We start from the raw sequence: 447025 nt of genomic DNA, 5'->3' as shown, positions 1-447025 counted from the left end.
GAAGAAGTACGGTGAACCTCGAGGTGGACCGTATCCCGTGTACGTACGAGCTAAGCTTGCGGGTGTGTGCGCGGAACATGCCTACATGCCCACGGCGGTAATAAGAGAAAATAAGTAAAACCCTAAGGTACGAACCGGAGGGGGCATAGGGCGGGTTGGCGATGGTACGCGGCGCAGGGAGGAAAGAAAAAAGGCTAAAGAGAGAGAGAGACGGAGAGAGAAAGAAGCTAGAGGGTGGAGGACGGGGAAGAGGGGAAAGAGAAGGGGCGGAGAGAGGTGAACCTGTTCCCGAGGGAGTTCCTTGACCCTCAGGGGGGGCACACTCTCTCGTGAGCTTTCGAGAGACGCGAGAAGCCAACGGAGTAGCCACCATAATGCCCGCCGGCTAACTCGCAGAGCCCTCGAGTGAACAAGTCCTTCGAGACGTGGAAAAGAGGGAGAATGAGAGACGGAGAATGAAAAGAAGGTACAAGCGAGAGCGAGAAGAGCTACGTGTCTAGTAGTAAGAAGAGAGCGAAGGATAGCGGAACAGGACGAAATGAGACGACGCGAAATAAAGAACAGATGAGAATAGAGTGCCGCGAACAAGAGAGAAAAAGAGACCGCGCAGCATCCCACTACTGACGTTCGCCCGTTCGTCCATCTGCCCATGTGGACCACGGTACACCATACTGCCGCGCTACTACCGGACTCGTCGGATTCAAGAGACTGCCGCCAGAAGAACAGAAAGAGAGAATAGATATAAGCCCCGCTGTGTTGCTCGCCGTATGTTACAGGTTCTTTCGGTCCAAGAGAGGCCCACCGCAATTCTAATGACTTTCGCTAATCAAAACTGGCGCGAGCAAAAATTTTATTTCGAGGATTACTTGTACTCAATTTTTTCTTCTCGTGCATTTCTAATTTTGCACTCTTTGAAATTAATATATTACTTCGTTTATAAATTTAATTATTTTAATTTTAAATTAAACACGATCTTATTTTAATTAAATATATCCGATAACGCGAATGCACAAAATTGAAAAGCTGTCTGCAAATTTATTATCGCGATAATATTGACGAGCGTCATCGTTTGCATACACAGATAACTTAATTTTCAGGAAATACCGTAATGCCGTACGTTAATTCGCGCTCGTAATTTTCCACATTACCACAGACGTCGGCGTCTTGTAAGTGACATACATCGTTTGCTATGTAATTCCTGAAAGGAGATCGACGAAGAGGTTTCTTATTGCGGCAATAATTTATAGCTATTTAACTCGACTCGACTTCTCGGTTCGCATGGTACTTCGAACACGCGAATACACGAGGAACGGTATATTATACCGTATGTATATAGGGCAGAAATTCAACGGCGGTCATTTCTCGTCATTTAATTATTCGCTATTATGATTATTTGCAACACGAAAAACTAAATGCCACTTTAAGATTTTACTAAAATTTCACAAGGTACGGATACGTGGCTGGACAGATTCGCAGGCGTGTCGTGAACTCCGGGATAGCTTGGTTTCTCCGGTTCCGTTATCCCGCGAATACCCGGGCCCGTCAGGTGTCCTTTTGACATCTCGCTAATTGTTGCTGAAAGCAAGTATGCCCGTTACATACTTGTTCCATGAGCCTTGAATGACACGTAGTTTCTTTTCATTGTATGCGAAATTGTGCGAATACTCGCCGAGCGAATCAGCGAACCAATGATATGCAAATTTTACGACGAGCGCGCGTAATTAGCGGCGCTTCGACGAGCGCGTAAATAAAATAAGACTTTCTCTGCTCACGATTCGTTCGAAGCATATTAAATAATTCCGTGACGCTCGCAAAGATCGAACACTTGGATTTCACGAATAAAAGTAAGAGTATTCAACGAGCGATGCAATTAAACATGTACCCCGATACAGTGATTTTGTATAATTATTCGAAAATCAATATTGTAAATTATTTCTTTTCACAATAAACGTTAAAAAATTAAATCAAATAAAAAAGTTAAGATAATTCCCTTCTTTCGAGTAATTTTATTTGGTAATTTGATTCGTCGAATGAAATATATCTCGTACAAATAAATATCTACCTGACGCCTGACGTATGTATTTTATGACGTACGATGCGGCGCCTCTAATTCGTTCTTTCAGAAGATGTATTAGCGAACACGAAGGAAAAATGTAAGGATGCGCCGTACCGTTAATTCAGTGACGCTGTCAATAACGATTGGACGAGCGCCCGATACGAAGACGAAGATATATAATCGTATAGAGGGATAAAAGAGATTTATCGTTCTTACTAAACGCGCTGTTTCGCTAGCAGATCGACCGCGCGCCAGTATAAAGTGAGAAAAATCAACGCGTATCTAATTTACAGACGGACGTGAGTTGTCGGTCAGTCCGGGGAATAAAAAAAAAATATGACACCCCATATGCGAGGAATCAACTTTTTCCCATTACGAGTTGTGTACACTCTGTCAATTAGCCGCGATTCTATTCACGATTGCGTTCCGATATAGATTATGTAAGGCCGTTTGCAGCGATTATTTTTGTTATCGTCCCTTTTTCCACGCGCCTCGGTCGTAACGAGGTTATATGTTATTAGCGGGATAATTAATATTCGACTACAATCCGGTTTTTGGGCTGGCCGAGACCAGAAAAAATTATAATTACGGTTCCGTGAGAGTTTTTGGCGTCGGAACAGGATCGCGAAAGTGAGTCTCGCCGGTTCTCGGCGGGTGCATCACAAATCGCTGCTTTTTATTGCAGTCTTAAGAGGAGGCGGGCACTGATATTTGGGCGTGTAATAATCGAATGACGCCGATGAGACGAACGGAGCGCGCAGAGGGTGATCGTTCAATTTTCTGCACCGGCAAGTCGCGGCACGCACACGATGAAGCCGCGTGCCGCGGGGACTCCGCGTTGCGCATGTGTGTGCGTTTTAGGCCTCCGGTCGGTTTAACGTTGGGCCAGTGAAGCCCGCACGATAAGCTCCGGCCGAGTTAATTAATGTGAAAAAAAAGCTCGAGATAAGAATAAAGGGTCTCGTGTGCGCGCGTCCGCAGGGCGCACCACGACGCCACCGGACCGCCAACAGGCCTCTCCCCACGAATCCCATTCTCGATATGCATATTGTGCTCGTTAAATTATACAATCGCACGGGGATCGAAGTAAAAATTCGAGTAAAGTCGAATGCGGCTAATAATTATTCGAAATAATGTTTTATTTACACGCGAGCTACGAGATTAGAAAAGAATGTCATTTATCGATACGCCAGACGCGCAATCTAAAAGCTCCAGCATGCGAGTTTTATACGTTCGGGGAAATAAATACTTCCAATAAGACAGCTTCGATCCGGTTTAATCATTTGTGAGATTCCACGACGGACTTTTTGTTTGATATTGCGGAAAATCAAGTGTCTCGGGCGATACTTTCCTACAAACTGGCTATCAACGTACGCCGAGCGATTTATGAAAGAAGTGAAAGCACGATGTAAATCAGCGACGGCATGGCGCTCAATTAAGCAACAATTTATTGCACAATTACTAAGCAACATTTTACTGGCGGGGAAGATCGCCGCTAACCAACTGATTACTACCTTTTTCCGCCGTATTACTACCACCAAATTGTTGCAAAGCGAGCTTCTCGATTTTCTACTGTAGAGTCGAGTCTTCATCAAGCGAATACGTAGCTTCTATATATACTTCCTGCGGTGGAATCGCGAACTCTTTCTTCCCGTGACACAGCGCTGACCCCTTTAAGAATGTTGCTCACTGGGCTCTCGGCTCGGCCTCACCCGTCATGGCTATTACTTATTGCCGATCTCAAGGAGATTCGCCTTCTCGTGTATTGTTTATGAACGACGAGATTGCAACACGACGAGCGGACGATCGCGAAATGCCCTGTTATTTGCAACGTCGTAGTTCGGGACGCTCTGCACGGCGCATGACGAAGTAAATTCGCTCGATTGGAAAGCCCCTCGATTTTTACAGTAACACGGATAACAAGTAACTTTTCTTTCATGGCTACCAGCCGTTATCGTCGGCAGTCGAATGCCGGCTATCTATCCTGGCGGGTACAAGACTAATAATATATGATTTTTCTTCTTTTTTAAATAAAAATAAAAAAAAAATGTAGAGTGAAATTTTCCGCTTCGTAAGCATAACATCTAGAAAAAAAAAAAAGTTTATCTCGCCATCAATCGATCGCAGATAAAACTGTCGACGGTGACATTATTCTATTCTGACTTATCGTTAGTTAAAATCCCATTAGTTTCGAAAGATGCCGATTTTCTGGAGGACCCTTTCGTCGTGTCGGACGTGTAAATGCCACCGTGGTGATATATTGGAAGCGAGCAAGTTGGCTTTTTAACGAGACGGACCACTCTACCCTCTCAAATAAGAGACCGTACTCGGCTGTGTTAAGGTAGGATCAACAGGTGTCTTTCCTACCTGTCTAACGAAAACTTATCGAAATCCGTTTAGTGGCTATAAGGACTAACCATTGAGAGGCACAAACGAGGGATAGAGACACGGCAATTGGGAAACGGCGATAGATCAGAAAACATAGGGAGAATGGAGAGCTCAAACGAAAGTGAAAGGACCCGAGAAAAAGGAGGAAGGCGAGAGGAAAAAAAAAAAAAAAAAAAGGAAGGGAGCGATTGGTTGAAGTAAGAGAAGGTGGCGGAGGCTCCCACAGTTATTAGGAACCGAACCGAGGGGTTTCCGAGTTTAAGGGCTATCTCGCGCTACGTCGACGATGGAAGGAGTCACCTGTCAATTACGAACAGAGTTCTTGGACTCCCTCGTGCCCGGGCCCGATCGTTATCCGCCGAGGAAATTGAGCGTTCAAACTGCTCGATGGACTCTCGGGCCTTCTCCTATGCGGTGAAAACTCCGAGGGCACCGCCGAGTTAGACGGCGCGCGCTCGCTTATTAACGATCTCGTGCATTTCGTGCAGTCTCGGCGTTAACGAAGCGTAATCCTGGCGCGTTGCGAAAAAAAGAGAAGTGGATTCCGCAAATTTTGCTTTTCGAAACCAATCGGAAGGCCGGCGGGAATATATTCGTGACCGAAAATTACGCGATATTCAAGCGGGTCCGGTTTACGTAAGAAAATATACGCGTTTCTCGGGCGCAGCTGGCCGCGCATCACTTGCAGGTGCCTTAATTAATGTAGATCAAAGTGTGTTATTCGCCGAGTAGAAACAAGCAGGATTCATCGCGCCGGACAATTTCTCGTAATACCAATTTGTTTCGGGATCGCACGCTTCTCGGCGCTTACATGTTCTCATTTTTATTTGTCCCCGGGCGGTTAAATGAAAAACGTTTCATAAATCGCACACGCGGGTTTTGCAATTACAAAATAGAATGTAACCGTTATCTGTGCGAGTGACAATCTTAAAGTTATCGTACTAATAACGAGTTCAAGAACATGACTTGTCTATAAAAAAAAAAAATACGTATATGAAAAAGGCATTAATTTTATAGATTATATTTATACGTTACTTAATTTCCGGTTTTTATCCGATAAACTGCCTTTTTTTTAACCTGTCCAGCATGTACCACCGGAATAAATCGATAAGGAATGAAAGAGAAAAGAGCCGCGCGACGAGGAAACAAGAAGAAAGAAGAATTGAGAAAAAAAAACGGGGGGAAGAAAAAAAATACAAAGAAAGAAACTGCTTTATCGCGTTATTGAATGGCTCCTTATTAATCTTCGAAATCGGTTCTTACGTGAAAAAAAAAAAAATATGACTTTGATTACGATTAATATCGCGTTAACATTTTACAAAAAACAATAATTAATTTTAAATAATTAACTTTTATAACAGTAAGCACCAAGCTGATAAGGCATGGATGCGTGGTTCGAATTCCGACCGGCTGCTTGCGAAAGAGAGTCATACACGCAACGTCTCCGAAACATACGAACAGTATATAGTAGGAGGAACGGGATGATGGCTGTCGGAAATCCATAGGTAAGAAGTTAAGGAAAAATAAAGAAGGAGAGTAAAAGTGGCCGTTCGAAACCGGCGTTAAACAGTAGGTCCCATGTTTAATCATGAACTCGGCAACCCCAAGGGGAGTCCGAAAAATAATTCTATGCAGTATAAATGGTAATGCCGCTATTAATTAGCAAGCTAAAATCCGGCGAATAGGCTTATAGTGTCGTTTAAGCAAGATGGCAGTTTTCAGATAACTTTTTGCGGGACCATATGCCCGTGGAGCGATTCGGTGAATTAGGATCTAAAAGGTCGCATATAGTGCGTCGGCGTTAATCCGTTTGATTCGTTCAGGTATAAATCGGGCCGATTCCTTAAATGAGGGAACGGGGAGTCACCGTATTGTCGGCTCAGCTTTACGAGACGTGACGTCATTCGGCGTATTTCTTTTCGGTCTCTTAATAGCGTCGAATAATTCACTCGAAAAAGGCGACGAGTGGACTGAAAGAAAAACGAACGTGTCGACGAGGCGGCGAGGGCGCGCGTGACAAGTTATAAAAGAAAAATTATATTCGAATAGCGGCGATAAAATCCGCAAGAGCTAACGGACCGGAAACGTCGCCGGGACATGCAAAGAAGGAGATTCGTCGGGTTACCCATTAATCTTCTGAGTGTTTCGCCGTGAGGAATGGAGCGAGGAGAGGGTGGACAAAAAGGCGATCGTTTCAGTTCGAGTAAGCGAGGTAGCGTGCCCTGAGGGCTCGCCGCGCGCCGCAGTCAATGTAAACGGGGTCGATTGCACCGTGCGCTGTGGTGCCGGCGCTGGGCTGCCAGCACCCAGGGCACCGACATCGGTAGCGACAACGGGCAGCGGCAGCTAGGAAACCCGGCAGCGGTCCGAGAGAGCTGGTTTATGAATGCAGTCCTCGCTTGCATTTACGCCGGTAGCTGGAGGCGCTTATAAATAAAGAGCCCGGGATGCGGAGAGAGAAAGAGACGGGTAGATGTAAAAAGGATCGAAGCGAGATAGAAAAGGATGAAAAGTCCAAGGCAGAGGGAGATACAGAGGAGGATAGATAGAAAGGGAAAAGAGAAGGAAGGCAAAGGAGACGTGAAGAGAGAGAGAATGATGAAATAAGCGCAATGATGAAAGTAACATGTATGTGCGTAGTGAACGCGCGGATTCAATTATTCTGCGATTACAACGCGACTGGCGACTGGACAGCTGGCTGGCCGCTGCTTGGATTCGATCGCAACCGCGGTGCTCCTTCGCGCTACGTGTTTCTACGTTGAAATTGTTATACTGGGTGATCGATTCAGGTGTGACAAAGTCAGCGCGTCGTCGAAAAGTGTTAACGACCTTTTCGCGAGTCGCCTTGGTACTCGAAGCTTGCAAGATAAAAAAAAAAAAAGCTTTCCGACCGTAACTCGATTGTTACAGCAAAATTTATTATTATAATTACATCTCCACAAATGTGCGCAACAACTGCCTCCTTTGTGAGAGACGATCACCTTGTATAAGTGGTGACTGGCCAATATTCTCTTCGCGCATTTCCACGCTCGCTCCCGCAGTCACTTGTGCTCAGTGCTATCGCGATCACGTCGAAACTATCGCGATCTGTTATTGCATACTGCCTACACTCTCCGTGCGTCATACGCCGATAAGCCACCGGCAAATCTGATAACTTGCGTTAGTACTGTTCTCTCACGCGCTTGAAATTGACACGCTGGAGATGCTTCGTGTCATCGCTACCACTCGTCCGAAGCAACTATTGATATTTATCGCTCAAGTATTTATAGATGCTTGTGCATCGTACGCACGCCACTTGTTGGAATAATAATAAATTTATTAATTTGTCACTCAATTATCTTTTATTCGTTTAAATAAATCGAGGGTAAAACTCGCCTCCAGATTCGATTAATTTTCATCCTTCCTTTCGATAAGCATATAGATACCGGTACAGATGCAGTAGACGAGGCTGCTCTCGTCTTTATCTCGTCCTTAATTAATCCCCGAACGGATCCTCGAACTATCGAACAAAACGAGAACCAACGTCGGACCACCTCGACGGAGCGAAGCCGTTCGTCGTGACCCTCGGCTCGCCGCATCGAGGATAGGAGCGCGTATAATTACGCGGAAAGAATCGAACGGGTCTCTCTTCTCCTCGTCCTTTCGCCAAGTCCGAGGGATCAAAGAAGGGACGATACTCGCGAACGCGTTGCTTTCGACCGGTCGGACGACGCGTCACGGTTTTGACGGGGAAACGAGTTCGGCACTAGCGCACTGCCTCGCCGCACGACGGAGAAGGCGTTCTCGGGCGAATTTGCGTGAAACGACTCTCCAAACGTATCAGTTTGGTGCATGGGCCAAGGATAAAGGTAGCAACGGCGAGAGCGTGCGCGCGGCAGGCCTCCTTGGAGAAGATGAACAAATCCGCGAGAGGAGGAGAGGCGCAAGAAAGAGGAAGATAAAAAAATGTGAGGAAGTAGAAAAAGAAAGACGGGGAGGAAGAAAAGAGAGGCGAGAATCGGGAGGAGGCAAAGGCAGACAGGTACTCTGGACGATCCAGGTAGCTCGGCAGCCAGCGGGGGCCAGGTACTCTCTCTCTTCTCGGGCAGGCAGCCTTGAGCCAGTGAGACTGGTTTCTGTTTTTGCTTCCATCCTTCGAAGCTCCTCGGTAGTTCATCCTTCTTCGACTCCTTTTTTTTTTTTTTTCTTCTACGTTCTTCTCCCCTCCTTTACCCCTCGTTTCTCATCTTTTCGATCGCGTTAACGCGTCTCTTTCCTCTCGGGGGTATCATCCGTCGATCTTTGTAGTCTTGTCGCGTAATCAATCGTAATTATTTCCAAGTAATTTGGAATAAAAGAGTTATCATTATAATGCGATTCGGTTGCATTTAGTTTGGATTATTGAATTTTATTTATTACCCCTAGAAAAAACCTAGCGAAAGATGTATTCCGATGATTGTTAATCAAATTTATTGGGCGTAAATAAATTATGGGTTTCCGAGATAAAACATTAAGTGCACTTCTCGAGAGCGATTATTTTGTTAGCTCTCGCCTTATACTTCCCAGGAAATTATTATTATTTATGGAGGAAGCAAATAACGGTACGCGTACGACAATCTTTGCACAAGCGTAGGTCATACACCAGACTTATACGCTTATACTGCAGTCCAAGAAACTGAAATATTTATTGAATAACAACTTTCTTTATCAGAACGGATGAGCACGGGCTTTATTTATTTTTAGACGTTGTAAAAATTGTTTGAGTGCTTTAACGCTTCAAACATCTTAAGTTACGAGAGTTATCAGAGCGCTTAATCGTTTGTCTGACATGACTTTTTATAGTAATTAATAAGCGGCCGTCAACATAGAGGCGTTTCACAGGCTCCCGCTAAAACCGTGTCCTCGATTGCATCATTTACAGCCACACCGTTACGTTTTATGATGGTCTTTGATAGCGAGATTTGTCGTTCTCACAATAAGTCATCCACGCGAGAGCTACAGTTAGGGCCCATTAGAATTAAAATAAAGAATATTCCTCGAGTTTTACATATTGCGAAAAAAAAAAAAAAACGCGAAATCTTGAGTACACCGCCTGTGCATTGTTTTCATAAAAAAAAAAAAAAAAAAAAGATAAAAACGGTGAAGCGGTCAATTTGCGAAAAAAAGCTATTTAACATCCTAACAATAGCAAAAGTTAAAATCACGTAAGGATGATAGAATCTCACGTTATCCTTGAGCACGGGAAGGCTATTCCCTGGCCTTGGATGTCTGTGCGTTAGAGACATATCAGAGTGTGGAAACACATAGCTCGTTATTTTCCCGGCTGAGAAATACGAGCCGCGGGTTGTGTAATGAAACATGGTTACTCGCTTGAAATCTGTTAAGCCGCGCGTGTATTTGCTTCTGACTTTATTGACTCTGCCGGCCGGCGACGGGAATAATCGTCCGCGCGCGCGAAGCGTATCGACAGTTCCATTAGAAGCGGACGCGCAATGTAAATTTACGCGACCAACCAACTGGAGCTCGAAAAAACATATGTAAAATTAGCGAGACGCTCCGCGATGTCATCCGTTTACGCTGATGGTAATTTAAATTTCTATGAATTGATAAAATGTATTCCCGCAGTCTCGAGCGGCGATAAAATAATTTACCGTGATAATAAAGTTATTAATTTTTTATAGGTGAACATACGAGGCAAGAATATTTTCTACTTAATATATTTTTTTTTTTACCGTGGTTCTTTTAAAATTGTACTCACGTCGATGTCGGAAAAAGTTATTGCTCGGTTTACAATTGGACAGTGCGTGCTAACGGCGAGCGGATTTTTTTTTTTTTTCAGGGAGAAGAAAAGACGACGGAAACGGAATACTGATGACTTTGAGTCATCCGCCTGACGATGCGGACGTCATCGATTTTCCCGCGCGAGCGAATCCTGGGAGATTATCCTTGGGCCGTAAGAAACAGGATCCCGGGCACGCGGATGTGCAGCATTCTCCGCGTCTTATCTCGCGCGTATCGATTAAGATCTGTGGATTCCTGACACCGAGCAATCTACACACCGGCGCAACGATATGCGCGGCGCTTTTCCTTGGTTCTTTTTCCCCTCGCGCGGATCATTAAGCCGGATATCGTCCTCAATAGTAAAGTCACCCGTCGGACGATCTACTAATCTATCGGGCCGCTACCCTCGGCCACTCCACACAGTCGCGAGTAAATAATAATGTCGCATTACGCGTCATACGTAAATTGGCGTACGCGCGCGAGGACGCGGTCGGTTGTATCGAAATAGCGCGCATCTGGAATGTCGTTAACACTTTTATCGCGTCTAATTAGATGGCTCACTTTTTGTCTTCCACGCCTCGCATACCAGAGCACGGCGGCAGCGAGGCGAACGTAAGTGGCCGGGAAATTAAGTCGGAACGATAAAAGCGAGCGCGGGTAAGAAGGGAGGAAAAACTGAACGACATTATTAACATAAAATCATAATTCCTGCGACACTTCGTTAGTACAATTAATGAATTATTCTCGAACGAGGCGCCGAGCTACCGGGACGATATTGCATCGAGAACGTCAACCATCAGCCGCAACGTGGTAATTTTGCGTAAGCTACTCCTGCAGTTTCGTTATCGCGGAACGATAAAGTACACCCGGGGAGGGGAAAAATTGAAATACCATTTTCATCAAACTCATCGCGCTGCTGCAAGCCGGTTCTCAGGACGGTGAAGAAAATCGAGCAGAGCGGTGCCGATGTACCGTACTTTAAAGAAACGGCGAGTAAGTACGGTTGAATGGGCCGTGAGGCCCCGAAGGGTTTCTAGACGCTGCTTTTAGCCGCCTCTGATCCGTGACGAAATATTAATTGACACAAAAAGTAGTAGCTCTCGGCAGACCGTCTCGGCACCTTACGAAACGACTCATTGCCATACACGCGGGCTTTTCTACAGGTTCACGCTTATTGCCGCTCGGCTATTAATTCATATTAATACCAGTTGTGTGCGCAAGGAAAGAGAGCATTGTCATTATGACCGAGTCGTTATTAACGGCCAGCCGGTATAATTGATACACCGGTTTCCGATGGATTTCGTGTAATTATATGAAAAAAAGAAAAAAGGAGAAACGGCACAAATTGATCGCTTTATACAACATAATTGTATCGGACCACGTTCACGTCGATTTCGGATGTAAAGATATTTTTGTTCCCTTTTTTTTTCCTCAACCCACGGAATTATTTAATTATAGTCAAACATAAAAAAAGAATATTATAAATGGCCCGATTTTATCGTGTTTTATTTATTTTTATTTTTGTTTAATTTTTTTTAAATATTTTTTTTTTTTAAGATAAATTAAATACGTAAAAAACTGCTAATCGACAAATCTAATACTTCGATCGGTACATTCGCTAAAGTCGCCGCTGCCAAAGAATTTTTACAACCTTTCTTTCCCTATTACGCTTACCCTTTTACGGCGGAATATTACATAGGTACCGCCGATTTACGAGGAGTTCTTGGCGGCCGTAAAAATGGTTCGTGAATTCGTGAAAGCACAAAGAAGATGCTATATAATTTTATAGCTGCCGGCGCCCTCGTTTTCCGTGCTATCGTCGCACTCATATCACCTGTATGTTATGGACTTTCTATAGACCTGAATGTAATATCGACCGGTATAAGCGGATCAAGGGACGAGAATTTGCATCTCCGAACGAAGGCGAAGTGACGCGAATTAAATAAAGCAATATTCAATTCTACCGAGCAGAATGCGCTTAATTTTTTCCCACATACTTGATATTTCACAAAGTATTAAGAAATTTTTTTGAAAACAATAAATCACAGCGCCGCCAATTGTCTTCAAAACGATCGAATATTTATCGTTTAACATAATTCTCATCCGTGATGAGAATCGATGCGAGTATTTTTATTTTTTTTATATTTCTTAATCCGCGCAGTCTTCATCCGTTATTCAAACAGATCAGGGCCTTTTAACCTCCCACGAACGGTGAAATATGATAGATGAAAGAATGGCAAGTCGAAACTCCTCGCAAACGCGCCGAGAGAGAGAAGATCCGTTCCTACGTGACCCGCTATATCGTCGAATTAGCGTTAAATAAACTATACGCAATAATTCATTGCCTTCATACGGGCCCCCAGCTTTCAGGCCGAAGTTCTGAATATGGAATTACCCGCGACAACCTAATCTTAACATACGATAACTCGCCGCGATACATCGAACGCAACGGTAAATCATGCCAGACAATTTGTTCGACGCGGTTCCGTGATTCCACGCAATATAATGTTTCCGCAATGTGTTCGCGCGCACGTCAATTCGCGTTCGCATTTCAAGTAACGATAGATGATTACTTGTGACACGTAAATACAAATAAGCCGAATAACAAGATGCGATTCGCGCCGCTGAGCAACATTACGCGAATGTGGACGGGGGTTCGATTGAACAGCGTAATCTCGATTGTCGATCAAGGGCCTCTCGGTCCGATGAGATTTTCTGAGGTAAGAAAATGATCGTTCCGCTCGAGGTCGTTCCATACGAGGTCAAACGGATGCTCGCTTTATTTCCCGACGGATAGCGTAGCGCAACATTCATTTTAGAACTTTTATTGAACACATGTATCTCATTAAACAAGATCTGCCATCTCTCTCGATTCTCCTGCCGGATTTTCCATTCAGTGGACCGCTCTCGCGAGGTTCTTATAGAGGTACACACGCAAAACGCCGCCACGTGACAAGCATCCGGATCGCCGATGACCGATGAAGATTCTCGTTCGTGCGGAATGGAATCGACAAGTAATCGCCGCGATACCGCACAGTACATTGGCCCACGCAAATCTGATTTTTATTCCTCTTTCGAGAGATTTGTAAAGAGCGCGCGCGTAAATATTGCGACTAATAAGCGACAATTTCTTTTAAGTGTAAGATTATTTTTTATATCAATTAAATAAATCGTGTAAGTTGATTATTTATGCGCGAAAGGTGTACTTAAAAATTTATAATATTGTTGAATCAAGTTAATATTTAATTTAAAATTACGGAATTCAAAGGATATATTTTATGCCGAGGCAACTTATTGTATTTTCGTATGCGTGGATTAGTCGTATATGTGCTGCCAAAAAGTAAAGGATTAAAGTCTCTCTTAAAGCTGGCGACTTCGTTCATACAATTTTATTTCACACGTCATTCCGCATTATATGGACGAATAAACGAGCCAGCCTTTCATACGGTAAGATGATGTCGGTTTTCACCGTTCGGAATGTTCTTAAGACTGCGTCAGAATCTAGGTAGACGTTCGGTAGAAACTAATGATCGATGATAGAGACTTGTGTTGGGTGTTATCTACGATCAATGTCAAGATTATAATCGCGTGCCAGTTTCTCGGCGCGCGATTTTCATTAAGCGCCCAGCCGCAACGAATAATGTAAATTGTGAGAGCTTACGTAATCAGCGCGCATAATATTATACCTAGAGTAATCAAGAGACACGGTATAAAATTATCTTCCCCTCCCCATTTTACGTGTGAGGAGAACACGTGTGATCACGTCTCTTTTCCGCAAAGTAAGTTATATCCTCACGCGTACATCTCTGCGAAATAATCTTTTTGTTTCAGAAGTGTTGCGTGGACTCGCGCAGTTTTAATTAATTATCTCGGCTTTTTGTTTGCAGGTAACTAGCACGAGGGTCAAGTTTAAATGGACTGAGAGGAAGCTAGCTAGACTCTGACGGGAGGTCCGATATTCTGAAAGAAGGAGACCTCGGAAAAGCATCATGCATCAACGAAGCAACTCCACGGGTAAGAATTACTCTTTCGAAACACAAAACTAGTAGCTTGTTGTAATGAAAGATTAAATTTTTAATTATTTGTAGCATCTCTAAAATTAAATTATATATTTCTTTTTGTTACAGATCAACGCAGCTACATTCACCGCCGTTAAAAGTGCCGTCACCGTCGATATTAATAATTATACAAACCGCAGCCGATTCGTCGGTCTTTCCGGGAGTGCAGGAATTATTATCGGGCGTATTTTTTAACGATTAAGTAAATCTCGCTCATACGCGCGGGATGATTTTAACAAAGCGAATTTGCGCGAGAGCAACGCGTGCTGCTTTTTTTATATCGCCGCTACGTAACACACGTCGAACGGATCTTCTAAATCTCTTCTCCGCGTACCGTGACGATCCGCCTGGCCTGATTCCGTATATTCATAGCTCGCTCGTGATCATGACCCGCGCGATCGGAAGAACTCAATCATCGCGATAGAATGTGTGCGAACGCGCGCGCCCGAGTGTGAGAGGCTGATTCGCCTTAGCGATGGATACGTCTATTCGAGAGGTGCTTAAGTTCGCCCGGCCACGATTAACCTACGTCCTACTTCTATCTGTTTGACCAAGTAAAATCGACAGTACGTGCTGAAGTGTCTCGAATAATTCAGCCATTGATCGAAAATAAATTGATAATTCAGATACGGTTTTAGCTTTCAAGCTTAATCTGAATTATCAATGTTCTACTATAGCTTATATTACTTAAAAATATTTTTTTTTTTTTCGTAATAAACATTGCTCTTGTTAATAATGTAGGAGATTGTCTTAGGATGGTCAAATAATTGTTTGTTCGAGTTCTATGCGCACCACTTTATTTTTCACGAGAGAGAGCCCCGATCCGCACGGGGCCGGTCTTTTTATCTCTTATCCCGACGCTCCTACTTTTTATCTTATCGCCAATAGAGTCGAGTAATTATCCTGTTTGAATTTTCAACGTGTTTTGGCCGTGTCGTCGACCCCGCGAACGGCCGTGAGCCTTTATTATTTTTCGGCGTCTGACAATAATATTAACACGCGCGGTCGAGGCGATAATCTATTTATAACGCTGCGAGCGGATCTCGCTTTGTCAGATATTAAAATATAGAATAATGCCTATAATAATAAATAACATTGCTCGATGCGTGCCAAAGTGTTTAGTAATTTTCACGATAGTAATAGATCCGGGCGCGATCGCGAGTGTCTGGTATACGGAAGGATAAATCGACACGTCCCATCTGAGAGGACGAGAAGGCCCGGGAAGGGCATCTTGCATCGGCGGAGCAACTTTTAGGTAAAATATAAATTTTTTTTAACGAAAATTTTTATAAAAACGAAGCTTTACCTTTACATTAATTTAAATATATGTCTGACTCGATATTTTACTTTATGTTCTAGTCACCGGCATAATTCTACAACTTCACTAAAGCTCATGCAGATTGAAAAGTCGCATGATAAATCGACACGTCCCATCTGAGAGGACGAGAAGACCCAGGAAGGGTATCTTGCATCGGCGGAGCAACTTTTAGGTAAAATATAAATTTTTTTTACAAAAATTTTTATAAAAACAAAATTTTATCTTTATATTAATTTAAATATACAGGGTGTCTCAGCCCATGTGTAAAATCCTATACAGATAGGTAGGTCTTAGGGAGATAAATAAAAAAGTTCTTTAAAGTTTTGAAAAATTTTCAATACTTATTGAAAAAAAAATTAATTTGTCTAGCGCAAGAGGACAAGGAAGCTATAGGTGAGTGAGCGCGATAGGCGACGGCGCCAATCGCCTGTCGCGCTCACTTGCCCGCAGCTTCCTTGTCACTCTTGCGCTAGACAAATTAATTTTTTTCTCAATAACAATTGAGAATTTTACAAAATGTTAAATAACTTTTTTATTTATCTCCCTAAGACCTACCTACCTGTATAGGATTTTACACATGGGCTGAGACACCCTGTATGTCTGAATCGATGTTTTACTTTATGTTCCAGTCACCGATATAACTCTACAACTTCACTAAAGCTCATGCAGATTGAAAAGTCGCATGATTTTTTTTCGCGCTCGAGGAATTCTGCAATGCCGGTGTTTTGCAAAAGTCGAACGGCAGCTAACTTGTGCGTTCTCAATTACCACTACTTTTAAATTATCAATCCAAAATAGCAAATAACATGATAATAATATATAATATAATCTTTTTTACAATCCTACTAGAAGAAACCATGCGCGCGCTACGCGCGCGCTATTTTTTAGGAAACCCTAATTACAAGGTGGACAAGGTGGGAAGCGCGACACAAAGGTGGATCCGGCGCAAGCAAGGGCATGCACGAATCCGCGTCTAATCACGAGTTTAACGCTTTTTATCACGGCACTTCGAGCTTCTTTCGCGCCGGTATCGTTTTCCCACAGTCACTGCGATACTATGCCTTCGTTTTCTTCTTTTTCTTTTTCTTTTCTTTCGGCGCTTTAACTTTTTTCTTTTTTTCTTTAGGAGGAATATCCTGCAGTGCGTTCTCAGAAATTTTCTCATCGAGCAGCTCAGGCGATACAAGTCGTTTCACGCAGATCTCTCGTTCTTTATTTTGCCCGCCCGAAACGAAGAATTTAGGATGCAGTTCGTACTGTGTTTTAAAAATGCGTCCAAGGCATGCGACGACGAGCTCCATATGCAACGTGCCGAACGGATTTTCGCCGGGATCGAGAAGATTGATGCCTTTTTTCATCGTGAACGGTTTTGGTTGATTTTCGGGGTCATTACCGATCATAGTGATCTGGTCGCACAGACAGTCTGGTACATTCAATTTTGTCTCCGCCGTAGGATAAGTATCGTCCGCACGAAACACGCCGATTATCATGCTCGACGAACGCAGTCCTTGGACCAGATCTCGCGGCCGCTTGACGAATAGGCAGCATTTACCGACCATAAAGCGTACATCTTGATCGCGCCTCGACGCGTCCGAATCGTCTCGAGTGAACTCGAACACGGGGAGATCTAAGAGCTTGATCTTGATCACGATAGGGTACCCGCCGACTTCTTTGATTTTGTCGGGCGTCAACGTCAATTTATCGATCAGTATCTCGGCTAGATAGATCTGCTCGTCGTAGGCACCGGAGCAGGACATGACGTGACTCGAAGAATTTCTCGCGAGGAATAAAGTCGTATCTGTGATTAAGATAGATCATACTCTGGATAATTCTATTGAGGAAGCTAAAATAATTTTGTAACAAAAGTTCTAAAGATTCGGATAATGTCGTGTAAAACGAAGAATTTTGTTACCGAAAGTTTTGAGGTTCGAAAGTGTGGTCGTAGATCGTTGACAGATTGAAAATAACAATAGAACAGCGAACATATGTTGTTAGTTAAGAACGATCAGGAAAAAATATTCTAGGCAACTGCTTGTTTATGAAGCAGTACCAACTATTAAACCTCAGTTCGAGTATCTCCCCCAGTTATTACATGTCACAAAAACAAAGTGGAAATTTATAAATTAGCCCTTGGTAATTACCCTCTTTGCTAATTAGCAATTAATTTGAATAACACGAATTTATTTACAAGAATTAATTGATTTGTCGCCAAAAGAGCGTTTTATTTGCTAGTCATTTAACTAAATGTTATGTACGAAATAAATTAAAATTTTACGAAACCAGCTTTCTGAAACTAAAGCTAAGAGAGAGTTCTAGTTTTCGATTTCTATTTCTAGAGCAGATTGCATGCTCTGATAATAGGCAGATCGGATATTCGTTGTCAGCGTAATTATCAGAAAAGACGAAGTCAGCCTTAGTAAAAATTTTGAAATCAAATTCGCAATCACGGTGCGCGGACGACGTAATGCGCGTTACATAACGGACAAGGCAAAACGGCATATCGGGATTCCGTGGATACCACGTCCGCGCGGCATACCCCGTACGCCGAATATTCCCGCATTAGTGTGCTCTTCCATTATCATCAATGTATTTATTCACTTAAGAATATTTCACGAGCTGTTGGCTATCTGATACGCGCACGCCGCCTGTGTCTCGAGATTCTCCGGCAATAATAGACAAAGATAAAAGTACGATTCTTTCGTGGGAAACATCCGGGCGTTTCTATTAATAATCCGTTTTAAGTCAACGATCGCCGGTGTCTCACAGACGTCACTTCCCGTTCTTGGTTCCGCGAGAAGGAAATTTGCGCTCTTCGAAATCGGACCGGTGCCGCGATTCTTAAGAATACCTTTAGATATACGTGAGCGGCGCGTGGATCGGCCGAGTGACGATCGACATCGAGTAATAATCAAAGAATCCCATTAAATCGCGGGGATTTCTTGCGACGACTAGCTTCTCTCGTAATAGTATAATAATCAGCTACACGTCCATCCTAATTTTTTCACGTAATTATCACCGACAAATCCGACAAGATTGGTGATTAAAGCTCGCAATTATGCCAGCGCGACGCGTGTGGCTAGTGATACTCGAGCTTGAAAATACCGGGTTGAAAATTGTAGCCGATGGCCAAGCGAAATTACTGGATCATTAATAGCGCGATCCGCTCGAGCAAAGAGGAGAAGTCGCAAAGGAAACCGTATAGGCTCCGCGATTGCTCCTCGGCGATCGCGGGGACGATAACGCGCCTATGATCCCGATAAACGGCAGTGCGATAATTAACACGTGAGAACCAGCCTCTCTCTCCTGTGGTACCGACGCTTGTATACGTGTGCTGCGGTCGTTCGCGTTGTTATACGCGCGTAAAAGCGAGTCCGTCCGTGCACCATCGTGGTATCCTCGTCAGATACACGCGAATGGTCGACCCTTACGAACTCGTTCGCTCGTAGCGCTGGAAAGAAGCAACACGTCCTGTGCGACGCAGGAAGAATAATAACGGTACGACGTTGCTATGGATAAGGATATAGAGATTCTACGGCGAGGCGTTAGAAGGACCTCGTTATAGTCGCTGTGCACCGTGCCTTCCGCCATGAATCGTGTATATACGCTCCGCACGACACGAAGGACACGAGAAGCGCGTGGACGTAGGCGTCGAACGTCTCAATTTTCCGTTTTCTCGCCGAGAAGAGCTGGCACCATCGGCGCAACGCGAGAGGACCAAGGACTCAGGCTTTCAACGATCTCCGATTGATCTTTTAATTTTCTACGCTACAGTTATTATTGGAATTTTATTTTTAGATACGTATATGCTGCGTGCGAGCGATGCAAAAGCATCTTTGAAAGCCATAATTGAGCCTGTGTATAAATAAAGACTAACAAGAGTCGCGCAACCATCTTCCATACAGTTTAACGTGTTATTGCCTCGGCACCTCAATCAAATCGCCGATTCCACGCCTCTACCTCCGCATTCAGCATCGTGTTTCACGGAAAGACTGACAAAAACTGTATAAAAATCGCCCCCTCGTTTCACCCCGAACATTCTCCGGTAAGAGCAGGGTACCGCGTCAGATATGAATCGCAGGCGGACACAAAAGAGGAAGGATACGGTCAACGACGACGGGGAAAGGCGAGGAGGCCGCCGGTCACTCTTTTTAATTGACAGACACCACATAATTTCAGGGTGGCCCGGTAGGTCCCTCGGACCCGCAACGGGAGAGAAAAGGGAAGGGAAGGCCCGTGGCGCTACGACCATTGCAGCGCCAGAATTCCGTGGAATTCCGAGACGTGCCCACGGTTTGAGTTGGTCGATGTAATCATGTGATATAATTGAATAGATTACGCGGAATCTTCTCCGACCTCACGATAGCATCACGGTTGTGCGCTCGTATGTATTATACGAGCCGCGGTCCGACAACGTCGTGTAATCGAACGCAATGCGATTAGAAAAGAGTCTAATCTATCTACTTGTACAATTCTTCTCGCCAGCAGCGATCTCCCGCGATCCCGTCACGGATCGCCGGCGGAAGCATTCGGAAGAAACAGTTTATTCGATAAAGTTTCGCGTTCATACACATAAAAAAAATTAATTTTTGAAACAATCATAAATTGATGGGTTTATTGCGGGCGTTCGATCAGTGGCGAATCGGCGGATTTGCCGGGAATTTTTTTACCGCCACGCCGCGTGTCAATTAATTAAACGCGCACGTAACGGGATAATCGTCTGACATTATTGCTCGCGTTAAAAGTTGATCTGTAACGTGTATTTCGATACGACGAACAGGTTTCAATCGTATTACGCACGTCTATTAGACTAATGTGTTTTTATCCGCACTTCCGTAACTAATTATAACAATTATTCCATCTGCGTTTGTCACGCGCGAATACTTAAATTGATTTTGCGTTAATTTATTCTCATAATTATCTAATAACATGCTATTTATTTTTACGTGGAATATGTCTGATATCCTCGTTTCCTTTACACGCGTTTAAACACAAATCTAATATCTTGTTTCGAAACCTTTAACTCTTTCGCTGTTATCACAAGAATAGTAATTTGAGTAGAAATTGTTGAAGCTACAGACACCATCAGGATTAGATCGATTATCTGGCGAGTCTTACAGGTCCAGTTAATACTAAACGTGATGCAACTAGCGCATCTGCACCGCGCACAGTTTGAAATCTTATGCGATCGCGTGATTCTTCCTTTCATGAGTTACGAGTCTCTCTCTCGAATGCCTTCCAGCTCTCCTCGCCTCTTTATCAGCCTTAACATTACCATTTTTCATACATTATACTTTCCCGCATTTACAAATATGAATTTTATAATATTCCATTCGGCAATAAAAAAGAATTTTATCCGATCGTTATTCTCTCAAGAACTTTAAAGAATTTCCGTTCTTCTGATCGTATTTAATCCTCGTATTCAATCGCGAGGGAAAATTGTTTTCTCTTACAATTACGAAGCATATTATATAATAATTTACATGGAAAATGAGAGAATATATGTAAATGTAAGAAAAATACGATTTTTTTTTTTACAAAAATTACCTATGCATTTAAGAGACTCATTGTCTCCGGTGGTTAAGAAAAAGTAAAAATAGTCCAGAAATGTCATAAAAATATACTTAAATCAATTTCATCATTTTGTAAAAGTTGCAACAAACGGTACGCTAGAACGTTTCGCGTTCCGACAATTACGGGGCATATCGAGCGGTAAAGTTACGCCTACGATCGTTCGCGTTACAAAATCATTGGTCAGAAAGATTAACAAAGAGTTCGCGAACCGCTTCATCTGTTCTCGATCTAATAGCACGCTGCCGCGCGCCGATGTCGTCGTGCACTTCTCCCCTAGTAGAACGTCGCGACCCTCAATCGCGGGCTCATCGATCGCCACGGTCGAAGAAAGCGTCAGCTGCGCACGTGGAAAATCTCGAGAATCGCGCAAGAAATTGCGCGGAAGTAATCGCTTTACAAAAGAAGCGGAGCCGGGGCCGGGTTAAAGCGAAGCGTTTAGCCGGCGGTCACGCGAATCCCCTATAAAAATCAGCCTCAGGCGAAGAAGAGACGAGCAGCCTCGGCGAAAAGAAGCGTTATCCTAGTCTTTGGACGTTATCTTAACCTTCTCGGTGCGAAAAATCTTGTTTAAATTAATTCTTAAAAAATAAATACTAAGTTTTTTTTTTTCGTAAGAAATTCTAATTAATCCGCGAGCGTACGTGAATAACACGCACGACAGAAATATGCATTGCCGGCCGTTTAGAAGGATGACGTAGCGGGATTTATATCGCCGGCAACGTGTTTTATTTGGAAGTTTCAATAATGAGACTATCTGAAATTCAAATAGGGGGGGCTGGCTCCGTAAGATCGGCCTCGTTGCTCATTTTCGTGTTCACTGAACTCGAGCAACGTCGATCATGATTAACTGTGCGCGCCTTAACGCTTAGTCGCCCCATCAGCGGAACGATGTTTTTCCTTTTAATTTATTATCGCATTTTGCCTCACTCGGTTTACCGGCGTAATCGCTCCACCTCGGCCACTGTCGCGAGTACTTACACAATGTGTAATCGGGAATAATCACCTTCGTAATCTATAGTCCGGGGAGAAAGAAAGGGAGGAAGACAGAGTTCTATCGCTGGACCGCACGGAGGCAAGAGGTTACCGGCGAAGCCCCAGAGAGCCTCCAGAATAAGTATGCTCGGCTAATAAAACGCGTACGCGCGCGTCGTTACACACAGCGCGCTCGCTTTCCAAACAAACGCGCGACCCTCGTCGCCGCGCGCGGTCGGGAACTCGAACATACGACGGGATTTATCGCCGTACAGACGACGACGACGACGACGACGACACAACGACGATGACGTCGAGATGTCATCTTGCGATCCGACGCTAATCGAAGAAAAAAAAAAAAAAAAGAGAACGAGAGAAAGACCCATCCTCCATTTTCTGACATACAAAAAGCACCGTGCGGATGTTAATAGACGTACATGATGCGGGGATAGTTATTGCTATTGCCGAATGGGTCGGGTTAACGCGGGAATAAATCGCGGCGCTATTTTTACAACGATGGGATCGCGTATACGCGGGGGTCGTCCGCACGATTGCTTGATCGTAAAGCGCAAGACGCTCGTTTGAAATTTATTGAAACGAGCCTACCATCCGCGCGTTCTGTCGCGAGAGCGGAATGACGCACGACGGTGCAGATTATCTCGCGGATCGCGAGATTTTTCGTCTCGTAAACGGCGCGAGGACCGGTTATTATCGAGGTGCTGAAATTTAATTTGTGAAAGGAAAGCAATTTAAGGGTGTTCTGTTTGCGCCCTTCGCCGCGGTTTCTCTAGAAAAAAAAAAAAAAAAAAAAAAACGGAAGAAAGAAAAATAGAAAAAGAACGAGGCCTCGTAGAGTCCTTTTGTCGTGCGATGGCTCCTCTCTTCGGGAGATACCCGCGAACGAGTTATGAAATATACAAACAGAAAGAATGGCGCTCTTCAAACAACTCACGGCGAACGCGGACGCGTGTAGGTAGGCACACGGGTGCGTTTCTTTCGAACGCGCTGGCCCTTCAGGGTTCGTCAGGCACCCACCGAACCCATCGTCGTCTGAAGGAGGCACTTTCGACGGTCCCGCGAGTGGTACCCGGCTCGCGAAGGCACGCCTGTCTGCGCACTTCACCGTCACTCGAGAGGACTGTTTGGGCATCCTCGAAATCGCTCGTACATTATGCCGTAATTACGTTTAGACGACGACGGCGGTCTGGTCGTAGGTGGTGCGCTACTAATTGGGCACCGATAAGACCGCTCTCCAGACTTTCAAGAAGGACAGACTTTTTCTCTAATGCGCTGCACGATATCGTGCCATAATTATTTCAAGACGCGGCGTCAGCGTTAACGTTGCCTGCTACTTCCGTTGATTTTTCGAATAGCCAAGTTATCACGCGAAAAATGTTGAACGGCGGATTCGGAGTATCGTCAGAAGATTTAGATTTTCGCATGTGAAATCGCCGGCGGTTCACGGTCGAGCGGACCGATTCGTAATTGCAAAAGATGCAGGCGAGGTAACATTCAACGTGGGTGAACGGTCGTAAGAATTTCGCCGCGAGAGTTCACCGAGAACGGAGCGGGAGAGACGGAGGAATTGACGATGAAGAGTTGCCAAGCGACTGGAACCAAACTGGAATTATACTCTCGCGAGCCCGAAAAATGGACGTGTATTTGGAAAAAATATAGAGGGATGATCGTTTCATATACGTACAGCTTAGGTTTTTAACTAATTGCAAAAAAAAAAACGCAAGCAAAAAAAGAAAGAACATTTTAAATTATCCCGATAGTTTTGAAACACGCTGCAAGTTGAAAGGGCAACGAAGATATTGGCGAGAATGGAAAACGCTAGTAACGCCGCGGGACCCGTTTTTCGAGACGCGGATGTACACCTGTTGAACCTCCAATCAGTGTGCGCGAAAAAAATTTACAACCGTAAGAATTAACAAAGAATACCGGATTAAGTCGCGATTACTGACGCGGAATTAATTACGAGAGACGCGAGAATGGACTTCCTTCCTCGAAGAGGTAACGATATACGAAACGATAATCGCTCGGTTGGAATAAAACGGCCGTTATTGAGATTTTATCGAACGTCATCCGCACACTTATTAAGTTAGTAGAACGAAACGGATATATCTATCTGCACCCAGACAGAAGCCTTGCGCAAAAGCGTGTAAACCACGAAACAATCCTGATTCACACCTATTCCCGCCGTTTTTCGGATCCCTGCGAATCTCCAGACAGGTAGAAGACAGTTTCAGGCCGAGCTCAGATCACGGCCGATCTTTTTAGCTCGGCCTTCGATCGGGTTTCAACGTTCCTCATCCGGAAGCCAACGAAAGCTCATCGATAACGACTTGGCTGTTTTGTTGAAACGATGACAAGCTCCCATGAATCTTCCCACGGCTAATACACCCACTCGTTAATCGCGTCTGATTGAGATCAGAAAAGTGAGGCGTAGCGCGTACACGCACGTTCTCGAAAACATCACCTCTCGGCGAGTCTCCTTGAACCAGCGAAAAAAAATGTCACGCAGTTAAAATTTTACATTTAAAATTAGATTTGCGAAAGATACAGAAAAAATTTCAATGTGTATTTGTTGCGGTACACTGCAACTACGTGACATTCCCGACACATATTCAATCAGATTCGGATGCTGTATGCGATTCGGATCTCTCTTGCTTACCAGCGTGGCGATAAAGCGGGAGGGAGAGTAATCGAGGGGGCTCGCGAAACTTCCCACGCAAGTTAGATTTGTTAATTATTTCGGTAATTATTTGTGGTCGAGCTAAAGGCAGAGTCTGGCGGGCTTGCCGGTTGGGCCGGCGGAGCGGGTAGCAAATAATATTAAGTATAGGTCTCCCTATCTTTCGCGAGGAGGCTGGAGAGAGAGATATATAGACCGCAAGGGGTACGGCCTAAGCTTTTGCAACACCGGGTCAGAATGCGTGCAACACAAGCCCGTAAAATGCGACGCGCACACAACGAAGCGAAGCATAGAAACGAAACGTTACGGTACGGAACCCGGCTGGCGCGCACACGCACGCCCGAACGATTTGTCCGTGCGGATTCTACGGTATAAAATTAAATGGTTTCGGTGGGTCTATTTCACTCGGGCAGGTAGCGGCCACCGGTAATTACTACCTACGACTCGCGCTGATCCGAGAGCAGTGAAAAGAATGCGGTGCCCACGAGCGGACGAGCGAGTGAACGCGAGCGACCGAGCGTTTGCAAACTTGCGCTCCGCAAACTTTGCACAGTCCGCTCACGTGCCGGCGAGAAATTGTCGGACGACAAGCAAGCCGGAGATGCTTTAAGTCAGCCGACACGGAAGAGTCGTCTCTCCGATGGAGTCGCGGATGAGCGCTTATGGAATTTCGGAGACTGAAAACGCTCGGGAGAATCGTTCACGAACGCGAGCGGAATGTACAACGAAAAGATGATACGGGAATTTTTTTTTAATCCGTTTCTACATGCGGGGAAAGGGAAAGCACGAGACGAATCTTCGGAGCCCATATCTTCCCAAGGCGTCATCAGCTCGCATTCGCGGGCTTAGTCACGCTACGCAACGAGCTCTCTCGCGGTTCTCTCGCGGCGCTTTCTTCTCACACACTTGCCACGATCGCCGTCGTAGCGGCCGCAACACCCGAGCTATTACGTGTCGTTATTGGAGCTTAATAGGCGCACCGGACCCTTCGGTGGATATGCCGATTATCGGGTTACCCCGATGCCAATCTATGCCTGCGAGGCCCATAAGTACACGTTGTTATGCGTGCGCCTACCGTATGGGCGCGAGCACACCGCCCTTTCAATGCAAACGTGCGTAGGGACGGGGGCTTACACGAAAAATAACGAAAACTTACCTATTTCGATACGAGAGATGATTATCTCCGAGCGCAGTTCAAAATCTCCAATTTGAAAACCTGCCCGTTTTAATAATGATTTTTCGCAAGTTAATAATTTTCGGCAGCGTAAAAAAAAGGGGAGGGAGGGAAAAAAAAAAATAAAAAAACAATATTTACACGTGATTCTTTCCGTCGGAATGCGTCGTATATATTACTTTGAAAAAAACTGACAAATATTTGTAAACGAAATTGTACGAACCGCAGCTGGTTCGTCGGTCGTTTCAAGAGTGCCGCTTATTATCAGGCGTTTTTTTTAACGATTATCTTTTTACGGGAGTGCCAAAAATTCACGTGCCAAAGCGCTTAGTAATTTTCGCGACAGTAATTGATCCGGGCTCGTTCGCGAGTGTCTAATGCGCGGAAGGATGATTCGACACGTCCCGTCTGAGACGAGGAGAAGACTCAGGAAGGGCATCTTGCATCAGCGGAGCAACTTTTAAGTATAAATTTTTTTTTTAAGAAAATTTTTATAAAAATAAAGCTCTACCTTAACATTAATTTAAATATATGTCCAAGTCGATGTTTTACTTTATGTTCCAGTCACCGGCATAATTTTACAACTCCACTAAAGCTCATGCAGATTAGAAAGTCGCATGATTTTTTTTTTCATAGTTTGTAATTAGAATTTCTTAAAAAATAGCGCGCGTGTAGCGCGCGCATGGTTTTTTTCTAGTAAGAAATAAAAAAAGGATTGAAAAAACGTAGCGAAAAGACACTACCGCGTCTCTTGATACGTGCCGAGTACAATGACGCGGTTGATTATATCCAGCGTACAGCCAATTAAATTCAGTTGTATGCCACGCTTTTTCGTGGCCAACGATGAAACCGCGGTAAAAGAGAATTCCGAGGATTGTTCCCCCCGTGTCTAACACCGTGGAACCGCGACACAGCGAAATGAAAGATACTAGATATCCGTAGCCACGCATCGTTGCTCTGCTATAAAACGAGAAATAGAAGGGAAAAAAAAAAAACTCGGATCCAACGCGAGTTAGGAAACGGCAGTTAATCGAATAAATGATACGCTCGTGGTGTGGGCCGTTAACGTAGTTATAATATGACATTGCGAAAAAATAATTTACTCTGTGATTACTTGAGAATAAAATTCACCTGTAAAAAAAAATCTAAATGGGACCAACGATATTTTTATTGTAACCTTAACCTTGCAAATTATTAATTAAAAATTGTATTATTATAACGCTGGCTTTGTAAGTTAAAAGCGACCCAGCGTAAGACCTTAAAAAATTAAATCGTTGACGTGTATTTTAAATTCAATTTTAATTTCCGAATTGAGTTTAATATAATTGCGAGATTTAATAATTGCTATTTCCCACGTAAGGTTTCTAAAAATTTTGGAAGGTTTAAATTGCGACTGTATGCACTAACCGCGTTTCTTGCCCGACGACCGGCGGGGACGACGATCTATTAAGATTTCGCGCACCTCTTTCCGCTTTCGTCCTGAGAACCAAGGATCTTCTCGCGCATCTCTCACCTCGATCCATCCTCTTTTCTCTCATTCGTTTTTATCCTCGTTACTATTCCGCCGCGCAGTCCGATCGGCGTGGCCAATTAATGTCAGGACGAGGACGAGCAGGAATGCTTCTCGAAAGTGAAAACTCTGAGTTAACTAGGCGGATGCGCTGAGCGATTAGCGATATGCGTCGAGAATTTCTTGCTGCCGAACTTGAGTGTCCACGTGAATCACATTGGGCTTCCTGCGTTGCCTGTTGAACGCCGCCGGCGGCGAGAATTCGATCTCTATATCCGACGCCGTGGAGCTCGACGCGACGGAGGAGTCGTCTTTATTACGCGTGATTTTGAACTGCAGCGGCTTTGTCGGTTCCTCCACTCGCGACGCGTCCGCGGCTTCCTGTCTGATCGGGTGCATCGTCACGTAAGTCGTGCCGTCTTTACGAAGAACATGCAGAGTCGGCGGCGGCTTTACGTCCTCTTCGGCCTCCCGTTTCGCCTGCACGTAGCTCAAGCTCTTGAACACCTTGCCGCGTCGCGGGCTGGTGCGCGAGGGTATCGATCTTGCCCGAAAATCTTCCATCTTGGAGGCGCCCTTCGCTTTCTTCAGCAGCTGATTCAGGTAGCGGCCGATCGCACCTGGTTTCCAGCCTATTCGTGGCTTTAGCTTGCCCTCCGTCGAGCTCGTGTTCCACAGCCAGCCCATATTGGCTGGCACCCTGAGCCGCGGGTCGATGCAATTCTTATGACCGTAATTAGTCCCGGGATATACATCTCCGATAGAGTAAACGTACCGCATTATTCGTCTGCTGACTTTGATAGGGCCTCTGTAGCGATCGCCGCCCGTATCCGCTTTAACCTTCGGATACCGTTCCCTTGCGATAATTTTTTTCACAGTTTTCGGGGCAATTGTACCTAACGATGTCGGATGCATCGAGTCCTCCTGTGCTTTCTCGGCGATGTCAACCGGCACCGGTCTGTTATCTTTAAGCTTCCTTCGGCGAGATTTACATTTCGGTTCGCCGCACGGACCAATTTCGATGTCCGGGGGCGCGGGGATTATAACGTCCAGCTCCTCGTGCTTATCAATTTTTTCTTCTTTCTTGTTCTCCTTCTTTTTCGATTTGACGGAAATCGGGGCTGGTTGTGTTCCCAATAACGTTGGTTTCGTTTCCCGTGCAACACCGGGGCGTCCTGGAATCGCTGTAGTTACGGAAGTAGATTCTATGTAAGGCGTAGAGATGGTGATTTTATTAATTTGTTTGTTGCACGGCGCAGGACACTGAATCGAAGTTGGCGGTACGGAGACACGATATTTTTGCTCGCCTTCTTGAGCGGCATAATCCCTTTCTACGATGCGACCGAAGTAAGGACTCTCCGATGGATCCATTAAACCGAGACCCACCAGACCAGGCTCCTTGCCGAGAGAATCCACGAATTCTTGAGCTTCTTTAAAGGCACGAATCATACAATCTGCACCAACGCACGATTTCTTCGTGCACTTAGATGCATTTGTTCTACAAGGTGTCGAAATTTTTTCGGAACAGATGCATTTTGTCGCTTTAATTTCGTCTACTGCTCTTGGTCGACACAGCGAATTGTTCTCATATATGACGTCGGTCGTTGGCTTAGGAATTACGTAAGTTGACGTATTATCATTTCCACTTATCATTTGATTTATTATATCATCTTGCCACGTACAAAATTTTTTATTCTGCAACATTTCTTCGTTTAGGTAATTGTCATCTGTGTCTACGCCACCTCTCATCCTCGCAGAATCATTGTGAATCTTATTTTGTTTCGTATCTGATTTTAAGTGAAAATCGTCGGGGGCAAATGTAGCTAGCGCTGAGAATTTTTTTGAGAGAGCATCGGGATTTCTTAAAGCCATGCAACAGGAACGAAGACATCCGGAACGGCATATCATTGGATGTGTTGATCGGTTCGTCGGCAGACACGAACAAGTCGGCTCGTCGTGATAGGTTTCGTAAATTAAGCCGCGATACTTGCAGTCGTTCAATTTTTCGGCGCTCGTTAATCTGTCGAATTCCGGGTCGTCTATCGATACGCGAGGCGGTGACTTCGGTCTCGTCAATTCACATTTTATTTTTCCATGATCTTGCTCGTGTATTCTTGAATGCGTGGAATCCAAAATTTTACATAATAATGTAGAGTCATTGTCGCATTCTGTCTCGTCGTTTATATCTTCGTTAGAGACTTTTGTACAAGAAAGCTTCCAGCCGAGAGGAAATCCTCCAAGTATGAACGATTTCTCACGAAGAGCGAGATGATTTATAATTGAACTTCCAAAACACGAGAATCTCAAACACATTGATATAGATCCGCATAAATTTCCATCTTTATCAGTTAGGGTGTAAATCTTAGTTGATATGTGTGATTTTGATAATCCATCTATTTTGTTTTTTGCAGTTGTTATGCGGTCGCAGAATTCTGGTAAGAATGCCGTTGCTTCGCAAAGGGTATTATCTCGTAAATTGTACTGTTCTTCATTACAATGCGAGTATACTTTAATACTTAATGGAGTTGATTTTATAGACTGTATTAAACCGCTCGGTGTTCGGACGAGTAGACACGTTTTGCCCTCAAAATTGATACGTTTATCAGAAAATCCACTTTTTGAATCTCCAGTTACCTTGTTAATTTTGCACGATTTCGGCGAGATGTTGACAGGTTCGAGATCGACAAATTTTATACGTATCATTAAACTATCATGTTTATTAATAACTTTTTCGGAATATAAATTTAGATCGTCAATAAGAATTTCAAGCATATATAATTGTTCTTTTTTTAATAACATCTTTTTTCTCAAAGCCATTATAACTGTAAAAATTAATATATAAACGTGTTGTTAACCACACGACAAATTTAGAAAAGGAATTTAAACTGACGTTAACGATGCGCTCGTACAAATCACGCCATTAATTTTGCAAACTTTTTAAACTTGAAATTTAAACCCATGCGTATCAAATCGGTTAGTTGACACTAGTAGTTATCAGATAGTTGTCATAACAACAAATCGAAAATAATTATTCGACGAACGTAATTAATCGCACTTCAGGGCTCTTAGAAGGTATCAATAACGATTATCGCGCATAGTCGGGGTATGAAATCGCTACTCGACTCATTTCTCCTCACACCTTTTTTTTCTCTTCTCTTTTTCTCCTTCGTTTTTTCGTCTATCTCGGTTCAATGTCAACAGTAGACGGTAGCGATTTATCTACAAATCCCGGAAGGGCCCCTCCCCCCCAATTGTAGGACCGCAGATTTTTTACTTTAGACTGACGAGATCAGATAGCCGGTAACGGAGCCGGTCGCACGTTTTGCAAGCACACGAAGAACACGTGGGCGTTTGCGGAATTATTATTTCTAATGAGGAATACAGCAAGCATGAATTTGCGAGGGTGTCCCTCGCACAGGTTTTCGTAACGGTTCTAGCGGCATATTTCGCACCGTCGACTTTAAGTATATACCACCTTAGAAGCCAGGTAATAACCGCCAGTGAAATTAGAAACACCGAAGAGTCGCGCGAATAGTAGATGTACACTGAAAGACCGATCTGGCGTTTGCCGCGACGACAACGGCTAGCATACGTGACCGTAGGTTGATAGGTTTTTTTCCAGCTTTTTTTTTATATAAATAATAGCGTGTGCGCGTGCACACGCGGAAGAGGCGGCTCAATGTGCCAGTATTAAAAATCCAACCCCTCCCATTAAAAAAACAATTTGTATGCGACATTGCTTTTTGGTTTACACCGTGTAAAGTGACAGAAACAGTTGGAGATTTGCGATGACGAGAAAAGAAAAGAAAAAAAAAAAAAACAACCGGAGAACAGGTTGACAAACGAAATAATCTTGGTTTGGAAAGGATTAAAGAAACGAGGTGCGAAAGAGACGAAAATAACGCGGAACGCGATGATGGCCGGGGTATGAGTACGATTATCGATAAGATATTTTGCCAATAAACAATTTGCACAATAATGAAACGTGATTGCCAAAATATGATTGATGTTACCGAGACGTTGCTCTCCAAAATAAAAGTACGTTGATTAGTTCATAGCGGATTAATATTACAGCGGATTCAACGATGAATAATGGTAAAATATAAATTTTCGATTCGCGTTTGCTTTTTTATTTAATTCACATTTCTGCGTACGAAAGAAGAATAAAATTCCATTTTATTTTATCGGCGTCGTTATTTCAAGGTGAAATAAAATGCATATTTCTTTACGTTGTGTAACTATAGCCTTTGTGACTAAGAAATACTTTCAAAACCGGCCTCTCACGATTCGTTACCGCAATGCTTCGCGAATCCTATGATCCTTCGATATCTCGTCGATTTAATCGATGCCTCATTAACGATCCGCCAATGTAACCGTGCGATATTACGAGACAGTGGTTCTCCAGCCGACATTTCTTTACACGAGAAACCTAATTAGTCTGTGAAAGCGGTGCTGCCGTCAATAGAAAAGATTTGACAACTCCAAGATAGTCGATTAGATTTGACGAGACTTTCCTGTAAGAAATTATGGATCGCTAATTACGAGAAGAATTTTAGAGAGACTTTACATTGACGATAAACGTTAAGATGCGTATCTTCGTCTCGTATCGGAGTCTAGGATAGAAAACGTTTAATGTACGAAGACTTTCAAATCGTGCATCCATGCCGCGGTGAGGTTCAACGTACTCGGCGTAATTACCACAAACGAACCTGAAGACAGACGACATGTAACTCTCCTGACAGGAGGGCCGCGCAGTCACGTAGCCGGTGAACAGGGTGGGAACGGGTCCATCGAGGTTCGCGCGATGCGACGAAAAAGCTGAGATCCGTGAAAAGAAAGACGTGGCGGCGCGATGTAGCGGCAATCGAGAGGGGGGGGGGGAGGAGGGAAGAAAAAGTCTGGAAATAGAAGTCAGCTGAGCGAGACTAGTGCGCCTACTCGATCGACGGGTAATTACGAGACCTGCGTGAAGAGCGGACGATATCGAAAGAGCTCGTGCCGACAGGCGTGACCCTCCTTTACTCTCGGTGCCTCTTTCTGCTACGGTGATTCTCGTTGTTCCACTCTACCTCCGGATCCGTCCATTCTCTTTTCTTCGTCTCTCCGTCGTCACGGATACTGCTAATAACTGTAGCACTTACTTCACGTCAAATTCCAAAACACGGATTCCGAGCTCGAGACCGACTATCGCCAACAGTCGAAAACCCATAGATAAAAATTAAGAAAAAAGAAAGAAAAAAGTAAAAATTTCCTTTTAAATCAGCGGACAAATAGAAAAGGTGAAGCATCAACAGAGATAGCTCCCGAGGTTTTTTGAAAAATCGCTCTTACTAGCTTCTTCTTATGGAAAATAATTCCGCTCCACCTGAGGACAAGACTTTTCCGAAGAAGAAGACCCGACGGAGTCGCAAGAGGAAGGCGCCAATCACTCCGGCGATTATCAATAGTAGTTCGCCGGACAGCACTACAGATCCACCTGCCTGACCAACACCACCGAAGCTCATCTCACCTCTAAAGGAGACCTTTGGGAAGCCAGCAAGCGTTGTTTTAAATGTTCGCTCTTTGTGCTAACTTATCGCGCCTTCTGTAGATTTACGTATCACATCTAATAAGTATCGTATATCGCGTGGGCAAACCTCCTACGTGTCGCTATTCGACAGAAAACACGACTTCGGTGAATACGTACACGCTTTACGTAATAACACACCACGTTTAGGTGACGCTCATTGTTATCTACGTATGGATACATTGTACACTCACCGTCAGGAATGGTTCGTGGTGCTGGGACGGCGGCTGGGGTACGTGATCTTGACGTGGTGTGCGTCGAATCTCACACGAAGCGCGCGCGTAGATGTGTTGCGGAGCACCGGTCACAAAGGACTGAGGGAGAACGCGGCCTCCTACACCTCCCCGCACTCGGCGGCCGAAAGAGAGAAAAGTCACGTACGCCAGCCGCCGTCGCCGCGGTAAACGCCATACCTGGCCTTCAGTGTACATCTATTAGACGAGGAAGAACGAGCACAAAACACGAAAGCACCCACTCGTTCGCATTCACGAATGCATCTGGCGCTCACAGGGGGAGAGGGGGATTAATAATAATTTAAAAGATAAATTTACCCGAGTGGAAATAACAGCAATGAGCCAAAAATTTAACATTCAAAACGTACTAAATATTAATTATCTTTTTATCAAACCGACGTCGAGCAGTTTCGTTCATTAAAGAGGCGGTAAGAAAAGCCGCGCACACGCCCTCCCCGGTAATAGTTAACGTAATAAAACATGTTGCTGCTACCGCAAGTTCCTGCCAAACGGGGCCCGGCTACTTATCAATTACAATAATGGGACTATTAAATAATAATGGCAGACATGTTAGGTGCAAGGGCAGGCTTTTATGACCACGATTTTTATAATAGAGTAGGTGTTAGACTGCCGACTTAGATTTATAGACGATGTAGTACAAACACCGTATCGGTGCTTTAAGAGCCAGTCTTCAATCTCGTAACATGTAAGTTAAACTTTGCATAATGAATTGAGTCTCCTAAGGGTCCTTTTACGAGATGATTGCCGAGCGGCGCGCGGCACACGACGTCTTGTCACAGCTCCGAGATACGCACGTGTTCGGAGCGGTCGCGGATATCGGTGGAATCTCGCACGCGATACTAATCTCGCGCGTCTACATTAGCGGTAATTCAGCTTGCATTTTGCTCGCGTTATTATTTGCATGCGCGCCGGGGATCAATATCTGGCTCGGGACGAAGAATGAGAAGACGGCGGGGCGCGATAAAATTTATCGAGAGTCCCTGGTATCTGGCTGATTTAATTACCGGTTCCCACCGGCGGAAAGCGTAATTCGCTAATTAATTTCTCGTCACCCCGGCATATATCTTAACGGTTAATGATATCCGAGCGTGTGTAAGCACGCACGACGATTGCGACACGCGAACCCGTAGGTGCACTTTCGCGCTGGCAGAGCTAACGCGGCTCCCGTTTGCTGCGGGGAAATGTTCCGCGCTCGATACGATCGCCGGACGAAGTCACCAGATATTACGAGGCCATCGGGCAGTACCTTCTCTCATCCACGAAGAGTTACACGGGGAATAGCTTTACCTTCAATCGGATTACCGCGCAATATATATGCTTTAACAGGTCTGTGATTTTTTTAATCGACGGGATAACGCACCGAGGGTACACGTCGTGAGACTGACAAGATATGTTCGCACCAGGTGCGTTTCACCATTTATTCTGCAATCTAGCACGCCCGATGATTGATAGAATACACTTGCGAAACTGTCAAGGTTACAAGGCACTTGGTCGCAATTATCTCTTTCAGAGTCCATTCCCGATGCATAGTGATCAATTGCAAGTTTCAACTGCACGAAATTCAAAGGAACACGTTATGAAATACGCGTTCTCGTGCATTTTTCAAGAAAAAAATAAAAAATAAAAAAATAATATTAGTGCACGAGAATGTGCTTCGCGGATATTTTTGAAGAAAAATTATTATATAAAATATCGAATTATTTCGAGTATTTGCGTAAAATGTACGTCAACCGATACAATTTCGTAATGACAAAGCGACGCGACTGATTTACGAAACAAAGCGTTATATTTTCCCAATACGTTACATTGTCGGCGCGAAATGAATAATTATTCCGCGGAGCCGTTGAATTGCCACGGCGTCAAGTTTCACAGACTTACGACAGATCAGAGAACAATACTTAGCAATTCGTGATTTTCCAAAAAAGAGAAAGCGAAATCGTGTTACATTAACGGCGTGAACGTTGCGTGTAAACGACACGAGTTCACAGCCGCTAGCAAATTGCTTAATAAACGGCATTTAAACAGCATTTGTTCCGTCCTGTTTCTAAAGTGTCAGAATCTCGACTAATTAACCCAGAAAGGCGCCAATGTTTCAGCAAAACTCGAAGAGCGAAAAAAAAAAAAAAAAAAACAACGAACGAGTTACGCGTTCAATCGTTTATTCTTATTTTAACTTTGTGATATTTTAATATAAGAATTATACGCGACACACGTCCGTCTTTATTGTTCATTACGATAATGAGGAGGTAAGCTCAAGAGCCTCACGGACGACGATCAATTAGCAGGCGCGACACGGCGAATAGGTAACCCGAAACTGAGGAATGAATAAAAGTTGGAGAACGCATTGCGTAGCGATCGCGGTCGTGCCAACCGGTCTCTCCCGTGGCCTGTGCTCCCCGGACACATAATCGGCACCAAATTCGAGAGAATGCGAGACACGTGTATTAATTTCACGGGACGGCTCGTAAAACTCGTGCCTTTACGATTCTAGCGCAGATACGGCACGATGGGGTCGACGCCGAATCGAGCAGGTAGATGCAGGTTTGAGCGGCGCGGCACCAGGTGGGATAGATGGTATGAAAACCACGTCGCGCGGAGAACCGGTGCGGTGTTATTTATTTAAAACATACTTATGCGCGTTAAGCGCTTTGTCGTACAAAATAATTGCGTTGCCGGCACGGCAACGGAAACCAGCCAGCCGAACTGCGGCGGGAACTTAACTCGACTCGATTCCCGAGCCGGCGGCCGCCAGTGACGCAAAAATAATTATTATCGACGATTGTAAAACGGGTCGAGGACATGGCCGCGGGACAGACGGATTCTCTCTTTCTCTAACGCGAATCGCGTCGAGATTCCTTTTCAATGGAATCCTTCGACTTCGCCGATGCATCTCGCAAGCTGAATTTTATTATGAAGACACCGTGAAACGTGAGAGCCGAGACGAGATCGCCGTTATGTTTCAGCCGACAAGTTCGCATCATGCTAATGTAATCTCCGCATCGTAAGTGGAGAAAAGTATTTCAAGTATATGAGAGAAGTGATATAAGTCCACGCTGCGGACTCGCGAAATCGCTGCGTAATCGTCCTGCCGCCGCGTGCGGGAACCATCTGGCGAATAGCATTAGGATACGCGATGCAACCTCGATAATTGCAGCCTCGCTCGGTTCGCGGTTTCAGTCGTGTACGTTTCCAGGGCCTTCATCATCCGGACGTCCGTGCAAAACGGGGAAATAGGATTATTCGAAAACACGGGTCCCGCTATCGGTACCGTTTTTCGACAGACCCCGGCATTATCGGACGCTAAAGCGGGCGCGTGTTGGTAACCGTTCTAATTCGTCGGCAATCGCGGGAAGAGGGTGTGTTGTTTACATGAAATTACGGTGCCGGACGCCGCATCTGGTGTGCTGCCCGCGGCATTATTTCGGCGAACAACTTCTGGCCGGGGCCGTCCGTCGCTTCAAGGGCGGCCACGTCTCGTCAAGGGGCCACCAAGCTGATTGAGAGGTAACGACCTATCGGGTCAAAGCGCGCGCGTTCGGACAGGGATCGGAATGAAGCATCGTTTGTTCTTAACAGGAAAAAGTCGCCAAGGAAACGCGCGTGTCGACCGTAGATCGAGCGAACAGAGAAAGAGGAGAGAAGGAAGAGATTCTTGCCCGAGATTCGATCAGTGCCCGGCCGTGCACAATGCCCCGAGCCCCGTCTCGCTGCCGATCTCGTCTCATAGCTCGTAGGGACCGAGCGACACCGACGCGAAAGAGACCCGCGCGCATACATATATACAGCGTGTTCCACCCCACACCGACAAACTCTCAGAGCCACACAGGTCTCGCGGACACAAATCAACAAGTTCTTTGCCGTTTTGCAAAATTCACGATAGTAATTAAAAAAAAAATTAATTTGTCCAGCGCAAAAGCGACAAGGAAGCTACGCGTAAGCGAGCGCGACAGACGACGGCGCCATTCGTCTGTCGCGCCCACACGCCCGCAGCCCCCCCCGTCGCTCCCAAGCTACACATTTTAATCATCTTCACAATTACGGTTGAGAAATGTATAAAATAAAATAGAACTTATCGACTTGTATCCCCGAGACCCACCCAACTCGGAGAGCCCGCCAAGATGGGATGGGACACCCTGTATATAGAAATCGATCGTAGGACCGAGGTAGAATGGACCTCGTATCGGCTGCCGGCGTAGCCGAGAGTAGTTGAATCGTGTGTTAGAAGCGAGGAGTTCCGTGTACCCGTCCGGCGTCGAGGCGAAGGGCGGTGGAACGGGATGTTAGGACAGCGGGGAAGTGATGGAAGATCACAGCGAGAGAATGATGAGAAAAAAAAAAAAAATGCGACGAAGATGCGGTGAAAAGAAGGCGACGAGAAGAATGGAAGGGGGAAAAAGGGGATAGGAGGAAAAGAGACGGCAAGTCGAGAGAGCCACGACAGGGAAGCGAAGTGAATGTTGGAAGCGTGAGGTAGATGGAAAACGTGGCAAAGAAGAGCCGGAACGACGAGACGAAGAGAGAGTGCGGGAGCTGAAGGAGATGCCCAGATCGAGACTGTTAAGAGAGTGGATGCTGGCAAGCCTCGATGGACCACCTACCGTTCCTGATCTGATCTCTCCGTAACGCTCGTTCGTCCGTCCGTCCGTTCGCCCGTCCATCCATCCGTCCGTCTGTCTGTCTTTCGCATCGTTCGAGATTTCCAGCTTAGGTCCCGCGCGCGCGACCCGCTGTTCCCATCAATAATGCTTATAATATCTAATTAATCACAAATTATCTAGATCTCGTCAGGAAATAAAGCGAGGTTGATGCAAACTCTCGATACATCAAATTATCTTTAAATTGCGCGGATATATCTCGGACAATAGCTAAAAATTTTTTTAATACGCCTTCTAATATTATACGTTATTTAAATGCCTCACGACTCTTCCATGAGAATCTGCGATTATTTTATTATAAAAAAAAAAAATTGAAACTAGCGGCGTGAAGTTTGTGAAACCCTGCCGATACCCATGCCGGAGATCGAGAATAAAAACGTGTGGGGAGCCCGGCGCGCCGAACGAAAGCTTAACCGTATTTAAATCACTCATGGCTTCCTGACAATGCCGAGATGATTGCGACAGATGCGTGCACGTGCGTGTCTCTTTAAAAGGGCGTTTTCGCACCCTTCGGTGGCGACGCAAGCCACTCATTTCGACCCTTTCCCCTTTGGCAGGGGCTTTCCATTCACCGTTGAAAAGCGCACAGGTGCGTACCCCGAGATTCCCATTGAGACACAGGATCCTTCCCGCCCTTACCGTTCCCTCCTCGTTCCTCCAACGTTTCACGACCAGATGCGTCAGCGATACAGCGTTCCGTATCTCGCGTAAATATTAAACGTAGCTATTTTTACGCCAAACATAATGTTTAAGCGTGGGCTTTCTACTACATACGTCATTCGTCATACGAGAGTCAATATGCTAATTAATAGTTATATGCTAATTGATATCTGCCGTAGCAGGAAACAACGCAATTTTTTTTGCTCAAAAATAAAAGCGCAAGTATATTAAAAAAAAAACATTGTGCGAGCCAAAACGGATATTTAAGAGCGTCGCGAATAACAGAAGAACGACAAAGTTTTTTCGGTATGAAGGACCCACGGTAAATTAACGTCCACTCGTTCGATCGTTATAATTAACAATTTGCAAAATCAATGAAATCGATAAACTACTTCATACATTACCGAGAGTAATGTGTGCGCCGATTTTTTACGACTACAACGACGATGTCGAAAACGATTGTCGTTCAACTTTGAAATCCCGAAAGAATATTGCAAATGGCATTCGCTATTTCATTTAAAATTACAGTAATTAATAACGCTATACATCACGACCGACACAGTTATGTCGTTCATAAATGATGTTGTAGACTCTTGGTCTTTCATTTGGCCTTTAATCTCATCGAACTAGTTCATAAATGTATAACGCAAGGCACAGTTGGGAGCCGGAAAAAGATTACGCAAATAATGCACGTTGTTGTTAAAGTATCTCGAGCGATCCATGCAACGCAAAGCCAGGAGATACGATAAAATGTTAGAAAGAAGTATACTTAAAGAGATGTATATTAACTTTAATTGGTCTCTCGTTAATAATTGATGCGATCATAAGAATAAGTAGTTTTAAAATTTTTTATAAAAATAATTAAATACGAAGATTGCGTTTATCGCAATTAAGACGAAATTATTAAGACGAATTAATACGAAAAAATTTTTGAACCGTACGGCCACGAAGGGCTCATTCGGTAGATTTCAACGGGTGCAGCATCCGAAGGGCCTCTAAAACACCGAGGGCCGAAGTATGCGCTAATTGGTACGGGCGCACGCTCACAGACGCACACGGTTCGGGGCGAGATAGGTGAACGACAGAGCGAACGGGATGGACCACGGAGCACGAAATATATATTTTAACCGAACGGACGCTCGTCTGGATCGCGGTGGAGGCCCATCGGACCTTGGACCGAAGTGAAATTCCAGGCCCAGGCGACACGGCGGCTCGTTAAAATGCTTCTGGGGGTTTTGGGCGCGGGGACGTTTCTCGGATAATTGGTGATTAGCGATTAAAACGAACGAATGTGGATTCATAATGTCTGTCTTAAAAGAGCCCCTCGACGCGTCATTCGAATGACCGGAATAGTCGAAATAATGATAATTGATGACCGATAACGCTCGTTAATGCGCCTATACGTAGCGATCCTAACACGCCGCGGTACGTTATCGTATGTGAACGCTTGTAATCGATTCTGATGAAGCTCGTCAACGTGAAAACGGAAATCAAGATCCGATTCTGTGCCGTGCGAAGGGAAGATGAGATTCGCCGCGACGTGCAAAACTCACCTGACGGTGCATACCGTGTACCCACCGCGTAGAGGGAACTTTTAACAAACGTGCATTACGTACGTGGCGGCGCACAAATGTATGTGTAGGATACGTGTATGTATTCCCCGCGGCCGATACATTTTGCAATCAGACTTTATTACATCGCTCGATTTACACCACGAATCGAAAGTCACGATCCCCACCGAGTTCGATCGGGCTCCGATACGTGCAAGGTGTATCTGCCCGCCTTGCCTTGCCTACCTGGATGACTCGATATCTTCGTGCGGGGAGGGGACGTAAAGCGAGGGGTCAAAAGAAGATGGTGGCGTGGGCCCAATGTAGTCGGTTTGTACCGTACGAATCGCGGCGATCTCATACTCGCGCCTGTATATGAATACGAACGGATGCAAGGGAAAGGTGGGGGCAAAAGTAAGAAGGACTTACGGCTAATAATCATTAGTCGGAGAGATGCGGGAGCAGATATCAGTCGAGGCAATCATTGCGGCATTCGATCAAACGAACTCAGGTTCTGAACCTCGCCACGAACGCAGCCTAACTTTTTAACTCAAAACCAAATTTTATTTTTATTAATATAAGAATTATTTTATTAATATAAGAATCGATTTTGCCAACCGATTATACAAGAATTCAATTCAATTAAATTCAATAATTTAAAACCATTTTTATTTAATTAAAAAAAAACATATTTTTAACCCAAAATCAAATTTAATTTAATTTAAGAATAAAGTTGAACTATTGAATTGAAAGAAAAAAAATGGGACCATTTATATAAGTATTGGAAAAAAGAAATTGGGACCATTAATATAAGAATTCAATTCAACCCCCGCAATTTCTAATTCACCGCATGGAGATTCTACCGAGCTAGGAAGGAGAAACGCGTTACGCGTTGCTTCCCATCAATTTCAGTGAAGTAACATGAACGGAAGCCTGAGCGCGAAGGTAGGGTCACAGAAGAGCAACCGGTATAAATCTCGACAAGGCATCTGTAATTCCGTCGATACGGTCGGACCGATAAAACTGCCCGGGCGATACGGGCAGATTGAATCCCTGCTAATTACGGTTAATTACGGCCACCTCTTGACCGGCCACCGAGAATATCCGGAAAATTGCCTGCGTTCTCTTCATGATAGCGGCGCGACAAGTTTATTCTTTTTCCTTCCTCCCCCTCCCGTTTCCGGTTCTGAAATTACCGTCATTTGTGAGCGTTTCACGTCGCACACGTGCGGGTGATAAACTTACTCGGTTTGCGCGCGCGGAGAAGAATCTCTCTTTCTCAGTTCGCGAGATCGAAAATTAATGACGAATCGGTCGGCACGACCTATCGATCCCGATCCATCGGCTGGACGGTGCTGCCTCACGCGTTTTGAGGAGCGCGGACCACTTCGTATAAAACAAAATAACGCGACGCAATCATCGTAGAGGCCGTCGTCGGGACCGTTGAAACGCGAGGCGATAAATTAAAACTAGAAGAAACGTGGGGCTATTAGCGTGCCATTAGTGGCTCCTTCCATGCGTGACTCCTTCGCAGGACTCCGATTTCAAAACGACCCCTTTATATAATTGGTTCTTTTTCTTTTTATAAATTCGAACGTATGTGGGAAAAAATTATTTATATAATTGGTTCTTTTTCTTTTTATAAATTCGAACGTATGTGGGAAAAAATTATTTAAATTCCTAAATAATTCATAAACTGCATTTTATTAATTTGTAATTCGGAACAAATGTTTGAAAAAAAAGTAATGTTAAAACATTGTTAATATAAAATTTTGTACTCGACTGTGGGAACGAACGTTCATGTTCATTGATCCGTAAGCATATTATTAAGCGGAGGAAAAGAAACTAAACTAACCAGGATTTTCTTAGTAGCGGCGAGCGAACAGGAAAGAGCCCAGCACCGAATCCCGCGGTTCCGCCGCAGGGAAATGTGGTGTTTGGGAGGGTCCGTACATCGAAGATCTCGGAGATCTTCGTAAATTCGTAAAAGGGTGGACTGATCGTCTACGAACACATTTGCGTGCAACAGGGAAACGTCTGTACTAGAGGTGGAAAGCACCTATACACCGTTCTCGCAAGTAGATAGGCGGTAGGACAAGAGAGACTACCTCCGCGCAGAGAAGGTACCGCTATCGCCCTCTGACCTCTCGAAGCGAGCGAACGAAGCCTCCTTCCACCGACACTGGTAATTTTGTCTTCGATCCCGGCTTCCTAGTGCTACCCAGATCTAGATCATCGAAAATCCGACTATTTTATTTAATTTAAGAATAAAATCTGACCAATGAATTGACAGAAAGAAATTGAGACCTTTTATTTAATAATTAAAATCTCGTAAACGAATCGGAAAAGATGGTTAACAGACGCAGCAAGATCTTTGATGCGTCGGCATGCAAGGCGCATCTTGACGAGAATGAGAGAGAGAAAGAAAGACGGAAAGGCCGAGTTAGCGACGCCGTTGCAACTCGCTTGTTCAAGGATCCGCAAGACGATGAGGCAGTTTGCCTCGAAGAAAACGATCGAGCACCCACTTTGAGAAGCTCTAAAACACTTTAGAGGAGAATGAAAGCGGTCGTAAGGGGTATCGTAGAGCTGCGCAACAACCGCAAGGTGCAAGCCTCGCGCGCAAATACCTGCTGGGCGAGCAGGAATGCCTTCTTATCCATTACGCCGTTATTTAGACTACATCACGGCTATACAAACCGGTACTTGAACTTTTCGCTTGGACAATAATGTTCATAAATAATGACGAAAAAGAATGTTTAACTACGCTCTTCTGTGGAAATGCCATCGGGAAAATCGCACCACCAATGGTTATTTTTTCATTCAAACGAACCCCCGGACACATCGCTTCAAACATGCCGAAAAACTGGGGCATCGGACACTCCGAGAGTGGATGGATGACTGGAGAAACATTCTACGAATACATTGCGAATATTTTTTATCCATGGTTAATAAAAAATAATATTAAGTTCCCTGTAGTGTTGTTTTTAGACGGACACACTTCACATTTAACGATGGCGTTAAGCAATTTTTGTAGTGAGAAAGAAATAGAGCTTATTGCTCTATATCCAAATGCAACGCACATACTACAACCTTTAGATGTTGCATTTTTTCATCCTTTAAAAACATCATGGGCGAAAGTAGTTCGACAATGGAGGATGGAAAATAACGGCGAGCGTATTAAACGAGAAAAATTCGCACAGCTCATGCAAAGAGCTATAAATGTGCTAGAAGTAGATATTATTCTAAAAAACGGATTTGAAAAGACAGGGCTCCATCCCTTTTCGTCGAACGGAATCAATTATGAAAAATATTTTAAAAAATCAGTAGAATACTTAACAACAGATCCTTAAATGTTCCATCGCCATGTAATTATATGAATTAATTAAATGTTTATTACTGTTAAAATTATAAAAAAGGGCAAGTTTATTCTTTTCGATTATGACATTTCGAAGTGTCAGAAACTACGGCGCGTTGATTTTCGCTGTATAAACGTAACGAGAATAACGTGGAATAAACGAGGATCTCGACGAGAGTAGCAGGAAGAGCGAGGAAAAGAAGAAGACGCGGTAGTGGCCGGCGGTAAAGAGAAGGACGGAGAAAAGCGAAGTGTAGGCAAAGGGAGCCGAGTTAAGCTAAAGCACAAAGACGAAGGAGGCGGCTCGGGGGAGGAGGAAGCGGCAGGAAGGAAGGTAAAAATGTTTAAAGAAAAAGAAAGAAAAGAGACGAGTGTGGAAGAGAGGAAGGAGGAAGACACGAGAGGGAGCCCGAGGAAGGCAAAGAGGGAGTGGTGGACCACGGTGAGGTCGCGACCCGTAGCCCGTAGGCCTCAGTGAAAGGCCCAACGGCGATCCGCATCCGCGGGGCTTCGAGCACACCTAAGCGAGAGCAAGAAGGAAGAAAACGGCGGTGGCCGTGCAAGGAAGCGAAATCGCTGTCCGAGAGCCGGCGGGCGAAAAGAAGACGGAGCGAGAAGGAGCGAGCGTGCAAAACCGAGACGACGTAAAAGACCTTATAATTCTTTGTTCTTTACTTACAGTTCCAGAAGAGTAGCGAGCAGATGCTCTTCAGCGTCTCCGTCGTCGGTGTTTTTACACAGCTGATCCACAGTACTTCGATGTGGTGTCGAAGCTAGAATGCCCGGATCCGGAAAAGATATATGAAGAGATTTGCAAAAACCATCGTCAAAGTTTTAGTGGCTCACGCGGATATAGCGAAGAATGAATTCCCAAGCCATCTGAAAGAGGAACGAATGGTATGTACTTCAGAGCAAACAAAAATTTATGAAAATCTCAATGAAATTATTAATTACTTACATTTTTTAAATTGTTTTATTTTTCAGGCATGCAGTTTAATGAACAACATTCAACAACTTCAGGTGCAATTAGAAAAGATGTTCGAGTCGATGGGCTGCGACAAACTCGAGGAGGACGCAGTGAACATCTGAAATTCGAAGAGCAGTTATATTACGATTCCGACTGTCCCCGATAAGGCACTCTGTAACTTTATTGTACAATTTAAATGAAATAAAATAAGTGAGTGATTATTCATAAAAACAACGTAAAAGACCTTACAATTCTTTGTTCTTTACTTACAGTTTCAGAAGAGTAGCGAGCAGATGCTCTTCAGCGTCTCCGTCGTCGGTGTTTTTACACAGCTGATCCACAGTACTTCGATGTGGTGTCGAAGCTAGAATGCCCGGATCCGGCAAAGATATATGAAGAGATTTGCAAAAACCATCGTCAAAGTTTTAGTGGCTCACGCGGATATAGTGAAGAATGAATTCCCAAGCCATCTGAAAGAGGAACGAATGGTATGTACTTCAGAGCAAACAAAAATTTATGAAAATCTCAATGAAATTATTAATTACTTACATTTTTTAAATTGTTTTATTTTTCAGGCATGCAGTTTAATGAACAACATTCAACAACTTCAGGTGCAATTAGAAAAGATGTTCGAGTCGATGGGCTGCGACAAACTCGAGGAGAACGCAGTGAACATCTGAAATTCGAAGAGCAGTTATATTACGATTCCGACTGTCCCCGATAAGGCACTCTGTAACTTTATTGTACAATTTAAATGAAATAAAATAAATGAGTGATTATTCATAAAAACAACGTAAAAGACCTTACAATTCTTTGTTCTTTACTTACAGTTCCAGAAGAGTAGCGAGCATATGCTCTTCAGCGTCTCCGTCGTCGGTGTTTTTACACAGCTGATCCACAGTACTTCGATGTGGTGTCGAAGCTAGAATGCCCGGATCCGGCAAAGATATATGAAGAGATTTGCAAAAACCATCGTCAAAGTTTTAGTGGCTCACGCGGATATAGCGAAGAATGAATTCCCAAGCCATCTGAAAGAGGAACGAATGGTATGTACTTCAGAGCAAACAAAAATTTATGAAAATCTCAATGAAATTATTAATTACTTACATTTTTTAAATTGTTTTATTTTTCAGGCATGCAGTTTAATGAACAACATTCAACAACTTCAGGTGCAATTAGAAAAGATGTTCGAGTCGATGGGCGGCGACAAACTCGAGGAGGACGCAGTGAACATCTGAAATTCGAAGAGCAGTTATATTACGATTTCGACTGTCCCCGATAAGGCACGAATGTTACCGAGCTTCCAAAGCCTAGCTAAAGACGTTCGCGCGATTCCGTGACTCATCGAGCGCTTCCGTAATCTGAACTTTTCAAATCGGACGACTACTGATGCGTACACGATCGCGCAAGTTATGATCAACTCTCTTAAGATGAATTTCAGATCAGCGTAAAGTATATATACGTACGTGTACTGCGACGTACGCATCGGGATAGGGTAAAAACCTTTTGAAAACACACGATCACGATCACGATGTCTCATTGCCTCGCGATGGCAAAGTGTCGTAGCAAAGTCGTTTCCGAAAATAATCCATACCGCGACTGTCTCGAGATCATGCTGCTCATACGTGGTACGCACTTACCTTCGCGTGAGTGTTGTTCCGACCTCGTGGCGCCCGAAATTCGAAGAGCAGTTGCCTCGCCGGCGAAAGATCTCGCATCTCACCATCGGCCACATCTCGTGTCGTTGATGCCAAGCAATCTTGCCTCTCCAATGGCACGAACCAGCCATGAATGCACACGAACGTTGCTGATCTGCTTGCGTCGTAGTATGTCGTAGCCGTTGTTCGCACAAATCCATCCCTGCTCGATCGGTTCCGTAATGTACGCACACTGGATGGCAAGTACAGACGGCGTTTGTTTCGGCGACGGCGATTATCGTACGTGATCCATGGTGTGCGTCGTCTCACACAAAGCCCCTAGAGTACATGTGTCGTACTGCCGTACTGCGCCGGTCACGGAACTGGAAGGGGATGCGCATCACTATTACCTCAGCCACTGCGCAAGCACATGTAACTACACTTGCTGTTCCGGTATGACGACGCACACCACGTTAAAGTCACGTATACAAGCCGCCATGTGATTCGTACGTGGTCATCGAAAGTCGTAGAAACTGACTATCTACTTTTTGTGATATGTATTGTCTCACAATCCTCGCGTGAGATATGCAAGATATATGATATAAGGAGACAAGAAAAAAGGAATTTCTCCGTACTTTAGTTCAGGGTACTCGGCAAGTTCTGACAAGAGATGAACTCGACTCAGGATGAGAAAAAACGGCACGTACGTGAGCAAATGCTCGATTTACACAATGTCAGCATAGGAAAAGTCCCGCAGGATTCGCCGTGGTTAAAGAGTGTTCGCCTGGCTTTCACGCAAGGTCGTATGTCGAAAAGTTGGGACGTAATAACGATCCACGACAGTGTGTCCATAGTCATCTTTAACACGAGTCGAAAAAAGCTCGTGTTCGTCAAACAATTCCGGCCAGCAGTTTACTACGCATCTCTACCGAAAACAGAAAAGGTCATCGATGTCGAGCGTTATCCCGCGACACTTGGATTGTCCTTGGAACTTTGCGCTGGTATCGTAGACAAAGACAAGTCTCTTGTCGAGATTGCAAAGGATGAATTGAAGGAAGAGTGCGGCTATGAAGCACCTACCTCGACATTTAGCGAAATTACTACGTACTTGTGAGTTTAAAATTCTCACTGTTGTATCAATAGTATCAAAATAATTTGTATCAATTGTAATTGTATCAATAAAAATTATAATATATTTATTAGGTTAGGAAGCATTGAAAGATTATCGATACAGTGTAATTTGATTTATGTAAAATTATTATTAAAACAGTATATATTCTTTTATTTTTTAGATCCAGTGCTTCTGCTAGTGCAAAACAAACTCTTTTCTATGTAGAAGTAACAGATGATATGCAAATACACCCTGGTAAGTATAATTAAAAATATTTTCTTTTTAAAGTAGTTTCAAGAAATAATACCTGTTATAATATCAAACTGTATCTTGAATATACAAGAAATTTTTCCATATTTTGTTAAAGGTGGTGGCGATGAAGCCGAAGGTGAACTCATAGAAGTGGTAGAGCTAAGTGTTCCTGAACTAAAAGATTACATAAGATCCAAAAAAGTACAGAGTCCATCCAGTTTCCTTTATGGTGTGTCTTGGTTTTTACTTAATAAACCTGAATACTGTTAAATAGAATATAAAAAAAATAACTGTTATTTAAAATAAATTTTAGATAGTTAATTTTTAAAGCAATTAATAGGAGGTAAAAACCATGTTATCGTTCAACTGCAATTTATTTACAAATAGAGCATTTATAATAATGACAAGATAATTACACAATCATAAAATTAGGAGACATTTAATTTGTATTTAGTTCATCTTTAGTAAATTGAGAACTAACCCATGCAAGACCCCATTTTAAATTTGTTAGTAGAAACTTTAGGGCCTTGGTCCATTGTTCCTCTGAGTTAAATTGTATTCTGGAAAAAAGATAAAAAAATTAATTTAAGGAATTAAATTTTTTACACACAGATAATATCTATAATTATAACTTGATAGAATACTTTATAGAATAGGAGTTGCCTGTCGCAGAGTCCTCAATTTTGCCTCGATCCATTCTATATGGCAAACAAAATTCACTGTCTCCTTTTTCAACTTGCTCTTTAAATTGTTGCAAACAATCTAAAAATGCAACCATAGCTGCGTCAAATTTTGTGTCCCACAAAAATTTAAATCCTCCACTTCCGTATAATGGAAGCTCTTTGTTTTGATCTAAAGCCTCGATATAACTGTGGTTGCCAAATGGCACTAAACGGAAACGTTTAAATGTTAAATTCATTTTGCGTGCGAGAGCTACTAGCAAAAGAGTTGTTTGTCCCCATGCAGCGTTTATTTCGCTCCAGTCTACTGGCGCACTCGGCAATCGTCCCAGTCGAAAAGAATTTATTGTTCCAAAGTGGCCCGAATGCCAGATATGAAATGTAGCGTTAAAAACGTTCGTCTTTTTTAACCTTTCGAGTTGTGAGGATGCATATGCTAATTGGTTATCTAGACTAAAAAAAAAATCAAGTTTTATGTAAATTGAACGATTATTGTTTTACTTGAGAACAAATATTTAGATATATTTTGAGATATTTTATTTACCTGCGGCATTCGTCGTCTGCTAACATAAGATCTCTTCTATGTTTTGAATATTCCTTCCAGTACCTATCTTCTTCACTTTGTAACCTCTCTCTTTCTCTTTCTTGTTCTGCTATGGCATTTTTAGTAGCAAATTCTTCTTTTCTTAATGCTTCCAGTTCTCTTATCATTCTTTCTTCTTCAGCTTTTACATCCTGCAATTCTTTTGTAAGATTTTCCATCTCTACATCTTCGTGTCCTTGATACTGTTGCTCAATTTCTAACTTTTTTAAATATTCGTTATAATCCGACCATTCGCCTTCTGTCATTCGTAATTGCTGATCCATCAGCAATAAAAGACTATCTGTACATTCATCACAAAGTGGATGATCTGCTGAACTGCTACTGCTGAGTATATCGAATAGCGTTGCTCGTACCTAAAAAAAAAATATAAATCAGATTGTGCATATGTGTGACATTAAAAATGTGTCTCAATCCTCGAGCTAGTCCTTTCTCTACATACCTTTAAATGGTGGCTTAAACTTTCTGTTTCACCAGAATCTCCAACTAACATAAATCCATTTGTACCATTTCCTGACTCAGTCAATCTAAATGGTGGAACTAAATGTTCTATACTGTCACTCTGTGGTTCTAATTCTCCAACAACTTGCTGTTGTATAGGAACTGCAATAAAATAATAATTATGTAACACACTGTCTTAGATAATTGTTGCAAGTGAAGCAATTATATTTGATATTTGTTATTAGATATTTGAATACACAAACGTATTGTATATAGAATAGACCTCGAAACATTACCTTTAATATAATTTAATTTTCTAAATAATTAAGAACCAGCATTGCTTCTCGTGTATCGAATGATATTGGATATAAATTTTATATGTGTAGTACATAAAGAGAAGCAGTGTTGGCTCTAAGTATATATGTGAGTCATTATACATAACACATAGCACTAGCTTATTAATAACGTTTGTTGCCCTAATTAGAATTGTTAAAAAATTAACATATGTGTATTATTTACAGAGATTTTTGTTAAAAGCACAGTTAGTGTATGCATGCGAGCGACCAGTGCGTACAAAGCAGTATTATCAACGCGAAGGTACCGAGTGGGGCAGCCAGGTCATAATAAATGGTCGATGTCGCCTACACAAAATAGAAATTACCTACGTGAGAGTTCAGCCAGCGTGTGCTCCCCGAGATGGTCGAAGCTTGAGTCCAGTCTCAACGGCTGCAGGCATCGCTGACACGCGAAACTAACGTTCGCTTTTAGGTCTACCATATCGTAGCTGCTCGTCCAACTTTTCCGTGCGCGTTATTATTTACGAATGCGCGTCTGCCCGCAACGCTTGGGGTAGCTGACGCTGCCTTGCCGAGCGACCATCAGCTGACGCGCCATTGTTTCAGCATAGACGCCGCTCTGTACCACAGTTGATCGTTCTTCATGTTAATTAAAAACAAATGTTAAATTTATGAATGAACGTAGAATAAATATGTATCGACATGCAATCGCCAGTAATGCAAATCGTATATGCAATGTCAGGATGCTCGACAAACGTTGGATGTCGATGGCAGTGGTTTAAGAGAATTTTAATGATGCCTTCTCCAATGGAATTTATTGTACGCAAAATAAGCTAAGGTAAAAAAATTATTAATTTAAAAAAATGTAGTTACGTATTTTTCTAGAAATGCATGTTCTTTCGTATTGTGTCGCTGGTAATGTCGGTAATATCATGTTCTGGACCGAGCTATCGTAAATTGAATAACGTTTCTGATCTAGTTAAAAAATTAATTTACTAATTAAACATTAATTAAAATTAATAATTCGATAACGCAGCAATATCAATAGAAAGAGTAATTACAGAAAAAAATTTGTGATTATCGAAAAGCGCAGGTTAATGTATTAGAGGCGTCATCTGTGAGCGCCGATTAATACTACGACGTTTCGTTTCATCGTCTTCAACTGTTCGAATTTTCGTCAGTAGTCGCGTCGAAGATGTAATCGTGCAACGAAATAATTGCTCCGCGGTTTTCGGCGGTCGCGTCTGCGTCCGAGAGCAATTTTTTCGTACGCGTCGCAGTCGTGAGTAGTTTTCGCAGCTTGTCGGTTGTTCGCAACGCTCGAAAAGTGATAGTCGTCTAGCGGGAGTAGGCTCCGTGAGCACCGCGTCCGAACAGAAGAAGACGAAGGAGGGTAACGGTTTACGCCATTTTGTTCATCGTTGTCTATAAAAATTTAACGAGAATAATTGTTGCCGCGAAATTGTTATACGGTACGATATCTTTCTTTGCTCGAGTACTATCATAGTACAAATTAATTAATTGTCTATATTTAATTTCAGATTGAAGCAGTACGGACGTACATCAGTGTACGAAGTGGACTGGATTGTAATATTTTTTTGGACAACGCTGTTATAAATAATTCAACAACGGACGAGGCTATCAAACATTGAAAGTAATGCTCTGCATCGCACAGACGGCGTTCTCGCAGCGGGATCGTCCGGTGGACAGCATCAATTCTAATGCAGTAGATGTACTATTATCATCGAATCATATTGCCAAGGTATAAATCATTAATTTAAATAAAAGAGTAGCCACCGCAACATGTGTAGGCTACAGATTTGTCGCATATTTGGAAATGTATAAAATAAACCATATATTTTTTTTTTTAGGAGACATCTCGAATTTTTCGTTGGTACGACGATGGAGAAGTATGTTTCTACCTTTCGCTTACCCACCGTCGGAAATCGTAAACGGCGAGCTGCGAGTTTCGTTCGTAAAAAAATTCTGAAAGCCGACATCCCATTCTGAGAGGAGGAGGAGATCTAGGACAGACATCAGGCTTCATCGGAGCAACCTAGTGCATACCTAATGCATAAAAGCATACCTAATGGTATGTTTCTACTTACATGAATATAATTCTCTTTTATTTTTTTATGCATCTTGTTAATAAAAATCTATAATTTTTTATGTTATTTATGTTACAGGATCACTGTTACTTCTTCTTCCTTCTCACACCACAGCCCTGGTCAATGACAGACACGACATGGCCAAATCACTGTTGCTGAATAACTCCGCCGCTGCACATCGACTCTGTGAGTAAGAAATTATATATTTGAGTACACGTTGATTTTCGAGTCGCACAGAGAGCACTCTATGACCGTCAATCAAATGCTGCATTCTGGTGGTGGTGAATTAAACTGCAGCACTAAAAAATCTCTACATTTTACTATGTTAAAAATAATTCTTTTATAAAAATAATGTACATACATTTTTTTTTTTTTTTTTTTAACAATGTTTAAAATATTTTTATACGAATAAAAAATTCTACATTGATAATTTATTTCACAATTTAAAGAACTATGATGTTATACTTATAGATTTTAATTTTTAGTAGACAAAATTTATTTAAAAATGAGTTATTTTCCTTATTAGTTTTTTGAAGACAAAATAAATGTTTTATAGTTATAGAGATTTTTTAATGCAATTATTTGAATGATTTAACAGTAATACGTTGTATCTTCGTCGCTTAAAATACGCCCCGTTATAAATACACGCTAGGAAATTTTTTTCTGTTTAACTTCAGACTTTTCGTATGACGCGCGAAAGAATTATTTCCCGACGACAAAGAACACGATAGGAATCTCATATTTATTTGACGGCCGGTAGCCATCACGGATTGTCCTGTACAGGTTTATGTTAATACTGACTAGCGTTTTAAGCGATATTTCGTCACGTGCGCATAAATATTGAGTGGCTGCCACGGATCAACAGGTGGCAGCTCGTTTCTGTTTCTTCGCCCGTGTTCTCGGTCGCTCGCGATATTACTTGAGTTTCACGCGTATTCATCATCCGGCGCCCATTAGTCGGGCCGCGCAATAACAATCGGCGTTTTCCAAATGTAACCGCGCGAAGCTTACTTCTCTAATAACAGCTACGACCCCCATCGCTTTCGTGTCTACCGCCGATGAATTATTATGCGAAGCTTTTTACCGGTGCGCTTTCTACCGCTTCGTGCGTTGGAGAAGCGCGACGAATTGCCGACTCACAAGCAAACGTCGCTCACTCGGGATCTACCTCGTCGACCCCTCGACTTCTTTCTCTTACGAATGCTGGCTGAGATTAAATACAAAACTAAAAAGATATTTAATAAACCGGAATCTCACTCGAAACTCCGTAGCGATTTCACCAGGGATTAATTTCGAAGATAAGACGAATTTCGCTGAAGTAGAAAAATAATCCGGACTTTCCCCGTTTCGTATAAATTTTCGTACGTAGTTCGATCTGAGCTTTTAACTGAAAAAAAAAAAAAGGTATAGCGCTAAAGAATTTTTATTCAACATATATTTTTTATATTATTTAAATAATACAAAACGACTGATCGAGAGTTAGTAGGAAGTAAAAATTCCGCTGGTTTTTCTATACAATTGTGCCAATTAATCATTGCGTAAGGCTTATTCCATTAACCGTTTCTGCTGACTGTCGTGCTCGGTAAAGAAACTAATGCAAATTGCATTAGGAAGTTTAATTACTTATCGGGAGCGGGTTTCGCACATCGGTGCGGACGAGCGAAGATAAATCTGCGAGGGTACCCTTGCATTAGCGTGCATATTTGTCATGCATCATGCACTCGAGTATTCTTGCAACGCCTCGCGGGCTGCAACTTAGTTACAAACGTGATTGCATTGGAAAGTAACGAATAACGTGAGACGAACAAACTGCATCCTGCGCGGTTAATAATATACTGCGTTTCCGCTTAGCAATGCATTGCAAATATATGCCCGCGTTATTCATGCAATTTGCCATTTCCGAGAATTGTGTCAACAAATTAATACACGTGATATTTTACGACGGAATCGAAACGTTTGAGACGTTCTCTGACTTGAGAGTTAAACCATAATACGCAATATATTTTAATATTTTTTTCTTTATTTAAAAATTATTTAACATTACATATTTGGGGAGGGTCTTATTTTTTTTTTTTTTTTATTATACATATATTGTTAGGGCGATAGTGAGGAATACGTGACATTTGGTGGGATTGCTCATAAATAAATTTAGACTCTTATTTATCACCGCTGCCACTTTTTGCTGTCCTCTCGCGTCGAATTCTTTAGAAAATTAAGCGCGTCCTCTCCTTCGATTGTCAATCCTCGTCTCTATATGCAAATTACCTTATCGTGCCCATTTGTGCAAGTTAAAATATTCGTGACAATGCACATAACGTATGCATACCTGCGTAAAAGACGCGCGAGAGTGTAACGTCGATCGGGTATCAAACGGTGAAGTCGGTCAGATCTATCGGCTGGTCCGATCGGAGGTCTCTTCGCGGCGCGCGAAATCGCGGACGGAAATCGGCGGCTGCAGCAGAGAGCGGGAGTGCGTGCGTTACACGTGCAACCTCGGTGAGGGTACAGCCGGTCGGTGAGGAGGTCGGCGGAGGGAAAGCTGAAGAAGGGTGGGCGGCAACCGCCTCGGAACGGAGGAGTGCCGTAGGGACCGACGCGAACGAAATCCGTTGAGTTTGAGCCGAGCTGAGTGAAGCGCGGGCGTCATGACGACATCGGTCGGCGTCGTGGCTGGCCTCCGCCAATCCGTCCCTCAGCGGCCATGTTGGCCGTGTACCTGGGGCGGAGCACTGAGTACCTGCTTCGTTCTCTCCGTCCTTGTCGCATGTTTCACGCTCGAGCTCCTCTCGCCTTCTCCTCCACCTCCCCTTGTTCCTCCTGGCGTCCTCCTCTTCCTCCGCCGTCTCGCGACTTCGTCTTCTTCCTCGTCGTCATCTTCCTCTTCGTCGTCTTTGCCTGCCTCCTTCGCCGCGTTATCGCGCGATCCTCTCGCCCCGCTACTGGGTAACGTGGGTGCGCCGGATCGCAGGTTGCATCCGAACTGCACCTGCGACCGTGACGCAATGCCGCTCGCGAGCCGCGTGGCAGTTAGGTTCATCGTCGATACCGCCGGAGAAATAAATTGAAGTCGCGCATTTCTCTTTTTATCCGCGTTGTTTAAACCTAAGAGATAAAAAAAAAAAAAGAACTGTTAAAAAAGTGATCTCATCTCGGACGGCACAATCGTAATTGTATCTTCGCGAGGCTGGATAATTTTCTGCGCGAATTGCGTTTCCCCGTACAATCGCAAGATGCGTGCGAGCGCACCTCTTCTCTTTTCCCGTTTTATCTCTCGCTCCCTCATTGTAGCCATACGTCGGCTGATTTACGGCACGCTCGCCTCGCCGATGAAGGGGCTCCGCCGTGCGCGCATAGGAAAACACCGCGCGCGGCAACGACATTGCGCGTGCACTTGGCGTTCGTTTCGTTTTACGATTACGCGAATCGCGTGTAATTGCCGGGGTCCGGCTTGGCCGGCGGCCTTCAGCTTCGCCTCTTCGCGGCGCGTCAACTGTCCCATAGATCTTCGACCGCGGCGAAAGAGAGCCGGAGTAATTGCACGGACGAATCGGCGGCCGTCGCTGCGCCGTGCGCAATTATAATACCGGCGTGGAGTTATGCGCGGAGCCGCGGCCGACGACTCGGCCGACGTCGATTGCACTTCTGGCAGTCCGTCCGGAAGCCTGTTATTTCGCCTCTTACGAATCAATTAACGCGATACCGACCGGTATCAATTGCGCGGCCGCCTTCGAAAACCGCTCGCCGAAGTGATCGGTTACACGACAACCGCGAGAAACCGCTCGGCAATTAATTCCCCGCGACTTTGTACGAGGTTATTAAGTAAAATTAATTTTTTTTTTCTTTTCTTTTTTTTTTTTTTTTTTTTTTCTTCCAACCGCGCCTTATCGTACAGCTTTTTCTCACGCGATCGACACAAATTGCGGCCACTGGTGACGCCGAAATTACACATTGCGTGCCCTCGTTGTCGGCTCTTACGCGAGCAAATTTTCCGAAGACATATCATACTGCGCGGCAGCTCGAGTTTATTACGCGATGATATGTAAAATTAATTGTTTACGGGAGAGGATGATTTATCGCCTTCTGCCTCGGTAACTGTAGCAGATAAGAGATAAATGTCGAAATTAGGCGAAAAAGATAAAGTAATATCCCCTCGCTGATAATGATAATTGATTCATGCAGTCAAGGAAAAATATCAAATAAAATAGCGCTCGCGTTTATCATCTTCGTGGTACGCGAAATGAGAAGAGGAGCGCGGTGGTGACTTGCGGAGTCAGCTGAAAAAATTTAATACCTTTATATTAGAAAGTGTCCACAAGAGTTTTGCGTTTATATTATTTGGAAAATTATTTAACTTTACTCGCGGAAAGAGGTAACATTTGAAATAAGGGTTTTTACGTTCCTTCGTCTTCCACCTGCTGATACAATTCAGGTACAAGTTTCCCGGTTCTGTTACCACCGAACAATGGTTGATTTGTGTTTTCGTAGGAGAAACAGCAGCGAGATATCACGCCTGCGTGCGATTATTACGCGAGCTAGATCCTCGATCGCGATACCGCGCGAGTATTGTTAATAAAACCCGCGCGGCTGCGAATTTTTTTTTTTTTCCGGCAGCGACTTTACTTTGTCAGAGCAGCGGATGACGATCGTATCTCGGCGTACGGCCGGTGCACCCTCGGCTCGAAACGCAGCTCGAACGCGCGCAATAATTTTCTCGAATAGAAGCCCGTTTAATACAGGAGCCCTCCGGGTACAGCAGTTTCTTGTTCCCCGTACTATCTTTACTGCGCGCGGAACTCTGTTCGTTACGCCGCTCAATAGGATCTTGTTACCAGTTCTTGTTATGTAAAAATTATCGAATAGACTCTGAGGAAAATGGCTTGCATCGCGCCGCGGTTGTATCGTAGCGAGAACGAGTTTGAAGCCAAGATTTAAGATTTCAACGCGTTTATACGTGAAACCCTGCATTTTAATTTAATTTAATTTAATTTGATTTTAATATAGAGTAGATATATTTATAATTATTTTGTTTGCGCAATAGTTACATTTGCGAAAGCGTGAAAATTATTGAAAAAAAAAAAAAGAAATTAAACTCTATTGTATAATGTTATTCAATATGTTTATTGCTGATCGTTCGACTTATGACTCGATATTCCAATCGCTTTTCTTACGTTGCTCGCGTTATGGTTCCGCACGATCTCTAAATCGATTTGCCTCTTTCGAGACGACTGGTGAATCGGTAGTTAATTCGTTGCGCGAGAAACATCGAGGGCCATGAGGAATAATTAGTATGCCACATATATCATCTGGGATCGCGTTATTAGTCGGGCGGCCGGGTATGAGCGCGCCGACTAGGTTTATTTTAGCAAAGGGTTTACATCAGATGATCGAATCCGTTGGCACGCTTGGCCGAGCTCGATCCGACCAAACATCGGCGATTCGGTGTTTACACCGCGAGTATTTATGGGCCGCGGTCCGCCCACGAGAGTTCGTTTTCGGAATTCGGAGCATCCCCGCGGCGAGTAGATCGACTCGAGAACCCCTCCGGTTGACCCCCTGCGATACATTCAGTCACGAAATACTCGGGATTTCGGTGGAGACTCGAGGAATGTTTCGTGGAACACGATCGGGATTAATTTTGACGAGGCAGAAATAATTTACATTTTTTTTTTATTTCATTTTCTTCGCGAGCTATTCGAACCTTTCGCACAAAATGCCCCAACGGATTTTAAGCGTTTACGTGAAATTCGATTGTGCCGTTAGAGATCCGAGTTTTCTATCATCCGCGGATAAGCGGGACGAGGATTCCCAGGCACGCTAAATGCGGCCACCAATTTCCACACGTCGGTACATGGAAATAAATATCGTGAAAGAGAAATTTTCATGAATCATGAGATTTTGAACACGTTGCTGTGCCATAAGTCACATACCGTAAAAGCACCGAGTTTGACAGGATAGTCGGGGGAGGGAAAAGTCGTTTTCGATCGAAATACCAATTTGCCTGATGGGGAAAAGAGATGAGTTATGTAGGAGCTAATAGTCCGAAGATGGATGCGTTATGGTCTCTATTTCAAACTATCTGACAGACGCGTGTGCAATATGCATATGTATAGTCCACCTGCTAAAATATATATATACATATATATATTAACTATAAAGTAATGTTTCGGACAGGGGATGGAAGCGGATGAATGTAATGGTCACGCTCGCGGCGCGAAAAAGTTTGGCTCCCGGAAAAAAAAAAAAGAGAGAGAAAAAAAGAAATGTTTATTTTCACATCGCGGCCTAGACGGTCGGACAAAATTTCTAACGGTAGAGAAAACAAATCACTCCGAATTCGATCTGTATATTTTGTCGGGTTGCGCAAACACGCCGATACGTCCGTCGAACGCATTGAAAGCCAGTCGCTGAATTATAGGGCCCTCGCGAGTGTAAACGCATTCCAGTGATATGTCGCTTTCAAGTCGCAGTGCTTAGATTATCACCCATTAATATGTGTTAGAAGGGAATGGGGTGCTGTGCCGCAACAACCGTCAGGGCTTATTAATTCTTTTAGTTACAAAATACGATATCGAACACACGCACGTTTAATGCCCGTAGATATTAAATTTAATATTAAAAAAAAAAGTACTTAGTTCTGGAGAATAAAAAATTAATCATCCTCTCTCGTAAAAATAGGAATTACTCGAAAAAGAGTCCACGCTATTTTGCAATGTTTTTCGTCTATCGCTAATAGCGGTTTGCGTTTCTTTGCCACGTGTTTCCTGTGTGCTGCGCGGAGATAGAGATCAATAACGCATTGCGCGTCTTATACATCTTGATAGCGTCAAGATATCGCGACTGTCGTTTTACACCGTTCGCCCGCTCGTCCTAGACACCGCGGCTTATTCGTGAGATCAGCGGATGCTTGCGCGAGTACATGTGCGAGCGCGGTGCGTTTATCGTGTTACAACGTGCGTCGGGTGGCCTGCGCGCGGCGGGGGTCTCGCTTTCCGGACGTTTATTTATGGGCGAAAAAATATTTTATCATAATAATACGGAGATACGGTGCGCAGATCTCTCCCCCTTCCTTTCCTGCGGGGATACCGGTGAAAATGAGGGCTGCGAGGGTCGTGTACTTGCAATAAAGAAGGGTTTGTTCTTTCATTCTCGCCGTCGAGACGATAGCTTAGCACGATTACAGGAAAATTATTAGGATATCGATTGAGGGGGTCTTTCTCTCGAATTCACATCTTCCTGCCTTTTCGTAAAAAATGTCACGCCACTGGTGCGAGCGCCCGGTGTGTCGGTCGCAACATAAAACCGAGCGCGCCGCGATTCACGCTAACGAGGCATAAAACCGCCGTGAACGGCGCCGCGTTCTTCTTCCGCGTGGTTATCACGCGACGCGTGGAAAATTAAGAAATTCGAGATGATAAGAAGGGGAGGTTGCGGTTTTAATGATCACGAGAGATATTCATTGCCCCGGTAGCGGGAGTACCTCGTGGTGTAACTTGATATTAAAAAGTAGGCGTGAATTTCGGTGGAATTCGCGCGCTCGATAAAATCTTAACGCGCGCGCGAGTGTGTTGCGGATTGTTTCAAGATTACGATACTATCGCTTTCGATCGACTTTCCTCTCGGTCGTTTCGAGACCGAGAGCGCCGGGCGATCGGGATAAGGTGCAATTTCGCGTGCACGTAACCGCAACCGCGCATAAATGTACAGCGCACACCACTTAGCGCATTAGTCGAAGTAGGTAAGGGCGCAAAATATTCTCGGTTAAGGTCGGTAAGTGCTTCGCGGTATCGTCTCCGGTTACGCGGGAGAGGCTCTCTTCGCCAAAGTTACGACACCCTTACGCACGCAGTTACAGCTGCGACTCCTAATTGCGATAGCGTCCCCGCATGCTTGCGCACGCCGGCGGAATTTGCATAAATGGAAAATATTCGCGAGACGAACGCCTACGAATCGAACGTATTCGCGAATCCTGCATATGTATGACGTACGTTAAAAAGCACGCCACTAGTTGTTGCTAACCGTCGAGCGAGAGTTCCTTTTCTCATCTTCGACGCACATCGCCGCGTTCGCCAGTAGATCCTTCAATCATAACTAAAACGTTTAATTAATTCCCGACGGGAGTCAGAGAGTTTTTTTTTTTCTTCTTTTTTTTTTAATTAATTCCGACGCAAAGAAGAAGGCAGTTTATTTATATACTCCTTGAACAGTAACTTTAAAATCTACACGTTTAATATTAAGTGCTGTATAAATTTCATATTTAACGTTCGCGTATTAAAATTGTGTAAGGATTTTCTTTTTTTAACCACGTCTTAATAAGGTATATATACTTGCCTTTTTGATGTTTTTTTTTTTTTTGTCTTTATAATATGTAATATATAGGGCACCAATAAAATGGATTATTTAGAACGTAAAAGAAATCGCCGGATGTTTATGATGGCGCAAACGGCGACACGTGGTAAGGGCGTAATATAATTCACTTTGATATAGGTTTAAGCACATGCGAGGGAAAAGAGCGCGAGGACGCGGTCATCGTCAGGTGCATCTCGTTCGTATGAGCGCGTGCTGACAAAAAAACCTGATACCGCGTAGACTTTTTATTGCGATCGGCAGCCGGCGGTATTTTACGCCTCTCGTCTTTATCGCCGCTAATTCCGCCGGGCACTTTTCGCGTGACGTAATTTAAGGCGGCCGGAACAAACGCGATAAATGTAAATGGTTGCGGAAGAGCGCGCCCGCCGGGACGTGGTTCGTTTACATCCTAACGAAGTCTTGTGAAATTATTTTCGAGAAATAAATTAAGACGTACGGCCCGTACCGTTTGAGATGATACGACTATCGCGGTGGAGCGTGACAGTCATTAATCATTATTCCGATCGTGGCGTCTACTTCGCCCCGACGACGCCATTGGGTTTGTCTACTGTTAGCTCTTCTACGCCAATGGTAGGGTCAGAGAGGCTCAGCAGGGTTTCCGGACATTTTTTCTCGATGACAAGGCACGCGAGAGAGGAGACAGATTTTCTATGTTTCTACCAATTACCAAAAATCCATGGGACGTGTGGGAATTAAGAATACGTAAGGGTCATTCGTCCTACTGATGTGAAAGATGGGAATTTATTATGGTCGTTAACGCGTGAAACTAATTGGTGAACATGCTAGTCAATTTAGCCTAGGTAATAAAAATAATTGCTTATTGTAATTAACAAAAAAAAAAAAAAAAAAAAAAAAAATGTACTGAATTTTTATTCGACTAATTAAGTGACGTATAATGTTTACTAAAGCAAACTCGATAAATCCGATGAAGATGTAATCTCTAATTTTTCCGAGATTCACGTCGTGTTTTTTTTTTTCTTTTACTGATTCATATTTCTCTATTTCCGCGATATATGAGTTTTGTACCTACTGCTCGTCGAGTTAGCGAGCGACCGGGGGTCTTTACTTGAAATTGAGTACAACTTAGGGATAATAACCAACTCGGTGCCGAAAAAGATCTCGTATAAAGAGCCACGGAATCGGTTCCGCATTCTGCGGCGGAGAATAATAATGGCTCTTCTCGAAGAATTAGTGAAAATCGTGGATACCACGGGGACGGGTATAGGGCAGGTAATTCTGACAGCAGGTGAAATGCATCGACGTCCGCCTACATTCGACGGCTGTGGGTTACCCTCAGGCACTTAAACAAAAATCCCGGCGACTTCCCTTTGCCCTCGGTCGGTCTCTCTTTCTCCCGCGCCGGTCACGATCTCGCGTCGATTTGAAAAGCGTGGCGAAGGGTGGCCCACCGCATTTTGCCTGGTATTATTTCGCCCCGCGGGTGATCTCTTTAGTTCTGCCTTCGCTTCTGACCTTTCCATCTTTCTATTCTCCTTGCACTCCTATGCCTTTTTTGTTTCTCTTTGACCTCCGCGCGGACCGTAGCATTGTATTCTTTTACGAAGTCGTGTGCTAAAACCCGCGGAATGCTCGTGACTATGATTTCTATTCGTTATTTTTTTTTACTATCTTTGCCATCACGGTCGCAACGTTTTCAATGCCGAAATGTGCGACGTATTTTTTAATAGCGCCCTGTATCTTAGCCGGAAAAGTGTAGTATACTTTAATTCCTTTACATGCGATAATTAGGTAAAAATGTTATCTCTCGCAAGAGCGATAGGATAACGCACGCGCGAGGTACCCGTATTCGTCTTTCGTGAGTTTCAAATAAAATTGCAACTGGATGAGCGCGTTCGCTGGCTCTTCGAGAAAAGCTCTCCTCTCCCGTCCAACGGCACAATTTACGTCACAATAGTCGTTGCCGCCGCGAGGTCAATTCGCGAAAGTATGCAAGCGAGGGGGCAAATTGCGCGTTTACAAAAGGGCGCGCAGCGCTGGGGACGGTTAAAGCGTTTAGTGCGGTTAACGGTGCGCCATAATCCAATTTATAATCTGAATTGCAACCTACCTAATCCCATTATAAAGTCGCATTTTCATGCCACATGCGTGCGGTGTGTCCCATACGAGGCACGCCAGGCTCGGTCAGCACGGTAGAAACATTTCGCCACGGTAAGCCCTACTAAGCTCGGTCCAACTCGTGTTTATAGGCCTACCAAATCGTTTCGATACTTTCTCGGGCGTCTCCACGTTGTCAACGCGTACGTTTCGATTACGCGCCCCGGTCGACGAACTTCCCTCATTATTCGGCATTAGCCGCCGATTTTACTCAACGTGATAAACCGTACGTAACACACCGTTTTCGAGGGCCTCTCGCGATCAGGAATCAAAAGTACGAATATTTACAGCTCGTAGGATTTTTCGGACAAAATTTCGTATAATACCGCGGTTTCACGACGATATATTAAAATTCTTAATTTCGACTCACGCCTCGTGTTTACACGCGACAGTCACGCTGTCCCGCCGAGCACTCGAGTGTGAGTATCATTATCCATTTTTTCACGGCACCATAATCAATTTCTAGTATGTACAGCCGCGTAAGGTTAATTTGAATAGAATGCAAATGCGCTCGAGAGGCGGCGGCGCGACATGTTTAACGTTTGAAGCTTTTATTCGCTCTCGTGAAGAGTCAATACCGTTACATTCGACACGCGGAGAAGGAAAATTCGTCTCCGGCTTGCTCTTGCACATCGCTATATCGGGAACCCCCCTCGTTTAAAAGGGTCGGCAGGATAGCGCTCTCGCCATTACTCATTCTCCGTTCTGTTTAAAAATATCGTGCGCGTGAAATATGGACCGAATTGAAAGTCTTCCGCGGCAAAGGATGCGGAAGATGGGACGAAGGGATCTAGGACGTGTTTAAAAAAAAATATATATATATGTATATGTATAGATATATAAAAGGAGAAGAGTAAGCAAGCCCCTCGTACACAAGTCGCGTTCGGGAGAGAGCCTACGACCTGTAGGTATGTGTCCCGGAGATATTTGGAGACAATTAATCAAACGTTGGCTTAGAAGAGTGCTGCTCGTGAGAAATATGACGCGGAACCGTTTCTATCTGTCGCGCTGCGCCGACCGGAAGTTTGAACTTCAACTATCCTCGTGCCAGTTAATGAAGCGTTTAAGCGCATGGCGTGTTGAATAATTTATCGCGTGCTTTGCAAAATAAAAAGTACCAATCGAATCAGGATAAGTTCTCCTTGACGCTAACCAGTTCCGTTAAATAGTAATTAACAGCAAAATGTTTCACGTTAAACAGGTTGATTTTTGGAATCGAACAATCTTGGAAATGGTTCTCGTAAAGTAAAAATAAAAAAAAGAAATAGAAAAAAAAAAAAAAATCCGGAGATTAATCGGTCAGCCGTGTTACTATTCTCAAATAATTCACTGTTTTTCTTGCACCATCCCGTGCATCGCGTTCACCGGAAGCGAGTTTTTATCTAGGATACAGAGCAAACAACGAAATCAGTGATCACACCGCGCCGCGTTTCCCTGTTCAAACAGAGCGGGATTGCCGTTGCCAGCACCACCCCACCGTCATGAATAATCGGGATTCTCTTCGTGGTCCCTTCTGCTCTCTTTTTTTGCCGTCCCCCGCTCGACGCCGGTCGGCGAGGCGACCGACTTTAATCCCGCATGAATATGTAGAGGATTCGGATCGACCTGGACCCGGCCTTTTCGGCAGTATATATCCCCGGCTCTCTTGGACGGCGATGATCATCGCCGGACAGTCTCCATACCGACGATTTGTAATTATCATAAATTCACCGAAAGTACGCGTCGCACCGGCGTGCCCGTTTAATGACGTAAGAAATTATTATAGACTGGACGCTCCGCCGTCCGATAGGAATGTTTCTCTCTCGATTCGATCTGTAATGCGCGTATCATTCACGTCGGCACGGCTGTGTCGATTAATTGGATATCTAGGTGATACTTAAAATTCGTGGAGATAGCGTTCGAGGTTTTATAGGCTTCGGTGCAGTTAATAGAGTGCTTCCTCCCGCGGTATCTTGCCGGACGCCGTAACGTCGAATGAGTTATCGGGAATTCTCGCGATAAACGTGCGGATTAATTCAGCCGCGTTATTTTCCGCGCTTCGAAGCGAAAATTGAATGAGGCGAGGACAACGGTAGGAAACGCTCGGATTGTAAAGTGTTAGAAGGTTGTATATCACCGGTACAAAGCTGTTTGGACAGATTTCTTTAGTAACAGGTGCGCCCACATTTCGGCTAGGTAATAATTAGTTTAAACGGCGGGGATATAAATGCTTCTCCTCACTTTTCTCCGAGATAATAAAATGTCTTTGGATGGATCATAAATAATCCCGAAACTATATGTGGTTTCAGTGGCACTCTTTTGTCAACTCCTCGGGAGGAGTCAATGACGCTTCGAAAGCTAATGATGCTTAATAATCTGACGTAACGCGTGAACAATAAAAACCGAATATAATTCTTTTTTCACTCAAATATATATATTATTTTATAAACGCAAGTCGATGGTGAAGTTTTATTTTGCAAATTTTTTTACTTTAACTTGTGATTCAAGGCAATGCTACAAAAATCTTTATTACTATCGAACGCTATTAAATTCATGTTGAACGCGTCTGCTGGCTTAGTAATATAATATTAAATTTTTCTTGTTCTTTTTTTCTTTTTTTTTTTTAACTGTTCCTACGTACGCGCGAATTCAGGCCATCAAATGTATTGACTGTCTTGATTGCGCGAGGACTCTTGTTTGACACGCATACACGAAGTGGTACGTAGGATCAATACTGTTGGAATATCTGTCAATTAATCTTAAAAAAGTCGATTGAAAATTCGCTGCTGTATCATCGCTTTGGATCTTTTCAATTTCCGACTTGAGCCGAGCCCGCCTTATTAGATTCATTGATTTATTCGATCGACTGGCATAGAGAAATGAAAAAGCGGAATGACGCGGGAAGAGCGAGGGAAACAGAAATATTCGTTTCAACTGTCATTCTGCTGTTTTAATTACACGCTTCGTGTATGCTCGCTAAGTAAGATTGGAACTTCTTTTCCCGGAATATTTCATGTGATTTACGGCTGCGGGTCCTCGAGTATCGTTAGACTGGCATTGTAATTTGAAGAAAATCGTTAAAAATAATTGTATTGCATCCCGTGAGAAAGAAATATGATGATTCTGTTGACGGAAGCGTTTTCGACTTCTTTAGTAGCTTGCTTTTCGGTTTTCGAAGTTATGCGATTTCGGAGATCGTGCCAGACTAAAGGTACCGTTTCTGCCGGTACAAAAAAAAAAAAAAAACTTAGTCCAATAAGGAAGATAAATAAAATAAAAAGAAAGTGAAAGAAAAGAGAATGCACAGCATGCAGCCGAAGTCAAGTTTTATTACACCAGCTAATGCCCAGGGATACCTAAAAGGGGATACCTTAGGTTTTTACCGTACCGCCAGTTTTACAATGTTTGTACGCGCGATTTGTCACAAAGCTGTTGCGGAGCTATAAATTATCCTATCCCGCGGAGTGACCTAATGTATAAGATGTATTTCAAGGATGGTCTCGTAGTCATTTAGCCGTGAATAGGCTTTCCCTAACTTGTTCAATAATTGTCGACACAACATTTCGACGTCTTCTTTCGGCGCTTGACTAGGTTAACGACGGTATCTAGTAATTTATTCACGCTTTCTAATTATAGCATACAATTTGAATAACACGCGTGAAAACAAAAATAATGTATTCCAGATTATTTTCGTACGTTAATTCGCGTATTATAATGAATTTACTAGTTTTGAAACAACAAAAGATAGAGAGACATTTTTATTGCTTCTTTTTTTTTTTTGTTCTTTTTTTGTAATATTTAAAAATAAAAATTTTAAAAGAAAATGAACAAAAGAGAGTCGAGACGTGGAAAGGGAAGAAAAAAAAGAGCAAGAAAAAAAAAGGAAGGAATGGAAACAAAATTTAGAAAGGAGGAGGTTGAATAGGAGAGCTCAAGGAGAGGAGAAAGAGCGAGAGGGAAGGGTGCACGAGAAAAGATAGCCGTATAGGTATGGAAACACGGTATGCCATCGGTATGGGATCGCACGCATGCGTCTCGTCCAGCCCAGCGGGTGGCGAGTGTGTGCTCTTTTTTTTTTTCTCTCCCCCTTCGTCTCTCTCTCCCTTTGTCCTACCGTCCTAGCTGCTTTCTCTCTCCGATATCTCTCTCTATCTTTTTCGTCTGCGGCTCTTCAGCTTTCGATTCGGTGCCAGTCAGTAAACTTCTCGTTTTGTCTACGATCTCCCCATTTACCACCCCATTCCTTCCCCTCGCCGCGTTTCGATCCCGAATTTCGGCGTCTCTTTTAAATAATTGTCCACTGCGTGGTGGCCTGAAGGGGTACGCGTCCGGCGAGAGGAGAACCCAATAGAATCGAAAGATGCCGCGGTAGATCTCTTCTCCACGAATATACCGCACGTTTATTTATAACATTGAAACGTGGTCATAACTGTTTTTGAAGAATTAAATATATGGTTAGTCGAAAGAAAATTGATATAAATAAAAAGGAAATTTTTTTTTTTTATGAAGATTTCAGTTTAATTACGGCGTTTAGGTATATACTTGTATATTTTAATTGAACATTAAATTTAAAATTTAATTACCTGAATAATTAGTATTAAAAAATGTAAAAGATGTAAAAGGATCTTTTAATTTTCTTTAAGAGAATATCAAGTTACGATAACTGCCCATCATTAATAATGATAGTAATGAGAGGATATCCCGTACACGTCGTTATCGCGCAGTTTCTCCGATACAACGATATCATTAGTAGTTTACGTTGAAATTGGCATATCGATTTTCAAGCTGCGTTTTCCTGGAGCGTATGTCCCGCTAATTAGGCTCGATCGCGTACAAGATCATCTCACGACTCGGAATCATTATCCCGATTTTATCGCGCCTGAGACGCGCCGCGAGTCAAGCTGATTGCTTTCGTTGATTGAGTAGATAAATTATATTTTTAACGACGCACGAATTTTCTATAGAGATCACCGATCACGCCGTAGAAAATACAAATTGTCTTAAGTAGAGCGATATGGAAAGCCAATTAAAAGTTGACGATATACTCGAAGAATTGACGAACATATAAATTGGATAGTTCGATATTGTTAATATTTCGATGTCTCAGATCTCTGTTAATATTTTCATTCACATATTCTGCGTATATTAAAAAAAAAAAAAAAAGAAAAATTACCAGGCTTAGTAACATAAGTCCGATTTCCGAAAAAGCTCATTTGATTATAAAAGCGCGTGTATATGAAGCATCAAAGGTATTCGTGTTTATTATCGTTTCGATACCGATCCTCCACCGGCTATTCAAAGCTGCTTGGGCCGGTGAATCGAGCCGAAGCGGATCATGAATCGACGACGCGATACAGCGTGCCGCATTAAGCGTCGAGGAACGCGTCGGGAACGAATCGGGGAGGGAATAGTGGAAGAATGGCGAGGCCAGGGTCCCGCGCGCGGTTGACAAAAGGGCGAAACGCGACTAGGTGGAAGCGCCGGCCGGAGAGATGAGGACAAACATAATTCAGAATTATCCCGCGAGGCGGTCCCGTCTCTCACATATTTCACTCTCGAAAGGGGTTTTTATCCTCCCGGGGTGGAGGAGGAGGAGGAGGTCGAGGCGTTCGGTGCATAGCGCACGCCGCGTGTTCCTTTTCCACACGCTCTTCTCCTCAAATATGTCCGGCGACCTTATACGCTTGTTTATTGGCGGATAGGGCGATAGCGCTTCGCGAGGGGATAGGGGACATCTTTGTGAGTAGATGTATCATAGATTCGTTGGTGCTAGTCCCGTAAATTTAGGCAGGTGCCACCCGCACCTGTCGCTCCGCCGCAAACGAATCCTTCATATTCTCACCGCGATAGGTGTAAAAACAAGATTTCCAATAGAGCTTTCGTGGTAAGTTAATGTCACGGAATTATGCTAGGAAACTTATCTTCGGCGTCGTTTTTTTTTTTTTTTTTTCTGTTTATTTTATTTTATTTATTTATCGACATCTCAGTTAATAAATTATATATCGCTATCATCGTTTTTGTAATTTCAATTCGGTAATTTATCGAAGCAAACTGATTAATTTTATCTTACGCTGTCAGTTTGATTGCATGTAAAATAAAAATATAGAAGGTGAATGCGAATAAATTTTACGTCGGCGTCGGATTTCAAAATGTCATGAATAATTCGTGCGTGCTAATGTAACCCACAGCGATATACTTCTGTATTTGGCAATATGCATACGCGTATCGTTGCATATATTTAATTGTCCAGGAATCTCTTAATATTTCTTGCCACTCCCATATCGTACGTTTTAAGAATAAATAAATTCCATTTTCGCGTTCGATACGGTACGGTGGGCGTAACTTGCAACCAAAATGCGGCAGGCCACACCAATGTTTGTGCTCCGCGCTCACGTATACTCGGAGAGTGCATTACGCAACTATTTTCACAGCGGGCTGATGATATTTTTTCAATTGTATGATAAGGCCTCGATGTTACCCGCCACGCCTACGCAATTTTCTTCGTAACAGCTTCGGTCTTGGAAACAACTTACATAAACCGCCAGCCACGCATATTTAATTCGTGCATTATACTTCAAACCTCAAACTCGTTGCATTTTTAAAGCAAACTTCGCAAATTCTTACTAATTAAATAATAACTTTGCAAGCGCGGCGTTTATCAATTCTATATTTAATTTGTACTTCAGGTCTATTACACTTTTTTTTTTTTATTTATTGACTAAATTCGTAAAATTTATTTTAAAACTTTTTTTTTTTATTCTTTTACGAGATTGGAGTTTGACGAATTATCTTCGTGTTTTCCCTCGGTTTAGCAATCGTAAATCATAATGTATTTTGTGCAACACGTTTCTGTCGTTCGGTTTAATAATTTTTTAACGTGCCGCGAATTGACGGCGACACAGAGTCGATATCGCCGCGCAACGTCGGTAATGAGACGAAGTACAACTGAAATACTTTGTGAACACTTTCCGCATTGCTGCACCAAGGCCGGTATGCGTTTAAACACGACGGCCGGCGTGAGCCGTGCGACAGCTTTACCGCTCGCTGTAAAACAAACCCTAATCTCCCGACGCTGCTACCGTTGGCACTATCTTGCTCCGTTTGTTTGCGCTCGTCGGAGGAGAACGCCTCCGACGACGTCTGTACAGTGAGAACCATTAATGATCCCTGTTGCTTGCCGACTTCACTTCGCGTAAAGCGAATTGCATGGAGAGAAAACACGAATGCGATGCAATTTACAATAATGTTCTCAATTAATGACTCTCTCCGCGTCAATATTATCTTATTATCGTATACGTAATTGAACCGCAGTACTGGTTATAATATTTGTTTCTCGCAAAAAAATAAAAAAATAGCTTAAAAATTGTTCTCGTAAACTTCAAATATTAATATTTTATTTTTATTCTTTATTTGACGGAGTTAATTTTTTTTTTTAGCATATGCATTTTGTTACGCTCTTCTTTTAATATTTTATGAAGTTACAACTCGATACTTGTTGCTTCGTACGAACCGTTTTTCTCTTTTTCATTTTTTTAATTAAAATTTTGTTACTTGTCCTCGTATCGTGTAATTTTCCCAAACGCTGCAAGTGTACGTTTAATATAATCACGCGTAACTTGGCGGCACAGTCGTGAACGGGAATTCGTACGCACGAGGCGAAACTGGTTTGCGAAACGCTTGCCACTCAGAGACACGTATATTAATTAGAAGATAATTTAGAAACGCGACGAAAGATGCGTGCTGCGGGTTTTTTGCGGCGCACTTTTTACGGTAATTTTCGATAAGAAATCTATAAGGTTGAAGTTATAGGAATAGTAATGGTCTGTGACATGTTACTTTATGACACCTCGGGATTCCATGCGACCGGGAATGTTGATAAGCTTACAAAAGTACGATGCTGTTAAAAGATTTTTCGTAACTAATTTTATACTCAATTTACAGATATTTTTTTATTTAATTTAAGTCATTTTGAGAAATTATTGTTTTGATTCTTCGTTTATTTTTAAAGCTATTTTCTTATTGGCGCTTTTGATTTATTAAATTAAAAAAAATAATAATAAGAAGAAAAGAAAAATGAACGATACATGGAGATGATTCGCCAACTTATATAAATAGATATATGAGAGTTCTTAGGTATATACTAATATATGCTATGAAGCTTCTGGCGAGGAGATTCTATCTTTTTATTCGGGTTCTATGTTGCACGGACTACCGAGATACTTATGCAGATAAGGGACAGATCTACTAATCCCATCGCAAATCTAGAAACTAAAGGATAGGAATTCGTAGATAGACATAATTAACAGATACAAAACAGCAGATTTTTGCGAGATTTTATATAACATATTACATAAAAAAAAAATAAAATAAATTAAATCTTGAAATTAGATAATTAATCAGTTCATATCAAACACATTTTTTAATCATAAATATTAACAATCGCGTATTGTTGTTAAATTTGCGGGAGTATTTAGCATACGTTAAACAATGTATCGTGCATTATTTCCTAGCCATATCTCAATTACGTAATTTCTGCTTTGAGATCGGACGAGGCAGATTCCGTTTGTGCATTCTCTCCGCATTAGGCGTCAGTCCGTGCACCCGTCGGCCGAGTCGTTAAGTGATTCGGCTAATTGCGTCGTACCCGTGACTCGGTCCCTTGCCTTTAATCACCCTAATCGCCGTCCGCTAATTATTCGCGGCGCGATTAAAGAGGCTAACGTGGGGTCGACCGGAATACCGGTTCGCTACCGCGGTTTCCCACCGAGGTAACACGCCAGGACATTTTCTTTATTTCCATCGTATTCCCATGTACGTTAACGTACACACGCGCGCACGCGTGCGAATGCGAGAGAAAGACCGGGTAGGTAGAGAATCGGTCAAAGCCATTCGCGGTTTTCCGATCCCGATTCGGCCGGAGTATATGTGCGGGATTAAGAGTTTTAAAACCAACGTTATTTATTTGGTCATTTATCCCTTTATTGATTCGCGACGCTATCCCCAGCTGTTTATAAAATTTTAATTGAAACAACGTGACGCAGTAAAAACAATTTAATTAATTAATTTTTTTTGTCCCATCTGCGGTATTTTGCACAATTTTACATTTCAGTTTATATTCGTAAGGTTGATCTATTTGTCGCGATTTCGCTCAGTTAACGAATGGCGAACAAGGAAAATATGATTTTTTTTTTTTTAATTTATTTCTTTATAGTCGATATCGAGGGTTAGCACGGCTATAATAATTCGATTAATGTCGCCGCGACGTTCGCAAATAATAGCGGAGTAATTTCTTTGATACCCGAAGTCAGGCACGTAGAAAAGAGTAGCTCGAAACAATAACGAGCGTTCTTGTTTCATGCGCGTACGTGGCGCGACGCCATAAATTGCGGCGCGAGGCATACCTTATTTTTAATCGGGATTTAATTTGGCGCACCGGCCCTTTGTGCGCTTCCGCCGACGCCACGAGGCGAAGGCGGCCTGCGCTCGTTACGTGTTTTGAGCAACTCCAATCGATCTGGTTGCTCGAAATTGCAGTAAATATAGGACGTCTTTAGCGAAACGCGCGTCTCGACTAAGCGACGATATTAACGGGACGAAGACATCGAGTTTAGAAAATAACGTTATTTTACTCTATTTGTGAAAGGAATAAACTCTTTAAAACATATTTATTTTTAGATCTCTAAGTATGAGGGATTAGTCATAAAATTAATTTCTTCAGAAAAAAGTTAATAAATAATCTTAGAAAAAAAAAAAAAAAAAAGAAAAAATTGAGAAATTAATTATTAATATAAAGTAGCAATTAATATCGAGTAATCGGAGAAATGCGTGTTCATTATGCTACGGCAAACCGTGCGACTTTAACTTTCTTTTCGCATTTTTCATTCCTTTTTATTTTTGTGTACATTATGCCGCGTCATGCCGCGTGACATTAACTTTTCTTTCGCATTTTTCACTTTGTTTTATTTTCTCAACCGGTTCCGTATAAATTATAATATATTTGACACATGGCTCTGGCACCGCCTATCGTTGACAATTCTTTATCGATATGCTTAAACACAAACTGACGAGCCTCTATCACGGACATCTATAATTTATTATTCTACGGCTACGTTAAGATCGTACGAAATTCAACGGGTTTCCTTCTGATTGCAAGGTTGGGCGGACGATGACAAACAATGAGTTACGTTGCTCATTCGTCATTCTAGACCCGCGCAAACGAAATAGGGTGTTCGTTAAGGCTTCTCCCGAGCGCGCAACGAGGTTACGTGTGCAATTAAATAGCGCGCTCCGTCGATCGTCGCTTTGCGACAAAAGATCGAGGATTCCTGAAACGTTCGATTAATATTTGGCGATTAAATCATCGGCGGCCGAAGACCGTCGGGACGTATCCGCAAAACGGGAATCTTGACGGGCGGGTGTCAGCGGAACGATAGCTTTCGTCGTAGGCGCGAACGCGGGGAAGCGATTAACATTTCTCATTAGCATATTGACGGGATTTCTAAAAGTTATGAATATTTTATGGCACTGGCGCGTAAACGTTTTCGTGCGCTCCGCGGTAGAAAAACACCGTCCGACGTTGGCGAAACCGGTGCTTAGCCGCGTGAAAACGTCATTATCGTCGTCGGTCTATTAATCGCCGCGCGTCAATATCAGGGGTGGAGACATTCCTGCCGGCCGATTGCCTTATTGCACGCTTTTATCAGCGAATATCTCGCGCGAAAGAGAAAAAGTGCTTATTCAACGCGCCCTCCACTTTCCCCATTGCCTCGCGCAACGTATTTCGTGGATATGCCGACGACCAATCGCGATTTATTTCCGGGTGGGAATATCACCGGCCGCCGGCGGGTATTACACGCGTCTTGATACGTGCACGCAGCGAACGATAAGGTCGAACTTCCTCCGGCAAAAAGGACGCGTTTCGTACGCGGCAGTGATAAGGGAAAGGCGATACCGGCGGAGTGTTACCGCTTGAAAACCGTACCGCGAGATGGCAACAATATACACTTTACGATGTAAGCTGCATCCTTTCCGGAGACGCTTGGCCCGCGAGTCGTTTAGCATCGGCAAATCCTATGGTCGGAATATGCCCGTTTAACGATGCGAAATATCGGGAATTAAAAATTATTTTTTTATTTAATTTTGTTTTATTTTAATTAAAAGAAAATTGATTTAATTAAATTTGGGATAAAGAAGTGCCTTTCTCAGGAAGTTAAAAATTTGTAATCGGTTAAGGGCGACTAGCCTGTTCATTTTATAAGTTAATATGGAAATGAATGCTTGCCATCATTGTTCTGATTATCTCGCGTGGGTGTATATTTTTGTAGTCTCGAAATTTCATTATCACGGCCATAAAGTGATTATTATTTAGAATAGCTCGGCTTGCGGCGGTGGCGAATGAAGTCGTTGGAAACGGCGATATTTATGCGCGTACCGCGGTGCCACCAGAAGCGGAAAACTATAATAATTGACGGCGGTATTTCCCGGTGGGCGAAATACGTCTCGCAAGAAACCGATGGCGATTTATCGGACCAAAAAGATCGGTCGGCGCGTTCCCCGGCGATGTTTTCGTCGTGTTATTAAAACTGCACGTGAATTATGCGCGCGGCATTAACGAGCGCCTGGAGCAACGCAATCGGATCGAAATCCGGCCGGCACGGTGTAGAACAATCGGAATGATCGAGCACTGGAGTCGTTTCGATATGAAATACGTCGGGCAACTCGACCACTGTATACTTTAAAACACAGTCCTTAAATTCGGCCTTAACTGGAATCAAACATTTTTCTATCCGGCAATAAAAAAATATCGGAAGATGTGAAAGACTTTTTTTACAAAGAATTGACATAAGTCAGCCGATTTTTTTCTTGACAAAACCGTCGGGATACTTCGTAAAAAAATAATCCGATATTATGCAACAGAAGTTTTAAGAGTCAGCTACTGGCGAGTATTTCTGATTTTTTTTTTTTCTTTCCTTTTTTGGAATATATACACAAAAACCTTTTTGTGTAATAAAAGAAAGGATGTAATTGACGAATGAAGAACCGTAACGTGCTGCCATCGGGGAACGATTTTGCATCAGAAACGCGGAACAGGCGGTGAAAAAAAAATTTTTCGACCTTTGACTTTTTGCAGTGTAATAAACCAGTGGCTTCTTATGCAACTTGATGCTCGAGCTACCTGATATAACATTAATATGACGTAATAAACGTCAAGCGCAGTAGCCGACTAATAAATCTAGGTATAAATTTGTGCTGACAATTGCTGACTCATCTTTTTTTTTCTCTCTTTCTTTTTCTTTTTTTTGCTGAAATTCATCAGGAACATCAGCCCGTCGATTAAAGATAACTCAATTAACGATCAAGCTCTTATATAAAAATACATTTGTGCCTAAAGAAAAGAAAAACGATATGTTTTAGAGGGTTAAAAGTTTCCAATTGTGTTAACGCGCGTCACGTTTGAATATGAGTTGTACATTTCGTTGGAGGCGCGATAAAAGTTAACGCGTGTCCAAATGGTAATAATCGAGTCGGCCCAGTTAGCGTTTTAACACAAAGACTTCCTCCCCCGTGGTCGGGAAATGGTCCTAGATGTATAAGGCTCGATTAGAATCGCATTTGTAACAATTTACGCCAGAAAGTATCAAAGGGAATAAATCGCGTCCTACGACACCTGTCAAAGTTCTTCCAGGCGATCGTTAAAAAGCCGGCTGCGTGAATTGCCACGCGATACGATCGTCGATCGTCCGCGGTCGACAAGCAGAAGAATCCATTTCCGTCGCGCTGTCGATCTCGCGCGTTCGCGAAAAACGTGACGGCCGAGCTCGAGCGAAATATGAGAGAGAGAGAGAGTGAGAGAGCCGGCAGGCTCGAGTCCGCGTCGAGTCGAACAGTGCGGTTAATCGAAACTACGCTTCTCCGAAAATAATTCCCGACGTGATAGCGGCAGCGGCGGTGACGATCACGGCACGGATCGCGTTCCTCATCCAGGAATTCCTGCTCAGGTAGTCACAGACAAGGGGGATAGGTCACAGAGAGCGGAGGATCGCCGAGTTGTTGCAGGCTGCATGTACAACTCGGAGCTCTTCTTTCTCTCGAAGGGCGGAGCACTGTCCATCTACCTGGCTGCGACCGGGGGCACAAACGCAAGGCATTCTAATAATAACCTATGGGAACCGCGTTCAAAAGCGTGTCGGGGGTGCGGGGGAAGAGAGAAATAGATAGGGATAGGCAGGTAGGGAGAGAGAGAGAGAGAGAGACACCGCGGTCGAAGCGGGTGATTGCGGCGTGAGGGAGACGAGAGAAGAATTAGAGAGGCTTAGCCTCACGGAGCCTATTATGAGCGCAGCGGGTGTGGGTGGACACACCGATTGCAGCGCAAGGGCGAATCTTCTAAGGGATCGAGGGGACAGGAAAAAACGAGGAGGGAAAGGGGGACGTAGAAGGGCTTGGACAGATTTAGGCATTTTTCTCCTGATTTTTCTAGCGCGCTCCGCTGAAAGCCACCTGTCGATATTTAATGCGATAATGTCCCGTCGCGTGTGACCGAAACGTTCCTCCGCCGACTTCGATGGACGACTCCGACTTGACTGACTGATGTCCGACGTGTCGTCGTCCGATGGTGTGGTCGATCATCTCCTCCTTCCTCTTGGAGAACCCTCGAGAGAATCCCGTGGGCGCGAGGTTTTTTTTCTTTTTTTTTTTTTTTTATTATCGCTGACAGTAAATCCATTAACACGGGGGAGACCGAACGGCGACGAATATCGCGGCGTGGAAATTTAAATTATTCTGATAATCGCGCCTGTTTTTTCGCTCTGTAGAATTTATTTCCACTGCGAACTATTAAAAGGTTCTAAATTTTTTGAATTAGAGTAATTTTCTTAGAATCTACTATTTAATTAAAAAAAAAAAAACAGGTTATTACGCAAAGTTGTTACAGTTAAATTTTAATTTCTCTCAGCTGACGCGACCTTATCTACGAGAAACTGTCCTCCGCGGTGATGGAGTTGATCGAATTCGAGGTTGACGGGGAACATTCGGGGAGGATCGGTGCGTTGCGAGGGCGGCGGTGATAGTTCGTCTTCGCCGAGAGGCCGCCGCCAAGTCGTTTTTACCCGTTCAAGTGGGCCACGACCGCGCGACGGAAAGGGCCGCACGGGACGTGTGAGGTTTTAAAGAATGGTTTCCCGTGGCGCATCACTCTTCCGCGCCGGTTAAGGCTTCTCCTCGTCGTTTTATCGGCTGTGTTTACACCGGGCTCGGATGAATCTTTTTCGGGGCGAGAGCTTCGCCGGCGTGTCGGTGTCCGTCGGAGAAGAACGATCGTCTTACCGCGGCCAGATAACTCACCTGTCCAATCCCGTCAAAACAAAGAATCGCGTCACAGATGCGTCACGGGGACCGGGCAAAAAACGCGCTTTTCGAAAGGGATCACGTCACGCACGTGGGGTGTTGGCAAATCATCCGTCGCGCCGTTGAACGCGCCGGACCTTTTGAAGCCGGCGTATCTTAATCGGCGACATTTTGACCTACCAGAGACATATTTCTTGAAGGAAGCTCGCTTTAATACAATCATGCGTTTAAATTCTGTTATCTGATGTAAGGAAAAAAAAAAAGAAACAGCTCACAAAAAAGAATCTCATTTATTAATATGTTTTGGTATAATTATGAAAACGTAGCGAGTGGCTAAGCGCTTTATTACATAGCGTTCTGCGGTCGCGGAATGCCGTTACCAAATTACAGTTTTGCGTTCCGACGTCGGCGATAATCGAGGCACGAGGAAGCCGTAATTTGCATATTCGCCGTTAAAATGTACGCGACGGCCGGACAGATTAATCAGCACCGCGGTTGCGGGGAGAAGTTTTTCGACGTACGGCGGACAATGTATTCGTCACTCGCGTATCTGATGTCGAAAGGCGCTACACGCTGTCATCGATAGACGAGACCACTTCGGAGCCGTTCGGGCTGGTCGCTGCAACCGCGGTACTTGGATCGCTATAACTCACCCTCGCATAATTACGGGGTATTCTCTCTTTCCATCTCTCTTGCTTCCTCTTCCTTCCCCTTTCTTTTTCTCTCGGCTATTTTTTCCGCCTTTCTCTTTTTCTCTCTCTCTCTTTCTCTCGCCCGGTTCCTTTTCTTTGCCTTTACCTTTATAAATCTCGGCTAGGCGGCCATTTACCCGCGGCATGCAGGTACAAGGCGCGTGTCACCTGTTTCGAGTCGTCTCGTAAACAACGGAAATAATATCTTAAGTTCGGACGCGGATTTGGATCGCTTCACTCGGAACGCACGATGACGACTGATAGACGCGCTCGATATACATGTATATTTTTTTACATTCCGGGCAAAGATCAATGATCCCGGATGTGCTGCCGATAGTGATATATATTTAGGATATATTTAGTAAACACTACTCTTGGAAACCTCTCTACACGTTATCTTCGTAAAATATTATTTCACTACCTTTATTCCGTTCAGCCGTTTATCGTGACACTTAAGATCTCTCGTTAGCGTAATCAGCGCCGGAAAAGTTATTAATAACAATAATACTAAACAATGTTCCGATTGCGATTTCTTATCGAGCGGCCTATTTTTTCGCGAGCGGAAAGAGAGAGAAGGAGATACACGTCTCGAATCGCGAGTAATTAACTTGGCCGCACTCGTTCGCGACTCGATTTCGTGGCGTCAGGTCGGATAATCAATAATGCCATAACGAGACGGCGAGCGTAAGATTGAAACGTTTCGCCATCACGACTGCGCGCCTACTCGAAAAAGAAAGAGAGAGAGAAAGAGATACATGGCGAGGAGCGGAGAGAGAGGCCGGACGCTCTCGACAAACGACTCTGTCAGATCGATGGATCAGTAAATGCCGCGTCGGATTGTTTAGCGGAGGACCGGCTTGCTTTCGATAACTGCCACGCACTCCAGTCAGGATGAGTCCGCGTCTTTCGAACTTCTCAGAGGGGAGGAACGGGGGAAGAGAGGGCCGCTAAGTGACGGACGAATGCAGGTCAAACGTTTTCTCGAATAGACGCAGCTCGTACTTTTTCCAAGGGCTCGGTTTCTCCGAAACGATCGCGACGACACCGTCTACCTCTGAGGTCAGGCGTCCCGCCGGGGTAAACTTCGGAATTTATTTCATTGTCGATAAAAATTAAACTGCGCGTTTAATTAGCACCAGTAATTAATATGGCATACGGCGCGGGGTAACGTTAATATTTGAGTTGGCGTATTTAAGTAAAATAAATTGTCGAATCAATTATTCGAAAGGCTAAATTAACCGCGTCCCGCGTTAATACGGGATACGAGGATACGGCAGGCGGTGGCGCGTCGTCTCACGGCATGCAGGAATTTCCTATGGCACGCGCTCGCGGATCGCGTTTTACGCGTCGTCCTGAGAACGCGAAAAGCGCGCGAGATTGCGTATTTTATTCACCGTTATCTCGCGTGTAGCGCGCGGAAGTTTTACGCATTAGCGAGTGACGACGGGGAATATGCAGCCGAGTCGAGGATTCCCGGCGTGCATACGTTTACATCGGCAGGCTAACGACGTTCGATTTTTCGCCGTTGAGTGTTTCCTATTTTCTCCGGGAATTTCGCTCGGCAAGTGCAAAATTTTCACGGTAATGTACATCGATTAGAAACCATTTTTTCCAAATTATTTTTTCCTTTAAATTTACGTATACAGTTTTTCTCGTCACTCGATATTTATAACGTTTAATTTTTGGTAATTATAAACGTAGGAATATTAATAATATTTGATGACTAATGGTACTTCTTAGACGCAAATGCGCTTAGCAGTTTCCTAAATTTCGGGAGTCGGAATATTTATTTCTTTGAGGAAATGAACTCTTACATCTGGCGCGACCGATATGGGAAAATGAAACAACCTTCATGAAAGGACGAAGTCAGAAGCTTCGCCGTCTCTCTCTATCTCTCTTCTTTTCTCTCTTTCTCCGTTTCCCACGATATCCTTTTCCTCCTCGCACGCCCTCTTACCTAATCGCTTTGACAGCAGCTTGAGAAACATAATGAGACGCAGCTCGCATACTGAGTAGTTCTTAGTATCAGGATTTGAATCTCGCAGTACGTGCAAATAACTTGCGCTCGTAGAACCTTTATTCGTTATTTTGTACCGTAAATCAACATACCCGTGTGCGTTCTCGCGCATTAACGAATTCCCCGGTTAGATTTTGTCTCCTTGAAAATATAATCGCGTAATTGCAAGAAAGACCGCGGATGAAATTCTGAATTTTCGCCGAAATGCGATAACATGTTGCTTTCGTGTCACGCAGTTTTTTTATTTATTTCTTTTTATTGAGACAATTAAAAAATTTATTTGTCGCCAAGATTAAAAAGTTATTCCCGGCCGTGGGATTTCGAGTGATTCATCTCGAATATCTCGGGAGAACATGACGTTCTTACATCGTATTAATTCTGGGTTTTCGATATGAACATCTTCGGCACGAATGCGACCGATGCAGCAGTAGGCTTTTCGGTGACCGCCCGGACCGCCTTGATGCAGGAGGATGAAGCGGAGAAGGAGAGATCTTCTCTGATACCCCGGCGACCCCAACCCTCCTGCATCCCGCGTGCAGCCGGCCTGCCAGTCATCTGTGAGGGTTTAGTCACATTGGAATTTCTCGGAGAATATTCTGTAGCTTCTCTCTCTCTCTCTCTCTTTCTCGCTCTCCTTCTCTTGCTTCGCGGTCTCTTTCCCTCGGTCTTTTACCCGATCGGAATACATATTTTTCGTATTCCTTTTGCCGTGACATGCAAAAAAAGCGAGATGGAGATGCTTTTCGTATGAAGCATTTCTCGTTAAAAGCGAATACGGACGGAAATTTGTCTTTAAATAGCTAAAAAGAAATATACGCTAAAGAATTTTAATTATTTAAATTTCATTAAAATAGCGCGATAACAACAACGTCCTGAATTTAATTATTTTAAACAAAGAGAATTCATTTTTAATAGACTCCATATTAATTTCAGTTTTCGACATTACATTTTTTTTTTTATCTCCCTCTTTTCTTACATTAGGTTAATCGACTAATATTTTTGCAATGACTTTCCGTTGTATATCACTGTAATATCTCTGATCGCACACTTTGAGAATAATAAGAGCAAAATTGTACTCTTTAGTATATTTCTGTTATCTTCGATCGAGTGGTTGAGCATTTGATTGCGCTGCAACAATAAAAATCGATATGTCATTACGATGCTGCAAGACGTGTTCATTCAAGTATAATGACGGAATAAATCAGTCCCGTCATTAGTGGCTTAAGTTATCACTGGCTGGCATCAAACTTCGCTATTTTTCTTTAAAAATTATCTATTACAAGATTAGTTCAAAAGATATGGACACGTTACTGTGTATAATTGGCGTTTTTTTTTTTTTTTTATTTCTTTTTTCTTTTTTCGAGAATTTATTTCAACGATTGCCTCCAAAGCGGTGTTATTATGACATTTACCGCTTTATGGCACTTACTCGCTTATCACGCTTACTTTCTTACTCGCGCGCGGGCAAGGCGGCGCAATGAGAATTTCAGTTTCATAAAGCGAGGGTAGCGGTGCTTAATGACGAGATCAGATTTCCACCTTCATTTCGGATGGTAATTTATGCCGCGCGCAGAACTCGCACGTCGCTAAGACGCCCACGTAACTTCGTTGGCTGTCTATCACTATTATCGCTAACACGAGACCGAGCGTACGGTTCTCTCGTCCGGATTCGCTCGATCTCCCTCGTAAAAAGCGTCGCTCTCGAGCGCCGGCGATCACTCGATATCGCTGGATTTCCAGCTTCTTCCGATGGCATCACTTCGCAGCCGAGCGAAGCATAAGGTCGCGAGTAGGTACCTGACTATCCACTTTCGTCGACTGCATAATCTCTCTCAATATTTACAATAATTGTCCACGATACGCCGATACAGTTATTGTACTTTCGAGCGCGGAAAGAAAACGTTTCCTCGATCGCATCGCGCGATGCGATCTCGCGAAGGGGAGAAGGACTTTCTCGTACGATTCAGGGAGATAGGTGCGCGCGCGTACCTCGCAAGGGCGGACTACCGGTTTAATGGGGCGCGGATGTGCGTTCATAGGGGTGTCGCATTCACCGGGATGATCGATCACGGGTTATCCACCCTTAGTTTGTTATAACGCGTCACGCAGCGCGTAGGTACCCAGCCGCCTTTCTCGCGGCGCCTTGCGACCACCGGCTTTCCTTTCCTCCTTCGAGCACGCTCGACGATAAATTGCGTAGTTCGATATTAATATAGCAATCGCACTTGAATAATTGAATGTGGCAGCGAGTACTAATCACCGATCGCTACCTGACTTGTCCCGATCTTGCTGTAGGCCGAGAATTGCCGCGCGACAGATACGCATTCGCATTCGTTGTCGCACGTCTTGACGGAATTTATCAAATTGATATGCTGGTGATTCATTTAAATGATACATACGATTCATATATAATTCTTAACTAATCCTCGATACGCCTGGGATCGTTAAATCAGTCTACCACCGAAATTTTTAATGCTTCTTTTTTTTTTTTTTTTTTTTTTAATTTTCACGCATAGTAAACCATAGATAGCTCCGGTAAGCCACGGTATAAATTTCTACTCTTCTCGGAAAATTATGAGCCGGGTATTCGTACAATTTGCATGATCTGCGTGAGAGATCGATGAAAGAAGCCCACAGCCGTCGACGGATAAGGCGGGATACTCTCGTTCGTTACCGCGCTGTTTTAAGCGGATCGTCGGTTTACTAACAAATCTCTTTTTCTCACGACCGGTTATTCGGAATCGCGCGACGCTCGAAAAAACCACGCGGCCGCCGGAATTCACTGCGCCTCCCCGAGAACTATAAACAAACGAGCGGCGAGTGTCGCCCGGTTCCATGAAAACAAGTGGCCGAGAGGGGGTTCAGTAATTCGAGAGCCTTAATCGGATCGGTGTTGTGTTTCGCAGGGCCCGACAATAATGTTGCTATGCGCGTCCGAGGCGCGGTGTCAAATACTTTTTTCCCCCGACGCGGAACATTCCGTGCTTCATCGCCGGCAATGGTTGGCCTATCCGCGTAACTAATCTTCGCGCTCGTCGGAATCGGCGGGCATGTGCGTTTTCGCGAGCGACGGAGACAACGTGTAATTATCCTCCAAGCTGCACCCCGCGTAGCTGCTTCGTAGTCTATTGTTCATAAGAACGCTCGCTATAAATTACACAGCGTGCACAATTAGCTGTCAAGAATATTTAATTCCACGGTTGACGGCAAGCTAAACGGATCACGCGCGCGAAATCTTGAGACTGGGAATCTCGCTTAAATCCTGGTACGATTAAATGATTATTTTAATTTCGCGTCGAGATATATTTGTTTTTTTTATTCAACGTCGATACGATGCTCCTTTATCTCGGTGAAGATTTTATTTTCTGCTCTTCAAAGCGAAATTTATGCCTTTATTTCGACCAACGAGCCAAGTTAAATTCGCGGAAGATCTGCCGCACGAGGCAGTGGACCTTCCACGAAAGGCGAACAATCGGGGTACATGCACGAGCATGTTTCCTAGCTCCGTCCAGCTTAACTGTATAGACTTTGACATTGTTACGCCCCTTCCCGACACAATGAGAGAGACAGCGGGGATGTTTCGCAGAATTACGCACGAATAGTAAGCAGGTTAGGTTGCACACGATCGTATTGTATCATCTTTCCCAGCGTATTAATTCACGTTGGCCGAAACTCCTTCTAGTTTAATACAACTCTATTTTCGCGAACGTGTTCTCGAGCTCCGTTGACTTATTCTAATATAATTATCAAAATGCATCGCTCGTCTAAAATAATTCTTATTAAATTCTCAACGAGAAACTTACGAGATAAAAATTTATTAAGCACAAATCAAAGAGTTTATAATTCGTGATTTTAATTATTGTTGACCGTGCACCGCCCCCGCGCATGTATTGCGCTTAATATTTTTTATATACACATTTTATTTCGTGCCGTCTCGTAAATCCCGAGTTCTAGTTGTCAAGCACGTGGACGTAGAATACGGAAGAGCAGTGAGGGTGGCAGCTTTCTCGACTCCGGCGACGTTTATCGAATTTTTCGCGGGGCCACTTAGATAATTCGTAGCTGGCAGGAGGCTTACGTAAGAATCGATCATTCTCTGGCGTCACGAGAAATTTAATGGCTCGTGGCTGGTTGGTTGTGCGCGCGCGATCAAAAGAGAGAGAGAGAGAGAGAGAGAATTTTTTTTCCTTTGTTACATTTCGTGAATGCACAATAAAGTTAGATGCACCTCGTGATCTATGTCGAAATAACGGGTTTGAAATGCCCCTCGTACCCTGCAGCTAAGACTTGCCGACAATGTCCTGGAAATGCGAATTAAACGAATAATGGTAGGAACAAAAAGGGGTGCGGGAGAAAGAAATTAGTGACCTTGTCGGTTCGTCTTTTGTTTGAGATCACAATAAGAAATTCGTCGTGCGTAAATGCAATGCCGATGGTACAGAATCGCCTTGTTAGCACAATGTTCTACATTATAAAGGAAAAAAAAATTTGTAAAAGAACCTAAACGCGTCTTGTTTCATTTAGTTTCTCAGTGGTTATCAAACAATATTTCAATAAACATATAATATTTCCGTAGAATTTTATCTAGAATTTTTAATCTAATGTGTAAAGTTCGCCACGTTGACAGATAAAAAAAAAAAAGAAAAAAAAATTATATTCTTCAAACGTTCGATAAACAAGTCCAATCAGAGAAACCGTCTCGTCTTCGCGTCCCTCCGCGCGAGACGAGGAAGGCGCGTTCGATTCGATATAAATTCGGGAATCGAGGATTCATTATCTACCTCGTCGATGGCGTCCAACTCGGCGCCGCCACGTCGATCGATGGCTGCCGAATGCGGATGTGTCAATTTGCGATATTATGCGGAACGCGGCGTGTAAACGCGCGCCGAGGACGACGACGGTAGACGCGCGAGGACGAACGCGGGAGCGGCGACGGGGGAAAGGCGCGGGATGAGAGAGTCATAAAATCGAGCGAAGTGAACGCCAGGAGGGAGACACTGAGTGATGTCGGTGACAGGTCGCCCGCCCTCCTCCACGTCCTCCTGCAACCGCCTCCTGTCGCTATTACTCACCGAACGCCGAATACCATTCAAAGTTCGAAACCGCACGTTCGCGACCCAATTCCTACGCGGAGTCAGCTGTTCGGTTCATTCAAAGCCCGATCGCGAGCGCCGCCGGGCGCCCGCCGCGAAATATTGACTAAATTATAAAAAAATAGAAGACGGGCCACGCGCCTAGTCGCCGCCGATAATTCCGCTCACGGTTTAGAGGGTGCGACCTAGCATTGGACGTGCGCAATTAAAAAGCAGTAGTTTTATCGAGGCATTTTTTTATTATCTCTTTTTTGCGAACGTTAATATTATCGTACAGGTATTTAGAGTGCATTTCGATGGGTATCGTCATCGTGCACGCTTTATACAAGATTTATTTTTTTTTTAATAGATAATCAGAGATACTCATAGATAATCATAAAAATAGGATTTATTTATGTGACGTATGAGCTAATATGAGCACGTTAACGTTCAAAATATAGAACGACAATTAAAAAAAAATTTTTTTTCAACACTTGTAATATTTAAAGCGTAACGAAAAAACATTACGCGTAAAATATTCGTCATCTCCCTGCCAACGTATATCTTTTTGCGGTTAGGATCGCTCCGCCACTGCCACGGAACACCGTCCGACGGGAAACTGAAAAGATTTATCCCAGATAAGATTATAAAGATCACGGGCCATTAGCGGTATTAATCGGTGCTTGATCTCGGCAAATAAAATATTGTGCGTTTTTCGAGGGACTCTGTTGTAATTCGGGGAACAACCACGGGCCGCCGGTTCGCCGGGTTCGGTTCTAACGGCGACCCCCGGGATCAATAGGAATTTGTTCAGGTGTCTGCGTTTGTATTTCGTCGAGGCTCGGCCCGCGGTGGATTCTCTCTCTGCCAGGACTACGCGTGCTGACTGTCAGTATTATCCTGCGTTCGCGCGCGCACGCGTGACTGTTCGGCTCGATCTGGCAAGCGTCGGCACGACAGAAGCGATTCTAAAAGCGCGATGTCAAATTTCACGCCGCTCGTCCCGCGTCGATCACCGACGGCACCTCCGCGCGCGTGAAGTGCCACAGTCAGTCGTACTAATACTCACGTCAGCTTCTCTCGAAGTCAATGAAACTGCGAAATTACTCACGTTACACGTACGCTTTCCGTCTTTGCTTTTGCCCGCGTACCTTTTACATGGTAAAAACAGCCACGAGGAAGGAAGGATAGGCTTGACCCCGGGGTATCGATCAGACTCGCTGAAATTAGGTGTTCCCGTAACACACGGTACACGTCGTATCTTTCGGGGAACGTCTTTGAAATCGCGTTCTCTAGCGGGAAGCTAAGTGCGGCGTCGCGCGTTTTTCCGCGTTGGGATCCTCGGTGCGAGGAGAGACGAATGCGAGGTAGACACCTCGACCGGGCCGGTTGTAGGATCGATGCGATGGCTCACGAGGTCGTGCTCGGCGAGCGACGGGTTACTTTTCTGGTCCCGTGCGGGTCGTATAAGCCGCGGCGAGAGAGTTGGTCATCGGCGTCGTCGGCGTCGGCAGCGTCGGCGTCGTCGTCGCCCGTCGGCGGTCTCATTGGTAGTGGTGTAGCGATGGCGGAGGGTCCTGTGTTTCGCGATCTCGCCGTCGTAGCGCTTCGAACGCGCGCGCTCTCGCCTGGGTGCTGATAGGCGGGCAAAGCGAAGCTCAGCGGACGCATTGGCCGCTCACGATGGGCGTGCCGACGAGTCTCCCACTCTGGCGCGTAGCGCGGCGCTGATTGACAGTTGGCGAACGACTGCGGACGGCGCAGGATCTAAAACCGCGCTAGGCGCTGCTCTCCACGCTCGCTTCGCGCTCCGCTCTTCTCTGCCCGTGCGAGAGATCTACACCCGGTCGCTTTTTCGTGGGGGAAACCTGAAACACGCATATCCCCGTGGCTGGCGTACGACCGCGCGCCCAGCCGCTACGTGTAACACACTACGAACCTACCACCTTCTGCCCGCCGGAGTTACGAGTGCCACACGCAGTAGTAGTCACGGTCAGGGAGGAGGGTCGCCCGCCGTCTCCGCGGACAGCTCACGCTCGCGCGGTCTCCTCTCTCGCGTATCGTCCGCACGCATCGCTCGCGGTCGTGTTACCGCATATACCGGCCGCGAGCAAAGAAATCGCGTCGCGTCGCGCCGCGCCGCGCGTCCACCTCGTACATTCGCCCATTCGCGTTCGCGTCAACGCGCGCCGTTCCCGCGAGAGCAGTTACGTCGGCCGCGCGCGTCAGATCGTACACTTAAACCGAGCGTGCACCGAGATTCGTCCTCCGAAACTGAGCACGGAGTTTAAGCCCGGCGTTAAAATCCGTGCGTGACCGCGGTAAAGGCGGCAACCTCGGAGAGTAACGCATCGCGAGATAACGTTCGTGGTCGTGGCAACGCCGCCGTCACGCAGTGTGCGTCACACGCGCGTCTTCGCGGCTCCGATCGCCCGCCGTAAGCGCGGAACCCCCGCGGTAGGTGCGAGCGTCGCACGTACGCTGACTGTGCCGCGACGGTGGAATAGTGGTTCGCGTTGTGGCGCCCGTCGCCGTCCTCGTCGCCGGGCGTCAGTAGTGCGTCGCGCATCGGTGTGCCGTCTGATACCTCGACCCGGTGCCGTCAAGACTGGAGAATGTAACGTGTTCCGTCAGTGACATCATCGGTGATGATCGAGTTGTGCGCGAAACAGTGAACAACGGGACGTTGCGTCGCGCTACCGCCGCCGTCGCCTCGTCGGATGTGAACCGGGACCGGGAAAAGTGGACAGAGTGCTCCCACGCAGCTTCGGACACACTCTGAAAACGTCGTCTCGATGCGGCACGTTCAGTTCGGAGACTTCGCCATCGCCTCACGCGCGGACGCGCACTAGGTGCCCATCGTTTTCCCTCTCATCTTCAGGGTGGTCGTTTTTACCGGCGACGGAGATCGCCCCCCACGTGCTCGCGCGCGCGACATGCGGGATTGACGGGAGAAGCCATCGCCGTGCTCAAGCTGGGGCGCGCACCCGGACGACCGAGCTGCTAGTCGCTGCAGCGACGATGAGGAAGCACGTGCACCCGGCCGTAGCCGTCGTCGAAGCCGCCGTACGTTTCCCGCCGGAAGAGACCCCCGTCGCCGCCGTGCTGTGCTGACGCCGGTCAGTTCGCGACAGTTTCATCTCACCCGTCGGCCGTCGTGTCGTCTACGAGCGACGCCGTCCTTGCACGCGTATGTGCCAGTCCTTCGGGAGCAAAGAGGACAAGACGACAAAAGCGAACAGCGAGGAAAAGATTCGCAGAGGGAAGCGACGAGAGACAAGGACGAGGCTCGGTCGAGTGGAAGCCGAAGCAAGTCCCGACGGCTACTTGAGAGAAGAAGAGGCGAGAGGTCCAGTTCGCAGCGTGCCGTCGGCCGCCGACGGAGCCCGGAATTCGGTGCCGCGATCCCTCGGTCCCTTTCCCGTCGGACGACCTCATCTTTTCCCGTGAAAGCCCAGCGTCACGCGGCGCGTCCAAGCATTGAGCTTAGCGCGCGCTATAACAGTGCCGAGAAAGTGTAGTGAAGTGTCGAGGCTTGCTTGCTTACATTGTGGGAAAATACAGCCGCTACGGTGGCTCAGCACGCAGAGTTCCCCGGCGCGGCCAGGGCGTTCATGGCGCAGCCAAGGGTATGTTTCACGTATTTGCCGTTACGCGTATCTTCGGAATATCGAGTGAGCGATTAGGACCGCGAGAATAGAATCCCGACGACGGCCTCGTTTCGGCTCGAAAAAGAATCTCGTTGTTAGCGACCAAGACCCGTAACCCTCCGCCCGTTTTTCTCCGATATTTGTCCACTGTTCTGAAAAGTTTCGAACCTTGCGTTTTTCAATGGAAAAATTTTGGGAGGGAAACAATTCTCGTTCCGCAAAAGTGATCGACCTACGTTATTTATGGATTCGCAGATGTTTCACAGAAAAAGTGAATGTCTAGGACGAAAACAAAATCGTCGAGAGAAACATAGACTATGTTTCTCTCGACGATTTTGTTTCGTCCTAGACATTCGCTTTTTCTGTGAAACATCTGCGTAACGTACCGCGTCTATGTTTCTCTCGACGATTTTGTTTTCGTCCTAGACATTCGCTTGTTTTTTCTCTCTCTTTCTCTCTTGCTGCGTCCCGAGAAAAGGCGGCAGGCTTCATCTCATTGTTAGACTCGCGCGAGTCCAGCGAATTTGAATTGAATATCGACGCCGCGCCGAGAGGGAATTTACATGTCCGCCTCGTCGCTTTGTAACGTCGCTCGCAACGCGCCGCGACGGCCGAAGAAAAAAAGAGACGCAGCCGCACAAAGGGCTTTCGGGCCTCGCCGAGAGCCTTCTTACCCGCGCGCCAAATTCACGGGCGATTCGCGCGCGTTAGTGACTCCGGTTTTCCAACGTACGAGAGAAACGATCGAGAAACGAAAAGAGACGGAGAACTCGGATGAATCCGCCGTGAATCTTGCGGGCCTGTTTCGTGTTTACGTGTCGATTGCACGCATTGTAATCGGACAACTTTGACCGCGGCGTAATTGCGGCCGATAATCATAGCATAACACCGGGGAGTAAATTTCCTCTGGCCTCGAATGCGAGGCGCAACGACGCCTCACGCTCGACTCTTCTCCGTCGTGCAGCCGCGCTCAAGGTTTAACAGGACCCAAACGAGAACCATCCGTTCAAAGTTTACGCCGGAGTCTTTCCCGAACCTTAAACTTGCTCGCTCTTCGCAGGCCAAGAGTATTTTAATTCGAAAATCTCGTACCTACTCCCTTCGCGTCTGATCGCGATACGCGTGCAGTTTCGAACGTGCCTTTCATTCGTTTAGGCGGCGGTGACAAATATGCTTATGACGTTACGGACGCTTAATTAAAACGTGCGGCGAGTTGACATTCCGTTGTTCTCGATGATGAAAAGCATCGCCGCTCCGAAACGCATTTCCATTCACGTGTCTCGTAAAACATTTCTAACGTGTCAGAAGTTAGACGCATTATTTCTTCGTCGTTCCGTCCCAGCGCGATAAATAACTGCAATATTATTTGCAATATGTAGTTCTCTGGAATAATTTAATTAAGTATCGTCGAAGTCTCCTTTTTTGCAACTTGTACCGTCGGCAGTGACAAACTTTAGAAATCAACGAATCTCGAGATGCCGCGACACCCCGTTTAACAATAATAACGCATAGTGTTCATCTTCGTATTTTTTTTTCGCATCTCTTTTCGGAGAATTAATCGAGCCTCGCGTTATTTGCGGTTTCTTGTTCACGCGACGGTAAATTGCAACGAATTGGGGGACAATAGCCTTGTTATAGTCTTTTACGTTCGTTTGCGTGAAATCTGTCAAAAAATACTCGTACGCGCGGTTTAATTCAACGCCACGATTCGTGTACTTAATGTGCGACGAAATGTGAACGCAAGCTTCGCATTTCCGGATATTTAGATCTGTGTAATTTTTTTTATGGTCGATTAATGTTAAATATTTTGTTTACATATTATATTCGTATTAATTCGTGCACAATACTTCTCACCGCGAGATACTGTTTCCGCCCGTCGGATACATGTAACGTGTATCCGCTCAAGTTTTCGGCTCGATACTTTTAGTTATTCTTATCTTTTTAAATACTGTAAACGATTGGATGAATTCGATTAATCAACGTTAAAAATAATACTCGTAGGAAATTTTAATTTTCGTTTTTATATATCGTGGCACATTAGTAGACGAATTTTTTTTTACTTTTCGCGTCGTATCACGAACAGCGTATCGCGATTTCACATTTTAAATTTCTGTAAGTCTCAAGCCAGCTTCCACGAAGAGCAACATTAATATTCATGCCTCTCTTTTTTTTATATTTTTTTTTTATAAATGTTTTTATGAATTTCGAAACAACATATTGTAGATTAATATTTGAATTATGCGATCTATTAAAAAATAATGTGTTTTGGGGTTGTGCCTGATTTGTTGATGCGAATCGCTTCGGCATATTCCGACATTTTTCTTATTTTATGCAAATACGAAATACTCGGCGCGAACTCGTTTCGAGGCCTGGCGCTTAGTTTCAACCTGCGGCGAAGGACTCGCGGATTAAATTCGATCGCATTGACACTTCTCGATCATTCAATGCGCGGCGCTAAACGGGCCGCGTTGATTCCGATAACCAAATCTGAAAGCGGTGGCTCTCCCGCGCCGATAATCGCTCGCATGTTTACACGTTTCACGCGTGTTGCATTACGATGCGGCTCGCTCTCTCGACTGGAGCCTCTTTGTTGTCCAGCTCTCGGTGAGAAATATATCTTATCGGGTGTTTTCGTTTCCATTTCCGTCAGTCTCGTTAATGCAAACAAGAATCGAAATTGGTATAATTTAGATTTCCTCAATTTTTGCCTGGCGTAATACTTTTTTTTTTTCCCCCTTATAAAATACGTGAAATAAATACGTCCCGCGTTGATTTTCACGTTTTTGTTGCCAGGTATATAAATGCCCGGCAACGCATTCCCAAGGTGTTAATTGCGTTTCGCTCTGAAAAACAGTTCCGAGTAAGCCGGATATAATGAGTATTGACAATTTCGGGCAAATAATATGTTTGCGTCCGCTACCGGCGTCTCAATCGCGGCCCGATCGTGCGGAGCGATCCAGCGCGCGCTTTTTACCGCTCAATTCCGCTTCGTCCCCGCCGCCCGGATCCCGTTTGCGCTTTGCAAAATTGCCGAAACGTGCGTGCGTGTCTGCTTGAATGGATCGCAAACCTCTTTTGCGTGCAGCGCGGAGAATTCCTCGCGAGGCAGATCGCGAGGAGAAAGCCACGTTTTACGGCAAAGCTCGATCCTCGACAGGTGAATTTTTTTTCGGCGACTCAACGCTACCGTCGGAGACTGCGAACTATCGGCAAAAGTATAATAAGCGCCTCTCGCTAAATCCGCCGCGATCGCCGACGGGACAGCGGCGAGTATCGAAACGGTTTTATCTCCCTGCAAACGGTGACGGGTATCAAAAATTCACATGGCTTAGACGATAAGTGTCCAATTAATTCGGATTATTGGCAATTTTTTTCCGACTCTTAGTTTCATTTATTTTGTAATCCACTGCAAAAGTTGTTTTGAAGGTTTACATTTATTTTAATGAGACACGCGAGAAGTGTAGACTTGAAATTTTGCCGCTGAGAACCTACGTCGGTGTCGCATCTTGTTTTTATTTCTATTAATTTTTGCACGCTCGCCGGTTTCTCAAACTTCGTTACAGTTAACGAGCGGCCGGGAGTCGAGCGGTGTCTAGGAATCGAACGAGCGGGAAAGGCGCCGCGATCGTTTCGCATGAGCGGCGCGTACGTTTTCGCGATGAGGAAACTCGCGTAGCGCGCTCGCGAATTAAAAATTCCGCGAACGACGGGACGGCCTCTCGTCGGCGACGAGGACCCGATTTTTCGTCGCCCGTCGGCGCTGTACCGCCGCCGAATGAGCCGTGATTATGTATTTATGGGCATCCATCAATCACTTTCGCTCTCCCGATTGCGGATATCGGCCTTTAGCCTACGGATTAAAGTCGTATCGATTTCTCGCCGTTCCCCATTGGCCGTGCGCGCCGCGTCGCCGTCGAGTTTTTTTTTTCCTCTTTTTTTTTTTTTTGTCTGGACAGTCGTTAGGCATATTCATGCGCGAGATAAATGGGCCTAACTAGGCTCGGTGCCCGCGATTTAGAGCCGGGTGCTCCGCGTTCGGTACGAGCCTAATTCTGTTTTCCGAAAATATGCCCCTAGTCGGTGCGACCGTTTTTAACGCGGCCATAAACTTCCTCTGTCAAACGCCTCTCGAATGGGCGCAACGTTACCGGTGAACGACTTAGAAATCGTATCCTCCTCGCACTTGCGGTACGTTAATACTTTTTGAAATACAATATTCTCACGTTTCACAGAAATTAAGAAAACTCGTTTAAATTTATTACCCTGCAAAAAGTTATAAAGCTCGTTAGCTGAGTATATGTCTTATTACGTACATTCTTTTTTTTTTTTTCTTTTTCAAGTAAAATAAGAAGCTCATATATTTTATTAAAATAGACAATATAATTGTTAATATGGAGAAAACGTTTTGTCTTGCCGCACTCGTTGCTCAAAGTGTAATCATGTAAAGGTTAACTAGAAGCACTACCGCGATTTATATCGTTGGCTTTTCTATTCCAGCGTAATGAGAAAAGAGAAAAGGCAGAAAGAAACGATACGAAAGATAGCGAGGCGCGAGCTTACGAGAATTCTATCTGATTTTATACAAAGTGCTTGAGATAATTGAATTTCTAAGGAAACTAATTACCGCCATGTGCGGTAATTATACTTCATGTATCGCGTAATCGTATGCAGTAGTGAAAAGGAAATGTTAAATGTTAAATGGACGTTAAATGTTAAACGAAATCAACTAAAAAATAGAAGTAGCTTAATAATAGAGTATATATAAAACAGAAAAAATAAACGTGTAATAAAATTTTTTTTTAAGCGTGCATACTGATAAAAAAAAAAATTAATTTTCACGAATATTGCGTACTTTTGTTTGTCATTTTTATTTAGAATCCTGACAATACGTTTTTCTCTCTTCTTCTCTCTCTCTCTCTTTCTCTCGCGTTGTTAACGTCAAATGGCATTCTTAAATAGTTCGGTACTGGCAATCGGTGCACATCGGTCAAACTTTTATTATAAACTGTAAATCGTCATTTGGCGCGTTAAATAATAATCAATCTGCCTCGATTATATTTGACGCCAGGCGGTCCTCCCCCTTGGTGAACGAGTTTTATTTTCATGCCGACACTAAATGTCAAATGAAAATTTCCACGCAAAAGTTTGTTTCGAAATAAAACATTATGGCTGACGTGAAGAGCTCGCGAGCATGCTTACCGATTTCAAGGTATGTGCTTCGCCGTCAAACGTCACCGAGTTTCGTCTCGCCTTTTCCTCTGAAAAATCTCCCGGCGATACCCGAGGCCTCCATTTTCTGTCAACGGGTCGGGGAGTACATAAATTTTGCGGAGATAGCGCTCTTAATAAAAAAAAAAGGAAAGAAAAAAAAACCGGCGTCGTGCAAAAAATTATTCGACAAAATTGTACCTCGAGGATAACGATTCTAGCCACACCGAGAGCGAGTTTTATTTTTCCCCCTCGAAATTTTTTCACGTGACGAAATTCTTCAACCCAGCTTCGTTTTCGCGAGAGATTAATAGTTGATTGGGATATCCTTGGTATTCTTTTTCGTGCGGCGTGGGTTAAGAGTGATAAAATTGATTTCGACTTGGACTGCATAATGCGAAGACCAAAGCAGAGTGTTAGAGAAAGAGCAAGAGAGAGAGAGAGAAAAAAAAAAAAAAAAGGCAACGAAAAAAGCCGAGAAAGACGCAAAGGGCTCACGCTGTCGGTGTTTATCTCGTCGACTCGCAAAACTCGCCGACGGCGGCACCTTCATCACTCGGCAATTTTCTGAATTCTGATCCGCCGGCTCTCGCGATGTATTCTGCCGATTTATATTTTCACCCGGAGATAATCGCGCGCAGAACTCACACAAGTATTGCGGACCGGGCGAATCCTTTCCTCGCCCCTCCCGTACTTCTCTCTTTCCCCGCGTTTTTTTTTTTTTTTTCGCAATTTATATCGAGATGCTTAAGCGCTCGCCTTGACCTATCTACTTATAAATGACGGTCGTTTGTCAGGCTTTGCTAAATTTCCCTCGGTTCTCTGGCCTGCCACGGGACTTACCGCCGCGCGGTACCGAAGCGGCCTCGCGCTGTTTACGCAAAAACGTCATTTCCATACGTCGGAATTCTCGCGTCCCGCATTAATCCCCATGACGGGACAAATTCGCGCATGTAGCCCCGGTATGCGCCGTTCGATTTTTTTTTTGCATGGGAACGTCACGCGCGATATAATTCCGCACTTAAACGGTCGCGTGATTTTTCTTGCGCGCGACATTCCTTGGGTACTTTGCGTCGACGACTGGGTAACACTGATAGCACTCGAAGGATGTAACGAGAGAAGAAACGAAATCATTTGCCGCGGAAAGACGGGAGCGAGAGAAAGAGGAGAGGACTTGACAGTTTACTGAAAATCTGTTTGTCGCTTCCTCGGGCCGTTTCCGGAAATATTCTTTCCACGTCACGCCGGTCCCCATCACTCGTGCGTCTCGGTGACAGCTAGACATCGTCGCGACGTCGCTCTGTAACTACGCCGTTTCGGTCGCAAATTAACGCCGTCTGCGAATAGCGATTGTATTGTATATGTGCCGCGCGCGAGCTCGTTTTCTCGAACCGGCTTTGTCGCGGATCCGCCTGGTTGACGTTGACGAAGACGACGCCGTCGGACACGGCGACGAGCTTCGTCGTCGGCAGACGACGCTCGTCGCGAGTCTTCCGCGATCGCGTACTCGAGACAACCTCACCTCGTTTCCTACTACCCTTTAAGATATTCCGCGCGCCCGTCGAGTGATATCTTCATACCGCCATGACGGTGAATTATTGTCCGTGGCCTTTTTCAGTCCTCCAGCTCGGAGAAACTCGCATTTTAGATGCGACATGTTCGCGCGCCGTTAGACAAGAATCGCTTTCGTGTCGTTTTTCGCGGATAAGCGCAGCTCGGATGTTTCGGCGAACGAACGGGAAGAGGGGACCCGCAAAGTAAATTGTTTATGAAAAATAATTTATCTCGCGTATGAAAAAAAATCTTGTTTCTACAAAATGCACTTATTTCGAGATAATAATTTAAGTATTTTATGTATCGTATCTCAGATTGCGCGTAAAATATTAGCGCTTGGTTTGTTTATCAAAATACTTGTCGAAATGTTTTCAATTTAATATATCGGAAATCAGGCCTTTTGGCTGTATATTAAATTGATTTCATTCAAAATGTGAGGGACGTATCGGGCGTTCGGAGCTTACAGCAAATACGGTACGTCAATGAAGATATCGGCCATATTAATTCAGTACTTTGTTCGGTTCTTCGTGGCGCCTTATCACTGTACTTTCGCGATACGGAAACGAGGACGAGCTGCGCACAGCTGGGGAAGGACGAATTTTAACCAACGCGCCATACTCGCGTTCTGCTCCGCGGCGGATCGCTTGAGTGACTTTAACGTGCGTGTCGGATTAATTCGAGCGCAATAGCGGGCGATTCGATTCGCGCCGTGGAACTTTCGTGATTCCGTCGCAATCTCGGTATCCATAAAATTAATCAAATTTTGAGAGAAAGAGAAAATGAAAAAAAGAAATTAAATTGTAATATATTTTTTTTTTCTCTGTTTAAACAGATTTTGTGTACGTTTACAGCGGTCTTTTTTTTATTGCTGCTCTTAGAGCTCTTAGTGAATTACGCCGAAGGTGAATTAAATTAAACAGAACGCAGATTCGTTTCCGATATTTTTGCAGTATCACTTCGTAACGGACGCAATTGCGTTCTTCCGGATTGCGTCGAGCGTACCGTTCCCACTTGCGGTGGTTGGTAATCGCGAGTTCCCGTCGCTTCTTGTTTTCGCGACGAAAATTACGTGGCATTCCGAGACCAACGCTAGAATTAAGCAATTAGCGATAATAATCGGCTTGCTTTCGTTCCCGTGTGGATTGGCGTGACAAGCCGCGGGCTTGGAGGACTCGGGGAAAATCATTGCTTCCGTTCTCAATCGGCCAGCCGATCGCGTTCGATTGGAGTCTAGTTTTCAATTCAAGTCCTCTCTCGTTCTCTCTTCCTCTCGTTTTCCCTCCTCTCCTTTCTCTCTCTTTTTTTGTGTGCTCTATCGATTCGCCACACGTTCAAATTTGTCCGACAATTAGTGCACTTTAGTTTGTCATCCGTCAAGTTTGCGTGAGAATTTTATTGCTAGAAATCACAAGGCCACGCTTCTTTTTTTTTTTTTTTTTCTTTTTTTTTTTTTTGCGGTTTTCTAGAAGGTTGGCGCGGCCAGACGCAATTGAAATATGCGGTTATTTATTACCGGCATGGTGGTACGTAATTAATTGCTTCTCCCGCGGCGATTAAATCTCATCTTTTCTCTGACAGTGATAGTTCGCTAAGATAAAAAAAATTAACAATCGGGTTTTTGCGGGAAAGTTCCGATGGACGTTGGTATCATTTGAAAATGGAATAGGTAGCGGATAGAAATTATTTTATTTTTGACAGTAGGATAACATTTTACTGTTGTCACGTAAGATTACGTCTGGTCGCATTTAATAAATTTAAATAGCGTGCTAATGAAAGACAGAAATTAAAAGAAATCAAAATTAAAGCGGGCCGTTATCTATTTTATTAACTGGAATTATTGAAGTCATTAGGTTTCAAACAGGTTTTGACAGCTTAATTATTTTATATTGAATATTTTATCGTGTTCGTTTAATGACAGAGCTACAATTGCACAACGACGTATACATAAGATTTTTTTTTTTTTTTTCTTCTTTTAATTAAAACGCGTAATCGCACTGATCGCAACAATGGTGCATCGTTATCTACAGCCATATGATTTACTATTCTCGGAAGTGCCGGTCGATGCGTTGTATGAACTTGAAGTCGTCGAGTTACGATTATTGCAAGTTTAAAAAAAATCTTAAAAAAAGACGTGACATTCTCTCGTGTCACCTTTCAAACCATCCTCCATCCACGTGCGCGCGCTCTCCGAGTCTTTGCGTCAATCGTTATAAACGCGCGATTCTAAATTTACGAGCCAGCGCCGGAATAGACAGCGCCTATATTTAAATGGGAAAGAAACTCGAGGATCGCGATATTAGGAAGTACCGGCGGCTAATTGTGAGGAACAATTTTAAAGCTCGTGGATCTGTCCGGGGCGTTTCACTTTTAGCTCGGGATTAAATCGAAGATATACGCGAGATCACCGAATGCAATATACGTATACGGGCCGTTGATAGATGTATGAATATTTTATTAGCTTTACATACGTTTGTTTCAACTTTGGCAAATCTTTTTGATTACAGTACGACGATGGCGGGCTGCACGGGGGTTACCTCGAGGGCGGTGGTGGCGGCGGAGGAGCAGGACTATACGATCCACACGGTAGTGCCCGCGGTGTTCCCGGCCTCCATCACAGCCCACACCTGGGAGGCATGGGTCCAGCACACCCCCAATACCCGCCGCCACCTCCTCAGCCGCCACAGCATGTTCTCGCGGCGGCAGCTGCGGCCGCGGCCTCCGCAGTGCCCGATGTCCACAAACGCGACAAGGACGCCATATACGGGTGAGTGAGATTTTTTATATTTTCCTCGTGTATTTTTTCTCCCTCCCTTCTCTTTATTTTTTTTTTTTTTTTTTCCCATCGGACATTCGTCGTGTGCAACGCCGGCGACGAGCGAGTATTATTACAACGGTAATGACGCGACGCGCATTTTGAAACGCGGCTTATCGAGATATTATGCACATTTTTAACTGTCGTTACGGCGATCCTCTAATTTATACGACGTAACTTTAAATAGGTTTGAATACAACCGCGAGTCGATACCTACTTATAATTGCGGTGATCGCCAACGATAATGCACAATCAGTGTCGCAATCCGTTTCCATCGTTGCTTGGTAAATTCGCATAAAAATATCTGCCGAATGAACGTTCCATTTTCCAAAACGGGATGTTTTGGCGGGAAACAGGTGCGAGAGCGACCGCGAGACGAGAGTTTGAAATGCACATAAATTCGTCGTGGTCATTTGATTTTCTGAGTCGGTCTTACTCGACCTGCCTCAACAACTGCCCGTAACGGTCAAGTCGTTGCTAGATCGTGATTTCTTCCCGCGCTTTCGAAAGGAAGGCGGCAGCCTCCTTCTTTCTCATTTCTGCTGGTGCTATATCGAGAACAAATATCGATTTTGCAAACACAAGCGTGAAATATTTTAATTTTTCAACTATTATTAAAGAAAAAGTTTTATATATAAATTATTAATCAATAAAATATATGTGAATAATCGAATAATTTTAAAATAAAAATTATGAAAGACTTGGATTGAATTAAACATTATATTATAACGGCATATAAAGTACGAGTTAAAAAAAAAATATTTAAAAAAATAAAAAATAATAATTTTGGATGTTTATCATTTTCGAGAATTAATGGCACCAATTTATATTGCACCGAGGAAAGTATGACAGCGCTGTTGAATATTTCATGATATAAAATAATATGTATACATATAATCTACCGCGCGTGGCTGGATATATTGTTAATAAGAAAACGTCAGAGGAGTGTCCGAATATCACGCAGACAATTTCGCCGCTAAATTATCGAAGGATCGGCGGGGAAACGTATCGATGCTTCACCGCCGTGATTAGGATTTTCAATCTCGAAATAATATTGACGTTACATTTCGAAGTAGCGTGTTCAGTTTTCCGTATCACGCGCGATATCGTTTTTGCGATACATTGCAAAGTCGAACAGAATATCATTACCATACGGTTAGCTCAAGAGATAACCACGTTTCAACGAGTTGTCCCCGGCTTAACGATACTCCGTTTTTTCGCGGTGACAATACGTTATATTGTTTTTACGCAAATTTCTCGCTTCGGCCCGGTGCTGGCAATATATATGTAAATTTAATAAGAAGCTACCGCGAGATCATACGCATAAAGTACACGTAAAAGTATCGGCGATACGCAAAATAAACTCACATCGTGATAGCGTTTCTCTTTCGTCTGTTACGTTTCTTTATATTTTTCCATTTTTATTTTATTTTATTTTTTCTTTTTTTTTCTTTTTTTTTTTTCTTTGCTTTGTCGCAAACATTCCTGCATTTGTTTCTCCTTGCATTATTATTGCCGTGACCGTATAGCAGAGCAGCTCGTGCCACGCGCGTCGTTCGTATAGGCTGAAACACGTCAATTGGCCGTTTTACGGAGCGGCTCGGCGGCCGGGTTCCGCGTGATTTATAGCCGCGAGATGCCCCGATTTCTGATGTACGTCCTAGAACGGGAGCCTCATTATTCCGTGCACCCTGTAATTTGTCCATTCGTCGTGTGCCCCGGTCCGACCCGAGCAGGAGATTCCACAACTTTCTCGGAACGCTGCCGCCGCAGCCTCGTCTCGATGGAACAAGCGCTTTCGGCGCGGTTACACGCGTGTACGCACGCTCTCCTGTCGACGAGAGAATCCTGTTTCTATATAGCGGTACCTTAAATTTCGCTTGTTTTAAAGATCAGTTTTAAAAGGCGCCGAGGATTTGGCTTTCAAATTCGTAAACTCTCTTTATAAAACAAATCGGAGAAAAATAGAAAGAGAAAGAAAGAGTAATTTCTAATACGAAAATTGAACCTGTAAAAATATATCTTTTCTTTTTTTTTTTTCCCTTTATTTGGATTAGTTCCGGGAATATCTACAACTTCGCAGCGCGACTGCCATGTTTATTTTTTTTTTCCAACGTGTGCTAAAAAAACTCGGACGTCGAGAATACTCGCGGTCTACGCGAAGTAATCTAGATTTATACAATACGCTTTTGGTGCGATCGGATTGAGTCGTTTGGTCGCAGAATTCGTTGCCATTTTTGTCCTACGCTACATCCGAGTCGATTAATTCGTCTATTAAAGCGCGCGGGGCTTTCCACATGCGAGGAGATTGATGCTGGCTCATGCTCGAACGTAATGAGACGCGGCAAAAAGAAAAAAAAAAGGAAAAGTCAGGGATATCTTAATGCATTTTATTGCACAAAATGATTTTTTTTTTTCAACAAGTTGCGTAAGCGTAAATGACTAAAGATGAATTTTATTAGCATACGCTTTGTAATAAAATAAAGAGACGGAGAAGACCGGAGAAATATTTTTTTTATAAATCGCTGACGTGTACACACAAATAAAACTTCTAATAATATATCGTGTATTTTTTGTTGATTTTTTTTTTTCTTTTTTCAGTAATTATTTGCGCGATAAGATACTTATTTTTCGACATTATCTTAATTTAATAGCTGGGGGAAACAATTAAGTTGAAACTGATATAGATATAATCAATGTAGCGTAGCGTCATAAAACATTTGAAATAATGCCCTGCTTCTGATAAGTTTCCCATCGCGACAGTCGAGAATCTTCTGGTGAAGTTTTACGTAAGAACCGGATGTGACGCAGATATGAAACTAACCGATCGCTGGAATCTCAGGCGGCTTATGCAAGGGGTCGTTTACGGATTAGACGTCTCGCGAGTCTTACGCAAATCCGAGCGACAATTTATCGCCCGACAGACGGAAGAGAGACACTGTCGTTCAATTATCGATCTCTCTTCGTGAAATAATACGAAACATCATGGCTGTCGTTTCCACGATCGGCGATTTAGAGCCATGCACCGTCGGGTTTCTCCGTGAAAGAATACGAATAATTATCTTCATCTTTGCGCCACGAGTAGCTCGCGAAAGACACGTGGAGACTCATGTGGTCTTTTTTTTTCTTTTTTTTAAACTCTCCATTAATTTACAGAATAATATGAAAATTTTAGAAGGCATCTTGTCCCGTTTATTATTTATAACTCTGAGAGTAATATATCAAATGGAAAGAATAGGAGATTTTGAAACGTTTATTTATTTTATACGTTGTATTCTATTATTTTATATCTGAAAATTTTATTGCAATAACTCGTGATTTTCGTGAAAAATTTTCTCGCTTGAATGGGAAAAAAAAAAAAAAATTATCTGGCACAGTTAATAACCATCGTCGATTGACGCAAGCAACACGCCCTATCATGAACGAATTTAATTAACCATTCGTTCCAAGTGCTTCATAAGCGATTGCATTTATAAGTGGTGGCTGAAATGGAAATCGGAATAATCGTATTATTTTTATCCCCGGGTCCCTTTCGGTTCTTTTTTTTTCTCTCTTTCTCTCTCTCTCTCTCTCATTTTCACCTTGCAGTTTTGATGACTCGCGTTTTATATTTGATTATTACTCGCATCGGTACCGCGATTTCGACCGTCTCGCGTTCGCGGCGAAATCAAGGGACATTCTCGAAATGATTACGACGCCGAGAAAATTAAGCCGTGCGCGTGAAAACGTGTCGCTGTCGTTTAGCAAATCGTAAACCGCGGCACGGCGTGAAATTGACGATGCTCGTGCGCAACAATAAGAGTTGGTAGAAAGAGAACGCGGGGGAGGAGAGAAAGAGAGAGAGCGGAGTAAAGGGGGAGAGAAAAAAGAGAGAAGAGGCGTCGATTTGAGGGGCGGAAACCGCAAAACCGCAAACATCCCCCGTCCGGCGTACAACGGGCCAATCATATCATTATCTTTTGCGGTCCCGTCATTCTGACACCTCGTTTCTGGCCGTCGTTTGTCATCGACGTTGCACTTTGTTGTTGCGCCGCGCGCGACCGCGTTTTCGAGAAACGCGCACTTAAAGCACCGCCGCGTTCAGCGTGCTCGGTGGTTTTCCTAACCGCGTGTCGAAAGGGGAAACTGCGGGCATATCCGATCGGCCTCGCGAGGCCTGAGAAAATCAGAACGAAATCGGTGATGAATCGCGAATCTCGCTTATTCCAACTTCGCCAAAGAAACAATGAAAATATAAAAAACAAAATAAAAAAAAAAAAAAAAAACAAAGAAACAGGCGATCGCTTCGTTCCGTGTGATTTTTTTACGTTTCCTAATCTACTCGGAAACGATCTCATGAACCGCGTTAGCCGCCTTCGGATCTCATTAGAGGCGTAAAAGGAAGACGGAGCTTTCAATGCGGCTGTGGCAGCGCGCGAAAAATCTAAATTAACAATTACCGCGCGACGTTGCGTTAAATCGATTATCCGACGGTGGACGGTACGCGGTGCCGGGGGATAGAGTCCAAGGAGGAGCCGCGGCGAGTAGAAGCGATAGAGATATGGACGAGGAGAAAGCGGGAAAAAAAAAAAAGGACTACTAGGTAAGACCACACGGTGGTGGTGGCGGCGGGCGAAAGGGGTGAAGTCGACGGAGCTTTTTTATTTTTATTTTTATTTTTTTTTCACCCGGTCGGCACCTCGGCTCGAGTTCATTGTGGCGGCTCGGCACGGCGAGGCTGTCGCGCAGGAGAGTACGTTGCTCGCGGCGGCCACGTCAATTTGTCGAAATTCGTTCCGAATCGTTTTATGTCCGCCACGCCGCGAGACGCGACCCGCTACCATGCGCACACAACGCCTCCACTTTGGCGGCTACCACGTTCGCGCCGCTCCTTCTCTCTCTTTTTCTCTCCCTCGGGCCTCTCGGGGGCCGAGACCCCTCTAGGGTTTCATCGCCGTCTTTGAAATTGTATAACCCCGCGGGACGGGACGAGCCGCGAGCTAAAAATCCGTGTCAATGGTCACTTTTAACCGACGTCGTCGTACAGCGCGTCGTATAGCAACATAGTCTACTTGTGTAGGTAGAAAACGTTTAAAGATTTATTTATTTGCCTAGTTCATTTTTTTTCTTTTTTTTTTTTTTTTTTTTCTTTTGAGATTTTGCGTTTTAAGAATAATTTTTTTTAAATTATCGTTGAGACTTGGAGAGATAAAGAAAATCGTAAGGGACCTCATCTCCAGTTGTAATATTTCAGCCTCGTGTAATTTGTTGAATGGGGCTGTCAGTTTCTGGTGCCGTATTCGGTAACATTCTCTTGAAATGAGCGTGCATACAAATTAAATGCGCTGTTTTGCAGAAATTTACGTCGCGGATTGTATTTAGATTACGTGTACGCTCTTATCACTTCTTGTCCACCTGTGTCTAATCTGCATACGACTGATCGTTTAACAAATTCCAAGTAAAATGAAAATGATACGAACGCAAATTAGAAGTTTGATGTAAGCTTCGTTTAACTTCACAGTGACGTCGGATTACATTTGCATGACCGGCACTTCTTTTTTTTTTTTTGCGTTACTCGATGATTAAATTTTATAGAAATTTCGGTTTAAAGATTAAACGGAATAACTTTTCCGTTGCGTTTTGCCGTAAAATAGTTGTGGGTTTTACCAACGAGCAAATAATTCCAAAGCGCCGCGTAATTGTGTCAGCTTTAAACCTCGATATTAAGTCCCCGCTTGCAACAATGTTGCACAGGCACCAGTCTAATCTTATCTTATCCAACTAATGTCGCATTGGTAAGCGTACTTTACGTGTAACACGCGCTTATACGCACAAAGGAATATTACGTCGTATCGAGCGGTACGATAACCTCTTCCATTTTTTCTCTCCTTACACTCTCTCTCTCTCTCTCTCTTTCCTTCGTTCTCATTATTCCGAGAATTTTTTTGCGCGATATTTTCTGCCCGTCACATTTCTTAATTGTGCAGTTATTTATTAATGAATTATTGACATAGTCATTAAACTGTTTGCTTTTCCTTTCGTTGAAGAAAAAAATCGTGTATTAATTGAATTTTACTCGTGTTACTTTGTGTTAGAAGCTAAAGTCCAACACATACTCGAATCTATCCCGATCGATGCGAACGTAAGTCGAGGTTAACCCAACGAAAAGAACAATTTGCGACTGTCTTCATTATTTATCACGCATCGCCCATCGAATTCGCAGTTTTCCACGAAGGCACATGCTATTTCGCTTCGGTTGTAACTTGGTAAGGACCCGTGCTCCTCGTCTTTTTTTTTTTTTTTTATCGATTACTTTTCGTTGTTATTCAATTCGTGTTTCAGAGGTATACAGCCCCACGCGTGTTGCGAAATAAGTGATTACGAATAAAATATGAATTAAGCTAAGGGAGAAAACGATAAGCGTTCAAACAATCTCTTATCGATATTACTATTGATAGTGTCCCGCAGAAAATCAAATAATAATGATCACACAACGGGCGTTTTGAATCGAGCGCGATTGCAGAGATAACGATCGATACGAATCGCACCACTGAGAAAGTATAACCGCTGATAATAAATATGCATAGTCTGCAATTAGGGTAAGAGCAGAAAATTCAGAATTGCGGTAATTACTGGTTCGCTCTCGTTTCTTCCGCGTAACAAACTGCAAGGAGCGAAAATCTAATGGTCGTATGAAGGCGTCGGAGTTATTTTTTTTCTTTTTTTTTTTTCCACGCCGGCACCAGCGGAGCAATCCCCTGCTTTTCGGTTAAGCGCTTCACGCCGGATTTCGCTTCTTCTGCCACCACGGTTGTCCGAGTTAATTGCGTCCTCGTAGCGCTAACAGGCGGCCCACCCCGTCGGTCACGCGCGGATAAGAGAAAAACGCTACGCGGATAAAAGAAAAACGCGCGGCTCGGGTCTACCGCCGCGCGGACGGGACTCCGCGTCGATTCAGATCGTTTTCTTTTTTTTTTCTTTCTTTCTTTTTTTTTCGCACGGGCCACGCCTCGGCGATTCGAGAAACGCTATTTACGGACATCCGGCGCACTTCGTGAGGAGGCTCCTTCACCACGCAGGAATCCCGCGCAGGAATCAAGTCTTTAATGAGCACGCTATTCCGCCATTTCAATTCCCTAATCGTCGCGAAGTAACGTATTATTATCGCACACTTTCTTACGACGGGCGCGCGAGCTCGCGCGCGCGTGCGGTGTCTGCTAATTATATCGATCTCGATTAATTACACTCGTGAACGCCAAGTTTGTTTCGCTCCGGGATTTTCGCGCCTCCTTTCGCAAGCGGCGGCCGCTCGTTACGTAATATCGCGCGGGCATCGGATAATAATTTATCGCCTCTTCGCAGAAACGAATCGGGCCAGAAGCCGTCGGCCAGAAGCCCGAAGGATCGCTGTGTTAATTAGCATGCCTGCCGAGGCCGGCGCTGCGCTTTGCGAAACGGCGAGCGCCGGTACGCTCCGTTAGCATAAGCGTATCTGCCACGTTCGCGCTGCCCGCCCGCTTCGCGTTTATTCCCGTTATCTTTAAGCTGACGGCATCTCTCTCGCTTCTTCTTTCAGACACCCCCTGTTCCCGCTCCTCGCACTCATATTCGAAAAGTGCGAGTTGGCAACGTGTACGCCGCGCGAGCCCGGTGTAGCTGGTGGTGACGTCTGTTCGTCAGAAAGCTTCAACGAGGATATCGCCGTTTTCTCAAAACAAGTAAGTTTACAGAATATTATACATGTTGCAAAGAGTGACTTTATATGTATGGAGATGTGATTCACGTCGCATTGCGAGCTTGATTCGACGTACATTCGCCAGTCGTTCTAGCATATAATTGAATTTACGACTTTATCAACGCGCAGAATAGCTTATCTCGAGGGTCAAATTTGCGTTTATCGATCATAAACGACCGCGTATTGCCGAGTTTTTTTTTTTTCTTTTTTTTCTCTTCTTCTTTTCCTTTTAACTACGGATTGACTGGCTCGAGTGGCTTAGAAATGAAAGGATCTCCGCGAACGGATTTAACAGCCCGCGCAGTTGCGAGCGGCCGCTTTCAGCCGTTTCTCGGCACGTTCCCGAAAGGTCGAGATCCTTGGACAAAATCCTCGCGAAAATCTTACGACTTTGTTCGGCGAACTGTCGCACGGTTCTTCCGTGAGAGAATGTCTCGGAGGGATTTTCGGGACCTTCGCATGAGTCACGACGAGGCGCGCGCGTTTCGTCTCCGTCCGAAAATTGCGGATCCACGCACGAGACTCGCTTAGCGTGTCTTAAGCCTCGAGAAGAGAAGCCCTCGTCTATCGTGGGACTTATTTTTAGGATTACCGTTGAGAGACCCGAGGCCCCGGGTCTCGTTTGAGCTACAAGGCAGAAGACTCGCCCGCTCGTTCGCGCGCGCGAGCGCGTTTTTTTCTCTTCCCCTGCTTCCTATTTTTTTTTCCTTTCCCTATAGCGGCTCACCTGAGGCAGGTCCCCCAAGGACACGCGTAGGTAACTCGAGAGCCTACGGGGCCGCATGCCGTGAAACGATTTGGAACCTTTTAAAACGTACCATTTCGCTGTCTGCGTGCCGGATCGCGCACGTAGGTCCGCTCCGAAGGTCTCGGAAAGCTTTACACCGGCCGAGCGCGCCGCGTTTCCGCGTGTTTTCCATAGATTATTCGCCCGCCGCGGACATTTGCATCAGTGACGTGATATATCATAGCTGGAACGACTGACGTAGGAAAGTAGAGCGCATATTCTATATCCGAAGGTGTTACCCTTTCTTTCTGCTATCGATCTACCTCTAAACGCTCCGCTTGAGGTCTATTGGCCTAATTAGTCGAATTAACCATTAGTATATTAAGCGCGCGAGTGCACCGATATAATCTCCCGAATTATATTTCGAGTGTATTATTATAATAAATTGTTTGGACGCGAGAAACGCGACTTGGTCGGAGCCTTCGGATGGACCGCGATGGAGAATTTATTTATTTCTGCTCGGAATTTTCGTACGCAACTTTCTGCAAATGTAGCATACGCGACAACGTATTAAGCCGAGGCGACGGTACGGGCAATAAAAATGTTATCACGCTCGTTTGCCTATGGTGAAACGATGCAAACGAATTCAGCACATTTAGATTTAAGGGTATCGGACCCGTTTGCGCTGCATCGTTAGATAGCTCGTAGCCTTCGGTTATTTTCATACGCCGTTGCTCGGCCGAGTTGATACGGATTTCGTACCGTGCATCATTAATTAAATTCCTAATCGAGATAATAGATAATGCGCTTTAACGGCGTCGTCGCGCGCGGCAGATACGCGATCGCGAGAACTTTCGCGGCTGACTTAGGCTCACGCGATCGCGCGTCATTATCGCCGAAGAAAAAGAAACTCGGCGGGACTTACGTCTAAATATAGGGTGTCGGTAATACGGTAGCAGCGGCTTGAGCAACGCTATGTCGAGATAACGATAAGAGTTAAGCCCCGGCGCGAGGTGGGATAAGGTGGCGGGACACCGTGAGTATACATTATTTTGCCGCGCTGATGCCGAAAAGCGTCAGGCCAGATAAGAATGCTCCACATATCCGGCGTATCGAGATTTCAGAGATAATCAAATCGCGCGCTCGCGCGCGGCTGCATTTTCTTTTTCGGCATAATTTTTTTTTTTTTTTTCTTTTTTTCTCTTTCTCTGGAACGAAATGAAATTCGCGGGAATCGCGAGTCTCGCATTTCCGCGTTATTTATCTGCGAGCGAGCGCCGACGTTATTACGTTGTACACCGCCGAAGGTGCCCCGTTGTGGCGTTGCGAAACTGACATGATATTTGCATCTTAATAAGGCGCACCATAAGGTGCATTTCAAAACGTGCGCCAACGGAAAATAATGCTTATGACTACGGGACGTTTATTCCGCGACGATGCCGAGCGCGTATCGCCTCGATATGATGCCCGCTTCTTACTCGAATACTTTTCTCCTTCCCTCCCGGCGTCGAAGTTCCGTGATTAAACCCGTGGAATATCGTGGCAGAAATTGACAGTCATGCCAGTCTTTACCTCCGTACCTGGCTTTGTATTAGCGATAAATTAATAACGGCACAATCGGTGGGAAAGGAATAAACCGCGAAATAATAATGCTGAAAAATTGCTGGATTTTATTATGCATTTCGAGTCTAGATATAGCATCGCGTCAAGTAGAACATCTGCTCGAGATATTTATAATAAATTTATATTGATTAGAGATGGGCAACTGATACACTCGATTATTATCTCAGATAGTCATTCTTTTAATATGAGTAATACATAAATTATTTACATCTTCGCGAGGTTCGAAAAACTGACGGGTTATTTTCAACTTATCGGTTCACTGCGCTTCGTCGACAGTTTTTATAACGTTTTAAAATTTATTACGCGATTATTTAGAAAACTATTAACTGACAACTTGACGTCGGACTGTCCCATTCCTCTTTCCAGCGCGTTCCAATCTTCTGCAAGAGTATTCTTAAGATACCTGTATTGTTTTCTTTCCTTTTTTCTTTTTTTTTTTCTTTTTTTTTTTTTCTACGCGAGAACGCATCTCGAATGTATCGTACATCTCGGCAAATCAACACTCGGCGAAGCATCGATATTCAAGCGAGCGTTGCCTTTGAAGGCCGTCACTAGGCGCGTAGGTCTCTCACGCACACGCGACGATGCACGTCGGCAGATAAGCAGGTGACAATCCTCTTGCGGCGGTTTCCGAGGCGTGCCGTGTGAGCCGTGCCCTCGTACCCCTCGGTGTCCCCCTTCGCTCTATATATCGGTACCGCCGCGGCGATAGGGCCATACGACAAAAGGGCTGCATGCTGCGCGCGGGATTATTTCGCGTTTCGTGCGTGCGTATCGTGCGTGCATGCGTGCACGCACGCATGCGTCATGGCTGCCGTGGGGCACGGCGCATGCGTTTCCTTCAGTTGGGGCCCGACCACGGCGGTCGTCGAGTCGTGAGAAGCACCGGAGCGTGGAGAGTCGAGCCGGGCAACTGCAGTAGGGGGGCCGGTGAGGCGTCGAGAGGGGCGCATACGATGCAACATGGGAGTGGAGAACTGCTCATTTTCTGCCATTGTAAATTGATCTATTCAATGGGTCCACTATTATCCCCCCCTTACCGCGGTCCACGCATCATGTGCCCTATGGGGCCGCGATGTTCCAGTCTTCCGTGCCCCCTTCTGCCCTTCTGTGTTCGCTTTCTCTTTCCGTCTTTCTTCCGCCGCTGCCCTCGCCGGGAACGCTTCTCGTGATCTTTCTCTATCTCGATTCGCGCGCGCACTCGTTGCCTTCGACATCGTTGCCTGGCTGCAACGTGCCATCGGTTGTACCCCCGCTGCGCCACGTTACGCTGTGCCTTTGTTGCGCCTTTTTTCGCCCGCCAAAAGAGGCATCTCGCTTTTCTTTTTTTTCTTTCTTTTTTTTTTTTTTTTTTTTCTTTTCGCGATCATCGCCGGCGACCGCGTCGAAATTTTACTCATGTCTCGTAGCCTCGCGGTCGCGTCTTCACGTGAGCGTCGCGATGTTCGATAAAAGCTGTGCATAGAAGCTCTTGATTTACAATTATCCATTTATAAAGACTTTAAAGAAAGTTTTTTTTACAAAAAAAAATATCTTTAATTATTTTTATTTATTTTACATTCGTTATTAAATACGAATTGTACGTAACTATTATTAGCCACGAGCGAGATGTTCCTCCTTTATGTAATAGCATTTCGAACAATAAGCTAAAGCACCGAATACGAAGACGTGGGCGTGCGTACACTCATCACGATCTCTCGATTTCATGTCGTGCTCATAAACACGTGGAAGGAAAGAGGCGAGCGAGAGAACCGAGGAGAAAGATCCCGTAACGATTTATTGGTACAATTAGGATGCACCTCTCCCTGGCATTAAGCCCTCATAAAATGCTATCCCTGCACGATGGCAATCACTAGATGAATGTATCCTATTCAAAGCTGTCAGTTCTTTCTCTTTCGATATTTATTGACTTTCTTCCGTCCGCGATTTCATGGCACGAAGATCTCAGGTACGAAAATAAAAATCTAGAGTCACAAATTTGTGTTTCTGATTAAAAGTCTTTACTATTAAAAATTATTGACAGTACGATGAGTTAAAAAAAAAAAAAAGGAAAAGAAAATTAACGGGCCAGAAATGCTGCGTGACTCCGAGATGTTGCAGTTTCAAGATTCGAGGTCAATTAACTAAACGAAACCCACGTAAAGCTCGTCGGCGCGGATAGGTATTTGAACCGGTTTCCCGTTCCTGACGTTATCGCAATGTCATCGGCGAATTAGACTATACTTATAGCGATCGTTAAATTTTAATTGGAAACTTAATCGAATGTTAAAATATAACAAAAATGCTGTTTAATGAAAAAAAAATGTTTAAATTAGGTATTTTAGATTTCATTAAGGAGTTTGTAGTCTGGAAAAATTAACGCGATGGTTAAGGCACTGACGTTGATGCGAATAATACACGTGTACCTATTTCCCAAAACATTAAGTAAGGCATTACGATCAACTGTAAGTTTAGCCTTCCGGAACTGTGTGTTTCGAGCTGCGTTTCTGACACGTTTCAGATTTTCCCGTTTTAATTGTTTCAACACACCAGGCCGTGTATACACGTTTAATTCCGTTGTTACGAGCCGCACGACTATCGCCGGCGGTCTTGCCGTGCTACAATTTCGCAATTATCGCGTTCTAGCGTAAATATCTCCCCGTTTTTGACGTGTGCTACTACGCGATAGCGATCACGCGGTATCACGCGCTCCGCCGGTTCTCCTCCGCGCGACTCGGCGGCCGCTCGTGTCACATCGTTCGCAAAAACACGTGCCGCGCAGTCATTCGCATCACTTGGAATCATTTGTTCGGCCCTCGCCAATTTAAATATCGATTTCCGGTCAGTGCTACGGATTTACGAAACGTGCTCCCGAATTACGCCGCACAGAGTATCTCGAAAGAGAGCGTTGATTTTTATATGGGTTGAACAGAAAGACCGGCAGTTTCAAAGTCAACGAGATTTTCCGTCACGCATATTTTAGATTTCGAGGAAGGTATTCGAGATTGTCAAATTTGCTGTCCGAGTGCTGGAAGTTTTCACGTCTGCAAACCTTGAGGGAAACGATCGCTCTTTTTTCGGCGCGTATTGTTTTTTGCGAACGTTCGAAGGCCTAGGCTCGTGTCATTGTGCGAAACATCCCTTCTCTCTCTATGGGGTTGCCGCCGCTCGCAAATAACAAAAAAATCGTCGCACTTAGCAGTGCATTTATCTGTAACGCGTAGACAACCTACACAATGGGACGTATAAAGAACTTCTGGAGTTACGTGCGAAATACTTCGAACTGCATCAATTTGTCTAGTCGATTTGGAAGCGTTGAATGTTTTCCCACGTGTGTTCAGAAAAAATAATTTTTATCTTTTTGCTCTTTTGCCTTTTGTTAAACAGCCCATGGCGAATTTCGTTCAGTATTTGAGAAAGAGAAAGTTTTTTTGATTTTAGAAAACGCACAAGATCAGTATACTCGGCACTCTGTTCTTACTTTTTTTGAACAAAAAATTATTTAAAAAATATTTTGTTTTTTTTTTTTTTTTGGACTTGCATCAAACGTTCTTCCAAGTTTTTTTATTGCGTGATATTACGCAGAGTGTGCAATACGCCGGGAAATAAACGAGAAGAAATTAGAAAGCTTTTTTTCGCCCATGTCACGTATCTCAGTCCGCTTAGAATTCTTCAACTGCTCGGGAGGGGAAGGGTTTCCGAAGGGTTTCGAGGGGGCGGCAATAGCGGAGGCAAGAGAACAGCAACGGCAGCAGCAAGCAGCAGCAGCCTCCAAAGGCAGCTGCTTCGTATATCTCTCGGCAGGATCGGCGCACACCACGTACGCTCTACGTGTGCGTACGTATTTTCCTCCATGTGGCATTCGTACGTGCACACGAGGTCGCCCCGAACAGACACCCCGCGTGCACGGAACGAGAGCATTCTCTAAATATTATCGCACAATATTTTTACCGCCTCCGCCGCGCGCGCTGAGTTACGCGCCCGGGCAGCCAGCGGAACGCTGACGTTTCTATACGCATCTATCGATGTTTGTTTTCACGAACATCCTCGCACGGACGGTCGATTTTCTTCGCCATCATCGTGCGATGATACCGCACTTTTTCCCTACGCGAGACCGCATTACACGCCGCATTATCGCTGTTTCAATATCGCAACGAATTATTTTCTGGTATCATCGTGCAAGCGTACTTCCTCGCGAGGTATATGGGCAAAACATATTGCGGCCGTAGTAAAATTAAACGTTCGACTACTTTTCCCGACTTCCGCCACTTTCCCTTAGTCATCTTTCCGTCGTGCGAGCTCTCTCGCTAATTTTTCTTTACGTGACCGGCTATCGCGCCGAGCGCGCAAACAACCACGTCGTTTCGGAAAACTGTACAAAGAATCGGAGCCGGGGAGGAAGGGAGGAGGCGCGCGGACAAACACAGAATGGGCTGTTTACAATTTGTAATCTTGTCTACCTGCATGGCGCTACCCCGCCGCCCGGAGGCCGTCGAAAAAGCGCGATGACAGGGGCCGTGTAAGAAACTAGCTCTCCTTACCTCCTCTACGAGCCGCAGTTGACAGTATTTTTGTCGCATGAGACACCTTCATTATCTATACACTGGTACGGGAGAGCGCTCGAGGACTTCCATTCAGAATTCCGGCTCATGAATACGCGCTCCTGCCTGGGAATTCGTGCGTGCGGACAATATTTCATTATCCGAGCTTTTTCTCTCATAGAGGCAAGCGACGTTCCTGACTAAATCTCACATTTCTCGACTCTTTGGATAGTCGACGTTGCAAGAGAGAAGTCATTCAATTCTGTCCGAGCAGCCTGGTCGTGTCTCTTCGGGACTGCTAACGCATTCAACTGCATATAATAAATAACGTTATTATTATAACTTGAAAAAGAAAAAAAAAAAAAGTCCTCCCCTAATATCTCGTAAAGTAAAAGTAGAACACGACCGCACGCACGAACAAAAATCGTTCCTTTCCTTGTTAATTTATTTTATATATTAAATTAGCATTTGTGCGGCGACGTGATTAAGAAAATTATCTCGTAATTAAAAAGGTGAGATAACGATAAAATATTGAAAGATCTGGATCGTTTAATGTGCAAATTTCCCTCTGCTGCACGGGTTCCGCGAGGCACGGCTCCGCCAGCGAGATTAGTCGTACGGTTCTTTTCTTTTTTTTCCTTTCTCTTTTTTTTTTTTCTTTTTTCCTCCGTTTGCTTTCGTCATGAAATCCGAACGCCAAACACGAAGGTGGTTTTGCTTCCATTCTGATCGCCGCCGCGCTACCAGCGGCGCCATGAAAATACCTGAGAATCTCACCGTTTCTCCGCTTCCTCTATCGCCGTCTGCCTCCTCGATTTGCCGCCGGGATTCCATCGCGTTCCCCGACGCGTTTCCGTTTCTGTACGAACGAATTGAACAGTGGGGGTCCAATTAAGAGGGAGCACGCGAAGGAAATCGCTTAAAAGAAAAGAGGTCGGAAGATGAAGAGAGAGAGAGGTGTGGCGCGCGGGCTCTGGCTGTGCACGTGTGTGCATCTCTATACATATATGCATGTACACCGAGATGATACGATCGTCCGTGTAGCTTTAATACCGCAATTACGCAGGATCCAATTATTAACGCTCTTACACGTGTGTATGTGTATGTTACAGATCAGACAAGAGAAACCATACTACATTGCGGATCCGGAGGTGGACTCGCTGGTGAGTATTTCTTTATTTATTCGTTTGCACGTGCAAAGCGTAATATCCATCTTCCGATATCGTTCATCTGCGGCCCGTACAATGTCGTTTGATGCTCGTCGCGGCCTAATCGGCCAGTTTCCCGTTCCGGAGATAGTTACAAAGCGAAGCTCCACGCGAGCTCTTCAGCGCGAGAAGAATCGCGGCACGTTTCGTTTCGCCGGGACACATCGACGATTAATTACGGGAGCAATTAAAGAGGAGAATACTTCGGGCGAGCGTACCGCGAGACCCTGGGCGCGTTATCCGATTTACCGGCGTGTAAATAGCGAGAGATCTCGCGGTCGCGTTTCGTCTTTCCCGACGTCTCCGGTGCACGTCTAATCGCTCAATTTCATCGAGCGATCGCCCATCGAGATACCCAAATACGGTCGGCCGACTTCACCGACGAAATAACGAGCCAGGAAGTAAGGTTACGACGCGCGAGTCAGCGCCAGGATTCCACACTATTTTTTTTTTCTTTCTTTCTCCCAGCAAGCGGAATAATTAACGGAGCGTTATCGTTGCGCGCTTCCATCCGTCGTTATTCCGGTCGGAACACGGATTCGGAGTTTCACGAGGGCGGATACATTTATTACGCGATATCTGGACGGCGAAACAGAACAATTCCGCCACACGCTGCATTCTTCTGTATTTTTCTAAATGTAATTGAAACTGTCTCGCGGCGTGGCGAGAGGTGGGATTATTTTTAGGCCGAATTCACGCCGCGGTGCTTAAAGATTCAGATAATATTGTGGAGCCGTTGCTTTCTTTGGGTGAGAGAGAGCGGGTGGTCACTTCATTCGAAACTTCGGCGGGACGCGGAGGAAGAAATATTTTAGGCGACCCTTCACGCTCTCCGATCGAGATAACGAAGTGAAATGGGGGTTTTTTAAAGTAACACCGAGTGCGTGTATCTTCTCATCGGGCAGAAACGCGTACGCGAGTACAAGTTTTGTATTATATAGAGATAGCTCGGGCCGCTATCACACATTTTTTTTTTGCGATTTACGATTTTTCGCGAGGAACGTGAAATATCTGTTAGGTAATTTTAATACATTTAATTTAGAACAAAAAGAGAAACTTTTTATTATACTTTTTATCGTCATTATTTTCACGAAAATATTTTGAGCTTTTTTTTTCGGTGGAAAATTTTTATTTAAACATATATGAGCACTATATTTCTAAAAATCAACTGCTGAACTAATATCAAATTGTTGCTGCGCTTGTTTCGACTATTTTTTTATTTTTTTAGACATAGAAGAAAAAAGGTGGAATAGTGACGAGAAATGCATTTCGTTGACCGTGTTCTCGCGCTGTTGCCCACAATTTTTCGAAACGTCACGTCCGTTACCTGGCTTGTCACGACCATATCGAGTCACAAATATTCGGGCCAGGCGGCACCTTGCGCCTGCGGCTGCCATTGTCACAACTGTCGATTAACCTTATTTTAAATATTAGCATAGACGTAGGAACTTAAAAATCGTTTCGCACGCTTATTCGTAAAATCAGGAATCAAAGAAACTCAGTAGCAACGGTATGCAAATACAGGAACGGTTGCGTAAAAATCTAATTAATCCCATTAATATATAATAATTGTTACAAGTCTCGAAACCCTTTTATCTTTTTCGGGCACTCATTGCCACAGACTTTTTAGTCTACATAAGTATAAATCACGTAAAAATAAGTTTCGTCGCGTGATTTATGTCTGGACGTTTGCGCCACGAGGTCGGAAGTGCCATCGGCGTTTGCGGTCGTTGTCTTTCGTGCCGATTGTGCGCGCATTGCTCGCGGCTATCTCCGGCATGCATTTGCAAAAAGCCGCCCCTGGCAGGTGTTACGGGTAGTAAATCGAGGGAGTTAAATGGACTCGACGGATAAAAATTTTCGAATCGTCTCTGCCACCGTTGGCGCGGCGAACCTGTCGCGACGGAGGAACGTCTCCTCGGGGCCGGGGCGTTCGCCCGGGCGGTGGCAGTCATCGCGGTTGTTTACCAGCAGCCGTAGGAAGACCCGGCGGAAGGTGGCGTGGCTTCATTACGTCCGTGGCAAATCGCAATCTACGAGCAATGAGCTTCTATCGTAAAGAAGAGGCACGTAACGTTCGCGCTTTTTGCGCGCCGTCCACTTCACCCTCTTTCTCTCTTCCGCCGCTGACTCGTCCTCTCGACCCTTCGTTCTCTTCCTCCTTCTCGACTCCACTCGGTACCTCCGGGCCTCTTTTTCTCCTCCGCGCCGTCTTTCTTCTACGCTCTCTATCTCCCAGACAAAGATCTCCCTGCCCGCCCGCCCCCTCGCGCCAATCGAGCGGAGCTTTTTGCCGATAATTTCGCAGAACGGAAAAGTCACCGAATGAGATTGCTCTCCGAGCCGGCGAGAGGCCCCGGCTGTTTTCTTCGCCGCGTCGTTCGTGGTCAGTAGTCGCAGTGAAGAGATAGTTCTGCCAGCTCTCTTCTTTCGCGCTTCCATTACGCACGGCTGAGTGAGCGTGAAAGTGCTCCAAGTGCGGCAAATTCGGCGTAATCGCGATCGTGATACTTTACTATGCAAAATCCCGGCGGATAGGGAAAGTTCGAAGCGGAATGCAATCTTACTTCGATTGTCAGTAATATTAAACGAGCGCTCGTAAAAACGACCATAAACAATGATTAGATAAACGTCATAAAAGTATAACCGCGACTTATTTTTTCCATTTTTCGCCAGCTTTGATTTCTACAGAAATATGTATAGAAAAAGGAAAGAAAGAAAACAAGAAAAAAAAAAGACAACGAATGTTCGTAAAAAAATGATTTTAAGATTGAATTTCGAGGGTCTCTTTCGTGCGGTCCCAGATGCTCGAAGGGACGCGAGGGCTCTCAAACGATGCTGCGCGTTCTTGTAAATCGCGGGGAATTTCCTGACGGTGCTAAACGGGGAGACCACGCGAGGAGACACCACGTGGGCGTGCTGAGCTCCGCTTCTCAGTGTGCGTCGTAAACGAGTCGAGAGAAAGAAAAACGGTCGCGTTTCGCGCAACGGAAAACGATGAAGCGAGCGGCGCGAGGCGATGGACCGCTAAACTGCGCGGGGCGAGAGAAAGAGAGCAAGAGAGAAAGTCAAGTACGGGGCGAGGAAGAACGCGGAGAGCAAGGAGTCGGGGAAGGGTCAACCCTTCTCGTACACGCGCTTAAATAATATTCCCATTAGCATAAGCGAGAAATGAGCCAATGAGATGCTAATTGCCCGTCTTGCGTTTGGAGAATAATTATTATCGCGGGGTCATTCTACTCTCCAGCCGGACGTTGGGCCCCTCGGCCCTTCGTGATTTACTCCTGGCGCGGCAAAAAGCGGCATTAGCCCGATTATTAATTTTTCAGATATGTAATTTCCGCGCGCGCGCACTCGGTTTGATCATTTTCTTGCGCAACATCGTAACCCGGACGATGTGAAGATTTCGTTTCGCAATCCCCGGGAAGTCGCGACAGTCAAATCTCCTCTGGGCAACAGATACGACGCGATTCTCCGATATCGAGGCGAAATGCTTTCTTATCGCGAGATTAATTTCGAGCCGCGCGAATATATTGCCGCTACGAACGTCAAAATGTATTTTTTCTCTTTTGTCTTTTTTTTTTGTGCTGTTGTTGTTTCTTTTTTTTTTTCTTTCTTTTTTTTTCTTTTTTAATTGCCCGCAATCTAAATCATTCATTGAAGTGCCGTTGTTCGGCGCGCACGATAAATTACACGACGTTTTTACATATTGCGTCAAATTTATTTTACATTTATTTGCATTCAAATTTTTTATTTTCTCGTCGTGTAGAAATTTTTCGAACACCGTTGCGCGCGTACGTTACATGAATTGCATCGCATATATCAAAGTCCAAAATGTTTTCTGATAAAAAATTCACGAGGCCCCCGTTAATCAATAAACTTCTGATCGGATCAGAGGCGTATCGATGATACACAAACGGCTCTTTACAAAACCTACGGTTGTTGTTTAATGGAATCACACGATTTTATACAGGATTACGGTCGCGTTGTTCCGTTGCGTGACGGATTAAATGAAATTACACGGGATGTACTTTGACTTGCGATATAAATCGTAATAACCGAGAGCCAAGTATACTCGATGCAAATGTCATGGAATGAGACGAGTGATACCTTTAGCGTTCTCCTCGCTGCACGCGCGTTGTCTTTAACACGCGATTAGCACGCGTGTTTTCAAGGCCCGGCCGTTGCGGACGAAATTATCACTGATTATTATAATTCCGTTGCAATCTCCGTCGGCTCGGCACCATCGACGCCGCTGCCGATGCCAGCTGATCCGCTGATCGGTGCGACTTTCGCGCAATTTCTGTAACAATTTCTATAAGGGAGAGCGTTTGACCCGTATCCCGTTGATTGAATCACCGACGGGGCTGTTCATTATTTAATACCCGGATCCCGCGTGCGTTTCGAACCTTTCAGCGTTCGCCCTAACGACTCTCGGCGCAGCGTTGAAAGAAGCGATTGTAATCGCGTGGTTAACGTTTTACGACCGCGCGCGTTTATACGTGGGACCTGGCGACCGCGGGCGTACTCGCGCTGCGTTTCGAACGCCGCGCGAGCAATTCACGAATATCGCGCATTCCTCAAGTGTCCTCTTCGTTTTCTCTCCCCCCTTTTTTTTTCTTTTTTTTTCTCCCCGCTTTCTCTCTATCATTCGTACGGCAGTATTTTCCTGCGACGCCTCCTCCGCTCTCCCCCCGCCGCCCCGCGCACAAACATGGCGCTGATAAACACACCGTTGGAACGTATTCGGTTTTTTACTTCGTCCCGGCAGAAATATGTTGCTCTTATCTTCGCCTCGTGTAGCCCGAGAAGTCGAGAAACAGGCGTGCCTCCCGACTGATGGACAAAAAGAGATATTTATCTGGTCTCCGCGTTGAGGTTCAGAAACGTACTCGCCGGACTCTTTCCGCCCACATCCAGAACCGTCTTACGCTGGTGGCAATATTATATTTTTGACCGCCGTGACGCTCTTCTTTTTATTTTCTTTTTTTTTTCTTTTTTTTTCCTTTTTTTTTTTCCCTTTTTTGCCGCGGTTCGTGAATTAGGAATAAAGGGCCCGAGGACGGCGGGTAGGGTGGCCGAGAGCGGGGGTTACTCGAGTGCCCCGCAGAGACTCCTCGAAAGGGAAACCACGGCTCGGACAGGGTCGAGGGCGGAAAGAGAGAACTGTGGCGAATGTGTAAAGTATAATGTAACAGAAGGACTGCCGAAATGCGTGGCCACTCCGGTGGTCCTTTACGCACAGCGAGCCTTTCGACAAAACGCGACCTTGCGATTGTCTGTAATACAATTTTCAAACCAGAGCGAATCGGTCTGCCAATCGTACGATTTTTATAAAATTATTCGAGTACTCTATTAACAATTAAATAGTAATTAAGTTTAAAAAAAAAAAAAAATGCTGGATGTACGCTAAAAAGCACGAATGACGACGGCGTCTAGCGTATGTGACTTTAGCGTCGTGTTTCACACGTACCGCATGTATATACCGCGCCGGCCGGTTTGCCGATGACTGATTTCTCCCCGTTCTCTCACCCCCTGCCTCTGCCGCCTAGGATTATTACGTAAACTAGCCGCTGTCGCCGCAGAAAACGTCATATCCGCCCTTCGATGTACGTACTGTTGTTCTGAGAATATTCCTTTATATGTTTCTTTGATTTAACTCGATATCTGATACGCGTATTGACGACAGGTATTTTCCGTCTTACGGTTGAGAGGATTAATAATTCGGAGATACGAAATAAAGCGCGTAATCGCTCGATCGGTGGTAGTCGAGCGTCGATTATCGGTCACTCGAGCACATTAAATATTTGAGCAAGCCGCGGCGCACACGTCATCATCGAATCGCGAGACGAGATCGCATTCTTAATAAATTCGCGCCAAGTTGAAGCGCAGCTACGAATTAATTAGGTACCCGCGGACGAGTGGCGTCCGGAATCTCGAGCCAAGGCTCCGCTACGAAGGCCCCGAAAAATCGTAAGTGCGAGCACGCACGTGACTCGCTCGGCGTTATCGGCGCGGATCGCCGCGTATCAATATTCGAACTGATTAAACTTGGTATCTGTGCATCGATAAAAGCGGGCAAACATTACGCGGATCGAGCACGTGCCCGAGTGTATGCCGAAACGCCACACTTTTTTTTTTTAAGCGTCTTCGGCCGTTACCGTGTGCTCGCTCTCGCGGGAGAAGTTGGCGAGCTCGTTAAGACTGCTGCCGGCTGTAAAGGCCGGAAATGTTTTATTTATACGGCGTATCCCGTGGTAGAAATTGATTTTATAATTCCCATGGCGGGCGGTAATTAGCGGCGGCGTCGACGGTGCGTAACGCCAGGCAAAAACGACACATTGTGCCCGACGAATATCGTCGAATGAGTTTCTCAAGTACGAGCGAAACACCGCGGGATGGATGCGTATACGTGTGTTTCGTTCGGTGATTATTCGCCGCGGAGACGAGAGAGATACGCGGGACTAACGAAGGACGGGCGATTCCGCGCGGGCCGATTCCCCAGCGATTAAGGACAATAAAATAATTTCCAAATGAGCGAGGCATTTCGGTTGTCCGCGCGAACGTCCCACGATGCGCCGGGGTGGTTCTCGTGGAGCATGTTTTACTCACGAGTTTATGTCGTCTCCGCGCGGGAACGGATAAAGAAGAAAAAAAAGAAAAAAAAAAAGAAAAGGAGCCGGGAAGAGAGCCTCCTTCTCCCGAGGCTCGTTGTGCCGCTCGTTAAGACGTTAACGTTGCCGAAAATATTCGCAAAAATGCAGGTGCAGTTAAAATTGAACGCTTCTTCGTACGTACGGGACTTTCGCGTGTGCGCGCGTTTCTTGCGGCAAATCAACGACACGTGAGTTCGCAACATTGATCATTTTTTAATATTGCAATGATAGGAAAGGAAAAAATTATTTATAAAAAGTAGAATCTTAGATCTGTTTAAATTTTTTGTATTGCCAATTATTTTATTAATTTGATAACACAAATGAACAATCAGATTGCTGCTTCGCTCAGCATTCTGGATATTATATTTGCCGCGAGATGTTTTCGGCTTCGTTCGATTTTCTCGTCGCATGACCGCCGAGAAGCAGCCGGAGTCAGCGGCCGAGGAATCACGCGACGCACCTTTTCTTCGTTTTTCTTCGTTTCCTTCGTTTATCCGGGCGCCCGTAGTGATTCCTCGGCTCGTTTCGTGGTTTCTTCTTTGCCACACGCGCCCTTATATACACATACACCGCGGGCCTTCTTTCTATACGGGACTTTAGGCTGGGTTATATTACGGCGCGGCTAGGTCTCCCTCTTCCTTCCTCTCTCTTTCGCTCTTTGGTGCCCCGTGACTTTGCGCCGTCGCCGGGACTATAAATCTCCGGCTATTAAGACGGTAGTCCGCCGTTTTGATGGCCCGTGCCAGGACGCACTATCATCTTAATATCGCGTTACGTGCACGTGCGGGATGCCCGAAGTTCTTGCGCTCTACATAAACGTCCTGCGGAGTTGTCCTGATTGGTAATTAGTATTACTGCTATTAATATATTACATTGAACGCGAGCACGGTTCTTTGTTCGACCTGTATGGGGCAGTTGTAAACTGCACGCGTAAATGACGTTTGTCACATTTAATTATTTTATCTTACCTACGAGATCAATGAATATTTTATAATACCCGTATGAGCAGTTATGATCAAGTTTTGCTGAAATAGAATTAAATATTGATATCAAATCGGCAAGTTTTATGGAAGATCTCACGTTTCTGATAAGGAAAAAAAGAAAAAAAAAAATCATGTTAGAGTATATTCAGCGTCTATTCGGCGGTATTTTGTAAGAATATTAATTTCTGTAGTAGAACGTACGCTTTTTCTATTTTTACCTCACCCTATTTCGTAGGGTTCGGCAATTTGCGAGCTCGTAAATTTCTGCAAATCGTACCGCATTTGCTCTGGACTGCGGGAGTCGGCGGAAAATAATCGTTGGCAGTATCGATAATTGAGAAAACAACGCGTGGCCAACAATCGGGATACAAGTAGGCGTGGGTGTGTTTACCGTCGATAAGTATCGCATGATTTAACAATGTTTAAATATTGTCGCTTCGAGTGTCTTCCTTTCGAACGCCACTAGGTCGTAGATAAACCGTCCCTTGCTTGCATAGCGTACCCGACTACTGTGTGTCGCCGCTTCGCTTTCCCGTTCGTGTACACACCGAACAGCCAAGAGATATCTCCTCTCCTTGGCCATTTCTTTCCTCTCGAAATATGGATATTTATAATATTTGAGTCACGGTTTATTATATCGCATCGGCGCTATCGTTTTACGAATGAGGAAAAAGATCCGCGCGATAGGAGCAGTTCGGATAAATGGCGAACAAGTCGCTTGGATTACGGGCGTCGGGCATGATTGTATTACATCGGCGAGTTGAGAATTAATTGTCGCGGGTCGACGAGCGACGTCGACGGTGATAATGCTTGTCGGTGCATTTTTTTTTTTTTCCTTTTTTTTTTTACAAGCCTTAACGCTAAAGCCGAAGTGATAATGAAGCGATCAGGGCGTAATCTCTAAGAGCGCGGTTATAATCGGTGCGAAATTCTCGCTCGACGAGTCGGAAAGGTGAGAGAGCGAGGAGAGAGACAACGGGAGAGTAAGAGAGCCGGAGGATACCGGGCCGAGTAATCTAGGGGAGAGGACGCTTACCTCGTAAATCATTGGACATCGATAAGAGTCGTCGCGGTGTCCGTGCGATGTCCCTCGTTAATAATTGATACAATTAACGGTCATTCATTAAAGCCGCTCGCGTTTACAAGCTCGGAACGTGTGGCGACTCTTATATCCGTGACGCAATTTAGGTCTTACCGATCCGTTTTCTGCGCGATTTCACGGAGAACTTGGCGCTCCGGTCGATCTCCCGTCTATCTTCGTGCCATTCGAGAACCACTAATTTACGGCCGTTCGTCGTATGAATTTCATTTCACTTCGCCGCGTCTCCGGGAAGGCGGATCGAAATTGATTCGGGCGATTATTTCAATCGTAATTGTGCCTCTCGTGTCATTCCGTAATGCGTCCGTTTGTACAGTTGGAGAGACTCGCGCGTACCACCTCGGGACATGATAATCCCGCGGGAGTAGAGGCGATTTTATTAACAGTTCCGCGCCTGCGAGGTTGTTAGAGCTACTTGGTATTGCACGTTTTTACAGTCGTAGAAATTACGGCACGCGCTACGTTCCTTTTTCCTCAAACGTGCCCGGGAGTTACCTCTATTCGGGCACAGAGCCGCTTCCAAGATTTATTGCAGTTCTTATCTTCCTGCGTTTGATCGCTTCCTCCGATCAAACTTTCTTCTATGGGTCTGGGTTCCGTATATCGTGTTTCCTCGCGGGCAACGTGGCCGCCGGAGAGTGACTCTCGTGCGTAACTCGTAGGCGGGCTCGTTAATTAATTAGGTTTTTCGAATTGATAACGACCCCGAGAGACTCGCCGTCAGCGTGGACGCGTTTATACATATGCATCGCGATTTTATGAATTCTTTTCCGCGCGAGTGAACGTCCGGCCACAGTCGACCATTCACTTTCGCCTGTCTTCTTCCTCGCCCTCTTTTCCCTCTCGCCGTCTGATAATCTCGGGGAGTCTCACTTTCGCCCGCCGGACGCCATCTCGTTCCTTTTTCCGCCGTCGCGCGCGTATGCAGACTAATTAATATGAGCTGTATACGAGCCCATCTGCCCGGCACAAGGTCCACCTATGCGGGTACCGACCTGACTGCGCGATATAACGATCTCATCAAGGTCGTATCACGACTTCACCGTACTTTGCTGGAAGTGTTGAAAACGACCGGTATATTACGCGGCGAAGATTTATGCCCCGCGGCCGAGATCGAATTTAATTTCCTCAAAAATCGTTTGCAATCAATTATAAGATGCTAATCGCGAGGCTTTAACGAACCGCGTCACGGAACGGATTGATCTGCCATACGGATTTTTCTTTTCCTTCTTTTTTTTTTTTATTTTTTATTTTTTGTATTTACTTTTTATTTTTTTTTAACCTTGATATCCACTTTAATCTCGAAATTTACATTTATATTAATAATGACAGTTATGTGCGTACGTTCCAATTATAAAACAACGTTGGCAGCGCGTTATTTAATATATAGGCGTACGTATAATGGAATCGATTGGCACAAAAGTGGGGCAGTGGTGCATGCCTGCATTTACGTCACTGACAGCATCCAGTTAATTTTGTCAATCTAAAGAATGGCGTATATTAATTGGGAACTCTGGCGACAAGTGCGCGTACGTGCATTCCCCCGGTATTCACAAGAACTGAACGAAGACACGCGCTCCTTGATAATTTCATTATTGACATCCCATCACCCATCACGGTGTTACAATAATTTTTTTCAATCGATACTTTCGACAATAGCCTTCACAAAAATCAGATTTTTCACTCGAGCCCGTGAAGTCCCTCGAGGCGTAAAATTTTACATCAAATTCGGCGCCGATGGAACTTTTCATTTCGCGCGAGTTGGTTTTTGTCACGCCGTGAGTCCTTACCAGATGTTCGCAGCATCCGCGAGGTGCGAACCCTCAACGCCGCCGCTCTCATTTACGCTTTCGTATACGTGCGCGTCGCGCATTTCGCGCATACATCACGCGTTCGTCGTCGGTGCAGCATGCATCACGCGTCACGGTGCAATGACGCTCGAGTGGAAGCGAACGGAGGGAAAGAAGGAAACGGCGGGCACGTCGACGAACTAGCGAAAGGGAGAACGCGAGGCTTCGAAAGTGGGGGCACCCTTCGTCGTCGGGCGTTGCTTCCGACTGCGTCGTCCCTGTCGGCTTATAAATAACACCATCTCCCAGTTTCTTCGTGTGTTTCTCAGTTTTTCTTCTCTGCCTTCGCTTCCTCCTCCTCCGGCTCGGGTGCCCCGGCTTCCTCCGTCGGGGGCAGATACTTGGCCGCTCGCAGGCCTAATTAATAACACGTGATGAGCGATCGTGGCAAAACCTCCCGAGCCGAAAGATCGCAAGCGAGGCGAAAGAGCCGGCGATGAGAATATAAGAGAGAATGAGTGACGGGAGTGACGTGGCCGGGACTAGACACCCGCGGAGGAGCCTCGGCTCGCGATAGTTGGAGTTACAGACGAACGTACTGTTGCGGAAGATTTACACGCCGAAAAGACAGCGGATACATTGTCTCGGCGAAATTATAAATTTTCTTGCGTGACCGCTGTAAAGAAGCTTAAGGGTATAAATAACTCACGTCGATCAAGTATGACCCACTTAAAATTTTATATTAATTCCCCAAGTGGGGTTTTTTTATTTTTCTCTTTTTTTTTCAACTCGTTATTACATTTTTAAGTTTATAACCGAAAGGGGGGGAGGCTTTCGTGGCTCCGTTTTCGCGCGATTAATTAACGAGTATACGAGGGAGCTCGCGCTATATCGCGGTAACTACGTCGTTATTGGTCAGGGGAGCAACAAAACTGTCGGATATAGAGAACACATTGTGCGCAACGCCTGGAGCAAAGAGGAGAGACGAGAAATACATCGTGGCGAATCGTCTCCTCGCACCATCTCGCGAAAGGAGCACCCGGGTGTTCTGTGTTGCGCGTTCGTTACTGGACCGATACCATCTTCGTTTTTTTTTTTTTTTTTAAATTTTTTTTCTTTCCCTTTCGTCCCTCTCTCTCTCTCGGTCTCGGCATCGTCGCGTTCTTGTTTCTCTTCTTATCTACTCTCGCCCTTTCTTCCGTCCTTCTCGCTGTCCGTCCGTCGACGAGGAGGAGGCCTGGAAGTGTCGAAGACCTGATACATATTCCTTTGATGCCGGCGGTCCGTCGTCCAGTATACAATGTAGACGATTGTTCCTTATTCCGCGGGTAATTTCGATCCTCCGCTATCGCCGATAATTTTGATACCGAGCGAAAGCTGACGGCTTCCGAACAGGGAATCACTCGCAATATTTTCGAGAACGTGATAGCGCTCGCTACTTTGTTTCGATGCACAGATCTTGTTCCCGCTATCGCTGCCTTTTTCTCCCCGAGTATTGGCCGAGTATTGATAACGCGAACGGTACATAAAAATAAATTTTTTACCAAATACATGTGCGAGGGCTCTCCCTAATCTCTCGCTTTATTACACTCGAGGCGCTTTTTTTCCCTCTATTTACCCCGTGCGAGCACTGAAATGCACTTCGCCGAGGTGGCGATATCTCGTTCGCTTGTCGCTCGTGGTAGTTACTAAACCTGGACGTTATACCTGCCTCGCTTAGAGCGCATCCTTCCACGGCGAAAGGATGACGAGGAGGCAAGGGAGCGGTGGGTAGGCCTCGGATGAGCCCACTATCTCAGGGAGCACTCATCGCGACCGCTTCGTTATCGGCCGCGCGGAATCATAATGGACCATAATTGCATAAATATAATGTTAATTAACAATTAAGATTGCCGCTTTGCCTAATTGAATCGCCGCTTCTGCTGTCTCCGAGAGAGAAAGAGAGAGAGAAAGGCCGACATCGCCGCGGTCTTCCTCTTCGCACAAAGATTGCGTCGAGGGATCTCGGGTGGCCTTAAACGTTAATGGCGTATCGGAAAATTATACCGACGGTCCTTCGATACCGCGGATACATCTCAAAAAGGAAGAAAAAAAAGGGGGGGAAGAAACAATTATTACTTTTCGATGTCGCATCGTCGCCAGGCACGCTCGCTTATCGAGCTTTATATTCCGGTATTTCTCAAAGCGTTGCGAGAGACGTGCACCGCGCGATTGAAAACATCGCGGCGAATTTCTCTGTGAAGTAAAAAAAAAAAAAAAAAAAAAAAAAATAACGTTTCCCATAATCCTTCTTTTTTTTCTCTCCCTTGAAAAGTCGAGGAAATACAATTCGTCGCGGTGAGCGATTAACGAACGCTCCGCGTCGGTCCCTTATATCTCTTTCTGTCTTCCCCCGTGGTCGTTTACTCGCGATATCGAGTATCGTCGTGGGCTCAGATACGCAATTAGCGAAACGCAGATGCAATAATAATGAGTTCCCGTTAATAATCATCGTGCCACTGCAACTATCGGCCACTTCGTCGCGACCGCGATATTTACCGGAAGAGATAAATAAATGAAAGCATGGGCGTGCAAATAAAAAAGTAAAAAAATTAAATTAAAAAAAATAAGAAATAAAAAAAAAATACAGTTCCAAAGAACTGTTGAGGCTGTCGATCTGTTGCCGAGCTGCCGTTGACGATGCAGCAGCGTGTGGTTAAATCATGTCTGCTTCATGTTCCTTCTGCCCCTGTCTTCCTTCCCCGGTCCCTGCAGCCTTTTCTTCGTCATCTCTTCTCCCCGGCCTTTCCGAAGCCAGCCTCTTACCATCCAATGCCTTTTTTCTGCCTTCGCGTCCGGCGAATGTATTTTATTCAATTCTTTTTTTTCTCTTGTTTCAGATGGTTCAGGCGATTCAAGTCCTCCGGTTTCACCTCCTCGAGCTCGAAAAGGTAAGTATCCTTCACGTCTGCATTATGAGGCTCATAACGTTATTACCGATCCAACTGATGTGCGCGCAATCGCGTTACTGCCGTGCCCTATTCCTTCGTTGTCTTATATCAGATTTTAATTTTTCTCTCCGTCAACGAGTAGGTTTTCGTACGAAATTATCATACAGCATTAATATATCTTTGTAGCGCGTTAAAAATATTGTTTAATAAATGTCGTTTTACTCGTTTTTACGAGTCGTATACACGCGATGATTTTGATAATACTATTCGAATTATATAAATTCGCGTTACGCCTTCCTTCGTTTAAGAAACCTCGCGTGAAAATCACGTGTCGCTGTGACGCAAAAAAAAAAAAAAAAAAGGCAGGGCAGTTTCCCTCTGAAAACTATGGCGTACGGCTAAGTGGAAACTCTCGCGATTGGTTTTATTGTAAAAGATTACCACACCTGCCCCCTCTGCCGATAGCTTGCCTTTAACACCTGAAAAACGACTGTTATGACTGCGGGGGCAATTTTCCGTAATTGCGGTGAAAGCTCGACGTCTACAGCGCATTCGTCGGCACCGCGACGCGAACTCGACTCTACACGTAAGTGGAGTCATTTTGCTGTCCAACGGCCGGACGACGACGGACGCTTTACCTCGCTCGCAGTTGTTTGCTTTGGAGCGGCAGTTTCGTTTCTTGTTTCTTTCTTTTCCCCCTTTTTTTTTCTTTTCTTTTTTTTTTTTCTTGTTTGTCGTAACACCTCCCCTTATTTCCGAATGACGAAATGACAATGTGCGCCGATAGTTTACCACAGCCGGCCAGCGCGCGACGTGGAATTATACGGTAAAGGTGAACGGTGAAAGTGAGACATCTGTCGAGGGAAATTCCGGGACTTTTCACCGAAAGAGCTCGTTTTCGTCGCGGCGTCTCTCGCTCCTTGACCGATTGCCCGTGTTTCACGAGATTCTCGGGAACGCGTTTCCGACTTCCTCGAGTCGCCTGACGGATTAAACGAAGAGAGATCGGCTAATAGAGCTCTCTCGCTTTCGGTGCAACGTGCATGGACTTTTCGATAGGTCTCCCTTTCGGGCCGGCTACGCCCGCGGGATACACGGGGTAGGAGGCTGGCCTGGTTCACCCAGACCTTTTTTTGCGACGATATTTTATCATACAAAATAGCGGACATCCATCGCATTTCCATCGAAATGGCAGCTGACGTGGCGGCAGCCATTGGCCGGCCGCCGCGCGCTCCTCGAGACCTCTTCGCGATGCGCCTCGCTGCCGGTCGGCCCCTCTCGCTCGTCCGGTTCGATCGCGCGCAATTTTGTAGCAATTTTTCTCGTTTAAGGCGATCACATTATTATAATGCCGCACCACCCGCGGCGGGCTAAAGTATCCCCGACGCGCCGAAATTGGCGTGGCATTAATCTCAGCACAGAGGCTTCCATATTTATTCCACCTCCGCGCCAAGTATCAATAAACCGGCGCGGTGGATAGGAATTACATTTCGTAACAATTTTACGTAAATATTGAAAACGGTACAGAGACCCGGCTCGGATGTAAAGAGGCATTAAGCCGGCGGGATAAATCATCGAAACGCGTCTCCGCGTTTCGCGTCGCCTTATCTGCATCGAGGCAAATGAATTTACTAATTGGAGCTCGCCCGAAATTACAGCTACGTTCCAGTTTATCGCGATAACACTTATTACTCGTTAGCTGTGCCTCTAAATTTGCCCTCGTTAATGGAGGCACACGATTAAAGAAATTAGCAGACGCGCGCTGCGCGAGATAACGCGGGGCTGCGGGTGTACACTTCGTGCGGCTGGAAACGATACCGCGGCGGTGCCGCGAAAAAAAATGCTCGATACTCGGTTAGCAGGGCGCGTAAAACGGACTCCCTCACGTGCGCCGAGCCCCCTACCTCCCCCTCCCCCCCGAAGTCCGGAGACGAAACGCGCCTTGGCACGCCATCGATGGTAACGGAGATTGAAACGTTTCTAGTCCCCGGGGCCTCTTCTAGACAAGACGAGACGAGACGCGAACGAGCGGAATGCAGCGGGCGCGATGAAGAAGATTCCATAAATATCTGTGCTCGAAGTGGAGGAGAGAAAGAGGAAGACGGCGGGCGATGAGCGAAAGAAAGAGAGAGACCGGCGTAGAGAAAGGGAACCAATGGAGGCAAGCTCATGGTAGCCCGCGGTGTTCTGCCTCGTGCATTTAACATTTTCGAACCAATCGCGTATTAGCATAATTACGTTTTGCCGGGCCCGGTGCGCGGAAGGAAGGTCCGGTCAGGCCCTTTTCCTTTCTCGCTCTCTCTCTCTTGCTCTTCCTCTCTTTCTCTTACCTCCGCGGCATTTTCTGATGGCGCGGCCGTCTCTCCTTTCCTCCCTTTCTAACGTCCTACTCGCGCTCTCGGTCTCTTCTTCCATCGCAGAACTCCGGACAACCGCCTCCCGTACACCGGTTAGAGAGCGGTAAATTTCTTATGGGATATTATGGCGTACACAGTGCATACCAACGGGATTCGTACTGGTACAGCACGCGGGCGACCTCCTCCTTGCCCGTAGAAACGCGCCGCGTACGGAACTGGTTCTAAACCTATGCCGGCGCACGTCGCCTCTCTCCCGCTGGAATATATCCTTGCGTTCCAGCGTGCATGTGCCTTAAAAATTTTCGGACGTTTCGTACGGGATCTTGACCGACGCGGCACGGCCACGGGAGTTAAATTCTAACAGGCTCGTAACGAGATCTTTATACGCAAGTAGACGACGCTTCACAAATTTATTCGAACGATAACGGGCCGTTATCTTCTGACGCGATACATAAAAATTTGTTTAGATTTTTATTAGACGAGCCCGTGAATTAATCCGACGAGGAAAGTCGGAGCTTTTTCTCGTCGCCGCCGATAATCGCGACGAGAAGGGAAGGAAGTGAGGTCTCTCCGGTCGTTCGTCGCGCACACCCGGTATACAGATATCCTGTGCGTGCCGTAAGGGTGGTCAGGTTGCGAATCGGGCCGCGAGAGAGGAAGACCGAGCCAGACACCCCGAAACCTTCATTACCTTCGGCTTCAAAGGAGCCCATTGTGCCGTAAATGGGGTTCCCCGTGTTCCTTCTTTTCTACTCTCTCGCTCGTATGTACCTTAGATCCGTTCCATTCTTCGGCGTTTGCCTTTCCGAGGGCCCGTGAGGAGACGAGGTAGGAAGGAAGAGGCGGATATAAGATAGGGCGACGTTTACCCGTTCCTTTCCTTCGTTTACGTAAATTTTCGGGCAATTTCGAAGCCGAATGAAAGACGGTACCGAAAGTCGCCAAGTTCGTATAATGTCACAGCGCGCCGAGTATTCTCTTTTCTTTCGCGACGAGGCGCCCGAGGAAAAGGGAGAATCGTTTAATAGTTTTCTTTGAATGGAGAACTGGTTTTCGAGTAGGTGTGCTCTCTCCTCGGCTTTGAAACGGCGTGTAAACAGATGTACTATCGTAAGTCATAAGCTCGCTTTGATTAATGAAATTTTTTTATACGTCTTTCGTGTCTCGCGCGCGTCACTTTATTGTTAAGAAAAAAAATTTATTTTTTATTTTTAATAAAAGTTAAATTAAAATAAATTATATTTAATAAAATTCCACCGTCGTTAATCTCTCGAGCGACGCAGCCGCGTGCAGACGCGATGATGACGATTGTTTTATTCATACGAATTTATAAGCTCAAGAGGCAACCGGAAAACGAAATCGCTCATCGATTTCAAGCGGCTGTCGTTTCCGTTTTCGTTCGGGAATATCGATGGAAATAGCATTATCGGGACTGTTTAAATCTTTGATCGCAGCGTCCTTACTAAAAGTTTAATTGGATCGATACTAACCCTCGATTCGAAATTGAATCGTAATTTAACTTGCGCTGAAACTTTAAGTAGCATATTCAGATCCCGGGGACTATTTTCGTACGGCGTCCAATTACGGGCGCGGGGCAGATTCGCAGCCTGAAATTTGTTTCGCTCGCCTTCGTTCGCCAGATAACGGGCCACTTTGTCGTATCGCGCACCACGAGATATTCTTGAACGACATTCTCTCCCCGAAAAGATCGGACCTAACCACGTCGTCCTTTTGCTGTTTCGATGACCGCCAAAAGCGATCTCGGAAAAAGGAGATGTGACCGAGCGTCGTCCCGTCGTCGGGAACAACCTCCCTGTATCTTGTATCAGTTCCCCTCCGAGATCGTCTACGGTATAGAATGACGCGATTCAATGGTAGGATAGATTGCAAAAGTTCGCGTGCTTCAAGACGATCGTATCGTATTCTATGTCATAGTTGAAGTATCGAGCCATCGATCCGGTCATTCTTCCGATATTTTCGAGACGTAATTAATATAAATTTTATACCTTTAAATCAATATTAAATTGACAATTTAATATTTCTTCATAAATATTTTAATTTTATTTTATTATCTGTTAAAAGACTTCACTTATTTACTTTTAGCATTATTTTTCAAAGTTTTGCGGCGAAGTAGAAAAGCTTTCAAAAATTTTAAAGAATGTTATTGAGGTGATATCAAAGCGGAGGATTGATTCGATGCGTTAGACAGTGTAAGGAGAACGCAGCTTTTTTTTTTTATTTTTTTTTATTTTTTCTTTTTTCTCCCCACTGAGCATTGTCGCTCGGTTCGACTCGACTCCCGACGGATCAAATTCTAACCAGTCCGGCATTATAGCCGCTGTCCTTCGAAGTCCTTCGTCTCCTCCTACCCGCCCTTAGATCCCTACGTTAAAGAGAGAGTTTAGTCATCCCAGGGAAGGGCATTGTGTTACTGCGTCGCGGTGGTACATCGGGTACAAATAACGCCGGGGAAAAAAGTTCCTCCGCCGCGATAGAAGAAGCGCGCGATCGGATCGGTTGTCGCATTATCGGCGCGACCGACGAGAGGTCCCCCTCAGTTTTGAAGGGAGGTAAACGAGCGTGACGAATGTTCGCCGATCGACACGAAGTGCATCGTCGTCCCGCGGTGACTTCGCATAATACACATAACGATCTTATTGATCGCCGCCTAATAATATCGTTATTGAGAGAGTCGCCTTTCGCGAGCCGAGCAAAAATGACTCGATAATCTCACAATCTTATCTAATATGTAAAACGTTCGATTAAGACTGGTTTCGCTGTGTCGGCTTATCGCGAGCATCGAAGTCGGTTTCTAGCTGCATCTATCTCCCCATAGACGACGTTACGTTCATTTACCTTTCTCGCTTCGAGCGATCAAGAACGGAGTCGCTCACCGGCCGAGTTTCTCGGGCCGGTCGAAGGAAACCCGATCGCGAGTCTTTTCGCATGCGCTTAACGGATGATAAACATGTGCATTGTCCTACGCTCGTGTTCCTGGTGCACGCCACTATTGGACGGTGCCGCCTACGGCAAAGATGGCCGTCTTCTCTATTATATATAAATGCTTAATAAGAGTATTATAAGCGAGCTCTAGGTTGATAGAGGTGGGCAAGGTAATGCGTGCGAGGTAGCCCCGGGAACGAGAAACTCTGGAAAGAGAGGGTGTACGCTTTGCGAGGGCCGTACGCGGCTTCGTAATATCTCGACTCGCCGACAATTTACATATAACAAGATAACGAATTTTATTTGCTTTTGCTTATATAATACGTTTATTCTAAACGGAATCAAGGAGGCGAATCAGGCAGGGAGGATAGGGCCGAGGGACGGGGAGTAGAGCGAGGGCTGGAGAATGAGTCGAAAGGGGGACGGAGGAGGACCGGCTATCCTATAGGCCTGTCAGGCTTCATTTGCATACATAACATTCTGGTCGACTGGACACCGGTCAGATCTCCTCCTCCGTCTCTCTTTCTCTCGCGCTCTTTTTACATTCGTTGCATCGGCTAGCTCGACCGCTTTCTTCACGGCCCGGAGATGCGCGCACCATCCTTCTCCTCCATCTTCGTGTATCGATACACCGCGTTTGAGTCTGCTGCTGATCGCGTCTCTTTTTTTTTTTTTTAATATATATATATATTTTTTTTTTTTGAAATTTTTTTTTCTCTCGTTGCCTACGCCTTACAATACAATAAAATTCCGCATCAGTTGGATCGATTCGACGGAATATGTCTATTAATCATTTCCGGCGGTTCGGTTAATCAGCCGCCTTCCGTTGAAAATTATCTTTCGAAAAACGGTATCTCGGTTCTCCAACGGGGTACCGATCTAATTGGCCTTTCTCGTAACTAACGAACGTTCTTTCTTTTTATTTTTTCAGGTACACGAGCTATGCGACAACTTTTGCCACCGGTACATCAGCTGCCTGAAGGGAAAAATGCCGATCGACCTCGTGATCGACGATCGAGAGAGCTCGAAGCCGCCCGAGCTTGGTAACGGTCTAGACGGCAGCGGACCTAGAAGCACCGCCGACAGCACCAGCCACACGGACGGGGCCAGTACGCCGGACGTCGTGAGTACCTCACCATCGTCAACGTCTTACTATCCGCACGACGCGCTCACCCCTCACCACCACCATCACCATCACCACCATCACCATCACCAGAGCCAGAATAATAACAATAATAATAGTAATCACGCCGGAATCGGCAGTACCGCCACTACCACCCCCCTGCAACTGAGCAACCAAAACCAAAGCCAAAACCACCACCCTGCGCCGCAGTCGAACACCACCACTACTACTGCTATTACCCCAAGTAGCGCCGCCACAACTCCCAACTCCCTAAAGCGTTCGCACCAACAGATGATGATGGCAGCATCGATGGCCACCTCGCCGCACGCAGCCGCATCCGCGCCCCCAGCTCACGCGCACGCCGCCCTCGCCGCCTACCACAGCATTAGCTCGGCCGTTTATCCGTGCTCGTAATAGACTACGCGACTTCCGTGCCGATTTCGCGAGGTATCTTCTTCTTATTCTACTTCTCCTCTTATCTTGTTCCTACCGCGATATCATTCTTCCCATTGTTTATCCCCATGATTCTACCTCTTCTTTTCGCCATCGTGTCTCGCTACTATCGCCCTCTTCTCACATAGAACACCTACCGTCGAATCTTTAATCGGAAGACGCGTTTAGGATGATGCTTAGGACAGCGCCGTTCCTTCAGGGTCGGTCGCGTGAGCGATCGATTCCGTCCGTCCTTTAAGGAATGATCAATCACTCTTTGATAAAGCCGGGAGCGATTTGTGCGCTAATAATTGAATCGCTGGCAACGGTAAGGTCGAAGGTCCTCGTCGATTCGCTTTCGCGGTAAGATCGCACACGCGTGGGAGTCGAAACACGCGGATCTGCGCTATACTGGGCCCGTGCTCTATAGAGAGAGGCCACCTAGCACCTGATCAATGTCGAGACGCGAGTACGCGTGGGTAGTTGCTTCTAGAGCTCTGTTAACGTCTTCGTTCGTTCCAATTTTTTAGAGAGAGGAGAACGGTTGATTTTCTAGTTTTCTATTTTTTTTTTTTTTTTTTTTTTTGAGATAGGTTACGTTAAATCGCAAACCCTAAGCAGTCAATAATTTTTTAATTTTTAATTTTTTTTTTTATTGTTAGACCGGCGCTACTTGTTAGAATTTTATAAATATATTTAATTACTGCAAGTGTTTCGAATTGGTCTACGATCGGAGAAAAAAATTTCTTCGACATTTAACTTGTTTTTAGTCTGTTCGTTCTAGTTTTTTTTTTTTTTTTTTTTTTTGTGAGTTGATTGCTTATTAATTAGTCGTTCAAGATTGTAGATTTATTTATTCGTATTTTTATCCTTATTGAAATGTTACTTGTGGTAAGGTTTCTTGATAAGATTTGCTAATGCGGGAATTTAAAAGTGAAAAGAGAGCTTTAGTTAAGTTAGATTCATCAGGTGCAGTCTGTTTTATTATTATAATATATTTTCTTTTTTTTTTTTTTTACGACACTTATGTGCTTACGATCGAGCACGCGCTTCATTAATTTACGCGGGTTCTCGTTTAACCGTTTCATAAATTCTACGTGGATTCGATTACGTAAGGCTTCGCTTCGTGGCGCGGTAGAAGAATGTTTCTAAATCCGTTTCATGCCAAGGAGGCAGCGGTCGTCCGTTGACATCGGTTCTCACTCGAAGCGATCCGCTTTCAAAACATATTCAGAGATATTCTCGCCTAAAAACCACCTTGGAAACCAGTCGTAATGGGCTATTATCGGTGCGAGAGCGCCGAACGAGCCTGCGGTTCGCAGCCTTATGCAACCAATTCCGCGTTTTGCTCTTCGTGCGGCCGAGACACAGTCGGCTCCGTCTATCTGCTAAACGGGCATTTATCGGGAACAACGAGATACGCGGTTCTATCGCGCGCGCGAAAACTTCGTGAGCGAAGCGTTTGTGTCCTTATGCGCTTCTCTCTTTTTTTTTTTTTTTTTCTTTCTCACACCCTCCTCTCCTGTCTCTCCTCGAAGGTCTCTCGCGACACGGCATGGCACGATGGACGGGATAGACGTGCGAGATATTTGTATAGAAGAACAGGCGTAGGAGGATGAGGTGGAGAAGAAAAGCGCGTTCGCGGTCTCGCGCGAGTAACGTCGTCGACACAAAGTGGGTCGCCGAGTAACTAGAGTTAGGGTGGATAGAGAAATGCGGGAAAATCGAGATGGAGCCGCGGTCTCGCCGCTTTGCAGACGCGTTTTTAGTGCGAGTAAGGCAAATGCGCGAGAGGAAGAAAGGGGGGGCGGGAGGTACAAGAACAATACGCGCGAGTGTTGCTTCGACGTCGCGTTTCAACGATACCGCGTCAGATGTGTGGTGACGGGGGGAGAGGAGAGCCGATTAACCGAGACGCGTAAAAGAAGAACGAAACGAGGCGCGAGTAATTCGGACGTCAGCGTCCCGTTCTTTAATTTTTTTTTTTTTCCCCTGATAAATTTGACCACGATGCGGGGATGCTTCGTAAACGAAAGCACGCGCGCAACAGTAGCTAATGGCCCCGATGCAGCGCGCGTTGGATGATGATCGATACTATCGCGCGCGGTAGGCGTGTTTACGACCATTATATCGTCTACGCGGCGTCTACTTTCTTTAGGTAGCCTTTCTCGTGGGCGTACACGCGTGCATTTTTCTTGAACGCCGTGGCCTCCGTCTTTCTCGATTGAAGTCGCAGTAGCGAGGACGTCGTTAGCTTGGAAAAAAAAAAAAACCGACGATAGCTTAGATTCGCTGATATTAATCGTGATTTGGATATACGTAATAGGATTAAGGCTCATATGCGTCGCAGAAAGAAATAAGATGAATCTTTGTGTCTATTTTTAAACTGAACGGTCGGAGTAACTTTAAAGGGATCGTGTGCAAGGGAGCGAGAATGATTCGTTAGCGTGTGTGGGTCGTGCTTAACGGAAATAGATAGGCTGTAACGTTTAATTTATTGCGAATTTTGATTCTCGAGGTTACCTCGACGTAATTGACGGCTTAACGTGAATTTGAGGTAACGAGACAGAGACTATGACGATTTGTGCGAATTGTATACGAGAGGTACTGCAAGAATCTCTTTGAGCGTACTTGCGCCGCAGGTGTGCGAACGGGATCGAGCTGAGAATAATGTAAAACAGGGCATATAAATGAAACGGAGGTATGCGACGGGATCCGAAAAACAATGAGGCAATTAAGATCGTGCGCAATCAAGTCGGTTGGCTATTGTCACTAGGTCTCGGTACTCGTAACTAGGGAGTTGTGTGAGGTACAAGTCCTGATCGGCAGGGCGCGCGAGGTCCACCCCCATTCCCCGTACTTAACCCTTGTATCTTGTATCTGAAATGCAAGAAGAAATACGAATAATATCGGGACTCCCGAAAAGTGAGGAGTTGAGTTCTCCTGCTGGTGCCCCGCTGTCGAGAAACTGTTTCTTTGGAAAAAAAAAAAAAAAAAAAACAATTTTTCCTATCTCTGATACTAATACTTATCAACATACGTGTGGGAGACAAGCAGGGTGCATACACATGCAGATTTATACACGTGCATGCGTGGCGCGATGTGTGTCATTTTCACCAAACAGACATCGCGTGTACGACATCGCAGCGAATCGTACGCGAGATAGCACATGCATTTGCACATATGTCGCGAGGCATATGCACGAATACATGTCTTAAAATTTCACTTAAAAACGTATCTAAAAAGTATTTTTTTTTTTTTTTCCTTTTCTCTTTTTTTTCTCCCTTTTTTTTTCTCTTTGCTTTTTCTTTTTCTTTTTTTTTCTTTTTTTTTACTTTACACGACAGGTAAAAACCATATGCGAGGCACCAGACTCGAGGAACAAACTCAAGTTCGAATACCAGTTAAACGAGATGGCGATCTTTTCATTAAGATCGCTGTCAAATGCAAGGGTGTACGGAAATGGGAAGATGGGCTTCGGCACCGGTCGATTGGAACCCTAGTTACGAGTGCCGAGCCTAGGGCTGAGAGGATTGTGCCTCTTGGCTTTCCTTAAATATTGCTCAGAAAGAAAAGAACATAAGTGAAACACGAAAAAATAGGAAACAAGAAAGAACGACGAAAGTTACACGATTTAAATATCGAATTTTTTTTTTCCTGCTTTTATGTCACGAGAAATATAAAGAAATAATTTTATGAGAATCAATTATTTGTGCGCGGCAACGTTTGATATGAATAACGTTGAGCATTAAGTCTATGACAGTAATTATACGGTTTTTTTTTTTTTATACAAGAAAATAATTAAAAAAAAAATTTTTTTTGATGATAAGTGTTTATGATTTGTGGTTGATGTTTATTGGAAAAATCACTTTTACGTTTTTTGAATGCCGCGCTTAAATGATCGATTTGTGGCGAATAATTTTATTTCGCGTGCAGGATTTTTGAGCGCTGAACGAAACAGAAAGTTTACTCCAGCTATGGAGCTGTGTGTGAAGGAGATAAAATTCGTGCTGAAAGATTAAAAAGTTGTAAAATGCAGAAAATAACGTGAATACTTAGTGCCATAGGGTTGCAGTGCGCGCGTGTTCGCACCGAGACTGTGTACTTAATTAAATGCTAATTAAGAATGATCAGTTTAGTGCGTAACTCGAACATGGAATACTCGATATTTTTAATGCTCAAGCATAGGCAACTGTTACCACGTAATCAAAACGAGAAATACGTTTCCTTAATTGTTCTGTTCGCATTACGCTTCTTTTTTTCTATCGGTGATTACGTACGATCGCGAGTGATGTGATGTTTTATCGCGTTTGAAATTTTATAATAATTTTTTTTTTTTTTTTTTTTATATCACATGCGTTTTGTTTCTATGCATAGTTTTTCGCGATTTCGCGCGGATATTTGTTCGACGGTGAACACTCGTCGGGATAGCCGGGCTCGTGTTTCACACACGACCGTCCGACCGATTATTTTCATCGCGGTGAGAGATTACGAGCCACGACGAGCGAGAAGAAGGGAGCGCAGATTAGTTTTATCAGGATTACGTAACTCGTGCGCGGTTGCCCCCTTTTTCGATCTCTCACGGAGCGAGGCCGCGGATGTATACGTTTGTTAATGACGCCGCCGTGATATGGTTACGTTTTTTTTGTTTCGTATTGTTTCTGTAATTGTTACAATGTTCACGGGACGCGTGGCACGGGTACACACATGGAGACGGCCGCGGTGACATAAAATGCAAACGATAGGGACGCGGAATATATTAAAGCTCTCAATTTACGCGATACGTTTAAACCGTCGTTGCATAGTAACGGTGAACGAGAAAAAGCCGAACACCGCCTGTGTTTAACGTAGCACATGCATTTAACGCGCGGAAGAGATCACTTCCAAAAGACATTGTGCATGTATGTGTGTTTTACAACTTACAACTTGTTAGACTAAGAGAACATAAAGAAAAAAAAAAAAAAAAAAAAAAAGGTCGGAACTCACCCGAACATTGTATACGATTAGAATTATACATAGTGATAATATATATTATATATATATATATTATATATATTACTGATAATATGATACTTGTTTAAACTATTGTCTCAATCAACGTATTTTCATTATAAATAAATGTTAGCCTTGTTGAGTTAAAACAAAAAAGGTCGGGTGGTTTCTTTATTTGGGCGTTCTTTTAGCTCTAGATTTTCTTAGTCGAACCAAAAAGCTCCTTGATCCCTTCGCACACCCTCGCGCCTTGTTGCAGATTAATTACGCGTTGTATCGTGCGACGATTCTTCTGCCTAAGTGAAAAGAGTGAGTCTCTGTGTAAAATAGACGAGTGTTATTTAAAACAGAGGGTGATTTAAAACAGAGTGTTATTAAAAAGGTGGCGATTCGTTCTAATAGATTTTCAGGAAAATTCAATTAGTGAGATTTAACAGGCGACGTTGCATTTAGCACCGACTTGGGGTGAACCTTTTCTCTCGTCAAGCGATTTGATTGGAAATTAGTGGTACCGTGGTATCTAAATCATAGGTAATTTTTAGTGCCTTCCGAGTAACAATTTTCAGGGAACGATGCTCGGTGGCGGCTCGATGCCAGTTTAAAATTGAAATAATAGGTTTCTATACCTACTCGACACGTGAGGACGCATCGTTCGTTATCGTACTTACCCGCGCGGCATATTTGGGCTCTAATCGCGCAATTCCCGAAGGTGTTGCCGAAACGTCGGCGAGGGAAACGAAAAGAGAGCCGGCCGCGGTCCCATAAATCTCGGTTAACCCTCGGCTAATAAATATTTAACCCTTTAAATTTGCAACAACCCTCGCAGCGTGTAGCCATTTGCATAAGGCTTCTATTTCATTTACACATCGCATAATTGAATATTTAAATTCAATTGCCGACCGTTACGCGCTCGCAGTTCCGAGCCGCAAAACTGCAGTAAAACTTGTAACGGGGCCACTTTCCCTCCCTGAGAGGCCACCCCCGTGCCGCGTCGGCACATCTCTTCGTCTCCTTCGAGCCTCCGCTGGCTGCGCGATCAACCCTCGGAAAGTGCCTCAAGAATATTCGCCGGCTGCCACCCTTGGGAACACGTTGACGGCACATTCTCCGCGAAACGGTATCGTTCGCGTGCGGTCGGCGGGATTGTCACTTAAATTTCTCCGTTAACCCACTACCGTAGTTGCGGGCTGCCTTTGCACCGCTCGTTCCGCGCTACAAGTTATCATCGTTCGCATAAGCATTATGGAATATATTTATCCGGCTCGTCTTTTCTCGAGGGCGGCCGTTATTGGCGGTTGCGTCAACGGCATTCCTATTTTTAGCGCTTTTTCGTCTAATGGAGCTAAGCTGCGCCGAACCGTTATTGAAAGCTGATACCCTCGAGCCGGCGCGGCGATAGAGGCAGAGGCGCTGCGCGTTGCAAATAGTCAGACACCGCGAGCGATTACAATAAATAGTACGAACGTATCGCGTTGCACGGCGGTAATTGAGAGAGGAGGCAGTTTCTGCGGGGAAATATCGCGGCATCGGCCTGTATCGCCCTTCTGAGCGGACGAAAACGCCGCGGGCTTGAAATAAAGTTGTTTCGTGAGCGCGAAATTGCTGCAGGATCGACGCCCAACGTCGGGACGCCGTATCGTCACGTTCCAATGGCCAAATTAAAACCGCCGGGTTCTCTCTCTCGTTCTCTCGCGTGTCCCCTATTCTTTCTCTTATTTTTTTCTTTTTTTTTTTTTTTCTTTCCTTCTCTCGCGTCGGTAAATATTTTTAGAAGCGATTCCGTCGGGTGACGAGCGTATACGCGCCACGTGTCCGGAGCTCCTCCGTCGCGCCTGTGCTTGTGGTGAATGTCCTCCGCTTCCTCCTGTTCCACCTCCTCCGTCTCTTCGTCCTCCTCGCGATGTCCCTCTCACGGTGACGATCTCTTCTACATGCTCAAGACGGCATCTGGCGTCGAGGCACGTATGGCCGTTAGCACTTTCACGAAAGGGATTACCATTGTCACGTTATTCATGCTAACGATGATCGGTCGAGATCGGCCGCGACGATAATCGCCATGTCACTAAAATCGAGGAGGCGGTCATTGTGAGCGACATACTGACAGCATAATAAATTATCTTCTCCTCTTCGTTCCTCTTGCACCTTCCGGGCCCACGACTTCTATACTCTTTCGTCCCGGAACGGACGCGTATGTGCACGACGTAATGCGATATATGTGTAGCTTCCCGGCACGAAGACGGTGCCGATGATCTCGATGACAGCTCGCGATTCCCTCGACGTCGCACTCTCGGGGATTTCGGCACGATATTTAAATCGGTGGTATTTCGCAGAAAAAAAACTCAATAACGTGAAACAATAAAAACTTTTTTTTTTTTTTATAACAACTTAAAAATTTTAGATTAATTTATTATAGGGTTTTTTTTAATCTTTCGTATTTTAAATCTGTCAAATTTTGCTAGATGTCTTTAATGTTTCCGCAGTTCAATCGGGGTCATTCTAAGAAAATCGATGCAATTAATTAAACGATACGACGTCGTTGGCAGGAAGGCTCTCGGTAACCGCATTACATAAATTTGTTCGGAGCCGAAACGGCATTGCGTGCTACAAGGGCGAGGGCGACGATTTCGCATTCGCATCGATCGAGCCTAATTAGCCCGACGCTATTACTATAAAGCGTGCGTTCGTCCGGCGACGTCGCCGTTCGTCATTCTGTCTCACGGTATCCGCGAGCATTCAATCCTCTTGTTCCGGAACGTTATTCTCGCGACCTCCGAGCGTGAACGTCGCGAAGGGGGGAAAAAAAAGTCGCGAAATCTCCGCGGCGCGTTCATAAAATCGTCTTGCAAATGGTCTTCCTCGTAATGTACACGAATGTATGTCCTACGTGCACGCGTTGCATACCGACAAAGCGATTCCCACACCCACGACCTGCGACAAAGAGATGACACGTTTCTCAAGGTACGCGCGCGATGCGTAAGCGGTGCGGTACACACGCACGCACGCACTCCTCGGCGCATCGCTCACGAGTAATGTGATAAGTGTAACGACTGGCCCGACCAATTGCAGCACGGCGTATTCCTCTCCTTAGAACCGCCCATTTGTGTGCGCGCAAATGCCGCCACCGTCTTTGTCGTCGTCGTCGCCGTCGTCGTCGTCGTCGTCCTCGTCGCCTTTGCTCGGATCTTATACGACGTGCAACGCGTATGTAAAACCGCGTGTGCGTGTGCGCGCGCTCGTGTACACGTAACGTGGCAGGCGGGGGAGGATAAGTCGACATGGTGACACGTCAGTGTGCGCTCGTTGTTGTTAGGTGTACTCGTTATAATCTTGTCTCTCGCGGAAAATTACTGGATATGGCTCGCGCGATAGCTGCGTTTTTGAGTACATTTTAAACGCGCCTACGTGCAGAGAAATCTGGGAAATAGCAGGTAATACAATTGGGCATTTTCATTCCAAGTAACTAATCGGCGGTTTTTATTTGCTGAGTGCGTTTAGTAATAAAATAATAAGGTAATACAATTAAACAAAATTTTTTCTCTTTAATCTGGATAATTTTTTTTAATTCGCGTTGAAAAACTTGAGAGTGCATTCGCGTCGGGTATTAATTATTCATCTACGTCGATTATCTTTTCGAAGAATTTGTAAGCATCGCACGGATATGCCTGTAATTGCCTCGCGTAGTCCGGCTACGTCAGTTGCGGATGTATATTTTCATAATACAATATCGTTGCGGCTCCGAGGGGCGGACTTGTCTTTTCTCTGGGGTGAACGGGCGTCAAGAGGGTGAGACTGCTTCTGGTGCGAGGTACAGGAGCGGGGGCGGACACGGAGGGGAAAGAGACCGGGGAGAGAGAAAGTGCGTGGAGGGTGTTTTGCTGGTAATTGGTGCCAATTTAATCCTGCCCTTCGCCCGATGTAGCCCGTATTAACGCTAAGGGAGGAACGTTGCCGAGCAAAAGGGAGGGTGGCCGGGCTCACCCGCGCCCTTCCCATAGGCCGGGGCCCCCCCGGTTCCCTTCTTCGTCATCTACGAAAACATGCGCGTGCACACCCACGCCGCGATTTCTAAGCGGCACGTGTGTTTCTGTGTGAAAGCCCAGGGGGGAACGCCGAGTGGACGCGCACAAACCCACCGTCCGTAAGTTTCGTATACGCGCCGGAGAGAGAGGGAGGAAATCCACTAGGAAAATATAATTAACGGTAATCGCTCGCGTATATGGCTCGGATTAACTCCGATGGGAAGAGGACGGGTGCAAGGGGGACGAAGCCCCACGTCAAATTCTTCGGGGTTATCAGATCGAATGAGTTTTCCCGCGGGATTACGGGACTGCGCGCGGGCGGCTTCGCGATTCACGCGGAATGGACAATGCGTGCGGCCGGTGGCCGTCCGGAAAATCGAGCTCCGGAAAAGCAGGGCCGCGGAAGGAGGGAGATGCGAGAAAGAGGAAAGAGAGATTCGGCATTAATAATGCATCGCGCGAGGACGCCTCGCGGCACAACATATCATTACCGCGTATTTGGCATTCAAATTCCGGGAAGCAAAAATGCTCTTTAATTCTATTCCGAGAGCGCATTTAATATTCATATCGGCGAAGGCGTAATATACTTGCAAATTTATTGCGCGCGCGTCCGCGATTACAGGGTGACGATGCTAATTCGCAGAGACCGCGGGTCGAATTAATGCTACCGGGGGCAGTTTTTCCGCGCGCGATCTGCGGCCGATTCGCTCCGCATCGATCATTGTCTCTGTTTCGACCGCGATCGTCAATGCAGCCGCGTATTCAGGTGCCCGGCGGGATCGGCAGTTCGGAAGAAGGCAGTCTATTGTTTGCGTGGAGAATACGATCGGTTTGTGTATCTCGAAGCTTGACGGATCGTCGGGTAAAAGTTTTCTGTGCGATCGAACGGGCAGAGCTTCCGAGGATCTAAATAGGAAGGAAAATAAGGCGAGTAACGCGTACAAACGGGTCACGATGGCGTCGGCGAAACAGGGAGAAGAAGCAGACGGAGGAACGCCAAGTATGCTCTAGGAAAGTGAGAAAGATGGCCGAGGAAAGACGAAATGAAAGAGCGAGGTGGTGCGGGCGGACGACGGGGGTAACCGCGGAGGAGATGCCAGAAGATCTTGTATGCAAATTTCCTTGGTGCATCTCCGTGGGATCGGTGGAGGATTAACGGGCCGGCTCGCATGAAAGGCACGGAGGAGGAAGGCGTGGAGAATCCTTTCTCCTTCTCGAGATTCTATCCTCCGTTCGCGCCGAAGGACGTCTCTCTCTCTCGTCCAGCTAATTCCAAGTTCCTCGATCTTTCCTTTCCTCATCCTCCTCTCTCCCTCATCTTTCGATCCTTCCCGAGCGGCTCCGGCCCAGCCAAATAAGAGAACCGATCGCGTTTATTCGCGAGGGAGCGAACGTCTTCGGGGCCCCATAGGAAAAGAGGGAAAAAAAAAATCAGGCATCTCGCCGCCTGCCACTCTTGTCCTTCTCTCCTCCCTGCCTTTTTTTCGTTTCATCGTTTTCAACAACGAAATACTCGGGGACTCGGAACGGACGCATTCCGCGGGGCGCGTCGTTGTCTTTACTGTCGCATCAATGGGAATGAAAACTATCTCGTTTCTCGTGTCCGTCCGCATGCAAATTCGTTCTCGAGCTTTTAGGGCCCGGCGAGACGGTCAAAGCGCATCTTTCGTCACCCCGATTAATGATTAGCTCGCGGTGTGAGAACGGCCACGGGACATGGAAGGTAGAGGTGCGAAGAAAACTATTTGCCGGAGATTTTTGCCGCGCGCGGCTCAACGATAGATATACGATCCCTGCGAAAGAAGAGCGATTCTACGTGAGTCGCGTACGAAGATGAATCTCTCGCGTGCTCGCCGGCCACCGTGATCGCGCAAACATTATCGTTATTGCCGAGAGGTCGGTTTGTGCCATTGGTTCCGTTGCCTTTTGCGATCGCAATCGCTTCCGCTTTTTGTCACAATAAACCGCAACATCCAAAGGGAATTTCTTGTCCTCGCTCGAGATTTTTATAAAGCCCAATAAACAGATCCGCGAAAATAATCTCGTACATCTCGTATGCAAAATACAATTCCGTAATTATTTTTCAGAGCCTATCGCAGACTTTTTTGTTTTTAATTATAGAGATAAAAATATGTTTATCGTACAAGATATCTTGTACCAGTAACTGTTAACAAATTATTTTCTTTTTTCGTGCCTTATTTTTCTTTTTCTTCTTTTTTTTTTTTTATCAGAGTCGTTGGTAAATTTACACGCGTTTATTACCTCCACATGTATCGCGGGAGCATAGTGTGGGTGCGGGCGCGAAATTACCGCGGTAAATACGCGTCGTTGGGTCTGACGATGGCGATGGCGAGGGGGTATATCCTTGACTGAAGGTAATCGAGCTCGCGCGTATAAATCCTATTAGAGGATTAGAGGGACGGCTGCGGGAGCGCGTGTGCGCGAACATATACGCGTGCTTGCGTATCCCCATGCAAATATACGGCAGACCCCCAAGTACCCTTTCGTGGGTGCCGCGTCGTAAAGAGGAAAGGGTGAGCGCGACGGCGGCGGGCGGGACGGAGAGGGATATATCGGATCCACCATCGTGAGGAGTTTCGTGACCGCGTACGCGCGCGCGAGGAACGCCTCGCCCGGCGACGGCGCGACGCACAGCCGGATGCACTTCGGCAAATCGAGCGCGGAGAATGGCCCTCCGATTTCCAACCTCTTTTCGACTTCCCGCGCGAGCCCGACACTCGATTTGCGAGCCATAAAGCGAGCGGCGATAGTCGACGGGGCCGTGTTCGCGCCGCCCGCGAACTTCGCCCGCGAGCGAGGTGTCTGTCCGCGATCGTTTTCGTTTCTATTAGGCTCGTAATAGTTTCAGCGAGACATAAACCCGGCGGCGCGCGCATATATAGCCGCGGGTCTGAATCCGAAATTGTCCGAGTGCGCGTTTATCGGCTTCTCTCGCGGTTGAAACGATATTTTTACACGTCGTAATAACGTGTTATTCTTCGCGGCGGCTTTCAGAATGCATGTGTGTATCAGTTTTTTTTTTTAATCTCGTGTTTTTTTATACGATAAAATCTGTTTTATATTCTCAAAAAAAAAAAAGAAAAAAAAATTGTGTAACGTTTTTAACTTTTATTCGGAGGTCATTCTCTTTGAAACTGCACGCGATTATTTGTAGACTTGGAGTTAATTTAATATCACGTAAATTACCATTATATACGTCCAAAAAAGAAAAAAAATGCTTCATTATTCAGAGTTGATTAATGTTGCACGCCAACAAAATAAATTGATACCGATTCTCGTGGCTCATTGATCGCTAAGATTCTCAGCGATCCGATTATATCTATATACGCGGGATCGTCCGTTTCGAGAGTTCGCGATGTTAAATACTGACTCTTGGCCTCTGCGTAGCGCTGTCTTGTAACTCGTCAGCGTCTTTGACCGTCTTTTCGCGCGCGGCGCGGAGCTTAGAGCGACGGGTGTCAGCGACCGAGATTTTCAAGTGCATCGTTGCTCTATTTGCATCGCGCTAGATCAGAATCCCTCCCCCCTCCCCCCGACTATGTGTGTCAGAAGGTGTGTAGGTAGTGCCAGCGTTTGCACAAATATTTTAATACTATTTAATATTCCGCAAAAATATAACCGACGGCGCGGCCTTGCTGGAAATTACGTCCTTCTCAATTCAAAGGAAGAAACCCAGGAAGTCATTGCTTAAACAGTATAAACGTTGAATGCAAGGATCGTTCTTTTCCCTCTTAATATCCATGAAAAAGCGAATAATTTCTAACGCGCTGTGTACCGTCTCGACATTAATGATCGCCGCCGGCAAATTTACCTACGTATGGATAATCGATCGTCGGCGACTTCGATAGACTCGGCGAGGCGAGACTACATGTGGCGTTGCCGGACGTCAATGCCCTACGTGTGCCAGAAAAAAAAAAGAAAGAAAAAATAGTAGGAGCAACCGAGAGAGAAAAGGATAGAAAGAGAGCGTAGCGTCGTGGCGCTATGCACGGTGCGATGATAATCAACGTTAGTCCGTCCGTCCATGAGGCGTATTGAAAGACGCGCCGCTGAGAGGATCAGTCATTCGGCGCGGTGTGAACCGCAGCCGCATCGCGGCCCGATCTTTTTCTTTCTTGTCGACTTTGTGTGTGGGCGAGCGCGCGGTTGCCTGCCCCGAAACGACGCACAGCGTATCCTTTCTCTTCTTTCCTTCAGTGACAACGAAGCCTTTCTCCTCCTCCCCGTGCCCCTCGTTCTCTCGCCGCGCTTTTTCCCTTTCCTCGCGCGCGCCTTCTTCTCTTCCCCCGGGTGAACGTAAAACTCCCGCATCCTCTTCTTCGCTTCCGCCGAATTTTACGATCGCGCTATATTTATGCGTACCATCTAAATAGCGGCGGTATTCGCATAACCGGCAATATGTACAACGTCTACGCGTCACGGTCTATAAATTATCGGTTTATATATTTAACGTGTAGGTAACTAGTTTTTCAGTATCGCGCCTGCACAGCCGCCGTTGAATTTTCGCATCCCGCTCGCGTTTGTCGACCACCTCGTAAGCCGGGCGGACACGTCGCCTCGCCGTCCACGCTCTGACGAAGCCGGCGTTTATGTCCCTGTCGAACGGTACCGGGACGTGCGCTCGATATACCGCGCGAAGACGCATTTGTCATTCACGAATAGGCGCGAGATCTCACCTGGGTGGTCATTTCTCGCGAGACGCCGCGCCGGGGAAGATCGAGAGGGACGTACGGGCGTTGAAGCCTTTCGCTTATCTACAGCAACAATGGGCGTTCCATCTCCGACACGGGCGACGATTTTCCTCCTTCGATAGCTCACTCCTCTCGCGTGACACATCCGCGCTCGTGTGGCGATTGTGAAGTTTCGGCCGAGGTGATTCTTATCGAGTCCGAGAGCTCCACGAAATTACACCGAGGTATCCACCAGGAGAGCGTGAATAAATAACGCAGAAGTTGTAAATTTATGTTTCGACTGGATTTGATTATTACAAAAATATGTGCGTTGTTCGAGACACGCGTTTTCAATATTAGCTTTCAAATTATTTATGTATACGATGTTGGATAATCGTAAAAATCGAGACACAACTGGCCTTACGAGAATAGAAATTTTCCCGCGCCATGGATTTTTTTTTTTTTTTTGTTCGCGGCAAGTTTTTCGTGGTAGCGCGGTACCAGGTGAGACTGAAATGTTGGCAGGTGTGTCAGCTATCGAGCGGCGGAGTCTCTTTCGGCTGGTTCTCCGTGAGCGAGACGTGGCCGTTTGCCGTAAGTGAGCGTTCGCGTGACATCGGACTTAGGATAAACTTAGTAGCCATTTAAGAAACCGCTCGGCGATCTCCGTGGGGTTTAGCACGCACGTGCACGCACGCGGAACTTTGCACGGGTGAGACGGGATATTCACGACGGATAGAACGGGCGTCTTTCATTCTGCGCTTTCACGGTTGATCTCCGCGCGGTAGAATATTCAGCGGAGATCCTCGGCTGCGAGCCGGTCCCGGGTTTGAAGAAGAGGCCGCGCACACTTCGCTCTCGCCAGGCGTAAATTTTTGAGCACATTCAAAAATGATTTCGTACTCGAATACTCGAGCCGAGGGAATAGCGTAAGAGCCACGGCGTGGCGTAATTATTTGTACGCAGAAGAATTATCGTATTTGACGGCATGATAAAGCAGCTCTCGGCTTGCCTTAAGATATGGCCGGTCCAAACTCATTCCGAAGGGGATTTCAGATTTTCTGAATAAGTGGTGACGCGCATAGCGTCCGCGCGCGGCGATTATTTATATCTTCCGGGACTAGAGTGCCACTTCACCCACGTGCTCTCAGGTGCGATCGAAACGTCGTCGGAGAATGCTCGTTTGTTCCCACGCGCATCGCACACAATGTGATCCGAGCCGCGATCTAATCCCGAACCTGACTCTTATTTCCTTACCTCTTTTTTTCTTTTTTCGTTTCTCTGTATTTCTTTTTTTTTCTTCTTTTTTTTAAATTTATTTTTTTTATTTTTTTTATTTCTCGCTTTCGCGTCTCGGCGCTCATCGCTCTTGCCCTTAAGAGTAGTCGAGAATAGATGCAACGACGCCCTGGCAGGAGGGTTGTTGTGATATCGACGCCTCGTTTGGCTCAGTCGCGTTACCGTGATGAACGGCACTCGTAGATTTGCGAGTCGCTTCTGCCCGTGTCGCTGTAGGTGTTGGTATCTCGCTTATTAACCGGGATTTTGATGAAAGACCTTTCCACCGCGCTTTTACGGCCGGCAGATAATTCAAGCTGAGAAAGCTCTTCCATCTTTCGTTCTGTATCACCTTTATCGCGCCTGTTCTTCGTAAATGATGCGAGTTAACGCGGAATACCCATTGATTAATCGACGCCGGGCGATACGGATTTGTCGCGTATAATTCAGCGGCGCGCGCCCGCGGAATCGCGCGCGAAATTAATTCCGCACTTAACACATGTCCCATTTTCAGATGCCATTCGTCTCATTTAGCGTCCGTTTCTCCGTTCGCGCGCGATCCAAAAGGACGGCACCGCGCGATTAGCTCCAACGCTTGTGCAACAAAATGCGGTCGTATTCTTGGATTCGTATCCCTGTGATTTGGCGCCGACCGCGGCTACCTTGATTTTCGGCTTATGATCTCATTGATCGCTCGCGAGTTTGAAAGAGCTGAAAAAAAATCCGAAAAAAAAAAAAAAAACGAGGACTTGGTTAATTTAACGACTCTTATTAATTGAATTTATATATAATAAGTTGTGCGCAGACGGTCGAATCGCGTCTCGAAGTAACTGGCCTCCTCGATTCCACGGCCCGCGTCGCAGAGACAACAAGTCGTTGGTCGTTTGATCTCGCGGCGCAAAGGCGAGATCGCGCTTTTGATTCCGGCTCATTAATCGCGCGCGTACCTCCGCTCGTTCCTTCGCCCGGAGATCGTCAACCGCGACGCAACCGCGAAAGCTCGGAGAAATGGACGGCGAACGAGCGGATCGGCCGGATCATCGAGAGGAGCGTTCGGCACGATGTCTATATGGAAGTGTGACATCTTGACGGTTATTCCTGGCCGCTTCTCTCGGCGTCTGCCTTTTATTAAACGACGCGCGGTGTGCCCCGTTCACCCTCGCGCCTAGACACACCTCGGATGGTAGAGGCGTCCGAGGGGACAAGGGGAGGGTTACGACGACGCAACGGCACAACGACGACGACGACGACGACGTCGACGACGACGACGACAACGACGAAGACGACGAAGAGGACGACGACGACGTCGAGGGGTGGTGGGACGCTCTTTCGCGGCTCGTCAGAAATAGTGGCACTTCCCTGTCTCCGCGCCAGCTACCGCCGATATCTATTCCGGCGCGCTGCAAAACAACTCGCCGGCCCTGTCGGACCAGCCAACCGGTAGTTACTATGTGACGGACGCGCGAACACGTCGTTGAAAAATATTGCCGGACATGGATTCCGTCGGACGTACGATGATCAGTTGATTATGTGCCCGGCAGACCGGCGGCAGAGTAGTTTCAGGATAGGTTCCAAATAAAATAAGATCAGAGGAAGCTGCACAGAAATATCAGACGGACCGGTATTTATAGAAGCGCGCATCCTATTTTGGACATAAAATTTTTTTTCTCCCCTCATCTCTTTAAATGTTAATCAATTAACGTGGAAATAGCTCGATTAACTTTAACAGCAACGGCGATAAATCACGTAGCCGCGAGCTATTTTATATTTTTATTTTATTTTTTTTTTAAGCGAATTATTCTACGTTTCGATTCTACATCTGGTCTTGGTATTTATAACCGACGAAAATATCGAATCGGGAGTGACACGTAGGCACGCTCACTCTCGTCTTGATGCACCCTTCGATCTTACATGCGGGCGCAGCTGTGTTCAGAAGTTGAAAATGAAAAAAAGGATTAAAGCGAGAGAAGAATTTCCTGTGAATAGAATTGGTGCGCGGTGCGTAGCCCGTTCTAATTTTATTTCCTGATAAATATTCTAAATTTACATGGCTCCTTACCACTTTTACCGCGCTGGGTAGTCACTAAAATTTTTACGCGCGCGGGAACTGTACCGTCGATCAACTTTTCGCGGTACGCCGAGAGCGGAGATAAAAAAAAAATACGTAAAAAAAGTATGCGCGCTTCGTTTATGCTGGTGGAGCTTCATGCTCGATACAATAGTACATGCTATTACAATAGCGTTATTGATAATAATCTAGTAATCGCATGACTGTGCGCTGCAACGTGATGTTTTGCTTTAGATGCCGGTAGATAACTATTCCGATACTCGCGAGGGGCTTCTCTTCTCGTGAGATCTAAGCCTGTCGCGCCGAGCTCGTACGGAACATCGATTACACGGCGAGAGCATGGGTTCTGGTTTGCCGGCTCGATGGTTTACAGCGAGTCGAACCTTCGAAGACGTCGGATACTCCGTTACGTGGCTTACCGAGGTCGAGGTCGCTCCCCGGTAAGCTCCCCGGCCGAGGTAGCGCAAGCAGCGCGTGTAAAGAGAAACCCTCACCGGGGGGAAACAATGTAGGTAACACGGCGAAGGTTAGGGGGGCCGTAAATCAAGGGAACGAGCATCGACGCCCGTAAAGTCATCGGGCACGATCATTTCTATCGGTCGATGGTGGTAGGAAAGGCGATTAAGCCGAGCGAATACAACCGCAAAGAAGATCGCTGACCCGACTGGAGCCTCTTAACGCGATCGTCGAATCTCCCTCGTCGACGGTTCATTAACTCAAAATTTGTATTACAATTTTTCGATACCTCTCCGCGATATTGTTTTTTGTAAAGCCGTAGCGAACGCGTGACATTTAACAGCTTCGACACCCAAAGAGATTTAATTTTAACGCCGCGAAGGGCCGAAAGTGTTAGCAGGTTCGTCGCAGCGCGGCAGTAAGTATGTTAATGACTCGTAGGCGACGGGCTAAGATCTAGACATCTCCGTTGCTTTTAAGCTTGCCGTATTTCTACCGCGAGCTTCTTCGGCGCTTTAGCGTCGGCTGCCAGCAAATAGTTTAGCATCAATCCCGCGACGTCTTATTATAACGTTATTAAAATAACCGGCTCTCGGCTCGTGAAAATCTCTTCTCGCGTTCGTCGACACTCGCACAACTAACTCGGGATTAAAAATCACTGTTTACCAGCAGTTCCGTTTGCGAAAAAAAAGAAACAAATTATAGGGACATAGAATTTATTTATTTTTAAATTATTATGTTACATTCGACATAACTTTATAAGAATAGTTGTTGCGCCTCTTCCTTTCTACTGTGCGCTTTCAAGCTTTCAGAATTTTTTAAACGAGGTAACGTGTTTCCTTAAAAAAAATTTAATAAACGGGGGGAGTCTTTAGATTCTCTGCGTAGATACAAAAGACCATCGATGAGCCGTGATATTGAAGACATTGTGGCTGTAAGATCGCGGCACGGAATTCTGTTGTCATTATAAGGAATAAATATGCTGCGACGCGAGGCACCCCGCTGCTACTCCTCCCCAGAAATCCCTCTTTTTCATTCCTGGCGCACCCTCGTTGTCGGTGGGGGTTTTTTTTTTCCCGTTGAAAAATATTGCAAATTTCCTGGCCCTTTGCGAGACCCTCCAGAAAGCTCGATCAGCTGTGAAAAGATATCTCCTCTTTCACTCGTAATGCAAAACGTATATTTGTGACTTTATCGATACGTCACGTATCGTCGCCTCATATCTTGTTTACCGGCAACAATTATGTCTGCGAATGATGAGTGACACTTTTATCTCCCGTCCTATCTCAGATACGACCTCATCGTACTTATTTTTTTTTTTCTTTTCTTTTTTTTTTTTCATCGAAGTACAGAAACATAATTCTTATTGCTCATTTATTTAATTAAAATTAGAACAGCCTCGCGTCGCGATTACCGCCGCTTTCGCTTTCGCGACACGTGTCGTCTACGAAGTGTACATTTTTAGACAGGGCTCTAATTAATTTTATTTAATCGTTTAAAAGAGAATCTGCGCGCCCGTGAATAAACAACGCGGTAACGTAATGAATGAAGTTACGGACAAACTACGAGCTGACGACTTTTAGTCTTCGCTAAATCCCAGTCTGTATTATATGACTTGTTCTTCCTTTGAAACTTTCCTAGGGCCTTGTATCGGGACGAAAGCGCCGTTTCACGAAAGCCCGCCCGGCTCCACGACCCGTCCCCTCAGCCTCGCAAATCGTTTATCCTGCTTGTACAGTGCCTTCTACACGGTGGATATTGTATTACAGAGTTGAATATTTAATGAGGCCGGCGACACTTGGCACGAGGGGTAAAAAGTTCGTGGTCCCTCCGCTCCCCCGAGATATATCCCGCCAGCCCTCTAATTCTTTTCGCCTCGATTTTCGCGATAGGCGAGGGACGAATTTTTTACGAGAATACACCGCGATAGGCGATACGATATTCCTCCTGTCTTCCGTAGCATGTCACCAGCTTCGGGTTAGAAGTTAAGCACGTTCCACAGACGCCTGGCGAGTCACGAAATTCCATGAATTATTGAGCGGCCCCTTAAATAATCGTCTCGTCGAATATTACACTTGTTACGTCTTATCATTTTATCCTCGCTAAGCTCGGCCGAGTTCTAAGAGAAACGATATAATAAGCATATTAAAATATACGTTTTTATTTATTGCTCGAATTCAGTGCATTATTAACATTCTTCCGGGAGATATATTCGCGAGGGAAAATACACCGGCGCTCGTATTTGCTGCAAAAAGACGTGCGCCGTTATATATATAATTTTCTGCAGCGGGATAATGAAATTTTGTAAATAATCTCCGCACATTTCTCTTGTCTTTCTCGCCCTCGTGTACTTTGAAGAAGTCTACGGTGTCACCTGGTACGAGGAATGGTGGCAGCATCAGTTCCCTTACCCCCGGGCTCGCCTAGTTTCATCTCCTTTCCCCGCCGCCCCTACGTGCAACGCCATAAATCAGCTCGACAAATTTAATTATCCTGCTGTCTGCGATAAAGCCGGGCGTGCATCCTCCTTGTTGTCTAACTTCACCTATCTCGCAAGCCCTTTAAGCTTTCCGCTTCTTCCTTCGGCCAGAATTGGCGTCGTGGCATTAGAATCCATGAACCATGTAAAGGATATCCCTGTTTACATTTCTGGAATATATAATTTTGCTTGATAAATCTTCGGTCGCGTGTTGCAGCGGAACGAATATCAAGTTTACAACGTGCTATCTCGATATCAACGACTTCGACGAGAGGTCTACTAAAGCGGAAAGATAGCCTTCGTATAAATTTTTAACAGAGTACTCGGCAGCTTAGTTACTTTTTTCTTTTTCTTTTTTTTTTTTTTTTTGTCTCTTTTTTTTTCGAGCCAACTTGTGATACATTCTGTTATATCCGCCGCGACATATAACCGGCCGTTCCTTGTAGTTGGCACGATAGTGCGATAAGATAGTACGTCGCGATGAAGGAAAGCGAGATCGTCTGAGATCGCTCCCCGAGTGGTCGCATATTACGGCCGAGATTATAATGGTTCGTTGTCGCTCCAATTAATCGAAATTCACGCTTATCCCTGCGCGGTCGCGGTGGCGGGGACGGTAGGCGATGGGAACGTTACCGTACCTGCCTTTCGTTCGAGAGCTTAGCGAGATCACTATTAACTGCTTTGGGATAAACCACGGGCCGGTCGGTTCTTATCTGCGGTCGCCGCGAGATAAATTTCGAAGCGAAAGCGCAGGACCCGCGGACCCCCGGATTAGGTTCGTGCGAATACTGCATTCCGTTATCGCCGTCGGTGCAGAACACGGGACGGGTTAGGGGCGGTATGGGGTGGCAGGAGATCGCGCGTGTGCGCCCACACGTACGAGCGTACGCGGCGGGTCCAGTACGTGCCCGTTTGCCCCCCGCGCGATTAGAGGCATGCCCCGCGCTTTACGTACGTACACGTCGCCGAATCGCACGTGTCTTATCTACGATGTTCCTAGACACGTCGCGACGGCGGCGGCCTCGCGAACCTCGATTTACACGGCCGCCGCGATAATCGGGGCCGATACCTCGACGAATTTATGTGTACTTCTCCGACAACAATAAGATTAGCGCGATAATGATATCAATACCTCGTATAATTTTCGTTATATCAGTTGAAACATTAAGTATGTGTACACTTCGTATTTGAGCTCCGTGAGTTTTATTTATTTCTTTTTTTTTTTTTTTTTTTTTTTTTTTTTTACGATACGACGCTTTATTTAACTGTTTTTAAGGAAAAAACAGAATTTTTCTTATCGATCGCTTATCGCAGAGTAGAGTGATATTTATTTAGGGTTCGGTAATCTCGTTTGATACGAACTTCTCTAAGAAGCTGTGAGAAGATTTTTGTACCAGAGGACTGGTGCCTCGCTGCGACTAACCGATTCGTAACGTCGTTTATTGCCGCGGGAAGGAAGTGAAGGAAATCGAAATCTCCGCCGGTTTCTCCATCGGCTGCCAACCGTCCGCTCTCTTTCTCGTTGAAATCATAACCGCCTCCGCTCTGGGATTGGCATAAGGCAACTTGACCGCGCCGCTGCCTCATTGTCGTGTGCTTTGGTCGTATTATAATACAATTTTCGGCGGTTCAAGCCGAACCCTGCGTATTCCGAGGTCGTAAAAAAGAATGACTATGGAGGAAAAGGGGGAGGGAGAGAGAGAGAGGGTTCGAGAGGGAATGCCCGTGCGACTACGCGCGGATACGTGTGTACGCGAGACGACCGAATTAGTGTGCGTCGGTATAAAGTAAACCGGTGGCAGCCAGCACAATGCGCCGTATCAAACAAAGCTGCTGCGCTCGGAACTTGTATGGCGGTGTGGGTGGGTGCGCGAGGTGTAGTATTACTCATTCAAATGATCCTCTCCCTCTTTTTCGTCCCTCCGCGTCGGTCCGATGCGACCGGCCTCTGGCGCTCGCTTCTCTTCTCTCCTCTCCTTCCCCCTTACGCCCTTCAACTTCTCTCTTCCTCACCTCCCTCCCCCCCGTTCTCCCCCTATTCTCTTCCACGGCGCTTTTAATCCGCCCTGGCATTCACATCTTCTATACTCCAGTTAAATAAAGAGTCGTACTCTAGAGTCCTGTTGCATGTGCCGGCGTGTATACGCGGCTCCGGCTCACAGATACCACGTAGAAACGCGCCAACCGACCCCTTTCGCCTAGATTTCATTTTGGTACCGGCGGCTCGAGAGCTTCCTCCGCGCGCCGCCCATTGTGCCGACAACTTTTTCCCCATTATTCGAGTCACATATCGAGCCAGGGTTGATTTCGAGGTTTTTTTTTTTTTTTTTTTTTCTTTTTATTCGTCGACTGCGCGCGTCCGCGAAAGGGGGCGGAAGGAAGCAAGATTCCGCGCCGGCAGTGCGGGTGGCAGCCGCATTTACGCGATTTTAGTTCAGCGCACGTAAGAGAATGGATTTTTCGAGAGGGTCGAAGAGCGTCGTTTATATTTTATTTTAATGAGGCTTCCGCGGGATATAGAAAATGTATACGCCGCGAACGAAGCCGGATACTCGCGTGGCACGTTTCTTCGTGTTACATTGGAAATTGGCAATCCGTACGGGGCGAAGTGGCTTAACGTCACATTTTAAGTTCTTGCAGTTAAAATGCGATACCTGTAGAAGAGCCAAGAACTGCATTTGGAGAGTTCTGCTTGAGCCATTGTTGAGATGAACAAAAGTTTAGACGTTTTCCCTACTCACGTACGCGGTACTTACGTTGGATAGTCGGAATTATCCATTCTCCTTGATTCATATCCTTCGACTTCTGTCTGCCCCGATAAAACCGGATCGAATTTGTTGCCGAGCGTCGACGTTGATTCTATTTGCTTATGTCCGGTGGTAGTCACAACACTCGGCCGCGCGGCGATCTATCGTCCTTCGACCTTTTGTTGCTTCCTTCGACGGCAAATGAAGGCCACCGCGAAAAAGCGGATAGCTGATTTTCCGTGGTACTAATACCATTGTAAAAATTTGCGGGCATTCGAGTTTCCGGCTTGCACAAAAATGTCCCGTTATGCGACGCCGGGAAACATCAACAGTTGCTAAGGGTTGTCCAGTGTTGCTGCACGAAAAACGCTCAGAAATCCTGAACATCGGCCCTTTGTCGAGCGGAAAAATTCTCGGAAGGATTCGGAGAATAGACCGTAACGCACCCCCGCTGAGGCTCTCATTGTTCGCGTCGCAGCGGGCATCCTGTTTGCGATCAGAGCCGTCCAACTAAACAGCTCCAGGTAAAGCTTCGGGGGATCTTTTTCCGATCGCTAAAAAGGATTTGCGTATCGTGCGTCCCGTCGAAAAATCGACTTACCGAAAGGCTCCGGTTTTAACGAAAATTTTCCCCGCTGACGACAATTGCGTTAAAAAAAAAAAAAAAAGATTTATTTCTTCTTAAGTAAATACACGTAGAATTGGAAACGAGAAGCGGAGAGACGCCCGCGGTAATAACGACCGTTTTTCACGCGGTGATTTCCTGCATCGCGATCGTCTTGTATCCCATAATTACACCGTGTCGCATTATTTTATCGGAGTGACCGGCGACGTCGGCTGACACGGACACGCCCCGTAATCGCGCCGATGAAGAGGAGCGTGTGAAAGCGAACGCTTTGCTCTCTCTCGGGTTCGTTACTACTAGCGCATATACGGGCAAAGAACAATCGTTGCTGTCGACCACACGCGAAATTGGCAGTAGCATTCAATCCGAAACGCGTGCGCGTGTGCGCGTGCGGATTATCAATCCGCGTACGTACGCATACGCTCGCGCCCGTGTACATGCGGGGTGGTCCATTGTCAGGCGGAAATTACGGAAACGCAAATTGGCCGGTGTGACTGTGACGGGCGCAGACGTGTGCCACGTGCTGCTGCGGTTCTGTAATCAGTAATACCAGTATTTAGGGAGAGGGGGGAGGGAGGGAGGGGTTGAAAGGGGACGCGAGCGAGATCGGGGCGAATTTCTAAGCCGTAAGCTCGCTATTGAGAGATCAAGCCCGGAAGGCTGTTTCTGTTCGCCATACGTGTGTATCGCATATTCTGGCAATTATGCCCTAACCGCGTACATATTTCTGATTGTGTCCTTTGATTTCGCTATGATTTAACGACGCAGTGAGATTGAGCGTCTGTCAACCGGGTTTTTATTTAATACACGTACCACCGTGGTCTTAGAAGAACATCGCGATCATAATTTTTTTTCCCTTGGCGTCGTTTCGTTCTTTAGATTTTGAAAAGATTATTGAAGCAAGCAATCGTGCGAAGACAAAAATCGTTAGATTAAACGACAGCGATTTAGCAGTCTATTTTTTTTTTCTTTTTTTTTTCTCTCGTTGATGTAGTTTTCTTTCGCGAAAAGGAAGATAGCGGGATGTAAGAGGAAGGCGGGGGTGATGTTCCCATCACTCGCATGCCTCTGTCCATCCCCGGGGTACACGGTGGTGTTTACAAAAGTCACCACCAGATGACAGGGGCGGCTCGTGGAACAACATCACAAGCTTTTCTCACACGGGGTGGCTCCATTGTCGTGCACCCTCGATTCCCCATCAGCTTTTTTCCTCGGACCCGACGGGGGCCAACGGTATCCGGAATTCTGGCGAGATCCCACCCCTCGCGACCTGTACGCCGCCCGACAAACTGCACCCTTGTATTTGCAGAGCCACCCGTAATGCGTTTTGCCGATCGCATTAACCAACGCAACTATGAATCCCAGAATAGCGCATAATTGTTATCGTACCATTACGACCGCCGCGTCTTTAGCTTACATTAGATAGAGTTCCTTTCGGTAAAAGTAAAACTTTTATTCGATGCTCGTCGCGGCGTAACATAAAGAATAATAATAATAATTACAATCTCCGGTTATCTATCGCAGAAAATAGAAATAGCATTTTTAATTTTTATTTTCTTTTTTCTTTTTTTTTTTACCGTGAATGCATCATTATTTACAATGACACTTCAGATCTCTGTGAATGAGTATTTCGCCGGCGGTAACGTAACATTGTAATCTTCCTGGTGACTGATAAGCAACGAAAGTTGCAGATAAAGCCGAGTCGAACAGGTCGGGATCATTAGTCTATCTAATCGCCGCTTAATCCAGAGCAACGACATCGACCAGCCGATAATCGCGAACTGTCAAGGTTACCGAGTCCGAAGAAGGCCGCGCACGGCAATCGAAAATACGTCCATTTGGCATTCACGCGGCGAGCAGTGTCAAGGAATTTAATCGTCGGCTCATCGATATTGATTAGCACATCGTGAAAACGCGATAACGTCGTCGTAATGGCCGATTGATCAGCTTCGGCCGCGACAACACACTCGGACAGAGTGCGCCGATAACGCGTAAGATAACAGTCCCGTCGATGTAATCAATGCCGAATCACTCGAGATGCTAATCGCGAGCGGTATTATTTTTCCTTAAGAAGTGAACTTTGACTGGAGTACAATTTCACCGGCACTTTTCGTCACAGCTCCGATTTGTGCAGCACGAACGGAACTTATTTACGGAGGAAGCATTAAGAATATATTTCCAAATTGTCGCTGCATTTATATAAATTTGAACGGAGTTCTGTAAAGGTCAGGGATCGAGCGTGGCTTGTCGACAGAAAATTCGTCGCGGTGAAAACCATCGAGCGTGTCAAAGCGTTTTCGTATTATCGCTTTCATTGTTTCTCGACGCCGGAGTCGGAGAAGAAACGCGCCGCGGCCTCGATATGTGACGTGTAATCTTTCTACCTCTTGATTTTTAATTAAAGAATATAATATTATACGCGCGTTAAATTTGATTTATTGCGCCTGCATTTGTGCGTGCCCTCGGGAGCGGGAGCGGATCGAGGCGGAAAGCACGCCCTTTGAGGTGTCGCTCCGCTTTCTACATCAGTGGTTGTCAACCGTGTATGTCGTTCAATCTTCGGTTATAATTGTTTTTTTTTTTTTAATGTCGCACTGTATTTGATCCACGTTAAAAAAAAAAAGAAAAAAAAACGCGACACGAAACAACGAGTTATTGGAAACACAAAAATATCGCTCGTGACGCGATACAGTCGGAATTAATTTTGTAAGCTTTATAACAAGGAAATCGGTTTTTTGTATTTTTTTTTTTTTTTTTATCAAGAGTTGTTTTAGGAAAACAGAATTTTTTTTTACCTTAGATTATTACTCGTGATATAAAGTCCATCATTTCGTCGCGATTAGCGTTTCTAGTATGGTAAGGTGGCATCGCACGCACGCGAACGGCGCGTTATCGATCGCGATAAAATTCTGACTTCGTCCCGCAGTCCCGAAAAGTCCGAGTCACCCGAAGCCGTGCGCTGCCAATGGCTGTGGCGAGGTGAGTTAGCGGGTTGTAACTGTATCAAGTTGGCCGTGACACGACCATGCATAAATCACTCTTGCGGCTCGGGAAGGACCGCCGGCATAACGCACGGAGCACGCACACGTGCGCACACGGTGCACGCATCGAGCTGCATACCGGCTCGGGTGGTGCCGCGAAAGGATCGGTGCCAGTCTTCGACACTCGATACACCGTCAGCCTCGGCTTCCTAAAGCCGATCGCTTTGCGGCACGTCTCGGCGTAATATGACTGAATTACAGCAAACGCGACGTAATTAATCGAGAAATATCGGGTGAAGGTAATTCGGAACGGGCGAGCGAGAACGGCTGAGAGCGAACGGGCCACAATTACGTACGTTCCACGGTTGATTAAAATCGAGATCGTGCCCGTCTACGAAAAAGCTGACGTTGCGCCGCGTGTAAAATTGTAAATCTGTACTTTTGCCGTCAGCAGTACGAGGAACTTATCGCGCCCGCGTCTTACGGAGATTATTGTCTGCATTTAAAGAGAATCGGACTACTTTGTATTCAGAGAAAAATTCGAATCTGTTGCCGGCCGTGAGGGGACGCGAAGGGGGTTGGCGAGGGCGAGAAAGTGTCGGTAGACCGTAGGGGCCACGAGTCTAACTCGAGTGAAGTGGCCGTCGGTGGAGCGGAGCGCGGAACAGCTGATTCAATCATGATAATTCCTCGAATGAAATTTACCACCAACCATCACGCACATATCCAGTAACGTACTGCGAAGCCAAGCTCTTCCGAGGGTGCTCGTCTTGTCAGCCGCGGGGGATGGCCCGGATCCTCCCCCGTTCCCGTGCACAGAGGGGGGGGGGACGGGGTGTCAATCTAATAATACCAATTGACTCCGGGCGGCCGGTGAATGCTCGATTTGTGGCCGTCCCTCGTCTTATTCGCGGTTTCCGCCTTTATCCTTTTAGGTGTAATGTGGGAAAAGCGGTTCCGCGATCGCTCGAAATCCCTCCGATTGAAAACGGCCGATACGCGAACGTGTTTTCTAATCGGATTTTAAATTTTGCAGAACTTAGTTCGGTCAGTTTCGCAAATCAATATTCCGAGTTCAACAACGTGTATCAATCTTTTACCTCAACTACGAGTTTGTTTAATTTAAAGCGTTTTCTATTTCTATTCAAGCTGAAAATTTCTCTAGTCTTTTTATTTATATATTAAATAAATATATTCTCGGCTTCACCGTGTTCGTCGGTGATTTTCTAATAAAATTAGAAGCCGTAATTTTCTTTTTTCTTCAGCGCCGCGCGCAATAATGTCGCGGAACTTATACGAGGGGTTCGTTATGTGACACTCCGGCCTATTCAACGATAAGGCATACTTTCATCGCCACTGTCACCTCTCGATGAGCGATCACCCATCATCGCGGGGACCCTTCTGCCCATTACCGTCCTTTCGCGTATAGGCGACAACGCAACTCGATATTACCTGCGGAAACGAAGTAGGAATGGCTTTAACGCGTAGAAGTCTCCTTGGGAAGAACCGCGTTTTCCGAATTACACTTAGCATCAAGTAAATTGGCATTTTATAGCTCGTGTTTTTTTTTTTTGTTTTCTTTTTCTTTCTTCTGATAGATTATATCTTATTAGATAATAATAAATCGATTCGAATAAACTAAAATTTTTTTATTAGAAATTATATCGAATGAGTTAAACATACATGGATGATTTATCGTCGTGAAAAAAAAAAATTTTATTGTTAGCAACGGTTCTGCAATTTTTATTGGGTTAATAATATAAAACTGAAACAGTACCCTAGCTGTGAAGAACGAAAGTATTCTTTCGTATCGTATTTCTGTTCCCTGAATAATTAATTAATCTGAGGAAGTCGTTACCGCTCGTTATTTCTGAATAACTGATGTAGAGCTTTAATTTTGTGCACATATCTTTAAATAGCTATAGCTGGCACTTCTTGCGCCGTTACATCCGAGCGAGCAATGTCATTTTGGGAAGATGTGTGCGCTCTGATAGAATTAAAAGTCTTTACTTCGAATCAACGAAACAATTAAGAGGATTATAAATCTTTTATTTTAAAAACACGTTTGCATTTTAAAGACGGTACAATCTTTCTTGCTAACGTGGCGGTAATACGATAATTGATTTACTACAATTTACTTTTGTTAATGCATAATTTATTCGAAACGTTAAAAGTGTCTCGTACGAGCTGCTAATTTAATAATTTCACGGAAATTGATCGGCTCTTGCGCTTTAAGTATTTTTTAAATGGAATCGCATTGTTATATGTTCGTAGAGAATAATTTAGGTTATCGATCAAACCGTGAGGATTTAAACACTAATTTTCAAAGGATAGCCGATCATCAAGTCGAACCGCTGGCCCACCCCATCCCCCCCGTCATGTTTGCTCTCTTTTCTCGCCTTCTTTAGTTCGAGGCTCCCCCTCGCTCCATTCGTGGCACCCTCCGAGCCATCTCGGCGTGTTGCGCGCATTGTCGATAGTCAAATGCATAACAGGGTGCGGTGTAAAACCGGCACGCATGGATGGACCAGGGTAGCGCCAGATGGGTGACTGATGCGATCGTCAACCCCGCGCTCGCATAAAACGACGGGTCCGCGTGACAGAGCGCGACCTCGGCCGTCGTCTGCACGTCGCGTCGCGCGCGTGTCTCGGGGTCATCGGCGATATTATGTTTCATAGAAATTCATTGGGGATTTCGCGGGGAGTAAGCGTATGCGCGGGAGACGGGAACGGGAGGTGATGTGCGACGACGCGTGCAGGAGAGTTTTAATTTTCGTCTCGCGAGAGAAAGACGGCGGCGGTCGGGTGATTATTAACTCCGCGTTCTTTCCCCTCTCGTCGTTTCATTCGCGCCGATCGGAGTGCCGCCGCGTGTAATTGAAGAAGAAGTCTCGCCTGGACGGTCCCGCCGTCGCCCAAGACAGCTCGTGTCGCAGCTGTCGCCGATACGCTTTCGCACGAAAAGTCGGTTGCCACCGACAAACATTTTTTTCACGATGTCTTCATTGTTGCACTCGTACGTTCGGCCCGCTCGAGGGTCGTTCCGCTTTGGTTTACACGGGCCCGTAGGAAGGAATGAGGGGCCCCTCCCTGCCACCGTCGTCCCGCCGACGTCGACGGTAACACCTCGAGCGTACACACGGCTCGCGTTGAGGGCCCGGGCTTTCCCTCCGCGCTCTCGCGAAGGGTGCAGGTCGGTTTGATTCAGCGGATCCCGGCGTAGTTACCCGCCGCCCTGCGCCCTCGGCGCGCAGGATACGAATAATAATGTAACAATGGCTGCCGTGAGCGCACTACAAAAACACTCGCCATTGTGCTCAGCCGAGCGTACGGGGCTGTGCGCCGCGTAATGTGATTACCCGAGCGAGCTGCATCGGTGCTCGAGGCGATTGACAGTCATCCTCGTTAATGGTGTTTTTAAAAACAATATCCACGTGCCGCGCCGCGGGGAGTCAAGAGAGATATCGAAGAAATTTACACACTACACCTTTCGCAGTAACGCACCGTCATAATGTCATTTCGTTCTTACTTACTCCGACCAATTATCTTCGGCTTCATCAACGTATGCGCCGGCTGACGGAATTTTAAGGTAACGATATCCGTAACCGTTTTGAAACGTAACGTTTATCGCCGATACTCCGCGCGTTATGTCCTCGTTACTTTGTACGTCTATGCCGATACGCGCCGTGAATTATCGCGTGATATCCAACGTCGTGCCAGAAAATCGAGCCTAACGAAGATTAAGAACGACATCACTTTCCCTTTTTTTTTCTTTCTACACGTACGATTGAGAGAAACGACGATCGCATCTCGGCGTATCACTCGGAGATGTTAATCTTAATCAAGCCGCAGATACGAAACTGTATTACAGTTAATTATCCGATCAGATATAATGGTCGAAGGGGTCTCCGAGGCACGACATGTCTTCCCCGATGTCTTCATAATGTAGACCGATTCCTTGCAGGTGCCTTTTTCGGCACGAGAGACATTCCCCCCGCGGAGAGAGAGACCGCTCGGCCGGGCCGGGAATCATTTTAATGTACTCGAATCACGTACGCGCCGCCGCAAATGCCGCTCGTCGATTCGGAAAATTTCATCGACAAGTCGCGGAGCCAATAAATTCTTGCCCCCGGTCTTCGCTTACCGTGTACATTAATTATTTCTATATCGCGCGACCGTCGAGAAAATATTCTTCAACGTTTTTGCATCGCTCGTTCCACTCGAACTTGCGCTACCTCGAGAAATAAAAAAAGTTGCGGCCACGCCGAGGCGTCGGATTAATTGCATTTTTAATTCAATGCTCGGCGCTCGAATATACTTAGCTCCGTGCGATTCGTACGCGATTCAGTTATTAACGCGTAAAACTTTTTTCTTTTTTTTTTTTTTCCACGCATATTGTTCCCGAGCTGCGCGCCATAATGGAGAATAATGTCGCTCCGCTCGAAGACACACGCCGCGCTGACTTCCACGATGTTACGCTCACGGCGGTTTCAACAATCGCATACCGACGACAATTTCCCAAGCCTCGCGTACCGTAACTTCCTCCCGCCGTATATATGTCGTGCTTTTTCCTTTTTATTCCTATTTCGCATGCTCCGCGTATCATCTTCGCGAAATGATGAAAGACGTCGGCGATACCGCTCGGAACCGAGCACCGGTCGCTTCGCGGCTGCCCCCGCCAATCTCGGAAACGGGTCTAGATCCTGCCTCGTAATTCCAGCTCGTTCGCGTAATACGGCAACGTGTAATCTCGGCCTTAACGTTACAATGCGTCGCTTGAAGACGGGTTATTTGGTAAGGGGAGCAATGCGTAAACGTGGCACGGTGATGTACCGCGCGCTGCATCCCAATCAGCGCGAAGAAAACTGCAGGACGTTACCTGGGACTCGCGTTTCGCGTACGCATTACCGCTCTCGGATTAATACACGTCCGTTAAATAGCCCCGTACATCAGCGCGATTATTAAAAGATGACGAGCGGAGAAAACTTATTAATAGAGGCGAGCAGTTTTCTTTCGACTTTCTTAATTTCTCCGACTCCGATTTCCCGGGGCTGTCCAATCGTCGTGATATTTATGCAGCAAGTAGAATCGCGTGATTTAAGACGAAATAACGTGTTAATTTTTTTTCTTATTACGCAGTATCGATGCTTTAATTAATACACTTGTTTTCTTTTTTTTTTCTTTTTTTTTTTCTCCTCCCGAGTGATCGATTGGAAAAAGAATGTTTTAAGTTACGGTCACCTTACGTAGATATACGAGCTGCTCCGCTGGCACGTTCGAAGCGATCGTGTGACTTCGTGGCTGGGAGGGTGTATCGTGGACGATATATTTTTCTTTGCGTACCGTATTACCGTGTAAACCCAATAAAGAGCCGCGAACGAGCGGGCCACACACGACGGGGCCCTAGTATCTTTCCCGATCACAAAGCACACCGCGAAAACGAGGCTCGTTCACTCCGGCGTCGTTTAATTCCGATCCGAATAATAAAAGGGATCCTAACGATCGCGCTCGTGGAAGAACCGTTTCCACGAGCCCTGGGCCGGCTTCGCAAACAAACCCGCGGCTGCTGGAATTTCCACTTTTATACCCCGCGGTAGGGCAGTTCACTTCGCGGAAGCAGATCCGCTTCGCGTAGGCCAACAAACAAATCGGTCAGTGTCGCCGCGCGTATCCTACCACATGACTTTCTCGGTACGTATTGTCGTAAAGAAGCCAATTAATTTTTCTCGCCAGTTCGGGGTATCGAGAATTCCGTTCTTCATTTCCTTTTTGCGATCTGGGCTTTTTATTGCGCGAAGTAGGATAAACGAAGGGGCGAAAGAAAAATTAATGAGGGACGTGACGCGATTAGAAAAGGATTACGCGGGATAAATATATAATTATTACGGCAGAAATTCGTGCGGAGATAAGCGAGCTGGCGTTTAGCGTCGACGGCGGAGAGATCAAGCGTGAGGTATAAACACACTCGGTGAGATTAACAAAACGCGTAACAAGCGAGAGATTTCACGCATGTGCGCCCCCGTGTCCGGGATTAAATGTCCTTCCACCGTTCCTGGCCGGCAGATATAGGCTAACCTACCCACGGAACCGCGCACCACAATAACGCGAAGCGCCTGTGGCGGGTGGTCGCCGCGGTCTTGATTTTTGACAATGGCCGACAAAGCGAAGGGGGACAGGGCGCGTAGCAGGGGGCAAACCGAGCGGTCGCCTGTAAAATGCACAATATCGTCAAATTTCATTATCGATATAATAATGCGGGCTTAATTCGGCGCGCGATACGAAGGTTGGTTGAACCCCTCCCCGGCCTCTCGCATCGCTCAATGCCGGTCGCCCTATGACGTCCCTAGGGACACACGTGGATCGCATATATGGAACAGCTTGATGTACGAAGGTCGAAAGGCGTGCGACGCCCCGGTACCACTTTTTGGCAATTATTAACCCCGCACGCGGCGAGAAATTTTCGTGATCGCAAGTTTCGGATTAATTATTTATACCACGTCAGTTTGCTACGCGGATGAGAACGTCTCTACCCTTTGATTTCGATTTCAACGGAATTCCCGAATGACGAGCGACTCTGTGGAAAATTGCACAGTAGCCGAGACCAATTTGTCCGGTCGTAGAACCGTCGCCTGTCGTTTCGTCGAACTGCCTCAACGCGATCTAGTTTCGCTCGCGCTAGAAACGGCGAAGATATGGTCGCCTTCAAAGACGATTTATCTGTCGGTCGGTAGGTTAATTTCGCTCGTTGATTTCTCGGAAGCACATCGGCTGCGAACGATTGTCAGATCGGAAAGCATCGCCCGTTCCACGGTTTGCCTTTACGCAGCCTCGAGTGCAACGAAAATCCGTCGAATGATGCAAGCTGTAGCAAAGGGCAATCTCGCTACGTCGTCGTTTCAGTGACTGTCATTCGTTCAATGCTTTACTTTATTAAATCTACATCTTTTACAAGAAATAAAGAAGTTCAAATATCATATCGCGGATTTATCTAAAATTTTGAAAGCACAAACTCTTTGAATCTTCTCAAATACGAAAAATAAATTATTAACGATCGATTAAATTTAATTTAATTAATATATTAATATTAATACTTGACAATTTTTTTTTTTAATATTTTTACCGGAGTCTATCGAAAGAAAGTGAAAAACAGAGAGATAGGCTTAACTGAATTTATCGAGTTGAGAATCCCTGAGAAGCTAATCTTCCTTGGTCCTGTAAGAGGGAGAGCAAAGAGTCTCTAGTCAGCTGCTTTCTTTGCAAAATCAGCCCCACGAAATGGTGGCTGAGCTCGCCGTCGAGGGATCTCTTCCGCCGTTTTAAATCGATTCGCTCAAGTTTCTTCTCCGAGGCAGGTATGCCGAGTTTCTGCAACATTCGTTAAACGGATCCCCGCATTTTTTTTTCGAGCACGTGAAATAGGTACCGCGCGGATCGATACGGTGGATGCGTAGAGATCGAGGCCGAGGGGAGTAACCCGGTATACAAACACGCCGTCCTGCGCTATCGGCAAGATGTTTAATGTTTCGGACTGTTTGAGCATAATATTTACACGAGACGAGCCCGCAGGATCTTAGATGGTTGCTTCCGGTTTACGCTCGAGCGCGCGACCGTTCTTATCGAACATGTTCGCAAATAGTATCGCTCTTATGCACACAAACGTCAGCTCTCCATCTTTACGCGCATCGCCTTAGCTGTTGCCCGGTAAATCAGATGCACGTGTCGTCGATCGACGATTAATCGCGCCTGCGAACGAGGCGGGAAGATCCCCGTATCCCATTCACGGTCCGGATGTTAATTTCGCGTGACGCTTCAGCAAATTATCGCGAGATTTCTTGGAAGCAGCCCGCGCTCGATGAAACGGACAGACGGAGCACTGATCGTAAGGCGCGGCTCGCGTCATTCGAAAAACATCGGTTGAACGCCGACGGCGGCGATTTTCCGATGAGAATAAAAAAAAAAAAAGAAAGAAAAAAAAAAGAAGAAAAGAACCGCGCGCGAGGTTTCGCCGCGTGAGTTACGATTTTCCGCTTTGTGCATCATCGCGGTAAATAAAATATAAAAAAAAAATCTTTTTTTTATAATAAAACAAAGAAGTAAGGAAAAAAAATGGCGCCGGCGATAAAACAAACGCGAGATACCGGTCAGCCTTCTCTCGGCGGTGTGTGCATCGTCGGCTCGTAGGCGCGCGAGCTGCTACCGACGACTAGCCTTCACCTACCGAGGCGGCCCGCACGCGAGGTAATGGTCGCGTGGTGCAATTACCCGGCGTGACTTGCATTCTGCACCCCATCGGTCGCGCTGACCCGATAGTCGGGTCCTCTCTCGCGTCCTCCTCCGTTCGCCACGTCCTTGTCGTCGTTACCACGGCGCTCCGCCGAGCGTGAATTTTCGCGTTCAGCCCCCGGGACTGGCACCGCCAACTTTTTTTTTCGGCCGGCGCCGGCACCGCGAACTCCGTGCCGTAAATACCGGCCGACGTTTATCCGGATATCGCGGCACGCTACGAATTCGCGCGCCACGAATCGACACGTGTCACGAATACACCGTGACTACGCACGTTGTATTTTTTTTTTTCTTTTTTTTTTATTTATCAGTCAGTAGTACGTGTCGCTGCCGGTTACGTGGTATCTTTCGATTTTAATTTCTTAAAAGGCGCAGCCTTCGATAAAAGCGTCGACTTATTTTTCAACGGCGGAATAATTAAAATAATAGAATAAAATAATAGGACGTTAGAATTAATTTCAATAACCCTTTCGTCCGATCGCGGCGCCGCAAAAAATCGAATCTCCATAAAAACTCCGAAATCAGTTCCGATCGATTTCACGCGGAAATGTTGCTTTCATTGGCGACGGAGGTGATAGGAAGAAAAGAAAAAAAAAAAAAAGGTACGCTCAAGAGCGACACTCGGGACTTACGTCACGGAGAAACGAGACGTCGTAAAGTTTATCGTTGTAGCGCTAAGGGGAAAACGGGACGACGGCGCGCATCCTCGCCTTTACTCGTAGATTGTCAAAATAGCTGATCTTTATGTCGTTTTTATAGCCGCTCACTCGCGGTCGTTACGAGCGTGAAATCTAAGCTCTTCCGGGGACAACGAAGGCGGTCTCCTCCCGGGGACTTTTTCAAAAAGTCGCGCACACGTTGCTCTCCGTTGGAAAACGTCGGCGTCTCCTTCCGTGGCAGGGGCACGGTGGCCTCGAAACACATGGCGCGCAAACGATCGCGTTAGAGAAAGACTTTTACCCCACGGGGGGCCCACGTGGTTTTTTCATCGGTGTGTGCGCACCCCGTCCCATGGAACCCGAAGTCGAGGCTCTCCGATTACATTTTTCCCCGAGCGCAGAAGGGAAAATACGCCGCGCGGCCCTTATGGCGTGGAGACGTCTTAGATTTTTCGACAAAAGGCTCCGGTTGCAGGCGGCTCTTCGTGTATTTTCGGGAAGCCGTTCACTTTATAATTACTAACGATTCTCGAGGGTCAACGGCGCGTTGAAGTTTGCTGCGCGAGATTTTCTCTGCTTTTTCCTCTTTAAGACTGTTTTTTTCTTTCTTGCGTCTTTGCCTAAGGAGCAAAAGTGTTGCATTAGCATCTATCAAAACGTCGTTTAAAAGCTCGCCGTCTCTCATCGCGAGAGAACGCGTGGCTAATCTACAATTATTACGGGCGGCCGCCGCCTTTACCTGCCGGCAAGAAGTCCTAAGGGCGCGCCGGAAACGTTCTAATCTTTAACAAACGACGCGCGGCATCTCTTTCCCGCGCGTAGGCACCCCACCGTACCACTTTTTGTCATTCCGCGGATGAACGACCTGTTATTATCGCGTGACGGTTCTACCGAGAGTGTAAACCTGTTCGACACCCGAACGCCATCGCAAAAACTGGCACGGATTAACGAGAGATCAACAGATTTTGATAATTAATGTTATTTAAAACGCTATCTTATTTGCATTTTCTTGGAAATAATGTCCGTGATAATTTACTAACGCATAACGCGGTGAAAAATGTTGGTTAAAAGTAACACTTATTTACAACGCTGCGAGAAACGTTGCTTAGCGTTTACGTAAAAGAGGAAGAAAAAAGAAAAAAAAAAAAAGGCCAATAGCTGTTCGGATCGACTTGTTCACGAGTTTCGTCGTCGCTCGACAAAAACCTTAAACACATGCGACGCGTGAGACCCCAGAACGACACTTCCGGTGAGCAGGTGTTTGCGACTTTCACTAAACTCTTTTTAAACGCTACCTCAGCCGTAAGGAACCTCGTCGTATTCTAAACTTTTCGACTCGCGTCCTTCCTTGTATCCTTTTTTTTTTTCTTTTTTTAAATTTCATCGAGGCTACGTTTTCGTGCTCGGTCGCTACGTCGTGCCGATTTCGCGCCAAACTTCTCTCTTCGGCTCTTCTTTTTCTTTTTCTTTTTTTTTACATTTTTTTTTTCGCGCTCGTTGCGCATAAGAACGACAAGAGGTGACAAATGGCGAACGCCGCTCTCTACACTGTAGCCGGTAATAAAGCCGCGGCTCAATTACCCCGATGAATCTTTAATTAGAGGGACGACGAAGTTTTATGTTTATAACCGCGTTAGGGGATAATGCGTGCTCGATAATAAAGATCTCGATAGCACGGAGAGTAACGGAAAGAGAGAAAGAGCTCGACGAAAAGGGGTTAGGGGGGGAACGAGGGGAATACTACCTGCGGCGTCGCCCTGTCGAGCGGGTGGAACGAGCGCCAGTGACCTCGTAAAATTCGAAAATGGGCTAACGAACTCGCGATACGATTAGCCTATTCCGCACGCGGCCGATGAGCGGCCGGATAAAGCGCGGAGATCGACGAGCGAAAGCGAGAGGGCGAGGCACGACGTTATCTCCGCGCCTTTGGTGCGTTATAAATAACGCGTAACGCGGCTTACGTCTCTGCATTCCCGACCACGCATCGGCCTGTGCCCATCGTTACACGCGCATATTTTCACGACATTTTTCATTCCCTTTTTTTTTTTCCTCCTCTCTTCTCTCCCTTCGTCCCTTTACAATTGCAAGAATGTCTCTCATTATCGCGGCGCGCGATCGTTCGCTTCGAGAGAGGTGGATGGACGCATAATTCCACTACGCTAATCGAGAATTAATTAAGGTTTATGTGGCGCTGTAAACGTTTATAACTCCTCGGGGGGACGAGACAGGTGTTTTATTTCCTGAGATGCACGCGTGCCACCGAGCGGACAAGAGCTATTTATCGCCGCTCGATTTATAAGATCGTTTCGCGTCTGAACTGGAACAGTAACGTCGGCGCTGCAATTAATACAACGTTTTATATTCACGATAAAATATACTTTATTTTGCGAAAATTTGCGATGTCAAAGTTCAAGTTGCCTTTTAATCTTCTGCTCTAATTTATTCATATATATTTTTAACGCGTTCCGCGATACCTAATCTTTAATATTTTAAAAGAAATAACTTTGCGCCAATTTTTATTCGACGAAGCAAATTGCGTCGGATGGCCGGACGGGATGTCTGGACCGGAAACAAGCAAGTCGTGAGGCGCCTTGTTCTCTTTAAGTATTTAGGAAAATCTGATTCTCGCGCAACAGGTTGATCGATATCGCTCGCCGCTATCCGAATTACAAATAGGCCTTATTTTGTGCTTTAATGAAACAACGGGTAATCGAAGTCATTGACGAATTTTTATTAGCTCGGTCGCCGCTCGAGATCCGTCGTATCGTGGTCATCGGCGCGCTATCGTAAATTCATATCAAATTTTGAAAAAACGGAAGTCCCATGACGAGAAACAACTCGCGCACTTTAATCGCTGTTTATCGGATATCGATACGGTTTATCGGTTACACGATAGCCGAGAGCGCGCGATAGAAAATCGGTTATTTACTTTATTCCTCTGGATCCCCGAGTACGCCCCAGCTCTTTTATACTTACCCGTAAAGCGAAGGAAATAAATGCGCTCGCTGCGCGGATCGTCGAATGAAAATTATTCACTCGAGCGCGACTTCTGCTTTCGAGTTTCTCTTTAACGGACGATTATGTCGTAAAATCTGCCTCGCGCGCTTTGCGCCTGATTAACGCGGGGCAACAGCGAATTCCCTTCCGACGTGCATTTCCAAGCCCCAAATCGTCATTTACTCGCGCGATTACGTTAAGCAAACCGGTTCTCTCCGTCGCCAACGAGTGTCCCCGCGGATCAGAAAAACCACGCGCTCCGGCGAGTCTCTATATATTAATGATAACGCGAGAATTCACGCGGGAATATCACGTTGGGCGCAATTTATCGTGAGTAACTCGATGGTTTGACTCATTTGCACACGGCTTCGGGATCGTCGGTGAACTCCCGATCTCGCCAATAACACTGATAATTTCGCCTTTAGTTTTTCTCTTCGGGCACTTGATTTCTCGCTTGCTTTCTCTCTCTTTCTTTCTCTTTCTCTCTCGTCTGGAAAGGCGGATGAGCATGTTTATTGGAGCGACGAGTACCCATTACTTGGTCGGTATTTGCATAGCGGGAACGAACAGGGCACAAGAAGTGGAGGAAGGAAGGGGGGGCCAGAGTCGGAGCGCCGCTCTGTCGACTATGTGTTTTCGGATTATAAGCTGTTGCAACCGTATTTACGATGAGGATCCAACCGGCTGTGATAAGGGATTGCATAAGTTTAGCGCGGTAGCGAGGCCTCGGCTTAATCCGTTCCATATAAACGGTCCACGTGGCTCAACGTCGTCGGCGTAAAATTGTTTGAGGCCTTAACGATATCTCAGCCTCCTTTCGTCTTGGTACGCGGCTCGACTCGTACAGTATGCTCCACGTAAACGTAACCTGAACCTGATAAATGCACTTTTAAAGTACACGTGATTTAGAATATTCTCTGTAAAAAAAAAAAAAAATAAGGAAAAAACATATTCTTGATAGCAATAATTCGACACTCGAGAATACAGCGAGCGCAAACGAATCTGCATATGCAACAGAGAGACGAGGAAGCGACGAGAAACGAGTTGGCGTTGTGTCGCGTCGCATTGCCTCGCGCGAACGTAAGTGGCGTTCCTGGTTAAATGGGAATGGTCGATGGTTCGTTAGGCAGAGCAGTTTTTCAGGGTTCGCCCGGAGAACTTTTTCGAGGCAGCTGCAGGGCGAGAAAGAGATCGGCGGGAAGGGGCGCGCCTCCTGCTCGCCAGTCTTCCGACTCGCCTCTGCTTTCCGAGTGCTCTTCTATACTTACATCTATCTCCGTTTTTCTCTTTTCTTGCTTCGCTCTTTCTCGCCGTACTTTCGCCTTCCTGCCGCGGCCACTCGACATATGGACGCACACGAAGAACGCCTCCTCCGCCGCACGCGAAAAAGGCCTCGGGAATCGTCTTCGAGATTCGCTTCCCTCGTTAAACGAATGAGAGATTTTGCATACCGCACACCGAGCCAGCCCTCTCTCCGTCCCTTGCTGTTATCATCCTTCGGTCCCTCTTTCGACCGTGTGCCTTTCTCGTTCGCTTTTGCTATTCCATCTTTCGGGGGACGCGTATCATTTGTTCTCCTAACGAGCTAGTGGCGCAATTACCGAGAGAAATAAAGATTACTTAAAAAGAAAAAAAAAAAAACTAAAGGCGTCAGCAAGTTTTACGAGAGCTGTTGATAGGAGAGTGGAACAGATTTTAAATGCGGCAAATTTTAACACAGTCAGGTCGTCTTAATAGAAGCGGTTCTATCGGCTCGTTCTCTATTCCGCGGGAACGCGCTCGCACGCACGAGCATGCGTGCGATACGTCGCGCATACCGCCGCCCGCACACGTCACATTAGGCTTATTTTCCACACGCGGTTTTACACGCGCAGCAATTACAATAATAACAAGCCTCCTCCGCCTTGTTCCGCGGTCGCGCGACCGACCGGTGCCCATTTACCCTGCGTGGACTCCGCTCGTTTTGTGAAATTGATTTAACATATTCATTAGCCTATGCAAATTGACGACGCGTTGCGCGGCGTCGCGACTTAGCGGCCTCCAACGTCTCCCCGTCGCGCCTCCCCGCTTACCTTTTTCTCTTATCGATTTTAAATCCTTAGACTTTACACTCCGAGCTCGAAGCGGAATTATTTATTCCGTACGGTTAATAATTTTTGCACGTTTGATGCTCCTTTGCTTCTCGCTACGCGTGCGAGTACTGGATAATAAATTTCTGCCGCATGTAAATAATGTATTTGCACTAAGGAGCTTCTGATCCACTGCATTTAACTTTTTTTTTTTTTTCTTTTTTCTTCGTCCTCTCTCTTCTTTATTTTCCTCGGAACTCAGCCGGGAGTCGTTTCTGGAATACGAAGTTCCTCAAGCGAGTTGTCCGCGGACAAAGAATCGCAATCAATTTCGTTACGTGGGTGTTGCAATATCTTTCCAGGCGTCGGGGCTTTATCAAACTTACGAGCGTATGAAACTCGCGGGATATTTCGTGCGTCGCGCGCGTCCCGTTAGCGGCATCCACGGGTCGCGCGTCCGAAGGAAAAAGAAAGAAAAAGAAAAGAAAAAGAAGTGATCTTAATGGAGGGAGACAACCGATAGCGATGACGCGCGAACGGCGTTCTGGAAGAGCCCTCGTGCGTTCATTTCGGTCCAGATTGATGCGACGAGGCTGTTGCGGCCTCAATCCGCTGATAAGCGCACCCGTCTGTTTACGGCCGTTTATTAAATCGCGGCGGAGTAGGACTGCAAACGATCTTTCGTTCGGATAATATCGCGGTGGCGAGGTATTATTGGACGCGGCTTATATGCAGAGTCATGATAAAATAATCAGCGCTGCGCCGTCGTGCGCGCGCGCGCTTCATAATTTTATAATTTTAGCGCGTTTGGCGGGACCCGCGGCCGAAGAACCGCTTTGGAGCCGTGATCAACGTCCATATGGCCGTGGACAACCGGACGTGTACGCGTCGAAATCATTACGTCGGCCGAGCATGTCATTAAATCGTCATTACTCCGTCGGCGTTGCGCGTTTACATGGCGAGCTGCGCGCGTGTTACCTTTTTGGTAACGACCGTCGCGAGTCTTTACCGGAGGGAACGAGCTTTGTAAAACGTCGCGTTTGAACGCTGAGCTGTTGTGCTCTTTGACAGAGATGCAAGCGGGAAAAAAAAAAAAAAAAAAATGAAAAACAGGAAAGAATAGTAAATGAAGACCGATGCGCCATAATGACTGCACACGCGCGCCTCAATGTGATGTCATTTAATCGGAGTAACGCGGATCGATATAATACACCGACGTGACGTCGTTCGAATAAAGCGACGAACAACACACCGACAATTTGGCGCGATTCTGATTGATTTTGTTCTTTAAAGGCGGCTATTCGCTTCAGTTCTTTTTTGTTGTCTAAAAATCTGTTCCATTTTTTTTTTTTCTCCCGCAATATGTTCGCCGTTCGGTAGGCGAGTGATCGAATCGAACAAACTCTTTTTTAACATAAAATAAAAATCTCTTCGTATATAATAATTCCAACTACATTTACAAAATATGCGCTCGATGAAAGGGGGGAAGAAAAAAAAAAGAAACAATTATTCAATGTCTCTTTTTGTAACGGCGCCTTTTTACACAAGCTAACCCATTCCGTTATCAAAGTAACACATTTGCATCATCGACCTTTGAGTGGCTGGAATATTCCGTTGCAATGACCCGAGCCGTGTTCGCGGAGTATTCTGCTTGCCGATGCAAACGGGTTAACAAAAACCATCGGAGGGCGGATCGGGGGAGGGAGGGGAGGGAAAACTGCCGTGTCATAGCATCGCGTCTATTCCGTCATAACACCCGCGGGTATGTTATGCCGCGAAAAAAGAGCTAACAAATCCTCCAAGGTATGCATACGCAAACACGTTGTCCACCCTTTGTAGTCATCGTGTGCACCGGGCGAAAAAAAAAAAAAAAAAAAAAAAAAAAGACACGCGAGGCAAACCACAAACGATACTTCCAAGCGTCGTGTACGCGGGCGGCTCTCGCATACATTGAACACGCACGCATTACGTAATTTCACCGTCACGCTCTGACGCTATCCTAAATTGACGGACGTGTACACACGTCGATACCGTGTGTACTGATCCGACCTCTTTCACGATCGGACAGTTTGAAAAATCTCACGTTACACGCGTATCTTCCGCGAGAGTTCCCGCCGTCGGGAGAGAGTTTCACGTTCGCCGCGAGCGGCCCTTTCAAGTCTTATCAGTTTGTAAAATATGATATTCGAAACGCGGGTTTATTAAACGCGAGACAATCTCCTTCGTTAACACGCAATTATCCCCGTACGCGCGAGATAGCGGGGGCGAATAACGTCGGCCGCCTGGATTTTACGGGTAAGCCGACAGGCGTTCCTCCGAAATTATAGAGCGCCGGCGAAGTAAAGATCCACGCGGGGAGAGAACACGGCCCATTGTATCATTAAGTACTGATTTGCCCGTAAGAGCTTCTTGTAATTCTCTTCGTTTGCGGCCGGCAGCGTCTTTAATCTGAGCCATAAACACTGGGCAGCCTTTAGCACGGGATTAGGAAGGAGAGGGCGAGAGTGGTGGCTGAGGGTAATGAAGCGAGACGGAATACAATAGCGGCTTTTATTTTAAACAGAAGCAGTACGCCGTACAATGTTTCGATTATAAAATCAGCCAACTTATCAAACTTCACCTGTTAACGTTAATATATATATAATATCGAAATGTAATGTTAAAATACGTCGAAAGGAGAAAACGCCGGTGTTTTAATAAATGTTTAATCGGCGATTTTAGTATTTAAGTGGTCTGTATAAACGTTTTAAGGATCAATCAGCTTTAAATTTATCGAGTTATCCGCGGCTAAATAATGATAGATTTGGCACAATGCACACGTTACATGTATCAACGATTTCAATAACAATGCATAATATCTGCTTTTGTCATCGCTTTTCACGCCATTCTCGCGCTTTCGTAACATGCAAAGTTATTTGCGGTGCAAAGTAATTATCTTCTGGCAATCTGCACGTTTATGACAATTTTCATTACTTTGATGAGAGTGATTTATTGCAACGTTGAAGGATGAACCGCCCACGCGGTTCTTCCTTTTCATCGCCGTTACACCGATCGGGACTGCCGTGCATACGTGTGCATGTAATCTGACTTCTTCTTTTATTTTTTCTTTTTTTTAATGAGACGCATTTCCTTCAGGTAGTCGGCGAACTGCGCGCGGAGTGCGCCGAAAAAATATTTTCGGGCCTCGGTAATAAGAGAGAACGTTAAAACGCTCGCTACAGTACCGGACCGCTCAGGGACGAAGAATTACGAAACGCGATGCAGCTAAGTGAGGACGACTTGTGGATTTTATGCGAATCGTGTACCTCGCGCAATCATCATCACGTGCATCTCTCGGTATTAAAGCGACATTAACGGAATGGCGATAACGAGTAACGTGAGATTTCCGACGGTACATTTTTAACGACATAATAACGCACGGCGTAACGTTAGCGCTCCTTTAATTTTACATAAAAATTTGTTTTTCTTGAAATTAAGACAGCCGATATTTTTTTTCGAACGCGAGGTAGAAAATGGAGGGGGGGGGGGGCGTATTTAAACGCATATACGCAACGCGTAAGGTACATTTGAACTCGTCAATTAAATCGTCGTCCCTTTCGAGCTCGTATGAAATCGCATCGACGTTTTATGCGGCTAATGTAACTGGAGGCAGCGTGCGGGGTAAACCCGAAAGCAGATGTTCCACCTCGTGCCATGCGTCTCTTCCTGGACGGGTGTATTTAATCAGGACTATATCCAGGAGGCCGGCAAACGTGTTTTCTACTGGCGAGAGATTCGGGGCGCGCGGCGGCGAGCTCCAGGTGTCAGTCAGGAGCCTGCGACGGGCGTAGAGAATGCGTGCGTAAGTTCGGGAGTCGCTCCAGCCTTCAGACGGCGTTCAATAACCGGAAGTACATCACTCGACGCATCCGCCTAACCATTTCTACGCGTCCCCCAATTCCGCGTCAACTCGCCTCGTTGTCGGCCGCTCTCTTCGTCGGTCCCGCGGCCCGTCCGCCTCTCGTCGTCCTCTTCTCTCGCGCTCCTTTCGCCGTCACCGGGTTAAGCATATTTATATTGTTACTGGTACACATACCGAGACGATGCGTTCAGTCGTGTGCGCTGTACTCGCACTTGGCCGCGGCGCGCGATCGCGCGCGAGCACGAGAGGAGGACAATTTGCACGATCGGCATATCCCGGAATTGGCTTTCCGTCCTTCGTCGCCACGCGCGGCTGATTCACATCAGAGATACATCGCCGCGTTGCGCGCGGTACGTTTACGACCTTTTATCGCAATTAAACGCCACGTTATTTGCTAAGCAAAGAACATTATCCAATAAAAAAATCTTGCGCACGCAACGCGAATTAGCGGCGTATCGCAATAATTGTGGTACGACGGAAATTATATTTCACTTACATTATATTATGAATTATTTTTGCTCCTGTCCGCCTCGGCTGTCGCCGCTTGTCACGAGAGATATTAATGGTTTGCATTCGCCTGACAATGCATACGTGAAAAATTATTTATCGAGCCGAACCTCCTCCGTGGATTCTTTAAGAGCCGCTAACTTATCTCTATGCGTATCACGACTACGGTCACGTTCGAATATATTTATTTATCGAAAGTTCTATTTAATCCCAATGTGCGAAAACTCGGCTCCGTCCCGGCGGAAAGTAATCTCTTCGCGCCACGTAGATTTACGTCTCTGTAAACACGAAATGGGTTCCCAGCTGCAGCCACTGTCCATGCTGGATACGCGTTTAATTGGAGTCACGTTGAGCCATAAACATAATCGTAATATGATAATTATACGGTGTCGGTTGGCCCTGACCATTCTCTCTCTCTCTCTCTCTCTCTCGTAAAGAGCGAGGGGACATTAACGGGCCTGGGCGCGGTAAAAGCGGACTCGCCGCGCGCTGTCGCGGCCTAGAAAAGGAGCGGCAAGAAACGTGAAAGACTTCCTTCCGCTAGACTCGAACGCGAGGATCACGCGACTCAAGGGATAGACCCGTCCTCGACGAAGCTCGCCCTTCGCACCCTACTACATCTACCTACCGGCAATTAAAATTGCCGGCCAGGTCGATACTCGGCGTCGTTGTTTTTACAGCCATTGTTTACACACCATTCGTAATTCCGCGCGCGGCACGGACACTCGAAGGAGAAATGTGAGATACCGGCGCGAACGCCGTATGTCCAATTTGCCCGCGTTTGCCAAGCAAAACTGTTCTCTCCCTGGAAAATTTAATGACTAATGACTGCAAGCAGTCGTTAGGAAAATTCATTCGTCCTATTTACGAGGCTGCTCTTGGCAGATCTTGCGCAGATATTTATAGAAGACGTCGAGTATCGTTTTAATGCGTGAGTAATTACTCGCGGTACTACATCACGCGCGAATTCTTTTTTTTTTTTTCCTTTCTTTTTTTTTTTTATATACTTTTTATTTCTTCCCGAGATGGACGCGGATAAGTGAGGCCGTGATCGGCGGAATGCGAAGCGCAAATATCTGATTATCGCGAATCTTTTCCGTTGTCGAGGATTCCTCCCGCGAGTGCCGCGGATTTCTTTATTCGCACGAGAGCGCTCTTTGCGTTGTAAAGAGCGTACGAACGTGTAAGTGTAAATAAATATGTAGGGATAGGCGGCCAGCGGTCAACGCGGTGTAATAATAGCGTGGCGTGAGAGAGTGTTGCGTGCCTCGAATGACAGACGTAAGGACAGGAGGTGAGCGAGCAAACCCCCATTCTCCCCTTCTGACACTCCCCTTTTAAAAACCATTTCCTCCTAACGACCGTAGCTGTTTTCTGCTCGTGGCGATCGTCCTACTCGTCCGATCTGACAGAATTATTACGGAAGTCTGCGGATTACGCGGGCGCTCGTTCCTTTCTCCTTTGTGATTCGACGTGCGATCTTCCTTCGTCGACGTTAAAAATTTTATACCTTTTAATCAATCTCACGATTGCTTCATCGTAGTCTTAAAAATTTATTCGAGATCAATATGCAAAGTTAAAGATAAAAGAAATGAAGCTCGCTACGTATTTATCGTGATTTTGCGTAAATAATTTATTTCCGCGTTGATATTTGATGACACGGGACAATTTAGCGTCTCGGTAATTAATTACCGCAACAGCCTCTTTTGTCCGTAGTTCCGCGAGCAAATATCTCTTAAAGACCAATTTGCGCGAATCGAGGGTGAAATATCATTCGCATGTCGATCTATTCACTGACGGCGAACGTTGTGTGGTCAGCATCGAACGCGGACAGTTCTGGACCAACTCCTCTTCCTGTATTCCTGCCGGCAATAGAAACGGCATCTCTCGAACTCTCGAGCGCTTGATTGCGCGCGTTATTATTAGCGAGCTTCTCCAACGGCGTCTCATTATATGACGCGCGTTACTCCGCGGACGTAACTAACCGTACGGACGAATAATGATCGATTGCCGATGCGTATCTTGGGGGCGTGCTCGTGCCTCGCCGGTATTGTTTATGTTTTAAGTTAACACGTATCAATTAATGATATCGCAACAATTAATTATTGATGACAGCTACGAGACAGCTATAAATCTTTCGCTCTTCATATTTTATTTTATTTTATCTTTACTTTTTTTTTTTCTTTTTCATCTACGTGCCGCGCTCTAAGCATTTCAACTTTATTTCTTTAACAATTTTTGCAACGCAGACAATTATGAAAGATTGTCACGTAAAATTTTTTTTTTCTTTTTCTTTTAAACAATTTTTCGAAGATGTATTTTTGTGATACGATAAACTAGTCTTGTCTCTGACGTCTAGGCTTGCCTGTCAGGAAATATCGCCTGAATTCACCGCAAGCAGAGGGTCTCTCGCGGGTCTTTCTATTTTTCAGCACATGTGGGACGCACGTACACACGTGGATGCCGGGGACCGTGTGGTTTGCATCTTCGGATGGACCACACTTCGGTAACTTAGCTTTCGTAAGAATTTGCATCGCGCTCCGCACCGGAGACTCGCGCCTGCGACGACCTTGTTAAATATGGATGCAAGTTTATGGATATGGAACCGTATACCGAGAAAGGGGACGCGCTGCTCCCTCGGCGCTACGCGATCGAGCTCGTGACACGGGCGTGGCAATCGCCGAGTATCCGCACAAAGTGTGGTAACACACGGACCGAACGACTGACAGCCGACTATACCCCATGCACGCGTGTCACAAGGCTTCCAATTCGTCTTATCGCGCCTTCGAATCGCGTATCCACCCTCGTCGAAGGGACGACGAGAGGGCCTTCGCATTGTCGCCGGTCTCGCACCGCAATCGTACAAAAAAAAAAATAAGAGTATCGCCCTGGATTACGTTCTCTATGTCGTATCGAGATCCCAGTCCCCGATCAGAAATTGGAATTCCAGAAATGGTCAGTAGTTCGTTGTTAAACCTTATTTTTTAGATCGTTAGATTAATTTTTTTGTTTTTTTTTTTTTTTTTTTGTTTTACGTGTTTGGTTGTCGATCGTTCGATGGCTAGGAGGTATTCACGGGCGATCAGGCAAGCGTGTTGCCATATTCGTGATCCTGCTTAACGTTACTGTCGGCTTGAAACTTCACGGCGAAACGTTTAGGTGGATATCAGGTCGAGTATCGTCGCTGTCAATACGTCCTTTCCTCGTTTGTGCGTGCCGTGTGCGTTCTATAGTGTGTGTCACGCGATGCTTGTGCGAACGCGTTAACATATGTGGGCAGAGCAGCCACTATCAAACCTTCGCTCGTCCGGTTCATTTCTCTCTCTCTCTCTCTCTCTTTCTCTATTATGGACAGTGGTTCTCACAGATTATTTATAATTACAAAAATCGCATTAATATGAATAATTTAGGATTCCTTTTTATTGCTTCCTGAGATCTTTGTTGCGTCGTCTTAATATTTCACATTTTTCCTTTAGTTTTTCTCGAATATTTTTAATTAAATGCGGTTCCATTCAACGTGGAATATAATCTAATGTGGTCAAGGTAGTTTTCAAAGTCAATTTACTAAAATAATAAGTTCTACCATGAAGATTCTTCGCGGTAACGAACGAGGAACGTTAACGACCGGTCTCTTGTTTCTTTGCACGATGCTCGCGAACCCTCGATTATTTTTCGCGCTAATGAACGTTTATATACACATAGCCGGGGCTGGGTGTCACTGTCCGCGCTTAATGCGATTGCAGTTCACGATAAGATGTTGCCTCTTGGCAATCGTTAGCGTCACTTTCGCCCCGCTCGCTTATCCTGCACGCACGCGCTACCTTTAATACGCGTGTGCGTACAAATTTGCTCCAGATCTTATTGAAATTCGTCCTCGCGAATATTTCATTCTCGACCCGCAAGGTGAACCACTTACAAATCAACCTCATCTTTCTCATTAATTACATCTTGGCAAAATCCATTGAATAAACATTATTTATAAAAAATAAAAAATATATATATATATATCTTAAATTAGTCGAGCTCGCCGGTTTAAAATAAAGTCGATGAGAAAAGTAGAAGCGCGTCGCCGACATATACGAGGAAGATCGGGAAACGAAGAGGCATAAAAAACGGCGGGAGATGAGGCGGAAGAAGAGGAGAAGGAGAGCTGGCAAAGCCGTCTTATCCCGAGGGAGCGGAGGCAACATGGGAAACCAATTAGCCGAGGAACGCCACCGTGCCGTTAGATACGAGGCGAGCTCGATAGTGCGGTGAACTGGCCGTTGCTGCCGGTTTCGACAGTGTTGTTGCCGATACGTTGCCCCGCCGTTATCGCCAAGCGCCCGCAAACCCACGTCGCGTTGTGGACCTTCCTCCGGCAACCTTCCAACCTCACGGATAGATTGACGACGCATGGGAATTAAAATCCCCGCCGCGTATGATCGGCTCGAGATGCCGCGCGCCAACGCCTCGAGAATCGTCCTACCCCTTTTTTCTTTTCCCCGTTTTTATCAACTCGCTATCGCAATCGCCGCCGCATGTGCGCCGCCGTTTACAATACACGCGAGAAACGACACGGTGCAATCTCGCGATTAGCGACGCTCGGTAACGAGATCTTTAAATCAGATTTTAATGCGCCCGACGCTTCGATTATTCAATAAGAATGACGCTAGTCAAATGAATATTAATGTGACGTTGACGCGAGTAAGAAATTCATACATACGAGGAGCGTTTAATGAAGCCGAATAACTTTGCGTGGTTTTATTTTAGAAATGTATATTTTAACTTAGTTATATCCACTCGCCGGCTTTAAATATAAATTTTACATGTATAAAATATAGTGCACGGGACATTCCGACGAGGGATCGGAGGGAGAGGGAATCGGGAGGCGCGTTATTCATGGGCTAATTAATTCCCGAAGATGTAACGGATGATCTCTCTCCGTACAAACTCCTCTCGACTATGGTTTCACGTTATACCGCGTAGTAAATCTCGAAGATTCGGAGAAGGTTGTTCGTCAGCGCGGATCACCTACGGCGCGCTGCCGGTTTTTCGTGGTCGCGGCGGTTTTTTGAGGTAGACGATCATTTGGGAGTCTAATTTATACGGCGGTTAAATTAAAACGACTGCGGTGGCGGCGATGGCGGTACGAGAGGTGGACGCATCTGCGAATCTCCATCGGGCCCCAAGGAGAACGGGAGCGAGAGCGAGCGAGACGGGGAAAGCACGAAAGAACGAAAGGCAGGGCACTGTATATACAGAGCCGGGAAGTCGAGAGGCTCTTACGTGAAGAGTGGAGGTACAGGGAATACTCCGAGAAAGAGAAGAGACTATATCGTGATTAGGGAGGAATGTTGATTAGATCCATCAGCTGGTCGAGTGCGGGCCCTCTTTCCTTCTCGCTGGACCCTTCGCCTCTTAAACCGATCTTTTCTTCTCCCCCCTCGCATCTTTCTGACCTAAAAACTCGATTCTTTTCCTGTAGAGACGTGTGGTCGCTATACATATACCCGAAATGAATTTATCACTGGCTGTTTTTTTTTTTTTTTTTTTCTTTTTATTCTTACGCTTGTTACAAATTATTCCAAAGAGATTACTTTTAATTGCATATAGATTAAAAATTTATTTTAATTATATTTATGGCACAGCTAAATTAAGTATTATACGTTAATACACCGTCGAGGGACGCGGTGGTACCTCGCGCCCAGTTATTTCATTTACTCCTTGACAAGTTGTTAGTATATCTAGTTTATTAGCTCCGGCAAAAGTCTTTTCCTATGTGCGAAATTCGCTGGTGCACACATGCATTTCCATCATCGGTGTAGTTTTAATGCTTTAGAAGGACTGAAAAAGAAAAAAAAGAGCTCGCTATACATATCTTGTTAAATTTAACGACGTCGAAAATCTAGTCGCTCGCGCTTTGATTTGAGAATCGAAACCCGTTTTCGTGGCGAACGTGTTTCCGATAACGCGTCGCCGTCGCAGCAGCCAAAAACGATGGATGCAGTAGGAGTCGTAAAAGCAACAGCACGAATCTGGATTTCGTTTTATTGACAACGCGCCAAATACCCGGATTCCACATTTATGACTGTGCCCCGGCCGTCTTCTCCTCCACTTTGTACAAGGAAAGGCAGATAAAGCGTTTTCTGCGAGAACGGCGGCTAGCGTACGTGATTCTTCCTCTCTCCATCCCCTCCCTCGGCCGCCGAGTACGAGCGTGGTAGTAGTGGGAGGCGTTCTCCCTCAGTCCACCGCGACCGTCACTCTGCGACACATCTACGCGCGCGTCTCGTATGTGATTTCACATACACGACGTTAAAGCAACGTGCACTAGCCGCCGTCGTCGAAGCTGATGCCATATCTGCCTCCCGGTGTACCTAACGCGTCGCTCACTCGTGCCGTTCATCCCGTGAAAGGAGACGGACACTGGCCGCGTCTCCAAAACAGGCTGCTGTCCGTCTCGTTCTCACACCACCTTCGCGCGGCCCTTCCTCGTTCGCCGGCTATAAATTTGTTTCGTTTATACGACCGTTTTAAAATCATTCCCCGGTCAGGTGTACACCTTGTTAAGGCCTAAACTCGTGGCCATTTAATCGCTCGAAGCTTGTGACTATATGCGGTTAGTGCGGCCTGTAAAGTCCCACCTACGGGTAAACTTTTGTATTTCCGTACGCCGTAAATTCGCCGCGAGAAATATTCGTCGCGAGAAATATTCGCCGCGAGAAATATTCGCCGGTATGCGAATCGATGAAAGATAATAATCTTGATCGGGTACACGCGACTGTTTTGCTCGTTTTTTGTGCGTTCTCAACGTTATCGAGTGATAAACATTGGAGCTCGCCGTGGTATTGCACCGATTGGAATGCTTAGGTAAGTCGCCGATGTTTTTGTTGACTTTTTAAGGGCGGCCACTAAGTGAATATTCATCGACGGATAGCTCAGTCGCCTTGAAAATCCATTTCAGATATGTCTCGATTAGTTCGCGGCCGGACGGTTACGATGCTGGCATGATATTCCATTACGTAGGAAATGTAAATATAATTGTAGCGTGCTGACATAACGGTAAGATAATCCACCGAGCGGAGGCGCTGCCACTGCAATAAATCGTAATTTATGATCCCTATATACGCCCGCCGGTATCGTTGAGAAATTCAAGACTGCACAGACAGAGACTTAGAACTTTCTTCTCCTTCTCTCTCTTTCTCTCGCGTCTTTCTTTTCAATTTATCTCTTTTTATTTCTTCTTATCTCGTCTCTCTCTTTATCTTTTTCGTTCCCGTCTGTATTCGCTCGCATCTGTAGAATGACGAAGAAGGCATAGACTCGATCTGGATCCGATACTTACAATATGCCGCGTTACCTCCATAATCTATCGCCGTCTCTGTTCGTCCTTCCCACTCTGCCTCTTTCCCCGGCTTGAATCAGCTAGTTTCTCCATCTTTATCACGCCCGTCCACCTCGTTTACGTCTTGTTCTCTTAGCTTCCTCTCGAGCTCTTGAGCACCAATAAATTAATTGCAGAGATTTACGTATCTCGCCCGTAAACCAGTCAGCGAGACTAATGCTCGGCTCTCTAATTACATAATTATATAGCATTATGTTATGACGGTCAATTAATACGTACGTACAATGATTCAAAAGCGCGGCTTGCGATTTGCGGTGTAATAAGTTACGTTTCCCCGCGTTCGCGTGGCGATTCCGCGCGAAGTAACGTGGTTTAAATCGCCGAATACGCGCGTGATGCATGCGCCGCTTCGATAAGCGATCGTAATTTATCGTCGATGAGGATGACAGTAAACGCGCGTCGGTCGGTGCTTTACGACGAGTATCACAAATGATTCCCCGATTCCAATCGCTCGCGGCTCGCACGAAAACGTTCCGTACGGGATATTACGCGTTCCGCGAGACGTTTACGTATCGTAACGACGACCTTCGACAATGCGGGAAATGCGCTCGGGCCGCGAGCACGATATTACCTAAATGCCGTTGCTCGGTCCGCGCGATCTCGCTTTACCTCCTCCGCGTAAATTTCGCAGATCGCTCTTTCGAGGGGTTCCTCGATGACTATTACTTCCTCCCAAGGACGCATTCCCGCAAGCTTCGCAGAGACATTTTTCCTCAACGGGAAGGAAACGTACGGTATAAACGAGCGGGGGTGGAATATGAGATGCGGGCAACTGATTTATTTAAGGGGCAGGCCAGACATCCGGTTTGTCGAATTACGCTTTAAGAGTGCCCGTAGTAGACTGGCAGATACAAACGGAGACGGACGGCGGGACGTACGTGCGAGCGAGAGCCAACGATGTGGAACGAGAGCGCGTAGCTCGTCGACCCGTTAACCGTTTATCATTGCATCGACACGAGTCACGCGGTGGACCCTACCGGCCACTTAAAAAACGGCGATTCAGCCTTTAGTAGGAAGTGACGTCAGCTTTGGAGGTATACGCGAGCCCACGTCTCTCTAAACGCGACGTAAACAGCTTCACGACGGCTTTCGTCGTACGATAGAAAAACTGTTCGCGATCGTGATTTCGTGAGACATTTGTCGCGGGCTCGCCAGTAATTAATTACGACGTAGGGACCTTTTGTAATTCTTTATTTCTTTTTTTTTTAATTTGACAATTTTTTGCAACGTTTGAGAAATCATTTAGGAATTTTAATTGTCGTCGCACATTTTTGGATCAATTAGGCGCGTAATCGTTTTCGAAATGGTCTTGTTGACGCCGCTCGGTCAATTATTGTAAGCACGGTCTAAAGATTATCCGCTTTGACAACCGTGATCCCTCGTTTCGCGGTGGATGCCAGTAGGAAACGGTCCGGCGACGACCGATGCATTATTAATGTCCCCCTTTATTCGTTACCACTCTCGTATTTACTTGCTCGTGCAATCTATCGGCATTCCTAAGCAAATAGCCACTCAAGAATCGTGAGTAATTAGTCAAATCAAATAGCGACTTCTCATTTCATGCCCATTGTGTTGCCTGAGATTTCCCGACAAGGAAATCTTCGCTTAATCACTTCCCATCGCGCGGAAACGTTTCGCGTCTCTTATCTTAGACTGCGGTTTTTTAAACTCTCAAGTTATTTTTGGAGCTTTTTTTCTTTTTTTTTTTTTGTTCTTTTTAACCTAAAATACGCATATCTGGACAGTAAAAATCTATCATATTTCAGTTGAGGTTAAAAATTTATTTTTATTTTATATATTGTGACTGCAGCAGTCATTTTTTTAAATTTGTTTTCGCAAACATTTCAAAATGTATAATATTGTGTACAGTTGTAAATCCGTGGCCTATTTATCGTGCGTTACATTTCGCATAAATTCTGTCGGAGCGCTCGGTCCATGCCGGCTCCTGTAAACCAATAAATTCATGTGACGCGTCTCTGCTCTAGCGGATCCTCTAGAGTTGACCGTGTAACGATTTCAGACGAGATACCAGAGCAGGCAGTCGAGGGAGAGGGCGAGTCGGTATATTATCGCGAAGATGACGCTTATGACAGCGTGTGGGAGTAGCTGTCACTCATTGTTGCCTGGCCAGACTTGATATACCCAGACATTTCGCTTCGTGATATCGAGATATTCGCCCGCTTCAAATTTTTGCCCTTCAACCTCGAGGGACAAGATCAATAAACTCGCAGGCACACATTTTTTTTTCTTTTTTTTTTTAGACGCGCACGAAGATTTAACGTTTATAAAAAAATACGAGAAGTTGCTTTCGAGATAAATCGCCATTAGAATATACGCATACTTTAAAGTACGTTCTCGAATCTCTCGGCTGAAAAAGTAAAGTCAGTGACCCTGAAAAGCCCGTTCCTCGTGCGCGATCGTTATGAAGAATCATTCAATGGATCTCGTCGCCCGCTCATCTCGTGGCTGTAATAACACTTCGAAATGCATTAGCGACAAGCGACGAATTGCCTCAGATTGATCTACGATTTGTTATTCATATACCGCCGAGTAATTCGTATACCGAGAAGGAAAGTTTGTTGAACTCGTTGATATTTTCCTTTCTGCGATTCGATGAAAATCTCATTCGGCCGTATCTCTTAAAATAATTCCCAGGCATATTCCCCATTCATTTCGCTCGCTCAGTCATTTCTATTCAGAGCTGTCCATATTTACGTGCTTATACACGGCTGCTTTGTGCTCAGTCGCCGTCGAACTGATTTATAAAACAAACTTACGTTTCGCGCGCGAAAGTAATTCCGCGCGCGTGTCTCCCGGCGCGGAGATCCGCAGACGTCTCGTTTCTTTCCTCCTACGGCGAGGGATTCTCTACGAGCGTCATTATCACACGGCTACACCTACGGAATAAACGATTGAATATTTACGGCGGACGTTCGTCGCGCGCGCGATCTCTCCCAAGTAAATCCGTTGATTCGTAAGTCGTGCGCGTTCTGTCGGGCTCCCCCGAATCATTTAAGTATGCCGGCAGCATTTTCGTGGAGAAATACGTGTGCTCCGTCTTTAATCGAGATCGAAATCGGTTTAACTCGCGCGCGACCATCGGTGGTTCGCGCAGGGTGTCTTGTCAAAATTAAAAAGAAAAAAATTCTTTGAAAAATTTGCTCAAACATCTGCCTTTTTCCCTCGTACTTGATTTGGTATATTAAAAAAAATAGAATTATTAAAAATATTAATTGTCAATGTCGAAGAGGTTTAATCCCAGATATGCACGGATTAAATGTTTGAAACACACGTTATCTTGATCAACATTACATATTTCATGAAAGCATGAAAGTTATCGTTAGATAAATTTTTATTTTCTCTCAATTAAAAAAAAAAAAAAATAAAGTCGAGCGCTTAATCAGTCGACTCACATTGTTTTTACACGCTGTTTATAGACGTTTATGTTGTGTCTGCGATTGGAAAAAAAGACTTTTAGAGGTGCCTTGTATGCACGCGCGTGTTCAGGGTAGATAACGAAAAAATTCTCGACGCATGTTAACGTGACACGCGCTTCCACAAGCCAGATACTATTATTTAAATGAAACAATATTAAAAGCAAAATAATATATATGAAAACCGATGTTAATTTACAATGGTGGGGATGGTGAGCGTTTTTTAAAATTACTTAAAATCTTCCTGAACGATATTTAAACCGATATTATTATGTGCGTGATTGACGTATTATCGAAGAAAATATAAGAATATCAATTAAATAATTTGCAATCTCTTTTGCATTACAGAGGCCTCCTTCCTCGTCGCTTTCGTATCCCGGCGCGGGTGCTAACGATGACGCCCGCAGCCCCGGAAGTGGTGGTACACCCGGACCCCTCAGCCAACAAGCGCCAGCCAGTTTGGACTCATCGGATCCAGGTAAGTTTTTTTAAAAAGACAAATATATATATATATTGCCGGAATAATTATCTTATTCGCGTTGCATGCATTATAATTTTCAAGCGATGGTAGCCGCTCGTTTCTGAATAATTTAAACGTTAGGCGCGAATTTCGCGTCAGATCGAACGTACACGTGAGGCGTAGGTGACGAGCTATAAAAGAATTTTCGGATCGATTTGTCGTGGCGGATCGATAAGGACTTAAAGTAGGTCTCTTTCGCGCGCGGGGCGAGAAACATACGTCCAAGCATAACTCGCGCGGGTGACGACGGCTAGGCAGGCTAATGACAATATCACGCGACGAGCAACGAGTTGATGACAATCAAGACGCGCGGCTAGTTGAGACCCCACGGACCCCTTCTACACGCCCTTCAAATTTTACGAACACGGATGCGAGTGTCTACACCATCAAACTCGCGGCGAAGCCACCGTCGAGCCTAATGAGCGGTTCGTCGCATTGGCGTATCCAACGAAAATATTACCGCATAACGGCGAATTATCGTTCCACTCCTTTAAACGAGCAATACTTTTTTAAAGCCGTACGGGCGTTATTTAAAATTATCTCCAACGCTGTATTTAGGCGAATACTTCGTTGCAGGCAGGTATCTCATTCTTTCTTTTGCTTCATGATGTGACAAAAAGCTCTCTGTATCTTCCACGATTTATCTCGCTTGTTTGCACGCGGCAATGAGTGCCCGCTCGCGATTCCGAAGGAAAAATTTAGGCGATGACGGACGGACCGCGCCAGTGGTTAACGCGACCGGGTTCAGTCAGTCACAGTGAGGGTATACAAGTTCACGACATCATCCCATAAAGATTCATTAAAGTCCGCCGTTCTCTATATTTGTTCTGTCGTGCCAACATTATGGTGCCGCGTGGCGTGCCAGTTCGGCCGGGCGTTGCACGCACATACATACAATGCACACGGGCGAGAAACAAAACGGTTGATCAATAACAATCATGTAAGCGCGGACTATACGTCAAACCCGGGGGAATTGGGCGAGAAGAAGAGACCGATGACCGCTGATAATCTGGGGAAAGAGCGAACGAGAGGGGAAGCGATAATGAACGGGCGAGCGTCTGAAATGGTGAGCCCGCGTAACGCGCTCGAATTAAGAAGCGGCTTCGTCTTCGTCGCCGCCGTGATGCTCGGCGATGCAAATGGAGCGCGTGCAACGGCCATTTCGTGACGAGATACGGATCTGCCGCGCGAGATTTGTCGCGGAAAAATGTTGACGAGGGCCTCGCGCGAGTTTCCTTCAGCACGCGTGCCGGCCGTCCTTTTAATTCCGCCAACCACTTAGTCGTACAAGTTCGCGGGCTTTTACTGTGTAAGGTGAACGGCCTAATCGTTTCCCTATATCGTATCGACAATTAGCACATTAACATAAGCGATTTGAATTAACGTACGCGCCTTTTAGAAAGTATAATACGCTGCGAAGTTTAAAAGTTGCGCAACCGTGCACGCGATCATTAAATTGCTATCGTACCCGCGTCGTTATTTTGGGTGGGATGCCAAATGTAGAACAATCTTCTTGCTACTTTTGAATTGCCAAATAACATTGGCCAATTCGCATTGCCGAGGGAACGATGTTGCCTAATGGAAATTTCGCGTGCCGATGGTATTTACGAATATTTCGGAACATTTAATTACAAATTTTAGGAGCACACGAGGGAACGAATTTGGTAAGAGAAACGAATAGCGTTGCGCCACTCGCAATTATCTCCCTACCGGCTGGGAAGTTCTCCGCGCGTAAAAATTTTTCCTCGCTCTCCGGTAGGCGCCGTACTCGACAATGTTAAGTCATCTTCGGATTTAATATCCGCGAATTGAGCGTGCGTGTACCGCGCGCACGGGTTACAGCTGGTTCGTGACTAGATATCAATCTCCGCGCCCGAGATCTCTGTCGTGAGAGAACGTGGGGCCCAAGAGTTTCGCACGTGGCCGCTATAGAAAGCGCAGTCGTTGACGCACGCGAGATCGCGCGCGAGAAAGACGCGAGAAAGGAGAGAAAGAGTAGAGAAAAAAAAAAAGAAGAAGAAGAAAAAAAAATTGATAGCTCTCCTGCACAGCGACGGGAACATGATAATCCGCAATCGGCGCTTTCACCGCGCCGGCGATAGCGCGCGTTTGGAAAACGTCCGTGAGGTACGAGCCTCCCCGCCTCGTCGTTCCGTTTTCTTACGTAAGCGCCGATCCGAGAGGCGGTTCACTCCGATCCGACAGGCCTACGTGAAAATGTAAATTGTCCTTTTATAAAACGGGAGCGCGCGCGGAAATGATGTACGGTGCATACACGCGCGCCGTTTAATAACATGCAGCCGATTAAAGGTGCTGAAAGAATTTAATTGACATGCATTAGATTCGTAGAAATATCATCGAGCTTAGGCAAATCGTTCCTGTCGACATAAATTACAGCGTGATAAGATTAGTGACATTTATAATTATCGACTAGTTAAATTAGAAAATTAGATTGAATTATTAGACCGCGCCGGCGCGATACTCTCGTTATCGATATAATGCTCGCGATGCGATCAATGATTTTTAATTCTCTCTTAATCGGCTATCGATCTCGTTCGGGGCGAAAGTTCGCGCGCTAAAGTTCGGAAGAGGCTCGCGATTTATAACCGTTTATTATGTCCCAGTCGCTATCTTTTTCCGATTGCGACACCGCACGTACGTGTACGTCATTAACGCGAAAGCACGTCCGCCGACTTCGAGGAGCGAGGAAACGATACGAGCGTCGAATACATTAAATCGCGACGAATAATTGCCGACATCTCCGCGTCGCGTTGCGCAAATGCGCTCTGTAACGTCGTTAAATGATGTAATGAATCGATTCGTCTCCGATAAACGGGCAATTTATCGTCTTTCTTCCACCGGTCTCCAAACTGCCGAATGTAAGCTGCGAAAAGTATCGTTCCTACTCGCCGTGACCTGCGTTTCAACACTTATTAATAAGTTCACCAGCGATTAGTTGAAATAAAAACAAATAACGATGCTGCAATATCGTGGAGTTCGTTAACTTTTCGCGAGATAATTAACTGCATTGTTAAATATGGTGGCAAAGGACTGTAATCTTTAAGTGTTACGCAGGAATGCCGATGGTATCTGTTCAACATCTCGCGGTAACGTGGGCAATTGTTTAGGTTGCTCAATTCTTTTTACGAGCTTCACCCTTCCGCAAACAGCGAATATTGACGCATGTAGACTTTCTTACTTGCACACACGTTACTTGCGTTGGCTACTTAATGTCGAGATACCATCGACACATCCGGGGTTGTCATCGTGCGATGCGGTATTTGCTCGATTCGTTTTCTTTATTCCTTCCATCGGTCTATTCGCGATTCCTCCGTTTCTCCCTTCGGGTCCTCATTAACGTGCCGGCTTGTTTGCCGCGCGATATCATCGTGGACGTTCTTTTTTCGATCGTCTCCCGCCTCGCCGCGATGACTGACAACGACATCGCCGGCGGCCCTAATTTGTATTCCATCAGTCGTCAAACGACGACCTACGGCTCGCAAAACTTTTCCCGAGCTCGCCCGGTGGATTATTGAACTGTACGGAAAATTGCCCGCGCTGATAAAAGCCCCGCCGCGATAAAAGAAAACCGTAGACTCTCGATTCAAAAACCGCCACGCCGGTGTGTATCGCTTAGACGAGATGCAAGCCGCTGGGTACATTGCGCATTTATTCTAGATCAATAGTCGTACGTACAATAAAAAGCAGAATGCGAGCGATACATTTGACATTCGGGTCTCTCTTTTTTTTTTTTAATTATTTTTATTTTTTATTTTTTATTTTTTTTTTTTTAATGTTCGCTTACGGCGCGACATTTATGTCGTCTCATCCATCGTCCGGCGACACTTTCATGAAAGCTTCGATGGAGACGTCACGTGTGTCACAGTCCGGAATGTTTTCCAGAACGGGCTGGAAACGCGTCGCCGCCGCCGCTGATACGTGGGAAGAGCGCAGCTCGGTGGGAGGGGGGAGGGAGCATTAACATATCGTGTCGCAATCACTCGCGGATATAAACACGTTCCTCCTCGCGACGGTTATAAAAGATTCTATCTCGCTGCCCGGCTGACCGATCGCAAAACACGGCCTCGAGAAACTATGCTAGCCTATGAACGAGGGAAATACACCGGCGCGTACGGGGACGGTCACGCGGCTCTCGTAAAGTTTATCTCGCTCGCGATACCCGGCAATGTTTTTTTCTTTTTCGCCAGCGTGCAAACGTTAATTTTCATTTCGCCTTGCCGACTGGCGGAGAGCCTATGCTCTTTTTCAAAAGGTGCGACAGCGTTTCGTATCACGCATCGATCCTCGTTCGCAAGGGTGTTTTTTTTCTCTCTCTCTCTCTTTCTCCTTTTTTCTTTTCTTTTTTTTTTTTTCGCTTTCTGCGTAAATCATATCGCACTCGGCGATCATAAATGTATAATACGTAGCGCGATCGTTAAACATACTTTGTGCGGATGACGACAGTCGTTTTAAATCATCTGTGTTATCTAATCTGCACTTTTGCGAATATGTTTTTTAAATCGTTTAGAGCGACACGTTGATAAAGCGTATTGAATATTAATGCAACATGAAATTGGAGTTCGTTACTCCGATTCGCTTTGTAAATCCAGTGAAAATGCATCGCAACTGTGGGACCCGGTTCGTTATGTTCTCGACGAGACCATTTTTTAAATTATGGGGTATCCCAGTGTCAAGGTGTTTTCCGAGAGCCTTTCGTTAGGTTAATAGAACACTGCCGATTAGCATCTCACCTCGAACACGATTTACCATCTCGGAAACGATCTCGTGGCCGGTATCGATCATTCTATCTCTGAAATACGCGCTATCGTTCTTGCGACAAGCAAACGAAGAATCCTCCACTCTCTCTCTCTTTCTTTTTTTTTTTCGTATTTGGACACTTTCGAGCAGATTGGGTTTTTCGATTCGGAACAGGTCCTGTCAACCCGACGACTGTCCCTTTGTAACAATCTTCGACGTTCGGCTTTCCGTGCCTTTCGAGAGATCCTTAATCGACGGTTCGTCGACTCGATCTTCACCGTCTTTGGCTTTTTCTCGCCACGCCGATTGTTCTCTCCTTGTCTGGTCATTCGCGGCAAGGGAGGACAACGTGCGCGGGAAAAGGAGAAGGCATTAGATATCCCTCGTTTTCTGACAAGTATCGGGCGTGCGCGTCGGCTGGCGAAGAAAGAGGCGACGCGGCGGGGGTGAAGGGCGAGCGGTGTTAAAGCGTGTACGGGGACCAAAGATCACGAGGAATTCCTGGAAATCGGCTTATGCGGAGGAGAGGACGCAGGAGAAAGGGGTATCGAAGGAGGGAGATAGAAGTAATGAGGTTGATTCTCTGTTTTCTGTGTTTTCAGCGAGCGGCGGCGAGAGTATCGGTCGGTTATCGGGCCGTGGTCTTTTTTTCCTTCTCATTTTGTTTCGTTCTACGTAGAACTCATTCTCCTCCCCCGCATTAGTCCCTCTGGCACGTCTCTCTCTTTCTCTTTCTCTCTCCGTCTCACTCTCGCTCTTCCTCGCGGCATAATGAGGCCTTCATGTTGTGAAACTTTTGCGTCTTGTACGGTTTTTTTTTTTCTTTTTCTTTTTTTTTCCTCATCCTGGAGACGTTTCAGTCCTGCGTGAAACGTCATCGAGCGGAGACAAGAATCTTTTCATTGTCCGGCGGGAAACTTTTGTTCGCCTTTGATTGCAAATAGAAAATAAATTCTCCTTTTTAATGGAGCAAATCTTTCCAGTGCACGTCGCGCACGTTGGATTAGATATAAACCGCCGCAATTTATTCTCCAAATTTCAGTGGAAATAATTTAACGAAAATACCGATTATTACACTCTTATATTTCGCGATGCGGCGAGTCGTACGCCGAATGATTTAATGGCCCGTTACGAATTGGGAGCATCCGAGACCCAACTGCAGAAATTGGCGTAATACGCCTTATTATTATCGAAACCGCAACGGCGAGAGGTTCTCAACTTGCGCGCGCGAAATGATCGATAGCGCGCAGATGGCACCAGGAAGCGATTAAATTATGAAATGTGTACATTTGCAACGACATTGCTCGCGCTTGCAACGACACGTCGTGTACAAAGTTTATGAGACGCAGCCGGGGAGGGAAGGGGGAGGGACGCGGAAGGGTAGAGAGCGGGACCAAACACCGCGATACCGAAGTTAATTGGCATGTTAATGAATAATAAACTCGTGTCACTCGCGCGCGCGCGCCCGGTATCGATGGCTCTCGGGACGGTTTGTAACTATGGACGTGACATCGCGCCTGGCATGCTCTCATTAATATCATTGTTTACTATGCCTCTAATCTCCGTAATTTTTGCCACCGTGCAACCGCGTCTCTACCGAATGGTGACTTGTCAGAGTTCATTGATTTGAGCGACCGCTCTCGCCGAGCGTTATCTTCCTCCCCGGCCGATTCTTGGTAGTGGTACTCTCCGGTCCGGCTGACCGGCGGAGGAAGAGAAAGGAAAAGAAAAATATTTCTCTTCTTATCTGTCTCATCCGATAGGCGAAACCTACGTCAGCTCGCGCCGCAACTGCAACGCCGTGAATTGGAACCGAGGCGTTCTCGCCATCTGGCCGATTAATTCTTCGAGTAACGGATAACGATAAGGCTTTGCAGGTCGCACCGGACGAACACTTGATCGTAACGCAATAAATAGAAAGAACTTTCGTTATTCGCGCGATATCGACAGCCTTCTCCGCCGGCGTTGCCGTAAAACATTTAAACTCATTAAGCGCAGACAGTTGAATTACGATGAATTTTTTAGACTGCATTATTAAAGCTCGACTTTTTTTTTTCGCATTATCCCCCTGTGTATTGGCGATACGTGTAAAATAATCGTAGCGGTAATCAACAAAAACAAATAAGCGCGAGCAATATTATTTATTGGCTGTTTGCCAAGAGCAAATTTCAGAATATTTACCTCTCTACCTCGTTTCATCGGCATCCTAATAAACGTCGGTACATTTTGGATGATTTAAAAATAGTCATAAATTCAATCCTCTCGGATGCTCTCTCTTTCTCTCTCTCTCTTTCTCTCATCTCGCGCGAATGCTACACGCGGCCCGCAGAAAAATCAATTAAGCGGCTTATGTGAAATATCGGCGCAATTACGCACGATTGCCAAATCTAGTCGGGCTATCGATGGCCGCATTATCAAACGCTCCCGCTCGGCCATGTCGATTTCAACTGCAATTCTCTCTCGCGCACTGTCAGCTTTTCATCGAGCGTGCGCATTTTTATTACACGATTCGGAGGCGTATTATCGGGCTCGATGGAGCGTGCACGGATCCAGGGAATCGCACGCGAGATCCTTTTCCAACCGAGGCGAACCAGGAGCGATTGCAAAACCAGTGATCGATAATGCGCTTCACATTCGACAGATACACGTTTCGGCGTTTCACAAGCGCGGGGAAAAATTTGCATGAAAATGTTATTATTGCGAATTTGATAAGGGTTTTAACGACAGAATGCTTTCGGTCTCTTGTAAAAATGAATAATAGCAATATAAATTCGCGAAATTACGTAAACTGGAAACAGCCGAACGTATAGCGTTAAACCGTACATTTATTATCGTCGAAATATCCTTTCGCGCAAATTGACACGATTGGCTGATCAATGAAATTTACTTTCTACGATGCTCGCGATCGATAATGCAACGATAAGCGATTTCGCGAGGATCTCCCGATTTTATCGCGAGAGTTCGCGTTTACTCTGCGGGGACGTTCCGATTCTTTTGTAAAGCCATTCGTCAACGTTATCGGGCCGTCGGAAATCTTATAACTCTAACACGACATTAATTACGCTTTGTAGCGTACGAGATATGTATACGTACACTTTCGGTCGGAGCATGCGGCTTATCGTTTCTCACGATGCAGTCATACGCCGCGGTTCGCCGGTACCAGTTTATCGGAAACACCTTCCCTTTTTTTTTTTTTTCTTTTTTTTTCCCTCGTCGTACCCCTAGAACCCCCGGAGTGTTGACGAGAGTCGATCGTAAATTTTCTCTTGGTAGAGACGGTGCATGTTTCTGTTTTTTTTTTTTTTCCCAGTTAATATCTCATCACTCTATTTCATCTTCTTGCTTCGCGTCGTGTAATCCTCGGATGTACATCGAAAGTTAACGACAGTCGCAATTGCAATTAGTGGAAAAAAAAAAGAAATAAAGAAATAATGAAAAAGAAAAGTAACGATATACCTCTGTCTTATCTAATACGATTGCGCGCGTGTTCTCTCCTTTTGAACCGGGCACTTTTATTTAAATGTTATTTTCTGAGATAGGGAAGGAAGAGGATGGATGGATGATTTACGTAACAGTTTCACCGCGGCGATAACGATGAATCGATAAATCAGTCCTCGTGCACGACTTTTGTTAAGCTAACGAGTGATTTAATCAAGCGTTGCATTTTTTCGGCTTTTGTTTATTTATGCGCTTGTCGAGACGCGCTTTTCCTTATTGCGCGCCTCGGAAGTAGCAGCGATTGGAGAACGTTATATGGGGAAGTAACGGGTAAAAGGGGATCAGAATGCGCGTCAAAAATACGACTTGTCGAAAGTGTTATAATGAATAATGTGAGTTGCGCGCCCGTCACTCTCGGGAGAGTCAGCCTTCGCGCCGTTACCGATATTGTATCGGCGATGGAGGAGGCAGTGATTGCTGCAGAAAGAGAGGGGTTACAGCCAGTTCATTGCATGCAGTAAATTTTCTTTGGCTGGTAGCAACGCATGCCCATCACGCGAGACTATATACAGTAAATAAACGATATACGGCATTTTTGTTTGCATCGAGTAAGAAGCAAGGAAGAAACCGCCGGCAGCTCGACCCCGTTTGCACGTGCATATTTTTTCTTTTTTTTTTTCTTTTTTTTTTCGTCTAGCTCGAGAGGTCAATCGGATGATCTTTGCGGAATTTAAGATATAATATTCGTTATCAACTCGGCATAAATCTAACAGCATTATCGAGGGAATAAAAGTTAATTGATTTAGGTAGCGGGGAGACAATTCTAATCGCGTTCGCGTATGATTTATATTCTCGCGGTTGAGCACCTCTATCTGACAGCTGTTCGGAGCACGTAAGATAACCCAAAGCAGCCGGGCTGTCCCTAGTAGTCGGCTCGCGTGCGTATTGACGTAGTTTGTATTTTTTAAGTCTCTCGTCATGCCCAAATGGCTCGGCCACGCCGGCCACGGCGGAGCTCCTTTGATTGTCTTCCGAGAAGCACCGAGATTCTTTCCTTCCTGTCAGCCGGTTAGTAGATCAGCCACGAATTACCACGAAAGTCTACCACGAAAGCCAATCAGCATCGATGCACTCCTGAAAAGACACTTTGGTCCGGATTCCCCGAACATTCTTTATTGTGCGCGCGGTACGAAAGAAAGCTGTTCGGCTAAATTAATGCCTATGCGACTGTCCCGAATCATTATTTGGTGTTGCGGAATTTCCGCAAATTTCATAGGAGCATTCATTCCCCCCTCGGAGAAAAAAAAAAAATTAAAAAAGAAAAAGAGAAGAGAGAGGAAGCACTTGTAATATCCGTCAAGCAAGCGGTGCGAGTTTAGCGGCGATAATCATTGGTTTTAATAAAAAGAAAACGCCGAAAAGCACGCGACCGTATGAGCGCGTTCACAATTTACATCCTCGATAAATGTCGCATGTCAAGAAATAATAAATAGCCGTCTAACATAGTTACTTGGATCACTACCGGTGGTCCTAAATGCGTTGTGGCCCATAAAAACTTAACGAGCGCCGAAATCTGAAAGCCGAAGATCAACGTTATCCAATCGCGAGCGGACGACCTTTGCCCTTCGGTCGCTTATAGATCGCTCGATAGCACGCTCTCCTTTGCTAATTGCAGACACGCGCGTATCGCGATATGGAGATTTATGTGAGGGGAATCGAGACGACGGCGCGAGGGCAACTTTGTCGCGATTTCGGTCGATTTCGAGCCGCGCTCGGCTTGTTGTCTCGCCTTTCCTATCCGCGGCAACGCTCGTAAATCGTTTTCGTCCCCCGAAGGGGAATTTCACGTGACGCCTCGTCGAAACGTATTCTTCTGGACTTTATGCCCGCGGTGGCAGTAAAATCTTATCCTTACGAGACACTCTTCCGCGCCGAGGACTAACGGGCACGACTCCCGCCGTTTGGTGCTCAAGGACCGGGCCGAGGAAGAATATGTTCCTCTTGGACGATAACATCACGTGGTACCGTATGGCGCGTATAACGTGTCGTTCTCGTGTCACTTAAAGCCGTAATACGTTTTGGCGCGGAGAGGCACAGTCAGTTGGCGACGACGCGGTGTCCCGGCGAGGAATTCGGCCAGGGTCGCCGCTTCGTCCCGATTACTGCCGCTTAAGGACGCCGGGATCTCTGGGCGAATCGATCGCGGTCGTAATAATCGGACGGGAATAAATCCGTCGCTACGCGCGATATGCGGTACGCGCCAAGAATAAATTATTTATTGCAACAACTGAACAAACGAAATTAAAAATATTCGCGCGCTTTAATTTTAATTTCGCAAAACGCGGAGGTCATTAAGTATTTAGCGATTCGCTTCCCGTCATATTCCAACGGCGAATTTCGCGATCGTGATAAGATGGAGCGTGAAAGAAATGGCACTTCTCGGCCACAAATATCATTTCGTTCCGGCGGAGTTTGAGAATCTCGTAAGTTCTTTCAGGGATTCACCTCTCGCCGCTCGAATTTTCCGCGGCGGGGCCACCCCTTTTGCCGTAGCATCCCTTTTTCTCTTTCTCCCTCGCGCCCGACTTCCGACGAGCGCTTTCCTATCTTGTACTTCCATCTTCTCTCTGCATTCCTTGGGGTATTACACGCCCCAGCGTGCACCACGTATCTTCCCTCTCGCCTGCGCGAGGCGTCGACTCGCTGCCGCTTCCACGGCAGTCCTTCCACGGCTTTCTACGTCGCGAGGATGGGCGAGTGAACTCGTTCAAATCCCGATGCGGCGCCGGGAACAGCGCAAACCCATTACGGATTCATCGTGCGCCATTAGCTAATTCTTCCCTTGCTCCTAACATCTTCCTTTCCGCGCACCCTTTTACCGCCCATTGCGCTCGCGCGCTCGCGAGCGAGCGATCGTCTTCGGCTCTCTCGTTTTCCTCCTCCGCCTCTCATCCTATTTCGTGCTTTCCCATCGGACCCTTCAGACCAGCTTTCAAACTCTTGTAGACCCTTTCTAGCTTACTCGGCTTCGCATTTTGCGCAAATGTTCTTACCGCGTGCTAAATGAAGACGCGCCCCAATTTTCAGATATCGAAAGAAATTTTTTTTTTTTTTTTTTGCGAAGGAAAATATATCTGAATCGCAGATCAGGCCGAGTTTAGGTTTTTGATTGCGAGCGAGATCGACTTGCCGGATACGGAAATGAGGATAATTTGCGTTTCGGGGAGGTCCCGATTCTATCGAGAACGGCTGATTTTCCGAGGAGCATGTCGTGCCTGAAATGTATGTGACGAGAGAGAGACGGAGAGAGAAAGATACTAAAGGGGTGAAAGAGGGAGGACGGGGGACATCGGCGAGGGTAACAGGCGGTGAAAGCAAGAGGAAGACACAAGTGGAGGAGAGGAGAGGACAATCCCGTGCGCGCACGATGGAACGAAAATGCAGTCACCCGGAATAAACGAGGAGACCCGAAGTTGTTGGTCGAAGTTCAGTCGGAGGGGTTGGGAATGAGTTTGCGTCGTGGCGGTGATGAAACTTTGCCGTGACGAGAAAGAGGGGTTGTCACGCCGTTCGCCTCTAAAGCCACCCTATCCTCCCGCGTGGAGCGTGGTAACGCACCCCCTTCTCCCCTCCTTTCACCCGCCGTTTCAGCCATTGTTCCTTTACGCGCGGTATTCTGGCTTTAAATGCGCGGCTTTGGTATTCTTCTCGTGTCCTCCGTTCATAGGCGACGAAAGAAGCGTTTCCCGACCACTTGTGCGATTACCTTTGTTCCGACATCGAATCGCGAGAGCTAACATTTCGTTTGCGGGCGCAATCTTTTTCTCCGGTACAACTCGCTGCGGGATATATTATTTCATAGCAGACATGCTAAATATAAAGTGCAGCGAAGACAACCCGAAGGCTCCCAAAACTGCGGCTTCAGATATAGACGCAGAACCGTGTATCCGAATAAGAGGGCAGATTTTAATTGAAGTCACGAACCGGCGTTTTACCGCGACCGAGACTCTCCCGCCGGAGTGAAGAAGCGCCGCGACGCGCGACGCTCGTACGGGTCTGCGCCGCTGGACCACACATCGCGAAGGATAAAAGACACATCATCCTGCGGCCCGTCGCGGATATAAAGGCGAGCGTGACATATTTTTGCGATGCTTGAACGATGCGAGAAGCGCGTATGCGCGGGAACACGCGCTCTACGAGCCTCTAAATATAGAGCGTGACTCACGGCGCGACGCGTAGGAGGAAAGAGGAGGCTGCGGCGGTACGAAGGGGAGGAGGGAGGAGACGCGCAAAAATACAGCGGCGAGAGAGTGTCGTCTCCGCGCGGAAACTTGCGCGCGTAACCTCGTCGCTTCCACATGCTCGCGTCCACTTTCACGCGCGTTCGTATAAACATTCGACTTAACCGCGCGGCCTCTTATCCGCGACATTCGCGCAATCGACGGGCTCTCGTCTTAGATCGTATCTCCCGCGCGGCACATCGCACTCGACGCTGCAGCATATGTTAATGCCGTCGATACAAGGGGGAGGAAAAAAATAAAAAAACCTCACCGGGTTATTGTTGTAGAAATAATGGCGTCCCCGTTTTTCTCGAAGGAAAACGTTCGCTCGATCGATTTTAATTTTCTGATCGCGAGGGAGGAGAATAAAAAAAAATTAGGTCTCCGTTAAGTCGTTGAAACTTCTGCGCGAAAAGACGGAATAAAATGAAAATAGAGAACGAGGCGGTTGGTCCGCGAACAACGACGGGAAGATGATTTTTTTTCTTTTCTTTTTTTTTCTCGATCGCTTCTGCCGCTGCCGAACAGATTTCATTCTTGGTTTACAAGCGTGTGGTCTACAAAGAGGTTGCCACGTTGTTAAAATAACCGCAGAGCCCCGAGACCCGCGGCACACGAAAGCTTATGCTTGTTCGCGGCGCGAGTGTACTGTCGGTGTGCGATTTCGTTGGGCGCTGCACGAGCGAGAAGACGCAGCGTGCATGCAATGCACGCGCACGCAGCTGCGTACGCACGAGCGTAAGAAGCGCGCGTGTGTGCGAGCGTCGGCACGGAGGAAAGCTGGCACGCGGGCATGGCCCTCGAATGGGAGATGCATCTTTACTTTGTGACATCGCCGGAATGGCGGTCAACCTTCCTCCCAGCCGGCTCTCGCCGACGAGGGGCATTTCCTAGAGTCGTAAAATCGCGAGCGCCGAGGCACGCGTAAATCGTAACCAATTTACAAATTACGACTTCAATCGATTCTTCCGTAAACGAGCCGTCAATCTGATTTTTCAATTTATTCTGCAATAACCTCTGCATAAATATCTCTCTCTATTTTTTATTATATATTTTTCACGGTATCGTTTATATAATTTTCGAACAAACGGTGAAAGTAAGGAAATTAATATTATCTAAAATAAGAAGATTATTTAAAATGAGAAAAATTACAACGTTATATGACAATTAAACGCTATTATACGCTATTTATTTTTGCGGGCACGTACTAGCGCGTACGACGTTTTTGCGGAAGTGTTACTTTTGCATTTTTCGTCAAGTGGTTACTTGGCCGTAGCGAGAACCACTGTGACCACCGCCGTCACCGCGGCGGCGGTGGAGCGATAACGTAAGAAACTTTTCGAAAACCACAAAGTACGGCCGTAAAGGAGGGCCGCGTGCGCGCACGTCACGCGTTTTACGGAGTCGAGGAGCAGACGAGTGAAAAAGACTTCCCCCCTGGATTCTCACGAGACGTTAGGGCGAGCGGGACGGCGATACGGGGAGCCTTCGCAGCGCTTCCTCCCGAACCTCGGCAACGCGGTTGCAGGCAGCAAGACTGACACTTTTTGTCGGCAGTCTCTCGTCGATTTTGCCGTCCCCGGCGTGACTTTTATTGCTTGTACGGCGTAAACGCGGCCCCGCCGGGAGCGCGAGAAGGAACGTGGCTCTATCTCGTTAAAGTCCTTACGGTTAAATTCGAACTTAACTTAACGAGTCGATACACCATCTGGACCCGCCGTGTTTTGAAACCGTTATGGAAAGGCGCTCTTGCGCTTTCGCGTTAATTTTAGACTGGCCGCGCCGTTGACGCCGTAGAATAAACGAGACGATAACAAATTTGGGGTGATGTGTAAAAAAAAAAAAATAAAAAGAGAGAGAGAAAAAAAGAATGAATTCGAACGAATTTAGCAATTTGATGGTTTCCAAGAGCGCGGTAGCTGTTAATTTATTTTGACGCTGAGGACGGCGCGGGTTCGGTATCGAGCGTGACGTGAATGAAGAAAGCGCCTAATCGATTATTTGTTACAACATAGAGCTACCGCGAACGACGAGGTAGGCGAGGCCGCGCGAAGAGGAGTGCCCCTAGATTCGGTAATGAAACTCACCGACGTGTGTGATTGAAATCGCGGGACATCGGCGAAATAACCGTCGGGATCGAGGAAAAAAAAAAAAAAAAATGACAGGCGCAGTAACGAAGGGGGTGTTGAGCGTTACGCCGCAGACGCACCATTATGCCCGATTACGTCAGGCAGCGAAATCGCCTGGTCGATGCTTTTCATTTTTCCGTCAGCCCCGCCATTGCCCCGTAATAAAAGGTAATTACGCGCGATAGCCGTGCATTTAGCGGGCCGTTATTATTTCTTCATCGCGCCGGCAAAATCGACTGTCGATTATTTCGAATAAATTTCATTTTTTCTGGCGAACGGAAAGTCAGTATCCGCTGCGCGCTTCGAGAGGAGAATGGGAAACGTCGAGTGCGAGAAAGGAAATCCGCGACACCTGTGCGCGCACAATAAATTTGTTACTTTTCACCAGAAGTTTTAACGTCGGGCCGAGACCTAAATAAAAGTTGGGGACCCCGCCGTCCGAATGACTCTTGACGGATCCCTGCAACGATCCGTCACATGCAGATACCATTCTACGCTCAGCCCTACGTTGTCCCTTGCGCGCAGTATGTGTGTGATCTCGATACAATGTCAGGGGAGAAGAGCCAGCCACCCAGTGGTTCTGGTTCTGCCGCTGCCACGCATCGCCGCTCGCTTTAGAACGAGGAAACCTGCTCCTTTCTTTCTGTCTTTCTCTTCCCCTTTGCCGTTTCTTTTTTACATTCCCTCCTCCGCGTTCTCTTTTTTTTTTTTTTTTTTTTTTTCTTTCGCGAACGGTGGTGAATGGTTCCAGTCGAGCGGATTTCGAGGGAGACGCGCCGCTACGATAGAACTCGAAGGGGGATGGTGGCGGTTCTGCCGACCGTCTCCAACACGTTGCATTGTGTCACTTCTTCATTCATTCCTGATTTTGCGGCCGACTTGCGTAGCGAATTTACCAAAACCGTGACCCCCCCGCGCGCACATCGCGCGTTTTCCGTCTTTTCGCTCGCTTAGATCTCGCATTTCTCCGTCGCTCTTACACATTCTTCGTTCTCCTCGTTGCGCAATTCTGTCATCGTTTTGAGGAAACATTTGCCCGTGTGTGAAAATCTCGCGTGATGATTACGCGACCGATGTCACGCGAGGTTGTTCTTCGCCGCCCTTTAATGACACGTCTGTTAACGTCATCAGCGATGTAACTATGGGAGAGATGTGCAAGATTGTCGTTGAATTTTGCCCGCATTCTGTCTTTCGCATCAATGTCACATGCGCGTTGATGACCCTGTCACTTTAAACCCGATAACAATTTTCTACATTCGATCGACGGAACGCTTCATTAAAGAATTACGAGACGATACGTATAATTATACGTTTACGGAATTAAAAAAAGAAAAACGCGGAAATATAAATATACGTTTAATTAATTCAATTAAATAATTTGTTTTGAGATTTTCTTTGACAATTATATTAATTTTATGCCTCGATCAAGTTTGACTAGCTTTGAAATAATTTTATTTATTTTTTTTTTTTTTAAATCGGAGGAAGTTTTCTCACAAATATTCGATATACGTGTTGAACGCTCGATGTTTGTTGTACTGTGCAATTGAGCGCGAGCGATCTCTTCTGATTCAGTCTGCCCTGAGAAAACAAACTGTGAATCTGGTCCGGGTTCACTGTCAAGTGGGAGGGGAGGGAAAAAGAGACCCCCTTGATCCTGAAGGGGACAACGCGGGGTCACAGCAGTTTGTGATTGGGTCTATTGAGGGTTTTCAAGTGCGTCGACGATCCTGCTTCTCTTCCGATCGTGGGAGAGTACCGGAAAGTCTTGGATACTCAGGTACTTCTCGATGTCGTCGCATTGAATGGAGCGGGATAGATATCAGTAAAACAGTTTGGACGAGTCGGAAATTATAATAAACGACATTTTATTTCTTCGTAGACGATTAAAAGTAATAGCGTTTAAATAATTGTAACGTTTTTTTTTTGTCATTTTATTTAATTCTCAATATTTTTATTTTTCTTTTTCGCCACTCGTACAATATTTAATAAATTTAATTTTTTATTAGCAGAATATAATTGATGTCGTTGAAACACGTAAAAATATATTTTATTTATTTTAAAAGATTATTCGATTCCACCGAGTTTGTAGAATTATACATTTGACTTTAAGTCTGCGATTTGTACTGATACGAACATTTATCTCGAACATGATACCGCATTATATTTCGCGACTATCTTTCAAGAATCAGTGTAAACGCACGCTCGCCGCTCCGAATAAATTTAGTTCATATTTACTGTTAGATGTGTTCTCACGCAGGATTGGGTTGCCTTTCGTGTGAAGCGATTTTTTTTTTAATTGTGCTATTTCATTACTTACGTCCAAATCGACTGAGAAAATCTGGCGTAATTAGAATCAGGTGTTAAGGTCGACTTGAATGATATCGGAGTCATGGTAACAGTATAATTAAACAAGGAACCGAATGTAAAGGAAACGCTTTCGATTCTCCGAAAATTCTGCAATTACGAAATAATTTTTTTCGGATTTAATACAGATTGCATTTAAGACGTTTTACACTTTTGAGAGAAACGCAACCTTCTCGACATCGCTTCCCCAGCCTCGTGCTCTAACGATAAGAATGAAACGCTAGGCGTACAATGAAGGTGTCGTTGCAGGAAATTATACAGCAGTTATAAGAGTCTCTCTCTCTCTCTCTTCTCTCTCTTCTCGTTCTCTCTAACCGCGAGCAATTGTCTCTTAGGCTGGCATTGTCTTTTCTCGAAGTCGTCCCTTGCCCCCTCGTCTTCTCTCTATCTGTCTCTACCATTCTTTCTCTCTTCCTTTCTCTCGACGTATCTCTCTCGATTTCTCTCTCTCTCTTTCCTCGGGACCTAACGAACCGCTTGTCTGACACCGTGGCGCACAATGAGAGATCTAATCGCGGGTGAAGTACTTAATATCTTAAGGTCGGACGAGACCGACGCTAGGGTTGCCGGGTGTACGGAGACGTCGCCGGGCGTTTGCTATGCCGCAAAGAGACTCCGTGGATACGATGGTGGAAGTGGAATGGCGCGTACGATGGGTGGGCGCGAGTTTGAGAGTCGGAGAGGGTTGAGCGGCTGGCTGGCTCCTTGGTTACTGGGTTGAATCCCCGTGTCACGATATCTGATGAAGAGGACGCCTCCGGGTGACAGCCACTCGCCCACAGGACTTTGGGATAGACGTGAAGTTGCAGGTGTTAGGTACTTCTCTCCGAGATACAGCCGACATACCTCGTGACCTTGATTTGCAAGTCTACGTTATCTGGAGAACGTGAAAACTACTGATCCGAGACCGACACTTTAATAAGTTAACCGTGAAATTTGTCACGGTATGAAAAAACGATGATCTTTCGAATTAAATTCCACAAATATAGAAAACTTTTTAATTAAAATTATAAAAGAAAAAAAAAAACATTAATAAGAGGAGTCGTGTTAATTTATAGATTTTAATTTTTACTATTTTATTTCGTTCAACGGGAATTTAGCCGGTTCGATGCAACAGCATTGCGTTTTCTCGAAAGCAGATGCATCATTCACGGAAGAAGTGAGAGAGGTGGCGGTAGATCGGCTCCTCGAAAGGAGTATTCGCGCGTGGACAGAGGGAATTGGATGAGGAAAGGGGGGGAACGGGACGAAAGAGCGGTTTCGTCGAGTTTGTCCGCAGCGTACACCTGCCGCTTCGCAAATGAACCCTTTGTCTTTACTCGCCGAGTCATTAGGCGTGCAGCCGAGGGCAGCCACGGTTTTAACTAGTTGGCTAACCGAAAGTAATAAAAAGCAAAATAGCGAGAGTAAAACAAACCGTATACGATGTACGGCATCGGTAACGACGGTCCCGCGGCGCTCTGTACTGGTATAATCGAAATTACCCCCTCGGGCCTAGGTGAATAGTTGCTCCTGGAACGTTCTCTTAATTTGACTATACAGCTGACATTTCTCTATTAAATGCCGCATGAGTTTGCCGTCAACCGCCATCAAGTTTTTTTTTTTTTTTTAGAGAAATTTTCCGCGTTTGCTTACATTAAATGTAAAGATTGTTACATATTTTTATCGAATAACTTAATTAAGATAAATTAATTTAAACAAATATGATTAAATACGTAAAATAAAAATTATTATTTTAAAGAGATCGGAAGAATTAGTAAAATAGATTGAAATAAGTGAAGCTTGATCTTTAACATGATGTAATCTTGAGAGCTTATTTTATCTACTGTCTTTTTTTTTTTTTTTCTTTTGCGTGTTGTGCATTGTTCGGCGTTCAGCGCTGCCGCCACTGTTAGCGGATCCAAAAGCCTCTTTCGACTCTCTGAGCGGAAAATTCGAGCGGCTTTTCCCACCCTCATCATTCGTTATCGCCCCTAGCCCGGCGGAGGAGGCATTTCCTAAGAAGCGAGGTCGTTTCAGCGAAATAACCGTTTGTACTCCGGCTCGTGTGCCTAATACCATAACCATAACGATACGCCACGGCGAGAGCTACGATGCGAGAAACGGACGAGGGGACGGGGAAGAAGACGGGGCTCGTGATAGAGTGGATTTCAGAGAAAACCGCGTCTGTGGGGTGGCATTCGGTCTCGCTTATGCAAAGTTTTTCGTCAGTTTTCGGTTGTCCTCCTTCTCCTTGCTCCTACGGACATGTATCTCCGATCCCTCGGCTCGCCCCACGTCTCGCGTCACGGTGCGACGTACGATTTGCAATTCAACGCCGTTCGCGCGCGTATGAAAAGCGTATGAAAAGCGCACGAAGAGTCTTGCGGCCTGTCTATACGATACGTAACGCGGGAACGTTCCGCCGACGGAGTTGGCACGAGAGACGGAGACGCCGTATAATGAATAATAATCACATAGTCGCATCCTGAACGCGGCGAAGAGCGTCAGCTCCGCCGCCCCCTTACGCGAGACGGCCGTCGCGACGCGCCCCCATTGTGCGTTGGATCCATCGGTGCCCCCTTGGCAATTTCTTCTCCTTCTTTTTGATCTCCCGACTCGCTTTTATTACCTTCTTTTTTAATATGCTCTCGGCCGCGGAGACACCTACCGCGACGGTATGAAATTGAAGCTTAAATATTCTATGGAGTGTCGCGAGGCTGTACGGGGCCCGCTTTTCTGATACAGTTATATGAAACGTCGTTATGAGGACGAACGGCGGACTTTATATTGCCGGGAAGATCTTCCCTCACAGCCCGGCGGCAATCTTCGACTCGTCATCTCCGGAAATGGCGAGTCGCTTCTGCCGACGCTGCGATCCGAGATGCCACGCGATTAGAATTAATGTCGCGCGAGATTTCAATCGATGCTCCGAAAATTAAAGAGATCGCATTCGCCGGAAATGGATAAGCACCGATAAAATCCTTTTTCTTTCATCGACTTTATTTACACGGGGACTCGGCGTCAAGTAATTCTTTTATTTTCGACGTAGCGAAGGCGGCGTAGGACCTCCTTCCTTCCTCGTGCCGCTATTTGTTTTTATCAGTGGTTCCCGTGGGACGTTAACAGCCACCTGCCGAGCGCGTTGCGGCCGCGTTTTTCTTTCCCGCGCGCGCTCTCCTCTCTCTGCTTTTCTCCCGTCTACGTCCAGGATCTGGAAGACACCGCGCGGCTTACCCTAGTCCTCGGGGGAATGACGCCAGAACGTCGAGAGACGCGTCCTGAAGATCTTCCATCGCGAAACGGAGGTAGTAGGATGCGTGTGACGGCACGCGTGTCACGCGCGGTACCCGTCTTGCGCCCATCATGATTATATTATTTTTTCCTCATTTCTCTTCGCTGCTCGGATTTATTATTTACGCCCGTACTCCGCCTTCAATATACCTAAAATGGTTTAACGCGCTCTGTGCCGCATTATGTCCGAAATGTTACTTCGTTTCGTAATTATAAATAAATGAGTCGGTTAGTCTTCCCTCGATCCATTTGTATTAATGTAGATTAATTTTTATTTCAGTTTAGTTTACTTTTTTATTTACATCTAGTTTCGTGCATTAGAAAAAAAAAATTATAATAAATTAGAATTAAAAAAATGCAGGTATAGAAAAATTATTGAAGTATTTAAAAATAATATTTTGCATCTCATTGTAGTAGTTTTTTCTTTTCTTTTTTTTTTTTTTTTACGTTAAGCTCGACGCGTAGTCTGATTATCTTTTTCTATGCTTCACGAAAGAGGCCTCGAAAAGACCGAAGGAGGAAACCAGTTCAAGCATTTTTACGACGTGTCATAATTACAGGATTCCGCGCGGCGGGCTGTACCTCCGTGGTTTAACTACTGCTATTTTTGCGTAACAACGTTTGAGTCATCTTACAATTTTGCATTGCATTAATTACTATTTCGTATACTTAATTTTATCTTAATCGTGCAAAATTCTGATTTTAAAATCTAAATCTTACGACAAATAAAGTTAGAATAAAATATTTGCAAATAAACACACAAATAAAATGTATTTTGTGAAAAATTTCGCGATGAAATATCAACGTAAAACGTAGGAATTTACATCTTGAGAGGCTGCCGACGAATTACAGCGCGAACGATAGTCGGCGAGCGCTGGCGGCAGTTGCCGGGAAATTAAAATCCTTGGTAAAGTCTTCTAGAAGCGATAGAGAGATCTTGTGCTGCGCGGAAAAAAAAAAAAAAAAAAAAGGAGAAGAGTAACGGTTGAACGAGTAGGTGGTAAGGGGGCCAGGAGGACTGTGTAGTCGGGGTCCATTAGGAAACCCCTAGGGCAAGGGAGAAGATCGAGCTGGAAGGAAAAAGAAAAGGCCGGGGAGGTGAGCAGAGAGAACGAAAAGAGCGAGAGGAAGGTCGGCGGGGAAAAGGGGGAGGATGAAAGAGAGAGGAGCGCCGGTACCCTCTATCTCGAGAAGTGTCACCGATGATGAATAGTTGGCATGAACAAAAAGAATGCTAACCGCGTCTCTGCCGCTCGGCGACCTAAAGCTCCCTCTCCTCCGTCGCAACCCCGTCCTCCTCTCAAGGCCCCGGAGCCCCCGAACAGCAGAACCCGAGCAGCCAGTTCTTCCGGCTCCCAGTCGATTTTCCACGAACGAAAGAGAGAATCGAAAGACAGGGGGACCGAGCGACGACGATACCATCTTAATTAAAAGTTGCCAATTCATTTCGCCCGTCGTTTCCACCCCGTGAACTCAGCCCGCTATAGAGACAACGGGGGTACGAGCCAGGGGGTACCCAAAGCTAAATGTAAGGGAGGGGGAAAGAGGGCGCCTTTCCTTTTGTCTTACCGTCGTGTCACTCTGCGAGAGCCGCGAACTTGAAGCAACGGGGGTGAGAAAAAAGTTGGGAGAGCCCGAGATAATAATAAGTTCGTCCGAAAAGGAAATTAAGTAAAACGGCCCCGTAGGACAGCTAGGGACAACTCATGGTGTAAGGTTTCTCTCTTTCTTTTTCCTAAAAACCTCTGCCTCTCTTTATTTACGTAAATGTGTTACTCTTTCGCGCTTTGCTCAGTTGGCGCTTCGAGAAAATCGTGCAACGTTAAAAATCGTAGCGTGTATGCAAATATTTTCGAACGAGACGTTTAAAAAGTAACGCATATCGTGCCTTCAACAATTACATTTAATACGGAACATAATTCGGAGATATGACGACTTTAACTCGACCGCGAATTATTAACGATCACTTCAAGTGCGCAATGAATAGAGATGATGACTTGAGCAAATAGCGTTGCCCAATGGCCCGAAAATGCATTTCGTTAACGCATCGCAGCGGCGGGAATTTACGCGAAGCAAGGGCGTCCTCCTAACAAAACGTACCCCCTTAACGCGCTCTGAGCTGCCATCGAATGCTAATTGCTCCATTCATGAAGTTGAAGACGTAAAGCGGCTATCGGCGAAACCGCAAAGGGCGGCGGCGATTCGCCACGGTTTATGCCGCGAACGAACAATACTACCGCACAGTGGCGCGTAAATAATTAAGAAATAGCCCTCGGGACCTTTCTCGGCCTTTCTCTTTCTCTTTTCGTCTGCTATTTCGCCTTCTATTCTCTATTTTTTTTTTCTCTCTCTCTCTTTTTCTCTTTCCCCTTCGCCGCTCGACCGCGCGGTGGCGACGAGTTTTACCTGCTCTAATTACAAATTTTTCGCCGATGCCGGGCGCGCGGCCGCAGGTAATTTAGTCCCCAATTTATATAAAATATCTCGCGGCTAATGAAGCAATTTGAGGCTGTCTACGGTGATAACGTATGGAGTCTGCAGGTTGCTCCGATGTAATGGAGAAGAGACGAAGTAGATGAGAGAAACGCGGGAGGAAAGGAGAAAGCGAGACGCTGCGAACAGTGAAGAGATGCGGAGAAAGAGAGAGAGAGAGAGAGTTTACTTACAGAGGTACTCCATTACCGCGGGTGGCATTAACTTTCCCGTTGTGCCGTATTTCCTTCGCTAGAAGGAAATCTGAAGTCTATTCGCAGTCACCTGATCTCTATCGCTAGAAAAGTCGCGCCTGAGCTTCCTTCGAGCGTATCCGCAAAATACATTCCAAATGCGCGGCCATTAAGAGGATGGAATAAGCATGATAAACAAACGTTGAAATTCAAAATGGGCACGAAAAAAGAAAAAAAAAATAAAATAAAATTGGTATACTACGTAGGCATCCCATTAATGTCGTAATAACTTTTCAATTGGGCCCGTTTCGTAGGGATACGATCGCGATTCGATTTGCACGACTAATTTAATGAAACGGCACGATCGTTATTTAGCGACGCAAGAATGTTTCATGGACTATCAGATCCGCAAGTCCGATAAAAATCGTGACGGTGAAAATGATAATGAGCTTGTTCTTGCCGCGCATGAATTTCACGTTAAAAAAAGAAAAGGAGAGGCGGGATTACCGTTACATCTACCTCTGAGATACACGCAGGAGTCGTACGTGAGAGAAAGAGAGAGAGAGAGACGAGCTTATAATTCCGAAATGGCGTTGTCGATGCTGTTTAATTTCTCACATTACGCACATTCGCGTCCATAAAATTAACATGCAAGATCCTTTTTTATTCTCGACGGACTCGCTTGATTTTTATCGCCGTCAATTGTCTCAATATATTTTACTTAATCGTAGACGTAGACTGGCCATTTTTCAGGCCTTAAAAATCACAGCGCTGTTTATGTCAGCTCGACGCGCCAACGAGGAGAAAATATATATTGACGTAATGAAGCGATGTGTGATACGAGACACGATCAAATTGCTATTCAATGGGATGCGTAAGCTCGACGCGACTTACAAGATGAGTCATCAAAGTGAGATTAACGTCTCGCGCGGACAAGGCATCGCTTATATTTGTACATCTCGGTTAAATGAAGTAGTTATACAGAGTATCTCAAACAACAGGTCGCTCCCGAAAATTGTAGAAAATCAAACTCGAAAACGAAAAGTTATATATAATTTTATAATAAAAAAAAAAAAAAAAAAAAAGAAAGAAACTTTTCGTTTCCGATTCTAAGTTTCTATTCGCAGTTTGCGTGAGCGACATGTTTAAGTGCATCGCCGTTGATGTATTTTGTTATAAGATTTTGTCGGGTTTACGCGTGCTACAAAGTTAGAAAGTACGGGGCGTTTACGAAACTCGGGTCGGCGTGTAATTTGTAATTTATAATCTATTCTACACGCCCGCGTAAAAGCCAATCACGAAGTCGGCCAGATAATCGAATAATGCGTTCTTCGTCAGCGGTTATCGGTGGGATTCTATCGTGCCAATTAAATATTCCCGTATTTACATTTGGACTGGCGAATTATGAATTCCGTCCCGTTCGGAATGCATAATCGCGCGGTACTTTTATTAGCGTCGCGCGATAGATAATTCTGTCATTTTGCCATCGTGAATATTTAAATGCGGAGGCTCTATACGCATTCACATCGCGTCGTTAAATTGCAATTACGTCGCGAATACGCGAAACGGCACCGGCGATAGCAGCGTCGTTCTAGGCATTCCCTCGAAGAGAGGTCTAGCCGGCCGCGAAGGCGGAAGTTCGCGTAGAGGCGACGAGAGTGACCGTTAGGCGCGAGGAACGCAAAAAATTCCCAGGGGTGTCATGGTGTCGCGGAAACATCTTACTTTATCGCGGAACCTCGCGCATTAATACAGACGGTTTGCGTGAAAAGATACGTGCCGAGAGTGTATGTTTTCGAGACACGGCGTATCCCCGCGCTTTGACCGCGCGCCGTAACTTCTGCAGTCGCGTCGCAGGATTTGCCGAGAGAATTGCCGATCCCATAAACCTCGAGGATCTTCCGACTGTTGTACTCCTCGGGGGTCGGCCAGATATCGCGACGTTATAGGGACATAGTACGTGGATAAGTGCGGGCACGTCAGCGCGGCTAAAGCGTCCGCTCGTAAAGCCGATCCCTGTATAATTTTCAATCGCTCTACGGATTTGACGACCTCGTCATGGTTTCGCTGTCGTTCCGTTCGTCTTCTCTCACTCTCTCTCTCTCTCTCTCTTTCTATCTCCCTATTCGCGGGTGCTGTAGGCGAGCGTGGCACGATCGAGACGGGCTGCTACCTTCCTCATTCACCTTTCCTTTCTCGGTACGCCGTTCCCTCTCGCTGTTGAACTAGAGACGAGAGAGGTCTCGAGATAAGGGCGGAATGACGAGGTCGCAACGACCGGTAAAAAGGTGATCTCTCTCGGATAATGCCGAAGAAGCTCGGGACCGCGGGCGAAAAAGAGAGCCTGCTCCCTCGGGCGTCGGGGAAACACCGGCGAATGTCTGCGGAGGCCGTAAAAAGACAATACCGTTCTCACACCACGAAAAGAGTCTTGCCACCAAGTACCACTACCGATGGCGTATCACGGTTCCTATAGACGTTCGCACGCGATGCTCGAATGTAGACGCGTGTCTATGGGACATCCTCCCTTTCTTTTTCTCTTCTTTATTTCGTCACATCTATGGGAATCATTTCTCCGACGGGACGCCTCACGTGTCTTCGACCTAGCGTTCTTTATTTATGCGTCAACCCGAGAGGAAAAGTATAAACGCGATACCACCATTGCGCTTCCCTTTGCTTAGCGGGTAGATTTAATTTTATAGCGGAGCCTTTTATTAGCCGCTCTTTTACGCACGGATAACCTTTTTCTTTAATAGATCGCGCCGTGTCACTTGCGTAGAATGTAAGAAGCAAAAAAGTCAATGAGCGTGCAATTTATAATTTTATTCTTTTTTTTTTTTGTTTCAGGTAAGTGGAGACTTCTCAATCGCTCTGCGAGTATTGCGACGGCTTTCCGGAACAGTGAGTAATTATTAATTATTACACGTAAAACAATATTGTTGATTTAAAAAGAAAAGTGGCGAAGCGAAAATAATTTTCGATACGTTCGTTGATTTTTACATTAAAACTCGCTCGTTCGCTACTTACGACTTAATGATCATCGGAAATGAAAAGAGAGTCGGTTAGCAGAGAGGGTGAAGGTTTCCCTTCGAAATTTCTTGGCAGCGGTAACACCCAGTCTCATAAGGGGTTCGTCGTGTTTAACTTCTCCGCGTATCCATCGATTTCATTAGTCGATAACTAGCGCGCGACTTGGATGCATACGAAATCACGGCGCGTTATCGAGGGGATGGATTTGTGAGGGTGCTGCCGAATACAAGAGGCGATATATTAACGGCGCGTAATGACTTTGGTCGGTTGCGATTTCGAGGGTGGCACGTCGCTATCCAGATAAAAAGAACATTAGTCACCCGGTATCGTTGTAATTACGTCGCGTCTGCTGGAACTGTCTCTTCCAGTTCGATAATTATAGCGTTGCATAAATAATTACGAGTCTTATATCATATACGTGCGAAACGCATCTAAGCGTCTATTAAAAAAAAAAAAAAAAAAAAACAAATTTTGGATAATTAAAAATACAAAAATAATTTTTAAAAGTATAGTTTTATTTTAAAAAGTTACAGCTGCCGCTTTTCTTTTCCGCAGAAAAAAAAAATTAAATTAAATTAATGGCGCGCGCTTTGTCTAATATATTGAAAGGTAAATTAAAGCTCGATAATTGTACGATTAAATGAGCGTCGATAAGTTCAGATTGTTATCGTTCGTATCACAGGCATTAGTTTATTGTCAGTTAAATCAGATGTGTCTCATAAAGCCACTTAATCCTTGCTTCTGACAACGTCAGCGCCTTTGTCGCCATTATCCCATAACGATTCCATGGAGATTTATCGAGCACCATCCGGCACGAGCCGTGGGTGTGCGTATTTAAATATTACCGACGCCGCGGTTGGCCAGGTGTCTCTGTCAAGACGCATTTCGTCGCGTAATTGATTCTACCCACACGAAGCGCTTCCCGACGAAGGCAGATATCGCACAAGAAGAAGTAGCGACTTACGCGAATCCGGCAGGCAGCGTGTTCGTTACTAGCGAGCAAATCGTTTATCTGTTCCCACGTTTTTCCTTCCTTCCGAACGGATCTTTACACGCTTCCTGAATCGCGTAGGACGTTCACGCAACGCCGACGCAACGCCGTTTCTGTATACGCTTTGTTCTTTCAATAGGGTTGCTTCTTCTTTTCTTGATTACTCGCAATGTTCGTAAAATCTTAATTTTTTTTTTTTTTTTTTTAATTTTTTACTCAAATTTTATATTCATCGTATTTAATTAATTAATTTTTTTTTAATATTATTAATCCGACCTTTGTTGAACGTCGATACAATTTTGATTTCGTTTATTCCGTCGGATCATATATTAAGATATAATAGAGAAACAAGGTATAGACGTAACTAAGTGAGATTGCTCTCGTCTCGTTATGACGAGCTGGTACGGCAGGTCTTCGAGAACGGAACAAGTTGACGTCTTATTCACCTTCGCAAAGTTTAATTAGACCGATCGCGCACGCATCCGAAGGCAGAACTTTGCATAGTGTTCGCGATATGTGAACTGCCGAAGCCTTTCTCTTTCTTCGAACTCTGAATATACAAGACGATAAATCATCGTGAATTTATGCGTCTGAGCGGAGAACCAAACTAGAGATACATATATCTTAAGTTTCTACTCGTAACGAACTAACGCCGATCGCGAGTCGTTCGTGTTAATTTAATTGGACACACGTTTGATGTAATTAGCTGTCAATTTATAATTCTCTCTCATAAACAAGCGGATAATGATATTTCATATTGTCGTGTGCATACAAAGTTGACTTGTAATTATCATTCCATTTTTTTTTTTTTTTTTTCTTTTCTTTTCGCCGTCGCTTTGCAGCGAAAAAATAAATAATCCCACGCCGCGCAAATGTTATTTTAGCGGTAGATCTTGAAGAACAGAGGTATTGCAACATCACGGTATTAGCTTCCGTCATTCGTTCGATAGACCGTGGCAAGATAAAGAGAAGAGATAGGGCACTAAGAACAGTACGATACGTTACGAGCAATGCACATACATCAAGCTTGCCGGCTAATCTGATTCCCCTAACAATGTGCACGTGACGGAATCTTCTTACATCCCTCTCGTTCTCTACCATCCGTCGGACTCTCTCTTCTGTCTCTCTCTCTCTTTTTTTTTCTTTTTTTTTTCTTCGCTCTTTCACACGCGTCTCGACCCACCACCATGACCGATGTCGGTGGTGAATTGTCGGATATATAGATTTTGGATTTGGGCCCCCGGCCCCGCAAAGGCAATCTGAGCTCAAACCCACGTAATCTCGCGCTAATAACCGCGATTTATCCTTCCCCCGGCGTCCACGACTTTCCCCTCGAATCCGAATGATCGAGGCGCCGATTAGAGAATTCGTTTAGCTCGCTCCTTTCGGAAAAGTGTTGGAAAAGACGGGCGATATTATTTGCGACGTCGATCCCGCGAAAATTGCTTTCTTCCGGGCCAATTTTGCGCGTTAAATTGAAGACGCGTCTGGATTAAAATACACACGGCGGGGCCCCCTTCTAAAAATTGTCGAGCGCGACAACTCACGATATTATCTGGATTCATTCACCGCGACGAAGTCATTCTCACGGGAACTCTCACGTTATATCGATAGCGCGGTCGCTTCGCTTCCCGAAAACATCTTCTCTTTTCTCTCTCTCTCTCTCTCTCGCGTTTTCTTTTTTTTTTTTTTTTGCGTTCGGGAGGGCTTACTCCCGGCGCAAACACAGATTAGATTATGGTACCATAATCTTGCGGTCGCGCGAGAACAGGAAACTGTTGCGCCTACATCCTCCCCATGAGAGTGAGAAAAAGGAAGCAGCGAAACACGAACGGGGAAAGAACACGTAGGATCAACGAGGTATCTTTATTGTCTCCGCTCGGTGCTTGGGCGTGAAAGAGAGTCTTTCATTAACAGGATCTGCGCGCCCAGCCAAGGTGAATCAACCTGCAGTCTGTATGCATCCCTCTTTCTTTCTCTCTCGCGTATTCCCCGCCCTGCTTCCTACGTCGCCATAGGAGCAGCCAGTGCGTGTTGGAGATAACGCCTCGGGATATGGCCAGGGTACAAATATTTGAGCGAGTAACTGGCTTCGTGTTTGCCCTGTTAGCTGCGCTCTTCGTCGTCGTCGTCATCGTCATCTTCCGCGCCTTTTGTGTGTATACAGCGTTGGACGTGCGTACATATGGGATGATAGTGCCGCCATGAAGCGCACGCGTGTGGGAGCCGGCCGGCGTGTGTAATATGTGGATAATGTTGATGGCTGGACGTGGATTCGTCTGCTTGTAGTGTCTAGCCATACGCCATTAAAAAGGTAAACGAAAGCTTCTTTACGGATCGTGCTGCAACATCGGGGCAGCATAACGAGAACGATCATTTTGTACCTGTCATTGACAGATAACATTAGGCATTCTCAGACGTAATATTTGCTCGGGGTCTTTATAATGGGATAATAGAGCCGATTATTCGAGAAGCACCATTATTTATGACACTCTTCAGCTTTCATCCTCCGTTCTCGGGTTATTCTATTAAATTGATCGATTGTCTTTTGAAAAAACTGCTTAAATTTTTTTATGATTTCCGACGAATCGGTACGTAAACGACGGCGAGGGAGATAACGATAACGAGGCGCGACTTTACTTCGAGTTTCTCCTGCGAAATTAGCGCGTACAAATTTAACGAAACGGAGAAAGAAAAAGGGGGGGAGGGGGATGTAAAAAATTCTATCGACGGTATCGTTAAATACAAAAAGGCATGGGTGAGCATGAGTTTGGTCAGCAAACATCGATCGATGGTTTCAAGCTCGGTTTACGCTTGTCACTTCACGATCGTTCACGTCCAGCGGGAATACTCGTAATAATTCCCGGTTAATACCGATGGCGAAAGACGGCGGGGGCCGTGAACGCCGGTCGTCGCGACGTGTCGAACGTGAGGCTTCCACCGACCTCGAAACGGAATATCGTCGGAAGATACACGTGGTATCGGCGAGGGAGAGACAGGTGTGGCAGAAATGACGGGAGATACTCGTCCGGTAGTGAAAAGTTTCGAGCCAATAACGTGAGTAGGTCCCGTCTTCTGGAGGACCGAACAAATATGTTCAAACACGCTCGAGCGGCAGACGGGGGCGACACTCGTGCGAGCAACAAACCTTCTCCAGTAGTATCCTAATCCAACAGCTTCTGTCGGGCTTCGATGCCAAGTGCACTTCATACCGTGTCTCGTGCCTTCGCTTTCGCTTAGAAGAGAATTGGAAAGAACGGCGATTTCGTACATTCGTAAACAGTCCTTGGATTTTTCGCGTGGGCGACGTTGTAAGTGGCGTTTTTTTTTTTTTACGAGGAAAGACCTTTTACGATCGCCGGTGACTTCACATCTCGCCCGTGTTCGATGATGATGCGAATCGATCGATATTTAAAACTATCTCCCGAGTATTTTATTTTATCACGCCGTATGCGCGTCTCCTCTTGACGCACCGCGATAATAATTAAGGATCCTCGGCGGGCCACAACGCTGCGTACACGGGAGACGTACCCGGGCGAGGATAATTTTTATTAGCGATAAGAACCGGTTGCCAGCGTCGCAATCGTGTTAATGCAATACTGCGTCGCTTTACGCGGCACGCGGATGTGCGAAAATGCGTCTACTTCGAATTCGGTCGTGGCAATTATAACGTTGATGTTGCTGAATTAATTATTTTCGCTTCTGACGTTTGTAAAATTTTAAAAACACAAAAATGCAATTTATATATTTTTTAAATATAGTATATTAAAAAGAAAAAAAGAAAAAGAAAAAAAGAATAACTTTGTTCGCGTGACTTTTAATTGTTCGTAGCGCCTTGAATGTAATGAAAATTTCGTACATTTACTCGCGCGTAACGTACTCATCACTGACAGCCGCGTGAAAATTTATCCGAAATCGAAACGCTCGAGGATCCTTCACTGGTTACGCCAGTGTTGGTCGCACATATCGTCCTCTTACCGTTATGTTCACCTGGACAAGCAGCGTGAGAGAAGAAGAGGGAGGTAGGGGGCGGAAAGAGAGAATCATCGTGCCGCTGCTACTGCTAGTACTCGTTATCGCTCGCAGGTTCATGCCAGCGGACAGTTAAGAACGAAGTTCGCTGGACACTCGGCGCTATAAATTCGTACGAAATGAAGACAGAAGGAAAGAGTGTGTACGTGTATGCGAAATGATACGACGTGGCTAAACGGAGAGGTGTGCCGGAACCGACCTACCTTTTAACGTTTTCTCGCATCCACCCTCACGCGAAAACACGCACGTTGACCATTACGGGGGGGCGGAAACACCTCGGAATCATCAAAAGCAACAATCGCCTTACAATATTGCGCTCTGTCACGGATGTAGTTTCTGAATTAACTTCATTTCGATATCATCAAGTGGCACATTTATTATTTCTCACGTCAATTTTATTATCGAGCCTGTACACAGAAGTCTCTAATTAATATGTTAAATTTTTTTAATTAACAAAAACGTTTGAAGTAAAACAGCGCCGTATGCTTACGAAAATCGAAAGTGTAAGAGATACAGAAAAAAAAAAAAAAAAAAAAAAAGGAAGGAAGGAAGGAAGGTAGGTGCAAAAGATAGCGCAGCGTGAGAGGCAAAGTCTCGAAGGTGTAACCACAGCCACGCCCCAATTAGGTTCTCCAGACGGTTTACGGCTGTAGCTGGGCTGGTATTTATGATGAGAATGTCCGCACCTGTGGTGACACTCGCCACCGAGCCACCAGCAACCCCTCCTGGAGCAGAGCGCGAGAGTGTTTTATGGCGCGCAGATAGCCTCACGCACACCTTCCCGGGCATTAGCTACAGTCAGGTGATATATGACGCGTATATTGCTCTTGGTGAACGGCGAACCGCCGCGAGCCACTCTATCCCTACGCGATCCTATATCCACGTCGTCCCTTATTTCCAGATGCCCGGGTCCTCCGCCTTGGAAACTTTTCAGGATAGCGAGCGGAAGCGCGTTGGTCGTTTTGGATTCTGGTCGGGAAGCCGTCCGACTATCTTCTTTCTTCTTCTCCGCCCTCCCCCGCGCATTTTCAAAGCGTTCTCTTTTTCTACTTTTATAACGTAATTTTCCAATGATCTTCGAGATTAAATTTTCAGAGCGCGTAATGAAATTTTAAACGAGAAATTAAAGATGAAAAATCTCCGTGGGTGACGCTGAGGGCCGTATTCGATGCGTTAATCCGTTTAATTCGGTATATTAATCACTTCGGAAAAACGGTTATATATTCGACGTCTCTGTGGCGTGAATCAGGGATTATAACCTCGACTTAAGCGCGAGCGGTGAAGTGACTTCGCGCATTAAGTATCTGTCTGTCACTGTCAAAGCTGCATCCTACACCGCCGCCCTTACACGGCTCTCCGAGGGATGCCACTCGCGGTAGGAACCAAGAACGTCTCGGATCGGAATTGGCGGCGGCTGCCGCGCGGCGCGACATCGGTAGCCCCTTCGTCACGTAAAGACGTACAAAACGCGGCTGTACCGCTCACTTAGTCCCAGTCGGAGGCGTTCTCGCGCGATAAACATCGACGTACCTCCTGCTGCTGCATCGAGCGACGTTTAAATGCACGAGAAGACGAGTTCTTGTCGTCGTCCTACGCTCCTTCCGCATGAGAGCGCATCTAATGATCGGAGTAATAGTCGCACCGTGTTCATGTTTTTTACAACAGTCGCGACACGACAAGCATTTAAGCTTGATTATAATAATCAATCTCTGTTATTTTTATATAACTTTTGCATGTATGTATTGTATTTATGTAAGACCGAACGACATAATGACGCAAATAACTTTTTGTTTTTTTTTTTTTTTTTTTAACGTTTCGAGAGACGTTTCGCAAACTTCATGTAAAATATATGCTGCTCCGGTTCATAAATAGAAATTTAAATTTTTATTGGAATCACGAGAGAAAGAGAGAGAATCTGATGTTTTTAATACATCGTAAACTTTAAGGAAAAGCAGGAAAGCCGCGAAAGAGGTTCTCGAACTCCCGCATTCGCGCGGTACGGAATCGATATCCGAAGGAAATTAGCCGGCGCGCGCTCCGCGTTAGTAGGCGATGAATCACGCGTGCGTCTGTCACGGAGGGTGCCGCGGTGGCTACAAGTTACAATTCGATTTCTCGAAATCTACGTAGGTGGGGCCGAACGTGGAAGTCTCCGCGGCCGAACGCAGAGAGAAAGAGAGAGAGAGAGAGAGAGAAGGAAGAAAGCGCGGTAAAGAAGAGCCCGGAGTCTCGGCCCGATCTGGCTCTCCTCCGCTTCCGCGGGGCATCAGCTCGCTATACGAGCTTTAATCGCATTCGAATGCAATGTTGCGGAAAATTTCATTTGAGCGAGGCACGAGGGAGCGAACGCGCGGGATGGGACGGAGAGATCGGGGGCGGTAGGGGCATGCTCCGGAGAGTGGATCCCGCTGTGACTTTGTCTCGACTTTGCGGACCCCCAGCCGGGTCCTCCACTCCGCCGTTCCGCCACGAGGCATTTGCATATCCGCCGCTCGTCCGCAAATGCAATCGTGACATCGAGCGCGTTACGATGATCGAATCTTTTTACGACGCTGCGAATCGTCGCATTATGATAGCGCGATGTACCGGAGCTCGACTGCAATTGATAAGCCCTCGAGAGCCGCCTCTTCCTCGAGAGCGGACTTAAACCTTGTTTCAAATACGCGCGCCGAAATTAATTTTTATCGCCGGTTAATTAATTATTTTCTCCTAATCTATCGTAATTATACGGATCGCGCGGGAACGGCACTTTATCGTTGTTACGGCTCGTTACGTTCGCGTACAGGAAGACCCATCCTTCACACTTTTAAACACGAATCTACGGAGCTCCGAATCTGGACATGACGACAATCCGAGAACGAATCGCGAACGGCGAGAGGAGAAGCGAGAGTGGGCTGGGTCGGCATTTACATTTACAACGAGACTGATTGAATCTTGATTGAAAATCCACTTAATTAAGGACGCGCGCCATTATGTTTATTGCCCGGTGAAGCGAGCGAGTCGTGCGTGGTCGCAGGGGAGAGTGACCGAATGTTTAGCAAATGCAGGGACACGGGAAATCGTCTGTGCCGTACTAAGGATCAATGCGTCGAGTAATTCGATTCGGTGATGTATATTTCCGGTGTATCGGGTTACATTGATTTAGTCGAGCTATCGATTAATGCGCGTGATTTTTCTTGCTGTTATTTGCGACGGCAAATTTGATCGGTTTCTCCGGCAGCCTTTCCACCGCAATTTGCAAAATCGCCCCTCGCGTTTTATTCGTACCGAATCTCCTGATGAGCTCGGCAAAAAAATCGCTCGTTAATTGGGATCAAGACGTAACTCCTTAAGCACGAGAACGTACGGGGACACAGGTATAGTAGTTATACCAGTATCCCACAGGTATCTTAGGCACCCGTACACGTGAGCGACATATGTATGCACAAATACAGCGCGCTCACGTACGTACACACGCGCAGCGAGTCCACGCCGCGAAATAACAAACGGCGTGCGAGCCTAATTAATTACTTGTCTGCTAATTACTGTAATTATATGTTGCCACACCCGTCCGAGCCCTTTCGATTGTTCTCACTACTTCAACGAGCTCTCAATCTACGCGAAAAGAATTCCATGACGGGACAGATTTTATATTATTTTTTTATTTTTTATTTTTTTTATGCCGCTCGCGATAATTATATCGAAGTCATAGTTTGATCGTCGCTCCGTATCTCAATGTTCTTTTCCTTTTCGCTTTCGCTTTCAATTTTTATTCGTGCATTGATAAGAGAGAATCTTAGATTCGCCGCAGCTCTTCGCAGACAGCGTTAATTATTGCGGCACGCCGACGCGATGGCGCACAACTCCGAATAGACGAGACCGAAGCAATGAATTCGGATAGAGCGCGGCCGTCGATGGTTCGTTTTCACGGGGTCTGCTAAATTATTTCATCGCGCATCGCGGATAGTAAGAAGCACGACAACAGGACGGATGGCCGGGACGAAAGACCGAGGGATTATCCGAACAACAGGTGGCGTTTGCAAAAACATATTGTTTCCAGAATTACGAGAAGCGATTACGAGTTTTTCCGTATCGCGCTTCAACGGAGAGTCGATCCTCCGAGGATCGTAGGACAAAAGCACCGGCGAAGCGGCACGACGATTTTCTCCGTTAGTCTTCCAGTAATTCCCAGCGAATTGATAAAAACTCAACTGTATAATCTGTTCGCGCATCTACTTTAATCGTACATACATTTTTTTTTTTCTCTTACCGATTGAATGAAGTCGCTCGGGCTGTTCACGGGAGGAATTTTAATTTAAAAAATAAGAAAAAGAAAGGAAAAAAAAAAAAAAGAAAAAAGAAACACCGACAACGTGAAAAGCGCGATTCGAAAGTGTAATTTATCTCCCGTAAAAGTAGTTTTATCGCGACGCGGCGCGTACCTACGCTAGAATTGCCGTATGCAAATGCGTTACGCTCCTTCTTAACGCGGAGGGAAACGTGTTTTCTTCGGTTTCGTAGATATCCGTCACGACGCGACACGCGAACAAATGTGTAATGCACATCGCGTGGCCGTTCGCCACGCGTTATGGATGTGTACGAGTCCTCGAGGACCAGTCCTGGAGACGGCGCGGCACGCGGAGTGGTACGGCTAGCGGTATTAAACTTCTCGGTGGCGTGTATGATTGGGCTGGCAGATGTCACTCGTTATGTAAATGTCCGAGTGTTTACGAGGAGACACCTCCGGTAACTAGCACTTCACTCGTGGCTGTAATGATGCGCTAGAAATATCTCCCTGCTTCTTCGTTTTCTATTTCGCGTTCCTCGCTACAACGACGGGGGCGAGAGTGGTATTCCTCGTCAAGGCGATCGCATCGGCATCCTCGAGCTCTCGCGCGAGAAATGCCGGGGCACTCCGCTATATCTTAATTGGCACAGTTTTGTCGCTTATTAGCACGGGATAAGTGATTTAGGAGTGTACATAATTGTTTGATATCGATTTTCCCCGCTAAATTAGCAGATGATGGCCGCGGCTTTCAATTACGCCCGACAATGTCGTACACGAGGAGATATTATAATAGCCCCGCGCTTGCTTCTCCCTGGAATGCTTTGATTTATAAACCCGCTTTTAAATGTACTGCGATTCTTTTGTTTTCCTTTTTTTTTTTTTTTTTTTATCGGTACCTCTGTAGGCATCGCGACGAGAGAACCGGTATAAGACCAGTGCCATGCGTATTCATTAAACGCTTTTTACACGATTCGCGAATCCATTTTCCAGATATTTCTGATGTTATCGAAGTAATTTCGAAACTCTCTTAGTATATTAGAAGTTAATTCATAAATTTGATAATTACGTCGTGCGTGATTGTAAATTATTTGCAGGGACGGGGATACGGCCGCGTAGAGCCGTGGTTTTCGAAAGTACCACCTCAAATTCGTGGCAGCGTCGGTGTAAATTAGAGGCCGGGATCGATAATTCACAGGGATCTACGTAATTCGGGAGGACCGGATAAATCACGAATAACATATACGATATAACTAATGCCGTACGGGGATAGATAAAATAGAGGAGCGAATATTTAAATCGACATTACACGAATCTTATATGTTTCTCTGATCTTTTCGTGCGCCACCGAGCGCGCTTTAACGGCTAATTTACCGTGGAGGCATTAATAAATCTTTCCACGAAATCTCGTTTATCAAGACGAATCTGGCGGTCGGTCACGCCGCTTGTCTTGCTCATAATTAATTAGTATCGGCGCCTAGTCTGTTCTCCAACATTAGCTGATATAAATGAACGGACGGTGTGTAGGAGGACGCGTTCGCGTCTCCTCTCGTCAACTTTGTTAAGTCACCGGGGTATAATCAGCCGATCAACTATTCCTCTCTTCATTATAATTACGCGGAATTTTTCCCGGTGAATTAAGGCCCCTCTCTCATTCTCGCTTTCACTCTCGCTCAGGATCGCACTCTCAAGGATCATACATTAATTGCCGCCTGCATTCACTGGTAAAACCGGGCGATCTCCAAGCGCCTTGCCTTGTATTCTTCAGCGCGACGCGGCAAGGTCGTACGTGAACGGCTCGGCTCCTCGTAGTCGTGAGATCGTATCTACGACGTATGACGTAGGTATACGATGATCGTTGTACCGAGGAGGTATCTTGATCGTCGACACACAAGGCTGCACTGTATGCCAAAAAAACATTTTTTTTTTTTTCTTTTTTTTTTCTTTCTTTTTTTTTTTTTTAAATCAGATTGGGATAATTTTCTATCGAAATCTTTAATCTTTACGACACGCTCATATCGTAAAACGGACGCGATACGATACAACGTAAACTTTAAATCGACCGACGGTGTTTGCACGACCAGGTGCGCGTGTAAAAAATTTCGAGGAGCATTACTGTTTTAAAAACAAACGCGTTAAATGAGAAGCGAATGTAAGTTTGTCTACATTGAAATAAGCAAATACTTTGCTTGACGTTTACATGCAGATGGAATAATAGTTTCGGAAATAAATTCCACGAGAACACGACGCGAGGAAGTACTGCGGACGGCGGACGAAGATGAACCGCGATGCGCTGGAGAGTGCTGAGAGGGTACTAACGATATTCTCCCGTGTAACCTCCGGCAATAGCAGTATAAGACTCGGAGGGCTCTGCGTTTCTAATTGCATTAGATAGTGGGTAGCCTTATTAATAACCCTGGGCAGAGTATTTCTCGCGACGCACCGCGAGGCAACGGCGAAGGGATTATCCTGTTCCGACGTGCCGTTCCGCTACGATATCCGGGGACGCGCAGAAAACAAGTCCTGGCATCGCGAAGAGAGGCGGCCGAGGGGCCGCGTGAGAGCCGAGAGATAGTGGACACGGCATTTCACTTAATGATAACCCGTCCTCCTTCAGTCCACCGCGCCACGAAGGTGGAGAAAAAGGATCGCGAGAGCGCGCCGCGCCAGGACGAACCCTTCTTTCTTATTCTTATGCATCTGCCTCTCCGTGCCGCGTTATCATCGATTTGATCTCGCCGGCGCCTGAGTCGTGAAGGAACGTATGATTCTATGTCTATAAAATCTTGTTATACTCGTAATCCTCTCCCATCGAGGAGTACACAATTCGATATCCGGAGCATCTCGGGATTTAAATAAATCAGAATTTGGAAGTCTTGTAAATTGTTGAAAATTCACGAACGTAAAAATAGAAGAGCTTTCGCTTTCCCACGGATTCAATCAGATAAATATCTAGTCCGGCATGAAGACCAAGGTGTGCCGGCGAGTTCTTCTTCTTTTTTTTTTTCTTTTGTTTTTTTTTCTTTTGTTTTTTTTTTCGTCTCTCTCATTTTCTTGCTTTCTCGCGTCGCTGCTGTTGCAGATCCTTTCCGGCAAGAGAGCAGACATAACTTGATATTGGAGGGGATTTGCATACGTGTGTGAAACGCTACGGTATCTCGTTACGCGCCGTCGTCATTGCGCGCTCGTCGTCGTGGTACTTTCAGACGCCACGACGACGACGAAGATGACGCGCTGGCGCAGCGAGCCTCGGGAATTGTCGATGCAACATTGACAAACTAGGTATGCGGATACCTACTGCAAATACGTCGAGTGACGGTTGGCGATCAAAAGCGATATAATGGTATAGGCCACCATCAAGCGAATAGCTACGGTGTAGGCGGGTAGCTGTACGCGCCGGACGAAGATAAGAAAGAATTCGTGTAGGGAGAGAGACAAAGAGAAAAAGAGCAAGATCGCACCTTACTTTCCATTCGATTCTTCTGAGCCATTACTTTGTCTCGAATGTGATTCAAGGATATGTTACCGTAAGCGATCGATATCGTCTTCTCGTGAGATTATTAAATTCGGTTTAAATAACGGCGACACGTGCGTCTGTAAATTTCTTTCTTTCTCAAGTTCTTTTTTTTTTTTTTTTTTTATTAAATTTTTTTTCATCTTCTACAAATAATTGAACTTACATCTGCAGTTTTAAGATCTCTTTAACGAGCCTAGTTCGTTAACGTATCGACGTATAACAAACCAGCCGGGTATTATTGCGAGCGCGAGGAAAGACGAGACAGAACGGTGGAATTTCTCTCGGAATCGTTAGAGTATAGGAATAGAAGAGTTAGTGTAAGTATCGCCGTCCGCATAGCTAAGTGGACACAGTGGCGGAGAACGGAATGGCCGGGATCGACATGATGTCTTCCACATCCCGGCTATCTTGCACGCGGCACTTACTGGACACGGTAGATAATAACACGGAGAAGAAACTAGTCGTTGCTCCCCCAAGACCTCCCTCTCGGCTAGCTTGGCTTTCCTCGCTCTTCAGGCTCCTCCTCCGACCTCCGCTGTACGTATCCTCGGCGCTTCCTGCGTAGAGCGAATTCCGCGCGCTAAGTACGATTAACGCAACGAGGCGCGTGGGGAATGCAGGCAAAATCGTGACACGCGATGCAACCGCGTTAGGCGAACCATTTGACGCGTTCGCCGAGGGATCCTACAACGGCGCGCCGGATCCGCATTAATTGCGCGGAAATTCGGAGTATGCGGCTAGACCCTCCCCCTCCCCCCTCCCCCCCGATCTGTCGAGTCCACTCGCGTATAATTGATTTCTTACTTATCTCGAGATGCATGGTGTGATCTTCCCACAAAAGACTTTTTGTCCCCGCTCTTTCCACTCGCGCCGGAAAACGATTCTCGCTCGCGGGATATTTTAAGAAAGACCGGGAACGGACACGACGCGCGGCGAGATTCTTCGGGTCTAGCTGGCTTTCGCAGAAAAGACCGCTCACCGCCGCGGAGAAGAAACGCCGCGCTCTCCGCGGCAGGATCTTTATTGATTACTGAGAATTATCGAGCGCCTTCGGTCGTCCTCGATTCTCCTCCGATCTCGTGACTAATACATATTTCCGACGAGAGAATAGGATTTCTGGATAAAAATTCTGACTCCGGGGGTACAATCTTTTTTAAAAATTTTTTTATTTATGTCATTTTCAATTCCGACGGTACAATTTCTGTTTATCTAAATTGTAATCCCGCAAGGGTTACTTGCATCTCGTATGCACGTTATTGGAACCGCTGGACGGGAGACCACGGGATTCGGACGAGAGCATGTTGCATATTTTACATTCTGCTGACGTTCGCGCCGGACACAGTTCGTTCTCTCGTACACTCGGAGTGTCGGCAAAAAGTATGGCGGTGCCGAGGCGAACGGCAGGACCGGGAGGGGGGGTGGAGAAGCTCTGAGTCGGGTCACAAGTTTTATACTTTTTTTGCACGGAGGCGGCTATAGCTGCGGCTGCGGCGTTGCTTGGTTCGTCCGGTATGCGGACCGGAGCGAACCGAGAGCGGGACATCTTCTGACCCGCGAGTGCCTCGTGCCCTTCTCTCGTCCTTAATTTGCGATTCCACGCATCTTCGACCAGTGCTCAAACGTTCCTCGCTCTTGTTTGGGTTTTGCCGCCCGCTCTCTCGATGCGTGCGATTGTAACACCGTGTTCGTCTCTGAAAAAAAATTTTTAATAATGTCCCACGATGATAAAAAAAATTCAGGATTCATCACGTCGACAATGGCGGCTTTTCATTTTATATTTGTGACAAGCGCGTAGATCTATTTTAAGATGACACCGACTTCGACTGGTGTCATCGGCTAACATAATTTTCAAACAGAGGTCGGGGTAATTTGAATAAGTTGAAAGTTGAAATGACATCCGCGTCGTTTCCGCCAATGCGAAATTAGCACTTGATAACAATTGTAATTCGAAAATTGCGCTTTCTCCGTTGCCTTTACCTCTCTCGTCCGCGTTCTCGGGAGCTACATTCCCGTCGAGGTTTGTAAAATGGTACCAGCGACTATGTTATCTTCCTCATTAAACGGATTTTGTCGAAAAGTTACAACCGACGGCTGGAGACGAGAATTCACGCTCGCCGAATATTCATCGCGCTCGACTCGTTCCGTGGGATGTCGAATATTTTATTTAATATAAAACAAAACGTATTCTCGCATGCTATGCGTGCCGATGAAGCGACGAGGACATCGGCGCGGCTACATCTTCGCGGCCATTGTGCTTCTCATGCTAGCGGGGCTCCCAACGTAGGTATCTTCGGATTGTCGTAGGTTCTCAACTTGAATTTTTCACCTCGTGAATAATTTTTATTTTTAAACAAGCAAACTTTTTCCCCGCGGAATATTAATATAATTAATTTTAATTAAAGCGAATTTTCTCTTTGTAGTAAAAATTATATTTTTACGTAACGAAAAAAGAAAGAGTGTTACCGCATTATTAATATTATTATTTTTTTAGAATACTCGGAACATTGCCAATTACAAAAATTTCAACGATCCGACACGCGTGTACAACTTTTCCTCGCGCTCGGCTTAAAGTCCCGCGCAATTTGTCCGACAAACTCTCGATTACTTCTCCGTGCGGTTACGTAAGCGAAAGACAGCTTTTTGCATATGCCGGACGCAAAAAATAAATAAAGGAGGAGCGTGTAGCGAGTAACGCAACCGTGCACTTGCGTATCCGCGTACAGCGGAATTACGTGCACGCAGGTCTCGTGCGTGTATCGCACCTGCCGCGCGCCAAATGAGTGCGACGTTTGCGACGTCAAAGACCAGTTTTCTTTTCGAGAACCTGACGCCGGACATCCTCGCCGGAACAAACTGTCTCGGTCTCGATCTACCGCGTATGTTACGATACATCTCGATTCCGAACAAACGTGCCGCGTTATCGTCTTACGTCCGTTTACAAGGTATAGGGAATCGATAATATATCGTCGGTACATGAATAATTAACAACGAAAGTACGACTGCGAGCGTGATAAAACAATCGGTCCTATCGTGTGAATTTTTAATTGGCATTTCTCCAAAGATACACGATCTTTTGGAGAACCCCTGCCAAGTCGACATCTCGAGGTGTGCGTGACGCACGTATATGAGGCGTACACTGGCGCGACCAGTTCCGAGGACACTGTCGCCGGCAGCAAAAACACTATTGAGTTAATCAACTAATTTATAATTAAAATTCCACGATGGGAGTCGTACAGGCCAGCCAAATTCTCCGTTAGTCACCGATGTGATCCGCAAGAAGCGAGGCCGGTCGTCTACTCCGTGGCTGTTTCGCGGTAATACCCGTCAAATTCATAGAACACCAATTAACCGCGCGTCGACACCCTTAAATTTCTGCTCTCCTCCGACTCTCAGTCTGTCGAGTTTGCGTTCGAAGAAAAAAAAAAGGTCGACCTAGTTTCGCGGCTCGTTCGGTTCCTCATCTTTGCTCGGAAACGTCGCGTGCTTTTTGCCCGCCAAAAACGCCGGGGCGGCGGCAGGAGAGAGACAAAACCATTTTTAACAGGCGCATTGTCGAATTCACACGTCAGTGGTCGCAATTAATGATAATTACGGTCGTCGTTGGCAGAGAAAATGAGACGATTGCGAGTACTAAACCCACTCGTACCCACGTCTGGCACTTACAATTTGGACAGATCTTAATTTCTCTCTACTTATCTTTTCAGCACTTGAAATATAAAATCCATACGCGATGAATTATTGAACGATAGAGAAAAAAAGGTTCGAGCACGACTTTTTTTTTTGCATTTGCGGCTTATTACGGGTAATAATGAGTGATAGATATCTATTAATTACTCCTTTCTTGTGGTAGCATGATGATGCATCGTTTGTTATTTAAAAAAAATTTTTTTTTTTACTTTTTTATGGAAAACCGACTGGGTATCTCGTTTGTTAATAACAGTAGGGCAGTGAGACGACGACGTCACGGACGCTACTTATCGAGTCCTTGTCACTTGACACGCTCTGCCGAACACGATGCTTAGATCGCGTTAATTATCTATGTGTGTTTGTCATGTCCGCACCTTTCTGCTCATGTAGAGTGGACTTTTATTCTCGCGGCTTTTAAGTCGTCAATCCGCCGCATAAACGTCTATTTTTAGATCTCTTGACGTTCGCGATAATTACTAAATCACGTATACTCACGTTATTCACCGCGATTCCCGTGAGAAACTTAAACTTTTCCTCGCGGTTTAACGCACTCTACTGGCACACCACCGGCTTAATAATTTAATTACATTAAAGCTGTACGGTTTAAATTATAATCGAGCCTCGTCATCTCGCTTCTATTCTTTAGACGTCATAACGGGCGTGAATGTTGAAAATCCGCGGAAATCGCATGAAAATTCGGCGAGTCTGCGTAGTGGTGAATTTTAATACTTCCGAGAACCGCAGCCAGCTATCCTTTTATTATTTAACGAGAACCGTGCGCCCTAATTAATTATTAACTGATATATTAACTTGTCTAATTAATTATTCATTTACTTTTGAGACGTTTTATGTTAAAATAGTTACGATGACAAGAGAAGTACATGCAGTTTTAAACACCTTTCGCGATCGAGAATTTAGGAATATAAAAAAAAAAAGATTCAAGTAAAATAAAATTCGAATAAGCGACTCGGCCCTGTCCTGGATACAACGGTTATTCGATCGGTTTTTAAAGTGGATGTAAAAAAATGAAGTTTAATGAAGCTTAAAAAGAAACGGGGAACGCGCGAAGTTCACACTTGTCTTTTTTTGCGGGAATCCTTTTGTGCGACGTGATCTCGGTTTCAGGGAGCTCTTCATATGCGATTCACTGGACGACCGCGTCTCGATCGATATCGCGCATTTTTGCTCGCTCGAAAGGAAGACATGTCTCGTTGAGCGACAAATTGAGCTTGCGCGTCAGGATTCAAGACGCGATCCTCCCGGGTATTATGCATCCGGCGGTTTTTCGCGTGCACCGTGCGTCGGCGTTTTCTTTTACGCGGCATACCGCAGCGAGAAATTAAAAGCTGCTCCCGATAGAGATACCACCGAGCGAAGTTCGTTTGGCGGATTTACTGTGGCGATTATCCCAATTAACCGCGCACGCCCTTTCAGTTCTCGGGCTGAACTACGAGCTCGTGTGTGCCACCTGCGGACCAGTTTCTGCGGCGCGGTTTTTGAGCCGCGCTACATTCAAGTAAGACGTTAAGTGCATCCCGTACGTTTCCGGAGAACGTTATGGCCGTCTCGCAAATTCCCATTAGCGGACCCCGTCCTTCCCCTCGTCGGCTCTGACTCGTCGCTCCGGTATTAAGCATCGGGCAAGTTTTTCTCCCCGGGTCGGCCGCCGCCGCCCCGGCGAATTCGGCAGATTCCAAATTGGACTCTTCATCGTCGGCCGCTATCGTCAGTATTATTTTCGCCGCTATCGTCTCCGTCGAAGAAAGATTTCTCCGCGCAAGAGAGATTCGCGTTAATCTTGCGACTTATCTCGGAGATGGAATCTTCCGTTTCAAATTTATGCAAAATATTCCGCTCGAAGAATTATCTTATTTTTTGTTCCTTCGCGAGCTGAGTATTTTATCGTCTCCCGATAAATACAGTACATCTGAGCGAAACCTTAAACGTGTTTTTACGAGGTAAGTTTCACGGATGTGCATTAAGATTCATTTCTGGCTAGCTTTTATCGGCATAATCCTTTTTCGATGGTGTTAAATGTTGGCCGGCTTTTTCTCCCGATCGCCCGCCACGCCGTCGAATTCAACGGATTCCGAGCTCCGTCTTCTGCCCATTGTCACCGTTCGTTCATATTAGCGCAGCGTCAGTATGGGAGAGGCCGAGGAGATTAATTAGGGACGATGTTTTAGCGGCAAAAATGAGGAAGGGGAGCGAGGCAAGAAGCGGTAGCATCAACGGCCGTCTTAAGTCGCGCTAACTAATCTGGCAACGCCACGAGATCGGACGGACCTCATCGCCCCTTCTCCATAAGAACGTGCTACAAATTAAGCCCGGATCGGTAGAAACCATCTCGAAAATTTAGCCCCGCCGGTTGTTGTACCCTGCGCTACATTGTCTACGTGCTAGCGAAACGGAGAGGGCACGAATAAGTCCCAGTTATTTTCGAGAAGAGATTTCCTTCTCGAATTAAGAACGTTATTTTATATTAATTTTTTAGACAAATATTTTAAAGTAAAGTTACGCGCAGATTTTCCCCGAGATCTTATATTTCTTGTTTGCGTCAATATTAACTCGATCTAAGTTTATCTACGCGATTTTCTTACTTAATCGCGATTTATGCTGAAGAAAATTGGAACGAGTCTAATACGATACGCGAACAGTGGTCTCGTAAATAAAATAGAATGATTTATTAATGTTTTGGCGAGATGCGAGGATGTATTTTACACCGGAATGCCGTTTGAAATTTGTTTAACGCGCCTGGTAACGAAGGAGAATAAGAAAGCGCAAGGTCGTTGTCCTTCTTGGACATGTTTGGATTTCGCAAAGAATGATATCGATAAATCGGCTCTGCGTCACTTGGCCGAATCACTTCTTCAGCAACAGCTGCAATTATTATCGAATTTATAGTGCCACGGCCGTTTATCACATTATTTATTACATTCGCCGCGTCTCTCGTTGGTAACGTTTTACAAATAAGTACGCGCCGAATTTTAACATTGTATATAATGTTTTAATTTTATCGCGCCTCTCGATTTCGATTTTAATCGTCAATTTATTCCTTCGTGTTATTTTTATGCTGCCAGTTGCCACCGCTACCATCTAATTTCACGACGGACGAACTATTGGCACCGTGAGAGAGCCGCGAGAATAACTACCGCGCGATTCTGCCTGTTCCATTTGTAGCGGCTTGCTATAATTTAAAGTTGAACCGAGTTATTTTTCTCGGCAGACAGAAAACGTAAACAGCGCGCGTACTTTCTGCACAACCAAATTAGCGTGGAGAAACTAATTACTCTTGCACTTTCGCGGACTTGTCATTATTTAAATATAAATAAAATAATATTTCCGCGGAAGACAATGGTGACACAGGCTTATCGAAATAAATAATTACTTTTTCTATTTTTCAAATTAATCCTGCATTTCTCTCGGGGATTTCGTAAGAGTGTTAAAGCATACGTATGAGGCAGAATGCGCGGCTCGCGGAATTAAGGCATAGATCGTCGAATATATTACGCCATTTGGTGCAAGATTCCGGCGCGCCTGCTATTCATTTAGCGATAACTGCGGCTAAAGCAATTTTTCTTTCCTCGGTCGATCGGCCGCGAGAGAAACGACGGCCTTCCTATCGGCAGGAAGTGTTCGGCGTTGCTTTTATCGATCGATTCGCCATGTCGATCGGCAGCCAAGGCGCTAATGGGTTAGTCAGCCCGGACACGAACTCGCCGCTTCGAGCGTGCAACCGGCCGTGGAAAGAGAGGATGGAGCGTACGAAAAATGCCGGTGCTCTACCTATACCTATCTGCGTGCCGTTGCATATTGCATGTGCATACACGTGCCGCGCGGGATAAGTGTCGGCTATCTCGGCGGAGACACATAGTCGCGTCTAAGGATAATAAATAGAGATAGACCAAGGTAGATAAGCGGCATAGACACCGGGAGTTTTTGTGGCGTGTATCTATATGTTGCCCACGCCGGAGATTATCTCGAGGAATTACGAGTGCGGCTGGGCTTCTAGTTTAAATAAAGCTAGCTCTATATCGACGCCTTCTTGATTTTCACGTTTAGAACTCGTTCGGCCGATTCTGCGCCGCGCCGCGTTATCCGCGCCCCCTCGTCCTTCTCCCTCTTTCTCCATCGTTTATCCGCGCGTTGTCTCGTACAAGATTGTCCGTCCCGTCATTCACCGGTCAGTCGACCAACGGCGACTGTTTGAAATGTTGCGCCGTCCAAACGATATATCAAATTATAGCGAGCGATTAGTAAGAGCGGATATTAGGCAGCGGCACGAAGCACGCTCGTTTGTTTCGCAAGACTTCATTCAGACGCCCGATTGTTTCGAGCGCTGACTCCGGTCTTTGGTTTATGATTTATCGTGACGGTTGCCGCGTGCTTACGTGACTCGCACGCTCACAATAAGGCAATTAGACTCCCCCGATTCTTTATTTAATAGAAACGATACGAATTGTATGCGCCGGCCAAAGTGGTCGGGGTTGTTTCTCGCTCGCGTCGCAATACCCGGCCGGCCGATCTGGAAGGAGCCTGAATTTTTCAGCGCTCGCCGGACAAAGTGCATCCGCGGTAATTTCGACTTTCATCTCTCTTCGTATGAAATCACGACCGAGAAGAATGCCATTCACGCTCTTAATCCCCTTTTGCACGGAAAGCGACTTTTTTCTCTCTCTGAAACGCTCTTTAGCGCCGTGGGGCAATTAACGCGGAATTAGCCGTGTGCTCGCCGCAGTCTTCTTGTTGCGCGCTGTACATAAAGTCATTCGGCGCGGCTCTTACCGAAGACTCGGAACCGCGGAGCTATGCATATACCGTCGACTTGAGCGAAAACGATGACGAGGCGCAAGTATTGATGCAATATCCGTGTGTAATTACATCTCGCGTGTAAAAGGTCCGGCGTGGTGTAGAAAAAAAAAAATTTTTATACTTCCAGCTGATTCAATTTTATGTTTAATTCTATTTCGTTTTAGGTCCTTTGATTAAAAAAAATTTTGAAAATAATTCCGCCGACTCGCGTGGGCTCGTACAAAATGAATAACGGATATTAAATTTAAATATCAGCTTCAATAATACCGCGTAGATAATATTCTTTACGGCGTTTAATTTTAATTAATGCTAGATATTATACCCGTTTTAACTGACCTGTGCTAAAATAAGTGTTTCTATTTTTGTTTCAGATGCAATGGGTAAGTGGATCTGTTTCTAGCCAAGTCGGCGTTATCGGTAAGCACGATTGTAGCGATTCCATTTTCTTCGGGCAATGTATAAACTGCTCACTCGTACCGGCTGCATGTGGATTAATTAGCGTAATTATAGCGGTTTATTAAATAAGCGATTACGCGAAAGAAAAAAAGGAAAAAAAATAACCCTTACATTTTCGTAAACGTTTTTATAATTCGAAAAAAAGAACTCATTGATTATCATAATCGCTCATAACGTTTACGTGCGTGACGTGAGATTATCAACGCTGACACGGAACATAATTGTATCCACATAAACATGTGTGATACAGTCACGGGCGGGTAATTAAAAATAGTTGATACGAAACTCCGGGATATTAAAATTAAGCGTAGCGCGTGAAGTATATGAATGCCGAAAAGGTATATGTTTTCCAAATTTGTATGATTTAATTTCTGCCGTTTTATATTTCGCCGTCTTCGGTACTTGCCGGAATAAATTAAGCGCGATTAAACTTGAACACATTCCGAGCATAACATTTGCAGATTGTCGGGAGGGAAAAAAAAAAAAGAAAAAAGTTTTTAGCTAGGTACGCGAGAGAGGAAGAAGCGCGATTGCTCGATTCGATAATAATCCTCTTAATGGATCTTGTCGGCTGTCGGCGACACGGTCTGAACGACGAGGATCGGTGAGACGATCTTGTGTTACCGATCTGTTACGAGCGCAATGGCCACTCTCTTACATTTCTTCTTAATTCCCCCTTGTGCGTGCGGCGCGCGCCGCAATAACGAGGCGCTTCGGCTTAATTAGATTAATTAGATTGCAAGCGAGGCGGATCGCACGGATGGCGCTCGACGAGATCGAGCTTTCTGAAGATCTGTCGTTAACCGCATTAACATCGTTGAAAGATCTTTTTCCTTTGCGCAATATTTTTCTGAACAAAGTCGCGAATATTGTAGCGCGTGGAATATACAATTAATTTGAAGTTTATTAAATTCTTTTAAAGTGCCGAATTATTGGTCTTTATTTTTTCGAGAATAGAAATTTACGTACATCGATCTTTTATATTGCTTCTGCTGCGGCAAATAACGGCACGACAACTAATAATATCGAATAATACGAAATGGAGATAAACGACGGACGGATAATAACAATCTTGAACTAATTGCTCTCATCTTTCTACAGATAATCTTTACAACAACTCATGCAACTATCATTAATCCTTTCGCTAAGCACAAAAACTCATATAATCAATCTCTATGGAATGGTAGATATCATTACAGCCATCTCATTAGTACTTTAATGCCGTCCAATAAAATCAAATTATGTCAATGGCACGTAATGTAGTATTACCGATTAATTGTTGAGCTCTCATAAAATTCACCTTGGCGAAATATAAACATCGTTATCAATTTAATTTTAAGTACGCAATTATGACGATTATTAAAAAATTATAAACGCATTTGGAATACTTGCCGCGTGTACGATCGGTATTATTTAGTTGTCTTATTTACACGACATTTCGTCATTTATCATTCGAAATATATTATTGTTACGAAAGCATGGAAGCCTCGTAACAGAAAGCGTTTCTCTTACCGAACAGTGATTCGCTCGCTAACCAGCCGACGGTTATTGAAGAAATGAAACGAAGAATGCGCGGTTAGACTCGTCCAGTTCAGCTGGACCTTTTCTCGCGGTCGGGCAAAAAACTTTCCGATGGCCCGACTTTTTAGTCGTTAATTAGTTGCATTTTTTTACGATCGCGCACACGTGCAGGGCGAGCCGGAGGAATGGACGCGCGATCACGGGGGGAAAAATATAAACGAGGCGAAGGAGAGAGGCCGTGGAAGATAGAACGCGTGAGAGCAAGTTGAAATTAACTTGCACAGAAAATCGCTGCGCGTACACAATGTTCGGCATTATACTTTCCTCGACTTAGCTTGTTCTTTTTTCTTTTTTTTTTTAATTATTCTCTAAAATTTACAAAACGATTCTTTCGACGGCGATGCGAGGTGTACACGAAATACTCGCCACATCGGGCATCATCGCGACGTTTAAGGTGTAATTACCAATCGTGACTTGAAGTATTCATTAACGTTCACGGCGAGGGGCCTCTTAAGGATACACGGTGGCTAGGTAGATCGTTGAAGCATGCATTAATCGAACGGTACCCGAACGATCGTTCATAGATACGAACAGAGTAACGTCGATCCACGATGGTTTCCTCCGCGCTACGAGATTCGCGTATAATTTAATGCCCCATAATAATGTCGATGATTAAGAGAAAAATATTAACGTGAAAATGGAGGATGATTTAACTCGCGATCGCGCGGACGTTATCGCGCCTTCGTACGCGGCTAACAGTATCAGAGCTAATTGCTTCGAAATTCTGACAGGGATAAGAACGCTCCTCATTAAGCATATGTATGCCCCGCGTTATGCGATGTTAGATAAGCGAACATAAGGAAATTGAAGGAGGAGTGTACTAATTTAATACATGCGTTCGCGTTCGACGATTCGCATGAAATTAATTTTGTGCCGACGCGTCGTGTCCGAGGGAAATTAATTTCGTACTGCGCATCCTTATAAAAATACGATTATGAACGGCGTGTATTACAAGCGGCTTAAATTGAGCGCGGCGGTAAATCAAGCACGGATGGGCGGTTAATTAAAAAATTCGGTAGTAGCCGTGAAAGGTTGGAATTAAATTTTGGGGGCAAGACGCGATTAACGGACGCGTGTTTGTACTTATTGGATACTAAGGCCGATTGAATCTGACGTAACGGTGGCAATTTTGGAGAAGGTCCGGCGATAAGATAAAACGATTTGCGCGTAGATGTTTCGGTGCCCTTAGTTTCCTTGTACTTTACGCGACGGTATTTTTATTAGCATTTTAAGGGATGCATTAACTCTTTTCTCTTTCTTTTTCTTTTTTTTTTTTCTCTCTCTCGGTTATCTCGGCTTCTGCTTCTCCGTTTTCCGTCACGAACGTACGATATGCATTAACGAAATAGATATGGTTTCGTGGGAGATTGTCGATTTAAAAAATGTGTCGGTCGCAGCTTGAATTAATTTGGTATAACTAGATTCGTAACGACCGGCGCGCGTTGTCAGAACGCCCGCATCCTCGTGTCCATTTCCTGCGATAACGCGTATACTTATGCGTATTAAACGGACGCGTCGGAGACACCGTTGCCTTCGCAAGACCGACGGGATGGATAAGATAAGAGACCCTTACGTTTTCGATTATTGACCGTTCTCGGCCGTTTCGAGGACTCTTTGGCACCTCATTTTCGCGATGCAGAAGTCCCCTCGCTTGCTATCGCGCGATTCCGAACGGAGTCATAATGGCAGCGTTTGTCAGATCGTTCGACAATTAGAATGCAAATCTGTGTTGCTCGCATATGCATATGCACGAGGCGATTTTGCGGCCCGTGAGCGGCTCTATCCGTCGGATCTCGAGGACCCGTCAGGATCCATTCGTCCCTAATACTTTTCGGCGCGACCCGTCGATCGGGCCCCCAGCTTTAGCACGGTCTCGGCCCCGAAATTCAACGCCTTTTACAGCCCGTTATTCCGCGAATTGACGAGAATAAGAACCCGAGGGACGCGACGCGATAACGCCAGGAATCCATTCGGACGGCCGACGATGTGTTCGAACGGATACCATCTCAATGGCCCTCATGGCGCTGATTAAAATTAAATGCCACTTTAGGAAGTTTTACAAGTTCACTATACGCTCTTATTTCTCTTCCTCTTTATTCTCTCTTTCTTTTCTTTTTTTTTTTTTATCTTCTTCGTTCTCGAAGATAGACGATGCGAAATGCGTCACGGAATCGAATAATCGTCGGTGGGTTTAGATACACGTGATGAATATTTGAATGGATTTTGCGCGCATAACGATAAAAAGTCTTATGTTGTTATAGCCGAGCCGTTTCGGCTCGATTTCGACTTTCCTCAATGGCGATGGCAGGGCTCAAGTGCAAAACCGTAAATGCCCGCGCGCAGCATTCGGAGATAGAATTCCTTACGACCCAGAAATACGACATTTACGCAGTATTACAGTCGGTTTTACACCATCCCGAAACGACTACGAGCCGGTTAACGTCGATCGCGGCTGTGCGCTAGGATTTCCTTTACATACATATTGCGCTCGATCCCCCTCAGAATTTACCTTTAACGGGCAGCTTCGTCCCGGTCTTTTTCAATCGAGGTGTCGTCCCGAACGTCTCGAATTCCTAAACTTTTCCTCCCTTATCTAACTGCGCGAATAGATTTTTACCTCCCGTGGTTTTTTTTTTTTTTTTTTGTGTGCAACGAAACGGTATTTTCCATCTTCGTGTTGCATCGGTTTCACATTTTCACGGCGTGTCTCCTCGAAGTCAGACGATTCCGTAATGTCGCACGGTCTGCGGTCGCCCGACAAATAGATTACGTGCTCGCGAAGGGTATTCCTCGTAGGGCGCTCGAACCGCCCTTCTTCGCCCTTTTGCACATGCCACTCACGTACTCATCCGCGTTCCCGGGTACGTCGTATCCGCTGGAGTTGTCGCCCGGCGCGTTCTTCACCGTTCCGTTCTCTCTTCGGGGCGCTTCTCCAAAAATTGCAGCGCGTTAGCACGAAATCCACTAACCATTCCATTATTGAATCTGTGTCCGCATTATATGAATATAGGGGCGTCGCGGCGTCACCGGCATTAAAATTCACGTCACGCCGGAACCGTCGAAACGACGAGACGCGAGCTCCTCGTCGATACGCCGGAACGGATTACGCATAATGACTTTATCCGCGTCGCGCAATTAAGCCACCGTCAACGATGCATCCTTGATTAAGAAATTATTTTTTAATTTATTCAAACGCGTATATTCCCGGCGCTATTAATATTTTCGTCGTATAATTCTTCAATTATTTTTCGTGCTATTTGCGCACGGGTGACAGCACTTAGGATCTTACCGGACGACTCCGACGTAATTTCTCGACATGTTAATTAGTTACGATATAAATTGCGCGATCTCCATGCTGCGGTTCGATTTCTTGTCGCGTACGACACTCGGGAGCTAAGAGCCACCAACGAGATCAGGCGGTGAAGTAGCGGCCAATCGGCAACTGGCACGACACGCGATATCGAAAAACCAGAACGCTTTCGACGGAGGAGGTGACTAAATCGACCGTAAAGTGCTATCACTCGCCGGCGGGGAGACGCGCGAGCAAGAAATCTGAAAACGGTGGAACGTGGTGGCCGAGGGGGGAGGGAGATCGGATTCATACGCGTTCCAGGCTGATCGCGCAGAAAAAGTTCGCGCCTGTGATCTCACCGCAAAAGAGCAACTCGGGAGTTGTTTATCTACTTATTATGTCAGTCCGTTGCTAATTGGGCATATTTGAAGATCGGTGCTTCGGCGGCCGCGCGGCATTTTCGCACGTATCTTATACGAGGGAGAAAATTGACCCTCTTCTTCATCCAGCGCGCCGTTTCTCGCGTCATCTTCACCGATTCGCTTTTATCCGCGGTTTCGCGATCGCACGGATACAATATCCAGCCGTGGCGCAGCCTCCGTCCGGCCCAACGCAAGAACAGACGCATAACTTTCGGTAATCGCGACCGGCCATCCGTCTTTAAGGAACTATCGTGCCATCGGGCTCCTCGCTGCGTGCTCGCGATTTTACTTTCTTTTTTTTTCTTTCTCTCTTTCTCTTACGACTCGCAATTCTTCGGCGCGTCCAGGTCCAGTTGGTCCAGGACGCGCCTTCTTTCGTCGTTACGGTGGCTGACAGCATCGGGCGCCGAGAGATACATCGCTTCATTCTACGGGGCCGGTCACTTAATCTACTTCCCGAGGACTGGGCATTGCGCGCGATGACTTGTGTGAATTCGAACAAGCGCTTGCGTAATTCGTGATGGAAGATTATTCAACTTCTCATCTCGTCCCTTGGTAGCCGGCGAAAGATTTACTTTTTAAATTTTCGTAACAAAATGCGAGAAGTAGATACACAAAAAAAAAAGAAAAAGATAAACGTTCGTTGTCGTTCTTGTCGCGCGTGAAAAAAAAAAAACTGCAAATCTTTTTCTGTCCGCTTCAAAGTAATTTATTTCGCGAGGATCTATGTGGTGAATAATCCTGATTTTTGACCCTTCCCGGTACACGTAATACCGCGGACGGTTCTCGCGCCAAGTGGAGGTCGTAAAGCAATTTCGCGATCGCCTTATCTTGATATCTTACAATTAAGCAGGCCTCGTAATTTACGCGCGTTCGCGTGGAGGAGGAAAGCGCGATCAAGACATCAGATTATCGGACGGTAAAGAGAAGAGAAAGAAACGCGATCAAAGCGAAATGGAACAGGGCGAGGGGGAGGGAATGAGGAATAAGCATATTCAGCCGGAATAGCAGTTTGCGGGCGGGGGTGGGGAGGGACGTCTTATCCGACATCCTGGATAGGATGTGTGCAGCCAGTCGCAAGGTAGTGCGGTTTATTAATGTGATTTATAGGGAGGCGAATGCCCTCCGCGAGCCGCGGCCCTTCGCAGTCCACCGTCCTCCTTTCCGCCCACCTTTCCGGTGTATTCGTCGTGTATCGAATCGATCGAGCTTTGTTTTATTACTCGCCGGAAGAAGAAAGGAGCGCACCGTCGTGTGTTTATGCATTCGTGCGTGCGTGCGCGCGTATACCTCGCACAGGTGTGTAACGCGGCACTCTTGCGCGTTCCTCTTGTTTCTGCCGACTTGTCCCGCACGGTCCGCCAAGTCGGCCGGTCGTTCGGTTTGAAGTGTGCTCTCGAATTCCAATACATAGGCTAAAACGACGCGCGAGCCGCTTTGATAGTTCATAAAGTGAAACGGATTTTGATTCGGCGCCTTTTGTAACACAACTCACCGTCTTATTGGATTATACGGCGTCGCGAACGGCTGCGCTTCTCCGACTGCGCTTTTGTGACCGCGAATAAAAGAAGGATTTATGCCGGAGGGAAAAAAAACTCGCGGTACGAATCGACGTTTTTTTTTCTTTTTTTTTTATTGCGCTCGTAATTATCGGACGATATTTTTATAAAGTATCCGAGAAGAAGCAAGAATTAAATATTAATAGTATAAAAAAAATTGCAATATTTTTATTTAATCGAACTTTCACGTACGTCTCGACAGCGTTTCCTTTTTATCGTCTCGTATTTTTGCAGTTCCGTATTTTTGTTGTCTCCGCGAATCTATTACGGGGAAATTTTCTTTATGCGCGGCACGAATACGTATCGCTGGGTCAGAGGAGAGCACGGACCACGTATAACGCTTCCTACGCGAAGTCCCAGGACGGAGCTAGATCCGCAACGAAAGTGGCGAGTGGTCAGTACCGAATACCAAACGAGCGTTCGTCCCGCTCGGACTACGACGAAGCGGTGCGTCATACATAAGGTATGACCGGACCGTAGAGAAACGAAAGAGGGCGAGATAAGGGATGGAAATGTGGAGCGAGGGAAGGTGCGAAGAGGTCCGAGTCGGAGGTCCGGTCAGCGGAAAGAGGATATTGAAACGATATAACGTTGCATCGTCGAGCTCGCGGTCCATCCTGCCCCTCGGGAACTGGGAACGGGCGATTTTCTCGGGTCCTGATCAAAGGAGCCTGCGTGCGCGGGCATATATTTCCGTGTCGCGTAATATTTCATGAGCCGTTTCTCTTTGTCGACGATCGGTCGCGCGTAGAATAGGGAATTGCTATCTGGACGCGCTACGTGGCTACTTCGGCACGACACCTTGATAGCGGGCAGAAGGAGAGGCCGTGGAACGAGCGAAGGGGGATAATTGCAGCGGGCACGATCTCGTCTTGAGGTCTCACGCGAGGCTGACGAAAGAAGAACGGAAAAAGAAATTTTGATTTTACGCCGGCGGCGAGAGAATAAGAAAGAGAGAGAGACTTCGAGCGATCGCGATAAGTAATTGTCAACGATAAAAATCGCGATTTGTTAAAAAAATTATCGCTTGATCCCTACGTTGTTTATCCATACATTTTCTGAGCTCATATTCTTCTGCATTTCGTTTACTTACTCTCGGTATTTTTCTGTTTACGTCTTGAAATTATTTATTACGGTTCTTATAGGTTGTTACGCTTGCACACAATTCGTTTAAAAAGATTGCATTCTGTAGCTCGATAACGGCCACGGCGCGAAAGAAATTTCACATCATCAATCTTACTCGCCGACGCGACTGCGTTCTCAAGGCCACCGGTTTGGCGAACTCGAATTCCTTCGTGTATCGAAATTTCATTCAAATTCTCAGCACTCGCGCACGATGCAAACGGCGCACCGCGCTTTGACCATCTGGCAAGGCGCGTGTTCGCTTAGCGATGTATTGTGAAGATCCGAGAGCTCAACGGCGGAGAGCTGGGAGCTGCGAGCCTCCCGACGAAGAAATTCATAAGGCAGAATGAGTCGCCGAACACGTTTTAGAATTCACGCGATGGCACGCTCTCTAGATATACTTTGCTGATTGTAATTTGCTGATTTTTTTTTAAATTTTTTTACTTTATTATTTTTGCGGTACTTTTTTCATCGGGCATGAAATTCTTTATCGGTAAGCATTCCTACAAAGATATCCCAAATGACACAGCGTCGAGTTCGCTGATCGTATCGGGGTCTCTCAGTTCTCCGGTTGATAAATCGGTTCGTTGACGTAATGTTCGATGCAAATCGTCGAGTGCCAAGTGAACACGCACCGGAGATGTACTCCCACGGAGGTCCCGGGGCGTCGATCGATTTTTTTTTTTTTTTCTCCGTTCCCATATGATTCGTTTAGCGACATAAAGGGACCAAGATGACACGGCGTGTCTCTCGGGAAATAGGCTACGACGAGAGAAGTCCGTACGCGTATTCCCGCGCACATATGTATGCAGTCGCGAAGGAGCGGCGCGCCGATCATTTATCCTGCGCTCGTCAGACCGCATTGCGCAATATGAAACGTACGGGAGGCAAAAGAGAACACTGTGGGATAAAGCTTCTTTCTCGCCCGCATCGTTCGTAAATAGATCCCGCGGAGACTCGCGGTGATTATCGCAGATAAATCGTCTCTCGCGTGTAGAAGAGGCTCGCTCATCGCGAACAGGAAATGGGTTCGTGGGTAGCGAAAGGACGGTAATTGATTCTCATCGTCGCTACCGCGGTAAGGAAGGTAAAGGGTAATCGATCGTAACTGCGAAGTGATTGAGGTTTAGTCGGTGCCCGCGTTATTAGTTAATCAGTTATTCGTGCGCATCGCGGAACGCGGTGAAGGATACTCGAGCGTGACTAAAGTAATCGGAGCGTCGGAATGCGCTGGATACGTACCGAACCGACGCAACGACTTCTTGACAGTAATAAAATTGTTTTCGACCTATCCGCCCGGCCGATTGACGCCCTCCTATAACGCTCGTCGCGCGCGTGCGCATAAATTAAGGATCGCCTTAATTTATGCCGTTTCTCGGGAAGTGTTTACACCACAGGGAGAAAGAACAGTCGATCCTCCGAGACGTGGGCAGGATGGATAATCTCCGAGGATCTATCTCGCTCGGTCACGCCCAGGGTAGGACTTGGCGGCTGCTGCGCGTCATCACGCCGTTCGTAAATTCACGGCGGACAAACTGGCAAGAATAGTTCGCATAATTCCTCAAGGCCTACCAGTTTTGACGGCGGCGGTCGACCTATCTTGGCACAATCTGCCTTTCTCGCTCGCCGCTACTTCGCTCGCTGTCTGTCTTTCCGTCGAAAGTTTGTCCGTCTCCCTTCGCCTCTATCTCTTTCTGTTGCTTTCCCGAACGTCGTCTGCGGCCTGCCCTAGCGAACGCGCGACGGTTTTAGATGCTAAATCTCTGCGACCGAACGGAGAGACACAGGCACGAGGAATGCTAGACGAAGATAATGCGCGAAAATATAACCGATAGCATCGAAGTCGTTTTTTTTTTTTTTTTTTTTGCTTCCGCTACTGGTAAAGGACTAAATTATTATCGATTGCTTGAAGAGAAAAAATATATAATCATAACGCGAGAGTCGTGAAACTGCAGTAAATTAAAATTTCAGTATAATCACCGTTAAGTACCGACATAGTTTTATAAGTTAGCTCTCGCGGGTAGACAAAAATACATTCTGAAAGCGTAGAAGAAAGGTAGTGATCACCGATATTTTTTGTTATCATATCGTACACGATATCTACAGCCGGTGTTATTGCAACACTCGTTAAATACCCGTATCGTGTATACTCTGTGTGAAAATTGGCGGATATATCGATAGGCAAAAAACCGTTAGGAAAGATTGCAAAAAAAAAAAAAAAAAAAAAAAAAAAAAACACACCTTCGTTAATAACGATCACAGGCAATACCCGCATTCTGCAGGCGCGCACGGATATCGGCGAGTGCATTGCGGTGCCATGCGAGTCGCGCGAGATATGCATTTTACACGCATGCATGAATCACGGCCTCGCCGAGTGTCGAAGATCGAAGGTCAGTCGCGATCCCGCTCCTGCGAGAGAGAAAGAGCTGGACTCGTCTATGACGATGGGGGCAGCTGGGAGGCTAAGGCTGCTGCCTCGCGAGAGTGCATAATAAATGAACAATTAAAGATCGCGACTGCGCCGCGTCGTTGTACGCAACTTATCGCGCCCGGAGATGCATAAACTGGTTTCTCGCGAGTCGATTTATCTCCGCGAGCACTAAAGTCTTCCCCTCGATTTGCTTCCGGTTGCACAACGATTCTTACTAAATCTTCGCCTCCCCGGTCATCAATAATCATTCCGTTGCTCTTGTTTCCGTTTCCCTCCTTTAGAATGTTGCACAATCGGTGATTCGACGAGACTCTCGATCGCCGATTGTGTAATTTGTTCGAGCGTCAAAATAAAAGGGATAGAATATCGATGAAAATATTCCCGCAGCGCCGGTATTACTCGCAACGTGGTTTTACGTCCGAGGAACGCTCGAGGAAAAACACGAAGCCGAATAAGAGAGAGAGAGAGAGAGAGAGAGAGAGAGAGAGAGAGAGAGAAGAGAAAGAGAGAAAAAAGGGTATCGAGCTTGTAATGCGCTTATAATTAATTTCCGCGTAATTAGAGGACGTTGGCGCGGACGCGGATGGCACGGCGGTTATCTCTGCCGGACGATCGTTACACGGCAAGCTTGCGGACGGAGGCTGCACAATGAGCTGCAGCTCCCGTTATTATAATACATCGGAGAAAATTAATATACCCCGACGCGCAATCGGTATCTCATCGCTCGAAATAGGCAGCGACTTCCTAAGTGCAAACGGAAATTATTAACCGTGCGTTCGCGCAAAGAATTTATCGCGTTCTATTGCCCACCGACGTTTGCGCGAATTACAACGGTTCATGCCGCGGTGATTTCGACCTGGTTCGATCGCGCGCTTTTACGTAATTTGTTAAAACGCGACCGAACGTTTGCGGAGCCACGTAACTTTAACGATCGCCGCCAACGCGCGTCGATAGTAGCAGATAGTCTATTTCGGTATGTAATTTTGTTGACTGACTGACGAGAATGAGCGGTGTAAATGCTGGACGTATATGGATGGCTCACGATTTGACCTCGCTCGGTTGAACTCTCGTCGTGCGACGCGTTGTAAATCATCGAGACTCGCTGTAGTAGCGATACGTGTCTGAGCAGTTTGATGGCCGCGGCTCATTGACGCGGTTCCTCGAGAGAGAGATGCCCCTCCATTCACAGGATTCGCGCTGTTATCGCATATATCCGCACGCATTTAGACTCCACCTACCGCTGTTTCATCTATCGCGATCGCACATATTTCCCTTGCCTCGTTGCATCGCGGAGCAGTTCATGCGCTTCGTTTAAAAGTAAAAAAAAAAAAAGAAATAAAAAATTGATGGTTTTCTTATTTTTATATTGAATCATTGGCATTGAATAAATTATTAATGACATTAACTGCAAGAAGTTATTAAGAAAATATGTATTAAATTTAAATTTGTAACTTCACTTTTGGTTCAAACGCCCTGAAATTTCTTCTATTTCGATTGAGAGGGACGAATAGCGATCGGGTACGACGAGCAGAGAAGACATATAAAGTGAATAATCGATATGCCTTTTATATAACATGTCTTACTAATTTTGGAGTAACAAGCGCACGGCGATATATAGTTCGCACAATTATTCCAATCGTATACTTATCGTTCGACCGATTAAATTTATATATACTAACTTGCCTACTTCGATTTGTTTTTTTTTTGTTTTATTTTCTACCGAGAATAACTTTAGCCGAGTGTAAAATACGACATTAATGTGATTTTCATTGCTGATTTAGGCGATATCGATTTTAACTATTAATTTGCGCCATCTAATTGAACTGGTTACGTTTGTTGAAACCGCATATTTAATATCGAGTGAATTATAGATGTTCCATACATTATATTTAGAAGCTGCTTATCGTCGCCGATCGAGATCTCGCTATTTTATTTGATCCGCTTTAATCTCTCGTCGTGCAGAAACTTCGATGTACCTACAGAGGTACGCTTCACTTCGTGAACAATTTACAACTATCAAGTAGGCCTTCGATTTGTCGTCGGAACCATTATCTACCGACGAACCGCCTACTAGAGTAGCAACTTCTACTCGTTCTCCTTCTTTCTCGCCTCTCGTTCGCTGCTTCTGCCGGCAACTCTGAGATCGTGGATAACAGTTATTAGAGGCTTTTTATAATGCGCGTGCATCTTCCATCCCTTTCGTTTTACCGGCCCTTTCGCTACTTCTCGCTCCCGCTATCTCGCTCGTCCTACCGTTTTGCGCCAACCATCGGCCAGCGAGCGAGCAACAACCATCGCGGAGGCAGAAGAAGGACGGACGAATATTGGCGGGATGCACGGGAAAGAGTGCGCGAGAGAGTCGCTTTCCTAGAGTTCGACATGCATCCACGTAAATGTATGCGTAGGACACTCCCCGATGCTTGATTATATATAATTATCGGCATTTTAATAACTAATCATTTTCCCCGCTCCTTCTCCCACCGCATTTCTGCGGAGAAAGGAGCAGCTTCCGACGATGAACTTCGCTACCGTATCTCCGGGTTCTTTCGCTTCCTCCTCGAGGTTGATTTTCGTTAAGTACACGGCCGACCGCCTTTGTATTTCATTTTTTTTCTTTCCTCCGTTAAAATCTTAATTACACACATGTCGAATAAATATCTTAACGGGTTGTACAATGATTCGACTTGAGACGTTGTTATATTTTTTGAACTGTATGTTGAAAACGCGCATAATAAGCCGGTAAGAAGCGTCGCGGAATTATAACTCGTTATTGAAATTTTTTAGCATACTGGGAGAGCGTGAAATGCAAGTTTTGTCGAATAAAATGACGTAAATGATAATTACAAATATTGAATCAACAGCAATTCGCTCGATGGAATTTACCGTGCTTCGTAAGGAACGTGAAAAAGTCCACTGGGTTTACACCGGGCGAGAGGGCGAGCGTTGAAATCCCGTAAATATTCCCGAGTGTAATTAAAAGCTATCGATTTGTCGTAAGCCGCGTAATTGCACGAGTTACTACGCGCTTCGAATAATCGCCCCGGACCCCACCGGTCGCGCCCGGTCCGAAAACTTCGTTGGGGCCGCGTCGTCGGAGAGATAACGGAATATTTACATATTATCGTCGAGCGCCGACCCCACGCGATCCACCTACGTCTCCCACGGTGAACTAGAGTCAGCCTCATGGGGCAAAGACTCGCCGGAATCGCGCTCCGTCATAGATTTTCGGATATCGTTGCGCAGGGACGAGAACCGACGTCGAGATTTGTGCGATGCCGTGCCGCGATATAGTTAAAGTTAGCGTAAAAGATTAATTTAATTATTGCACCTTAATGAAAATTCTTGTCCGCGGTAACAAAAGGGGGATTCTTAAAATTTTTCTTTTTTAAGCATATCGAGCATGAAACAGCCGGGATATCGGTTCTTTCGTTCCGGAAGGACGATCGAATCTCTTTCCTCACATATACACTTGCTGAAATTCTCAACTTCTGAGAACGGGAAGCGGGAGAGCCTTTAAGGGGAGACGATCGACGGTTTAATGCTCCGCTCGAGCGGTGAAGTGGCCAAGCTTTATGAAGCACACACGGTAATGGTCGTCTATTCGTGGAAGGGGAGGCCGGGAAACGATCTCGGCGTCGCGTCCGCGTGTGTCCGTGGGCCCGTTCACGGGGTGGTAAGTGAACGCTTCGGGGTTGTAACGCGACGGTGAAGCCAACTCGAGTGGAGTTAAGGGGGCAGCCTCGGGATAGCTCTTTCCTGCGGGAATAGGAAGCCCAATATTCTGCACTTCCGTCCCTCTTCCTTATATCCGAAGGCGCATAAATCATTCTTCCGCTCAGTTGGCATAAGCGTGTTTTCAAGGTTGACCCGGCATTACGTAATAGCAGTCGCATCGTTAACAATATACTCGTAATTTCTTTCTTGAATAGCCGCGCATTCATAAACAGGTTGCCACCTGTTTGGATATTGTCTCGCATTTTTTTATTTTTTATTGCCTTTTTTTTTTTACATTCGTTTAAAGCATCGCGAAATAAAATGTTTATCGCTTCGATGAAGCATTTACGGTATATTTTTATTTGAACGATAAAACCAGCTTACAATTATTAATACATCGCTACAACTTACGAAATGTTTTATTTAAAATCCGTGGTCTGCTTCGCGAGTGACCATTTATTGAATTTTGATTCGGTTCCTATTAATAGAATTATCAAATAGTTTGTCTACACCGTTTGTTCGAAATATAATTAATTTTCATTTATAAGAGCGATGCTTTTTATCGCCGGTGTCAAATCGGTTAAGCTGCGAATGTTAGAGTTATTATTTTTTTTTTTTTTAATTAAGATTTTCATAAAATTGCATATTTGGCATTTATCGATTAATTTAAATTAAGCGTAGGGAATTAAATCGCGTCGTCGTCGCGTATGCGATAGATATTTTGTGAATCTCTAAAAGAAGGGATAGCGTAGAGTGTCGTCGGTTACGGTCGGAGGATGTAAGTGGTAGGTAAATGTAAGCAGTAAGCCATTTTCCAGACGATGAGGCGCGAAGCCCTGCACGTCCTCTTAGCACGAGTAATCCCTGCTTTGCCAACCGAACCGGCCGATGTCCCGGGGGATGAAGCCACCCGCAGGTGCGACTTCGGGGCTTCCTCCCCAAGACCCATATTTAATATCGCTCAACTCCGTTATAGTCCTCGCATCGACAGGAGTAACTTGCTTGGAAACTCGTTTTCTCCACGCCGCGCCGGAATATATTACGACGTTGCAAAGTCACTTTTTGCGCCACGAGATTCCGCGTCGTTCCGCGTCGTAATAAAAGCGCGCGATGCTTAACAGTTAACTTTAATCTACCGCACGTGCCTAGCACTATTGATCGGTATCGCAATAAATCCGTATCTGAAGTGGAAGAGAGAGAGAGAGAGAGAGGAAAAAAAAAGGGGAACGTGACACGTTTGACACCTGGATTAATTAAATGCGATTGTCGAAGTTATCGCTGTGATTATTCACTTGACCCCGCCGTGTAACGATAGTCAGGGTAATGTCACGCATGCATTTTACGAGACCGCCGTTTAATCATTCGCGTTGCTCTTTTTTTTTACGCTCGATTCTTGTTCGGAGTCTCTAATGCCGAAAACTTTCATGGATAGGTGTCAAGGCTCGCGATTAAATTGCGTATGAAAATGTATAAAGTATATATAGACGTAGACGGAAAATGCGTTAATAATTTTATCAACAAAACCTGTATTCGTTCTTCTTCTCGGCTCGTACATACGGATAATCGCTGTTAAACAGTAACCGGCGCGTTAAATTCTACGGGGTGGAAAAATGATTTCCGTGGCACGCAGCGGCGCATTATTTCTGCTTTCCTTCCACATCGTCGATTCACTTTCGGCGACGTAAATTTTCAAGCCCGGCCGCTTCCCAAATTCTCTGCTAAGTCGAGCTAATTTAAGTTTCGTTAGGGACTTCCCGGGACGGCCGGGATATAAATTTGATTTCGCTTTGATGCGGCGACACGTCCGCAATGGTATAACACTCAGCGAGTGTTGGGACGCGCGTGTTACGTTTCCGCTCGTTTTATTCTGTCGCTGTACGCCCGACAAATTTCTTTCGCGACCGTCGCGCGTCTAAATGACTGCCGACTGTTTTTAGGAACGATCCGGTTGCTCGACGAGTCAACTGTCGGTCTAATTTAACTAGACATTATTCGGTCATCATACGAGCGTTGTCACGTAATTAGACGACCGCGTGGCTACGCCTACGGTACCATTACGGCGCCGAACGAGCGCGATGGACGAAAGAGAGGAGAGACGATTTCATTGCCTGAACGAAAATTCGAACGAGCGCTTCTCTGAAATGCACTCGGACGTCATCGGTTTTCTTGGCTACGACTAGCTCGGCATCCCTTTTTCGGCGCGCATACGCCGCAGACGCCCGAGATGCCACCTGCTCGCAGGAGGAACACCTGAATAGTCAATGATTCGTCGCGGTAATCCCGCTTTGAATGCCCAAGCCTTTTTAAGAGGCGATAGGCGCACGCTTAACGACGCGCATACGGGCCCCGGCACCTTTTTCGTTACTTCTCATTCAGCATTATGCGTGAATTCACCTGTCGTCGGTATGTCCCGAGGTGAACCGCTCGTGGTCACCTTTGATCCGCCTTCCGTTTGGATCTCGTCCAAGCGTGGCACCGTCAATGAAGGGGTCGCTATTTAAAAACCGCGCCGGCTGTTTATCGATAGACTTATCACCGCGTCAGGATTCCATTGAATTCAATATTAATTCCGCGCGCGATTCCGAAAGAAATATCGTAGGCGAGCTTATTTGAACTGTAACGATAAATATTTATGATTTGATAATTAGTTGCGAACGAGTTTTATCTGAACATTTATTAGCAGTGTAACACGTTAACAGAAACATACATATTGATACGTTGAATTATAGATCTCGATTTAATTATCTTTCCTATATTTTTATGTGTTATTTCTTTTTTCTTTTCTTTTCTTTTTTTTTCTTATTTTCTTATCACGAGCTTTAATTGAAAATTAAAAAATTGTACAAATTGCACACGTGCGGGTATACGCGAAGGATCGCAGCATTTTCGCGCGAAACATGTTACATCGACATATACTAGCGCTTTGGGGTTAACGAATATACTATCGTTCAAGACACATTGCCGCGCTACGAATGGATGAATTTTACGGGCGTCAGGCTTTTCCCTTTACACCCTATTGCGTCGCCGCGGGTATCGTGTCCCTCCGTGGATACTATTTGCCCTCCCCGCGGACGATGCAGCCGTCACTGCAGTCACATCCATAGTTTATATCGCGCGAACACGCGGATCCCCGCGTAATGGCCGTCCGTAAAATATTTATCACGGAAATTAGTCGCGCAATGATGTATGCCGCCGACCGCTCGCGCGGCTGCACTCGCACAAGCGTTGCGTACGTTCGTACGCACGTACGCCACATACAAAGTAGGCACGAGCAAATAACGAGGGTGCGCCTGCGGACGCTGCAAAATTGGCGTGAACGCACGTGCGTACGCGAACGCGGCGAATATGCGTGCGTGGGTGCGTATGTACCCGTTTTCGGCTTGACAATACACGCCCGTCATGTCGTATCGACGACATATCGATTTGCCGTTTCGACGACCGATCTTTCCACTCTCGCGCGTCTGTCGATGTCGTTATAACGGATGGCTCGGCGAGACGGACGAATTGCGTATTTCGCTCTTTGACAATTGGTTTAAAAAATATATATATATATTTTTTTTTTTTTTGCGTTTTGGATAAGTGCGATGTCTTGGTCAATGCTGACGTGACGATGATGGAAACCAGCGATAGATACATTTTTTTTTTGCAAAACCATGGTACGCGATAAAAATAAAAATTTATATGTCACTGATCATCGCGTCGTGTTTCTTTAAATTTTTTTTAATTTTTAATACACGATTAGAATGAATAGAATTGTCGAAATAGTTTTATTTCTAGAGGCGAGAAAAAAAAAGGTGTCCGGTGACGTAATAGACCAAGAAGACCAGGTGTTCTCGAAATCACCGGTCAAAAGGACACGTTGGGCGTTTGTCGTATAAATGAGAAATGCGAGACTGCCGTTATAGGACCGTGACGAGAATATAAAAAGAGCTCGGACGACTAATGAAATCGTGACTCTCACACGATTGGGACATTATACATAGAGTTTCTGAATAATTATTTCCTGATATGCGCATTCTATCGAGCGGTGTAAAAAAAAAAAAAAATGAGAGTAATAGGAGAGAAGAAAAACGAACGATAAAAATAACACGATTAACGAACGCGATAATCTTTTGCAAATTAATAATAATAAATTTTCTTTTTGCAAGTGGCAAACGTTACGAGTATTCCGTTACACATTACCTCGGCGCGGTTACCTCGATTGTTTGTCTAATTACCGATATCGCGCAGGCTATATAATGATACCGTATGCATATGCCATAGTAAAACTTGTTTGAGGACGTGACTTGACAATCGTTATTCCACCATGCTGTATAAATGAAGTTGTCACGCGACCGCCGTAACGCCGGGACGCTCGGACGCAAAACAAATTGTGACGTAAAACAAGGTATTAATTAGCGATTCCCCGTTGTTTACCAGACCGCGATGACGCGCTTGACATTGGAAGATGTTTTACTCGTGGTAGCAACCTTGTGCTATTACATGCCATTTAGTCGGCGGTCCGCGGCACTGCGTTCCATTACTTTTACGACTGGGTCAAAGCCAAACCGTACCGGTCGAGATTCGTGAACCAATTCGTCTCTTACGTCCATGAGCGGGAACGGTTCTCAACTTTGGTCCAGCGACCGCGGCGAAAGCGGATCTCGTAAATTCGCGAACAAATTTCATAAAAGCGAATACGTAATAAATATTTATTTTGACCGGCAGCGCGGATTGTATTAGCGCGAACGAAACTCAAATTTGGGAAAATTTCTCTCGCGCCGGGCGAGCCGATAGCGCAAGTGAAATTAAATCGCTGGCCCGTACGTTAATTAATCCGCATCGGCGCGTGGCGCGTCGATTCGCGGGCGCGATAGCTAATACGCGGCCCGATTCCATTCGATACGCAGTAGTTTCTAATTAACGAGACACCGCCCGAACGATCCAATAAAAGTGGCCGAATAAATCGATGATACGCTATCACTACGCTCACCGCGCTAAATCATTATTTTCCTCCCTTGCGTGATTATGCCGGTGTACACAAAATTGCGGCGCGAGGCAAATATTTTTTAATTATCGGCGCATCGGCGTTAATCTCGTAATGACGAAACCTCGGTGAATATTTCACGCTTTCATTCACTATCGCAATGCCGGCGCGCGACGTTAATTCGACAACCAAACGCGATTAAAGTTCCGATCAGATCGGGAATTATTCCAAATCTGGAATTTATCGTCTCGCATCTGCCGTGTCGTGTCATCTTTCGCGGATGGCGGGATTTCACGAAATGCGAGGCGAAGCGGAAAGAATAACGGGAGCATCGCAGGCCAGACAGGACGGACGAATACAATTTGAATAACTGAGAGAGGCAAAGTCGCGACTCGCGGTTACAAAATCCACAAGGGACATCAAGTTCTCGTAAAGCCTTGACGTTTACCACGCTCGCGAATGCGGCATTAGCATCGAGAAGTGCCAGAAGTTTAGCTCGCCGTGTCATTTCGATGTCTCTTTAACTTGATCTTCTCTCTCTCTCTCTCTCTCCCGCTCTTTCTACCTTTGTTTCTCTTTCCACCGTTCTATCCCTTCGTCTTCGTTTCTCTTTCATTCTCTTTGGGTTATCCTAAGCCGAGAGATCCCTCTGGCTCTCGATGGATTTTAAAATTGCATGCGAGAAAGTACCCAGCTGCACGTAACTATCTTGCACGTCCAATGATGCACGCAATTGCATAAATTAATAAGTACTCCCCGACACAAGATGCTGCCGCTGTTATGCCGCGAGGCATTCCGAATTTCGAACGTGATGTTTATACGACTAGATTTTAGTTTCTCCTCGATGTACTTCTTCGCGTTATAAATTACGTTCTAAATAAAAAAAAAAATAAAAAAAATAAAAAAAACTATATGCTTGGAATTCAGAAGAATTTGTATACTTGTGTAACTCGATTTTAATAAAAAAGAAAAGTTTAATTTGATATGAAAAATATATAGAGAAGGATAATAGGAATAGACAAAAGGTATTTATTAATTATATCGCACTCGATTTATTCAAGATGTAATTTATTTCAGTCTAATGATTCATTACAATTGTTTTTAAAACACGCTGTTGGTTCTACAGCGACGATAATCTTTGTTAATCTCTCATAAAAGGTTCTCTCGGCGTAATTCGCATTTTCATGTCGCGGCCCGAGTATCCGTGCACGATCTCGTACGCAATTTAGGTAATTCTGGAGCATTTCGCGAATGAAGGACGCGCGTAAGAGCGGTGAAGTTTGCGCATCTCGAAGACCTCATAGGTGGGTTATGGGTTGGAAGTTGAACGAGCTATAGCGGAGAAAGCGGCGGGTTATGGAAGAGCGAGGCGAAGCGGCCGGGGGTGGGTTCGGTCGTTGGGGTGCAATGACGTAGGGCGTCGGAGGCGTTGGTGGCGCTAGGTTCCCAGCGGCGTATCGATTCCTCGATGCCAGGCAAGGAAACTAACCCCCACGCCCCTTTCCTCTAACTTCGTCCACCCCCGTGCCGGGTGAGCCGGCTCTCTCTTTCTCTCTTTCTACCTATCCAGTCGGCCCAACCACCTACCATCTGCGACCCCTCTCGTACCGCCTCGTCTTCCGCCCATCTCCGACCCTCTGAGCTGCCCCCTCCCCCGCCGCCGTCCCTCGCCTATCCACCATTCCCACCCTCATCACGAGCAACTTTCCGGATATGAATTAACAGAGTTACGGAGCCTCTGCGGTGGCCGAGCTTCGAGTTATGCGGCTTACCCCACTGCAAAATGTCTCTGATGCCTTGTGCCACTGTATACAAGCGTGAACAAAGTACAAGCGAGTTGTCGATGGAGGAGATATCGCGTTAGTTTAGAATCGCCGAGTAGGCACGAGTCGTTCACCGGCTTCATTTTGATTTATGTCGGCCGGCGAGAAATTGGTTTTTGTAGTCGGGCCACGCGCGAGGCTAATAAGGTAATTAAATCGACCGATGCGAGAGTATCGTAACTCGTCACAAATGTTGATTATCATCAAAGAGTGATCTATCATAATATCCGAATGCTATAATCTATATGACAGATTCAATGAATTTGTGACGTCAGAGAGAGAAAAAAAAGTTGATTATTAATAAGTGAACATTTTTAGGTGCTCACAGTATTTGTAGTTTTCGGTTAGGGTAGGGTAGATTATTTTCCATCCTTCCTTCCTTCCTTCCTTTCTTCCGTGGCAGTTTCTGGATTATCTTGGCGTGTTGTAACACTTTACATCACTTGACACTGTATTACACTGCTCTGCTTTTCTTTTTTTTTTTTATTACTCGAGAGACGAACGACCGAGAGAATGACGGTAAATTATCGCGGCAATTTTTTACTATTAAAATTAAGAAGCGCGACGAACGATTAATCGTTGTAAAAATTTGCACTTTCGATATTCGTGGCGTTGCTTATTTCCACCGGGTCTTCCATTCGAGTCGTCTTCGATCTCGGCACAAGAAACTGGCTACGATGTAGAGTCATCTTTTAACGCGAAGACCGTCTTTGCCTGGACATATCAATTAAATATAAAAATTAAATTAAACCTCAAAATCAGGTACAGTTATGTGTATTTTTTTTTTAGAAAAAAATATAATTTTTTTTCTTAACTTTTAAAGTTATTATTATTTTATTACATCTTTTTTTTTAATCTTAGCATTTTTAATAAAAGAAAATATTTCGCATGCTTTTACTGTTCTTTATTACGACGCGATTTGACTTGGTATCAACTCCACGGATAAGCACTTTCGCTGGCTGATGACAGATCAACAAAATTAGAGTGCCCTTCGGGCTTCCCGTCGCGATGCCATTTAACCCGCATACAGTCATAGAAGCATCCGGCTGATAATGCCATTCCGCGGCACTAGGTTAGTGCAAGCACGCGGATGCAATGTCGAGGGGGGCTGAATCGGGGATCGAGGGGGGCGGCAGGGTGCCAGCGTATGCGGGAGGAAAGGGTAGTCGACCGACGAGGGGCGGTTGTAAGGGGGTGGTCGCGCAGAGAGGAGAGAAGGGTTCGGGGTATTAAATCATAGAGCCGGAGTGCGCCTGCCGCCAGTTTACTGCCGGATAAAACGCAGCGACTGTTATGTTATGGACCACCTGTATGCCTCGACCCTGAACTACGCTCTCCGTTCGGCTCTCTTTCTCTGTCTCTCTTGTTCTCTCGAAGCTGAGATCTATATAGGTCCGAAAACAGCCCTCGTGCCCGTCCGTACGCGGACGCGAAATTGCCCGGCAGTTCGTCGTCCGTCTCGCGAATTCCCCAAATTTGTCTGCTCTTGACGGGCAATGGTAATGGCCAAAAGGTTCCAAATTTTTATTGTATGCTCGCTATGTTTCTGTCGTGTATTGCTCCTTGTTTAAAAGCGCTTGATCGATCGTCTTACTCAACAAACTGTCCGTTTGTCTTCTTACGTAAGTCGGTAAATGATTAAGATCTTTTCCGATACCGATGTTTTTACTTTCGTAATAACGAATCGTTCGAAGTTTATTGCAATTAATTACACCGTGTAATGACGCAATTATATCGTTAGAAGAAAAAAAATTTATACGGACTAAAATAATAGTTTTATTGCAAGATAATTGCATTTTTTTTCGTGGTAAGAATAATTTAATAAATTATGAATGAGATAGTACACTGTAACGATTATTTTTCTAATGCGCGTAAATTTTTATAAAATTTGATGTTTAATCTTTATTAATTAAAATTAAATACGCGATCGCTGGAGAAGGACAGACCGAGAGAGAAGGTAGCGGAGGAACGTAGCTCACGCGCGGTACATACACCCGCGCTCACTCCCTTCACCCTCCCCGTCACCTGTGCGTCTTTCTTTTTCTCTCTCACCTATACACAATTTAACGCGTTGTAAGAAATTTTATATGCCGAATATTAATTGCGAACTGTTAGATAGAATTAAAAAAAAAAAAAAGAATTAATTGTTTAATGATATCGCGTACGTAACATTTAACGTAGACAAGATAAGTGCTTGACATTGCAAAAAGCCGTTTGAAATCTCTTACGTCGTTCCATGGCGGTGAGCAGCGTGGCCTCACGCGATTCATAGCGACTCGCCGACGAACAGCGTGAACATGAACTGTGCGACGAGTAATTAACGCATCGCTTGATCCGACAGGTCTGACGTGTGCGTTTAGGAATGGAATTCGCGGCGGAAGCGGCCGCTTGGCACCTAGACCGGTGTTCGCCGGGAAAAACGGCGGTTTCCAACGAAGGGAGAAGACCGGGAAAGTGGGTTTTACGGTCGTTCGAGCATCTCGCCCGTGAAAGAAAAGCGTCGTGCGTTACTCACGCGCGTTCCCTCGCTCATAATGCCGCTCCGGTCTCTTCGACCTTGGTGCCGGGGAGTTTTTTTCCGTTCCTCCGACGAAGAGAGATTGGTATCCACGATTATATTATAAATATACATGTAACTCGACGAGTTCCCCGACAGTGTTCTCCGTAAACCTCGGATTGTCCGTGCCCGTCGGTGTGCCCGTGCGACTCGCGCACACGTGCGCGCGTATTGCGTTCGTGTTGGGTCGCAGCCGGTACCATATCTGTCTCTACGTGCCACAGCGATATAGTCTAGGAGGCGGCTGAGTGCGCGGAGCAAGCGAGGCGCAACCTTTCTCTTATCGCTTTGTCTCTCGCCCGTTCCTCCACTCTTCCTCGCCGTGCGTTGCTCGCGCGCGGGGCCCACCGCGCGCGCACGGGGCATTAAATACAATAAAGACATTCAATGGGAATTAATCGGGTATCTACCTATCTACCGTTCACTCTCGGCGTATTGTTGCGTCGTGCCGCCAGCACAACGCGCTTCGGTGCCCGGAGCCGATGCCGTGACGCCGTGCCGAAGCGTGCGCGCCCGTCTCGTTTCTTCTCTCATTCTCCGTTCCTCTCCTCCGTTCTCCCGCTTCGCCTTTTTTCTTTCGCCGCCACCGTCGGCCGAATAGAGATATTCCGCGGCGGAATAATATCGCGGATCACGTTTTTAGCGGCCGTAACGCCCCGCCGCGTCCTCGATATCGCTACGCTGTGCTCGCATCGCGTCGCCGAACAGCACCGGCGTTTTCTCTACCCCGGCACCATGGCGTGTGCTTAACGAACCCATACCCGTACGCGTCTTGGAGATTACGTGGCCTTTTTCTCGGCAGCTGGAACGTCGTCGCACGGTTCGATACGCTACGACGACGAGGAGCACCTCTCTCGGTCCGTGAATTTATTTCGCGGCGTTCGCGCCCTGCGTCTTGTAATTAAACAGATACGCATCGAGAATATCTCGGGGGAATCCAATTCTTCAGAGCACTTAAGACAATTTGTGTAATAACGTATACTGAAATAGAACAAAGTATATCTTGGCGAATGAAAGTTTAAAACGCGGTGGGCGTCCGCAGATGGGATTTTGACGTTAATCTGGAAATCATTATCTTTCATTGCTTCGCGTGGAAAGTCGCGAACAACTTGGGACATCTACGTCACCGGGCACCGACGATAACGCTTAAAGTCGTAAAGTCGACCGCGATGTCAAGGTAAAGCGACAATAAAGTATCTAGATATCTAGGCTAGCGCGCGATTTATTCAGAATAACCGGAGCGGCGCGTACTACGATGTAATACGGTTAAAGAGACGTAACTTTGTCACGACTGTCACTCACTGCGACGCCGTGACGTTTCGTATCTACCGACACCGCAAACTTTTGCGTCCACGCCGCACTCATTGTCGGACGCGCCGTCGAATTTACATTATTGACGCGACTCCGTTATAGAACTTTTCCCGGCAGTGGTAAATAATCCAGGTAATCGGCGCCGCATTGTGCACTTGGTGGTATAAAGAACGGTAGATGCGCCAATAAAACGGCGATGCCGGGAAAACGCGACTAATGGCGACACGCAATAAAAAATTAAAATTGGAACTCGGTCCTCGTGTGCGGGGGAAAAAAAAAAAAAAAAGAGGCGAGAGCTAAATTAAAACCGTCAATGAGCGTTATTCACTGACGACTGGCAGACTTTTCTTTCCGCAATCAGATTTCTGAAATATTTCCGTTCATTCAAAACTTTCAGCTCCACGTGGATTCTTACGACAGACGATATTTATACGTATCTTCTAAAATAATTGCGAAGTCGACAAAGACTTTTTTTTAAATAATTTTTGTTAAAGAAGTTGGTTTTTTTTTTCTTTTCTTTAAATAAGTAAAATATTACGATCAGAAAACTGCGTTCGAATATTTTAACATATCGTTAAATATTTGATAAAAATACTCGCGGAATATATTTTTGCATCGCAATATTGTCAATTTTGTTGGGATGGAAAACCATCGTGAAACGTACATGAAAAATAATATCGTAACATTTTGAGAAATATTGTAAACGGTGGGTAGTTATATTTAAAAATCAATACGAACTTTTGCAGAGCGCGTTTCTGCGCGGCGATAAATCCCGTTGCATCATACATTTTCTTTCATTCGGGTTTTCCGTTTTTCCCGTTCGCCACTCCGGGGCGATATCTTAATCCTTCGTGGAATTTTTGTTCTCGTCATAAACAGATCGGGCGAGCACCCAACCTGCCTCAATCAAAACATTAGCGGTGAAACGACGTCGTAAATAACGTCTTAAGTGTACCGTCATACCATTGACCCTATGCCAAGAGCATGCTGACCTACCAGAAGCTTTTATGTTTCGTCTAACGAGTTATCATATGGTCGAGAATGGAAATAAGGTAGACTCAACCATTCAGCAATATCAGTTGTCGCGTCCCGTTTAAAATACTAGAATAATATCTAAATATATACATGCATATGCGTAACGGTACAAAAGATTGTTTTATCGTTGAAAGTTGTGGTATATCGTCGCGCCGTTAAAGAAATGACATTTTTGTATAATTTCGGAAGGGGAATAAAAGAGAAAGGTACTTCTTTCTTTCATCGAGATGGCCGTTTTCGAGGAAAAAGCATATATCCAGGCTCGCGTTTGCCGATGTCGAAAGTGAAAGAAGGAGAAGTAGCTCGCGATCCGGCATCTATAGAAGACGTAAAAACTGCGGGATCGTTTCTTTCTCCCATTTAGGAGGAGTGAAGCGAAGAGGCCGAGAGAGGAGAGATGGGGAAAGGGCGTCGGCGATAAAGGTAACGTAGGGCGTCGCGACGTCCGTCAAGCCGCGCCGGTTGGTCGGCCGGCGGTGTTCTCCGTCTCTCCCTTCCCCGGTATTCTGTGGCCTTCGGCGAAAAGGATCTTCCACGTCCTTTGCCTCCCTACGTTTCCTCCTCTCGTTTCTCTCTGGAAACGAGCGAAACGCTTCTCTCGGGATCAAGGAAGAGCGCAGACTCCAAACGGCACCGGCGACCCCCGTGAATGGCGACCCTCACAAACCAATCGTATTCCCGTTTCCATCCCTCTTCGCCGCCGGAGGACTACTCCGACGGGAGTTACCCTCCGCGCCAACCCTGTCGACGTCGTTACTGTTACCCTGGCTGCTTGTTGCCCCTCTTTGCACGTCCCCGCGTTCGTCTCCACCCTCTCGTGCTCTCGACCGTGATTCTCTCCGGCAGGACGCCCCGGCGTCGAGGACGATTCACCGTTCCCAATGTAACGACGTTATTTTCACGTTTTAATCGTGATCCGGATTATGTGGTCTGCCGAAGATTCCCGCGCCCGATCGTCCATTTGGCGGTTTAAATCCGTCGCTACATCGTAACGGGAAAATCCGTGGGGGTACAATTCGCATCTCATGGCAATTTCCTTCATCTTTTTCGCATCGATTTTCTCCACTCTCGCCCACGTTTAACACATAGTTCCTCTGCGCTTCAATGAGTTTAATAAATATTAATCTCGAACGATACTTTTTTATTTCTGATTTTTTTTTTACAAGAAATTTTCTCATTCTTCGGCTATTTTATTATTTAGGGAGGCACGTAAACGGTCGTGTGTTTCCGTTAATTTTTTTTATTTTTAATTTATATTTCGCGGAAACAGAGAGTCGGGAGTCAGTCGTCGTCGCTCAGAGGATGCATCGCACCGATATATTATGCGGATTTGGATCGACGCGCCGGGGACGACCGTCTACTACGATTCGCAATTATTGTCGATGGCATTATCGACGCGCACCTGTCGCGCTACGTCGCTGATAATCGTCGTGTGACTTAACGTAGTGTATCGCTCGTATGACAGGTTTGTGCACGCGTTTCGCGAGACATGCTTCTGACTTATCTGCGCATCGGCAGGGGGGAGGGGGGTGGAACAGTTACATGTTACCGTACGCCTCATTGTTGCCACGCTTTAAACTCGCATTACTCAAATTATCTTGGCAATAGGGATCGTAAATTACGGAATTTCATCGCCGTCGTTGATTCCGCCGATCCGCGGAAAATTTATGAACCGTTAGCGTAAGAAGATCTCGCGGAAAAAAAAAACTATTTTAATCCTTGATATTGCATATTATTTAAATAAATATTCAATCCCGGATTTTCTTTTTTATATTAAAATTAATTAGCAATTAATAAACTTGAGAGTATCGTCGATAAGCGATGATGCTAGAATTCGATAACGTTATAAATAGATGCACTCCGAATTAAAAGCAGCTGACGGCACCGATTGCCACCAATTTCTTTACCTTATTATTTTTTTATTTCTTTTTATTGCCTTCTTCTTCCACGCATTCCCGTTTTCTTATCCCGTTTATTTGTTCTCTTTAAGCGCGTTACGTGAATTTAAAAACAATTTGGTAAATTATATCTCGCCAGAGGGAAGCGATGCAGATAGAAGGTGTGAGAAAAAGCAATCCTTGTATCTTTATTGCGGGACATAATGATATCAGCCGCGATATTTTATCCTGTTCGAGGGAATTAATGCAAAAAAGCGGGCGCGGTAAAAGGGTGAACTCTCGGCAGCGGAAATGCAAGACTCGTAGGAAGTGCTAATACTCGTCAAATTCGCGCCGCGGACGGGGGAACGATTCCACGATTCCGGCATAGATAAACGCGATCGACAAGAATCCGCGGCTGTTTCCGCGCGTTACCCGTCACATGTAATAAACAACGTTATACTTTCTTTATCTCGGCGGTGCACGGGAAAAGGGGGCTCATTACCGCTCATTAAAAATCATTGTGCTCATCGAGGGAATTGCGGGACGCGGTATGCGGGATAAATTTTGCCACCTGCGTGGATGCACCGCGGTTTTACGTTCCGTATTTAAGGGGATAACGAACGCGTCTCGCACTTAGATGCGGGAGATGATCGCGGAGCGAGTGGCCAACGTAATATATTCCAGCCTTTATCGTAGCTCGTGATAAAATTAATGTAAAGTAATTCCGCTCGTATAGTTGTGCTCTATCCCGGTCGCCGCATAAATTCGATCCCGTCGTGTAACACTGGGCGAATTCATAGAGGCGCATTTTCATTACGTTCGATAATATTGCTTCGTTTCAGCAAAAACGATCGGTGCGTTTTCTCCGGCATAATTTAACCGCGCGAGATTGTTTGATAGATACTTATAATTTCTAATTAACTAGCATATCGGCGTAAGACGATCGTCGTAATGTCGTGCGATCGTGCCGTAAATTGTAAATTAGCGTTACTTTAAACGAACGTATAATTTTCGATCGCTTTCACGTATCACGATTTTCCGCTCACCTATTCATGCGTGAGTAAGTAACAATTATGTATATCGAACAATATACGATATGCGTAGCAAAGGTTGATGTTTAAAAACGATGACAGTATAGCTTTCACGTCTCGCCATTGAACTCCTAAACTCGAGACGCATTAATTAAGTTAAAAGCTTAATACCGCGCCGAAAAAAAAAAAAATCTATTCGACGAATCACGGTAGCTGTGCTAATTATTATGTTCGCGCGCTACTAACCCTGCGTTTACCTACTTTGAAATAATCCCGTGTGTGATAACGATGACTTTATCGATCCGCTAAGCCGCGAATAATCTTTTATCGGCGAGCGAAGGAAGTTCGCAATAATGAGAATTTTCCAGAGTCCCGATTTGATAAATCGCTTCTTAATCGATGTCACCGGCTGAATCTCGTTAGATCGGGACGTCGCGGGTTTTCATTTCGATTTCGATCGCCGTCGCTCAGGCGGTATCGACTTCCGCGTTGCCATGGCGGGTGGCACGTCCGATTTTGTCGAACTCCCCCCGGAGCCAGAAAAATCCTGGCTCCCGACGCAGCGCGCGCGGCACTTCGATTCCAACAAAACGTCCGGCGCTCTTTTTGTCCGGCTCCTCCACGCCTCTGCCTTCCCTTTCTCTTCCCGCTTCGCTCGACCGACCGACCGACGGGCCCGGCTCTTTTCCTCTCTTTTCCACCTTCCCCCTCGGTCACCGTCGTGGATCAATACGCCGTAGCAAAGCGGGCAGCCCCGTAAATGTGATTGTTGCTCGATTTCTTGCGTCTTAATTGCCTCGCGCTTAACGACGTAATTACTCGGCGGAAAGAAAGAAAAAAAAAAATATAGAGGAGAGGAAAGAGGGGAACGTTCGCGCGCGCGGTAACGCTTGGGCGCCGGGATCTTTACCTTTTTCTCTCCCGGGTCGTATTCTTCTCTCCCGCTTACTCGTGACGCCGATCAGCCGCTTTATCTCCCTCGCTCTCCGGTGTCCTTTCCCGCTCGTCGTCGATCCCGTGAAAAGTGCATCGCCGCGATTATCGTGCCGTGCCCGAGAAGGAAGAAGACGGTGGGACGAACAGAGACGAGCGAGCGCGATCTCCGACGGCGTACGGAGTTGCCGACAGCGCACGAGTGCTTTCCGCGTCGCTCGCTAGCTGGCGACACCAGTAAGGCGTCTTCGAAGTGGTGCTGCGGGTTGTCGGTGAGTTCGCGCGGGATCTCCGACGGGAAATTCTTGGTGATTTCGCCACGACGGACGGCCGCCGGCACGACGAATTTTCCTCCTCGTGACCGCCGCTTCCGTAAGTATCAACACGTTCGATCGATTTCGCCGGCTCGAGTCCTTTCCGCGAGCCCACAGGTCCCACCGGCAAAACCTTGGTTAGCGACAAAAGGAGACGCCATCATGGCGACCGGCCTTTTCTCTCTCTCGCGCACTCGTCGCGTCACCCGGTACCGTCGCGCGGCCGCGAAATCAGGCGGAACGATTAATACAACGCGATCGCGTTTCATGCATTTTTATGGATGACGTATAATTCGCATCCCCTGGGCGGCTCCTTCTCGCTCTTCCCGGCGCTTTCCACGCTGCCACTCGGGTACGGCGCGGCACGTCGTTGCACTCGATCGGTTGCCGTCGCTTTGAAATATAAACAGTGCATTTGCATGTTTTCCGGATTTAATTAGCTCCGATGCGATTATTAATTGCCCGCGGCCGCGGGAGTGGCCGCGCGTCGATACGCGCCGGGCCGCTCGTATTTACAATTTTCGTCCGTAAATAACGAACCGTGGCGATGCCGCGGGTTGGATTTTAACGAGGGAATTAATAATCCTCCCCCTCCCCTCTCCCCGTCTGCACGGCGGGGGTGGATCGGGATAGGGACGCAAAGCGGGCGCGAGCGCGAAATTCGCGTCCGAGTGGCTCCGCGGGCGAGCTGCGCGATCGTTTCGGCTCACCATTTCACGACGCGAACACTTTTCAGAAAAGCACCCGAGCTCCTTGCATAATCGGCCGAGCGGATTTCAGCCGCGCGGATTCCAACTCGCTGAATTTTAACCGGTAGATTTATGCGCTTTCTCGGTTCTCGCGGTATAGCGCATATCGAATCGCATATACATATATACTTTCCGCGAGCAAACGGTTTTGGCATTTTTTTTTCTTTTTTCTTTTCTTTTTTTTTTCCCCTATATTTTTTACAACTGGCAACTGGTTGAAAATAAAATTCGCCCGGAAAATATTATCCTGCCATTAAGACCGAATTCGAATGTTCTCTAATTAACTGCTAGGAAGTATTTTTCTTCACTTTTATTCCGCACCGATTTACGTTACGAGCTGGCCCGATAAGCGTTAATTTTTCTTAAGTTTACCCAGGCTTTAATTATCTTCGAGATATCAACGGCGATATCACCGAACGTTTTACGGAATAATGTAGCGTGTAATCGGCGCATTAACATTTCTTGTAATTGCAGCCTGTAATTATCGATTATCGTCGCGCAAAAAGGGTGCTCGGTAGGAGGGGGAGAGAGTGCCGCACGCATGGAAGGGCCTCCGCGCGTGATTATGCGTTTCGGTGCGTCGCGCCACGGACAGATTGGCGCGCGAGTACGTCTTTCGTCTCGTCGGGAAGCGCGCGGCCCCGGCATCGGGTAGTTTTGTTTTACGGCCGTAATTCAAGTCGTCGTGCAGGGTCAGCCTACCGGGGGCTGCCGAGATAGTTTATCATCGTTTAATCCTCGCGACCTGCCGCAACATTTTAAATCTCTCTCCTATCTCGGGTCCCCGCGTGTCGTGGCCGGCCTGCGACACATGCCCGCGGCACGCACACGCGCTTACGTGACTCACGACCTCACGAGGTGCACGCGGCGCCAGAGCAGGAGAAACAGCACGTAACGATCCGTCGTGTGCTATCACTCTGTCATCGCTTCGATATCACGATTTTGTTACGTATATTTTTTCCCCCTTCAGCTTTTGTCTCGTTGGCGCGAGGAACGCTGCGACACAAGTTCATCCCGCGTTCAGAGAAGTTACGAACACTCGCGGCTAAGTCAAAGAAATTGAACCGAGACGTGATCCACACCGTACGGAACGACGTCGGACACGAAACTTCTATTAGCGGCGCAAAGGTAACCCGCGATATTAATAAATTTTCCTCCTCGTCGATACCGGTGGAAAAATTTTAGCGGCGCCGCGATTTTCGGCTTTCTCCGTTTCTACGTGCCCGTTTATCTTGGGAAACGGAGGAGGGGCGGGGCGGGGGGGAAACGGGGACGTCGAGCGTTGTCGATTCGCCCGTGAATTTACGCTAAGTGCAAGGCTGTTGCAGCCGGCGGGCCGGTAATTCGGGGAACGTGGTCCCGGGGCCTCGGGAGCGGGTCGGAGGTCGGCGGGCAGAGTGCCAGAAAGAGAGGAGGTTCCGCGGCTGGGAACAGAGCACGCGGTTTATCCGGACTCTGCGCTCGAGAGCGCTTCCGAGACGATGTCTAGGTATCTGCGTGTCCCCACGACTCGTCATCGTGCACCTACTTCTCGCCTCGCCCTGGGGACCCTACGAACCGCAGTATCCCGCACAGTATACACCGACATTAGACCAACTGCGACGTTCGCGATGGACTCAGACTGTATCGAATTAGAGAGTACGAGATGTGCACCTCGCCCGTCTTCGTCGCGGCCGGGACTCTCGTCCCGTTTCGATTAAGTAACTTTTGAGAAATTTGCGGAAATTAAAGTGCGCGAGGAACATTACATATCGCGAACCTATCTCATTCGCCGCTCTACGCATGTTTTCGGTGTTTATTTTACCGAGGAGAGTTGACCGAGGACTTAAAAACATAGCTGGACTTCAGTGAGCTAATATAAAAAACGTAAATAAACCTCGGCATCGAGCTAGGAGCTTCCGAGAATTTAGCCGAGGCTCAGAGATTCCGAGAATTTAGCCGAGGCTCAGGGATTCCGAGAACTCAGTGCGAAAAGAACAGCGTGCAATTGACGATCGAACCTATTGCCCTCTCGCTCTTTTTACTCGGTTGTCTCGTTCTATCTAAGGGCCGAAATCTCTAACGGCCAGTCTTGTTGCGGTGCTTCGGGCGTGTGGACGTGTCGTCAATAGCTCCGCAATTACGCGTATCTACGACCGCGGGTAGGACGTTTCCGCACACGAGTAAGCGTCGACATCGTCGAGTCGAGTACGGACAATCATTTTTTGTACTCGTGTGCTATTCCAGTCATCGTTTAGTTGTTTATCTCGTGCGTCGAAAAAGTGTTTCGGAACGGCGAGGTTACGTAGCAGGCCGAGGGCGCGGAGCGTCCGACGTGAATTACGCCGCGGGTTCGGCGTTGCCAACCGCTGCACTCGCCGCGCCGACCCTTCGCCTTCTCGGCTTACACCTTCCGCGTACGCGCGGATTCGGCATTGTAACGCTAATTAAACTGGCGCGTGTCACAAGTCACGAGTGGTGACGTCACTCGCCATGATTTCTAACCATCCACCGTTGTACGGTCGAGAGCCCGGCTCCCGCTTGTCCAACTGTCCGCTCGTCCTCCCCGCGTGCACGTCTCCATTTGCAGGCTCTAACTCCGTGCACGACGCTGTTAATCTAATTATATCCTCGTGCACATCAAGTGCCAACTGCATCTGTAACTTTGGGGAAGATAAATCGCGGTGAGTAAAAAAAAATAATCTCTGATCGCGCGGAGAGCCTCTCGAGACGATCGCGTCGGGATTCATTGGTTATACGATCGTAAATGCGTGATATTTTATTATATGAAACGTTGGAGAGAAGGAATTTAGATTAATTACAAAGTTTTTTTTTTGTAATATGTTTAATGATATTTGTAAAAATAATATTTTTTGTTACTGATAACAAATAATGATATACATTCTAATTAATATTAATGATTTTGGTAACAAAATCTCGCATTCGATAATGTATATCTATTTTTGAGATTGTAAGGTTCGGTGTGAGGCAAAGCATTATTGTATCGATTTTACCCTCCCGAAGATTAAGTGTTTGATTTACGATATTAATGCAAGCACCGCGCCGTGAGATCAATAGCGATTTTTATCGAATTATTAACCCGCGAGCGAGTGCAATGCTATTAGTCGACGCTTCGAAATGGTAATCCGGCAAATATCGACTCGGTTAATTAAAACATTCCGGCGCGTTAAAAATATTGTAAATGCTGATAAATAATCGTTTGATATTATATAGAAATCTAATAATGAATCTATACAAAAATATGAAAATTTAATCGTATATCGGACTGTCGAGAAATCTGATAAAATAATTATTTTTAATTCTTAATTTTCAAATTTGCATATCGCGCGGGAAATGAGAGAAAACTCCAACATATATTTTTAATTATCTTTTTATGTTTTCAATCCGTGAAAAAAACAATTTCGGATATTAGTACGCTATCATTCATTCGGACCTCGCACTTTTGTATTTATATCTAAACATTTTACTTGCGATAAGGACCTGAACGCGAGCAAAGTACGGCGCGATCGCCATGCGCGCTAAGTGCCAGCGTAAATTTGACTCCGCCGCGGAAAGAGTGTTAATTGTGAACTTGCGTTTTATGGAGGAAGTAGGCTCGTCGGAGAAGGCGCGACGGGCAGCATGGCGCACATTACTGAAGCCTGGTGTTCTCAGCTGTCGTCGTTGAGTTACGTTAACACCTTTGTTCGATCTTATCGCCGGTTGACCAGCGGGACCCTTCGACCGTTTCCATTACGCTGTTTCTTGCCATTGCACGTTTAATGATAATCGCGCATCCGTATGCTGCAAAACAACGGCGCCGTTCGCGTACGCGACGAGGAAATCCACTCGCACACACTTAGTCGTCCGGCTATTAAAGCGAGCACCGTATCGCTTTACTATCTTTATTTCAGCTAATAAGAATCATTTCTTTTTTTTTCTTTTTTTCTTTTTTTTCCCCTCTGATTTAGATAATGCGCGGCCGACGCAACCATACGGTCTTTCGATCTGATCGTATTATTTTTAGGGCACTCTTTTGCGCTTCCACGATAATTTCACTGATGAATTTGCTCGCGGATGTTATTAACTGTAAAACTGGAATAATTATGTTTAAGTTGCGATAACGCCGAGTCCGGCTGTTACTGCCTTTCAATGTCTGCGTATAATTTTACGATCGTAATATAATACCTTAGTTGTCATACGTTGTCGCGTGTGCGCAACGACTTTCTCTTTTCGCTGGAAAACGTTCGGGAATTTTTCGCGCGATAAAAGAAGAAAAAAAAAAAAAATAAGCATGGCGAGCGCGTTTAAAATTAATTACTATATCGCTTGCGCTTAGTGAAGTCGTCCGACACCGTCCCATAACCGGCTGTTACAAACAGCATCCTGTTTATCAATAATTTGAATTTGAAAGACGCACCGAGAGACGGCGAGTTTGTAAGCCGCAACAAATTACGTCTATCGGGCGTCATTAATCACTCGGCATCTCCGACATCTGCGAACGCAGACCTCCGCCCGTCGCCCGCTACTTACCGAAGAAAGACGGTGTTTCTGCTCACAAATGGAAAATAGGTATGACGTCGCGACCGCCTAACAACCTTGAAACGTTATCCACTTATTCCGCGCAATTAGATTTTAATCGAAAAAAAAAAAAAAAAAAAAGAGCAATTTTATGCGCTTTAATTTCGATCGCTTTGCTCACGCCTCAGAAATTTTTGCTATAAAAATTTTAAAACACGCCGTGCTCGAAGAATGATCACTGGAGCGATTTGGTGCGTGAAAATCTTGAGTAATCTCTTTGCATCTTCGTAGAAAACAAGCTATAAACCTTGTCGCTTAAACGAGTCGGTTTACCACCGGCATTATTACCGTAAATCGCGTAAACATCCGATTCGCTTCGTGCCGCGGGGGCGAGGGTAAGTTTTAATTAAGATAAGTGAGTTCGAGGTGTCGACGGCGGGGATTATTCGAAAATAATTTCGACGGACGTATATAACGACACGCCCGGTTTATCCAGCATGCTGATCTACGGATTACCTTCGGCCGAAGAGAGAGGATTCTATCCCGAATAAATTACGCGCCGGTAACGTCGGTGGGTGGTGCGCGGCTACGTAAGGTTAGGAGTTGGCAAAGCGGGAGAGAAAGGGAGAGTAAGACGAAACAACGAGCGAAAGAGACGCCGCGAGCGGATAGAAGAAGGGAGAGGCACGGACGAGCCAAAAGGAGAGCAGGTGCAAACTTGGCCTGTCAGGAAGTCGCTTACAGCTCGAGGACAAAAGCCTCCCGAGGGACTCGTGCGCGTTTGGAAGCGGCACTAGGGACGCACAGGTCGGTCTAGATGGTAGAAGACGACGAGAAAGATGGTCGTGGGAGCTCGAGGGAAGCGAGAGGGACGAGCCTAACTGTGAAATAACAGGGTGGCCTCTTCAACCCTCGCCTTGAAGATGTGAGCCTCATACGTCACTTCCTTACGGCGAAAGAGGGCGGCGTCTAAGGGTGGAAGCGAGTTATATTGATTTATTTATACCGAGGAAGCATCTCCGACGTGATGGGGTTATTGGGTACCTATATTCTATCTATAACATCCGCTACGGTCTTCACGAGTAGCAAAGCCGGATACCGACATTGAAGATCTTCTCCAAATCTCTCCACCTCAGCCTCGAAGACGCGGATCGATGATGATTGCGCGGAATCATCCCGCGGCAGCGAGAATCTTTTAAAACGGCGTACGAATTTCGCGAAACGGCTTCCGGCATGCATCGCTCGAATTTACAATGACTGTCGAAAAATCCGGATGAAAGATGTACGCGGCTCGAGCAATTTGCTATTGTCGAAACAAATTAGTCATGGGAGGATCATTGTCGGCGCAAGGAAGAAATAAACTGCGTCGGTTGCGTGTCCGACTGTTACATTCCAATTTATAACCGTCAGCTGTTGTTGGGCGCAAAAATAAAGTCATAGCGGGGGCTCGCGTCGCGCGTCGGCTATACGAATTCGGTTTCCAGCGAAGATGACGTGGTCGTCGTATTAGTCCATCCACCTCCCACCGATCGCACTCACTTCTCCAGGGCTTTGCCCGATACATGACTCGGCCCTGTGGCATGACTGTCGCGAACACGCGAACCCGTTAGACCAAAGTTAACCCGCAATTTAGCTACGGTGATCATTCAAAGGAGACGTCTCACTCGATGCCACTTAACGAATCTTTCTTTTGAAGAAACGTTTTGCGCTGTCAGATGCGACAATTATTCTGTAGACGACTAAAGTCGTCTTTGACGGCATTCAAGCTAGAAGCGGCTTAGCTTTACACTGCCTCGAACTCGTCACTCCCGTTTTATTAAGACAAATTTTTTTTATTTTATTTTTTTTTTTGTTTTTTCACAAAATTTATTTTATATATTTATCTGAAAATAGAACGGTATTTCGCGGCTAATACGCTCACGAATGCCACCGAGATTTGACATACGACGGTCGACGTAGCCACATACCGAGATTCAGAGAATTCGGGTCAAAATACGGTAGAAACTCCAGAACTTTTTAGAATTCCCACGGTAAATCACAGTTACAGAGTTGATGGGGCGATGTGTATGATTACACCCTGTCTCCTAGCGGCTATAAATCTCCATCTATCCGCCCCACCTTCATCCTAGGATTCTACAGGTATCCAAAGGACCTGTGCCTCCGAGGACTTCGAAATGGCTGTGACGTATAGTCTGGCGGTGCGTAATGGGTCGGCAACGCGAGCAAATGACTTCGAATAATCCTGATATATTGTTTATTCACTTATCCGCGGCGTGGAAAGACGGGATCTCCGGCAGCGTGATATCCCACGTCGAATCGTCAATGCACTCTGAATATTTACCGTGTAGTATATTTATTACATTTTTATTATTGCACGTTTTACCATATTTTTTTTTTTTTTAACATCCACGATGTTGATGAAGAAATGATTGTCTCGATGAATTTGCTCGCGGGCCGGGCGCCGGGACACTAATCTCTCGTTATTAACATGAATTCGATGTCCCTAGTGCCGGAATAACCATTATTTTCGAATCACCGACGCAGCCCTGTCATTTCGATTAACCAGAAACTGACGGGCCGTGCCGTGACCGTAAAATCAAGAGTTAAACGCACACTCACACGATACACTATAATCAATATCGTTGAATAGGTTTTTAAATCCATTAGTTTGAAACGCGCGCCGATCGAGGAAAATTAAAAAATTATATTCGGAACTCAATCGCCCCGTGGCATCGCTAATGAGCCCACGGATCGCTGTTAGGCCTCGCATATTATTCGGAATTAATATCTCGGTATCTATATGATAAAGCGACAGTAGATCGCATGCAAAAACGTTACGGAGAACTTAATATCGGTGGACTGCGCGCTCGTACAGAACGGGCTGAAGCGAAGCAATTTTCTGCTTTCCAAGAATATAATTTTCGCAGGGGGATGTGCCCGCTATATTTCCGAGATAAGACTATAGCTCCGCGGGATCTCCTCTCACCCAGCAAGACCCTACTCTCTCGTGTGAAATTACTTCGCTCCGCGGCTTACTCTTATCCCCCGGCGCCACCCTTTCTTACCGTGTATCCTCATTCAGCCGGGATCTCCCTGGAAATAAAGTAGATACCTTTCCTATTTTCGCATCTGGAAAATTGCAATACTGCAGCCGCGAGTGGTGCTCTCCGCTTGATAAATCAGTTGGAAGATAGAAAATTCTCTGAATTTTTTGTGTGCCCACATATAAAAAAAAAAAAGAGTAATTAAACTGTTATTTTATTAATTTATTATTATTTTTTTTTTTATTGATTTAATTTACCGTTTAATTTTTCGTTTGATCGCTTTACGTGACGGCATTGATTAATATTACGTCGAGTAGTATTATCGTCGAGCGAATACCGTGCAATTTAACATAAAAATGTTCTTTCCCGCACTTTTAAGTAATTATTATAATCGGCATAATTGTAGGATTATTCTTATTCCGGCGAAGTAAATCGCAGGGATAACGTAGCATGCTACCTACTGGAAAAAGAATGAAAGTGCTATAACAGTATACATATAGAGCACCGCACGATAGAATCTCTTTGGTCGAAGTCGTGACGCCGACGATCACGAATCTTTCTCCTCCACATCAACCCTTTCTGCATACTTTTTTTTTTCTATAGCGCTCGCATAATAACGTTTTCGTGCGGGAATCGATACGAGAACATCTATTTTTACACGAAAACAGGCTATTTCGCGTTATCAGCATAATTTTTTTTACAATATTTCGATTGCTACATCGTAATCGACGTTTTATCCGAAAACAAATCAAGCAATTTAACTGCTGACTCGCCAAATTTTTTTTTTTTTAATGGATTAAAGGCGTGTTGACGGTTATTTTGTTCGCGAATAGAGATTCTGTCTATAATATTAATTCTTTTTTCTACAACCGCAAAATGTATACGTATATGTATAATCTTAATTTATAAGTATAGATATAATAATTTTAACGAAAAAACAAATTTTTGTTTCAGGCAAATGGTGTCCTCGTAGGGAATGGAGTTCGCCTCCTGACGCGCAACGCGCGGCGACCGACGCGCGTCGAGGTGTCCTTTACTCTTCGGTCTTCCTTGGCAGTCCCGGTAAGTCGAGTTCTTCGCACATATCTGAATTTCTTACGCTTCTTGCACCTAAAACCGCTCACACGTTTCTCGATTAACGACGAAAGCCGATACGACGAAGACTCGTCGTATAAGTGCCAATTATTTTATTCTGCACATAACGCTAGTTTGCGAAATAATCTTTGTAAGAAAAAAAGTTTCTTTTTTGACGGGCTGCATTTGTGTAAATATTACATGGACGTCTCGTTAGTCAATCGGAGCACATCGCCAAATAATTTTAGACCTGCCGTGAAAGCTTCTATTAGAATACGCTGATATCATTCGATATAATTTTCTAGTAATAACAGTTACCCAATTATTATTTAACAAGTACTAATATTTCTTCAACACACTTAGAAACCTTTGTGCGGGATTTTCTTTCCGTGAGATTTTTTATATCAATTGTATGCATTACTTTCGTATTCTATAGTTCGTCTTACGCTCCTCCACAATATATCTGTAATTATCACTTACGCTTCTTTCTCTCCCCGATCAAGAAAGTCTTGATCGTAAACTGCTCCCCGAGTAAATAAATAATACAAGTGGGGTAATTAAAAAAATTAATTGCCTCTTATGGAGATTGCACAACTCGGCGATTTAAAAAAAAAAAACCAATTTATGTTTTTAACTACTAATAATTTTCATTATATTTCTTAAGTGTGCTGTAAAGTATAAAGTTGTACGTAATGACATCTGCCGTCCATAAATCCACTTTTATTCGCTCGAATTAATCTTTAATTATTTTGAATCGCATCGCGCGTAAAAGCGAGGGAAAAGACGTCGTTGTTTTATGCGTGCACTACGTGTGCGTTCAGAGGGAGGAGCGAATCGTTAGCCGCATAAACAAGTTTTAATCGGCCTCGGGCATTCGGTGCGCTGAATAAATATTAATATCGATGACGCCGATTGGCCAATCAGAAATACGATTTACGAAACAGGTCGCTGATAACTCCGATGGCTTCGCGCGCGAACGATTCGGCTTGGCGATAATTAGCGGCTCGAATTATAGAGAAGCCGGGACTCTGTTAATCTTTTCTAAATTAAGCGCGACCGTGAAAAGACGGGTGCAACTTGCGTAACCACTTTACAAAACCACACGGCTGGGTATCGCGTGTACATAAAATCCAGGCTGAACAGCTGTTGATTGGAAAGAATGATCGACGAGCGACTCGGAAGAATTCTTTTTTTACGACAAAACTTTTTTCATATTGGCAGGCTCGTTGTTTTACTCCGTTATTACGCGTGCGCGGTCCTATTGCCACCGATATCGTGCCGACCTTCTTCGAGCGGCGTCGAGACTCCTCGCGACGCGCCAGAGATAAGCATCGAGCCGAGAGCACGTTACGTGGTTGCGAGTGACTCGCGTTTGATAAGTGATCGAATCGTTCCGGAGATGCATCGGGCCTCGATATTGCGAAGGGCCAAGTATCACGCATGCGTACGCTGTTCGCGGGCCGTCTCCTCCGTCTGTTCTTCTCTCTTCCGACCTCCCTCTCTTCTGGAGCAGAGGTACCCTCCGCGAAGAAAGGACGACGCGAGCGCGAGAGAGCGAGTCGGCCCTTGTCGTCGAAGAGAAGATTGGCGTTCGAGAGCGAGGAGGACGGAATTTCGCGTGTGCGAGAGTGCCGGTCGACATGCGAGCAAAGCGGTAGAGAAAGCGAGAGGAACGGAAAGAGAGGAGAGGAGAGGAGAGCCGAGGGAAAGGGTGCCGCGATCTCCATGGCAACGAGGCGAGGCGGGAATGCGACGGTAACCATGGCAGCCGCGGGTTCCTCTCTCGGGCCGACCTGTCTGTCCCTCTTTCTGGCCTCTCGTCCTCCTCGTTCTCCTCATCTGGACCTCTTCCTTCCGCCCACGGAGCGGGTAAGCGGTCGCACGGACGCCGCTCCTCTCTGGAGCCGATCCGTAAAGAAAAGAGGGGCGGACTTGGGCTCGCGCCACTCTGGAGAGAAAGGGTTTTTCTTTTTCTTCTTTTCCTTCTTCGTTTCGCGCAGCCTCACGTGGAGCCTTTTTTCCGTGTTTAAGAGCATCGAGTCAATTCCGATGCGCGTTGAAAGTACTCGTACAGCGACCGGCGGCTCCGCTACGTGAAATTTCGTTTAATTTGTCATATTCAAATTGCATCCAAATAAAATTCGCGATTTACGTCCATAAGATTGATATGAAATATCGTTCTATTTTCGTGAACGTGAGCTCGCTAGAATAACTCTTTGCTATTTTGTTCAGCGAATGTAAAAAAAAGATTAAAAAAAAGCAGACGAGTTGCCTTTTCATTCTTTCCAATGCGATTTTTTTTTTTTTTTTTTTTGCGTTTTCAATTATAAATTATCTTAACGTTTCCGTAAGCAAACAGCACGTCAAACCTGCATACATTTAAGTACGTAGTTGAAAGCTATCGACATTCTTCGATGCGGAAACGCGGTTCGCCACTCGGCTCGGGCGCGGAATATCGTAGACGCTTGATTATGTACGACTGTCGAGGAATCCTGAGATTCCAGGCGTCGTTTAACTCTCGATACGTTGCGCGACGACGCGGCGAGAGTCGAGTTTCTGCGTCGACGACGACATTAACGTGCCTCTGTGTTTTCCCTGACTGCATATTTCCGTCTCGCTCGTCTATTACGAACGCGATGATGGAGGCATATTTCGTTGTCGCCTGTGTTATTTGAAGTTTTATAGGAATGGTTTTAAAACGGTATATTTTAATCGGTTTGGCATTTTTTTTTATTTATTTATTTATTCTTTTTTTTATTGCGATTATTAAAGAACGTTCCAATTTTTCTCGTTTCTACTTTAATAGTTCATGTTTTTTTCTATTAAAATAAAAAAAAAAAAGAGGCGATCGATACGACGTTCGGGCGTTTTAACGTCGCTAAAAATTGAAGGCTCATTTTAAAGGACGCTGCTTTCGATAACTATTCCAAGTCACTTTGAATAAAGTATTGTTGGCATCGTAATTTCAGAGCGCGGCGTTTGTGCCGGAATTTCGGCCGCGACTTCGAACGGGAAGGGGACGAAACGAATTAGGATGCGGTAACAAAACAAATTCGTCGAAATTTCGTCAGAGACCGGGTACACGACCGCCCGCGCGCGGTGGATCTCGTTACGTTTACTGGTAGAAGGAGGTTAGCCGAGACTGGGAACGGGGTGGATGCTGGAGAAACGGAGGTGAAAGAGGAGGAGAACGGGTGGAATTCTCTCGGTTTGGTTTTTCATGGGTCGCACATCACCTCCCGCTTCTCTTCTCCCCGTCTCCATCGCGCGGAACCACCGTACTGTGCACACCCGCTACCACCCCTTTCGCCACCCCCTGCCCCCTCCCCCTCCCGCGTATCGCCCTGCAATAGCACACGGCATGGCTCCCTTTTCTGTGAGTGTGTAACGTAATGTAAGGGTTGCGCCCGCGTCGGCGTTTGGGGTGAGAGAGTTTAAAACCCCTCGGGGCTTGAGGTCCGGGCCGGTTAGATTTATCGGATGTTTTGGTTGGCGGCCATTGTTAGCCACCCTCTCTCTACGCTCTTCCTCTCTTTCACCACTCTACGCACAGTGGCGTAACTCGTGCTACGTCGTTGCTAGGAAATCATTTTTCAATCTCCCGCAGTGCATTTCGAATGTCTATGGGTGATGAAAGAATTGACGTAGCCGAATATATCACCGCGTTGTACATTTTGTCACGTTTTCTACTTTCTGGCCGGCATAATATCGCTTACGTTTCTTACGCCGACGTGTCAATGTAATTAACAAAATTTATTAGAAATTAAAAAAAATTCGTCAAACATCGTTAATTACACAGTTTAAAATATAAGTCCATTTAGGAAATGAAAGAAAACTCGTTCTACAATTTGCGATACTTTGTTACTTTATTAAATTTAAAATACTAGAATACAAATTATATAATGCGAGATGATTATTGTAAAAATCACAGAGAAGGATAATACGGGTAAATAATTTCAGTGCGCGAGCTAATTGGGGACTTGATCGGATAATGTCAGGAAAGTTTGATCACGACTGTAGGCCTCGCGGAAGAGAATTTCGTTACTAGTTGAGAGCAAGTTACACAATAGCTGGACCGGCGATAGGTGATGGCGGCGGAGAATAGCCGAGGTAGAGAGTTTCTCTCGCGCGGAGCCGCCACAGGGCCACCTCGTGTTCTTCGATTAGCAAGAGACCGACCCGACCATGACCTCTCCCTCTCTCTGTCGCTTTTCGTCTCTCTCTCTCTTTTTTTCATCGTCCATCGCGCACCGTGCCATAGGTGGAGAAGATTCTCCTTCGGTCTCGCCTCCGCGCTCGCTCCGTTTCTCTCGTGCTTCATCTCGCGGCACTGATTGGACGATCCATCACTGTTGCGTCTCTCTCCTTTTCTCACTTGGCTCTTTCATCCTTCTCCGTCTCTCCTTGTTCTCTCCGATGTCTATTGCCAAGGAGTCGGACATAGGGAAACGTACGTGCGCGTATGCACATTCGTACACTCGTATACGCGTACACGCGTGTACACACATATTTTATCCGCGTATATGTTGTATATATAAAACATTTATGCATGTAAGCGTTGCGTAGAAACGTGCGTGTATGTGTACTTCGTACACGTGATCGCGCGGATGCATATGTGCGCGTATACGCGTGTATATTATGTGCACGCGTAGCGTACGTTGTCACGCTACGTTGTACTCGCGCATACAGCGACTCTCGAGCGTATGCACACGCGCGTATTGGACTTTCGTACACCGGCGACCATCGCCCAGAGGGTCGGCCATTCTCGTAAGAGGGTGGAAGGGTAATTGGTTCCCATGGAGGCAGAAAACGCCTCGCTCGAAAATGTCTCGCCGAAACTGCACGACGTAGCTGGAATGCACTAACGGCAATAGTTGATAGAAATAAAAAGGCGGAAACACATTTTTCGAGAGACGCGAAGTTGTTTTTAACTGTGCCGGTCGATGATTGCGAACGGAAATAATTAACGATAACGGTAACGTCTTTGTTATAGGCTTTCGTACATTTTTGAGATAAAAACTATTCGTTGTGATCGCTGGCCTTTTTTCTTTTTTTTTTTCTTTTTTTTTTCTTTTTTTTTTTTCTTTTACTGGCTATTTCAACTACACGTGGGAAAAGAAATGAAGTAGCTTGAATACGAAAGAAACGTACGCGCACGATAAACGCGATATTGTATATATATATAAGCTATAAAGGGAATATATAAGCTTGCCACCATCCACAGTTCGTATTCATTAGTTCCTTATTCAAAGCCACGGAAATAGTTCCAGAGTTGCGAGAGGCACAAAGCACAAAGCTCTGTCGCGGAACAAAGAGAGGTAAAGGGAACGCGGAATAGGAGATAGTGAAAGAGCGAAAGCGAGAGAATTGCAGATTTCATGAAGCCCAAGATAGGCACAATGGTTTAGCTGGCGAGTACATCATCTCTACCTACCTCCCGCGCCGTCCCTCTCTCTGTCCCGTATTTCTTTCTCTATCGCGCTTCGTACGTGTCTCTCGGTCTCTCTGCAATATTCATATGTGTTGAATATATTAATGCGCCGAGAGATATGTAAAGCGTGCGCTGGAAAGTGCGCTGTCTCCGTTAGCTGCCGCTTGCTGGCTGCTGTCTGCCTGGCTGGCTGGCTGGCTGGCTGGTGCAATATTAGTGAAATGTGTCTCGGAGTGCGCCCATGTGCGGCACCGATATTAAACAGCAGCCGTCATTGCATCTGCCCTCCCGTAACCCGTCTGTTCCATACGCGTTTTCAGTTTCCATCGGGAATCTCGTTGGTCCTCCGATTCCAGATCCCCTCTGCACTTTTCTTTTTTTTTTTCCCCTCTCTCTCTCTCTCTCTCTTTCTCTCTTAGTTTCTACTTCCGTTTTTCTGGTTTTCTTTTCGCGCACATTCTCCCGATATGCCGCTGCTGCTGCCATTGTAATTCATCGAGTGTGCAAAGCTATTGTTATATATTTTTTTTAGGATATAAAAATTCGACAACTCGTTCAAAAGACTCGCCAAGGCAGGTGATCGTAATCACCAGCGCCTTTAAAATATATTCATATTTATTTTCTTTGTTAAATTTTGTACTTAATTAAAACGCGCAAGTTTTTTTTATTTTTTTTATATTTGTGACTATGTGAAAATGATAATGCATCTGAAATAATATTTTTTAGAAATAATTTATCAGACGCGAGAAAGAAAAATAATACATTATAGTACAATTAATTATCTATAGATGCTATTTAAAGTTTTTTTTTTTTAGATTTTTCTTTAGAATAATATTCTTAATGTACCTTTCTGATACCAGTCAAGTCATGGTAGCCTCGTATTACACATCGATAAGCGAGTTCTCTCTTTTAACCTTCATATGCAGATACCACGCCGAGGCTATTACTATGCAAAGTAATTACGACTTCACACCCGGCTTCTTGCGTAACAACATGCTCCAATGAGTATTCCATTTACTTGATGATTCAATTTAAGCCTCCGTAGAATTTGTTTTTTTGCGCGGTCGTATTTTAGCGTGTTATTCTTAAGAATTTATCGTATAACGGACGCAATAAAGTTGAACGGGTCTAGAAATCGTATAATTAAAATAAAAAGTTCACCAAGAGATCGTATCTTGTTCTTCACAAAAAAGAAAAAAGAAAAAAGAAAAAAAAAGAAAGAAAGCGACACGACGTAGTCATCGATATTTCCGAAGAAGTCGCGTATTGTAACTCTGTTTCGACAATGCATTGGTCCGCTTCCACACAATTTTTTTTTGTTACGCTGAGAGATATGAATACTGTTGGAAGAGAGTGCTAGCGCGCGGCCCGAGTTGAAGCCGCGCAAGAGAAAAGGGACGCGTGGAAGGGGTGGGCTTCGCGATGTAACAATACGGATGCAGTACGGTATAATCGGTAGTACCGGCACACGCCGACCTTCTCTCTCTCGTCCCTTCGCGTTGATCCTCTCGGCTGTGTATCCTCCACCTCCGGCATGCCCCTGCACGATTCTCTCAACCTACGGCCCGGCCCCGGCAGCAGCAGCAGCAGCAACAGCGGCAGCAGCAGCACCCAACCCAGACCCTGGAGCTGTCAAACGCAGGCCGAATCTTCTTCTGCTCGTGACAGCCTGGAAATGAAGAGAGTGCCCCGCGTGGCGTATCCTACCCGCTTTCGTACGTTAACGCACGTTCTAGGTACGTACGTACGATTCGTGCACACACGTGCGAGCGGGCGGGCGCGCGCTTACATTATCCCTTTAATATGTGGTCGGGCACCGACGTGAATACCGTTCGCGGAATGAAGCGAGAAAATGGATCCACGGTCCTTTTTCTCTGGACCCTTTCTTTTCGCCCCCGCTTCGATTCTGGCGATCGCTTCCGGGCATATTTGCTTCTTTGTACATCGACCGCGTCGGCGTTCTTCGTTTTGTCTGTTACGTAAATTGGGCGATTAATCGTGACACACTTTTTTTTTTTTTTTTTTCTTTTTGTATTTGACGTATGCTTACTTAAAATGTAATTTGCTATACAGATCAGATTTGAAGTTAATACTGTTTGCTAAAAATTATCCCGGTCGTGTATTATTGGACGCGTGAATTTCGACTTGTAGCGTTGTTATTGCTTTCTTTCATTTTTTTTTTTTCTTTTTCTTTTTTGATCGAGCGGGAGGTTTTATCGCGTTGGTAGTTACTTTAAGGAACGGGCTAAAGAGTCTGAAAGGGTCCCTACCCCGCCGATTACGAAGCACTTTTCGAGCGCGATCATTAGCGCAATTATTATTGTGTCGGAGCACAATGAGCGCACCGCCATCGCCGACAACAATAGATGCTGAAGGTGAAGAGGCGAAGGGATGAAGCGCGCACCGGCGATGAAGCGAAGTGGCTGGCCGTAGAAAAGAGGAGAGCCGGTAGATCGCCGTGATGGAACGAAATGAAAATAGAACAAAGGCCGCGAGCGAGCACGTAAAAAAATGCTAATGAACAGACGCGGCCATTGTCGTTAATTGCATTTTGTTTTCTACCGCGTAACTCGCGCCAACGTCGTTTGATGCGCAGTCCTTTCACGGCAGCGCGGAGCATCGCGATTTCTCTTTAAAAAAATTTATCTTTAGATAATAGATCTCACGAGTGTACCGACAACGTGGTTTTTTTACATGTTATTACGAGGTAACTTCGTTGAAAAATATTGATCCCGAACGCTACGATCTTTTGTTGTGCATTGACGCTTTAACATTATATACTTGTTGCAATAGGGCGAGCCTGTCGTATGTTAAAACGCGTTGAGATAGTTCGATTTAATTCTTTTATTTATTCTTATATTTTCTTATAAATATAAAATTAAATATAAAATATTCTTATATTTTATCTATATTATTCGAAAACAGGTGTATGTTAGAAATTTTCTAAAATTCTTGCCGAAACATTTTTCTTAATAGCGGCCGTGCCGATTTTAATTACGGGTTCCTTCCTTTTATCGAAATTTCCTCGTAATTGAGATGTCGTGCTCTCTCGGTCTTCGTACATCCCTTCTCCATCGCCTTCTCACCATTGAGAATGAGGCGCGCACAAATTATTATGCCGGACCAGGCGGCGGGACCTCTCGCCGTTATCTCCTCGCCTGCTTGTTCCTCACTCCGCTCTATTAGTTGCCTGTGTCCCGAGAATCTATATGGCGCGGTCGTCTCCTCCCCCGCCAGCCGTTGGCCGCCTTTGACATTCGCGCGAAACGATTCGCCTGGGATCTAACGGAATTCGGTGAAATACTGCGACTCGGTTTCGACACCTCGACATCATTAATTAGCGGATGTCGCACGACTTTTATTCGAGCCGCTTCGCGTTTAATTACAACGGCGAGAGAACAGAAGAGACTCGCAGAGGTTGTTCTGTGTGTTACTCCCGGCTACCTGCCGGACGTGACACACTGGCTCTCACGACCAACGCGTGCCTCCGACTGGTATCGTCTGGTATCGACGGTGTCAAACACATACAACGCTGCACGTGGACCAACTAACGTCGTAAACGCCGATCGTGTATACGATTCGATAATGAGGCCGTAGCTCCTTCGATCGCAAACGGCTGGCGCGCGAGAATGTGTCAGGAGGCTGCAATTAATTTTTCTCTGTTAAAATTAGATGTGCCGTATCGTTAATCGTTGAACGCTCTAACGAAACGTTTAAAAAATTTTATTCGATATACTGTATTAACTGCAAATCGTGCATTCAGCTAACAAGATAACGGAAAACGGTGGTTGATTTATCATAAATACAGATTAATTTTCGGCGTTACTCTTGAATTAAGCGTCCCTTTGTTTGTTTGTTCTGGTTTAATTCTTTCGCGAGGTGCAACCATCGAGGGTCCGCGGTATAGGTCAATAGGAAACTAATTGTCGGTGCTTGAAGGGTACAGCTAGAAGCAGAGGGGAGTGGCGTAGCGACGTTCGCAGTTGCTCGGAGGGTCGATTCGAGGGTGGTCGAAAAGTCTAAGCACTCGATGAAAGTAGCGGGCGGTGCGGTGGACGGTGAGACTAGACGGTTGCGATGGTGGTGATGCCGCCGCGGCGATAGTCGGTGGTGATGCTGGCGGTGTAGTGATAGTCAGGGGAGAACGAGGACACTCGAGTGAAGAGGGCCGACAACAGATTGCCACGGCGAGAGAAACAATGCAGTCCCTCCCCTTGCTGCCCCTCTAATCTTCCCTTCTCGGATGCAATCCGCACGCAACGCGTGCTTCTACGAGGCACTCGATGACTCGGCATCGAGTGTTTCAATGGCGTATTGACTCGGTTACCAAAGTGACACGATCACGCGTCCGCGCGCCGCGCTCCGTATCTCCTTGCACGAGGTGATAACGATGCGACGTAATTGAAAGGGAGATATTAATTTTTTTTTTTTCCTCTCAACGCAGCTTTTCATTTTAGATTAAAATTCTGCACGTAACATTTTTCAAGTTTAATTTTAATTTTAATTTTATTTTAATCGGTACTCGAGTCTTTGGAGTCTTTTCGTAATTTCGGGGAGATCGGAGATTAATGTAGAAGCGTTAGTTTCCGACTTTGAGAAAGGTCGATGATACGACGGCGAATGGGTGCGTTGACGTGACTCGATGGATGCATTTTTAACGTAACCAAAATAGCGGCGGGATCGCAGTTTAGAATAGCTTTCGAAGAGAGCGAGGGAGACGAGATAAAGGGATTTAAAGAGAAAAATAACAATGTAGAAAAAAAAAAAAAGAAAGAAAAAGAGAAAGAGAGTGAAGAAAATCGGAACAGACAAAAGAGCGACAGCTGTAACAAAATAACCGCGACGATTTTAATTTTATTTTCGGCTATATGCTTTCTCAACGTTCTATTTGAAAAATCTCAGTCTCAAATATTTCATATTGTAACAATGTAGGTAATGTGGTAATTTCCCATTGTGTAAAAAATGTTAAAATTAATATCGGCTATGGTTAATCGAATGTCTCGAGTAAAATAAAAATGCAGCGTGCTTGAAGTTGTTTTATAACGCGATGCAGTGGGAACGCAAGTAAATATGAGCTGGCATACGTAAGATCGCGGGAATACGTTTGCAGAGCTAGAAGTCCCGAGGTCAGACCGTACCTAAAGCGACACGACGATGGCAATATCGACAGTCGTAAAGCTAACCCCTTATGGCGGTGTGCAGCACGCCTCGCATAGCACGTCGCTATCTCACGTGAGGCCAAAACGAGAGTGAACCGGTGGACGGAATAGGGAAAAGTTGCGCCGCCTGATATGCAGATAGAAGAAGTAGGTGTTTGAGTATGTAACGTCGCACGAAAGACCGTCGCGTGGGCGAGACGTCCCGTTACTTTACGATTATTTTATCGTCGACCGTCGTTGCCGTCGCAGCGAAGTCACCGAAGGAAAAGAAAAAAAGAAAAAAAAAGAAGATAGAAGCGATCGAGCTAAAATGAAGGGATAAGAACGTGTAGCTAGTTTTCAGTACTGAGATACGTGGCGTCGCTCGCACTTTAACGAAGCAAAAGTTCATAAAATGCGGAAAATTGTGACGCGTCCTAGCGCGATACGCAAGTCGTTAACGATAACATACGTGCATCTTTTTTTTTTTGTCGAGGAATTTCGCGAGTCTCATTTCTGTTGAACGTAATGTATGAAAAACTGAATATTTGATTTATCGCAAGCAAAATTGAAGTGTGTGGAAACAGAGGGAAAGCAAGGGCAATTTGCATGTTGTGTATTAGAGTAGTGAATGTAGTATCGGTTACGAGGACGATTAACGTAAGTCGAGATGGGAACCGCGGCGCGTGGACAGACGATCGTACGACCTCGTAAATCAATGCATGCTCAGATTGCGCTCGTATTAGTGTCGGTTTTACGGCGCACTTAGAAAGATAGATTAAGTGCGCGACCTTAGCGCCGATCAATGGAACCAGATTGCCGATGGTCGCGGTTAACGATTAATGTTCCCGCCCCATTAAAATTGGAATGAGATATTTAAAGCGTGACTCGCGCCGCGATCAACCCGATCCAGGACGTTGATCCTTCGCGTGTCAACATCACGTGTCGGTGCTGTTGCCGCTGCTGCTCGGAGATTATGTAAAAGATATTTTAAGGCTCGCGACCCCTGTCTCTCTCCTCATGATTAATGAAGAAGACGAATTTATAGAGGTACCGCTAGCAAGGTCACCATGGTGTCTTAACGTCGCTTCGAGTGCATTATTCGTTCTGTGAACAATACTTGAGAGCCTCTCCGTTATTTGCATATCTTTAACATCTTGTAACTTTTTATTATTTTTTTTTTTTTTTTATTTTTTGTAATACTCGGGATACACGCGTGTTTAACGTGCCGCGATAAAAAAAGAAATAATTTTAATAACACTCGGATACTTTCATCAATTTTTATATCGAGTAAAAAGTGTTATAAATTTATCTATCGTCAATTTGCATCGCACACACGCCCGCGTAAGCGTTCACGAACTTGAAAACAACGACTACAACACGGAACCACGACTGCAACGTCGCGTATGTAAATGCGCAGAGGCACCTGCAGTGATAAATTGATTATTCCCGACCCTCCCTCTCGAGTCTCTTCCTTTTCCTACCGGCGGTTCTCTCGAGGCCTCTTGAGCAACGTGACTGCTCGATCGGCTTGCCTCTAGGTCGCATTATAATAAATACATAATGTCGATACTTTATATTTTACGCAGGCAGAATTTAAAGAATACCGTAAACGGCACCCTCGAGCACTGAGCCTGCAATTTCGCAAATTTCTTAAGCGCCTAAGATATACGAAGGATGGAAAGCGAGGCCAACTGTAGCCCGTGCATTACGAAAATTGATCGAATTTTTATTTTAAACATAAAATAATAAAATATTAATGAATATAATATAAAATATAAATTGCTAAAAATATTAATACGAATGTGAGTATTGGATAGTTAAATACCATCAATGTATTTTATTTTTTTATTTCAAATTCGTGTCGCATACATTTTTAATTACGGCGAGGAAAAATGTACTCATCAGGCGAAAGATTTGGGTAAAAGTTAGCTTGGCTATATATAAAATGGAATTTAGTTTGATGGAATGTCGTTTCCATTCCAAGCAGTGGGCCTCCCTCGCTCCTTTCTCGATGTTTACTTCGCACGCCATCCTCCGCTGGGAACATGTGTGCGAGCCCGTGTTAAGACGACCCTCGCGTTTTCTGCCTACCATCATACCAATCTCGAATGCTTAGGAATGAGCAAGTCTGTAGCCACCTAAAGCAACCGATCGGACGGATCGCCATATTCGGATCTATATGGCTCTCCCTGCGAGATTCGACAGCGTATTTTATGTTACGTATTGAAAATCGAAACAGAAAATTATTTTAATTTGATTAAATTAAACGTAATTTAAATATATATTTAAATGTGAATTATATCAATTTTTCTAAGACGATTACAGAAACTAAAAATAATTTATTTAATTAATCGGCATCGCGGAAAAGCAACGACAATAGCGCAGCAATAAAATCTCTACATCTTTTTAAATAGAGATATGCACATTGTAAAGTAAATATAGCGTTTAGTGGCGGCGGCGGCGGCTAGCGTATGTGACTTTTCCCGCTCGATTCCCTCCCCCCAGCCGCCGAGTACGGAGGTAGTAGTAGTAGAGCGCGTTCCCCCGCAATTTTCGATGGCCGGCGCTTCCACGGTACACCTACGCGCGCGTTTCGTGTGAGACTTAACGCACACCACGGCAAATTCACGTACGCTAGCCGCCGTCGTCGCAGCTAATGCCATATTCGTCTTTCGAGGTACGTATTTAGAAATATCGTCCGATAAAATTTATTCGCGACGCGATTAAATTCACATGACTAATCGCGTTTAATTAATTTGATTGCCTTCGATGATATACCGCCACGTTTCTTGAGGGAAAAAAAAAATATCTCGCTTCTTTAGTCCGGCTCGGTACGTAGGGATGTAAGTCAACGGAGCACTTAAGCCACGGTGCTGCGATACTCGGCACTAAATAACGCGGCGCGTCCAAAGAGAAGAGGCAAGGCAAGGCAAGGCACGGCCGCCGGCCTCGTTCTCGCCCTTTTGCCTGCCTTCGCGCCGCCGCCGTTTCTCCATTCCGTAGATGCGTGTCATGGATAAAAAGCTCCTTCCAAGTTGTGGCCAACCGTTCACGCGGCCTTATCGGCAATCGGGTTACGTCGACGCGGTCGATAGCCGACATGCTCGTATAAAATATCGCGGACCGACTTTTATATCTGCGCCCAAGTTTGACACACCGGGGAGAAGAGATACCCCGTATCTGATTTTTCTTCGTGGACGTTCGCGGAAAATTGAATCTCTGTTTGCCACGATAATTCATTGTTCGTATCGGAAGACCGGGATCTCCCGTTTCCTTCTGACTGCGAGCCAAGCGCGAGCGAGCCTCAAAAGTTCGCTGTCGTCCTTCGTCGATACGCGGGCCCTGGCGAAGGGTTGCTACGAATCGGTTACGGTAGCTCAGTGATTGTAGAGTGCTGAATCTGTCGCCACGTGTTTTATAGCGCGGCCAAATTGGCGAGAGAGCCGCAGCCCGAAAGGGGAAGTTGTAATAAAACGGATGTGCTAAACGTGTCACTCACTGTCACTGGTAGATGCCGGTGCCGGGTACCCTCGGGGGGCGGCGACGGAGCGGGAGGGCAGACAATTCGAATCTAGTAATATCGAGCATCGAAGAGAGGGGGTGGGCGGAGAAGGACAGGGCAGCGTTGTTTCTCTTGGTAAAACGGAAATTGAACCACGGCGGTCACGGCAGCCGTGAATTCGCACTCACTAGTTGCGACTGCGCCACAAATGGAAGTTCAGACAAATAAGAACAAAGAGCAGTTACTGCCGGCATTAATGAAACGAAAGAATACAAACGCGATGAAATTCATGAGCGAATAAGTCGCTCGTACTTTCTTATTTTAGAATCCTTATCGTGTCGCGCGTATTCGCTAATGTAAGGTCTCGTTAAACTCACGATATTCTACGATGATATAGCCGGCTATTTTGATTATTCTTAGCACGCACCGTGCGATCGTGATAACGAACAAGTGTAAAGTATAAAATGAGACTTACATACAGGCTGAAGAGGCTCGTTTTTTTTTCTTTTCTTTCTTTCTTTTCTTTATTTTAATTTTTTTTTCTATAAAATCCGAATCTGCCCGAAAAATCTTTCACGTAAATCGTCGGCCGAACGATTCTTTCGCGTCATTCTAACATCGCCGTCCGGGAACGGGTATCAGGCAAAAGTCGGGGCGCGCTATCGATCAAACGAACCAGTCGCCTGATCCCTCCGTCCGTGCCCCAAACGAATTCCAGTTGATCCAGCTAAGCGCTGTCCTAATATCGTCCGGTCGATTCTACGAGCGGATCTCTCCCGCGCTCGTTTTCAGGGATCGTAATGGCGAAGTGCCGAAACGTTGCCTTCGGTAAAACGGACGGGCGAGGAGTAAGAGAGAGAAAGAAAGAGCGGACCGGTCGGTCGAGCGACGCTGACGGGCCGGCATGAATAATGTCGACTCATTATTCTTTCGGGGGGATTTATCAGGTCGGAGTACCGATAACGCGCTCTTTTCGTTCGGTCGTTCCGCCGGTGAAGATGCATCCGGAGATAGCTATGCATTTATGCGCGTTGGCGGAGGATGAAGATTGGAGGGAGGGTTTACATTTCTTCTCTCTCCTTCTCCGTCCTCCCTTACCCGCCGCGCGTTAAGTCGTTCTCTGTTCTCCTCCACTTCTTCCCATTCTCGAATCCTTTACATCGTCTGGCACTATCCTCGTGCTCTTTCTATTGCCGATTTCCACCCTTCCTTCCTACCTCGCATCGAATTCACCTCGATCCTTCGGCACCCTGTGTATATTATAGTTAGGAGAATCTCAGTTCGGTTTCTGCGGGGCGCTAACAAGACGAGCCTGCGGGCCAGTCGCGTGAGTTATAGGCCTTCATGCGCACTTCCACACGCGTATTCCCTTTAAAACGCGCGCGCGATCGTGTGTACGTGCACGTACGTGCACGCCGACGGACGAACATAGCACGATATCACGGCCCCATCTCGTTGGAATAGAATATAGAGTGCATAGCGAAGCTGTCGCCAGTTTTCTGGCTCATTACTGGCCACCGGTGCTCATTTCTCTCGGCCAACCAGAAATTGGTTCGAGTCTCTTTGCTTACCGCGTGCGCAAATATGTCTGCTGAAGCTCGAATCAGCCGATTACGGTGCTGACAGCTTGCGGAAAATCGTGTATATCAAATCGTTTAAAGAACGTCTCGATGGATTTGAAATGACGATTTAAATGATCGAGCGTTAGAAAACTTGCGTTGGAAAAATTAAAAATACGAGAATCAAGGTGGAAGTTCGTCGACCGGATAGCTTCAGATCAGTTTATAATTATCACTTGAGTAGCGGGGAAAAAGGCGTAGAGATATGGAAATAAACGAGCGTTAACGCATCGCGACGCATGACGAGAGGTTTAAATGGCGTCGGGACGCCGCACATGGTGACAAAAAGTAAAAACCCGGGGCGCCGCAAGCTGAGCTCGTTGGCGCGAGAAGATCTCCGCCGCGGCTTACTAATCCCCAGGACGAAAGCCGATATGTTCTCGTTCGGGACACGTGCTCGTCACATGTCCCGAAAGCTATCCGCGCCTGTCAACGTAGACGGAGGCGACGACGGCGGCGACGAAAACGCAGACGACGAGGACACGCGTCGGGCGTCGGGAATGCCGTTGGTGCATCCACCGACGGCACGTTTCCATTAGCGCTTTTATTTGCGTGTGTTATAGCTAGTCGAACGACCAATTTTACTGCGGCCTCTTCTCCGCGAGAGATAACACCGAGCGGCCGTTCAAGGGAACCGCGCGGAAGTTTACGTAAACGCGAGTACCGCAAAGATTCCGGAGTCGCGTGCGCGAATTACCTGTTAATTGCGCTGCCCGTCGTTCGCATCAACAGGAAGCCCGGGGTTATTGTGACGATTCGGAAATTGCAAAACGGCATCTTGCCCATTCGCTAGCACGATCGCTTGCGAATGTAATTTTATAATTTAATATTTAATCGGTAATTGATTTATGAATTGAAAACGTGATAAGCAATTAAAGAATCTTATCTGATTCTTGCACGTGGCGAATATTTCGGTCATCGCGCACGACGCTGCGCGTTAATAATTTTCGCCGGTAGACCAAATTAAGACGGAGTCTCACGTCCTGCCGGTAATTATCACAGTAACAGCACCGTTGCTAGTAACAGCACATCACCGAAGCCGCAGCACGGTCCCGTGGCATTAATTAGTACAATCTTCGTACGTGCTCCGTTGGCAACGTTGCCCCGGAGATATCGCGGCTTTATCTATTTGTCTGCTTCTCGCAGTATCCACGGAGCGTGTTTTCTTCTCTATTACGATACAATCGTAGATACAAATGTTAAACTATAAAAAAAAAAAGCGACTGACTTTTATTAAAATTATTATTACTCGTCGAGGCTACGTTCGGCTGACGAGGCAAGCGTTGAGGTATTACGAAAAGATATAGCGTCTAGATGTAATGACATCCAGCACCTGTCACTATCAACGCGCCGTGCCAAAAATTTCGCTCTGTCCCGCGTGTCCCTCGCGCATTCCGTAATCCTCGTGACAGTTTATCTTTCGCTGTCCATTCGCTCGTAAATCCCACGGGCGTCTACTTACGCTTTCCCGCCGGTCCCTGAAAAAGGCGTCCGTGAATTAATGCGGATGCTCGGTACCGCGGATACAAATCGGCGATTTATCACGCAGATTGTTATCGAGCGCCGGCGGATCCTCGCGAAACCGGTAGTCGGGGTACGTCCGATGAATTCCAATGCGTACTCTCCTGCCACGGACCTAGTGCCCCTCGTGAGCCGCAATCTCTTCGCTTACGTGCCCGCGACTCTCGGGCGCGCGTAATTGATACGGCCATATACGCGCAAAGGAGCTGCTATGATTTCCTTCGCTACGGCCGTCGCACGCCCCGATCGATCTGTATTCGTAGGTCGTACGGCATAAAATACACTCGGCATATCCATGAATCAGATAACTGTCACAGTCGCTGCATCGATGTCTCAATCAGCGGCGTTCGTTCTTTCGCTCTCGCGCGGGCAGCGCGATACCGTTTCTCTGTACTCTCTCGTTCGCCACGGTCTGCACCTCTCTCTTTTCCGCCGGACACTTTATTTATCGTCATAATCCCACAATACGCGCTAGGTTCTCGCCCACTGAGCTTTGGGGACTCTGTTAACGCTTCGTATTTTTCTCTGGATCTCGTACAGATCGCAAAGAGAACGAGTTTGCGGTTAGGAGCGACCGTGCGAAGGAAAACTCCGTTCGCGACCGACGTGCTTCTTTTGTTTTGTTTTGTTTTGCTTTTTTTTTTTCTCTCGCCGTCGATGCTCTTTTTAACGAGGGTATACTTAGCTCCGTCAGATAAATTGGGGAAACCCTTTGGCGGCGGTTTTTTGTCAAACGATACTTATATCGAACATTTTCGTCGCCCGCGAATTTTTGCCCGCCTCTATATAAACAGCCGAAGGAATTAAAATCTGAGATCGCCGCTTTCGTTTCACGGGGGCGACATTCTTGAAACTCCAAAGTCTATCATAACAATAATATCCAAAGTGAATGGAACGAAAGGCGATGCTTTTAGACGGAGAGCCAAACGGAGGAGAGACCGACATTCCATCCGTTAATCCGCATAGCTCCAACATCTCCGGTCGTTTCTTCGTCCCTTCGTCTCATATTCCCAGTTCGTAGCGATAGGTAGATATTTCGGTCTCTTCCCTCTTCGTTCCGCAATACGCCGACGTGTCGTGCGTCATTGGGATTTCAGAAATTCAAGAGATTCTAAATTTTTATAATAAAAAAAAAAAAATTACGTTTTAGCGGTAATTTTAATAAACACGGAAATTTATCTTAACTTTTTAAAGTTAAGAAGACCAAGTTTGCCGAGAGAGGAAGAGAGAAAAATATAAATCTTAATTTTTTTTTTAATGGCCCGAGGACGTAATTAAAGTAGATAGAGAAAAATGTGCCAGCGTTATCTTAAATTGCTCGTCAATGTGCACGCGGTTGAAAATGTGCGCACAAGCGGCGCATTAAATTATGTGCGTCGCGCGGCTCATTTGTAAGACAAACTTCCCCGAAGTGTGCTTCACGCCGACCGGCATCGCGGGATGCAGCCATCTCCTTGCCGACGCGGCCATCGTTTCTGAGCGAGTTCCCCATCGCGCCTCATCTCTCCCACAATCGCCGATTAATCTCCCGGTTAAGCAGATTCCCGGATTAAGCGGCGCCCTCGTACGCGTCACGCAGATGCGCGGATACGTGCGCTCCGTGAAATCGTCCGCGACGATCCTCTCGCGTGCGCGACATGACGCGGCAGGGAACACCGGCGAGCCACATTTCATCGTCAAAAATAGTCCGAGAATCTGTGGAAGAGAGGGACTCGCGCCGCCGGTTGTGTACCGCGCGAGTCTACCGCGGAACTCACGGATCAGCTCGCGCCAGAAGAGCCGGGTGCGTGTTTTGGTGCAACGACCTTTCTCGCGATTTTCAGAGGCGTAAAATGAGCCGACGAGCACCTCGCTGCCGAAAGAACGATCGAACGTGGCCGTCTCCGTCTACTACCGAGCGAACTGATACCGCGCCTCCTTCGGCGAGCGATCGATGATCCTCCGCGATGTTATCTCGTGGCCTGCGAAATTTCGCCCCGACGTCGTAAAGCCTGAAGCTACGATTATGGCGCGTCGTCTTCGTGACCGCGAAACGCGATACTCGAAGAGGCGTATACGATGTCCCATCTTTTTCTTTCCCCCCTTCTTTTTCTTTTTTTTTTTTCCGCACTTTGCCCGGCGATCTTTTTTACGCACGTGGCATAGTCGCGACAACAAATAAATGTCTTAGTATCCGGTGCGCGTTCTCTACCTACACGCTTATATGCCGGAGGGTCGCGCACTTTCGGGCTCGCATCTAAAGTCGTACGCCGCGCGAAGAGGAGTTCGAAGCGGATTCGCGTAGCTGGAAGAAGCGGTGAATGAGGAAGGGTATTAAAAGGAAAGGCGAGAACGAAAAGACAAGAAAGCGAGAGGAAAGGACAGGGGGCAGGGGCAAGGGGGATGTGAGGGAGGCGAGAGGGAGCGAAGGAGAGAGAAAGATCCTCGTTTCGACGGGATGGGAATAAGGAGCAGTTTATTTTCGGCGACCATATGTGCCGGTTATTTCGACAGTTTGCGCGGCCATCCAAATAGAGGCTGCGGGCTCGTCTTCGAGGAAGATGTTCCCGGCTTGACGTTCTATCTCAATATGATCACCGGCATTGATTTCCCCAGAGATTTCAAACAGTCCGGAATTTAGTTATATACATGTGTACATATATACACATATGTATATAATTTTATAATTTTTATATTTGTGAATTAGCGTCATAAATTAATATATAAATTATAGGTGCAAACAATTCGATAAATAGCGGCGACTATGAGCTCGTGTATATCGCATCTCTTCTTACCGAATTAATATCCCTGCTTGAAAGATAATTGAATTGATTGCCGTTGTCATCGCGATGTATTTCTAATGAAAAATCTTCTAAATTTAAGAATGGGGCGGGCGATAAAGATTGACTCTCTCGAAATAGATTATCGCCGGCGTGTGAGGTTTCACCCATTCTCCATTCGCTAAGTATAGCTACGACAGGTCGGGAGAAAGAAACCGGGCACGCCGTTCTGGGGATTCGTGGATCGGTCGAAAGCGCTATTGGAGAGCGTAGCAGGCGAGCGAAAGAGAAGGCAAGCACGAGCAATGGGATGGCATAAACATATAATTGGCCGCACTTAAATCTCTATAACATGGTAGTAAAAATGCGCGGTACGCCGCGTAAATCAACACGCAGACGATATAGCTTCTACCCCCGTTACCGCCATCGTCATTGACGTCTGCCATGAGCGTCCTCGTAAATATATCGCGCAGGGTGCACGTGTGAATGAACGCGCATATGAATGCATTCACTGAAAGGTTTTTGTACCACGATGTATAATTAGATTGAAAAGCTTGTCGATCGTCACGATAACGTAACCGCTTTCAACTAAAAAGAATTTTATTTTTATTTTAATTATAATGTAAATTGTACAAAAATTTATTTCTCAATTTTATTAAAAAAATGAGAGATTACTATGGTTCTATTTGCGAGTTCACGAATAAGCTTACTGAAACGGACGTCCTCGGCGGAGGTTGTCGATCATGATCTCGATCTCGTGACGCGCGTTCGATCGCAACGACGAGAAACGACATTACATTATCGATGACAGCTTGTGGGCGGACGATCGCGCGTGAAATACCAGTACAACTGGATTACATATGTACGCTAATATATCGGAGAGTATCTAAAGTCAAATAAGATTTTAACGAGCTGTCATGGATAACCATATTATACATTGTGAATGATTACCGCGATTAAAACGCAATATATTTCTAATGCGGTTTTACAAACATTTCTCACGCGCTAGCCATAAATTTTTGCTCTCCCGAATGTTTTCCATGGAATTTACTTTAATTACATAATTTTTTATCTGTTACTTAATTCCATAAAAATGCGACTCGTTATTTCAAAAATAAATTAATCGCGCTAGAAATTATTGTGCCATTAAAAAGGACGCAGTCAGAACCGCCGAGTGTGATGAACAATACTCTGACGAAGGAGACCATTTCTTTTGCCGGGACACCGATAGGTCGTCGCCGTACGGTGCCGTACGGCACAGCACGGTACGACTGGTACGCTACATTAACCCGATTCAGCGAGTAAATTAACTGCAATCAGAGGGACGTTCCCGTTAGCCATTCCGTTATTTCGCTAGCCACCCGCCGGTTCTATGAACTCGCAGGCCGCCCTATTCGACTTTGCGGACACGCCATTAACGGGCTTCTGAGTTGAAGAGAGGGTGAACGTCTAACGTCGTTTTTGCCGTATGCGCAACGACCGCCGCCAATGGAACTAACGTTCCAGATAAAAAAAAAAACAAATTTGATTAATGGGAAAAGAAAAGCCATCGGACTTTGATTTTTGTAAAGCTGTAATTAATAAGAATTCGTAACATTATAGCTTAATCAATAATTTACTCAAATTTTCGTTTCAGCAATACCGAAATATTTCGTACGTGCTTTTTGATAATTGCGAATCGCGACCGCGAATAATTATCATGCGGCGTTAAAATTTTGTCGATAAGTAACAATTTTCCCGGGAAATTGCGCTCCGTGGAATTTGTCGGCTCATCGAAACGAATCGCGTCACGGCACGATAAATATCCATCACGCCGAATCGTAGAGCCGAGGTGCCTTTTCTCGTTTTCTCTCCCTCGGAGCGTTTCAAGAAAGCGGCACACGCGAGAATACGTCGTACGTGGCACCAATTTCCATCGATCTCCCGTCGTTCCGGTCCGTCCGCTCTTACGACGGACAAATCTTTCGTTTTGCCTGCCCGTCGTCGTCCTCCCCTTGTCCGATGACGGTCCGCTCGTCGAATTCAAAGTTAATCTCAGGCACGAGGCCGTTCTTTGGCGAGCGAGAGGGGTGGGTTGGCAGCGGCCCCCGGGCGACCTGTCATCGTGAACCCCCTGGGAGCGCCGGGCTCACCCTGATCTCTCTGTTACGATAGGACCTTGGAAATCGGGGCCTTGGGCATTACGATAAGGCTCGGTCATTTATAATCCGCTGGCGTAAGTAGCCTTCTCTGCTCTCCTTTCTAGCTGATTGCGAAAAGAAGGAATGAAAGGAGCCTCGGACTTCCGGCATCCGGGCTCGTTGAGAGATTGATTCGCCGGAACATCACGACAACGAAATTGCGTTTTATTTCATAATTATCCGTCAGATATAATATATGTCGTAGTAGATCACGATCGCGTTAATTAAATTATTTAAAAAAAAATTGTACCTTTTAAAAATTGCAAATAAAAATACGTGACCCGTTCTTCATTCGCGATAACGAATTAGCTCGTTGATAATATGAAAATATGACGTTACAGCTTCCGAAAAGCCTAACCGAAAGCGTCTTAATATCTCTCATTACTGTCCCGCTTTTTGAGTCCCCGGTGACTGTGCAATTAAAAAGCTAAGATTGATAAATGACGGAGAATTAATGCGAGCGGGTGGAGGAGGAGGAGCGAAATGGGACGAGGAGGAGGCAGGGGTACGTGGTTCAGCCGAGAACGAAGCGTGTGTACGGGGTTCTCCGGGTCGAAGGGGGCCGGGTGATTGCGGGTGGCTTAATGGTGTTTGTATGCATGGGAACCAGCCCTAGGGTCGAGGTAGTTATCGCCCACCAGGGTATGGACCGAAAATCGGAGCGCAGTTTAAACGCGTCGGGGATTCTGCTTCGACGCGCGAGATATCTCGCGATGAAATCGCGAGCTGAAATTAATTTCCCTTTGTCCGTCACATTTTAAACAATTAGGCGAATGGAGCTAATGTACATTTTATTTTCCGCGCGAAAGCTTTGTCATGTAAGACACTTAGGCATTTAAAAGTGCTCGAGAATATTTGTCCCGCGTTTATAAGTAGATTTATGAAATAAAAAGAATCGGGTACGATTATAAATTTGCATTGATTACCGAGACGGCACGTGATGACCTTGGCTCTTCTCTTAATGTTGCAGGTGACGCGAGTAACGCGAGTATCGGTAGCGGCGAGGGTACGGGCGAGGAAGATGACGATTCTTCTGGAAAGAAAAACCAAAAGAAACGGGGTATCTTTCCAAAAGTTGCGACGAACATCCTCAGGGCGTGGCTCTTTCAACATCTTACGGTAAGTGTCTTCTTCATATAGCGCGTTGACGACGTTCTCTGTTTCCGAAAGATATTAAATGTTGCGATGGGGCGGGATGTCAGTCACTTTTATTTGCGAATGTATATTTTTTTCATACATATATTATTCAAAAAAGTAATATGAGGAAAAACATCGTCGTTGAGAGGTTTATTTATATATAATTAATTTTTTTAATTTAATTTTCGAGATTTTATATTATTACTGAAATCTGCGGGCAATCGACAAATAAAAAATAAATAAATAAGTAAAACGCGTACGCCGTCGAACGAAGCGAGAAAAACGGTAAAAAAAAAAAAAAAAAATAAATAGGAGAAAGAGAAACGGCGGGAGACTAATCTCGTAATGCCGAGATAAGGAACGATCCGTAGCGCGATGGTAGTGGTGGCTTTCGATTCTACTGGGGCCCGCCGAGTATCTAATGATTCACGGGTAATCTGAGCCGCAAAAAGCGCAACGCGATTAAGGGGGAGAACACCAACCGAACCTCGGCGTCGGCTGCAACCGCCGCAGTTGCGTAACGTTGCACGGCTATTCCAGGCGCAATACATTGTTCCTCGCTGTACAAGTTCCTCTCTCTCTCTCTCTCTCTTGCTCTCTCATATTCCGGACACCCCATAGATTTCGGGTGTGATCAGGTTACCTTGCGAGAGCGGTAATCATATTGCAGCTCGGTTAATGCCATTACCGCACTGGGGGAGGTTGGCAGCTACCCTCGAAATCACCCTGCAGCCACCTACCGTTCTCCCCCGTCCTCACTACCCCCGTTTTCCCTGCTCTGTATCGCGGCTTCAGCAACCCCCTAACAACGTGTATTGGATATGACGTCGGGGATAGTGGGTTCATGGTTTAATGCATATACGCTGTTTGCAGGATGACGATACCGCACTCGCTCGTAGAAAGACGAGCCCGCGGTCGGCGCTCCTCTTGCTTCTTGGTTAATCGCGTCGTCGAGAGCTCTCGCGAATGTTAACGACCTCACACGCGGTGCCCAAGTTAAAAGGATTTTAATGTAAAGCGACGATGCATCGGGACTCGATGCGCCATCCCTCGACGACCGAGTTTCGATGTCTGTCGATTCGTTCAAAGTTTGCTTCGGTGTACGTTGGATTCGCAGAGAATTTTACTCGATATACGGCGCTAATTCTTGATGCGCTTTACGTTCCAAATACTCATACGTGTCTATCAACTGTCCAAAAATTTCTTTTTCATAAAATCTAAATTATTCACGAAAAGGTGTAATTTCATTTATTAATGTCATAAAAGTTTTAATGATACGAAATTAAATCTCGTGGAGCAAAATGTAACGAAATACGAATTTGTATTTTTTTTCGCGCGATTATTGCAAAATGAAAAATACGTTTGTTATAAATGTTAAGAAAAAGAAAAGAAATAAAAGAAAAACTGCGTGTCTAAGATACATGAAATTCGTCCGCGAGCGATTATACGGTGCCATCCGCCAGAAATTACGGAGGTTTTTCGCGACAGTCGTCTCGGGAAGCGCCGCATTCGTCTCGGCGTTATTACGAGCGATTAAGCGACTATATTGCGTCCCGGAATTCATTCGGGGGGAGGGGGAGGATGCACTGGATACATATTACACCTTAAAAGAGTAACTGGCACGAACACGAACTCGTGTATTTACTCGAGTGCCAAGCTCTTTAAGCGCTTCTTCCGACGTTTTATCCTTTTTTTTTTTTTTTTATTTTTTTATTCGATGAATTATGATCTCCAGATTCCCCCCGAAGTATTCTAATTTATTGTTTTAATTTCCTGCGCTTTTCTTCGCGTCGATACCGCCGCTCATTTTTAACAATTTTCGAGAGGTTAATGATCCGCGATTTCGAACGCGAATTTAATATGCACGCGATATCAAAACGTGGTACACGAACAACTCGATAACCGGAAAATTATGACACCCTACGAAAGTTCCTCGATGTTTGCGAGTCGAGGCAAGTCGGTGGTATCCGCCATAAATTCATTGTGTCCGATGCGAATATGCCGATCGTCGCTCATTCCGTTTTCCATCGCATAGAAGCGTCGTCGTCGGGAATTCCAGGTCGTGTTCAGCCATCGGCTGCCATCGTTTAGCTTAGCTGGTTTAACATTCGGAATCGCGACATCTCGCGCCAAGGAATTTGTTGGGGCGCGCCAATGGTCTATCCCGTTTCGTAGCAGCTAGTCTGCATTGACACGGTAGACGGGAAGCAGCCGAGTGCACCGCGGTACGCTTGAATAGACATAGTTTATGTATACACATAGTTTAGATAGATGGAAAGGGAAATAAGTAGCGCTCAATGGAAAAGCGAATACCGAATAGCGTGTCGAGCATTGCGTTAAAACGCGATAGGTGAATATAACGGAAACGCCGCGGCGGGGAAAAGATACGGGTCGGATATAAAAATCGCAGAGGAGGATCGGACGTTATTAGAAGAAAACGTAGGAAATCACAATAACGATTTGCAATATGATTTCAATATTACAGGATTGTACTGAAAAATGCGAACGTTATAAGCAAAGAGGAATAGAATCGTAATGTAGATATGATCTCTCGTCTATTCAATGCATACTTCGATATGAATTGGAGATGCGAGTGGAACGAATAAGGACAAGTGACCATATTTAAATGCAGCGTTTAATATTTTATAAGGTGCGGTACTTTTAATAAAAAAAAAAAGAGAATAAAAAAAATCACATACTTGACTGAGCACAATAGTTTTCAATTCGCTTTACATATTTATAATATTAAAGGAATTATTAATAAATTATAATGTTCTTAAGCGCGAGAAATTCGGCGGGAGGGTCTTACACTCGCGTTCTCATATGCATAAAGAAGGAAGACTAATATTTGTTACCATTCTACAATGAATAAGGTATAAGAAAGAAGAAAATCGTGCGGTTCAAACAATCGATGTATCGCGCAAAACGGATTTCGTGTGCACGATGCCGGAGTGCAACTGGAGATTAATGGAATTTCCTAAAAGCAAGTTTATGTATTCGTTGGTGCAGATCCCCACACAGAGCCCGCATGTTTTGCTGCGTTACGCTGACTCGGCGATATTTTCGAAAATCGCGACGCTTGCCAATGCCCGATAAAAGTTTCGTACGGCACGAACGTCCGGCGCGGCTGCTGTCTCTTTTTTTTTTTTTTTTTTTTTAGCGGATTGTTTATCGTCGCGTATGAATAATGTAATAGAAGTTAAGTGCATCGAGTCTCCAGAGAGGAAGTCGATGGTGATCCCACTCTCGTTATAAGTACCGTTTCATGCGCTCGCAAGGAGACACGGATCTTTCCCCCGTCCTTCTCTCACTTCATGGTGCCCATTCGGATCTCCTATCTCTTCCTCGCCCTCTCGCTCTCTCCGGTTGTCATTTTGAAAGCCATCCGCCGACCTCCCCCTCGCTGTCAGTCCGACCGTACATACGTCCGTCCGTACAACCGGCGCACCAACCAACTCTGCGACCCTCCCTAAGTTTAATTAGACGGAAGAGGAGCATACATCATGGTCGACTCCGTGTCCCGACCTTCCTCGGGCGGCGGAGTTGGGCTTTCCAGAATTGTGGCTACCGACCTAGTACTTCTCCCCTCATCGCTCTTTCTCGTATATCCTTTCGATGTTACGTGATATATCGTTGAATTTATAATGCACATTTTATTGCTTTAAAAATAATTTAATTGGTTAATTATCACTTCAAACAATTAAATTTTTATTAACCACTTAAATCTAAATTTTAATTACATATATGAATACGGTGAAGGGAACGTGTCACATTCGTTTTTAATTTTATTATTTTTTAAATTTATTAAGAAGTAGATTTCGCTGTCATTTGGATTAATTATCATGCATTGAAAATGTTATGAATTAATTAAATTATGCCGTTTGTTAAATAATCACGATTACGTGATAAATCATCTTAAACTTTTCAATTTTTGATTTCTATACTGAATTAAACGTAATAAATATTATTAATTGCAATATGTAAGCGTTGGCGAATGTAAAGATAAAACGGAGAGATAGAAGAGAAAAATAAGATCGAAAATAGAATCTACATATATAATCCATTTTAATTTACTCGAGAGACATATCCGTCTAGTTTGCAGTTTCCTGCTTCTTTCACTTGGTCGTTCCTTTGTTTTTCAATTTTCTATCTCCATTTTATTCCACTGTTTCCCTATCTTTGTTGTCATTTCCACTATCTTTTCGCTTGTCGACCATAACTTTATTCGCACACCGTAGTGCTGTTCTTGTATCAATGAAAACCTTCTATGAAATTACATTTGCCAACTCACTACTTTATGACACTTTGTTTCATTGAATGTTGTTCACAATTGTTTTTCTTAAGTACAAATTTATTGAGTGCGTGTATTACGTTGAAATTGTGTGAGGCAACGGCATAATTTATAAAATACATTTCCGAATTCATCGATATTAAAACATATACGTGAAATATACATATATTATGTATATTACATTGTTTGAGATTAAAAAAAAAAAAAAAATTATTATTAACGTTTTGTACATGAGAATTAGCAACGTGTGAACAAATTACGAAGTTACATCTGGCGTACGAGAGCAGATACATATTGTCTCGGTAGTTTCCACATTGTCGTAATGGGAAAACGGAGTGCAGTCGAGGCAATCAATAAGCTATCTAAGATAGGTAAGGCCAGGGTGCTGCAAACCACAAACCAGCAATGCCATTACCTGCATGCGGTAGAGTCCTACAGACCGAAACGTTAACATCTTTCCATCGGGATCGATAATGAAACGCGCTTCATTTGCTGCTCGCGCGCCGGCACAGCAATATATCTTGATACGATCTTTAATTCATCCATATCGCCATCAGGGTATGATGTAACGCGGGACGTGCGTCTAATACTTTATGACGCGATAAAGCTAGCAGGTAGCTCATACGGATCTTATTTCTATGCGTTTGGCTGATCAAAGAAATTAGCCGACATTGTGCGAGAATATAAATTATTTTTGTCAGACGAGACATTCGTCGCCGGTCGTTAAGTATTGTAGAAGTCGCGTATTTTATTTTAGAACGGCGTGTAAAAAAAGTATTACGATGCCATGCGAGAAACGGGAACGGCGAATTTTCTCAGACGTAAGTTCGCAGCTGAGCGCCACTGCCGGCAGTAGTCTCCGACGTGCCAGTTTTCGCGAAACGACGGCCGCAAAAGACGCGGAACTGCCTTCACCCCGGATATCTTAAACAATTTGCATAGACAATCATAGCGGCAGTTTTTTCGGCCGTAAAGGGGCTCTCTCTCCGGCACTCAACTTGACTACCACACGACCCGTCGCGCGGCTGGCAGTGCGCGCCGCCCTCTCCGGTACTATCGGAGCGTTTTATGCCGCCATAACCGTAGCGCGGCATGGCCCACTTAGATCTGCTATCTCGGTCCCGCTGCGTGCCGGCTGACATCTATTGTCCCCTTGGCACCCCTGGACCGGCTATTATCCACCTGCTTCCGGTACCACTCGCCCGTCCTTGACGTGCCGTGGGTCAAGGTCCACAAGCTTGACCTGTCTTCTGCCGCGTTTTGCATCCGTTCCGCCTCGCTTTGCGATACTTACCGCGAAAAAGACGGACGCGCGTCGCGCGGTCGGACAATTCTTTCGCGACGCGGAAATCGGCTCTCGGAGGCGACACGATACGCCCGTTGTCACCCTATCGGCTCCGTAAGACATGGAGGAGACGTTTGCATACATCGACCGGCAGTTTTCCGCTCGAACAAATCCTTGAGCCTTCGTTTCTTCTTCGGGAAGTCAATGCTCGCCCAGGCCCCCTTGTATCGTCCGTTCTTCCGCTCACTGCTGCCTTTTCTCCTCCCCCTCCCGAGACGTCTTTTATTCCGTCTGTGTTCCCTGATCTTACGACGTGCCTACAAAAGGATTCTCACGCTCGGCGATGTCGCTCTTACAATGTATAACTATTTGCGTATCCGCGGATTCTTCGTCATTTACATTTACATTAAGATTCATTATTACGTGAATTTATAGACGTCGCGGTAAACATAAAAATAAGAATCAAATAAAATTAAGCATAGTCAAAGTATTTATAAATAAATGAAAAATAACCGGAGATAATTTTTATACTTATTATAGAATGTAAAAAATTAAATTCACGTAAGAAATGTTAAAAAAAAAAATATGTTCGATGCGACGGATACAGTTGTGGCGTATTTACAGAGTTAGTTAAACTGGTATCGGTATTATCGGGCCCTTAGTCTTTCTCCGTTTTGCCTCTCTTTCAGTCAAGAGGACGATTACGGAGGTGGCGGAAAGGTCAAACCAGACGACGTAATTTCCTCTCTCGGGACTCGCCAGACAGCTAGCTCGAAGCGACATTTCTGCGTCCTCTCGCTCGTCCTTCAGCCCTCATCCTCCCGTCCTCCTCTACATCTCTCCGATGAACTTACAACCTCCAACCTCCGCCGTTCGGCACGGCGCGCCGTGGGGCACGGCAACCCCTTTTGCCGTCGCAAGTTTTGCTTTGCTTACTGGCGCCGCCTCGCCTCGCATTTGAATATAATACTTGGCTCTCGTCGGGCTCGCGCATCGCTAACCGTGACGAGCTGTAATTATGTTGATACGCGGCCATTGTTACGTACGTCCTGCACTTCGAGCTGAATGCCGAAACTCCTTCTTTTCCTCTTCAAACTTTTTTACCGCTCTTCATCGATATGCGCTCGCCCACTCGTGAGATTATGGATAGATGCACGCTACGAATGCGTCTCCGTTCAATTTCGCGACGCGTCCGCTCGAATCTCTCGAGCAGCTTGATAAATGTTGCGCGACAAAGTTTTAATGTATATAAGGAAAGCTTAATTTATAAATAGCTATAAAATATTTAGTTATATATCTGTTTAAAAGTTTTTTTTTATTTAAATGTATTTTAATTTTATTTAAAGGTATTAGTCGAGAGAAAACCGATCTTTTTCCATTTTGCGAATACTTTTTACAGAGAGAGTCAGAGAGAGAGAATGAAAAATAGAAAGATAGAGAGAAAAGAGAGAGAGAGAGAGAAAAAAAAGAGTGACCGAAAAAGAGAAAGAATTTTGAGTGCCAGGAAGATAATTGCAAAAAGTACAAGCGGTAACCTTCGTTGGAATCGCCACGAGCGGAGCGTCGCTTCTCGCGCGACGATCCTACGTCGAGTTGTGCCCCCATCTCTGCGTAAGGGGGGTAGTGTGCGGAACTGGGATTAGACTGTCGCCCCGCGACAGCGTAAGCCCCTATTTTTGCGAAATTTATCGCCGTTAATCCTTCACCCCTCCCGCGCGCCATTCCGTCCCTCTCCTCCATCGGCCGTTGTTCTCTCGTCGTGCTCTCCGCTTTTTTCCTCTCTTCCTCTCTTGTCGATATGAAAAATAATAAAACAGCCCGTCTTTATACACCCGGGACCGAGCTCGCCTCTGTCTCTCTCTCCGTTCTCCAAGCCAGAAGCATACCTACTCGTCGGCGAATAATCCCGCCTGGATTTAAAACATTCGTATCTTGAATATGCATTCATAGGTTTAAACCGAGGGCCGGTACGCGTAGATCTCGTCGCCGAGCGGACAGAGAAAGGGGAGAGAAAGTCGCGCGCACGTATCCGCGCCTACACGTGCACGCACACACGCGCGTACGTCTATCCGCACACATGCGGCATCAGGCACGGCACTGAGCCTGGTATTAACTCGGCCACTCATTAGCCTTTCTGGTTCTACTTGTCGCTCGACGTAATCTCATGTCCATCCCAACCGACCGTGTAGGCTTAACTTTGATGCAGGGACATCGCTAATTCCCGGTTGCTTTCGTTTTGGACTCTAGAACTGCTGTACTGATTTCGCAGCGCTATCAGTCATCCGGGCCGTTTCTCTTTTTCCGAATCGTACGATTGATTCTTATAATTAAAGAAAAATTACTTTATTGTATTTGTTACGTGAGACACAATATGCATTTTTTTAATTTTTTTTTTATTTTTTAATACTAGGATAAATTCTTGACGAGAGCGATTTTTTTCTTTCTCCCTTCCCCCCCCCTTATAATAATCTTAATTAATTTAATAATTAAAATAATAAAAAAAACGTATGTATACGCATGTACGCGCGATGCATTCACGTAGCAACGATTTTCTCGCGCCGACAAGCGTTGATTATCGATAGGAAAATCTTGACGAAAACGCGTACCTTTCGTTCGTACAAGTGTCCATTATTGTAAGCTATCGTGGTACACGATCGATGTCGCGATACCCCATCATCATCACTCAACCACGTCCGGTAAGACCTTCTTTGGATAATCGCTTAACCGTCCGCAATTATCGCAACTTCGAAAGCACTGGGGTCGGCGGACGTCCCAAGAGGCACCATAGCGGATTTATGGCATGGTTCCACGTTGTTCTCCGTGCATCAGGATACGGCGGAAACCAAGGACAAAACGTTGCCCTCGCTCTCTCTCTTTCTCTCGCTTCGGATCCGCGTGCTTGCCCGTCAACGTTAATGATCGTTCCGCGAACGCCAATCCCATTAAGGTGCGTTACCCGCGCGCGATTCCCGGTAGACCTCTAAATTCCTTCTAGAAGTCTAGGTAAGGATACAAAGATGAGAAACGGAGTGCGAGGTATATGGGGAAGATTGGGCTTGGAATCTTCGCGATCCGTCTATCGGGGCGACTGTGGGTGTGGGTTTATTCGTCGGTATGCCGGGACGCTCGCGTGTGTTGCGCGAGAGTGGAGGATATCGGTGGCACCCCATTAAGGAGAGTGCCGGACATCTAGCCGTAGAATGCAGCTTTAAAGACCTCTATCGTGGTTATGGGCCGGGGCGGCGATCCGGACGTATGCGTGCGTAGGTTGCGTATCGAATCGTACCTGTGCTTACAACGTGTAGCGGGCCGAAGTGGCATCAATACTTGATGCGCCTCCGTACGTTCCGGCTGTGTTTATCTTCCCTTCTCTTTCCTAGCCCGGGCTTTTATCTTTCTCCGCTGCCTACACGCCGCACGGGGTCGGCCCGGGAAATGATTGTAACGGCCGGCGCTTTATATTATTCACATTACATTAAGCACTTTCTCGGTGGTCGCGGGGAACGGGCCGCTAAGATCCGCAGACGCGATGACGCTGCTCACGGAGGGGGGAGAAGGAAACCGCGTTTGTTCTATTCTCGTTGCCGGGGAGGTTGCGGTACGTACATTGGGGTGACACTTCAATACAATCGATCTATTATGGCATCGGACACTGGCTCGCTTCGAAGGACAAGGCGAGATTTCGATCTCTATGAACGGGGCTACCTTTCGACGACAGGAAATAGCGTTCTCGTCAAGAAATAATATCGCTGTTATTTTTGGAAGAAGCGCGCTTTTCGCAGTCGTGTCACGTTAAAAATAGAAAGCCATTTTCTTTCTTCAAACGACGTACATTTTTCCATCGCTGTAGCAAAATATTTTTTACTGTTTTGTAGAAAAGAAAAAAAAATCAATTACCAGGGCAGATAGAATAATTTATTGAAATGTATTAACTAGTGCTTTTGTAAGCATATATAATTATATATTTTTTTTTTTATCCGTGTTCTCATTTCGCGCATGTAACGATCGTTAATCTCGTTAGGCGCATTTGTAAAATTAATTACCCTGGCGCTGACAAAATATCAAATAAAACCCCGAGCGCGTTTTCAATTGATATAATAAAGGATGCGAAACAATAGAACTTGGAATAAATTACATCCGATAGACTAGCGCTAGCGAATTACACCGGAAGAGTAAATGACTACGCACCGTGAATTTCTGTGACGTATAATTAACCAAACATTAATTAATAATTATTATATACAATCATGCATAATCCAACGCGCCGTTTACGTTTCGATATTCAGGCATAATTTACGAATTGGCTGATTTTGTAAATGAAACGTTACGCGTTACGTGCTTTTTTTTTTTTTTTTTTTTTTTATTTCCCTCGAAATAACGTGAGGCTTCGAAGTGGAGGCGAAACGCGAGTGTATGCTCGATGCTACTCAATTCTATTTCCAAGTAGAAAGTTGCTCGTCTTTGTATTTGCGTTCCTCTCCCGACTTGGAACGCAAGGACGGGACTTCGGACAGCCGAAGCGAGTCACGTCAGATTTTTGCGGCATCTTCGTCGGCGGACGACACGACGGTGTCTTCGCCGCTCTTGTACCGGCACCGCCACGATTGGACGGTTAACGAACCGGCGAGGCGAACGAACCACTGCGGCGATTCGCCACGCGCTTCTCTTCTCGCTTCGCGCGCATCCTCCTTTTATCGGATTGGGCGTCCAGAAGACGAAGAGAACGAAAGAGAAAAGCGAGAGTCGCTTCGCCGGCTGAACGGGGCTTAGAGTGGATCCGGATTTCACGGTCTTCAGACGGTATCGTTCCCCGTTTTCTTCTTCTTCGCCTTCTTCTTTGCTCCTTTCTTCATTCTTACACGGCGACTTCTGAGAGGCGACTCGTTTCGCGGTCGATGCCGCGTAAATGCCCTCCGCGGCATATCCCGCGCGAAAGAAGCCAAAACGAGAGAGGATCGCACTAAAGAGTCGGTCCGGAGAATCTCCGATTGTCCGGGGGTATCAGGAATAACGTTTAGCGCATTAAATCCGATCTTTATTTCGTTTATGTGAATCACTGATATTAAAATTACACACGTGCATACGTATGCTTAAATAAACTCAATTAAAAAACTAGATTTTTTTTTTTCATTAATTTAATAATGTTATAAATTATTAAATTTAATACTTTCAAAATTTTATCTTTATTTCACGCTTTGAATAAAAATTCACGTAAGTGTAATATCTACGATAATTTCGTCTAAACGATTAATTTGGCTTGAGTGAAATACGTCAGTTAGCGTCTCGTTTAATTTCGATTAATGAAAATGTCCTCCAAACATTCTGAAGTTAGGAGTTCGGGGAGTCGGTTTGTATGAAGGTCGAGACAATGTATCCTCTCCGCGGCATCTCGAAATGGGAACCAGGCGGTCTGCAAGACGCCTCAATTGCGGGAATCGAACCGACTGGGTCTCACACGCGCGCGATCCCGCCATCCTTTAATTCAGGCTGACAGGTGAATTCCTCCCGCGCGCTTCTCTCCCTCCGCAACGACGCTATCCCTCGGGGTAAGATAGATCCGTTCTCAGGATTTCCTACGGGATACGCTGGATCTTATATCACGGACGGCCATCTCTATATAAGCAATTCCGCTCTTCGTCCTGCCTCATTCGAATCGTTCTATAGCGCGACTATTCGATCTTCCGGGAATCCAGATATGCTGACTCCGGGATAGCTAACGCTTCTTGGTTGTTACATTAAAGCTCTTAACTGTATGTCTATCAACTAACAAAAAATTTCGGAAAGAAAAAAAAAGAAAGAAAGAAGACACGACGAGAACGTTGCGTTCACCACTCGGTAATAACGGAATACAAATTTCGATAATTATTTTGAGATTCCGATATCGACGATAACGACAGTAATTGATGGCGTCGTTCAGCTTAACCACCAAATTTTTTTTTTTTTTTTTTTTACAATCGACGTTGGAGCTGCACTGAATTCACGCTCGTTTTTTATGCGGTTGAGAGGAGAGAGATCGAAATCTGCGCGGACACACAGTTTCAGCTCTCGGACATGATCGGGATTCGCGGCAATCGTTTCTGTCTTCAGGCAAGATCGAAGTGGACCGATCTTCGGAAGGGATCGAACGCGTTACTGGCGCTCGGCGTACTCGCATGCACGGCGCTCTCGCGTCCGGAATACCGACGTCAAATTACATTAATCGTAATATCGTGAGATATAGGCCTGTGCCACATGGAGATTGCATCGGCAAAAAATTCCACAACGCGGTGCATGTTAATTGGACAAAAATCTGGCTGGTCCACGTCCCCGTTCTTGTCCGTTGTTCGGCCCCAGTCGTCGCGGATCGCGCGGATCGCCGAGCGTAGAGAGAACATGACGAGATAGGGATCAGCTTTCGCTTCTTGTGAGCGTCACTGTAGGTAAGGTACGCGTATACAAGCCAGGTTAACCACTGAAGAAACAAGGTATAACGATTTTACTAAGTATCTATCTTTTTCCATTTCCTCCGTCTCCTTTAGTTTCTTTTTTTTTTTTTTTCCTCCGTCTATTTGTTCCCTCCTTCGTCTTTTTCTGTACTTCTTTCACCTTTCCCGCTGTACGCACAATTATGGAAGCGTATTACACGAGTACATGACGCTTTTATACGCGCGTGTGTTTCTGCCAACGTGTACGTGCGGATACCTCGGTACCGTTGTGAAGTTCAGCGCCGATGCGTCTGACAAGAGAGAGAAAGAGAGGAAAAAGGGAGAGAAGCCGGCTAGTGAAGAACCATTAGTCATGATTAGGCCGTTGACATTGACGCCGTGGCTGGACGGCGAGCTTGTGGCTCCGGGCAGATGGAGTTCTTTGATACACGCGAGCCAGGTCGCGCACGGCATGATCTTCGCTTCTCCTTATCTACGAGTTATCTCTAGAGACCAGTCGTAACCGCGTATGATTTAGCGACGTTACTCACGCCTCGCGCGAAGAACCGAAGCGCATAAACCTCGCGGATCTTAAGCGAACACGGTTCATCGGCATCGGAAAAAATATTTCTGATTCTGGCTTTCTCAGTAGTTAAAAATACCTCGAGATAAATCCAGCTTTGCGTCAGAACTTTTTTTTTTTATTTTTCTTTCCATTTTGAAATTCTCACGCCACTGCTTCTTTGACACCTTTGAATTTAATGTGCGAATTTTTATTGCATTTTACTTTATTTTATTTTGTCGATTTGCAATATTGAAATATATTGTAAGAAAAGCTAAACAACTTTATCATGCAAGTTATAGTTTCTCGTTTATTTTATATTAAATTATGTGAACTATATTGGATAACGCCTCAACTACTTTTGACACGTTTTATCGATCGTACATGTCGGCGATACGCTTCTTTGAAACTTATTAAAACTTTCTTTTTTTTTTCCATCAAGATTTACAAAATGTTATGTCATTATATGAAATTTTACGTTGACTAAAATTCTGCACTTAACGATTTTGCGTTTATTTAATAATAACGCGAGCTCAAAGTAGCGCAGCTAGTAGGAAAACACGTCAAAGCAACGTGTGTTTGGCGGCGACTTCCCCGGCATTAACTTTAATCGCGAGCGTCCGCGACGATGACAGAGTTTTTGCGGACGCGTATTGCTATAGCTGAGTCGCGCGAGGGCTCGGCGAATCGCATTCCGCTGTCTTCACGAGTAAGAATGAGTGGATCGCGAGAACCGAGGAGTACGAGACCGTAGAAAACATCCGTGGACCGTGCCGGCTCATCAACGCCTCCAACTCCGACAGTGGAACCCATTGGCGCCCTAGAACAATGCCATCTGCATTCCGATCCTTCGCGCGCGAAAGCCAACCGACTGTCAGATTTTTTTCTTGTTCGCTGACACTGTTGAAAATGACAGGCCTTCGTTCCAAGAAGCATTCGTAGCAGGTTTAATCATCGCGGCTCGACTCAACGCACGGAAATAGCATATACATATATTTACAATGCATAAAATCGAACGCAAGAACAGAATAAATTATTTCGAAACTTTTTTAGTAATAAAATTATAACGATTTAACGATTTCGCGAATAAAATATAAACTCGATGATTTACGCGGTAAGAGAGGATTCGAAATGAGGGAGCAATTATTCTCGACGTATTGCATTCTTCAGCTCCGTTTTCCGGAGGCAGCGCTTGGCAAATACTGCACTCACGTGCGAGAGATATAACCCGGTCGTGGACCGATGAAAAAGTGAGGAAACGCGCTGCCGCTCCTCGCGCGCCAGAAGCGTTTAAAGCGGACTTGCGTGATTTATCAGCGCGGCCCTAGCGACGCAACCGGTGAATTTCGCAGAGCGGGAGTAAATGAAGCGTCTAACGACAATCTCGCGGTCGAGGAAGACTGCGAAAAGCGCGAACAGAATGGAGAACGGAGAACGCTTGCGAAGCGTTCGTGTTTCTCATATTGTAACGCTCTTTCCTCGCGTTTCCTATATCCGTCGTATCCATTATATTCCCAGGTCGCTTTCTTCGCTTCTCACGTGAATTAGGACGCGGTACAATTGAAAGTTGCATAAGAACAGACGAGAAAGAAAGAAAGAGAGAGAAAGAGAGAGAAAAGAAACGGCGTAAGGGAGCGAAAAAGCGCGCAGATATGCTCCTTCATCATTATTTTTCTTTAAACAGCGAGACAAAAAGTGCCGAGAAGGCATTCTGTGCGTTTTCCATTTCCTCTATCTTTTTTTTTCTTTTTTTTTTGTAACGTCGACGCGATGCAAGGTGGGTGGGAAAAAAAATACAAAGAAGGCGCGAAGGATAACAGCGATGAAACATAGTGCAGAGAAATTGAGCCGGAGAAAGCAAGAGACGAGATGCGGAGTCGAGTGAGGGTTGAGTCTTTGGGGGAGAAGAGGTGAAACAAGGGAGAGAACCTCGACAGGGTGGCGGGCGAAAGAGGATAGACGCGGAGGGAAGAGGGGAGGGAGGGAGAGCGAGAGGGCGCCCGTGGAGATTTATGACAGGCGTTAAGCAGTAATGAAATTGCTCGTTGCTCGTTCCTCCAGAGGGGGTGCGAGGGGGCGGTGGGAACCGAGTGGGACTCGATGGGGGTTCGAGGCTGCTGGAGGTACTGGTGGCGAAGCTCGCGGCGGGGCGCGCAGGGTGGTTCGGTGTAGTATACACCAACAGTCACGTGGCGCAATTACCTCTCGCCAGCTGTGTATCCGCGGCATCCTCTGAAGGACTTTTAATCGCGCACCTCCACCATCCTTCTGAATTCTTCCGTCTCGTCATTTATCGCCCGTGCGAGAAATACGAGACAGATTTTCGTACGCGGGATATCCCAAATATACTCGTCGACGCGTATTTTACATGGACGAATTAATGGTCAAGTAATACATTTGCAATATCGCGGTGATGATTAATGAACAATTTTTTTTTAATTAATTACTTTATGCTTTGTAAATGGAACCTGGCGATTTTCTAGTTAAGATTTTCCACTCGAGCCACACTCCGGATATCAGAAAATGTTACGAGAGCGAAAACGTTACAAAAAAGAAAAAAAAAAATTCGCCAAGGCAAACGAAATACATATCCGTATCCGACCACAACCTTCCATTTCCGGTCTCTGCCAGACACTGGCCCACTATATTTCCGAGACATTTATCCTGGTTTATCCCGGAGAAGAAGGTTGAATCGAGGGCGTCAAGAAAAAGGGAGAAGAAAAGCGGATAAAGACGCGAAAGAAGAGGCTTGCTTTATCGCAGAGTTGATAGATCTTGTTCGTACATATAATAGAATTTTTTTAAATAATTAGCTTCGTAAGTACGCTGAAAAATTTTGTTTTAATACAGGCCAAAGAAAAAAACAAAAAAAAAAGGAAAATTAATCATATAAATTCTTTAGATTTATTATTTTTACGTATTAAATTTCGTGAAGTGTGCAGCGCGATGTTTAGCGAATAAAACCAAGACGCTTTTTCGTTTCTTCTCTTCGTTTCGGGTGAACCAATTTAAATGTTACATTTCTTTAGACGTATCAGCCGCCGTTAGACCGTAGTATATCATTCGCGCGTATTCGTGCGGTGACAGCTAGGATAGGATAGGTAGGAAATGGAGGAACCAGAGAGAATAGATACACGTGCGGATAGAATAGAGAGAATCACATGAGCAGCCGAAGCACAGTACTCGTCCACCGAGACCAAGAGCTGTTCGTGGCAAACGGCCAATCAAATTCCATTTGGCGAACTCGCCAGATGACGTCCGATAAATACACCGTCGTTCATGACGATGATTCTCCTTTCTGGTGAGATTATCCTCGTTAACGTAATTGTTCGGCAATCGTCCTTACGATGAGGGATCTTTGTATCGCCACGGATTATAGACCGAATATGTAAATGGCGGATGCGCATTACTACGTATCATCGTGTGATGCATCTAAATCAATCGCGAACATCTTAACGACAGATACATATAAATAAGTACAAAATAAATTTCTTTTTCTTTTTTTTTTTTTTTTTCGAGCAAAAATATAATATATCAAAAGTTATTTCATTTGTTAAAGCAATTGCGTTGATATTTTAAATAATTTAACGCGGAATAAATCATACGTTTAGCTAGCGCGATTTTATAATATTCGATAAGTCCGGCGTGTCTGGCGGATAAATCAAAACGGTTGTAGCTCCGCGGGATCTCACTAGGCATCCGGAAAATTTGAGAGCGACGGTACTCGTTCCCGAATCGGTGCGCTGAGAGCTTTTGGTCTCGGAAATAAATTTTCGAACCGGCGTGGATAGCAGCTCTGTCCTCTCCGCTCCTCTTTCCTTCTTTCTCTTTCTCGTCGCCGCGACAAGAGAAGTGGATGTTTTCGAGGGCGTCGCGCGGTGCATTGTTTGCCGTGAGAACCCGGCGCGGAGATGCGCAGAGAGATATTGCGAAGAGATAGAGAGAAAGAGGAAGACAGATGGAGAGAGGACGAGGAAGAGACGAGAGCGCGAGAGACGGACGAGAGAGAAGAAGAGAGTGAGAGAGGCCGAGAACAGAGAAGGGAGAGAGCTCTCGCATCGATCTAGTCGTCGGTTCGGCCGGGGGCGGAGCAGGGACACAGGTGCTTCTCCTCGTCTACAGGCTTAGTGTCTGAACCACCAGTTCCAGAACCACCTCTGCGAATCAGCCTTGATAGTACCGACCGGCTGCTCTATATAGCCACGAACTCTCGTTCGAATTAGATGAGAATGTGTTGTCCCGCTAGTGCACCCGTTACGGTGCGCCATAAATGAAAATTCTTTTCTCGTCAATATATATTTTTCTAAAGCGTTTGATCTCTTAATGTTTCTTTAATGTTTCTTTAATATTTTATTTTCTTTTTTTTTATCCTCATTAATTGTGCAACGTTGAAAATTTATTTTAATAAAATCGGTTTTAGTATGATATAAAAATCTTCCTTTTTTTTTTCTTTTTTTTTTCTTAATAATTTTTTTAAGCGAGGTCCGCGACAATTACGAGATCTGTAAAAGATTTATAGAGATGACGGGATGGAAGAGGAGCGTTTCGGATGAAAGGAGCGAATGCCAAAATCGGAACGGGTAAAACTTTCATTCCGAGGACTAGCTCTGTGAATAAATTAGAATTCGTGTGAATCCATGGTGATGTATAATGTAACATACTAGAGTAGGAGAAAAATAGCGCGAAGAGAAGAAAAAGCGAAATCGCTTAAATGACCGGTTCGAGCTCGAGATTAATTATTTCGATAAAAAAAAAAAAAAAGAAAAAAAAGCGTTATGGGTAGACATAATTCTGGGAACAGGAGATATTTCTTTCGTAATTTTCGATGCTGCTTTTGCGGATCGGATCCTCGGAAATCTGCCTCGTCAGCGTAGCGCCTCGTAGGACTGCGATCTCATCTCCGATTTCTAAGGACGACTCGCTTTATGAGTTAAAAAGTGCAAGTTTTATAGAATTCGAAAGGAGGAAATCGTAGATCTGAAATCTTACATGCTGTAATGCGTATCTCTCGTTTACTTTTCTTCTCGTCAGGTACGACCGATCTCCTAACACGAGAAGAAGGCTCGGATTTATGGTCGGCTGATCTGGTTTAGGATATCGTCGACGTGTTCGCGTGTCAACGGATAATATCTCCCGTGCGTGTCCTGGCGATTTATAAGGAATCCCCCGAGTTCGGTATCGTATGTGGCACTGTTCGCGCGCGTGGGTGTTTTCGCGTGAAATTATTCGTAGTTTCCGGGATCGGACGTAACGACAGGTGACGATTTCCGCATAACATCGTGTTGTAAAGATTAAAAAAAAATAAAAAAAATAAAAAAATTAATTTGAATCAAATATATATTTAACGTAAGCGATGTATCCGCGGAATTAGTTCTCTTTATGAGTCCGGCTAATTTTTCTGTTCGCTTTTCTGCCCAACGCCGATCGTGCACGCCTCCTCACAAATATATCTTCTTTTCTCGAGTCTGATTCTCCAGCCTTTCACATATATATACATACATATATGTATATACATACTCGACGATATTATCCCTCGGAGGGGCACAAAAGTGGCGCGTTTTTACGATCAGATGGAAGCACAGAGCACAGGGCTCTGAGAAATGATGGAGTCGCCTCGGTCGCCTTCTCTTTCGTATGGAGAAAATAAGGAGTCGAAATAAAAGGAACGTAGAAGGAAGAGAGGGAAGGGAAGAAGAAGAAAACGAAGAGGAGGAGAAGGTGGCGATGGAGGCGGTGGTGGTGCCGGTGGTGGTACTCAGGACTAGGGGAACGAAGTGAAGAGAAGAGAACGCGGCTCGGAGATCATCTGCCGCTATAACAGGCTGCCAGCTGGCAAAAAAGTCAAATGCGAGGTTCCCTTCGCTATGCGATGCTATGTTGATGGCGTGTCGCTGCTTATTTTCAACCCGCTGCCTGCATACCTGGTTAGATCCGAGAGGGATCTCTGAAATGTTCTTGGCTCCGATCCGAAATCATATACAACCGCTTTCGCCTCCGTCTAACCCCGTCTTTTCTTCTTTTCTCTTCCCGCCCGTCTCTTTGGCCGCAGCTCCGTTTCATGTTCACGATCGGTTATCACTAACGCCGACGACATCGCCAATCACATTTCCGTGCCTTCGACTCTTTCGTCCGAATTTAAATACGTACGCGCGGAACGAACTAACAGTAAACTAAGCTCGAAAAGAATACAAATCGACCGCATTCTTGGCTTTACGATTGCATCTGACATATTCATGCATTTTGAGCGAGGTAATGAGTACCCGGCATCATCTTCCTTTCATTTTATCGAGCATCGTTCCGGGCACTACATCATTGTTGAATGCCAGCTCGAGAGTGAAATCGTACTTCCGCTGGGGAGTTTGGAGGTTTCCGGACAGTAAACACGATACCCCGGGTGCACCGTATTATTTCGTCCCGCGAATAGACATAAAGTCTATTTGTAATGTACGAGTTTCGGGACAGGCTCGTGTCGGGCACGTATCGTGACGCGTTTCGTGCGCCGGCGGCCACCGGAAGGCCGCGCAGGGTAGTGCCGCACCGACAGGTACGAGAGTTACTCTTAGAATGCAAAAACGCTTTCCCCGTTTCACGCTGAAATTCTAACTCCTTCGGCTTGTTACACAATCTTATCGCGGTTTCGCTCGCGGCTTTCCTATCGTCTCACGTGCTTTCTCTCTCTTTCGTTGGAGGGTGGAGGTCTTAAAGTCCACAGGGGGAAACGAGACGAATGTGAATGAAGAAAGAAAGGACAGAGAACGCACGGCAGCCAGTCAGGCAACCCCTGGCTTGATCCACGTTTGTACCCTAGGCCCGTAGCGGGTGTCGGAAAGGGGGACCGAGGTCGGCACCCCGGGGTTGTCAGGAGGTGGAGTGTGCGGGGTACCCCTTGGCTAGGTAGTAGAAGGGGTGTCGTGATAACGTCACGCTCTGACAGAGTGCCGCTGCTATCGCGCCGCCACACGCTGGCAGAGAAACAAAATGGAACCTCCGACCGACCGACCGACCCTTCTCCCTTCTCTCCCTCACCCTTTCCCCTCTTGCGCACCCTCCGGGCCCCCGGAGAGAAAGAGACGGCTCTTTCTCTCCTTCTCTCCGTTCACGTCGCGTTTTCTGGTCGGGTCTTTCGCAATTTCGACCTCGATGAAATATTCTCAAGAAACTGTCGACACGTCGCCGAGCAGCGCGAGAAACGCGGCCGTTCGCATTATAAGAGTCATCGACGTTCGAAAAGCTGCGGAGGGAAAGAGAGAGAGAGAGAGAAAAAGAAAAGGGCCGGAGAAAGAAACGACGAGACGAGGAAGAATTACGCGGGGAGAGTCGAGTACCCACCTCTCCCAATCGTCTTGAGGCACTCGAGATTCGATTCGGGAGATTAATGATCGGAGGATCGGGACGATCCTCTTGCCCAGCGCCTTCGGGCTACGAGACGGAGCTCCGTTTCCCGTCCTTCCGATTCGAAGAACGAAGGACACGGAAAGTAGATCTCGTCTTGGCGAACGGACCGCAAAAGAGATTGGGTATACCGTTGATGTATGAACGCGATTCAGCTTCGATCTCGGTGCCAAGAGAATATTAGCTTATCTTTAGAACAAAATCGATCGTAATGTCATCAATGACAGCGTATTAAGATCGATGAATATATCATCGTTATTATTTGCGTATACTACGAATATATTTAATTTTATTTATTTTTTGAGAAAGTCAAACGTTATCTTTTTTTTTTATTTATTAAATTTTTTTAGTTATATTAAAATATCCCATGAAAACAGGCAGCGATAATTAAAATAATTTAAAAAAATTAAAGGAACGATCAAACGTGAAATCTCATAATAATATTTTACTAAGATATCGGAATTTCAAAACCGCATCCGGTAAACAGCAGCGCACCGAGATTTCAGAGCAAAAAGTTACGCTCTCGTAATGCTAGCGGGTCGTTGATTCGCGGTCGTTTATACGCGGCGTGACAACCGCGCGTAATATCGAGTAAATCGGGGAAATTGAAACTCGGCGGTTCCGCGATATCGTTGCGCCGCATAGGTAGGTACCTATGTATTACGACGCGTTTGTCGCGCGACTACAAAAGGTGCGCGCGAGTGCGCGGGGCTGGCGAGTGCCGTGTGCGAGCTAGAGGTGACAGAGTGCGGGAGAGAGAGAGCGAGAGAGAGAGAAAATGGAGAGAAAGAGGAGCGAGGGGGATCGATATGACGAGCGTTGCATACGCGGGCTCCGGCAGCGGAGCACACGTCCTGCTCAAATGCACACAAGGTCACACGGGTGTCCGCACACGGAAATCCGGATCGGATCCGGTACACCGATGCGCGAATACGCCAGCTTCGGATTTTTGGTCGCCTGTGTGGCGCAAACGCGATTCCGTCGCCCTGTGCACTTGCGTCCCGACCGTGGGAGGTGCGTATCGAGCGTATCAAAAGCCCATAATAAATAGGAGTGTCCGATATTAATTCCGTTAATTGTAAAGCTCGCCACCGCGGGCTAAAAACCTTTAGGCCGTCCTCTGTCGAAGGTACGCGTTACGAACTCATGTATATTGTGCGCTCACATATTTTCCGACGCTCCGATACGAGCTCGTGCTCAACGTGCAACGTGTATATCGCGCGCGCGCGAGCGCGTGCACAGTTCGCCAAACGTGCGCGGAGCGAACGTCGGCTAATGGTACGGAAGGGGTGGTGAAAATAAAGAGGGTGGCCGGGCGGAGGCTGTAATTAAAACAGGAATGTTAATTACTCTTTGCATTACCGAAAAGCCTGTTATTGCCAGTGGACGTGCCGGCCGGCCGGCAGACCGGGCTGACTAAAATGCTGCGAGTGTGGAGAATATTTCGGGCGAGGTTTTTCGTTGTTCCGCTACGCTCATTAGCCAGATTTCCCCGAAGTAGTTAATACGCAGATAAGTATTTCGACGTGGAAAGGCCGATTGATTCCACCCGCGTTGACCGTGGTATAATAAAGGCAGCCAGAATAAATTCCGAAGGAAGATTTTGCTGCTTACGCAACTGAGAGATAATGACGTAAATTGATTCGAGTACTAATACGCGGGAGGCTTCGCGTGGCATTTGCGTAACTCACCGATCCGATCGGGGAAACAGGAAATATCTTATTTGCGATAATAACCGGGCCCGTCGCGCACCGGCATCGTTAGTTGCGTTCGAGCGAAACAATCGCTCGGCGATCTCTATCCCGCCGTCGAGGACTCGAAAGGAATTCCGAGGTAGAAACAATCTCCTCGGTCCGGCACGGACCGCGAGCGACGGTTCCTGGAACCGGTAGTAAACCCGCGGCGCTCAAAATCCGACCGGGTCTCGCCGATATAATTTATGCCGAAGACATCACGCGCCCGGGCTGAAATCATCCCGGGAGCGGATTCTCTTCGCCGTGGCTCCGCTGGAACACTTAGTTGTCGTTAAAAGGTTTCGCAGTTAAATACAAAGAAGCAGATGAGACAAGGCGGTCCCGTGGGTCAGGCACCGGCTGGGGTCGAGGGGTCGTAAATACGGGTCCGAGTTTCGAGAGACCGAGATGATTTATAGAAACTTAAATCCCCGGGGCCGTCGCGCCTTTCTTTTATTTTTTTTTTTTTTTTTTTTTCTTTTCCTCCCCGTTTCCCTCTCGAGGGTCGACTGTCTCATCGGGCAATTCTCTATCCGTTCTATACACACGTGCGCGCCAAAACTACCGGCGCGTCTATCTATCTCTTCTTCATCAGCGCGGCGATACGCGAGGAACTTGGTGGACGAGGAGAGATAGTCTCGACCTCTCGGACGGCAACCGCACGTTCCTTCAGCAGGGGCCACGCTGCGCCCCACGGAATATTTAATTACAGCCTTTACAGGCGAGCGAGAAGAAAATAACGCGCCGGACCAACGCCGAATGGCTCCGCTCGGGAACGCACTGCTCTGTGTTTACCTCGTACTTCTAATTGCTTCGGTTGGGGCGAGTCTGCCATTACGGTGGAACGGAGATCGCGTATCTCTCTATGTCGATGTGCCACACGCGGGTGTATGTGTGTGCTTGCGCATTCAATATACGTAGTAGCCGTGGTCGAAACGAAACTCTCGAGCGATAATTATTGAGCCCTCCCGCTGTTGCTGCTGGCGAGTGCGATTCCTCCGCCGGCGAAGTTCCGGCGAAATCGCCTTTTTTCTTCTGGTTTCTCGAAAGAGTTCTCGAGAAAGCGCAGCCGTTCAATAATAGTTCGTCGATAAGTCTCGCGGTAATTGCCAGGCTGAAAAACTTTTTGCGTTCTTACGGCGATAGAGCGAGAGAGCGAGACGCGGGTCTATCTGCGTGCTAAATGTGGGCGCAAATTATTTCGTCACGGTACTATTAATAATTTGACGAAGTTGCGAACGCGACGCTGTAATTGCTATCCTCCCGCGTGTAGCCAGAGGACAGCATTTAATCGAAATACAGTAATAACATGTTAAAGTGCACGAAGCGTATTTGACAGTCGGAACTAGCCCTCGTATCGGCGTACCGTGATCTGTCGAGTTTCCGATTACACGGTAAATTTACGAGTACAATCAATTTTTGTATTTCTTGTCGCGCGTGCAATATAAACTTTTCTTTTTTTTTTCTTTTCTTTTTTTTAATTAACGCGGTATTTCGGCGAGCAATTCTTCTCACCGAAAGGCGGGAGCGAGAAGTGAACGATCGGACGCACGAGTGGCCCTTTCAGCGCGTACAATAACATTTCCATGGCGAGTATTAATACGAACCTCCCTTTAAACGTGCATCTTCGTAAGTCGTGGTAACGTTGTTGCTGCAGGATGGTGTTGGTGAGGAAAAGGGGTACGGCCATGCTGGTGAGGTGGCCAATGGCGCGCGGAGCACCTGCCTCCCGTCTCTCGCATGTTTCACCGGACGTGTGTGCCGGTGAACCGTGTGGGCGTACGTTTCTGCACGTGTGTGCGTACACGTATCGTACCGTAAGGGCGAACTCACGTGCATGCGCGCGTACACCGCGTTCACGTACATTACGCACACACGGCGCGCGTCCGCGTGCACGCGAATGTTTTGCGCGCACTTCTTTATGGGGAGATTGCATTGCAGCGTTACCGTGGTTAGCACTTGCTCCTTCAGCCCGGACATTTTCCGTACTTTCTTGCGTAAAAAAAAAAAGAAATATTAGGAATAGAAGAAACGAAGAAAAAGGAAGGAAGGATTTACTTCCATTTTCTTTTATTCGCGCGGATAAAAATGACGTGGCAGTTAAAAAAAAAAAAAAAAAAAAAAGAGAGAAAAAAACGAGCGGGGCTGTAATTAAAAGTATTATAAAGATACGGGCGCGTGAGTATTTTGATGTTTCCGGGCGCAACTAATAGCGCAATTATATCGAACGTGATCAGACTAATTATAGGTACATAGCCTGCGTCCCAGCCACCTCACCGATGACTGACGTCGATGTTTCAACTATCGCCGATTTATCTAGCGTTATTAATTTCCGTCGCGTCGACTAATGCGGGTATTCGTTCGCACCTGATAGTTAGGCCGCTGCTCCTATACTTAGCGGGATGCGTGAATTGCATTAAAATTGCACGTGAGACACGAAAGCTCTCTCTCTCTCTCTCTCTCCTTCTCGCTGCCGCGGCCGCGCCACGCGGGGAACATCCTCTCGTTATTCGCTATTCGTCCCACCAATGATTTAAGGTTAAAAAGTAATTGACCATAATCTGAGAGATCAGAAGGCGCGTAATCGTCGCGATACCCGGGGATGCCAAAAGGAGATCGGGCTTCTCGCGCATCGCAGCGGGGATGAAGCCGCGAACGCGGCTGTAATTACGCGCGCGATCATGCGAGCTCGCCGATAATCGGAACGATGCATTCTCCTCTTCATGGGCTTCGCTGTGCCGTTGCGATAATTACGCGCGCGCCTCCGTGACAAGCCCGCAGCGCGGAGTACCGTCGTTATCTTTGTGCGTGCTGAGGTTTCTTCTCGGCGAGAAGAAAAAAAAAAAAGAAAAGCGTTTTGCCTCGCGCCGACGACCGAAGTCGTTCCCGGTTCTCGCGTCGTGACGAGGTCTCCTACCGGCGATGACAATCTGTCGAAGATCGCCTTCGCGAACGACCAATTCGGTTCGAACCAATTACGAAGACCGCGCGAAATTTATGCGCGAGATAACTTTATTTAGTTTTAAATTTTGTATGATAATTAAATTTTTTTTACGGTCTTTAAAATGCAGGCTTTCTCCCTCTGCTTTTGATTACGCAATAAAACTCGCAAAATTTTATAATAAAACTGTTCATGATGAAATTACTGTTGTTCTAACAGCATTTGCTGGCTAATACGAATTATGAGAAACTTATTTTGAGAACATATTTTTAGAATAATTTTATGTGTCAGCGCGTTAATTTCTTTACCGCGCCGGCGTTAAATTGCCGGTGATTAATTGTTGCCCGGCTTATATGATAGAAATAATTCTCGCCCCGGCTCATTGTTTTTCATTCGCCGTGGCGTTTATCGCGCAATCGCGTGCACGCGAGTATCTCCGCGCGTCGTATCTCCACATGTGGGCGCCGTCTGATTTTCTGCGAAACTTTTCGCGTATCTACGTCACGCGGGGAAGTAACTTTGGCGAAGGCCGTGACGTTGTACGCCGGGTCCCGGGTAAATCGTTCTCGAAAAGTAGGAGACGAACGTTAGAGAACAGAAGAGAGAAATGAAGAGGAAGAGAGAAACGAAACGATAGTAAAAAGCAAAGAAAAAAAAAATCCGACCCGAGAGGCCGACGAGGGCTGCGGTACCAGTTAAAATCTTCATTGCGATCGGCCATTCTTCTCTCGGAGGTCTCTCTCTCCCTTGGTCTTGACTCGGATTCGTCCAGGTTCCATCTGGTACGCTCTCGCGCGCATCTCCCTCTCCTCACTATATAATTCTTTCCGCGTCCGCTTCTCTTCCCGTCCGTTCTCGACTCGCCGGCGGACGGTACGACCTAAGGGCTGCGGTGCGTGCATGCGAAGGTCGGCACCTTCCAGCCTCGTGCCGGTGCATTTAAGGACGAGGCATTATCCGCGAGCGAGGCCGCGCCTCGCATCGCCTTCGTCTCACGGATTTCCCACGGAGATGATTGCACGTTGGCGAAAACCGCGCGCGCGGCCACCCTTCATTCTTCCGCTTTCGGCGGCCTACACTCCATAGTTTCGACGATCCTTTCCTATCGCCTAGCGCACCGCCCGCGGGGCTTCGCCCAGAAGAGACTTAAAAACTAGTTACTTATAATAATACCTTGTTGAATTAATATAAAAAAAAAAGAAATTTGTACGATATATTAATATCCTTAGCCATCGTTAATATCGATCAATTTTTAAATATAAAAAAAATAATAATATATTATATATATTTTTTTTTTAATATTAAGTAGAGAAATAATTTCGACAAAATTATATCGAGTCAGGCTTTCTCAAAAGAGCGACGATTGAATTCATAAATTTGCCCGTAGTCGACATGAAGGCAAACCTGCGTGCAAATGACGCGACGATCCAATGTTCCGCGGCGTAAAGAAGGACAGAGCAATTAATTGCGTATCGTATCGGAAGCGAGAGCCTCGGGCGCGAAATTGGCGCGATAACTCCTCGCAAAATCGTCACGCTGGGAAATCTCTCTACGTGTCGGGCGAGCGAGCCGACGCGCGCGGGTCACAGAACCCGGCTCTCCGCCGAGGTTCGGTTCTCCTGCCGCGTCCACCATAATAATTCCCCCGTGATTTTTATTTGGTCCCGTTTCATTGCCGGGATGGCCTATGGGCAGCCGGTACGGTCTGTTATTAGCGTCTGGTGCTCGGCGTTATTGCCGCACGGCTATACGCGCAGCTCTTGTTCTCCCTTTCTCTCTTCTCTTCCGCCGTTATTTGCTCCTTCTTGCTCGTCTTTCTCGTTCCCCATCAACGGGAATGGTGGTGCACGGGGCCACGAGAAGAAGAGGGATTGGCTGGAAGAGAATCCTTCCGCCGGGTTCGACGCCATACTAGGGCCTGTACGCGGATACCGTTCGCCAAAAATGTATTTAGTTGTCGCTTACTAATATTCGAGGATCCCGTTTTTTATTTCCCCGGATTTCTTCACTCGATACCGAGATAAACAAATTTTTCGGGCGGAAATTCCGATCGCTCGAAGCGATATTACGCGGTTTTTACTACTATCAAAAGTTATCATAAAATACCATAGATCGTGCAAGCAGGCAAGATTTAAATAGATGTTATCGGTGCAAGATCTAATGACAATCGCTTTATACGATCGCACCGTGAATAATTGGACTGGCAGAATCCGCCGATAAAATTTGATACGCGTGTCGATGGGAATCAAACGAGTTGCATCGTGCCAGCCTCTCTCTTTCTCTCTCTCTCTCTTTCTATCGCTTCATCGCGCTACTCTGAATTCCGCGGCGGAACCGGGCATCGAAAAGAAGCTGCGCGGAGTCGCGTCGAGAGCGAGAGGATCGCGCAAACGTTTGGTGGCTACCGCGCGGGCCGCTACGAAAGACATCAGACTTGTTTTACGGCGCAGTTAAATACGATTTAGGTTTTAATTAAACCTAACTCGGAGCGAGCGCGATGGAGGCGGGCCGCACGATTCGAAACTCGCGACGGCAGCGACGGCGATAAAATATGTACGCGGACGTATATATACCGGCCTTCACTTTTCTTTCCCGTCACCCTCTTCTGCTCATTTTTACCTTTCTTCTTTCTGTCCGATTGAAAAAAATGTGCCGGCCGCGCCGGTAAACAGGCAGAATGCTCGTAAAGACGGTTTATTGCCGGCGAGAGTCGACGGGCCGCCCTGCGTGCGTTCCTATCGCTATCGTGTTCTCCTTAATGCGATCGTGTGCTACGCCGCTCGCCGCCGTGGCAAACGCGTGATTGATGCCGAGGTATTGAACGATCATCGGCCATAATTTTCAAACGGTCGGCGAACGGTATTGCGCCCGAGCCCGCCGGCACCGGTACGTAAGAGCGAGCCCGCCGATCGATCGAAACCGCGGAGCGCATTATCGAGATTTTTGCAAATTTTATTATGTCGTTTACGTTCAACTCTTTGCTCGTACTTCGTACTTACGTATTCGTCACGTTGCAGCGAGTCGTTGAAAAAATAAAAATATTGCAGCCAGATAAAAGTTTCAGACAGTTTCGGGGTTTTCAGTCGAAGCTGGCGGCTTCGGTCGAGGAGGAGGGGCGAATTCGAACGGTCAGTGGGAAGCGCGAGGTGACCGCAGGCATAGAGAGCCGGGGTTTGGCGTAATGCGCGCGTATGACGTGTGCGGATAATTGCAGTAGTTGCAGCCACGACTGTGCAGTCGTGGCAGCAGCGAGCGAGCGAGCGAGCGGTTGGGGTTGTGGTGGCAAAGGGTGTCACCGGTCGGACCCTCCCGCCGCTACCTACCCGTCCTTCCCTTTTGCACCACTAATCAAATTCAAATGCATATACCTAGCAGCCAGTGCACACACTCGTGCCGTTGATGAAATTATGGTCGACTGCACTCTGCACCGGAGCGGCGTGGCGCTACCGCGCGTCAACGACTTCGCCGAGTTATAGTCGCGCGATCGTCGATCGGAAAAGATCGCCAACGTCGATGCGCGCCGTGCCATATTCGGATAATGCGAGCGTACATTAACGGCGATAATGGAATTTCTAAGTAACGCGACATGAAACGTGTCCATCTGAGTTTCGATCTAAATCGCACCGCGATGTCTAACGTATTTCTCGGAGCGGGGGGGAAAAAAAAAAAATATTGCGATAATTTGTTGCGCATAGAGGCGACCGCGCGAGGAGCACGATTTATCCAAGCGAGAGATAAGAAAGTAATTAAAAGATAGATGCTATCCAGTCTTATTGAAACTGATCCCTGCACTCTGTGTAACGATTCAGCGGAGTTCAAGTAGTATATTGCGAATATCTATTTCCGAAGCGTGAAAGGGGCCGAAACGAAAGGGCACCGAGACGAGGCATCGATTACGTGCTCATTGAAGGATCTTTGAGGGAGGCAAGGCGGAGATAGATATATCTGCAGAAGAAGGGGAAGCGTCTACGATATCCCGTCCGTCCTGCATAGCCGTGTACGGTGCAGTGATGCACATAATGGGCGGGATGTGCACTTGCCGCGGGAGCCAATTATTCGATACGGCGGTCGGTAGATTCGCTGTATACGCCGCCGCTATCTCCCGCACGCATCGCGCATAAGCCCTCTGGCCATGTCCTTCCTTTCTGCCCCGATTTTATTTTTTTTTTTTTTTTTCCGCGCGTTTCTGATTTTCTTTGTCTCTATCGAGATCATTACCCGTGTAAGTTCAAACCAGGAAGTATTCGCAAAATAATAAAAATTTTGAAAAGGCACGAAAATATTTTACAATAAAAATTTTATCATAATTATACGTGCGTTGTCATATTAGTATAATAAAAAAAGAAAGAAAGAAAATAGTAAAATCAGAACGGGCAGTATATTTTTGAAGGGTGCGAACCGAGCCCGTTAAATCGTAAGAAGTTCGGATTGAGGCCAGGATCAATGGAGGTGAAGTGCCATTACAATACCAAATGGCAGATCCCCTTGCCATCGACACATCCGGTGGACGCGCGCCGCGATGGTGTTTCGTCGCGAGGGCAATGGCAGAATCCTTCAATTGTATTGAAATCCTGGCGAACAAATGTGCGGCTAAATTCGTCGATAAATCTACGAGTCAACCAGCCCGCCGCATCTTACTGACAGCCTTTCTCCCTCGTGTGCATCTACTACGCGAGATTCCCGATGTATAAGTGTCGGTATACGGTTGCACGGGCCGCGTGTGTGCGCGCATCGAAATAAGAAACGCATTAAGATGCAGCCTTGTATCTCACGAAGCTTCCCCCTCGCCCACCCTCGCAGGGTGGTTTCTCACGCGACCAAGGTGGCAGCGATAAGCGCCATTTTGGCTGAACGCGATACCAATTCTTATTCCGACACCTGGTGCTCCAAAAAGATTGCACGCTCCGAAAGACCGTTGTATTTTAACGTAGTTTTATCGGACAATTCTCATTTGCTTTTTACGCCGCGCGGAATGAGATGCAGAAAATTTCGTGCTTTTCGTAAAGTTGTTATATTTTAATATCAGATAAGACGATGCGAAATAATGACGGTAATGCGGTAAAGATAAACGAGGACGCGTGGCTCGCAATGTCTCAAATAATAGGACGGGGAATAACGTTTTATGAGTCACGTTCGACTACTTAACGTAACGGTCTCAACCTGTCCCAGGCGATCTACTTTCATCGTTTTACAAGCGCTTCGTGTTATCGTGGAAAAAGTAACGGAGGACCGGCCTACGGCCGACGCCGCCCTTTGCAGGACGGCCACGGGATCCCGCGGGATCCCGCGGCCGATCGTTTCCTAAGAGCTGCTTATGCAACTTTGATGAAGCTCTCCCGATTCCCGGCGCGGCTGCCTCCTCTGCCTCCACGTGTGTTTACACGCGTACGCGCGCCACGATAGTGCACTTGCGCGCGCCTATCCGCCCGAGTACTCGTTCTGCATTTTCAATCATTGTAAAACTGCGACAGACACATCGGATCGTAAACCGATCGGGAAAACGATATAGAATTCGTTTGCGTATTATATGTACGCCCGCGTGGATACACACATGCATAATGCATGTTGCGCGAAGGAGCACCCGGAGGTATGCGCGCGAGATCGTAATGGGGCCGATGTGTTATCTGGAAATGGTTTCAGAAGGGCGACACATCCCTCGGTGTATATAAAATCGCCGAAGCCACTGGGATCCGTGGCAGGAAATGCGAAAGATCTCGCGGTACGCCCGATGTATGCGAAATCCTGAAATATAATCTCTCCGTTGTATGTCTTTTTTTTTTTTTTCCCCTTTTCCGTGGCCCCTTTTCTCAATCCCCGTGGCCAACAATCGGTCCTTACGGGCACGTAAAACTCCTTGAGACGGTCGTACGATCCCCGCGAAATTGGTTTTATACGAGATGATGGTGGATCGGCTATGTTCTCGCAAAATGCTTTACGCGTCACTTGCGAATAATCATCGGTATAAAAACGAGAGAAGGATATTAAATAAAAGGTACTAAATAAAGTAGAATCTTTTTTTAATTATGTGAATAAATCGATATCCTGTATTTGTGAATTTAGTGATTTTGTTATATATTTAATTATTATAATTTTATTATTTTTATTTTTAATTCGCGATTTAAATAACTTTACTGCAAAATATAATCTATTTTCAAAATTCCTTTTTTTGCAGGAAATCGCGTGATAATTAAATGTTATTTACAATCTTGATTAAAGATTGTTCTCGTTATAGCGTGTAGCATTGTTCTTCACTACCTTTCTTGTACAACTAAGGTTTCGTTCCGCGAGTAATCCCCTTTTTTAAGAATGCTCATGACACTCGCGGTTAATGCATTGGCACATTCTCATCTCACGTGTGGTCGCGGCAGGCCTAATAGGTTCGATTACTTTCGCTCGTTTCTTTTGCTGTCTCACTTATTACCTATATGATAAAGTTCCCCCGTGAGACCGTTCGCAACCAGTTTTTCTCTTCGCCACGGATCGTATTTTTGCATGTAATCGCGGCACTCTCGCCATTTGTATCTCCTTGCAATCGAACGTGTAATTAAAAGTGTGCCCCCCATCCTCCCCTACCTATTTGCGCCCGAGCCCACACGCGCTTGTGCTTTTTGTTCGAGCGAACGTTTTTTTTTTTTTTTTTTCTCTCGCTCCTCCAGATTGACGCGTGTCTGCCGCGCGTTTTCGTACACGTTCACGCTGACACTCGGTAAAACCGCATTTATACAGTTCACTGACAAACTTTTCGTCGACGCGACGTGAGACGGAGAAAGAGGGTTGAGGAGGGAGGGAGGGAGATGCGGCGGAGGGCAGCTGTCTCAGACATGTTCGAGGAGAAACAATCGATGGCTTTTAAACAGGAAGCATACGCGTTTTCTATGGGGTCGACGTTATCGGTACGAAAACGTGCTTGCGCCACCGTAAAAGGACGACGTGTCTCGTGTCCTCCGTTTCCTTCGTTTCTCGCTTCCTGCCTGTGAATAAGCCGGGGTTACACCCTCCGGCTGCCGCGAGACACCCTCCGTCGAAGCACAAAGCTCCGCCGGCTCGCCGTCTCGCGATGCCGGAAAGCTCGGCGCTACTCTTTCGCCATGCCTCTCTTTCTCCCTTCATCTCTCTTGGTTACTATTCTCGCGCCGCTCTCATTTGCACGTGACGATCGGCTCCTCCGCATCGTACGTTTTGATTTACGTCGGGCCAGCGCCACTACTTGTACGCTGTTTCCTCGAGTACGCGCTACGTCTTCGATTTTGTGCACAAAAAATTTTAGCGAAAATCGCTGAATCTCGATCTAACGAAGCAGGCAAAAAGCTTGATTGATTTGACAAAGACGAAGCTTCGCGAATGCGATATTTTTTAAAGAGCTTCCACGATGCATGCGATAATTGTATATTTCGGGTTAATATAAAATCTAGGGAATGATATCGGCTGACGTTGCGGAGTCAGGAAATAGCTTCACCGCTGCATATCATTTATCATTAATATTCGAATACTTGGCGATTACATTTTGCATACTCTATCGCATGACTCACCGCATAACTCATAATAACGCGTCAAAAGTTCTTTTTATCGCGCGATATTCGCGTGAGATGTTTCGGAATTAATCATTCAACCTCGCGCGATAGATCGTGCGTCGCAACCGGCGGGCAGCGTGAAACGAGCCCGGGACCCTCGTATCGGAATTGCGAAACTATTTGCCCCATATCGGCGAGCGTGCGCCCGCGCGCGGGCAAGCGTAATTTATCTCGTCTTACATCTCGCCCTCTCTCTCTCTCTCTCTCTCTTTCGTCGTGCAGCCGATGTTACGAAAGGCCACGCTATTCCTCGGGGTATACACGGGATTATACCGGACGTACTTGCTTCGCCGAGAGAAAACGCGCGCGTTCTGTCCTCGCAGAAATTAGCATACCGGTTTATTAATTACGGCATGAGCCTCCTTCTCCCGTTGCCCGCTTCTTCTTTCCCTTTGTACGCGAGCCGCGGAGTCAGGCGCGCGTATACGTATGAGATTCGTTCTCGATTCCCAGCGCGACTCGCTGCCGAGGAAGAGAGAGCCCGGCTCCTTTTTCTCCTCTTTTCTTGCGAGCATAAATCTCTCTTCGCCCTTCGCGCGACGGCTTTTTTCAGCGCGCCGGCTATGCACGCGCGCGTGCACGCAGCTGGGTTGTTATCGAGCAAGAGTTTCGTCGCGCGTCATTATGTTCAACGAGGGGGAAGTAACAGGAAACGTATCCTTGTCGCGAATTCGTCGCGGACGAGGGAAACGTAAAGAAGCGGGATCGAGATCCGCGCGATTCGTTAAATCAGTTTTTGCATCGATGATCGAAATTATTCTGGTAATTTATCTCAGCTCGTAAATACGCCGCAGCTTTTTTTGTTACTTAAGACAATATCGTTCTCAATTTATCGCGTATCGTTGGCCTCTCTTCGAGATGCCCATCGATATTTCGAAGCCGGGCAATTTTCGAATAATTTGTTTCTCTTTCTGTTTCCAGGTAAGTACGGAGCGTCCAATTCCCAGCTGAATAGCTTACGGGGGAGGCCGGGATCAAATTTCGCGTCGGGAACGTAAGTATATGTACCGCGGCGCGCGAGATCGTCGTCGTTCGGTCCGGAGAATACGGCGGATCGCCGATGCGAAAAGTAATCGGGACGCCCTCGCAAATCCCAGCTCGATCTCTCGCGCAAGGGTTGCTGCGCCGAGTCGTTTTCTTCCTTCAGCCCGGAGCTCACCCGCTCCTCCGCCGCCGCCCCCTCCCCCCCCCGTCTCGCCGTGAATCTCCCTATATCCGAATGCAATCTAGAACGCATTTCGCGGGCGTCCTGCAGGACGTATACATCTCCCGGCGTATTATGGAATAGAATGGAAGGAAAACGGGATGTAGAAACCGGGTGGAAAGAGTAGGCCTCGGAGGCCCATAACCCCATCAGGGCTAGTCCCAGGGGCAGCATAACCCGCAACCATCCACCTTCCACCCCTCTTTGCTCGGCCACCGACTCGTAACCTCTCGATGGCGGTCCTGCGGTCTCGACCGACAGCCCAGGAGTCTTCCTCCGGTTCTACTTCTTCTTTAGCTTTTCGTCCTACGAAACTCCACCGACACCCCTCCCCCCCCTCGCTCGCGGGGATTGAAAAGAGGCTGTAGTTACCCGCTAGAGACCAACAGATACAACCGAGTTGGAACGAATTCTCGTCTTCTCCGTTTGAATTCTTCCCGAAAGCGCTGTTATTTTTTTTTTTTTTTTTCTTAATTCGCCACTCGTTCCGCGTAAAAAAAATTAATCCTTCGCGACTACTTATTTTGCGAGTAATGTGACGCAGGCATCGTCCTCCACGCGAATAATGCGCGTACATCATTGTTTCCGGAACTACGTCGCCGTTTGAATTCTTAAGGGGCTTTTACTGCGCGCAAATAAAGGTCTCGCCATTGGAAAGCAGCGGGATAACGCTATCGATATCACTAGGGTCCGGGCATCTCTTCAAGTATTCACAAGACACGAAAGAAGTGAAACAAAAGACGGCCCACCGCCACGGGATAAAGATACGGAGACTGCCGTTAACTCACTAACCCTCCTTCTTTTCGTTCATTTTTCTTTTTTTTTTTTTTTCTTTCTCTCGTTTTCTCTTTCCTTACGACCTTCACGGCTCCTCGGTAAAACGAAAGGTATATAGATGGCCACCTCGGGGCCGCCAAACCTCGATAATGGAGGCCGCTAATAAATTCACCCGTTAATATAAAATAATCGTTAAATGCACTTAGGACATACTTACGGCACCGCTGGCTACAGAGAGTGCTATCTTTTTTTATTGAAACCACTTCGCTGCGATATCTTTGTTCTCCGGCAAACCCCAGATGCGCCTCGTGTGCCAATTTCGCGGCGAGAAGAAAATCATTTTCATTAAATTATTATTCGAAACGTGCGTAACTCGCGAAGAATCTAATCTCGAAAAAAAAGTTTTCTTTCCAAAATTTTTATTTCGGGGAAATAAAATTTATTATCGAGCGACTGTATTCGATTTTGTTTTTTAAATTAGAGTCTGATTAATTTTCTGAATTAGGGAAATATTCAATCGTTCAATAGAATGGCGATTTTTTTGATTTCTCGGTTAATGAATAAATGCTTGACGCTACAGAAGAGAATACGCTTCGATGTTTCCTGTACGTATTGACTGACGTTATCTTCAATGCGATACATACTGTTCCAACGTTATCCTGACGCTATGTTCCGGCTTCCGTATAATCCTACGAAATGCTACGGCAACCGGAAAATATGAATATCGTTTACGACAGAGACAGGTGTCGTACGTGGGAAATGCGAGTTTAACGCACCGTAGAAAGTAAAATTTGTTTACAATGTGATTTAGGAAAATAAAATCCCTTATATTAATTGTCGACGTTAACTTGCTTTGAATTTCTTGCGAACAATTTCACGCGAAATTTAGACGTCAATGTTTTTCGCCAAGTACGGGTAGAAACTCTTTACGAAATATCGCTGCCGTGTCAAAGTTAATCCTTCCTGTGTCTCGAATCGACGGTGCTGCAAGTGCCAAGAGCATAATTCAGGAATTCGTAACTTTGTCCCTTTCATGTGTTTCCCGCATCGTCGAGAAACTCTGCAGGGTAATTTCCGGATGACAATGATATATACAGGATGACGTTACCGAGGAAAGTTTACGCGCGAAACAAAGTCCGCGAGAAAAACACGCGCCGTGTAATTATTACGTGGCGTAAACAAAACGAATGGCGGCGAGCGCGTAATGGAGAAGCATTTTCCGCCTAAGCGCAGTTTTATTAAGTCGCTAGGGCACGAACGAGACAGGGAAAATAAGATTATAAGTTGCTCGACGTATTATGATCGACGACAAAAATGTCCCCATATTACTTCGCGTTTTGCATATTTACGCTATTGCGGATCGCGAAGAAAGAGGACGAAATTTGCGCCCACGTTTCCGCAATTACGCGTATCAAGACGTTTTCGCGCGCGGCTGTATTGTGCCGAGGTAATCAAATGGAACAAACGACGCGTTGATAATACCGTGAGGGTTCACGGGGCCGCGGAGAGACGTAAAGAGAGGTCGGGCGCGAGCGGCGGAGGCGAGAGGAGGACGGAGAAACCGAGAGAGACAAAGGGACGCCGAGACAACGAGAGAAAGAGGGAAGCGGAGACGAAGAGGATCTCGATTCGCGCCTCATTGCCGTCTAAGCGAGAGCCATATCTCTTTGTGGAAACACGAGCCCATGCATCTCCCGCCTTCACCCTGTTCATCTTCCGCGATCTCCTGGAAGGGCCCCTCTAACGAACTCGACGTCCACTTAGGGGCCCTGAAAGGATGCCCGTAACGAGCCGTGTACCCCACCCCCGCGAAATTCGAACTCGGCCACTCGAGCCCCGCGGGCCACTCGCCGACGACTTCGGCGACGACGTATGTGTACCCCGCGCTCCTACGCACGTCGACGCTCATGCGCGCGCGGTACATTGTCATATACATTATGCACCAGGGTGACCCAATATTTTAATAAAACTCGCGGCCAACATCCGTAACTAACTGGCCATCCCGTGGCGCGAGAGAGAAATTCACCGGGGGAGAGAGAGAGAGAGCCGCTAGTCGTGGCTGGCCGTGGAGGGCTGCAAAACGCGCGAAGAAGAGAGGAACACTCTCCGCGGGCACCGCCGCATCGTGATGTACGGGCAATCAGCCGCATTAATGCATCGCGTGTGTTGCACGCTCCTATAAACCATATTTATAACACTTGGTACACGTAATATATCCTCGAGTGTGTTATGCATCGCGCTGAGATAGACGTGGTGAAAAAGAGGCGCGGGACTGGGCGAGGGACGGGGGAAACTCTGAAAACTGACTGATCACACCGTGCGTCGATTATGCAAAACGTTCTTAGATTGCTACAAGGTCCCCCCGTCGATCTGGGCTCGTTTACAAGCGCGTCATGTCTCGCGGTTACTCCACTCGGATATTACACGTTTATCGCCGCGTCGCGTCTATAGTCGGTTAAAAAAAAAAAGAAAAAAAAAATCTGTTACATTGTTACCGCATGCACACACGGGCGCAATTTGTAGCGCGTATTTACGAGCCGCTTATTCGCTTTATGAATCGCAAGTGCGTAAAAAACAAAAAAATCGCAGCTTTGAATTTATCGCGTACAACATGCCTGTACGAAGCGCACTTGTAACGATTAAAAATCAGCGTTATTTATTGCGGAGCGTTATTTATCACGTTACTTTGTTGTTACGGATTTCTTTTAACTTTATCCACACGCGCGATAAATAAAATACGCGAGAGATATAATATCTTTAACAAAATACGAGATTAATCATGGAACAAGGAGAGTAATAAAAAAATCATTCCAGCTGAACCAGCGCATTTGATTGCAACAGTCAATAATTAATGACAGGGACAAATGACAAATTTTTCGGGTAATATACAGTTCTAAGGAATCGTGAAAGAACGGCGAAGAAAAAAAAAAAGAAAAAAAACGGCAAAATTGATGCCCGTCGCGCCGCGTAACGCGATGATGATGTCGTGCGAGGCTGCGCTATCGTTATGAGCAGTGCTAATCAGAGCGAATCGTATAATATCGGACTCTCGTGCTCGTGGCTCATAGCGCCGCGGCAAAGGGCGTAGATAGGGATGGTGATGACGATGAGTGAAGGCAATGCATCCGCGACATATATAGCCTAGCCATTATTATTCATATATTCCGTATCACGTTTGTTCATACAAACCTATAGCGCGTGCCCGTGGGCCATACAGCTTGACATGCATCCCCGTAAATAGTCGCAGGTAACCATTTCCGTTTCTAGCCGTGTCGACGTATTTGTGTACGCAACCCCCGCGTGCTCCGTCACATCGTAAAGCGCATTCTTTGGCAAATATATTTAGTTTGATGAATGTAATATACGATACGTCGCGCGCATAAAGTATTTGAAAATACGGAATCGTAGGAGGCATCGCCGAATCGCGTAATTAATACAGCCTCTCTTTGCGGTTCGAATTGTCATAAAATTTTTACTTTACTTGTGTAAAAAAGAAATTTTCCGGGCGCGCACAAAATTATTTATATTATTTTACGAGATACGTGCGATTATTATGCCTCGTCTTATACATAATTGCAAATTGCAAAATGTATTTTATTATAGTCGTCGAGGAGTATATTTATTTCTTCCCTTTTCGGTTGCCACGAGAAATTGTGGTGCCCTATAGGTGAAGTATATCCACTCAATGCAGTTTCGTTGCACGAGATCGAGTGTGTAGCATTCACGAGAAGGCCGTACCCAACAGTAATTGCTGTAGAAACTGACCGGAGCGCAGACCGCTCGCACGACCTCTCGTTTCTCTGCCCTCCCTAATCCACCTCCGTCCGGCGTTCGCCTCTCCTTTTCTCTGTACTTCGTTGCCTTTAATTCGCATTTAATTCCCGACAACAAAATTGCCAATTGCTAATCAATCGATCGCGAAGGATTTCGCGATGATAGGCATTAATCACCCTCATTTTTTTTTTTCTCTCTTTTGTCAACTATCCGTTACGTGAAATTATATCGTGTAACCTAACTATACGCTGTCACAAAGACACCGTTGCTCGTAGAAACGTATAGGTGTTGACTCGTTTCGGCGCTATGGTATAAAGGAAAATAAACGCGAATGCCATTAACGAACACCTGCTTCCTACATAATTCTTTATCCAGGTGCTCTTCTATAAATTGAGGTTGATGCGGCAACTGTGTATCTTAGATCACGGAGGTTCACGCTGCTCATGTCTCCGCGGGCTTTCAGCACGCGGCTGAATTACTGCGCTTAGCAGCACAGAATGACCTACATACGCTTCGCGGCGCAGACATGTACTATTTTCTGTACTTCCCCTCGATCTATCAAATAAATATATTACGAGAGAGACCTTACAGTCAGTCTCATATACATGTATAACGTATATTATATGCATATCTTTTGTGCCGTGAGGGATATTCAAGAAAATGTCAAATAATCCTATTTTTGTCTCTTTAAACAAGTGCGCGATAAATTATTAAATTATTTAAAAGAAATACTCGAGATTTCACGCAAAATATTGCTTTAGCGATACTTCTCGCGTTGTGAAATTATTTATTTCATATTTTGCTGTCATAGTTTTACTTCTCTCGCAGAGAGTAGCTCGGAGCCGTTTACTCCAGGCGTTATTCTCGTTTGTTTCATAGACCACCAGCCAAGAGATGCTAATCTATTGTCGGACACGTTGCCCCGGACGTTCCAAGTCGCGACACCTTCACGGTTTCCGTGTCCCTGGCGAAATTCTCACGCGCGCGAGCGTCTCTTAAGTCTTAAGTTACGCGTCTTGGCTCTGACCTTCGTCAAGCGGCGGCGGCGTGCCGGTTTACCCTGTCGCGATACCGCGGCGCGGCGAAATAGTTATATCGCGTACGTACACGCACGTGAAATGTGCGCGCGCGGTGCCATGTAAATTTCTGCGTGGGGCTCTTTGTTAGCCGAAGGATACGCGTTGCGTTGTATACCATCCTTCCGGCCGCGCGGGCAGATAAATAATGGTAACGCGACTCTGTCCACCGCGGTTCTGTCCGTCTTGTTTGCATAACCAGCCATATTGGTGAACCGCTTCATTCTTTGCATTTGATATATTCCGACCGTCATTATGCGTTTTGAAAAATCGAGATTGGCCTCTGCTTCGCGCGGGGTGCGTTCTTACTTCCGCGAAAATAAGAGGCGAACGGAACCAGCCGTGGTTTTTTTTTTTTTTTTTTTTGTTCATTTATTTTATAAATGCCATGCCTTGCAAATCGGTGAAATTTCGAGGACCATCAGGTGCCGTACAATAAAAGTAACATGATTCAAATAACGCCGCATTTGCTAATGGCTCCGAAACGGCCACTTTTCATTATACGCTCATTATCTCTGTTACCTATTAATTTTCCATTCGCGACATATGCTGGCATCATTTGTTCGAACGTACGCCGCAACTCGATCGGTTCGGGAACTTTGGAATTTTTAATTTAGCTCATTCGTTACATCGTTTTCCCGGCGGCTTTAATTAACCTACTTTATACCGCTCGTATCGAAATTACGTGCGTGCATTATGCACCTGATGGTCCTTGAAAGCGTCTATAATCGGTAGTTTATTGCCGCGGTGCGGTAAACCACCAACGAGATTTCGAAATGGATATATTACGCTCGATGTCGATAACCCGTTTGTCAATAATGGTAATCGTCGTAATAAAAATTAAACATCTGCGTGCGCTTAAACCCGCGGCGCCTCTCGTCTTATTCGCAAGCCGCGGAATGACGTTAACTCGCGAGGCACTGATGTGTTCGATCGTGAAAATGCAGCGTTACCCTCGACAGCGGTGTAAAATTGCCAACGATTACGCGGAACTTATTATACGCGTGGCCGTGACTCGAAACTAGCTGCATTTTCCATTATCACTCTTTTATTCGGCGCAGCCGCGTCTTGCTCGTTCCATTTGCTTTTTGCTCGGTCGACTACGTCCATCTCGATTCTATTTTGCGGCACAACGGGAGCTGCGCTCATACTCGCTGCCTTTTTTTTCCCCTGTCTCTCTCTCTTTCACTCAAATCCTTTGTAAGAGCGGCGCCGCGAATTCTTGCACTCACGATCGCTTCTTCTCGCGTTTACCGTTTTGTCCGCAGCGTGCGGCGGTATGCCGGCAGTAGTCGATACACATAACTTCACCACGCGGCGCAATCGCGAGCGAAGTTGCAGCGCGAGATAATAATTAACTCATCGTGCCCGATTGTCTCTGCGTTCTGTATTAACGGGGAGTAAAAGCGCGCGTATGCCCGCGATGCGTACGCGGAGAGGGGCTACAAAAGCGCGATCCTGCTTCGGCACCTCGTTCACCGGTTGCAAAAACGCGTAGGAACAATCTCATGCTCGACGCGGCGACCTCTGAGAGAGCGGATGAGTACATAAACAACACTCTCGAGTGGCACGGCGGGACGCGCTAATGACCGGGATATTAAATAACGATAATGACGCCGTCAACGGGGACTCCTTTTTGCCCCCTGAATCGCCCACGATGACTACGACGACGGTGCCCTTCGCGCGGAGGGCACGGCCCCTCCCCCCGAGGAACCCGGTACTCGATGGCGCCGGACGGGCGAAACGCGCCGCGTTGTTTTCGCGGCGAAATTTCACGAGCTTAATTGACCGCGGCAAACGGACTCGCGAAATAATCGACTTCCTTTTGCGACGCGCGCTCACGCTTCTTCCTCCCCTGTCGCGTTCTTTGTTTCTTGCCGGATGGGACGGCGACGATGTTCCTCCACGTCGGCCCGCGATCGATCGCGTGCGAAAGCAACGCGAAAACCTACACCACGAAGTTCATAATTTATTCCACCAAGCGAAACGAGAGGAGAACGACCTGCGAGTTCCTCTCGCCTTACTTTGTTCTTGCGAAATAAAACGAAATGGGATTTCGCGCGATGTAAAAAAAAAAAAAAAATTAAATAAAAATAAAACGCAACGGCGTTATTAACGAGATTTTAATCGGCCTGTCTCGTTTTGGGGATCGATAATACGCGCGAAACGTAATTTAATAAAATATATTGAACCCCGGAATAACTTTTAATTTTACAACTTAGGATTTTTATTGTGTCGCGTCCGAGATATAATTGCCGTTGATTAACTTTATATTAAAATGTATTTGGATGTTAACCGCGAGTCGTGTGGATATATTTCCAATATATTTGTGCGCGATATCACGATATATTTGACGTGACGTATAAATCGCGATATATATTTCAATACTTACTGGCCAGCGACCCCGGCGCAATAACCATTTGAAATATGCTCTTCGCGCTGGAAAATCTGCTTGATTGAGTAAAGTTAATTTATTCTGCAAAAAAAAAAAAAAAAAAAAAAAAAATATTTGGCGCGTTAACGATAAAAGGGCGTGGACGTGACTCGGTTGTTCGCCGGGAATAGGTTTCATCGGACTGATCGACCGGGCGTGGGAATGCCGATAAACGCATTATTACGGCGATGAAAATCACCGGCGCAACGGGCTGTTTGTATCAGGACGGCGCGCCGCCGGTGCAACACGGCCGTGGGGCCGGTTCGTAAAATCCAATGAGCTGTCATTTTTATGCCGCGCGCGATGCGCACCGCCGGAAACGTTTGACGTTGCACGCAGTAAAATCGGCCGGAGCCATCAAACGTACAGATAAACGCGCGCGCTCCGATGCGGAATTTTGTAATTTCGAGCGGCTATCGCCGGCAAGTCGATTACTTTTATTATTATCGGTGTGTCTACTTCAGGTTTTAATTTGCTTAAAAAATTGGGTAGGAGTTATCAGCCGATATCATTGCAACGTGATTAATGTTGCGTTAGCCCCGGACGCGCTCGTTTATCGCGAAAGTTCTTCCGTTCGCGAGAAACAACGGTAACGATATTAAAAACTATTTTTGTTAAATCACTTTTCCCATCGTGTATTCTTTTCGGGCATGATATGCCATCGAGATTTCAATCTCGCCCGCAGCCTGCTGCGGTCGAGATATATTCAGGTTTTGATGACTTCGCGCGGATGATAGTCTATGAAAATCTCGAGGCGGCGCCCGAAGCACTGACAATCACCTGTCCAAGCAGACTCGCGTTGTATCTACCACCGGCCACGCTACACAGTGTACGATGCACAGGTGCAACGCTACAGGTTACGCGTTCAGCCTGATGGATCAATTCGGGACCGAGCGCAAAGCGCGTGCGGTTCTACTCGTCGCGAATAGATCTGACCAAAATTCTCTATCCTGGAAATTATCTGTAACGCGATGCAAATTTTCCGAACTTATTCCGAATTAATTTTGAAAAAATGCTCGAAAAATTGGCTGCACGATGCGCAGCTAAAAAAATATCGCTTGATTATATAATAAGGTATAAAAATTAATCTTTAAAAAATATACCCTTTGATTACGAAATTCTTTTTATTATGGTTATAAATCGTCACGTTTGAGATGATTATAATCGTGTTCATTGAGTGCCACGCGAATTGTCGATGAGTTAACAAAAAAAAAAAAAAGTATTTGCCGCCTCTCTTTCGAGCGGCGAAAAAGTTTATTATCGATATTATGCCATAATGGGTACACGCGTTCGCGTTGTTGCTGGCTATCGCGCGTTTAGTGCTTTCATTCTGTTACGACGTGGAAAAGCATTGGGCGTGTTTTTCCTATTTTTCGTCTCTCTCTCTTTAAAAAAAAAATTCGCGCTGCGCAAATATCGCGTCAGTCGCCAACGTATCGCGGAAAAAAGTTCTACACATTCGGAAATGGACGCCTGGCGAAATGCACAGCGACGAAATACGTCGGACTTACCTGTGATGGCAAAATACCTCCGAATGTCCAACGGGCGTTATGTCTACGTGTGTATAAAAAACGGAAAAAAAAAAAAAAAAAAAAAAAAAGGTTTTAAAAATACATAGATTTTATTTATAGCCCAGGGGATACTCGTTTGTTGATATTTATTGCCGTACACCGGTAAGCTTTAAAAATGCATTTTGATATGTGCGCGAAACAGAGAAAGAGAGAGGGGAATTTGTTCCTATTTGTTTGAAAGCGTTATGCACCTGTCAATGGGTCGGCTGCCATACGTATGTTCGCCCGGAACGAGCGGTCAACACTTTTCTCCGCGTGCATCACGATCTGTTCCATCCGATCGCGTCAATCACTCAAACTCTTCGACGCGCGGGTTATCGATGCACCACCGCCACCATCACCGCCGCCACCAGCACCACCATCTCACCACCGCCGTCGACACCCCCTCCCCCCGTCACCCCCGTCGCGCTGCAATCGGCCATTCGTCCGTGCAGCAGCCTCCGTCAATTCGTCCGCACCTCTCTGACTGACGTCCTCATTATGAATATTGTATTTTATGATTGCGAATGTCGACCGCGCCGATGCTTTATGCTCGACGGGAAAAGTGATTTAGCTCGCGGGATATAAAGAAAATACTGTTAAATCAATGCGCGCGCCCCACGCAGCTGTTAATATTATTTTCGCCCCTGTGATTCCCGATATCGACAAATACTTCTGACGTATCGCCATAAAATCAACCGATATCGATTGCGCGCCCGAAGGATTATTCCGCGGATAATTCACAGCCGCGCGTGAATATTTATGCGCGCTATCATTTCATCGTATAATTTGATGCGCGGAATTATCCTCGTATCGAATGCCATCTTTCACGACATCGTGTCATACAAGAAGAGTTATGGGACTATCGTTTTAATCGCGCTCACAATGGATCGTGTTACGCTGCAATATTTTTATGGGGACTTATGGGCGCTACCTTCCGCTGGTTTCTTGATACCGATCGCCGAAGACATGCGATTTACATAATTCCGTTTGTTGGAGCATGCTCATTGTTAAAGCACACGCGTCTCTATCATGAATATTTCACCAGAAATGCAAGATAGCAAGGGATTATTTTGAACGATGGCTTTAAAGCACATTACAATATTTATTGCAATAATTAGAATTTATTCATTAAAATAAAATAAAATAAAATTTCGTATATTCACTCAAGGTCTTATTTTCGCAAAAATGTTAATAGAACAGATACTTAAAAAAAGAATAATTTAACAAAGTTTTATTTTTTTTTTTATCACCGAGAGGGAATGGGAGAACTCGAGTAGAAATTGAGCTTAATTATTACTCAATAATTAGCTAGTCGATCCATAGTTTATTTCGTGAGCAATGAGCCAGAAATGTAACGCTTAAAACGTCTAAGTTAGAGAAAATTATCGTAGCACGAATAACGTGCGAAAGAAGAACGTTTTTCGCCGCCTATAACTAGCTTACCGTGCATACTGACCTAGCTAACGCGCGCTCGACTGCCGGTCCTCCGGGCCAGCCGGGTCCCGCGCCCGCCACTCGCTCCATGTGGCCGTGCAGCGCGATGGCCGCCGGCCGACGTAATACTCGCACGTGCTCACGGCGTGCGGCGAGCAGCGAGCGGCGGACCCGGTAACCAGCGGCCGGCAGCCGGCAGACTCGCATCGAGCGCGCATCAACTAAATCAGTACGCGCGCTAAGCTAGTACACGGCGAAAAGCGTTTAGATATCTAGTTTTTCTTGCTCGTTATTAATCAGTAATAATTGTCTCGCTACATAGCTCGCGCTAGACAGTGACTAGACGGATATCAGACAATTATTTTTTAATGACAAGTCTCACTTTTTTAATTCTATATGACTGAACGTATTTTTTCGTTTGACTCGCTTTGTTCTACGAGAATAAATATCAGCTTGTTACGTTTCTTCAGAAATATTAAGACAGTACGCAATGCGCGACTCGCGGAACGGCACGCAGCTAAGTATTTAAATTAATGCGACACTCGGGCGATACGACCGATAACGGACCAGTTTACTTTGGCTATTCCGCCTTATCGAATGTGGCTGCTTCTCGATTCGGATGTTGCGTGCTTATTCATGAAACGAGCGGCGATAACAGCCCGTACCTTGCCTTTCTTTATCACAGAACAACGTTCCCCTCGCTTTCAATAATTCCGATCCCGGTGTCTCTACCAGTTGCATTTTACATTGTGCAGACGTCTCCTCATATACATTTCGTCACCCCATGTTACAATTAATATATATTTATAACAAATATATTTTAAACAATTTTAAGTAAAATATCGAAATCGACGAATACTGAATGTATTTAAATAATTCGTTACGAGCGTGATATTAAGGTTACTTTCCGGGGAACGATGCGAAAAAGATGCCGGGAAGAAGGAGCATCGTCGTGGATTTTCTTGTAACCCGTATAGCCCATTTCAGGCTCGCATATATGACGCTGTTCGAAAGTAGGGAACTAAACGAAGCTTTCTCCCGTCACTACCCACACGTACATACAAGCAACTGCGAGGTGAGAGGCGGAGGAAGGAGGACAATGCGGGATGGGAACGCGTGTACGAGGTTACAAGACGAAATAAATACAATATTATGCAAACGGGCGAGGCTGATCGTGCGTGGCAAAGCCTCGGGAATCTCGGGAATCCCGAATAAATTGACACTAAACGCGGAAGGGTCGCCTCTTCCACCCTTCCGCCTACGAGTCCCAAGCGTGAGTAGTAGAGCACCCACGCTCCTAAATGGGTAAAAACGACGAGATGCGACGAGGAGAAATATATATATATATATATCGATGCCCTTGCAACATGCCGTACCCCAATATCACCTAACAGCTATTTCGCTTATACGCCTCTGCGTCGGCTAGGGATAAAGAAAGAAGACGATCTGGAAACGTGTTCTCCGGACGGAGTTATCCCGTTTAAATGACGAAAAGACGATACCACCACGATTCACGCGTTACTTTCAGCAATTTTGCTCATTGTCTCCGCGGCGGCAAATAAAATCTAAAATTTGATTTCGCCGATAAGATCGAATAGACTTAGATAAATGTGAAACAACGGAACGCAACAGTTATCGCCGACATTTATCGATAATTTTATTTTCTAACAATTACGTCTATAAACATTTATCTATATCGATAATATATTTTCAGTCTAATTCTCGTTTAGTTTTTTTTCTTTCGAATCTACAAATCGATAACAAAATGGTCCTCCATACGTGCGAGGACCGTATTCTTGTTACCGATATCGGTAACGATGATCATTTGCGTTTCGATCGAATCGACGAATATGTAAGCGCACTCCCACGCTTTTCTGCGGCAATCTAAATTTCATCTTTTCTATTGCAATCGCCTACGATCTCATCCTCGTCGGACGAACAAAACGCATTCTGCTATATCAAATTTGAATGATTAGAAGAAACCATGCGCGCGCTACGCGCGTGTTATTTTTTAAGAGATCCTACAATTACAAACTATGAAAAAAAAAAATCATGCGACTTACCGAACTGCATGAGCTTCAGCGGAGTTGCCGGTGACTGTAACATAAAATGGAAAATATTAATGTAGACATGCCAGTATATTAATTAATAAGATTAATAAAAAAAAGTAAAGGTTTTTTTTTTAATATTTTATTTACAAAATTCAATGCTTACCTAAAAGTTGCTCCGCCGATGTAGGATACCCGTCCCGGGCCTGCTCCTCCTCTCAGTTTGTGTGCCGAGTCATCCTTCCGCGCACTGGACACTCGCGTGAGCCGCGACCGTGATTCTACAATCGCGAGAACAAATTACTTAAACACTGTCTTCCGCGCGATTCTATACGACACTCCCGTTTTAATAAAATCGCATAATAAATTCACTCGCCCGATTACTTTTCGATTTTCGCGAGAAAACGACCGACGAACCGGCTGCGGTTCGTTTAATCACTAATGCCGGCGGTAACGGCACTACTCGGCGGTAATTTCTGTAACAAAAAAAAGATACAAAATATAATTAGTGATATACTGTAAATCAAGTCAGTCTTAAAAAAAAAAATTCTTTACGCGTTTCTAAATCATTTATCAATTAAATAATTAAAATAAAGTTTCTTATCATCGAAAGAGCAATGTATTATTAATTTTATGTAAAGCGTCACGGTAATTTTTTAAAATAAGAAAAAAAAGAAACATGTGATTATTACATTCTCAACAATTGATATCTATACCGTCGTAATATATTTTTTTTATTTTTATATTAACGAGTATAAGAATATAATTTTCTCCGGATGACGATAAATAGTATATTTGAGAACAGTAGCAGATAAAAATTTATTTGAAACGTGGATTATTATGGAAAATAAATATCTATGAATATATCAATAATTAAACTTTAAAGATCTTTTTTTACATATATTATCTTATATGACTTTTCATCGTTCGTTGCCACGTAGCTCGAAATTGTGCCTTCTTCGGGGCTTCGCGACGTCATCATCGTTCTCGTTGTCCCTCATCGGGAGATGACCGGCACGAGTGAATCGGTGCCGCGTAGGAGAAGATTACACGCTTTAAATGGATAATTAAATAGCAACGGAACTGACTGAAAGACTGACTGGGGATGATTGCTGGGTAGCGGCGCGAGCGTGAGCGTAGAATTGCCGCCTGAGGGGCCCCTAGAAAGAGGAGGAGGTTCCACCATTACGCTCGTTCCTCCCTCCCCGTATCGAAACTCGGCGGAAACGTTATAATTATCCCGATTCCCACAAGTCACGAGGCGTGCTTGGTACCGATTGACGTGCGGCACGTTGGGTGGAGGAGAGGGTGGGATTCGAGCGAGCTGGATTCTTGTCAATAATTCCGCCCGCCTCTCATTAACGGCGAGAATTCGATACGGTCTTCAAACATTGACTGCGAAGAGACGGGGGTGGTAATAATAGCGACGTTGAGAATAGCAGCGTTTGCATTTCGAGCCGGCGAGAGAAAGAAAAAGAGCGAGAGATGCACATGATCTTGCTAATTTTATGAAGCGGCGCGAATATCTGCGATTAATTCAATATTTTTAATTCCGCGCCTTTTATTCTCACCCTAGATTTATATCGTGCAATTTTATCCTCTTTCGAAATTGGCATATTAAAATTTAAAATTAAAAAAACGCGAAAGATTTATGCGATATATATAAAAGTTACGTTAAAAGGTTGTTTTGCCGAGATACTCACCGAAAGTAAATTAATCAGATCGTCGAAGTTAAAAGCCTGCTATCTCACACGTGAGATTAGGCTAGGGTTACAACCGACCGTTTCATTAGTACGGTTCAATCAGTTGAGTTCGTGGGGTCGCGAGTAGCATACGACGCTTGCAGCAGGCGAGAGCGAGGCCTAATCAATGAAATTGGGAGACAAAGTTGGGTCACCGGCCGGGGTCAATGGTCGTCGGACCTGCGGACGATTGAACCTTCCTGTGAAGGAAGGATCCGCCTCCTCCAGCGGCGCGTTACCTCGAAGGACACAATGACGGGGGTGTGTCCGCGTACTGCGACAAGGAGGTGATCAACGAGTCTGCATCCCCTCGGCTCTAACGCTCGGCGCCCTTGACGCGTGTTCCTTGTGATCCGCTGGATCACGTAGTTTGATCGCGCGTCGAACTCGAACGCACGTTCACATGCGTATGTGCCCACGGCGTGTTGGCTGTGTGCACGTACCCTACGGTAGACAGGGTCGCGTGATAATGACAGGTTCGGGCGTCGCACGGTGATTGAGGTGGCCGTGTCACAGAGACTCGGCTCGACCACGCCCCGCAGGTCGCCGTACCAATTCGCTCGTCAGCATCGATTTCCAGAGAACGACCAGCGGAATCGTCCGTGGATATCCGAGAACTCCGCGTACGTGAGTTACCTTCGGGGCTGTCCTTGAGCCTTGTATCGGTCATCACCATCAAAAATGCCACGCATCACTCGATGCTATTGGTTTTTTACTTGCTGTCAGTATTTTTGGCACTTCGGACCGCTTCAGCGTTTCAAGTGCGATATTTATTATACGCGATCAGTTTGTTTGTTTTATCGATTTGATCTCCCCGAAAAAATATACATCTTTACAAAGCGGTAATTTTTAATTAAATTTTTATCGTCGCGCGACACGTTCGTTATCTCGTATGTATATTTATACTTGACGTTCGAGGATCTTTTACGTTAATGTAATTAATGTATACAATTTTTTTTTATATCGTCCTTTGCCGGAAATATTTCCATTTAGATACGCATAGCAATATTTTAGCGAGAGCGATGCGGAAGTAAGGCATTCCGATCATTAGTAAGCGAATCTGAGGGACGTAAGCGGCCGCATATTGAAAGCTCCGCCGCAATGACGAAGCAAGTCGGGGAACGATGTCTATCTGGCAGATGGAACTCCACGTTTGTCGAGTTCTCATTGCCGTGTGGTTAACGTTCTACTACGAGTCGACATCAGAGCACCATACCATCTTTGGGTACGGCTTATCTGGTATCGCTCGAGCATGGCGCGCATAGCTGCAGGCGCGTTCACGCGCATACCTTACGCATACCATTGTGTTTCGTTCGTAATTACGCAAAGGGGCACAAAACGTCTTTAAAAAATAGTCTGTCACGTAAAAAATTTCGGATAAAAATTAATCTCTTAACGTGTCATACAATATTATAAATACTTTCCGCCGAAATACGCGTTAAAATGTTTTTTTTTTTTTTTTTTTATCGGCCAATTATAGACTGTTTTCGTTACTCTTGTCAATCGAGCGCAATGTCAGGCTCGTCTTCGTCTTAAAGAGAATTTCATTGAGGTTTTTCCGACGTGCAGCAAGCCATTACCGCATCGCGAGGCCGTCGTGACCCCTCGAAGCAATAATGGCACATTAGAAGATTTTAACGCCGAAATTGAATAACCTCTGAGGCGATAACGAAGTTATGTCCGCTCATGGAAATACCTTATGTATATATACATATATAGTGTGCTCTCCACCAACTGATGGAGGGAGACAAACGGAATGAAGGTATTACGGATGACTGACGCGCTGACATCGTCTATTTTATATCCGCCCCTCGCTCATCCGCCATTTCCTCCTCCTCATTTTCACATCGGCAAAGAGCCCGCTTTCCATCCCATCAATTCGACCGGTCGGGGCAATTCCAGCGCGAAATTCACTCGTGACAATTGGCTGGTTCCCATCTTTCCGTTGTAATTACACGTGAAGCCGTCGCGGGAACGAAGACGTTTCACTTCGACCTTGGGAATCGGCACTTCTGGCTGAGCGCGGTTCTCATCTAGGCAGTTTTAAATCGTAATTCTGACAAAGACGAATTCGCATCGCGGCCATCGTCATTTATTTCATCGCGTTTACCCTCCGTTTGTCAGTTCGCCGGTCACGAAAGATTCCACTCAACTCTCTCTTTCTTTTTCTTTTCTCTCTCCCTCCCTCTCTATTTCTCTCTTTTTCGCCTCAACGCGGCCGATCCGCACGAACCGATGATCAGGTGATGTGAAATCGACGTAGCCACCCGTAGTGACCTCTTCGGGCTTCGCGACCTCATCCTCTCGACATGAATTCTCTGGACGCGAGGCGGAAGAGGGGACCCCGAGGCGCGTGATGACGAGGCGCGATCTCTGGTGGCTCCCACGCCCCCAACGCCCCGCTCGTTAGTCGGAGTCAGCAGCGGTCGTCATCGACGTGTCATTCGGCACCGAGAGCCCTGGTTACCGCGGGATGGGGTAACATCCCGGAACGACGAAGGACACGAAGAGACACGAGACCAGGAAGAGCTCCAATGTGCATCCATCCACCCGTCCCGGCATCGACGATCTGACGCAGCACACGCGCGGTTCCCGTCATCGAACCGATGCGCCAGCAAATTGTCACGCTCACGGGAACGCTGCGAGCGAAATTATGGATCAATGTGCGGAGCGTACTGATTCCGAAACAAAAACCAAAAAAAAAAAAAAAAAAAAAAAAAATAACGGCGTCTGCCTTTAGCATCTCGTTCGCGAAATGGAAATAATTTTGCTAATTATTTTTACGCAATTTCTTAGAGACGGATTGGTACGGCAAATATTTTTTTTGCGCGCTTCGTAAACGAATAAAATCAATTTTTCCTTATATTGGTAAGATTTAGATATCTTATTCAATTTAGCGTCGTAATTGAATAATTCCGAGGACGGCCCTAAAAGTATCGGAGAGGTTATCAATTCGAGAAACGGCTCCGCATCTAATACAGACATTTAATCCATCGTCTATTTGTACTGATTTGAATTCGGGCTACGAACGATCTCATTGTCTCGAGAATTGTCTTAGGGAGCAGTTTGCTCCTCAGGAAGACTACGGTTATTTCAGCTATACCGGTGCTGCTATCAGGGTAGCGAGCCGTGGATGAGGTTTGCGCACCGCGGAAAGGGGTCGTCTAGAGGCAATCGGGCTAAACTACGGACTCATTTACACACTTAGCCCCGCTTCCGCCTGGCTCGTTCCTGCCCCAACCCTCGGGAAAACCCAAATGGTTTTCATATTGTCTTTTTACCGCTCATTTTCATTTTATCGCTTGTTTGGCCACTGAGTCGTGCTCTCGCAACGCGACGCGTTTCATTCCCGCCGCTTCTGCCTCTCTTTCTCTTCTCGTTCTCGTCTCGAATCTCTTACTTGTATTCGATAAGAAGACAGAATCAAACAGATCATTTCGTTCAATAGCGGCATTATTAACATCGCTTTAACTTTACGTTAAAATATATTTCGTTAATATATTATTTAATTAAATATTTGAAAGAGCTAAGCAATAATATATAATATAATAAATTTTTACGGGAATATTGCACGAGGTAATGAAAAGGAAGGCGGACGAAAAATATATTGTACACTGTAGTATTCCGCGGATAATATCTTTTTGAAATCAAACGTGCTCGTCGCCACGGCCATAACGCAGCCTGGAACGGGAAACCGTCGTGGAAAAGCATCGACGCTGGAGGGTTGGGGGGGTTGCCCAGAACGGACCGCCACGAGCACTTAAGACTATTGTTTTCAATGTAATTGGATAGCTCCTGCTTTCCATCTCCCTTCCTCGGCCGTTGCTTCCTCCTTCGCTTGCAGCAGCTATCTCGAATCGCGCGGAGGGTGGAAAGCAGCCAGCCAGGCAGTCCCCACATAGCTTCGACAATTATCTTGATTGTTTTATGCATACACCAACGAACCCACCGGCAACTTATCTCTGGGAGAAGCCGGGCCATAAAGAGAAACTGTAGTATCATCATCAAATATCGCATACTTTTGCGATTCGAAAGCGTTTAATATCGCTGATCGATGCGCACAAAACGAATGGCCATTACGATACTTGGTTCATAAAATTAACGTCGCTCAATCGTTATTCGCGGTGCTATTTATTAAAAATAATCCGAGCGTCGTCTACGCTACTCGCGACGCACGCTGAAATAAATTTCGCGCGGGGCGTATCAATTTTTCTCGCCGTATCTACGATACCGCTGACGGAAAATAAGGGGAAATTAACTGATACACGTGATCGATTCGAATCTTGATAATTTAATGAAGTTCGCACCTTGCCAATCGGTCTGTCGGTCTGTCCGATATTCACTTGAGGCATATCATACGCGGATGTCGATCACGTCGACGAATCTGTAATTTAGCCCGCATCGATTCGCGTTGGATCGTCCTCTCGTGAGAGGTGAGAGGGGGGGGGCCCCTCCTTCCGTCCCCCCGCGATCGTCTCAATCCTCCGCACGACGCGGCTTTATACGCGGCGTTAGATATCCACGGAGATCCGATGGAAACTCTACGCCCAGACAATACGCTCAGCCGATTTAATTAGGATAAGAATCGCTCGGATCGGATATACACCGGCGCACAATGGGGTGTACCGGGGACGCCGGGTAGGGAACGGAGCCACGCTTCTGATGTATGTATACCGTGGCTCGCCTCCAAGAAACATGATACAGCGTCGGTCGCGAAGGGGCACGGGGGATGGATTTGTGGGCTGCGGCAATGTCCAAAAATACCGCAAGCTTCGGCAAAAAGTAACGATCGTGAGTGAAAAGGGGAACCGGAGGGGGGTAGGGGGAGAACGTAATACCGCGGGCGCCACGTGCTAATTATGTAAAAATATGATGCGGTTCGGCGGCCCGCGACGCAGCCGCCGGCTTTTATGCGCGTACCCGAATCTTTTCGTCCCAGGCGATAATTTTGCGCGGGCCGGGCATTGATCGTTGCGTAATGTTGATTTTATATCGATAGCACCGCGCAGAACCGATAACAAATCTCGGGCTCGTACGTTCGATTGTGCTTCTTAATTACATGCTAATATCTGGGAAGATAAGCGCGGAGTGACAAAGTAGAAAGGCAGTCGAATTAATCTTTGATAGAAGTTGAGAAGTCATTTTCCTTCCGCATCGAGAGAATTAACTAACATGACCCTCGCGTGTCGCGTTTAGATAGTCTTCTGAGGGAACGTCTCCATTGGGAACGCAACTGTCGGCGGACTACTTACTTGTAACGATTACGTGCGTCTAATTTCATAATTACGGTTAATGCGAGATTAAAATTGAGATGTAGCTGCGCCCGCGAAATTAATACGTATCGCCAGGTGTAATGTAATTGAGCGGTGACTGTTTTCTGTACGTCGCGTGCATAATTTTTTTAATGCTCTTCGGTGTACGGGTGTCGTTCAATTTCAACCGCAAAGATTTTATCCTATTCGAGTAAAGTTTCACGTAGATCAATTAATTAAATTAATGGCCCCGTCTTTAATTATAAATAACTCTTTTTAAATTAATATGCGCTACTAATTATTTAATCTACATCCACGAGCTTATTATTAGCTTCCGTTTTATTATAAGAGAAATTTAATTCACGTCGCGTTACGTATTCTTCAGGAATAGAAAAAGAAACGCTTTGACTGTTCGAAGGTTAATATCGTGCGAGAACAAAGATACCGAGATTTGACGCAGCCGTGCAGGTGCGCAATGTCGCATGTGCGTGTCGTACATCTTTTAGAAGCTTGGCACGGGGTTGACCGCGTAACAGCATCGGAAAGATTCGGTTCTTGCCGCGACTGCGATATTAATGCGCGCAGTAACTTTTCCCGAAAGAACGGCCAGGACGTTGCGTGAATTTATAGGTTTGCATGGCGCAAGATCGATGGAACTTCCGGTGTACGTTTATAATTTATCTATCCAAAATATTCCATGACGGATGTGAGATGGTCGAAAATTTAATGACGTACAGAAATGGCCCGCGTCTACATGAAATATTACATTTTTATCTAATAAATATATTAATTAAATTAAATTTGATAACGATACCTTAATATTTCTTTCTTTTTATATTAGAGTAATTTCTTTTACAGCGACGAAGCAAATTAAGTCATGCTCAAACGACTCTTTCGTTTTGTCGGTCTCTTCCACGTCGATATCTTTCATTTCTTCGATGTGCACTCGTGTGGTTTCTCCCTTGCGAAAGACAGGCGACGCGAGCGACGGCGTGTCGCGGCTTGGCGCATCGTTTTGGAGTAGCACGAGTGCATCTGCGTCGATGTGACCGCGCGATAAAAAGCGGTCGTCCGAGTGCGCGATATATAAAAGGAACTTTTTGCCGCGCCGCTGTCTCTTTCACCGCCCCCTCCTCTTCCTCTTTCTGCGCCCGGCTCTCTCTCTCTTTCTCTCTTTTTTTTTCTTTTTTTTATTGTTGCTCGCCGGCGATAAATAATATTTCGCAGGTGCATCTAGACGATACGGCGCCTGTAATGCGTGGATCGTCGCGTAGATAAAAGTCAGTGCGCGCGATGCATTGTCTCTACGTACTTACTTCAGCGTGCGATAAATCACTCGATAAATTATTTGGAAGCTCACCATCTGTCTGTTCGTCGGCAAGACGATATAAAGATAGCGAAGTGAGACCGCGAAGAAGAAAAAAAATTTTTTTTTTATGTTAATGATTACATTTACATATGCGAGATGACGTGTTTAATGTTAATTTTAATGGATTTTATTCTTTTTGTTGCAGCATCCGTATCCCTCGGAAGACCAGAAAAAACAGCTGGCGCAGGACACGGGGTTGACGATTCTTCAAGTTAACAACTGGTGAGTGCGTTATCTCTTATACAATATTCTCTCTCGTTTTAAACAGCTAAAAATTGCCAGACGCTAAAATATTGGTTACCGTTTTAATAATTTCGTGAGGAAATCGATGAAAAGTTTTTATCCTTTTAAAAGTTTAATACACGACGCTCTTAAATTATCGATCGTCATTTCTAATTTTAATATATATGGTCGAAGGAAAAGAATCTTTAATAAATTTAAAACGCGCTGGAGAAACGACAATAAATTCTTGAAAAAGGCAAGGGATATTTCATCTTAAACATTTGCCATAAAAAAAAACACGCGATAATCGAGAGTTTTATAGGGTGTATTCAGACTTTTGCGTGCTCGCAAGTGTAAACAAATTTATCTCTCGACCGTGATCGGATCTTCCCAAGCGACGACGATCGAAAGCTCGGTGTATGCGTGCCAAGCGAGAAACTTTTTCTAGACCGGCGGGCATGAGAGCGGCGAACGGGCGTCGAATCATACGGCACGTCGCACGTGTCATATGCGAATTCCAGACACCCTGAAATTACGCCCGTACATCAAACGGAACGAGGCGTGCACGACCAGGGCTCGGCACCAGCGATTGCACGTTGACGTTGCAACGAGCTGATTATTTCAGCGCGCCAATCACGCGAGTACAAACGGCGCGGTAGGCGTATGCGTGTCAACGAGTCAAACGGGCGGGCTGATTTCTGTAATTTGTGTTTTTCCACGACCTCAAGGAAGCGCCGAATGCAATTGTTATTTCCTGACTTTGATTTATTCGCTCGGACACGCGCGCCGTCGATAAACGATCTTTGGTTTCGTCGGACGTCCCACGGCCCCGCGTTATATTTCGTTAAAGTTTACTTGCTAAAATTACCAGAGGTAGAAAATTTCATATTCCACCGTGCGCTCGCAAGAACGGTCCCGTAAGATATTGGCTTCGTCGTTTTTTTTAGAGAAAGAGATAAGAGAAAAGTAAATAATAAAAGTATATATAAAATATAGAATGTATGTATAAAGGAAGACGTTAATTGTCGTTTGCTCTTAAGTTGGAGTGAGTTGTAAAATCACCGTTATTAAGAATAGGGCTAACAGCTAAATTCCGTGTTACACTTAAGAAGTGGAAGGATCGTTTCCATCCACGATAAAGCGAAATTTACTCCGGATCGTTACATTTTGCCTCGATCACACCGTCAATGACCGGAAATATCAGTTACGTAATTTTACGGTATAATGCACCGCGGGTAATTTTCATATTTTTCTCCAATTTATTTCTTCGCGGTTGATTTTTATAATCCCCGCCGCTTATACTGTAAAAGAGATTTTTCTTTGGACGAATTTTAATTTATGTTCTAGTAATATGAAAGTATCTTAACAATACTGAGTGGCAAAGTACCGCAAGGATGTAACACGTAGCGTTTAAAAATATCTCGCTCGTGCACTCCAGCTAAAAGAGAGCTTGTAAAACGTTTATGCATCTCGTTCACTTTACGCATCTTTAATCTTGGCGCAGAATACCATGCTGGATACTAAATTAGTTACTCTTACGTAGCACCTTTACGATTTTCGTATCTAGATCGTCAGTTGCGACCGTACCTTCCGCAATCTCTTTCTCTCGATCGTTGGGGTAATTTCCTGTCTTTTGCAAAATTTTTTTCCCCGAGATATCTTAACTGAGTTTTTTTTTTTTTCTTTGTATTTTTCATCGTACCGATAGACGCAGTATTTGAATCGCTTTCGCAATTGCTTGATAGCGGCCAGGTAATGATCACGATTCTATCTTTGATCCCGTTATCTTTCGAGTATTCTCGCTGGCTATCTTGATTTTTGCGCGGGTAATAACTTGTGAAAATGTTTAACGTTCCTACGTCCCAGTAGGCAGACCCCCGTTCACATTTGAAGACATTTCGTGAAGACATCACTGCTGTCGTCGCAGGTGCGACCGATAAGTTGCGGCACGATTGTACTGGCGATTACAGTAATGGCTGGGGACATATATTTACGGTCCGCAAATCGTTTACCATTAACGTAGGCAATTCGCAGATACCGTAGTGAATACAGGCGACACGTTGATTACGAAACGTTTGTACAGACAGCTAAAAATAATGTGTCGAAAAAAAAAAAAAAAAAAAAAAACAAAAGAACAAGTACGCGAGAGAGATCGCCGCGAGATAAATTATTGCGTGGCAAAATATCGTTCAATTTTTCACGATTTGTTATTTAAAGAGAGATAAATAAAAACTAACGAAGCAATCAAACGTTACTTTTTGAAGTTCATAAATGATTCCGTGGAGCATGTGAATTGTTAACTCGCCACACATGGAAGAAGCAAAACGTTGCGCTCTTGCGCAGCTGTATTTTATGTTCTGAGAACTTCTCCACGTTTTCTCTTTCGCGATGACAATCGCTTTTCAATAAAGTTTCCCCCGGATATTTTCGGAACTCGTAAATTATTAGACAGCCAACCGCATTACCTACGAGGACAGGTTTTAGAGAACACGATCGTCGTCGCGACCGTTAATTCCCTGCGATCCGGTATTAGCCGGAAAGGGTTAAGACGACGTGGAGAGCCGTCCCGTGAAAGCTTAGTCCTTTCTGTCCCGCGACGAGAGAGAGAGAAAGAGAGAGAGAGATAGAAATCCCCCCCGGTTTCTTCGAGTTGATCCACCTTCACCCTATTTCCTTCACCCTTTCCCCCGACGGGGAATGGGGTCGGGTCTTGCACCCCCAATCTCGCCATCTTGATAGATGTTTCCGCGTGGCACCTGCGCCAGCATCCGAATTACCGCGGGCCCCTGTTTACCGTGATATTTAAACGACGTAGTCGCGTCACAGCCCGGCCGTTCCGCTCCCGAGTTCTCTTCCCCGTCTCTTCTCTTCTCCCGCGGATGAAATCGTGTCGCGCCGCAGTAATCTCTTTGGCTAACTTTAGCGGCGGCGAAGATCGAAATAATCCCAGGTTGCCGTCGTTCCACGGGGATGAATCGGGCGAACGTGGCGAACACTCGACGGGGACTAGCTGACCGGAGGGGGGGGAGGGGGGAGGTGTACGCGGGACGCAGGGAAAGGTGAGATCGCTCGCGTTCGGGTATAAAATGCGAAACGAATTGCATCGGTACACGACGGAGTATGCGAAGGCGTTCTCTTCACTTTTCTTTCTGTCGTTTCTCTCTTTTTTCTTTTTTTTTTTTTCTTTTTCTTCTTCTTTTTCCCCTCATTCCGCTGCGCCGCGACGCCGCGGAGACGTGGTTGGTTTGGCTTCGTGGCGCGTATAAATAAAATCGTCGCGACATTCGCAAACGTCTCGCGCTGGCTTATAGCGAGCGGGAACGTGGAGGACGGAGGATTACGGTAATTGAGCACAAATCAAGTTTAAGGAGGACCCACCGGTAGCGATCCACGAAGTTGACGCCGCGATGCCTCGCGTAGCCAACCGCCGCGGTCGCGCCGTTTATATTTATTTCCATCGCGTTTCTGGTCGCCCACGCGAAAGCCGCGGTAATTACGGAGCCGCTGCCGCTTCGTTCGTCGCGCGAAACGGTGCTAATTGCGTCGTCGACGATCGAAAAAGCGGGGTGGGCCTGGAGCATTTGGCAAAGGCTCGCTGTTTACATTCAGTATTTTTCAACGTGTCAGCGTTCTTCGGATACTTCTGCCAAAATTTATGCCGGAAAATACATTTTCCTATAAACTTTGCCGCTACGTGAATGAAAGCGGATTTAATTTATCCCGGAGTTAATTAGCAGCGTTGTACACGATATCCGAATTTCAGAATCATTATTCATTTTGCTCCGTGCGAGAAAGAAAAATTGGCCGCGCATCTTTCGCGAAGGGCCATCTCGAGATTAAAAAGATTAAAAAAAAAAAAAAATCAGAATAGAAAGGGAGACAGGGAAATCACCCTCGCGTTTTTGCACGCGAAGACGCGAAAGAGCGCGCCGTGATATACGATTCGCGCTGGTGTACAGGTGTATAAGGGTTGCGCGACGTAGGCGGACTCCGGGGTTTACGAAGCTTGCACTCGCGCCCGAAGTGCATAAGAGTGAGCCCACGGCAATTTCTTCGCGGCGCGATAAGTTTCGTGATATATTTCGCCGGAGGAAACTCATGTTTCCGTAATGCAATTAGAGCGTGGCCATTGCCCCCGCGTCTCGCAACGTCGGCCGGACAAGGAGGGGGGAGGGAAGGGAGACCGAGGTGCATCTACGACCACGATGACTATGAGAATGGTGGCGACGGCGGCTCGGAGATGGCGGTCTAATTAGAATACGCTGGACAAATGAAATAATTCGTAAATAAAATACCCGAGAAACGTCTGCGTGGATCGAGGAGGAGAGGCCAACCATTCCCCCGGGCGCTCTCTTCCGTTCTCTCTCGCTTTCTCGTTCACGCTCCCTTCGTCCACAATTTTCCGTCACATATATCAGCCTGGACAGTAGTTAGAACCGTTGCCAGCTTGTTACTGTGTACTGCCCTCCGCGGCTTGTACACAAACGCGCGCATGCTTCTATCTAACCCGTCTGAAAATCGCACGTACAGAATCAGCATAGGGAAGGAACCACTCGCGCGCGCCTGTTACGTGTTAAAATGTGCGAGCGATTACGTACTCAGAGGCGCAGGGAGATAAATGATCGAAAATGACGCGGAAGAGCCTCTTTAAATTACAAGATTAACGGATAGACTTTGCAGAAAAAAAAGAAAAAAATTATAATGCCGCATTGTATCTTGATTCTGAACCGTATGCAAACTAATAATAATTCATCTAAGAATCGATCGTCTTGTTCGAAAACTGAATGGCTTTGTCTTCTTATTTGAGAACCGCCATCCGCGAAGCCATCGGTCTTCGCGACGCACGCTAATGTTCACGTGCATCATTTCAGCGGCGCGCGAGCCGCACAAATGTGCGCTAATATTCTCGCTAATTTAACCGCTCTCGCCCTACCTTGCGGTGTATCTTGCTAATAAAGCAGAGGTTATTTATCGGCTCTCGCCCACCCTTCGCGCATCCTCCACCGTCCGGCCGGCACCTAGACCGTTTATTTTGCAGCCGCTCGCTCGCGGAATCTCGACGACATTTTTCTTTCGCGCGTATGCCGCAAACGGTAGCCCGCGATTCATCCGCGTTTAATCCGCGGTCGAAATAATTTTATCCCGCGAGCCGTTTGTCTCGCCGGTGCCTTCCTCCGCCGGCGCCTCCGCGGCCGCGCAGAGTTTTTCCCTCGCGCAGTACGTATATCGCGCGGGATACGTCGTAATTTAGGTTACTTAAGTCGCAAACTAAATAATTTTATCACTAGGTCCATTTATTCACTCGATGTATCGCGGGCATTATATCAACGCGATGCGCAACGAGATATGTCTCCCTGCACCAAAACAGTCGCCTTTATTTCCTCGCGACGAAGGTGTTGACATCCGTTGAAAATCGTATTTCTTCTCGCGCGGATTAATTATGGTCGCCGAATCTGTCCCCGATTTCTGAATCTGTCCATGTTGTGATAAGCGGCTTCCTGCGCACGAGATAATTCTAGTCTTAAACATTCTGGTTCCATTTTTGTTTCTCGTCGACGCGGTTCTTCGTTACGTACGGGTGTCCCGGCGCGATTTACTCTATTTAAAACCAGAGGTCGAAATAATTTTATCACTTACAGCTGCACCGGCGCCGCGACGCGCAGTATCTTGAGAGGGTTTCGATGTTAACGGAGACGAAGAGCGATTTCGTTTAAGTCTCCAAGACGACGCTTAATCACCGAGCAAAATTTACCGCTTCGTGGTTACGGAAAAAGACGCTCGCGCACATGAACAATAAAACGTGCGTTTCGGCAACGCCGAGAATGTGTCTAAATGTCATTTCGATCTATAATTTTCCCAAGATTTACGCCGCAATTAACGCGATCCTATTATCGGCACATTAAATAATACGTATTATAGTAATTGTTATCCGCATGTCAAGGAAGAACCGATACTAATTGTCCTTTCTCGACAGCGAAGAGAAAAGATTTCTTTTTTTTACCACGAAATATAGCCACTCGGCGATACTCTCCCGATCTTTTTTTTTTCTTTTTTTTTTTCTCTTCACCATCGGATCGTTAACATCATAACTGCACGTCGCGGGGGTAATTTAGATCGTTGTAAAACCACGAGTAATCTACGACATCCCCTTCGTATGTCGTATGCATGTGTATATGCGTTCGGCTGTAACCGACTTGCTAACGAGACATTTCGTTTTACAAAATCGTCCGAGACCCGGGAGCCACGCGAATGGGGCCGTAAATCCCCGCGACCGGATGTTAATATCCCTCCGGCCCTCTCTTCCCGCGTGCTCCCTTACCCCCTCTGCCCTCTCCCCCCTCTCTCCCCCGGCACGGTCCACCTACGGCCCGTGTTCTGCAAATATTGTTGCACGGCGTGGATGTCACAGTTTTAAAGGCAATGGCCGTTAAACGTCACTCCCGTTGCTCCGGACCGGACCTAATCTCGTGGCGCGTATTCCACGAAAACGCCATGACTCGTTTTGTAAACGGCCTTTGCCAGCGCGCAACTGAACGATGGGCGATAAATCATTGGCACGCGTAAAGGTGGTAACGCGTTTCGTCATGGCGGTAAATAATCCGTGTGGATCGAGAATGCCGCGTGGCACGCGAGACAACGGTATCGCGCATATAAGATGGTATAAAATTGATTTATCATTAATGTTAACGAGCCTACAATGTGCCTCGTCGTCAATATAAATTCCGCCGCGATAGAATCTGAATCATTCATCAGCGTTTTCATAGAAACTTCCTTTTTTTTTTCTTCTTCTTCTTTCGAATTTAATTGCGCTTGGAAGATTATAGGAAAACAGTTTCCGCAATCGGTTTTTCCTATTCTTGATCTTACATAATCATTGAGAGTATCCGGGAATGAGAATAAGCTATATCGTTTGCATTTCAAGTAAGCAACTTCGCATTTGGAATCAGCTATATTCAGTTTCACTGCGAATCGTTCGATTACCTGTAAGATAGAGAATAGGAGCGGACGTCCCCGCAAATGAGATTGTCGAGGAAGAAAGCACGCTATTATGGGAAACGGGGATGGACTCGCGCCGTCTTACGTATTCAGGAACGGCGATAATTTAACAGTAAATCTCGTATCTCGCGGCTCGAATTTCCACGATGATCCCCGCTCGCTGTGAACGGAATAATCGAACGACAATAGAAAATTTGCATTTATTTCAGTTAATTAATTAAATAAAGAAAGATAATATATGTATTTTATTTTTTTTTTTTCTTCTTTTTCTTATAAATATAGTTCAGATTCGGTATTTTATCGATGTATTACTCAGCTAATTGGAGAATTATTATCGTTCGATCTGGCGAGCTATTGAAATACGTGTTTTTTAAAGAATTTTAAGAATGTTTCTGCGTTCCAACGTGACGACGGTGCTCGATGTGAATCAAGATCCGTGCCCGAGACTCGTTTGCGCGCGTCCGGCGCAGGTGACATCAAGAATTGTAAGTCACATGGGTATGCGGTGTCAGCGATGTTGCTCGTATCGCGTCGTTCCATCACTTCGCGGTGCTTTTTTATGGAGCACGCCTTATACGGGCGTCTCAGGATTTTCAACTTGATTGAGTGTAAGCTTCCTTTCCCCATCCTTGCCCGAAAAGAGAAGCTTATTTTCCGGAATTTCAGATACTGCCTACTGGGAGGGAGGAATGTATTTTCGACGCGCGATAAAAAATTAAAAATTACATTCTAACTTTATCCCGCTTCAGTTATTGCGTTTTATATGATTCTTTAAAGCGGCGCTTTGTAGCGCGATTTTAAAGGCCACGTAACTTAACTGTGGAGTTGCAATAATTCAATCTGTTAGAATAACAAAATTCGGCGTTCTCATTTCATGCTCGCTGGCTGACTTCGGCAAATGATCTCATTTAGTCATCCTCGTGCCGCGTATCCGCCCCCTCGACGTCTCTCATCAGCCTCGCCGAAGGCTCGGAAAGTCCCCTCAATGCGGTGGTAGTACCACCGTCGTCTCCTGTAGCTAGCAGGAAACTCTCTGGGGGCCTTGGGGTGGGCAGGAGTCGGATATCTAATTAGCGGGGGCTGATCGGTAATTACTACGATTAATCAATCCGTTTTCCATTTGTGCGCGCCGCGCGCGCTGCCGGTCTGAGAAGGAGAACAAATTGAAAGCAAGAACGGGATAGGCATATCGTAATAGTCGACGAGGAAGGGAGAAATCGGTCCTGGTTAGAAACCTCTGGCGGAAAAGGGTACCAGAATCGCGAGAGAGAAAAGGGATGCGGTTGCGGCGGAGCAAACTTGTTCGACGATTCCGTAACCGTGGTAGTTTTGAGATTGAGTTTGTCAGCCTTCTGGCCAATTAAATTTTAACAATAAAACTACGGCTCGTAAATCACGCCCAAATATTGCGCTAACATTTCTTAACATTTTCGATTTTTTTTTTCTTTTTTATTTGTAATTTATCTGTTACCAAAATATTCTACGATTTTTTGTAATTTATTTTTTTTGTAATTTATCTGTTGCCAAAATATTCTACGATTTTTGTTAATTTTATTTTAATTTTAATTAATTTTATTAAAGAAGATGAATCAAAGATGTAAAAAAATATTAATACGATATGTCTACGAGAGCAGTCGTGTTAGCATTGACGGATCAGTTTAACATACGAGAATAGTATAGCATTATGATGTTACGGCACTCGATGTAGAATCCTATTAAGAACAGTACGCTAATGTTGCACAGGGGTGTTGAGGCATATGGAACAAAATCGCTTGATGCCATTAGCCTCGACTTTGTAAATAGTTTTCGCTCGAAGAATAACAACGCCGGCACGACGCGGAACTGAGGGGTCGTAACCCTAAACCCTCGTGCGCTCGCCATTCTCCGCGAGCGTCGACATAGCGCAAAGAATGCCCTCGTATGGAAGGAGTCGATTGTGATCGATCATCGGGGATTGCTCTCTTTAGACCCTTTCACGAAAGGGTTAGAGCACGCCGCATTGAAGGGAAACGGCCGCCCCGTTATTTGTTTTGCGCGAGAAGATTATCGCGTTATTACGCCTAGCGAGTCAAGGGTCCCGAAGATCACCCTAGCCTTGAAGACACGCAAACACTTGGCTTCTCGAATTACATTCCAGGATTGAGAGACGACATGCCATTCCGTGTTGTTTAATCTCCCGATTTACGAAAATCGCGGCGATTTTCTTAGCAATTTCGAGCGGAGTCGAATTATAATTTGATAATTATCAAGGATAATCGGCCGAATTTTCGCGAATTATAAAAGCGTTAAATTATTGTAATCGTGAGCGACGAGTCTATCGTTATTTTATTGCTTTGATAAAAGATATCTGGAGGTGAGCTCGAAACTTGAACGCGGGCACGTGGAGACGATGGATCGGAGAGATGGAAGTGACTGTAGTTATGTTAGAGATGGTGGAGCTGAAGGAGATAGACCGACCGCCTCGAAGGCTCACAGAAGAGCCGTTGAACAGGGACAATGCTTTCATCATTGCCGCTCTTTCTTTCATTCCCTATGCCAAAAGTGGACCGCTCTGTCTCTCTTTCTCTTTTCTTTTTACGCTTTTTTTTTCTGCCCGCAAAGGATCCATTGTCGTCGAGTTGTAGGTGGGTACCGTCAGCCGTTAGGTATCAATGTCTCTACGCGGCAAGGGTTGGGGGAGGGGGGGGGGAGAGAACGGATGGGTTTTGTAAAAGTCCCTTCTTTTTTTCCGCTTCCTCTCGCTCTGTACGCTTCTTCCTCAGTGCGTTGTCTGCATTCTCTCTATGCCCTTAAAGGACAAAAATTTTTTTTTTTTTTTTCCGACTCGACCGCAATAAGTATAAATTTTTAAATAAAATTACTCGACCGTGCGGTGTTTGCAAATGATTAAATATCTCTTTAAAAAAATTACTTCGAGATAATTTCAAGTTTTTTAAATTAACGTATGTAATTATTAAAATTAATTTGTACGCGTTAAATTAAATTTTACCCTTTTTTAATATTATTTATGGTCATGGATATATTCTCTTTGTGATGTTGCGGTGGGAATTTCCATTGCTCGAGCAAATCCTCTATTTTCATCTCATGTCCCCGAGGATGAAGACATCTTTCGGAGTATTACCTCGCGATTGTAGGATGATTGTCGTCTGGGAGCCCCGCGGGAGGCCGCCAGATGTTTCGCGGCGACCCAATCAGACGACCCCCGAAGCAGTGCGCGACAATCAACCATCAAACAATCTGTCACCCTCCGGAACCGTCCGGTTGCTTGGATGATCATGAGCCAAAACACACACAACCCTTCGGTTCTTCAGTCTTTTCACGGAGCGAATGCAAGTGAGCATATGTTTTCACGGCCGGTTTGATTATTTTGCGCGTTATGACGCGTGCGGTAAAAGTAGGTGGTCAGATTACTGTCGGTTTTCTCTATCTCGGGACGTTTTAATTTATATTTGATATAATGTACTCTTACGCATCTACACGTTTATAATAAAAATTGACGTTAACGGCAATAATATCGTTTCCGCGAATTCGTCACTGTTACGCAGATAGGCCGACGGTTGTTTCCGAGTTTGTAAGATCTCGTTTCTCAGATCGTTAAGAAGTTGGAGAACGGTACGCGCGTTATTAGAGGATCAAAAGAGAATGGAAGCTTAGTGTCTCTTGGCGTTTTAGCCGCTATAAAGGACAATACAGTCAGGATCTTCTGGTTAAGGACGCACCTCGTGGTATCTCGCACGGAAGGAAGCAAAAGACGTTGGAGGGTTACAGCGTGCTCGCGATCCTTGCTACGCCATTCGGAAGCTCGTTTGATGGTTTGTGCAGCCGTTATTGTCTCTAGGCACCACCTCGTATCATTACCGGAGCTTATATGGCATCATTGACCACACGTCCGATAACGACGGAGCCGAGAGATTGTTAAAATCCACCGCGCCGTTCTTCGCCGTCGTCTATTTTTCTTCGTTATTTATTCTTGTGTATCCTCCTTGCCGCATTTCGAGTTTACTTTCATCCTGTCTCAGCTCGTTCCTTCGTTCTTTTCTTTTCTCGGGTTAGAAACGAGGAAGACGCTGGCTAACGTCGAGAAAACGGCGGAGGCGGAACGTAGTAACTAAGTTTTTATTGGGCAGTATATTACGCGGACCGGCGATGGCTTCCGTCTCGCCAGCGTCTAAGTTAAGCGGATAACCGTATATTTCCGAAGGAGGATCACGCGCCCAGCACCTGCGTTCCAATACTTAAAGGTGTCCCCCTCCTTCCCCCTCCCCCCCCTCATCTCTTTCTCACACCGTTCTTGATAACTTCGTTCTGCCGACTAACCGCACTTCTGTAGCGTCTCTTATTAAAAGTTACTTTATTTTGTCACTTTCTTTTTATTGCGTTAACTTAATCTGCATATTTAAATTAATATATATTTTTGTTTTATTCTCCTAACATTTTTTTAATCGGAGAACGGTCCTTATGCAGAAAAAAAAAAATTACCTTATTTGCATTTATTGTTATGAGGGGAGTATCGTTCATAATAGCATCATCTCTTATTTCCTTTAATTTACATATTCCATCATTTACTTATTGCAATCGGTCTTTTTTTTTTTTTTCCTCCTTTTTTTTTCAGAAACTTTATCTTTAATTAATCACACTCCTTCTTCCAAAATCCTTCACCCTTAACCGGATTGTACTATATTAAATTTATAATAGTTTTCACTTCCCGCGCGATGTTAAAGCTTGTATCCCTCTTACCGGGAAGCAATTTACGCTAATTACAAACGCTGCCTAATTATATATCCGACCTATCCTTCCTTCAGCCCCAAATCTCTCGGCGCTCCTCCCCTCGCGCCTTTCACTCTAACGTTCGTTGTATTCGCAAGGAAAAGCCCTCTTCGTTACAGTAAAGCCATAGAAACGATTTTACAATGTATAAAATTACACGTATGCCGACATGTAAATCTAATTGATCTTTACACAGTTGACATCAATGAAATGCATCAACTCATTAATTTAATTTGCCTCCGGTAACTGTCGCGCAATTTTCGCTAATATACGTATGTGCTTATTAAATACAATTGCTGTTAATTGTTGTATTACTTAAATGTCTGTTAAATTACTTAAAAGCTGTTATGCAGAATTTTGTATTTACTCGGTTGATTTTTAACCGCGAGGACAATATAGTTGTAAGCACTTCGAATCTACGAAGATAACCAACGGATCTCCGGTCCCGCGGGATTTTGCATTCTCCCGAATCTGAAAATATTCGCATGCAAAGTCTTTTTGGCGTCGAGGGAAGTTTCGAGGGAAGCGGAGGGCGGTAACCGGGGGCCAGCCCGTTTATAATAAAGCGCAATATCCGAGGATTTCCTTAAGTTGCATATTCAATGATTTCCTCGGAGACTTTGGTCGTTCGTCGTGGCGGTACGAGGGGAGAAACGGAGAGAGGTAGGGCAGGAGAGGCTGTATACCGAGGGAGGCAACGTAAAATTGGAATCGTTAAAATGAGCCGAACACATATACCCCGGTGTTTAAAATAATGTCCGTTTTTTTTTTGTTTTCTTCTTTATATTAATGCAGAATTAATTAAAAACTAAAAATAATTTTCGATTTCTAATTAAAAATTGATTCCGACGTGAAATAAAAATTTAAGTCGAAAAATGTCTTTGGAAAGCTTCGTATTAACGTAACAGAAATTTTTATTTCTATTGTTTAAGAAATGTAACTTTTAATAGAGAAAAGCGGGGCCGTTTCCGAACGTATCTATTGTGGATTTCTAGTCAGAGTTTCATACCGATAAACGCCCGTCCATAATTCGCGAGTTGAATGACAATCCGGAGCAACTTATTCGACCTTTAGGTACACAGATTGCCACGCACTGTTTGACGCAGCGTGTATTACCGTGGGTGGCACCGGAACTTCAATTCAGCGTGGCAGCGGCTGACTACATGATAAATATTGTTTAGCCTTGTCCGACGTGAGCCGGTAAGTGAAGCCGGGGTTCGTCGTGGCTGATGGTGTTGGACCGGGTGAGTGATGTCCAGGCGCGCGCCTCCCGTCAACGGGATAGGTCGGCGCGAAGGAGAATGATGATGACATAATGACGTCGCAGTGGGCGAGCAATAGCTGACATCCGCCACCGAATATTCTAAATCACTTGCCCGCGCTTGTTCTCGTTATCGTTATCGTCGTCGCTCGGTACTGTCGCCGTTATCGTCGTCGACTACCGTCTTCATCTTTCGTTTTTCTCGTCTTCGTCATCGGCCGTCATCATCGATGTCACCTACCTCGTCGCCGTTACCGTCAACCGCGCGCGTTGTTCTCCTTGTCACCAGTGTTGTTCGCGCGCTTGTCACCGTCATTCGCGTTTACGAGCTCCCAGCACCCGTTCCCTGTCCATCTCTTTGTTACCGAAATTCAGCCTCCGAAGCATCGGTGAATGGATAGTTACAGGATGTTCATTATAGAGCCGCGGAATGTAATGACGGAAGCGTAACGATGATTACATCGCGCTGCACTGTGTACTCGCGGTCTATCAAGTGATAATTTCGCCGTGGCAGCCCGCGAGCTTCTATGAATCGCGTTTCAAACAATAAATTAATCAGGCTCTTTATCACGATCTCACGTGAGATCGCGCGATATGATTTTCTCGATTAAATTAACGGACATTGTTATTTAACGCGATGTTGAAAGAAAATGTTATTACTTCGATGTGATTTGGCAATCTCACGCGGCTCACAATATACTCGTTTCGGTAGTGTACTCATCTTTAAACATGTAGAAACCTTCGGCACCGCGTAGCCTGTTAGCGACGATGACGCGGTGCTATCGACTAGAGCCGTTTAAAGGCGCCAATACGGTTCACGGTGGCGAAGAATAAGGGCACTCCCTAGCGCCCTTCTTACAACGCTTTATTTCTTCTACTACTACGGCGACCGGAGGTACAGTTACCGGTGCAAAACGTGGGAGGCCGTATCGTGGAAACCCTCCCTTATTCGAGGAAGCTTGGGCGAGGGAGAAAGAATGCTGGGGTCTATGAAAAATGATGACGCGGCGCTTGTAAAAGAAATGAAATCGGGCCCGCCGAGAAAAAAGAAAGTGGAGTTTGCCGGTGGGGTTGAAAATCGAAGGGTAGCGACGAAAGCAGGATGGATTCAGGGGCTGCCGGCGAGAGAAAAGGGAGCTAATTCCAAGTGTCAGGAATAATAGTGTGCATTATCGAAGTGACGAGGATTATCGAAAGATTGTCGCGTGTCGTTTTCAACTTCGTTCGCTGATCGACTTTTCTTATGTATTTTTAATAATCAATTAAGTTTTAATGAGAAAAGTTCTTTTTTAAAATAACATTATTTTTTTTAATATCCGAAATGTCGAATTTACGTAAAATCTTTTTTTTTTTAATTTTTTTTCTGTGCGTAAAATAATTTTCCCATCCGAAGTTTGTATAATGGAAAAAAAAAAAAAGAATTTTGACTCACCGAACGATGCGTAGCAGCGGAGTTAGCGATGATCTGTAACAAATAAATATAAAATTTAAATTGTAGACGTGCTCAAAATATTTATTGGGTTTAAAAAAAATTTTTTTACGTGTCTGTAAGTAATGTATTAATTAAAAAAAAAATAAAAAGTATTTCTTATCATGGATAAGCCAAAGCTTTGATTTTATATGAAGGAAAAAAAATTACGCTTACCCTAGGGTTGCTCCGCCAATGCAAAACGCCTCTGCATGGTCCTCTTCTTTTCTTAGAATGTGATGTCGGTCCTCTTCTAACACTCCAACTTCCAGCACTCGCGAAACAAACTCGACGAACCGCCAGCAGTTTGTTTTTCACTGATAACGCCGGCGAGGATCCGTAATCGCGTAATCTTCTCCAGATTTAAATCTATACCGACAAAGTAATAACAATGAAATATATTTTTAAGAGACGTACTAAAATGCTGTAGAGATCGAACACGTGTCGCGTTAAAATACTCTACCCATACAGAAAAATAATCAGAGATGTTAATTCGCGGGAATTGATATTTTTAATTATTTAATGGAATCACCTTTTAGCGAGAAGAAAAAGAGCTCTTCTTGCCGCGTGGTACGTGTGTCTACGACGTTCGTCTCGATTGAGAAATGCCCTTTAAAGCCACGCTCGCCCCTCACCCGACCGCCAAACCGGAGGAGGCCAACGCGATGTACCATAATTCCACGCTGACTGCTCTGTCAAATATTCTCAATATCATTTCAATGCTTCACAAGTTTTAACTATCGATATTATGAAAGTCCAAAATAATTCTCACTATTGCGGTTGCTCCGTCGATGCATAATGTCTCTCCCGAGGTCTCCTCTTTCTCTCAAGTATATTATATCGATATATTTGTACGTACGCTCTCTCTCTCTGCGTGACGAGCGTTCGGCGTGTGAATCTTTTTGCGCGCGGCGATTCACCTGAACGTAGCGCGTGTGACGTCAGCACGTGCGACGTCAGCACGTGCGCCATCATGGATTGCATCGTAGTTTGCTCGAACGCTGCAGGCCCCGCGCGGCGCTACCTGCGGTGTTGGCTGCCGGCCAAATTAAGAAAGAGAGGAACAACGCGTAGAGCAGGACGCAGCACGTTCGTTGACCTACTTCAAGCTTGCCTCAATCCTTATGTTTACTATTGCGCGGCCGGTCCGTCCGTGTGTCTCTGTGTGCAGCACGCGCGACACTGTTTACGTTCCGTAACTCGTTGCGTTCGCCCGTAAAAAACTTGACTTGAATATATCGCGCTTTTCACAGATAAAATTCCACTTTAAACTCCGACCGAATTAATTGACAATTAATTATTTATTCTATCAATTTATTCTATCAATTAAACTTTTATTCTATCGATGATTTTACCGTTGGCCATGTCAAGACTCGTCTATTTTTTAAGAGAAAAAAAAAAAACTGATGTGATAAAATTAATCTAGAAACGATCGCCAGCACATTTTTTTTTTTGCCCGACCGTGTAATTAATTAATCAAAAAGAAAGACATTTATAACATTGTATATTGTATATGTAGAGCTTTCTGGGTCATTTATTTTCCCTAAAACGATCGGCAAACCCTTACGAACGTAGTAATCGGCCTACGTGGACTCATAAACACCACAAGCTACAGCCATAATCCAAACCTTTACAGTTGACCAGAAACTACCCCGAAGACATTGAAGTAGTCCTTTAATAGATCAGGTGGCTGGTACACCGATTCTCACGAGAGTAATTTAAAAGCTCCTTCACGATGTCATCAAATAGAAATAACAAATTCTACAGTTTCTTATTTCTCTTTTTCTTTCTCCCTTCATTTATATAGTTCGTTACTTTAGATTTGTCTTTTTCTTAAAAGAAGTCACGACACAGTAGAATATCTTAAAGATTTTCTAAGCAGCTTTTTATTGCCATTTGATGCACATGGCTACGCTTCATGTTACATGAATGTTTTACACACATAAAAAAATTCTGTTTTACACGCATAAAAAATTCTTTCGATTCGAGTTTTGGATTTTAATCGGAATTTATTCCCTTTTGTCCTCTTTTGCATCGGGACCACTTTTTCAGTGTATCCGTGCCTTCGCTCGCGGCAATACTTAACATAACAATGAGAACGAGAAAGCATGTGGAAGCGTGAGGAAAAGTAGACGGGATAGTGAGCGCGTGCGGCGATGCGCGTTTTGACAAATCGCTCCGTTCCTCGTCTTCGTTGCCGAGACCCTTTTTTTGATCTCCTGGCGGGGCTGCACATCTAATTCTCCGGAATGTTTTCGGTCCGACGTCTCGCTGGGTCTCAGCTTGCCTCCATCCATCGGATAGTTTTCTCCTCTTCTCGCATTTTAGTCTATGCGTCATGCTTTTTCAAATCTCTTTATATCGAATTTATCAACGCTTCACGGAATATGGATATTTCTGTGACATCCTCTCTCTTTTGTACAGCTTACTTCTGTGGAAGAAAAAAAAAAAATCAGTACTTCACTCACGTGCTTATGCATACTTACATTTGTATTTACATCAGGCAATAATGTTTAAATAAATTTATTATTCAAAAAGAAATTCTTTGTAGCAAGTAGAATATTTTAAAATATCATATTTCATTCGCGTAATATGACAATTTAATTGCGAGATATTTTATTTAAAAATTTTGTGTTGAACATTTCAAGTTTTAATTAATAAAAAGCACATCGAAACGGCTAAACGAACATGACCTAAAAAGAGCCTATCGTCTCCCCATTTTCATTTCCCGCGGCAATAGTTCATTAAAAAGGTGTTTTAGGGGCAATTCCATGAGCTATTAGATAGCCTCTATCACTCCTCCGGGTGCCATTTTCCTTCTCCCTACTATCATCCTGGCCGCGAGCATCCCTGCTTGCAGGAGTCAACACGGACATTATTCTGGTTACGAAATCGGCCGATTTTCAGACCCGAGAAAGTCATTTTTGAAGATCATTACCTGCCTAAGATTATTTTTTAATTACACGTTTTAATCAGTTAGTATTTGAAAGAGATTAGGTTTTAAAAACATTTAAATAGAATTAAAAAGAAATATATCTTTAGAGAAAGAAAAAGAGAACAGTATTAAATGAATAACATATTTACATGATGAAATAAAAATTTAAAGATTAATTGTAAGAAAATAATATTAAAAGAAAAAAGGATAAAGATATATTTAATCTGGTGATAAATCGAATTTTTCAATGGTCAAATAACCTGTGTTGTCAGAAAATTTAATACAGTTTAAGGTTTTAAAACAGAATATAAGGCAAACTTTTTAAACAAGAAACGAAAGAATCGTTGTTGAGAAGTGGCAGAAGGAGCGCGGCGTGTCCGAGTTGATAAAACCTTCTCGAAAGACGAAGGCGAGGGTTCAACGGAACAGCACCATTTATCACGCGGTGGAACCAGGTGTAGAGAAAAGAGAGGTCGATATGAACGAAGGAAGCGAGTGAAGTAATAAACTCACGAAAGAGCGGTCTGCAAGAATCGGAGGAGAATAAAGTTCTTTTTACCAACTTTTGCAGTTGCTCAAATACCTCTGTGCGCGTATAAAAAAGTATTAATAAATATAACGATGAGAATTAATATCTATAAACGTTCTTAGCTGAATTAAACTGAGCAGAGTCGGATTAAATACAGAGTACGGGGACGATTATTTTCTTACTCTTTTTTTTTTTCTTTTCTGTTGCAAACCAATGAATCACGTTTTAAACGCTGTTTCGAGACGTTTTCTCTGCTTTTCCTCGCGCAGTGTTTGGGTTCTACTTAAGGAATATCCTAAAACGTGGTGCGAAGCGGGTGTATGATAGTATAACGAGGCGATTACGCGAGCCATGGTATCCCCCAGGGCCCTCCTTTGAGGAGGGTCCGCAGGATTCTGCCCGAGCCGCACGAGGAAGTCGCCTCGGGGTAATAACGCGTCATCTCCGGAAGAGGCGTTCGCGTAATTATACGGTAGCTAGCGGCCACCTCTCTTCCTTGGCTTCTCGTTTGCTCGCCTCCGCTAAACCGTAAACTCGTTGGTCCTGTAGGCTACCGGTCTTTCGTATAATATGCCCTATTTCTCATAACATAATAATGGTGCGAGAATCCGAGGCGGGCTGCCATAATTCTTTCAATTTCTAACTTTCCACGGATTCTCACACAGCCCCGCTGCGATACACGTTGTTTGCGAATTAATTTGCGCGAAACCAGTTACTCTCACCCCACAGTATATTTAATATCTTACGATAATTTTCTGAAATTATAAATGTAAACTTTTTCAATTTTGAATATTATTTTTCTTTCGATATTTTAGAAATTAATAAAATTGTTACTTTGATGGTTGATTACTGTAAAAATATCGAAACGACGATGGCCAGCAGACGGAGTAAGTGCGAGAAAGCGCGAGAGAAAATTTATCCTTAATCAGCCGTTGAATTATGACTGGGTGGATAATTATGCTTGCCATTTATTTCGCTTTAACGAAGTAGTAGCGCGTAATGTCGGTAGAGCGTTTGACACCTCGTTCTAGGGGGACGAACGGACACAGACGACCGAGCGCGCCTACAAAGTGATCGCCGGAAAAGCGCGTGCGGTTCGTTAAATCGACTTGGTTGAGGCGACTTCGCGCATTAGCCGCGAGACACCCCGAGAGCAACGTATTGTTGCAGACTATTTCGAGAGCGTGTGATCTCAGCGCAACAGCTGTGCTATCTATCACCAACAATGATTCAGTGATCGTACAACACAGCGCCGGTCCCGGTGCTCCGTTTATAGAGTATAAACCGAGGGAAGGCGGCTGAGAAAGAGAACGGACGAGAAAAAGAGAAGGAAACGGAGAGAGAGAAAACAGCAGCCTCTGGCTCGTGCCAGACTCGTGATCTTCAAAGTATAGGCAAACCTTTTTATCCTTCGCGAACAACCTGCCGTCGTTACAAACGCCGCCGTCGTCGCGACGCTACGTTCTCGGCGTCGTTTAAAGGACCGTATCCGGATCCAATTTCATAGTCGGCGATATCCCACACCATTCTCTTTTCTCCTCCTCCGCCTCCCCCTATCCTCCTCGAGCGCGTATCCAATGGATCTCCCATTTTTCTCCCACGTAATATTCTCTGTTCCTTTTCATAGCTCGTCACGATTCTCTTTTGGCCCTTTGAATTACGCTCTATTATGCGCGCATGCCTTCTGTTGAGACAAGTAACGTCGCCCAATCTCGTAGAAATGCGATTTTCTTCGCGGGAGTTATAGCCCCGCGGACGGTGCGGTTTTATCATTAACGATGCGAAATCGCAAATCGACGCGAGGCATTTCCGTGTGTGCGCAAAACGGAAATTAATGCAATGCCGAACAAGTGCCGGTAATGGTGGAATGTTTTTGAGCCATGCACGGTTATATGTGTGCGTAGATTGAAGCGAGATATTTCGTTGAGAGATTGAACGCAGCATTGCCTACGGGGCAGTTTAATTTATACTGCGCGACCATTTTGTAAACTGCGGCGAGTAATTGCAAATTCTGCGGAACGTCACGCGTGCTATTTTGCGCGCTTTTGATTATACATTTATCATACCTTCTGAACGTTATATCGTGAGCATATTTGTAGTTTTCTTTTTCGCGAAGGCATTTAAATAATCAGTAATCTTCGCGATTGATAATGCACTTATTTTAACTTGAGTAATATACTGTTTTAATAATTTAAAAAAATAATATGTTATAATTTCTTGTAACACACGTCTTGATCCATTTTAATGATATTTGGTTTTATTTTTTATTTTATTTTATTTAATTAAGAAACTTTTAAAAGATTAAAATTTTTTCTATTTAAAATTGATTTAAAATTTCTTCTAGTAAGAAAAAAAATTTATGTTTGTTTTATGGTTCATTTTTTGACATCGTTTTTTATTAAAGCGAAATAATATAAAGAAAAATTCCAAAAGCTACGTTAATTGTTTCATCAACTATAAAAAAAAACGTAAGAAGTAAAATATTGGCTCGTTGGAAAATCGCGATAGCTTGTTCGCATATATATAATCTAATCTAACGTCAGCGTTATTTACCTTTTTCCGTGAAATCAGTGTAACTAACAGTAAGAGGAGGTTGGGGGAGACTTTTTTTTTGCGACGGCTATTCTCTTTTTCCCTTCAGCCCTACCCCGATCTGGACTGCGCGATCGAGTCCAGATTCGAGTCGCGAGCTCGCTACGAATTCCAAATCTCTTTTTCGCAAGGGTTGAAATACCGCCGGTTCAAGGCGTTTCCTCTTATCGAGTGGAACGGGACCTCGTGCGCCAGGAAAGAAAATGTAAATCAGGCCTTGGGGTTAGGGAAGGACGGGTAAAGCCCCTTCGCGCCCCCGGGAGGAACCAAGAGCTACAGTGGAATGAGGGGATGAAGTCGATCGACGCCCGGGGGCTTGTGTGTGCGTCTGCCTTTTATATGTGCCCTCGACCGTGTGCGAGCGTCGGTCCGTCGATGCAAATGCAACTCTCGTCGGGGGTTGGTTGTTTCGTCGCCCGGTGATATATCGCCTCTCTTGCGCACAAAACTCTCTCCCTTTTCCTCTCTCTGTCTCTCTCTTGCTCCCTTCTTCATCCCCGCCTGTGCTCCAGAGCGAGCAAACTCGACGTATTTTCGAGCCCTGGGGGCTAACGCTGCCGGGTCTCTGCGCTCTAGAGTTGTCTATTTTTTTTTTTTTTTTTTTTTTTTGCTCTTTTCGTCTTTTTACGTCCCTCTGCTGGGAGCAGGCTTTAGGCGGAGCCGGACCAACGTCGTTTCTGTATTAGTTTTTACGAGGATAATACACAACGTTTAAAGGGATAAAGGATTAAACGGGCCAACCAACTGACCACTAACCCTTCCATGTGATATTATACAAGCGACATGTAACACGTAGATTACCGGTGGGTGGGAGATGAGAGGTTCCGTCGGCATTAAACAGACTGAGAAGTAGAAATTTCTGATACGTTTTGTCTTAAAAAAAAAAAATAAAATAAAGCGCGCAATCAATTGCAATAATTCTATGAAAATTAATATTTATAATATTACGAATATTTTATACCTATATGCCGTACGAACTTATACCTTTACGTACGAATGAATTAATCGAGATTGGTTTAATGGACCTTGTACTTTTGTAAACGCGGTGCTTTCCAAATATCGTACTAACACATGTTGCGAGCTTGAAAACCGCCATGTCGTTTCCGCGTTTCAGCATCACGGGAGGATGCAATATGTAATGCAGCATTCGACGAGGGAACGATTCCCTCGGAAGAAATAAGCGCGACATAAGGTACCGGAAGGGCGATCGTACTCTGGCAAAAGCCGCGGTCGCTTAGCGTGGCCGCTTTGGGAGAAAGCATCATAAATAACGCCCGAAGTTCGGATCTACTCTCGCTCCCGTCGCCCGTCGCCTCCCTTCCCCTCCCCCCCGTCCTCGATTTTCTCCGTTTTTCTCTCTTTCTCTCGTCTCGCCTGTGTTTCAGTCCACGGATATCACCGTGGCTTCTCATCCCGCGGTGTTTCGGGCGGGCGCGCTTCGATCTCTCCCCGGCAGGGCTTCGCGAAATATGAGTAAAAACTACGAATAAGAGGGTTGCCGCTGTGTTACATCCATAAATAACGGGACACGTGACAACCGAGCCGAGTGGCTGTCGTCGAGGTACTCGTGTATTACTGTATTTTCTGGGTTTGCGCGGGCTGGTGTTTTCACACGCATCGCCGGAATAAAAGGCGACTCTTCGCGCCGAGCCTTGTCGCGGTTTTCCTCGCAGTGGATACCGCCGAAAAAAAAACATCGTTCTTGTATTTTCGCGCGAATATTACTTGCAGTTACGCGGATATATTGTTATTGCAAACCGGTCGTACGTTATGCAAATATTAATGAACGTTAAGAGTCTCGTGCGTAATTTATCTGTAATATATTTCCCTATTGTCACCGCTGACAGATATCGAAAGGGAAATCTTATTAATTGACGAATTTATCGCTGTGGACTGAGTCTGAGTTATCTAATCTTTTTGCAGTAAGGCGATGTTAATTGCAAGCGAAGGCGCCGCCAGCGGGCAGTGAGAAGTAACAGCAGTGGATATCACAAATTTGCATCAACATATTTTTATTAATATTCGCGATAATCTCAAGATTTGCAACGGCTGCGGGCTTTAACGCTAATGCATACGTTTTAATATGTATAGACGGTAGATTTCTTGACGCCATAGAATCTCACTTGCAAAACGGTGCCTGCACGTGCCACGCATTTCGGCATCACGGGAGCGAAGCACGAATCGCGCGAAAGCCGCGAGTTTCGGATATGCGCAACATGCACGCCAGACTCTCGCGCTATGCAGCGAAATAATATATGCAGACGCTAATACATAGACCGGTACCCTCTTACCTTCGCCTTCGTGCCCGCTAGGCAGGGGTTAGCTGCTAGCTAGCTCGCAGGGTGCAACGCTCGCTGGCATGCATCCTGTCTCTGCGCCTGAGTGCATGCTGCAATATTTACCCTCGCCGCACGGCAGCGCGGCTTCTTACTTCCAAACTAAAACATAACCAGTATTGCGAGCGGTGAAATACTGGCGAGAGACTCTTTCGATCGTCCGACATCATTTTTTAAAATGTTAGCGTAATATGCAACGCAAATTTTAAACTCGGGGGGGAGGGGGGAGTAATACCTACTTTTCAATAAAATCATCGGCAGTATTAATAAATATATCAAGTATTCTAAATAGAAATGCAAACTATATCGAAACTCGGCGTTGAGCTCGGCGCCTCCGAGAACTCCGAGCGAGAAGAACAGCGTTTAATTGACGACCGGACCTATCGTTGTCTCACTTTATTACGCGATTGTTTCTTGGGATCTTTGGAAAAACTGTGCTCGCGTGGCGCGCGCATGGTTTCTTCTGATATTAAAAAAAGAAAAGAAAGATAAAATTAATAAGAGTTTAAGTTTGTAGTCGGTGCAAATATATGATACAAATTTTGCATCGTTAATTTTTCTTTGCACGAAATAATTGCAGCGGAGGTTTCAGTTTCAATTATCGAATTTGAATATAGAAGGAAAGACTGTTCCACCCTTCCATTTTCGCGGCTTTCTTTGTCGACCTTTTGTTAGGCGTGAATTAGATCGCGTAATCCCGTTTGTATACGAAATGACACCGCCGTCTCGCGTAGCTGACGTTTAAGCGGCAAGTCTGCACGAGCATTGTCAGTCTGTAATTGACTCTGATTGGAAGATTGGATTTGGATCGTCGTAACTCCCGCGTAGTGAATAAGCGCAGCAGCGCGAATCGTTTCGGCGACGAATTCGCTTCCACGGTACCAGGCACTTCGTTAAGCTCAATTATCCGAGGAGGGGGTTATCGATATGAGTACCATTGAGAATCAGGAGGCGGAGATAGCAACTCCGCTATCGAAATCGAACTTCCGTGCTTTCGAAGCCCCTTCGAAACTTCGCTGTCGAACTCCGAAACTCGGAACTTCCTCCCCGAACCCAACGGCAAACTTTAACTTTTAATTAGTTCCGCGTTAATTAAAAATTGGTTTATCTCCAATCTTCTGTCTATTAAAAAAAAAAGAAAAAAAAAAAAAGGAAAGAGATGTGGAGATTTAATTGTTGCCGCTTTCCCGTGACGCCAATTGATTTTCCCGCTTGGCTCATTTCTCGCGTTTTACGTAATTAATCGGCGCATGAACGTGCGATGACGAGGAAGGTCGATGATTTTGAGAAACTTTTTAAGACTTACCGCAATTGTGTTTCGTAAGATCGTAAAACGCTATCATTAGGCGCGGTGTGGTCGCCGGCGTAGCTGCTTGCGGTTAGCCTTCCTTTTCTCGTGTGCACTTGGTTCCTTCGAGCCACCACGAAGGGCGCGTGTACATCGCAAAGTTTTTTTTTTGCACGCGTGCGGTTTATTCTAGCAACGAGGATACATTTATGCTCCTCTCCCAAGCGCACTCGCTTTGCGGTTTCGCCGCGAAATGTCGTCCGTTTTAACGAATCTTCTACGCTCGCGTGTACGCCACGCAGAACGGGTATCTGTGATTATTGCAACATGCTGCAGCAAACGAAACGTCGCGAATTAAGCAGTAGACTAGCAAAACATTTGCGGCTTAATGCCCGGCTATTATTTAAATCTGAGATATTACATCTTAATATATATTTTTTTTTTTTTTTTTTTTTAAAAGAATCGGATCATGAGACGACTGAGCGATAATTTTTTTCAACTAATATCTTGTTTAGATTTAGACAATGTTAGCTCGATGAGCTGCCATCTTTTTCTTTGTGATCAGCTTAATGCGTGAGCTTAGCCGTGCTTTTGTGTGCGATCTGCCGGCTTAAGCAGAGAATTTTGTCGTGTCATGGTCTGATGACGCTGGTACATCGCGTCACAGGGTTGAAGAGCCGCGCTGCATCCATCCATTGTGAAACTGATGTGTGACCCAGTGACCACGAGCGAAAATATCATGTAACGTAATCGGCAATTATATTACGGAAATTCTTTACGGAAATTTAAAAAAAAATTAGTTTCAAAGCTTCTATTTATTAAAACGTATGAAACAAATTAAAATGTATGCTTTGTCTTAGATTTTTTTTATGTCGTGAATTTTCTAACAACCGATAAAGATAAAATTGTCTCTTTATAATTTTCTTTTTTCTCTTTTGAAGGATCTTGCAATCATTTCTAACGATCTTACGTTTAATGAAGTGTGCGAGAGTGAACCGCAACTCGTTCGACTGATTCTAGTGTCAGGCTTTTTAAATTTAATTTTTATTTTTTTTATTTTTTTTTTTTGTTATTTTTATTATTTTTTCGATAGGCGCCTCTTTCGGCTTTTTACGTGCGACTCGGCGCATTTCCATCCGACGTTGAACGCCGGCGAGAGATCGTTGGGAGCAAAAAGGAAGCACCTACTCGCCAGTCGTCCCGTGGTGAATCAAGTTGTGTGTGTCGGTCGTGCGGCGGGGGGTCGGTGCCCGACAGTATCGCTCCTAAAGCATCGCTTCCATAACACCGGCATACCACGGCCCCGATATCTTAAAGAGAGACCTGTTCGGGATCCGCGGGAAAGGAGATATAAGATATTTGCGGGGCAAGTGCGCGACAGGGAGAAGTCCAGGCGGGATTGGAAAGGGGGTCATCAATAACCATTAGGCTCGCGTGCAATTATATCCACATTTGTTAGGTGTAAAAGGAGAAATAGTCGTCGCCGAAAAAGATTGCGACTCGCAACGAATCGCGCCGTTTGAGCAGGCCGCAATCTGAGCCGGTCGTACGGTCGATCGTCGAGAATTATCGACCGCGACGATTTAATACAAGTCGGATATCGGACCGCTGGACCGCGCTGTAGTTATCAGCCACATTTATCTCGTCGGCGGATATGCGCGCCGAGCATATCGCGAAATGAAAATTGATGGAATCCGGATAATCGCGAGCGGAAGTAAAAGTCGTCGCTTGTCATACCCGATAGCTCGCTGACGCTTGACAGAAGGATGCTTCCTTAACTAGAACTAGTCTTCCTCGTTAAATTATTATCACTCCGGCTATCGATTTTTCGCGGACGTCACGCTTAGCGACATTTATATAAACTGACCGAATGACGGCGAGGGGAAGATAGCGAGGAATATCTTAACCGTGTTCATCAGTTACCGCATTCACGTCTCCTCTATCTAACGAGCAATAAACGCTCGCACCGCTCCTTTCGCAGAGCTGTTCGCCGAGTTATGCGTCGCCCGATAACGAACGTTCGTCCCACGAATATCAAAGATCTTCTTCTGACTCTCTCGCCCTCTCTTCCTTTCGCATTTGATCTCGAATCTACCTGCGGTTCGGTCCTTTCAAGCTTTCTCTCTCTCTTTCTCTCGCCGTCTGGTTGCAGCCACTCGGACGGGCTCTGTCTCGGCATCGAGTGGATTTTTTGGTACGCGGACGATCCTGGGAATGGTGGTGCATCGTTAATAAAGAATACGCCGTGGGCACGCATGCCATTGGCGCTCGCGAACTACAACCAGTGCGGCATCTCGTTATTCGATATTAATAACGAGCGGACCTCGACGGTGCGGGGACGAGCGTACAGTTTCTCTCTCTCTCTCTCTCTCTTCTTCTTCTCAGTAGATTCGAATCGTTATAATGATCCCGCTCGCTACCGGTTAAAACATTTCTCGTCCTCGGTGCGCAATCGGGCAAAGAGGATACTTCGGTATCTCGTCGCTAACGCTGCCGCTGATGCCGTTTCTGCCGCCGTTGTTGGCGCGGTCATTTGGTACTTCTAATCACGTGCCACTCCACCCGAGTTATAAATGACTTCGCGCTTTCATCTCGTGCTCCGTCTTACCTCGTCTCGCGCCATTTGCCCCTGCTTTTTTTTACCATTGTTATTATTTCACGGCCGATCCCTCTCTCTCGTTTGTGAAATTGTATAGCCGATGACAAGGAAGATGAATATCCGCCGCGGGGATGAACGAAATTCGCTTCTCGTTCTGAGGTTTTTTTTTTTTTTTTTTTTTGGTATTTTTTTTTATCCGATTTTTTCTTTTCCGAAAAATAACGTGAAAAGAGTAAGTCATAACAAAGTAGCGCTGTGATCTGCCAGATTATATGGTACGTCAATTATCTTTTACGTGCGATTCTTATCAGGCCGATTTAATTATCAAACCCGTTCTCGATCTATAGGGTACTGATGCGTCGCCTAATTTAATGCGTGTCGATGCCTGTCCCGTTTGCGTACGCGCGCGGAATATTGCGTGACGGGATGACAGCGGGGCGCATTCTTGCCCGTCCATAAAGAGGCACGCTCTCATGGTGACGGTACGCAACGATCGCCGAGCGGATTGCGCTCTACGAGCGACGTCGTGGATCAGGATCGAGCGAGCGTTGATCCACACACGCGTAGAGATCCTGATACGCGCGCGAGAGGTGCACGGGTCACATTCCACGAGGCATTATTTCCTCGCTCACATCGAAGACCAACAAAAGGCAGCTTCTCTCAAAAGGCACCCTCCGTCCTCCGCCCGGCGTCTCTCGCCTTCTCTTTCCCTCCTCCTCCCCTTCCCGCCCCTCCCCCTCCTCCCGTCGTATCACCATCTTTTCTCTGCCTTCCACGCTTCTTCGTTCCCGGACGGCGGCCCTCATTAATAGTATTCACCGGAGAAGATTCCCGCTTGATCGCGCCGGAGCGCGGCGTTATATGCCCGCTTCTCGGATGCGAGACGATGTCCGCTCCGCTCCGCCTCTTGCCCGCCGCAGCACTTTCACTCGCTGGATTCTCCAGGTAGCATATTTAAAGTTTCTAACGAACTTCGGATGATACATGGGTTTGCGGGATTAGTTCGCTGGCCGGAGACGCAATCTTCGGAATCTTTACGAATTCGATATATCATTTGGTCGTCTATGAGAACGGAGAGGAAATTTTCAAGTTTTATTTACGGAAACGTTTAATCTTTCTTCTTTCAAATAATTAATTGTGATTATTAGTTTTTTTTTTTTTTTTTATATCTTATCTCATCTTGCAATTACATCGACGGTATCTATATTAAGCGCCGTAACTCACGCGCAATCGATTGTCGTTTAACGGCTAGCCGGAATTTCGTTGGGCGGTTCACCCAATCGCCATGATCTCGCGAGCCTTTCCTCGCGCGTTTAGCCCTTCGATCGTTACTCGCGGATGCTCCCGGGAAAGGCGCATCGCCGCGTGTGCAGAACAGACATTCAGGGTACACCCACATCGCGTGGCGGGTAGCAGCGGGGGTCCGCGTGATTTGTGGCTGCACCGCCAAGTCACACAGCGGTTGATATATTTTACGGTCGACCGTCTTCCACCTTTCCCTCCCTCATCTTTCCTCCACCGACGCGCTCTACCTCTCTTCCTCCCGGCCGCGTCGCGTCGCGTCGCGTCTCTTTGACCTGCGAAAGGCCCAGCAGCCGACATTGTGCCGCGTACACGAGCGGTCAGCCGTCTTTACACGTAGCTACATCGTATTTACATGAAAAAGGAGTTGCCTTCTTTCCGCTCCGCTGCAGCCTCTCCACCTCCTGGGCGACCTCTCGCGCTCCCGCCCCCGTAAAGCTTGACGAGGCGTCTCGCCCCGAGCCCCGCACTTCGCTAAGGATGCCCTCAGTGTAAACACGGTTCATCATTATCGCCGGAGGAGCCTATATTTCAAAAACTGCAGCATCGGCCGCTTTACGGCACCGCTCGTTCCGGATCTCTTTGAGCGTCGGGCAACGCTTCTTCCTTTATTTGCCGCTTCCCCAAGCGCTATATTAAAGCGATCAACGCCGGACAATTTTACGCGAATACGTGGAGAAAACGGTCGCAGGCGCTGGGAAAATTTTTAGAGAGACGATTAGACTTGAACGAAAAAAAAAAAATCGGGAAAACGCGTGTCGCGAATAAAAAAATCGCGCTGTACGACGCGGACGGGACGAACCGCTGGGTATCACCCTTGATTGTCGTTATCGCGTATCCGCCCGTACCCGCCACCCTCCGTCGTTCCTACTTTCCCACTGAGACGCGTACGAAAGAATTTAGACGCGCTCCGAGTATTATCGGTGAGATAGCCGGAGGCAGAGGGAAGGAGAGACGGTGTTGGAAAGACAGGTTGGTCGCCGCGGGGGTCTGCCGCGAAGAACGCATGCGAGCGAGGGGAAGGCGGAGAAGAGGAGTGGAAGAAGAAGAGGAATAAGACGATCCCGCGAGAGCGCGGCGTACACCTATACGGCCGCACCAAGACCAGCCGACGCGACGCACGCACGTGCACGTGCGCGTGCACATACGTGCGGGCGAGTACGTATGCACTTGCGTTTTTGCCCGGGCTGCTTTTTAATGCTTTTATGCCCACCGCGGAGGAGCTATCGGGGATCTCGCGTCGTAAGTCTGGAACTTTATGTTTGCGTCGGCTAACCTTCCTCCTTTACCACCCCGCCTTAACTTACGATTCGCCGGCATGCCCGTAGTTGCTCTCTCGCCTGGTCGCCTTGCTTGAGACGTCTTACGTTGTCGTTCTCGTTGTCCTTCTCTTCGTCGTCGTCGCCGTCGTCGCGTCCTCCTCCCCGTCTTCGCCGTTCTCGTCGCCGTTCTTGCTGTTGTTGTTGTTGTCGTCGTCGGTGGCGGCTCCGGCGACGCTCGTGGTGTACCATACACGTACGGTATCTTATTCGCCACTCTTCGGCAGCGAAATTTTCTGCGGTGCATAAATTGTTCACTCTCTCGCAGACCCGCGCCGCCAGCCGACGCGAAACTGCTTTTACCTCTCTCGCCGGAGATGCGCCTTGAAATCATCACGATTGACGAGCGTCTGGCGAGTTAGTTTCGAAACATCCCTCGGATTAAAATTATCTCGAGGCTTGCGCGTTAAGCTTGTAAAACACGAGCTATTGTTCTTTTCGTAAATTTTCCAGCGGCACGATAGCTAATTTGACGTTGATGGGAGGAGGATTTTAATTTTATTAGAGACGAGAACTTGACCGCGATAATTCAACTGCGCGCTGCGAACTTAATACAAAAGGGTAGGCAGTTAAAATCTAGTTTGTATTTGCACTTGGTTAGCGATGCTACCCATAGATATCGATATCTCAAGTCGAGAGAAGCGGAGTAAAGCAAATACGGATAGCGAAGGTAAGAGAGAGAGAGAGACAGTGAGAGAGGAAGGTAGAGAGAAGCGGTGGAGGCAGGCTTACAGACACCCTCAGCCATTCTCGAAGCCACTAATGTATGTAATTGATCTATTGTGCGATGCATTAGCCCTACGGGCACCAGATAGGTTATAGCAGCGCCGAGGGTGGAGGTGCGGACGACGGAGGACGAGGAGTGGAAGGAACTTGATGGAAAAGGGAATGCCGCGAGAGGAGGGAGAAATCCGTGAATGGGAAACGGATTTCAGCAGCTTCTCTTATTAGTTCTTTGCGTCATTAGATTAGGCTAATGCACTCTAGTCTCTCCATCACCTCTGTCTACTCCTACCACTCCATCGCTGTTACCTATCAGATTCTCTTCCCTCCTTACTGATGCGTGCCGCTGAACGGCATTGTCAACGACTCCTTTCCTCCAATTTTCAAGAGCCGCATTTCGCGTAACGGCGCGGCCGAATAAATCTCGTCATACCGTTTCGAATTTAAATTCGCTGCGCTCACCGGCGCGATGCTTACTCGGAAAAAAAAAAAATAAAAAGAATGCAAAATTATTTTATCGAATTAGCGATAAAGTATGCACGCGATATTATACCTGTCCAAGTTTCGCTTCGTTTACGCCTTTAATTCGCGCGATGCATTAGAGCGATGCGATTTGAGGTTTCACGATTTTCGACCTCGCCAACGAGAGTCACTCCGGCGTGTGCGTTTATGCAACGCACCACGTGCGTCCGCTTGGAAAGAAGGAAATTGGGCTCTTATTAATTCTACGCGAACGATGCGGTCACCGTTGCGATACCGCGCGCGCAATTAGGCTTGTCGACACGTCATTTCGCATGACTCGCGGCAACCCTCGGCAAGCCTCTCGTTCTCCGCGACGTAATAATTTATGCGGTTTACCACAGTCGGGCTATTGACATATTTTGACTTTATCACCTGTCCTTAGAAATATGCCCGTGCCTTCCTCTTACGCTTCCACTTCTGCCTCGTAACGGCGACGTTCGTTCGTTACTTTGCGGTGATGTTGTTTCGTGCGGGGTGTCCTTATTCGCAATTATCCAAGTAGATTTCGTGCACGTGGGGTCCTCGCGGCTTTCGCCCCGATGAACGGTAAAAAGGTGGAAACGGAGAAAGGTAGGGAAGAAAAGAAACGTGTGGGCGAAAGTAACAGATGGGTGTAATTGGAAGAGGATGCCGGGAATTACGCGATTGCCACAAGACGGACGAGCGATCCCCGAGATATCGCAACCGACTTCACGGCTGAACGTTTCTCGTTGCCCGCCGCAACTCTTCCCTTCCGTTGGACCCTTTCCATTTCCCTTCTTCGATGTATGCTTGTCGTTAGCCGAAAGATTTCGACCGCACGAACGCCGCGCATCGCCCGTCGTGTGACTAATCGCCTCCACGCAACCGACCGGATTGTCTAATTATTCAGTCGATTTCGATCTCAAATCTCCGCGGAGAATCGACTTTTCGCGCGATACGGTACGTCTGCATCGTGAAACGTAAATTGCGCCCCGGCCCGGCTAAACGCGACGAAATCGCCCGCGGAATAAAATCCGGTTTCCCAGTTACCGTAATTAGACCGTAGATTACATCGGCGGGCGGTTTGGATTATTCCGTAGGAGCGCCACGGGCGCGTTTGGAAATTTCGCGGCGCTGGAAAATGCGGAAAATTTCGCAAAAGAATTTAGAAATAGCAACGTTATTCGTGCCGACGTTCGCGGAGAAACTCGGGGCGCGCCCGGTCGAGAAAACTATTATCTCGAGTTGATTATGATTGCATGACTATGAAATTGCTCGCTACGAACGGCGGACGACTAGAAGGGCGCGCGCGACGGCGGGGGCGGGATAGCGGTGGCGGGCTTGCATGACTCCGAGTTTCTCAACAACAATCGTAACTAGCTTTCGGTAGTGGCGGAGCTTCTGGGGTGGAACCAGGCGGCGTCTTCCCACGTCAACGTGACGGACAGGCAGCAGCCCCGGGCGAAACTGACAGACAGCGCGACCGGTAGCTCGTATTTTATTCAGTGGCCCTGGCGACCGAACAATTACGAGCGTTCCGCGGGTTCCGTACCGAGCTATGCACGCACCGGCGATACCGGGCCAGACGAGCCAACAGGATGCGGAGCCGACCACGCCGGACGACTGCAGGATACTTCGATTGTGTGCGACGGATAATTATCGTCCAACGATTTACCGGTCTCTTCGGCGAGCGAGAGAAGCACGAGTCCAACGGTGCGCGTCCACCGCCGGCGTTTCCGCGATCTTATTGAACGTATACGTAAGCACCGTGTCTAATTTGATAGATAATCTTCTCGGCTTCCACGTCGGAACTCCTGCGGCGGACGTCGCTTCCGTGGCCAGTCAGTCGGCACGAAAGATCCTCGAAAATTTCTACCTTCGTGCAGCTCGGAGTATTAAAGTTTTAACGGGATAGATTTTGCCTTCTCTTGCCGCGGGGAAACGTCGAAAGAGAAATTAAAAGGAGGCGACGTTCTTTTTAACCCGACTCGCTCGAATCGTCTACGAACAGGCGCGGGATATAACGAGCGCGCGAGTCTCACCGCCGTCGTCGGAAGCATTTCGCTTTCTAGTTTCGCGCACGGCAAAAACGTCATTCATACTTGCGCGCGGGCGCGCGGGCGCCGCTCTTTTGTTCTCCAAATTAGGATACAGAAGTGGATTCAGAGCTTGCCCGCGTGCTTTCCGGCCGCCGCGCGGATCCGAGGGCCCAACGTCAGCCGACTCTGTCTTTTTCCGCGAGACACGTCACGGCGGGACAATGGATCCTTTCCGTTTCTCGGCGACGTTGGCGAAACCGCCGTCGTGAATGGAAATCCGTTCGGCGACGTTAACGCGAAATTCTCCATTCAACCGCAGCCCTCCCCGTACCTTAATAATAAAGAGCTGAGTGCAGTTATTGCAATTACAGCCACTTCGTCGCGACGAGCGAGCGCGTGGACGTCGCGCCGTGTGTTTGTACGCGCGAAGCCATCGCTCCTTCCTCTTTTTTCGAGCCTCTTCAAGGCTTTGTCGCATCGCATTCTTCTATTTCATTGTCGAGAAAACCAATTTCCTGGTACCTAAATTACGCACGCTTCCGCGCTCGGTACCGGCGAGAGAGATGAGGAGAGAGGGAGAGAGAAAGAGACCGAGGATGAGAGAGGAGCGGAAAAACCCTGCCGTAATATCACAAGTTTCTACCTTGGGTCTAGCACGAGCCTCAACCTGAAAACGCCTCAGGCAGAGCGAGAAAGAAAGGAAACGGGGGAGGAAAAAGAGGAAAACGGGAAGGTAGAGAAAGAGAGAGAAGGTGGAGAGAGTTTGAGGGCGGGCGGGCAAAAACGTTAATTTGAAAACGTCACAGTTTAATTTAAAATTACGTAAGTAGGGGGCTGTTCTCTCCTTCTCTCGTTTCCCTCCGCCTCGTCCATCTCTCTCGTTCTCTGCGCCCTTTCGTTCCTCGCATTCCCTCTTTCCTCGTCTCTGGACTGGCTCATGGCGGACACGTCGTTTCTCCACCGCCTCTGTACGGCAGCTACGGCATTCTTGCGATCGTGGTAATAATAGACGCGAAGTTTCGCCCGCGATTTCACCTTCTCTCGTACCTTTCGTCCGCCGCTGCCTGCAATTATTCAGAGAACGAGCGGAATTCTCTTTTTCGCGGGCGCGAAATCAGCGAAAACTCGAAGAAGAGGGAGAGCGAGAGAATTTTGCTGAATTCGAACTTGGTTTGTATTAGCCCGGCGGGAGATTACGGAAAATTCCTTCCCTCGATCTTGGGCTGAGCGAGTGACGTTTGTTAAATCATCGGGTTACTAATGAAAGAGTTTGCGGCGAATTTTCAAATATCTTACAGCCGTTGAGCACTTTTATAAATTGTCGTATGGACTCTAAACAGAAAAAAAATATCTAGCTGACTTTTTGCAAATTTGCCAGAGCGCGATTTCGAAAGTATCTTTCTTCCCTTCTGGTTTCTCCTATTTGGCTCGTCTCAGTCATCCGTATCCCGCGACTCCGTTCAAGGAGGCACTCGTAAAAGTTCTCGGGGTTCTATCGAGAGTGCTTCGCGTGTAGAGTTTTCGTCGCTGGAACTGACAGAGAGATACGAATCGAGAGGTGTATCGGTACCCTTGACCTTTTCGCGGCGCCTGCATTGTATTCTGGTCATTAAAAAATGCTACTTTTTTTTTACATATTACAATTTATCTTTTTTTTTTCTTCCTTTTTTTCTACGAGAAAATATCAAGCGAATTATTTTATAATTTTTAATTTCTAATATACTGTTTTTAATTTTTATTTATTTAATTTTAACCTGCAATTTTTCTTTTTGTTTCAGGTGAGTACTTTGGCTCTTGCTAACGTTAACGAATGAGCGCTGGCGTGCGTAAGTAAGACTTTCAGCTTGTCAACTCGTTTTCTAGCTACTATTTCGCTCGAGTACCGACGTTGCATTTTCCTAGTCAGTCGATTCGTATGCTTATCCGGGTTAAGTCAACCGGAAGTGAATTTCTGGTCAGTCAGGAATTATCCTCACCGGCGAACGGTTCCTGTCGGCTCGGAGCTCGCGGCCGATCACGAGCAAGCTGACCGGAAGTTCTTCCGGAGCGCAAATAACGCGATCGATCGTCGCGCTTTCTTCGTTTCTGCCACGCTCTTTCTTTGATAGACGCGCTGATGTCATGGTTTACTTGTCGCCGCTCTAATAGGGTTGGGTACAGGGGAAACCCTTGGAGGTATGGGGTTGCGCGTACGACACGTCGTTATGTTGTTTCCACGGGGGTGAGAATAAACACACTCGTGCCGAATAATACAAAGGTGGCGCGGGAGGGAGGACGGGGCACGGTTTTCCGTCGGAAGTGACGTCCCTCTTTCACCGTCACGGTGGGGAGACTACGGCGCCGATTATGCCTTGTTCTTTCTTCACAAAGTATAGGAACACGATACGCAGTCGAGTCACCCTCCGCGATATCATCCCTTCCGCATTGGAAGCGCGACGGTCGTTTTTTTAGCATTCATCGCACCGAGTTACACAACTCGGGCCTGCAATTTGCCGTGTAAAATTCGGATTATCCGGAATCGTTTGTACGCGTAAGTCGTTGAGACGCGGAATCTATTTCTATATTTTGACGATTAGTCGCGTCAAGTGCGGTCCTCCTGGATTTTGTACGTTGAAACGCGAGCCGCTCGAACGTATCGTAACATTTATCTTAAACGGGTGGCCGACAGTTATTCAAAGTATCTGGTTGAAAATCACGGATCTCGCCGGGCGCGCCGGAAAACGCGATCGGTAGATAGCATCGGTCGGCCGCAGTAAACCGCTGCGCGATTCTCGCGCGTGGAAACGCAATATTTCGCGTTGGTTACCGTCGTTCGTCGGGCGTGCTCGCATCGCGGAATCCTACAATGATCGTTTAATCGGGCGTGCGGCAAACAATTGCCGGGCCGACCGGCAACAACTCCGCGTCGCTTCGGCGTTCGCTCGTCTTCCGCAGGGACAAATAGCGCGAGACGGTCCGGCGAGCATTTGATTGCCCGTGCTGTTGCGTGCGTGCACATGATGCGTATCCGCAATACGCACTCTGCTCGCGCGCGTATCGTCAGGAAATGCGAAATCGGGAAATCGCGCGTCCTACGCGCCGTTACGCTCGTCGACCACTCGGCGCGTTGGAACTTACGGCTGGCGCGGAAGATCGATCTTTCGCGTGGCGAAACGGAGAACGAAATGGAGATACATGACCTGCGGGGGGAGAGGGAGGATATCTGATCGATTAAATTTAAACCGATAAGAATATCGCGACTCGCTTAACGATGACGCTTGTACAACGTTGATTTACGCTACGCGCGTGTTTCTATTCCGAGTAATTGTGTGGAAAATGTGGTTAGTCGATAGTTCGGTAATAGACACCGTGACACTAGCAACTATTATCCGTCGTGACACTTTACCGTTTTACTTTATTGGCTAAGATATTCCCAGAATGGCACGTGAAATTATTCTCGCGAGTGCAACTCTCGAAACATCCGTCGTTATTAAATATTAATACTCTTAGTCGTTTCGATTATGTCACCGCGAACAATTCCTTTGACTTTTGCGATCGGGAAAATTGCGGTCCCATTGAACGGTAAAGCACGCTTTAACCGCGCTCGGATGCCTCGAGAAACCGCGAGCAGGACAACGACGATGATTCAGAGATATTTATGGGGTGCGGAGAGGTTGCCGTGCGAAAAGAGAGGAGAGCGCGGCGCGTACGGTCGAGTAGAATTACACGATGTCGACGATGATATAACGCGCATATCTTTCGCGAATGTTTCTTTCCTGTCCCGGGAAATCTCTCATCGCGATCGGAAGACGAGGATCGAGGATCCAACGGCGACCCCGCGCTCCGGTTCGCGGCTGAAAACGCCTCGCCGGAATCGGAAAAATTCCCGTCAGGCTCGCGCTCTTTTCTTTTCGGCGCCGCCTATCCGCTTGCTCGAATAAATCTCTTCGGGTTACGGTTCAACGTCCGCAGGTATCCGCCAACGCTAGCCCCACCGTGGAATGCTTTCGTACGCAGAGCTGCCACGTACTGCAGGCGAACTCCAATAACTTCAAACTAAATTCCTGTCGACCTTTACCACGTTCTTCGGGACGGATTTCCACCGTGGTAGATCCGATCTAGAGATCGATCCCCTTCTCGCAACGCTCGTTGCACCGCGCCGAGAAGCAGATTAATTTCACGCGATAACAATCGGTGTAACGTCTTCGATTAACAAAAGGCTAACGCCTGGTCGCGTTCAAGTTCAACTCGCGACGCGTATCTAGCATTGAATTTATCCTCACGGGTGGAAGAACGAGATAAATTTATCGTGCAGCTTGCATTGTATTTTATACAACCTTTCGGAGGACGTGGACTCGAGTATACCACGATTGCATAATTATTGCGCCGTCATCGAAGCGCGCGCGAAGATACGGCTAAACGCGCGCCTGTCGCGCATAATCAGTCGCGGGTGAGAATCCGCGAGCGGTTCGTGATAACGAATAATTTTGCATTCGTTACGTGCACCGAGACGTAAATGTGGGAAAGAAGTTACCACCGATCCTCGGCGGAGTCACGGGGATCACGTCATTCGTTCTGGCACGAAACCCGACGATTAGGCGACGGATCGTAATCAGAGGGACGTATACCGTCGTCGTCATCAGGGACCGAGACCACTGACTTCCTTTATCGACATTTTGATACAAAATGGCTGCGCCCTACGGGGCGCCTCCGCGTAATCTCTCTCGATTCAAATTAACACACGCAGAGCTCGCCGGGGGGCCCAAGTCCGTGCTGCGGGGAGCTTGCGCCGCGGTATAGAGGAGATAATATCGCCGTACATCCAGATTCTCTTTGTTTTCCTTTTGGAGAACGATCGGCCCGCCCTTTTCTTCTTTTCGTTAACGATCGCGCTGTAAAGAGGCGAGTGACAGGCGCCACGCCGGCTTTGACAAATCGCTGCCGCTATCCACGTCGTTCGCGATACATGTATAATACGAGACCATAGAAACTCAATCTATCCTCTTTTCCCCTTCGCGCAACCGCAAGGAAAGAGATTAATTTAACGCCATTACGAGAAAAGCCTATGGAGTAAAATAATTTTTAATTCCCTTGTTTTATCGCAACTCTTCTAACTATTGTTTCGACCTTCTCAGATTACGGCGGCAGATAACGGACAAGAAATAACGTGTTTAATTCTGAGATAATTTATCGAGCGTGAATAAATATTCTTTTATTTTATCGACTCGTGTTTGCGAAACGTATTTGGCTCGTTACACCTGTAATCTCTTAGTTTACTCGATACATATATACGAGTGATAGATCGCTGCCGGGAAGAAGCGTTTGGGACAAAGCACCTCGTCAGAGTGACTCGGCGGTCGGTCTCAGTAAGCAAGTTTTTTCTCTCCGCGTTTGATCTGATTCACTTGATAAAGGAGTTCGGATGAATCGATTGCGACCGGCCGAACACTCGGTAACTTGCTATCGATCAATTTTGAATGCCGGCCGCTACCGGAGGCACTCGTTTCTTGTCACGCACAATTCGGTTATCCTATTCGGTTAATCGATTATCCTGTGTCTTCAGAAGACATGACAAAGATGTCTACGTTCCGACCACGAAATACATTCGCAGGGCTTAACGTCTTCGTAGATTTCGAACGGTCAAATAATTTTTTATTTTGTTTTATTTTATTTTTTTTTTTTGGTTAATGATTGCCTAAGAAAGAAACGCGCGAGATCTGACGCAGAAGCCGTTTTACATTTAGCACATCTGATAACGGTCGCCTGATATCTGTTTAATTATCTAAATTGTATTGTCTCTTATCCACGGCGCGATAACTCGTCGCCGTTGTGCAGGTCTGTTGTTTCCGAAAGCACGGAGCGTGTACTTCTCATATATCTCCGCGAAAAAAAAAAAGATGAAGGGAATGAGGACGGTTTCCTTACGAATAACCAGATGACAACGTTAACGTTCCTTTCTTTTGCGAGTTTGGATGTTTCAATTTTACTTTTATTTTTTCTTTTTTATTGTTAAGATTTTTTAAATTTGATTTTTTAAATATTTTTTCTTTATTAAATAATCTGCGATAGTTTGTTGAATTAAATTTTATCTGAAATAAGTATATACTTTGCCAGATGTTTATTAACGTTTACTCCGAGCTGTGCTCTTAATAGATTGCTTTGTTTTGCCGATAAAATCTATTTTGAAAATAGAATTTCGTTGGTTCAACATAGCGCCGATAAAAGATTTTCCTTTTCCGTTTTACCGGTGTAGCTACTTCACGGTGGAATGAGCGGATTTGCAATAAGAATGTCGGCGTATAAAACTGTCAATAAGCGCGCTGACCCCAAACGTAATTTCACAGCGTCTCTCGCTTGCAGCGGTTACAGCGGGAAGTCGAAAAAGAGAAGTGCGAGGGAAAGGGAAATAGAAGCGGGTTTTAGAGAAATAAAAGAAGGTAAAACAGACGAATCGCGCGAGAAAGAGAAAGAGGAAAAGTGCACGAGGAATGGTAAAACGAATCGGGAAATAGAGAGAACGAGAGGAATCGAAGAACGAGAGAAAATAAGAGCACGAGCTGGCCGCCGCCAGTGAGCCGAGAGAGAGAAGATGGGGGGCGGGGGAGGGGGAGGGAGGGAGGAGGTGGAAAAACGACGGAGGAAAAGGGAGGAAATAGAAGAGGGAAGAGAGAAGGCGAAGAATACGAGAGTAAGAGAGCTACGTGATACGCGAGAGCGCCTCTGCCGGGGTTATATGGAAATGTTGGTCAAATATATCATTCCGGCTTGACAGTGCAATTCTCTTATCTGCCTCGCGCCGCCTGCCGCTCTACCCCAAACCATCCGCGCGCTTCAGGGGTGAATGGGGGTGGTGGTGAGCGCGAGAGCTGCTGGCGAACGGGGAAACGGCGGATCGGGGGCTGAAGCGCCCGATAGAGGATCTGCAAACACGCCGCCACCCCCTTTCTCCTGCCTCATCTCTCCACAACCTGCTCTTCCCATCGAACCTTCCCCAACCCCGTGCCATCCTCCATGTCCTCGTCCATCCTCGTCCTTCTCCTTTCTCGACCTCCGCCAACATCCAGACTGGTCTTCCATGCCCGACGGCGGATCTACCGAGATGACGAACTGCTTTGCAAAACAGAGCGAAATGTAAAACTTCGAAAATACGTGGATTAAAGTTTCAGTTTGCCGTGACTACACGCACGCCTCCGAAGTTGCATTTGCATTTTTTTTTTTTTTTTTTTTTTTTTTTGAGAGAGAGGAGATTTTAATCTTCTGTGGAATTTTATATATTAAGTAAAGTTCTTTTTTCCTTCCCAAGACGAAATTTAATTTCGAGCCGGCAGTCGATTAAATCCTTTAGGCGCGAAATGCATACGTCAACATTAATATGTGGATTAAAAAGCTCGGCGTCGTTTCCAGCCGCCTCGTCGAGTCGCGCAGATCGCGAAGATCAACAATATTTTTTAACCGAATGACGGATTGAATAATATAACTATATTATATAATATAGACGGGAAAATAAACGAAAGTTACCGCATTATTAGTCACTTCGAATCAGCGTCGTTACTCTTGCGTTTGTCGCGTGTCGTTGCCATGATCGATTCCTCGCGTGCACGCACGTGATCACCTTGGTCCCCCTTGCAATCCCGCAACGGGACGAGATATGTGTATCGGGAAGCTGCGTATCGAGTCCATCCATACTATCGAATGAGAGCGTGTAATTTACGCGTACGCGACTTACACACGTGTTCGATGCACGCACAAGGGTGATCGCACGCGGCCTAGCGGGAGAAGGAGCACGCGGACGTCTCGTTCTTGATATATTGCAGCCACTTTATCTCTTTCTGAGTAAACACGGCAAATCCTCAATTCGGCCGTCGTCGATTTTGTAATAATATTTTTCTTCCAATATATTTAAGAGTTTTTTATTTCCGCCTTTTTATATCTTACGCAATTTTAATATCGAGTCAATTTTACGTCCAACGAGTTATGTTTAAGTTGAATTTAATGTAAGAAATAATTACAGTGCAGTAATTTCTCATAACATGGCGGGCGTGGTAAATGGTAAAAATTAGCTTCACCGGCGCGTAAGCGCGCCTCACGAAGACGTCACTTTCGATTTCCTAAGTAATTACCTTCGAGAAATACTCTATGACAGTCCTGTTACCTCGGACTTGATAGATAGCGCAAATAAACATCTCACGGTTAAATCAGAAGCCATCACGCGTACCTGAAGTGGTTACCGGCAGCCTCAACCAGGAATGGGAATATTGTATATTATTGCGTGTCCAGGACTTAAAGAGATTGAGAAGGAATATGAGATATCTTTCGTCCTTCATTATCCACTGCAATTACGGTTCTTGTTTGATAGTTGAGCGAAAATTATTCGAAACTTTATTATTCGAATATTTTAATGCGATCGTTAAAATATCTAATTACATTATAATAGTAAATTATATATTTATTCAAAATATTAAAATGAAAAAAAAGCAAAGTTAAATAATTTTGCTATACGTCAGAAAATACGTAAAATTAAGTGCTATGTTTTGAAATTAAAAAATAACAATAGAATTGATAATACTAAAAGAACGCATATCTGAAGACGCTTTTTAAAGTAGAAAAAGAAAGTGATCACTTTTCCTTATCAGTTGTCTCAGATCTCCCCGCTTGTACTCGGTCTACTGTTTCTTTCTTACTTATTCATTCTTTTTCTGTATCTCTCATTTCTTTTCTCTCTTTTCCCTCGTATATATATATATATATATATATATATATATATATATATATATAATTGCTTCTTTTAACTAAGACTCTCGGATTTAACTTTGGACGCTTTTGTCTCTCTTTATCCGACCTAAAAACGTGACAGCAAATCGTGCGACAGGGCAGAGGTAGCAGTCCGGATAGCCAGATTTTTAAATTGGTTCTTATAACTTTAAATACAGCGGACCAGCTGTGACTCCGAGACTTCTGAATGGAATCAAATCAAAACCGTTTTAAAAGTTTTCCTGGTCGCATTACTTTATTCTTCGAAGTCGATGTTGCTCTTTTTACCTTTGCGATGTATTTGCGATGCCGATCTGAATTTTTTTTTTTTTTTGTACCCTTACTTTTCTTCTCTTATTTTTGCAAGATATTTTTTAACATCAGTCAACAAATGTCGACTATTATTTGATTTTATTACACTTAAAATATTTTTTAAGATAGAAATTTTTTATTTTAAATATATTTTTGAATATTTCTATTTTTAAAAATCTTTCTCTTTGAAGTCGCGATGTCGCATGCTCGCAAATTAAATCCTCGGAATAAATCTCGTAATTCACTTATTTTGAAAATGCTCCACTGCCCGATACGTTTCCTCCTATCTCTCACGAGGATGAATTTTCTTTTTACCAATTTCCTCCCGCCAATCGGAGTCGATCGAGATGGAGATGCAATTAGAGGGATGCACTCTCGGTGCATAGTAATTCGGTCGAAGGACTCGAAGGCAGACGTGCGAAGAAGATGAGAAGAAAGAAGCGTAATGTTAAGACGAAAAACGGAGAACGATGTAAAAAATACAAAAAAAAAAGAAAGAAGAAAAGAGCGAAAGAGAGAACGAAGCGCGACAAAAGCGAATGAAGCGCTAGCCCACGCTGGAGGAAGGTATATCGGGCCATTATTTTCTGCAGTATTTTAACGTAAAATCCTTTGGATTCCTGGAGCCATCGTATCGATTCCTGTAGGAGAAACCAAGCGGTCGTTCGCTCGGGGAGAGGGTGTTCCGGAACAAGAAGAAGAGGAGGACACGGGGTGAGGAAGGGGGGAGGAGAGGGGGCGCGGTAGCTCCGCACGGAGCTTTTCCTGCGATGCAATCTTTGAAAGGAGAGCCGCGTCATTACGCCATGGCGGTGGTTCACGGACCATTGCCCCACCACCCCTTCGATTCCTCTTTCCCTCATTGCTTTTCTTTTCCTTCTTCCAACTTCCTTATCGCCGTCTCGCTCTCTCTTCCGTCCTGCCCGACTGCCTCTTGCTTTTCTTATTTCATAGGGGAGAAAGCCTCGCCACCGTATATACCTACCCCAACGGCATACGGCACTCTCCGATTCGGAGCCGATCCAATGACACATGACTCAACGTGCGACAACCCCATGCATCACCCGCGGGTGCCGTGCTATCGCCCACTACTCGTTCCCATAACCCTGCCGGTGAACTGAACCTAAGTTCCATCTCGCTAGGCTTCGCCATTCAGAACGAAGTGACTGAAACGACAGGTTGAAACTGCCGAAAAGCGCGTTTTCGACTGCTTATTTTTTATTTTATTTTTTTTTTTTAATTTTTTTTAGGAAATAAATCTTACGCCTGGAATATATTCATGTAAAAATAACGAGATAAAATCGCGCGAGGCACGTACTCCGCTTGCAACCTTTATTTCTATTTTTAATTCATTGTTGAAAATTAATATTCAGTGTGAAACGATTTTCCTAACGTAGAAGAAACGAAATGAAATAACGCGCGTGCTCTAAAATGTATAGTAATGACTTAAAAAATAATTTTGTTTTATTTCGAAAAGTCGAAAGCGCGAGCTGAAAAATATTCGTTGACTAAATTCGTTCCGTCTAAGCTGGTAGATGATGTCACTCTTTATTTCGATAATGAAGCCATAAAAGGGGGTCTCTATTTATTTCGCCCGCACACCTACTTTCTCGCTTGCCCGCGGTCAACCACGCCGCACTTCTTCCTCTCTCGTTACTCTACGCGCCTCAGTATACACTCCTCCGGTTTCTGGGTGGTGCATCTCTGAGGATATCCGCGCTAACAAGGTCCACTTGGGTGGCGCGGCTACGGCTTACCTGGTCGTTTACTTTGGGTAATATTACCGCGAGACGTTTTGCGAGCCGACGGAGAAGTTTAGTCGCGGCGACGGTGGGTGGAACGCGGCACTGCCAACGCACGTTCGACAAAGAAAAGAAAAAAAAAAGAGAGAGAGAGAAAAAAAGAGAAAAAGAGACGAGCGAAGCTTCCACGTTCTTGTACAAAGTTGCTGTAGTACGACCGTTCGAACTCGTCTTCGAGGAAGACGCTTCACCTCCCTCCCTCCCGCTACGGCCTCGGCATACCGCGACAAAGATATTGCCGGTATTAGCAAGTATGCGATGATGGTTTAAGCTCAGCGCTCGCGCGTGTTTGCTAGCGCTATCGTCGTTTTCTTTCTCGTTTTCTTACCGCGCGGAGATGCAGCCGGGCCCGCGCGAGTATCCGGCCCGGAGTAACGAGCGCATGCAAATCGCTGCCACGACCCTATCAGTTATTTTTAATACCGGTTTGATGGCCGGCACCACGATGACCACGTCGAATTTATTCCGGCTCCTTGATCGGCCGGACCTCCTTGGAGCAGCGCCGCAAAAATTTGTGAAATATTATTATGGATGTTAGCTCATCGTCGCCATCACGGCCGAGTCATTACGCGTTTATGCAAACGTAATCATTCTCGCTCGTGCGGTCGGTTGAGAATGCATTTCGATACCGTAAGTTCGTTCGCCGTCGCGAAGCAGCTCAAAACGCTGGTATACATTCCGTCAAATGCACGATGCTAGGCATTAGCGATAATGTTACGCGTCCGCTTGTAGCTCATGATTAGATAATCGTTAAGATTGTCATCGATAAATTGAACACGCCTTACGAAGCGTCGTCTCGGAGGCGATGTAGATTTATTATCTAATGGAAGACATCGCCCGTGACGTTCACGCTGTTAGCCGCACGTTAACTAATTGGAAGAAAATTAGCGGTCGCTTCGATACGTCGTAAAACGTTATGACAAATTTGCCCGTTAAGCTGCCGGAACGGTGCAGCGCGTTCCGCGAGTACAATGTTGCGGCCGTAAAAGTCTCGAAGCCTACGAATAATGGTCATAAGATCGTAACGAGAGCCTTGCATGCGATTAGAAACGAGACGTCTCCGACGTGCACCAAACGTACGAACGTTTCGCTCGCGCGCCCGAGGATTTACGGGGCGCTGTTCATTATCGATTCCCGAAAGCAACGTCGACGGCAAGTTTCGTGGTTACCCTACTGACGTCTACCCGAATCAAGGTCAGAGTCGTAAAGGAAAACGACAGCGAGCGACAAGGGTAAACCGGTGGCCGATCGATGCGATCGTCTGCAAAGACGGCAATCCCGTGGAATTCTCGCAGGCCATAAACGCAGTAGTGAGCCCCGGGTGCAAGCTCCGGGGTTTATTATCGGCCCGGGCTCCCAATTAAGCGGCAGCAGCTGTGAAAATTAATGGAGCACAGCTTTTAAGATGTAATTGGGCACATTCATAACTCAGGATGAAAGGAGAGGGTAGGCCGGGCCGGCTCCGCGTGCCGAAGCAAGAGGACCGATCTTCTCGCGCTTTCCGGGCACGCCTTTTATAATTGATACACCTATATACATTCTGAATAAAATCCATAAATAAAATCCAATTGTAAGCGCGAGCATACTTTGTTAGGTAACGAACGGCGATTAATTCGCCCCGGCAACTTTCGCCGATCGTGCCTCACCGAGGGATCCTCTCATAAATAAAAGACAACGCATCGCATCGCGTTGGAAGATCGATAATCTCAGCGGGAAATATTTTGTTATCAACGTTATATTCATTATGTGCGGAAGAACTTTCGATTGCCCCGGCAGATCGCCGAGAGATGAAATACGGATCGGAATGCGGTGCGGAGCGAGGAGAGAGGCGAACGATAGACGGAAAGAGGAAGGATCTCGTTGCTTCCGCGAGGTGGTGATAACAACCGCGTAATAATGGCGAATGACGCGGCATTGTGCGCTCAGAGAGACAACATTCGGGGATGGTAAAGGACCGGGATCGGACGCCCCTTTAGACGGTCGTAAACATTTCGTAAATTTGCTCCACAGGTGTGCCATCGGGGCAACTAAGCCATTCTCGACCGGCCGAACTCGCGCGATATAAACTGCACGCGCGTTAACTATTCGCACTCGCGGCGTTCGATAAATCTTCTTACGCGAATTAACGAAAACGAAAAAGAGAAGGCGAGAGTCGTACGAAATATTAAAAATATAAAAAAGTTAATTACGATCGAGCGATATTAATTTCAAAATTAATTTGTAAAGATAAATTAATTTTTTCCTGAATGCGAAACGGAAGAATTTTTAGCATTTGCAATTTAGCATATTTACATGAAACACTCGCGATCTTGATCGATATCTTTCTAAACGTATATTTCAGTCCCCGATCGCGGATCTTTCACATCGCTCAGACTCCTTCTCGGAGAAATTCGAATAACGACTTCCCGTTATCTCATCCAGCAGCGTAATTGCCGGGGCAATCGTTAACCGGGATTATCTTCCGATCCTGGAACGCGGTTCTCTTCCGCTTCGTGGACGTGTGTTTCGTGCTCCCATGCTGAATTCGGTTATAGGCGGCAAGGAGAAGGAGTTACGTGATGGTAGACGCAGTTGTGGAGGAGCAGGCGGCGGAGAGCAGGCAGCGTTCCGGAAACTGCGCGCGGATGTTTGCTACGTACAACGTCGTACAACCAATGGCGGCGGCAACGGTAACCCATGCCCGCGAAGTGATGGAAGAGGCTCCGTGCCTAGGATACCGGTTTCCGGTTTGGTTCCTCGCCGATAATCTCGATCTCGAGCCCGCCCGCACCTGCGCCCTGCCCCTTTTTTACGCTATCGCGCGGAAACCGAGTTTGCCACGAAAGAAATATGTAAAATCCGTATGAATGGCGGGTGCGGCACGTGTGGCTGTTCCGGCGCCCTCGGTTTTTCAAAATAAAATCGCCGGCGAGAACGGCGGTCCGATAGTTATGGGATAATTCCATCGAAATTTGATCTGAGAAAGGTTTCAGGAATATCGCGGATCGCTGCTGTAAATTTCGGTTGTAAGTGCACGAAAGTGCACGCGGTTTGAATATGAATTTTATCAAATCGACTGCTGCATCGATCGGCAAAATGTTTTTTTTTTTTTTTTTCAAGTATCATATTTTTAACAAAACTGAATTATCGTAAGCGTCATAAATTCTCGCGATACGTTCCACAAGCGTGGCGTTGCGTACTGCTCGCGACGTTAGGTATTTACGGAATATTCATTTATTTAACTTTTTCGTTAATTTTTTTTTCTTTGTATTTCCGCAATAATCCTCTTTCGTGCTCCGCACGGACCACAGAAATATAATGCCAAAGTCGATGTACGATATAACGGTTGCGCGCGAAGAGCCATTCGCCTCGTGTGTTCCCTCATGGGCTCTATTAGGAAAGTGTGATGGAGTTTTGCGAGCGCGATTACACCCAAATGAGAATTACCCCTTCGCTATGCGCTTAACATGGCGGCGCGGAATGGAGGGATGAGTGAGTTCGACCCTTTCACAGTCACCCTGCCGTTATGTGCCCGTCTATGTGTCCGTCCGATGCGTGTTACATGTGAGTAATTCTGCGTCCTCGACGATGCACGGTAAAGAGGGACGATGGACAGAAAATTGCTTTATGCTCTGCTCCTAATGTACCGGAATGGCGCAGTTGCGTCGTGATGGCGGGACCAAATACGTGTCGCGGTTCTTTGTCTCTGAATATGTATGCTTTTAAACCATTTCGTTAGGATAATGACCTCCGCGCGGAGTTGATTACACGAATAAAAATTCATCGGTACCGAAATATTAATAATTTATATTCGTAATTTGCCGGGCTTGCGGAGAAAGAAATTTAGCGCATAATATTTTCTCGGTAGCTTGAAATTATTATATTATTATCTTTCCCTTGCTCTTTATCCTCCATCGCGGAAACGGAGATATCTGCCGGACAATCGTCTTCCCCGAATCTGCAAAGCTTTGGTCCGCATATTGGTCGAGACGCGTTCTGCCATATTTCATGTCGTACACAAGCGACCACGTCGACGACTAAACCCGCGGGCATATAGAGAATATGGGATGCGACGTACATATGTGTGCATGTGAGAAAGAGAAAGGGAGAGAGAGACAGCAATGGAGAAATCTTGGAGCCACGGGGGTTGGAAGCTGCGTAGGGGTAGTGGAGGATACGGCTGGCCCTTGCGCGTTATTTAGCGACAATGTGTCGCGCATAGAAACGGCCTTAAAACAGCCAATAAACGCCGTTACGTGGCCGTCCACGGTTTCCCGTTCCCTCGGCCTCGGGGACCAATTTCGTCAGATTTTTGGGAAATTGTTGTTACGTCCGAGAACGACGTTTGGCGTTGCGCTTGGAATCGACAAACGATCTTCGCGAATTCTTAACGGATGCTTCTTTGTCTCGGTATAATCGTAGCGAGGTTTAAAAAACGGCATCCCGTTTGCAGCGAACGAATTATGTCTTTAAATCACCTCGTGTAATATTTTATTATCAATAAAATTATATATATATATATATCCGTCATTTTTTATTTTAACAAGAAAAGTGCATTATCTGTAATATTAAAAGCCACACGCAGGAATAGCCTTGTCTCCGCTGTGTGTGATATTCAATCGTAGGAGAACTAGAGCGAGAAGGAGAGACAATTCATACAGACTTCCCCCCCCAAAAACGAACGATCTCCGCTCCCGTGCCCAAAGGACTGGTTTGCCTATTAACTCTCTACGTGCCGCGACACCTAAATGTTCCCCTTTACGCCAAGATAATGAAAATTACAAATAGCCTTGTGCCGAACGTGCGTACTCGCGCCCTGCGTACGAAATTCGTGCCCTCACGCACGCCCGTTCTGGACTCTAGGTAATTACCGTGCGTAATGTCAATGGAGATATATCGCCGGCAGAAAGCAAATAGTCGCGTGAAATAAAATTTCAACGATAGGAAATTATCTTCTGGTGGATAAGTAATTTTTTATAGATTAATGAAGCAAGTGCGAAATTATCCCGGCGAGATAAGTGCTAAAATACGATCGCTAATCATTTATATTTTCTCATCTCTAATTGCGAGAATGTCTATTCGTCCCTTGTTGTCCGTCACCTTCAGCTGCGCCGACCTAAGCTGCCACGGTGCAGCAGCGGTAAGAGGGTTGAAGGGCAACGCACGGACGGCGGAGGGTAGTGGCGGGCAACAACACGCGCGTCGGCGAAATTAGTTTTCCAGATAATCATCTCACGGTATTGTGTGCCGCGTCGTAGCTTGCGTGGAAGCAAAGGAGGCGGCGGCGGCGACGTCGCTGCAGCTGCTTCGAGTACGTGGTCGGGGCACGCGGCTTAAAATATAAATGCGGATTAATCTGAAGTTACGAGCGTACGCTCGATAAGGAACGTAATTTTCACGAACCAGCGGGAACCCATTCTCTCCGAATCACTAATTCCCCACGTGCGCGAGAGCGTAATTGGGACATTCCGATCGATTCGCGAGAACGCGCGATTTTTCTTTTTTTTTTTTGCGCGCGCGAAAATATGTGACGCGCGATTCACTCTTTCACTTTCCGTTTAATTATTATAATCGATTATTTCTTGCGCGTGAGATTTTATTTCGGTTTATCTCTCTCGCTCGTACGAGAGACGCTTGGAAAGAATGGCAAAGATCGCGATAGTCGGTAGCGCTTTCCACGACGACGGTCCCTTTCTACTAACGCCCGCGTCTCGCGATGCTCCCGGTGATTAATGTTGCCGAACAAATTGTCTAGAAAAACATGTCGTAGCCGAGGCGCCCTCCGCCCGTTCGGTGCACCCTTTATCTCCCGGGTCGCGCCACCCTTATTTCCCTCGAGCGGAGAAGCGTACCCTACCGCCGTCGCGCTGCTGCCGCCGCTGCCCTCCCTTTCCTGCCGCGCCACCCTGTATATACAGCCGTCGTGTATACATGCCTGCATACATACATTACGCAGATGATATCCGAGTAATCCGATTTACTTCGACTTCGCTATCAACGTTTGCGCTCCCGCCCATTCCGGGTAATTATACGCCACCCTGGATGCTGCGTTGCACTGCTAGTCCTACATCACGTACGACATGAATTCGCCTGCCAGTTAATGCGAGATTATATTATTCGAGGGCCGGGTAAAATTTTTGTACATCGAAAGGCTCCGTTAATTCGCCGGTATGACGTGCAGAATTTTAATTAGTCGGGCACAGCCACCAAAATCGTGGTCCCAAAAACGTATAATTTGCAATATTTAATTATCTTTATTCCGAACGCGACGGGTTCAGTCGGCTTGGCAAATATGTTGCCAGCAAGCAACAGCTGGCCAGAAGGTTGTCATTAATTATAGGAAAGTTCGATTTCGCATACTTGACGTAGTTATTTTATAAAGCATAAAAAAAAGAAAAAAAAAAAGAAAAAAAAAACGCGAGTTAATTGTACATCTTTATTAAACATGAACGACGTTAGGTGATGCAAAGAATTGCATCACACGGTTCTAAATTTCCTCTCGTTAAAGACACGTATGACATCGGTACATCGCTCGCAAAAACCTCGGACAAGCGACGCCATGTCTACTCGCCGGCCATGCTCATCTCCACTAAATCTTCCTCGTATCTTGGATCTCCTCGCTTCCCACCTGCGAATTACAAATTACCAGAGGACTCGCAGGACACCACCGATCTCTACAATCTTCTTACTTTCTACCTTCCACCTTTTCCTCCTTCTCTTCTTTTTCTTTATCTTAAGCACCCTCGTACAAGCGTGACAGACGTGCCGTGACAAAAGTGAGTAGATATTCGCTATCAAATTGATAAGGAATTGATCTCCACCGTTGGTTTTTCCTTATCACGTATTAAATCATATCGAATTTTTGTTCCGTTTTATTAGTTTTACCACGTGCGTGATTTATTTTTATTTTATTAGAAGAAACTATGCGCGCGCTATTTTTTAAAGGACCGCAATTATGAATTACGAAGAAAAAAAAAAAATGATGCGACTTACCAATCAGCATGAGATTCAGCGGAGTTGTAGATTTCGGCCGGTGACTGTAACATAAAATTAAACATAATGTAGACATGTAAATTAATTCATAAAATTAATAAAAAAAAAAGGTAAAAGTTTTTATTTAATATTTTATAAAAAGAATTGATTCTTACCTAAAAGTTGCTCCGCTGATGTATGATGCCCTTCCCGAGCCTGCTCCTCCTCTCAGATGGGACGTGTCGAGTCATCCTTCCGCGCACAAGTCACTCGCGAACGCCCCGACCGTGATTTTACTATCGCGAAAATTATTCACTACTTTCGCGCGTTTCTGTCCAGCACTCGCGTTCAGAATAAAGCCACGCCAAAAAAGTAACGTCCGAATACTATACGGAACTCCCGGAACGACCGACGAACCGGCTGCGGTTCGTATAATTAATAATATCGGCGGTGACGACACTTTTATTGACAGCAGTGAATGCAGCTGCGTCGATCTGTAACAAAAAAATATATATATAATTTAATAAATGGCAGCAATAAAATCGATTACCTATCAGCTAATTTAAGCGTCGCATCAATTTATATAGATAGGATTTAAAAATTAGATAAAACATTAATTTTTAATAATTAATTTTTATGAAACAGCGCTATTGTTTTATTCACGTTACTTGCAAATAAAAAAATAATAGTTGTGACAACTACGTGATTATCGCGTTATTTTTCGCGCTTACAAGACTACATATCGATGCATTCGATGTCGTGTAATGCACGCGTTAAGCGATGGCGAGGCTGAATGAGGCACCATTGGACGAGATCGCAAAAAGGAAGAAAACGGAGAAAAAAGATAAAAAAAAAAAAAAGACGTAGGTATCTGGTAGCGATTTCGTGGTATTATTTACATCTGCTCGGGCGAGATGCGGTGGCTCGTGTGCAGTGGGCGACACTTATATCCGGACGATGCGAACGGGGACAGGTATCCTCTCGTACATACGTAACCTACCTGTATATATTTCACTTTTTCGTGGGTAAATGTGCGCGAGCCGCACGCGGGCGCGAGCGGGATACCGTAGGCCGTCGCATAAAACCCGGATTTTATTACAAGGGGATTCAAATTCCGCGCACACGGCCGAGCCCCTACAGTGCGCTTCGCGGAGGCGTGCGGCGCGGGATTGCGGGATGGCGGAAAGGAGAGAAAGACCATATACGAATATAAAAATAAAAAAAAAAACAAAATCCTGTCCGGGCCGCGCGAATCCCCCCGCGGCGCAAACCCATAAACCACGCTCGCGTATTCTATTTCGCGCGGATAAAAATTTTCGATTCCACCTCTAATGTCGTAGCCGGTCACGGGCGAGGCGTGTATTTTATTTCCCCGCTATATCGCTGACCTTTAAATCTCGCCGGAGTCGAAAATCGCGCATTCGCGGCAACCCTCGGCGCGATCGCGATCCGCCGAGGGCTCGACGGCCCGTGAAGCACACGCGCTTGCAAGGTGAACGTCGTAATGGGAAAGACAGGGACTCGAACGTAGGTCGTGAGAGGGAGGAAGTCGTAACCCGGAATGAGAAACGCGGCTGCTTTTTCGAGGAGGATGTACACGCTCTCGTACGTCTGTGGTGTCGCTGATGGCTGGAGAGAGATGTAGGGAAAGATTTCACGATTGTGAGATGGTAAACGGGGCGCTTTAGGGCCATCCTGAGGACGAGCGGTCAATCTAAACGACCCCTTATCTTCCACCCGGCGCTCTGCGTTTTCGTGAAATCTAAATAAAACGCGCCGGGAGAGGCCCGGGATAAACCGCGCCCAGAGATCACCGAGATCGGTCAGAAAGCGCTCTGGTATGAATAACGAGACGACCTTACTATTACCCGTCTAAACAACAGCCGTATTTGCGTCAGGAATGACGTGGTAACTGCGGTAGTTCTTTACCCGGCTTTAAGCAAGTTTCTGGCTTCTTTTCGAACGATTTGACTATTTAATATTTTATTTTTACGCTTCAAACGCATTGTTACAAAAAGTAAATGTTCTTTTTTCCCAAGATAAAATTAAATTTTATTTTTTATCGATGTAAAAAAATCTATCAATGAAAATTTTTCAACAGCAAGCTGGAGGCATTGTGTTAGAGTTGGTTAATTGAAAAGATTTAATATCTACATCGGAATAGCGAAAACGAGACATTGGCAATGGCCATTTCTGTTATCCACGGATATCGTAGCGCGGAGATGAGGAGACGGAAAGGGCGGGTGGCAGTTTATAACGGCGTCAGCAGTTGGTGCATATAGTGGCTTCGTAGCCGGAGTTTAAGAGACTGTACAAGCTGACGCCTTCGTCGGCTCTAACATTGCGCGGGCTGGATGAGGGGGAGAATCGGGCTGTGGGGGAGTAGTCGGGACTCGTGGTGTACGGAGGAAAGTAGACGCCGAGGGTGTTAGGTGTGACGCGCAAGCGGGTAGTATCAACCCTCGGCGCGATGACGATGCCGACGAGATGAGTCTGACCCCGGCGACGAGGTGGCCGGTGACAATTGACTCGAGTACTCCGCTACCCCACAACCGGCGAGGGTTGCGACAGCTGCGAACCCAATAACGTGCCCTTCACGAAGCGAGCAGTTCCGTATTCGCGCCCAGGGTCTAAAATGGCTGCAACATGGTCCGATATCCGCTCCATTACGTTAACGTAGCGCCCCTCAAGTCGTCGGCCCGTTAGAATTAATTGACGATGTCCGATTGGCACTGCACCGATTTATCAGAGACCCGTCAAGTTGCACAGTAAAATAAAAAAAAAAAAAAAAAAAAAAAAAATAGTTTTGTTTTTAAACGGATTTGACGGCCTCGCCGACAATTTCAAATTTGTCAAAACAGCTCGAGAGTCTAATAGCTACGCTTACGCCGGAAAAAACAATCGCTCTAAAGCAGGATTTGGCGTGTAAAAATCGAAGAGACTCCACGCGCGCGTCGGTCCGCGCGAGGCGGCGTGACAGGCGGATACGCGGAGATATCGAGCGCTATGGATGTTACCCCCTCGATCTTTTTATTGGCGAGATCACCGATGCGGCCATCAACATCAACGCGAAACAGCGCGCCGGCGCTATCGCGTACCGCGCGACACGATTTAGTGGCGATCCCGGCAAAACAATTATATAAATTTCAGGGGGGGGGAGAGCCGCGGGGGAGAAAACGAGAGAGGAGTCTGGGAACGGCAGCGCTCGGGGATAAATCGGGGGACAGGGAAATGGAGAGAGGAAGAGAGAAAGTGGACGGTAGCGCGGGATAGGAATTTTCCGAAAAAGCGTTGCAGCAGAGTCATAGATTAAACGCAGCCGAGGTGCACACGTCCAGCCGAGCACGTCGATGCGATGCAGGCAGCCATGCGGCCGCTGCTGCGGCGGCGGGAGCTATCAGTGACACGTCGCGTGTTAAATCGCTTTGTTGACACACATAACCCGTCTACGCGTATCCGATACGCGCGATCGCTGGTCCCGCGTCCTCGGCGTTTATATCGCTACGCCCCCGCGGCCACCGGGAATTCGGCAGCAGTTTACTCACGCAGCGATGCGAGCCTCTCGCAATCACATGGACTTTTATCTCTTTCTCTTTCTCGGTATTTTTATCTTTTAACTCTTGCCCGCTCTTTTAAAGAACTTACAATTCGATGAAAAATCAAACTCTTTCTTACATATATTTTTTAATAATTTTTATAATGGAGTTTCAACTAATAAATGTAACTCGCCTTTTTTTTAAGCACGGTGTAAAGCAAACGAAAAAATTATCACGTACACTTGTTCGATTGTACGACGATCGTAAATGCGAATTTTCAGTCCGGATGGCTGATAACCGCCCTCGGATTTCAGAATTGTTGGAGCGCGCCCCGCGATTTTGCCAGCGACGCCTGCAGGAAACCCGATTACACGGTAGAAGGATATTGACGGTCCATAATGCTCATTGAATTTGTCGAACGAGAGTTATGTATTGCGTAGGGTTCGATTCGTTTGTTCGCGGACGCCGCGCTTTTGAGGAGAACGCGCGAGCGAGACGAAGCGGTATTACAATAAAATCGTGATCGCGATCGGCGGCGCGGGAGTGAACAAAAACGGCGAACGAAAAAAAAAAAAAAAAAAAAAAAAAAGAGGTGCTCGCCGGGAGCGGCGCGTGAATTGACCGGTGCATTATATTCGGATAAAATGATTTTATCGATCGTAAATGCACCGACATGCCGGCCGACGCTAGTCTTATGAACGCTCAGATTTATATCCGTTCATTCGATCGTGCCAGCTCAAGCGGCGGACATTCCGTTGATGCGATAAAATTATTTGGAAAAAAGCAGGCGTACGAAGGACCAGAGAAAGGGAACACACTTGCCCCACGTTCATTTATTTTATAACTTTATTGCTGAGAGCGAGAGAATTTTTTGAAAAATTCCGCTATTCAAATATCTAAACTAAGTTAAACCAACTCGTCCGTTGTACGACTTGTCGAATAATCGTTTTATTATTTGTGCGCCGACTGTAGATTTTAACCGCGAGATACGATGCGGCGCACGTTCCCCCTGAAGTTTTATCTAGACGCTCGGCTTCTAATAAGCATTCGTTTTCTGGAATGCGGCGCTTATGACGGCTGTTTTCTCTGATGCAACGGCAACTTGCATTAGCGAGACTAGTTCGCGGTAATTTTACACAGACAAAAATCAATTGCCGATTGGATTGCGAGGTCAGATCCTCATTAACTGCGTTCCCGGTGCAGGAAGGGATAATTGCATAAATAATCCAACTACAGGTCGCATGCGGCAGTCCGATTCAATAAAAATAATTGCACCGTTATTACTCCACTCCGTATTGATTGAAATCCTCGTTACGTGAGGCAACGTATCCCACGAGCATAATAATAACAATAAATTACGATAATGCCAATAATAATGTGGCACCATTCTTTTTAAACATCTTATCTATTTCGATAATTTTTTTTTTTTGTTTCCTCTCTCTCCCCTTCGACGATGATAATTACTTCAACTCGCGCGCGCTCGTTTGAGTTTTAATTAAAACGGTCTTTTTGCCGCGCGCCTATCTACTCCCTTCGTCGCTCGATCGGTTTCCTAACGCGTAATTATTACGAGACTGCCTTTTCGATTTCCCGTAATGCGACGCGAACGCTGAGGCCTCGCATTAGCGCGCGGCTCTCGCCAGTAGTACGCCACGGGAGCGAAATTGATTACCAATAGTACTGCGAGCACGGCGGCTCTCGCGCTCCCGTGTTCGGGCAGTAATGATGTTTTGATGCGAGGACCTGGTGCAGTGCGTATCGACTGCAGTTAACTAATGGAAGCTCCCCGATAATTGCGAATGCCGTCGGAGAGTAAATGCTGCTAGCGCGACAGTAATCATCGTTACTCCACTCGCGCGGCCGCACAGCTATGAAGGAAGCTCTTCTCCTCTCTTTTTGCCTCTCGCCGTGCCACTTCGAAAAGTCTTTCCAGTTAATAAATGCGCGTGTCATTATTGGGACAAAAATTATCTGATGGAAACTGCCCGAGGTCGTTATCTATTAAAACGTTTATTAACGAAACGGGTTTAATGATTAGAAGGTAATTTTTTTACTTCACGTTTAAGAAGGAGTTTATATAATATTTTATATATGGAAAAAAAATATTTATTAAGAGCGCAAATTATCCGCAATTTCTTTTACTGTCGTCTTATAACCGTTTTAAAATGCCACGTGGATTCGAGTCGATATTATAGAGCGCATATAAGCGAGCCCAGGTATTACGTATTCGGTCGAAGTGCACTAAATTTATTCGCGATACGAGAAATCATGCGGGAAACATCCGTTTTCCAATTCAACATTATATTGTTCCCTTTTTCTCACAGAAACATATTATATATTATTGTTCGTAAAAAGTAACAGATTGATACCGAGGTAAATTCCGAATGTCAGCGATTTGTCAATAATTCTCATGCGCCGCTCTTCGAAATTCCGTTTGTAATTCATCGGCGATTTCGAGGCGCTCATTCAATTCGTTCTCGATTCAGTTGTTAATGGTTTCTCATTTCAGTTGATAAAAGCGAAACTCAAACGGGTTTTTTTTTTTTTTTTAATTAAAAATTGAAAAGAACGAAAAGAATAGATCTTACTTTCGTGTCGAGGAGAAATAAATATCTCTAGCTTCCGCTTTAAATAACTGATTTCAACGATACCTCTTTACGCAAAATTAAAATCCGGCGATAAAGCGATTCGGCTTATTCTTCATCCTTCTGTATATTCAAACGTATATTTAAGCTTTCCCAGCCACAAGTCCGTTTCATGACGCACAGTGGGAGAGAGAGCTTCCCCTCAAATTCATAATCAAAACTGCATTAAAATCCTGAAAGCTCTGACGAGGGTGCGACGAAAAATGTTTTGTCATTTAGAGTGACTCGGCAATCACCTCGATAACAATATGTTCACCTCGTTTTCGATCTCTCTCATCGTCATAAGGGATTTTCTGATTTACAATCGATAAAGAGACAATTGTTTCATCGACGTATATTCATCGTGATTCTAATGATCATATTGATAAATAGATCGATGTAAAATTCTATGAACATAAATTAATAATTACTGTCAATGTCTAAATCTTTCCTATTTCTTCGATAAAAAATTTATTAATGAGCAATATTTTACTATAATTATTTCTTTAAATTTGTTAATTTTACTACGCAATTTTATCTACGAAGAAAATAAAATGTTATATCGATTTTAAAATTTTATCGTATCTCTTTTACGTTGGTTAAGTTTTCCGAATTTTCGCTAGGGCGACCGAACTCTTGAAAGAGAGAGTTTGGGCAGTCGCTCATCGTTTTCGTCCCTCTTTACACGTCCCTTCTTCTCTATCTTTCTCTTTCTCGTTTCAGTTAGAGGATTGTGCGCCATTGTTCAGGCGATATTTCAGCAGCGACCGTGGTTGCTAGAGCGGAAGGGCGGGGGTGGTTAGCGGTAGTCAGCTGGCTGTGACACGCTGCCTACCTCGCCAAAGAGGAACCAGAGACGCTTAGGAGTATCAGGGGACCTACAGAGGGACTCTTGGTTTCATACTCGCGCAGCGATACACTCTTTCGTCTGACAATAGTCGATGTGATATCGAAGCGATTACACATTGTCATTTACTAATTACTGCCGCGTTGCATTCATGTCTATTAATATTATTATATTCAGAATTTTCTTACATTTAAAAAAAAAAAAAAAAAAAAAAAAAATTTACGTGGTTAATAAATTGTATATATTATAAATTTATGTCTTGTTCGATTGGTGGCGATGTTATAAAAATTCATAGCGATCTCTACGCTTCCGTGACCGCGTACGCTAATCGTTTCTGAAGTCCTTTACTACTCACCCAGTCGGACGAAGCTGTTTTGACTTATCGCGACTTGTCGAACGACTTACAGGCGCTGTTTGCGTCTTAACTGCGACAATGGCCACGTGCATTCAGCGGTGTGAGCGAAACGAGCGATGAGAGTTTAATAATTATTATTCATAAGATTCTCCTGTGGGAGTCGGCCAGGCGTGAGACTAAGCAAGAAAGATGTGCTGCAAAACAAGAGGGGGTGCCGTCGCTTCTTCGAGGCTTGCTTATGTCCCTCTCATCCCCTTCGGTAGGGAACTGGAGTATTCCACGACGGGAAGGGGGTGTGCTCGAGTCAGTCGAGCAGAAACCCAATCACTTCCGGCGTCTGCGCCCATTAGGGCGCCGCGACGCTGACGTCGGCTGACGTACGCCCTTCCTCTTCGCGTCTCGCTCACTCTACCGCCGTTCCTCCCCGGTTGTTCCTATCTCACACTGTATTGAACCTACCACCCTCTTGGACTTCGACCAACATCAGAACAGACCGCAGATCTATTGTTCGGAAAGCGCTCACATGGAAGCTTCTTCAACGCGGCTAATGACGTATCGAGGATTTTCTTCCTCTTTACCGGATTTCTCCGCTTTTGCTCGCTCATCTCCCGAACTGCCGTTCGCTTTTTCTTGATTGTTACAAAGATAGCGGATCGCTTAAAGACAATCTTTCTTTTATATCGTGTATATCGCAGCATGCAAAAAATAAAAACTAAAGCTGTTATGACGTTTAAAAGAATTAAACGATTATTAAATTTGATGTATCAAGAAAGTTTTAATTAATATAAATATTAATTAAACCAGTTGTCTTATTAACGTCATTCGTTTGTGTGTTTCAGGTTCATAAACGCGAGACGTAGAATCGTTCAACCGATGATCGACCAGAGTAATCGAGCCGGTAAGAGTATTCCAATAACTCAGCAAACACAGTCTTACCTCGAGTTTTACTTAAACTCTCACGACACTAACTACATGTATACTACTTTGTAACCTGTGCCGAATTATCTTAAGAACGTATTTGTTCTTTATATCACTTTTCTCATTATCGTGAAATAACATAATTTATTTTTAATAATACAACTTTACAGATATTATTTCACTCTCGCATTTAAAATAAAGTTTAGTGTTGTTTAATTTTTTTTAATACAACCGAGTCGTAATTTTGACAATTTATTACATATAATATAAATTTAATTAGACAGATACGAATAATGAGAATTTTAGACTTTAATAATTAATAACAATTATATTGGTTGAATTTATATTAATGAAAATAATTTTGTAGATGTTTTTTAAATTAGCTCGGTCTTTGCCTAGCACTCTTTATGCTATTTTTTTAAATAAATAATTGCCCAGTGAATGATACCTGTAGCGTCGTATATGTATATTTGTATATTCTCTCGGAAATCAAATCACTTTGAAATTCGATTGTCGATTATTCCACATTTACGATGAGAATTTGAATTTCAATTCTCTTTTGCGTGTCTGATTAATATCATGTCCGACAATCATTTCGTTTCATGATTTAGAAAGTATTATTGCGAAGTTTAACTTTACGCGAATGGATAACAGATTTATACAATTGCGCAACTGTCAGCTTTTTAATAAAACTTTTAATGTAGAGATAATAATTAAATATTTTTTTTTTGGGTTAAATAATTAATATGCAAGTCTAACATTTTATCTGTGAGTTATAAAGATAACATATTTTGGAAAAACATATTCTTTAAAATATTTTAACGTATTAGGTATTCATAAAATATGGATACTTTATTATATACGGCGATAATTTTACTGGCCTCATTGAAGATAGATCGATACGGGAAAATTGAAAGTTTGATATCGAGAAAAGATATTCCTTCGTCGAATAATCTGTAAAGACGACGCGTTTACGAGGAGAGAATCACTTCGTTTGCAGTAAAAGGCGACAACAACGGGCCTTCGTGTTTAGGGTAAAACCATTTTCTTTCGCTCTTTCTCTTTTTCTCTTTCTTCGTCGGCCTTTCTCCGTCGCGTTTTCTCCCGGTTAGGGTTCAAGGGATCGGTAGTGATTCGGATGATGGTGAGAGGGTTCTTCCATGGAGCACCGGGTGGGCAGAGGTGGATAACGTTCCGGATAACGTTCGGATAACACTCGGATAACGGTGGGATAATTGGTAGCGGTGATCAGACCGAGTTTTACGATCAGGGAACATGCTCCCGTTGCCACAGTGGAAACTCTTCTCGCTCTATCGGCTTGCGGCCTCTCACGATTCCGTCTTTTTCCTACGTTTTTATCCGTGGCCGCGTCTCTTTGTCCCGCGACGCGGAAAGGACTGCCCGAGGAAAAGTTCAGCGAGGGTGAATCGGCTAAACGGTCGAAACATAGAGAGAAAGAGAGAAAAGTCCGATTCGCCTCGTATTTTTACGACTGGCCCCCTCATAAACACTCACTGAGTTACGGGTTGTTTGCTCTGTCGAAACTGGGCTTTAGGGGCGTTTTATCCGCCATCCACTATCCAAACGTATCCGCGGTACGCGCTCCCTGGGATAGCAAGGAATCGCTCTTTTCTTTTTCGTACTTCTCGCTCCGTCTCTTTCCCCCGCGCTGATGCACACGCTTCTCGCGCGGACTTCTGCAAATGATGGCCCGCAGCCTGCTTCCGTATTTTTGTACGCTGGATAGAAAACGTATCTCGCACCGAAGTGTGCTGAACGTACGAATGTATTTGCGAATCTTTTTCGTAAGTACCATAAGCATCTTTTTGCTCTCCAGATATCATTTAAATTCACGGAAGCGTGCTTGTCAGCGTTATCAAAATTTTACGACGATACCGAACGCTCGTTGAGATTTTTTGCCGATTAAAAACTTTTCTCTCGATTAAAGTTCAGAATCGTTATTTCATTAAACTTATTACGTATGATAAATAATAAATCGACATTTATCCAGCAACGTTTCCTTGCTGCCGAGTCAGTGACATTGATAATTGTACCGCGTACATGTCACTGAGCAAATTCGTGCGATAGCTAAAGGGATATCCGCGAGGGAAATGACGGAGTGAGGGGCTCGCGAGTATCGAGGGACGAGGAGAGCGAGAGCTCGGCGACCTGAACGTCGTCGTTCGCATCGGGCAAAGTGGAAACCCGTGTACGCCAGATTATCATCCCGAGTCAATCCTGATCACAGTTCCATCGCGCCGCAAACAGGCAATCCACGACCTTTTCAGCCCTACCGTTCAGCCGCCGCCGCCGCCGCTGGTGTCGTCCGTCGACTCCGTTTTCTCGCCCGCTCCGACGGCTAGCAAACTAGTTTCGCTAAAAAGAGCGTGCTCTTTTTCCGCGCGATTGAAATCGATGGAGCCACGCGAGGGCGTCCCGTTCGATTACCGCGGCGAGAGAATGACGCGCGGGATACTTTCGCGAATGTGAAAATGGACACGACCGGAGCGAGAAGGGCGAGAAACGCCGCCAAGGTCCGCACCAAGTTCGCGGCTTCGACCATTTTTCCAATTCCTCGGAGACTTCGACCCCGCGTCTCTCCCCGCCTGTTTCTATCCTACTCTCCATCGGCGATCAGCAGTCCATTAAAGCTTAATAGCCGAAGCATTAGGCCCCAGGGCAGATTTTGTTCCTACGGAAGTGAGATAAATGTATCTTTCAAATACTTCTAGTCCCCCGTGATCTGTCGGTAGCGATGTTGAAATTGTTATTCTCTCCTTTGAAAGATTACGTTTTGCACCATCGATCAAAAACGCTTTCGAATAATTTAATTCGGCTCGTCCAGAAGATGTAAATTCCCTCTATCTTTTTAACGTATAATGGTGAATATTAAAAGCGATGAACAAATCTCGATGCGCAATGTTTTCTCGAGAAAAACGCGTTAAAAAAAAAATTATTGTACGCCTCTGACGAAATAATAAAAATTTTTTTTGTTACTTAGAAAAATTCCGGTTTTCTTCTTTCGTTCATTAATTACGCAGAAATCTCGCGAGCATACCGCTGTCTGTCCACACGTACTTTCGGATCGTGCCGTAACTTTTCTTACGCTAGCCTCGCGAGAGATCGTATTAGGACGGAGTCACGTTAATTCAGAATGCGCCTTGAAACGACGGCGACGACCGTGCACGACTTGTCGGGACTTGCAGGCATGCATATCCTTCTCGGCCCGCTCCACCGTATCGAGCTAATGATGCGCGTCGGTCGGATCATCAATCATACTTTCATTACGTGGATCCCAGCTGCTCCACATTGACTTCGCGGCCCGCGGGGCATTGTTATTATTCCGAGATGAGAGATGCATTCCGCGCACGAGCGCGCGCAGCAACATTTCGCGCGTTACACAATGCGTGCACGCGGGAATTTCCCGCTTATCGCCGATGATAACGACGGCAGCAGCAGAAGCCATCGCGTTCGGCGAGTTTATGATTCATCCCGTTCACCTTAACGAGCAGCGCGGATCCGTATTCGCGGCCGAATGCAACGCGCGTTTTCCTTTCTCGAACGCGTGGGATGCGCGACTGCGAACGTTCTATAAATACGCCAAAGTGCAGCCGTCGTCTGCGTTGCTCATTCTCATATCGATATTTTAATCGTTGAGACATTAAATTACGAGTAATAAAACTCCGTGATAACCGACCCCGCGTAAAGGCTATTCTTAATAATTCCGAGTACGACATTATGCGCACAGTAGCGTGCAGCTTTTTTTTTTCACGTAGGTGTGTGAGACTGAGAACCGGTTTAGACTCGCAGCTAATGCCTTTATGCATCGTTAGTCTTCTGCATTAGAAATAGAATAAATTTGATGGCGTTAACGCGTTATCAAGGAGTATAATTGCGCGCGGCCTTTTGGCTTCGCTAAAGTCCCGCTATATACGGCGATTGCGCCCGTATGGATTACGGTTATCCTTTATCCGGCAGTAAAGGAGCCGGCCTCGCCGAAATTAGTGTAAAATTAGTCGTGCGCGCACGTACGCGGACGGTAAACCTTCGTATGCGGCGTTTTAACGCCATCGTTCTTAATACCGCTCATAAAACCGCGTGATCCCTTTTAAATCCTCCCCCATTCAATCATACACGGCCGCCACGTAGGCACTCGAACTATAAACTATAAACCTGTGTCGCATCGTTTTACGACGTACAAGCCGCCGTCGCCGCGCATCCCTCCTGCGAGATTCTATTAGGTTTATATGCACGGAGGAGAATCGTGTCACGTGGGCGCGCTTAGGATAGGAAAGACGAGTTCAGATATACAATCTTGAAAGCGCGGAGAAGATACCGCGCGAGTGCGTTATTACTGGCAACTCGCAATGAAAATAACGATAATTTGATTGACGAGATCCCACGTATAATTTGCCTTACGTAGACATTTATTATTCGCCGCGCGAAATCACCTGAGATATGATATGACAGCGTATCTTTGTTTCCGGTTCACTAATGACGCGTAGTTAATTATATATTCCTTTCTGCGGATAAATTGTACGATAAAATTTATCGTAATTTTCAATCGAGAGCATATATAAGTGTTAAAAAAAAAAATTACTTGCGAATAAAAGATTGCTACTTATTAAAAAAAATATAGATGTTTAATTACGCGAGAGAGAAGGGCTTAATCGCAATACGAAGGAGCGCTGCTCATCCAAATTGATTCCGCATTCTTTCGATAATAACTTTAATTCGCGGAACATTTACCGAAATGAACTGTAACTCGGTTTCTTTCTGGCGGTGCTCCGATGTGCCCTGCCATGTACAGCGCTGTCTAACGTCAAGTCGGTATATAGTTACAGCGCCGGTAACACCGGTGGAATCGCCGTCCCCTCACGTGCTGCCAGAACGACGTAGTAAAAACGTAACAGCGGCACCGAAGTACCGTAAAGCTGCGACCGTACGGTGCATTTCGTGACGATACTGCGATAAAAGGTGTCTGCCACCTCCATGGCAACGATACGACCGGGGTATATTTGTCGAGTTTCTTTCTGTCCCGGGGATGACCATTGAGTCATTGCTAAATTAAATATACCTCCTTTTTACTAATTTAATTACACGATAGCCAGTTTTTATCAAGCGTTGACATACCTATTGTCGTTTAATTGCTGTGCGCGCACCGACTTAAATTCGAGCGAATTAATTAACGCGTTTAGAGAGTAGCCGTTTGATCCACGCGCATATGTCGAAGCTTGACTCAATATTTGACACGGCAATGCGTAATTAAACGCCGATACGACTAATGAAGCGGTTTCCCTTTGTAGTCGACGTAAAGTATCCAATTACGGTGCGAACGGTTAATCGCTCAACGGGGCCGTTACACGTCTCCAGTCGCCACCGACGAAAGACTGGTGGCCGCAACGATGACCGATCTATTCACCGATTTCTGTCGCGGCTTGTTTCTGCGCGGTAATTACTCTTTCCGAGTATACGAGGCGCGCCGTTCTCGTCCCCCTCCTTCTCTTTCTTCTCTCGGCAATAAACGACTTCCCACGAATTGCCTCCGCTATAATCTCAATAAACATCGCTCATCCGGGCGCGCTCGACTCCTCCGGCCGTTTGGCGGCTTTAAGAGCCGGCGTTTGCGTACGCGGTGCATTAGGTGTATGAGAGAATCTTCGAGGAAAGCGGTCGCGACGTGTCCATCGGCGATATCTTAATTGTCGGTTTTGCTTATTATTCGCCGCACTCTGTCGTCTCAGTCGGAGGTCGAGACGAGACGCCAGAGTTCATAGTCGTAGATCAACGCGAGTAGTCGCGTCGTTCGTTTTTTTATTTTTTTTTTTTTTTCGTTGTTCCTCGACCGTTCTCGCGCCACCTTGCCTTTCTTACTGCGATTGGTACTTCTCGCCGGCTGTTTTCACAGAAGCTTGATTGTCATTTACGACAATCGCTTCGTCTTTTTGCTCGGTCGTAAATCGACCGATCATACTTACGATCGCAGTACCGCTAGTTATTCCCCCGAGCTCAATTATCAGATAGGTTTCTTTTTGCGGTCTTTTAGATACGAGTACATAAATGAGTAATCAGTGTAGTCAGAATATATAAAATATTATAATTAGTTACGTCAATGGGCACGCCGAAATTTATCGCGGGATAGCTCGAGTCGCGTTAAATATTGTGTCCAGCGTACAGCGCAAGAACGAATTCTGCGGATCTAGTCGACACAGACCATTCGTCACGTACTCGCCGAGAGCCTCGGTTTCGATAACGTCGCCCGGTCCCTTCGCGCGCTCTCCGTCTCTCTCCGCTTCCCGTTTTCGCCCATTTCGATAGATGTAACTGTGTTGGTTTGCGGAGCGCGCTATCTGGCTGCCAAAGATCCCTTGGAGCAGAACCTCCGGAGCGAGCTAGGCCAGACCGAACCAACATATAGCGCATCCACTCCATCTCACTTGGCCGCTACCCTCCTCCCCCCCCCTCCTCCCACACTTTCTTCGCGTTGAGGCTGCTCCGACCCCCTCGGTCCGGTCTTTTTCAACCCCTGATTCCCCTTAACGCTCCCTCCTTCGCCGTGATCCTTCCTCCTCTGCTCAACCACCGGATCGGCCGGCGTCGTCCCTTCCGCGTGGGCCATCAATCAAGGTTGTCAATTTGTAATGGCGATTCTCTGTGTCCATCTCGGGGTGGGTCCAGACAGTCCACCCTCCGCCTTTCTCCGTCTATCCTCGCACAACGGCAATCTCTCTGTTTCCGTCGTTCTCTCGCCTCGTCCTTTTCGCCTCGACACTCCGTATAACGGCTAACCCCCGCTCGAAGAAGCGAGGGGGGGAAAGGGGGAGGGTGGTGGATTTTACGAAGCTGGACACCAGCCCGCTGTAAACGCTCCTACTGGCACTGATGGGATATCGGCCGACGAAGAAAAAGAGAATGCTCCGCCGTCGAGTTTAACGTCCCCCGTGGACCCTGGCGCGCTAAATAAAATGGATGTTCTGGGGTCGGGAATCGAGAGAAATTGTACGGCGGATTCCCTAAAATGTCACCGAAGGCGTCGACGTGGACTGCCCGATGGCGCGCCGACGCTGATGCGTCGAAATCGAAGCGCGATCTCGACAGATCCTATTTGATTCCATCGAAATGGGCGATCGGTTTTATCGCGGCGCTTGTTTGCAAAAAAATTTTCTCACGGGTATTTTCCGCTTTTCCAAACTTTTTCGAAGATCTTATATATCCGTTTTTTAATGCAGACGTATTTAATATCCTCCTACCGTTCAATCGATTATCGCACATGCGTGTGTGAAATTTATAATTTCATATTTTCGCTATTATAAACCGCACGGTCGAATCCGATTTATCATTCCGATTAATCCGTTTAAACGTAAACTATCATATTTTCGCGAGGTATAATCGAAGAAAAGTCTGAGTTAAAAGAAAGAGCGGAACGAATGAGATCGATAGAACGGTCCAAGTGGAGACGATTTCTTCCCTCGTTGTGTCCCTGCCGACCGTCGCCAAGCTCTTTTTTCTCTGCGTTTCGCGTCACGTAGACGTGATATAGAGTTACTTAGAGAGCCGATCCCCCGCGCATTACTGCCCTACGTTTGAAAGGTGCCGGAACGGGTCCTCATACGACATAGATCATACGTTAATTGAAATGGGGTTCATGCGCGCCAGTCGAATACAAACGACCGACTTATAGAAATGTTATTATTTGCTACCGTACAGCACCGTGGGGAGAGCATAACCAGAACTGTCGGCTTAACGGAGGAAATTGCGTTCCGTTCGTATCAACGTTTCGTTGAGCTCGATGCATAAAAGAGCTTCGATGGAAGCGCTATCAAATTCTTTTTGTTGTAAATGAAGAAACATTATCGGTAATAAGAACGATAAAAAAATAATATCATTTATATGAAAATGTAAAATAGTGTATCAGAACGTTTTTAAATTGTATTACTATGCATATGCAGTTTTAAATATTGTGCAATAATTTTATTTCTTTTAAATACTCAATTTTTTTTTTAATTTTAATTTTTTTTTTTTTTTTACTTAAAACGATTCGACTCTAATCCGACGTTATCGAATATTAGTATATTGTAATTAAAAGATCAATTACAAAATAGCAACAGACGCCCTCGGTATAACCCATTGCGCTCTCGTAATTACGAACCGCCAGGAACTGCCGGCAGTATCGTGCACCGTTAATACTCGGCCGAAACGTAACAATAACTCGTAGTCACCACCCCTATAACTGCCGAACTTTGATCCATTCTATGTAAACGAGCATAGGGTCCATTTCGTTACGCATAGGTATATATAAATTGGCGCGAGGGCGGGAATCGCTCGGACACGGAAATGAAGTCTTGGACGGTCACGATCGGTATGAAAAGATAAGGTCCGAGTTCTCGAGGGCGCTGGACAACGCCCTTTCTCCCTCGCTCTTTCACCGCTCCTCTCTCTCTTTCTCTCTCTCCGTCTCATATACGCTTTCCACTCTACCAACGAGATTTTTCATGGCGTGGATCGCGTCCGGTGTATCAAGTCATACCCAGAAGGCTGGATGTTCCACGTAGCACGAAGGGTGGCCCTATCTTATCGGCGTAGCCATAATGGCCTGTTCTATCTCATCTCCAGTCTCGTTGACCGTTTGCCCCTAGACCACTTTCGCCATCAAGGCTTTACCACGGTAATGGCGACCAGGAAGAAACCTGGCTGGCTTACTCGCCGCTTCGTGCGCGAAAGAGGAAAAAGATTCTGTCTTGAAAACATCGATGATATTCGTGGTTCGTAATTTTGCCGAGCATCGATTACAAATTTAAATAAAAAAATGATACGTCAGGTTTATTTGAAATTAAGTCGCTCGTCAATCGTATTTTCTTTCGCGAGATAAATAAAAACTGATTAAAACTTGTTAAAAAAAAAAAAAAAAAATAATTAATTTCGAATAAAAAAATTTTTTAAGCGTGCATTAAATTAAATAATAAATTTACCTAAAGATTTCGCTTTCCATTAACTCGACGTGCGTTATAAACACGCGTGAAACGCGTGAGAACGTGCGGTGTGGTAATCAATCGCGCGATGCAACAAAAGCCAGATTGCGAGGCGCAATGCATTAACGATGCTGATGGACTATTCAATCGAACGCCGCCACATTGGCTGCGGTCGTAACAAGCTTGATAAAGGACGTTATATAAAATGTGCATTCGTAATCGCGCGCTGGAGCATTTGAACTCGCAGGGGGTGCTGTTCTCCGCGCTTGAGAAGCAAATAGGAAGTTCAGCGCGGGCGGAATATATTGACGAAGCTGACTGGCTATTTAGCTATTAAGCTATTAAGCGTCATTATCGCCCATCGGGCGGAGGTGCCGCGGAATAAAGTTGTCTGCGAAGTGCATTTCATCTTTACTTCGAGCGATCGAGCCGACCGGAGTTCTATTAAGGAATGGCACGTTAAGTAATTACATCGTGCGGTATCGGTCGCGAGAATCGATTCTACCTGTGACCTGGAAATAACCGGCGGGAATCGTTATTCACGGCGAATTATATTGCACATTCCGAAGAAACGAAACGGAGCTTTCCCTCCCGCGACATTTAAACGAGCCAGCCAGCCACCACCGTCCGAGCTTATTTATGCCTGTCGTAAGAAGATACACTTTCAACGTTTGTGGCGGCCATAACCTCCGTTTATTGACACTGTTAAGAATAGTTCTCATAATCCACGGATCAGACTTTGGGCTACAATAGCGAACCGAAGGCGCGATGCGTCGCCTCGTTAAAACGGCGCAGGGACAGGTGTGAATTTAATAGTTTTATATTAAATTTTAATGATAACCTCGTGTTATTATCTGCCGCTCGCTTTTACTATCGCAATTACAGTTACGGGGAATGATTTATCGGTCCGAAAGTTTTACAATGTTTAATAATTCGCACGCGAGTTCATTCTCGCGGTAACAAATCGTAAAAATTAATGCACGTTTTTTGATATCGTAATTTATAGTCAATTAATTAAAATATCTAAACACTACGTATGCCGTATGAAATGCAATATACGTATTCCTTCGTAAAGAGAATGGTGCGTTTTTTGCTCCTCGCAATCTTATAAATATTAAACGGTTTATGGACAGCGCGAGAAACATTTTCCCCCTCGGTATCGTCGGTCATTAATTATTTATCGTGTCAACCAAGGAGCCAGTCAGCCGCGAGCACTCATTAGGTTTTATCGGGAAGATCAGATGAATTTAGCGAATCGGCGATACGGCGCATCGCTGACAGAAATTTATGTCAATTCGCGGTGGTGTGGGCGCACCGCAGAAGAAGGGCCCGAAGCTGAAGAACTGGGTTAAAATATGCTAACGCCACCGCGAACCCGAAGAGTAGAGCAAATTAATTTCGGCTTGTCACAAGGACGATCATCCATAAATGCAATAGCTTCTTTGCTTTGGTATACGTTCCGCGTTCCCTTCTTTTCTCTTTTCCCGATGCGGCGGACAGCATCTAGCGCGAGAAAAAGAGCTCGCAATAATCGTGATTTATGTATTCATTACCGACCACTCCGGTGCAACTCGTTTGCACTGTTTTCAGCCACCGGCGCGCAATATTCGCCCCGGTTTGTTTTCAATTTTCGTGCCATCCCGTACGGGACGCATTATTGCACGACGCTTCGATCGTGCGTCATTCTCGAAATGGCTGCTGCGACAATTATCACGAATTATTTTTTGTTCTCCGTTTGATTTAAACTCTTTCAGAATATTTTGAAATCATTATTTGAGCCTCGTGAATTTTTGCGTAACCTTGACGCTCGCGTTATAATTCGCGGAAGAAAAATGTGAGATCGCGGAATAGATTTAACGTACGAGGGAATTTTGCTGTTTAACTTATCACGCGGTCGACATTAGCGCGAGATTTTGGTCGTACGCGGGATCCCGTTGATTTTCGTTGCCAACATTCTCCGAATGTTCCGCGGATGAGATATGCTCGGGCTTCATAGCGGCAGCTGGGCCGATCGATGTCCGCGCACGGTTAGTGGATATTCGAGTAGAACGAGTAGAGAACGTTGGAAAGAACCGAAACGGCCGGGCGCGCGGGGTGGACGTTAGGAAAGGGAAGTTGCTTGCTGGAGACAGCGGAAGAAAAATAGCGGAAGTCATCGACCTCCGAAGGGCTATATATCAGAGAGGGTCGCGGGAGGACGGTGGAGGAACCCCGGCGAGCGTTGCGCGCGAGTATTCTCGTGTACGTACACGTAATCCACATCTGTGTGCGGATAAGTGGGAAGGGTAAAAGGGGGCGAGTTTTCGTGCGATCCGCGAAGTGTACTAGCCGGAGGAATGAGAACGAAGACGTTGAAGAGCCAGAAGGACGAGGGGGATAAGAGTTGGAGAGGCAGTCGAGGAGATAGTACGGAATCTAGGATAGTAGTCCTACCGTTTTATCATCTAGCCGAGGCGAGAACAACGACAACGTCGGCGGTGGTGATTTCGTTCCTTTCCACTCTCGTTCGCTCCTTTACAGGCCGGGTTTATCTTAAATGAGACTCCCGCCGGGCTTAACTCGGCTTGCCGAGGTTACTCCGGGTGCCTTTTACTCGCGCCAGGATATATCTCTGATTGATTAAATTCCTGCAATTACGTCGCGTCGTATATCACACCGCCGGCTCACCGCCCGGGAGGAGAACGCGTTCAACAAAACCGGGATTCGGACAGCCGCGTCAAGATTGCTGTCCGTCGGTGGATTTGCGTCAGCGGCGTGTTTTAGATTTCATTGCGGTAGACGTTCCACTGACAAGCGGCAGCCCAACATTGACTGAATTGACAAGGTTAATTTCACCCCAAAACAGTGACCGTAATAATAATATATGTTGGCGTTCTGAATATTGAGCACGTGAAAATGGACACGAGTTTGTCACTCGATATTAATATATACAAGAAGATTAATCATTTTATAATCCATAATCGAACAACTTAGTTGCAATTTCACATTTGCTTTTCGTTAAATGTTTTGTCTCTTTTTATGTATAATTTATAAATATCGCGTGTGCAATCGGGATCGATATAAAATTTAGATTTTCACAGAAATCCGTGTTTAAGCGATATATCACGTTTTGTACTTTATAATTGTGTGCGTTATTACTATTATTGCACCGCGTCACTATTATTATATTTGACATCGGTGTACGGATATAGCGTCAGAAATATACAATGTAAATTACGGCACGCGCTTCGACAATGCGACAGAAATCCGAATAAGCGATGCGCAACAATGCCAAACGATTTCCGCAATTGTTGCCATTATCGTTTTAATCATAGCATTTACGATCACGCCTTAACAATGGTAACGCCGCCGAATCGGCATAGATGCATTGTTACTACGTCACAATACAACGACGCTACGACACCGATATTATTTTCCGACTCGACGACATTATCTACAATCACCGTCGAAATGAACAATGCGTGGAAGCGAGCCGAAACGTTCGCGAAGGGAAAAAGAGAGCTCGTAAAGAGAGCTTATACTGAAAAAGACACGCGCGAAGCGTGGATATCATATAAGAGACAGAGAAATAGAGAATGAGAGAGATATAAATGGTAGCTCGAGAAGAGGGGGGGGGAGGGGGCAGGGGCGAGAATAGGAGACCAGGCAGCAGCAGGGCGGATGAGTTATTAGATCCGGCGCATCCGGTATTGCGTCGCGGATGACCAATAGTTTCATCGAGGGATTGTTGAAGGTTCCGGAGCACATTTCCGACTTCCGCTTGGCGAATCGTCCTTCCGCCTGCCCTATCGCTTCTTCTTCGTCGTCTTCTTCCGATCGTCATCGTTGCGGTCCCGTCGTCGGTAACTGCCGGAATGTGCAGTTGCGAAATATGGGGAGCTCTAAGCCGCCCTCGCGGAAAAATATTACGCAAAGAAAAATAAAAAAAAAAAAAAAATAAAAAAATGAATTCTTATAATGTTATTGTCTACGATTTTTTTTTTTTTCTCGTTCCGTTTTCTTGCCGACTTCTCGCTCGCGATTTAAATAACGCACGCGGCTTAAATAATAATATTTAATATCCGATAGAAATTCTAATCGATTTAATTGAATTAATAAGCGTCGCGAAATAAATATTCGCGAGGCGTTACGAGTTGTCAGACGGAGTCTTGTGAAAGTGAAACCCAACAATTTGTCCGACCCGGTTTAACCGGCTAATCCTTCGCCCCGGTACGCCGCAGCTTCCAAGTACTTCTTCGTGGACCTTTTCGTCGAGCACTTAGCGCTCGTTGCTTGGTCGCTAATTAAGTTGTCAATTCCGAGCGGGTCGTCGGGATGAGATGGAACTTGGGTGCTTCCTTTAAATCTTGAGTGGAAGTTCGTTACTGCACTCGGCCACGGTGAACTCCGGAAACTGATGGTTGTTACTTAGACTGCTCATATCTATCATGGTTTCTCTCTCTGTCTCTCTCCCGTAAGCATCCTTACCTTTCCTTCTCTAACCATTTCTATCTCTCTCTCTCGCTATTTCTCTCCCTTCCCACCTCCGTTCGCGGTTTTAGCACCCTCCTTCGCGAAAGCTCCTGGAAACTCTGTCGGTAACGTTAGGTCGGGTTATATCGAACCCAGGAAACCTCCAGCGAGGAGGAGAACTCGACTTGAACTCCGATGGAACTCCGGACGGAAACTCGGCGTGAACACTCGGCGTGTCGCCGCCAACTAAGTTGGGAAACACCACCCACTAACCTCCGTAAGGATTCCTCGCTCATCTAGGAAGCATCGGTGGCAGCTAGAGTCCGACCACCTTACACGCCTCCATACCTTCAGCTCTGATCCTCCGCCTACCGCTATGAGCGTGGGCCAGGCATGCAGCCAGGCCGCAACCATAAGTTACTACTAATGTTGTTCCCGTGTTCCGCAGCCGAATTTGTTGAAGAGTATCTTTAGAACAGTTAACTAATTTTGCAAAATTTACGCGCGATTTATTTCGCTTATTTTTCCAGCGACGAATGTAAACGTAATTTTTAATGTAAATTTTATTATTTTTTAATTCGCGTATTAGATGAGATTCAAATTATGAATATAATAATCTGACATCACATTTAAATAATGTGAGAAAGTTTTAGAAACTCTTTAGAGTTTAATATAAATTTCAGCTCAACGACGCTGGAAGACCGTGAAAACATATCTTCTCGCGAAATAGTTGATCCTTAAGCTTCCAACTTATTTTATTCTCTTATTTTGAAGAAAGCAGTCCCGTTTCGCGGCCGAACTTTGACATTCCACTACTACGGCCGAGTCGGTCGCGAAAGTTTAATTAGATCCACCTTGAGGCAATTCTAAGCTCTTTTGCCATCGATCGCCGCGGCAGTAAGTTAATGAGTCGATAATAAATTTTATTTAGTTGCAAAGATAGTGCAGCCTTTAATGGATTCGAAGAAATATTCAAACTACCGCTTCGTTCGATTACTACAGAATTCGATTAAATTTGTGCTTCGCTGGATAAAAACAAAATTTCTGTTATCTTGCGTTATCTCCCCGATTTCTTTTTTCCCTTTCTATAATATATTTCTATGTAATCCTGTAACTGTAATGAAATTTTACAGTTAAAAGCCTTACGAGAGCGAAACTGAGCATACTCGAACGCGCTTTCATCTTACGCCCGACCATTACCGAAGCTGGGAGGATTCATTCTCACTGCGAACGGCACATTTTTCTAGCGATTTAGCCCAGTAGCGATTAACATGTACACACACTCGCACACGCGACCGCTTGATTTTCTACCATCCCGCAGCGAATTCGCCTAAGTAAATTACCAGTCACGGAACGGAGCTGGAAGTATACCGGCTTCCTGGGCAACGGATTTCGTGTGACGACAGGCGGGGACGGATGCCAGGGGGGGAGGCTAGAGGATAGCTTTGTGGATTTACACGATACCGAAATACAGGCGGCGAACCGACCTCGACCGGGGAACTTTATTGCATTACGCCATGCGGCGTTTTTCCTATCGTCGTGCGGTCTCGTTGCACTGCGGGCTCTAACCTCATCGAATTGACCCTCTACTCCGAGCTTAGCCCGGGACGGAAATAATGTTCCTCGTCCTGCGGTATCCGGCCGCCGTCGGAGAATCAACGAATTCCCCGGATGACTCTGAAGAGCCGCGCGAGGATTCCCGACGCCGTAAGAACGGCCATTAAGACGGCGATAATAGCCGGCGATAATTCGCCTTTGTTAATTAAAGCGTAACGAGGCGATAGCTCAAAGGTTTCATATAGTGGATCCGACTACGCGATCTTCATCTTTGATCCTCCGCAATGCGACTCATGATTTATTCACAGGGAATTCCCGGGACGCTTTTATAGATTCCGATTTTATCTCGGGATAAATCCAACGTAGATTTCTTTCACCACGGAAGCTCGACCAGTTAATCGTTAAACTTTTATCCGCATTAATTTCTGACATTTTTTTAATATCGCGCGTTTAAATTTTACACTCGTATAACAACAGTTGTAGAATGTACAAGCACGCGAGCTGTATTAATTAAGATAAAAAGACTAAGAAAGAAAATTAAATTGGAATGAGAATAACAAATTAAAATTTTTAATTCATTAAATTCATTAAAACGAAATTAGATTTACATATCTAGTTTCATTTTTAATAATAAAGTCTTAGATAATGAATATTAATGCGCGTTATTTAAGGTTACTCGCGCTACCGCGTGCAAAATTTTCTTATCGATTAATCGATCCGATTTATTCGAGCCTAATCGCATTTTGTCCCAAGACACTTTGCTGTGCATCGCCGCGAGTCTTAACGACCTGTAATCTGCGGGCATAGGAACGGCTTTGCGAGAAGAATCCTCGCGGGCACACCACGGTCACCTCTTCGTTCCCCCTTCGATTCGATCGGGTCTCTCTCTTCGTAGCCTCTCTCGTCGCGTCGTTGCAAAGAGAAGAGCGATTCCTTAATTTCCTATATTGTGGCTCGTCTCAGCTATCCCGGGACGCCCCGCTGCGTTATAGCGCGGTTTAATCACACTACAAGCGCGCATCCCTCGTTAGCGGAATATCATGGTGGTTATAATATGAGACTACATTCCACGTGGCGTATACATCGCGGGACGCGACATGCCACGCAAGACATTTCCACCGCTCCGGAGCGCCGTCCAGATCTCGCCTTGCCGTTGCGAAATTTAATAATAACCCTTTGACTTTTCCTTCCCGAAGAATAGAAAAATCGGCGCGGTCAGCTGTTCAGCGCGACTTTGAATTATCGTGAAAATTTTTTATGTCGTTTCGACCGTCTCGCGCTATCGTCGTTGTTAGATCTACATTGTGATCGCACTCGCCGAAAAAAGTAAGAAACGAGGGGCAGATATATCGAAGAACGTTGCCGCGCGGTTGAAAAACATTTCTAACGAAACCGAAGAAAGAGACAGAGCTCGAACGAAGGGGGAGGGGGAGGGGACACTCGCAATAATTGTGATTTACGATTTGGTCGCTGGCAAAGTAAAGCGCGGAGAGTTCGTTTGAAACGGTGGCGACGTATTTCGCGAGGCAGAAAAACTCGTTGGCGGGACGAGAAGTTGAAGAAAAAGAAAGGCGGGCGTATAAGCGAGATTGTGGACTTCCTGCTTTTTGACAAATCGCTGATGGAAAATCCAACGAGCCGTGGGAAATCGCGATATACTAGACCGTCCCTCGCGACATAGCCGACTGGCCTCTTGTGTCCGTATAGGAATGATTTCAGCGGATGCAAGCTTTAATTGGTATTCTTATCTGTGATTTTTTTTAGATCCGACGGCTTGATTAGCAAAGCTCACGATTTCGTTTTGCGTAATATCGCACGGGAATCAATTTTTATCGGCATTAAATCTATTCACGCTAATGTCTATCGATAAATTTTGTAACGATTAGATAATAAATCTAAGTTTTTTTTTTTCTTGTGCCTTTTACCATATTATACATATATCGTCTGAAAATTATGCGCGGTCAGCGCGTAACGCGACCGACAAGTCTATAGTGACAAACTGTATAATATCGAGGGCTGCAGATTTTAGAAATTTTAGCATATGAAAAGCTTAGTGAAATATTTCACAATGGCAGGCGAGTCCGGAGTGTTTCGGATCTCAGCGGCATTCGTTTATCCGTCTCGTTCTCTCTATCTTCATCCCGCATGTGTCGTCAGCTTCGGTTAAGCGTTTACTGGCGTGGAGGGTAGGACGCAATCAGTGCCCTTGATTTATCGTGGCAATATACATTAAGATACCGACATTAAAACTAGGGGAGTCTCCCATGGATTCCGAGGCTCCATTGCCGCTTAGGACAGAAGAGAGCTGTCGTCGAATTGCATCGAACGCTCGGACGAGATTGAATTCTCAGCTGCACTTGATAAGTTCGGCATTTTCTTCCGAAATTAAGCGATCAGTTATTTGCACGCAAACCAATCAAGCTTTTCTCGTCATTTGTTAGTAATCACGAAAACCGCAGCAATTTGATCATATCGATATTTGCTAACGACCAGACGCATTATTGATTGTTCGGAAACTTTTAATTAATATAATTCGAAACGGTAACTAAAAGGCACATACATGTAGTAGCAACTAACACGTACACGCACACCTCACACCTCGATATCGTCAAAGTCACAAATAAATACATCGTTAAATTACAAATTAATTGTAAAATTTTTTTAATATTTCTAAATTATTTAAATTAACATTTTCTTAAAAAAAAAAAAAAAAAAATTTACCCAAAGAGCTAATTAATTTCTTTTTGCCATATTAAACGAGCATTCTCGTGCAAGTTACTGAAATTGATTAGAAACGTAATCGTGACTTTGCCGAATCGTGTCACACAGCTCGCCGTGTTCTCTAATACATGTTCTTCTCGATCCCACTCATCCTATCATTTTGAGATGAGGAGACTGAGTATCGAGTGGGCATCAGGGTCTCGAGTTTCTCGAGAACTTTGGAAAGGGTCACGGCGAGCTTGTCCAGTACCCGCCTGCCAATTACGGAACAGAGATCTAACCGTAGTAATGTGTAGTGTTTCCACCATTGTCCGCAGGACCAAGCGGGGCGTACAGTCCGGATGCGACGATGGGCTACATGATGGACGGACAAGCCAGCATGATGCACCGGCCACCCGGCGATCCTACCTTTCACAATCAGTACCATTACCCAGAATACTACGGACATCACTTATAAAGGTTTGTAGGTGAAACAGATATTTCGATTATTATTTTGATTACCTTCACTTTCGATATACAACGTAGGTGCCTCATAAAAATTTATATATTATTTTATCTCGTTACAAAATTGATTAGAGCCATCAAATTAATTTCATCGGCGTCTTTCGTTACTCGCGAATTACATTTACATTTCGCGAACTTAATCTCGTTGAAGTAAGATATTTTTAATCGTAACCATTGAAATGATATCTTAGCGTTAGATTGAGGATCGTCAACCTCGGATGTTTCAGGAGTACTTGCGAAATAACGTGGACGGTGAAACGACGGTTCTAGCGACGCGAAAAGCGTGAAGGACCTATCGTACTCCAGTTGGCATAGATCAGAATCGGAGGGCAACGATGATCCGTGACCTCCAAGACGATCACTACGGTAGTACTGGTGATTTCTTACTACGCCGCACGCCGAAATCCGTGTGGCGCACTTGGGTGCTTGGAAACGCGAGAAAAGAACAGGGCGGATGCAGTCGTCTCAAAGAGAACGGACAGTGCAGATAAAACGCCGGGAGAGGCCGATCCGGGGAAGATCATAGAATCGTCGAAAGAAGAAGGGCGGACACGACGCTCGGATCGCAGTGACTGCAATAGCGACTCGAGGAAGAAAGGACACGAAAGGAATAAAACCGCGGCTTTGGTCTCTTAGAGTGGCGCGGTCGCGAAGAAATTCATGTGATTGTTCTTTGTACAAATATTGCGGTGTAATATTGTAGTGATTGAAGAATTTAAATGTTAAATTTTAATACGGTCGCGATTGAGATATATTAATGAAATATAAGTGATATATAGGCAATTTAGCGGGCATGTACATTAAAAAAAGAAGAGGCAAATACACCCGGTGCTCGCACGGAATATAGAATATGTTCAAGTGCACAGACGACGCGAAGAGAGGTATAGGAAAGAGAGTACGAGAGACTTACGACGGTAAAACAAAGTGGCGGTATACATACATATATGTATACGTATATATATATTATAAATAAATATAAATAGCAAGACAGGATGAAAAGAGAAAGAAAATTATTAGATGGCACGGAAGATGTTTAAAGGTATACAAAAGAGCAAACGGACGTAAATGCAGAGGAGAATTAGCTCGAATGATATCGACGCGTGTGCCGGACTTGAGCGTGTCGACCATTCAATTGCATATATATAGGAAACATTAAAATTTGTACAGTTATTAATTATAAATAAATTTACTAATTAAAGGAAAAATATTATATATATATGTATGTAAATACATAAATATATGCGGCTATATATATTTGTGTATGCGTATATACATATATACATAACGGAGAGTAAAAAAAAAAAAAAACGTGTGGCCCCGGTTGTAATATAAGTCGAGCGTTGTAGTTGGACTGGGACGATTATCGTATATTACCGACCGCGTACTAGACACAAGAAGATTTCCGCGCGAATCGAAAGAGGAAAGCGGAAGATGCGAGTGGCGCGAGTGAGAAAATACACGAATAAACGTACTGAGGGATTTTAGATATAAATAAAAAAAAAAAATAAAAAAAACAGAGATATAGATATCAATGAAAACGAAAGAACGAGAGAGCGATTGAACGAGAGAGTGACAGAGCGAAAGAGCGAGAGAGCGAGAGAGTGAAAGATCGAAAGAAAGAGAGAGAGAAAGAAGAAAAAAAAACGAGAGAGAGAGAAAGAAAATTGACGCTCTTTGTCGTGCATTCGATGACGCAGCAATATCCCTCTGAGAATCCTACCCTCTAAAGTCCCAACCCAATCCAACCCCCGCTCCAGCGCAAGTGACATAATACACACACGTATACACTCAAGTACGTGCATTCGTGCATACTTCCCTCAAATTCACAAAAAAAAAAAAAAAAGAACACTGGTCTTACATAGATACATGGTATACTTGTACACAGAACACACATACTTTCCCATGATCCATAAGAATAATTGAACGGAAGTACGCGCGCGCGCACGTGCGTACGATTGCAGTTTTCATTATAATATATTCTGTATAAATAGTTAATTCAATTGTGAAAAATGAGATGAGGGAGTGGGCGAAATTCGATTGGGAGAATCGTTCTACGAGCACGCGCCGTGGACTCGCTTTGGTTTTTCTCGTTACGTGAAAAAAGAAAGCGAAGAAGCACAGAATCCAACGAGAGATTGAGAAAGATAATTTATTTTCTTCGTCTATTTTCAACGAGATTCTGTGAGATCTAGCGAGAATTTGATCGCCAAGAAAGGTGAGTACACGCAAATAAAAAGATAGAGAAAGGCCGATATTCGAAATAATGAAATTTTACGTATTTATTGGTAGTGTTGTATAATATTTTATCACGGCTCAAAGATGTACGTATTTGTATTTAGCATGTGGCGTTAAACAAATTTAGTTAGTATTTATTTATTTTTATTTTATTTAACAAATCCGTTTTCCAGTCTCTATTTAAAAATAATTAGCTGATAGTTTTTTTTTTCCTCTTTTTTTTTTAAATATATCTACTTTTCTCGTATACGTGTTGCTTTGTACAATTGCGTACATTGCCGTGATACGGTAATTTGCGATATCGTGCAAAAGTTTCTTATCTTTTTGTTTTCGATTTTTGTCGCACTTTTTTCTTCTCATTTCGTCACTGATTTGGCTACGTTTCAATTCAAGATTTACGTCACGCCGTACGATTTTACCATGCGCCTTTGTTGAAAATTACCATTGTTATTTTTTTCCAATTGTACATTAGTTCCGAACGTACAACTGAACCGAAGGAAGAAACAGAATGCAATCGATTTCCAATCTATATTTATCTCTTCCAATCGCTTGTCCCTCATTCCGCCGTTACAATTTATATTGAAGGAATCTTTATATTTCTATACAAATCTTATCGCACGCGCGTCCTTGATATACGTAATAACGAGCAAATGACGGTAGAAAGTAAGAAATAAGAAAAAAATAAAAAAATAAAAAATAAAAAAAAGAGGAACGAACACGCGAATGAGGGAATAAGAGCGAGGGGAAAGAGCGTTTCTAAAGAAAGGGAATGAATTTCCGAGAGACCTTTATAACGCGATACGCCAGACAAAGCGCATGTTTATTAAAAGGAAAAAAACGAAAAGATTTTAATGAAATTAAAACGTCGATTATACGTGAGAGCGGATATGCGACGAGTAAGGGTACGAAATAATAAAAATGCCCCTCGTTAACGTCACACGCGTCACGCGAGGACGCGTGTCTCGTTGATCTCTCGACGATCGAGACACGACGGTTCGTTCGGAAGGATGGATCATCGGCGCCATTCTCTCTGATCGATGGAACGCGACGAGCGAGATGAGAGAGCGACGAGTGGAAAAAAAAAAAAGAAAAGGGGGAGCGAGAAGAAGGTGGAAAAAGAGCGTAAGACAAAAATTTTATCAATATTTTCACTACACTCGCATACACGCAATTCTTGTATAAAAGTTTTAATAAATAACACAATTGCCCCCTTCCCTTCCGCCGGGAGCCGAATGGCGCGTCGGCAACGCATCGGTGTCCCTCTCACGACATATCCCTCACTCAAAAATTAACGCAGAAATAATTCCGAATAGGATTCCGCGGGCAAGAGACGCGAGAGCGAATCTCGCGATCGTGTCGAGCCATTCAATTCCTTCCTGCTACAGAGGGACGTCAGCGTTGCGCGTTGTGCCTCGCGCGATCGGCGTTCTAGTATACTAAACTAAACTTAAAAGAAAAGAAAATGATAACCCACGTATACCGAAAGACTCAGGTGCGAGAAAAGTCAGTATAGTTATTGTCCTGATTAAATCGGAAGAATTACTCAAATTCGTAAGTTACATCGTGCGTGCGTCGCGCACATTGCATGGCTCCTCTACGTGAGATGCGCGCCAATCGATCGTACGATCGTCGACCGTTTTCTCCCGCAAAAAGGGAGGAATTGTAGGAAAAAAAAAAAAAAAAGTAAGGAAGGATTCCTTGGTCGTTTAAATCCATCGAGTCCTTCGCGAGCCGCGCGAACTTTCTCGTCGGGGAAATTAATCGCGATCATCGCGGCGAACGAAAGCCAGTATACGATAGGATGGACGGAAATGTATACGTTTTGCGCGTGATTACGTCGCCGAGATTACACGCGCGAGACTGTCGACTAAGATCTCTTAGATTGATACCTTTAGTTCGATTTTATATTCAAGACTGCGCAGCGTCTCGTCGTACGCAAGACGATCTCGAGTACAAAATCGGATTACGAGTATTATTTTAATATTATTTAATTACGTATATTTTTTTATTAATTTTAATCGATTTTATCACTTTACAACTCCCTCATGTGCAAAAACAGCGCGTATAATTTCGGCGCGCGGAATCTTCTCAAGACTAAAATTAATATTATATTATTTACTATTTAATGATAAAACTATAAATGTAGTTATTGACGAGACAATCACGAGAATTACCAGCCGGTGACGACCGGCATTCCCTCTGTCGCGCGTACTGCCAAGGGTTACGGCGTATTTTTACGAATTATATTTGTTGAATGATATATTGTTTAATTTTGTTGAGACCTGCCTTTGGCTATGCACGACAATGTACGTTGAGTTATGCATGCGATCGTACATGAGCAATTAATTTCTCCAACGAAGAGTGACATTTAACAAAATTACAAGCAAAAGATTTACATACACCAATCTCGTGAAACAATCTAAAGTATGTAAAATTAATTTTTTTGCGGTGTTTAGAATTCTATTTTTTTTTTCTTTTTCTGATAATTAATATATTAGCATCATGCAAAGTGTCAATTTTATAGAAAACTCGGTTCGTAGATATGTTATCGCTTTAATTTAAATGCACGGAATATTTGGCAATCTATCGAAATCAATTGAATAAAAGTGCAGTTTGACGTAACGTGAAATGCGCGAGAAAACTCAAAAGGGGGGAAAGGGGAAAAAATTTAGAATTTTAAAAGTAGAAGACGGATACAAATAAAGAGAAGATCGCACGATCGAGAATGCGCACGGATATCGGCACAATTCGAGCAAAGAACGGAGCGAGCGGACGTCACATTGGGCTGTTCGTTTTATAAATGAGTTCACTCGATTGAATCATCGCCTTAAAAATGTATACGAAGTAACAGTAAGGTCTATCTAAATAATAATCATGTTAGAGGGTAAATTGTAACAAAGATTTTATGAGCGGCGACACGAGCGACGAGGATAACGAGAGAGGATGAAAGCAGATGCGTGCGTGCATGTGCGTGATGTATGTTCCGTATGTGTGTATATGTTGAATGTAAAAAAAAAAAATTTTTTGGAAAAATGCGTGCGTGAACAGTAGCAAGCAAGTGATGAAACAACATAAGACTATTGTATAATTACGGACGATGAATGGGTAACCGCTACGACGACGACTGTTGCGACGATGATCATGATAATGGTTGGCGGCCGTACGCGTCGCTGTAAAAATCGCGGCGATCGTTATTATGATCACGAAAGCGATGCGAATCGATTCGCGACGAACGGGGTCTGTGAGGTTGATACAATAGTAACGCATACGACGAAAACACGATGTGTATAATAAGCTAAAATTTTATTATATCGGTATGGAATCAGATTTTTGCAACTGTTTGCGTATTGACGACCTATTGATGCCCTTAAATAAGAGAACGAAAAAACTGCAAATAAATTAAAGTAAAAAGAATGAAATATATGAATTGTGTTCTGCTTTGTAAATCGTATTGCTCTTCGATATTAACTTACACGATTGTGATAGCAAGGGAAGCGTGAGAATGAGAGAGCGAATGACAGAAAGAGAGAGAAAGAGAAAAAAAAAAAGAGACGAATGAAAGGAAAAGAGAGAAGACGAAGAAGTGAATGAATGTGAAAAATGTGTGCGAGGGAGAAGGTGAGAAAAATGTGACTGCGGTATAGTTATGTATGGCAATCGAAAAATCCTTTCTACGTGCTTATCGCGAGCGGAGGAGGTGTGCTCGTTGCCCAGATTGTACACTCTCGCGTATACGAAAACGATAAGGGAACCGAGAAGAACGTAACGTGGAGAGATCCGCGAGACGCTGGTCAAACGTTAAACGGAGGATCGAACAGTGGGATACCGCACGTTAATGTAAAGTATTAAGTATTATGGGACTACGTGCATACATGTAATTGTACTAAAGGGCACAAGCCTCTCGAGCCATCACACGTACCGAGATCATACGTACACACGTATTCAAATTTACACAACGCAGGCACACACGCAATCGTATACGAAGGTACACATACGACAAATGCAGGTACAAGGTATGCAAAGAAAAAGAGAGATTTAAAAAAAAAAAAATAACAATTGCATTCGATTATTTGTGTACTTGAACTTGATCGATTCGGTTTTATTAAAATCGCGGAATCGAGCACGTGATGACAATGAGAGAGGAAGAAAATGTCAAAGGTGGTTCTATGTTAGAGAGTGTCCATTGTATAGTGTTTTTTGAAACGTGAGCATTAAATGCTACATCTTGTGTATACTTGTATTACACTTTATTACGCATACCCGTGAGAAATCGTTGCTGAGTATTAATTCGTTTTACTTCAGATTAAAAAAAAAACAAAATATATATATACAAGAATTTTTATCCTAATAATGTTTTATTTTTCAACGCGACTGTTTGGTTCAATTTAACGGAACTTAATCACGATTGATACTTTAACTTTCGCAGAATAAAAAAATAAAATAAAATAAAATAAAATAAAGAATTATTCAATATTAATAATTATTTTAAAGATTATTATTTTAATTGAGTATTACGCATGTCTTGCGTTATCGTGAATATCTAGCAAAGTAATAAAAATTTTTTATACCAAAATGAAATTTTTTATTAAAAGACAACTATCGGAGCATTTGTTGGAATAAAAGATTATATTAAACGATTAAATATTAAAGGCCGCGTAGCAGATCTTGTCGAGAAATCGCCTGACAGCGAGAAAATACTTGATTGTCGGTCAATAGAAGGGTAATCGGCGAAAGAACGGTAAAATCTTGTCGGGACTATTGAAACAGACGACATCGACGTTTCAAAATCAACGAGCCGCTCGTCGTACTGCCCGACGTTTTATAGCTAAAAGATCTTGGCGGGAGAATTGGGTGGAGGGTTGTTAGCGAACTGTCGATGGTTCCGCTTTGTTATCCGCCCCCGGAGTCACTTCTCCGACTGCACGGTTGAAAAGCGAAAGGGTGCCATTGCTGTATAAAACACATTTGCGATTTGCACGCGTCCCCCGGACCGAGTTTTCCTCCCCCCTCCTCCCCCCTCCCTACGCGTCTCTATCTGGCATGCTGCCTGTTCTGAAATATGATAGGGCGGGTGGAGGACCAGAGAGCATCGCGGTGTTGCTGTAGGTGCCAATTACCGCTGATGGTTATTCCATGGAAATGGACCTTGTTACGCGGCAGCGTCGAGAATCGGGGAAGGTACCAATTATTTTTGCTGCCATCGATGCTTCCTGCCAGGCGTCATCCAATAAAAGCGCCGAGTCGGCGTTTCGGCCGGCATCGGCGGTGCAAGGAGCTAACGAGACAAGTCGTAACGTCGAGAAACGCGTGGCAGTCGAAATTTTCTGCTGCCTTGCTCCTCCTATCCGTCTCACCGCGATGAAACAATCGTCACCTCCGACTTTACTATTTGACTTAAGCCGCTCGTCGGATATTTATGAATTTCACGCAATTAATTTATGTTTTAAACGGGCGAGCAGTGTTACGGGAACGGTTATTAATTTTATCGAACTCAGTTCTATTTATTTCCCTTGCTACGTGATCGAACTAACAGCCGTTAATATACTTAGCGTAATGAAATTTAAATTATCTCTGTTTCGCCTTGGAACGTTTCGGGCTAAAAGGAGCTAGTCAATCGGAAGAAAGTTCCGCGGGGTGAATTCGGTTGCTCATTCGCGAAACGGAAGCAATTCCTGCGTTAACCGGAGATCGTGCTGGTGGCTTTAATCAACCGTCGAACCAGGCGATCCGTGAAGCCGTTAGAAAGTTCGTCGAACTAACTCGGTCGTCGTCTAACGCGGTGGTGCGCGTTAGGAAGCCGGTAATATATTAGGCGCGGGAAGGCCCCGCGAGCAAACAATCTCGTAATGGCAGGACGGCACGGCTGACTGGTGGTGCGGTAATGAGATATTAGAGCTGAGCTTGGCCTGCTAGAAGGGAGTGGCTACTTCGGGGTAGTAATGCGCGATAGGCGCCCGTTTATGTCTCACGGTGCCGGGGGGTTGTTATTACGGAGCACTGCCAGGATGAGGGCTAGTATCGTTTGCTCTCTCTCGGGACACGATTACGACACCAGGCTACCTCGATCCTCGCTTAACGCGCACAACTCCGATTGGAAAATTGACACCATCGGGAATGAATATCAAGCTTCGGTGTTCAAGTGACGCTCTTTCAGTTTTTTTTTTCTTTTTTATTTTTTTATTTTTTAATTTTTTTTTTATGTAAGTAGAAGAAACTATGCGCGCGCTATTTTTTAAATGACTTTAATTACTAATTATGAATAAAAAATCATGCGACTTACCCATCTGCATGAGCGGAATTTCTTCAGCGGAGTTCTGCCGGTAACTGTAACATAAAATAAAACATATTAATGTAGACAAGATATTTAAATTTAAATAATATATAGAAAATTAAAAATTCAAGAGTAACGTAAAGGGGTATTTTCTATTGTTTGAATTATTAAATTATTCTGCACATATATAATGAAGCCAGTCCTGATAGCGCTACATCGGTAAAGTAATTGGCGATTAAACGACAGCGCTTGCACATATCAAGTGTCAACGATGCATAAATAGGTCGCATTCGGTGGATAGACAGGTCGAATGTGGTTTACTTCGTGCAGCTGCAGCATGTTAGCGAAAAGCTCATACTGACAATCATTGATTGGCAATGATCAAAGTCGTAGTCTGCCATTCAACGTACTCGTAAATCTCGCGCCCGAAATGAAAATTAAAAGTTATGATGATATAAAGCGCTTCATTGCTCACATGATTCCCTTCGTAATTCGATACACTTTGATTTATCGATTCTTTGAGTTTGACGGTTTGATTTTATCATTTATTATCTTTTATTGACTTTGTCCGAAATTTTATATCGTAAAAAATATTATATAAAAATCACATTTAAGTAACATACGTATACAAAAATTATTTTACATTATACTCGACGCGACACAGTAAGACAATTATTTTCTCTGAATAAAAATAGTCGCGATCACTGAAATCGCCATTTATCAGCGACGGACGAGCAGGCAGCGTGAATCTATTTCCTAATAAACAGCTCATGCTGTGGCATGATTCCGTCGGGGTAGCACAGTAGCCCAAAAGCGGATGGCGAAGTGGTAGCAAGCGGCTGGCTGCTGACGGTCGTCGGCGGTCGCCGGTCCTTCTCTCTCGCTTCGCTTCCACCGCCACGGACGTCACCGTTCTCTCTTTCTCTCTCTATCTCTCTCTTTCCCTCGCGCCCACGTACGGACAAATGGGTGTCCCTGCATATGTAAAAGCAGCGCTGTGTTCGGCTCACCCTCGGCCAGCCATTTGTCAATGTCAAGGCGCGAGCGCCGTATCCATGGCAACACCCCCGGCCAGCCAGGGGGTGCGAGCGCGAGCGAGTGCAAGCGAGTACGAGCGAGCGGCGCGGGCAACCCTCAGTTTCGCGCGACTTCCACCCCCGCCGGCGGAACGCAACCCCGGGGGTTGCCTCCACCACTACCTCCGCTACTCGCTGCTACGCTCTCCGCAGCCGCTTTCGCTACCCTTCGTCGCCACCCCCTTGGCTATCCACCACCGCCAACCACCCGCGACCGACTCAGTCCTCAATATTTGTTCCGAGCGCGCAAGCGCTTTCGTGACTTCCGTAACTCCTGAGGACGCTACCCTTATTCTTGGAGGCGCCTCAGGACGAACCTGCCGTCAGCTGTTATTTTTTCCCTTTTTTTTTTTTTTTTTACCTTGATAATATTTCGGTAACAATATTTAAATTGCAGAAATAGAAAATATGAAATAAATTAATTAATTTATTTTTACTGTGAAGATTGTTACGTTAATAAAAAATAATTATTTTGAAACTGTGTACATCCTGATTCTGAAATATCATAGGATTTTTATAAGAAATATATTAATTGTCGTCCACAAGTGTTTCGCTATTATATATAGAAAATTTTTACGTTGAGTACTGAGACGGTCGTTATCGTACTTTTCAAGATTTTGCAGAATCAAGCGATATGACGTAAAAACGCTCAAAGTCACGGATATATACCCCTGAGAAATTCTTTATCGCGTTATACTGCACAGAAAACAAAGAGAGATTTGCAGGCGTGGAAACGGTGGGAACAGTGGTGCTAACCGCGAAAGAGAAAGATAGCAGTGAAAATGTTGAGAGGGAAAGAGAGAAAGAAAGAGAGAGAGAGAGAGAGAGAAAGAGAGAGGGCTGCAGAGAGAGAAAGAGAAACGGAGGTCGGCGATGGTGGAGAACGGTCGTCGAGCGGTCGGTCTAGATGGTGCGGGCGGTAACGACTGCATAGCAAGACAGCTCGCTTAAATATGCAGGATGGGCGGCGGCAGGCAGCATTGTAGCGTGCTTGTAGCATGGAACAACGGGGTGAACTTGGTACTGAGGGAAATGAAGGGGACGAACGCGCGGCGGAGGAAACGAGAGGCAGATAGGTGAAGCGAGAGAGCGGCAAAGCGGCAGAGAAGGCGAGAGGGAAGACGAACTGGGAAGAGAGAGAGCCTGATGATCAGAGAGAGAAAGAAAGAGAGAACGGGGGAGAGATGGAGGAAAGAGTGAAGGTGGCTCGCGAGCGCTTGCGCGGCCCGTAATGATTGACTGGCTCGCTGGCAGCCAACAGACAGACGTTCGCCCACCAGACCAACCAATTCACCCCCGTGCTAACCCACCCCTTCTTCCTGATCCTACCGTCCACCACGTATCCTCCAGCTTTCTCTCTCTCTCTCTCTCTCTCTCTCTCTCTCTTTCTCTCTCTCTCTGTCTTTCTCTCTCTCACTTGGAACAACTTCTACCACCAGAACCATCGGCCTGGAGCACAGGCTTGCTCAAAAAGCTCGTAATACAATGCACGAAGCTCTCTTTCTCCCGCACTCTTTTCTATTTCTTTCTTTTTCCCGTCCCTCTATTCCTCATTCCTACGTCTCTCTTTTCTTCCGCGGTCCACCGGCTATCCTCCGTTATCGCAACTCTTTCAACCCTTTTTCCACGGGAACGCGATTCCAGCAGCCGCGGATTCCGTGCGTAGCGTATACGTACAAAAGGTAGGTATCGCTAGATAGCTCCGGCCATTGAATCTTTAAAAGTTGGCTTACTCGCCACGCTGTATATCGATTTTTCTTCTTTCCAACAAACTCCCGCGGGATCAAAAGAACGAGGGGGGGGGAGGGGGGAGGGAGCGGTGTGTGTTTTCGAAAATATGACCATAGGACTTTTAGATTAAACACATCAACCGCCAAATAATCCCGGATAATATGAAAATAATTAAACGCTCTTTGATACGATGACGGCGAATTTTCGGTCGCCGGTGTACGTAGTCGCAATGCTATTAAATTATTATTAAATTAAAACGTCGAGATATGTACAGGCACGGAGTATTACCAAAATTTAATTTACATTACAAAGAGTATCCAATTAATTAAATAATAACAATGCATAAATTCCGCGTTTGTCCGCGTGAAAATTCAATAGCCGTAATCCGCTTTTATAATAACCTTTTTGCGCATGATTACGTCGTGCGAGGAGGAAGAGGAAAAAAAAAAAATCAGCGGAAATGGACGATCCGTTTTGTCTTTACCTATACATATAAATCTTGTCCCGAAAGTCTTCCTTCTTTTGACGAAATGCAGAGAAAAACTAACGGCAACGCTCTCCTCGCCCGCACGCACGTTGTTATTTTCTTTTCTCTCTCTCTTTCTTTTTTTTTTTTTTTTTTTTTTTTTTTTCGAGGCATTTAATCCAATACTGGCCATGCGTCCATCAAGTACGGTCGCAAAGGTTTTGTCCTGGTGCCGAGCACGCCGCCGGCCATCCCCGTAAATTCGCGCGTGGCCGCGCGCAATGTTCTGCGTGTCGCATAAAGCGTAAAACCAACGTGAATTACGGTAGGATCGCGTTACACCGCCCGTGGCAGTCGGCGGCGTTCGACAATTCCCGCTGTCCTTCGCCCTTTTAGAAATTCATGTAATTTTTTGCCCGCCGGCGCCAGACGCGCCAATTTTCCCACGGAAAATGCGGCGTGCGCAAAATTTAAGGCGCCGAATTTTCGACGCTCCGCCAAAACCGCTGAAGCGCCCTTTCGCTTGTATTTATTATCGACATCACGCTCGAGTATTATATCAGTATCAACGAAATCTTTGTTAGGTTTGGGAGGTACCTACTAATTAATCGATTTCCGATTAAATAGAACACAAACAGTCGAAGAAGTTTGGCTAAACCACTTACATCGCGGCGCTTACCGTTCAATGTAATAATTAATGGCACGATGTCACCAAAGACCTTTAATCTCCTCGTAACGATTTCCGCAGTTGCGACGTACCTTGAAAATTAGCATAATAATATATCGTCGTCTATCTCGACCAATTAAACGGCCATAAAGCGAGCTGAGGTTTGGCGACGATTCTGTAGCGTTGTGTCGGGCTAACTCGGGAAGGAGGGCTATTAATGAATAGCTCCTCCACAAGGGCGTCAGAAGATCGTAAACTTGTCCTTTTATGTGCTAGATAACCCTCCCTCAAAGTCTGTTTCCCAGCGACTATCACCGATTACCGGAAAGTAGAAAACGTATAAATGCATTCTATTTCAAAAGATTATTACTTTCCCCGATGTTGACGATGCACCGACATAATAAATCATCAGTTTCGATTTTAAGTCTTCTAATACGTCTCGGAAAGTTTGCTTCATGCAAGTTTTCCAATAAACGTTATATCACTGATAAGACTGAAAATATAATTAGAAAAAGAAAGCAATCTTTCTTACTCTTCTCTTTTTTAATCGTAAAGTGTAAATTACACCTAATACCACGTACTCGAATAGCATGCTATCGTTATTGGATTTACTTTCGACGACCTATTTGTACAGGGAGCTTTCTTTGCAACGAATGGTTGCCGCAATTGAGATCAACGATCGGGCGTCTTCTCCTTTTTTTCATTTTCAAGGTATTGTTTTTCGGGAAAAATCTAACTCAAGACGATCGAAATATTTTTCGATACGAAGTGGCAGCCTCATTTCCGTCGCGGCTTGCAACGTTCGAGTTGGTTTCTATGGTATCACGGTATTCCCTCCGGGATGGAGGCGAAAAACTCTAGCTAACTCGCATCTGTATCAATTTATGCGGCCGACACGGTTGCCCAGCACAAAGCGGAAATACCTGGCTACCAGCTAGGAAGGAAGGTAAAACGAACGTAAGGTTTAAACCACGATCCCGACATTAATATATTATTATTATTCGCATATTATTTTTACGCAGAATATCGAAAATTTAACGAGCTTGTCTATATTAAACGAAATGTATTGAACATAATATTGTAAAGACAAAATTGTATAATGTCTTCAAAGTTGAAAAAATACCAAATAAAATTAATTAAAAGTCAATGACAGAAGAGTCCACGTAAGCACAAATGTTAAAACAAAATTGTACAAAGTGTCTGTAGAAAATTTGAAAAATAAAATAATTGCCACGCTTTGAAATAACAGATTATTTGATTAAACCAGATATTCATGATTTAAAAGGGCAAAATTCGCATAAAAATGAATTTTCGCTGATACATCAAGTTCGTCAAAGCTTGTTATTTCGAAATCCTAAAATGTACAAATTATTTTTGCGCCTTAGTAAAGTAAGTTAAATAGCAATTAAGGTGTTATTCGACATAATTGGACGTGTAACGTCCGCGCGTTCATATTCAAACGATAAATTTTGCGATTTCGTCGTCATTTCCGAGCGACTTGTTCGCGCGACCGCGAGATCGTCCGCCCCGAAACAAATTGTTTGCACGCGCTAGGGTGGCGTACCCGCTGCCGCCACGGAATGAGTAATGGTGGGGCACCGACCGACCGACCGACCGACCGACCGACTGAATTCCCGACTCTAAAACCCTCCGGAACGAGCATGAAGCTGCCAACTGGAAACTGGCTGAAGGGTTTTAACGTACGGAGCGACCGCGATCGGCGCAGATGGCACGGACGCGATACACGCGAGTGTGTACCCTTCTGGAGCTTTAGACGGCGTACATACTTCTCTATGTATCAAAGCCATTTATCCGTACTCTTTTCTGATCGAAAAACGACGACGCGGTAGCAGGTGCTCGTGAAAATCCGAGCCACGTCTTTCGGACGATGTCATCGATGGAGGGCAAGGCTCTTTTGTGCAAACAGTAATTAACATTCGGGTTTATTCAATCCAAACTCGTGTATAAATATGACGTATTAGCATTAGCGTATAAATTAGCATTTATAAATGTGGACGCACGAAAGGTATTAGCCGTTATTAAATATACGAGTTTATTTGTGTCGTATAAAAATAAGTGAATTCGACGTACTAATCAGTTTTGATGAAAATAAACCCAGAAGAAAAAAAAGCTAATAAATTTTTTTAACGATCCAGTTTGCGATTAAATTTTTAAGTGAATACACAAGGCTATTTTTAGAGCTATTTTTTTTTAAGCTCTTAGCGACTGTACTTCGTTCTGATTTATCGAAATAAAAATACAAAATGAAAGAAGAAGGACAGGCGATAGATACACGAATTAATGAACGAATATCACGCGTAATCCCGTGTAGGATAGTAAACAGCAGAGCGAGGAGGACCCTTCCGCATTCTTATACAACCATAAATTATGGTCTAAGCCCGCGGGGATCGCGCATCCCCCGGGATTACCGTGGGCCCAACGAACATGCACTCCCAGCAGGTATTTGACTTTGATTATTTTTTAATTGCCTGGCACTACGTAAACTGTTTGTCTTGCTTACGATCCGTATGATAGATAATTAAACGACATTCTCGTTTAATTCATGCAAATCGCGGATCGAAACCAATCTTTTTATCGCCGCATTTGGGGTCCTCGGAGCT

General features: G+C 45.6%; 6 protein-coding genes across 10 annotated transcripts; 3 read left to right on the top strand and 3 right to left on the bottom strand.

The window, feature by feature from the left end:
* Positions 1-16160: 16160 nt before the first annotated feature.
* Positions 16161-24834, bottom strand: LOC139110938 (uncharacterized). The gene has a single exon (XM_070670921.1). The coding sequence runs from the start codon at positions 17335-17337 to the stop codon at positions 16636-16638; it is 702 nt and encodes a 233-aa protein (XP_070527022.1). The 5' UTR covers positions 17338-24834; the 3' UTR covers positions 16161-16635.
* Positions 24835-24838: 4 nt separating this feature from the next.
* Positions 24839-35452, bottom strand: LOC139110935 (uncharacterized). The gene has a single exon (XM_070670912.1). It carries the CDS (start codon positions 30320-30322, stop codon positions 27665-27667), a length of 2658 nt encoding a protein of 885 aa, XP_070527013.1. The 5' UTR covers positions 30323-35452; the 3' UTR covers positions 24839-27664.
* Positions 35453-42919: 7467 nt separating this feature from the next.
* LOC139110906 (uncharacterized) lies at positions 42920-43543 on the top strand. The gene has a single exon (XM_070670867.1). The coding sequence runs from the start codon at positions 42920-42922 to the stop codon at positions 43541-43543; it is 624 nt and encodes a 207-aa protein (XP_070526968.1).
* Positions 43544-46589: 3046 nt separating this feature from the next.
* LOC139110939 (uridine diphosphate glucose pyrophosphatase NUDT14) lies at positions 46590-47848 on the top strand. Its single transcript, XM_070670922.1, has 3 exons — positions 46590-47262; positions 47445-47518; positions 47631-47848. Exons 1-3 carry the CDS (start codon positions 46823-46825, stop codon positions 47783-47785), a joined length of 669 nt encoding a protein of 222 aa, XP_070527023.1. The 5' UTR covers positions 46590-46822; the 3' UTR covers positions 47786-47848.
* Positions 47686-50116, bottom strand: Atg6 (Beclin-1-like Atg6). Of its 2 annotated transcripts, none has more exons than XM_070670917.1 (5): positions 49903-50116; positions 49239-49399; positions 48740-49152; positions 48160-48648; positions 47686-48075 (listed from the first exon to the last, which is right to left on the bottom strand). In XM_070670917.1, exons 1-5 carry the CDS (start codon positions 50012-50014, stop codon positions 47955-47957), a joined length of 1296 nt encoding a protein of 431 aa, XP_070527018.1. In that variant the 5' UTR covers positions 50015-50116; the 3' UTR covers positions 47686-47954. The 2 variants fall into 2 exon arrangements, with proteins under 2 accessions (XP_070527018.1, XP_070527021.1); XM_070670920.1 differs by having other exon boundaries at positions 49899-50041.
* A 23-nt stretch (positions 50117-50139) lies between these two features.
* Positions 50140-438425, top strand: Hth (Meis homeobox homothorax). Of its 4 annotated transcripts, XM_070670915.1 has the most exons (17): positions 50140-50371; positions 51075-51295; positions 51405-51625; positions 51720-51827; positions 97146-97405; positions 105009-105150; positions 113150-113200; positions 126653-126703; positions 132935-133126; positions 189480-189609; positions 237264-237272; positions 276570-276677; positions 299813-299961; positions 354967-355043; positions 413677-413735; positions 431751-431913; positions 432186-438425. In XM_070670915.1, exons 5-16 carry the CDS (start codon positions 97275-97277, stop codon positions 431909-431911), a joined length of 1260 nt encoding a protein of 419 aa, XP_070527016.1. In that variant the 5' UTR covers positions 50140-50371; positions 51075-51295; positions 51405-51625; positions 51720-51827; positions 97146-97274; the 3' UTR covers positions 431912-431913; positions 432186-438425. The 4 variants fall into 4 exon arrangements, with proteins under 4 accessions (XP_070527016.1, XP_070527015.1, XP_070527014.1 ...); XM_070670914.1 differs by lacking the exons at positions 50140-50371; positions 51075-51295; positions 51405-51625; positions 51720-51827 and adding an exon at positions 85969-87858 and having other exon boundaries at positions 431772-431913; XM_070670913.1 differs by lacking the exons at positions 50140-50371; positions 51075-51295; positions 51405-51625; positions 51720-51827 and adding an exon at positions 85969-87858.
* Positions 438426-447025: the final 8600 nt, after the last annotated feature.

The sequence above is a fragment of the Cardiocondyla obscurior genome, linkage group LG22, assembly GCF_019399895.1.
Source record: "Cardiocondyla obscurior isolate alpha-2009 linkage group LG22, Cobs3.1, whole genome shotgun sequence".
In the NCBI taxonomy this organism is placed as follows: Eukaryota; Metazoa; Arthropoda; class Insecta; order Hymenoptera; family Formicidae; genus Cardiocondyla; species Cardiocondyla obscurior.
This window is presented reverse-complemented; position numbering and strand designations above follow the sequence as displayed.

Excerpts from the sequence above, each read along its gene's own strand:
- LOC139110938 (XM_070670921.1), bottom strand. The coding sequence starts at position 17,337 with ATGTCCTGCTCCGGTGCCTACGACGAGCAGATCTATCTAGCCGAGATA.
- LOC139110935 (XM_070670912.1), bottom strand. The coding sequence starts at position 30,322 with ATGGCTTTGAGAAAAAAGATGTTATTAAAAAAAGAACAATTATATATG.
- LOC139110906 (XM_070670867.1), top strand. The coding sequence starts at position 42,920 with ATGTTCATAAATAATGACGAAAAAGAATGTTTAACTACGCTCTTCTGT.
- LOC139110939 (XM_070670922.1), top strand. The coding sequence starts at position 46,823 with ATGAACTCGACTCAGGATGAGAAAAAACGGCACGTACGTGAGCAAATG. Across the intron at positions 47,263-47,444 it reads AGCGAAATTACTACGTACTT|ATCCAGTGCTTCTGCTAGTG; the intron begins GTGAGTTTAAAA and ends TTTATTTTTTAG. Across the intron at positions 47,519-47,630 it reads TGATATGCAAATACACCCTG|GTGGTGGCGATGAAGCCGAA; the intron begins GTAAGTATAATT and ends ATTTTGTTAAAG.
- Atg6 (XM_070670917.1), bottom strand. The coding sequence starts at position 50,014 with ATGGTAGACCTAAAAGCGAACGTTAGTTTCGCGTGTCAGCGATGCCTG. Across the intron at positions 49,400-49,902 it reads CACGCTGGCTGAACTCTCAC|TTCCTATACAACAGCAAGTT; the intron begins GTAGGTAATTTC and ends ATTTTATTGCAG. Across the intron at positions 49,153-49,238 it reads GTTTAAGCCACCATTTAAAG|GTACGAGCAACGCTATTCGA; the intron begins GTATGTAGAGAA and ends TTTTTTTTTTAG.
- Hth (XM_070670913.1), top strand. Across the intron at positions 97,406-105,008 it reads GACAAGGACGCCATATACGG|ACACCCCCTGTTCCCGCTCC; the intron begins GTGAGTGAGATT and ends TTCTTCTTTCAG. Across the intron at positions 126,704-132,934 it reads ACCTCCTCGAGCTCGAAAAG|GTACACGAGCTATGCGACAA; the intron begins GTAAGTATCCTT and ends TTATTTTTTCAG.